This window comes from Leptodactylus fuscus, chromosome 1, assembly GCF_031893055.1.
Source record: "Leptodactylus fuscus isolate aLepFus1 chromosome 1, aLepFus1.hap2, whole genome shotgun sequence".
In the NCBI taxonomy this organism is placed as follows: domain Eukaryota; kingdom Metazoa; phylum Chordata; class Amphibia; order Anura; family Leptodactylidae; genus Leptodactylus; species Leptodactylus fuscus.
Window position 1 is genome coordinate 45,927,589 of NC_134265.1, and position 576,716 is coordinate 46,504,304.

At 42.9% G+C, this 576,716-nt stretch overlaps 4 protein-coding genes across 7 annotated transcripts; 3 read left to right on the forward strand and 1 right to left on the reverse strand.

The window, feature by feature from the left end:
- The first annotated feature begins 21,597 nt into the window (after nucleotides 1-21,597).
- Nucleotides 21,598-71,926, forward strand: KIF2A (kinesin family member 2A). Of its 4 annotated transcripts, none has more exons than XM_075269788.1 (21): nucleotides 21,598-21,946; nucleotides 40,962-41,056; nucleotides 43,344-43,463; nucleotides 44,411-44,465; nucleotides 44,912-45,034; nucleotides 51,774-51,874; nucleotides 53,944-54,039; nucleotides 55,686-55,740; nucleotides 56,903-57,065; nucleotides 58,071-58,161; nucleotides 59,143-59,206; nucleotides 60,669-60,760; nucleotides 61,245-61,387; nucleotides 61,557-61,761; nucleotides 62,811-62,921; nucleotides 63,551-63,618; nucleotides 65,141-65,254; nucleotides 67,295-67,445; nucleotides 68,188-68,289; nucleotides 68,822-68,957; nucleotides 70,378-71,926. In XM_075269788.1, exons 1-21 carry the CDS (start codon nucleotides 21,886-21,888, stop codon nucleotides 70,461-70,463), a joined length of 2,232 nt encoding a protein of 743 aa, XP_075125889.1. In that variant the 5' UTR covers nucleotides 21,598-21,885; the 3' UTR covers nucleotides 70,464-71,926. The 4 variants fall into 4 exon arrangements, with proteins under 4 accessions (XP_075125889.1, XP_075125890.1, XP_075125891.1 ...); XM_075269789.1 differs by having other exon boundaries at nucleotides 44,912-44,977; XM_075269790.1 differs by lacking the exon at nucleotides 65,141-65,254.
- Nucleotides 71,927-82,243: 10,317 nt separating this feature from the next.
- Nucleotides 82,244-95,121, reverse strand: DIMT1 (DIM1 rRNA methyltransferase and ribosome maturation factor). The gene is made up of 12 exons (XM_075269925.1): nucleotides 95,001-95,121; nucleotides 92,771-92,844; nucleotides 92,576-92,662; nucleotides 91,553-91,614; nucleotides 88,933-89,026; nucleotides 88,237-88,286; nucleotides 87,461-87,584; nucleotides 86,807-86,899; nucleotides 86,627-86,691; nucleotides 85,959-86,022; nucleotides 84,753-84,859; nucleotides 82,244-84,661 (listed from the first exon to the last, which is right to left on the reverse strand). Exons 1-12 carry the CDS (start codon nucleotides 95,056-95,058, stop codon nucleotides 84,619-84,621), a joined length of 921 nt encoding a protein of 306 aa, XP_075126026.1. The 5' UTR covers nucleotides 95,059-95,121; the 3' UTR covers nucleotides 82,244-84,618.
- Nucleotides 95,122-95,369: 248 nt separating this feature from the next.
- On the forward strand, nucleotides 95,370-431,135 carry IPO11 (importin 11). Its single transcript, XM_075269811.1, has 30 exons — nucleotides 95,370-95,404; nucleotides 101,397-101,541; nucleotides 110,921-111,021; nucleotides 129,963-130,035; nucleotides 131,650-131,853; nucleotides 153,426-153,558; nucleotides 156,306-156,364; nucleotides 161,734-161,782; nucleotides 165,723-165,793; nucleotides 174,052-174,244; nucleotides 175,565-175,717; nucleotides 179,501-179,544; nucleotides 184,199-184,289; nucleotides 196,978-197,025; nucleotides 200,264-200,369; nucleotides 202,024-202,150; nucleotides 217,572-217,605; nucleotides 218,986-219,026; nucleotides 222,682-222,798; nucleotides 224,664-224,777; nucleotides 228,515-228,630; nucleotides 239,714-239,790; nucleotides 261,834-261,913; nucleotides 264,351-264,431; nucleotides 290,983-291,078; nucleotides 291,814-291,927; nucleotides 294,350-294,471; nucleotides 334,835-334,930; nucleotides 352,924-353,014; nucleotides 430,971-431,135. The coding sequence occupies exons 2-30, from the start codon at nucleotides 101,404-101,406 to the stop codon at nucleotides 431,133-431,135; spliced, it is 2,934 nt and encodes a 977-aa protein (XP_075125912.1). The 5' UTR covers nucleotides 95,370-95,404; nucleotides 101,397-101,403.
- On the forward strand, nucleotides 314,181-319,695 carry LRRC70 (leucine rich repeat containing 70). Its single transcript, XM_075269826.1, is given in 3 exon segments — nucleotides 314,181-314,280; nucleotides 317,321-318,903; nucleotides 318,906-319,695. Coding segments are annotated over 2 exon segments (1,872 nt in total). The 5' UTR covers nucleotides 314,181-314,280; nucleotides 317,321-317,327; the 3' UTR covers nucleotides 319,202-319,695.
- Nucleotides 431,136-576,716: the final 145,581 nt, after the last annotated feature.

Genomic DNA, 576,716 nt, shown 5'->3' on the forward strand with positions numbered 1-576,716 from the left:
GTACAGTGCTGCTGTAGCTCCTGTATGCATTTGCTTTTCCGCGGCAGCCGCAGCAGCACGAGCCTGAATTTCTCCTACATGTTGTTTAGATCTGCTGGTTACTTTATTTTTTGCTTTGTAAAGGGGGATATGTACTGTATATCAAATGTCAAGCTTGTCCTCCAAAGTGGGGAGATCACCTTGTTGTGACATTTCCTTTTCCTAATGATAAATTGGTTGGACACAGTGGCTCAGTGGTTAGCCTTGCAGCACAGGAGTCCTGGGTCCGAATCCCGCCAGGAACATCTGCAAGGATTTTGTATGTTCTCCCTGTGTTTGTGTGGATTTCCTCCCTTTCTACAAAGACATACTGAAAAAAATGTACATTATGTTCCCTGTATGGGGCTCACAATCTACATTAAAAGAAATAAATTGGTTGGTCATCTTTTCGAGTTTCTATGTTTTCCATTAAATCTGCCTTCATAGACTAGTGCTGCAATAAGTTTCTGTGTCCCAAGTGATACCAAATTTGTCTTCGGGAGCTTCAAGAAATCGTTACACATTAGCTCATTCTACAGGATCATACCATTCACTGAATAGTTCCTGCCTTTGCTGTTCTTTCATCAGAAGTCCAATTCTTATCCAGTTGTCTGGGCATAGAATACTCACTTCATGTATGGTTGGTTGGCTGACCATATCATCTCCTGCAGGGTCTTCTGTTTCCAACATTGTTTCAAAGACCAATTATTCTCAAGATCCTGAGTTTGGGGCTGTGTACCTGGGGCAAAACTTTGGACAGGACCTATTCCTATTCCAGTCTCTGCGCCACCCTCCGCACGCACACTGCGGCGCAGGAGTCAGGCTCATTTTGATTCTTTGCTTAGAGTTTTTCATTGCATTGTGTGACTACTGCTCTATTACCTCCCCTCTCTTCTCTCTGATCATCAAATGGTTAATTCTAGTCTTGCCTGTGTGATTGACAGCCTGTCTACCAATCAAGCCTAGGAAGGGTCTTTGGCTTCCTATACACAAGCCATTAGCCCACACAGCCATGCTAGCTATTGAGACTCTGTCCTTAGACTTTGTCCCTGCTACGCTCTTCTGTCTACTACTATTGTATTACTGATCTCTGACTTCTTTTTTGACTATTCTCTTGTATTTTGATTCCGTATTGCGTTACTTGACTGCTACAGGACCCTTGACTAGCTGACCTTCCTTTGTTGTTGTTTGTCTTGCTTTCGTTATGTGTTCTCACCTATACAGGAAGGTCTTTATCAACCAGTTGTCCTCTGCCGCCTAGGGCAGTGAGGCAAGCAGGAAGGGGCAGCGGTGTGTTCAGCTTAGGGCTCACTGACTTGTTGTGCCCCTTCCTCCAGGGTATTCCAGCAGCTACTGGAAAATTGCTCCTCTACCAATTCCCTTACAATTGGGCTGTAGAGGCACTGGCAGCACACAGATGCCATCCATGTACCGTCCGTGCCCTTTAAAGGGTTTGCCCCACGAAGTAAAGAGAGAAGGACCATTCTCATGCTCCTTGCTTACTTACTTGACCACATCTAGGCTGCATATAGGTGGGACTGGTGACAGTCAGCGCTCCCACTCCCTTCAAAGGGAGTGCCAAAGATAGCCAAAGAACAGGCGCTCCCATTGAGGTGTATGGCAGCACCAACCATTGCCAGTTCTGTAAAAGGTCCTTCTTGCTTTACTTTTTAATCAAGTCCTGGCTACAGCCACATGGTCGTGGGCATGTAGAATTAGAAAAATGATGGCTCTTTGAAACTTTCCATAAACTCCCATAGGTGGATTAAAATAAGAATAAGATTCATATTGTAGCTGTTTGATGTATTTGATGCAATTCTCTAATTTAGAACTGTGAGGCACATACAATCTAATCTGGATCAAGAAGGGTGACAAGCGGTGACAACATTCATGATGGGCACCAGGAATATCCCTCCAACCTCCCCCACATATATGCTCATTTAAAGGGATTCTTTGGACGCTTACTTACTGTGTAAGTGGCCATTTTCCTTGTGGCCGTGGGCATGCGCAGTTGGCTCTGCCCGAGGCCTACAAGTTTCACCACCTGCACCGGAAGAAGACGCGTGAAGAGGACGTTCCTGAAGAAGATGGAGGCGGCACTGGAGAGTTCTCTCGCAGCATTGGGGACGCCACCAGTGCTGTTTGAGCTCTCTGGCCCGCTCCCAGTGCTGCAAGAGAACTCATTTGCATACCGGCGAAAACCGGGATTTCTACAGAACGGTGGAGCGGAGAAGACATCTTTTTTAAGGTATTCCTACGTGTTAGAGACAAAAAATTCGATCCGAATGATAGGATCCCTTTAACTTGGCTGAGCATTCATGTATTTTCAATGCGGAGAAGGAAATTAACTGCTGTTAGACACCTTATTTCCTCTAACAGCTATTATCTAAGAAGAGTAGGTAGTTCTGTGGTTCTACTGAAATTGACTTCATGTACATTAGGACATTGGCAATTCCATCCAGGATCATCCTGTTTACATGACTTTTACCTCATGTGTATGCCCTGCAATAGTCTGATGTATCAATAAGAATCTAAGCTCCCCGACATTATAATCTTCATACATTTGTAATATCACCATCCTAATCCCTTGCCTATGCGACAAAGATGCAAAGTCCAAATTAAACAGGCAATTCGCTAAATAATCCTGAAAGAGTAACACAGGGATCAGAGCAATGCCATTATCCCTATGTGGCCTATTTTCCTGCCATTGTTCTTCCCAATAAGTCAGTGTTACTAACCCAGTGAATCAGAGCTGTGACTTATTAATAGGGACTTACCGGTAATAAAGGACATTGGTTTAGGATAACGATTCAACTCATAGGCACCATTGCTATTGTTTGTTAAGACTCAAAATCTACGATATTCTCAAGGGCCATATTCTGGGCACTCCTGTTTGTAGACATTACTCTGGAATGACCCTCGCCCAAGGTAGGTTAACAGTACTTTTTCCAACCTCTATAGCACTGTTAGCGGTTTCGATGAGACAACACTGCCAACAACCTCCATTAAACTTGAAAACATCTTTAGTTAACCTTTTGGACAGTTTACCATATCCAAGACTCCATGTTCTTGTTTTCATGTGTAGTCATGAAATATATTAATGTATTATAGTAGTGTATAGAGATGAGCAAACACTATTCGAAACAGCCGTTTCGAATAGCACGCACCCATAGAATTGGATGGAAGTGGCCGCTTAACCCCCCGCGTGCCGGCCACTTCCAATTTAATTCTATGGGTACGTGCTATTCGAAACGGCTGTTTCGAATAGTGTTTGCTCATCTCTAGTAGTGTATAGTAGAAACGTTATACCACTTGATTTCCATCTGTTCCCAATGAATCAATAGAAAGATTTTTTATAACTTTGACCTAGGGAACCATGAGTTACTGTATGTCGCCTGCTGCTACATTCCTGCTCATCTCATTCATCCCACCAATATGCACTGGGTGGTTAGTCACCGACCTGCTGTCACTTCATCATCCCTATGATTATAAGAGTGGAGTTACAGTTTATATGATACAGTCCCAGATATGATTCCAGTGATGAAAAAAGATACTTGAGTTATTTCAGATGTTGCCAAATTCTGACCGTTCATCCTACATAATTTGATTGACTATGGCATAGTGGTCTCGCACAAGTATCTGATAGGGAATTGTACTTAGAGGGGCAATAGAAGAAAGAAATTATCATCTGAGACTGTGGTGGTCCAATATCTATATACAGTAGTTACATAGTAGATGAGGTTGGATGAAGACATCAGTCCATCAAGTCCCCTACAGTGTTGATCCAGGGGAAGAAAAAGAACCCCATGAGGCTTATGCCAATTGCCCTATTTCAGAGGAAAAAATTCCTCCCTGACTCCAATCTGGCAGTCAGTATAAAAACCCTGGATCAACGTGTCCTTATAATCTAGAATCCATAACCTGTAATATTGTTCTCTTCAAGAAAGGCATCCAGGCCCTCTTTGAACATCCACCATCACCACTTCCTGGGGCAGAGACTTCCAGAGCCTCGCTGTTCTTACTGTGAATCCCCTTCTATGTTTCTGGTGACACTTTCTCTCCTCCAGACGTAGAGGATGTCTCCTTGTCACTGGCCTAGGAGTAAAAAGATCCTTAGAAAGTTCTTTGTATTGTCCCTTCATGTATTTGTACATTGTTATTAGATCTCCCCGTAGACGTCTTTTCTCTAAACTGAATAACCCCAAGTTTGTTAATCTATCGTTGTACTCCAGTCCACCCATTCCCCTAATTATTTTGGTTGCCCGTTTTTGCACTTTTTCAAGTTCACTTATGTCTTTTTTGTATATCGGGGCCCAAAATTGCGCACAATATTCTAAGTGTGGCCGTACCAGTGATTTGTATAGAGGCATAACTATGTTCTTGTCATGAGAATCTAGACTTCTTTTGATGCATCCCATAATTTTATTTGCCTTGGCAGCAGCTGCCTGGCACTGGTCACTAAAGGTAAGCTTGCTGTCTACCAAAATCCCTAAGTCTTTTTCATTGGCAGTCTTACCCAGTAATTTACTATTAAGTACATAGTCATACATTTTATTTCGCCAACCGAAGTGTATAACCTTACATATCAGCAATTCCATGCACAGTGTATGGAGTATAAAGCAGACAAATCCTTACACTGTGCTGGGCTGAGCTATTACATTCACTTGAATGAGAGATGTGATGTATTAGTGCTGGTATACCACTCCACATTGTATGGAGCTGTGATGTAATAGAGCTAGTATACCACTTCACATTGTATGGGGCTATCTGCTTCTGGCAATGTACACAGTGCAGAGGACGGCTAATCAGTGTGGGGGCTGAGTGTCCTACTCTAACCAATCTCAAATTAATGCCCTATCGTAAGGTCCCATCCTGACAGGGATTGTGACATGACTCCTACAATCTGGCTAGGAAAGAAAATAATGTGAGATTTACTGTTGAGGTTGCAACTCCTATCTCTTGTAAAATGTGCCATGCATTTTGGCACAACTAACTGTGACAGGTAGAGACAGACTGCAGCCATGATGTAAAATCATCCAGCACCTGTGGAGTTAAAGCTCTAACAAGAGACACAGGAAGTGGTCAGTGACACAGCAGGGTGTGCTGGGAGGGAGACAGTGATCCAGGAGAGTAAATAGGAAAAGGGAAGAGACACCATGTTGGTCCTGAAGCAAAGCTAGGAACTCTGGACTGTAGAACAGAACAGTGATAACAGAAGGGAGTTTAGCTGAGCAGCTGAAGGCCAGAACTGATTGAGACATCCATCTTTCCCAGTGATAAGTACAACTGCCAGTATACAGTGATATCTGTTATGAAAGACTCATGTACTGTATGTGATAGCTGTGGAGACTGTGTGAAGAAAAGCAGGAGAAGTAAAACCTTAGCAACAACTGCTGTCTGGGACTGTCCCTTCGTCTAAGCTCTCTAATATCCAAGAACTCATATACACTATGTCCTACCTCGCCCCGCTGTGAGACGGACATACGACATTGGTGGCCCGTACGGGGATATTTAGAGACAAGATCAGACTGCCAGCGGTGGGATTCTGGGTAAAGACTGCCACAACAATTAAAGACACAGTATCAAACAGACAGCTATGGATGTTGAGACACGGCTTAACAGCATCAGTAAGTTGCTCCTTCAATTGACTTATGAGGAACTGGGTGCTGTAGCTGCACATGTGAAGGTGTCAGAAGAACAGGTCTCTAAGACATGCAACCACAGACAGCTCTTAACAGCCATCAACAAGCAGATGGATGAGCTAGGGGATAGTGAGGAGGAGGATGTCTTGTGCACATTCCTTAATGATTTAATGAAGTTCATCACCAGCTTGAGACCGGGGTATAAAGAGGCAGTGCAGGACACTGAGAGGGAGAAATCCCTCCCACAGACTGAGCTGCAGGAATTGAAAGAGCAATTGGTAGCATTAAAGAGAGCTGTGCAAGAATCGACCAAAACCCCTGAACAAGCAGCAGAACCCAGTAGAACTCTTAGCCCACCCAGGTTAGGGAAGTCAAGACAACAGACCTCTCTAGCATCACAAATCACCATCAGGAAAGATTTCAAGATCCTGGGACAGATTGGAGAACGTGAACAAAAAGAGAAACTGTCTTACACAAACCTGATGCACCAGATAGAGGCAGGATTGCAGAAAGGCTATCTGCCGGAAGAAATTATCGAGGCAGTGGTAAAAGCTATCAGCCCAGGACTGAATTTGCGGAACATGCTAGAAATGAAAAGTCACTTGACCTTACCACAACTGAAAATGAATATGTCTAGTGATCAGCCGGAAGGTAGGCGAGAAGATTCTCCTACACATGCGGTGCACACCAAATCATCTTTGACAGAGAGAACAGCCGACACTAATTGGGAGAAAGCATTTGGGGAACTCCGAGCTGAATTAGCGGAAGTGAAAAAGTTGATTCGCGCTAAACCAGAGCCAAGACCAGTTAGACCTGGAGGGGGTTTTCAGAACAGAAGACGACCTACTTGTGAAGCATGTCGAGTGTCAAATAGAAGTGCCGCCTGTGTCCATTGTTGGGGGTGTGGTGAAGAAGGGCATTATGCCAGTGGATGTCCAAAGTCACGATCCCAGAGTTTAAAAGACAAAAGGTTGCTGGTGCGGGGCGGCTGGTAACCTCTAAGCAGATGAAGTCCCAAACACAAACACCACCCCTCCCCAGAACAGCTTCAGATATACAGAAGTTGTATCAGTCTTATCCCCAGGTGTGTGATCGTCTTCAACAGTTACAGCAAGGCGGACAGGGGAATCAACCACTCTGCGATCAGTGTGATGGTCTGATCAGGCATCCCCAGGACCAAGGACAGTTCTCAGGTAGTGAAGACAGACTCATTAGCCTAATTGGTGAGAGGTGCTTGATTCAATGTAAGCTAAATGGACTCCTAGTGAAAGCTTTGTGGGACACAGGAGCTCAAGCCAGCATTATAAATGAAGATTGGAGAAGAAGTCATTTGCCGCAAACTTGTCTTCATCCAGTTGCAGAACTCATGGGTCCGGTAGAACTCTGTGGTCGAGCGGTGAACCAAACTGAAATTCCTTTTCTAGGTTGGGTGGAAGTGATGTTTCAGCTGAAAGCTAAGAGGAACAATGCTATTGAGTTACTCGTACCCTTTCTAGTCACAAGTGATCCAAAGGTGGCTGAAGAACCGATCCTTGGGTACAATGTGATCAATGAGGTCATTCAGCGAACTAATTCCTTGACACTGTTAATAGATGCTATAGCCACCTCATTTACCATATCTAGCAGGGAAGCGGAGAAGGTGGTCAGCAGGATAAAGGAAGCACAGAACACAGTGAGGTTGAAGGAAGTCAAGCTCGGCTCGCGTCCAACCATCATTCCTGCGAATAGAACGGTGAGAGTGAAGTGTGGTGTACGAATGGAACCAGGAAGAAAACCACAAGAGAGACTGTTCGTACCGAAAGACTCTTCAGATCTTCCTGAGGGCATTATCCAAGGTGAGACCGTATTGACTATACCTACTGGTGGTTTTGCTCGGGTGGCTGTGTTAGTGAGAAATACGACAAAGCATGAAGTGAGGCTGAACCCTAAGACTGTGTTAGGCCATCTAGAAACCATTAAGACTGTGTATCCTGCCAATGTGAGACCAGTGCAGTTCTCTTCCATGAATTCGGTGATACAACCCAGTAACAATGGTGGTCCAGTCGAAAGACCTGTACAAACTACACCAGAACTGTGGGATCCCCCAGTACCTCTGGAACAGCTGAGTGCTGAAGAACTGCCGGTAGTGAAACAGATGCTGAGGGAAGAATGCCATGCATTCTCTAAAGATGACTCTGACATAGGCTGTATACCCTCATTGAACCTGAAGATCAATTTGAGAGACACTACCCCAGTAACTAAAAGTTATATGTCTATACCTAAACCATTACACCAAGAAGTGAAAGAATATCTGCAGGATCTAATCAACAGGGGATGGATCCAAAAGTCTAAATCATCCTATTCCTCCCCGATCGTATGTGTCAGGAAGAAAGATGGTACATTGAGACTCTGTTGTGACTACAGGGAACTGAATAGGAAGTCAATCCCTGACCGGCACCCAATCCCTAAAATCCAAGACATGCTGGATAACTTGTCAGGAAGTACCTGGTTCTCTGTTCTTGACCAAGGGAAGGCCTATCACCAAGGTTTTGTGGAAGAATCCAGCCGACATTTAACAGCCTTCATCACACCATGGGGACTGTACGAGTGGATCCGTATACCGTTTGGACTTAGTTCTGCTCCTGCAGAATTCCAGAGAAGTATGGAAACATGTTTAGAAGGATTAAGAGATGACATTTGCCAGCCTTACTTAGACGATACGGTGGTACACAGCAAGACCTTTGCTGAACATGTCGAACATGTGAGATCAGTACTCCAACGTTACCAGCAACATGGAGTAAAGTTGACACCAAAGAAGTGTGAACTCTTCAAGAGACAGGTTCGATTTCTGGGAAAAATCGTGTCTGGAGATGGTTATACCATGGACCCAGCAGAGATCGCTCCAGTAATGTCATTGAAAGACAAGCCTCCATCTACAGTGGGGGAGTTGAGGAAGATCTTGGGATTCCTCTCCTACTACAGAACATATATCAAGAACTTTTCCCGGATTGCAGCTCCGCTATATACCCTCTTGGGCGCGCCAATCAGCTCACCCACATCAGTAAATAGGAAAAAGACCAGAGGCGGATCACAGTCAAAGGAAAGAAACACTGTTTCTGCGCAGCAACCAATCAATTGGACTGCAGGACACCAGGAAGTACTAGAAGAACTAGTGAATTATCTTGTGAAACCGCCCATCATGGGATATCCAGATTTTAACCTCCCTTTCGTCCTTCACTGTGATGCTTCTCAGGTGGGGCTGGGAGCTGCCCTGTATCAACGACAGAATGGCAAGCTAAGAGTCATCGGCTATGGTTCCAGAACACTGACAGCCGCTGAGAAGAACTATCATCTACATTCGGGGAAACTCGAGTTCCTTGCAATGAAGTGGGCTATCTGCGAACGATTTAGGGATTATTTGTATTACAGTCAAGAGTTTGAGGTCTACACTGATAATAATCCTTTGACCTATGTCCTCACGACAGCAAAACTGAACGCGACTGGTCAGAGGTGGGTAGCAGAACTGGCTGACTTCAAATTCAGTATTAAGTACAGGCCAGGAAGATGCAATGCTGACGCAGATGGATTGTCTAGGATGCCGTTAGAGCCTGAAGAATTTATGCAAGCTTGCTCAGAGGAAATCTGCCTGGGAACCATTAGGAGCACCACTCAGGCGATAGAAATTCAGAAGCAGGAATATACACCACTGTGGTGTCCATTGACAGTAGCAAGCGCTATGGAAGTGAGGGAACAAGATTATACCTCCATGTCCCTCCAACAACTGTCAAAAGAATCTATCAGGAAAGCGCAACAAGAAGATGAAACAATTGGAAGAGTCCTCCAGTATATGGACCAGAACAGGGTTCCAGGAAGACGAGAGAGGGAGTCAGAATCACCAGAAGTAACTACTTTACTGAGAGAATGGTCAAAGCTATACTTCAGCTCAGACGGTATCTTATACCGTCAGAGAGGACTGAACCAACAGTTAGTGTTACCCAGAGTATACCACAGATTGGCTTTCAAAGAACTCCATGAGGAGATGGGACACCTGGGAGTAGAAAGAACAGTGAACCTAATTCGTGAACGGTTCTTCTGGCCCTATATGCAAAGAGATATCGAAAGTTTTGTGACCAGAAAATGTGGGTGTTTGAAAGACAAACATCCTAACAAGGCGACCAGAGCGCCCATGGGCCACATCCAAACTACTTACCCGTTTGAAATGGTTTCAATAGACTTCCTACACCTGGAGCAGTGCAAGGGTGGATATGAATACATCCTAGTGGTAATGGACCATTTTACTCGATTTGCTCAAGCGTATGCCACTACTAATAAATCAGGCAGGACAGCAGCAGAAAAGATCTTCAATGATTTTGCTCTGAAGTTTGGATTTCCTACTAAACTACATCATGACCAAGGAAGAGAGTTTGAGAACCAACTCTTTGCCAAGTTAGGAAAATACTGTAGAATCCAAAGATCGCACACTACGCCCTATCACCCAGAAGGAAATGGACAAGTAGAACGCTTCAATAGGACATTACTGTCAATGTTGAGGACTCTGACAACTGTTGAGAAAAGAGATTGGAAGAATTCTGTAACAAAAATGGTACATGCCTATAACTGCACCAAGAGTGAAGCAACAGGTTACTCGCCATTCTTCCTTTTGTTTGGTCGATCCCCAAGGCTACCCATTGATATTATGTTTGATACCCCAGTTTCAGAAACATACAAGACGTATCCTGAGTATGTCCGGGTATGGAGGGAACGTATGACTGAAGCCTACAACATAGCATCAAAAGTGAATGCGGAAGAGCAGAAAAAGAGCAAAGAATACTATGACAGAAGATGTCATGGAGCGGAATTGACACCGGGAAGTCGTGTGTTAGTCAGAAACCTACGAGAGAAAGGGGGTCCAGGAAAACTTCGATCATATTGGGAAGAGAAGGTTTATGTGGTTGTGAGGAGAAAATCTGATGACAGCCCTGTTTATGAAGTAAGACCAGAAATAGGAGATAATAAAACAAGAATATTGCACCGAAATCTACTCCTACCATGTGATTACCTGCCACCACAGCAAGCTATTCAGGAAGTTGATAAATGTCGATCAAAACCTCTCAGACAACGACGTAGGAAGGAAGTTATTGATGGAAGTGATGACAGTGAGAGTTCAGATGAGGAAGATCAAACCCTTGTATTCCGTATACCGAACAGACGCGGAACCAACATTCCTGAACAAAGTGAGTTATGTCCTGAGGCTCCTGAGTTTGTACCTCAAAATGCACCCAATAATTGTATGGTCTCAGATGATCCGTCACCAGTTACTGAAGAAATGGTTGAAGAGGTAAGAGCAGAGGAACCCCTAGAAGATGCAGAAATAGGTTGTCCAATGGAAGAGCGAGGACCTACAGATGCAGTTCCAAACACATCAGAGAATGAACTAACAAGCGACATGGAAGCAGAGACTATTGGAGCTGCTAGGACTGAATCATCAAGAGAACTACCCAGCAGGAAAGTATCAAGTAGAGAAGTAAGAAAACCGGTGATCCTGACGTATGACACTCTAGGAGAACCAAGAGAAGTACCAAGAACTGTCCAGTTCAGACAGGTGTGGACACCTAAGGATCAGGTAAACCGACCAGAGTGGTATCTACCAACAATCTACTTTACTGAGGACTTTAACTGTGATGAATAGACTGGTTTGGTTATTGTGATTAGAGTCAACCTACTTTGAGGATAGTTGTTCAGAGCTGGTTGAAGACGGAGGAAGAGCTCCAGCTGAAGAATGAAAAAAAGGTTATTGTTAATGTTATGTTTAGTCAGGTTATGGTTATCATTGATGTGTTAATGTTGAGGGAAGTACTATGGACACTGTCTCACATCTCTTCACTAAGGACAGTAGAAGGGACAATGGAGACATCCACCAGTTAGATACTGGGATCCTGGATGTGGGAGACGTCCTACAATCAGGAAAAAGGGGTGTTGACCTTTGAGTAAGGACAGTTCCAATTGGGTCCAAATTAACCATATGTAGGCCATATTTTTGGGCCAATGTCAGGGACGACATGAAATTAGCGGGGGAGAGTGTGACAGGTAGAGACAGACTGCAGCCATGATGTAAAATCATCCAGCACCTGTGGAGTTAAAGCTCTAACAAGAGACACAGGAAGTGGTCAGTGACACAGCAGGGTGTGCTGGGAGGGAGACAGTGATCCAGGAGAGTAAATAGGAAAAGGGAAGAGACACCATGTTGGTCCTGAAGCAAAGCTAGAAACTCTGGACTGTAGAACAGAACAGTGAGAACAGAAGGGAGTTTAGCTGAGCAGCTGAAGGCCAGAACTGATTGAGACATCCATCTTTCCCAGTGATAAGTACAACTGCCAGTATACAGTGATATCTGTTATGAAAGACTCATGTACTGTATGTGATAGCTGTGGAGACTGTGTGAAGAAAAGCAGGAGAAGTAAAACCTTAGCAACAACTGCTGTCTGGGACTGTCCCTTCGTCTAAGCTCTCTAATATCCAAGAACTCATATACACTATGTCCTACCTCGCCCCGCTGTGAGACGGACATACGACATAACTTTAGACCATTTTTTTCCAACTCAATTGAAAAAGGGGAGTAACTGGATTTGTATGGACTTGGCGTATGGCTAAAATGTGCTAAATTGTACCAAATTATAGACGTTATAAACTGATTTTTCTGCTTAAGTTAAGGAGGCCCTTTGTTAGACTTTAAGGAATGTGATAATGAACGTTAATGCAGAGGTTGCTAATCCTTATCTCTCAAGGGCCTCATTTTGAGAAGATGCAGCTGACTTTGTATATCTCTTACCTCCTTTACATGATGTATGGACACATAACCGACAAAAGTATTAATTTTATGGTATCTGGGCACTTTGTCATATTTTATGGTTTATGAAGGTCAATTAGAGTTTGTATAGATAGAATCTATGTAGCTAATTGTTAATTAAGTTGGAACATGTCATCTTATCTCTTTTGCCATGATATATACATATAGATAGTCTGGGATGTTAGCTCACACATAAGTATTTCAAATCCTTCTTTGTTTCATGGGAAAGTCCATCCCAGTGTGGAAAATTATAATGAGCCTCAGTCAATAGCCATGTGCCAGGCTTGTCTTATATCTCTATAACCAATTATGTTGTACCTGATTAGAATAGCCAAGCCAGCTCTTTGTCTGTAATGTATTTAAACTACCTTTTTCTTATAATAAAGCAGAACTCTTTTGATACACTACCATCTTGTGTTTAATCAGTTCTCCAGGCTTAAAGAAAATGGCTGCAGGCCATCTAGGCCTGTTAATTAATTATCTAATTTGGAACTCTGCAACATACTCTTTTGAGGACACTTTAATGTCCCTAACACTTATCATTCAGCATCTGCCATTGTGACAAATCAGTCACTGTGGGCCAATGTGATCCGAAACATTGCTGACGCTTGTACTGGGTACGTGGCTCAAGATGCCATCGGACCGGGTAGTTTAATATAACTTTACCGGTGCCTGAATAGCCTTTTTAAAGGCTATTCACACATACAGTGGGGCAAAAAAGTATTTAGTCAGTCACCAATAGTGCAAGTTCCACCACTTAAAAAGATGACAGGCGTCTGTAATTTACATCATAGGTAGACCTCAACTATGAGAGACAAAATGAGAAAATAAATCCAGAAAATCACATTGTCTGATTTTGTAAGAATTTATTTGCAAATTATGGTGGAAAATAAGTATTTGGTCAGTAACAAAATTTCATCTCAATACTTTGTTCTATATCCTTTGTTGGCAATGACAGAGGTCAAACGTTTTCTGTAAGTCTTCACAAGGTTGGCACACACTGTTGTTGGTATGTTGGCCCATTCCTCCATGCAGATCTCCTCTAGAGCAGTGATGTTTTGGGGCTGTCGCTTGGCAACACGGACTTTCAACTCCCTCCAAAGGTTTTCTATAGGGTTGAGATCTGGAGACTGGCTAGGCCACTCCAGGACCTTGAAATACTTCTTACAAAGCCACTCCTTCGTTGCCCTGGCGGTGTGCTTTGGATCATTGTCATGTTGAAAGACCCAGCCACGTTTCATCTTCAATGCCCTTGCTGATGGAAGGAGGTTTACACTCAAAATCTCACGATACATGGCCCCATTCATTCTTTCATGTACCCGGATCAGTCGTCCTGGCCCCTTTGCAGAGAAACAGCCCCAAAGCATGATGTTTCCACCCCCATGCTTTACAGTAGGTATGGTGTTTGATGGATGCAACTCAGTATTCTTTTTCCTCCAAACACGAAAAGTTGTGTTTCTACCAAACAGTTCCAGTTTGGTTTCATCAGACCATAGGACATTCTCCCAATACTCTTCTGGATCATCCAAATGCTCTCTAGCAAACTTCAGACGGGCCCGGACATGTACTGGCTTAAGCAGTGGGACACGTCTGGCACTGCAGGATCTGAGTCCCTGGCGGCGTAGTGTGTTACTGATGGTAGGCTTTGTAACATTGGTCCCAGCTCTCTGCAACTCATTCACTAGGTCCCCCTGCTTGGTTCTGGGATTTTTGCTCACCGTTCTTGTGATCATTTTGACCACACGGGGAGAGATTTTGCGTGGAACCCCAGAGCGAGGGAGATTATCAGTGGTCTTGTATGTCTTCCATTTTCTAATTATTGCTCCCACAGTTGATTTCTTCAATCCAAGCTGGTTGCCTATTGCAGATTCAGTCTTCCCAGCCTGGTGCAGGGCTACAATTTTGTTTCTGGTGTCCTTTGATAGCTCTTTGGTCTTCACCATAGTGGAGTTTGGAGTCTGACTGTTTGAGGGTGTGCACAGGTGTCTTTTTATACTGATAACAAGTTTAAACAGGTGCCATTACTACAGGTAATGAGTGGAGGAAAGAGGAGACTCTTAAAGAAGAAGTTACAGGTCTGTGAGAGCCAGAAATCTTGATTGTTTGTAGGTGACCAAATACTTATTTTCCACCATAATTTGAAAAAAAATTCTTACAAAATCAGACAATGTAATTTTCTGGATTTGTTTTCTCATTTTGTCTCTCATAGTTGAGGTCTACCTATGATGTAAATTACAGACGCCTCTCATCTTTTTAAGTGGTGGAACTTGCACTATTGGTGACTGACTAAATACTTTTTTGCCCCACTGTATGTGGGGCTCTATCAGCATAATTTTGCTCATAGAGCCCCTTTAAACATAGCAAACCTGTATTCTTACCTCCCTGTGCCCTTGTTTCCATCGCTGGCAGCTTGGTTCACCTGTATACAGGTTCCCTGACTGACGTCACCAGTAGAGATGAGCGAACACTGTTCAGATCAGCCGATCCGAACAGCACGCTCCCATAGAAATGAATGGAAGCACCTGTGACGCTGACTTTGCCGGCGGCCGGTGTCACAGGTGCTTCCATTCATTTCTATGGGAGCGTGCTGTTCGGATCGGCTGATCCGAACAGTGTTCGCTCATCTCTAGTCACCAGTAATGTCCCATTTGTGCAAGAGGACTGCTGCAGCTGCATCTTAGGCCTCAACAGTGACCTTCTCACAAACAGAATGTGACTACTGTGACCTGTCATAGGTGACCACTGAGGCCTGTGACTGACAGACACCAGGAGCACAGTGACCAGTATACAGACAAACAGACCTGCCGATGCTGGAGACAGAGACCCGGGGAGAGCTGCATATTGGTTTACTTTATTTATGGCCCCACTAGCAGTCTGGCATTGGTCAGTGGTATATGCAATATCATATGTTTTGCTGTGGTTTTTATATATTATGTGTTTGGTTTCCTAGAACTTTTTTTTTAACCAAAAACATAGAAATCCATGTCATTTTGTAGTGGCCTTCTCTCAGTGGCTGTGGTACACCTTTGAGTATTATTTCCCTGCTGACACATCCTATCACATTACTCCATATCTATGTACAATAATGTTCCCTTATGTTTATGGACATGTACATTATATGGACATAAATAATGGAACACGTACACATTACACCTATATGAGTTTTTATGACACCCCATTCTAAATCCAGAGGTAATACTATGGAGTTGTACCCTCCCCCTTTTTGCAGTTCAAACGGCTTTCACTTTTCTTGGAGGGCTTTCTACATGATTTTGGAGTGTGTCTCTCTGAATTTTTGCCTATTTGTCCAGAACATCATTTGTGGGGTCAGACACTTACTGTATGTTAGAGGCGCTGCACAGAAAGGGTCACAGCAAGCTCTACCTGCTCAGGAGGCTGAGGGCCTTCGGAGTCCAGGGGCCACTTCTTAGGGCATTTTTCAACTCTGTGGTTGCTTCTGCCATCTTTTTTGGTGTGGCCTGCTGGGGGAGCAGTATATCAACCAGGGACAGAAATAGACTTGACAGGCTGATCAGAAGGGCCAGCTCTGTCCAGGGGAGCCCCCTGGACCCAGTACAGGTGGTGGGTGACAGACGGATACTGTCTATGGTGAGCTCCATGCGGGAGAATAAATCCCACCCCATGTATGGGACCTTGATGGGACTTAGCAGTACTGTAAGTGACCTATGCTCCACCCCAAGTGTGAGAAGGAGCGCTATCGCAAGTCCTTCCTTCCAACCGCGATCAGGCTGTATAATCTCCGTCAGACCAAGCGAAGATCACGCTGCACAGAGAACTAATGATTATGACTATGACCTCTTCCTTCTTCTGTTGCTTAGCTGCTATGGACTCCTAGCATATCTTCTCAGCATATGTGTGTCTACTTCTGTAACATATTACTGTGTATTATCCTGTATCTGTATTACTATGCTGCTGTAACATGCTGAAATGTCTCCACTGTGGGACTATTAAAGGATTATCTTATCTTAATAATGTAACAGAAAAGGTTCTTTCTCAAATTTTTTTCAATGGAAGCATATAGTTATCACAAAAAAATGGTGGGGTGCAAGATCCTGCCAAACTAGTATAAAGCGCCTTCTGCATGTGCTGCTCCCCTCGGTGCCCCCTTAGGCTGGTGCTGTTCATCCCCTTATGATGACACCCTTCATTTTTTCTGGAGCTGTCCCACTCTGGCTGGCTTCTGGCTTACTTCCTACTTCACAGACCAAACGCTTTCTTTTTCTGCGGGGTGCTTCCTCCTTCACCTGAGCGATGTTGATATGATAATATTATATTATAATGTCTAAGATATAACTGTTTGATGTTAACTGTTTAGTTAAGTCTTAAGCATGACAAAAGGATTTTAGCAAGCAGTTTAACGTCAATCTTTAGGAACGAGATATCTGGATGATATGGTGATATGATGATATGATGGTGATATCTGGAGTAAAAAAATGAACAAGTCATAAATACGGCAGGTAAAGAAATTCCACTTTGACCAGGCCCTCCTTACTAGCCAAAAAGCAAAAGTGAAGGGGGAAGAAAAACATCTGGCGAAAATTGGTTCATCAATAAAGCAAACTAGTCCCCCAAAGGAAGGGAGTTACAGGGGGGTCTTCTGTCATGTTTCTTTACTTTCATTTTATGCAGGACATTTTATTCTGTCAGGAAAGTAAAAAATCAAAATGGAAGAAAGATTCTATTATGTTTTTTACATGGAGGAGAATACAGATGGACACCTGGGGGACCGACTCCGTCTGTATTTGTGACAGATGAAAGTAACAAACAGTAATGGTGGTGTGAACTTCTCCTTATTCAATCCACTACTGCTTTTTAGCTTCAAAAACAAGAAAAGGCCTAAACAAAACCAGATTGGGGAGACGTAGCATAAGTACAAAAGTGCTGTGTGCATCCATCCTTACACCTCCAGTCGGCTTCATCATTCACTCATCTACATCACAAATACAATGCCCATATAGTGATTCTCCTACAGACATATGGTATGACATACGGTATGTAGAGTCAGGTACATCCTTGTCTGTTACATATCGGCTTGTAAAACAATGGGAGTCAGTGGGGCACATTTATGAAGCTTCTAGTGCCTTTTAGAGGCCTTTTTCTAAGTCTGCATATATATGGGAATTTATTCCAGGCACTGCACGGTATTTCTTTTAGCCTGTATGTATGGGCACTGTATACAGCCCCTTGTCTATATGGGCATTTCACACTACCATTACTCAAATTCTGGATATGGCCAGTGCACTGTACCACGGCCTCCCAGTATATATGGGAAATGCACAGTATCTCTTCCCTTGATCTATAGCTATGGACACAGCACAGCATTCCTTCTCTTGCCGTGATGTATGGGCACTACGCAGTAACAGGTTTTTTTTATCCTTTTTCTATGGGATTGAGCAGGTGGCAGGTCTTTGATTTTGTTATTTTATAACATTTTCTGAAAAGATTTTATTTCTTCAGCTCTGAGACAGGTGTACAGATGTGACTGCACTGTATAGAAGGGAACTGCACAGCACTACTACTCTGTTCCTGTATATATATATATATATATATATATAGGCACTGCAAAGTATCATCCGCTAATCTTCTCTATATGGGCACTGCACAGTACAACTTCTCATGTCCTACATCTATAGGTACTGCACAGTACCACTTCTCTTGTCCTGTATATACAGGCACTGTACAGTACCACTTCTTTTGTCAAGTATATACTGGCATAGTACAGTAATACTTCTCTTGCCCTGTATATACTGCCACAGTACACTACTACTTCTCTTGTCCTTTATGTACAGACACTATAGAGTACCACTTCTCTTGTCCTGTATATACACTGTGCAGTACCATGTGTCTTGTCCTGTAATACTGCCACAGTACTACTTCTCTTGTCCTGTATATACTGGCACTGTACAGTACCATGTCTCTTCTCCAGTATATAGTCCTATGAAAAAGTTTGGGCACCCCTATTAATCTTAATCATTTTTAGTTCTAAATATTTTGGTATTTGCAGCAGCCATTTCAGTTTGATATATCTAATAACTGATGGACACAGTAATATTTCAGGATTGAAATGAGGTTTATTGTACTAACAGAAAATGTGCAATATGCATTAAACCAAAATTTGACCGGTGCAAAAGTATGGGCACCTCAACAGAAAAGTGACATTAATATTTAGTAGATCCTCCTTTTGCAAAGATAACAGCCTCTAGTCGCTTCCTGTAGCTTTTAATCAGTTCCTGGATCCTGAATGAAGGTATTTTGGACAAACAATTCAAGTTCAGTTAAGTTAGATGGTCGCCGAGCATGGACAGCCTGCTTCAAATCATCCCACAGATGTTCAATGATATTCAGGTCTGGGGACTGGGATGGCCATTCCAGAACATTGTAATTGTTCCTCTGCATGAATGCCTGAGGATTTGGAGCGGTGTTTTGGATCATTGTCTTGCTGAAATATCCATCCCCGGCGTAACTTCAACTTCGTCACTGATTCTTGAACATTATTCTCAAGAATCTGCTGATACTGAGTGGAATCCATGCGACCCTCAACTTTAACAAGATTCCCGATGCCGGCATTGGCCACACAGCCCCAAAGCATGATGGAACCTCCACCAAATTTTACAGTGGGTAGCATGTGTTTTTCTTGGAATGCTGTTTCTTTTTGGACGCCATGCATAACGCCTTTTTTTAATAACCAAACAACTCAATTTTTGTTTCCAAAATGAAGCTGCCTTGTCCAAATGTGCTTTTTCATACCTCAGGTGACTCTGTTTGTGGCGTACGTGCAGAAACGGCTTCTTTCTCATCACTCTCCCATACAGCTTCTATTTGTGCAAAGTGCGCTGTATAGTTGACCGATGCACAGTGACACCATCTGCAGCAAGATGATGCTGCAGCTCTTTGGAGGTGGTCTGTGGATTGTCCTTGACTGTTCTCACCATTCTTCTTCTCTGCCTTTCTGATATTTTTCTTGGCCTGCCACTTCTGGGCTTAACAAGAACTGTCCCTGTGGTCTTCCATTTCCTTACTATATTCCTCACAGTGGAAACTGACAGGTTAAATCTCTGAGACAACGTTTTGTATCCTTCCCCTGAACAACTATGTTGAACAATCTTTGTTTTCAGATCATTTGAGAGCGGGCTGTCCATGTTCGGCGACCATCTAACTTAACTGAACTTGAATTGTTTGTCCAAAATACCTTCATCCAGGATCCAGGAACTGATTAAAAGCTACAGGAAGCGACTAGAGGCTGTTATCTTTGCAAAAGGAGGATCTACTAAATATTAATGTCACTTTTCTGTTGAGGTGCCCATATTTTTGCACCGGTCAAATTTTGGTTTAATGCATATTGCGCATTTTCTGTTAGTACAATAAACCTCATTTCAATCCTGAAATATTACTGTGTCCATCAGTTATTAGATATATCAAACTGAAATGGCTGTTGCAAACACCAAAATATTTAGAACTAAAAATGATTAAGATTAATAGGGGTGCCCAAACTTTTTCATAGGACTGTATACACTGTGCAGTATCAGGTCTCTTGTCCTGTACATACACTGTGCAGTATCAGGTCTCTTGTCCTGTATATACACTGTGCAGTACAAGGTCTCTTGTCTTGTATATACACTGTGCAGTACCAGGTCTCTTCTCCTGTATATAGGTACTGGCAGGAGGACCCAACTTCGCACAGGTATATTTCATTTTTTGTTTTGTGTAGTGGCCCTATAAGAATTGCCCAGTTTTGCACTCGTGTATTTTGTATGTCGTTTGTGTGTGTGTCTCTGCCTGCGACTTTTGTCTGCGTGTTGTTGGCGTCGATGATCCACCTATATTCAGCAAATTGCTGCCGTCGATGGTTTGCCTGCTCCAGTGTTTCAGCAGCTCTTAAGCTGTCCTGCTGCTGAACTTGTTCCTCATGCCATGCCTGTGATTGTTCCTCACGCCATGCCAGTAGCTCGCTGGTACGCCATAATGAGTGTGTTGTAGGCGTTGATGATCTGCCTGCTCCGACGATTCGTCAAGCTGGCCTGCTGCTGAATTCATTCCTCGCGCTGTGCCTGTGATTGTTCCGGCATCTCAGCACCTCTCTGGTACGCCATATAATGAGCGTGTTTTTGGTGCCGATGATCCCCATCAGCTCCCCTTGAGGAGAACTCTGTTGACTTCTGGCTACATTCATAGTTGTCGTTGTTTTAGAATTTTGCAACAAATTAGATTTTCTTTTTCCAGGCATGTTTAAAGGTAGCAAACTATCAATTTGGATTAAAGGTGTTTTCCCATCCAGTGTATCAGCACTGCCTGGAGCTGATCAGATAATATGCAAGTGCCTGTACAGAATCCACTGAGGATTAGCTGAGTGTTTACATAGCTTCTGATAAAGCCAGGTCTGTTAACAGTCTCCCCCTCGCCTTCTGTCTCTACCCCCTTCCCTCATAGATTGTAAGCCCTCGCGGGCAGGGCCCTCTACCCCACTGTGCCAGTCGGTCACTGTTAGTATTATATCTACCTGTATATTTAGTGTACTGTATGTAACCCCCAAATGTAAAGCACCATGGAATTAATATAATAATGTAAAGCACCACGGAATTAATGGTGCTATATAAATAAACAATAATAATAATAAGCTGCAGCCAAGAGCAGTGTAATATAGTATGTGAACATAAATTCATAACAGTCGTGAAACCTATGAGTTATTCGAGGTTACAAACTTGATTGCATGATTGAGGAACAAATATCCAAACATAAAAAATGTTGCCATTTCTAATATTAGTATAGGATAGTAGGATGGATATAGCAGCACTCTGCTGTTTATATTGGAGGTAACAGGGGGTAACCATTACTTTGGCGCCTCTATGACAGTTGTATTTCTTCAGCTCTCGGACAGCTCCTGTCTGTTCTTCTCTCTAAAGACATTTAGCATTTTCTTCTTCTTGCGGTAACTTGAGGGGAGCGCGTCTCCCTCCACCGCCTGTGTGAACAGCACCCTCACTGAACGCGCGCCCCCGCCTGCCTCGTGCACGCGCTCCCGCAGACTTCAGCCGCCCGGTCCGGTGAGGACCAGACCTTCTTCTGCGCATGCACGGCTGTCCAGGAGCTGTGGTTACGTCAGCGCGCATGCGTGTCCCGGTTCCTCCTAGTTTCAGTTACGTCTCCTCCTTCCCTAGCTGTGAATGTGACCGGCAGAGGCGCTTCATTGCCCGCACCCCACCTCCTCCAGAGCCCCGGCCCGGCCTCCCCTCCTCCTCCTGTTTCCCCGGCATCGCCTGGCGTCAGCTGTCCTCATTTTTCAAACAATAACTGGCAGTGTGAGCCCACTGAGCGCGGGAGAGCGGCGGCGGCCACTGGCAGCAGTACAGGGGACCGGGGCACGGAGGAGGAGGTGGCGGCATGGCAGCCAGTTTCGGCAAGATCCAGATTGGGATCTATGTGGAGATCAAGAGGAGCGATGGTGAGTGTGTGATCTGCTCCATTCATTCGTTTGCTCGGGAGCCGCCATTGTGTCGGAGTCTCCCGGGGAGGGCTGGGCAGCTGCAGAGAGGTGATGTGAGGCTCTGCTGACCGGATTGGGCTCTCTCGGGAAGTGGTCTAGTGAAGGATGGGGGAGGGTCTGCCTGAATACTGCCCGATTGTCTGTCATGTGTCAGGAGATGACCTGGAAAACTGCTGTCATAGACTCTTGTCAGAGGATGGCGGTACTGCTGCAGGCAGGGGATGACATGTCTACCTGGGATGGCGGTGTGTCAGGTGGCTGTCTGGGACATGACAGAGAGTGCGGTCATGGCCGTGGATGGGCCGGAGCGCGAGGCTACTGGTTGGCATGGACGGGCCGGAGCGCGAGGCTACTGGTTGGCATGGATGGATTGGAGCATGAGGCTACTGGTTGGCATGGACGGGCCGGAGCGCGAGGCTACTGGTTGGCATGGATGGATTGGAGCGTGAGGCTACTGGTTGGCATGGATGGGCCGGAGCGTGAGGCTACTGGTTGGCATGGATGGGCCGGAGCGCGAGGCTACTGGTTGGCATGGATGGGCCGGAGCGTGAGGCTACTGGTTGGCATGGATGGGCCGGAGCGCGAGGCTACTGGTTGGCATGGATGGGCCGGAGCGCGAGGCTACTGGTTGGCATGGATGGGCCGGAACGCGAGGCTACTGGTTGGCATGGACGGGCCGGAGCGCGAGGCTACTGGTTGGCATGGATGGATCGGAGCATGAGGCTACTGGTTGGCATGGATGGGCCGGAGCGTGAGGCTACTGGTTGGCATGGATGGATTGGAGCATGAGGCTACTGGTTGGCATGGATGGGCCGGAATGCGAGGCTACTGGTTGGCATGGATGGGCCGGAGCACGAGGCTACTGGTAGGCATGGATGGGCCGGAGCGTGAGGCTACTGGTTGGCATGGACGGGCCGGAGCGCGAGGCTACTGGTTGGCATGGATGGGCCGGAGCGCGAGGCTACTGGTTGGCATGGACGGGCCGGAGCGCGAGGCTACTGGTTGGCATGGACGGGCAGGAGCGTGAGGCTACCGCTTGGCCTGGATGGATCGGAGTGTGAGGCTACTGCTTGGCATGGACGGGCCGGAGCATGAGGCTACTGCTTGGCATGGATGGATCAGAGCATGAGGCTACTGGTAGGCATGGATGGGTCAGAGCATGAGGCTACTGGTTGGCATGGACGGGCCGGAGCGCGAGGCTACTGGTTGGCATGGATGGATCGGAGCATGAGGCTACTGGTTGGCATGGATTGGCTGCAGCATGAGGCTACTGGTTGGCATGGATGGATTGGAGCATGAGGCTACTGGTTGGCATGGATGGGCCGGAGCACGAGGCTACTGGTTGGCATGGACGGGCCGGAGCGCGAGGCTACTGGTTGGCATGGACGGGCAGGAGCGTGAGGCTACCGCTTGGCCTGGATCGATCAGAGTGTGAGGCTACTGCTTGGCATGGATGGATCAGAGCATGAAGCTACTGGTAGGCATGGATGGGTCAGAGCACGAGGCTACTGGTTGGCATGTATGGCCCGGAGCGTGGGGCTACTGGTTGGCACTGATGGACTGGAGTTCGAGGCTACTGTTTGGCATGGATGGGCCGGAGCGCGAGGCTAGTGATTGAGATGGATGGGCCGGAGCGTAAGGCTTCAGATTTGTATGGGTTGGAGCATGGGGCTACTGATTGGCATGGGAGAGCTGGAGTGTAGGGGGTCTGCTTGGCATGGATGGGTTGCAGTATGGGGTGTCTGCCTGGCACTGATGGGCCGGACCAAGGTGCGTTGAGTGACTGCTTGGACGGAGTGTAGGCTTGCTGTCTGGGATGGGGATGGGTATGGGTATTCCAGGCTGCTAGAAAATGCTGTCTAGAAAGAGACATTGCACAAATTTGCTTTTTTGGTGAAAAGTGCTTGAGACAATGCTGTGTCCTGTGCGGGTTACATAATATATAAGCAGTGGCCAAAGTTTAGATATGGCATGGCTGGGTACCTGAAAACCTACATTTTTTTTGTCACCTATTAAAGCAGTCCTATGTCTTGTCCATCCCTGGTGTGATGTGACCTTGTCATGGGGCCTGGAGATGACCTGTCACATGATGAGTAGCTGTGCTAGTAACACCCCGGGGCCGTGTGGTTGGGGGTTACAGCCGGGTAAGCTGCTAGGTGTATGTTGTGGTGTCACTTTTCTTAGCAACCGGCACAGGCTGAATAATGACCCAGCTGACAGGACAGGCTCCACCTGGGAGTGCTGTGGTGCAGCGTCTCGGCTTTCATTAACCCATTTCTCCCTGTATTCGGCTGCCTTTGTCTTGTGAACATTATTCATCATTTTTTCCTCCAGCACACTTGGTATTTTAGTGGCGCTGCCTCTTTTTCGCAGTCAGAGCACATGCTAACTAACCAGTCTCAGCGCCCTATATAGGAGCATGAGGCTCCTTAATGATAGCCATTAACTCTGTGTGGCCCCCAGACTGTGTCTTGCAGCATTTCTACAATTCTTCCTGCTCCCTTTTCCGTGCCCCCCCCCCCCCCTTTTTAGTTTAATCCGTCATGCCGGTAAAGAAATCCTTGCAGTGGATTTGCAGTTGCAGCACGTTGTGACACATTACACCCCCCTCCCCTCTGCATGTTTTAGGTTATCATTGCCACAGTAACCGGGATCACTACAATGAATGACTTAATTGTGTCAGTGGCGGGCTGTGTACGTTACAATGCCGCCTGGTGGGTTTGAATGGGCTTGGCAGGCGTAACGTTTATCTTGTTGGGCCTGGGATTTGTGGGTGCACGTTTAACCCCTTTGTGATGGAAATACCGTAGCCTCTTGGTTGCCTTAATTTATTTATTTTTGTTGGGGGTGGGGGATTGCGGTTGCCAAGATCCATGTCTTGGAAGTAGTAACGCCAAGAGCTATAACGAAATCCCGGTCCACCTGCCCAGAGTATCCCCCTCCTCTTCCTCGGCAGTAGCGAGGGACCGGAGCAGAGATTCTCCGCCACGGGGTGTGCAGTGCACTGCATCAGGATGCCCGGCCCTGCCTGCTGATTGGTCCACATTTCCTATCATCCTATCGGTGGCACTGCATCCGAGTGCCAGGACTTGTTGCTATGGCCAGATTGAGGGGGTAACGTTTTTCTCGGGTGGGCACTCTGGAAGTTACGTGCTGAATCATCCAGAATTATTGTCTTTTACAGCTGGGAGACACATGTCCTATATTAGTATACGATGTCACAACCACAGGCCTGACAAGATGATGTCCGCTTCCTGGATGACGTCATGTTATTTATGTGGCATGGGCTATTTAATAAGGAAGCAGTAAACTCCGGTGAACTCATTTTGCGTAACTTAAGTTGACAAAGTTCCTGTGATCTTTTTATGACGTGCTGATTCATTTTGGCTCTTGTCTGTAAACTAAGTCCTGGTTCACATCTGCGTTCAGGCCATTCCGTTTGCTTATTCACATGAAATATGAGGAGAGAAAAGTCCTGAAAGCAGCATTTTTCTCTCCCTGTTTTTCATGCAGATACCACATGGACCCCATTATAGACTATGGGGTCCACGGGCTTCCTTAGGTAACTACTTTTTTTATGCGGATAGGTTTCAGTTCAAGCGGACTCCCCGAATGCCCCGAATTGGGCCTAACGATGATGTCCGTAGCTATGGGATCACTGGTTTTGGTGCAGGTTGTAGAATGAGAGCCCTGATCTTATCGCTTGCAGTGGGTGCTACCTCTTATTTGTGTCCGCTATGGTCTCTGAAAAGTTGACAAAATGCTTCTCTAAGGCTTATTCACATAGTTTTTTGGCTGGGTACAATGTACCCATTGTAGTTCATGCAGCAATTCACACGATCATGTGGAAAAAATAATGAAACCTACTTAAGTCCGTATTGTGGGTGCCACAGACTGGCAGATCATTAGCGTACAGTGGCATAGATTTATTAAGGCTGGTGTATTGTATGCCAGCCTTAATAAAGGCCCGACTGGTGCAGGGGACTAGTGATTTGTGAGGAAGCTCCGGCCTTATCATAAATCAGCTGGATTGGAAATCTATGTCTATCGGGCTATATATCGGGCTGAGGTGTGCCCACCCCACTCTACCCACATTTACATGTGCCTCGTGAGCACATAGTGGGGGTTGTGAAGCTTGTTTGGCACAAGAAAGGGCCGTGCGCGAAATGTGCCCCTCAATATTATACCTCTATGCCAGATTTCTCCCTGAAGACCTTCCAGACAGACTCATCCACAAACTCATACAATCAACACGTATCCATTGGCAGATGTCAGAGCAGAGGACCGTCATGAGACAGGTTGGATTTTAGTTGTCTGTACCTTTTGTCCCTGGGCAGCTAGGCCCGAGTTGTCTGATGGCACCTTCATCCAATGTCCCTGTTGAGAACAGAAGTGTAGGTGGCCAAGTCAAGCATGAATGTGTATGGTAGGATTGAAGAGAGAGGCGTCAGATTGTGCATCACTGCCCAGGGTGCACTTTCAAGTATGATTTACATATATGTTTTTATAGTTTCATTTTAAAACAGGACAGGGGTTTAAAATAAGATTAGGGGTGCTTGAATAGGCTTTTTAAAGGCTATTCACGCTTATGTGGGGCTCATACAGCATAATTTTGCTGATAGAGCCACTTGAATGTCAAGTACTGAAGTCTAGTCATGAACTGCTGAAGCCCTGACTGTGAAGAGCCCACTGGTGTGAGCAGGGATTGGCTTCTTATAAGTCCACGTGGAAATCTGCTGTAGAATTGTGTGGATTTTGATTCTTAAGGCAAAGGCCCCAGGTGACGTCCTGCAGCAAAAAAGCTCTTTGGGAAAAACCACAGTGGCAACGCATCACAGTTCTTCCCGCAGAAAGTTTGCAGAGGTTTCCTGTGTGCACTTTCTGTTGCAATTATACCAATGGGGAAACCGCTGGAGTTTCCATAGGTATAATGGATATGCTGCGATTTTCAAAAGCTTGCCAGGTTCTGAAAATCTGGAGTTCTTATGGCAAAGTGGGCATGGGATTCACTAGAATCCCATCCTCTTTGCCCTGACTGTAGAACACCACAATTTTTCCGCCGTGGGCAAATTGCGCCGTCTATGTCCTGTGGAGCCCCAGAGTAAAGGGGTTTTCCAGGACCATCGGAAGCAGCAAGGCCATATCATGTCACATTCATGATCATAGCTTTGGTACCAAGCACAGCCGCCATACTTGTAAGTACTGACAAGGTTGTAGCACAGATGTGAACGCTGCAGCCTCTTCAAAGAACAGAGGCCCTGGTGTCTGACACCTGCCGAGTTTTACCTGATGATCTTTCCTAAGGATAGGAACCAAGTGATCCATCTTTCAGGCTCCATGTACACAGGGAATCCAGACTGAAAAATCTAGTCCGTATATCATCTGGATACCCTGTCCAGAACCCATTCAGGAAACCAGTACTGCCAGTATCACAGTGGCCTATGGTCCTATAGGTCCCTGCATCCCACGACTTCACTATCCAAATTATATACAGTACGGGCCAGCGACTCTTGGGATCATAGATCACTGTGATATGCAGAGTTCATAACCGGGTTTCATGATCTAGATTGGCCCATGTGCATGGGGCCCAAGTAATATCAGAGGTTAAATCTGAGGTGAAACCCGCCTACTTGCTGCAGCAAAGCATGTGTAAGTAAATAATGAAATTGAAGCGGATTTGTTACATAACGTGTAAGCTGATATAGCACTGATATAATGCTCGGACTGTGTCCTCCCCACATTCAGGTGCACGGTCTAGGCCAAGGCCTGAGGGTTAGAGGTCTTGCTGATAACTAGTACGTCGGTACCTGACTAATGTGAGGCTTCGGTCATGAACAGATTGCTTAGTGAATAGTGAAGTCAATGCCCTGCAGAGGAGTATGACATGGGCTTTATTGTTCTAGGTACATGGCCTGGGAAAGGCATGCTTCACATGGGCAGGGAGGGCTGTTTTAACACTTTAGTGGATCCAGTGCAAAGGTTTCGTAAATGGGCCCCCTCATCACCACCCCTGACCCGCACAGATTATAATGCCCGTCAGTGGCTCCTCCATGGCATCATTTCCCTTAGTAGCACTCATACTGTATAATGCCTCCATAGTGGTCCCATAATATACAATGCCCCTCAGTGGCCCATCACACTATCAAATCACTATCAGAGGCGTCTGACATTAACAGGTTTCCCCCAATAGCCCTATATTAACCTGTCCCGACCCTGTGGCCTCTCAGACATTACATAATGTCTCCCTCTACTTTGCACCCACAGTGTTACGTCCTTTTTCCGGCTTGTCCTCTGAGGACGCAGATTCAGGTTCACTGCAGAAGAGGTTAGCCATATTTCCCAGACCGAACAATGAGTTGAAAATGAACATGTTGAACAAATGTTTGTCGGCCGAGCGCATCTTTTATACAGTGTAAAGATACTCGATTGCTGGCGGGATGTTGCCCAGTGAAAGTATATAGGGGATGGTTTGTATGGTGTGTAAGGCTGATAGACATCTTATATTGTGGATTGGTGCTCAGCAGTCTGATCAATGACTTATCAGTAATAAATGCAGATACCGCACTGCTGTGCTCATGTGGGGTAGGAAAAAAAATTTGTCTGAGCTCTATATTCGGTTATTTTGGGCAGTCCCAATAAAGATGGAGGCAGTGCACCTGTGCAACCTGCAGCTTCATTCATGTGGGGGTAATGGGACCCTATTCTTGGGTCAGACCTCCATCTTTTGTTAGATAATAACTTGGTCCAATCCCTTTAACAACACAGGCATGTCTGTGCCCCCTCTCTTTTCCACGGACTTCTATGAGCACGCATGTGAGTGTTCATGTGAGTGAAGAGTTTGAGTGACAAAAAGAGCCTCATAAGTGAAGAAAGTGGAATTTTTTGGTTCTTACTACAGGAGGTTTTCTTGCCAGTGTGTTAGTCTCCAGCCTATACTCAGAGTGCGGGATGTTATATCTCATTCACCCTTCCTATGGGGTTAATTCTGTGACCGTCACTGGTTGTGCTCATGAGACAAAGAACAAAGCGGTTCTGTTACCGATCTCGACCTTGTAACATGTGGACACATGGACTACATCTAGTGTATCATCTCCTCATAATGTGGGGACCTTTTCTAACACCGATGGATAATAATTCACTAATGGAGGAGCCAGATGAAATTTCTGGTAGTAAATATCTAACGCTAAAAAACATGCTAGGCCTCGTTCGCAAATGGTCAATCAATATTGCACGAATCTTTCTTTTCCCAATATAATCACTTCCTATTATAACCCTCTTAGGGCCCTTGCACATCACCTAGTCAGTCTGTGTGTGGGCAGCAGGACCCGGACTGAACTAGGCGGTGTGTATAGGAGTCACCATCATACCGTCCGGAATCCAAAGCAATGAAGTGATATAACACTATAGGTTCACTACTGTTGTGCATTGATCTGCTCCATAGCCTGTCCCCTCTTTGTAACTGCTTAAGGATCCATTCACACAGAGGAAAATGGTGAGGAATTTGGTGTGGAATTTCAGCGCTCAAAAAAAGCCTCCCATTGACTTCCATGGCTTCCTTTCTCTGCCATTGACTTCAATGGGTTCCTTTTTCTGTTAGAAAAAGAAACCCATTGAAGTCAGTGGGAGGCTTTTTTTTTCAGCGCTGAATCTGAGGCAGATTCCACACCAAATTCAGCACCATGTTTCGCCGTGTGAATGCACCCTTACTGTTCAACCAGGAGTCTGCTATAACAGTTTCCAAAACACTTCAGCAAAAAAGGGTCCTGGAGAGGCATCTGCTGGGATCAGAGACACTTGTACAGCTGTCCTTGTATTAAACACTTGTGGGTTTGCATAGTCAACTCTTTAAGTCTGGTATCACAGAACGAATGTTGGCCATATTTCCAAGACTGAACCCTGATCTGGGAGTTCCAGCATCATATCCTCTATGATATTGGGAGCCCCTGCCCATCCTGTGCTGAACACATGATTATAGTATGGAATGGTACAGCTGCGGGGAAACGGGGACTCCTAGTATCATAGATGACTATGGTGTTGGGACTCCAGGTCCAGGAAATACATCCAGCATTCAATCCGAATCTCATCCTATTCCATGTTAATTTCAAGGCTGCCCCTGGATTTGCCATTGTTTGTAGGGGGTCTCTCTAAAACCACCCCCTTTAGTGCTTTGACACAAGTTCTAATAATGGCTGTCACAACTGATATATGGCATTGGTGATGCCAACATGGAGTCCCCTCTTATAAGTATGTGCTGACAGCATCAGGACACCTACTGAAGTAACCCCTTAGGTTACCCCCAATAACACGGGGTAATGCTGCCCCTGATTGTTGTAAGTACAGGTGCATTGTGGTAAGGGGTGGTTACCGCAGCTCGGCCTCAGGCATGTGCTAGCACCCCAACAGCTGCCATTTCTTTTTGCAAATTTTCCATTTAGCACATTTGGCTTTTGAGGGTTCGTAGCTTATGTAGACCCTCTGATATAGGATTCTCAAACTGTAGAGTCTGACAGGTTCCTCCAGTATGATAAACCATTCCAGTAGTCACCCGATAAACCAAATGAACCGGATAGTATTGTTCTCCTCCACACCCGGTACCTGTCACTGGCTTGTTTCCTCAGGCAATAGGTGAAGACGTTGATTTCAGGAAGAAAACTGCAGCAGATGACACCAGAGCCATGCGGTACAGGAGTGATGTCATACTAATCTACACATGACATAATAACGGATACTGCGCTATCCACCGTCATATTAGCCTGGCCATAGAAATTCACTTGGCCTCCATCTCCTGCAAACCAATGCACAGTGTCGTGGGGGCGATGTCAGTAGGTGACTATAGCCATAACTTCTATTAAAATTGAAATGATTTAATAAAAAACACCCCTGTCTAGTTATTGCAGTTACATAATTGTTGTGGCGCCCCCTGGTGATTCCCTCGCCACCAAATGAGTTGAGTGCTGTGTCTAGACTTTACTGCCTATATACTGTAGGATTCAGTGGGTAGATCTGCTACTGAGCATGTGCGACCCCCAGAATTGGACATAGTAGGTGGACGCTCTGAGAGGAAGTCAGTAGAACACCAGGGGGCAGCACATATGCAGTAGTACAAATTAGACATGGGATCATATCAATTTCTTTTTTTTTTTTAATTGATTCTTATTGAAAACCTGGAAGACTCCTTTAGGGAGGGATCAGTGAGTTAAAGGATTGATGTGCAGATAGAAATGTTTTACAGTATACTCACTGCTTTGTATAACCTTGCTTTCTGTATAGAAGGTGATGTGTGGTTAGCTTTGCAGAGCACAGCAGGTGGAACGGGAGCGCGCTGACTCTCGGTCACATGACTGACTTTGCTGTACTCTCCCTGCAGCCGGAGTAGAGAAGAGCGGGTGATGTCTCAGAGATCTGGGGAGGCTAAGGGATGAGACTTGTCATGTGACGTGATATCATGTGACAATACCATATGGAAAACCATTTTACTCCTCACTAAATATTTATTGTACCACTAGCATTGTGCTGTCCATTGTTCAGGTCCGATGGAAGATCAGAACAACAGACAGACAGACGCCAAAACAGCAGACACATATGTACCCACTGACTGTAATGGGGTCCATTGGGTGTCTGTAGTTTCTAAACTGAAAGTATCGTCCGGAATAGCCATTCATGCGGACATTTTCTTCTGCCAATTTAAAGGGATTCTACCATTAAAACCTCTTTTTTGTGGATAAGACGTCGGAATAGCCTTTAGAAAGGCTATTCGTCTCTTACCTTTAGATGTGATCTCTGCCGCGCCGTTCCTTAGAAATACCGGTTTTTACCAGGTGCTCTTGCTCTTGCTCAATGCAGAAGCGGCCTCACAAAAATGGCCACGGACTGGCATGCGCACTCTTCTCTGCTGGTGTCTCACTAGCAGAGCCAACTGCTGTACCTAAATGCTAAATGCTTAGTTTTGCGGTTCCAGTAAAGTGGCTAATACCACCCACACTTTGCGAGGGAAAAAAAAAACGCTGTGGAAAAGCTTGTCAGCTTTACCTGTGGAAACGGTTGCATTTTCTAGAAAGATTTAGGCCGGGGCTCTAGGCCTGAAATGCCGCGATTTGCCCACGGCAGAAACATTCCGTGGCGTTTTACAGTACTTGCAAAGTGGATGGGATTCGTGTGAATCCCATGCCCACTTTGCAGTAAAAATCGCAGTGTGGACACTGTGATTTCCAAAACCGGCATGGTTTTGGAAATCGCAGCATGTCAATTATATCTACGGAAATGCTGGCGGCTTTCCCGTAGATATAATTGTAACAGTAAGCGGAAGCAAAATCTGAACTTTTGGTTCAAAGCGCTGTGGGGAGAGCCACGATGTGTTCCCGCCGCGGTTGTTCCCTCAGAGCTTTAGTGTGGTGTTTCCGGCCGGTGGAGCCTTAGCCTTACTAAGGAAAAATCTAGAGCTGTGATGGCGAACCTATGGCATGGGTGCCAGATGTGGCACTTAGAGCCCTCTCTTTGGGCACCTATCTGTGAATCAGATTATACTATGTGGGGGCCACAATGGAGCAAATTGTACTGTGTGGGGGACCACTGCAGCATATTATACTGTGTGGGGGCCACTGTGGAGCAGATTATACTGTGTGGGGGCCACTGTGGAGCAGATTATACTGTGTGGGGGCCACTGTGGAGCAGATTATACTGTGTGGGGGCCACTGTGGAGCAGATTATACTGTGTGGGGGCCACTGTGGAGCAGATTATACTGTGTGGGGACCACTGTGCAGCAGATTATACTGTGTGGGGGCCACTGTGGAGCTGATTGTACTGTGTGGGGGCCACTGTGGAGTAGATTGTATTGTGTGGGGGTCACAGTGAAGCAGAAGGCTCTATAAAGCCCCATTTGTATGACCATATTTTGCAGGTCTGTAATTGCGTGCATTTGTGGATCCGCACATTATTATGGTTAATTTGCCGTGTTGGAACCTTGTGATACATTAGTGGACTTTGGGCACTTGGCCTCTAAAAGGTTCACCATCACTGGCCTAGAGGGTTTTTTTTCGGGCCTGGAATGTTTTTCTATTTTTCATTTTTACATTTTTTTTACATTTATTTATTCCTCTGTCCAAAAATACACCACTGGGGGGAAAAAAAAATGCATTGGTCACATGGTATTTCTCACTGCTGTGTGAATGAGGTCTTAGACTGAAGTCCACCTTGGTTAATGCAATTGTTTTGTAGCTAGGCAGATTTTTCATTCAGGATCTGGTAAAGCTGGGTGTGATAATCGTGTAGACTCCCCCCCAAAGCCTGGATACAGGTCACTGGTTGACCTCACAGTCACTTTTTTAATGCATTTATGTGCAACAGTTTCTTAGCAGCGAGATTGTTTGCCAGCAGGAGTGACTAGCAACAGCTCGGTGTACGGACACTGGCACAAAGGTGGCTTTGATGTTTCACCAGTTGGGGCTTGACATTAGATTGCTTTAACTGTGCCCATTGTTGTCGAAATGATGGGATTGTGTTCTGCTTCCCACTAATCTCTGTGTTAGGACATGTTTATAGGGGTTTACATATATACGGTGTGCGTGTGTTATCATGGTCTATACTACACTGGTATAAAGCCTTATATAGATTCAGTATAATACCCTACAGGAGCAGGAGATGGCGGGGTGTGAAACTTGGGTGACATTGGTGATCGACATGTGTGTATTTCCAATACATACAAACTCCTTGCAGCTGCTGTTCCTGGCAGGATTCGAACCCAGGACTCCAGCACTGAAAGGCTGCAGTGCTAACCACTGAGCCACCGTGTTGCCCCAAACCTTTCATTCTCGATAATGTGACTATAGCACTCGCCGCAGCGATGTTGTATCAGTCATAGCAAGGGCCGGAATACAGTAGTAATGAATGCCTGTGGACCATGATGCAGTTTTTTTCGGGTATATGGTGCTGCAATGTGGTTTTGTGTTGTGGGGCTTAAAAAGGATCTGCTTTCATACTATGCAATTTAAAGGGGATGTCCGGACCTAAATCATACTGATGAAGTATTACACATGATAGGTAACAAGTATGTGATCTGCAGGGTCCGACACCAGGACCCTGCACAGCTATGTTCGTGTAGCTCAGTTCACTGTATAGCGGTAGTTTCAGCAGACCTGATTTTGGTATGGACATCTCCTTTAATGGCAATACACAAATTTGACTAGTCTGTTTATTTAGACCAGGAGTTGTTGCTGGGGCATGCATACTTGCTCTGCTGGTTTTTGGAACTCCAATGGAAGTGAATGGAGCATGCTGGGAGTTGTAGTTTCACAGCAGCTGGAGTGCTAAAGGTCGCTGACCGCTGGTTTAGACAATTTTTTCTGCCCCCAGTGTTCAGTTTCAGCGTCACAGTTCTCCATATAATTTCACCTGCTAAACACCCCCAAATATTCCCATATCTAGACTCCATCCATAACATACATCATTGAGTAGGCCATGATCACATGGTATTGTGAGGTAAAAGAGGGCTCTTACACCCATGTATGTGAAAATAGGCAAATCTTTTATAAAACCATGAAATCTGACAGTGATGACATTGCTATTGTCGCCATGCAGCTTAGGGCTTACAGCTATAGGATTCTTGTTTCCTGTCCCTTACACGGAGTGTCTCATGCAGAGGTCTACTAGGCCCGCAGTGGCGGTAATAAGTTGTTCAGAATTGTTTTCCAAGGTTTTCTACTTCAGCTTGCTGATATCTTGATATTTTATAGCTACATACACTTCCTTGACCTTTGGCCTTGGTTCCCAATATGGTGACCCCAGTGCGGACTGGTAGTAATGGACCTCACTGAATGGTGTGACATGGGGGATTAGAAAGCCCAAATGATGGCGAGGGTCGTGTCATGTATTCACGTGTGTATGGCGGAATTTATGCAAGCTGAATTGTGCAGGAATTTGAAGATGAATTTTTCTGCTTGACTAAATTCTGAGTCTGAGATTTTTTTTTCTTAAATTGGATTGAAGGGAAGATTTATATGAAAAAAAGATAAATATTAATAATGTAGCTTTTATTTTACGCTTACCGTATATACTCGAGTATAAGCCGAATTTTTCAGCCCAGTTTTTGTACTGAAAAAGCCCCCCTCGGCTTATACTCGAGTCAGCAAAAAAAAAATAAAAATATTTATTTATTTTTTAGGAGGGAGGGGTCTATGACCAGCCGCAATATCAATGTATAGAATCTCCCATAAAATAGTGGGGGAAAAAAGGAAGCTTTAAAAAAATAAAACTTGTAAATCCATCCTTTCCCTAGAATACATATACAAGTAGAAAATGACTGTGAAACACAAACACATTGGGTATCCTGTGTCTGAAAGTGCCCGGTCTACTGAATATAGGGTATCTGCAGTGCTCCTGTTCCATCTGGAAGGGGTTAATAGGAGCACTGCAGATCCCCTATAGTCAGCCAGGCTGAATTCCAAGTGGGGGAAAAAAAACAGTCCTCAAGCTTGGGGAAGGGGCAGACAGACAACCAAAACACCCCCTCCCCTTTCCCAGCAACTACTGCACCCAAAAACTCCGAACATTTTAATTTTTTAAATTTTCCAGTAGCTGCTGCATTTCTCCCCCTTGGCTTATACTCGAGTCAATACGTTTTCCCAGTTTTTTGTGGTAAAATTAGGGGCCTCGGCTTATATTCGGGTCGTCTTATACTCGAGTATATACGGTACTTTAAAATGTTGTGTATAGTGTCAAGTTCACACAGGGCATTATTTGGTGCAGTTCCTATATATGGGGCTTGTTGTCATACAGGCAGAATGTTATACAGCTGAGTAGGAAAGCCGATACTTGTGGGCCGGGCCTTAGTGCTCATCCACATTCACCCATTGAATTGAATGGGTCCCTAAAAAACACGCATTGCTGAGTGCATGGTTGAGCCTTGGCCTGGTCTTGTGAATGAAGGCTTAGTCTGGGTTCACACGTTGTTTTTTTTTGGTCAGGAATTGAGGTTTTATGTAATCCTCTAGCTTTTTCATGTCAAAAAAAGCTTCAAAAAACTATTTCCTAATTCCTGAAGCGTTTTCTTTCCTATACAAATTCCTCGACGCCTAACAACGTTTGAATTTATCCTTAGGCTTAGTTCACACGGGATTTTTTGGACCGGATTTTGACGAGGAGGCCTCCTCAGAATCCGGTCCAAAAAAACGCTTCCCATTGCGGGCCGCGACTGGATCCCGGTACAGTGCAGGGATTGCGCAACGACTTCTAAAACATGGCTGCCTTCTTTTCAGTAAGTGTCATGCTGTCCGTTGGTCACATGACCATGCTTCAGCTCAGTCCCATACATTTTAATGGGATGGCGATGTGGCATTGCCATGCGACCAGTGGACGTGATGTCACTTCCTGTGAAGAGGAAAGAAGCCATGTTTGTGAAATCCTACATAACCTGTTAAAACAGTAACGCCAGATTGCAAGGGGCGCCATTGACAGTTTTAAGACAGACACTGGCACACATGTGAACGTGGCCTTACTGCTGTTCTGTCTGGTACTAAAAAGATGGCCAATGGTGGAAAGCAAGCGTAATGGAGTCCAAAATGGAATCCCTCGGCCTCAGTTTATCTCATTAAGTGAATGAATCCGTCACGGTTTTGGTGTACATTTAATGTATGTCCCTGGTGGAAAGCTGCGCGCCGTGATAAGATGAGTTGTGAGCTCAGAATAGATATTTCTAGACCTCCTGTTACTGGATTATCGAAGCAGTTGTAGAATAGTGGAAGGTAATCTGTCATTTATTTCATTACATCAGCTCATGTCATGGATGTACGTGTGGGACCCCAGACGTGCCTCTTTACCGTATCTGCACACGTCTGATGTCTCCGAGCTGGTGACAAGTAGCCGTTATAATCTAATTATAGCTTGGCAATTAATGCAGGATAATTAACATGTTGGTGCCCATGATGAAGTCATGATGGCGCTATAATCCCTGTATTATCCGCTCTATAGTCTATACCTCTGTGCTTAAAGCGTTCCTCTAATTCTAAACCAAGTGTGATAAATGAATTGTACTGGTGAAAATGGGAAACTACTTATTACTATCTTATTGAACAAATAGGTTTTCTTCGTTACTTTCTACATATTGGGGTGAATTCACACTGAGTAAACGCTAGCTTATTCTGAACGTAAAACACGTTCAGAATAAGCGGCGTCTAAAGCAGCTCCATTCATTTCTATGGGAGCGGGGATACGAGCGCTCCCCATAGAAATGAATGGGCTGCTTCTTTCACTCCGTGCAGTCCCATTGAAGTGAATGGGAAGTGCCGGCATATACGGCAAGCTCTGCTCATGCCGGAGCGTACACGCCGGCACTCCCCATTCACTTCAATGGGACTGCACGGAGTGAAAGAAGCAGCCCATTCATTTCTATGGGGAGCGCTCGTATCCCCGCTCCCATAGAAATGAATGGAGCTGCTTTAGACGCCGCTTATTCTGAACGTGTTTTACGTTCAGAATAAGCTAGCGTTTACTCAGTGTGAATGCACCCTTAGTCTACGATGAGGTGTGGGGGAATAAGAAACTCAAACAATTGCTACTGCTATGACCTTGCTATTTTAATACTGCTGAGCTGTAGATAAGAGGCAACTAGTGCACAGAATGAGGCAATAAATCAATTCGCCAGCAAAAGAATGCTGCTCAGGCCCTCTCTTTTCCATAGAGCTCTGTGTTTGAGCTGGATAAGGAGTTGGAGTTTTACATTCAAGGGGCATTCACACGGAGGAAGTTGGCACAGATTCTGGCATGATAACTTGCGTCAGAATCCGTGCAGAAATAAAGCCTCCCATTGACTTCAATGGGTTCTGGTTTCCACGCAGAACACATTGAAATCAATGGGAGGCTTTTTTACGGGAGCCGTTTATAACTGGAGGTACACTTTAAGAGGAGGCTGTTGGATGTATTTTGGCTACTAAGCAGTGGCGTTACTACGCCATAGCAGCAGAGGCAGCTGCCACAGGGCCCTGGACATTAGGGGCCCAGTGACAGCCGCTACCGCTGCGGTTTTTAATTTTTTCTTAATAGGCCGTTACCGGCTGGAGTTACTCAGACCCTTGAGTATAATGATCGGAGGCCCAGGAGAGGTAAGAAGCATAAAAACACTGTTACTTACCTCTCCACGATCCGGGCAGCCTTCAGGCCTAGTCGTCTGACGTCTCATGACCCCGGCCTGCGTCCCGGGTCATGTGACGTCTGACGTCATTGATGATGGACTACAGCGGAGGCCGAGAGCGTAGGAGACGGGAGATAGGTGAGTAACAGAGTTTTTTTTATGTTTTTCTCCCCCTGGGTCTCCGATTATTATACCCCAGAGTATAGTAATTGTTTATGGGTGTCCACAGTGGGGCATAATACTGTGTGTGGGGGCCACTATGGGGTACAATACTGTGTGCAGGGGCCACTATGGGGTACAATACTGTGTGCAGGGGCCACTATGGGGTACAATACTGTGTGCAGGGGCCATTATGGGGCATAATAGAATGCGTAGGAGGGGGTCAGTTGAGGTCTTCGGTGTCGGTCGGGGGGCAGGCCATGTCAAAAGTTCACCACGGGTCCCCGCCATTCCTAGTTACGGCACTGCTACTAAGCTAATAGTAACCCCGAGTAGGGGACTTAGTGTGGTATATAGGTAATTTTAGGTGTCCCCTATCCACTCTGGGGTAGCGTTCCTTGCACCCATGTTTAAACAGAGCGATTATGAATAAAATCTATGGTTGTGTGCATGAGGCCTTATACAGTACAATGGATGGAATGGATTACCTATTTAGTGAAATATGTTGTCAGAAATTGACTTGTATAATACCAGGTTTTCATGTTTAAAATATCAAAACTTCTTTAAAATATGTTTAAGAATGTTCCTATCTGTTTTAAAAATTGTGCTAAATCTTTACTCTGGCCACTAAGCTAAATCTTAACATTTGTAAATTCTGTAGGGATTTTCTTTTTATTTGCAGTAGTCACTTTACTTATATTACAGGCAAGGTTACAGTAGAAAATAACACCCAACATTGCATTCACTACTGACAGTAGAGGATGTCACAAGTTCTCTCTTCCGCCTTCCTTAGCATGTCTTCAAAAGTGTCCCGTAGACCTTGTCGGCTCCAGTCTATTGCTGCCTATTACCATGACTATGCTGTACAGTGACTATTACTAAATGCGGAGCAGAGGAAAGGCTCAGGCATCATGGCCGCCTCCATAATCATGGACAGAAAAAATAATAATAAAATCTATGATCCGAAAAATGCATTTTTCAAGCGCATTACGGGATGGATTTCCTGAATGGCGTGGAGTGCAGGTGTGAACGGAGTCTTTCCTCTGGTCACACTTAGTGCAGATAAAATATATTATCTCGTATGTAAATGAGGTTACAGGTGCCCTGAGGGCAGTCCCAGATTTCACATGAGTAAACCCTTCCCAGTGCCTCCCCCTTGGTTTACATTGCCGCCCTGTCTGTCCTATGACATCACTGCGGGTTTATTTTCTTAGTAAAATCTTATCTATCAAGTATTTGCTAAATCAGGTCACCTCTAACAAAAGAGCCTTGTGGTTACATATAAAAATACAGGCACGTCAGCTGTATACACAGTATATCATCTGTATACACTCACCACCTACATCATCTGTATACACTCACCACCCATAGGAGTAATACAAGTATATCATCTGTATACACTCACCTCCTATAGTAGTAATACATCTGTATACACTCACCACCCATAGTAGTAATGCATCATCTCTATACACTCACCACCTACGTCATCTGTATACACTCACCACCCATAGTAGTAATACAAGTATATCATTGTATACACTCACCACCCATAGTAGCAATACGTCTGTATACACTCACCACCAATAGTAGCAATGCATCTGTATAGACTCACCACCCATAGTAGTAATGCATCATCTCTATACACTCACCACCTACGTCATCTGCATACACTCACCACCCATAGTAGTAATACATCATCTGCATACACTCACCACCCATAGTAGTAATACATCATCTGTATACACTCACCACCCATAGTAGTAATACAAGTCTATCATCTGTATACACTCACCACCTACGTCATCTGCATACACTCACCACCCATAGTAGTAATACAAGTCTATCATCTGTATACACTCACCACCTACATCATCTGTATACACTCACCACCCATAGTATGGGTAAGAGAGAACAAGGACGGGATTGTATGTGGCGCAGAGGGATGGGGTGTGATATTATGGTATATATTTAGGACAGAACTGGTTCGCTCAGTGTGCTGCACAGACATCTGATTCGTTTTGTGCCTTCTATGAAATTGATAGTAGGGATAAGTCCTGTGGTTTGATAAGATACCAGTGCACGTGTATGTCCTCACCAGCCAGCTCTATAGCCCACGTCATTATGCCAATGTCTCAAGGCAGATGGCATTTAAGGGTAAATCCACATAGGGTGACTGAGCGGTGGGTATATGAGAAAGTTGCCACCGCCAAAAAGTACACCCAAGACCTAAAAAGTGTGTTTTGCAGCCACAATTGTGCTGGAATAGCAGTGGATCTTTCGGGCTCCCCTCACTTCTGTGGTGTTGGAGACTCTGTCGCAGTGTCCGCCTGAAAATCCGCAGAGGGAAAAAGTCCTAAATGGAGAACTTTTCCCCTGCTGGTTTTGTTTTTAAAAGGATGGACACCTGACGAACCCCATTACAGTCAATAGGCTCTATCAGACTCCGGTGGTCACTTTGAGTTTTTTTTTTTTTTTTTTTTTAAATATCAGAACATGTGGGCAAGATATCAAAAATCGTATGCGCTGTGGTGTTACCGTACAACCCAGCTGGTTACCCACCAGTGACTAACTCGCTTTACGCCTTGACCTCTGTCCTGCCGCTGGTGTCTGTACAAGCACCGCGCTCACCATTCGCTGCTATGGGATCAGCCTCAAAGACCTACTTCATTGTAATAAATGTCGTCTTCTCTTAGGTCGGATTCATCAAGCCATGGTAACTTCTCTGAATGAAGACAGCGAGAGCATCACCGTGGAGTGGATTGAAAATGGGGACACTAAAGGGAAAGAGGTAAGGATGACATTTTTCAGCTAGTATGTTTCCCCAGAGCCGAGGCGACATCTTTTTTTGGCTGCACAGTGGAGCACCGTAACAACAAAGCTCATAAGAAAGTCGCACAAATGCAATTTTTACGAAGTAGAATTTGTCCCGTAAGCATTGAGCCTGCATACCGTCATGTGATTGAACTGAAAAATAAAAATTATTATTATTATTATTTATATAGCACCATTAATTCCATGGTGCTTTACATTAAAGTTCTTACCTTTGTAAATAAAAATTGAAAAATGCCTTCAGCGGGAAGGGTTAAATCAGCTTAGGTGATGGATTAAGAGAGAAAAAATAATGGCTGGAGACCATGCAATTTGCAAGTGAACTGCATTCTACAGCTTGCTGTGTAGTGCATGATATAGATATATATATATATATATATATATATATATATATATATATATATACTCCAGCTGGTGTGAAACCACAACTCCCAACATGTTCTATTCCCCTCCATGGGGGTTACAAGAGCAGTACAGTAGGTATGCATGCTGGGAGTTGTAGTTTCACAGCAGCTGGAGTGCCAAAGGTTGCTGACCCCTGATATATATATGTCACAGAAGCTTTGAAGATTATCAGGTTCAACACCCAGAACACTTATCTGGATAAGTGCTATGCTATAAGCGCATTGTGAAGCCGCTGTGCTTGACTTTGCAGCTCTGCCCAATTCCTTTGACCATGTGACAAAGGAACATGTCACATGGTCTATAAAGTGGAAACGGCGCTCCTTTGTCGCTTCAAACAGCTGATCGGTGGGGGTTCAGGGTGTTGAACCTGCTAATTTTCTAGTGATGATCTTTCCAAAGTATAGGTCATCAGTCTTAGAAGGCTGGAAAACCCTTCAAGCTTGGAGGATAACAAATTGTGATCTCTGTCCTGAACTTGTGCAAGAAAAGAACATTGGCAGTGACAGTGGCAGCTTGCAGTACACCCCATGGCCATGCTTTTGTTCCGTCATGCTCTGTCTCTGCGTGACCAGGTGGTCACAGACGGCTCCTGCTGAGCAGAGAGGGCACCATATGGTGACAGGAACACTTGTGGGGCTTGCAATGATTTCTATTAGCTTACTGCAGCTTTTTGGAGGTAATGCCTTGCTGTAAGCGTTGCGTTTTGGGGTGTGGCGGTGGAGTACTGCTGTGATGTGTAGTGTAAGGACTACTGCACATTGTTATAGTACATCTATAGTTGTGTGCTTTGCCAGTTTTTTTACCAGATCTGGTTATTTTGAGAAGAGAATGTCCCATAAATGATACCTTTATAGCATTATAGATTGTGACGTGCTCTGGATGTGTGCCCTACTACCGTATTACTAGTAATCCCTGCTTCCTCCTCTGTCATTGTGGCCTGTATACTCTTCTATGAGCTGCTCCCCGCAATCTTCTCGCTAGTTTGCATTTTTTTCCCCAATGAATTTACTTCCTGCAACTCAGGGATTACTCATATCCTTCCCATCATCTGTGTGTGAACAGATACAGACCCCGCTGACAGAGGAAATGGAGATGGAATGGACTAGTGAGCTGGTAATATACAGAGATGAGTACAGGTTTCATGTTTAGGCCACGTGAGCTCCCCATTAGCGCCCCCCCCCCCCCCCCATTGTGCTTTGTTACCAGTTCCTTCACTTATAATCTCTTATGTAGAGGAATATTAAGTGTACAGACATTCTATAGGATCATTTTTCCCAACATGTTCGATAAAAAAAAAACAACTTAATACTGTGGGACATTTGGAGGGAAAAGTTATAATGTGGGGGTGTATAATGTTAGGGTGACCGTAGGAGGATTTTACTTTATGGGGCACGTGGAAAAATGATTGAGAATGGGCGGAGTCAGCGGAGAAGTGGGAGGAGCTAAATTTGCCACAACGCACATGGCCCTCTAGAACCGTTACAATTTCTCATGTGGCCCCATGGGAAAATTAATTGCCCTCCCCTGCCTACAGGAAGGTCTATAGGGTCAGTGAGGGAGATGTAGCAGGAGGACTCCATACAATTGTCTCATATGGTCTCCAGGTCCATGTCCTCTGATGCAGGGGGATGCTGTAGTTTTTTGATAGTCATCTGAATTGCAAAATGAATCCCAAAATACAGCCCTAAAGCCCTGAGGTAAGAAATTGCAATTCTGACCAGTAATGAGAGGGAATGAGAGAAATGTCCCCTATTTAGTAGCTTCAGTGAGGTTTACGTGGATACAAGAGATGTGTGGTTTGTGTGATACCTCAGTTAGTAATGTTTTCCTTTCTTTCTTAGATCGATTTGGAAAGTATATTCTCACTTAATCCTGACCTGGCTCCGGATGAAGAAATCGACCCCGGCCCTGAAATGCCCCCTCCCCCCACGCCGACAACAAAAGTTAACAAAATTGTGAAGGTTAGTTGCAGAAATAAATGTAAAATATCTTCTCCAGTCTCCTATCGCCAGCCTCAGTCAGTCCTAACATTACAAAGGTAAGGCCACATGCAGTGACTTGTCTCTGCCATGGATATCACGCATTTTACTTGTGGATATGCTGCAGATTCACCTTGTTATTTACTGTGAAAATCAGCAGCATTTCTGCAACATAATGGTGCAGATGTAACCCCTGACCCGGCCGAGGTTGCATCTCATTTATGATGAGGAGCAAATCTCCTTACAGACGAGGCACACCCTACATTGTTTTAGAATCTATTTAGAAGCTGACATAGATTTCCAGCATCATTTACACCAGATGGCTGGCATCACTGATGATAAATCTGCAGGGGACGATGACCTTGACTCTTGTATGTCTTCGCCATACCCACTTTTTCAAGGATTGTGGGGCAAAAATCAAAATGGAACAAGCCCCACTTTGCAGAAACAAATGCAAGTTTTTATGCCGTATATGCCAAAAACCTGATGGGGTTTGCACAAAACTGAAACTTATCTGTTCCTCATAGATATAGGAGGTGCTAACAAGACAGAAAATTCTGATCTTTAGAGATGAAGACTTGAGTTTCTAATTGATTTTGGCAGTGACCAAAGATTGCTTTCTGCCACTTGATACCTATATGAATGCAAGTAAAACTATTGAGTGGTGATTTGATCCTTTAGCAAATCAGAGTCACATTCGTGGCGTCCTCTGGGTTACAGAATGACCACATTTTACTTTACATTAGTGCACTTCACAGGAAGACATGGCGATCTTTGCTTGTGATTCATGGCCAAAATCACGGTGTAGCCCCATTGTAATGGCAAAGAAAACTGTAGATATTCATTGAACAAAAATTTATGAAAAAGTTCTGCATCCTATTTCCTTTTACACATTGCACTAAATGTTTTTTGGGTTTTTTTATTGATAGAATCGGCGCACGGTGGCTCCAGCTAAGAATGAAACACCTGCAAGGGACAATAGAGGTACGGATTGAGGCCCTTATCATATGTAATATAATACATATTCTATATAGTAAGGTCTGGTCTGCAGTGGTTTATTGTTCACCTGCCAGTCTTATATTAAGGATAGGGTTGAGCCAATCTTGAAATTTCAGGATCGTTTTTAAAATCCGATTTCCGATCATTTTCCATTTGAACCCGATCCCAATGCAAATCAATGGGATTTTTTAAATAACCGGAGATCGGATTTTAAAAACAATCCTATTCACTACACAGCATGTAGTCCAAATATTGATTCAATTTTTGGTCCCCACGCTGTGTAGTGATTACAGAATATTGGAATTCCGATCGCGATCATGAAATTTTCTCGATTGCCGATCGGAATCCGATCTTTTCCGATCCCGATTGCTCAACCCTAATTTAGGATTAATACCCCTCAATCTAATACTCAGTTTTGTTTCTCTTTGCAGCAGTCGGTACCGCCCGGGCACGGCCAAGCCAACCTCCAGAACCGCCGGCCTCTGCACAGCAGAATGGTAGTGTTTCAGATATATCTCCAGATCAACCTGGAAAAAAGGACTTTGGCCCTCCTTGTATGTAACATATGTCTAGGATTGCTTCATACTATATGTGCACATTCCCAATCCCACACGCTACATAGAAGTCATAAGCACTCAGTGTTAAAAATCTCACACGTGGACTCATGGGCCGTACATAGTGAAGCATCTCTAACGCTTAATTTTTTTTTATGTGAACTGCAAAATTTACTGCAACACTGCACCTTCATTTGCATGTAAATATTGTACTTTATTTTTATTTTTGCATGTGCAGTTTTTTATAGATTTTATAGTGTTTGTGGTTGGGCCATGCACATGTCTGGATGCTTTATATGCTGGTTGTCCTCTCAATCATTTAGGCACTGATTTGGTGGTGGATAATTCTATATTCTGTAAAATAATCCAGCAAGAATGTCCTGATTTGTCCTATATAGTAATGCTATACTGTACGTATACTGTATTGTAATCCACTCTACTATAATCATTGTATCAACAATATCTGCACAAAATATTCAGCAGTGTATATTGGTACTTAAAGGGTTTTTCCAGTCTCACTTGGACTTTTCCCTGTGATCTATGGGGTGCCAGTGGATGTAGAGCACATGTTGTCTGCTCTTATTCATGTAATAGAAGCATGCACGGCATAGTGGGGAAAATGAAGCAGCGTGCACATGCTCCCCACCCGCTGCAGCAAGTTCTGGCACTTGCAAGTGATCACATGTTATAGTCGGGTATGGGGCAGGGGATCGGACAGGTGAGTAGGACATTTATCTTGCAGCAGACACTGCAGGGAAGCCATACAGGTGATGGGACATCCTTGAAATACAAAGGTGGTTTGAGTCTGTGAAAAACAGGAGCCTCTGTTTTGGTGTTTTGCCTATAAAGGTGGGGGTTTCCTTGCTATGATGTCATATTGCCTAGGGTTGTATTAATACAAAACCTGTTTTAGGTTTAGACTATACATGTATGCTGCAGCTAAAGAGAACATCCAGCTATAGAAGGTGGGAAAGGGTTACATAAAGCTACACTGGAGAGTCCTGGAAGAAGTTGTTGCTCACTTTTGTTTCTATAGACTGACGATTTTGAGTGGATTGCTTATAATTCAGGGTACTGTATGTACCAGAAGTGACTGATCTTGGCACTTCCGGACTCGCTTACTCATGGTGTATCCGTATGATGTCATGTAACCACTAACTATAGCCGGGAGGTTTATACAGAGCTGAATATCAGCAAAACTTGTGTGTCAGAGAATTCACTGCCAGCAAATAATACTCTGCCTGCAGTGGTTTATGGAGAAAGCAGCCTAATCCCTGATGTGATGGACACATGGGCCGCTGAGGAGCACATGGTATTCCCTTGTGGCTTCATCTGCTGCTTCTTGTGTTCTCTTTAAGTGCAGGTAATTCATTTTCAGGATGTTTGAGTCGCACCTCGTACAGCCCCACAGGCCTTTACATAACATGGTGTCCAACCACAGTGATGGCAGGGACTGCTGTTTTATTTTATTATTATATAATTATATAATAACTAAAGACTGCATTTGACGTATGCACTGGCAAAGATCCCAATGAATACCTAAACTTATTCTTTAAGGGAATCTGTCTGGGCAATTTGGAACACTAAAACGACCACAGGTACTTATGGACCTGGGATTTAGTGTGGGATTGTTAGGCTCCAGTCACACAGAGTAACGTTGGCGTTTTTTGTGCTTATTTTGGCACATAGCGCCGCATTAACGCCACGTTTGCGCCGTTTAACGCGACCGCAAAATAGCACGGCGTTAACGCGGCGCTATGTGCCAAAATAAGCACACAAAACGCCAACGTTACTCTGTGTGAATGGAGCCTTATAATGCAATCCATGGCCGTATAAAACAAGCTTTACACTCACCGTGCTGCTGTACTCCTCGTGTCGGCGCAGTTCTTCACTGAAGCTAGAGGAGTCCACCTCCGTGTCAGTGCGCACACCCTGTACTTCCGGCACTTGTGCAGTGAACAGCACAGGCACTGGGATATATGGGACTTTGTCCTCTTGAAAAGGATAAAAGTGCACTATGGTATAGGATTAAGACCAAGCACTAGGGGAAAGGAAAGGTATTGAATGTGCTCAGCTTCAGTACTGTAGTTTCTGTATACAACAGATGGGGGGCATCACTTTTAGGATCATGTGACCCCTACAGCCAATCCCTGACCTCATCCGTCACATGTGCATGAATAGCATGTGACTGCTGGGATCAGTGATTGGCTGTTCCAAATGTTTAGCAGCTCTATAGGGAAACCTCGTTCACCCCATAGGCAAATTATAGTAGGGATTCTAGCTTGGAAGGTTACACTAGCCCCATCTCATAACAGGCATCATGTATGCTAATAACCTAGCGCATATGTTCATAAATGTTACAGAGCTGAGGGGCAACACGGTGGCTCAGTGGTTAGCACTGCAGGCTTGCAGAGCAGGGGCCCTGGGCTCTATTCCCACCAAGGACAACATCTGCAAGGAGTTTGTATGTTCTCTCCGTGTTTGCGTGGATTTCCTCCCATACGCCAAAGACATACTGATTTGAAAAAAAAAAGTAAATTGTGATCCCTAAAATGGGGCTCACAATCTACAAAAAAAAAAAATGTGACGGAGCTGGTGGCCCAGCCAAGGCTACGCATCCTTTCCTGAAAGTGATGAGGGTGGTGTAAAAGGCACAATGCTTTGTGCAAAACGGAGACTTGTGCAAAAAAATTGGGACTTTTTCATCCTCTGATCACTAGAATTGGCACACAAGATAGTGTGTTGCTAGCAAAGCAATGTGATAAATTTCATGGGGTCTGGCCCCTCTGCCACCCACCACCATCCGTGGATGTGGCATCTCGTTCTATGTAAGTGAATGTGAGTGAGCGGCCTGGACTATTCTCCATATCTCTCGTTCACGTTGCTGAAGGATTACTCCATGTATATGGCTACGTAGGATGGGAGTACCTGGATTTCTGGGAGGAGCATTGGCCAGACCCCTGTAATCTGACTTTGACATATTTAGTTGGTGCTGTAGAGGTTTTTGGAAATACTGTAAAAGGGTCATTCCATGTCAAGTGAAGCAATGATTTTTACTTCTATATTTTTAATTCCTTTTCAGAGTTTGGTATTTGGTAGTAGTCTGTCAGAGAATGCAAAATGTGAAGAAGAAAAATACTAGAAATCTTTTTTGATTTTTCATTGATTTTCAAAGTTCTGAAAAAAAGTGCGAATTTCTGTGTTGACTGCCTTTACATTTCTCCTCATAACTCAGCCTAGAAAAAAGATGGCGAAACAAAATAAACACTGTTCTACTCAGAACTGTCCAGGCTTTCACCAGATATGTCACAAGAATATCTTTGTTAATATTTTACCCATGCGAACGCAAACGAAAAAACTTTTAAACCGCATTTCCGAAAAAAACGTATTAAAAAATTTCCAAAAATACACATGTGCCTGCTATGCTCTGAGCCACATATGTACCAAAATTCAAGTTGAGATTGCGATGGGATCATATTTTAAAATATAACTATTACAGTGTCAGTTCAAAAATCTTTAATTCAGATCTGTTCAGCCTGTGGTCTAAAAGTGCGGGGTCTATATATTTACGAAATAATCCAGGATTTTACCATATTATTTTATTATGTTACAGCTTAGGGGGCATTCATACTACCGTTGTTGTCAGCGGATAGTGTCCGTACAAGATTTTATCAACAGACACTAGCTGGTCCGTTTGCAATTTCCATTAATTTAAATGGGATTTTATCTTGTGTCCGTTTGTGTCCTTTAGTGTCTGTTTACAACCATGTCTATTTTTTTTTCAAGTGGACAAAAAAATCCTACATGCAGGACTTTTTTTTTTTTATTTTTTTTTAACCACTTCAGTACCGGGCCAATTTGTGGTCCAGGACCACACATTTTAGGTTTATTTTGTATATGTGTGGTTTTGAGGTCTGTAACACTTTTCCCGTATGTCTGTCAACTAATTTTTGCAACTTTTTTCGGGGACACATAGGGCTTTATTTTTATGTTATCTTTATTTTCGAATGTGTTTTAATTTTTTTTATATCCAGGAAAATATAAACATAATAGGAGGGAAATTGTGTCTGGTTTTCAATTTATTTATTTTTTTAAATTTAATAACACAAAGTGTCACTGAAAAACTTTATAATATAGTTTTTCCTCTCCGTTACGGTAATTTTTATTTTATATGGTGTCGTCGGGGGTGGGGCTATAACCTTTAATAACGGCGTTTTATTAGCGTATTATTTATTTATTTTTATATATATTTTATTTACATTTTTTTAAACTTTTTTTTTTAAAAAAAAAAAAATATATATCCTTTAATAACGGCATTTTATTAGCGTATTAGTATTATTTTTTTATATATATATATATTTTATTTACATTTTTTTAAACTTTTTTTTTTTAAAAAAAAATATATATATATATAATATATATATATATAATTATTTTTTTTTTTTCCAGATTGTGTCCCCATAAGGTGATAACAAACCTTTGGGGACATCTGAGCACTTATTTTTTTGTACTGGAGGCTGATTTCTCCTATAACTGGGGCTGGTACATTTAGCCTCAGTTGCAGGAGAAATCCAGCCTCCTGCACACTGTATATACAGCTTACTGAGCTGATCTGGGTACTGTAGGACCCTGCAGCTTTTGCAAGACTCTGCTCCCGGCGGATCACGTGTCCGCCGGGTCAGAGGGCAGCTGAATTATGGCAGCGTCCATAGCTGTGTATACAGCGCTCATTGAGCGCTGTATACACATCGATCGAGAAGGCAGGGGAGGTAATAAATCTGCCCTGTCTTCTCTCTGGGAACTCCGGCTGAAGTTACAGCCAGCTCCTATTGAAAGCAGCTGCACGATCTCCGTGCAGCTGCTGTGTTCTGACTGGACGTACAGGTACGTCCTGTCAGAACTAGGCAACCACTTCCCGGACGTATATAGTCTATGGGCGGTCGGAAGTGGTTAAACATTGAGGTCTGTGGGTAACTGACATAACGGACACTAACTGATAGCCATCAGTTACTGTCAGTTTATGTCCGTTATGATAGGTGTCTGTTTTGTTTTTTTTAAACAACGATAGTGTGAACCCTACCTTAGAAGCAGGAGAGGACCGAGGTTAAAGATTTGTTAGGGCTCAACCTGAGAATGAACAGGGATAGACAGTAAATGCAGAGCAGATGACAGGCCAGCAACTCTGTCAGTCATGTGAAGTATCTGTCCACTGCACAGTCAGGAAGTCAGACAGATCTTCAGAACTTTCATGTCCTGACTACGAAGAGGAGGAGAGTTTGTTAAAGAGGACCTTTCATCAGATCAGGCACATGCACCCTCTGCTCACACAGCTCGTAGATGAGTATTTTCAGGAGCGGGAGGGGGGAGTTCCTCCCCGCTCACACAGCACAGCACGATAGGTGCTGCTGGGCAGAAGGACGTCCCTGGCTAAGTGTCAGAAACGCCTTTCTGACTGTAAAGCACTACGCTAACGGGACCGATAGCGCTTTACACCGGGCACAGAGCGGGAAAGCCGATAATGCGCTGAATTCAGCTATATAGAACTGCATGTGCCCGATCTGATGAAAGGTCCTCTTTAAAACATCGGTAACAGGAAGCAGAACCCATCAAAAGGACTCAGCAACACCACACTATCATTCCATGTAGTGAAACAGAAATATAAACAGGGATTTTCAGCGATGACAGTGAAGTCCATGAAGTAGTAGAAGGCGACACAAGATTGGCAATGGTGATCTTCGCTGATGGCTGGCTACTGGACTCTCCAAAGATTGTGAAAATGAAGACTTAGAATTGACTTTTTTGCATCCTTCTGGTCCAGCACCATCCTTTGTGTATCCAAGAAAACCAGACATTGAAAAATTAGCAAAAATCTGATATTCAAGGGATTCAATCATTAAATTGACATTTTTTTCTCCTTTCTTATGGCGCTGGCTTCAAAGATCTGGGCATGCGCAGTCGGCTCTGCCCGAGGCTCGACAGCAGAGCGCATGCCTGCGGCAATTTCCCTGTGACCGCTTTCATAGTAAACTAGTGTAAGCGGCCATTTCAATGTGGCTCATTACACAGTAAGCTGGGGATAGCGGCCAGAATAAAATGGCTGCTGGTATGCGCAGTTTTTTAACTTACCGTAATTAACTAATTACCGTAAGTTGTACTTCATATAATTAAAAAAAATTTAAAAAAATCTAAAGACGTCAGGTAAAAAAAATATTCATATTTGGATCACTTGATATGGAATGACCCAAAACCCTTTTAATTTCATAAAAAATTGTTAGGGTATGTAAACTAAGGCGCAGACCATGTTGGTAAAATCTTAAAGGGGCTGTCCAGACCTCTCTCCTGCTGACGTCTGGCTTGGAGAGAGGTTGCTGTAACAAGCATGAGTCCTTTTTTTTTCTTTTTTCTCTTAAATAATATTTATTGGGCAGCCCACGGTTTTTGAGGCACCTGCCCATCCCAAAATGTAGCAGCATCTCCATGTCCAGTGGGGGCGAGGGGCTGGAAGCTCCTATGAGATATCAATAAGGTGGGCTATATGTGAGTGGGTGCGTCAGTACTTCATTGGTTTATGGCCTTCATTGTAAGATGTCCTCCCAGATGAGTCACGAGAATGATGTTGTTAGTAAAGCGATTTTATTGTATTTTTTTTCATATAAAAGTCATTTCTGGGCATTCTTAGTAACAATGACTTTGTATTGCATCTGTCTAATGTGATCCTTATTATTCCTCTTTATTCCAGCCAGGAGAAAATCTAATTGTGTGAAAGAAGTAGAAAAGCTTCAAGAAAAGAGAGAGAGGAGACGGTTACAACAGCAAGAGCTGCGAGAGAAGAGAGCTCTGGTGAGGACATCACACTGTAGCTGCCATTTTTATGTATATTTGATATATTTATCCTGTCTCAGCTGTCCCCTCCATCGCCACATATACTGAACTAGCTTGTGCCTGCAACTTCGTCTGCAGGTTGGTGTTGGTGCTGAGCTGCTTATATTTAGCCAGTTGCTATTGTGGATGATCCACCTGCTCCTGCGTCTCGGCTTTGCTACGTGGCAGCATACTCAGTTGTATGTACATCTCTGCATCTGGAGAGTGTACTGAGCTCTGCTACAGAGCTGCCTAACCTCTGCTACATCTGGATTATAGGGGTTTGGTTATGTGACTGTCTGAACAGCTTTTGTGCTACAAAGGGCTGAATGGATGTTGCTGAAATGTGCCAGTTCGATCAGCCTGATCTCGCGTCTCGGCTCTGCTACATCGCTGCATATGCGTAGGATACCCAGCTGTATGTACATGTTTGCATATGGAGAGCCTATAGAGGTGTGCTACAGTGCTGTGTAAGCTCTGCTACATTGAGCAATTGTGATTACAGGGGTTTTGTTATGTGACTGTCTGAGCAGCTTCTGTGTTACAAAGGGCTAAACGGATGTTGCTGAAATGTGCCAGAGTTCAGCCCCTTCCCCCATCAGAGGCAGAACAACACATTCCCCATCTTACTCACTGAAACGCTACACCCGATATACTCCTCTTGCCCAGACACAGCCTGCATGTTCTGTAGTCTCCTGATCTTCCATGAGACTCCATTTTCTTCAGCTTTCACACTGTCCAGCTTCATCCTATATAGCCCCGCCCACAAAATAGAGTGTAGCTCCGCCCACTGCCTAGCATGATCCTATCCTAGAATGGCTCAAGGACCTGTGATGATGTCATCACAGGTCCTTTAGTGTTGTGTGAACCTTCACTGCCGTCGCGTAGTGACGTAATTTACCGGAATAAAAAGTAGCCTATGTTTTAATCTGGGTTCCTATCTATGTATGTGGCAAATTTAATGCAAATCCATTCTGCCGTTTTTGCGTGATTGAGGAACAAACATCCAAACTCACAAACATCCAAACTCACAAACATCCAAACTCACAAACATCCAAACTCACAAACATCCAAACACACAAACTAGGATTAGTAGGATAGGATAGGATATACTTCTATTATGCGGAACACATCTAAGATGAAACATACAGGGCTGATGCAGGCCTATTGCATTGTACAAACCAAATACATACAGTTCTGGCTGATCCGACACTCCTATCCTCTTCCTTATGTCCCTAATTGTTAAAGAATTTTTGATGGTTTTTTAAATGAATATTTATATTTTTTAAAAAATCTTGCTATTTTAACTTTTGCTCAAAACCTAGAACATTCTGTGACTTACTATTTCCTATAGAAGGATCACGGGCTAAAGACACAATGGAAGAGTTTTCTATCTATGACCTGTGACCTGGGCAGACGTCATTGAGTAGAGAGGGGAATAGATAAGATGTAATATCCTCTATTGTGACTGGCGGATTCTGTGTCTTGTCTACATATATGTAATAGATGTGATTATCAGTGTGCTGTAAGTGAGGTGACTGCTGCAAAGAAATCTACAGAAAACAGGAAGTCTCAGCATATTATTTGGCCTAGTGGACAGTGTCGGAACATCAGGATGTGTAGGATTTTTATTTTAATATAAAGAACATGGAAGAAAAATTCACCTAAAATGATGTTTACCATGATTTAACATTTAATGCCATGGAGACACACGGGTCTTCAGAGATGCTGCAGACACCAATCAATGGGAGAGCCATAGCTCGGGTCATTTGTATAGTTGCTTTATTTTTCTTGCAATGCAAAATGGATCTAAACTAGATGACCAGAACCATGATGGAGAAAGCCTTATCTAAAGTTTTTTTCCAATGACCGAACTCTTATTATGAGTGTTGCCTGCTCGTCATTTGGCTCTATGCATAATATATGACATGAATACCTGACAGATACAGGACAGACTGTATGTAAGCCTTACCTACCTGAAGCCATTGACGTGAGAGTGCTGCGATGTGCTGTGATCCACACTAATACGTTGTTTTCTCACATTGCAGGATGTGGATGCGACCAACCCAAACTATGAAATTATGTGTATGATAAGAGATTTCAGAGGAAGTTTGGATTATCGGCCCTTAACTACAGCAGATCCTGTAAGTGAGAACAGCGTGGAATATCATTGACTTTGTTGTGTTATTCATGTGGGCAGCATGGTGGCTCAGTGGTTAGTAGTGTAACTCACCAACGCTGGAGTCCTGGGTTTGATTCCTGACAAGGACAACATCTGCAAGAAGTTTGTATGTTCTCCCTGTGTTTGTGTGGGTTTCCTTTGGGTACTCCGGTTTCCTCCCACACTCCAAGACATACTGATGAGAAATGTAGATTGTGAGCCCTATATCAGACAGTGATTGCCAATGTCTGTGAAGCGCTGCAGAATATGATGGCGCTATATAAGTAAAAGAAATAAGAGTAATTTATTACATTTGTGACATTCTTAGGCTTGACGCATATGGTGTGAACTGTTCGAGTTATTTTCATGGCTAGCACACTGACCCATTCATTTCTATGGCCACATACATTAGCATGGTCTCAGAACAAGACCTATACCTGTCCATTTTGCGTCCAGGTCTCAGTGACAGCCGTGAATGGGGCCGTGCAGGCATGGGTGACATACGGATGTCATCCATGTGCTGTAGGTGTCATTTAAGGGAACATATGTGTCTTATTTTTTTTTATTATTATTATTATTAATAAATGTAACTTCGGCAGTTTCTAGCTGACCGCTATCTCTGTATACACACTTATATAAGTAGCCTGTCGGTCCGAAATATGAGAACCCACTGGTCTTCATAGATTGAAAAGGAATTAATATTAAAAAAATCGACAAATTATACTGAGTAGTTTTGCAGAACATTATCTATTAGTCTGCTCAGGTCTTCCTGATCTGCAGTGTGCTGAAACTAAAGGCCACAAGTGGTCAGAGCTCTGTTACGTGTGACTGTATTTGGTTCTGTTCTTCTGGCGGTCTAGGGTTAATAGTCAGTATACCAGTTCATTCATGTGTTGCTTATGTCTCCAAGGAGAGCTGAACACACTGCAGTCATCTGAGCACTTCTGTCCTTAGTTTTCTGAAACTGAAGGTATGCTTTAATGTCCCGAACTGTAAAGGGGTTGTCTACCGTTATTTTAATCTTTAACAGTGCTGCTGAAGGGGCAGTGAGCATTTAAGCTTTACTCACCTCTCCCTGGTCCTCTGTTTCCAGCTGTGGCAGAGTCGCCCTTCACAGATCTCCTGGTCCATCTGAGCTCCGTGACCTCTGCAGCCAATCGCAGGCCTCCGCTATGACTTCTTCACAAATAGCACGTGACTACTATGTCATGCCATTTTTAAAGAGGTGACCACCGAGTCCTGTGACTGGTTGCAGTGGTCACCTGGGACAGACAGACGGGCGCCTGAAGAAGAACGCCGGGTGAGCGAAGTTTATGATCATGAGCCCTCCGGCAGCATTGTTAAGCATTATATGGACTTAAGGTTTGCTTTTTATTAAAGGGAGTTTGTCGCCCCCAAAAATGGCTTCTAAAGCACTTATAAGCTGTTGTAGGGCGTTAAGCGACACAGGGAATTATTTATTTTCTCAGCAGTGACTGAATAAGTCTTGTGCACTGTGTCACTTGCTGCCCCTACAATAACGTATAAGGTGTGCAGAAGGAATTTGGTGCTGGTAGACTCCCTTTAAGTGTAGTTTTAGTCATTTGCACCAGTAATAACTAGAGACGTGTTGTCATTTCTTTCCTGTAGATTGATGAGCATCGGATATGTGTGTGTGTTAGAAAGCGACCTCTGAATAAGAAGGGTAAGTCCTCGTGTATGGTTTGAGATTTTCTCTTCTACCTCTATGTTTAGTCCTCTTCTGACACGTCATACAAGTCACATGCACATGATAGGTTATAAAGTAGCCAAAGGTTGAGGCACAAGTCCTGGCTCATTAATGGCTACCATGTCTATATATGGTGTGCTGCCACATGGTCCGTAAGGTCTACATAGTGCCCGCATTCCCTATACATGATACATATTGTTCTTGTATTGGCCATTTCAGCATCCTCTGATCTCTTCCCAATTTACAGACCTATAAAACTGGATAGCACCCTTTTGGTGGACAGCGAGCAAAAGGTGCCCTCACTGAGCGGGCATATGGAATTAATACCCCAATTATAATATTTAGGACAATTGGCTGTTTTCTATAGCCTCTGTTACTATTGGGCTCTGTAGTTGTCACTGGGCATTTGGGTAGCCTAGTTTTTGGTATGCTGGGGCTAGCTGTCTGCATGTACATATTTGGGGGTTATGGGGTGAATGACCCCAGAGCTAAATGCTGTTCGCTTGGAACGACGTCCTTGAAAGAATTAGTATGTAGAATATACAAGCATCAGACAAATGACTAACGCAGCGGCACAGTGTTACTCAAGGGCTCGGATTTGCTATCTCAGCACATTTGTGAACTTGCAATGACACAGTCTGTCACATTGTGCTGCCGTCACAGTGCACACAGGGACATGTTAAGCAGCAGCGACGAGACACGTGAGGGTTATTCCGCGTGCAGAAATAGCAGCCACTGGAAAAACAGAGGGGTGACACCTCTCAGAACCAGGTCAAGCTAAGATTTTAGGGAATTGTGTTCTAAAAGAGGTGCTGTGACAGCAGTCTTGCGCCTGTTCTTTACGTTCATGTGAATAGATCCTTACCTATTCATGGACAAACGATAACACACAAAATGGTTACCTTGGAATAAAAAAACAGCACCACTCCTGTCCACAGGTTGTGTGTGGTATTGCAGCTCAGCCTCATTCACTTCACTAAAGGAAAGCTGCAATACTAAATGCAACACATTCAGCAGTAGGTGTGGGGCTGTTTTTGGAAGTAAGCAGCCATGTTTTTTTTAATCCTGGACAATCCCTTTAAATGCAGTTGTCCATATACTATGAAGTCGTGCCTTATTGTCACGCTCCTTTTTCCAGAGAACACCATGAAGGACCTGGATGTGATTACAATTCCTAGTAAAGATGTGGTAATGGTGCACGAACCTAAGCAGAAAGTGGACCTCACCCGATTCTTAGAAAACCAAACGTTCCGCTTTGACTATGCCTTTGATGAAACCGCACCAAATGAAATGGTGTACAGGTATGTTACCGAGCAGTCTCCTCGCTTACAACAGGGCCTGTGTTCCTGCAAATAGTCAGACCAGCTGTATGGACTACAGCGCCCAGTTTTTATTTGGACCTTTGTTTTAGCTTATTAAGTACGGTCATGGTTACATACAACGGAGCTTATAAATCTCCACTGACACAGCGCGGAGCATTTGCTGCTATGGGGACGCGGCTCCTCTGACAATTGTATTAGTCACTGCACGGGTGCATGTAAAGGCAGCAGGAGGAGGGCTCTTTGGTGCAGGCTTCCCCACTGACCTCATACCAGATGTGTTTACAGGACGAATTTTTGGGAGGTTTTTATAGAATTGTCCACAGGATAGAATGCTACTTGTGTTGGATCGTATGGCAATTCATAGACCTGGCTTAGTGCTTGGTCTTTAATCATCCTTTACTTGCATAAGATCATATTCTCATGACAGTGTAGCATTAGAGCCCCAGTCAAAATCCAAAAAATAAAACTGCTCACTCATTCATAGAACAAGATCTCTGAGATCTACATATTTTTTGTTAAATGTGCAAAAGTTTGGGTTGTATCCGATGGCCGAAGCATTTGTTTGTTTTTTTTTGTTACAGTTGTATGTTGTTGACACATACTGCATAACCTGTCTGGCTCTGAGGATGTATTACTCCTCTGTACACATTTGCAGGAATTGTAGTAAAACCAGTCATTGCCACAAATAATACCTGAGCACTGGATAAGGGGATAAAGGTCTGATTGATGGGGGTCTAACCTAGTTATAGGAACAGAGATCAGGTCCTTCAGTGTGAATGGAGGGTGGTCACATATTCCTGCTGCGCTCTTCTTACAATCTCAGTACAGTGTTCTTCTTTAAAAACTCCATGTTATATTCCTTCGTTCTGTGCCTTGTTTTTAGGCTATTGCATATTAAAGGTGACTTCAATGGGTGATTTATTAGTTTAGGTAGTACGTACAGATATACTAGAGTTCTCATACACCTTTTTTTTTTCTCCTTAGGTTCACCGCACGGCCTCTTGTAGAAACCATCTTCGAGAGAGGAATGGCCACTTGCTTTGCATATGGACAAACCGGAAGTGGGAAAACCCATGTATGTATTCAGTATTAGTAAATGTAGATAAGGTCAGGTACATGGATGTGCGTCTGCTTGTGCTTTGTCATTTTAAAAAGGACCTTTCACCACCTCCTTTAAACCGAGTCCTTGGCATCGGTTAATAGGCATCGCTCCATTAATTCCAGCACAGTTGGAATTCTCTGTCTAGCCCCCATCATTCCTGAGTAACAAGTGCAGGTAGTTTAGGTGCCTGATATGCTATTTAGGCTCTGTAATGTCAGAAGGGCGGAGTCAGGCAGGGTGTGTGACTCAGAGCTCCAATCAGAGGCAGCCAGTGTCAGAGCTCAGTCACACCCCTTGTCTGCTCCTGCCTGACTCCGCCCTCCTGACACTACAGAGACTAAATAGTATATCAGGCACCAAAACTAACAGCAGTGATTGTTCCGCTATTTTCCCTTTCCTTCTTGGGGATATAATCCAGGTTAGTGGGAACATTAGAAGTGTGTTTTGTGCAGAAAACCTACAGCATATTAGTAACAAATTGTGTTGAAACTTTACATATATCACCTGTGCGATGCAGAAAAATATCTGTGGCAGGTGAGCACTGAGATTGACCTATGGGACGTATTCTAAATCCCTGGCAATTTCTATTGTAGACTTCACCTTTTCGAATTCACATGCAGGCTTTGCTATGGATTTCACCAGAAATTTTGCAGCAAATCTGTGATGGTTTGTGCCTGTATGGTGGGTCGTATCTTATCACAAAAGACAAGAACCAATGAAAAGTCTTTAGGAAAACCGTTTTCAGTTACTATTTGTTTGTTTTTTTGTCTTTTGTAAGAAGATATTCTGTATACACCACTAGAGGGATGCCCGGTATATAGCTGAGGCATCTATTGGCCAATTTGGGGGCATTTCTCAATGTCTGTAGATTCTCTATAGTGAAGCTTCACTTTCTGTCATACATCTAAGAAAGTAATGAAAGTTATTCCTCTTTTTGCTCTGTTTCCATTAAAGACCATGGGTGGTGATTTTTCCGGAAAGAACCAAGACTGTTCAAAAGGAATTTATGCTCTTGCAGGTACGTGTACTAGTCGGATACTACATGATTCAATGTTGTATCTGTCCCTGGATACTAAAGTATAAGTATCACTAACTCAGCCTTGGAGATGAGCTCCTGGAGGTTCTGCCACTCCTATAAGGTGTATTGTGCACCATCATAAACTCTCCCAGGAACCGATGGATGTGTAAGCAGTGCAGACTGCAGGGGCGTGGAGGATGTTCTGCAGAATTGCTTCACCACAGCTGTCACATCGATCTGTTTCTCAAGATCTTCTCGTGTCTTGTTCTTTACCGCCATTCGTTGTGTAATGCCTTATATAAGACTTATATGCCTTAAAGGGCCTTTTAAAGGGGCCACCCTGCCACTCCTGGGAACAGACGTTCCTTGGAGTGTTTGTTTACAATCTTTGCCCACTCCTTTATAGTAATTTAAAGGGGTTTTCCAGGCTGCATTATTGATGACCTAGCATATTCAGCAGTGACTACCATGATACAGAGCACATTATAGTGATAAACATCCTACCTCTATTATATGTGTCATTTTTATAGGTTTGGAGAAAAACAACTCTTTTATAAAAAACCAAAACAAAACAAGTCTTATGCAGTTGGTGCACTAGAGTCTTCAGCTCCCTGGAGCGCGGCTCTGGTCACTCCTGCCTGTGCTACCCTATGCAGTGAGCGTTGATCTACCCACTGCTATGATATCATTCCTCCTACTTCATGCTCTCAGAGCTGAAGGCCCGCCCCCAGTGCACCAAATGCCTCATATATACGCAAAACCTCAAAGTTGTTTTTTTTTTTCATATGACATAGATAACAAAGGTATGCTGTGTATAATGTGCTCCACAATGCTGTGGTAGCAGTTGAATATGCTTAGGGGAGATTATAGACTCCCCAAGTCTAGGGCAATATGGTAACTTGTGGTCATATGACATTAAAGGGTTATTTCTGCCTCGGTGTGCCCTAGCTAAGATGAGAATAACCCTTTCTCCACCTCTCATGGTGTCGCGGGCCATAGTAAAGTATAGAAGAATATGCACTATACATTCCTGTGGCTTACCTTGTCCTGTATACTAGTGTTTGTAGCTGTCATCATGTTAGGGCGGGTTCACACCTGTGCCCAGCCTCTGCTTTCAGGTTTACGTCTTCTGCCGGAGAAACTGAACACTTTGCAAAGTGTCCGCCTGTTAGCGCCCATTAACCGGATGCAAAGTTGGACATGCAGGACTTTGTGTCCGGTTAAAAAAAAATAAATAAAATTTCGCCACACAGACCAAAAAACGCTCACAGGCGCTCATGGGCGGTCACTGACTGCCGGGTTTCCGTCTCCTGTTGGCAGAAGACGGAAATCCACAAAGTGGAGACTGGGCGCAAGTGTGAACCTGTCCTTAGTTATATTTTGCATACATCTTCCAGACCCTTAGACATCTTCATTCACCATAGATATTTGGATTGTAATCTGGTTTATCCTCTTCCCACAGCAAGAGATGTATTTCAGATGCTAAAGAAACCAAATTATAAGAAACTAGAACTTCAAGTTTACGCCACATTTTTTGAAATCTACAGCGGTAAAGTAAGTGTTCAGCGACTTGTAGTGGATTGCAAGAAATGGACGATATTTCATACGTGTGCAATGTCCGTATGTATAAGGAAGAGACAGCCCTGGAGGCCATGTGAGCATGTAGTGGTCTCTAGGTCTATGCTGTCCATAGTATGGGCTAAAATAAAGGGCAGCGGTGGCACATAGTATGGCGGTGTGAATAGCAGCCTTTACTAATATGGCTCTGTGCACTGTCCATGTACAACCCTTTGTGCACATACACCATGTCTGAATGAAGACTAAATACATGGCCGGTGACTGCTGGCTACAGTATTTCACAAAGGAGACCCGAGAAAAGTTAATAAAATAAATGAATACTACTTGCCTATCCTGGTGCTCCAGTGTCTCCCACCGCTGTCCGGTCCTGAATGTTCGGACAGTTGCCTATACATAGTATAGTCTGACTTTTTTTCTTTTTCTGAACCTTTTTTTGATGATTTTGTTTTTGTCTTTCAAGGTATTTGACTTATTGAATCGGAAAACCAAATTAAGAGTCCTTGAAGATGGCAAGCAGCAGGTGCAGGTGGTCGGCCTACAGGAAAGGGAAGTTAAATGTGTAGAAGACGTTCTCAAACTCATTGAGATTGGTAATAGCTGCAGGTAAGGTTCACGTTATGTATGTATTAGCCATAAGTTCTGTTCAGGCCCTTATTACAATGTACCGCTAGTCCTTTAGATCCGGCATATCTGCTGCTATGATACAGAAGCTGTCCATCCTTCCTTTTCCCTTCATCCATTATATGGCGGTATTTTTCTCCCTGTGCTTTAGGACATCAGGACAGACCTCGGCCAATGCGCACTCTTCTAGAAGTCATGCCGTGTTTCAGATAATCTTGCGACGGAAAGGGAAGCTCCATGGTAAATTTTCTCTCATTGACTTGGCTGGAAATGAAAGAGGTGCCGACACTTCGAGCGCAGACAGACAAACACGACTCGAAGGGGCTGAGATAAACAAGAGTTTATTAGCACTAAAGGTGGGTTTTCATGGCAGCAGTGATGTAGAGGGTGTGTTCCTAAGACATCTACATCCTTATCATCCTCCTCTTGTAATTTTATAACAAGTGGCAGAACTTTGGGTGGTTGTTGCAGGTATAGATTGGTTTCTGCTACATATTATAAAAAATTTCCAGCACTATTACAGGGGTTATCCCTAAAAAGATACTTATAGCATAACCATAGGCTATACCATAAACGTATTATAGATGGTGGTCCCACCTCTAGGACCTGCATCTATCTCTAAAAGCTTCTGTGCTCTGCTGCTTACCTGGCCGCAGCCTCTGAGGTGACTGTCCATTATGGTTGGGCTTTATGGAAACAGCATGACTCTGAGCTCCGCTCTTTCTACAACTCCTATAGAACTGAATGGGAGTTAATGGAATGAACATAGAACATGTCATATGTATCAATTTTGGGGAAAAAAACCTTTTACTGAAGGAAATTGTATTTTGAACATATAAAGCTAAGGGCTCGTTCACATCTGCGCCCAGGGTCTCCGTTATACAGGTTTCCGTTTCCTGGCCGGACACGGCAGAAGACAGAAATCTGAGTACGGAGACCGAATGCTGGTGTGAACCCAGCGTCATTCACCAGCAATAGTCTAGCATTGTAATTAATTTTACTTCTGTTCTGTTCCTGAATCATCCCATGGAGATCTAGCCTCCTTGTTCTACTGTTTGTGCTGCTGACAATACCATATCTTCTTTATCTACCTAAGAGACCAGAAGTGCAGTAGTCTAGTAGACGAGTCCCTACAATGATTCATGGCACTTGTAAAACTCCCCTGAATCCCACTGCTTATCTATACTTACCTGTGAGTGCTGTGTGCGGAATCTCCAATGTATTTCTATTAAATGCACATTTCTACACTGAGCTGTCACTTGTTTATATAAGACGCAGATCAAGAATAATAAAATCTAATAAAATTATTTGTTACTGTTTTTAATTTTGGAACGTATCCTTCTTAAGGTATCAGTTGTTTTATTTGATAAATTTGTGAAGACTGACTTCTGTTTTATGTTTTTAGGAATGCATTCGTGCGCTTGGTCGAAATAAACCTCATACGCCATTCAGGGCTAGTAAACTGACACAGGTTCTGCGGGATTCTTTTATTGGCGAAAACTCTCGGACCTGCATGGTAAGACGTTTCTCTTTTTATGCAGCAGATCTATTTTGTGACATAAAATGAAGCCAAACGTTGTGTCCTTTATAGGGCGTGCTGCCATTCCTTAATTCCCTTGCAAATGTTTGCCTGCATTTCACGCCTATGTCTGTGTGAAAGCTATAGGGTAAATTTACTTATGAAAATGATAAATTCTGCAACAATTGCACCATATTAGTAATATTAGCAAGAGTCAGGAGCAATTTTGGGTGGAGTTGGAAAATAAAGTTACCAACTCTGGCTTCAAAATAAAACCGCCGTGTTTACACCAAGTGGCTGAACAGCCCATAGAAACCTGATAGTGCTGTATATAGTCTGAGTCTCCGAGGATCGCTAGTCTGCATTCCAGAGGGGATACCTACACGTGTACTGCTGCGGATGTATTTATCTCATGTCTAGGCGGATACATTTCCATGTGTACACATTTTCAGCCTCTGAATGTAAAGAATGTTCTTCGCCGACTGCAAACTGACATCTTGACAGTCACAAGGAATTAGAAATATGTCTACTAGGGAGTTGCCAAAAAATAATGAAGTTATATTTACATAGAACTGGAAACCAATTTCGTTGCCTGCAGATGAATAACCCTGTGCATTACCTTGTAGATCGCCACCATTTCCCCTGGAATGGCGTCTTGTGAAAATACCTTAAACACCTTAAGATATGCAAACAGGTAATACTTTTCTTTCATGACTTGTTCCTTCAGGACATCTAGCTTGACTATCAAGATACAGTACATTCAGTAAAAGTAAACATACAATTCATGCTGTTTTACCTATATATTGTGGTGTTGGTTTGTTTTTTTTTGTGGTTTTTTTTTTTTTTTTTTTAAAGAGGACCTTTCATGTCCTCATCAATGTGCAGTTTTATATACTGTTACAAAGCAGACTGTCGTCTTTCCCGATATGCACACCGTGCTGGAGATATCAGTACCATTAATTTCGGCACTGATATCTCCCCACTGTCAGAAGGGCAGGCTGTAAGAAACGCCCCCTCTGACTAGTCTCTCTCATAGCCTTGTACTGTGAGGAGACGTTCATCACAGCTCATTGGAATGCCCCCTCTGACAATAAAAGGCTGGTACAGTACAGTCATGGGAAGGGCGGTGTGTTCCTTATTGCCCAGTGATGATACCAGGCTGTAGGGCTCACCTTTTTGACAGTGGGGAGATATCGGTGCTGAAATCAACAGCCGACAGTACACTGAATTCAGCACCAGAGCTCACATCAGGCAAGCCGACAGCGTGCTGAATTCAGTGTACTGTCAGCTTTCTTGCTGCATATAATACCGCACATTGATGAGGACATGAGACGTCTTTAAAACGTACCTCCAATTATAAAACCACTTTCCATAAATGAATAGTACATGTGAATAGAAGAAACTTTGTAATATATCTTATTAAATAAATTTGATTTCTCCCCTACTTATTAGGCTGCGCTCCTCCGCCGTATCTTCAGACTGTTTACATAGAATGTCTCAGTATCCAGCTCACACAAGAAGTCTATGGAGGGGGGAGGATGTTAATTTCTTGCCTCATTCTGTGCACTGATTGAGTCTTATCTTGAAGTGTCAGAAGAGAGCTCCTGGACTCTTAGGCTACATTCACATGACAGTGAAAACTAGTCATGACGTCCGTTTTTTTTGTTTGTATTTTTGACGGACGTCACAGATCAGTATTAATTTCACCGTCAGTGAATGGGGTCTATTCATGTGACTGTTACTTTTGACAGTCATGTCCTATTTTTGGGCATTTTCACGGATCCTTCCACTGAATGTATGCGGGGATCCGTGAAAGTGGGTGCAAGATGACTGTGAAAAATGAGTGTGTCTCCTCCAGCAGCCACCCTCCCCCTCCCCTATATGTCTTCTTGCAATCTTTATGGACATGGAGCATTGGTCAGTGCTGTCCCACCATCAGTCTGTCCACAAGCTGCAATATCTTCAGCCCTGCAGGGGCCATAGGGGCTAGACCCCCACCCATAATGCGGCCGCCATCAGCTCGCACAGCACTGACTCCATGCCCCATCCCAGCTCCAGTGCAGCGTATTGTAGATGTTTTATTTCCATGTTGTTCTTCTTGTAATGCTCTATTGAATCTCTGCTCAGTCTGTCTGCTGTTCTAGATGGCCAGTGCTATAATCTATTCTGTGTTTATCAAACTATGCTTCGTCTTCCTGCCATGTCTCGGGCTCCAGGGTAAAGGAATTTGGGATTAGTCCATCGGATATTCCCTTCTCTCAGGGTAGCGGGAGTCGCTCTGATCTCTCTCCTTCCTATGAGTATGACGACTTCTCTCCTACGCTCACCAGGTCTCACCTGCATTCTCTATACTCCATGTATTCTTGTGGCCTGAGCCATTGACACCGTCCCTTTTATTTAATGCTCACGTTTTCAGTTGACTTTTTGTGTTGCATGGTTTTCTAGATTTTCATCATAAGTTGGTGGCATGGCTTTACTTCTAGTCTTTTATTTTTGTTGATTTTTGTGCGGTCAGCTGGTAGAGATTTCCTTGTTCATGTGCGGTATACTTACTTTTTAAAGGGGTAAACTGGTGACATCGCCGTTCTAGTCAATATGTAAATGAGCCGTTTCGAACAATGAGGGAGTTGCTGTTACTCCAAAGAGTTAAACTACAACACCCACATGGCTTTAATGAGCTCATCTGCATATTGACAAACCCAGCGATATCTCAGCAATGGAGACAGCGATTCACAAAGGGGGGACCCTAATCTACCTATCTATGGGGCCCGGTGAGTACGTTGGGTTTTGGTGACAGACTTAAGCCGGTTGCAGGCGACCATGTGTAACCGGCTGCTGTTAATCAACAGCATGGGCAGCGTATGGGCGATGGATGTCACCCATATGCCAGCCATACCGTTCATTATCGGCAGCCAGTTGGCACATAGTTATGTGCAACCGGCTTAAGTCTGTCACCAGAACCCAACATATTCACTGGGGCCCATGGATAAGTAGATTAGGATCCCCCTTTGTGACTGGGGACCATAGCAATGAATGGGTCAGTGTGCTATCTGAGAAAAACCCAAAATGTCTTTCAGATGTGACCCGTCAAAGCTGTCAAACTATTATAGTCTCAAGGAAAGTTATTAAAGGGGTTATTCATGTAAGCCTTAAGACAGGCCATCAGTTTTAGATCAGAGTGGGTTCAGTTCTTGGGTGCTGCTTGACGAAGAGCTTTATATGAAAACTACAACACTCGGAGTACGGACAGCGATGGCATGAGAGGTGAACTGTAAAAATCGTAAAATCAGACATATCAGGTTTTTTGTTTTAAAGTTTTTGCAAAACCCGAGATTTGACTGCACTATGTGAATAAGTCCTAACATACAGTTGTATAAGAATAAGGGCGGGTTCACACCTGCGCCCGGTCTCCGTTGTGGGTTTCGTCTTCTGACCGAGAAACTGGACAGGAGACGGAAACCCGGCAGTCAGTGTACACCCGTAAGCGTCTTGGGCCAATCCGCAGCGACACCGTTTTTTATTAACCGGACACAAAGTCCTGCTTGTCCGCGGAGACCAGAAGACGCATACGGGCAGTCACCTCTGTAAACACAGTCAAGTGAATGGGTTTGAAAACTGACTGCCGGTTTCCATCCCCTGTACAGTTTCTCTGGCAGAAGACGGAAACCTGCAAAGCGGAGACCGGGTGCAGGTGTGAACCCGCCCTAACTCACTTTGCTTCTGACACGCGTCTGAAAACTACAAATTCTGGTGTCCTGAGCAAAATGTGGCAGATTTACTAATCCTGTCTTTATGTTCAGACGACATAAGTTTTCACCAGGCACTCAAGACTCTCCCACATTTGTCATAGAAGCTCATGCTGAATGGTAAATTTAGTGAGTCTTCAGATACTTAAAGGGGTTTATACCACAAAGTATATTTATCTTTTGTGCGTAGGGTAGAGGATAAACAGCTGATCAGTGGGGTCCACTGACCACTAAGACCCCCTCTGATCCTGAGAACAAGGGTCAAAGCATCTAAAATACATATAAAGGTTCAGCAAAGCATGGAAACCAAATTTTTTAGCAGACATCAAGCCACAATTGTGGCACAGTTAGTAAAGCCTTAGTAAATCTCTCCCCATGCTTGTAGTAGTATGTATACTGCTCCATACATGGCCAATAGAGAGGTGTTACAATGGGGAGGATGGGTGTGCTGGTATGTCACTGTACACACTCATCCCGGCTCTATGACAAGGAGATCTCACAGCTGACATTATACATTCAGATTACGTTCTTCTAGTGGCCATGTATTTTATTTTACTATTGACTTTTTTGGCCAGAAAAAAGTCTGATGTGTTCTTCATTGTAATGATCTGCTCCTTGTTTCAGAGTGAAAGAGCTGACTGTGGATCCAAACGCCGCGGGAGACCTCCGCCCCGTATTACATCATACCCAGAATCAGCTGGATGACCTGGAGTCGCTGTGGGGAGTGGGCAGCTCCCCTCAGAGGGATGACCTCAAGCTCTTATGTGAACAAAATGTGGGTGGATACGCGGCGGCTCACTAAGATGTCTCCGCTGTGATGTACATTGTCTATGCTGTGTCTTATATCTCAATTCACACATTGTGACATCATCCTGGCATCAGTCCATTTGGTATAAGGTTTACAAAAATTGCCCCCTGGTTGTAAATGCCACTTTCTGCTTCTTTGTGTATATAGACTTGGCACTGCTCTAAAGGGTGTTGTCTGTTATTAACCAAGCCTTGGCTACAGCTCGGATGCACTAATACAGCCTTCAGCCGAATGCTAGCAGATATATATATATATATATATATATATATATATATATATATATATATATATATATATACACATTATGCCCTGTGTGCTAAATTTCCAGCATATAAAATATGAAAAGTTGCATTATTTTTGCACAAGTTGCCATCATGCGCAAAAAAAATACAACTTTTTTCTGTTTTACATCACCCTTTATACCACTTTCCTAAAAAAGGTGGCAAGGTTAGGGCCACTGACTTCGCCAGATTTACCATCATGTTCACTAGAGTCTGCACCAATTACTTCAGTTCAGGCGTATGGCCCTGCTGGAGGAGGCGCCACATTTCTGAGGTGACCTGCTACTTGGTATAAATGGGGCCCATTCTCTCCCAGCACAATGATATGCCGGCCGTCCTAAAACACCAGGCTTAATAAATTCCCCCAAGTGTCTTTTGTCCTCAACCTTTCATTGATGTGACATGGACTCTCTTTCTTCACTGCTCAGGAAGAAGAGGTTTCCCCACAACTGTTCACCTTCCACGAAGCAGTGTCTCAGATGGTGGAGATGGAGGAACAGGTAGTAGAAGATCACAGAGCTGTGTTCCAGGTACGGCCTATATGTTACGTATAGTATGCTATAGATCTTATGTAGAGTGTGAATGACGTCTATAGGTGAACCATCTCTTGTTACGAATGTAAGGGCAAGAGAACATGGCGTCATGTGGAGAGGAATTTCAGGCTGTCTTTCGCCTCTAAATCCTGTCCTGTGGAACCCCAAACCCGAGTCTTGGTTTCCTGTCTCTGGTTTGCTACTCAACGTGAGTGCTGCAGTTTGTGATGCAATGATGAAGTGTCTGGCATTGCCCCTCATTGATGAACAATGGGAGACACATTCAGGACAATCTTTGGAGAAGGCTGCCTTAAATTCCTCTCTAAACTGCACAGGGTGAACATACAGCAGCAGAGGAGTTCCTCCATGGATATATTACTGGATATAGAGGTCTCTGTACCGCGGCTCCCGTCCTGTAGGTTGTCACATACCCCTCCTTTCCTGTTCCTGTCACTCTTCTGGTGTCTCAGCCCCCATATCCCTCGCTCATGGTGTAATCTCAGGAGTTGCTGTTTTTATCAATACACAGGAATCTATACGATGGCTTGAAGATGAGAAAGCTCTATTAGAAATGACTGAAGAGGTGGACTATGATGTGGATTCCTACGCTACACAACTTGAAGCAATCCTAGAGCAGAAAATTGACATCCTTACCGAATTACGGGGTATGTATTTAGCCACTCATGGGCTACTAATAAGTGGGAATGTAAGTCTTGGCATCCCTGGTGGTTAGTTGTTTGATGGGGCTGTGATGTCCTTTCATTGGTCATCGTAGTTCTTAGGAGTATCTGTACCTGGTATTGAAGCTCAGGGCTCGTTCACATCTGCGCCCAGGCCTCCGTTCTGCAGGTTTCCGTTTCCTGCACGAGACGGAAACCTTCCGGCATCTTTCAAACCCATTCATGGATTTGAAAAGTGTCCAGCCGTGAGCGCCGGTGAGCATTTTATGCTCTTCGCAGCTAAACCGTTTTTTGTTTTTTTTTAACCGGACACAGAGTCGGACATGAAGGACTTTGCGCCTGGTTTAAAAAGAAACGGTTTCGCCGCGGAGAGCATAAAACGCTCACCAGTGCTCACGGCCAGTCTCGGCATGACAGGTTTCAGTCTTCTGCTTGCAGAATGTAAGTGAGCACTTCAACCCCTCAATCATTTTCATTGGCCTATGACTGTGATGGTAAACCTTTTAGAGACCACGTGTCCAATCTGCAACCCAAAACCCACTAAATTACCACAAAGTGCCAACACAACAATTTAACCTTAATACTCATGCGGATCCACAACTGCGGACAATTACGGACCTGCAAAATACAGTCGTGTGAATGGAGCTTTACAGAGCTTTCATTTATACAAACAACTTTGTACTGCATTTGGTATAATTTTGAACAATTAATGTTCACTATTTACATCGTACAGATCTGTTTTATAGTGACCGTGTAATGTTATTATGACCTGTAATAATATCACGTCTGCTATAAAACCGATACTGAGTGACATAAATTGTAGAAGGTTTCCACTCAGTCCAATCTGCTTCACAGTAGCCCCCACACAGTACAATCTGCTCCGTAGTGGCCAGCACACAGTATAATCCTTTCCACCGATAGGTGCCCACAGAGAAGGCTCTGAGTGCCACCTCTGGTACCCATGCCATAGGTTCGCCATCATGGGCCTCTGCTAAGGAAAGACAATGATTTTAGTCTGAGAACCCCTTTAATATGGGCATTCTCATGCAATGCCTATCTGTATGCAATGACCATAAGTCGTGGGATTATTGAAACAGCCACGGTGGTGTTGAACTACACTGTTCCCTGCCACTGACCTGGCCACTCTTCCCAGGTCCAGACCAGCTACCTACTATTCCCAGGTGACTGGTCCGGCTATCACGTTGCAAAGGTTAACAACTACATCTGAGCTTTCAGGCCTGGTTCACATCTGCGTTTGGTATTCCATTCAAACCTATTCGCATTAAAAAGCAGTTAGCTAAGAAACCACACGGACCCCATAGACTATAATGGGGTCCGTATGGTTTCTGCACGAATGTCCTGCAAGCACCACATAGAAATCTCTAATATCTCTTCTCTCTTACAGACAAAGTGAAATCTTTCCGAGCTGCTTTACAGGAGGAGGAACAAGCCAGCAAGCAAATAAACCCCAAGAGACCACGAGCCCTTTAAGGGAAGGCTTTAATGAAGGATGACCTTATAAAGAACTTTCTCCTGTAACATAGCATTATTATTAAACTGTGGCCGTAAAAAGAAACCCCATTACTTGAACCGTTAAGTCAACTTTTTATAATGTCAGTGGAATTTTCCTCTTTCACTTGAATGGATATCTGTTTTTGGGCTAACCACTACACTGACGCCTAGACAAGCTTCAGATCCCAACGGCACAAACCTATCGGTAGGGACTACGAGGCACTTTGTCCAAAATACACCATTCAATGTCTTATTTTGCAAATGTTTGTCTTTTTTTTTTTTTTTTTTGTTCTTTTTGTTTTTTTTAATAAATAACTTTAAAACTGTGTACCGGAGGAAGTCCTCCATTTTGTTGTCATCCAAGACTCCATATTGCTGCAGAATAAGAGACGATGGTTTGAAGCTACTTGCATGCTTGCCTCTTCATCCGTGATTGTACAGGTACAGATATTATGGACTAGCTGTGCGCACCTCCTATGTGCCTTTCTCAAGGCTCTCGACCCAACATGTTTCATGATGCACAGCCTTAATAAAATCCAAGCGTTCTTTGTCGGTGTAAATTTCTCACATATCTATTTTTGTTGTAGGATGTGCCATATGGAAGTACAGAGGTTATACTGTATAAAACAGAGTAGGTCGGCGGTGGCGGAATATATTCACTGTTGGGATGAGACTGATCAGTTTCCTATACATACGGTTATACGTTTGTCTTGTTTAGTTATTGTCTTATTTTTTTTCCATTACATTTATATTTATTTAGTTTTTCTTTATATTTTTTTCTCTTTGATATCTGTTTTTCTATGTTCCCAAAAATTTATAAAATCATTTTTCCTAACCCATGGTCTCTCTTCTGCGTTGAATTGTCAGTGTTGACACACAGTCATGTACAGCCGCCAACTAGTAGTGAGCCTGTAAACCAAAATCCTAGTATGACCAGCACGTCCGTAACCTGTAGTTCTCAGGTGGTGTAGAGTTGGCTGCGCACCATGTAGGGAGCAGTTTTGTATCTAGGGGTATGGCCACCTAAGACATGTAGAACGAGTGGGAAATTTCATGTGGATTTTGGTACTGAAGCCCATGCCAAAATCCTTGTGAAATCTGCATCCTGTTGTCTGCGGTGCCATTTATATGGGCAGAGAATGTCCAGCACAGACTTGAAATCCACATCAATAAGGTACATGTCACTTAAGGTACAGTCACACTACTATCGTTACAATCTGTTGCTCTGATCCGTCATAGGGTCAGAGCATTAGACTGAAAAGCAAATGGAGCGCCCTTTATCTTGTGTTAGAAGAGTAAACACATAATATGGCCTCTGACTTGTTTTTTACATTACACTAAATGGGGACAGACACACACACAGAGGGTTCTCCATCTGCATCAGTCATTCTGTTGGTCTCAAGCTATGATGGATCAGAGTAACGGACTATTAATGGGTAACGTGAATGTACTTTTAGCATTAAAATCACACCTCAGATTTCTGCGACAGATCTTTCCACATCCCAAAGTTGTGTGAACATGTCCTTAAGCCATGAATATCTGATGGATATCTTGGATTGTCCATCTGTGGGGAGAACAGGGGACCCCGGAACCAACCTTGCACAGAAATAGATGGACCTGCACAGCAATCTCTCCATTCATTGGCAACTTGGATGCAGTGATGGGTCAGGGAACCCTTTTTTCCCCCCCCATATTCAGTTTGGGTTCCAGAGATGGGATCTACATCTATCGGATATTTATGGCATATAGTGTGGATTTGGCCTTGGTGTGAATACTTTCAGGCCACTCTGTATAGTCCTGGCGAAGACCCTCCTATACTACGGCATTCCATTGGGACCAATTTTTTGGACCTCAGATACACATAGGTACAGTAGGGACATAAAAACCTCTGCAAGAAGCAGGAATTGGGGAAGTCATGCTATATACATGGTTGTGTGCACTGGACCTAATGAAAGAATATGGCCACATGTGACTATTTTATTTTGGTCACTATTTTATTTTGGTTGCCTTTGTTCTTTCCCTGTGTATTTCAGCCCTAGTCCAGGTGAAATACAGATGAAGGTAGTTTTGAGATATAAATTGCATTAGTTTACGTGAGCTCCATATTTAGGAGCTTTCAATTCTAGATCTATTACGTGACATATGTCCACGTGAATGAGGCTTAAGGTGACACCAGTTTTGCTGCCTATCTAATGTGTATGTTGGTGTCCCAACTAGTCCCAAGGTCTGAGAAAAGACAGTGACTCAATCTCCGACTCTATTGCGGACACGTGAACTTTTGGCCAAGTGTTCATGTGTATAGTCGGTGATGGGTGCCCTTTTTGTCTTAGAAGGGAAGCATATAACGTTTGATCTCATGCACATGACTATATAACAACTCCGTATACACTTTGCATTTCTTTGATCTGCATTATGTCACCAATGGCTGTCTATGGGGCTGTACACCTTTCTACAGGGAGATCACCTTGAGCCGTGTTCCTCTGAATGCCGTATTATAGAGATGTCGTCCTCTAGGAGTGTGACTTCTCTTTTATAGGGTGCCCACCCTATAATGGCACATCCTGTCCTCTATGAGTGTTACTTCTCCTTTATGGGTGCCCACCCTATAATGGCACATCCTGTGGTATACCGCCATACAGCTCTGCCCTTGTAGTGGGACTATAGATTGCACATGGTGGTTTCTTGCCTCCTAGGATACAGCTGCTCCCTCCATGTTTAGGGACACTTTAAGATCTGACTGTAAGGTCTGCTGGTCGCTGCCGTACACGGTGCCTGCTTCTCCTGTATCAGTGACTCCCATCCTCCACCTGTACAATGCCATTGAATTATTACTGTATAATGAATATTTTCCGTTTTTTACTTTTATATTAGAAAGGAGTATGGCCATTAATGAAGTTTAGGTGTTGCTGCTTTTGCTTCACTGACAGAGTGATGGCGCTATTCTCTCTTTTTTGCACCACGTTTTCTTGTCTAGATTCCAAAAGACATCATGTATGCTGTTAGACCATGCTGTTCATCTGTACATTTCATCATCCAGAAGTTCCTTACCGATGACTATTGAACGATATAAAGTATACAGTCACTGCCTTATGTTCATTCTGTTAACTGATGCCTTTAGCACACGAGTTAACAATAAACAGAACAATGTTGGCAAGTACGGAGTGTCCTCTGGTTCTTACCGCCGCTCGCTATGTGACGGAGGAGATAATGGTTACGTATAGTAATACTAATAACATAGCATCTGCCATGTGGACAAAAAAACAGACCGCCATATGCTTTTATGCATATGGTGGATCAATTGATTATTAGAGACTGGGCAGGTACACAGGTGGAAAACTGCAGCGTTCACAGAGTAAGCAAACGGATCTGCGGTCAGATTAGAACCGCAGTCTGAGGGGAAACTATAGATGGGTGATAATGTGGCACATCTTTAGCACAAGGCCCTTTCCTGCACCAAAGATGTACCACATTCCCTGTCTTGGGCCTTACTGGCCGCTATCTGGGTACCTTGTGCCAGTTAAGGGCTTTATTAAGACTGGAATATGACGTATCAGTCTTAATAAATTCACCTATTTCAGTGAACAAGGTGCCATCCACGGCAAACCCACGTGTAACACTGGTGATTTACATTTCATGTGGATATACACTTACACGAAGTTCACACTAGCATTCAGGTTTTTGTTCTACGGTACCCAAAAAACAGAAACCCAAAGACCCCATAGAATATAATGGGACCTGCTGGGTTCCACCCAAAATCTGCAGGACTTTTCATTACACATATTTTAAGTGGAATGGGGGGTGAAATCTCCAAATGTTAGTGTGAACCTATCATTGATGGATTCTGCATCAAAATGCTGACCAAAAAACACCTCCCATTGAAATCAATAGGAGCCGACCATTTCCGTTTTCCGCGAGTGGTTTGTTCCTGCTCACAGAAAAAAGAAGCGACCTGCCCTTTCATCAGGCGGATTCCCGCGGACAAACGCCTCACGACACCTCCCTCTCGACTAGGCACATTTATTTGGGCCTAATCCGGAGCGGAATGCCACAACTGGATGCCGGTGCACTGCACTGGCATCCATTCGCAGCTACCTGTATTTGAGACCGGAACCTGAGGCGGCCTCTGCGTCAATTTCCGGACCAAAAAACCCTGTCTGAATCTGGCCTTAGCCTTAAAGAGGCCTGTGCAAAGTTGTTACCGCTTTTCTAGTGATCAGTGGGGATTCCAGTGGTCGCTCCTACCGATCAGACACTGCAGATAGGTGATAAGCTGAAAACTGGGTGCAACTCCATAATGTTCAACCAGTTTATAAAGAAGAAAAATCTGATTTGCTATATATTCCCATTACCACAAGGACCACTCCATTTGTCTCTACCTGGACGGTATTTTCAACACTTTACAATGGTTTGCAGTATGTAATAATAATAATACATTTTATTTCTATAGCGCCAATATATTCCGAAGCGCTGTACAATTTGTAGGGTTCAAGTACAGACAAAAAGATACATTACAAAGAAATAGTCACTTCACACAATGGGACTGATGGCCCTGCTCGCAAGAGCTTACAATCTATGAGGTAGAGGGGGTGACACAAGAGGTAGCAGGGGCGGCATTGCTTATACAGTGTTCAGACAGTTTTATATAGAGGTGACTGTCATTACACAGACATAAAACTGTATGAGCACTCACCAGTCCTTTAATGTGTGGATGGAGCTTGGACATATAAGATTAGCCTGAAATGGCATCATATCATGTGAGGAAATGTGGGAGCGGGGACAGAGGAGGGTTTGTTTTAGGGATTCTAAATACAATACGGAAGGGTTTACATTAAGAATTGTGATAGGCTTGTCTGAAAAGATGCGTCTTTAGGTTGCACTTGAAGCTGTAGAAATTGGGAGTTAATCTGATTGTCCAGGAAAAAGCATTCCAGAGAAGTGGTGCAACTCAGGAGAAGTCTTGTATACGAGCGTGGGAGGTTCTGATAATAGAGGATGTAAGTGTTAGGTCATTGAGTGAGCGGAGAGCACGGGTTGGGCGGTAGACAGAGATGAGGGAGGAAATGTAGGGAGGTGCGGCATTATGGAGAGCCTTGTGGATGAGGGTGATAACTTTATATTTTATTCTATAATGAATAGGCAGCCAATGTAACGACTGGCACAGACCAGCGGCATCGCTGCAGCGTCTAGCCTGGTAGATGAGCCTGGCCGCTGCATTCAGAATAGATTGTAGAGGGGACGGTTTAGTGAGGGGAAGACCGATTAGTAAGGAGTTACAGTAGTCAAAGCGAGAATGAATCAGAGAGACAATAAGTGTCTTTAGTGTATCTCTGGTAAGGAAAGGGTGTATTCTGGAGATGTTTTTGAGGTGGAGGTGACATGAGCGTGCGAGTGATTCAATATGAGGGGTGAAGGAGAGGTCTGCATCAAACATGACCCCGAGGCAGCGGGCATGCTGCCTAGGAGTTATAGTAAGGCCTGAGACTGCAATGGATATATCAGGGACAGATCTGTTAGATGGTGGAAACAGTAGTAGTTCAGTCTTAGAGAGATTTAGTTTCAGATAGAGTGAGGACATGATATTAGAGACAGCAGAGAGACAGTCACTGGTGTTCTGTATGAGTGCAGGGGTGATGTCACGGGAAGATGTGTATAATTGGGTGTCATCAGCATAAAGATGGTATCTGAAGCCAAATCTGGCGATGGTTTGTCCAATGGGGGCTGTGTAGAGAGAAAAGAGCAGGGGGCCTAGGACCGAGCCCTGAGGAACCCCAACAGCAAGGGAAAGAGGGGAAGAAAAAAAGCCCGCAAATGATACACTGAAAGTGCGGTCTGAGAGATAAGAGGAGAACCAGGAGAGCGCAGTGTCATTGAGGCCGACTGAGCGGAGCATAGTGAGGAGGAGTTGATGGTCAACAGTGTCAAAAGCTGCAGAGAGGTCCAGAAGAATAAGAAGAGAGAAGTCACCATTGGATTTAGCCATTAGGAGATCATTGGAGACTTTTGTAAAGGCCGATTCAGTAGAGTGCAGAGCGCGGAAACCAGATTGTAAGGGGTCAAGCAGAGAGTTAGCAGAGAGATAGTGGATTAAACGGGTTCACTAACAAATAAAGAGGGGAAAAACATAGCTTTCATCATTTCTGCCTATCCTAGCCATGCCGATATTAAAAGGCAGATTACAGATTGTCTTCAGTGACAAGATCACCTTTCCTAGAAGATAAATTTTTTCAATGCTATTTTTTGTGGTTGTCTCAATGAAAGAGGTGTGTTAGCTCTCTCCATCATGGCCAGGTGCTATCTCCCATATCACAATGATCTCGTCCTTCTGCACAGTGTATTTAATGGTAACACAACCACTGACATTGGAGCAGTCTTGGATTCTGGTAGTTTAACCCCGTACATCAGGTTTTGGCCACCTTTGACACTTTGGCTGTTGTGAGACTACAACTTTCAGCATCCATGCTTGCTTGATAGTTCTCTAAACTCCCAAAAAATAAACCAAGTCTGCTGGGAGTTGTAGTTTCCCACCAGCTTTACTACCAAAAGATGCTGAGCTGTGCCTTACACACAACCCATAATGTCCAGAAGACTCCCAATTCAGGGGCGACCTCCCAGATGAGCCAGCAAATCTCCTAGGTGTGGCAGATCTCTGTTACACCCTATTTAATGTGGGCACAGTGAGTGAGGGTAATGTCACAAAAAGGGGCGAGACAATTATTGATGTACTTGTGTCATATAAAGGGTGTGCTCTTGGTGGGAAGAGAATATGGCTATCACTGACTGTGTGTTCTCCTAAGTACCTGCCAGCAAACATGGGCAAGTCTGTCTTCGATGTGGTAGTCAATAGCAAGCATGGCATCTATAGAGTTCTCTGACAGACTCTCTGTGCATACTCACCAGCATCGCATAGTGTAATTGAGCTACTGATGTGTTAATATGGCAGACAGAGGCCTGACCATTGCCTGTGGGTTCCATTAGTACCTGCCTATTAGGCCATGTCAAGGACTTTATATTAGATTGGGGCAGGTGAAAAAAAACAAACAAAAGTTACCTATCCCTGGTGCTCTGGTGCTTCCCAGCATGGTCCAGGCTTTCTCTGGTGTTTTCTTTTGGTGGAAGTCCGTCCCAGTACGTGATGTCCCATGCAGGGTCGGAGTGGCCCATCAGAGGACCGGTAAACACCTTTAGTGGGCCCTACGGGACTTCCACTGCTTTTTTGTTTTTTTTATAGGCAGTGGAGGTGCAGTAAGGCCCCTATCCACTTACCTCTCCCCCGTTCCCGGCCAGAGTAGTGGGTTTAGGTAATGCAGTGTTGTACATTGTATGACAGGCTCCTGATATGTTATTACCTTTAGACGTCCTGTCTCGATACAGCTGATCTGAAGGGGTCTTGGCGGTGGGCTCCTAGAAACAATTCCACAGGTGGGCCCTTAAGACACCTCAGTCCGACCCTGGTCCCATGCCCCTTTCCTTAGGCTGCTGATTGGTCACGTGAGAAGGAAACCACTAGAGTAGCAGGACCAGGCCGCGCTGGGGGGCACCGGAGCGTCAGGGACTGGTTTTTTGTTGTTGTTTTTTTACTAACTAGCATCATTGTATGAAGCTATGGGAGAGAATTTTTTTCATTGCAAAAGTTATAATGAATTAGTAAAATACCCGCGGCTTCGCTCACAAAAAAATATGTTAAATTGTTGGTTACGCTAAAGTAATATTTCCAGTGTCACACTGAGATTGACATTATCAGAGCTACAGTAAATTTTTTTCCACTTAAAATTTTTATTATTTTGGCATTTTTCTAATTTGTCCTAACATTGATGTGAACAACAACTTTTTTTTAAATTTCTACATTTTTATTGATTTTACATATTCAATACATATTATGTAGCATAAACTATTACAACTATATTAAGGAACTGACATCTCATTAACCCTTTCCCGACATCCGCCGTAATAGTACTAGGGTGTGTAACTATGGCGACCGCCATAGCCGCCAGGTATCTACTGCTTTACACAGTAGACAACCGGCGCTAATGTCTCCGACCGGTTTGGGGACCGATCGGAGGCATTGACTCTTCCGGCACCTCGGTCAAAGCTGACCGAGGCACCATTTTCCTGGCGGCGTGTGGGTGCCGCCATTTTCTTGTTGATCGCCGGCACTTCGGTCTAGTGTTTGTGTGGTGTTGTGGGTTTGGTGCATGTGTGCTGTTGTGTGATGTTTATGTGGTGTTTGTGAAATGTTTGTGTGTTCTGTGTAGTGGTGAAAACCACCATGCCGTTCCTTAGAAATACCGTTTTTTACCGGTATGCAAATTAGTTATCTGGCAGCGATGGGGGCGTCCCCACTGCAGCTCGAGAATACGATCCTGCGACACCTCTATCTTCAGCTGGATCCTCGCCTTCTCTGTCGTCTTCCTCCTGCGTCACCTCCGACGCCTGCGCAGTTGGCTCTGCCAGTGAGACACTAATAGAGCCGACTGCGCATGCCGGCCGACGGCCATTTTTGGGAGGCCGATCTTGTTCTTGTAGTTCAATGTAGGAGCAGCCTCCCAAAAATGTCCGCCGACCGGCATTCACAATCGTCAGAGGTAATGTAGGAGGAAGACGACAAACATCCCAAAGGTGTTCTATAGGATTCAAGTCAGGACTCTGTGCAGGCCAGTCCATTACAGAGATGTTATTGTCGTGTAACCACTCCGCCACAGGCCCTGCAGTATGAACAGGTGCTCGATCGTGGTGAAAGATGCAATCGCCATCTCCGAATTGCTCTTCAACAGTGGGAAGCAAGAAGGTGTTTAAAACATCAATGTAGGCCTGTGCTGTGATAGTGCCATGCAAAACAACAAGGGGTGCAAGCCCCCTCCATGAAAAACACGACCACACCATAACACCACCACCTCCGAATTTTACTGTTGGCACTACACACGCTGGCAGATGACGTTCACCGGGCATTCGCCATACCCACACCCTGCCATCGGATTGCCACATTGTGTACCGTGATTCGTCACTCCACACACCGTTTTTCCACTGTTCAATCGTCCAATGTTTACGCTCCTTACACCAAGCGAGGTGTCGTTTGGCATTGACCTGCGTGATGTGTGGCACCCAATCACCTGACCACGTTCGAAGTCCGTGAGTTCCGCGGAGCGCCCCATTCTGCTCTCTCACGATGTCTAATGTCTACTGAGGTCGCTGATATGGAGTACCTGGCAGTAGGTGGCAGCACAATGCACCTAATATGAAAAACGTATGTTTTGGGGGGTGTCTGGATACTTTTGATCACAATGTATATATTGAAGGATAAAGGGAATTATTATGACATGCATAATATGCCATCTAGTGGCTTTTTGGGTAACTGAAAAAAAATTATTACATGGTCACTGTCTTTTCAGACAACTTAGTCTCATTTCATGTAGCATGTGAATTTGGACCAACATGTAAAACACTAGAATTAAAAATGTTGCCAAAAAGCGCTGTGGAAAAGACCACAGAAGAGAAACACTTTTTTTTCTGCAGCGCTGTTCACAAAAAGAGGAAACCTTTTCCTTATTATACCTATACAATCAACGGTTTGGTTTGTTCATTCTTTATACAGTGTATACCGAAGGGAGGGGCTGATTTTCCTCACAGCCTTACAAATGACTGCAAACTATAAGGACTGAATATTCTGCACAGTTCACTGCTAAAAAGGGGTTTTCCAGACAAAAAAAAAAAAAAAAAAGGTTTAAAAAAAGGTCTGTTAGTGCTATTAATGGGTTAATAAATGCCACCCAATACCTCTAGAATTGTTTTGAGTGATTTCTGGGGTTCTCCGTGAGCTCATAGCATCTTCTGCATTTGTTTACATCCGTAACTTCCTCTGCTCCGTTTCCTACTAATTACTTCTCTCACCATTTCCCTAGCACAAGGTCTTAGATAACAGCAGCACCCCAAAGGATCCCTACCCTCCTTTAGATGATTGAAGAACCCAAAAGACCCAGTATCTCCCCATGCCAACAGCACCCCAAGCCGGCGAGCCCGATCTATTGCGCATGTGCGGATCAGCAGACATCTTTGTGACCGTTGGCATGTAGCTTGCGCATGCGGAATACCTCAATGGCTGGGGAACTCTATTGCGCACGTCCAAGTGGCACAATCACTGCGCAGCAGACGCCAATGCCTGTAGTTTCCAGCAGGAAGGAAAGCAAGTATCGACAGGGGATGTAATTAGGGGAGGGGATGGGAGGGTTGGAGAAGGGAGTGGGATGAGGATATAGTCTGTGACGCTCAGTTTCCAGAAGCAGCGAAACCAATTGTCACAGGATACTCTGAATATATGCCTGGGGCGATCACCTGACTGCCCCAATGATAATGGTAAATATTAGAGATAAGCGAGTAGTATTCGATCGAGTAGGTATTCAAAATACTTGTACTCGTTTGAATACTACTCCTATTCACAGTAAAGATTCGATTCAGAACCAGCATTGATTGGCCGAATGCTATACAGTGTACAGCATTCGGCCAATCAACACTGGTTCTGCCGGAGGATCGTCTGTAGAGAGGCGGAGTCTAAGATTGGACCACAAAGGTGACTGCTGTGGTCCGATCTTAGACTCTGTCTCCTCACAGACGAGCCTCCGGCAGAACCAACGTTGATTTGCCGAATACTGTACACTGTATAGCATTCGGCCAATCAATGCTGGTTCTGCAGGACAAGTAAGTTCACATTAGCGCTTGCCTCCCGTCCGGAAGGAATCCGCAGGAGGGCCCCCCTTCAGTTAAAGCGCACGGACCCGTTATAGTCTATGGGGTCCATGCGCTTTAACTGCACAGCGCTCCTCCTAAACACTCTCCTCCTGCTACTCATGGACTTGGTGACTCTCCTTTAGTCGAATAGTGCTTTCCCCTGAAACGAGCATTTTTTTTCCCCATAGACTATAATGGGATTCGATATTCGATCGAGTAGTTGAATATTGAGGCTCTACTTGAAACGAATATTGAATATTTCACTACTTGCTCATCTCTAGTAAATATACATTTTTGGTAATAAAAGTAATTTATGAAATAGGTGGGGGGAGGGGGTGTTTACTTTAGTTTTAAATTATTATTTTATCCCGGCCAACCCCTTGAATGTAAGGAAAAAATAAGTCTTCTATGTACCTGTATCTACTTCTGGCTGCTTGTGTGGTTACAGATGGGATATTATTCACAGACAGCAAGCAGCTTTACTGACTGGGCTCATAAATCCCTTTTTTCCTGTGTATATATCTGTAAATATCTGCTCCGTAGTTGTAGTCCAGTGTTCCTGGTTCTCCTATATGATGGTCACTTGGGCCTTTCTCAGCCTTTTGTTTGCTCTTGTACAGTTACTCCTGGCAGATTACATGTAAACAAACTTAACTATTTATAATGGTGAGGTGAAAGGATAGACGGCTTTTTATTGTATATGCCACAGCCTTAAATGCAAGTTGCCACCAATAGCACTGGTACTTGTAGCCTCAGTTTTGTGCACCGTCTTCCACCATTTTGATCAATAGTTATTCAAGCCAGCTTGTTTTTTTTTTTTTAACGATTACAATATATAATAAAACACTTTTTCTCCAAGTTTTTTATATATTTTATTAATTTTCTTTACATATCATATAAGCATCTTGCAAGGTTTGCTGCAGCAGAAACCTAATCCACTATAATGAACTATAATGAAATAATTATAGACTATAATGAAATAATGAATATAATAATTTTAAAAAAAGACAAATAAAAATCTCTTTTCTCTCTGCATTTTTCAAGGGGAGAAGAGAAGAGAATCCCCATACAGAAAACCAACACTAGTGTGAAGCCAGCCTTACCGTGTTTCCCCGAAAATAAGACATCCCCCGAAAGTAAGGCATGGGGGGAGTTTTGTTAAATTTCCTAATATAAGGCACCCCCCTGAAAATGAGGCATCCCCCAAAAAAACACTGCAGCCAGCTGAACACTGTGTACGATGTTCCGTGTGCACAGGTATGCCGGCTGCTGCCTCTGCTGTGATACCACTGTTCCTGCTGCTGTAAGATGAGCTGGGAAAGCATCGTATGCTGCGGGGAGTCCACTCTCCCAGCTCATCCCACAGCAGCTGGAACAGTGGTATCACAGCAGAGGAGGCAGCCGGCATACCTGTGCACACGGAGCACAGCGTTCAGCCGGCTGCAATGCCCACTAAGTGAGGCTCTCCGGCACAACCGCCGGAAGCCTCGCTAATCTCTGCTAAGCCCCGCCAACCACTTCCAATGCGAGCAGCACCAGATGGGGAAAGTAAGCAGCATACCTCCCCCTCTTCACCTCCTGGACCACCTACAACCGGCAGTCATGCCAGCGCTCCGCTAAGGAAGCGCTGGCATGACTGTTGACTGTCCTCCGCTGCATAAGACATCCCCCGAAAATAAGACAGGTCATATATTTCGGAAGAGAATTTAATATAAGACGCAGTCTTATTTTCGGGGAAACACAGTGTTGTGAGCATGCTGTACGACCAATGCACAGATCACTGTGTGGGGGTAAAAGGAGGTGCTATCCTGTGTTTACTACCTATTGTCAGAGGTACATCCTATGTTATCAGCATCCACCTGTATAATATGTGTTACTTATATGTGTAATCCTGTCCACTGTATATACAGCACAAGCTGAAAAGTGATCTCTACAGAACAGATTTTATAAATCACTTCACACCAGTTTTTGGTGTATTCGTGGCACAGACAATTCTCAGTTTCCAACAAATATTTTTCAAAAATTAAAAAAAAAAAAAAATTAGGTTAAAAAAGTTGACAAGTAGGAGCTGCCGACATCTTTAAATTTCTTACAATGGCACGTATTTTGTCACAAAAATACACCTGGTCATAGGAGGTATAGAGGTTATTTTCTGGCCTTAGATATTCCAACAAGAAACCAAGTAATGCCCCTTTAAATACGTTTTCTTATATCTGAAACTGGCAGTCTTATCTATCCCATAGTCAACCGATTGTGAGGCTGAGTAGTCAGTGTGAAAACTGCAAGAGATCACAATTTCTTCTTAAATAAGGACACAAATCACAAAAAATTGCCATAAAAAGATGGCAGCAAACACCATTAGAATGAGGAAGTTGCGTACAGCGATTCACCGCGAGTACATACAACACTAATATTCCTTTTTAACTAGAAAATTGCATTGAACATATATTTGATGGTCTATAGAAAATACATGATTTGCTGACCGAAAACCAAATGTCTGCCCCATGGGCAAGTCTAAAGAGTAGAGATTGTCCAAGGACATAACGGATTGATTTTTTTTTTGTCTTCCATGATCAGATATCAGGCTACAGCAGTCTAATCCATTGCAGAAGTTCTGGTTACCCATGCTACACTTGTATATTTTGTCTTTCTGTATGTCTTAGGCACCACATTGCAACCTTGGATCAGACAGATAAGTTTACCATGCCCATTGGCATAACAAAAAAAAATGCAAATAATACCTTTTTGACCTCTGTCTGCTGGATGGCAGCCTTTAAAAATGTTAAGGCTGGGTTCACAAGGCTCCACCATGTTCCGTTTCAAAACTATGGACATTCGTTGGACTCCATTATAATCAATGGCGTCTGGGGGCCAACATACAACATCGCTGTAGCGAGTGCCATAGTCACATTATCAAGAATGAAAGGTTTGGGGCCACACGGTGGCTCAGTGGTTAGCACTGCAGCCTTGCAGCACTTGAGTCCTGAGTTCGATTCCCGTCAGGAACATCTGCAAGGAGTTTGTATGTTCTCCCCGTGTTTGTGTGGATTTCTTCCCATTCTACAAAGACATACTGATAGGGAAAAAAATGTACAATGTGATCCCTATATGGGGCTCACAATCTACATTAAAAATAAAAATATCAATGGAGTCCAACAGGCTCCACATGTAGCCACCGTTTTAGCAGTCTGGCTCCCTGACAGACCCAATTGATGGTGAGTCCGGCACTAGTCTGAACCTAGTGTACTTTTGGCTAAGAGTACTGACACAGTGGGCACTTAGCCTTAATTTATCTGTAGAGTGTAAGCTCTATGTACAAAGCTCCTGAGGTCAGACCAGGTGACAATTCCAGCAGATTCTATAGAAAATATATTATTAACATTTATGACCAGAGTACGAAGATCCTTCTCATCCTTTAAGAGAAGTGAATTCCTTCTGCGTTAAAGCCGTGAAGTAACCTGCAAATACATAAGAATAAGTCATTTAGATAATAGTTTAACAAAATGTCAAATCAGGTCGAATTCTTCAAACTAGTCATAGACAAGTCACCTGATAAAGTCATCGATGTCCATAGAACGGGCTCGTTTTTCACTGAATTCAGTGTCTTTGAGGACCTTCTCGATTTTCTCAGCTATGCTGAAGTTTTCTGGAATTGGCTGGATCAGAAAGTGAGAGTTTGTGTTAGGCTGAGTAGGAAGTCAGGTCTACATTACCATACACACACACACATATATATATATATATATATATATATATATATATATATATATTATATATATATATATATACACAGATGTAGCCAAGATAACCCGAACGAAAACTCATTGGAAAGACATTTTTCAAGGTCTTGGTTTTCGTTGTCTTGTAGTATAAGATATCACGCTGCAGCAGATTAACCAATTGCAGACGTTCAGGTTAACTCTGCCACATCTGTATGTACCTAGAGGTGAGATTATCCCAGAGCTAAAAGCAAAATGTCACAGCAAAGCATTGTGTAGAGTTTTCTGCACCCTAGATGCCCCCCGGATCATATGGTAGTCAGCTCCCATCCCCTTTACCTGGTTAAAGGTGTAAAAACATATTAGATATTTGTTGGCAGATCCTGTCAATTTTAAGAGGGTCAATCCAAACAACATAATGTCATGGGGTTCGGCCCTGATGGATTAATACAAGAGTCAGGCAGAGAATTGTAATCCACCCTATTCTCTGCTTTATGGGAGATAAGTGACCTCATATATGAGATAAGCAGCATAAAAAGGTCACGTTTAACATTGTAATGTTGTAACTCAACATTCCCATTGAAAGGAATTGCATGGGATTAGAGATGAGCGAACACTATTAGAAACAGCTGTTTTGAATAGCACGCTCCCATAAAAATGAATGGAAGCAGCCGGCACGCAAGACTTTGCCAGTGGCCAGCCGCTTAACCCCCGACATCCATTTATTTCTATGGGAGCGTGCTATTCGAAACGGCTGTTTTGAATAGTGTTCATCTCTACATGGGATTAGAAAAACATGACTGTTTCTAAAGACAGGGCTACACCTGTCCAGAGTTTGTGTGTGTGGTATGGTACCAAAAACAACCCATGGGCAGGCGCTGTACGCTCTCTGAGAGGAGCCAGACATGTTTTTGTAATTCTGGATAAAACCTTTAATTATAAGAACTAAATAACACAGAATACTGAACTTACAAGGCAACAGTGTGAAAAGATGTGACGGCCACCAGCCAGGGCGGACCAGCATGTTACCACTTACCGTGTTATGGAGGGAGCAGTGTATCCTGTAATTCTTCTCCAACAGCTCCTGGACTGCGCTGGACCTGGAGAAGAAAGGATATATGAACTAAATACATACGACTACGTAGCTATAACATGCTAGCACACATGCTCATCGCAGAGTTGATGTCCATGTTCTTCCACCACAACTGGCTGCAGACCATAGAGATCAGTACCCTGAATTCAGCGCATTGTCGGCTTTCTAGTGATATATAAAACCGCATGTATATGATATATAAAACCACAGGTCCTCTTTACAATCATATAGGAATGTACAATGTGTAAAGTAAAAAATGTAAATGGGGGGTAAAAGCATCACCAGTAGCCCACACTGCAATATCTAATGGGAAAAAGTGAAATACAGACACTTTCCCACTTTTTTTTTTACATTTTCATTAAAAATATCCTAATGCTGTATACACTGCACATAAAGGCGTAAAAACCTATTTCAATAACTTAACCAAAAAAAAAAATAATAATAATAAAAAAAAATCACATTATCTCTATCATAATCAACATACTAAAAATACCCAAAAGTGTGATTGGGAAACATGCCGCGGTTTTGTGCTGGATATGATTTTTTAGAATATCTTGTATGATTTCTTCACATCAGACATATGAGTGTCTTACGTTACAAGGTTCACTTACTTAAATCCTGCAGATAAGGTTTTGTTTTTCCTTACAAACGCGATTCGCACCAGACCGTCCCATTCCTAGAAAGACAAGAAAGAACGTAAACGTTATGTAACCCAAGAGATAGACGTCATGCTAAGGGCCAGACATTTAACAATGCGTCAGGTTATGCAGTAAGAAGTTTATTCATCTTACCTGGAAGTTTATGGGTGGAGGAGGATTTTTAGGTTCTATCCTCACTACGCTGGATTCCACTTTTGGAGGGGGTCTGAAGTTGTTTTTCCCAACCTACAATGTGAAATTGATGGCGATCAGAAAACAGAACATTACTCAAGCACGGCTGCACAGAAATTGTGGGGTTCAATAAGGTCCCACGCACACAACTGTAATTTCATCTGCAATTGCAGGTCAGCGGACACATACATTTCTATGGGCCCATACACACATCCATAATTTTTGTGGTTGAATGTCTGAGCAAATATTTGTCCGCATTTGCAGCACAGACCCGTGTAGGAAATCACTCAAGATCCCTGACTGCGAAGGACTTTACTGATGCAATGCGGACATGTGTATGTGCAGATTGGTATTTGTGGACCATAAACTTACTACGGTCGTGTGGATGAGGCCTAAGACCCCTGGGATACCTACAGCAATGGGGAAGACACATTCAGATAAAGACTGTTCTCTTATTTGGTTGCTCTTCACATAAACCACGGCCGACTTGTCACTCTCTTCAGCTAACCAAGACTCTCAAAGGAGAGGTGGAAACTGATGGCAGTAACCAAAAGGGCACAGTGCTACATAAGGAAAGGGCAACAGAAGAGAGTCAAGAGGACACGGCAGCCTTACCTTCATGAGGTGGTCCACACGGGCCAATAGTTGGGTATTAATGGACAGGCGACAGTACAGCTTGTCTCCTGGCTTGGCCACCAGCCGCATGGCAAATTCTCTCTGAAACATCAGCACGGCACACCTACAACAAGCACAGAGGAAAGCATTCACAACTAAGATAGTGCAGCAAAACATATCACTAGGAGCAGACGCTTCTCTGTACTGGAGACTTTATGGAAGAGGTACATCCGCAAAGCACGGGACAGTCTCTGCTGCTCTGTTTTGAGTGCATTTCTATACAGCTATAAAGTCCCTTGTATGGGGTTGTCTAGTGCTCGTAGGCAGAGGCTGCAAATGTCATTCATGGCTAAAGGGATGCCCTTGGGAAGCAATTTTTAGAAGTCAATCAGAGCACTTGTGACTATCTGTAGACAAGTCAGGCCCGGTCCCCAGTAAATCTGTATCCACAGGGGTACGTATATGCTTTTATTAATGGGATCCTACATGGCACTATTATTGGTCACACGCCATGTAATGCCTATAGATTTAGTATGGGATGCCATAAAGACCTACATACATGTATTGTGTAGGTGTCCCAGTACATTTCCCAATATAAAGCATTTGTCTGAAGTTTTCCCAGAAGATACACTTTTGAAGAAACATTCACAACAAATGCAGTGAGATATACTCTCATACTAGAGGACAACACTAGCCCACATCTGTAAGTCATGGGTGCCCTGATGTTCAGACAGATGCTATGTAATATCTATACATGGGATTACTAGAGAACTTACCTGAAGAATGGTCTGTGAAGAAGCAACTTGAAAACAAAGGGGGATGAGATCTATAAAAGAAGACAATGATCAGTTATATAGAACAGAACAGGGGTCTCAAACTTGGCTGCACAAATGACCTGCACATAGGAAAAATTTTAAGTTTAAGGGCCACATTCCCTACAATACAAATTTTTTGTTCTATAACCCGAGTAGTGGCCCCAAATGGTTTAATGTCACCCAGCAATGGCCCCATACAGTTTAATGCCCCCCACAATCCCTCCAGGAGGGGCTCCATGCAATTTAAATGCCCCCTCAGACCTGGGCCAACACATTTTAACGTCGCCCTAGCAGTGGCACCAGCACTTACCTCCTGTTTGCGGTCCTGCTCTCTTCCCCTGAGCCATGCATCACAGTAGTGCACCCAAAGCAGAGGAAGAGAGCGGAAGGTACCGGACAGTGAGTATATAGGTAAGTATATACACTGAAGCTGCCCCAAGCCCATAGGCCACAAGTGTGCAGCAACCTACAAGCTCGGAAAGCTACAGAACTGGGTTTGGGGTTTCTTTCTCCCCAGTTCAGCTGCCACAGATTACAGCCTTGGGGGCTGCATGCGACCAGTGGGCCACGTGTTGGAGACCCCTGATATAGAAGATGGCGAAAACTAAAGTCATGGAACGTCTCATATTGTACATGAAAATGTGGCTGTTACTATACCTGGTAAGGTAAATTGGCCACACACAGGTCAAAAAACGGCAGATCGGTCTTCAACACATCCCCAACCAGGACTTGAAGTTTACTGGCTAAAGGTCTGGAAGACAAGAATACATACAATGCATCACTTCTATGTGTTCTGCACCAACCACAGACACAACCGGCTTCCTAATAAGTAGGAAAAAGATCCCACTGAAATCAATGAGGAAATGTCTTATCAGCCGGACTTACGCTACAATCATACTGAACTACATGGAACTATCACTGCTGGAAGAATTTCTAGTAATTTGTCATTGCATACATTACAGCGAATTTATGCAGAAAGGAGTCATTAGGACATGCAGAAAGCGCCATCTAGTGACTTCATGGGGAAGTGAAAAAAATATTACAATATAAAAACAGAAACATTTTTCCATTTTAATTTTTGTGTACATCTCTGTATTTTACCTCCTAACTGAACAGCTCTACATGACTGAGCCTACAATCTTCATGACAACCATGGCTACTGTACACACGGCAATAACGCCAAACCCCCTTTTTGAAGCATGACTATGTATTGGGTGAGCCTGGAAAGATTTGTTTTGCAAGGTTCAGACCCCATAATTAGCAGAGGCCCAGGGTAGATGAGCTAGCATTAAAAACTATATTACTCGTATCACTCCTTGTTCTCTTCGGGGCTTTTGAGGTCAGGGGCCACTGAGATCTGTGATAAGGCCTCAGCGATCATGTGCTGTTGTGAGGCATGTGACCACTGAGAACGCTTCACAGGCCTCAGCGGTACCAGACATCGGTCAGAAGACTCGAAGTGAGGGGGCAACACAGTGGCTCAGTGGTTAGCACTGCAGCCTTGCAACACTGGAGTCCTGGGTTCAAATCCTTCCAGGAACAACATCTGCAAGGACTTTGTATGTTCTCCCCCTGTTTGCATGGATTTCCTCCCATACTATAAAGACATACTGATAGGGGAAAAAAAAATATGTACATTGTGATCCCTGTATGGGGCTCACAATCTACATAGAAAAAAAAAAAAAAAAAGAAGATCCGAAGAGAAGAAGTTGTGCCGGAAGCTTGGAGAGTAACACTTTGACATTAGGTTTCAGTTATTTTATGATTGATTGTGTAGATTTAAGTGTATGGCATCTCCATTCAAGTGACTAGGAGCAGCCACAATCTCCTGTACGGCCAGGCAGCTGGAAGGGAAATACTCAAGTACTAGACCACTGCATCCCCTTTATTCTCAGGATTGGTGGAGATTCCCGAGAACAGGCACTCTGTAATCATAAAGTGATGGCATAAGATGGGAAAATTCCTTTAAAGGGATCCTATCATTGGATACCCTTTTTTCTGGCTAACACGTAGGAAGGAATAGCCTTAAGAAAGGCTATTCTTTTCCTACTTTTAGATGTCTTCTCCGCGCCGTCGTTCGGTAGAAATCCCGGTTTTCTTTGGTATTCAAATAAGTTCTCTCGCAGTACTGGCGGCGGGCCCCAGTGCTCAAACAGCACTGGGGGTGTCCCCAATGCTGCAAGAGAACTCTCCAGCGCCGCCTCCATCTTCTTCTGGAACGCTCTCTCACTTTGTCTTCTTCCGTCCTCGGTTTCAATCTTCTAGGCCTCGTGCACAGCCGACTGCGCATGCCTGGGCCACAAGAAAATGGCCAATTACACTAGCTTACTGTGTAAACAGCCATTTTCTTGTGGCTCAGGCATGCGTAGTCGGCTCTGCCCAAGGCCTAGAAGATTGAAACCCAGGACGGAAGAAGACAAAGCGAGAGAGCGTTCCAGAAGAAGATGGAGGCGGCGCTGGAGAGTTCTCTCACAGCATTGGGGACCACCCCCAGTACTGCGAGAGAACTCATTTGCATACCAAAGAAAACCGGGACTTCTACCGAACGGCGGCGCGGAGAAGACATCTAAAGGTAGGAGAAGAATAGCCTTTCTTAAGGTTATTCCTACGTGTTAGACAAAAAAAAAAGGGTATCCAATAATAGGATCCCTTCAAACAGCATAAAAGTGGACCCCATTTTGAATCTGGCCAGTGAATGTCCAATCCCCGCTGATCATAACCATCTAGATATAGAGGCTCCTCCATACTTGCGGCTGTGCCTTCTACTGCTGCTAAGCCTTGTCGTTCATCCATGCTATCAGGTCTCTCTGAGCAACGGTTTGTTGGGGCTGTGATCGTAGCATCATAAGGGTTAAACTGCTGGGAGGGGAATATTTCATCTGTAGGTTTGCTTTTATTTTACGTGTTTATTTTTCTTATGGAAATGTAAATTAGAAATTATTGTAATGTTTTCATGTGCTGACATCTAGTGGTCTAACAGCTTCACTGCAGATTGCTTCTTTTGGGACTACAAAACACAGGAGAGGAGTATGACAGAATAATACACACATACTAATACTAAAAATTATTACTGTTTATGTGTTCTAGTAATGGTCAAGAATACAACTGCTGTCAGTCAAATGCAAGCTACGAGCTGGCATAGATTTCAGTGTAGGTGCATAGTCGGCATCCTTTATCGAATCACCAAGTTTGGCATACAAAATATTGGTCTTCATCAATCCCCCTTTGTGTTCATATTTTCTTTTATCTTCAATCTCACATCAAAATATATACTTACGTGCACTGAACTCTCTTCTGAAGCTCAGCAACAAGTCGGGTATCAAGTTCACAAGCAACAACCTGGAAGACATCAGAATATTATATATACTGCCCACATCCCAGACTTCATATCTGCAGACGAGAAGAGGAAACTACATCCTACTGGGAGAAGAAGAGGCCACAGTGGAGATCGCTGCCCAATATGTGTCCAGCTGTCACCAAACAAGAGGAAGATGAGACTCCACGGACTGTTATACCCCAAACCACCCGCCCCACCTCCCCATATAGCGGTCACCAACTAAGAGGAAGATGAGACTCCATGGACTGTTATACCCCAAACCACCCGCCCCACCTCCCCATATAGCGGTCACCAACTAAGAGGAAGATGAGACTCCATGGACTGTTATACCCCAAACCACCCACCCCAGCTCCCCATATAGCGGTCACCAACTAAGAGGAAGACAAGACTCCACGGACTGTTATACCCTAAATCAGCCCCCCCCCCCCCATACTCTCCCCCTCGACTCCACCCCCCCCCCCCCACTTTACTAGCTTTGGCAATACCAAATATCTATTTGGACATGCCAATAAAGCCTATTTGATTTGATTATAACAGGCTCTGGGTGAGTGTAAAGCATAACTAGAATTTTTGATATTGTCCCACCGGTGGGTGTCCATGGTAACGTGCCCCCGATCTGATATTAATGACCTATCCTAATGAAAGGACATCAGTGTGGACTATTTAACACAAATACTATGCCCGCTATATACAATAAGTTTATAAATTTATCTACATAAAAGCCAAGTAACTTTGAGCCTGAATAGTTCAAAAAGAGTATTAAACTGGATTTATCGCTCTGTATTATGGACCATTCTATAAAATAGAAAACTTATATGGCTATACTATCTTCTGTACCTACTGTCTTCTCAAAGAAACAAGCCATGATCTCTGTATGTGATACCAACATAACTTGAAAGACAGACTCTGGAGGCGGCTATATCAAATGTATAAACCAGAAGTCAGCCATAATGAAGACCTTACCCTTTTTGCTTTCTCCAATAACTTGACAGTCATGTTTCCTGTACCAGGACCAACCTCCAGCACAACATCTGTGGGTCGTATAGCAGCCTGGAATACAGATAAAGAAAACCAGTCATCATCATAAACCATCCCTACTACTGTATCACCATATTAGTCACAATCCAGTAACTTATATAAGACCTGTATATTACTAACCTTCTCAATGATGCCGTTTACAATGAGCGGGTTTTTCAGGATATGCTGGCCAATGCCAGTATTAAACATAACCCCTGAGAGTGAAAACAGAAAATTGTCTTAGTTTTATGGTTACAATTTTAATGAATTTTGTGTATGTAGAGCAGGGGTAGGGAACCTTCAGCACGTCAGCTGCTGTGAAACTACAACTCCCAGCATGCATACTTGCTCTGTAGTTCTTATAAAAGCCCATAGAAGTGAATGGAGCATGCTGGGAGTTGTAGTTTCACAGCAGCTGGAGAGCCAAAAGTTGCTGATTCCTGATGTAGAGAGTCAATCATAAACATGTATTACAGTCTAAAATTCTTGATATCAGTCTACTTCTACCCAAACATTTCTGCAAGAATGTCTGCGCCAAACTCTTCTGTGACTTGTTGTACCCCTAATGCACCCAATTATGTAATACTATCAGAAGCAGACCAGCCCCCTCGAAAGGTAGGCAGAAAACAGGGCTCGCCCAAGTGGATATATAAAGAGAAGCTGAGCTCTGTGATATATAGGGTTATATGATAGAGGAGAGAAGCTGAGCTCTGTGATATATAGGGTTATATGATATGATAGAGGAGAGAAGCTGAGCTCTGTGATATATAGGGTTATATGATAGTGGAGAGAAGCTGAGCTCTGTGATATATAGGGTTATATGATAGAGGAGAGAAGCTGAGCTCTGTGATATATAGGGTTATATGATAGAGGAGAGAAGCTGAGCTCTGTGATATATAGGGTTATATGATAGAGGAGAGAAGCTGAGCTCTGTGATATATAGGGTTATATAATAGAGGAGAGAAGCTGAGCTCTGTGATATATAGGGTTATATAATAGAGGAGAGAAGCTGAGCTCTGTGATATATAGGGTTATATGATAGAGGAGAGAAGCTGAGCTCGGTGATATATAGGGTTATATGATAGAGGAGAGAAGCTGAGCTCTGTGATATATAGGGTTATATAATAGAGGAGAGAAGCTGAGCTCTGTAATATATAGGGTTATATGATAGTGGAGAGAAGCTGAGCTCTGTGATATATAGGATTATATGATAGTGGAGAGAAGCTGAGCTCTGTGATATATAGGGTTATAGGATGGAGGAGAGAAGCTGAGCTCTGTGATATATAGGGTTATATAATAGAGGAGAGAAGCTGAGCTCTGTGATATATAGGGTTATATGATAGTGGAGAGAAGCTGAGCTCTGTGATATATAGGATTATATGATAGTGGAGAGAAGCTGAGCTCTGTGATATATAGGGTTATATGATAGAGGAGAGAAGCTGAGCTCTGTGATATATAGGGTTATATAATAGAGGAGAGAAGCTGAGCTCTGTGATATATAGGATTATATGATAGTGGAGAGAAGCTGAGCTCTGTGATATATAGGATTATATGATAGAGGAAAGAAGCTGAGCTCTGTGATATATAGGGTTATATGATAGTGGAGAGAAGCTGAGCTCTGTGATATATAGGGTTATATGATAGAGGAGAGAAGCTGAGCTCTGTGATATATAGGGTTATATGATAGAGGAGAGAAGCTGAGCTCTGTGATATATAGGGTTATATGATAGAGGAGAGAAGCTGAGCTCTGTGATATATAGGGTTATATGATAGAGGAGAGAAGCTGAGCTCTGTGATATATAGGGTTATACGATAGTGAGAAGCTGAGCTCTGTGATATATAGGGTTAATATAGGATAGAGGAGAGAAGCTGAGCTCTGTGATATATAGGGTTAATATAGGATAGAGGAGAGAAGCTGAGCTCTGTGATATATAGGGTTATATGATAGAGGAGAGAAGCTGAGCTCTGTGATATATAGGGTTATATGATAGAGGAGAGAAGCTGAGCTCTGTGATATATAGGGTTATATGATAGAGGAGAGAAGCTGAGCTCTGTGATATATATAGATATACAGACTTGTGGAGCATTATTTTTGATTGTAAAGCAGAGTAAATCCTGACAGGACTCCTAGTAGAGCCAGTGAGAGTCCTGATGACTCCGCCCACACTGTGTGTACATAGATATGTATATGAGTCACATAGGAGAAAGCAGTTGTCCCTGGACATTTGTATAACATGCAGGTTACATGGCGCTGACACGTCGTGTTCTATACTTAGCAGTGCAGCTGCCGTCACATTACCAGCACAGTAGCAGACAGCAGTACTTGTATTCCCGGGCAGCACATGCAGCACTTGCCGCCCCTGGCACTTACCCTGGCTCCTGATCTCCTGGTGCTGACGACTCTTCTTCTCAGCCCTGACTTTCGGCATCTTGATTCCTCTTTCCTGAAACACACTAACAACGTGCTGAAGTTCTGCCCGGCGCGGAGTAGTGACGTCACCACACATACACTCTCGCCTGGCGCATGCCGGGTAATGTAGTTCTTACCTGCTATAGTAACTTTTCCATAACGGTAATATTGCAGTAAATCCACCATACAATGGCCCGTTATGATAGATAACAGTGAGCTGTATGGTCCTGCTCGGGATAATGGCGGTGCACTGTAGTATATCGTACAATAACATCCGTCAGCTGTGGAGGACGGACTCGCTCTCGCGATACTCGGAGTTCTCGCGGGGCTCGCAGCCTATACTAGCGCACGCCGGGAGCAGTGAGGTGAGTGCTACCTGTGTGCAGTGTGTGAGTGCGGTCCTGTCCTCATCCTGGCATAGTGTGCCCGCCATAGTCTGTGAGGTGGAGATGGCAGCTGTCCTGCCTGCAGCCCACGTGTGTGCCAGCCTGGAGACCAGTGTGACCAGTGCAGCTCTGCCAGGGTAGTCATGGAGTTCCTAAACTTGCCAGGGTAGTCATGTGTGCAGCCCAGTGCAGTCACATGATAACACATAGCTCAATACTAGGGCTGGTAATGAGGGGCAGAGAACCCCTATGGCATTAACAAGCTAATTACCTCAGAGCCAGGACCACCAGCACCTCCATGGCAGACCCATTGCCCCCCATTAATGTGCCACACTCACTAATCCCAATAACAGGAGTCTCCAAGTTTTACCCCCTCTCCCCCCACAGGCGGCCCCAGCTCTGGGCAGAGGGGACTTCTCCTATTGTCTCTACTGATTGCACTTCATGCATTGTCTCTAGCCCTCTTCCCTCTGAGATTGTGAGCCCTTAATCCCGCTGTGCCAGTCAGTCACTGTTAGTATTATATTTATTTTGTATTGTATGTACCATAGGATTAATATAATACTGTACAGCACCATGGAATTAATATAATAATATACAGCCCCATGTAATTAATATAATAATGTACAGCACCATGGGATTAATATAATACTGTACAGCACCATGGAATTAATATAATAATGTACTTCCCCATGAATTAAGATAATGTACAGCACCATGGGATTAATATAATACTGTACAGCACTATGGGATTAATATAATAATGTACAGCACTATGGAATTAATATAATAATGTACAGCACCATAGAATTAATATAATACTGTACAGTACCATGGAAATAATATAATACTGTACAGCACCATGGAAGTAATATAATGTACAGCACCATTGAATTAATATAATAATGTACAGCACCATGGAATTAATATAAGGGTGAGTTCACACTACGTATACGGCAGCTTATTCTGAACGTAAAACACGTTCAGAATCAGCGGCGTATAAAGCAGCTCCATTCATCTCTATGGGAGCTGGCATACGAGCGCTCCCCATAGAAATGAATGGGCTGCTTCTTTCACTACGAGCAGTCCCATTGAAGTGAATGGGAAGTGCCGGCGTATACGGCAAGCTCTGCTCATGCCGAGCCGTACACACGGGCACTTCCCATTCACTTCAATGGGACTGCTCGTAGTGAAAAAAGCAGCCCATTCATTTCTATGGGGAGCGCTCGTATGCCGGCTCCCATAGAAATGAATGGAACTGCTTTATACGCCGCTGATTCTGAATGTGTTTTACGTTCAGAATAAGCTGCCATATACGTAGTGTGAATGAGCCCTAATACTGTAAAGCACCATGAAATTAATATAATACTGTACAGCACCATGGAGATAATATACACTCAGTACACCTCTCTCTTTGCTCTGAACAGTATTTGACTGGCCTGTGGTATAACTTTCAAAGTTTAGGCTTCCTTAAGGGGATGTTCGGTGTTATGCAGCTTGTTATTGCGATACTTGGTTATCTTCTATTCATGAACATAACTGAGTATAAATATGCTGTAGATCTCAGTTTGTAGATGTTTTTTTTAGTAGATATACAAAACAATAGAAGACAACGTCATCTCCCCCTCTTATCTTAGTTGTGTTACCTGCAGAGCACCATGCTGTTCCAAAAAAAGAATACCAGGGATGTGCCCAGTGACCTGTGGGTGCTCATAGCTCCAGCTACACCTAGTATTAAGTGTTACTTCAAGAGGACCTATCATGGTTTGGGGCACAGGCAGTTCTATATATCGTCTTTCCCGATCTGTGCCCCCAGTGAAGAGCTATCGGTCCCGGTACCGTAGCTCTTCACCGTCAGAAGGGCGTTCCTGACAGTCTGTCAGGAACGTCCTTCTCCACAGCAGCGCCTATAGTGCTGTACAGTGTGAGCGGGGAGGAACACCCCCCTCCCTCTGCTCACAGTACTGGTCCATAGACGAGTAGTATCAGGAGGGGCGTTCCTCCCCGCTCTACACTGTACTGCGCTATAGCGCTACCAGGACCGATAGTTCTTCACCCGGGGCACAGATCGGGAAAGCTGACAGTGCGCTGAATTCAGCGCACTGTCAGCTTTCCAGCAGTATATGGAACTGCCTGTGCCCAATCTGATGAAAGGTCCTCTTTCACATCACGGGTGTCAAACGGTTGTCTTCAAATGGCTATCGGTAATTCTGTGACCTTATAAATGTAGCTATGCCAGTTAGGCTAAGTTTACATCTGTGTCGGAGACTCCACTGCAGAAACTGCCATAAAAGTCCCCAATAATATTCCCCTATGTATCACCTCAGCATCTCTCCTCTGTCATATTAAAGGGATTCTACCATTAAAATCCCGTTTTGTTCGCATTCACACGTGGGAATAGCCTTAAGAAAGGCTATTCTTCTCCTACCTTTAGATGTCTTCTCCACGCCGCCATTTGCAGAAATTTCCAGCGCCGCATTGGGCAGAGCAGACTGTGCATGCCCGTGGCCATTTTCTTGTGGCCTGTGGGCATGTGCAGTTGGTTCTGACCGAGGCCAAAAAGTTTGAACCCAGTTCCGGAAGAAGACAATGAAGAGGACGTTCATGAAGAAGATGGAGGTGTCGCTGGAGATTTCTCTCGCAGCATTGGGGACGCCCCCAGTGCTGTGAGAGAACTCATTTGCATATAGACGAAAACCGGGATTTCTACCAAACGGCGGCGCGGAGAAGACATCTAAAGATAGGATAAAGATGGCCCCCGCACAGTATATCGCCCGCTCTTTTTTTTTTGCCTCCACATAGTATATGAACAAGTCATTGAAAAATTCTGAGAAGAAAAAATAAATAAAACTTAACCTTTAATATTATTAAAATATTAAAAAAAAACCTGCGATAACTATGTTATAAAAATATATCTCAATATGAAGGGAGACAAAGGAGAGTGTAGGAGTGACCCTTATACGTTACCATAGATCACTGAGTCCTCCCTTACCAAGTAAATCACAAGGGACAGAGCCCAGCTGGAAAGAACAGCATTGCCCTTGGTCATTTCTGCAACAAATCTGCAGCATGTGAATACATTCTTATAATGCAGATGGTATAATCTATTACATACAGTTTGCTATACAGTTTTATCTTTCTCGCCACCTCATGGCTGGGGCATATATACATCAGTGTTCTGTGCCCCTAAAAAATAGTGTATGTTTTTAATAAGTTCACGCAATACGCTAGGGTCCATTGGGATACTCATACATGAAGCCCTGCGGACTGCAGTAACTTATTCCTACGCCAATTTTCGGCAGACTCTGCTTCGCTGGCCCAGATGTAGACCTAGACTTATGTAGCTGTTCCTGTGGTTAGTTTGACCACAGGCCCCTAATACTATGAGGCACAGCTCTCAGTCAGGGTGCAAACCACCAACCTTTTTGCCGTTCTTTATAACTTTATTTTTCCCTTTGTTACATACTGATCTATGAGCGTACTCAGGAAAAAGTTTAATATAACAGGGAAAGATGGGAAAATCAAGTCTGTCGGTTCTGTCCCTTTCACACAGCCATTATCAAAATGGAGTCCTCAAATGGGACATCAGGGTCAGTAATGGTAAAATAAGTCTATGTTATATAGAGACATAAAGGCAATGATACAGTCACACAGACATAGATGTACACATTCCATCTATATACGACATATAATATACACAGATATATGCACAGGACAGATCTATGTGGCTCATGTTTATTTAGCCAATAGCAATTCCTCCTGACGCCTCTTACACGTGCACACTCGGCTTGGCTGAATGTGTACCGTATATACTCGAGTATAAGCTGAACTTTTCAGCTCAGTTTTTGTGCTGAAAAAGCCCTCCTCGGCTTATACTCGAGTCAGCAAAAAATTTTTTTTTTATTTTCTCTTTAAGGATGGGGGGGGGGGGGTCTATGTCCAGCAGCAATATCAATGTATAGAATCTCCCATAAAATAGTGGAAAAAAAAAAAAAAAAAAAAAGCTTTAAATAAAGGTTCTAAATCCCTCCTTTCCCTATAATACATATAAAAGTAGAAAATGACTGTGACACACATACACATTAGGTATCCCTGTGTCTGACAGTGCCCGGTCTACTGAATATAGGGGATCTGCAGTGCTCCTGTTCCGTCGGGAAGGGGTTAATAGGAGCACTGCAGATCCCCTATATTCAGCCAGGCTGAATTCCAAGTGGGGGAAAAAAAAACCCCAGTCCTCAAGCTCAGGGAAGGGGCAGACAGACAACCAAAACACCCCCCTCCCCCAGCACCTATTGCACCCAAAAACTCCGACCATTATCATTTTTTAAATTTTCCAGTAGCTGCTGCATTTCCCCCCCCTCGGCTTATACTCGAGTCAATAAGTTTTCCCAGTTTTTTGTGGTAAAATTAGGGGCCTCGGCTTATATTCGGGTCGGCTTATACTCGAGTATATAAGGTATGTATTCTCCATAGGGAGACATGAATAAGCTGTGACCAGACACTTCTTGTAGTGATCCCAGTGAACGCAAATTATCCAACATGTCTGAGTATGGGCTGTGTGCTGGCTCTTAATACAAAAGCTAGCCGTGTGAATGAGCCCTTAGCCATACACTTGGTGTATACGATCCGGGTATGTCACTGTCTGTAGTTATAGGTCCCCATTTACCTAGTGTTTGCCAAACGTGTGTTGAAACCTGGAAACTCAGTGCATATATCGGCTGGGTTTACCAGCCCTTTGTGCACAGGGCCTTTCATGTTTGTTACACTCACATAAACGTTGATATTTTTATATATTTATACCAAATTGTTGATATCCATGAACCTATATTGGTTATTTTGTTTATTTCTTAAAGGTTTTTTTCTTGGATTATTGCTAGCCCCTCTTTAGGATAGGTCTCCAGTATGTGATAGGTGGGAGTCCGTCACACAGTATCCTATCAGGTTAGTTGTTTTTGGAAAAGCCCCTTCTGGATTTGCTGAATGCAGGTCATTCCTCTGCCTGGGGACCCTGTGATCAGCAAATATTTTCAGGGAACTGCTCGGTAAGCATTAGATATTTGTGCAGGACTGTTCTCAGTGGATCCAGAGCTGGGATTAGCTTCTGTCTTTAGTTCGGGGTATGCTGTTTTTGAAGCCAAAACCACTTTTATTTTTTTAAACACAATCTTTAAAGGGAATCTTTGAGGACTATTTGGGAGACTAAACCACCTGCAGGTCTTTACGGATCGAGGGTTTAATGTCCCAAATCGCCCTGTTACAAAGCCATCGGTTCCCGCAATACAAATCCTTTACTCTTCGTGCCAGCGCAGTTCTTCACTGAAGGCAGAGGAATACAACTCAGGTTTGGTGCACATGCCCCGTACCTCTGGCACATGCACAGTGAAGCCGGGGGGTACATCCTCAACTTCACTGAAGAACTGCGCAGGTGCCGGGAGCCCCAGAGATAAGTCCGAAGAGACTCATCGCTAAGTAAGTATTAAGGTTTATTTCTATTTTAATTGTAGGCATGGATGGGTTTATAACAGGGAGATTTGGGGCACTGAACCCCTAATCCGTAAGGACCTGCGGGTGGTTTAATGTCCAAAATCGACCTGAAAATGGGAATTTCCCCACAAATATGACAGTATTCACATTAACCATACACATGGTTGTATGCACGAAACCTAAGTCTTTAGGACGGGTGATCAGTGGGGGTCCGAAACCTGGGAGGCTAGTAAATTCCCCTTTACCTGCTATCATGTCTCTTCATATAATATACTGTATCTGTATCATGTTATATTACTGGTATGTGAGGGTGTAAACAAATCCCTTAATGTCCGCACAGGCAACAATTCACTCTCTTCCTCTGAAGTAGCCGCTGTCAGTGGCCAATAATGTTAGGCGAGGCCGAGTTATCTGAGATGGCTAGTCCTTGCTCAGTAATGTTATGTTCTCACCTGCTAACATTGGGTAATGTGCATTTTGTATGCAGGTTCCTTATGGATCTCAACAGTGCCAGCAGCGTTGTGCTTCAGGTCCTGACCCAAGCGAGTAGCCAAGATTCAAGGGTCCTAAAGCCGGCTGAGGAGCAGCTCAAGCAGTGGGAGACCCAGCCCGGCTTCTACAGCGTCCTTTTGGTAGGTGCTCCACATTTTTCTGCAGAATCATATACTTGAGTCATAGTTATGCTGCACTGCCTGGACTCCTCCTCCAAAGGGCAAAGGTCACACCAAATATTGATGGGATTTAGGGCCCCTTCACATGGCGTAAGTGCGCCGCTCATTTAGTCACGTATACACGTGTCCGAGCGCGGCGCTTCAAAACAGAGCCCATTGATTTCAATGGGAAGTGTGCGTATATGCTGATATACGCATGCTTCCCATTGAAATCAATGGGCATTGTTTTGAAGCGCCGCGCTCGGACACGTGTATACGTGTCTAAATGAGCGGCGCGCTTACACCGTGTGAAGGTGCTCTTACATTTCTCTTTTGTTCATTCACTTTGTATTTATTGAGTGACAAAAATAAACTGTTGGCCCTTCTGTTTTTGAAAGCATTCTTACTTTGCAGCACTTTATGAACCCTGCCTGAAACTTTTGCACAGTAATGTATGTTATGGAAAAAAGCTAGGCAATACATTTAACATCCAAATAGCAAGTTACAGTCCAGCAAAGCTTAAGAAGACTGGGATGAAAAGATCCACACACACGACAGTGCTTGTGTCACCAAGAGGGATGGGAGTCAGAAGTGCTGCGGGATATGTTGGTGCTATAGAAATAAAACTTGTGGTTGTTCTCTCCGTTCTCATTATAAGTTGTGTTCTCAGCAGCAGGACACCTACAAATCAGAGATCATGCGTGTTCTGTAGGTGTGATATAACGCACCTAGAACTTTTCTGCTGACTTTTTTTTCTGTTCGTGTTAGGTAAGCCCTTATTACCTAAGGCCTTATTCACACATAAGTGTTTTGGTCAGTGTTTCGGATCAGCATTTGTAAGCTAAAATGACAAGTAGAGACTTTAAAAAGATAAAGCACAATGGACAGATTTGCAACTGTTCTGTGTTTTCGACCTGTTCCTGGTTTTGACCCATAAACCCTGATGCGTATTGCTAACGAAACACTGACATGTCAATAAGGCCAAAGGGCATGTTCAGACAGTGACTTTTGGAGAGGATTTTTAGGCCTCCAAATCCTCTCCAAAAACCACTGCTATTCTGCCTCCAATGGGAGTCACTGGTAGAACCTTCTCTTTTCAGCATGCTGTAAAATTAAGTATCCAGCTCAATCTTGTTGTTGTTTCTACAGAGGAATGATGACTGAAATCACAAGACCTCACGCCAATCTGCCCTATTATAAGAGGCTAGGCTGTCGTGCAAACCTGTTCCAGAAACCATAGGTCTCATTCACACAGGGCACGCGACCGCATATTTTGGTTCTGATTCTGATGCGGGAAGCCACATCAGAATTGGACCAAAATGTGCCTGCCAAGACTGTCGCGGCTTCCCGCTCCGGAGTAGGCCAAATGAATGGGCCTAGTCCGGAGGGTGCTGCTGCGAGGTGGACGCCGGGGCTGAATCAGCCGCGTAATCCGCCTGAAAAAAAGACAGCTCGCTTCTTTTTACCGTGAGTGGTGAGTGGGAACATACTGCTCACGGTAAAAAAGAAGCTAGTGGTCTATATAGATCTCTATTGTGAGGGGGCGGATTCTTAGGTGGATACGGCATCAGAATCCACCCCCTCTTGCCCCGTGTGAACGAGCCCTTAGGGTCCATTCTCACAGAGTGTTTTGGTGCTTGTGGAAAAAGGAACCCATTGAAGTCAATGGGAGGCTTTTTTCCCACATGGATTCTGATGCGGATTCAGCGTCAAAATCAGCACCAAAAAACTCAGTGTGAATGGACCCCAAAGCTCAGCCTTGGCTTCCTCTGTAGGTTCCACAAGGCTGTTTTTTGGAGAGCATTCTGACGCAGAAGGTCACCGACAAATCTTCTCCTAAAGCCAAATTTAAAGAAATTAAAAAATGGCAGCTAGGTTGGTCTGACTAGTTTCTAATGGCTGCAGTATAATGGCCAGCCCAACATTATATCTATGGGCACCAGAGACTGAATCTTAGAAAATTCCTTGTTACTTGGCTTAGTCAACCACTGAGGTTTTTATGACGGCAGCAACAACATTACCGCTCACAGTCAGTATATATACTGGTTACAGAGATCACAGGTATGTTATTACAATAGTTTGGATAGTATACGGTAACTAAACATAATGTGCAATCCCAATCTATAATGTTGATAAAATTGAAAAGTCTCTGGTTGGAAGATCTCCCCTTCCATAATCTGATTGGTGTAATAATGTGTTGTCACAGAGAGCTGTACACTTAATGGGAATCTAAAAGGGGGCTTTGGGACATTGATCCACCCACAGGTCCTTACAGACCAGGAGTTTAGTGTCTCAAATCTCCTTGTTATAAAGACATCCGTGTCTGCAATAAATTTTTAAAAAGGCCTTATAGAGATTGAAGCAAAACGCTGAGAAAATAAGTGTTCTGCTCAATCTTACGGCGACCTCCATGGCTGACTCAGGAGCAGAACCCGCGGCATGACCTGCACTACTGATCCATTGAGTGAAAGCTGCAGTGCAAAGTGGAGAGGAATTTGAAGTCCGTCTCAGGTTCTTCTTCCATTTCTGCTGTGTGACACAGGAGGGTTGGACGTTACTACTAGACAAGGCATGCGTAGGGCTCGATCACACAGAGTTTTTTGGCAGCGGATTTTGACGTGGGATCCGTCTCAAAATTCGCTGCTGAAAACGGCTGCATCGCCATTCTGATTGCCAGATCTAATTACCAAATAGTACAAAATCCAAGTCAATGTTGAGAAAAAAACCCCCAAAACATAATTTATTATGCAAAAGTTAAAAGCCGATAAATTGGTATACACAAAAACATAAACTACATATTCATGGGTCACCAAGAAATGAAGGCGATCCAAGAAATAAAGTGCAACAAAAAAGGTGCGTAATATAAAATTATATATCAAACAAACTAAAATATAACAACAATGACCTATAAGTGGATGGATATTGAATAAACACCCTAAACTGACAAACCTGCAGCAACAATGTGCACCCTGGGGTCTTCCTCGGCCTGTAGGCTGATGCCCGTATTCACCCACATAGATGTTACATTGTGTATACCTTACTGCACCTTCTTTATTGCTTTGTGATCATTTCTGAATTCAGGATTATATAGTTATATTATTTATTTATCTTGCTTGTATAGCGCCAACATTTTCCACAGTGCTTTACGGGTATTGCTTTTCTGTTGTGTCGCTAGTTTTGGGATTATAGAAAGTTTTCTATGTCCACATTCTAAAAATGACTTCCTTCCTCCCTCCCTTCCTTCCTTCCTTCTCTCCTTCCTTCCTTCTTTCCTTCCTTCCTTTCTTCCTCTCTTCCTTCCTTCCTCTCTTCCTTCCTTCCTCTCTTCCTTCCTTCCTCTCTTCCTTCCTTCCTCTCTTCCTTCCTTCCTCTCTTCCTTCCTTCCTCTCTTCCTTCATTCCTTCCTTCCCTTCCTCCCTCCCTTCCTTCCTTCCTTCCTTCCTTCCTTCCTTCCTTCCTTCCTTCCTCCCTTCCCTCCTTCCTTCCCACCTTCCTTCCTCCCTTCCTTATTTCCCTCCTTCCTTCCCACCTTCCTTCCTTATTTCCTCCTTCCTTCCTTCCTTCCTTCCTTCCTTCCTTCCTTCCTTCCTTCCTTCCTTCCTTCCTTCCTTCCTTCCTTCCTTCCTTCCTTCCTCCTCCCTTCCTCCCTCCCTCCCTTCCTCCCTCCCTCCCTTCCTTCCTTCCTCCCTCCCTTCTTTCCTTCCTTCCTTCCTACTTTCCTTCCTTCCTTCCTTCCTTCCTTCCTCCCTCCCTCCCTCCCTTCCTTCCTCCCTCCCTTCCTTCCTTCCTTCCTCCCTCCCTCCCTTCTTTCCTTCCTTCCTTCCTACCTTCTTTCCTTCCTTCCTTCCTCCCTTCCTCCCTCACTGTCTGATGGCGGTTTTGCAGACACAAGCTGGTTCCGAGGCGTGACAGGTCATTTCCTGTTACACTAGATGGGTTAATAAAGATGCGTGTTTATAGATTTCTGTATCTCCTGTGCATTTCTTTATGTCAGCCTGATCCGCTGAGATTGCCGCCTTTCACTTGACTTTCACTGAGCTACATTTACTTCATTTATCTTATTTTGCATTGACAGGCCTTTCATCTGCTGTCAGCTGCATTGTCACACTTTATCTATGTCCAAGTGGCATTTTTTAATGTTTTCTTGCTGTTTTTATGCATTCTGTACTCCTGGCTCCCCGATTGTTCTTTTCTTTTATGCATAACAAATATTTTATTTGACTCTGTTCCAAAAGAGTTTTGCATTCAGTCTGCAAACGTTCAGCATCAATCACTATAGACGACGTGACGTTATATTCTGTATTTTAATACATATTAAATATTCAGTGTATTTAAATACTCCTTTAAAAACTTTGTTAAAGGGGTATTACCACCATTCATTGCATAGGCACAGGATATGTCTGATGGATTCAAGTCCCATGTGGCATGCACAGTCAATCATGGACCCATTGTGTTACCCAACTGGTTAGGCTTGGGGCCACTTCTAAAGGCGTTGTCCTGCAGACTTCCCGGTCTTCACTCTTTAACTCCATTACAGGGATATGGTCTTTATTTCGGGAGGACAGCCTGGCCAACACTTCATGAGGTAGCCCTGGTTTGGTAACAGATGAACAGACCAAAATCAGAATCCAGGTAGCACAAGAATCTAGGGCGAGACATAGGACAGGTAGCAGAGCGCAAAGGCCACAGGAAACAGAGATACCTGGGGGCCACACGGTGGCTCAGTGGTTAGCACTGCAGCCTTGCAGCGCTGGAGTCCTGGTGTTCAAATCCCGCCAAGGGCAAAAAAACATCTGCAAGGAGTTTGTATGTTCTCCCCATGTTTGCATGGATTTCCATCCCATATTCCAAAGACATACTGATAGGGAGAAAATGTACATTGTGATCTCTATGTGGGGCTCACAATCTACATTGTGAAAAGGAAACAGAGATACCTATATATTGCAGAGCACACAAGGCCACAGGCAGCATATTTATAGGTGTGTGGCAGAAGGCACAAGGTCAGAGGTAGCGCCAGGAAGTGCCAGACTACAGGCAGCAGAGATATATCACAGAAAGGAATATTGCATAAAAACCAGGGCAGCAGGTATCAGCAGTATATTGCAGAAAGCCCAGGGCCAAACAGATAAAAACAGACAAAACAGGACTAGCATAAGAAGAGGGGACTCCAGAAAAAAGAAACCATTGAGCAATATGCATGCATACAGAACTCAGACACCACATGACAGACAGACATCAAGATAAACCATCAGAGTGCAAGCATGGATGAGCGCTCAACACATTGTTCAACCAAAGAGGAACCAAAGACAAGCTAGTTCACACGTAAAAACCTCCTGGCTTATTTTGGTCCTGAAAAAAACCGCTTCCTAATTAGGAAGCTTTTTTTTTTACCTTGCCAAGCTTTTTTTGGAGCTTTTTTTTTTTTGTAAAAACCGCTTCCAAAAAAAGCCAGGCTGTTTTCCCCTCCCATAAACAGAATGGGCTAAAAAAACCGCTAGCGGGTTTTTTCCGCGCGTTTTTTTGCAAAAAAACGCGCGGTTTTCTCCTCCCATTCACTTCTATTGCTTTCTTCAGGCGGAAAACGCCTGAAGAAAGGTCATGTCGCTTCTTTTTTCTGCTAGCTGAAAAAAAGCTAGCAGAAAAAAAAGCTAGCTGTTCACATAGGGCTCCATTGTAAAGGGGCTGATTTTGAAGCGAAATCTGCTGTCAAAAACCTCCCCTTTGCCCACGAGTGAACTAGCCAAAGACACACAGGGTTAGGCAGGAGGAAGTTAAGCAGGTGCAAACACTAATATTTAAAGTTATAGAAGCAGGAACAGTGGTCACCCGTAAAAAGAGCATAGAGCGCAGGCATTACATCCCACCTCTGGGACCTTTACCTATTTCCAGATCTGGGGTCTCCATTTAGTCTTCACCTGGATGCACCACTTTAACAGAAGAGACAACTTCTGTTAAGCTGCTGCATCCAAGTGGAGACTGAATGGTGAGATGGGCAAAATGGAGAACGTCACAAAAACAGCCTAGCACACTAGCTTTCCATTAATTCTGGGTTAAGATGCAGCAGTTAGCTGTCTACTCAACAAGCGTCACTTTGAATGGGGGATGTGGACGTTCGATTTTTTTTTACTGCTGTGCTTCTCTAAATTTTCTTAATTTTTGGCCTAGTTGTCACATGATGCTGAAATATAAGGCCAGTTGTATACAGAAGAGGTGGTTAGTACATGGGCTGCCATTAATATTCCCTACTGCCGTATGTCTCTGCGTCTTTGTAACTTAGCGTATTCTCTATTCTCTCCATAGACTTCTGTGGGCACATGTAATCTGACGCTTCAGTGAACTGGCAGTCCGTCTTGATAAACCAAGACAGATTCAGTTGACATATCAGAGTTGAGGAGTAAATAGACTGCTAACTGTAAAATAAAGCATTTCTCTCCGTTAAAGTGTATTATATTCTCTCATAGTATTTACGGAAAGTTAGCGGAATAGATTGTGACCATGTGATAATGACCCAGGTGCTGCAGTCTTAACCACTGAGCCACACTTCTCATTTTACAATTGGGAACTTCAAAATTGGCATAATGCACCTCTCGTGCGGACCTAGTAGATAAATGTATACGTGAAAGCATTAAACATTGATCCTACATAGCCCGCACTTTGTTAATGACCTCCATAAAGTGTCTTGTGACTAATGTAATGGCGTTAGTATCGTGTCCAGACAAGTTTATTGTGTCTGTGCACCGCTAATGTGGGGAATAAAAATTCAGACTAGGATTTAATATTCGGCTTTAAACACAAAAGATGAATACAAATTCAGTTACCAGACAAGTGTAGATTGGAGCCTACGTATCTGACGTGCTCAGTGCTCGGCCTCAACAGTCACTTAAAATACAAATAGCGGGCCGGTTATTTTTGATGATGACGGCTTCTATTTCGTGATACTAGAAGTCTGGGGACGGCAATCAGCGCCGAGGCCATATCTAAGGCGCGTGTAATTGTACCTTGCAAATCAGAACTTATTTTGCGGCTGTTTTTTTTTGCAGGGAGCGTGAATGATACGACACCTCCTCTAGGTTGTGTCTGAGCGCTCTCATTTGCAGGCATGCTCTCTATATGTTTTGCTGAACTGTGAAATGAAGTTACAGGTTCACAAAGGTTTCTAATTATCTTTTAAATGAATTAAGTAAAGGCGGCCTGTGGTTAAGATAAGGCTGCATTCAGATGGTCAGGTTTGGTAAAAAAAACTGCATGCAGTTTTAGATATTAGATGTGTGTTACCTGTATAATTAAGCTGCATGCAGTTTTTAACTGCACCGTCTGAGTCCTATTAACTGTTTCCCACCCATCGCTATACCATTATATCGCACTGAGCATGTAGTATGGCGCAGTTCTGTTTTATGCATCAACACTAAAAGGGCTTATATTTGTGGAATAGCTGAACAGATTTGGTTTTAAAAAAACAAAACAAGAAAACTTGCTTGAACAGAGTAGAGCAGGGTTGGTCACATGACTCAGAGTATCAGCAAGAGAGGCAGAGGAATTAGTGCTTGTTCACATGGAGTTTTTTTGGCAGCAGATTTTGACGCGGAATCAAAATCCGCTGACAAAAAGGGCTCCTATTGACTTCAATGGGAGCTGCTCGTTTCTTTTTTCCGCTAGCTAGTAGCGGAAAAAAGAAGTGACATGCCCCATCTTCCCGCGGATTCTGTGACTGACTCAGCCGCGTCGTCCATACCTCGAGATTCCCTCCCAATTGGGCCCATTCATTCGGGCCTAATCAGGAATGGAGTGCCACGTCGGGATGTATCGGCATATCGCGTGGCTAGCCGTGACGGAATGTTCAGACATGGAATCCATCTTCCATTGTATGAACATATCCTTAGGGCTAGTTCACAAGGGGCAGAAGGGGGCGGATTCTGAAGCCGGATCCACCTCAGAATCCGCCCCCTCACAATACAGGTTACTGTATTACTGTACTAATTACTAATTACTGTATAAGCAATGCCGCCCCTGCTACCTCTTGTGTCACCCCCTCTACCTCATAGATTGTAAGCTCTTGCGAGCAGGGCCCTCAGTCCCATTGTGTGAAATGACGTTCTTTGTTATGTATCGGTCTGTATTTCAACCCCACAAATTGTACAGTGCTACGGAATATGTTGGCGCTATATAAATAAAATTTATTATTATTATTATATTATTAGAGGTCTATGTAGACCGCTAGCTTCCTTTTTTCCGTGAGTGGTATGTTCAGGCTCATGGAAAAAACTCATCCCTGGTGTCCGCCTCGTGACAGCAACCTCCGGACTAGGCCCATTCATTTGGGCTTACTTGGGACGTTACTAGGCGCATTTTGGTCCTATTCTGACGCACTCCATAAACCTAAGAGTGGGGGCAACAGGGAACCCATATATATATATATATATATATATATATATATATATACAGTATATATATGGGTTCCCTGTCGTTCCCTTTTCTTAGGTTTATGGAGTACGTCAGAATAGGACCAAAATATATATAATCAAATCAAACAAGCTTTATTGGCACGTCCGAATAGATATTTGGCATTGCCAAAGCTAGTAAAGTGTGTGTGTGTGGGGTAGTTGGATTCGGGTGGGTGAGTGGTGGGTATGGGGGGTTGGGGGGGTGGTTTGGGGTTTAAAGTCTGTGGAGTCTCATCTTCCTCTTAGATGGTGACCGCTATATGGGGAGGTGGGGTGGGGTGGGTGGTTTGGGGTATAACAGTCCGCGGAGTCTCATCTTCCTCTGGTTTGGTGACAGCTGGACACGTATAGGGCAGCGATCTCCACAGTGGCCTCTTCTTCTTCCAGTAGGATGTAGAGTTTCCTCTTCTATATCTGTCTCTCTCTCTCTCTGTCTCAGAAGCTGACCCACTACAGGAAATACCTTGGTAAACTTTTTATTTCTCTGTGTAACCCCTTTAATAAGCAATGCCCCCGGGTGTAAGTATGTTTGCTCACTTCTAAACTAACAATACGCCAATACGCCTCCATACTGGAGCTTTTGGATTCACTGCCTACAGTGTTTGTTGGCATCATGTCTGTAGTGTATATGTGTGTAGAAACCTATAAATATATCCAGACAGAGGGTACAGATCTTGGACTTCATTGACTTACAATGGGGTCATTGGACAACTAGAATACTTCTATGCACAGATCGAGTTTGCCATTGAACTAACATAACACCAGTGTGAACAGAACCATCTGCGATGAAACCGTATCATTACATGGTGGCTTTGGGCCCTGGCTCATATATGGGGTTGCTAACCCGATAACTCTAGTTACATATGGATATACATATTACATTTCTCATTGTATAACATGCTCCATGTTCTTGTCTGCAGAATATCGTCACGAATCATTCCCTGGATGTGAACGTTCGGTGGCTGGCCGTGCTCTACTTTAAGAATGGCATTGATCGATATTGGAGAAGGGTGGCCCCAAAGTAAGTTGCTTTTTCCCATTCTCTCTGACAAGTGTAGTGTCCACATCTTTTTATCTTCATTAGTCTCATGCGTCCCCCATTGGTAACTTTCATGCTGAACCCCTCTGATCATAGTCAGGTTTTATCTTCTTCTTACTGGATACAAAACCTATGGTAAATAATTCATTTTGATGTGTTTTAGTATGTGTTAGTGCAAAGACCAAAGCCTGTCCTCATTCTCCTTGCCTCATACATAATGCAGCCCCTGATTTATTTATCACTGACAGTTTTGTAGTGGGAAGACACATCCTCGTACATTCCTAAATGACTGATTTGGAGACTTGCCATAAGATGATGTTTTATAAATGTACGAGAAGATCTCCAGGAGTGCAACACACATGAATATAATGTGGTGTCATGGCATGCAATGATAAAAGAAGATCAACTGTGTATTTGATGGATAAACAAGTTTATTCTGCACCGAGTAGTGTTGCCCCAAGGTTTATAATGCTCAGCAACTCAATGAGGGTGGGCTCTGCTCTGAATATATATATACTGGTGGGGCTGGGTCTGTGTTTCAGAATCTCTTACAACAGGGGTAAGAAACCTTCAGCACTCCAGCTGTTGTAAAACTACATTTCCCAGCATGCATACTTGGTCTGCTGTTCTTGGAACTCCCATGGAAGTGAATGGAGCATGTTGGGAGTTGTAGTTTCACAGTAGCTGGAGAGCCGAATGTTGCTTACTCCAGTCCTACAACATAGGCTTATTCACATCAGGTTTTTTTGGGTTTTTTTTACATCCGTTTAAGCAAAAAACGGTCACAAATGGAAGGTCATTGTATTTTTTTTCGAGCACTATGTAGATTACTTTGCAGGGGTTGTAAAACTTAGATTTATTCTTCTGCATTTCGGCAGTGGCAACGTGTGGCCTTCGCCTGTAACATGAAAATAAGGGTGCATTGATCTGCTCTGGCACCCACAAGTGGCCACCAATAATTGGCCGATTGTATAGGTGTGTACCTGTATTATTATGTGCATGTTGGCAGCTGGTGCCAGGGTAGAAGACAGACTTGGTCGGGACATGTTACCAGCTGTTTATATACCTGTGTACACAGAGCCTTAGTTTTCCTTCACTCATCAATCCTAGCTAGCGCTCTAAAACTGGGTTCACACAGTGCGTTCTGTTGCTCTTTTTCAGAGTTGTTTTTTTTGTTTGTTTTTTTAAAGGGCTTTTCAGTCAAACTATAAAACCCAGGGAGGGCTAAAGGTGGGGGACAATAATAATAAAAAGTAATACCCTCCCTTGTTTGCGTTCTTTCGTTGCAGCACCGTTTCCCCCATACAGATGGGCCTGGAAGTGAAGGGGCTCAGGTGACCTCTGAAGCTGATCGCTGGCCTCAGCAGTCATATGTTGGGTACTGGTGCTTCATAGCAGTTACATCACCCAACATGAGACCGCAGAGACCAGCGATTGGCTACAGCCCCCTCCCCAGCTGCTTCACTTCCGGCCTGTCCATTGTAGGCTTGGGGTGAAATGGAGAAACATGGAGACATAAGTATCCCTTCTCTTTTTTTACGTTACCCCACCCTGGGTTTGACAGTGGAAACTCATTTAATGGCTGTTAGCTCACATCTAAGATGCAAAGTAAACATAGGCTAGGCAAAAGCCGGGTAGAAAAGCTCTGTGTGAACACAGCCTAATATCCAAAACCACACACAATAAGATTGTATACTAAATAAACATCTTATATTGTCAAGCACATTTTAGAATTGCATTATGGGGAAGCTTCACATGTCTAAAATGAAAGGGTACAAATTTATGAGGAGGAGATAAGGAGACGTCCTGTTCACGAGGGGATGAGGAGTGTGCGGTAATACTCCAGTCATCATCTTATCTGACATAAATGGCAGAGTTATTATTCTTATTTAGGAGGACAGGTTTGCTAGAAATCAGGTATGTACCAGTAGATGTCACTGTAGATTTGTGGATTCTGTATCCTGGATGGACGGCAGCGCTTGTTCCTTGCACACCTTCCGTGTGACATTGAAACTAGTTGCATTACCATCTGCGGTAATTCACTCCAGTGATTTATGTTTCTCCAAATCCCCGAACGCAACGATCATGTCCTCTGTACAATGGCAGTACCCAACTCTGTGATCAATACTGCAGGTCAGCGACTAAGAGGAAAGAGGGATCTTTACTTTTATCCAGGTTAGAAGGGAATGGATTTACTTACATGGTCTTTAATAGAAGCCTTGTCAGTCTATTTGGAACGGTGATTGAGGACAGTTTGGAAAAAATGTGCAATAAATGACGCGTCCTTATGGACTGGCACCGAAGCCGCGTCAACATCTGAACATCATGCTGCCTGTAGGCAGGTCTATTATCCCCATCCCCATCCTTCATGATCATTGCTTGCTGTCAGTGAATAGGAACTTTAAAATCTGTATCCACAACTTGTAGGTACTGATACGTCTCACAGCTGAGGGTTTGCTACAGATACTGTATAGAATAGGTATTATACACATCAGGTTGTTAGATGACTTGTCAATGGAGGGTATCAGTGCATGAACTTTCTTAAGGTTGCATGTTCCCCTCTGCTTTCCTGGGTGAACCCAAAAGTTTTTCTTTATGGCCTTGTCCATTCAGAATAGTTCTCTGGGATTGGGGGTATCGGGAAAGAGTATTCATAACAGCGTTCATTCCCAAAAGTTACCTGTAAATTCACTGGTTCTAATCGGGCCCTTAGGTTTCGTTCACACCCTTATTTAATGGCTCTGTATTATGTCCATCTGTAGTAGGTGCTGAATACAGAGACAGTGGGATTCTGCCGAGCTCTTTGCTCCATCCATTTTCATTTGCACATGCATTCTATATTTTTCAGTACATGGCATGCTCCATCAGATGTGGCTGACCTATGATATAGGTTGCAAATCAATGTAAAGTCATTATGTCCTCCGTATTATAAGTGATGGAAAATATTAATGACAATATAGATAAATTGTGCAAGCCAATACTGAAAAAAATCTGAAATAGCGACAGAAATGCTCAATGGCAAGTTCTTTTTTAGTATTTGAAGTGACCTCCTGTTCATGGTACAAAATGTCATGATATATTATTTGTAATTTATTTTAGAACGTTAGTAATTCCATGTAGCTATGAAATGGGTTTATTATAGACATAATGCAAAACTCGTAGGTGAAGGCAGAGGTTGTTCAGATGGTAGTATAGGAGGTTGTAGGGGTTCCTGTATAATTGGGGTTTTCTACCGTAGTTTTGTTTTTTTTGAAGGTTACAGTAATGGGAACGGCCGGATTTGATGGTGTTGAAAGGTTGCATGGGAGAAAAAAATGGTTATATGAAGGGCAGATAAGAGGAAAACAAAGAAGGAGGTCCAAAGATTACATATGGGGTGGTATCAAGAGACTACAACCCCATGCACATGACTGAGCATGCTTCCAATGTGGGGCCTAGTTTGCAGCAGAATGCACTCACCTCTGTGGGGGCTTCCAATCCGTTCCATTTCAATTACATGGGTGATTATAGAGCAGGTCCTACCCTGGTCCTTGTCACAATGGATCAGAAGTCCCCATGCATTCCATCCATTCCTCTGCAAACTCTGCCCCACATTGGCAGCATGCTCAGTCATGTACACGAGGTCTTTATCAAACAGGTATGGTGACGACAGGTTGTGAATGACCTTGTGTGTGATTGTTTAAAGAGTTTCCCAGAGTTACATATCGATGACCTTTCAATAGGCCATCAATTTAAGATTGTCAGGGGTCTGACATCCAGGCCCATTGCGATCAGTGGCTTTGCTTGGTATCTCAGCTCTATCCATTCACGCATTCACTTGCATGAGACTGAGCTGCCAACAGGCCTTGTGACTGTCTGCTTCAGATAGCTGATCTACACTGGTCCCAAGTGTTGGACTCCCACTGATCTTCAATTGATGACCTCTCATAACGATCGCTCCTTAATTCACAAATCCTGGAAAGCCCATTAGTATTTTAAATTGGATTCACCAGTCAGTAGTGATGGGATTGGCAGGAGGGAGAGGCAGAGAAGAAACAATGGTTGGGCTTGCTTAGTCAGGCACCAAGTTAGGTGGGAAGCCACAGAGAAGTATTAGTCTAGGCAAGAGATAAATATGGGCATGGACTAGCATAAGTAATGCCCATAAGCATAAGTAATGATGGTGAAGCAAGTTATGAAGGAAGAGCATTGAGTTTGGTAGACAATAAATGCATAATGTATAGTTAATACCTGGTGTAGTTTCTCTAATTCCTAGTCCACTCTAAAATTCTGCAAAAAGGGCACTAGCTACTCAGACTTAGGCTTTATTCACGTTTCCATTTATTACAGACATGTGCTACCCATTTTCCACTTGGACCACACATACATTGTTTGCTTTATGTATTGCTTTATGTGTTCCGTGGTTGATCTGTTTTTCATGTCGCCCTATTTCCTCATTCATGAGCTGTGTACAAGGCTATAGCACTTGTGTGAAAGGTAACTTGGTAGCAGCAGTGGTGAGGACCCAAACAGTCAAAGACAGGGACACAAAATATGCAGCAAACAGATATAAAAAAAAGCAAGAAAATAAACAACCCTTCACTGCAGGAACTAAATGTGCAAAATAAAATACAGCCTTAAATCAAGCAAAAACAAAACAAAATCTTGCTCTTATGAGCGACTAACTAAACAGAAACGATAACATAACTATACATGTGGCTTACTACCAGCCACACGAACAAAACAAGTGTGATATTGTCTCACCAGACTCAGGGTTACAGGGCAGACCCAGTCGCCTCCTCTCACTTCCTGGATCTGCATTGGAGTGCAGCATCTGCAGCCTTTTCTGGTCCAGTAATGAGCCAAAGACTCACACCTGGGCTGAGGCCTACTCAAGATCCGCACTGGACCACACATAAGTTAAAAACCTGAGTGAGATATAGTGAGATTCCAGCACCCTGCCTGTCACCTTCTCACACACGGCACAAGGAGTGGTGTTATAGAGCTGTAGGCGCTTCTTGAGTTGCCCTGTATTACGCTGTGTTTTGGTGATATTCTCCCCTACAAGTAATTTTAGCAAGGTCTGTAATGTAGCGTCGGATGTTGTTTAACAACTAGCACAATACCTAGTTTTTCTGGCTAGATCAATGTCCATCTTTTTTCCTGTTTCTTCACTCATCATCTTCATATCATTGACCCTTGGCTATTGTATTTTCATCTACTTGCCCTTCCTAAGGACTCTTACCTTGGTAACTACGGCCCTAAAGCTGTAATTAGTGGAAATGTGCAAAAGGGACAAGAAAACTATCACTGATTCACTGAAAATTTGAATGGCATTTTGGCCTTTTAAGGGCTCATTCACACGGGCACAGAGGGGGCGGATTATGGCGCGCAATCCACGTCATAATCCTTCCCCTCACAATGGTGGTCTATGCAGACCTCCAGGCTACTTTTTTCCATGAGCGGCATGGCTCCCTGTGTAACTCTTGGTGCCAAAATCCTCTCTTCCGCATGTAGTCTGATCCTGTAGACAGATTTCCTTCCATCTGTTTCAGTCTGTTAGCATGGAGAAGCACAATCTACATAGGACTTTGTATGGATAAAAGAGTTCACGGAAGGGAACATGACTACAGGATCAGACTACACAGAATCTGTTTGTGGTCTGTTACCTCTGAGACAGCAGAGGAGCTGTAGAAACAAAATGATAGGAACATTTCCATTAGGACATCCGATAAATGACTGTATAAGAGTGTCATCCCAATGTCAGTAAATAACCCCGTCTGCTTTTCATCTTTTCCGATTAAATAAGTATTCTTACCTTGCATTAGAAATAATAATAATTTAAAAAATGCGAAAAACCCCTGTAAAAATCCATGCAGATCCAAGAGAGGAAGATGCTGTTAAAGTGATTGAAGTGATGATTTTACATTAGCATTTGATCTTTATTGCAATACCAATATACTGCCAAGAGCGACTGAACCATTAATATCTCAAGTGTTTGATCAATAGTTTTATTGCCCGTAGTTCTTTTGTCCTTTCTTCATTTACTGGATTATTAATATTTCTTTTCTTTTTGGGATAGAACGTTCTCCTAACGTTATCATCCCAGCCCGGTATATACAGTAAACGCTCCTTATTGTTTGCTTTCTCACTTCTGGCTTTCATACATATGAATATTGAATTCATGAATTTGTTGATGTGACCTTTATTTTTCTGCAAATCCTATGCATTTGTCTTTTCTTAAAGTGAACATGTCAGGGGGTTCCTTATATAGGTCTTTATACTTGGAAAAGTAGCAAAAATGAGCCAAAACAAATATTTAGATATCAAAATAGATATCCATAAAGAATAATCTCTCCGAGTGAATAATGCTCTCCAGTGACCCACCCGAGTATAATGCTCTCTACTAAGTTTCCCCACCACAGTATAAATGCTTCTACTGAGTCCCCCTCACTAGTATAAATGCTTTCCCTGAGCCCCCTCCAACATAGTAAATCTCCCCTCCTGGGGCCCCCTATATAGTATAATACTCCCCAGTGGGACTCACAGACACAGCATAATGCTCTCCAGTGGCCCCCAAAAAATCCAAAACCTTATGTATTCTGCGCCCATGAAAAATATCAGAACTGTACAGCTACCTTCACACACTGAATGCTGCAAGCTCTTCAGCCTCTCTCCCAGCAGGAAGTCACAGCATGATCTAGTCATTACCTCTTACACTTACCCAGATGAAACCAGCGACAGTAAACAGCAAACATTTTTTATCCGTTGAAGGAAAGCTGTGGATTTAATAGATAGGGAATAGGGGATTTCAGTCTTCTGTCAAAAAAGATTTTCGAGCACACAAGGAAATCTTAATTCATCTTCTCATTCCATTATATCCAAATGCTACAATTTATTGGGATTTTTTTGTATAACTATTTTAACTGTTTCATTGCCATTGGTTTTCATGTACTTATGTTGAGTTACAGTGTATCAGCTTCTCAAGCAACATTAGAAGCTACCAACACCCAGAAGTTCTAGTGCCCCTAAGGGCACTTGGCCTTCTTACTTCTGAGATTAGTGAGAGTCATGCATTGGGCAGTTAGGGAGGCAGAAATGATAATAAATCATATCTGACATCAATGTAAGGGCGGGTTCACACCTGCGCCCAGTCTCTGCCTTGTGGGCTTCCATCTTCTGCCAACAGGAGACGGAAACCCGGCAGTCAGTGTCCGCCCTTGAGGGTCTTTTGGTTTCTGTGGCAAAACCTGTTCTGCATGTCCAACTTTGTGTCCGGTTAAAAAACTGGTTTCACTGCAGAGAGGCAGAAGACGCTCACGGGCGGACACTTTGCAAACAAGTGAAAACTGACTGCCGGATACCATCTCCTGTCCAGTTTTTGGGCAAAAAATGGAAACATGAAAGTGGAGACTGGGCACAGGTGTGAACCCGCCATAAGGGTATACTTATGCTGTTTTGGTACATTTCTATATTTTTAGTATCATAAGGTATCCACTGTTTTTTAATCGGATCGTCAGATGGAAAAGTCATGCAAATTTAGGTAGACTTTACGTTGGGGCCTCTAGCAAATAGGTAAAGGTACCCTTAAAAAGAAGTCTGCCTGAAACAGGGTATTAACCCGAAACACTGTATGTATTGATGACACAATGAATTTATTAAGAAGCATAGCCTCATTGGAGTGCGATTCTATTCTTTTTCTCTACTGAAACCGGCGTTCAGATGGTCAGCCCCTGACGGAACGTGCGCCCTTCTTGGACTTACCAGCTGAGTGCTGCCTACACTTGAGCTTGTCTCACATTTTCACCACACCATTATTCTATGTGAGATTATGGTATGCGCATGGTCTGATGACCGATCCTCTTTACGGTATAACTTCTTCATCTAACTTCCGGTATTTCCCTTGTTTCATTCTTGTGCCTGAGTGCAGTGTTTTGTGTCTTTCTTTTGCTTTTTCAGCACTTGGGATGTGAAGTGACACGGTGGTATTATTTTATATTTTAGCTGTTGAACTTTCTACCATCTGAAGCCGGCGTGGCAGTGTAGGCCTGTCATCAAAGACTTTCAATAATCCTCGCTGATACAGGGCATTAATCATGAGCCGCGTATCCCGCTGACTCAGTCAGAAATGATCCTAACTTCCCTAAATTCCTCACATAGTAATTTCTGTATTAAGGATGTGTCAAGCTGAGCTTTAAAGAGATAGCGTTTTGCAGGAGCCACTAAATAGATCATTTATTTCACAAGACAGTCGCCGTGTTCAGAAGGCACAAAAGTTCTGTCACGTCGCGCCGCTTGCCTGTTTACCGAGGAGTTTATTTGCTAATTTTGACTTGTCTAAGCATTTTGTTTCTTTGCCGCTGAGTTTTCTTTTTTTGATCGCGTTGATTGAATTTACTGCAACAAATTAGATGCCGGAAAACACATTAAAATATGCAAAACAGCAAATCTGCTCAGAATTGAATGATCAGCACCATGAGAACGAAGATATTGGAGGGGAATTTACCAACACAGACATGCCAGTTTTCTGGTATGGAATGGTGTTATTGGGGTTGTCCAGGATGTACTGTTTTTGGCAAGGTGGACAGTGATGGTGAAAAAAAACCCTAACTCATATGTCCTACTGCTACTCGTTGGGGCTTGATCCAGTGGAAGTTCTCACCACACGTGACCACTGAGGCCTATCAGCAGCCTAAGGAAAGGAACTGGGACATCAATCGCATTTGTTACCTGTGACGTCCCAGGCCATTAATTAATTAATTAATTAATTGGCCTCAATAGTCAAGTGCGGCAAGGACTTCCACCAGAACAAGACCCCAGGAACAGCAGGAATGGACCACCAAGGACATTTTTTTTTACCTACCTCGTCTTCCTTGCTAAAAACAGTTTATCATGAACAATCCTTTTTATGTGGTGCTCCTGGGGAACATGAGCCGTTTTTCACCAAAAATATGTGACATCCTCCCTTATGCACCTCATTTGCCACTATCTGAGCAAGGTGGGCCCGGGCAGGGGCACATCAGCCCAACATAGCGGTTATTATAGATTATAATGGGGTCTGTCGGGTGCAGGACTTTTCTCTCTGCTGATTTTATACAGTATCTGCGGAGGAGTCTCCTACTTGAACCTAGGATGAAAATCTTCTGTGAACTGATATATATGTCAGAGTCTGGGGTTGCTAGGTGGGGTGGCATAGACACACAAGTCCAGTTTCTTTAGTCCAAAAACAAAGGTAGAGTTTATTTTCACTCAAAAAAGGTAGTGCAGCAACAAAAGGAAACAATACAAAAATAAATCCCTGCCCGGCTAGGCTCTAACTAAACATAGAATATGTTACCTCACCTAGAATAACAGAAATCCAAAAAAAGCCAGTAGAATCATTCAGGACACAGCTCCAAAAATTTGACTTTTGTGTTTGCTCTCCAGCCAAGCTCTGCCAAAGTGTTGCTGCTGGAGCTGACTTCTTAATCCTCCTTGACGAGGAGTCTCTTTACAGCTAAGTCGCTGCCGGAACATCCCCAAAGTGTGGACTGGAGGTGGGTGGAATGACAGGTCCCACTACCAACCTACCTGTCATTCCTAAAAATCCAGCCCAGTACTGAGCATTTACCAAAATGCTCAGCAGACGAAAGTTGTCTGCTAAGAACAAACATTCCTGGAGTTTTCTCATCTCACCCACCTGAGTAGTCTGGGCGAGATGTACACCCCTCCATTACCTGACTAGCCATCGGCTTACTAAAATATATATATATATATATATAGTTATAGTTATAGTTATGTGTTTTGATTAGATTTTTATCTGTTCCTCTGGTTTAAACCTTTTATCCCCAACAGACTGTGCTTAATTTAGATTTTGTTCTTTCAGCAACTTCTTATTTTTACTTTATAAAACAAAGTATTATTGTGATCTGATGGATAGATTTAAAAAAACATAAAAAAAACCTCAAGTTGTTCAAGGACTCAGTGGCAATGAAATGATGTGTGTCATTTTAGGTATTTTGTACATGTGAGAGGTCCTCAATATATTGTCTGAAAAACCATCCCCTCAAATAATAATTGAGGGGATGGTGGTTAAAGTTAGGTTCTCATTGACCTGTCATGGATCCAGAAGATGGTGCTTCCTCCTCCAGGATGTAATTAGGAGAACAGTGCACTCTGTATGCCACCCTCTAGAGGGCAGCATCCTTAACATCATGCATGACTCAGTTAAAAAGTCTACGCTCATGATGCGGATTTAATTGCCAAATTAGTATTTCTAGTCCAAAAGGAACAGATTCCCAGCTATGGACAGCGCTGTTTCGGCCTGTTGGGCCTCCTCAGCATAGCGCAGGGATACCATTTAGGCAGTAATAAGCACCACCCCGTGTCCACATCAAACCAGCCAGACATACTTGCTGCAACAACAAATACAGAGGAGGATGGTGTGTTTGCAATGTCAGGCTGGGCCGACTGGATTCACAACAAACCAGGTAGAACCTACTTTCTAGTCTCAATCCGGTGTCGTCAGCAGTACTTTGTACAGCTTCCAGGATCTTTGGTGACATCATCCTCACCATCTAAAGTCCTGGAAGGTGCATTTTAGAGTTAACTTTGCAGTGTTTTGCAGAAATGGGAACTAGGATTTGGCACATATACCAGACCTGAGTGACGGAATTTACTTCCATGACTACCTTATATTTCTAAAGAAAAAAAAAAGCTAGAGTGACTTTCTTCCCAGACAATAACATTTTAACGGGTAAAACGATCAGTCGTTCCAGTTGCAATTGTCCGTTTTGATCAACTTTAGTGTAATGTGTATCGCCACTTCTAGGATAGCCCATTAATGTGGCATCAGTGGAAGTCGGACCCCCGTCGATCAGCTGAGTGAAAGGTTTGTAGTAGCCCCCTGGGGGTTTCAGTTCCTTATTGTTCATCCAGACTCAGCAGCTCAGCTCCGTATATAATTTATTTATATATAGTGTGCCTGTATCGCCCAGTAGAGCAGGATTCTGTAGAGTTGTGTTTTGATAGATTTTCTTTCACAGGTATCCAAGCGTTAATTCCAGATAAACCAACTGTAATTGCTCATGTAGCGCTTTAATGAAAAACTGGTTGGCATTTGACAGTTCCCGGCATAGAGAGTGATGGGCTTAGCTGTTAGACTAAAACCTTGCTGAAGTCGGAAGAATCTGAAGTATTTTGAGTTTAGCGTGGCCGTATTAGTGCGTTAAGTGGTAATATAGATCATTTAGCAGTAGGTGCTTGTGTTAAGGTAATTAGATCCCTTGTACAAATTTCTACTAGACCCCACTTTGCTCTTAACATAGTATTAGAACCAATTTGTGGTCTGTTTTGAGAGCCTTTATTATCTGTATATTAATTTTACAGCTAAGGGTAGGTTCACACCAGCGCCCGGTCTCCGGTTTGCGGGTTTTCACTTGAATGGGTTTGCAAAGTGATCACCCGTGAGCGTCTTCTGCCTCTCCACTGCAAAACCGTTTTTTTTTTTACCCGACACTAAGTTGGTCATGCAGGACTTTGTGTCTGATTAAAAAAAAAAACAGTTTCAGGGGCAACACGGTGACTCAGCCTTGCAGCACTGGAGTCCTGGGTTCGAATCCCGCCAGGAACAAAATCTGCAAGGAGTTTGTATGTTCTCCCCGTGTTTGCGTAGATTTCCTCCCATTCTACAAAGACATACTGATAGGAAAAAAAAAGTAGATTGTGATCCCTATATGGAGCTCACAATCTACATAAAAAAAAACAAAACAAAACAAAAAACGGTTTCGCTGCGGAGAGGCACAAGGCACTCACGGGCGGTCACTTTGCAAACCCATTCAAGTGAATGGGTTTGAATACTGACTGCCAGGTTTCCGTCTCCTGTCCAGTTTCTTGGGCAGAAGACGCAAAGCGGAGACCGAGCGCAGGTGTGAACCTGCCCTAAGAAGTTATTGCATAAGTGTGTGGTACGGTGAGCTAACTTCTAACTTTCAATCTTATTGACTTTATGTGCAAGATAATGGGGATTATGATCCTCTTTTATGTGCTTAAAAACTATTTCGGAGATTTAATATAGTGACTGCGGCATCTAAGGGGTGTAAGTGTTACGGCCCCGATCAACAATGCTGTGCATTATCATTGTGATAAATTATCCCATATCACCATTAGAAGTTAAAGGGAATCTATCAGCAGGAAAAGTGGTATCCTACTAATGACAGAGAATTGTAGGATGACCTCTACGTTCTACATAGATGCTTTTTTATTCTTCATTGAAGCGCCATTTTCATGAAAATCATTTTTTTTTTAATTCTTATGTAACTTAGGTGAAAAGGACTTTAGGGGCGTTTCTATTGCAGGGTTTTGCTCTCCGTCCAAGATAACCATCCCTAACTGCAGATAAAGTGGGAGAAGTCAATCAAGTAATGGGGGGCAGAGCTGGGCCACAGTTAGAGGTGGTTATCTAGAGCAGATAAGAGAAGAAGAAATGCCCATAAAGCCCTTTTCAGTTAATTTGCATAAGAATGAAACACTGATTTTTATGAAAATGGAGCTGCAATGCAGAATAAGAAAAGTATCTTTGGAAAGTGTGGAAGTCGCACTACAAGTTTAGTTTGATACCAATTTCTCTGCTGACTCCCTTTAAGGGGCTCTATCATTTGGAAAATTCATTTTTAACTAAACACATACTTGCATAGCCTTTAGAAAGGCTATTCCACTTATACCTTTTGTATGCTAATCACCTCAGTAGTTTTTGAACGAACATGTTTTTATCCATATGCTAATTAGCCCCCACTGTGCACTCTGGAAGTCTCAGCGAGCACTCCTCTCTGCTGTGTGTGTGTGTGTGTGTGTGAGAACAGGGAGATGAATCATCATCATCAGCAGCCTATGCTGTACACAGAGAGGAGAGTGCTTGATGAAACTTCCGGGTGTTCGCTGGAGGCTAATTAGCATATGAGTAAAAACGGGCTCATTCAAAAACTACGAGGCGATTTACATACAAAAGGTAGGTGTGGAATAACCTTTCTAAAGGCTATGCAAGTATATGTTTAGTTAAAAATGACTTTTCCCAATGATAGAGCCCCTTTAAATCTGTTATACTGCCAGGGGACCTTTTCCTATTAAAATTTGTTTTACCACCAAAAAAAGTTTAAGCTTATTTGGTATTGATGTATTCGTAATGACCCATACTATAATAATAAAGTATTATTTTGCAGGTTGAATGATATTAAAAAACAAAGACAGATTTGCTGCATATAACCCAAAATGGGACAGCCCATCCTACAAAAAAAATAAGCCCTCGGACAGCTCTGTTAATGTAAAAATAAAAAAGTGTCTCCTTCCAAAATATAAATTTTAATACATTTTTCTCTTGATACTTCTATCCCTATATACCACATTGTGATGGTTACCTAGGACCATTGGGAATCGGGCTCTAGTAGCACACTTTTTTAGTGTCTGTGGACAGCTATGTGTCACTTACATGCATCAGAACCTTCTCTATGAGGAATTTGTATGGACTGTACCACACAGACTAGCGTTGGGGAGGATATAAACAGCTACTGCTGACAAATATACAGCTTATTTCACAGTTATAATTAAAGAGATGACCGTGCAGCCTCCCTGACTGTGAGTTATGGTCTCTTCCGTTATTTTGGAGTGGAGGATAATCACAGTGTATACCCAGCAGGCAGGGCTGGTACTTGCTCTAGCTGCTCATGTGCAGAGAACAGGCGGCGCTGCAAAAAGTAAGTTCAATACACAGAGTGTTACATACAGACAAGGTGGTGGATACAGAGATGGAAAGTTGTGTTTCCAGTGGAGGTCTTCTTTAAATATCAATGTAGTCCTTGTCCTTAAGGGGTTAATGGAAACAAAAATAACTAGAAGGGCTTTGTCTTAACTTTCTCGGCAGAATGTACTATGCGAGCTCCCTTGTTAGGTACATGGTGGTATTATTTATTACGCCAGTAGCTTCTCGCAGATTGACAGTGACCCACATTTAACGTCAAGCAGCCTATTGAAGAAAGTTGGCAAGTCATTAGACGTTAAGATAAGAAGGGAAGAAAGGAACATTTGCAAAAGCTGAGATGTTTGATATGTCTGGACAGAAGCTCTAAAAGCCATTTGATGTAGTTGTCAATCCTTGTTCTTCTGATACTTTACAAACTAAAGGAAAGTGAACAAGATGCATCTGAACACAAGCGAGACGCTCTCGCCTCCCTGGATTTTTAGCGTCTCCTTGCTTCACTTCTGATGTCACGTCAGTAGCGGCTTGTTGGTATGCCTACCTAGTCTAGAATTTGCAGTTCAAACAATAGACTTGGTTGTGTTGTTCTGCTCTCCCCAGTTGTCTGTCGGTAAAATAATATCTCTTGGTGTGATGTGACTTATCACAATTTTTTTTGGCGATCTTGACTAATTACAGGGGATCTGTCACTTCTCCTGACAAGTGTGTTTTGTTTTTAAAGTTTTTAAATAAAATAAATAATTGTATTTTACCTAATATAACAATTATACCAAAAGACTCATAAAATATGTCTCCTTCTGAAACATTGAAAATGGCCCAGTTAGGAAGTTGCTAAAGGGGTTTTCTCATTTCAGGGTTTCACCTTCCCTCCTGTCTCCTCTCTCCTCCACTTTCTGGTTTTCAGCTCATTCTTTCACAGAGCTCCTACTTGCTCTAAACTTTACAGTTATCTATAACTTAATCTTAACCTATCTAGCCTCATTAGAGCTCAAAAACTGGGAGCCGCATGCAGTCAGAGTAAGAGCAGAGAATATAGATGGCCAGGAGTCCTCATCTTGACTTGTGAGCAGGACAGTACCCTAGACAACTAGCTGTAAAGAATGAGGAGAGAAGATAGTTAAAGCAATATATTGGGTAATACGTCAGTTAGTTTCAGCTACAAGTCTGATATATGACAATGTCATATAACACCACTTTTGCAACCATTTTGGTAACACCCGGTTGTCATTTATTAAAACATTTCTAGGAGGAATAACCTGAGGAATGGAATAAAACAGAGTTATGATAAACGATGTTGCAGAATTCTTATGACATGAGGAATATACAGTAATAATTTACTAGGACAGACACGTCTGGAGGGCCACCAGGTCCTCTCTAAGGTGCCCTTGTGTCAGTAACTGGGGCTGCCTACTTTCTGTAATATAAGGTCATTTTGCTTTCACTCCATTGTCTGGGACTTGTTTCCAAGTATACATGACCCGTCGCTCTTAAATAAAGTCTTCCTCCCGCTTTAAACCTTTAACATTGAAATTCACTTTCAGGCCAAATCTATAATTACAGCCATAAATTCTGAGTGTTGCTCTTAGTGCTAAATTGGACCTGTACGCATAATATCCATTTTACTGTCACGGTCAAATTGTTCTTCATTTTTCATGCTAAAATATTTTATTTAGTGCGAACCTTATTTCTCCGTTCAGTAGACTTAGTAAGCGGTGGATTGTCGTCTTCGTAAACATTTTTCTTCGGCTTTTTGCTTGAAGACTTTTCCTATGTGAATGAATTTATCACCTCTAACTAGGTGCGGCATAGGCGCTCCATATTAATGCCACGGACCTGGTACTATCCCTCATCTATACTACTTTCTGGTTTATACGTGGCGTTCTCATTAGTTTAATTCCAGCTTACAGGGCGCTTTTTAGGGTCCTTTATCCAAAACACCATACATGTCTGTAGAGCAGTTTGATTTATGACTCGAGCAAACGACTCTCCTTGAGACAATTGTTTAATGAAATTTTACTTTTTAATAGGTTTTGTTTTTTATTTTGCTTCTACCTTAAAGGGTTTTTTTCAGGAGTAATTAATTACTGTAATGACTTATCCTAAACATAGGAATGAGGAATGAGAGGTCTATGGTAGATCTGACCTCTACCGATTAAACATTAATGGTCAATTTTTTAAGCTTGGCTTACACAGGGTGACCATTTGGCTTTGGACAGACGGTGATCTGTCGTGTAGGAATTTTTTGGCCATTGTAGATTGGAAATAGATGTGTTGGACATGACCTGCCACAAACCATGTGACTTTGTCTAATCCTAATGGTGGCCACATAAGATATTGGTTTGCAAACCTTTGACAGATACAGTGAAATTTGGTAAAATTTGCCAAGAATCTCATGTCTGTGGTGGTCATACACATAAGATTAGCAGTAGATACTAATAAGGGAAGCTGAATATGCCAACGATCTGTGGATAAATATCCCATGGGTATGGCCAACATAAAAGGAGTCTGTTACCAGAACCCAGCTCCATAGATAGATGGGACAGGATCACATGAGTCAAGCAGTATTTTGCCCCTTGCTGCCGAGATATCGCCATTGCTCTTTGGAACAACAAGGGTGTTGCTATTACAAAGGGGAAAATACTATTTGGTTTAGGTGACCCTAATCCAATAGTTCTCGTCCTGTGGTGTGCATACCTCATGGGGTACGCCATGCAGTCAGTAGGAGTACATGACTGTCTATAACATCTCAGACTCCGGAGCTCCGGACAGCTAGTGCCATGCAAACCACCACCATCGGCAAATACAAAGGCATAGTGACTACTAAACAGAGGCAGGCATCGTAAGAAAGGGTTAAAGGGTCAAGATTAAGGGGGCTGGTCTCCTCTACAGCAAAGGGTATTCTATACTGAATAGACAGGTGGCTTCTGGTCTTTGATCTGACTGATGAAAAGCTGATCACATGTCATGCCGATGTCCATTAGGGGGTACTTGGTTGGAATTTTTTTCCTGATGGGTACTTCATTTGAAAACACTGCCCTAATCTTAGGGGATCAGTGATATACTGGGTTCTGGTGCCTTTTAGGGTCCATGTTTTGGAGCCAATAAATATGTCTATTTTTTTGCATCTGTTTAGCATCCATTTTGCATGTGTTCCCAATCTGGATCCAATAGATACAGCGATCAGTGAAACACTGCCGTGTACATGAGCCCATAGGTGGGCATTCATTCTAATGCTATTCGAGTGTCATCAGATAAAAAAACCAAAGACACTCGCCTAACAAGAACGATCATGTACACAGAGCCTTAGGCTGATCTTATCCTGTGTCTTCATACTTTTTACTAGACTTATGCTTGTGCTGCTCATAACTATGCTCCATATTTCAAGTTTTCTGGTCCTAGAAACACAAAAGTAATGCTACTGACAGATCCAGCATCACAAGACTGACCCCTTTGCACACAATGGGATCCCTTGGGTTTCCTTCTTGCTGTCATTTTCCTGGAAACAGCGGTAACTTGTCCTCTGCTATTCACTGGCTTTTTTGGTGAAATCTGTGATAAAATTGTAAAACTATTCTGATTCTTATTTCTTGTCTTGTATGTCATTTTTTGGTTCACTTCGTTCACTTTGCTTCCATTTTCAGCACCTTATGGTGTACTATTCTGCCCTTCACAATGGGGGGAATTCATCATTTTCTGCTCCGGTTTTCTGGCGTTTGGTGAAAAGCTCTTCCTTGTTCCTAATGCATGCCACTAGCCCCAATACGTGCCACTAGCCCCAATACGTGCCACTAGCCCCAATACATGCCACTAGCCCCAATACTTGCCACTAGCCCCAATACGTGCCACTAGCCCCAATACATGCCACTAGCCCCGATCCGTGCCTTGCCATCCATATTCTACTTTGGTCGGACTGATTTATTAAAATTAGTGTGACGTAGAATGGAAATTTACACCAGCTCCTACCTGTTGTAGATTTCCATTCTGGCGCCAGAGGAACATCCTACAGATTTGTGAAGAGGTCGCTACCTCGTCATAATTCCCCCCATTCCCTGCACCAGTTAAGCTACTTTTGAAGACTGGTGTACAATATGCCAGTCTTAATAAATTTGCCCCTACGTATTTTTCATTTCTTTTCATTTGTTCTTCCTTATTGTATGTTCATTCTACCTATGAAGGTAGAATCACAGTCATTTTGTTCCAGAACCGACATATGTCATGAGGTTGACCGAAAACAATGTAGATCAACCTAAAGCCGCCATTCACTTTCTATAGCTGTCAGGAGAAGATTGGTTTGGCCAACATCTATTCTTCTGGAGCTCCCCATTCAGTAGCCCAGTTTGCACTTGTGCTATCAGAGGCTGCTTCCTTTGGCAGTGTCTTAATATACATAACAATGAATCACACGCTTAGGGCGGGTTCACATCTGCGCCTGGTCTCCGATTTAGCCGCCATTCCAGACGGTTTCCATCTTCTGCCCCACGAAACTGGACAGGAGACGGAAACCCGGCGGTGAGTTTTCAAACCCATACACTTTTTTTTTTTTTTAACCGGACACAAAGTCCTGCTAAAAAAAACGGTTTCCCCGTGGACAGGCAGAAGATGCAAACGGGCAGTCACCTCTGCAAACTCATTCAAGTGAATGGGTTTGAAAACTGACTGCTGAGTTTCCGTCTCCTGTCCAGTTTCTCGGGGCAGAAGACGGAAACCCACTGGATTGGCTAAACCAGAGACCGGGCGCAGATGTGAACCCACCCTTAGAAATCCAAGTTCCCAATCCCTACTGCTGTCAGAACCCCACATACATAAGAAGGTTGACTAGTCCTGTTGAAATCAGTGAATTTTGCTGCCTTGGCTATTATGTTTATGGCCATCTGAAGACTTCCGTTTTAGAGTTCTTGCCTTGTCCGAGAAATCAAGTGCCTCAGTCTATGTAAAGTATGGGTGATGTAGCAGAAAGAGGATGTTATCTATCCTATGGTGATAGACTTGTCACCAGTGACACTTTAGTTTTCCTTGCGCTGGTGGAGGCGACAGAATTATATCCTAGCAATATGTCGCAATCATTTATAATGTAGCTGGGACGGTCTGTGACATTCGCACATTACTGTATATGGCGTTTCTATGGCATTTCTGAAATGAATCTGTATTTCGACATGATACCATTGCTCTCATGTTCTACAACTTAATTTTAGCTTTATTATTCTTTTTTCACCAGTGCTCTTTCAGAAGCGGAGAAGTCAACATTGCGAGCAGGACTCATCACCAACTTCAATGAGCCAATAAATCAGGTTAGTGTATATTTTAATAGTGATGAGTTACTCGCGCATTGTACCAGAATCCCCGTGGAGCAGCACTTAGGATCACTCCCATGTGGATTATTTACGTCTCCATTATTAGGGATTCTTTTGGTCACTGATGGCTCCAGGGAGGACACTTCTTTAAGTGTCGGACCCCCACTATTTTTTAATTGATGAACTTTCTAAAGGATACTTATATAGCAAAACCATATTCCACAGCACTTTGCAGACATTTACAGTCAATGTCCCATATAAGGCTCACAATCTACATTACCTATCAGTGTGTACCTGTCCTGAGATAGAAGGGCCTTTAGCATTTGGTTTATTTTTGTTTTTTTCTGCATAGCAATACTTGCAGCCCTCCACCATCACTTTATAAGTTAGAGGCATCCCTTTAATAGTGCTTAGACACAGGCTACATAAAATTGTTCAGCCATAGCAATCTATGATTTGAGTGAACTAATGTTATCAAAGTTGTATCTGAATTTAGAATTTACATATTAGATCTGACCCTTTAGATTTGGAACAATCCATTTGGGGAATAGGACTGTCCTCAATCTGTGTGCACACTGCTAGACTCAATATATAGTAGTGATCTGACCTAGATACTAAAATACCGTATATACCCGAGTATAAGCTGAATTTTTCAGCACAGTTTTTGTGCTGAAAAAAGCCCCCCTCGGCTTATACTCGAGTCAGCAAAAAAACCATAAAAAAATAATTTTTTTTAGGGGGGGGGGCGCTATGACCAGCCACAATGTTAATGTATAGAATCCCCCATAAAATAGTGGGGCAAAAAAAAGAAGCTTTAAAAATAAATACAAGTTGTAAATCCCTCCTTTCCTTAGAATACATACAAAAGTAGAAAATGACTGTGAAACACAAACACATTAGGTATCCCTGTGTCTGACAGTGCCCGGTCTACTAAATATAGGGGATCTGCAGTGCTCCTGTTCTGTCAGGAAGGGGTTAATAGGAGCACTGCAGATCCCCTATATTCAGCCAGGCTGAATTCCAAGTGGGGGAAAAAAAACCAGCCCTCAGGCTCAGGGAAGGGGCAGACAGACAACCAACACCCCCTCCCCTTCCCATCAACTACTGCACCCAAAAACTCCAACCATTTTAATTTTTGAAGTTTTCCAGTAGCTGCTGCATTTCCACCCTCGGCTTATACTCAAGTGAATAAGTTTTCCCAGTTTTTGTGGTAAAATTAGGGGCCTCGGCTTATATTCGGGTCGGCTTATACTCGAGTATATACGGTCGACCCCCTCCCTGTAGTATACGTAATGGTATGCTTTAGCTACCTCGCTGGCTTAGGCTGTAGTAGGAAAGATACCTGTCATGTGCATTGATTTTCTTTTTGTGGGGGTAGCTGTAAAGTATGGGGGAGAGCATTGTCCTATAGACTCCCTGGTAACTGGGTTTTTAAAGGGAGCCTTTCATGAGAACCAATCATATCATCCCAGCAGGTACATCATATGTGTCACAGAGTATAACATATAGAGAGTACACAGGTCTTGTGTTTTTTTTATCTTTACCTTTGTACTATAGGTTTTGAACTCTTAAATCTGCCGTCATCGGATTATATGTCTGTCTGTCTTCTAGATTGCCACCCAAATTGCTGTTCTTATTGCTAAAGTTGCCCGCCTTGACTGTCCTAAGCAATGGCCTGAACTGATCCCCACCCTGATTGAGTCAGTGAAGGTCCAAGATGATCTGAGACAGCACCGAGCACTACTCACCTTTTATCACGTGACCAAGACCTTATCTTCTAAAAGACTTGCCGCCGACAGAAAGCTGTTTCAAGATGTAAGTATACGCGGAGTGATCAATGCCTGCTATTCCGATAGTCTTACTTTTTAAGTTAAAGTATTACATCACTATGTCTGCACAGGTATAATGAGTGTTAAAATCTATACGAGCCTGAACACTCAGCCTTCTCATCTGTCCTCACTCTGTTCCTTTTTGTGACCGAGGGACTGAGATAAGACAGATACAAAGTAAGACTTCTGTGTTTAAAGTGTGATCCAAGAGGTGGTTGGAAAAGAAGTAAAAAATGTCTTGTTCTATCCGTAAAGGAACATTCCATTAAAAAAAACAAAGTAACCACTATATATGTCTACTGCAAGGGGGCAGTGCACAAGAGACTTACTGTAGTGCATACTGTATGTAGCATTTCTCCTAAAGCCATTAAGATTAGTGACTGTCCATGTAGGGATGGGCCAGGTTTGCCAGAACTTTAAGTAGTCATCTGACAGTACTCCTTAATATGACAAATCACTAATATACATCATGTTAAAATTATGCACTGTTTAGGTTGAGTTACCTTCGGATTACGTGATCACATCTGTGATCTGTGTGTTTCGTTTGCAGGCTCCCTGCAAGCACTGAGGAATGCAAACAAAACGTCACTGTAGCATGTCGCCTATTCTAAGCCATTCACTCATCACCCCCCTATCTTTGGGACCGAGCTGAAACATGCCTACTGCCTGTGGTCCTGCCCCCTTGCCTATCGCTGTAACCGCAAACACTGTCTATTACTCTACCCTAGTGCGGGGGCTGCCATGATAGTCTTCTGGGACTTTTTGCTCCCTGGAGCACTGCCCTTTCTACTCTCACCCCTACCAATTCTTGTTTGATCTCCACACTGCTATGACATTACTCACCCTACCTGAGCAACAAGTGCATTGCTCACAAGGCTGAAGGCCCGCCTCCAGTGCACTGAGTGCCTCATTGCCATAAGACTTCAAAGTTGTTTTTCTCCAAACCTACAAAAGTGACGTATATAATAGACATATGATGTTTATCACGGTAAGGTGCTTTGAAACGTATAGGCAAGAGTCACTTATACTTGGGGGAGGTGATAGACTCCCTTTAAATATTTTGTAAAAAAGTCACCTGTATAGTTACAGTGCCGGAGGCCGCCAAGAACTGCTTATTGATGATGTTCCCCACTGACCTGATACCGACAGTATCAAAAACCCACGTGTGAGGGTTATAATTATGTAATGTATGAAAAACATTGTTATCCTTAAAAGCTGAATGCTAGATATAGTTGCTTATGCTTGAAACTAGTATAATGTTATATGATAAGATGGCGCCTGTATCCAAGATGGGGGCAAGAAAAACAAATGCTTGGCTTGCTGCCAGAAGACATCTCCCCAAGGTTACCACGCAGGTCCGGGAGTAGCTGGCTATCTATGGCACTGCTTAAACGTTTTCTGTTTGATTGAGATGTACCATACCAATCAGGAATGAATATGAAAACTTATGTTGTTATATCACTTCCTTTCTCTGCTACTATTTAACCCCATGTAGTTTTAATAAAAGTGTGTCAGTATTTCCTTCTTGGTTGAGAGAGGAACTAATACCAACATTGTGTGTCTGGTGTCATTTCCTTACCGCTGGCACTCAGCCTAATTAATTAGGATGATGACAGTTACCCGGGATTATTAGTCCTTTAGTCATAAACACGGCTTTGACCTTATCACACTCAGTGCCCGAAAAGCTATGTAAATTTACATGTGCCCTGGGCAATGATTCTTTTTTTCTTTTTGTGACAATGACTGTGTTTTGGTGTGACCGAGGAGAATATACGGTAAGTTATGCAAATGTCTGGTACTTACCTTTGTTATATCATTCAAGTAGATTTATGTGAAGTTACACCGAATAAAAAGGATTCACTGTATAATAATGAGGTATAAAATATGATACAATGAAGCAATCAAAGATGAAAAACAAGTCCTTTGCTACAAATTACAGAACTCCAAGGTGACTTTAATTATACAATGGAGGGCACAATAATTATTCCTTCTATTACACAATTTAATTGTAACAAATTAAGTTTCCTTGTACGTGACGGCGGCTGACGGTTATACATCCAATGATATGGGGCTTTTATCCAAAGTCATGGCACTGGTGATATCACTGCACTTAGGAAATGATGTCACACTCACATAGGACTCTATTGTCATTAGTGTTCACTTTTTTTTTTTGCATAATTTTTTAAGTATCTAAGCTTATTAAGAGTCTGTGACCAGGAATCTTAACGCTGAGCACCATTATGGCTGCTTTTTAATCCAATAACAAGCTATCCAGTGAATTCCACCCAAAATCAATGGCGGATCAGAAAGTGCCAACAGAGTACCAGAGGATACTTAAGTAGACTCATGTGACCCAATAATGGGTACTAGTGGTCCCGCTGATTTGGGGCCAATGTTTATTATTTATTTTATTGAGCCTATTAGAATTTGTGGATGTTATGACTTATGTGCGACATCTGCAATGCTCCATAAGCAGGGTTGGTTTTAGGCTGGGTGCCAATATTGTCTGCTATTTATGGTGCACAACCAAAGGGTGCTTTGTCATCCGAAATATTGAGTTTGAATGGTATCATTGCCATTGCTCAATCTTATTTGCGTTGTAGAGTAGTTACATTTTGAGCAAATACAGTTTGTAGCGCGAAGGATGTGGAGTCTGGACCAATTATAATGCAGAGTCGGGCAAGTTGGAGCAGGAGTCGGAGTTGGTGCTTTGACCTACTAAGTACATAGACCTGGTAGCTCCAGACTTAAGCCATCAGAATAATTTCTTCCGAGAAACCCAAGGCTTGCCATCCCATGACTGAAGTGGTGCCTATTGCTAGGTTTACACTAGCGTTCAGGTCCACTTGGGGACCCAAAAACAGAAACCCTATCCACTATAATGGGGTCTGCCCGGTCGATGGAGAGAAATGTCCTGCTTGCAGGAATTTGCTCTAAAGCAGAATATGGGACGGAGTCCCTGAATGGTCTGACAACACTAGTGTGCCGCAACCTTAGTTGTCAGATTCCATAGAGAAAGCAGTACTGCATCCATGTCTATTCTTTGAGTCCAAGCTGGAGCCTGACATACGCTTTGAAGTCTCTGATGTCTGTCGGGGGGCGCCCTGGCCTCCATTGTGCCTCAGATCCAGAAGCCACAACGGGTCTCTGTCAGACATTGGGCCCAGCAGTTCTGTAATAGGGAGCGGTAATATTATGATATGGGCTTACATTCGATTGTCTGCTGACATGACTAATATACTGCGTTTCCAATACAGACTTCTATTCAGTGCATTTCTCGAGGGGGGCATGTAAATTGGGGCAGGCTGTCGTTTCATTCAGCCTATTCCTTGTAGTACGCTCACCGCCGTCACCCTTAGCAGAATAGCATTTTACACATTTTTCTTTCATTTACTTAAAACTATTTACAGTTTATCACATAAAAATGACTGTGAACGGGTTGTCATTTCCGATCATTGCTCTATTTGAAGAGGTCCTCAAGGATGTGGAACGGCTTCAGATTCATTTGTGGAGGAAGCCGAGTTGAGCGGGGATTTCACAGGTCAGCATTCTCAACATATGTGGAAGCGTGATAAAGTAATAAACTTCTTCTTAAGAGTCTCTGGGAAGAAATATCTTCACAGAAGACCGATATGTTCCCACTTTCTTGTCTACATTATCGTTTTACCATTGGCGTAGTGTTATGGAATAATTAGTGTTAATGTCCCTGTCTATAAGGATGTCATCAATGCGTCTACAAGATAATGTAGAGCAGGTATAGTTACCCCATGGGTTGCCGAAATATGATGTTCTGAGCTTAGAGGCTGGATGGATTGCATGTTTTACTGGGCAATTTTGTGTGCTGGGAATGATAGCATAATAAAATATTACAGAAATTTTGCTGAGCAGTAATACCAAGCTCAGGCACCATACAGTGTATGACACGGTGCTTTGTATGCAGTGAAGAGGCCGCAGCACTCTTGCAAACACCAACCGGTGAGGTGCTGGGTGTTAGAACTCACTGATCTTGTGTTAAAGAGGACGTTTGACGTCCTCATCGATTTACGGTATTATATACCGCTATAAAGCTGACCGTGCACTGTATTCAGGATTCTGTCAGCTTTCCCGGTTTGTGCCTTGGTGCTGGAGATGTTTGTGCTCAGTGGCGTAACTAGGAACGGTGGGGCCCTATGGCAAATTTTTGATTCCCCCGAAGACCCTGACCAACCCCCCCTTCCACATTCCTACTCACTCTATTATGCCCCTGCACACAGTATTATGCCCTATTGTGGCCCCTGCACACAGTATTATGCCCTATTGTGGCCCCTGCACACAGTATTATGCCCCATAGTGGCCCCTGCACACAGTATTATGCCCTATAGTGGCCCTGCACACAGTATTATGCCCCATAGTGCCCCCTGCACACAGTATTATGCCCCATAGTGCCCCCTGCACACAGTATTATGCCCTATAGTGGCCCATGCACACAGTATTATCCCCCATAGTAGCCCCTGCACACAGTATTATGCCCTATAGTGGCCCCTGCATACATTAATATGCCCCATAGTGGCCCCTACACATACTACACATACTATTTCAGACCCCAGATTATAATAATCGGAGACAGAGAGGGGATACCAACATATAAAACACTGTTACTTACCCCTCCCTGGCTCCGCTGCAGTCCTCGGCGGTGTCGGCCATTTTGAATGACGTCTGGGACGTCACATGACCCAGGACGCAGGCCCCGGTCATGTGACATCTGGAACGTCACACAAGTAGGCCCAAAGCCTGTCTGGATCCCGGAAAGGTAAGTAACAGTGTTTTTTTTTTTTATGTTCCCTTACCTCTTTTGGGCCTCTGATCATTATACTCAGGGGTCTGAAAAGACCCCCGAGTATAATAATAGTGTTTGTGGGGCCGCAGCGTCACTTACCGATCCCGGCCCCTGCAAGAAAAAAAAAACAAAGCTACCCTTTTAACATTGTATTCTCCAGTGTGTCTTCCAGTCCAAAAATATGATAAGATTTCTTTCTATTCTTTCCTTTTGCCGAGCTGCAGACTTGAGATCAATGATAACGCAAGAAGAAGTCGTCCTTAGTTATGTTTTCTTAATCTCGCACTCCATCTTTACAGGGATGTTACATAACAATTCTGTTCTTTCCCTTTTTAATTGGCTTCATTTGCATGCAATTCTGGAAGCCGAGTAAACACATAATCTCCCTAGCATCTCGCCGCCCATGACGTCTTTCCTCTCTGTATACTCCAGCCTACATGAGGTGTATATACTGCAGCTTGTGGCAGTGAGGTCTTGCTATTACAAGCTGCGGGCGTATTCCTGTTTACTTCTGCTGAAGACATCGCTCCTAAGATTTCCACAGCAGCATTGTTTGCTTGTTTTGCCACCCACTTGTTTGGCATCCGCTGTCTTTTTCTGCAGTATTTGCTTTGTATTTACCGTCAATTTTGATGTCCAATTCAGGAAGCAAAATAAATTGACAAATTAGGTTTGTTCACATCTGCATAAAATATACCACTACTCGAAATGGCACAAGGTAGGTGCAGATTTTGCATTGGGGTCCAGAGAGCCTCAAGTTGCGCCTCTCACAGGGTCTTTTAGGAATCTTTTTTTCTCCCTAAGGGTTCACATCTGTGCTCGGTGAGCGCTCAGGGATTACGTTCCCCATTCTGCTTTAAAGATGCAAGCAGGGCGTTTCTCTCTTTGGACGGACCCCGTTATAGTGTCTACGAGTAGCTGCTTTTTAAGTGGATTAAGTTTCCATTTCTCGGATCCCCAAGCGGACACAAGGAACGCAAAGCCGAATGCAGGTGTGAACCTTTCATAACATAACCCGACAAAGAAGTTGCACTTGCATGACCGTTTCGTTCAATTTCAGACTAACTCTATATTAGCATCAGAGTCCGTCCAATGTAAGCATAGCTTTAGGGTCATGAACATTTAACCAAGAATTGATCATTTTCTAAGTAAAAAGACTAAAAGTTGGCAACACGGTGGCTCAGTGGTTAGCACTGCAGCCTTGCAGCACTGGAGTCCTGGCTATGAATCCTGGAACAACATCTGTAAGGAGTTTGTATGTTCTCCCTGTGTTTGTGTGGGTTTCCTCCCACACCCCAAAGACATACTGATCTGGAAAAAAAGACAAAGTTTAATGATCGCCCAGAACTGAGTAGATCTCCCAACCAAGGAAGGATGACCTAAAATTGTAGGGCATCGTCACATATTTTCCGGAAATTTGCTTACCCTGTGTGAAGTCATTCCCTTTTAGTTTTGGGACAGAACCTGGTATGACAGAAAAGGTCATTAAAAGGGATAAGTTTCCCATCACTGAGGGCCTGATCGGAAGTGATAGGAGTGATGTTCATTCCAGCAGAATGGGGCCTTACAGGGACTTCAGATCACTTGGGGTCCCAGTGATCAAACACTTATCCCCTGACCTGTGGATAGGGAATATACGTCCATAACCCCTTTAATTGTAGCATAACAAAGCCCCCTCTTGACTCTAATATAACAGCATGACTGACACTTTCTTCTTTCATGTTCGTTTAGGGGGTGTTCACACTACTGTCGGTGTCCGACAGCTAGTGTCCGCTGCTAATGTCCGTTCAAAATCTTGTGCGGACATTAGCATCGGACACTAGCTGTGTCCGTGACATTCTGCATGATTTTATATGGGACAGCATGCAGCGTCCTTTGCTGTCCGTGCCTGTCCTTAAGTGTCCGTTCCCAAAGATGTCTGACTTCAAGCGGACAGCAAAAAACTACATGTCGGGTTTTGCTGTCCGCTTGAAAAGTAGGGCATCTTTGGGAATGGACAGTTAAGGACAGGCACGGAGTGTAAAGAACGCACCCGATCTCCATTTAAATGAATGCAAAATGTCACGGACACAGCTAGTGTCCGCACAAGATTTTGAATGGACATTAGCAGAGGACATTAGTTATCGGACACCGACAGTAGTGTGAACACTCCCTTACTTTTGCAATGGAAGAAAAAGTCCTTCATGCAGAACTTCTTCTTCTATCATAAAATTATATTTTACATGCAGATGGACACACAACCAGGAAAGGGCAGATATTTACCGTCTGCTGCTCTCATCTTATGACGCAGGACATTAAGTAACAGTACTGTGAAGCTACCCTCTTTGTAAAGTTTTCCCACTTTAATGGGAAGTTATGAGGAGGACGGCGCTGATCCTCGCGTCCGCTTATGATCCCTAGCGAATATTGAGCCGGCCCACAAGATGGCTTCCTTCCCCTGTACTATGCAAGTGATGGACTTGTTTTCTTTAGTTGAAGGGCATGGTATCATTTCTTGCGACTGCTTATTTGCCTAGTGTATAATAGATTGCTTGTCAGGTAAAAAGCATTCATTATATAGGAAAAATCTGTAATAGGAATCCTGACAAGTGAAAAACAGTATCATTCATTAATTTGTCACTCGCGTAAATTATTGAAGCCGAGCGCGGCGCCGTATAAACTTTTACCGCATATTAAATATTCTATTCAGCCGCTTTAAATGAGTTTTGAAATTGTTTTCCGTGACTTGACGGCGAAGTGAAGTGCCGCGTAAATCCCAATCATTATCTAAGGGTGTCGAAAGGAACAAAGCGAGACTCCGCGCCAGCCGTGCCCTCCCGTTTCCATAATATCCTTACTATTAAGTAATTGGCTTTTACTTTTTTTTTTTTTTTTCCGCCAAGAAGTTATTTTCGCGTCCTGCGGTGACGGTCCCAAGCTAGTTTAGAGTACAGAATCAATTTCTCATGTAATGAATATATTTCTTCCCCTTGGAACCGGTTGCTATGGCGAATCAAATGCGGTATGTTCTTAAAGTGTTACCTGCCGCACACCATGTCCCCGCCATTTGTAATATAGCTATCCGTAAGACTTAGGTAATTGAAGTTTAGGCCGGAGAGTGACATGAATCAGAAGCAGTAGTTATAACAAGGTGCTTGTGACGGATCTGACGCAAGAAACTTATTCGACTTAAGTGGCAAAAGGACTTTTGATGTGGCTTATGAGAATCAACTTGGAGCGCGGTTATCCACCTAATGACGGCTTATCACGTTGGACACGGAACGGCGGCCATATCTGATTTATGATTTCTGCTATTGAAAATTGTTATTTGTACTTCGTGTAAACCTAATAGAACGGTTTTCTTTTTCTGTTAGGGATGTAGTTACACGGTTTGCCCAGGTGGAGGAGCTGTGTAACAAGGTTCTATTGCATAGAATGGCTACAGCTTTTGGAAGCCACAATATTACAACGAATCTAAAACGTGCGCTTAAGTTATTGGGTAGAAGGACATAGGAATAGGATTAATGCAAGTTACTAACTACTACTGACATTTACATAACCTGTTACTGTACCAAAAACTGAGGGGAAGAACGGCGCAGGTCGATATCCCTTGTAATCTATTTTACATTAAGTATCGTAGCTGTTCTAATCTTGTATATAAGGCACGTAATGAGAATATGTTCTTACGTACAGATGATTTCAGTGTTTATGGGTATGGCGCTTCTCATGTCATGTGACATCTGCATGGTAAATAATACAGCACTTGTATATAGTATACGGTACATATAGGGGTTGCACTGAAACATGTCAGTATGAACCAATCTTCAGAATACATGTAATAAACCATGTGTACAGGTATAAGGCATCGAGAAGAGCAGATCATTTTTAAAAGGAAAAAATTGTGTAAAGTTTATAGTACTTACATCTTCTTGTGCTATTGAAACTAGAAGTCCGACTCAATAGCACAACCTTAAACTCTGACAGTATCAGTGTGGCAAGTGCAAAAGCTGTCATCCATGGCTAGTGGGGAACGGAGGCTCCTGACTCATGGATGGCTCGTCCTAGACGTGCTATTAAATTGTACCTCAAGTGACAACTTTGTATAAATGAATAGCATATGAAATGAGTTTACTTCTAGAGTTACTTTCTGCATTAGTACACGAGAGAGGAGGGGGGAGAGAGAGGCTGCTACTAGAGATGAGCGAGTAGTATTCGATCGAGTAGGTATTCGATCGAATACTACGGTATTCGAAATACTCGTACTCGATCAAGTACCACTCGCTATTCGAATGTAAAAGTTTGATGCAGAACCAGCATTGATTGGCCGAATGCTATACAGTCGGCCAATCAACGCTGGTTCTTCTCCTACCTTTAGAAGTCTTCTCCGTGCAGCATCCCCGCGGCTCTGAATTCACTCTGCCAGGCATCGGGCCTGGGCAGAGCCGACTGCGCATGTCCGCTTGTAGTGCGGCCCGACCCTCATTCGTGGACTTGGTAAGTATAATTTGATTGAACGTTGCCTACCCCTGAAACGAGCATTTTCCCCCCATAGACTATAATAGGGTTCGATATTCGATTCGAGTAGTCGAATATTGAGGGGCTACTCGAAACGAATATTGAACCTCGAACATTTTACTGTTCGCTCATCTCTAGCTGCTACTAAAGACTCTCAAATAATTGCTGCTTCTGCTGTTACATTCTGCTATTCTGTGACTTTTACCATTGCTAGGTTTGTAGATAAGAGGTTACTAGTGCACAGAATGAAGCAATAAATCAATTAAGCAGCCTGCGCCAACCTCTTAGGGTGGATTCCCATCTGCGCCGGGTCTCCGCTTTAGCCAGTTAAGAATATTACTGGACTTACCATATGAACTTACATACTTCCAAGTCTTTATCATGCAGTGTTATCCATTTACTTGTGACCGCTCTTTTTTTCTTTTTGAATAGTTTCACTTGCTTTATATTCACACGACTTGGAGGATTGTAGTAACTTAATTTTCTTTGTATTAAAGTCTGCTTTATGTCGGAAGGAAAAGAGTTAACAATAAGATGCTACTTGTCCTGGTGCTTATGCAAGTTCTTATTAGTCCCTGTTCCCATTTGAGATCAGAATGGTTTTCCATGTGACACATATAAGGCCAATTCACTTAATGTTTTGGGAATGGATTAAGTTGAGTGATTGTACAAAACCCACATACACAAGACAATACACAATCCATATTGCTATCTTACCTATGCTCAAATGTGACACTATGCAAGTCTAGTCGCTCGACCTCCAACATTAGCTCTTAAGTTTTCTTTTGATTATATATACTTTACACCTTTCACTACCTTCAACAAGTCCAGCTCTTTATATCAAGTAATAGTAGCTGCTCCACTGATTCTGAATTTTTTTTCTGTAGCCCCCCACCATTCCTGAGCAATCAATGCTGTTAGTTTTGGTGCCTGATATGTTATTTAGGCTCTGCAAAGTCAGTAGGGCGTTGTCAGGCAGGGGCCGACCAGGGGTGTGATTCTGAGCTAATAAAAAGTAAAAAAAATAGAGGCAACACTATATTAGTTTAAGGTCGAAGACGATGATTTTATTCACCCAACAACCACAACTTTTCAGTCCAAATCCATGTGACCACTATTGAACTGCTGCCTTTACTTTTGCTTTTTTTTTTTTCCAGAGTTAGCCTATAGCCTCAGAGGGTGTTCACCCTTTTCTTGCTTTTGGGGTCCTGCTATTTCTTGTTATTTGTATGTATTATAATAGGCAGCCATAAATCCCTGTTTTGTAAAAGATAGTTGAAAATTCTTTTGGTGTGCGCTGCAAACAGCCAAGTAATACACAGTGGTGCCGAGTCTTTTAGCAGCTCTTTCAATAGCTGTCCACTAATAGACTAGAATCCAGATCAAAGAACCTCCTGCTATGACTTCCATTTACCTTAAATGAGAATGGTTATAGGTATTGGCCCAATTGGACAATATCTTTACACAGCAACCAGTGATTTCCATTATGTAAGTCTGCAGTCAACCTGTAAAATAAGATTTGTGTCCATTGTTGTTGAGGCTGAAAATAGAGGTCATTGCAGGAGAGGAACCTGCCAGGTATTAACATTTGGTACAAGAGACTGTCCTGAAAAACTTACCGTGGTACAAGTGAGAAGAATGTTTTCTCCAAGACCTTGATTTGCTGTACTATGTGCAAACTGGGAAGTCTCTATACCAGTGATGGCGAGCCTTTTAGAGACCGAGTGCCCAAACTGCAACCCAGAACCCACTAATTTATCACAAAGTGCCAACACGGCAATTTAACCTTAATACTGTGCGGATCCATAATTGAGGACAATTAAGGATCCGCAGAACACAGTCGTGTGAATGGAGCTTTACAAAGCTTTCAGTATTGCAAACAACTTTGTACCGCATTTGCTACTTTTGAACAATTAATGTTCACTATTTACATCACACAGATCTGTTTTATAGTGACCACGTAATATTGTAATGACCTATAACAATATCAAATGTCTGCTATAAAAACAGATACTGTGTGATATAAATAGTGAATGACTCCACACTGTCCAATCTGCTCCACAGTGACTCTTACACAGTACAATCTGCTCCACAATGGCCCCCACACAGTATAATCTGCTGCAAAATGGCCAATGTCCAAACGAGTCCTGAGATACAGGACTTTAAAGTCCCCCCCCCTGTCTCGGGAAGCATTAGTGAAACAGGAAGGGGAGAGGAGGAGCAGCTGCAGCGTGCACAGAGATACAGGGACAGAGAAGCATTTTTCAGGGGGGAGAAGAAATTCAGTCCCTATTTCCCCCCTCCTGTCAATCAGAGAGCATACTATACATTTGCTCTTTGATTGTCACATACAGGTATAATATAATTCCCACCTGAGCTTTACTAGTGGGGTATTCTTTTGTGATACCCCCTGAACATAACCAGGAAGTTTATTGGCGCTGTCACCCAGACATTTACCATTGTCCAGGTCGCAGCGCCAAAAAAAGGTTGCACCAAACACTTACACAGCATATACACAAAATCATGAATAAAGTTTACATTTCACCCAATCCCTGTCCTGTCTATACCTGAGCTTTCTAGAGTAAAATGCGTCTCTAGCGATATCCGTTACACGCTAAAATAACAGTAATAACGATTATTACTAGATATGAATGTCTAGATTGCTAAAATTTTTATAGGGGGATGGAAAATAATATTTTTATGTAAAGTCCTATTTAATTTGCATGCGCAAAATGGGATGGCGCATTTCTGCGATTTTGGCGATTCTTTAACACCCGCCCCTGTAAATATATACATGTGTGGTATGTATGAACTCCTCAAATATTGCAGTTTAGAAAGTACATTGTGTTTGCAGAAAGGGATTGCTTGAGTCGCACTTTAGTGGCAAATTTGAATTTTTGCTAGCAATCTCTGCTGCAAAGTTGCATGAAGGTGCTTGTATATATGAAAAATTAAGTTGTGTTTTTATATACGGTATGCTGTGCAATCTTAAAAAAGTTAGATTTTGGTGTCACAGTCACAGTTTGGTAGGTGCAGTATAGATTTTTAACATATTAGTGAATAACAGTAAAATCCGGCTGTCTTCTGTATCAGTGTTTTTGGGAGTCCGAGCTCTTGTTGTAGTTGATGTCTGCGGTATATATATAGATTGAGCATGAGTTTTAGGAGCAAATACAGTATGTGTTTTAGTGCATTTTTTTAAAAAATGTTTTGTGTTTGTCACAAAGTTGCATGAAGGTGGATGTGGCTATTGATGACCCATTGACACATTTGTAATCTTCAGGTTGTCTACTTTCAAAAATATATAGGGTTTAGGGGCTCACTTACTTTTCATGATGTGTAATCCCTACATATTATAGGATGATACTTTAACATTTCCAACTTCAAAGCAGATTTTTGTTCCTTCAAGTTCTAGCGATTTTCTGAAGACTTGTGCATGCGCGTGTAGGGAATAGCAATATGAATTAACTCTGTACATGTTGAACTCTTATTTTTAGGAGGTTTTCTGCATAATAATTTATTGTTTAGTTTCCGCTTTTAACAACTAATATACATTTATTAGCATTTTTTCATAAAACATTCACTTTAAATCAAAATTGCATGAAGGTGCCTGTTCGTATACAGTACCAAGTGGCATTCTGACAATGCTGCAGGTGTCTACTGTAAGAAATTATATAGGTATGGGGGGGTTGGATGCTTTTTTTTAATGTTGCAATTTAGCTTTGATTTATCCATCTCAAAACTGAAAATTGCTCTGGCTACTGGAGGTGCAAAATTTCCAGAGACCCTTGGCAGTGAAAGGGTTAATCCAAATTGGCAATTTGCTACTTTTAAACATGTTGGGAAAAAGAAAATCTAATTTGTTGCAAAATCCTAAAACAATGAGAGCTATGAAGGTAGCCAGAAGTCACAGAGTTCTCCTCAAGTGGAGCTGAGGGAGATCATTGGCGCCAAGAACACGCTCATTATATGGCTTCTGAGCGAACTGTTGAGATGCTGGAACAATCATGGGCACAGTGCGAGGAACGAGTTCAGCGGCAGGCCAGCTTGAGAACTGCCGAAACGTCGGAGCAGGCGGATCATCATTGCCAACAACAAGCTCATTATATGGCATCCCAGCGAGCTGCTGAGATGCCGGAACAATCACAGGCACGGCGTGAGGAACAAGTTCAGCAGCAGGACAGCTTAAGAGCTGCCGAAGCGCCAGAGCAGGCAAACCATTAACGGCAGCAATTTGCTGTATATATGGGATCATTGACGCCAACAACACGCAAAGTCGCGGGCAGAGGCTAGTTAGGCATAAATGAATATATTGTGGCCATTGGCCAAACTCTACCCAGTACCCTGACCACTATGAGAGAAGTGTCAAGGGACCATCACTGTTTCATGCCAAAAAGTTCCATAAATTAACAATGAATTCCGCTCGTGACTGGTGCTGTGAAGTCAGAGACAGGACGAGTTGCGAAGGGTCACAGACTTTGGGTCAAAATAAAATGATTCATTGTTTTAAATGATAGTAAAGTTATTGTATCATTATTTTATTTTGTGTATATATATTTTTACTTTTTATAGGAGGTCATACACTATTTTTGTTGTGAATTATTGGATCTTTATTGCGTCTAATTCTGAGCCGGCGGATTGACCTACTCACGCCACAACCCTGCTCATGACTATATACAGTGTGCAGATATTACAGAAGAATTAGATGTAAATTAGTTGTCCACTTGCTGTGTAAATCTCATGTTTTCTCCCTTCCTTAGAGGAAGTAATCATGGATGAAGCGGGATCCCCAGCACACGTGTATGGCCACTTAACTTGCTTCGTTTTTTTGTGCAGCGGCTGAATAATAAATTCAGAGCAGATGCTGTGATACCTGCTTACATTACATTTAAGTGGCCCATTAGCCCAATCAGATTTTCATGCAGTTTGCTACCACGCAGTGATAATTGATGTCTATTGATGAACACTTTTACAGTTGACGTGAAAAAAAAAGAAAAAAAAAAAAGACGACTTTTGAAAAATGGCTGCGCTCCATCCTTATTGATATTTTACGTTCCTACTTTTGTAGATAAAGTAGAAAGCGTATAATCATACATCTCTTCTTGAGAGTACAGAGATAATTATTTTGCTTCAGTAATTGAAAACCTCATCAATGAAACATTTCACTTTGAGCCGTACACCTGCTGTGATTTTAGAGAGTGGTAATAGGAGTGCGCTAAATGCATTTGTGAATGCCATCTGAATTTTAGGAGAAAGTCACAAATGAGACCGGGTTTAAAGGGAACCACCTGCATAAGCCACATAGGAATTCAGTTCCTCGAATATGTTGTAATTCAAGAAATTGGCACGGTCGGTATGTCTTGTTGCCAAGTATGCCACTTGAAATTTTCGCAACTTGTGTATAGAGCACTAGGATGGACTCCTTCATGAATGATGACGGACAAAAAAAAATCTTAATTCATTGACGAGCTAATGATTTAATTCCTATGGTAAATAATATGTAACAAACTGTTTTTTTCTAATTAATTATTCAATAACAAAAAGAAATTCTAATAGAATTCAAAATACTTCATCGTTCTATTGTAAAGTTAGAGTCGGTCACTTTTTCCAACTCGGTCTCAACTCTACAGAAGATCAATCCCCCGTTTATAACTATTGCATTGGGGGCAATAAAAGCCTTTAAAGAGTATGTAAACTTTTATTTTAAGACAAGTTCTGCCTGTACTCCAGTTAAAGTATCTTCAGTGTTTTATTTCAACCATTAAAAGCTGCAGTACAGACATATACCGTAGTACAAGTCACACTACTTATTTATTGAGAACAACTGGTGCCATGTCTATATAAAAGCTTTCAATGGTTAAAGTAAATTATTGCCAAGATTCTAACTGGAGAACAGGCAAAACCTTTCTTTTTTGTAATATTCATGGGCACTGGTGTAGTGACGTTCCCATGTACTTGGGGATGAGTAAGGTGAGCAAACCCTGTTATTAAAGGGGTTTTCCCAACTTGTTGTTTCAGTACCTTTGTCTGCTGTCTCTTCTTCTCAAACAGTCAAAGCTGCCTCCCCCCAGCTTGCTGAACAGGACACTATGAAGTATCCTAGCATAGATTTTACCTTTACCATGAGAGAATATGTATTATCATTACTAGAAATCTCATAGGAGGAATATGCAAATCTGTCTCCCAAGATGTAAACAGGGAGACAGTGCCTCTATGGGAAGCACCCTGAACATCATGCCCAACTTTCCCAGAAGTCTTTACTGCATTATGCGGGGTTATAACCAAATCAATTTCTGCATTATGCAGTAAAGACTTCTGGGAAAGTCGGGCATGATGTTCAGGGTGCTTCCCATAGAGGCACTGTCTCCCTGTTTACATCTTGGGAGACAGATTTGCATATTCCTCCCATGTTACCTGTATAAGTCTCCACACACCTGAAAAGGTGGTCTCTCCCTAAGGATGGACGTTATCCCCACAATCTAGAAATCTCATATAAATGCAGATCAAATAATATGCACAAGTTAATGCATATTACATTACACAGGTTTGTATAGAACAATAACCATGCTTCTAGAGAAGGACTCAATGTTTAGATAGATAATAGACAGCAAACTGCAAATTAGCTAAACTGATTGTCCTTCCAACTTGGCTGTAGGTAACAGTGAGAGCACTTAGTCCCCCCAGAGAGCAGTGACATCATTTGTCCTATCTTATCAGACAGGTCTGGCTCCATGGAAAAAATGTGTAAGCAATGGGAACAGTAATTTAGCGGAGCAGGCAAACAAAGCAGCATTGTTAATGTAATGTATTTAGGAAAACTCTGCAATTTACATAAGCTACCAATATAGTTATGGCAAGCCCTACAGATAGATAGCTTAGGGTCAGATGACCATAACTATGGATCGCTTCCTCTGTTGGTGAGAGATCACTGTTTATCTCACTACGCACGTGAGCTATATGGAGAAATGGCAATGGGAGCTTCATCAATTTCTCGGCAACAGATTCACAAGGGGAAATCATTTTGATTCAGGTGACCCTAACCTATCTATAGGTCTGGATTTAAAAGAAGACCTTTCACCTCCAACAAGTCCAGCTCTTTACATCATTTAATAGTCACTACTCCACTGATTCTGACACAGTTGCAATTTTTCTCTAGCCCCCACCATTCCTGAACAATCAATGCTGTTAGTTTTGGTGCCTGATATACTATTTAGGCTCTGTACTGTCAGGAGGGCGGTGTCAGGCAGGAGTAGACAAGGGGTGTGATTCTGAGCTCTGACACTTGCTGACTCGGATTGAAGCTCCGAATCACACCCCCTGCCTGACACTGCCCTTCTAAGATTACATTGCTGAAATAGCACATCCAGCACCAAAACTACCTGTACTTGCTCAGGAATGGTGAGGGCTAGAGAAAAAAAATTCTAGCTGTGCTAATATCAGTGGGACGGCACCTGTTAAAATATGGTAAGAACTAGAAATGGTGGAAGGGGTGAAAAGTCCTCATTTAAGAAAAGTTCTTATTCCTTTAATTTTCTTCTTCCTCTTGTCTCTGTCTGTGAATTAATTTGTCTTGTCTATGCACACAAGTGCATACACTGACAGATAATTCTGCAATGAAGTCTATGGAGAAGGAAAACTTGAAAGAAATAGGGAAGAGAGGGACATAAGATCTGTCTACAGCATCCAGAGTAATTTCTCTCACAAACTAGCTCTGTTTTGGCGTAAAACTCTCACCTTATAATGTAATGTGATCTCCTTATCTCTCTGCCATTCCTCTGGGTCCAAGAACTTTATCTTCCCCTTCAATCTCCATAGACTTCTATTGCCCACTGCTTATCGCTTAACCAGACCTCTGTGTATAAATTTGTTTATGGGTAGAAGGAGGGAAATAAGTGAGTAATCCTCCATTTTTTGTAATAATTTTATTTTACAATGCTTATTTTCACCTGTAATATTGATTTATGAAATATTAACATATATATTTCGCCAGTATTTAAGTTTACTTTGGCAGGGTCCATTCCCCTTTATTACTGCAATGGGGGTAGAACAGACAACATCTGTAGGCTCAAAAAGGAGACTGTAGTTTTGGTTTATCTTTCATAAGAACAAAGGTTCAGGCTAGGGCTGGGCAATTATTCAAATTAGTATGATTAATTACCGTAACTATTTCCGAGAATCGTGATTGTGATTTTCATCAGCATCATGAAATTGCTGTTGGCCCTGACATGACAATCGAGATTAAAACTTGAGAGGTTGTCTGGGCAAAAAAAAAAATCTCACCCTGTACCGCAAGAAATAGCATACTTCCGACCGCTGTTGGAGGTGTTTGTCAGAAATAGGTGCCTACCTCCACATCTGGTGGTCCTGTCCGGTAATACAGGAGTTCTGGCGAAAAGTTCAAGAAGTGATTCGCGCGGTTAGCTATCCATATTTCAAACTTGCACCTGAAACTGTGTTCCTGTTCTTGCCGTCTGGTGAATACACCCCCCGGAAAGATAGACTGGTTACGCATCTGTTGTCGGACGCAAAGTCGCTCATTCCATTGTACTGGATGAACCCGTTTGCCCCTCCAATCTCACAATGAATCGATTAAAGTTAATCAACTCTCTCGTTTTGATGAACTTATGTGCTGGTCTTCTCGGTCTCATGACCGCTATGTAAAAACATGGACCCCCTGCCTTCTCCATAAACATTAGGACTGGCTATGAGTTGGATGTCTTGATACCCCCCCCCTCCCCTACTAACCCGACTTGAACCCCCCACCTTATTTCTTCTTCTTTTTCTCCTACTCACTTTGTTTCCTTCTTCTTGTCTATTGTTTCGCTCTTCTCTTTTCACTTCTTTCACCGATCAATTAAGTTATATGCTATGTATCAAGTCGACCATGTCCGGTGACTACTGACGCATTTGAGTTGTGATGTGAACATATACTACTGTCGGCTTGACCCGCTGTTTGATTTGTACCCTGTGTAATGTTCTTTTAAAAATGTTAAAAAAACAAAACAAAACAAAAGACTCACCCGTCCTGATGCTCCGGTGTCCACCCCCAGCACGGTCCGGTCCTGCTGCTCTGTTGTCTTCTAGAAGTGAAAATCCTCTCCGGCTGTGATGTCCCAGATCACTTCCGGGATGGTCACAGCCGTACAATCAATAGCCACAGTGGCATCAGAAAGTGACCCCAGGACTCCACAGGTAGTGACGTCACATGTCCTTCGTAGAGGCTGTATAGCAGTCCCCGTTACTGCTTTCTAAGGCCTGGTTCGCATCTACACATGGGTTTCCATTTTGGGAGTCCACTTACCCCCCAACGTAAACCTAATCTGTGTAAAAAAAAGCGGGTACATTAGGAAGTCAGCAAACCCCATAGACCAGGGGTGCTCACACTTTTTGAGCATGTGAGCTACTTTAGAAACTTACCAATGGATAAGATCTACTATCCATTTCTTGTGGGCGGGGCTGGGGCGGGCCATGGGCGGCTCAGGGGCGGGGCCTGTGGGCAGAGCGGAGCATGAGAGCAAGTGGGGCCGCGGCAGCCCTGACTGCGAACGAGTGCAAGGCCCTGGTCTGCCAGTGTCCGGAGATGATTCTCAGCCTGCGCTGTCAACAAGCAGACACCGATCTCACGATCGACCCATACGTCCTTCGCGATCGACGTATTGAGCACCCCTGCCATGGACTATAGTGGGTGGTTTCTGCTCTGTTTCTGTACAAATAATGCGGAGAGAAAAGTTCTGCTTGTCTCTGCATTTTTCATGCGGAGAGGGGAATGGAATGGCCCGAACGCAGATGTGAACTGGGCCTAAGAGTCATCTTTTTTATTTTTATAGTGTTGTTTTTTTTTATTTTTGTAGAAAAAATGTTTGTTACTGTACAGGTAAAAAGATGCTGGAGCATTCTTATTTTATGAGGAGTATACGTTTTAGAACACTAGTATATACGACTTACATTGAACATTTCCTTTAATCAGACAAGGACTGTATCTTGAAATATCTGTTAAAACCAGAACTTCGATGACCGGCTGAACTGAGCAGCAGATAGAATCCGTACCGTACAATGCGCACAATAAAACTTCATCATATCTTCTAACAATGCTCCTTTCTGTTAGTACCGGGTCCCTTGTGGCGACGCTGCCTGAGAACAACCGGACCTTTCCTCTACATTCTAAAAAGTGGAGAGATTCAGAATCAGGTGTGAAAGTTTTTTTTTGTGGAATCGAGCGAGTTAGTGTTCGATAAAACTATAAGTCCATGGCTGAGCTCTTATCCTTGGATTGCGCTCACATTCTTGTTTTTGCAGCTTACATGCTAAGAGTTCATTATTGCAGAATCCCGGCCTGTCTTGTAAGCGCTCGAGGAGTGTTTATCCTTTATGCCGCTCAGATTAAAGTGGAGTCTAGAGCTGGGAATAAAAAAAACAAACAAAAAAAATACCCACGCATTTTGGGATACGATGAGAAATGTCCTTCCTGATAGCAAGCTGTATCTCAGGTTCATGAGAAATGTTTGTGTTCCTCTAGTACACAATTTGTTTTTGCATTCAAGATAAGTGGCTTGTAATATTGGTGTAATAGTCCTAGATGAGAGCGGCTGCAGGAAATGTAAACAGGTGAAACGTGATGAAAATACGTCTTCCAGGATGTGATGGAGGAGACGGAACGCAGGGTACAACTGTCCCCACGAGTCCTCAGTGTTTATTTCGGTGATAAAAGTTTTTATATTATGTGATAGAAGATTACTATTCACTTGTTCGCTGGCGCTTTGTTTTTTGTCTTTTTTATCGCCTGCAATAATTTATTGCCTGACATCAATGAAAACTGTGAGTACATCGGATTCTGATTCCATAGATAGTGTCATTGCTCAAACATTTGTAACCCTAGGGGTCTCAGGGAGGACTGATCTTCTGGAGCTTGCGAAAGGAGTCTTAAACAAAAAATCATGGTGTAAAAGCAGTTTTAGGCAGGGAAATGTTAACATATAAATTTCTGTAACCCCCCAACACCCCCCCATCCTCCAAAAAAAGCAATAAAACAAAACTGCCTTTGTTTGCTTGATATAATACTGCAGATACTCTATGCATTTCATGTAGCGACAAAAAAGAAGCTTTGCTTTTTTTTTTTTATATATAAACAAAAAGACGTGCATGCTCGCAACAAAAAAGGCTCAGGTTATTATCTGTCTATCTATCTATCTATCTATCTATCTATCTATCTATCTATCTATCTATCTATACATCCATCCATTTATTATCTATCTATCTATCTATCTATCTATCTATCAATCTATCTATCCCTAAGTGTCCGCCCTTATTGCCAGTATGTAGAGCTGTAGTATTTGCCGAAGGGGGGTTGGTCACTTAAAATGGCCGTATCTCTGGTTTTATACCACCTAGAGATTCTTAGGTTTCAGATGCTGTATAGACTGCAGTATTAGTTATAAAATACCCAAATATATCACTAGTTAAAACACAGTGAAATAGTTGAGCTCTCGAGAGTTCATGCTGTATATATAAAAAAAATCTGGTAATATCTCCATTTTTATTATATCTAGAGTTGTAGTTTGGCTGTGTGTGATGCCATGTGATACCAATTTTTTTTGTAATGTAAATTGAACTATTTTTGTAGGTGGAATAAATCAGAGATAAATTGGAAGTGAACCCCCCTCCCTTTTGGTACATGCTGTACATACCACATTGAGTATCGGTGGACAGACTTTCCCTAGTAACGCTTAGATCATTGCTAAAGCCTGTTTTCTATTAAAAGGACGTTAGATAGGTTAATAAAGAATATTATTACTTCACCAAACACTGCCCGACAAAACAACAAAAGAAACAAAACAGTGAGTCACACTTCTGGAGATGTACGGTATAAATCTTGGTCATGAAGATGTTTTTTTGAAACCCTTTTTGTTGCTTGTGTAAATGCATTAACACCCCCATTGTGTTTATTTGACTCTAAAGTGAGATTCTCCTGACTCTGCTGGACAGAGTAATTTTTCAAGTTAATTCTTTGACCCGCATGGAATGTATCATTGTCAGTCACTTATAGAAGCCTGTGACTGGAGTTTCCTGTAGATTAATCTTTCACTAAATGTAAGGTGACTGGATACTGAATACCAATTTAACTTTGATTTAGTGAAGTCCTGAGAAGCACTTGGCTTCGCTGGCGTCGTCTTCACTCCTACCTTGTGTCTTCTGATGTACATGAAGATTGGTCAGCTCCGTTCTGATCTTATTTTGTTTTTCCATTCCAGCTGGCCGCGGAGATCTACAGCTTTGCATGCTGCCTGTGGAATCATCACGCTGACACATTCCTGCAGCAGATCTGCTCTGAAGGGGACACGGCGGCTATCAGTTCCTTAGAGAGAGCCTTACTATCGTTAAAAGGTGTGTAAAAAGGTTATTTTTGCAAATCAGAAAGGGTTAATTGGTTTTGACTACCCTTGTTAACGTTTGCTTCTGTGGCAGGGTGAGCTGAAACCAAGACCCTTCTTCGGCATGGCTTTAATTCTGGAGCAGTGGTCTCCAACTCTGTACAATCTACAACTCCTGTCGTGCTTTCAGGGCTGCAGGTATTCAGGGCATGATGGAAGTTGTAGTGTTACCACTGCTTAAGATTGGAGATGAATTTGGAGGATCACCTCTGAAATTACTGGACAGCCAACAAAACAAAAAACATGTGACATTCTCACATGTCTTGGTGCTCCAGTGTTCCCCACTGCTGTCTAGTCCAGTGGTGCTGGGGGCTTGTTTTGGCAGAAGTCCTCGCCACACATGACCACTAAGGCCAATCAAAGGCCTTTGCAGTTACAGGAAAGGACACAGGACATTACTGATGACATCCTGTGTCCTTTCCTGAGGTCACTGATTGGCTTTACCAGTCATGTGCAGTGAGGAATTGTGCCGGAACAATCCCCCGGCCACTGCTGGACCAGACACCGGAGTGCCAGGGACAGGTGGGTATGGGTTTTTTATTTTTCACCTACCCGATTTCTGGAAAACCCCTTTTAACATTGCAACTTTCCAATGAAACATTATAATTTAGGGACTCCCAGCGTAATGTGGTTTTCTGGGCAAATTATATTAAAGGGGTTTTCCAGGTTTTATGTTTGATTGACCTATCTGACACTAGGTTACATGATCAGAACCAGCTCCCAGCTACTTCTTCCTCTCCTCTTACTATTACAATGATGGAGTCTTCCTGCCATATAATACCAGTGAACACAGAGAGGAGGGAGGAGGAGGAGGAAGCAGGTTGCTGGTTCCGATCATGTGACCTGGTTTTGGAACAGCCCATAAACCCAACATTCAGCAGATAAAGAACCCATGTGCCAGTAAGTTTAAATAGTTCCTGGAAAACCTCATTTAAGGTACTTTTCTATGAAACTCCATTAATTCAGAATAACAGGAAGTGCCATTGATGGCGGAATAAAGGAATTCCAGTTTAGTATTGTAATTTATCTTTAGCAAAAATACTTCATTGTCCAAATCTACAATAACCAGCAGCAGTGGCCATGACTAGACAATGAACCAAATGCTATTACTTTGTACACAGTGACCAAAGCTAATAAAGACAGATGTGGACGACTTATTCTGGCTTGGCTATTATTCCCATACTATGCCCTTATGTTTCTTTGAAAACCAGATATTAATCTATAGGGAGATACCCAACACCCTGATTTGTGCAAACCTGAGTGCTGGATTTCTCTCTTTATTATATTATGTTATTATATTATTATTATTATATTATATGTGGCATGAGATCCTATCTGAACACTTTGCTCTAGTATTTTGGTGTGTCATGCTAGATACTATACTGTCAGGGTCTGGGTTTGCTAGGTGGGGTGGCATAGACACACAAGTCCAGTTTCTTTAGTCCAAGAACAAAGGTAGAGTTTGTTTTCACTCAAAAAGGTAGTTCAGCAACAAAAGGAAACAATACAACAATAAATCCCTGCCCGGCTAGACTCTAACTAAACATAGAATAGGTTACCTCACCTAGAATAACAGAAATCCAAAAAAAGCCAGTAGAATCATTCAGGACACAGCTCCAAAAATAAGACCTCTCTGTCAGCTCTCCAGCCAAGCTCTGCCAAAGTGTTGCTGCTGGAGCTGGCTTCTTAAGCCTCCTTTGATGAGCAGACTCTCTACAGTTGAGTCGCTGCCGGAACATCCCCAAAGTGTGGACTGGAGGGGGGTGGAATGACATATCCCTCTACCAACCTACCTGCCATTCCTAAAAATCCAGCCCAATACTGAGCATTTACCAAAATGCTCAGCAGACGAAAGTTGTCTGCTAAGAACAAACATTCCTGGAGTTTTCTCATCTCACCCACCTGAGTAGTCTGGGTGAGATGTACACCCCCTCCATTACCTGACCAGCCATCGGCTTACAATACACTGTGACAAAAGCTGGCCAGAGACCTAAATGTGACCATCTATGGCCACCTTAAGCCACTTCATGATAAAAACTTGCCAGATTTTGTTTTATTTGTGTATTTTTATTGTATTATTATTATTATTATTCTTCACGTGATAATCGGTAAAATTGTGTGCATTATAGTATATAAGACCCTTGCTAAAGAAAGGCCAAAAAGACAGTAATGGATACCAGGATGACAGAGGAAAGAAAATGATCAATCCATGGAAGCTGTCATCGTACGATGACTTCAAGCATTGAGTTATTAACTCCGACGGGAAGGGCTCTGCCCATGTCTTGTGATCATTTCGCATGTCGCCTTTTGAAGGATTTATGAAGGTGGGGGGAATTCTAGGAAATTGAAGCAGGTCATAATAAATGTTAACCTATGGCGGAAAATAATGAGATACAGAAAAACAATAAATAACATACTAAGAAAATCGGATGAATGGGCAAAATGCAAATAACGCCAGCGGAGTGAATAAAATAAGTCTTTTATATTCCATTAATATTTTGTTACTGTGTGAGGTCAGTGACTCCGGGAACCTTTCCGGTCATCGCGCCTTCACATCTGTCTTCTGCTTTCCTCCCCCTATTGAATGCGGCTCGGGGTGTGATTTTTCTTTATGATTAATTTACAGAAATTGCCTATCCAGATTTGTCTTCTTCTTTGTATTATTAAATTTTAACTTTTTTTTTGTATTTTTTATTTTAGTTCTGCGTAAACTGACAGTCCATGGCTTTGCTGATCCTCTCCAGAATGCAGAAGTCATGGTAAGGGCAGACACTGCAATGATCATGCCTCTAAGTACTAAAAATGCTCAGTATAGATCTATGGTCTGTATCCTCCGTATTTTATAAGCAGCGTGACAGGCTAGGTCAGGCCGAGCTGTAAGGCTAGTCAACCTGCACCATGGGTTGAGGATTTATTAAACTTATTGCAATGGTCTGGCTGACGGAGCTCAGAAGCTGGAGACGTATAATTACAGATTCACTTTATAAATAGGGGACATGGGTAGTTTTACAATAGGATGACCCCATATGTGTATAGAAAAAAGGTAAAGAGCACAGCAGTCGATTTATTTGTCAAGTGACCATTACCCTGAATAGATTACCCACACTGAGGGGTGGTAGTCACTTGTAGGATATGTGCCTGTGAATTTCACTGTAATCTATGTGAAGCATGCAACTTGCAGTGGATTTCAGGGGTGAAATGCACAGATTGACATTGTTCTTCAGATTATCAGTACAACCCTAGAGTAAATTCAGGTCAAATGAGACACATTAACCCTTTTGATCTACGTTGAGACGTCTTACACAGCCAGCCAGTACCCTACTCCGTATTGATGAGAGGCAACAACCTCAAAACAGCTGTCTGCGGATGGGACCATCTTCCTTTTGGAGGAGTTATTCTGGCTTGGATATAATTCCCAGATTATGCCCTTAGGTTTCTTATGAATCTGTGGGGAGCTACCGTCCAAACCTATTGAGCCCAACGGACTTTATCGTCTGCCATTTTCAGGTGGACGTTGATGTGAATGTAGCCTCATCTGCGTATTTCTTACTCAGAAATTACATATATCATTTATTTTCGAGCACCATTAATTCCATTGTCCTGTACATATGAGGAGGATTTACATACATAATACAAAAGAAGTACAATAGGCTAACATAGTTACCAACTACCACAATATCTGTCACTGCCTACAAGGGATGGAGGAGAGGAGCAGTAGGAGGGGGTAGAAGCTGTTCCGATGATGGTTTGGTGATAGTAGGGTTATTGGAGTTGGGTCTTCACTTTAGTCTTGAGGATTGTAGGTCACAGTCTTATGTGTCTTATGTGTTGTGGCAGCCAGATCCAGAGTATAGGGGATGCATGGGAGAAATCTTAGAGGTGGTGGTTTGAACAGTGTGAAAAAGGAAGTCACAGGGGATGGGAGATTATGTATAGGGAGACAGTGGGAGGATAGATCAGAAATGTATATTGTAAATATATGTATATATTTGCTTGACATTGGGCTGCCAGTGAGAAGATTGGTAGAGGAGAGAGGCCGATGCAAAGCAAGGAGAGAAGGGGATTAACTGTGTAGCGGAGGTAAACTAAATTGGGGGAAGGGGGGTGATGAGAGTATTTACTGTCTGTCTATCTAATTATCTTTCTCTGTCTATGAACATATATATTTCTTTATCTTTCTTTCTTTCTTTCTTTCTTTCTTTCTTTCTTTCTTTCTTTCTCTTTCTTTCTTTCTCTTTCTCTTTCTTTCTTCATCTATCTATGTATATCTCTCTCTGTCTTATCTATTTGTATATGTATCCTCTATCTATTAATTTATGTATCTATGTATGTACATATTCTATCTATCTATCTATCTATCTATCTATCTATCTATCTATCTATCTATCTATCTATCTATCTATCTATCTATCTCCATCTCTCTCTGTCTTATGTATTTGTATATGTATCATCTATCTATCAATCTATGTACATTATCTATCTATCTATCTATCTATCTATCTATCTATCTATCTCTATCTTCTATCTATCTTCTATCTATCTATCTATCTATCTATCTATCTATCTATCTATCTATCTATCTATCTATCTCCATCTCTCTCTGTCTTATGTATTTGTATATATATCATCTATCTATCAATCTATGTACATTATCTATCTATCTATCTATCTATCTATCTATCTATCTATCTATCTATCTATCTATCTATCTATCTATCTATCTATCTTTCTATCTATCTCCATCTGCGCTGTGACACTTTCTTTCCCTCTCTTGCTTTCCTTCTGTTTCCTTCCTTCTTGTGAATCTCTCCATTGAAGTCCCAGCAGATTTTGCCTTTGAAGACGATGCATTCTTAGATTAACTATCTGACCCCAGTAAAGCAGATGTCGGTGTTTGACTCTCTGTAGCTATAAAGGCAGTGTCCCATAGAAACCATTCACCAGTACGATTCCTATCTTCTATATTATTGCTGTGTCTATAACATTCGTCCACAGTCTCCTCAGCGATCCTTCTTCTTCTTCTTCTGAGATGCGATGCTGCGCTGTAGATAGAAAATGGAATGTGATTATTTTAGTCAATCCATTTCCTTGTGAGTGACAGCGCGCTAATAGACTATTAGACGATACCTACATGATCTAAATGTTATTATGGGTAATTAGTTTCTGTTAACACACAGTGCTCGCTGAATGCAGAATCTCTACAGAGCGGGAAGTCTCATCCTAATAGTGGCAGAAAACAATCCGGCCTTTATGGAGGGCTGAATACCCGTAGAAAGGCTATTAGGTATAACCCGCACCTGTTATCGTGCACATTCATGGTATTCTGCTCTTTGCCATTACTTAGTAACTCAAGCTTCTGCTATCTGTTATCACTATGACAACAGTAAAACTTAAAGGGATCATCTAGCTTTTCAGGAGGGGTTCCCACTTTCCATCTGCTACTCAATGTTTATATTAGTCTGAGACTGTAATGGACGAGTGGACGGGGCCACCCTGTTGCCAAACTGGTTTGACTATGTGCCACTTCTAAGGGCGTTGTCTGAGTATCCTTCAATTTTTTTGACCCTTAACCCCTGTACGAGAGTGTGGACTTCTCTGCATAGAGACTACCACGTCATTAACTCTTGGAGTGTTCCTGATGGTGGGACAAAGCACCAGGGGTCATACTATTGGGTGGTTAAGGCAAAGTCCCTGCATACTACTAGATGGCCCGGGCACAATGCGTGCATGGTCAGTAGACAATCCAGAGGTCAGGACAGATAGCAGAGGTCCTGAAATAAGGGACAGGTCTGAGTCAGAAAGAGGTAGTCAGTAGGAACTCAGAACAGGAAGAAGACGTATAGTGGTCATGCAATAGGCCAGGTCAGCAGTGAATAGTCAGAGTGGTGTTATAGCTCAGGAAAGTGAGGTCAGAAATAGGGCCAGGGTCTGGTATTTGGAAACATTAATCAGGATTAGACACACCGTAGAGCAGGATCTAGACCAGCTATAAACCTTTGTTCAGACAAGGTGTGGCTGTGAAACCGACTTTTAAACAGTCAGACTGACAGAAATGGGCTAGGCAAGATTTGTAGGTGTTGTACCCTAATCCTTTACGCAACAGGGACTGTACCCCCACCTTATGAGCTGATCGGGCATCAGCAGACAATGCACATGCATAGGGGCATGGAGGAGCAAGGACTGCACAGAGTGTAGCAAAAATATCCTGGTGTCTGTACCTGATGGGAGTAGTGGTACGCTGCAGACTGAAAGCTGCCGTTGTTATAGTATCCATCTTGCGCTCGCTGTTGTTTGATCCAGAACGAAAAAGGAACTTTTTGAGGAGGGAAAGAATAATGTGATCTGCAGACTCCCAAAACCCTTCTTCTGGACTTAAGCCCTTCTAGTCCATTAAATAAATAATTCTCTCGACTTTTATGCAAGTCCATCGGGTGATCACCTGATTTGGCATATTTGCCTTCAGGCGACCATGACACAGGCAGAGGGTGAAACTGTCAGTAATGGCTAAAGAGACAAAAGGGGAAGAAATTTCAAAAGACAGCCATGGCACTGTATGTAAACAGATTAGGCCCGCCCCTGGTGCATTTGCAGGTTGATTTTCATATTCATACACAAATTATTACCTCGCCCCCCTCCAGTCCACCTTAAACTGCGCTGCTCGCTTAATCCACCTCACCCCTCGATCTTCATCGGCTGCTCCCCTCTGCCAGTCCCTCCACTGGTTACCCATAGCCCAGCGAATTGAGTTCAAGCTACTAACGCTGACATACAAAGCCATCCACAACCTGTCCCCTCCATATATCTCAGACCTAATCTCCCGCTACCTGCCCACACGTAACCTCAGATCCTCCAATGACCTCCTACTCCGCTCTGCTCTCATCCGCTCCTCACACAACCGTCTCCAAGATTTCTCCCGTGCATCCCCCATACTCTGGAACTCCTTACCACGACACATAAGACTGACCCCCCCAATCACAGGCTTCAAGAAAGCCCTGAAGACTCACCTATTCAGAAAGGCCTACAACATCCAATAACACTATCACCGCACCGCCATCTGTACAGTCTCCCCCTCTCCTTCTGTCTCTACCCCCCTTCCCTCATAGATTGTAAGCCCTCGCAGGCAGGGCCCTCTACCCCACTGTGCCAGCCGATCACTGTTAGTATTATATCTACCTGTATATTCTGTGTACTGTATGTAAACCCCCAAATGTAAAGCACCATGGAATTAATGGTGCTATATAAATAAACAATAATAATAATAATAATGATTATCTCTGCATTGTTTCATTGATTTCTGACTACAAAGGTAGGTTTCTGTTCCTACTAAAGGCCCCTATATGGACTCAATTTAAAGGGACTCTACCACCAAGTAAAATCAGGTGCTCAGGTAGGTGTGGGACCTGAGTGCACCAAAAAGCTTATTTACATGCAAATTAAAAGTTGTTTTTAACACATTCTGTAGCCCTAACCATCCCTACAACATCATATAAGGAGTTTAGAAGCAAAGTGGGTGGTGGTAGACTCCCTTTAAAGAAAGAAGCCCTGGTTTGTCTAGAAACAGCAGTATAGATTGGACTATGTCTTTGTTCACACTGAAGTCGTGGCTACAATTCATAATAGAGCCAGGTTAACAATGACAAATAAATCCTGACTAATCCCATTGATTTATAATGGGGGTCAAGCCAGGTTTCTGACAAAGTTTCCACATCAGAGTATACTGTCATAGCCGTGACAAATCCTGGAAATAACACAAAATGTGTCTGACCGGAGTCTTATGATTACAGTCCACGTCTGTCCATAATGTAAAACATCGAATTCTTCATATTTTGTTTTCTTTTGAGAATCTTTCGGATGACTTTCCTGTGTCTCAGCCTCATTTAGCCTCTGAAGTGTCTCAAGCAGTCCGTGCACTGACATAGATCTATTATAGATGTCTTCAGCCGCTCATTCACCCTCCTATTGTTTGATATAGAAGTTTCACAGATCTTCTAGAACCAGGAAATGATGCTTTTAGGAAAGATGATAGAGATAACAAGTCACGTTGTGTCGCTTGTAACCTGGATACGTTATTCCTAGATCTACATTACATATATATTGGCACCGTCATTGACTTTTTTTTTTCTTCCAGGGATTTCTTCATGCTGTGTTCGACCGCATGAGACAATTTTTAGAATGCAGTAAGTATCTAGTATAATAAGTGTATGTCAAAAAATAATTTTCAGGTTGGAGCTACTCTGTGGGAAAATTCACGTAGCGGACATGCTGCAATTACCAAAACCGCTCCTGTTTCGAAATCGCAGCATGTCAATTATACCTATGGAAATTCTGGCAGTTTTTATACGTATAATTGAAGCAGAAAGTCCGCAGAGGAAATCTCTGCAGACTTTCTTCGAAAAGCGCTGCGGGAAAAACCACAATGTGTTGACACTGCAGTTTTTCCTGTTGCGCTTTTTTGCCACATTGGGGCCTTAGCCTAATGGAGTTTTCTCAGGCTGGATTGACGTCTGCGCCGGAGTCTCAGTCACAGAAACTGCCAAAAATTGGCGGAGAGACAAGACTTCTTTCTCCACCCCTTTCAGGTTGAAAGTGGCTGACCCCATTAGAGTCCACGGCCCGTGTGTAACTGCTGTTTTAGCGGTCTGGCTTTCCATCGTTCAGGTTCTCTCACGGACCCAAACGATGGAGATCACAATTCTAGTCTGGTCTTAGCATCAACTAACAGAAAAAAAAAAAAATTCCTGCCCTATGTTCAGGTGGATTCTGTCTAAAACTCCCACTAAAACTAATGGGGATATTTTTTTGGGTGCACTTTTATGGCGTTTTTTTTTTTTTTTTTTTTTTTTTAATATGATAAAAATCTGTTTACAACAACTTCTCGGAAAACCTGAGGCAATTTTTTTCTGCCACAAATAATTTCTGTGTTTTGATCCTAAAAAATTTATAACTTTAATACAAGTATTTTTAATAAATTTACCGTATGTCAAATTTTGTGAGGTTTTGTATAGTTTCAATAGCTCGTTCGAATGATGAAATTCTTCCCAGCTAATAGACATCTGGAAATAAACTCGTAGTGATTCAATCTGCGTGTCGTGACCAGTTTGTGCGAAGTGCTTTTATATTTTTCATTATACAGTCATTAAGGGAAATGTGTCTTGTAGTAGATTAATCTGCAGAGGAGAAATAATGTGTTTCTTCCAATTTTTTTGTATTTTTTTTTATATTTAAGAACTTTCCTGTGGGCAGCCATATTAGAGACACGCACATTTACTGCAGAGGCAGTGCAGCATGTGTGTGCTTTATGGCATTTGCAATAATTTGGAGTTAATTGGTCAAGAATTGTCTTGGACTAGTGCAGTCTCCTTGAGGTAATAGAGTTTCAGCCCACTCCCTCATTGTCCAGTGAGTGGGATGGAAATTGTACACAGAGCCTTGTCTGACCTTCTACAGTTTAGTAAATATATCTTTAAAAGGGATTCTACCATTAAAATCACATTTTTTGTAGATCACACGTAGGAATAGCCTTAAGAAAGGGTCTTCTTCTCCTACCTTTAGATGTCTTCTCTGCGCCGCCGTTCAGTATAAATCCCGGTTTATGTCGGTATGCAAATGAGTTCTCTCGCAGCACTGGGGGCAGGCCCCAACGCTCAAACAGCACTGGGGGTGTTCCCAATGATGCAAGAGAAATCCCAAGAGCTTCCCATCAATTGGCCGATGATTGGCCAAATGCCAAGCAATTGTATTGTCAGCCATCGGAAAATGTCCAGCATGGTCAATCTGTTTCCGGCATCTACAGTACATGTCAGATATCTGTCTATGCTTCGTGGATGGATGGATGGAAATATAATGTGTATGGCCGGCTATACTCTCTGGTCCAGGAGAATCTCTCTTAGTTCTTAAAATTTTCTGTTTTTCATATGATTAGAGATTTTTTTTTGTTTTGGTTCACTTTTCTGAACGCTTGGATCATATTCAGCTCTGCATGTCCAGGGATATGATGTTCATCTGGTCTTTCCTGCGTCACTGAGGCTTCTCTTCAGGAACAAATTCATAATTTCAGAAAACCTATAAATTACGGTGAAGTGTCCTATGTATTGTAGGTAGCTTTGAGACCATGTAACTCCTATGATTGATATAAGCCCTCAGTGACAGGCAGTGTAGACAGTGGCACTTCTATTGGATTACTAGTAGCAATAATGTAATGAGAGGCGGCCGCACTTGTATGTGACATTTGCCGAGTATTTGGCGACTCTCCTGACGCTTTGGTAAACACTAGAATTCCCGTGAAATAACAACGCTGGAGCATCTTTTCTTAGAACGCTGTGTTGCGCCGTTCCTCTGTTATTTTTCCTAGAAGTGGATAATTGACATCTGTTTCTTACCATCCCCCTTGTCAATGTCCTTACACCATCTGATATTGCCTGATCAGTGCTGGCAGAGTCACGCTGTTAAGGGGCACACTCCTTGGACAAAGGAAGTAGTAGTCAATTTTCAATTTATTCCTTCGTTTCCAAGAGCAATACCAGAGGAATGGTATACTGCGGATTCATCTTGTATGACTAATATTAGTGGATTGCATCAGTCTCAGGGAGGTTTGTGAGTTTTAGTGATCATTACTCAAATTGATTTGTCATATGGCTTCATAGCACATCACAAACTTTTATTGAGACCATACGTTCTGTATAATGTATGCAGCCGAAATCCTGGTCCTCACAGGGTGGTAAATGGGAACAGAATGTAATGGGTGAAACCTTCCAGGTAAGACCTTTGAAATCTTGCAGCTATTTGCCACTGTGGTTGATGAGGTTTCATTGCCAAGTAGTCTAAGGTCTAATTTACACATAGTTTTTTTGGTCTAGATTTTGATGCGGGAAGCCGCGTCAGAATCCGGATCAAAATGTGCCTGCAGGGCTAGCCGTGACTGTCGTGGCTTCCGACAGTTGCGGCTTTCTGTTCCGGATTTGGCCCAAATGGGCTCAGTCCAGAAGTTTTGTATCGATGCAGATGCCGCGGTGGTTTCCACCACAGAATCCGCATCAAGATAGGGCAGATTGCTTCTTTCTTACTGTATTTTAACGCTCGCGGAAAAAGGAAATGATCGGCTCCCATTGAATTCAATGGGAGGTGGTTTTTTTACCTGGATTTTGACGCGGATTCTGCGTCAAAATCTGGACCAAATAACTACGTGTGAACTAGCCCATATGGTACGGACACTACTAACAATACATGGCCAAAACCCCACCCACATGTTGTTATCATATACTAGATAGATACTCCCCAGTATATTTTTATATACTACAGACACACTTAGTGGCTGAGATGTAAACATCTAGTTGCAGAGTCAGGCCAACCAATATCCTTCCAATCTGGGCCCCATCTTCTCACTCGCACTGCAGGGCCCCCAATAACCAGCCATCTTATAGAGTTTAGCTGCTGTATGAGCACATATCCCTGGCTCACAGACCTAGGAAGGCTCTAGTTCAAGGCAAGAGCCAGGCAGCAGGACCCCCAGGCCCGAAACAGTCAGAGGCAAGGACTAGGTAGTAAGCTACTACTGGAAATATGGTGAAGAGATGATCCGCAATCACTCCAGGAGCCGCGATTCTTTTACCCACTATGTGTGTTTTCCTACTTATTTTTGTATGCTGTCGATTTTAACTTTAATAGAATAAAGCATTGGAATTTTATCAGCGGCTCCTGGAGTGATTGCGGATCATCTCTTCACCATAACCTCCTTACGATTTGCCTCACAGTCCGGAGGAAAGGTCTTGCACCTCCAGAGGAAGCCCAAGCATGTGGTAGGACTCAATCCTTATTACCTTTTTTCACAACTACTGGAAATACATTTATTTCAGGAATTTGTGAATGAATGTCAGGTAATATTTGCATATAGATGTATAGTGGACCCCTTGAATAAAATTTACTGGTAGGCCCTCGGCACCCCGGTCTGACACTAGATTTCTTGTCTATGCGCCTAGCTGCAATGTTTGTCTGTGGCCACAACAATGGAACCCTTATGGCCATGCATGCTTTCATTCATTGTCAATGACCATGTAGGCCGCTGTGTCTGTCCTGACCCTAATCCACAAATAATACAATAATTCCTTTTTATTTTTTTAGGCCGAGGTGTCGGCGTGGAACATCCCTGCAGGGAGAGGCTGGAAAAGGTTATCCTATTATTCACAAAAGTGGTAAGGCGTCAGGGAAACTTTGCTTTTCACGTGCTTGGTATTTTTTTGATCTGTGTCCAAGTCATGATTGATCTGTATCTGTTTATACCGCCATGTCTTGTCGCCGTGTTAATTCCTTTTTCCAATCGTCACTTAGTCCACTTTAGCTGAAGTGCCGAGCAAAGCCTTTCCAGCCGGCACCTGCGCTTGCCTTTAGAAATATATTTTTAACATTCAATTTGTAATAAAATGGCCCAGGGCTTGAAGAGGTTGGGGGAGGTGCACTCGCTGCAAGAAATACCTTTCTCTTTGATGTTCCCCTGTTCATGGTCTGTGCTTCATCTCAATTACATTGCAAATATAATAGGCTGCAATATGGAGTGGGAGAGCTACAATTACCACTAGCTATTCCCTTTTTTCTGTTGTCACATAATTCATACTTCAATTCTCTCCCGTCCTCGCCGCTCGTGTAAAGCTCCCCTCTCCTGTCTTGTCTGCGCTTCTATAGTCTTCACGTAAATACACGGTTAACTATACACGGCTTTGTACTCCATTTTTACTTTTCTCCATGAAAGTCTTTTATAATGGATACAAAGTACATCATAAGCAAATAGTATCAGGGTATAATATCTCCCGGAACAACCTTTTCTGATCCGCGGGCAACATGATCATTGAACCAATCCCAAGGGCCGCATTAACATTTAAATGGATTGTTAACAAAAGTATATGCTATAAATGTCCAGGAAGAAAGAGACCCGTACTACAGAAAGGAATAGGGAGCATTCATGTGAGTGACATTGCCCATTGTAGTCTATGTGACTTGGTGTTTCATTAAATGAAGAAGCCGCATCTATGTATGGCCACCTCTCCATCTCATCTGTTTGGAGTGAGGAACGCAGGTCATCAGACCCCCAACTTGATGATATTTAAGGATCTCAGAGATGGCCACACTGGGCAACTTTAGTATCTAGACATTACTACTTCTTCCCGATGTGACACTTCTCCTCTGTCTTGACACTTTGGACCCACTATGAGGTTCCAGGCCACCCATGCCTTAGAATGCTCCATAGGGTTATATGATAACTGTGCATAATAATTTCTTAAGCTAGGTTCACACTAGTGCTCGGCTATCTGTCAAGCATTTTCACTCTGCCGATTTTAGGCAGAGACTCCAACATAGATGTGACCCTAGCCTTAGTTTTGTCTGGTACTGCTGGACCATATAGTACAATAAAAGTTTCCTGAAACGACATGTGCAGTGAGCCCAATGGAAATATCAGGGTAAAGGTTATTTTATCAACTGACAGTAGATTCACACTAGCATTCAGCTCTCTGTCATTCATATCCACATGGGGACTATAGATTATAATGGGATCTGATTGGTGTCCGTCGGAAACCAGTGGAGAGAAAAGTCCTCCACTGGTTTCCTCGGACTTCATTCTCTGACAATTTTAGGCAAAGTCTCGTTTGGAGACTCCAACGCAGATGTGAACCTAGCCTTACTTAGCTCTTTTACATACTTTATTGCTAAAGTTAATGAGTCCACCAAAAGCTGTAGACTTTTATGTGGTTGCCTTGACTTAATGGCAACTACAGACAGGCCTCGTTCACATCTGCGTTGATATTCCATTCGGGGGAGTCTGCATGGGGATCCTCTGAACGGAATGCCAAATGCATTGACAAGTCGGTGTGCAGTAAAAGCACACGGACCCCATAGATTATAATGGCGTCCGTGTGCTTGCCGCGTGGTGCCCGCACGAACAATGCGGATAGGAAAGTAGATTGTGAACTACCCCATTATAGACCCCATTATAGTCTATGGGGTCTGTGTGCTTTCACTGGCACACCGCTTGCAGTTTTGTTCAGTATTTCGTGGGGTGGGGGTCCTCGTGTGGACTCCCCTGGATATAATACCAACGCAGATGTGAACGAGGCCTTAGAATTGTCAATTTTCTGGTGTTGCCAGCTAGATATTTTTTAAAGGGGCTCTATCACTGGGAAAAGTCATTTTTAACTAATCACATCCTTGCATAGGCTTTAGAAAGTGTATTCCACACCTACCTTTAGTATGTAAATTGCCTCAGTGGTTTCTGAATAAGTCCGTTTGTATTCATATGCTAATGAGCTTCCAGCCAGCACAGGAAGTTCCAGCAGCACTCGTCCCTGCTATTATCTTCTATGTGTGTGTGCAAACAGGAAGCTGAGTCATCATCATCATCAGCAGCAGCCTGTGCTGTATACACCCATAGGAAACAATAGCAAAAGGGGTGCACGATGTATCGTGCACCAGTCTAATTAGCATATGAATAAAAACGGACTTATTCAGAAACCACTGAGGCAATCTACATACTATACGTAAGTGTGGAATAGACTTTCTAAGGGCTATGCAAGGATGTGATTAGTTAAAAATGACTTTTCCCAATGATAGAGCCCCTTTAAGAGGTTTTCTGGGCGTATGAATAGATGACGTATACTTAGGAAACCCTACACCCCACAATCGGTCATTTGAGGAGACCATAGCAGCATTATATAGCAGCTGTGCTTAGTATTGCAGCTCAACCCCTTTGACTGGAATGAGACTGAGCTGCGAACAGGCCATGTGACCATAGAACGACATCACATAGCCTGTGTGGAGGAAAAAGTACTTGGGGAGCACTGCTGCCACTTTATAGATCTGATCCACAATAGATGACTTACTCTAAGAATAGTTTATTCATTGATAAAGCTTGGAAAACTCTTTCAGGGTAAGTTCACACTGAGTTTTTTTTGCAGTCAGTTTTTTGAGGCAGAATCCAAGAGTCATTTGCAGATTTTTTCCACTAGCTGATTTTTCAGCTATTGGGAAAAAAAAGAAGTGTCATGACTTATCTTCAAGGGGATTCTGCCTTGCACAGCCCATTGAAATGAATGGGAGGCAGAAAAAAAAAATCACTAGTGGTTTCTGCAACTCCTATTGAAATGAATGGGAGATTTGGGAGGCAGATTTCATCTGTGTGTGAACATACCCTTAATGTTCTCTGCTTCTTGGTCCCTCTTACGCTAGGTTCACACCTGCGTTCAGCACTCCGTTCTGTGGTTTCCGTCTTCTGCATGCAAGAAGATGGAAACCACAGACCGGGTGCGCCGGTGAGCGTTTTATGCTCTCCACCGCGAAACCGTTTTTTTTTTAAAAAATCCGGACACAGAGTACTGCATGTCCGACTCTGTGTCCGGATTAAAAAAAACGGTTTCGCGGCCACTCACGGCCGGACAGCTTTCTCACCCATTCAAATGAATGGGTGAGAGAGAATCCTGCAGGTTTCCGTCTCCTGCCTCTGTTTTATGCAGGAAACGGAAACCTGCATAATGGAGTGCCGGGCGCAGATGTGAATGAGCCCTTACCCACTGCGCTAGTCACTGGTTGAAACGTTGACCTACTCCAGCCAATGACTGATACGACATTTCCTGTGTATAGAGGGGATCCGGAGGAAGGGAACGTATTAGCACTTTACCAGTCCGAGTCGCTTTGCTACGATTTCAGCAGACGACCCCTTTAACATTTTAGGTGTGGGAAGGAAGAAGCAGAGGATATGGAGCTTTGTAGTGTAATACTGTGACATTTATCAACCAAGCTGTATCTGGATCAATAATGATGAATTAGTTACATTAGATAATGCTCCAACATTAAACATAACCAGATACAGGTGCATGGGAAGAATATGCAAATCTGACTTCCATGATGTAATTAGGAAACCAGTGCCTCAAGAATGCACACCAATAGAGGGCGCTCACTGAGAATGTGCAAACAAAGGCCTCTGAGAAGGTCGGTATACACAAGAAAGAGGAGGCCTCGTAACAAAGATCAAACTGCCCCACCTGGATAGAAGACCCTGGAGCTTGCTTCCTCCTCCACCCCATAACTTGTGTACTGATTTCCCACCACCTTGTACCTATATGTACTAGGAAAGCAAATCAGTACTGGACCCCTCTCTCCAGTGCACCCATGCAGCTGTACAATACGGAAACCTATATGTGTATAGGATTACCAGTACCATATCAACCCAGCCCCACAGACACATAAGTTAGGGTCACCCAAATCAAGCAATGTTTTTCCCTTTTGAACCATTGTCTCCTTTGCAAATTTTTTGTCACATCTTTGAATGAAGGTGTTGTTGCTCCAAAAAGTTGAAAGGGTTGTCCATGAAATCCCCAGGGCTTGCTCTGGCAGAAGTCCTCGGCGCATGTGACAGCTGAGGCCAATACCGTGCAATGAGGACGCTCACCGGAACAAACCCCTGGGCCGTGGTAAAAGGTGAGGTTTTTTTTTTTTTTTACCTGGTGTATTTCTTGGACAACCCCTTCAAGTGCCAATATCCTCATTGCTCCATAGAGCTCATTTACATATTGTCAAAACACCCGATTCACAAGAGGAAAACACTGTTTGATTCAGAGGACACCCTTAAGAAAAAAAATCCTCTGAAGTGATTAAAAATACCAGGAAGACATTAAAAAAAGAAGTGCTGACATAATATTCTATAATATCTGCTGGGCTCCATGGCTTACCATAGGCAGTGCAGCAATATAACACCACATGTCACTAGGTCCAGGAGAGCCCCCTTTGTACACCATCCATCTTTCCTTCTGAATTACTGTGAGATCTTCATAACACACTTGTGGAGCGTTTCTGCAGTGTAGTAAGTGGAGGCGGCGAGCGTCTGCACCGAATATAAGGGAACGGGGGGAGATCATCAGAGATTGCAGCCTCGTAGCCCTGTGTGATATCGGTCCTAATTAGAACGGCTTATCTCACAACAGCCATTAATCTCCCGCAGATCAGAACTGGCAAAGATGGGCCAAGCAATACAGACTTAAGAAATCGTCATTATCATTTCCGCGGAAAGTGTCTGCCAGCGTAATGAGTCCAAGCCACCGGCTTATGTCTGCAGTCCTGGGTGCACTAGTCTGACATCTTGTCTTTATACGGTTCCCAGCTAAAAAGAATAGTAGAGTATAGTATTTTTTTTGACTCTCTAGTCTTACCTCCAGTTTGGTAATCTTGTCCACATAAAGTTAGATGAGATGGAAGTTTACCTTAAGGAGAACTCAACGTCTTTCCTGACCAATAATAATTCAGGGGCCGCCTTTTTAAGAACTTTGTTTAATTACTTTTTCAAGAAATGTATCAAAAAAATTTCACATAGACATTGGCGGTGTCAGTTGTAAAGTACTGAGTCGATGTCACCTTGTGCAGGGACACGCCCCATCAACAGGATCCCACCCGATCCTAGTGATTAGCCATGAAATGGGACTAGCCCTTGAAATAAGTTGATAATATATCATTAGAATATGCCAATGTCTGATCAGTGGTACCAAACTACTTTATTTGCCAGCAATGTTGTTTGTTCTGACACCATCAACTCTAGCTCTTTGCATCACCCAGTAGTTGACACTTCACTTATTTCAGTGCAATTGGAATTGTTTTCACTAGACCCCATGATCTTTTGTCGGGTTGTGCTACCCCCTGACAGTAGGGCCTAAATAGTATATTGGGTGCTCAAACTAACAGCACTGATTGCTCAGGAATGGTGAGGACTAGCACATATTGAATGGTGGTGGAGCAGCACTTACTGAAGGATGGTGTTTTTAAAAGGTCTTCATTAAGCAACTGTACAAGTAATTTTGCAATAATTTTGAGCTCATGCCTTTAGATAATCCCATAAATGCACCATACATTTGCACATGAGGCTCAAGCGCAACGGAGCATGCCAGGGCCTTTGTATTTGGGCTTCGGCATGCCCCTACTGCACTTGAGTCTCATTTGCATGACGGAAGTGATCAATGTTTTGGACTATCTAAGGGTATGATGATGCTGAGTATAATATCCCCTGTCTATATTGATTTGGTGTTGTCTGCTGACAGACTCCCTTTAGGTAACCCATAGTTGGTGGGCACAGCTAGTGACATCACTTGCTGTCATCTGCTCGCCCATTCCATTCTGAAATATTAAAGTATTCCCTTCTTCATTCTATTTTCCATTATCTTATGGGTTTATTTCATGTTTAACCCCCGCTCCCCCAATGTTTGCCCTAATGGTGGACAAGGCAGTCCTATTAAATCTCTCGTTCACATACTCCATTTTTACCACTAAAGGTCATCATTTTGATATTTTCTTGTAGCTCGAAAATGATTTTTGGGACAGTCTACTCGCCGAGCTCTCCTGTTCATTCAGCGAGCCATAAATCATGCAGTAATATATTGTTCGTCCCTCATTTACCGGAGAAGTAGAAAAGAGCGGACAGAAATAAAATTGCGCCTGCATTGTGCCATGTTGGAGCATTCAGCCAGCCGGCGTCGTCTAACAATATCTAATATTACTTAATGCATTTTATTAATGACATATTCGGTTCTATTGAACGCTGTGTATAGAATTTCAGGATACAAAGTTGACACAGGAGGAATTGCACTGGTAAAACATAAATGATGCCAGTGTGTGGGCATCCTCGCTGTTCCTGTATAGCATGCTGTGCTGTGGAATATGGGAGTATAAATAATGGATGATGTATTATACATTATTACTATACCAGGAGTTGGGCTAGGACTTTTCATTTCAAAGCCTTTGTAGGGATGCCACCCTCCCGCGCTCATGTACTATGGCTTCTGACTATACTGGGGTGCCTCTGTGCTATGGGATTCTTCCTCAGGTCATTCAAGCACTATTAAGTTTGTCCATGAAATATGGCGCAGTCTAAAATTAAATTGTACCCATAGGCAGGTCGGTGAACCTTTTCACATGACCAGGTCAATTTATAAGCCAAAAATTCACCGCTGTATAAATGGATATCCTTCCATTGGTATCCGCTAATATCCACTTTTAATGGATGCGTTCAATGAATCTGCAAAATGAATGACCAAAACATGATGTGAACGTGCTCTTCTTTTATTTTTCATACATGGTTACAATCATGCAGGCGGCCGTGACTTGGATGGCACATGGATGGCATCTGTGTGCTGTCTGGCCCTCCACAGTCCCATCCACTGATGTTAGTGAGCCTGGATCACAAAATGTAGAGCAATAGTACTTCTCCTGAATTTTGACAGCCCCATACAGGGACCCATGAAAATACATGGTTGTGTGTATGGGACTATAGAAATGAATGGGTCAGTGATAATGCACACGGTCATGTGCTGGAGGTCTTAGGCTACTTGGACTTGACCATGTGCTTTGTCATTATGTTATCTGTTTTATTGTCAATGGATAATAATAATGAATTTTATTTATATAGCGCCAACATATTCCGCAGCGCTGTACAATTTGTAGGGTTCATGTACAGACAGAAAGATACATTACAAAGAAATAGTCACTTCACACAATGGGACTGAGGGCCCTGCTCACAAGAGCTTACAATCTATGAGGTAGAGGGGGTGACACAAGAGGTAGCAGGGGAGGCATTGCTTATACAGTGTTCAGACAATGTTATAATAGAGGTGACTGTCATTACACAGACATAAAACTGTATGAGCAATCACCAGTCATGTCCTTTACTGTGCAGATGGTGCCTGGGCATATAAAGTTAGTCTGAAATGGCATCATATTATGTGGGGTAATGTGGGAGCGGGAACAAAGGAGGGTCTGTTTTAGGGTTTCTAATTACGATACGGAAGGGCTCACATTAGGAATTGTGATAGGCCTGTCTGAAAAGATGCGTCTTTAGTTTGTGTTTGAAACTGTAGAAATTGGGAGTTAATCTGATTGTCCGGGGTAGAGCATTCCAGAGAAGTGGTGCAGCGCGGGAGAAGTCTTGTATACGAGCGTGGGAGGTTCTGATAATAGAAGATGTAAGTGTTAGGTCATTGAGTGAATTGAGAACACGTGTTGGGCGGTAGACAGAGATGAGGGAGGAAATGTAGGGAGGTGCGGCATTATGGAGAGCCTTGTGGATGAGGTGATAAGTTTATACTGCACTCTGTAATGAATAGGTAGCCAATGTAGTGACTGTCACAGACCGGAGGCATCACTGTGGTGTCTAGATTGATAGATAAGCCTGATATGGATCGCACACTAACTTAATCTCTGCTTATAGCCTCATTCACATGACCAGTTGCTATCACGGGTCCATACGGGGGTCTGTGAACTCGGCTCATTATGGAGATGTATGGATCCACAGAGGGCACGGACAGCACATGGATATCCTTATTCATGTGCATGTAATCTTAGATAAAATTAGAATTTAATTTTTGTAGCCTTAGATAAAATTAGAATTTCATTTTATAGATTTTTTTTTTTCTCTTTTTCTCTTAAGCTTTTAGACTTTCTGGACCAGCATCCATTTGCATTCATTCCTGTAATCCAGAGAGCGCTGGAGTTTGCAGTCAGCTATGTTTTCACCGAGGCCGGGGATGGACTTGTGTTTGAGCGTTTCATAGTTCAGTGCATGAGGCTCATCAAGATGATTGTAAAGAACGATTCCTTCAAGCCATCTAAAAACTTTGAAGGTACGCATTTAAAATTTTCAGCAGTTCAAGAAATAAAGTCAGCGGGTATTGATTTTCTTTTTCCACATTGTCCGTACTTGCTGTTATTTTTTACACCATCCTACAAATTTCTTCTGGTTCACTTGATAATTTCATGAAGGCGATTTACACTTTTGCCAGCGGTTTATTTATTGCTTTAGTTAATCACATATATATAAAAAAGCAACGTTACAAATGGTCCTGAATAAAAATATGATTTTTGCGTCTGCAGCTCTTATGCAGACTTATGTGTCTCCATGGTTACATGGTTTGTGAAGTGCCTTTTTTGACTATGGTACCCCTTTTTACTGTGACCTTTATGACCCGTTTACATGGGCACAGAGGGGGCGGATTATGGTGTATAATCCATATCATAATCCGCCCCCTCACAATGGTGGTCTATGTAGACCGCCAAGCAACATGCTGCTCACGGGCTGCCGTTTCTTCAGGCAGCAACCTCTGGAGTTAGCCCATCCATTTGAGCCGACTCGGGAGGGGGGAAGCCGCGACTGTTGGAAGCCGCGACAGTCGTGGCAGGCGGGTTTTGCCCCGAGAGTGACGCGGCTCCCTGCGTAACTTTCGGTGCCAAAATCCGTGCTTCCGCCCCTTGTGTGAACTAAGGGCTAGTTCACACGGGGACATGTAGGCTGATTTTGGCAGCTGATTTCGCTTCAAAATCAGCCTCCATAAAATGTAGCCCTATGTGAATCACTCGCTTTTTTTTTCTGCTAGCTTGCTAGCAGAAAAAGAAGCGAGATGAACTTTCTTCAGGCGTTTAACGCCTGAAAAATGAATTGGAGTCTATGGGATGCTGAAAAAAACGCTAGCGGTTTTTGGTCGCTTATTTTTGCAGCTGTTTTGGGAAAAACAGTGACCGAAACCGCTAGCGTTTTTTTATCATGTACTTTTTGTAGTGCAGAAAAAAAAGCTTCAAAAAAACAGCGACCGAAAAAGCGTCAAAACAGTGTCAAAAACAGCGTCCAATGCAAAAAACAGTGTCCAAAAAAAGCGACGCTGAAAAATCAGTGCCAAAATCAGCTAGGCTTTTTTCACGTGTGAACTAAGCCTTAGGTTACTAAGAACAGAGGGCAGAAGGATCGGAGTAAAACATGGCTGCTTTATCAGACTACACACAGGATTTGCTTGTGGTCTTTAACCATGGAGACACACAGATCTAATACAAGCTTTATTAACAGGATGGTAGGCAATAATAATTTCTCAATGTAGATGTCGTGGACAATAAAGAGAAATGGAATAAAACCTTTTGTTTGCGTCACATGCGGTTCCATTTATGTTTTTCAGACAGCAAACCAGAAACCATTAATGCTCACCAAATAAAAATGTCATTCTTCACGTACCCAACACTGATGGAGATATGTCGCAGGCTGGTTACACATTACTTTCTTCTCAGCGAAGAGGAACGGGCTATGTGGGAGGAGGATCCTGAGGGCTTTGGTAAGAGTGGGCGACAAATATCTATATTTGTGATTTATAAGCCGGTTATTTTATGCTTATTGTTGCAAGGCAACCACAAGAAATGAACTAGGAGTCAGGGAAGTGTTAAATGTAAAGGAGGCTTCATAGCTTTGCCATTTTATATACAATATATTTAAACATTTTTATTGTGAGCGGATCCCAATTTGCAGCCTGTATTCTATTTCAGAGCTGCATTCTTAGTGCTGCATTCCCAGGACTCCTTGTTGTTTCTATGTACTCTGAGAATTGCGTTTGAGGAAGTCTAGCAATAATACGAGATGATTGGCATGTTTTGTGTACATTTTTGCACTAAAAAGTACAGTATTGTATGTGAATGTCATTCAACAGTTGTCTTGTGATTACTAAGGCCTGGTTTACATCTGCGTTCAGTATTCCTTTCGGGAAGGCTTGGGAACCCCCCGAACGGTGACCTATACACATTCAAAATTGGTTAGCTAAGAAACCACAAGGACCCCTTAGACAATAAGGCCTAGTTCACACAGGGCTAGTGTCCACGTATTTTGGTCCTGATTTTGATGCAGGAAACGCGTCAGAATCAGGACCAAAATGCGCGTGCTGTGGCTAGCCGCAACAGTCGCGGCTTCTGACAGTTGCGGCTTCCCGCTCTGGAGTAGGCCCAAATGAATGGGCCTAGTCTGGAGGGATTGTCTTGATGCGGCTGTGCCGCAGCGATTTCCTCTGCAGCATCCGCCTCAAGAAAGGGGAACTCACTTCTTTTGATCGCTAGCGGTCTACATAGACCTCTATTGTGAGGGGGTGGATTTTGAAGTGGATTCCGCATCAAAATCCGCCCCCTCTTGCCCCATGTGAACTAGCCCTAATGGGGTCCGTGTAGTTTCCGCTCGGTGTCTGCACAAATCATGCGGAGAGAAAAGCTCCAGAAACCACACGGACCCCATTATAGTCTATGGGGTCCGTGTGGTTTCTTAGCTAACCACTTTTTAATGCATATAGGTTTCCATTCGGGGGGTCCCCAAGCGGACTTCCTGAATGGAGTACTGAACGCAGAAGTGAATCGGGCCTAAGACCAAGGCCCCTTGCACACAACCATGGCTAGGTCAGTGTGCTATCTGTTTGTTTGTTTTTTTTAAGCCAATAATTTGATTTTTCAGCAATTGAGTTCTTAGTGAGGGGAACCTAGAAGGTTATTACTTGATGCTACACATGCTGGGGTCAGTTTAGTTTGGAAATTCCAGAAGTGCATTGTGTCATTTTCTTCCCTTTTCTCATGGCTTTCACTATTTTGGGTAAAGTATCTCAGAATGTTAAAAGTTATCCGATGTTTCTCCTTTCATGGATATCTCATAATTCTCATAATTTTCTTCTGCCTTGGGACACAATCTTTTCTAAGTGCCATCACTTTCTGTGAGGTTATATGAGCGCTTTCTACTTAACCGTTCCATTACTAATACAATATACTAGTAGACCCATCTATGCCCATACACCATATACAGACATAGTACAGGGCGTAGAGGGCCAGCAGCTAATCTCAGCTTAGTGAATCCCGAATTCATTAATCACAGCCTCGCCATCTAGTTACAAGGTAGGATCACTGCACACGCAGCGGCTCGGCTCTGCCCACAGACTCGTATTGGATTTCCAAGCTCCAGACTCCGCTCTCTGGAGGAATGAGTTTATACATTTTCACTATCATGTTTCCTGCCCAGCAGTTAATTGCTTTCAGAGTGTGATAAATTGTTTACGGCCATTTCTCTGGGGCCTGCCTTCATGTGGGCAGTGCCGCTCGCAGATTCTTTGTCATCTGCCGGAATGTATACTTCTGCTCAGTACTTTGCTTTATATTCCATGTGGTAACCCTTTCTTGGGAAATATAGCGCGGGCCACTAAATAGATTTTTTTTTCTTTTTACTTGATATTGCATGTGAGGTCCATTAAAGTTGCATGTCGCATGTAACTCCTCTTATTCTCTGTAATAGAAAAATAGCATAGGGCCCGAAAAGCCTCCCATCGGAACCTTGTCTTAATAATTGACTCGCACGGATAGTAACAGAAGCCATATTCAACATGCATTTCACATATCAGTGGTATCGAACAACGTAGACCTAATAGGCGGACATTTCACTTTTCACACCTTGCCACGTGGGATATTCAGAGATTTGAGTTTTGTTTTTGTTTTTTTGTTTTTTTTAAATTTTTTAGATTTTTTGCCAATCTTTTAGCCATTCCTACCCACGTCAAGTGTGATTAAGAGATCAGAGTTTTTTTCTGTTTTTATATAGTGAAATTCCTTTGGGGCGAACGCCCAAAATTGCTGGGTTACATTACTCTTGTTTTGGATTTTGTATTAGGACACTTAGCTTTTTGTGTTTGAAAAAAAGAAATAAAAATGGTCTCCCTGCTGAAAACACTCATTTACCTCAGACTAACCCTTAGGGCTAGTTCACATTGGGTTCCCCATGAACACATTCCATCGCGGTTGCCACGACGGGATGGCGGTGTAGTGCACTGGCATCACGTCCCAGCTGTCCGCTCCAGATTAGGCCCAAATGAATGGGCCTAGTCCGAAGGGTGGTGTCATGAGGCAGACGCTGTGATTGAATCAGCTGTGGAATCCGCCTGAAGAAAGGGCAGCTCGCTTCGTTTTTCCATGAGAGGGAACAAACCGCTCACGGAAAAAGGAAATGACCGGCTCCCATTGATTTCAATGGGAGGTGGCACGATTTTGACATGGACTCCGTGTCAAAATCCTGACCATTTTGCGCCGTGTGAACTAGCCCTTAAATTGGTGGTGGGGGAATGTTATTGCCAGTGTCTAATAGGACCCGTCCACTTTACTCACATTGTGCTCTATCCATGGTCAAACTTTGTCTGAACAATCCTTTTGATCTGCTCCTTTTCCTTAATAGTTAAATTGGAGCAATGTTCCGGCCAGCTTAGACCCTGTTCAGAAATTGGAAAATGAAGAGGAATTGGAGATGGAAATCTACTTTGGATTCCTCTTCATTTTCTGCCCCCATGATCTAATCAGAAGAGGTTCTCGAGCCGCAGAATTCATGGCAGGATCAGTCAGGATGCTTATTTTTTCAGCATCTTGCTCCTATCTCTGCGTCTTGTTGATTCCACCATTCCAACATGGCCGTCAAGTGAGTCCACCACCAGAATCACTTGTAAACTACTTACCGTATATACTGATGTAAAGGTGGCTGGTGACATAGTGAACACACGTTTCTTGTGTCAAAGTGCAATCTTACTGACAACAAAAACCCCACAACAACTTTTAGGGAATGTTCACACATATGAATTTGATGCTGATTTGAGGGTGGATTCCACCTCCAAATAAGAAGCAGATTCCGCCTAGATTCTGTCTCCCATTGTCTTCAATGGGAGGTAGAGATTGCAGCAGGACAACGAATTACGAGATAAGCATCCTGCTCGATCTTACTGTGGATGCCACGACTCAAGACTGTAGAGGCCCATTCACCTGTAGGTAGAGGAATTCCCAAATCTATATGACCTGCCTGCCTTGGCACTTGTTTTTATCTTTGATAATCCCCTAACGTAAAGATTGATCTCAATGAACTGTGACCACAAAGCAAAAACCGATACTCTTGGCAGACGCCACCATTTTATAGGCAGGATTATGGAGTTGCAGCCGGAATCAGGACCAATTATAATTGGGTGCAGTCAGAGTTGGAGAAAAAAACTCCCCAACTGCACACAGTGTATTGTGAATAACAGAGTGTGTCTTCCGAATGGTAATTCTTCTCATTTTCTTTGTAGCCGTGGAGGAAAGTGGTGGAGACTCGTGGAAGTACAGTCTGAGGGTATGTTTTCTAAATTATTCAGCCTTGCCCTTTCTTGCAATGTGTGAAATAGGTATCACTGCTGCTCATGCGCTTAAACAGGAAAATCTTCTAGAATTACATCCTGTAGGTCCTAAGGGTCTTTCTTCAGAATGTCATCTTTCCTAATCCCCGTCTGTTCTCCAATAAAATGACCTTTTCACAATTCTTTCTTTAATTTGCCGTATAGAGTTTCATCTTTAATTTTTGCTATGTATTATTACAGTGTGCCCTTTGCATATAATGTAGTAGCGGTGCGACATGTCTTTATGGACATTAAATAGGGATGTATTAAAGATTCTGATGGTACCTGGTGGTACGCTGAAAGTCCTTTAATCCGCCATCCTATTATTCATACAGCCTGATAATCCAGCACAGAACTGCAGTATTATGTGGGGTTCTACAGTCAGGCAATCCTTCTGCTATAAAACTATTACCGAAGCAAGTGTTCTCATAACATTTTATTTCGGGCTAATTTTCACCTCCCAACTGAATTTTTATATCGTCCCATGGGCCATTGATGTCATAATAAAATAATTTTTATAGTGCAATAATTTTCTTTTAATGAATTTTCAGTGCTGTTAAAGGAAACCTATGACATGGAAAATGCAGAACAAACTGCCGGCGGCCTCGGCTATTTTTGGAACTCCTTTACAAGTGAATGGAGAGAGCAGATACCTCTCCGTTCTGTATGAGCACAAGAAGGGGCTCAATGGACCCCCATTCTCTAGATGGCAGCAGGGGCTCCTTGCAGGGGCTGTGTGAGTGCCTACAAATATAGCGGTTACACAATAAAGTGAAGGTTTTAATCCAGAGATGCAAAGTTTCATTCACATGCAGCCCTCAACGGTCAAGTGTGTTGGAAACTTCAGCCAAAACAAGATCCTGGAGCAGCGGAGCACCAGTGACAGGATAGTATGTTTTTGTTTTGTTTTTTTCCACCTTCTCCGACCTTTTTGCAAAAATACTGTTATCCTCAACAGCCCTTTTAAACGATACCAGTCAGATCATGGTAGAACATCTGCTTATATTGCGATATAGATCTGCAAAGAAACGGCAACTCATGTAAGAACAATGGGGATCGCGTTAAGCCTTTTAGTTTTATGATGTGGAAGAGCAATAAAAGTCAAACAATTTGTCTTTGTTTTATTTGTCTGTCTGTGTAAAACAAACCAATTCTGCTGTGTATTAAACATCATTAGCTGAGAACAGCAGGACCTGTCACATAGTGACTGCATATTGTGTCAAGCAGCAAGCTCTTATTTTTATGTGTTTCCAGCGCTCCGTTCTCTACTTTAAAGAGACATATCTCCTATAGACAGTGGATCCTTGTTTGAGTTCTAATGGCCATGGCAGTCAGTGGTATTAATAGGCCCCCATATATTGTATGTGAGATACCTTAGTCTGCTGAATTCCCCAGACACCTGGCTGAAAATGACTTACAAGTTGGTGGCGCCCTCCATTGGTAATGCTGGATACAATATGGTGTTGGCCCACCCTTAGCCTTGATGACAGCTTCCGCTCTCGCAGGCAGACGTTCAATCAGGTGCTGGAAGGTTTCTTGGGGAATGGCAGCCCATTCTTCATGGAGTGCTGCACTGAGGAGAGGTATCGATGTAGGTCGGTGAGGCCTGGCACGAAGTCGGCGTTCCAAAATATCCCAAAGGTGTTCTATAAGATTCAAGTCAGGACTCTGTGCAGGCCAGTCCATTACAGAGATGTTATTGTCGTGTAACCACTCCGCCACAGGCCCTGCAGTATGAACAGGTGCTCGATCGTGTTGAAAGATGCAATCGCCATTCCCGAATTGCTCTTCAACAGGGGGAAGCAAGAAGGTGTTTAATACATCAATGTAGGCCTGTGCTGTGATAGTGCCACGCAAAACAACAAGGGGTGCAAGCCCCCTCCATGAAAAACACGACCACACCATAACACCACCGCCGAATTTTATTGTTGGCACTACACACGCTGGCAGATGACGTTCACCGGGCATTCGCCATACCCACACCCTGCCATCGGATCGCCACATTGTGTACTGTGATTCGTCACTCCACACAATGTTTTTCCATTGTCCAATCGTCCAATGTTTACGCTCCTTACACCAAGCGAGGCGCCGTTTGGCATTGACCTGCGTGATGTGTGGCACCCAATCACCTGACCATGTTCGGAGTCCGTGAGTTCTGCGGAGCGCCCCATTCTGCTCTCTCACGATGTCTAATGTCTACTGAGGTCGCTGATATGGAGAACCTGGCAGTAGGTGGCAGCACAATGCACCTAATATGAAAAACGTATGTTGTTGGGGTTATCTGGATACTTTTGATCACATAGTGTATATCAGTCTATCCTTTCGTCAGCTCTACATGCAGCTGTCTTATGCAGATAATATGTATATTGAAGGCTACGCGGCTGTTACTTTGTCTTCTTGGAAGCAGTCTTGTCTATCAAAGCTTAATTTGCTTACCTAATGGAGACGCAGACGTAACAATGCAAAAAAAAAAAAATTGTTACAAAGGCAATAAATACTATACTAGACGTGACAGATGCTGCTATGTAATATAGAGCTGTAAAGAATTCCATAGTCAGGGTCTTCTTCCTATAAATTTACATTAGCAATAAAATATTATACACTGGTAAATTCCAGGATGTATAGATGGTACACACACATATGATTTACTGTTGGGGGTAGGGGAACCAAAGAAGGATTGTTTTTGGCTTGCTCAATTCCCATAGTCGTATAAAGACAAAATTACTGAACACTTCTATATTCCATTGTTAACCCCTTCCCGCCGATGGCATTTTTTGATTTTCGTTTTTCGTTTTTGACTCCCCTCCTTCTAAACCCCATAACTTTTTTATTTCTCTGCTCCCAGAGCCATATGAGGTCTTAATTTTTGCGGGACAAATTTTTCTTCATGTTGCCACCATTAATTATTCTATATAATGTACTGGGAAGCAGGAAAAAAATTCAGAATGGGGTGGATTTGAAGAAAAAATGCATTTCTGCGACTTTCTTACGGGCTTTGGTTTTACGGCGTTCACTGTGCAGCCAAAATGACATGTCCCCTGTATTCTGTGTTTCGGTACGGTTCCAGGGATACCAAATTTATATGGTTTTATTGACATTTTGACCCCTAAAAAAAATTCAAAATGGTGTTAAAATTTTTTTTTTCTAAAAGTCGCCATATTCCGACGGCCGTAACTTTTTTATACATAGGTGTACGGGGATGCATAGGGCGTCTTTTTTTGCGGGGCCGGGTGTACTTTTTAGTTCTACCATTTTCGGGAAATGTTATTGCTTTGATCACTTTTTATTCAAATTTTTATCAGAATCAAAACAGTGAAAAAACGGCGGTTTGGCACTTTTGACTATTTTTCCTGCTACGGCGTTTACCGAACAGGAAAAATATTTTTATAGATTTGTAGAGCGGGCGATTTCAGACGCGGGGATACCTAACGTATATGTTTTCACAGTTTTTAACTACTTTTATATTTGTTCTAGGGAAAGGGGGGTGATTTGAACTTTTAATACTTTTTTTTTTTTTTTTGCATTTATTAGACCCCCTAGGGGTGTTGAACCCCAGGGGGTCTGATCACTAATGCAATGCATTACAATGCTAATGCATTGCAATGCATTGCAAAAAATCATCATCTCTTTTGCAGGCTGCATACACCAGCCTGCAAAAGAGAGAATTTGCAGACTGGCTGGGAGCCCTTAACAAGGCTCCCGGCTGTCATGGCTACATGACGTCGGCCCTGGAGCATGCTCCAGGAGCCGGCGATCCCTGCCAAAATGGCGGCGCCCATGAGCCGCCGGGAAAATGGCGCCTCCGGCGCCTTTGACAGCAGCGCCGGAGGGGTTAATGCCTCCGATCGGTCCGGGGACCGATCGGAGGCATTAGAGCCGGTTGTCTACTGCTTAAAGCAGTAGACACCCGGCGGCTATGACGGCCGCCCGGCTCCCGGGCGGTCGCCATAGTTACAGACCCGACACGCGCCGTACTATTACAGCGCATGTTGGGAAGGGGTTAAAGGGGCTCTATCATTGGGAAAAGTCATTTTTAGATAAGCACATCCTTGCATAGCCTTTAGAAAGGCTATTCCACATGTACTTTTTGTATGTAAATTGCCTCAGTAGATTGTGTATAAGTTAATTTTTATTCATATGCTAATGAGCTTAGACCGTGCATCAGAAGTGTCTGTGTGCACTGTCTGCTCTATGTGTATGCACAGCAGAGACGCGTCATCAGCACAGCAGCCTCTGCTATACATACACATAGAGCAGACACTTCCGGTGCATGGTCTAAGCTCATTAGCATATGAATAAAAACAGACTTATTCATAATCTACTGAGGCAATTTACATACTATAGGTAGGTGTGGAATAGCCTTTCTAAAGACTATGCAAGGATGTGCTTATCTAAAAATGACATTTCCCAATGATAGAGCCCCTTTAAGAGGTGCAGTTCTTTCCTACTAGTCACTCAGGAGAGAGTGTCCAATATCCCTCCAGAATGAAGAATTACATAGGTTGTCTGTATACTGCACAGACATACCGGATCCTCCAGAGAGGCATGTTGTGTTTTTTGTGATTTTCCTTTATATCTGCATTTAATATTTTTTCCGTATTTCATCTTCAGCCTTGTTCGGAGGTCCTGTTCATTGACATTTTCCATGAATACAGCCAGACTCTCACACCCGTGCTTCTAGACATGGTTCAAACGCTTCAAGGTAAGCAGCTTTTATCGATATGTCATAAAAAGGTTAGGTTTTGTTGCCGTATCTATCGTGTCGGTGAGAACAATGGTGACTGTCACGGGATGGTTAGAGTCTATACTATAGGCAATGTGTAATATATATTTCATGTGGAATGTATTCTCTAACCTGTTATATACATCAATGTGTAGTTGGCTGATTAGGGTCTAGTGTGTTAGCACATTGTATGCAAATACCTCTAACTAGTGAGGACCAGTGAGGACAATGGGTGGAGATAATCTGATCAGTGTCTCCAAGAAGATGTTGGACGGTGCATTGTCCATAGTAGACAGGGAGTCTGCTCTCCTTGGTATAGGTGAGGGGGGAAGGATCTGTGACTCAGCCCTTCCCACCCACAGATAGAGGAAGTAACAGTTTAGTATATAGTTGTAGCTTGCAGTTAGTATGTGTTAGCCGGCCTGTGCACAGCTCTGCAGAGAGCCAGGACTTAGTTACAGGACCAAGGAACCAAAGTTATCATTGGATTGTGACTTCTGTGGACTTATTGTTATTACGGTTGATGTGACCGCCGCCGGCTACTAACTTTGTGGATTACAATAAATTGCTGTTGTCTCCCGACCTCTTGCGTCCGTGTTGATTCAAAAGACCATCCGGAGGAAGACGTATACCTTTGCTCCGTGACAACTGGTTGGCAGCGGTGGGATCAACAGCGGACAGCGAGATGGACTACAGCAGCCCAGCGATTAATGGAGCCACAACCTCAGAATACAGGAACTGGACTATGGCAAGTCTACAAGTAAGGGCCCGGGAACTAAACCTGAGTTACCAGGGAAGAACGAAAGATCAACTGATCGAGGCACTGGAGGAGATGACCCTGCAAAGCGACCATGAGGAGGGCTGCCCCCAGGAGACTGGAGAGATACGGGAGTGGCAGGTACAGACCCAAAAGAGCAGATGGGTTGTTTTGTATGAGGAGGAGTTGGCAGTGCTGGGGCTAGGAGCAACTGCAGAGCAAAGGAGTAGAGCATTACAGAGGGCTCAGGAAACGGAGAAGGAGGAACAGAGAATGGCGCATGAAAAGGAAAGAATGGCGCATGAAATGCGAATGGCTGAGATAACTACGCGGAATTATAATCAAACGTCGGCCCCCAGCCCAACAGTGAGAGAACCACCATATGTCTCCCATAAACACTTCAAGACCTTTGATGAAGCGGCTGGGGATGTTGATGGATATTTTCAGGACTTCGAACACCAGTGCCACCTGATGGAAGTCCCAGAGAAGGATTGGGTCCGGTATCTGGTGGGGCACCTACGAGATGGGGCTGCGGAAGCTCTCAGAGCCATGGACCCTAGTGATCAGCGGGACTATGAGGCCATTAAAAGAGCGGTGCAGAAGTATTATGCCGTCACTCCAGAGACCTACCGAGTTCAATTCCGCTCTTTGTCTTACAATGGGGGAAGCTCCTTCCACATGTTCGCCCACAAGTTGAAGCAAGCATGCAAGCGCTGGCTAGAAGGAGAGGAGGCTGTCACAGTCGATAAGATCCTCCAAGTCATACTTAAGGAACAGTTCTTTTCCCAGTGCCCCGCTGAGATCCGTGAGTGGGTGCTGGAACGGAACCCAGCCACAGTGGAGCAAGCTGCTTCCCTTGCAGATGAGGGCCTGACCATCAAGCCGCAGTGGAAGAGGTTGTTTGCAGAGGAGCGGAAAACTACCACAGTCCGCCAGACACCCTTCATCCAGCCACCCACCTTTCGTGCCCGGCCTCAGGATTACAATTCCCCCTCTACCCCTGCCCCAGCCCATCGGCCTCCAGCTATGAACAACCCTGTCCCTAGACAACGACCTACTGGAAGAATGCTAGAGCGCAGATGTTTTGGGTGCGGGCGGCCTGGACATTTGCAAGCTAGTTGCCCTGTTAACATGGGGGCACGGGCCACCGTGGCATCCCGGCCTATTCACTACCTGGGAACCACCCCTAGGACTGAAAGTTTGGCCCCATTTCCAGATGACTCCATGAATGACCCATCTGTTCCACCTCCAGGGGTCTATGGGATTCAGCCTTCCGCCACACATCCCGCAAACCTTCAGCGGAAGCACTTGCAGGAGGTCCTACTGGATGGCCGAACAGTTGTTGGATTCCGGGACTCGGGAGCTTTCCTAACGGTAGCGGACCCCCGAGTGGTTCGACCCGAGGCCCTAGAGGAGGGCCCTGGCCTTTCTATCGAGTTGGCAGGAGGTACTCGGAAACGTATTCCTAAAGCTACCGTGGAACTCGACTATGGTTATGGACCAAAACGATGCACAATTGGTGTGATGAGCGGGCTGCCGGCCGATGTTCTGTTAGGCAACGATGTTGGAAATCTACAGTGCCACTTTGTGGGAGCAGTGACCCGAAGCCAAGCTCAGAGAGACGCCAACATGGATCGACCGGATTTTTTGCCAGATGCCAGCCCTTCAACTCTACAACTTTACCATTCAGTACCGCCGAGGGAACCAACACCAGAACGCAGATGGGTTATCCCGGCAGGAGGAAATATGAGCTATAGAGACTGATGTGCATTCCCCAATTTACCTGTGTAGGCCAATTGTGTCATGCACATGTTTTGAGAGGGGGAGGGGTTGTCACGGGATGGTTAGAGTCTATACTATAGGCAATGTGTAATATATATTTCATGTGGAATGTATTCTCTAACCTGTTATATACATCAATGTGTAGTTGGCTGATTAGGGTCTAGTGTGTTAGCACATTGTATGCAAATACCTCTAACTAGTGAGGACCAGTGAGGACAATGGGTGGAGATAATCTGATCAGTGTCTCCAAGAAGATGTTGGACGGTGCATTGTCCATAGTAGACAGGGAGTCTGCTCTCCTTGGTATAGGTGAGGGGGGAAGGATCTGTGACTCAGCCCTTCCCACCCACAGATAGAGGAAGTAACAGTTTAGTATATAGTTGTAGCTTGCAGTTAGTATGTGTTAGCCGGCCTGTGCACAGCTCTGCAGAGAGCCAGGACTTAGTTACAGGACCAAGGAACCAAAGTTATCATTGGATTGTGACTTCTGTGGACTTATTGTTATTACGGTTGATGTGACCGCCGCCGGCTACTAACTTTGTGGATTACAATAAATTGCTGTTGTCTCCCGACCTCTTGCGTCCGTGTTGATTCAAAAGACCATCCGGAGGAAGACGTATACCTTTGCTCCGTGACAGTGACCAACTGAGAAGAAATTACTCCGAGTGCACAAGGTGTCATGAGGATTTTTACCTTTCATTGCATAAAACAATGTTCAATTTCAGATTTTTTCGAAATTGTTTTTGTAACTATCACAAGTTCATTAACCTTACGCACCCGCTTCCCCTCAGAAAAGAAGTAAATGTACCAGTGATAACCATTAGAGATGAGCGAACAATGTTCTATCGAACTCATGTTCGATCGGATATTAGGCTGTTCGGCATGTTCGAATCGAATCGAACACCGCATGGTAAAGTGCGCCATTACTCGATTCCCCTCCCACCTTCCCTGGCGCCTTTTTTGCTCCAATAACAGCGCAGGGTAGGTGGGACAGGAACTACGACACCGGTGACGTTGAAAAAAGTAGGCAAAACCCATTGGCTGCCGAAAACATGTGACCTCTAATTTAAAAGAACAGCGACGCCCAGCTTCGCATCATTCTGAGCTTGCAATTCACCGGGGACGGAGGTTTCCGTCCAGTTAGCTAGGGCTTAGATTCTGGGTAGGCAGGGACAGGCTAGGATAGGAAGGAGAAGACAACCAACAGCTCTTATAAGAGCTAAATTCCAGGGAGAAGCTTGTCAGTGTAACGTGGCACTGACGGGCTCAATCGCCGCAACCCAGCTTTCCCAGGATCCTTAATGGAATACACTGACAGTGTATTCCCGTATACCCCATATATACACCCCAAATCCCCGTACCAACGGTGTGCCCCCCCACCTTCACCTCAGAAATACCCTGCAAGTCCCCTAGCAATAGAATTGGGGCTATATACACCCACAATTTTTGCTACTGGTATATAGTGCCATTGTCTGACTGGGAATTCAAAGAATATATTGGGGTTATGTGCACCCACAATTTTTGCTACTGCTATATAGTGCCATTGTCTGACTGGGAATTCAAAGAATATATTGGGGTTACGTGCACCCACAATTTTTGCTACTGGTATATAGTGCCATTGTCTGACTGGGAATTCAAAGAATATATTGGGGTTACGTGCACCCACAATTTTTGCTACTGGTATATAGTGCCATTGTCTGACTGGGAATTCAAAGAATATATTGGGGTTACGTGCACCCACAATTTTTGCTACTGGTATATAGTGCCAGTTTCTGACTGGGAATTCCCCAAATAATTTGGGGATTCATTCACCCTACATCTCAGGCTCTTGCCATATTCACCCAGGTTGTCAGTGCTGCACCAGCTCGTTCCCAGACAGCTCGGCCCGAAAAACACATTACCTATATAGAGGATTTGGACAATGAAGACAACATGTTCTAAATCTAATGTCTGCACCTTCTCCAGAATTAAAATAAAGGCAGCGTTTAACTTTGAAATAGCACTGCACAAAGGAAGATCTTATCAGCTTGTCTCATGACATGCTACTAAAAAGTGTCATTTGTGTATCTTAATGTAAATATAGTTGTATAAGCTTTTTGGGTTTTAGGCACTGCCAAGTTATTTATTACCACCCGCTCCCTTATAATGATGATGACGCCAAAGTCACTGTGGGTGTTCAGAGCTCACAGCTTTGGTTGACATTTGTCTTGCTCTCTGTCGGTACCAGCTGTCTTTTTGGATACCGTAAAGTTATGCTGACTTTATTAACAGCTATAGAAGCTTTAGCCAGGTTGTGACGGTGTGTAACCCTAACAACACTAAGTGGGATACACATTAATAGTCAGTCTATGTACGCTAAACGTATCACTGAAGTAATTTTTTTTCCCTCTCCCCTAATATAAGAAAGGAACAGACATTAGACCTAGACCGGGGTTCGAGGCTTGTAAAAATCCAGTATTATTTGTTCTTCATGATGTGAAATATGTGTTGAAAAGCAACCCAAGATGAAGTCAGCCATGTGTGCCAGTGTGTTGCTTGGCATGCCTTTGCTGGCCCCAACTGTAAGGGTCACTCTCCATTTCCTCCATTTTCCACTCCCCTTCACACCATTTGTGGTGAAGCAATGGGATGCACTGAAGTGCACCCTCTAGCCTCGTGTGGGACAGGGACATCAGATGCCACTCCAACCCCCTCGTCTTCCTCCGCCAGCCAACGGTGCGAAGATGAGAGGAGTGTGCTCTGAATGTTTTCTGCCTAGCAGAGGCTAGTTCTCACTTACGAAAATGGCCCCACTTTGACCTGTATATCATGCACAATGGTGTAGGTTTCAAAGAAACATGGCACCAACAAGTTGAAAAACGTGGGCCATGCGTGGACCGTGTTTGAGTCTGGCAAGCTCCAGATCTGCTACCAGGTTCCAGCCATTATCACAGGCGCAAAAATGCCAGGCCCCAGGTGTAGCAGGAAAAAAAAAAAGCCATCTCAGCCAGGATGGCATCCCTGACCTCGGAGGCACTGTGCTGTCTGTCCCCCAAGCTGATCAGTTTCAGCACGGCCTGCTGACATCTCCCCACACCAGTGTTACAGCGTTTGCCGCTAGTAGCTGGGGTGGAGGTTGCAGCATCGTAGGGTTTCAGTCTACTCCTGCCATGAATTTTGGCCTGGGAGAGGAGATAGGCCACCCCAGTTTGCACCCGGGGACCAGACTCCACCACATTCACCCTGCCTGTCAATAAAGATAAGCACTGCAGCATCCCTGACCACAGGCGCTTGTCCATGTGTCGGTGGTCAAGTGGACCTTGCAGCAAAGCGCAGAGCTCTGGGCCCGACTGATGTTATGGGACACATGCAGGCGCAAGGCAGGGACAGCACACCAAGAGAAGTAGTAACGGCTAGGCCCAGCATAGGGAGGTACCCCAGCTGCCATATGCTGACGGAAGGCCTGGGTATCCAGAAGCATAAACAAACACCAACATCTCCAGGGCCAGCAGTTTATCGATGAGGCTGTTAAAGGCTTGGGCATGGGGGTGGGTTGTGTTGTACTTCTGCCTGCAATGAAAAGCTTGGGAGATGTGGAGTGGCTGGGAAGAGGCGCATGATGGTGCAGGCCAAAAGGGCGCATGAGGGTGAACTCCCCAATGTGTCAGAGATAGGTGTGTAGGTGTCCTTGCATCATATACTTGCACCATATTTGGCTTTGGAAGTTAATTTTGTGCCAAAAAGTGGTTAAGACAGCGATCCCTCAGCTACTCCCGTTACACTGTCTATTGACAACTCCAGCACTGAAGTTACCATCTGTGGAAGTGGACCACCACTTCTAAGATCCCAAAGGAAGTAGGCAAGAGATGTGCAGTGCAGAAAAAAAGATGAGAAAATAAGTGTAGGCTGTAGAGCACAGAGGGATCGGAGAGGACAGAGCTGGTGTCGGCCAAGTATTCCCACAACATGCGCCTATACTTGTCCCTCCTGGTGACACTAGGCCCCTGAGTGGCAGTAATTTGTCCAGGGGGGCCATTAACGTGTTCCAGACCTAGGAATAAGTCTTCCAACAGGGTAGAGTTTTGCATGCCTTTGCTTCTACCCACTGTTTTTGCTGCTTAGCTTCCCTCCACATCTACACTGCTTTCGCCCCTAAACATCACCCCAGTTTATGCATCTGCTTCTACCCTGTTTTTTTGTTGAATTAGCTTCCCTCCACATCTACACTGCTTTAGCCCCTAAACATCACCCCAGTTTATGCCTTTGCTTCTACCCTGTTTTTTTGTTGAATTAGCTTCCCTCCACATCTACACTGCTTTAGCCCCTAAACATCACCCCAGTTTATGCCTCTGCTTTTAGCCCCAGTTTTTTATGCTTAGCTTGCCTCCACATCCACACTGCTTTTGCCCCTACACATTACCCCTATCCATGCCTGTGCCTCTAGCCATAACTCTGCCACCCATGGAAACTCATGGTGCAGAAAGTGAGGGAGCTGACTCTGAGGAACCCTTGGGTTTTGTAGCTGGTACTCCATCAAAGGTCTCTGCTGCTCACACACCCTGCTCAACATACGGTATCTAGGGTTTGAGCGTGTGGTGACCTCGCACAACAGTAGGTGCTTCAGGCAGATGTAGGCCTTGCTTGAGTGTATTGCAGCTAGCTCCAGGCACTGTAGACTTGGGAAAGTGGGTGTCCAAGTGCCCCACTTTCACCCTTATCTCTTCTAATTTGGGGTATGTTTTTAAAAATCGTTGCACCACTAGATTGAACACATGGGCCAGGCATGGAACGTGTTGGAGGCTGGCAAGCTCCAGAGCCCTCCAACAAGACAAAAAAGCCTGGCCCCAGGGGCAGCAGGGATAAACAAATTGCCATCTCATCCAGGATGGCATCCCTGACCTCAGAGGCAGTGTGCTGTCCATCCCCCAAGCTAATGAGCTTCAGCCCGGCCTGCTGACGTCTCCCCACACCAGTGTTGCAGCGTTTCCAGCTCGTAGCTGGGGTCAATCTAACAGCGGAGGAGGAGGGTGGTGTTTCAGCCCTCCTCCCAGGAATGTTGTGTGGGGAGACAAGTCAGTCTACCACATTTTGCGACCCGGTCCATGCCTCAAGTACATTCAACCACTGTGCCAAGATTAAAAGTTAGCATCCCTGTCCGCATGCACTTGTCCATTCATAGCTGGTCACGTGGAACTTTTGGGCAAAGCGCTGAACTTAGGGACCGCCTCATGTTTGGGGAAAAGTGCTGGTGTGGACGGCACAGTGAGGTGGCGCAGTAGCCATAAGGCCCAAAAAGGGCAGAGTGTCCACAAGCCGGGACCCCAACATCTCCTGGGCCAGAATTTTTGAGATGAGGCCGTTGAAGCCTTGGGCATGTGGGTGGGTTGTGCTGTACTTTAGCCTGGAATGAAAGGCCTGGGAGATGGGGAGTCGCATTGCAAAGTGTGTAAACCACACTCAGTTTGTCCTCGACCTATACATTTAGAAATTATCTCCCCCAGCGAGGAACGTGGCCTCGATGGGGGAATTTTTCTAAGGAAGCTAGAAAAGAGGGCATCTTGGGCCTTGCTGGCTCAGGTCTAGCTTCTGTCATGCAGCTGTCTTCTGCCTCTGGACATCCCTTTGCCTCTAGCCACCTTTTTCCCTGCTTAGCTTGCCTCCACATCCACATTGCTTTTGCCCCTAGACATCACCCCAGTCCATGCCTTAGCTTGTACCCCCAGTTTTTGCTGCTTAGCTTGCCTCCACATCCACACTGCTTTTGCCCCTAGACATCATCCCTATCCATGCCTCTTCCCCTAGCCATAACTCTGCCACCCCTGGAAACTCATGGTGCAGAAACTTTGGGAGCTGACTTTGAGGAACCCTTGGGTTTTGTAGATGGAACTCCATCAAAGGTCTGTGCAGCTCACACACCCTGCTCAAGATATGGTATTGTAGGGTTTCAGCGTGTGTGAATGACGGACAACAGCCTGTGTTTGGACAGATGTAGGCCTTGCTAGAGTGTTTTTAGGCTAGCAGCAACTCCTGTACACTTGCAAAAGTGGGCGCACAAGCGCCGCATTTTCAACAGTAGCTTCGGTACATTTGGGTATGTTTTCAAAAAACATTGCACCACTAGGTTAGACGTGGGACAAATATGGAACGTGTTGGAGGCTGGCAAGCTCCAGAGCCGCTACCAGGTTCCAGCCATTATCACAGGCGTAAAAATGCCAGGCCCCAGGTGTAGCAGGGAAAAAAAAATGCCATCTCAGCCAGGATGGCAACCCTGACCTCGGAGGCACTGTGCTGTCTGTCCCCCAAGCTGATGAGCTTCAGCACTGCCTGCTGACGTCTCCCCACACCAGTGTTTTAGCGTTTGCCACTAGTAGCTGGGGTGGAGGTTGCAGCGTCGTATGGTTTCAGTCTACTCCTGCCATGAATTTTGGCCTGGGAGAGGAGATAGGGTACCTCAGTTTGCACCCCGGGACCAGACTCCACCACATTCACCCTGCCTGTCCTTAAAGATAAGCAGCATCCCTGACCACAGGCGCTTGTCCAAGTGTCGGTGGTGAAGTGGACCTTGCAGCAAAGCGCGGAACTAAGGGCCCAACTGATGTTGAGTGACACGTGCTGGTGCAAGGCGGGGACGCCACACCGGGAGAAGTTGTGACAGCTAGGGACGGCATAGTGAGGTGCCACAGTTGCCATCAGGTCCAGGAAGGCGGGAGTTTCAACAAGCCGGAACGCCAACATCTCCTGGGCCAGCAGTTTAGCGATGTTGGCGTTCTAGGCTTGCGTGGGTGGGTGGTTAGCGGTGTATTTCTGCCGGCGGTCCAGTGTCTGAGAGATGGTGGGTTGTTGTAAAGAAGCACCTGATGGTGCCTTTGATGGTGCAGGAGAAGGAGATAAGACAGAAACAGGAGAGGATGAAGGAGAAGTCAACAAAGTGGCGGAGGCAAATGAAGTGATGTCCTGGCTTGTCCTCTGGAGTGCATCGCCAGCACTGTGAGCAGAGGCAGTGGCATGAACGGCGGGCGACGTTTGTCCTGCCGTTGCTGCCTGCCACTGATTCCAGTGCTTGGATTCCAAATGACGGTGCATTGAAGTGATGGACAGGTTGCTCTTCTCAGGGCCCCTACTCGATTTCGAGAGGCAAATTGTGTAGACGACACTATATCTGTCCTCGGCGCATTCCTTGAAAAAACTCTACACCTTCGAGAAACGTGCCCTCGATGGGGGAGTTTTTCTGGGCTGGGTACAAAAGGGAACATCTTCGGACATTCCGGGTCTGGCCTGGCTTCGGCGAAGCTGTTGACCTCTGCCTCTAGCTACCCTTTTTGGTGCTGCACCTGCCTCAACATCCACACTACTTTCCCAGCTTGACATCCGCCTTGTCCAGGTGGGGTCGGTGTCCTCGTCGTCCACCACCTCCTCTTCCAACTCCTGTCTCGCCTCCTCCTCCTGCACAATGCGCATGTCAACTGGCTGCCCTGACAGCAACTGCATCTCTTCGTCGTCGATGAGGGTGGGTTGCTGGTCATCCGCCACCAAATCGACCGGAGATGGAGGAGACTCTAGTGTTTGAGCATCTGGACACAGATACTCGTCTGTTAGGTCCGTGGAATCGCGAAATGGAGGGGCAGGTTGCGGTACAGTCAAAGGAAGGGAGAACAGCTCTGGGGAGCAGGGACAGTTGGGGTTATTGTTCTGGGAAGATTGGGAATTTTGGGTGGAAGGAGGACAAGACTGTTGGGTAAGAGGAGGTAGAGGCTGACTGGCTGGTGGACAATGTGCTTTAAGCGTTATCCGACAGCCATTGCAAGACCTGTTCCTGGTTCTCGGGCCTACTAAGGCTACTAAGGTTAATGTTGAACTTTTGTGCAAAGTGCAGAACTTAGGGCTCGCCTGATGTTAAGGGACACACGCTGGTACAAGGCTCAACTCACCCTAAGTGCCAAAAACACTGCTGGTGCAAGGCTCTACTCATGCCAAGGGCCTCAATCTCTGCTGGTAGCTCAGCTTAAGGTCCTGTAACTTTGTTTGGAAGGGCTCATGTTAAGGGCTAGAAAAGTGAATTTTGGAAGGTCTTACCACATCACACACACACACACACACACACACACACACACACACACACACACACACACTCAAAATGACAGTTAGGGGTGAGGGCTTTTGGATTTCCCATTGTCTATTCCATCTGTGGTTGTCATGGGGAACGTGATTTAAAGGGGTGGTTGTTACTGTTTGTTGAGCTTAAATTGGGGTTTGTGTCCATCCATTTGGGGAGTAAAGAAGGTTTCCAGGTATTTTCCCACTTTGATAGAGGTTTTTTTGAATGTGTAAAGTGTGTAGTTGTTAGGCTGTGATGTTGGGGTAATAGAGGGTCTTTGGTGTGTTAGATGCCCCCAGACATGCTTCCCCTGCTGTCCCAGTGTCATTCCAGAGGTGTTGGCATCATTTCCTGGGGTATCATAGTGGACTTGGTGACCCTCCAGACACGGATTTGGGTTTCCCCCTTAACGAGTATATGTTCCCCATAGACTATAATGGGGTTCGAAACCCGTTCGCACACACGAACAGTGAGCGGCTGTTCGATTCGAATTTCGAACCTCGAACATTTTAGTGTTCGCTCATCTCTAATAACCATCTTTTTGGTACATTACATTTTACATTCTCAAACCAAGCTTGCCTCTTTCACAGGGCAGATTTGGCAAGTCTAGATCTCCAAGCTGTATCTGGGGTTCCATTAATACTACCCCCTTAGTACCCCTGCTCACACTATAATGCTCTCTTAGTGCACCGGCACACAGTATAATACCCTCTTACTGCACTTGCACACAGTATAATGCCCTCTTAGTGCACCTGCACACAGTATAATGCCGTCTTAGTGCACCTGCACACAGTATAATGTCCTCTTACTGCACCTGCACACAGTATAATACCCTCTTAGTGCACCGGCACACAGTATAATACCCTCTTACTGCACCTGCACACAGTATAATACCCTCTTAGTGCATCTGCACACAGTATAATGCCCTCTTATTGCATCTGCACACAGTATAATGCCCTCTTAGTGCACCTGCACACAGTATAATGCCCTCTTACTGCACCTGCACACAGTATAATGCCCTCTTAGTGCACCTGCACACAGTATAATGCCCTCTTCGTGCACCTGCACACAGTATAATACCCTCTTAGTGCACCTGCACACAGTATAATGCCCTCTTCGTGCACCTGCACACAGTATAATGCCCTCTTACTGCACCTGCACACAGTATAATGCCCTCTTAGTGCACCTGCAAACAGTATAATGCCCTCTTCGTGCACCTACACACAGTATAATACCCTCTTAGTGCACCTGCGCACAGTATAATGCCCTCTTAGTGCACCTGCACACAGTATAATGCCCTCTTAGTGCACCTGCGCACAGTATAATGCCCTCTTAGTGCACCTGCACACAGTATAATGCCCTATTAGTGCACCTGCACACAGTATAATGCCCTCTTAGTGCACCTGCACACAATATATTGTCCAGTTTGTGCCTACGACACACAGTATAATGCCCTGCTTAGTCCCATCTACCTGTGAAAATAGTGCATGCTTTATCTCTGAGCAGAACCTTTCTGTTGCAGAAACCTTACCCTTGACAAATCCCAGATAAGAATGGGGAATACGGCCTGAAGAGTTCCTTGTTTTACTACATTTATACACCACTATTTGCAAACTTTAGAGTGAACAACAATATTCCTTCTTTGGTTTTTGTCTGGGGTTTTCCCATGAACAACGATTTCCTTTCCACATGACAAGCGATAAGTGTTTGATCACTAGTGGCATAACCATCAGTGATCATGATAATGGTGGTCTCCGAGTCTTTTGCGAGAATGGATTTGTAGTGTGCATGTGTGACCACCGCTCTGTTCACTACTGTATTACTACTGGGGAGAGTGAAGGGCAGCGCAACAGTCCTATATAAGTGAATGAAGTGGTGGACAGACAAGTGCGCTAACACACCATTCTTATAAGGGGTTCTGAGACTACTGTTCTGATGAATATTGGGGTCTATACCAGTCTTCTACTATCATTGGGATAAGTGTTGTTCATGGAAAACCCCTTTTTATATCCTATGTTGGTCAGTATGTTGATCATGATTCTCATTTTTTCCAGGCCCTACTCCTTTAGAAGACATCAATGCGATACTTATTAAAGAAACTGGTAGGTAACAAGTATCAACAGATTAGTGCTGTATAGGAATCACCATTTGCCATAAATCCTTTCAGATCCATTGGTTGATCCAGAGTAGGACATGTACGGTATTAGGAATGATAACTCACTGCAAAGATTTTCAGATGTGCTCAAAAAGTTTCTAATATTACAGTTAAAGGCGTTTTCTTGGTCCTTCTGGGTCTGGAATGCCTTCTCTTAATCTTTTTGCTGCCAAGGGTCTCTAGAAATTTTGCACCTCCAGTAGCCAGAGCAATTTTCACAGTTTTGAGATGGACAAATCAAAGCTAAATTGCGACATCAAAAAAGCATCCAACCCCCCCATACCTATATATTTTCTTAAAATAGACACCTGCAGCATTGTCAGAATGCCACTTGGTACTGTATACGAACAGGCACCTTCATGCAATTTTGATTTAAAGTGAATGTTTTATGAAAAAATGCAAATAAATGTATATTAGTTGTTAAAAGTAGAAACCAAACAATAAATTATATGCACAAAACCTCCTAAAAATAAGAGTTCAACATGTGCAGAGTTCATACATATCACTATGGCCTACACCCGCATGCACATGTCTTCAGAAAATCGCTAGAACCGGAAGGAACAAAAATCTGCTTTGAAGCTGGAAATGTTAAAAAAGTATCATCCTATAAAATGTAGGGATTACACACCATGAAAAGTAAGTGAACCCCTAAACCCTATATATTTTTTGAAAGTAGACAACCTGAAGATTACAAATGTCTCAATGGGTCATCGATAGCCACATCCACCTTCATGCAACTTTGTGACAAGCACAAGCACTTTTTTTGGCGCTGCGACCTGGACATTGGTAAATGTCTGGGTGACAGCGCCAATAAACTTCCATGGTTATTTTCAGCGGGTGTTATATAAGAATACCCCACTAGTAAGGCTTAGAGGGAATTACATTATTCCTGTATGTGACAATCAGAGAGCAAAAGTACAGTATGCTATCTGATTGACAGGAGGGGGGAAATAGGAACTGAATCCCCTTCTCCCCCCCCCCCCTCCTGGGGTCACATACGGGTTATGTACAGAGACAGAAAATGCTTCTCTGTCTGTGTGCACGCTGCTCCTCCTCCACTTTAAAGTCCTGTATCTCAGGACTCGTTTTGTCTATGAAGATAATTTTAGATTCATTTTAAAGATGAGAATCTCATCTTTAAAATTATATCACATTCTTCATAATAGCCATTACAGATTTTGAGCAAATAGCTGTTAAAAACGCTGTCGGGAATTGAGATCTTCAGTGGGATCTCAATCCCCAATAGCGTTTTCAACAGTGAATCTCTTTGGCACAGTAAGGGTTAACATGAACTTGGTATCATTTTAAAGATTAGATTCTCATCTTTAAAATGAATCTAAAGTTATCTTCATAGCTCAAATGAGACCAGAGATATGAGCAATAGATAGAAGTAAGCACGTAGCAGCTACGTCCTTGGCTAGACAAGTAACACCCTGGGAGGACGTAGAGCTACGTGCTTGGCAAGAAAAGGGTTAAAGGAGTTATAGTGCCATATTAACCCTCCCAAATCCCTTTAATGGCTGTGTAGGGGAAAAGATGATGATTCTAAAACCAATGCGTCATTTTAATCTCTATCGGAATATTCCCCTGTAGTCAGTCTCCTTAGGGTCCATGATACATAACTAGGAATCCTAAGCTCAGCTATATAATGGCGAGATCTCCTGAGTGCTCCAGTGTGTGGGCCATTGTGTGCTGACTGTGGGGGTAATTCCATGGCATCTAAGACCCTAATGAAGGCCCCCATAGTCATCTCCCTATTAGAACGCAGCTTCAAGTTCTGTAGTTGGAGAAAAAAAATAAAAGTTTGATAAATACACTTGCCCCCCCCCCCATCCCCACCAAAAGAAAAGATTTTAGTTTTACCACCAAGAACTGGGAAAACTTATTGACTCGAGTATAAGCCGAGGGGGGAAATGCAGCAGCTACTGGAAAATTTCCAAAATTAAAATGGTCAAGTTTTTGGGTGCAGTAGGTGCTGGGAAAGGGGAGGGGGTGTTTTTGTTGTCTGTCTGCCCCTTCCCTGAGCTTGAGGACTGAGTTATTTTTCCCCCACTTGGAATTGAGCTTGACTGAATATAGGGTATCTGCAGTGCTCCTATTAACCCCTTCCTGACGGAACAGGAGCACTGCAGATACCCAATATTCAGTAGACCGGGCACTGTCAGACACAGGGATACCTAATGTGTGTGTGTTTCACAGTCATTTTCTACTTTTGTATGTATTCTAGGAAAAGGAGGGATATAGAACTTTTATTTACTTTATTTTCTATTATATATTTTTTATAGCTTTTTTTCCCCCACTATTTTATGGGAGATTCTATACAATACTATTGTGGCTGGTCATAGACCTCCCCTCCCCCCCCCCAAAAAAAAAAAAAATTTTTATTTTTTTTTGCTTGACTCAAGTATAAGCCGAGGGGGGCTTTTTCAGCGCAAAAACTGTGCTAAAAAATTCGGCTTATACTCGAGTATATACAGTATCTTAATGATGGACCAATATCCCTCAGCAAATAAAAAGGAATAAAAGTTAAACAATAAATGTAGTGTACCACAACATAGTACCGATAAAAACTACAACTCATCTTGCAAAAATAAACCCTAAGAATACAAAAAAATAGATTGCTCCTATAGGCCTAGAAGAGACAAATCTTAAGAGATTTACTTCCTTCCTGGCCGGGTTCTTTATGTGTTGAATGTTCCGAGCAATGGTATTATGTGCATATGGGGTCTGGCAGATAAAATTTTTGTAATAGTCCCCATATGTATGTACATATACCATTAAACATGAGGAGGAGGGTGCTGGGTGCTGGTTCCAAGGATGTGACCTGATTTTAAACCGATCTAAAGGCACAACATATAACATAAAGAACCCAGGCGAGAAGTAAGAGACAAATAGTCTTCGGATAACCCCATTAAACTGTGCTTAGTACCTGAACCAAATGATCATATTTTGCTAGATTTTACCCGTTAAATAATGTAATAGACAAGATGATGTAAGATTTATATTCAATGCAAAGAGACGTACTAGAAGAGATCCCTTATAATGTATAGTGTGCTACCCTGGTAAGGGGGTTCAGGTGATAGTTATTGTGCAGGTTCATCTTTTCAGAGCGTTCCTTGCAGAATTTGTATTCTTTTCTTTTCCTATAAGTACCAACTATATTCCTTTCATTCTTCCTCTCTCAGTTTACAATGCTGTAGGACTGGCTGCATATGAGTTATTCGATAGCGTGGACTTCGATGAATGGTTTAAGAGTCAGCTGCTCGGAGAACTGCAAATTACCCACGATAGGTAAGAACATTTCATCCATCTCCAATGTGAAATCACTTTTTTTTATTTTGTGTGCCTGCTCTATTTCTCTTGCGATCTATGATTTATATCATAAGCAACTTGCTTTATGGCACCGCTGCAGCAGTAAGGAAATGTTGCATGTCTCTCATGAACTCTCTCTATATTTTACTTACTGTGATCACAAAGTTCTGCAGTTGCATGTTTACCTCCTTCATATCAGGGTCATTTTCTTATCTTGACCAGGAGCATTTGCAGTTTTATAGATCCTGAGAAGGACTAATATTTTTTACAATTATTTTTGTAGTGGAAAAGTAAAGCTTATTTTTGTAGCTACAGAGATATAATGTCTAGTATGTTGGCTATCTTATTGGCTTTGAGAGTGTTGAGGCTGAACTGTGCTTTGTGACCATTTAATGGGGTTGTCAAATAACGACAAACCCTGTCTATAGGCACAACTAAAATTTCCTGAGTATTCATCAAAAGTTGAAATATCTGCAGGGTCTTGAGGAAGATAAGATAAGATAAGATATTCCTTTAATAGTCCCACAATGGGGAAATTTCAGTGATACAGTTTCATAGATGGTACAGTAGTATATAACAAGAGAGAAACACATAGAAGCTCATGGCAGATAGAGAAATCCTAGGAATCATAGCAACTAAAAAAGAAAGAAACACAGACATACTGCAGGATCATTTAGTTCTCTGTGCAGATTGATGTTAATAATAATAATAATAATAATAATAATAATAATAATACAGGAAGGGAGTGTATGTAATGCAGACCAGTCTGCCCCCCTTCCCATCCTTTAGTAGTGCAACTGGTTTCTTTACCTGTAATTTTGCCAGAAGTAACTGTAAAATAGCGAACAAAAATCCCAAATGAGAAGGAAATCCGCAGACACTGGACTCCAAATCCAGGTTATGATGCTGCTAAAAAGATCCCTGACACAGATAAAGAGACATCACAGCTAAATTAGAAAAGCTGGCTCCTCTCTATGACTAACATCCCATCAGCAATAAAACAAGCAGCTAGTCAGAAGTAGATAGATAATCCTTACACTATGAGTTGTGAGAAGCTAAAGGTTCCTTTCTCAGTAGGGAGCATAGAGCAGAAGATTTGTTTAAAAAAAAAAAAAAAAAGCAGAGACCCATTGGTTTCTAAAGACAGACATTCTCTAGTAACAGGGAGTGAACTGCAAATTTGGAAGGAGGATGACACCTAGTGACAGGATCTTTAGAGCGGTTTTTCAGGCAAAAAACAACATTTTTACTTACAGTGCACTACATTTGGTCCAGAATCGTATACCTTAAAATGGTTAACTTTTCAGAGGACCATTGCTCAGGTTGTCCTTCTGTATAAGGCTGTCTCACGGCATTTCTACTGGCATGTACAATATAATATTTTTCTCATTGATGGTTTAGTAATCTATACATTAGATTACAGTCATTCTACTCTTACTGCAATGGAAATAAGTTTTCCATATAATGACTTTCTGGTGACTGTGATGGGCTTGTGTGTATACACAGCAGCCTAGCAGAAGAGGCAGAGCATCTGGGGAAACGACCAAGGCAGCAACCAGAATGTAGGCACAGTGGCTGACACTTCTTTCTATTATACATGTACATTTACTGTTGCATACTACTTTTCCTAAAGGTACAAGTTGTTACGACGGAGAGTAATCTGGCTGATCGGACAGTGGGTATCTGTGAAATTCAAAGCCGATTTGAGACCTTCACTGTATCAAGCAATTGTCAGCTTGCTACAAGACCAGGACTTGGTGGTAAGTAAATTTAATACTCCATTTTAGGCAGCCACACACCTTACATAGTGGTCAAATCAACGCTGTACCTCATGACACCCCACATACATCTATTCACTAGGCTGGGCTAAACGGGCATGTGTTCTGAATGGAGAGAAGGGAGTCAGTTTATCTGCCCCCTGAGAACAAGAAGATTGGGCATGGCTGGTTCTTCTTTACTAGAGGAGACCCATACAGGTTAAAAAGTTATCTACAGTACGTGGCTATGAAATTGATGGGTTTGGACAACTCTAATCTTTTATGTATGGGCACCTTACGTCTCTGCTCCAGTCCATTAAAGGTTATACACTGTCTACCAATAAGTATTTGGACACCCATGTAAATGAAGATATCTGCGGTCGTGATGTACGTCACACCTTCCACCGTTAAATAGGAAACAGCATTGGCATTAGTCGTATGCAAGATGCCATGAAGTGCAGAGTTGTCCGATTTCGAGAAAGGGGTAATTGTGAGGTACATAGCAAGCAAACTGAATTAACCAGAATCGACAGTGACCTATGTGATTACAAAGTGGAAGGTGAACGGTGATTGTCGGAATGTGCCCCGAGTCGGCAGACGCCGAAACTGGGAGATAGAGAACGACGAGTGCTGGCCAGAGAAACCGCACCCAACCGATGGCTCACATACACCAGGAGTATCACCAGGCATCCGGGAGTATTGTGTCGCTCAATACCATCTGTAAGGAAGCATCTGCTGGGGTCTACCAACTATTGGATAGGAAGAAATGTTGTTTTTCTATTCTACCGCAGGTGTCCACATACTTACTGGTAGACAGTGTATATTGTGAAAACAGTTCACTGCATTATGTCATACGTTTAGGCCTAACCACATATCTGGCACTGAAGAGTCCAGGCTGGCACACCGTCTAGCACTGAGTGACCCATCTGTATCCTGCCACTTCCTTTCTACAGCTTTGTATTTGCTAGCATGTTGTTATGAAGTATATAACATATGTGAGATTAGTGTGGGCTGATCTAATGTGATACGGCTCATTACAGTGAGTGGTAGTCAGGCCTGCGCTACTGCCGAAAATAGATATCAGATGTCAAAGGCTTTGTCAGTGGAGTAATTGGCAGTAAACTGGGAGGATCCAGAGGCTGGAATAATAGCAGATATGTGTGTAATGAGCAGTAGGGCTCTTCATTATCCACCAATATGTACATGAAACACCGCCTGACACCACTAGCTATGAGCACCCTTTCATGCTTCTTGTAAGGGCTCTTCTACTCTCTAATCAGTGACTACCTATGTCTTTCCAATGTCATAGAATCTCCTATCTATCTATCTATCTATCTATCTATCTATCTATCTATCTATCTATCTATCTATCTATCTATCTACCTCTCTCTTACATAAATCATCTATCTATCTATCTATCTATCTATCTATCTATCTATCTATCTACTGATCAAAAAAGAAATTAGGCGGCACTCCAAGGTTGTAGTGAAGAACAGTGAGGGTAGTTTATTGCCCCATGCAGCAATGTTTCAGCTCATTTTTCATGAGCCCGTCTCAAGCAGTGAACAGTTGATAGTATGCAAAGTTTATAGTGTTACATTCATCAAGAACATCAATTATATAATTATACAATTATATCATATAGAATGCAAAATTCTCAAAGCAAAAGTCTAAAAATATCAAAATGTCAAGTATGGATTGAATAATTGTTGGCCAAATAGTGTCACAGCAGTGTAAGCATAATCTCATGGGGTGGCCATCTTAAATAAGGGAAGTCAGTCATTAAGTTGTATTGCTCTATTAATTGGCAAACATACCATATCTGAAAAAAAATTAATGGTCCTTGTACTTTCCGCACGGTGTCCGCACGAGTCATGCAGAGAGAAAAGTACTTCAAGAACTACCTTCCTCTAGTTCTATGGGGTCCGTGTGCTTTCACTGCACACCGCTTTTTAATGCATTCGGTATTCTGTTTGGGGGAGTCCCCATGCGGACTCCCCCGAACGGATTACTAACGCAGATGTGAACAGCTGATTATTGCAGGGTCCAGGTGTCAGTCCCCTACAGATATCTTACTAATGTCCGATCATTATGATCAGTATGAAGATTCAATTTCGGACTTTTAACTTTTGGTTCTTATGAATAGAATTAAGTTCTTGTCCGTGGTGTGAGCTGTCACGCTTCGGACCACTTTTTATCTGACCTTTTGTAAAGACGTAAGAAGTAGAATTAGTCATTTAGATCCATCATTATATAGGACAATCTCCGTAATGAGCCATTTGTGTATCCCATAAATGATCTTGAAGTCCAGTCTGACGTGCTCGCAATTTAGAAGTTTAACAAGTGACAAATATCTCATTATTCATATGCATCACGCAATATTCCTTTCTCCCTCATTCACCAAGACGCGGAGAAGTGGGTGACAAAAATCACATTAGTAATTTGTTTAATTGGCTAAATGTTGTATCGTTTTGTCAGCATTGTTCCTGACAGGCAGCATAATGAATACATTTCACGGCAGTGAGCCGCTCCTCATTAAAGAACTGTCAAGCGTTTCCTTAAGGTTTGCAGCCGATTTTTTTTTTTTAGCCTATTATGCAATAATAATTTTACTATTTATAATGAGGGTAATTGAAGTAATAGGTACTAAATGTTAATTGCTGTTTACGAGTGTGAATATTCATGTGGAAGTAGATTGCCTTTTAATATGAGCAGTAATGTTGCCAACTAGTCACCATTTTGTGTATTTAGATCCCTCTCGGTATTTGCAGGTGTTAATCTATATACAGTCCCGTGCAAAAGTTTTAGACCGGCGTGGAAAAAAGATGTTTCAAAATAAGAATGTTTCCAAAAATAGAAGCGTTATTAGTTTATTTTTGTTAATTAACAAAATGAAGTGAATGAAGAAAAGAGAAATCTTAATCTTATTAATATTTGGTGTGACCGCTCCTTGGAGGAGGAGTCCTAGAAGTGATGATCCGGCCCCCACAGAGCCCTGATCTTAACATCATCCAGTCTGTCTAGGATTATAAGAAGGATTGGAGCAGGCCTACACCCACAGAAGATCTGGGCTTAGATCTCCAAGATGGCGGGAACAACCTCCCTGCCGAGTTTCTTCAAAAATTGTCTGAAAGTACTGAGAAGAACTAATGGCAGGCAAAGGTCACACCAAATATTGATGGGATTAGATTTCTATTTTGTTCATTCACTTTATTGTGTTAATTGATAAAAAAATAAACTCTTAACATTTCTATTTTAGAAAGTATTATTTTACAGCATTTTTTCCTCTGCTGCCTAAAGCTTTTGCACAGTACTGTGTCTTGTGTATATTTTTACTAAGCTACCCTAGTAATGGGATTGTATAGGGGCATACAGATGACTTAATGAGGACCTTTCATGTCCTTGGGCACATGCGGTTTTATATACCTCTAGAAAGCTGAATTCAGTGCACTGTCGGCTTTCCCATCATGTGCCCCAGGGCTGGAGATATCAGTGCAGTTACCAATAGCTCTTCATTGTCAGAAGGACATTCCTGACAGTATAGCCAGGCTGTGAGATGTCCATGGACTAGTACTGGGGAGGGGGGTGGGGGGTCTATGCACGTTACTCTTCGGACAGTGAAGAGATATCAGTAATTGCAGTAGCCTTTTTAGCATCTTGACTGCATTGCTCAGGAATGGCGGGGGCTAGAGAAAAAAATTCCAACTGCATCAGAATCGGTGTTGTGGCAACAATGTATGGATGCAGAGAAGAGGAGGTGGTGAAAGGTCCTCTTTAAAATACTAAAAATAATTAAATTAATAATAAAAATACAATGTAAAAGAAAAGGTTAATAAACGCAGCAGATAAACCTATGGATATTGCTCAGGTGCACACTGTGACCATCTTTTAGTAATTTATGCCTCACAATAGCCTTTTGTTGGATCAGCAATCATATACAGATATGTGTCATGGTAACAAAGTCATTATTCTTATGATTCTTGTAATCTCCCGTATGTAACACTTTGCCCTTGTATTCATTAGAAGAACACATAGTCATATATCATACCAGGGTAGATCGGACATTAAATGTATAATCCGGTGTTCTTGCAGAAGAAGCAGATTTTTAGTAGATATTTTGTGACACACAAGTTTTTATTGCTCTGATGGTACAATGACTGGAAATATTTCAGTAGACCCCTTAAGATATGTTTTAGCATCTTGGCTGCATTGCTCAGGAATGGTGGGGGCTAGAGAAAAAATTCCAACTGCATCAGAATTAAGACTGTCTCCATTGCAGTAAACACAGACAAACAAGCAAGCATATTACTGGGACATGCTATAATGTGAACGGTGGGAAACAACCCTCTAGGACCCCTGCCGATCATGAAATAAAGGGACTGATGTTCCATTAGCTTTTTCTCTGCACAGTAATACTCCTAAAGGGAACTCCAAGACAGCGCTATTTATGTGAACAGGCCTGTGTTCAGCCTACATGGAAGTTGTAGGTAAAAACTGTGAAGAAGAAGCAATGTATAACTAGTCCTGTGCTTCTGTATATGGTACTAGGGCTGCTCAGCGACTTAGGCTGGGACTCCTGTCGTATGACCAAAGATCACCCTGTGTCTCCTCCACTGATGTGAATGAATGGAGTCGCGGAAAAATCGAGCACTGCTGGATGTCTTTGCAACTCTCTCATGGTCACAGTGCAACTCCATTCACTCCATTCACATTGATGAAGGAGTCACCTAGTGGAGTTATGCCAAAGCCGCCCTACCCTTATTCTTCAGTGGGGGTCCTGGCAGTTGAAAAAGCAAGTGATGGAATATCCGATTGGTAATCCATCACTGGGAATGCCCCCTTAGTTTGTAATACTTACTGCCCAATACAAATGGACAAGCCCTGGATATTCTACATTTCTATATGCTATATAGGAGGCTTCCTCTCCTTGCGACACATGCTTGTTTTAGACCCCTCCCACTATGTACAATACAATAGGCTTTCTCTCCAATCAACAGGGATATGGCTTAGACTCCTCCCACTGCGTGCAACAAAATAGTCCTCCTCTCTAATGTACACATACCTGTTTTAGACCCCTCCTACTATCGAGAACAATAGACATCCTCTCCAATAAACACATACTTGTTCCAGACCCCTCCTACTATGTGTAGAAAAATAGACTTCCTCTCCAATATGTGTATGCTTGTTTTAGACCCCTTGAACTATTCGCAACGCAGTCATCTTCCTCTCCAATCTTGTTTTAGCCCCTTCCTACCATGTGCATCACAATAGACTTCCTCTCCACTCCGCACAGTCTTGTTTTAGGATTTTCCCACTACGTGTAACACTATAATCTTCCTCTCTGATTCAGTATAAAAATGTGAAAGAGAAGCTGAATAAAAAAAGAAGATGGCTTTAAATTGTGGCTTATTGTTCAGGAGCGGCACAGAGACAAATCTTCTGCGTCTCGGAGATCAATGCGACTATACAAAAACATTTCTTCAAAAGCAGCTCATACACTACATGGATTAAGAAACCTGTCTGCTGAAAAAGTTGCTTTCTCCTCTTAATTTTTCCTAGTCTTTCATCTACACATGGCTAACACTTGCTGGCATTAGTGGAAAGACCTATGTGTAGGAGAAGGAGAATGGAAACTTGCTGAGGTTTAGGACAGGTATTCGACAAGCGCATGTTAATTTGTTTTTGCTTTATATAAAATTCAGCGTAACTGCAGCGACTCTGATAGACGCCATACACTTTGAATCCTCCAACAAGAGAACCTTCCCAATGGTTTACCAGATGTACAGCAACAATATAGATGTATATGCTGCCGTCCTATTATTGCCCCACCGTTTGGCGTCTTTCGGCTTTGTCTTTCGCTTCCTTTTATTCTCTCCCCACAGTTTGTGTAGTCGTACGTCTTTGTTCTCTTCTGAAGCCTTCTGTCTTTATTGCTGCTAACAATGTAGTCTGCTTATCACTACATACTATAGAAGGCGCCACAAATACCATCCCCAAGGGTGCTATAATGTTTTTGTTGACTTGGTAATTGGAAAATAAATTGCCATATTCGCAAGGAAATCGGAATTAAATAGTTATCTGCTTTAGAGCCGCAACGCTCTTCATGTCCTGGTTGGCATCTTTGTGTTCATACTGCCTTTTAAAAAAAATATGATGATAATGTCTAACATATGTGCCTTTGAAGAGACGTCTTTCCTCTGCTTGGAGCTCGTATTTGCTAATTTGTCAGATGCAATTAACCGAAAAAACTGTATTGTTCAGTAGGGGTTTATTTATTCACTTTGTGCAAGCATAATGCCAGAAAGGGTCCTTTAAGGCTCTGTTTATATGAGCAGCATCATTTGTTTGTGACTGCTATCCTTGTCTTCTCACCTTCAGAGGTGCTTTCTGTATTCATGGATTCCTCTGCTCTCCTGCCTTGCACCGCTCCCGTTGCGGGCACCGAAGGCCTCTTACCTGTGTGCTCCAGAGCTTATAGGGATCCTTTCCACAGTGATTTCTGCCTAAGCAATAGGGTCCTTTACATTAAAAAATTGTTTTTTTGCTACATTTGATATTGACGGAACATCCCTAGTAACAGGGAAAGAACAGCAAATTAGCTAGAAGGGAGACACCTAGTGGCAGGAATCTGAGAGATTTGTCAGGCAGAAAACAGCAACATTTCTAAATACATTTTGGTGAAAAATCCCAGGTTCTATGAAATGAGACTAAGTTGTCTTAAAGAGGACCTTTCACTGATTTGGGCACAGGCAGTTCTATATACTGCTGGAAAGCCGACAGTGCGCTGAATTCAGTGAATTCAAGATCTGTGCCCCGGGTAAAGCGCTATCGGTCCCAGTACCGTAGCTCTTTACAGTCAGAAGGGCGTTCCTGACAGTCTGTCAGGAACGTCCTTCTCCACAGCAGCTGTACTGTATTGTGCTGTACTGTGAGAGCGGGGAGGAACGCCCCCTTCCCTCCTGATAATACTCGTCTATGGACGAGCACTGTGAGTAAAGGGAGGGGGCGTTCCTCCCCGCTCACACTGTACAGCGCAATAGGCACTGCTTTGAAGAAGGATGTTCCTGACAGACTGTCAGGAACGCCCTTCTGACTGTAAAGAACTACGGTACCGGGACCGATATCGCTTTACCCGGGGCACAGATCGGGAAAGCCGACAGTGCGCTGAATTCAGCGCACTGTCGGCTTTCCAGTAGTATATAGAACTGCATGTGTCCAAATCGGTGAAAGGTCCTCTTTAAGTTAGTAGCCATTTGAGAGTATGTTCATGCTGGGTTTTTTTTTGGTCATTTTCAAAGTCCGATCCTTTATTTTTTAAGTTTTCATCATTATGTTTCTGTTTTGTTTACTTAACAGTGTGGGGTTAAATCACCCCCAAAACTAACCCCAGTTCTCCATCTATCAGGACCCCCACCAATCAGCCAGGTATCCCCTATCCTTCTGTAGTTTCTAGAACAGACCTGGGCAAAGCCCGGCCCCCGGGCCATATCCGGCCCTCTGACTGATTCAGTCCAGCCCGCACAGCTTTGACTAGGGAGGCGTGTCTAGGGAGGCGTGTCTAGGGGGGCGTGTCTAGGGGGCGTGTCTTAGTGCCGGCCGAAGATGGAGATGTGGAGCGTGTCATAAAGTACTGAGAGATGTAAGGTGGTGAGCTGCAGGGTGGAGAGAGAGAGAGAGTGTGTGTGTATATGTGTGTGTCTATATGTGTGTCTGTCTATATGTGTGTCTGTCTATATGTGTCTGTATGTGTGCCTGTCTATATGTGCGTGTCTATATGTGTGCGTGTCTATATGTGTGTGTGTCTGTCTGTCTATCTGTATGTGTGTGTGTCTATATGTGTCTGTCTGTGTGTGTCTTAGCAACCTAGGGGCAGAGATGGAAGGGGAATGTTATACTAGGGCAGAGATGGCAGATGGAGGGGGGGACATGAAACTGGGGGAGAGATGGAGGGGGGAGGGACATGAAATGAGGAAAATAAAGGGGGATATGAAACTGAGGGAGAAATGGAGGGGGGGGGCATGAAACTTGGGGTAGATGAAGAGGGCACTTAGACTGGGGGGCCATTAAACCATGGAGGTAGCTGGAGGCGGACCTGTCTGCCTCTAGTTGCCCCCAGTTTAATGTCACCCTCCAGCTGCCCCTACGGTTTAATGTCTGCTTCCAGCTTCCTGATTTTAATGTCCCCCTCTAGTTGCCCCCAGTTTCATGTCCTGCTCCAGCTGTCAATTTATTGCCCCCCTCCAACTACCCCCACTGTTTAATGACCCCCTCCAGCTGCTCCAGTTCCATGTCCCCTCTAGTTTCCACCAGTTTATACTGGGGCACCAGGAGAGGGACTTAATACTGTGGGGCAGTTGGAAGGGAACATTATAATGTGGGGACATATAATGTACGGGTGACTGTAGGAGGATTATACTTTGTGGGAACACATGGAAAGATGATTGGGAATGGGCGGAGTCAACATAAAAGTGGGTGGAGCTAAATTTGCCGTGGCACGGCCCTCTAGCATAGTTTCAATTTCTTATACGGCCCCATGGGAAAATTAATTGCCCACCCCTGTTCTAGAATACCTCCTTAAGTATTACATAGTGCCCATTCCTAACTGAGTATGTAAGGCAAGAAGGTCTCTCTTTGCAGTCAGTCTCCACTGCCTTAAGAGTTGATGATGCTAAACTGGTGACCCCATCTATTACCTCATAATTCTCTTATCAAGCATATGAGCAGGATCTTTATAAACTACAAATAAAATACAAAAAAACAACCATCTTGGCTCCACAACTGAGAGGCGGGATAAATTATGGAGTGGTCCTCAAAGAAGTCTGTATTTTGCGGTGGGTATAGAGAACATCAGCTCAGCACCATGACCACCATATAATGCAAAGTAAAATGATAAAAACAGTATTGCTTGAGCGCTGCTAAGAAAGTCAATGGTGGACTTTCCAGTAATATAGGTCTGAAAGTTTATTCCACAATACTGAACAAAAAATGGCAACGTGTTTCTGTGTGTTTCTGTGTGGAGTCAAATAGAAACCAAAAAGTTCTGTTTGATTTCCATTTGACTCCACGTGGGGGGCCTGACGAAGACACCTATACAGTGTTGAAATGCGTTGCCGTTTTTTGTACAGTCTTTTTCAATAAACTGGACAGTCCACCATTGTCTCCCTTACGCTGGGTTCACACCTGCGTTCATGTCTCCGTTCTATGGTTTCCGTCTTCTGCATGGCAGAAGACGGAAACCATAGACCGGGTCCGGCCGTGAGCGGCGGTGAGCGTTTTAGGCTCTCCGCCGCGAAACCGGATTTTTTTATCCGGACACAGAGTAGTGCATGTCCGACTCTGTGTCCGGATTAAAAAACCCGGTTTCGCGGCGGAGAGCGCAAAACGCTCACTGCCGCTCACGGCCGGACAGCTTTCTCACCCATTCAAATGAATGGGTGAGAGAGTCTCCTGCAGGTTTCGGTCTCCTGCATCTGTTTTATGCAGGAAACGGAAACCTGCAATAAGGACAGTGAACACAGATGTGAACGAGCCCTTAGCAGCGCTCAAGCAATACTGTTTTTATCTGTTTACTTTGCATCTGCCTAAACTAGACTGCCCCTTTAATGGAATTTGAAGAAGTTCTGGTATTTTTTACAACAATTCTTGCCATGAAAATATCAGAATTGGCAATGGAAACCCCAAATGTAAGAGTGAAAACCCTCTGTATATACATACACAAATGAGAGGGAAACGTTCAGCTGGGACTAAAAACCAGATGAGCTAAGTCACGCCTCCAAAGCACTTTCCCATCATTTGCATATGAATAAAATGGTGATTTACGTGAGAATGGGGCAACAAAACTGAATAACGGAGGAATATTTGGAAACTGTACAATCACCTATACAAAGTACTAGGATTTGATTTATAGGTAATTTACTGTTGACAGACTCCCTGGTATATATTCAAGGTTTACTGTCTGTAGCCTCCAAAACAATTATTGAAGAACTTGTAAAAACCTGTATTAGTTATTACCTATCGACTTCTGGCCCCACAGTCACATGACCACCAGGGACTGGGAACTACGTTAACTGCTGGGTCCTAGAGGACCCAGATCAGCCCCAGTAATGGGGGAAATCAAATCAAAATAAAAAAAAGTTAAAAAAAAAAAGCCACCACCACGCACTTGTCACAGGTTCTGGCCCCCGCCCCCATTGGCGCAACAATAAGTGTCATCTGTGTAAAAATTACCTTCATGGAGGGAGAAATATTTAAAATTGTAGTACCACTTTGTGCTATAAAAAAAAACAAACATGAAAAATGTGAAAAAAGAGCCTCCTTTTTTGTTTACGTTTTCTCAGATATTAAGATATAGAAAAACTATGAAAAAATAAAGCCCTATTTATCACCGAAAGAATGATTTGATTAACCCAAAGGTAAAAATGTTGTAGCCTTCAAAACCGCATGTATGAAAAAAACCCGAACATGTGTCCCATCTTGGACCGGGGAAAATGTCTCTGGCCTGAAATGGTTAAAGAGACGTGTCCTGTATGTAGGATATTTCCCATCGGTACATCCTCCGCTCCATCTTAGTACATGGATGATTTGTGTGGTTTTACTTAAGTGAGATTACATGTGTATATCTGGATGCATGAGATTACATGATACACTTGTCTTGGTTTGATTTTTGGACCTCAGCTGTTTGTCTACTTTGCTCTAATCCAGGCTTATGACACGTCTATAGGGAATATGCTGTATATTGAGTTATCACCATAACCTTCCCCCACCCATCCATCCATCATTATGTGTATGAGACAGGCCATCCAATATTACTACAGACGTGCCAGCACTGCCTCTTCCATCTACATGCCATAATGCCATAGACATACAGGGTTGTAAGATATTTTATTGACCTGCCAAGGATCCAAGGACTAAGACTATATCCACATGAGAGTGATAAACCACGGCTTTTCTGTACAGGTTTATAGACGAAATATTTTCACAGACTTATACTCAATTTATGCTGCAGATTTACACTACAGCGTTCAAAGTGAAACTAAAATTGACACCATCAGAGACAGTCTCACCCTACTCCCCCGACAACCCCTCTACCCAGCTACTCCCTGCTCCTCATGCTTGACCTGTTTCCCCACTATCACTGATGAAAAACTGTCCTCCCTAATCTCCAAATCCCACCTCACCTCCTGCGCGCTTGACTCGATCCAGTCACATCTCATCCCCAAGCTCACTGAAGTCATTACTCCGGCCCTAACCCATCTCTTCAACCTATTCCTAGCCAATGGTCCTTCCCCTCCGCCTTCAAACATGCCACTGTCACACCTATACTTAAGAAACCGTCCCTCAACCCGTCCTCTCCAGCCAACTTTCGTCCCATCTCACTGCTCCCGTACGCCTCAAAACTGCTTGAGCAACATGCCCACTCCGAACTCTCCTCCTATCTCTCATCCAACCTGCTCTTTGACAGACTTCAGTCAGGCTTCAGACCCCGGCACTCCACTGAAACTGCCCTAACAAATGTCACCAATGACCTTCTAACTGCCAAAGCCAAGCGCCATTACTCTGTCCTCCTCCTCCTCGACCTCACCTCTGCCTTTGACACAGTTGACCACTCCCTCCTGTTAGAAATTCTCTCATCCCTTGGTATCTCAGACCTGGCTCATTCCTGGATCTCTTCGTACCTCATCGACCGCACATTCAGTGTCTCCCACTCACACACCACCTCCTCACCTCGCCCTCTCTCTGTAGGTGTCCCCCAGGGCTCCGTCCTAGGACCCCTCCTGTTCTACACCCTTGGCCTGGGCCAACTCATAGAATCTCATGGATTCCAGTACCATTGCTATTCCGACAACACCCAAATATACATCTCTGGACCAGACATTACCTCCCTGCTGGCCAGAGTTCCAGATTGCTTAGCGGCCGTAGCCTCCTTCCTCTCCTCCCGCTTTCTCAAACTCAACATGGAGAAAACGAAGTTCATCATTTTCACCCCACCCCGTATGGCCCCTCCACCTGACCCATCTATCAAAGTTAACGAAACCCCACTTACCCCTGTCCCACAGGCGGATGCCTTGGGGTAACCCTGGGCTCCGACCTGTCCTTCAAGTCACACGTTCAAACCCTCAACACTTCCTGCTGCCTCCAGTTCAAGAACATCCATCAAATACGCTCCTTCCTCACCCCTGAAACCACTAAGATGCTAGTTCATGCCCTCATAATCTCCCGCTTAGACTACTGCAACACCCTACTCCATGGACTCCCAGCAAACACCCTCGCCCCCCTCCAGTCCACCTTAAACTGCGCTGCTCTAATTCACCTCACCCCCCAATCTTCATCAGCTGCTCCCCTCTGCCAGTCCCACTTCCTACACCACCAATGGGCAGATTAGTGGAGTTTTCCGGTTTTTAGTGTTTTGAGAGCATTTCTTATAGATGATATATGGCATAGTTCCTTCTGATATTATGTATGGTTTGTCGAGTAAATGATACAGCGATACACTTAATAGCCATAGAGGTTGATGCTTCATGTTGGCATGAGCCAGCAGTGAATGGTGAAGTATTGGCATTACATGTCATTACTGATCATTTGCATAATTTGCAATGTCCCATCTGTTTCTCCCCTTAATCACAATACTTAGTAATCTGCTAATTTACTACTGACAGACTGGGATATGTAAATGTTCTGTTTGTCCAAAATGCTCGGTTCCTTCTATGCTGATATTAAACCATAATCTGATTAAAATAAAACACAACCCTTGTACCTCGAAAATGTCATTGCATCTGTGTGGCTAATTTAGAATGGGAAAGGCAGGGGGATTTAGCAGGGTAGAGACACGCAGATAGCAAGGGACAAACTGTGTGCTGCACAAGAGAATTAATTGTGCCATTAATTTCAGCATTTACAGATAAGCGTCACATGGAAACTGATAAGTGTGGACTTATATTGCATTATTACCTCCATGAGCAGCCCAGGCTCCAGCTTAGATATAGTCGTAGTCCGCGGCAGCTCTCGTCTGTACATCCCAATGTGTCTATTCACAGCAGTCTTGTTATCAAATGTCTACTGTCATACATGGGACAATGGAGCTACCAAGAAGCATGGACTGCTAGTACCGTAGATCACAATTATGCATGGGGTCCGGGTCTCTGGACCATATTCAGTATGGGAAATGTAGGCAATATACGGTCTAGATTTTCTCAAATTTATTTTCCCATGTGCAGGAGACCCTAGGAGCACCTATGTCCTCTCTGATCACATCCAGAATCTAACAATTTATCCTGGTAATGTGATGATCACATCAGTGCCCGACTTGCTATGGTCTGGTTAGCAGACCTTGCTTTTGTCACAAGTCCTGCACCTGTGTGCTCAGTGCAAGATCTGGAAAAGGGTTTTTCTTTAGCTCCCACCATTCCTGAGCAAACACTGCTGTTAGTTTTGGTGTCTGATATATTATTAATGCTCTGTATAGTCAGGCAGGAGTAGACAGGGGTGGGATTCTGAGCTCGGACATTGGCTGCCTTTGATTGGAGCTCTGGAATAAATGCCCCCTGCCTGACACCACCCACCTGACATTGCAGAGCTTATATAGCACTTAACGCACCAAAACTAATAGCAATGTTTGCTCAGGAATGGTGTGAGCTAGAGAAAAAAAATTCCAACTCCACTGGAATCAGTAGAGCAGTGACTATTAACGGATGCTAAGAACTAGAGTTGGTAAAAGTGTTTGGAGTTTTATTTTTTTTTTGTAATGTTTAAAGGTAGTTTGTCTTCAGGACCAAAACATATCAACCCATCCTCATAGGTAGATAGGCTCACCTGAATCAGTGTTTTTCCCTTGTGAATTGGCACCTCTTTTCCCAAGTTGTCACTATTTCTGTCAATATGGAGATGACCTCTTTGTAGTAATGAGGGTGTTGCAAATGCTCCGACGAGATAAGTGGCAACACCCCATTGCTACTAAGAGCTCATTTGCATATTGACAAAAATGGTAATATCTTGGTAACAGAGGAACCGATCCACAAGGCCATAACACATTTATTTAGGTTTCATTAACCTATTAGTAGGACTGGATTGATACACTGGGTTCTGGTGACAGTGTCACTTTAAGGTGGTCCGACAGTATGTGTCTTAAGACAGTGGCCTCTTAACTTGGAAGAAAAAGTTAAGTGTGTGTGTGTATATGTGTGTGAGTGTATCTGTATATATATATATATATATATATATATATATATATATATTGTGGGGAATCACTCAGGTAGATGCTTGTAGCAGTGCAGGAAACAGGGACACAGACACTGGATTGCACAAAAGTTCAGGCTTTATTCACATGTAACGCATACACTGTTTTTGCACAGCCACAGGATAAACAAAACCCTTCTCGGCTGAGAAACTAACTTAAACGTAAGGAAACTTTTCCCTGACTATACAGGGGACTGGCTACCAGTCTCCCACCTTGGCAACAGCAACGGGTGGCACAGAACCTGCTTTGGAGGTCAGGTCTGGACAGCTCAACTCTGTCTGTGTGGTGCCACCCTGCTAGTCTTCACACTCAGACTGTTATTAGGGCCTGATTAGTCAGCTGACCTCCCTGGTGTGAATCTTTACCAAACACCCTTTAGCTCCCTGGCTGGGACATACCTGTCTTCCCAGACCACACCCTTCACTCTCTCACAATATAAAAATAAAATTATATATATATATATATATATATATATATATATATATATATATATATATGTATGAACAAAAGAAAAGAAAAAACCTGGTGGCGCACACCAAAAAACGTTGTATATGCTTTTTTTGAATTTATTAGGATAACGCGTTATCCTAATAAATTCAAAAAAAGCATATACAACGTTTTTTGGTGTGCGCCACCAGGTTTTTTCTTTTCTTTTGTTCTTATAGTCTCCTACCGATTGTACGTTTCCAGCCAGTCGGTCAACTAGGGTGTGCAGCCATCTCCTATACTCACCATTATAAAGCCATTCGGCTTATGACGATTTTACTATTGTTAGACTTTTTTTTTGTTTTTTTTGTTTTTTGATCATGGGGAGCGCATTAATCTGAATTTTGTTTTTTTTTTGTTGCTAAATACTATATATATATATATATATATATATATATATATATATATATATATATATATATATAATTTTTAAAATCTCTTTTTTTTGTAATCTAGTTGGCTCAGTAAAGTGAAAAACAATGATTGGACAACCCCTTTTAGTGATAGCAATTGGACATCTTAAAAACTGTTAATTGATTTTCATATAGTATTAGGAAACTTCATATCTTGCTTAATTTGCAACGTGTCTGTGTAAACACATTTATATTGTATTTAGCTAATGCTGTAGTACTAGCACGTAATCTGTTTTTGTTTGTTTTGTTTTTACTTTTATTTTTTTAAGTCTTTCGTCTTCTTGTCTTCCAGGTTCGCATTGAGACGGCTACAACCTTGAAATTGGATATCCTTTGGCTACGTGTTTGCAAATGGAAATATGTTGCTCTATTCATAAATGCCATTCTAATTAAATTCATTTTGCTCCCGCTGAGCACCGCGGTACCACTTTGCCCTTAAAACTGCGTTAAGCTTCTGAAAATAGAAATAATTGATTACCATATAAGAACAGCGACAATGACAACACAGCCTTTGTTTACCGAATACGACCACATTTTCCATACTATGCATGGGTCCCAATATAATGAATGGCAAGGGTCAGACCTATCGGAAAATTTTTATTATTAGCATTTCAGTATATAAAGTGAAGGTCGGTTCCTAATATTAAAACTTTGTACAATGTTGAAAGAAAATATGTGACTGTTGGAGCAGAAAACATTAGAAATATCCCCTCTTTATAGCCCATTGATTATTATCATGTGAGACGTAAAGATCTTTATATTTACTTTATTATATAAACTTACATACTGTGTTCCCATTCACAACCATTTCTTTTATTGCTCCAATGTATCTAAAAAAAAATAGTAAACAACAAAAGTGAAGCCAACTTGCAAAATAATCTCTGTGCTGCCGTTCGGCATGTAATCCGGTTTTCTTTGGTATGCAAATGAGTTCTCTCACAGCATTGGGGGTGGGCCCCAGTGCTCAAACAGCACTGGGGGCGTCCCCAATGCTGCGAGAGAAATCTCCAGCGAAGTCTCCATCTTCTTCAAGAACGGCCTCTCCCTGTGTCTTCTTCCAGTAGTGGCTTCAAACTTCTAGGCCTCAGGCCTAGGGCAAAGCCAACTGTGCATGGCCACTTGCACATTATTGTAAGCGGCCATTTTCTTGTGGCCGGCAGGCATGTGCAGTCGGCTTTTCCCGAGGCCTAGAAGTTTGAAGCCACCCCCGTAAGAAAATGCGTGAAGAGCCCGTTCCTGAAGAAGATGGAAGCGGCATTTACAGATCCCTTGCAGACATATGTGTCTGCATGGTAACAGACTACAAACGAACTGTGTAGTCTGATTTTGCAGTTATTCTTCTTTATATCTGACCACCATGTTTTGTTAATATCCTTTTGATAGCAAGAAGTCGTAGACAGATATAAAGGAGTATGGCTGACTATACAGTAGTATCTGACTACACAGAATTCGTTCGTAGTCTGTGATCATGAAAAGACACGTCCTGAGAATGCAAAATGAGATTTCTAATCAAGACGGTTTGCAAAGGTGCTCTGTTTTTTTTCTTTTAGATGCATTAAATAATCAAAATAATGATTGCAAAAGTGGATATAGCATTAATATGGAACATTTTCTAAAAACTACATGCTGTATAGACATCAATAAGGCTGGCCCTTTTTATATTAAGGTATCATTGTTGAGTTTTTTTCCTTAATTTTTTGGTTTACCGGTTGACGATTTTGAGTTCAGAACAGAGCAGTTTTTGCCGGTAGGTTCGTCTCAATTATTAATTATATTGGAAATACTAATCGTAATATTAGGTGTGCTCCATTACAGATACACACAGTCCAGTCACATTAATGTGACCACCTGTCAAAATCCAGAGTAACCACCTTTGGCAGAGCGGACCGCTGCGAGATGTGCAGGAACAGAGGGGATGTTGTGATGATGTCACTGGGATGTTGAGCCATGCCAACTCCAGTGCCATGGCCAGCTGCGCTAGGTTACGCGGTTGAGCATCCATGGCGCGAACAACCCGATCGAGGTGAACCCACAGATTCTCAATTGGGTTCAAGTCCGGGGAATTTGCTGGCCAAGGGAGTGCGGTAAACTCATCCTGATGCTCCTCGAACCACGCACGTACACTGCGAGCTTTATGACACGTCACATTGTCCCGCTGGTAGATGCCATCATCCTGAGGAGAAACATTTCATATGTAGGGGTGAACATGGTCCACAAGGATAGATGCATACTTGTGTTGATCCATCGTGCCTTCCATAATAATGAGTGCACCCAGATGGCTGATGACACGTGCCTTCTGCCATTGGTTATTTAACGTTGACGTCAAAAGTAGGCGGTGGTCTCATTAACACGACTATGTATATATATAGGAACTGCTGCGGCTTTTTTATGCATTTTTTGGTCCCCCATATTACATTGTACATGGTTACTGTTCTTTGGCTCAAGTAATAGTTTGCCATTGTTCTTCAACTTTGTATCACAGTATCATTCCTATGCAAGCACAGGTGTCAATGTGGCATTATAGTCAAATCTCAGTTGTCATTGTGCCATCGCACTATGATCCGAGTGTCATTGTGCCATTATACTCTAAACCCCCGAGGATTTCCTTTTATTTCCTCCCGTACCCAGCTGTCACTATGTGAGGTAGATAAGCGGCTAGACGTCCTTGGTGTATACCCACTTTTACACTTTTAAGAAGTGACCGGATAAAGGACCCTTTGTTCTATTTTCCATTATTCATATGAGCAGTCTCTGTGACATTCATCCTGGTGTGTAAAGTAGATGGGATTTCTGTGAACACGGGACACATTTTTATTAACTTTGTAACCTCAAATTTATGGGATTGATAATTCATTTATATCACTTTCTGATGTTAAAGGTAGCAATTACGCCTGTCTAAAGTACTGGAAGAGTTTACGGAGCATTTAATAGCTAGCATGTGTTTTTGCATAATGGAAATGTTGACCATTGCTTTTATCAGAATTGACTTGTAGACAAATCACCCAAATCTACAGATGATATCGGAAAACATAAAAGCTTTCTACAGACCTAAAACTTCCATTAGCATAGTCAGTAGACTTATCAAGATCTTTTTATTCGCAAAATTTAGCAATTTTATTTTATTTTATTTTTTTACTGACATGGCCAATGCATAAAGTGTCAAAGCTATGCTTAAAGAGACTGGTAGCCCAGGGGATTTGAGAGCATTCCCTTAGGCCCTGGAGATTTGCCACCTCATCTGGGACGTGGAGAGGTCACCCTTGCCTTTAGGCAACCTCCTGGACTTTGCAGGGTTGGCTACACCTTGCAGCCAGGAGTCAAGGCCCAGTTCACATCTGCGTTCGGTATTCCGTACTGCGTACAGTGCTTTTCTCTCCGCATGATTTGTGTGGACACCGCGCAGAAAGCTCACGGACCTCATTATAGTCTATGGGGTCCATGTGGTTTCCTAGCTAACTGCTTTTTAATGTGTTCAGTATTCTGTTCAGGGGTTCCCCAAGCGGACTTGGAATACCGAACACAGATGTGAACCAGGCCTAAGGAACCCGATCGGTACATAACTAGACGTCTTGTAACAGGGGCTTTAACTGAGGCAATTTTAGCTATATTACCTACACTTTCCTTAAGGATTACTTGATGACCTCTCTGTGTTTTTCGGGATTACTTGATGACCCCTCCTTTGTTTTTCTGGATTACTTGATGATCTATCCGTAGACACTGAACTGAGCAGCCGAGCCGGGTGTCAGACCCCACCGATTAGATATTGATATCCTATCCTAAGAAAAACCCTTTAAAGACTATGGGGAAGATTTATTAAAACTAACTGTACTAAAGCTCTTATCTGTTTTAAGAACCCAATTCTTTCATTGCATATAAAACGGGAAATGAGACGTCTTTGCACAAGGTGTTGATGAAAATTTCACACCACTTTGCTTCTCCAGCTCCTGTGCATCTCCCTGGTAACAGACAACAAACAAACTCGGTGAAGTCTGATCCGATAATCCGATTCTGTTTATTCTGTCTAACCCACTGAATGTACATTGCCCATAACGTCATGGGAGAAAAGACAACTACACAAAATTTGCTTTCTGTCACCATGGAGTCACATAGGTCTACATAAAACGGTAGAAACTAAAGGATTGGACATTTTTCATTAAGGCCTACTATAAATTTGCTTATGGATATTTTGGGACAACAGTTTCTGTTTCTAGATTTCGCTGTTTTTGTCATAATGCAGAAACCGATCTAGTTAAAAGTAAAGCATTAATGGTGGCCGCATGGTGGGGCCCACAGAGATGGTGGGCCGGGGGCAGCCACTCCCTCTGCCCCTCCGCTAGCTACGTCTCTGCTATATACCTATGCAGCTGGGCTGAAGTACACATTAGGTATTGTAAGTGTTGGCCAAATCTGCCTACAAGGTTATGTTCACATGGTGGAATTTTGGGGCTATGACCAGCCACAATATCAATGTATAGAATCTCCCATAAAATAGTGGGAAAAAAAAACATATTAAAAAAATAAAAGTTCTAAATCCCTCCTTTCCCTAGAATACATACAAAAGTAGAAAATGACTGTGAAACACAAACACATTAGGTATCCCGGTGTCTGACAGTGCCCGGTCTACTGAATATAGGGGATCTGCAGTGCTCCTGTTCCATCAGGCTGAATTCCAAGTGGGGGAAGAAAAAAAACAGTCCTCAAGCTCAGGGAAGGGGCAGACAGACAACCAAAACACCCCCTCCCCTTCCCCAGCACCTACTGCACCCAAAAACTCCGATCATTTTAATTTTTGAAATTTTCCAGTAGCTGCTGCATTTCCCCCCTCGGCTTATACTTGAGTCAATAAGTTTTCCCAGTTTTTTGTGGTAAAATTAGGGGTCCCGGCTTATATTTGGGTCGGCTTATACTTGAGTATATACGGTACATCCTATTGAAGTGAATGTGGGGCGTTAAAATACCACCTGGCAGGTGAGGAATTTCACATGAAATTTGGTCAAGTGGAAAAATTCAGCTTCCAATTCCTGAGCCATGGGAACATACCCTTCCATAAGGAGTGACTGTCCATCTGGTGTGAATGGGGTTCACCAGATATCCTCAATACAGTGTAACAAGCCCTAGCCATTGTCTCACGGGGAGATAAGTTGCCACCAGTATGATATAGGATCAGTTTGTTTCCTTCTTCCCACTGAATGCTCGTTCCCAGGTAATTCGGGAGCAGGTAGGAATAGCTGTCAGATGTAGCCAGTGTCCCTCTACCTCCTGAAATAGACATATGTGCTCAGGTTGACTCAATGGTGCGTGATAATGATATATTTATCATCAGGAAATATTTTTCTAGTTCTTGCTCTGTGGATGTGTATTTTTTGCTGACAGCAATCTTTGCATGATTTTCTCATTTTCAGTACTTGGAGTCCATCTTTAGCCTGCTTTTCCAGCTGCTTCAGCAAGTTACAGAATGTGATTCGAAGATGCAAATCCTCCATGTACTATCATGTGTTATTGAAAGGGTGAATATGCAGGTAACTGTCCATAATGACCGTAGTAGGATTTATGTCTGTTTGGTCCCTTAGACTACATATGCACACGTAAAAGTGTTTGCTGCAGGTGTTTTTCCCCCAAATCTATGACCAAATCTGTGTTACATTCAGACTATGTTGCAGATTTTGGTGCTAATTCCATTCTTCTAAGGGGTCGTTCACACTTGCGCCCTGTGTCAATCCGCTGGGTTTCCGTCCTCAGCACCGATAAAAAAAACCCATAGGTCAATCTGAACGTGGAAAAAATACATTAATCTGCTCAACTCCTCCTGCTCTATAACATGCTGCCTGCAGATTGGGTTGTATTTTCCATGTCACAGGTTCCCTTTAAATGCTATCCTTATTACATTGTGTATTTTCCATATAATAATATTTGCACACACCACAACCCATTGTATAAATTAAGGGGATTTTGGGCATATTATTATTATGATTATGGCTTATTTTAGTATTTTGAAAAATTCTGAGGCATTTTAAAAACATTTTTAGTTAGCCAAACAACCCCTTCAATTTATTGGTAAATGAATGTTGACAAGGGTGTGTAGGGTAGGTTTCCATGAAGATTTCCCTTAGATGCCTACCCACAAATATGATGTATCTCCTTCCCACCGCACAGGTGCACTGCTGCTTCTTTTACATGTACAGTGTGGTGCAAAAATTTTAGGCAGGCATAGAGGGGGAAATGCTCCAAAGTCGGAATGCTTAAAGGGTTAATATTTTATATTTGGCGATTAATAAAATTAAGTGAATGAATAAAAGAGAAATCTAAATCCCATCAATATTTGGTGTGACCTTTGCCCTTTCTCTCCATCAATCCTTCTCAGTACAGTACAGACAGTTTTTGAAGGAACTCAGCAGGGAGGTTGTTCCCGCCATCTTGAAGAACTAAGCCGAGATCTTCTGTGGATGTAGGCTTGTTCCAATCCTTCTGTCTCTTCATGTAATGCCAGACAGACTGGAGGATAGTGAGATCAGGGCTCTGCGGGGGCCGGATCATCACTTCCAGGACTCCTCCTCCAAAGGGCAAAGGTCACACCAAATATTGATGGGATTTAGATTTCTCTTTTGTTTATTCACTTGTGTTTTTGAAAGCATTCTTTCTTTACTTTATTTTTTCCACACCTGCCTAAAACATTTGCACCGTACTGTAAATACACAGAGTGCCTGTTTTCATGATCTGTGGGGTGTCAGCAGTTGATCCTACTTCTTGTATATATCAGCTGAGGTCAGGGGACAATTACCTATGCCTACTAAGTCATTGAGACACTAGTGTCCATTTTACAGAAAGGAAGACTGGACTTGGACAGATTAGAAAAAATGGCACTGGGTATTCTAACTCTGCATTGTGCAATATTACTGTGGTGGCAGGGTCAGAAGTCTGCCACCTAAGATTGGGATTTTGCTCTTTACATTCATAGTCATTTTTAATGTAAAAAACAAAACTTTTGGTTGGAGAGCTCTGACATTTGCAGATCTCCTTTCTAAATAATCCCTTTATAATGTGTACCTGGATTGACCTCCTGAAACCAGCCATTAGCTTTGATAAATACAGGACTGTCGTACGGTAGTACTACTACAGGAGTAAGTAGCAATGGCATGGAAGTTGGTGCTGCCTTTCATAGACCATGGTGATGGGGTCATTATACCTGAAATGTACAATATATATATATATATATATATATATATATATATATATATACATATATATATATATTGGTTACTGCATCATTCTATCTCCCTACATGTGTGGAGCGTATTACATTTATGTGTAAGTGCGGTCTGTCTTATTAGGTTTTTCCCTTTATTTTGACATTTTGAGTGACTTGTGATGTGTTTGCTATTCACAGATTCGCCCTTTTGTTGGCTGTCTTGTTCAGTATTTACCTCTACTCTGGAAGCAAAGTGAGGAGCACAATATGTTACGATGCGCTATCCTGACCACATTAACACACCTGGTTAAGGTAAATATCACTTTAAGTCGCTCTTTTAGGCTCTTTTCACACTGACTCCTGGCCTCTGTTTCCGAGAAGCGATTGAATTTTAGTGATTATATCAGCTTTTCGTTTTTGGTTCCAGTTTTGCACTGGATATGCTATTATGGCTATCAATAAGCTACGGCTTATGCCATGCTATTGCGTTGGTCTTGCACTAGGTTCACACTAGCACCATGGCCTCTGTCGTTCAGGTCTGTCTGGGGACCTAAATGACAGAGAGCAGGACCACTAAAACAGACACCAGCGGACCTCATAGACTATAATGTCCACCATTTTAAAACTAAAAGTGATGGAGAAAAAAGTCCTCTGTGCTGGACTTTTGTATCCAACGATTTTCGGCTGTTTCTGAGACAGTCTATCCAATGGAGACTCTGGCACGGATGTGAACCCAGCCTAACCTCCACCTCAACACGAATTACGAGGAGCCTGTACACCTTGGCTACAGTAGCTCTTAGGCCTGGTTCACATCTGCGTTTGGGTTTCCGTTTGGGAAATCTGCTTGGGGCCCCCCGAACAGAATTCTATGCGCATAAAAAAGTGGTTACCTGGGAAACCTGTGGACACCATAGACTATAATGGGGTCCTGCAAGCAGCACTTTTCTCTCTGCATGTTTTGTGCAGAAACCACACAGACCCCATTATAGTCTATGAGGTCTGCGGCTTTCCATTGGTAACTGCTTTTGTATGGGTATAGGTTACTGTTTGGGGGAGTACCCAAGCAGACTCCCCAAATGGAAACCTGAACACAGATGCGAACCGGGCCTTAGCTGGTGTAGATTACTGCAGTCACTTGTACCACAATGGTGGCAAAATTATGTCACTCAGACATGGCATATGACCCCACCCAATCCCACCATGTAAAAATGCCACTTGTGATTAATATAGGTTGCATCTTAGTGAATCATAGTGCCTCTGTGCGATATACAAAGCCAAAAACTTTCTATTGCAAAAGAGGGGAAGTTACTTCTTTAGATTGATCATAGCTACAATAAGAAACTTGGTGAAAATTGGCTTGATTTCTTAAAGGGGCTATGGCATGAAAATAATGTATCCTCTACCCATAGACTATATGATAAATTGCTGATCAGTTGGGGTCCAGCCTCTAAGATCCCTACCAGTCCTGAGAATGGATTGGGGAGGGGTTTACACCCATAGAATTTTTTGTTCTTGTATTTGTTTTTTCTATCCTTTAAAGCAAGGGATCCTTAGGCCACGTTCACACGGGACATGGAAAGGCGTATTTTGGTCCTGATTCTGATACGGGAAGCCACGTCAGAATAGGACCAAAATGCACCTGCCGCGACTGTCACGGCTTCCCGCTCGGGAGTTGGCCCAAATGAATGAGCCTAGTCCGGTGGGTGCTGCCATGAGGTGGACACCGGGGCTGAATCAGCCTGAAGAAAGGGCAGCTCGCTTCTACATAGACCTCTATTGTGAGGGGGCAGATTCTGACGTGGATTCAGCCCAAAATCTGCCCCCTCTTGCCCAGTGTGAACGAGCCCTTAAGGATACATACATGAGACTCTAAGAAACTGCTGAAAAACCCTGAAATAATAAATCAACCACAGAAACGATAGAAGTTGTGACTCGGGGTAACCTTTGTGCTTGGCTCTTTTTAACCCTTTTTACCTTATTTTCCCATTACCATCCTTTTATATGCTCCAACTACACATTACACATGTAGTTTATGGTGTCAACCCCTATAAATAGATTTGGTGCTACATCCCGCTGCAAATAATAAACCCCTAAAAAAAAGTTAGTCTCCTCTAAGAAGCTCCACATTTTTCACATCTGTGCAGTGAGGCGATACAGGATTTTGTATTGGATCAGAACAAGATGATTTTTCTTCTTGCTGAAGCTGAAGGACGCCCAGAATTGATAAATAGAAGAAAGTCTGTTCATGTATTTAGTCTATCGTGTATGGTACAATCTGTATATTCCACAGGAGGAATTTAGAAGTAGTAACATAGTTCATAAAAAGTTATAAATCTATCAAGACCTGACCTATTATCCTAAAGGATTGATCCAGAGGAAGCTCTGTGATGGAATACGCTCGCGTCAAGAGAAATAAAGATTCCTTCCTGACTTCAGATATGGAAGAGAATAAATCTCTGGATAAGTAACACCTGCCCTGTAGTATAGAAGACGTAACGTATTATATCTAACCCATCCAGACCATCGCAGTATCCTGTGGCTGAGAGGGTTATTTACTGTAAGAACAGGCAGACGGGGCCCACAACTAGCGGACTACATCCAGAACCCTGTCCCCTTCCTACTGCGATAGCGGTCGGGAGAAAGACTGACCTTCCTATTGCAGTGCCTATTACACTCATGTATTACAACCATCATCCATGTTGCTATTCTGCTGTATAGGCGGTAGAGACGAATGCCAGTCCACACTGCCACTACTTTAATATATAAGTGTGAAAGGGACAGTGGTCAGATCAGTCTTTCTCTTCTGACCACTGTCAGTATCATTATGTATGAGGATGGGGGAAGTTTCTTAAGGGCCCCCTGTACTGTGTGGGGGCATTATAGGAGATTGTATACTGTGTAGGGCGCTAAAATAGCATTATACTGTGTGGAGGGCACCGACATGGCATTATACTATACGGGGGCACAAAGGGAGTATTATACTATAGATGGCATCATACTATGTGAGGGCATTATACAGTGAGAGGACACCAATAGGATATTATGCCATGTAAAGGCTACTAAAGGGGCATTATACTGTGAAGGGCACTATGGGCGCGTCATACCTTGTTGAGGGCATTATCTTGTGTTGCGGTCTAACAGGGCATTATATTGTATGGCAATCTATGAAGGCTTCGTCACCACACAGAGGTGGTTATTATGACTGTATGGGTCGCAAAGAGCGCATGGACAGGACCGGTTTATGTAAATACTGGACACATTCAGCTTGGACCTTCACCTGATGGAGTTGAGTGCTCATGATCTGTGATCTTGGTGAAACCTTTCCTGTAGACAACATGGTTCATCCATTATTAGCAGGGCTACAGGCCTAGGTGTAAAAAAAAATCACTAGAAAATTCTCTATACTCTCCATATAGTTATACATAGGGATTAGAGTGCCCCAACACATCTTTCTTTACAAATTATTATATCCTCAGGTTTGTTGATAACATGGACTTTTGGTCTTCCTCATCTCCACCTTCTCCGGTTCAGCTACTCTATGTCCTTCCTATATAATCACATGGCCAAAACGTCACAAAGTATTCAATATGCAGCTTTATATAGAGGCAAAACTATGTCCTTGTCATGTTCCAATAGCATTCGCCTTCCTCTTGTGATGCACCATACGATTTTATTTGCCTTGGCAGCAGCTTCCTGGCACTGGTAGCTGAAGTTACATCCGCCAGTACCTTCTTGTTATTTCCAGTGACGATTTTACCCAATATTTTCCTCCATCCTATATAATTGAAAAAGTTTTCTCATCCCCAATTCATAACCTTTACATTTTCTACATTCAACCTCAGCAGCGACTTGAAGGAATAGGCAGGAAGAGCAAATGTAAAGTTCATGTAATATAAATGTTCAGTAATAGAGGAAAACAATCCGAGGAGGAATGTGCGATTCTGAGTATATAAAGTATCGTCAAACCAAATATAAAGGTCGTCTAATGTTATGTTACATCCATTGGAAACCGGTCATACTAATATTTTTTTATTTGATTTTGGAAATAGGGTTTAGGTGGAGACAGCCAGAATATATATCCATTCCTACTTCCTGTAATTCAGCTGAGTACGGACGTTTCGCAGCCGCCGCACGTATACCTCCTGGAAGATGGCCTGGAATTATGGTAAAGAGTTTTATATATAGAACTTAGTTTGTTATGAAAGGCTGGTATTGCATTTTGTCTTAGCCACTACTGATTTCTTTTCTTAATGCGGTCTTATGTATCAGTTCTGCTATACACAGTCATGGTAGAGCTTGTTCTCTTTGTGCAAGTGCCTTTTATTACAGTGATCACTCTACAGGACGGTTTGCCTGGTAGAAGTCAGATATAGTAAAGCTATACAGAATAGGTTGTTGTTGACTGAATAGGGGAACCAACCGGTCATCTATGTGTATGGCGGCCTCCTGACCATCTGACAGCAGATATTGGAGGAGTGAAGGATCAGGTATGTTGCATTATAGCATGCCCTATACTTTAGTTCTCAGTAAATAAGTTGCCAACAAAGCAATCTCACAGAGACTTAGGCTGGTTGCACTGGTGCTTTCAGTTGGGCGTGAATTAAAGGCACGGGCAGCGCATGGAGGACACATAGATGTCACCCGTGTGACGCCCAAGCACCAGCTGTGCCTCCCTTTTCATTAAATGAATAGGAGCTACGGAAGCAGGACTTAGGACAGGAATAGGACTTGTTGTATATTCTGCGGCCCAGACTGTCGACCTGCACACGTGACCATGTAATTCATAAAAATTATCGAACACTGATCTTGGCCATGGTTGTCTGCACGAGGCCTTACTCCCATTTCCACCATTCAAAATACCTGCTTTCACAGCAGAGCCAAGCTTGCATGTGTGTGAGGGTTCAGGAGAAATAGCTGTTCAGAGAACAACTACATGAAATGTATGACTAGCTTAAAGGGGTATTCCCATGACGCTTGTTCACTAACCTGCAGGCTGTTGTGCTTTCTTCACTTCACACTTCTCAGCCCTTATCAGCCAAATTCAATTAAACCGACTGATAAGAACTCAGAAATCCCAGAGCTCTCACCTCCCCTATATGAAAAGCTCCGCTATTTAAAAGACACAAATAGCTCAGAGCTGCTCCCAGCCCCTTCCCCCTCTCCCCCTGAGAGCAGGCAGCTACATCACTTGACAAATGAGCAGATAATCCCAAGGGCCATAGAAACGGAGTGTAAACAATGAAGTGAATAAATTAAGATAGCGGCCAAACAAAGCAGTTTTGATAAAGCAATGCATTTAGGAAAAGTCTTAAATCCACATAAACTAGCAGTATAGATAGGATCCTTGTGATGGGACAACCCCTTTAAAGGGGTTATTCGGTTTCTAACATTAATGGGCCTATCCTTGGTATAAGTCATCAATATTAGATTTGCAGGGGTTCAACACTCATTCCCGGTACCGAGAGAGAGCGCGGTTCATATTGTTAACATCCTCAAGTCGCGCTGTCCCATTGACATCTACACGGCAGCACTGCAGTACCTACACTTGCCGCTACAATTTGTATGCCGAGTGAACAGCAAAGTCTACGGTATTTAAACAATACAGTGAACCCTGCTGTCTCGGTACTGGTGACCTGCGGGGTCCCGGATGTGGGACTCCCGCAGATCTAATATTGATGACCTATCTTTAGGATAACATCAATTTTCAGCATCATGTGAATGAAGCCTTAATAGTATGTTCTGAAATTAAGAGATAATGATTCTTCTCCTCTGGTTAACCCCTGTTATGACTATAGGATAATGCAGAATATCTAATAATCTGGCCCTAGAATTGTTCTGTAGAAATATATCTAGATGGAGCCAAGTTTAACCTGACTTTTAACCCGATAAGTAACCAGTTGCTAATCACTTTATCTCAGCCTTCTTCCATTGCTTTCGTTGTGAGTTATCAGAGTTCAGCAGGTCATCAGATTTAAGCTGAAGATGGCTACATCTGTATATATATGTGTATTGTCTCTAAGATCTGTATTTCACTTTAATTTAGGAGCGCTATCATAGCTATTGACTTGTCATTTTCCATTTGTGAGTTATGTACCCATTTTCTGTGATTGGTTTTGCTCTCTATGGCTGATGGTTCAGTTCTCCTGTGATAGATGCCGCTACAGGAAAGCGCTTTGAATCTTAATGTTTTTCTCTATAGACTAGCTTTCATTGTGTATGGGAATGACCAATGAGCTTTATTCGGTTAGTTCTGCCATTTCTACCTATAATGGTATTTTCCATCCACTCTGCAGCGGTGCCGGTATATGCTGTTTATTGTAGTGAAGCCATAATACTATATCCACCTGTCTAACCCTCATTAGATCTCCATCCTGACACCAGAATTTTGTCTCATTGACCTTTGACACTGTCCTGAGCTATTTGCACCAAGACTTGAGGGGCATCCATGGCTTGGACTTGTTTTTCCATCACATCGCACATGTATTGGATCGGATGGAGATCTGAAGGCCACAACAACATGTTGAACTCTTAATCTTTCCTCAAATTATCCCTGAACAATATTTGCAGTACAGCAGGGTGCATTATCCGGTTAAAAGAGGCCATTACCATTACAGAATAGCATTGCCTTGAAGAGAGTCCTTGTTCTGTGCAGTATTTAGGTAGGTGGTACATGTCACAGTGACATCCACATCAAAGGGATTCTCAGGGCTTATCAGTTAATGACCAATCCTTAGCGGGTCCGACACATGCTTGAGGCCTTAGGTCAAGCCTTGTGGTCTCTGTCCTTGGCATCGTAGCTCAGTCCTATACACTTGAATGCAACTGAGCTACGACCTCAAATGACCTGTGAAGCAAACGCAGTGCTCACGGGGTGCTACTGCTGCCTCAAACAGTTGATCCGCTGGGAACCTTGGTTTTGGACCCCTACTGATCCTCAAATGATGACTTATTTTAGAAAACCCTTTAATACCAGGTGTCAAGGTATATCAGCGGACTATTGCCCAGAGCATTACAATGCCTCCAATGGCTTGCCTTCACCTCTCTTCCTCATGGTGTGAAAGAAAACATGATTTATCAGACCAGGCCACCTTCTTCATAGTCCAATTCTGATGCCCCTGTGCCCATTCTAGACACGCTTGGTGGTGGACGCTCTGACCAACCTGCAGTTAGTATTCATCCCCCATACACTGCAATGTGCTCTTTATTTTGACATTTTTCTATCATAGCCAAACATTAAATTTTTCAGCAATTTATTCTCCAGTAAAGTACTTGTGAATTATTGTACCAGACTTGGACTTGCCAGATTTGGCATTCTACATGTACCTATGACTAGAGATGAGCAAATAGTATTTGAAACTAGAGTTTTGAATACCTCGCTCCCATAGGAATGCATGTATGGCCGTACAGCAAGGGGTTAAGCATCGGCTAACATGCATTCCTATGGAGCGAGGTATTCAAATCTAGTGTTCAAATCAACTCTACCCATGACCATTGGGCACCAATGACCCTTTTACGAAGTTAGGAGTTGTCTTTCCTTGGACCACTTTTGATGGCTACCAACCACTGCTTACTTGTAACACACCACAAGACTTACCATCTTGGAGATGCTCTGACCCAATCATCTAGCCATTACAATTTGATATTTGTCAAACTCGCTCATATCCTTCCACTTTTCCATTTTCTCTACTTCGAACGCATCAGCTTGAAGAAGTGACTGCTGACTTACTGCCTAAGCTCTCCCATCCCTTGACGGATGCCATTGTCACAAGATAATCAATATTATTCACCTGTTTTAATGTTCTGGCTGATCGGACTTTGTTAATATACCTCACTTTCCTAAGCACCATTGATTTGCGGCACTGGCTTGCTTTCCTGGCATTCTGCGGTTTTGTGATGTTGACAGCAGTCAATAGATATATTGATCGTTCATCCATATCTAGTGCCCTCACCATATAAACATGCATTTGTCTGCAATATACTCCTCTGTCAGAGGGAATGTGTGCTCTGCCCTTGGCCTGTTCCTCACAACCCATGCAGCGCTATATAACTGACAATGTGTCATCTCAAGATGGTGCGGGTCTTCATAAAGGGTAGTGATGTGACATATAAGTAATATAAATGCAATAGATATGCTTGAAATAACCCTTCAACTCCCATGAGCCTTTCTCGGCTTTACGAGAGAGAAATGGATGCAGTCGGCCATTTTAAGCTATGGACTCTATGCAGTCCTATGTCAAAGAAGCACAGATGACTTAAATTTATATCTCTATAAAGCTGGTCATACATAAAATCGCTGACGTTCGAATGTCAGACCTTTCCATAATCGTCCGGGCTTGGAAGGAAAAAGGTTCGGTTCCATGGAAAATGAAATGTTTCTACAATTCTCAGCCACATTTCTTGTCCCTCCACCTAACGTTCCTCTTATTCAGATCTCAGGACGCAAACAACACTTAGGATAGTTACTCCTTACTTCTTTCCCTGGACTAGAAATGATAGCTTTCAAAATGGACACCCTTATATCACTTGGGGTTTACTTGTATCAGTCAGATTATTGACATACCCATACGTCGTGCTTACAGATTTAAAGGGATCCTATAATTGGATACCCTTTTTATACTAACACGTAGGAATAGCCTTAAAGAGGACCTTTCACCACTTTTGGGCACATGCAGTGTTATATACTGCTGGAAAGCTGACAGTGCGCTGAATTCAGCGCACTGTCGGCTTTCCCGATCTGTGCCCGGTGTACAGAGCTTACGGTGCCGGTAATGTAGTGCTCTATGGTCAGAAGGGCGTTTCTGACCATTAGCCAGAGACGTCCTTCTGCCTCGCGGCGCCAATCACGCTATGCTGTGGAGTGGGGAGGAACTCCCCCCTCCCGCTCCTGATAATGCTCGTCTATGGACGAGCTGTGTGAGCAGAGGGAGGGGGCGTTCCTCCCCGCTCCACAGTACAGCGCGATAGGCGCCGCGAGGCAGAAGGACGTCTCTGGCTAATGGTCAGAAACGCCCTTCTGACCATAGAGCACTACATTACCGGCACCGTAAGCTCTGTACACCGGGCACAGATCGGGAAAGCCGACAGTGCGCTGAATTCAGCGCACTGTCAGCTTTCCAGCAGTATATAACACTGCATGTGCCCAAAAGTGATGAAAGGTCCTCTTTAAGAAAGGCTATTCTTCTCCTACCTTTAGATGTCTTCTCCGCGCCATCGGATCCCTTTAAAGAGATCAGATATCGGCATAAAATTGTGGGCACATATCCTTTTTATTATCTTCAGGCATATAGTTATGCTGATAAAGTTATCAGAGAATTGGTGGACAAAGACTAGGATGACTCCTTTTTGTCCTTAAAGAGGCTTTTCATCACCACCACCAACTCTTCCATCCTCCACTAGGTGCTGCGCCACTAATTCTGGTGCAGTTGCGATTTTTTTCTGTAGCCCCCACCGTTCCTGAGCAAACATTTCCATTCATTCTAGAACCTGGTATGCTAATTAGACACTCTACTGGTAAGTGGGTGATCCCTGTCTATCACCCCCAAACCAGGACCGCCCACTTTACAGTAGAGAACTCGATTAGCATATTGAGTGCTGAGACTAATGGAAACGGGAGTGGCTAGAGAAAAATCCAACTGCATTAGAATCAGGGATGTGAAGTGGTAGAGCTGGCAAAAATCTCAGAAATAGAAAACTAGATATTATGATGTATTATCCAAGGCCTTGTCTTTATATTCCACTCTTGTCTTTATAACATACTGGATAGAACGTCTTGGTAATGTGTGAGCAGATGACATTTTGACTTCCCTGATTGAGACAGCTTTACATCTCCTGTCGGCTATATATTGACCTTTAGGATCACCTACAGAGCCCACATCTCCCCCACACCGGGACTCCCTGATGGGAAACTCCTCACACCACACTTGCCTGAATTTCAATGCACCACATACCGACTTATGATGTTGTTTATGGACATGCACATTCTTCAGTCCTTTTGGACTTTTTTCTTTTTGGTATTTTACCGTCTCCATCCACAAACACCATAAAAGCTACTCTTACATCTCAGCCATTTTATAGCGGTGAATAGGAACAACTTCCCCCTACGTATCTTATCTTACATTCTACTTGTGGTGAGTGAAAGTGTTCCTCCATTTTTAAAAACCCTGGAGAAATGTTTTGTCCGATGTTAAACAAATCCTTAGACATTGCTTCAGCCTTGCCTTACGGTACCTGCAACTATTAGTAGGATATACACTGATTCCATAATGGGTTCTCTTTTCTTTTAGGTGCCACCAATCGCCATCCAACGCCCCCCTTCGTATTGGCCACGTGTTCAAACCAAGCCCCTTGCCCCTCTCTCCCCCTCCCTTCTCTTATTACCTAAATGGACATATTGATAAGAAAGCACTAGTTAACTGATAACCTTGCCAGATGGTCCCTCACCTGAGATGTGGACTTTAGAATGGCGTATCTGTTGTTTCATTTAACATTTCAGGATAATCTGCCTTGTGTGTGTACATGAGGAATAACACCATTTCTGGCCATTATATGACTTAGATCTTACTATTTTAGCAGTTTTTCCCTCTTCCTACTATATCTGTAATTTGCATTTCTCTCTGAGCTGATGAAGACTAGTTGCCATAAACAGCACATAGTAAGTGGAGGAGAATCCGCTCTTTAATTGTCTTTCTCTAACTCTGCTTATGCAGAGGTCAGACACTTTTGTATGAAGGGAGTGTTCACACTACCGACAGTGTCCGACAGCTTGTGTCCACTGCTAATGTCCGTTCAAAATCTCGCACGGACATTAGCAGCGGACACTAACTGTGTCTGTGACATTTTTCATTCATTTAAATGGAGATCGGGTGCGTTGTTTTACACTCCGTGCCTGTCCTTAAATGTCCGTTCCTAAAGATGTCCGACTTTTCAAGCGGACAGAAAAAACCTACATGTCGAGTTTTGCTGTCCGCTTGAAAAGTCGGACATCTTTAGGAACGGACATTTAAGGACAGGCACGGAGTGTAAAACAACGCACCCGATCTCCATTTAAATGAATGAAAAATGTCACGGACACAGCTAGTGTCCGCTGCTAATGTCCGTGCAAGATTTTGAACGGACATTAGCAGCAGACACTAGCTGTCGGACACTGACGGTAGTGTGAACACTCCCTTAGAGGTTACTGTCATTACACAAACATAAAACTTTATGAGCCGTTAACAGTCATGTACTTTAACATGTTGATGGAGCTTGGACATATAAAGTTAGCTGAAATGGCATCATATCATGTGGGGTAAATGTGGGAGCGGGGACAGAGGAGGGTTAAATTTTTGGGGATTCTAATTATAGTACGGAAGGATTTACGTTAGAAATTGTGATAGGCCTGTCTGAAAAGATGTGTCTTTAGTTTGCGTTTGAACCTGTAGAAATTGGGAGTTAATCTGATTGTCTGGGGTAGAGCATTCCAGAGAAGTGGTGCAACTCGGGAGAAGTCTTGTATACAAGCGTGGGAGGTTTAGTGTATCTCTGGTAAGGAAAGGGCATATTTTGGTATTTTGGAGATGTTTTTGAGGTGGAGGTGACATGAACGTGCGAGTGATTCAATATGAGGGGTGAAGGAAAGGTCTGCGTCAAACATGACCCCGAGGCAGCGGGCATACTGCCTAGGAGTTATAGTAAGGCCTGAGACTGCAATGGATATATCAGGGACAGATCTATTAGATGGTGGAAACAGTAGTAGTTCAGTCTTGGAGAGATTTAGTTTCAGAGCGAAGACATGATATTAGAGACAGCAGAAAGATAGTCGCTGGTGTTCTGTATGAGTGCAGGGGTGAAGTCACGGGAAGATGTGTATAATTGGGTGTCATCAGCATACAGATGGTACCGGAAGCCAAATCTGGTGATGGTTTGTCCAATGGGGGCTGTGTAGAGAGAAAAGAGCAGAGGGCCTAGGACCGAGCCCTGAGGAACCCCAACAGCAAGGGAAAGAGGGGAAGAAACAGAGCCCGCAAATGATACACTGAAAGTGCGGTCTGAGAGCTAGGAGAACCAGGAGAGCGCAGTGTCATTGAGGCCGACTGAGCGGAGAATAGTGAGGAGGAGTTGATGGTCAACAGTGTCAAAAGCTGCAGAGAAGTCCAGAAGAATAAGGAGAGAGAAGTCACCATGGCATGTTAGGAACTGACAACATTGGAGCAATGTTTGCATACTGTGTGCCTTTTTGGAATAGATTTCACATACTCATGTGTGTATGTTTTGTTGAACAATTTTTTTTTAATAAAGGCATTATATATATTTAAAAAAAAAAATGAAGAAAAATGTAATATTTAGTCAATCCTTCTCACCCTACATCTCCTGCCAGGGGACCATCTTAAGACTGTTATACATATCAGAGTGTTGGCTGGTGTGATATGGAATGGACAGCTTCATTTGTTACATTGAAATGGAATTTTATGTTTTTGTGTCATTTACGTTTCTAGTGATTTACTATGTTTGCCTTGTGTTTCTGTATGAACATGTGTTGGTTTTATGTAAAGCAGTACTGGCACAGAGCTGAGGAGGGCAGCACAAGCATACTTATTATGCCAGTCGCTGGCATTGACGTTTGGTTTGCTGGATCTCAGTCTGGATAACATTTTTGTGTTCTGTAATATAAAGGCTATAGGCATATATGCTTATCCCAAGCAGTTCACTAAAAAAAAACTTTTCCTTTTTAATGTTGGGTTTCTTGTTCTTGATTATTTTACATAAAGGCGGATATATTCATGGTCACATATAATGGTGCACGTGCCGTCCGAGGCGACAATGATTCGGAATAAAGCTCCTGCCACACATTTTTAGCCGTCTCCTGTTTGTTTAGAAAAGGAATAAATAAAAAAAAATTCTTTGCTCGATACCTCAGCAGGGATTTGACATTGGCAGCTTCGGAGGTGACATCTTGCAGAGTCCATCTCTTCATTCACTTTATGAACAAGGTTTACTGACATCCAGTAGAGAGAACAGAGGTTATGTTTGACGGATGCCTTCTCCGTTACAGATGGTTAGAATGAAACCTGTGCAGTGAGCGGATATTGACCATTTAAAGGGTCTCTTGATATAAATTGTACTAAGCCTCGAGATACAGAAAACATGAAGTCCCCTATGTTTGCGATGTACTATAATGATATAATGTGACTGGCAGCCCATCTGCGGTACGAAGGTTGACTTGCACTGCAAGCATGCTTGTAGATACTAGAGCATACCGGAGAAACAGTCGATCACAATGATTGATCGATCAGGTCTTCTAAATTTTATTCGAATCTATTCCAAGATTGTATCTCATTGGTCTCCTCATATCTATATGATTATGTAACGGGACACTTACCGTATTTTTTATTATTTTTTTTTGCTTTGTTCAAGAGGCATTTTAGACTTGGCTCATATGTGGGGCTTTATGTTTGCAAAAAGGAAAAATATATTCTCCAAAGGTTTTTATTTCTACAGCATGTCGATGAAATTCACTGAAGTCTGATCCACTTTCCTGCCACTGTAAACACTGCAGATTTTTTACCATAAAGGGATTCTATCATTACAATCCCTTTTTCAGGTAATATAATTTCGAAATAGCCTTAAGAAAGACTTTTCGTCCCCTACCTTTACATTTCTGCTCCACGCCGCGGTTCCGTTGCTATACTGGTTTTTCCCGGTATGAAAATGAGTTTCCAGTCAGCACAGGGAACGTTTCCCCTGCCTGAAGACTCTCCAGTGATGCCTCCATCTTCTATAGCCGCACCTCACCGCTGCGTCCTTCATGTAGTCTTCTTCTGGCGAGCCTGTGTTTGGAATCTAAATTCTGCGCATGCGCAGTCGACTCTGCCGTCGGGCTTCTGCGCATGTCTGTTCGGCCTATTTATTGTGGCCACTTACAGGCACAGTACACTCATGTAAGCAACCACAGTAAAAGTCCAATGGTAGAACCGACTGCACATGCGTGGAATTTAGATTCTAAATGCAGGCTCGCCAAAAGATGACTACACGAAGGATACGGCGGAGAGGCACAGCTATAGAAGATGGAGGTGTTTCTGGCGAGTCTTCAGGCAGCAAAAGAGGATGCCCTGGCCCCCCTTGTGCTGTCTGGAGACTCATTTGCAAACCAGAAAAAAACTGTATATCAACAGAATGGTGGCGAAGAGCAAAACTATAAAGGTAGGGGGCAAATAGCCTTTCTTAAGGCTATGTTGACGTGATATTACCTGAAAAATGGATTCTAATGATGGAATCCCTTTAAATTTCATGGCAGAAAATCTGTGGGGTATCTTTTCCATGTGGATGTTCGGTTAGGGCTCATGCACACCAAAACTAAAAAAATTGGCCATGAAAAACAGATTTTTCACAGCCGTTTTGAATCCTTGGAGCATCTGCTTTATGGACTTGAGTTTAATGTCAGTGAGAAGTACTGATGCCTTGCAGCACTGGAGCCCTGGGTTCGAATCCAGCCAAGGACAATATCTGCAAGGAGTTTGTATGTTCTCCCCATGTTTGTGTGGCTTTCCTCCGGGTACTCCGGTTTCCTCCCATACTTCAAAGACCTAAGAATAGGGGATGTAAATTGTGAGCCCTATATGGGACAGTTTTGACAATATCTGTAAAGCGCTGCGGAATATGAGGGCGCTCTATAAGTAAGCAAAATAAAAATATATTGAGGGATCCTTGAAAGCTAACTAAAATAGGTTATGGGGAAAACTAAACGGTTTACAACGGCAGCATGGATGACATTTCTTCGAATACCATTCTGTATAGTTTAACATCTGGCCGCTACAGTAGCAGCGTGGCCTGCTTAGTCGCACAGCCGTGCAGGATCCGGGGATATACAACTCTAACAAGGTAGATTTGCCAATCCAGATTGTTTTCTAAACTGACGACAGCCCCTGTGGGAGATTTGTTGGCATCTATATTGGTTGTCCTCTAACTTTCCCAGGATAAAGCTATAGACTGAGTTTTTAACAACTTGGCAGAAAACGACAACCCAAGGGAATATATTTATTTCTATATATATTTTATTTTTCTTTATATATTTATTCTGCCGGTATATTTTGTATGTTAAGGCAAATGTTCTTAAAGAAGTTTAATTGAATTTTTATTCCATCTGGTGTGTCTGCTGTGTCTACAGAAAATGTAGGTTAGGTTGATGTATGCACGAGATTAAAATCCGCTCTGTCACAGATTTTGCATATGTGAAAAAGTTGGAATGATCTTATATTTCTTATCATTTCTAGGTTAGTGACTTTGGAAAATTGTCCGTCCGTTACCCCCGAGCTGCTGAGGATTTTTCAGAATATGTCTCCGCTCCTAGGTAAGTTAGTCATCTCTTCGATATATGTGTTGCTCTCCCGGGGTGGCCACAAAACAGTAAAAAAAAAATAGAAAAAAAATAAAAGAATTAAAAGGATTTGTGCTGCTTAGTGACTTTGTGATACCCATGCTTCTTACTGTGAAGTCTTTTAGCTTCTGCTAACTAAGAGCTTCTCAATTTAATGAGGGAAATACCAGGTGTCGTACGGATATTGCTCCAATTTAGAGAAATCCCTTTTATCTGAAAAACCTCAGTTCCTACCATCCTGAATAATGGAATCCACGAAAAAAGAAAAAAAAAAATGCATTGTTATACTTTTATTTAAATCATTTGTGTTATCGTCAGCTTTGTAAGTCTAGAAAGTACTATGTGAAAGAAATGTGATAATATACGTATACGTTGGGGTGCTAAAAAGGTTCAGATAATCGCTTCTGATTTTATATAAAGTTTATTTTTTTTTAACAAATATTTAACATCGAAGGTACAATAGTTTGCGTAGAGTGCAAAAATACTAAAGTAAACCAAAAAGTTTAGTCTGTGTTGCTCTTTTTCTATATTTCAGCTTTGACTCCAATGTTAGTGTAAGGAAGGAGAAAAGTTGCCCATACAAGTTAGGGTATGTTCACACAGAGTTTTTTGCAGGCAGATTTTGAAGCGGAATCCGCCTCAAAATCCCCCTGCAAAACCACCCCTGTTTATTTCAATGGGACTCTCTAGCAGTTTTCTCCCACAGGTGATTTTTTTTCAGCTAGCAGAAAAAAAAGCAACATGCCCGTTCTTCACACGGATGAGTCAACCACAGCGTCTGTGGCTCAAGACACACTCCTGTTTAGGCCCATTCATTCGAGCCTAATCAGGCGCGGTATGCCGTGACTGGATGCTGATGCACTGCATAAAGGCAAAGCAACTCCTCGTTAAAGGAGTTTTCCCATCTAAGTCTTTCAGCAGTCTGCCTGTAGTGTCTTCTTCTCACTTCCTCTATTTCTCTCCTCCCTTGTGCTGAATGGGATACACAACACTTCTGTACTATAGGTCCGTGGTTATAGCAACGATGTGTAAACAATAGGAGGATAAGTTCACATAGCAGGCAAACAAAGCAGAATTTCTAAAGAAATATATTTAGGTAAAGTCCTCCATTTACATAAGCTACCAGTACAGATAGGATTCTTGAGATTGGACAACCCCTTTAAGATAAGATAATCCTTTAATAGTCCCACAGTATGTTACAGCAGCATAGTAATACAGATACAGGATAATACACTGTAATATATTACGGAAGCAGACACACATAAGCTGAGAAGAGAAATATACTAGGAGTCCATAGCAGCTAAGGAAGAGAAGAAAGAGAGAAGGAAGACATCAGGATCATTTAGTTCTCTGTGCGGAGTGATCTTCGCTTGGTCTGATGTAGATTATGTAGCCTGACCACGTTTGGGAGGAAGGACCTACTATAGCGCTCCTTCTCACACTTGGGGTGGAGCAGATGGTCACTTACAGTGTCTCATACATGGGGTGGGATTTATTCTCCCGCATGGAGCTCACCACAGACAGTATCCTTCTGTCACCCACCACCTGTACTGGGTCCAGGGGGCTCCCCAGGACAGAGCTGGCCCTCCTGATCAGTCTGTCAAGTCTGTTTCTGCCCCTGGTTGGTATACTGCTCCCCCAGCAGGCCACACCGAAAAAAAAATGGCTGAAGCAACCACAGAGTTGAAAAAGACCCTAAGAAGTGGCCCCTGGACTCCAAAGGCCCTCAGCCTCCTGAGCAGGCTTTAAGACGACAAACTACTCCTTCTGACTGATACATTAGTGTATGATTGTATGATATGTGACTGAGCTGAAGACCCGGGTAAAGCTGCACATAATAGTAAACGGAAAAATAATAAATGGGCAATGGAGCAATTTCATTAACACTGCTGATCTTGAGGGTCCCTGGGGTCAGACTCCCACTGATCACATATTAATGGCTTATCCAATTTCATCTTACAATCTAGAAGTTTGCTCATATTGTGTGTTGTGTAAGATGTAGGTTGAAGGGGTCAAATGTGTTGATGTGTTTTAGCGATCAGTCAGACTTTTTCTTACATCACCTATTTCCTGACTTAAAATGCAATCTCTATTAATTGATATCGCTCGGAATCCTATTAGTTACTGGCACATCTCCGATGAATTATTAGTTCATTATGTTTCTGTCAGCCTCAATCATTCACAGCTAATTTTCCCTTCAGCTGTCCTAAGAATTCATGGCTCCAGAAACACCTTTATGAATCGTCTTACTCTTCTGCCATTAATCTTTCCCCTGTTAGTTCCCATTAAAATATCTTCTAGAATTTGTTTTTGCTGGAATTGAGAACTCAACATGTTAGAAACTGAACATTTGTTCTCACGTCTGTAAAAACAAACAACGTTTAGTCTGGAAAAATGGCTGTCACTTTTTGGAAAGATTTGGTAGTCCGTGACCCCCACAGTTCACAATAAACTCCTCTGCTAGCCGCACTTCACACGCCTTCCGTATATTTAATAAAGCCTCGGCACAGCGCACGCCGACAGATGTCCACTTGACTTTTCTAAACCATGTTTCATACAGTTGCCAGAATGCAAATTCAGTATTGGAGTGAGCCATACAATTCAGTTTCTGAAGAAATAGATGAATAAAATAAAATAAATCTGCATCTGTTTTATCCCACGTCTCACTATTTTTTTTAGTTCGGTGGTAGAGTAAAATGTATGGGGAATTTGTCCTGTACACTGGTTTTCAAGGCTTGGAAAAGAAATCAAATTTTTTTATGGAACTTTACAAAATTTGCTACTTTTTTCACTCTCTTCCATTTTGCCACTTTCGTGAAGGTGGACATGCGTGGGATAGGCCACTGGCCCCATCATTTATGCTAGAATATTAACATGCATGATGCCTGAAATTTACACCATCTATGAGCTGGCATAGGAGACATGCAACTTCTTATAAATCAGGCGCCCCCTCTGCCAGCTGGTTTACCTAAATATCCCCCAATGTGATAGTAGGGTCTAGCCAGAAACGCACCAGGGGTTCTGTCTGAGTTTATGCGGATGCCTGGGAGTCTGTATTAATTTAGTAAGTACGTTATGATATTGCCACTAGTATAAATGATACTGCCATATCGAGGATTCCCTGCTATAGTTACAGTGGCAGTTTGTGGATGTCTACGAATTAAGGAAGATCATGATTCTATGCGCAGTGGCGTGTGTGCTACTGGTATGTTATTGACTACTACTACTTTAGTTTTTTGTGTCCCGTGGTGTGCCAATATAGTGGGTTTACCTAAATCACTATGCTATGGGTTTTTTAGTCCCTCAGTTATATATATGTTCCTTTGGTACTGGCACACAGAGAGACTATATGATTTGGTAGTGGAAGAGCTCCTGTGTATGTGGCTCAGAGAGAAACCATACCTGCTCCGACATTATTTTATTAGCAACAATACAAGTTAAAGAAGAACGTTCACCTCCTCCTTCAATTCAAGTTCTTAGCATCTGTTAATAGTCTCTGCTCCACTGATTCCGGCACAGTTGGTATTTTTTTCTCTAGCCCCCTCCATTCCTGAGCAACAAGCATATTTAGTTTTGGTGTCTGATTTGCTAATTAAGCTTCGTAAAGTCAGATGGGCGGTGTCAGGCAGGAGATCGTGATTCAGAGCTCCAGTCAGAGGTAGGCAGTGTCAGATGTTATAATCACCCCCCCCCCCTTGTTTTGCTCCTGCCTGACACCGCCCTCCTGACAGTACAGAGTCTAGTTTATCAGGCATCAAAACTAACAGCATTGATTGCTCAGGAATGGTGGGAGCTAGAGAAAAAATTCCAACTGTCCCAGATTCAGTGGAATAGTGTCTATTAACTGTTATGTAAAGAGCTAGACCTGTTAGAGGTGGTGAAAGGTCCTCTTTAAGTTTTAGATAGTCTTCTATGTGGAATGGTTGGCTCCAGGAGGTAGACAGCAATGCTTACCTCTGGGACTGGTGAGCTGATCAGTCAGCACATGCCCCAGTGAGTAGCTCCAGTCTTCCCCAATATGAAGAGCGGAACCACTAATATATCACCAGCATAATACTTATCTATCAAATCACAGACTGTAGATCAGGTTATTCTGACTTCAAGCTACCATGCTTCCGAAAACTTGTAATTTGGATGATTGTATCACACAAAAGAGAGTAACCATTACACAGTAGTAGTAGTCAATGCGGAAACATTTTTGCAAGAAATACAAAGAAAGGTTTCATTTCTATCCTAGAGAATCCTGTTACTGCAAGCAAGATGTAAGACTGTAGCAAAATAGACAATGTGTTGGCACACGGTATATCCTTTTTCTGCTCATTGAGGGTATTATTTATATTGTGTTTTCTTCTGGGTATTGATCTGACTCCTGTTCTGCTATCACAGAACCATTATATCGTTCGGCCCGTGTAATGGGCCGCTCATTTCATAATCGATATTTACGAGGTTCTACCTTGTGTGATGTGATCGTGCTTTACGTCTAATATTTACATGAAGATTTTCTTTTATCGTAAAGAGTTTGTGTGTGTGAATACAGGTCTAAAATAATCGTTTTACATTATTGTGTGGACACAGCGGCCCCTTTATTCCTGTCTGTATCTCTACCTGCGAAGAGACCGATCGCTGCAGGAGCGGATTTATAGAATGCATTGAATTCAATTAGATGTGAGAAATATGGCCGTTCTATACGCAATGCTAAATGAAGGCTGTACATGTAATTTATATACTGCTGACTGACTGAAGTGGTATTGTATGAAAGGTGAGACCCTTCATTCATTTTTATGAGCCACCTGACATCACGTTTCTCCTAGCCTTGTCATACGGATGAGGAATGTCAATGCAATATGCAAGAGAGAAATAAGCTGGTTCAGGATGGGAAGAGATACGGGAGCGCACGTCAAATGGTTTTATTTAATAAATAATCATATAGAATTAATAAAAAATTGATGAAAAAAATTATTTTATACCAGGGATATAAAGTCGGGAATACTTTTAGGTGGAGAAATTTGTTATTTTAAATGATGTTATTGTTATATAATTAATTGGATGTATATTTTTGTCTGAATTAGGGAGCGTTCACACTACCGTCGGTGTCCGACAGGTAGTGTCCGCTCCTAGTGTCCGCTCAAAATCTGTCACGGACATTAGGAGCGGACACTAGCTGTGTCCGTGACACCTGTCATTCATTTCAGTGGGAATCGGGTGCGTTCTTTTGCACTCTGTGCCCATCCTTCCCTGTCCGCAAGTGAACATGTCCGACTTCTCTGTCACGGACACAGCTAGTGTCCACTCCTAATGTCCGTGACAGATTTTGAGCGGACACTAGGAGCGGACACTACCTGTCGGACGCCGACGGTAGTGTGAACGCTCCCTTGGTGGAGCTTTAATGCTTATGTCTGACAGTCACTGTCAGTAGTTTATCAAGGCATCGGAGTCGGCCTGTGGGAAAATAGAGGAGTTGGAGTCTATGGTTTGGCCTACCGGCTCCACAGTGCTGGTTTATCCATACGCGTTGCTTTGTTTTTCATCCACAGGATAAGGGACAAGTATGTGGTCTCTGGTTATCCAACCACTGGGACCTCCAGCAGGATAAGATTCATGTGGGAGGTGAAATACAGGAAATGAGCAGAAGACACTGCAGGCAGACGGGTGAAAGACTGAGATGGAAAAACCCTTTTAAAGAGGACCTTTCACAATTTTGGGGACATGTGGCTTAACACACTGCTAGAAAGCTGAGAGAGTGCTGTATTCAGTGCACTAATGGCTTTCCCTTCCTGTGCCCCTGGTGAAGATTTATCAGTGCCGGTACCGTAGCTCTTCACTGTCAGAAGGGCGTTTTTGACAGTCAGTCAGGAACATCCTTCCTCACCGCAGCGCCTATAGCACTGTACTGTGAGTGGGGGCGTTCCTTACCGTCCAGCCATGATGCTGAGCGGTGAGAACGCCTCCCTCAGTACTTTTCTATGAACAAGTACTATCAGGAGGGGAGGGGGCGTTCCTCACCGCTCTCACAGTACAGCGCTATAGGCGCTACTGTGAAGAAGGGCATTCCTGACTGACTGTCGGAAACGCCCTTCTGACAGTGAAGAGCTACGGTACCGGCACCAATAACTCTTCACCGGGGGCACAGAAAAGAAAAGCCGATAGTGCGCTGAATTTAGCGGTGTTTTAAACCGCATGTGCCCCAAATGGTGAAAGGTCCTCTTTTAAACAATTACTGCTTGGATTCATCACAGATGCTGTTGTTTGCTGGGAGAGGGATACAATGTGAAGGGCTTATTGTCAAGGTCCCTTTTTTTACTAGTAGGTGTTAAAGAAGGTAGAGAATCATTTTAAGGCTAATGCGCCACGTTGCGGAAAACACAGGGTTTTTTGTTGCAGTTTTTGCTGCATTTTTTGAGCCCAAGCCAAGAATGGCTACAAAAGGAATGGGAAATATATAGGAAGTTCTTATACTCCTTCCTTCTGCTCAATCCACTCCTGGATTTGGCTCAAAAACCGCAGCAAAATTTGCAACAAAAAAAAAAGCTGTGTTTCTGCAACGTGGGGCCTCAGCCTTAGGCTTAGATATCCTTTATTTGTCCACCTGCCTCCTCCTCCGTAGCATCTCACGGCATTACTTATAAAATGCTGGAAAAGTTTTCAGCCTAGATGATATTCTTGCTTTGAACATTATTACTTTCTTTGTGATGTTTCTAGCTTCTTCAGACACTTTTCTTCCCCTTATTAATTTTTTTTTTGTCCTAATTTTTCAACAAGTTCACCTAACTTAATTGTATGCCAAGCTTAAACTGGCACAACACATCTGCAATAAGGATGTGCCAAGAAGGCATTTCAAGTTAAAATAAATTGCCAGCCTTGCTGAGAAGAGCTAATGCCTTATTTTTCTTTTCTTGTTAATAATGGATGTTTTCTTGTAATACAACTATAAGAAAACAACAGCGCTTGCCAAAGCAGCTGCAAAAAACATCACATAGGATTCGCCAAATCAGTCAAGCCATTAATTTTCTAATATATTAGATGTCAGTAATCAAAACATTTCTTCAATGGGATCCAAATCATAAGGAGTGTTTTTGTAAGATTGCGTGTACTGAACAATGATGGGATTGTAGTCTGGGTAAAGTAGGCCAATATTTGCATTTCTTAATTTGTTTTTGTCCGTTTTGTCATCTTTTTACTTTGTTGTAATTGATGGGAAACAGGTTTTAGTGTCACATAAAAACTAAATGGATAACTGTGTAATATATGGACAGGACGTGTCCATCCGAGCTAGCTCTTACTTAGAGAATCTGGTTTATTAAAGCTGGTCCCTAGAGATGAACCACTATCTGGGACATCCTTATTCTCTACTAGGACATGATAGGACAAATGGACAGGAGATATAACATATATACACTACGCAAAAAAATAAAGGGAACACTCGAATTACTCATCCTAAATCTGAAGGAATGAAATATTCTCATTGAATACTTTGTTCTGTACAAAGTTGAATGTGATGACAACAAAATCACACAAACATCATCAATGGAAATCAAATTTATTAACCAATGGAGGCCTGGATTTGGAGTCACCCCCCAAATTAAAGTGGAAAAAACACTACAGGCTGATCCAACTTTGATGTAATGTCCTTAAAACATGAATGAGGCTCAGTAGTGACTGTGGCCTCCACGTGCCTGGGCATGATCCGTGTGGATAATCTCCTGAGGGATCTCCTCCAAGACCTGGACTAAAGTGAGATAAAAATCCGCCAGTGTCCATATGCAGCCTCTCTGCGGTGAAACTTTTTTTTTTTTTGAATGGACACAAAATCCAGCATGGCAAGGAGTCCCTCAGGGTTTGGACCAATCGGATTAGGAGGAGTGGGGTGGAGGTTGCCTATTGGATAAGCTACTTAAAGAGGACCTTTCATCATATTGGGCACAGGCATTTCCATATACTGCTGGAAAGCCGACAGTGCGCTGAATTCAGCGTACTATCGGCTTTCCCAATTTGTGCCCCGGGTAAAGCGCTATCGGTCCCGGTACCGTAGCGTTTTACAGTCAGAAGGGCGTTTCTGACAGTCAGTCAGGAACGTCCTTCTCTACAGCAGTGCCTATAGTGCTGTACTGTGTGAGTGGGGAGGAACGCCCCCTCCCTCTGCTCACAGTGCTCGTCCATAGACGAGTATTATCAGGAGGGGAGGGGGTGTTCCTCTCCGCTCACACTGTACAGCGCGATAGGCGCTGCTGTGAAGAAGGACGTTCCTGACTGACTGTCAGAAACGACCTTCTGACTGTAAAGCGCTACGGTACTGGGACCGATAGCGCTTTACCTGGGCACAGATCGGGAAAGCCGATATTGCGCTGAATTCAGTGCAGTATATAGAGCTGCCTGTGCCCGATCTGATGAAAGGTCCTCTTTAACCGGTTTCAATTGCAGTTGAGAAAAGGCTCAGCCCGAAACATGTTGTGATTGGTACTCAATAAAGTTGTTGAAGAATTTTTTTGAATAATTAGGTTGTTCGCTCTCCACGCCACTCCTCCTAACCCGATTGGTGCAGATCCTGAGGGACTCCTTGCCTTGACGTTGACCCAACCTGGGTTAGCGTAAGGGGAAAGCTGTTACCACTATTCTTTGGGCCCACTATATGCTGACTTATCACAACATCGGGAGGAAGAGGCCATTTGTCAGTGAATCTCATTCCACCACATTGTTTGTAGTACTACACTATATCGGTACTCAGTGTCTCTCCTTTTTGTATTTCATACAAAGTCCTGCCTGTCCGACTTTGTGTCCATGCAAAAGAAACCCATTTGCTTTAAAAACTCATTGAAATGATTGGGTTTTTAAATGGACCGCTGGCAAGTCGTCCGTATGCAGTTTTTCCATGGATTTAGGCACAAAGGGTGGACAGAAGTTGCATTACAGAAGTTTTGCACCATGTTGATAAATTTGCCTTCTTTTCCTGTTCTGGTTTTTACTGCCATTGTGTTATTACGTTTTCTAGAAAGTAAAGTTATTTAGTTTTTCATTCCCCGGATTGATCAGGTGTAAAATGAGCTGGCATTTGGCTGCAGACACCAGAGTTTTGCTGTATGGGACACATGAGCAAGTAATGTAATATTTATTCAGCACTGTGCTTTACACGGTTCAGTGTTTTACTCACCATATCTTTATGGTATCTGGTCTGCAACCTGCCTCTAGCACTCCACTGCTTAGTCATTGAAGTAGCATTGATGAGCCCTTAAGGGAGTAGCAAGCATCTACAGAAGATTCCTTCACTATGCTATTTCCATTTTTAGGTTCACGCTGCACATACTGTATAATGCATGCGGAGGTCCCTTAGAAAAATCCTAAAAAAAAAAAAAAAAAAAATCCATAATGTAAAAGTAATGTTAAACTGAATCCAAGAATATAAAGTATATTGTTCAGAGTACTGACTTCTTCATGACTACATCTTACAACTAAGAAAGATAAAGAGACAGACAGATATTAGATAGGAACATAAAGATCTGAGTCACACATATAGATATCAGATAGTGGTTCTATAAAATACAAATAACCCCAGTAGTGGCCCTGCACACCTCGTACAGTTTAATGTCCCCCCGGCTGCGGTCCATGCACCAGGATGTACAGTTATGTCCTGATGCACGTGACTAAATATGGCGGCTGCTCTGAAACAGGGTGGCTGAACTAGCGGCCGGTTCTCTGCTATTTCATACAGCAGGGACCCGGTAGCATTGCCCTTGATCAGAGATGACTCTGAACACGTGCATTAACCACTCAAATGCGACCATGGCATGTGAGTGGTTACTTCCACTTTCCGTTTAATGTTTGGTAACGGAGCGGCCCCCTGTGGCGCTATCATAGGAGCTGTCCTGCTACCATCGCAGCCAAGAGCCTTCTGAAGGCTGCCAACCATGCCCTAGTATTGTAACTACTGAAGTCTGCCTGAGCCAAGAGAAGAGTCGAAATTTTTTTGTGGTCTTGAAGGATTAGAACACATTTCTTTTAGCTCTAAGTTTAAGATGGTTAATAAAAAATTTGGGAGAATAAGATATATATATATATATATATATATATATATATATATATATATATATATATATATATATATTAAACTCCTGTCTCGATCTTTTTTTTCACATTAATACCAGGTTTTCATTTCTTATTTGTTTGCTATAAAATGTGACAAAATGTGAGGTATTATAGCGATAATATATGTCAAACTGTACCTTGTCCTGACACCTCTTTCTTTTCAATGCCACGCTAGACAACCTTCTCCTCCTAGCAGTAATATGCCATCACTTACCTTCCTATCTCTCTCCATAATTATTATAGGACAAGATGGAAATGAGAACTATGTTGTATGACCTGTCACTACACACTGGTCACCTAATAATATTGTCTTACAAGGCAGATCAGTGGCAGGGAACAATTCTCATCATGTCCATCTGATTTCCACTAGAATTTCTATACGTCTGTGCCTACAGATATAGCTGTCAGCCGCCCTAGTAACTAGACAGCTGCTGCTAAGATAAATGAATAAAATATCCAGCTATTTTGAAGCTTTTCCAACAAAACCATACCATTGGGTACACACAATGTTTTGTTTAGCTATTACAATTTTTTTTTTTTTTTTTTTTTAACGACCACTTGAAAAAATTGCAGTTCCACCATTATTTTTCGTCGTTATTTTGTTCACATGACTATGCATAGTAAATTTTTTTAATAGATTGTTGAAATAAGGGTTTTTTGTGCGTCCTCCTTCCTTACCAATTAGATGTTGTGATCACCATTGATCATGACATTTAATGGGTTAAAATGCCAGAACTGGAGTTATCTTGAATCCAGACATTGAGAGTCAGGTCCTAGCTATATAACACAGCGAGAGCCCAACAGTAAGCACGTAGCAAACACGTTATCCATGGCAGTGCTGTAGTATTATGGACCTGAGTGATACCTGTAGTCTTTATGTGACGCACTAGTGCAGTGATGGCGAACCTTCTAGAGACCAAGTGCCCAAACTGCAATCCAAAACCCACTAATTTACCACAAAGTGCCAATACGGCAATTTAACCTTAATACTCTGCAGATCCACAATTGCACACAATTGCAGACCTGCAAAATATGGTTATACGGATAGAGCTTTATAGAGCTTTCTGCTCCACTCTGACCCCCACACAGTCCAATCTGCTTCACAATGACCCCCATACAGTACAATCAGCTCCATAGTAGCCCCCACTTAGTATAATAGTATAATCTTCTGCACAGTGGTCCCCACACAGTACAATTTACTCCACAATGGTCCCCACATAGTATAATCTTCTCCACAGTGGCCTCCACGCAATACAATCAGCTCCACAGTGGCCCCCACACAGTATAATCTGCCCCACAGTGGTCCACAGTGGTCCCCACACAGTACAATTTGCTACGGGGACCCCCACACAGTATAATCTGGATGTCTAAAGAGAGGGTTCTGAATGCCACCTCTGGCACCCATGCCATAGGTTCTCCATCACGGATGCACAGTGCATCGCTGAATGGGAAGGGGTTAAGATAATGTGAAAAAAAAACTAGAGTTCTCAATCTAACCATTAGTTTACATGAAGGCATCAAAACAAATACTACAGACACTTATTAAAAGTTATAGTTACAGTAATAAAACTGGATTATATACTACCCACTGGGTATTGTTTATTAAATGTCTGAATGGCCCACTAGAGGATGTTAAAGTGAAATTCTCACTCAGTAATCGTCCGCATAGCTTCAACAGAAAAGACAACCCCGTATGTAACCTATAAATTGTGTGTATGGCCTATGATAGGTTCATTCACAAGTTGACAGTATCACCTCTCTTTTTTTAAATTTTTATTTTATTTTGGTGAGTCCTGAGCACCTTAATGGAGTTTTCCCATATCCCTGTCTCACCCATTTCCGTTCTGTCTCTTCTTCTCACTTCCTGTATTCTTTAACAAGTTGATGGACGGCTTTTACTGGTTGAAGGACAGGACACTATGAAGTACTAGAAATCTAATATATCTGCAGATCAAATAATATGCACAGTAAATGTGTATTGTATTGCACAGGTTTAAAGAGAAAAAAAACTTATAAGCTGTAGAGGAGAGAATGATCTTGTATTAAACTCAGTGTTATCTATGTGTTTCCATAGGTCACACTGTCCAAGACTTTATCAGCAAATTGCTATTAGCTGAACTGATTGTTCTGACCACATAGCAGTGAGAGCACTCAACCCTCCCAGAGAGCATTGACTCATCACTCCAACCTGTGTTATCAGATATAGGCCAGCAACCAAGGAAACAATGTGTAAAAAAAATGGGAGAAATAATGTAACATAGCAGGCAAACCTAGCAGCAGTTCCAAAGCAATGTATGTAGGAAAACCCTTAAATTTACATAAGATAGCGGTATAGATAGGATCCTTGAGATGGGAATACCCATTTAAGCTGGACACATATTGAGCTAATTTTGGACAAACCCACAGATTTTAATTTGGACTGACCATTTCATGTCAATAGGAACCTCTTGACTTTCTCTTGACATCTTCTTTTGGTTTTGTAGGAAAATAAGCTCCAATAGTGATTTTTGGCAGTGGTTTTCTCCCCATAGAGAACACATGCACGGTTAGCTTGGCTGACAGCTATATAATAAGTATAGCCAAAGTTGGCCATACACATCAGTTGTATGTCGACCAAGCCTGCTGAATTTGTAGACCCTGGACAACTATTTAATATTCATGATGGCCTCTCAACTCTCCCTCGAAGGCAGATGAGACTAGGATTGAGCATGTTGGACTTCAGCATGCCTGATAGGTGTGTTCTTAAGGATATAAGCTGCCATCAGAGGTATCTAGCAGTGGGTTTCTCCATTCAGAACCAGTTTTTGGCCTTCATGGATCCCATATGTGAGACCTACCATCATGATTCAGTACTGTACATGTTCCTTCTACCTGACATTGTAAGTTGTGAATGTTTACTTCTGTAAATCGTTGTTGAGCAGTCTTGACAGAAGGACTGGCCAATGTCATCGAAGTGTGATTACTCGTAATCTTCAATGGGAGCGGCGGCGGTATTGTCTTAGCGGGCTGTTATCACCTACGTTAATTACATGGTTTTTGCCGATATCTTGTTTAGATTATGTCAGTAATGATGGAGGGCATTCATGAAGGACCAGCCCGGAAAGAAATAATTATAGACATAGCTTGATGTAAAATTGCCTTCATATTACCTGCTGGATATGATTGACAGCTTCTAAGGTAAAACCCATTTTAGAAGTAAAGAATCCTATTTCCAGATACCATCAGTTTCCTTTGTATAACATAAAGCAGCAGTAATAGCCGTGGAAGCTTGCGGTAATGTGGAGATTATCTGGGAAGCTGACACCATTTCTAATTAGTAATTATCTCTCAATTAAAATTGTGGGTTGTGGAAATCATTCATTTTCTTTCCTCCTTTTTCTTTACTTGAAATGTGACTTTGCTATTATTGCATTACTGATGACGGGTGGGGGAGTACAAGCTGGTACAAGTGGTTGTAAAACAGTCTTTTTGCAGACTTTGGCTTTATAATCGTCGCGTAACCTACCAAAATAAGGACTTGGAATGTCAAACAATCCTCGATCAACAATAGATGGAGACAGGGCCACACGGTGGCTCAGTGGCTAGCACTGCAGCCTTGTAGCGCTGGAGTCCTGGTGTTCAAATCCCGCCAAGGGCAAAAAACCATCTGCAAGGAGTTTGTATGTTCTCCCCATGTTTGCATGGATTTCCATCCCTTTTTCAAAGACATACTGATAGGGGGAAAATAAAAAGTACATTGTGAGCTCTATGTGGGGCTCACAATCTACAATTTAAAAAAAAAGTTGGAGACCCGAATTAGCTTTTACGTAACATTTTTCCTTCTAATGGAAAAAAATATACACCAGTCCTTAATTTGACATCCACAGAAGATCTGCGCTTAGTTCTCCAAGATGTGCCAAAATTTTAGGTAGGTGTGGGAAAAAATGCAGAAAAGTAAGAATGCTTTGAAAAAGAGAAGGGTTGATAGTTTTCAATATTTGGTGTGACCTTTTCCCTTTGGAGGAGGAGTCCTGGGAGTGATGATACGGCCCCCACAGGGCCCTGATCTCAACATATTCCAGTCTGTCTGGGATGAAAGGGATTCAATCATTAAAGGGATCCTATCACATAGGAATAGCCTTAAGAAAGGCTATTCTTCTCCTACCTTTAGATTCTTCTCCGCGCTTCCGTTCGGTAGCAATCCCGATTTTTGGTGTTATGCAAATGAGTTCTCTTGCAGCACTGGGGGCATCCAGTGCTTACACGAGCGTACTACACAAAAAAATGGCCATGGGCATCTGCAGTTGGCTGTGCCCAAGGCCCGATCGCAGAGCCGACTGCGAATGCCTAGAAGTTTGAAGCCAGCTCCGGAAGAAGAAGCGAAGAGAGGCGTCGCTGGAGAGTTCTCTCGCAGCATTGGGTGCTGTTTGAGTGCTGGGGCCCACCCATAGTTCTGAGAGAGAACTCATTTGCAAAGAGAAGAAAACCGGGATTTCTACTGAATGACGGCGCAGAGAAGACATATAAAGGTGGGAAACGAATAGCCTTCCTTAAGACTATTCCTATGTGTTAGGGATAAAAAATGTCATTTTAATGATTGAATCCCTTTAAATGAAGAGACAGAAGGATTGGAGCAAGCCTGCATCCACAGAAGATCTGCGCTTAGTTCTCCAAGATGAACAACCTCCCTGTCGAGTTCCTTCAAAAACTGTCCCCAAGTGTACTGAGAAGTGATGAAAGGCAAAGGTCACACCAAAATACTGATGGGATTTAGATTTCTCTTCATTCATTTGATTTTATAACTGGTAACACTTTTATTTTTGAAAGCTTTTCTTACTCTGATGCATTTTTCCCATGTATGTCTGAAACTTTTGCACAGTACTGTATCTATTTTAGGGAAAACTGGTGACAATCAGTATGCACCCTTTGTGACTGTCTTTTGTTCTTTTACAAAGATTGTCACTCAAGTCTCCTTTGTCATAACATAGTAACAGCTCAGAGATTTTGGTGGTGGGGTCCAGCTGCCGAGACCCCCACCAGTGCCATGAAGTATAGTGACAGAACAGCTGAGTGCTGTTCCCCTTTGGCTTTAATCAACTTTGCTCGTTCTCATAGAGAATAGAACGTACTGTGTACAGACTCTTATACGTTCTATGGATCTGCACATAGCACACGCGTCTCTCCGAGGGAAGCTGATGAAAGATGAAGAGGCAGAAGTGCTCAGTAGGGTCTTAGCAATTGGACCCCATTGATAAGTACTTTAACATGGCACATGGCTGATGAAATGCTACTTTAAGGAACAGCTGACGTGAAGTTTTAACACCTTGATACAAGTGGCCAACTGGTGCGTTTCTGTTATTATTGTTCTGATTTATATTATCACATTTCATGGAGCTGTACAATTCAGTATTAATAATGCCAAACCTTGCTTTAGGCTGGTTACACAGTTAGTCCACATGTGTTCGTCGAATTTACCGGCCTGTACGCTATGTCAGGAGATGGACTCATTATAGTGATCTATGATGAAAGGAGTCCCTGCATCCCACCAACATACTGCTCTGTGGTAGTTTATTTTTGTATAGCATCATCATATTCCTCAGTGGTTTACAGAGATACTATCAACACTGTCTCATAAAGGGGCTCACAATCTACATTCCCTATCCTTAGGTCTTTGGAGTGTAGGAGAAAACCAGAGTACCCTGAGAAAGTCCACACAAACACTGGGAGAACATACAAACTCCTTGCAGGTGTTGTTCTTGGCTGGATTAGAATGTAAGACTCTTACATTATGGGACAGTATATAGTGAAGGTGCAGGGACTCCTAGCATCATGGGAGTCTTTCTCTTGGCATAGTGCACCGGCCAATAAATCTGGTGCACACACAGACCAAGACTTGGTAGCGTATAGCCAGACTTAAAGGGAATTTATCACCACTAGAATCGATTCTAAACCACATATGCAAATGAGCATATTGGTGCATCTGGGGTGTAGCCGCACCTCCTTTAGCACCTGTTTTGCCTGTGGTTACATCTCAGTGCTACCTCCTAAAATAGATCCTGATGTGTGGCAGGCACTGACGAAAACACATTCTCTGGCAGTGTGGCTACTCTCCGGGTGCACTGAGCAACTCATTTACATGTGAATTTAAATTTGTTTTTCTTAATATTAAGATTGCACATTGAGCCCAAATAGTATGTCCTCTGTGTCACTAACTGCCCATAACACAGCATATAAGGAGTTTGGAAGCAATTTTCATGGTGTGAGTCCTCCACTCCACTCACAATCCACTGCCTTTAATTTTCCCACAACTAATTTAGAGCTGTACTGTAGTAGATATTGGGCGTAGATTAAAAAAAATCATTGGCACATTTTATGTTGGACTCTGCTGATTTTGTAATTTGCTTTTCAGCCATCCTTTGTGCCGGCTTATTGCTTCTAAAAATGTTTACTATATTTGTACCATTGTTAATTATCAATAAAAAGTTGATGATCAACAAAAAAGAAAAAATCATTGGCCCAGGTTTACGAGTTGGACTGCCACTGAAAAATGTCTGAAACTGCGTCCAAAACTTGAGCATGTCAGACACAATGGTGCAGTTTATCTCCTATGTCCCACTCTCCCCTCAGGGCGGAGTGGGATGGGTAGCAGTGCAGGCCAGGGCAGGGATACCTGTTATACACACAGTCCAGTTACATTAATGTGACCACCTGTCAAAATCCAGAATAACCACCTTTGGCAGAGCGGACCGCTGCGAGATGCGCAGGAAGAGAAGGGATGTTGAGATGATGTCACTGGGATGTTGAGCCATGCTGACTCCAGTACCATGTCCAGCTGCGCTAAGTTACGCGGTTGAGCATCCATGGCGCGAACAACCCGATCGAGGTGGTCCCACAGATTCTCGATTGGGTTCAAGTCTGTGGAATTTGCTGGCCAAGGGAGTACGGTAAACTCATCCTGGTGCTCCTTGAACCACGCACGTACACTGCGAGCTTTATAACACATCGCATTGTCCTGCTGGTAGATGCCATCATCCTGAGGAAAAACATTTCATATGTAGGGGTGAACATGGTCCACAAGGATAGATGCATACTTGTGTACTTGTGCTGATCCATCGTGCCTTCCACAATGATGAGTGCACCCAGATGGCTGATGACACGCGCCTTCTGCCATTGGTTATGTAACGTTGACATCAAAAGTAGGCGGTGGTCACATTAATATGACCGGACTGTGTATACAGTGGGGCAAAAAAGTATTTAGTCAGTCACCAATAGTGCAAGTTCCACCACTTAAAAAGATGAGAGGCGTCTGTAATTTACATCATAGGTAGACCTCAACTATGAGAGACAAAATGAGAAAACAAATCCAGAAAATCACATTGTCTGATTTTGTAAGAATTTATTTTCAAATTATGGTGGAAAATAAGTATTTGGTCACCTACAAACAATCCAGATTTCTGGCTCTCACAGACCTGTAACTTCCTCTTTAAGAGTCTCCTCTTTCCTCCACTCATTACCTGTAGTAATGGCACCTGTTTAAACTTGTTATCAGTATAAAAAGACACCTGTGCACACCCTCAAACAGTCAGACTCCAAACTCCACTATGGTGAAGACCAAAAAAGCTGTCAAAGGACACCAGAAACAAAATTGTAGCCCTGTACCAGGCTGGGAAGACTGAATCTGCAATAGGCAACCAGCTTGGATTGAAGAAATCAACTGTGGGAGCAATAATTAGAAAATGGAAGACATACAAGACCACTGATAATCTCCCTCGATCTGGGGCTCCACGCAAAATCTCACCCCGTGGGGTCAAAATGATCACAAGAACGGTGAGCAAAAATCCCAGAACCACGCGGGGGGACCTAGTGAATGAACTGCAGAGAGCTGGGACCAATGTAACAAAGCCTACCATCAGTAACACACTATGCCGCCAGGGACTCAGATCCTGCAGTGCCAGACGTGTCCCACTGCTTAAGCCAGTACATGTCCGAGCCCGTCTGAAGTTTGCTAGAGAGCATTTGGATGATCCAGAAGAGTATTGGGAGAATGTCCTATGGTCTGATGAAACCAAACTGGAACTGTTTGGTAGAAACACAACTTTTCGTGTTTGGAGGAAAAAGAATACTGAGTTGCATCCATCAAACACCATACCTACTGTAAAGCATGGGGGTGGAAACATCATGCTTTGGGGCTGTTTCTCTGCAAAGGGGCCAGGACGACTGATCCGGGTACATGAAAGAATGAATGGGGCCATGCATCGTGAGATTTTGAGTGCAAACCTCTTTACATCAGCAAGGGCATTGAAGATGAAACGTGGCTGGGTCTTTCAACATGACAATGATCCAAAGCACACCGCCAGAGCAACGAAGGAGTGGCTTTGTAAGAAGCATTTCAAGGTCCTGGAGTGGCCTAGCCAGTCTCCAGATCTCAACCCTATAGAAAACCTTTGGAGGGAGTTGAAAGTCCGTGTTGCCAAGCGACAGCCCCAAAACATCACTGCTCTAGAGGAGATCTGCATGGAGGAATGGGCCAACATACCAACAACAGTGTGTGCCAACCTTGTGAAGACTTACAGAAAACGTTTGACCTCTGTCATTGCCAACAAAGGATATAGAACAAAGTATTGAGATGAAATTTTGTTACTGACCAAATACTTATTTTCCACCATAATTTGCAAATAAATTCTTACAAAATCAGACAATGTGATTTTCTGGATTTGTTTTCTCATTTTGTCTCTCATAGTTGAGGTCTACCTATGATGTAAATTACAGACGCCTCTCATCTTTTTAAGTGGTGGAACTTGCACTATCGGTGACTGACTAAATACTTTTTTGCCCCACTGTATGCATGTCCTCTCGAGAAACGTCGGAAATATTAATACGACAGAGTCTCTAAATAATTCTGGCAAGTCTTACGCCAGTGAAGAAATTACTTAAGACTGATGTAAGAAAATGCCAGTCTTAATAAACTCCATCCATTCTATTCAGTATACTACTACACGCTAGTGGTGGCTCATTCTGTATTCTTTAAAGGGAATCCATCAGCAGAGAAATCTGTATTACACTAATAACAGTACTTTGTAGAGCGGCTTCTACACTCTCCAAAGATGTCTTTCATATTGTTCATTGCAGCTCCATTTTTATGAAAATCTGTGTTTTATTCTTATTCAAAATAGCCAAAAAGGTCTTTAGGAGATTTTGTTCTCCTACCGGGGCTTCACTTTCTGCTGTAGAAGTAGAAGATGTCGCTAAACAATGGGGGGCAGACCTAGTAGGTAGGTAGGGGCAGTTATTTATAGCACAGAGTGAAGCAGAGGAAGAAATGCCCCTAAAACCCCTTTCAACTAAATGCATGAGAATAAAATCCTGATTTTCATGAAAGTGAAGCTGCAATGCAGAGTAAGAGAGGCATATTTGGAAAGTGTATACGTGTATCATTAGTTTGATAGTGATGTTCCTGCTGACAGACTCCCTTTAACCATTAGTGTATCCATGTGTAACTCTTCCCTACGTTGTATAATTAAAGCATGGCAAATATTTCATTTATGGCAGTCGGCAATGCAGCCTAGTGTAACACTATTGAACACTTCTCAGCCCAACAGCAGCGAGGCATGATGAAAAGGCAATATAGATTGAGCCTTGGGATTTGCAGTTGATTCTGTTAGCTAACCCCGGGATGCCCAAACGTACCTTTTCTATTTTTAGCAAAGAGTGTGAGTGATGTGGATAGCGATATGGGGCATAAAAATCTGTAATATAGATCTTAGGCATTAGAGAATGAAAGCGTAGTGTAACTAGCGCTCCTGGCTGTAGAAGTAGCAGCTGGACTCCCATTAGTGGCGAGGTTGAGTCATTCCGTCTTTATTGGTTTCTCTTTAGTTTTCTTCATCTTTCGAGTTTTGCCTTTTCTCTAATAACTGATTATTTTATAGCCAGGTATTTCTCAGTGAATGAAGGCAGGAGATGAAGGAGATGAATTGCTCTCATTTCCAGACCTACAAACTGAATTTCTATATCACCCTACAGCAGCTGCCAGTAAGGCTGAAGCCACACCTTGGGATAAAGCTGCATTTTTGGTTGCAGATTTTGATGGGGTGTTTTGAGCCCAAGACAGGAGTGGATTTAGCAGAAAGGAGAAGTTTAAGTTATTCAAAATTATTTCCCACTCTTGTTGGAGCCCTTCTTGGCTTTGCCTAAAAACAAACAAAAAAACCCCAAACAAATAAAAAGCTTCTACATGTACAATTAATGCCTCGTTTCCAAAAAATGATCAGTGGTGGTAAGACCACTAAGACCCCCACAAATCTAAGAATGGAGGTGTTTTACTCCCCCACACCCTTGTGCCAATGAGAGTACTGGAGCTAACCAAAGCATAGCATTTAGTAATCCCCAGTGCACCCGTTAATGTGAACAGGGACAGGGGCACATCTGCATCCACCAGGGGTTTGGCAGCCTTCATAGCATCTACATTTACAACAGAAGTAAAACCCTTTTTTCAGGATCGGTGGGAGTCTCTCGGGTCAGGCCCCCATTGATCAGCAATTTCTCCTCTATCCCGTATATAGAGAATAAATATTTTTTTAAGCATAACCCTTTGTATGGGATTTTCTCATAAAACTATATTTATCACCTAGCACTAGGATGGGTGATACACTTAGGCTGAGGCCCCACGTTGCAGAAACGCGGCTTATTTTGTTGCAGATTTTGCTGTGCTTTTTTTGAGCCAAAGCCAAGAATGGCTACAAAAGTAATGGGAATTATATAGGAAGTTCTTATATTTCTACCTTCTGCTCAATCCACTCCTGGCTTTGGCTTAAAACAGACGCACCAAAATCTCCAACCAAAGAAGCTGTGTTTCCGCAATGTGGGGTCTTAGTCTTAAGATCATTGGGGTCTCCTGGCATTCCCGAGTCCCCTGTATGATGCACATTAACTCTATGGAACATCACGGGGTACTAACTCCTTCAGGCCAATGGAAATAACTGGAACAGTTTTATTCCTCTGTATGAATTTGACGCATTATTTTACAGTAGAGCCCCATAAACCTCGAAGAGTACGAAGAGTAGACAAGGGTCCTGGCAGGAACACGGACCCTTAACTCAGAATTCCCTATGGTACTCATAAGGTATTTACAATGCTTAATAGATTTAGTCTAAGGGGGCAGATTACGCCTCAAATTCCGATCAGAATCTGCTTCCTGTTCTTTTCAATGGAAGGCAGGGACAAACACTTCTGAAAAAAGAGGCATTTTGCTTCATCCACAAGTATATTCTGTGACAGAGCGCTGGAACGCTGGCTTTCTTTGACTTTCTGCCACAAAATCCACAAAGCCAATTTGCAGAGGAATCTGAGGCAGAAGACCTAAAATTCTGTTCCCTTTCCACTTTTATTTTTCTGAAGGCGCTTAAACTGTGCCAACATCCACCCAAGTGCATGAAAAAAGTGAAAAGTGCCACTAAAAACATATACAGAGAAGCATATATTGCAGGCCAATGCTGAAAGGAAATGGGCCCTTGACCAAACCCAAACCCTCCTGGCCAAAAGGCACAAAGAAGGTCAGGGCGCAACAATCTCTTTCCTGGAACAGGAAGACCACTAGCTCCGGTTTTCACCCCGATGGGAGCCAAAAACTGTGTCCACCTCCACATAGGCAAAGATTGTCCGTGTAGCAGAGAAGGAGGGGGCCTAAGGGCATGTGGGGGAGGGTCCGATAAGAGCGTCCGCACCCCTTCACTTTCCACTGTGTCAACCAAACCTAGTATTTCTACTTTCAGACTTATTTTTCATTTCACGGGAAGAAAGTATACAAATTTACTCATGGCAGCCAAATCAGAGGCCCATTCATAGACAGTAGTTTTATCATTTTTTAACATATGTAATTAGTGTTTTTGGTTCATTGAGGGAACTATATTATAATATTTTTATTACATTTCACGTCTAATAATGTCATGTTTTTCTTACAGAATTAAGTTCAGAGAACCTCCGCATCTGCTTCAAGATCATCAACGCCTACATTTTCTTTGTCTCCTCCGAATTTCTGCAGGTATGTTGTGTATCCGATGGCCTGTAACCCGGTGTGTTTGCCTATTCTGCGCACAATCTAGCTTATATGGCCGATCTGCACGGTAATAGTTTAATAAACCTTTATACTGTTATTGAAAGGCAAGTTGGAAACGTATAAAAGTGACATAGGAATCTTGCAGAATAAAATAGAGGCCGCAGGTGAGCGATGTAAACATGGTTTTCTTATAATTTCCAAATTATTTGCCAACCACATAACACCTCTTGCTGCTTTACAATGATTGATGAGCGCTTACGTTTTGTCGTCTGACATTTATACAGTGTTGCCGGTGCCAGAAGGGGCACAACGCGCCGGAGAATTATGATGTCTGATATTGCTTATGAATTCAAAAGGCTTCTTAAGTATCTATTTCTCCTCATGCAGCATGAGCCCCACCATGTGAGAGCGGATTTAATGCTGCCATTAGTTTTTACGCTACTTTACACTTTTCTTTGTAGTTTTAAGAAATAGAAGCCATTACGGAGAAAACATACTGAAGTCTAAAATCTATGACAAGCAATAAATGAGATTTCTAGGACGTCAGAGCAGTGAATGCATTCAATTGAATGTGAGCTACAGACTGATGTCTGGAAGTATTATATAGCCGCCCCCATCCTGCTCAGGAGCTGTATTCCTGTGTTAGCTTTATACATGTGTTCAGAATATGAGAATGTTCCCGAAATGTTCCTGAAAAAATGAAAATGCTGACGATAAAAATAATGATAATAGTAACAATAATAGCAATAGCTATAACAATAATTGTAATAGTAGTAACAATAATAATAGCAATAATTATGAAAAAATAATAGTAACAATAATAGCAATATTTATAACAATAATAGTAGCAATAATAACAGTAATTATAAAAATAATAGTAACAATAATGGCAATATTTAAAACAATAATAATTGCAACAATAATAGCAATAATATACACAATTATAACAAAATATGTAATTGGGGTACTCACAGTAACAAGAATTAAATTACCCATGTTGATAGAGTAAGATGCCTGTAGCCGTTGCCTGCTGACACCGCCCTAACGTGTGTTTCGGCGTGCAGACCTTTCTCTGGGGGTGGCGTCAGTGGGAAGGGAAATGGTCCATAAATATCCAGTCCAATTACTACAGCGGAGCGATACATGTGCACATACATAATAAAACCATATTACCTATGGTTACCTCTTTGCTTTAGCCAAGTATCCACAGCCGGTCACATGACCAGACCCAGCAGCGCCATTGCCACAGTTTTTCCACTTCCGGCTACCATAATAAAATGGGGCTCCTTAGACCCCTTTGTTTGAATGGAGTCAGTCTATGGGACTGCCAGAGGTAGCCAAGCGCTTTACTTGGCTTCTCTTCTGCAGTCCCATATGGATGTATGGAGTATAGATATAGAGGCACACATTCCCGAGCACCGCTATAGATGGGGATCATTCCCATTGTCAATAGGGAACATCCTAATTTAAAATCGGACCCTGTCCAGTCATTAAATTAGATTATCCCTGACATCCATTACTCACCGGATGGTGAGTATGGTGCCAAGCCAAGTCTCTGTCGCGCTGTAGTACAAAGTGTGCACATGAGGCTTTATTCTAAAGTTATGGCGATATGGAGAATATTGCTGGGGATCGCAGCTGTACCTCCAGCCTCAGCCTAAGCTTGTTAGTAATTACTCAAATCTACATTTTATTGGCTGCGTTTTGTCTAGGGATCATACTTTACTATCAACATTTCACTGAATTTAATTGTACTTAATTGTTTTATTACTTCTGAATAGATAACACTCTGCAAAGTCATTGAACTGTTCACTAATGTGTTTGCATCATCTTTCTTAACTCTATTACAGTCCCGCTTGCCATTATGTAGTTTCTATGGAGAGTTGTCACTTCCCATCCGCCTCGGAGGACTTGCATACATTTTGACACTTTTATAAATGTAGCCAGCCATGTATATAGGAATACATTGTAAGGAATGTGTTTGTATACTGGAAATCCAATAATTAAGAAAAAGTAAACCATTTTACCCCGCTCCATTGCCGGTCGCTTAATAGCTCTATTTACTCAGAAGTTGTATTAAAATATAATTAAAATTTAATTAAAACAGTTTATTTTTTAAAATTTTCTTTGTTTACAGCTTGTCTTGCGCTCTTGAAATGGAAATAAATGAGACACTTGATAAGGAAATAAATGCAGATATATACAGGAACAAAGCAAAATAAAACTAATGTATGGTAAAATGTCACTGCATACCCAATGGTTTAACATACGCTTTATTAATGTGATCTCATCTGTCATCGGGGCTGCTTTTCATTTCGCAGGCATTCAGAATATTCTGATCGGTATTGAGCGGGCTTCATGAACAAGAGAAATTAAAGTAACTCTATAAAAGTAATAAGACGGGATCTTTTTTTATTGGCAGATATACGGAGCCAGTCTTTGCCAGTCGTTTCTGGAAGTCCTCAAAGATATAACCATGGAAGGTCAAGTTCATGTACTGAAGGTATTCTTCTCTCCATGTGGCTCTTATCTGAATGCATTGTGCACTGTTACACCATGTTCATACAATTGACTCCCATCCGGGAAATATGGCTGAGTTTCCTGGACGGAGCTTGGCTATGTAAAAGGAACTGGCTGGGTCATAGTGAGTTATAATATCGTGAAACAGTTGGATTGCTATAGTACTGACCTCATAACTTTATGCTTGTTCACTACTGTAATGATCCAGGCATTCTGGAACTTACTCTTGTGAGATTTTTTTATTTTTTTTTAATGTAGATTGTGAGCTCCATATAGGGATCACAATGTACGCAGGGAGAACATACAAACTCCTTGCAGATGTTGTTCCTGGCGGGATTCGAACCCAGGACTCCAGCGCTGCAAGACTGCAGTGCTAACCACTGAGCCACCGTGTTGCCCCTGTAGTAAACTTTTATTGAGTTCCATTAACGCAGCAGAGTTCGAGCCGCTTTCCTGGATGTGTGAATATAGCTTCAGGTTGACCTTAAAGTTTGGTCAAATTTTTGGTCTGCAATTCCTCTTGACTCACCCCACACATGTATGCTCAGCTCAGCCAAGAGTGCGTGTGCTCTCAATAGGAAGAGGGAATAAACTTGTGCCAATAACTACTGGAAGCAGCTCATCTCCTTAAGTAGAACATGATCAGTCATGTTTAATGCAACAGTAGATCATTTTGTCATCCAGACTTGGCGCAGGAGAAACGAACCCCTCAAGGTATAAAACCAATCAGGCAGGAGGAATGGGGTACAGCGCGCACAACCCAACAACCGAGCTGATGATCTTCAAACAATTTATTAGGTTAAGAAGCACTACGCGTTTCGGGCCAATAGCCCTTCCTCAGGTGCATACAACTGGCTAAACAGCCTTCCAGTATTACGTCTGCTATGGTTCAGCGCACACTCAGCACTGCTACATCAGATGCAGCTGAGCTGAGTGTGTAGCATGGTTCAAAGCACACTCAGCACTGCTGCATCAGATGCAGTTGAGCTGAGTGTGCATCATGGTTCAGTGCACACTCAGCACTGCTGCATCTGATGTAGCAGTGCTGAGTGTGTGTTGAACCATACTGCACACTCAGCTGAGCTGCATCTAATGTAGTAGTGCTGAGTGTGCGCTGAACCATGCTGCACTCAGCTCTGCTGCATCTGATGTAGCAGTGCTGAGTGTGCGTTGAACCATGCTGCACACTCAGCTCAGCTGCATCTGATGTAGCAGTGCTGAGTGTGCGCTGAACCATGCTGCACTCAGCTCTGCTGCATCTGATGTAGCAGTGCTGAGTGTGCGTTGAACCATACTGCACTCAGTTGAGCTGCATCTGATGTAGCAGTGCTGAGTGTGCACTGAACCATGCTGCACACTCAGCTCTGCTGCATCTCTGTGTGTGCTGAACTCTGCCGCTTCTCCGTGTAGCAGTGCTGAGATCGGACCACAATGGAAACTGCTGTGGATCTTAGACTCCGCCTCCTCCGGCAGAACCGTTGATTGGCCAAATGCTATACACTGGCCAATCAACACTGGTCAATGCATTCCTATGGGAAAAAGTCAGCTCCCGCATATCACAAGCTGACAGGGATCCCGACCAGATAGAGCCCCAAAGAGCTGGGTGAGTAATATTCCCCCCTAAATAAAGCTAATCCCTAGCTAACCCTGCCTGTACATCTGTCCCTGTCTCACAGTCATAGTTCACAGTCTTAAATTAATCGAATTTAACATTCGATTAATTTCACCATTCGTCTAAAGTGGAGGTCACCTGATTCCGGCCGCCAATTCCTTTTTCCGATTTTTTTTTCGATGCCTCCATTGTCGTAGTTCCTGTCCCACCTCCCCTGCGCAGTTATTGGTGCAAAAAATGTGCCTGGGAATGTGGGAGGGGATACGAATTTTTACTGCGTTTGCCTCGTGGTATTCGATTGTTATAGACTACCTCGAACGGCCTGATATTCGATCGAATATGTATTTGATCGAACAGCGTTCGCTCATCTCTAATCATTATATGTCACGGTCATGCATATCCCCCTCAGGACCAGTCATAGGCATTACACAGTGTACCAGGCTTTACTAGAATAGATACACATGGCAGTAGCCGCAGAGACTGATGAGAGATGTAAAGCATAGGCATGGATATCTCTCTAGGACACCGACTCCTGAAGAAGCTGCAAGGCTCCGATACACAATGTATCTTAGGCACTTCTTTCATGATTGCTGTCTTTCACACTTTATTTGCTAGAACCCCGGATAACCCTTTGAAGTTGCAGCTTTCAGCCACATTGATGAATGAGGAGTTAGCGCATGGATTACAATAAAGAAACACTGGGAGTCTGAGATGTGCCGTCTGCTTCTTACAGTGTAATTTTGAAGGAAGGAGCATTTGTTGAGAACAGCGTGACTCTTCATCCTGGTACATTACACAACTCTGGCTTGTAGTTTTAATCGGATAGATTTTCTCTTCCGTAAAGCTTTGATCTCTACCTGGAGGAAAGGCTCTACATGTACTTTCTACTGATTTGCAAAGAAAAATAAATGCAAAAGCAAACAAATGTGTTTTAGCTTAGAGAAAAATCTTCAAGTCCCCGAGTAAGATCTTCTCATTTTTAGGTTTTATCTTGGTATTAGTCTCCGGATTTTTATCAGTTTTGTGTCTGATAAGCCGGAGGAAGATAGAAATTATTCTTAAGAACTTTAACTCATAATAATATAATATGATGGTATTAAAACGTAATATTGTATCCTTGGCAGATATATCCATTTACATGGGAAAGGCTACTTCGGGCCGTTATCTATGGTCTGTTACCTAGTCTTCAATGATTTTAATAATTAAAGGAGTCATCCAGACACCTCGTGTTAGCATAAGTATACATAGATAACACCCCACAACAGAATCCACTGGTCTGTGTATGTAGTATCACTTACTAACGCATTTTGCCTCTTTTCTGTAAAATTCTTTTGCTTCTTTACTCTTTTCCTTGCTTTCCTCTTGAGATCTGGAATCTATACACTGAAGGGATATTCAAGTGTATGGGTGTACAGGCTCTTATATAATGAAGGGAAGGTGAGGCTGGAAGGGGTTACGTCAAAAAGATATAGCTCAGACATTGTAAAACCTAGAGCGGTGCTTCTGGTGTCATGTGGAAGATCAGATTTCAGGGATGACATTCAAGATCAGAGTTTCATGTGTAAAATTTGCAGAGATCTTGACAGCAGAATTGACATATTTCTATGCAACTTCAGCTGCTCCCAATCCCAACTGTTGATAACTGGATATAATAAAATCAGAATAGTGATCTTGGTGTCATATAAAATTTGAGAATCTCATTTTTCATTTAATACCAGAACTGTTTTAGGTTTTAGAATGCTTGAGATGTAACTTTGTTTGAAGTGACCTCCCCAAAACCTCAGCTTCCCTGCCTTATACAAGAGTCCGCCCCTCTGTATACTTAGTGAAAGCAATGTACAGATTCATCTCGCTATAGACAAACGGGGAAAAGAATAAAGAACTGTTGGATCTCACAGAAAGGAGACAATGTTTGTTAATAAAGTATATTCTAAAAATTACTAATGTAACAAATTCTGCCAGAAAATCAAAAGTTGTTCAAAGGTTTAGTTATCCTAATGGTTAGTTCACACGGAGTTACATGAATTCCGTGTGTGAACATTTGCCACGACGGGATTTGGTGCAGTACACTGGCAACCCATTATGGCATTCCGCTTCGGATTAGACCCAAATGAATGGGCCTAATCGGGAGGGAGCCTTGCGCCGCGGCTGATTCAGCTGCAGAATCTGCAGGAAGAAGGGGCATGTCACTTTTTTCCCCCACTACTAGCTAGCGGAAAAAAGAAGCGAGCGGCTCCTATTGAAGTCAATGGGAGCCATTTTTGGCAGCGGAGTTTGAGGCGGATCCCACGTCAAAATCCGCCACCAACTTCTTCCGTGTGAACTAGCCCATTGTACCCCCTCCACCAGTTTCCCTTCTAAAGATAATCTGCGTTCATGAAATAGGGCAGGTCAGGGCATAAAAATACAAATCAAGAGGTCAGTGTCCATGTATCGTAGGTGAGCCATCACATGTTCTTACTCTTACACTTCTTCTAGAATTCTATGGATTGCCTCCAGTTTCCAAAGAAAGTTCAGCCACTATAGTTTTGGAGACATTCATCAATGTATTTCACCTTTGAACCCTCTCCCGCTCTGTTATACCTTGCCTATTGTGTGATGCCCAAAATGGGATCCAATGTTTAAGATTTTTCTAATCCCTTTTCATGAGTGTTGTGTAACCACTCTTAACAAGTCCAATAATTCTCCCTTTAACTTATATAGATTGAGAAGTGCTAATCCAACTTACTTTGAAACTTTGCAAACTTTATAAGAAACTCAGATCCTTCCTTTATGAACTGCCAAATCCTACAAAGTGCATTGTCATATTTCACTATCTTGTAGTTTTCCTTTAATTTTATTCTTTAAGATCGTATTTGCCGTTCTTTTGATGTACTTAAGTAGCTCTGAGATCAAAGACACTGCCAATACTTCAAAGGTTGCGTCCGATTTTGCACAACCAATGTGCCTGACTGTGACTCCGCTAGGAAATGTGCACGCAATTTCCTGAACACGACCTCTTATCATATATAAATGGTTTTTTCCACTCGCTATAACCTAGTTTGTCCTTGCAACATCTCATAAATGACACCTGGGCACGCTCCCATCAGATCCATCCCGTTCTCACTGTCACACAGGATGAGAGCGCTCGGCAATGTCAGCAGTACAGATGGCCTATTACGTAGATTTTCGGCACCAAGTCAATGTCCATAGGATCATTGCAGAATTATATATTCCTGTGGTTACAAACGATGATGCTGTGTTGGAAACACTATCCTATTTTTCCATATCTTGGTTAGATATTGTCATTTTATCCTTGTAACATCTAGAATATGCCCTATATAAGGCCATTTAGTAAAAGGAGCCCGTTAAGGGCACCCATTATCATGTTCTGAATTTTCTCAGAATTTGCCAGTCTTCAATACGACTTCTGTACCTACGTAATGTCCTTCTTTTAGTGTGAAGGCAATTTATCAATAAACTGGTAGCGAATAAAGTCTTTTCCAAGATTGTCCAATGGATGCCACCACTTTTTCTAACAAAATTTGAGCACCCTAAAGCACCATTCTTGTGTCTACTTATTGAGGATATAAAATTGTGTATAGTGAAGCCTCTCCGAAAGTCATTCTCCTTGAGAAGATCCCCCTGACTAGACTATATTGTTATGTGATTTTCTCAACTTCCCTATCTTCTGTTTGTCTTGGTCACTTCTTTGAGACGTCTCCCAGGTTTGGGCAATCTTCTCAAAGATGTCTCCACAAATGTGGTTCAGTTGGTCAGGAATAATCATCTATCCACCGTGCCTGGAGCACAAATATTATTAAAGGGATTGATCCTTCTGGGGAAGTGGGAGTCCATCAGCTCAGACCCCCACTATTGGGATAGATGATTTTTGTCCCCCATTCTGAATGGTGCAGTATTGGAGTAGCTCATGTATGGCTATGCTTATTTCAAAGGCAGTGCCAGAGATAGCCAAGCACTGTCCTTCAGCTACCTCAGGTGCCTACATTTATATAGAAGGGAGGACAAAAATCCCCTGATGTCCTGAATGGTGAGGGTCTAAGCGGTTGGATCCCCATTTATGTGTAAGTCATCCCCTATACTGTGGTTAGGGGATAACGTCCCCAGATGGGAAATGTCTTCAAAAACAAGAGAATATGACTTACGTGCCATGTATAATATGTTTATTATTAGAGATGAGCGAACAGTAAAATGTCCAAGGTTCGATATTCGTTTCGAGTAGCCCCTCAATATTCGACTACTCGAATCGAATATCAAACCCTATTATAGTCTATGGGGGTAAAATGCTCGTTTCAGGGGTAGGCAATGTTCAATCAAATGATACTTACCAAGTCCACGAGTGAGGGCCGGGCTGGATCCTCCGAGAAGTCTTCTCCGTGCAGCGTTCCCGCGGCATCTTCCGGCTCTTCATTCACTCTGCCAGGCATCGGGCCTGGGCAGAGCCGACTGCACATGTCCACACTACAAGCAGACATGAGCAATCGGCTCTGCCCAGGCCCGATGCTTGGCAGAGTGAATGAAGAGCCGGAAGACGCCGCGGGGAAGCTGCACGGAGAAGACTTCTAAAGGTAGGAGAAGAACCAGCGATGATTGGCCGACTGTATAGCATTCTGCCAATCAATGCTGGTTCTGCATCAAACTTTTACATTCGAACAGCGAGTGGTACTCGATCGAGTACGAGTATTTGAGTACCGTAGTATTCGATCGAATACCTACTCATCGAGTACTACTCGCTCATCTCTATTTATTATACATTGCATAATATTGTAACATGGTAACACATTGAATTGTATTAACGTTCTATACGACATCTCAAACCGGCCCAAATTAAAAGGATTATTTTAGCATTCAATGTCCTAAGGTCTTGACTACACAGTGTGTCAGCACAGCTCCAACATTACAAAGTTTTTCAGTGCTATTATAGTGTGAATCCATCCAAACATTTACACTATAGGGTGCAGTCTATTAGGACATTTACACTATAGAGCCTGTGACCCTAAGCCTTTCCTCATGTCAGTAATAGGCATGGCACTGAGCATTGTGTCATCTACTGTCACCACAACAAACCTCACCAGCAGGTGCCACGTCCTCCTCATCAGGCGCCACCACCTTGTGCATTCGACAGTGATGTGCTTTTTTCACTTACTTGTCACCAAGAATCTTCTCCAAGGCTCCAATTAGGATCATATTGTGATTCTTCTGTGGAATACGCCTCTTAAGGATCGAGGGCTGGCGTTATATCACAGCCAATATCAGACATGGGTTATTTAGCCTTACTGTGCTCTGTCCCCTTGAACAATTTTAGGAGGAGAGCTCTGTGCTGAGCTGTAATGGTTTGTAGACTACTCATAAGTTGGTAGACCGAGCCATGTAATGGCAACATATATTCATTCTATGCCTAAGCTAGGGTTACATTCTTACAGGAACCATGAGCCATTCCATTATGATCCAGTCCTGATCGATCCCATTGAGTTATGGGTGAGCATGTTTTTCTTTTACCATTCAGAGTACTGCAGCAGAGTATACTACTGAACCAGTGTGAATGTTGCCCAGATAGCGGTAAAATTATTGTACATTAGACATCCTGAACTGATCTCTTTACTGACGTTACATTCCTCTGGTTAACAGATGGCCATATAGCCAATACCCGTGTAACAGAGGAGCTTCCTAAGAACATCTTTGTCACCTCTAGGAGTATACCTGTTCATATTAGCAATTCCTCTCTATACATTCACAAGAGAAATGAAGCATTACACAGTAATATTGAGATAAATGAACTGCCCATGTGATACATGGATGGACCAGGTCCTCCATAATGAGGGCTCCTTTTGAGATGGCCATACAAATTAGGTCAAACATTGATCATCTACTGGAAGTTCTTTTTGTAGAGACAGCCATCCATATTTTGGTCCATATTGGCTATTGAAGTCCACCATACTGATCATACATGTTCAGTGATAACAGGTGAAGGGTGATCAATCCTTCTTGGATCATTCTTTCAAGATTAGATTCTTGGTTAAATATCTTTTATCCAACTTTCAGCCTAAAGTTTCAAACATGGCCAACTTCTTTCCAGAATATAATGTCACGGGTCATTTAACATGATTATTAATGTCCATTTGTTATATTTGTACTTATATTTGTATTTTGTACTTTATCCCATCATATAAGGCCACCTTTAGCAGCTGCTCTATACTGTGGCTAGGGGTGTAGTTATAGGGGGTGCAGAGGTACCAGTAACTACTGCGTCCTGGACCATGGGGTCTCCCAAAGATCCCTCTGCCATATAAAATATACCACTATTCTAAATGTCACAATGTTGGTAGGGGCCCCATTACAGACTTTGCATTGGGACTCCTGGAGCTTCGAGCTGCAAGTCTGGCTAACAGATTAGGTTCTTCTCCTAAAAAAGCTTTAAAGAGTACATGAAAGAAGGCAGACTGTGTAGAGCTCAATGTATATACTTGTCCTGCTCTGTGTGTGGTACGATTAGCACATGTATTATCTATGGACTACGTTTTTAGTATTCATGTCACTGGGCTGCCCAGCTCCGGTGTCTCTTACCTGGATATGAATAAAATACCTTCAGGTTATTTGTTTCTGACCAAAGTCAGATACAGCAGCGGATCCCTAATGTATTATTCTTATTCTTTTTTGTTTTTTTCCTATTTCAGAAGACTGACTTTTAATAGGTATAATTTACATACCGCTTTGAGGGTAATGTTTTATTTGGTGCTCAATTTTTTTTCCGTATTCTTTGGCCATGTGCAGCAGAACTTAATATGTGACTTAACTCTTTACGGCCGCATCATCTGTACATGGTATATTAAAATACTGATATCATAGGCCAAGAGTGGCAATTATTTTTATCAGTTTCCAAATTTGTGTAAATTTTTCTACAACATTTTTTTGAGTGCGACTATACCCAGGACTACAAAATAACTGTGGATTCCAATAATTTACCATTAATTATAATCCCATGTAGTATATAAACAGAAATATGATGTGAATAGGCTCCCATATGAGTGACACCGCCTTGATCATATCAGTGTGATTAACCCCAAAACAGTGACAGTCTTGGGACTCTTCAAGGGTGAATTCATATGGTCAGAGAGGTCAAAGAGGACTTTTAACCTCTTCCACCAATTCAAGCTTTTTTCATCCTTAACTAAGCGCCAATCCACTTATCCTGATGCACTTGGAATTTTTTCTGTAGCCGCCACCATTCCTGATCAGTCGTTGCAGTTAGTTTCGAAGCCTGGATATGCCATCTAAGGCTGGGTTCACACTACCGCCACTGTCCGCCCAGGGGTTTCCGTCGTAAACTTGGACAACTAGACAGGGGGCGACTTGCTGGCGGTCAGCTTTAAAAACCATTCAAATAAATGGCTTTTAAAGTTGAACGCCAGCAAACCATCCCCTGTCCAGTTTCCCCGGAGTTTACGACGTAAACACGGCGGACAGACAGCAGCAGTCGTGTGAACCCAGCCTTAACTCTCTAAGTGCACGTGGGTGATGTCAGGTAGGAGAAGAGCACAGAATCCTGACATAGCATCATCCAGTCTGTCTGGGATGACGTGAAGAGACAGACGGATTGGAGCAAGCCTACATCCACAGAAGAGCTGCGCTAAGTTCTCCAAGATGGCGGGAACAACCTCCCTGCCGAGTTCGTTCAAAAACTGTCTGCAAGTACCGAGAAGAATTGATGGAGGGCAAAGGTCACACCAAATATTAGTGGAATTTACAGTAGATTAACCCTTTGATTGACCTGCACTTCTATGTAAATCTGCAGGTCACTGAGATCTGAGTAATGCCAGCCTCTTCTCCATGTATAAATGTATTTTTCTCAGGATCTGTCTATTAGAATATGATATAAATACGGAACACTTACATGCCTGCTTCTAAGGTAAACTGGAATATGAAAAATTGGTTTTCAATAAATGCATTTGGAATGATCTTGCTGCTGAGTGTAAGGAATAAGGAGCTCAAGACAATAAGACATGTCTGCCAGGAGCGGGCTCATTGTGCTCCTTCTATTGTATGTGTCATATACCGGTACGTTGTTTTTCCTACTGAATAAAGCTTTAGCCCTTCAAAGATGCCTTGATGAAAGCCCGCATTGTGGTAAAGTCGAGAAATCGCGAGGCCACTGTCATTGCACAGGGGTACGAGACGGTAAGGGGCTAGGTTTATTACACAAAAATCTATAAATCTCTCATGTTTATCAAGACTGGATTTTTTGTTACAGCACAAAGCAGGACGCTTATAGCCGACAGGTTCATGCCTGGAATAAAAGTCTAGTGCTAAAAATAAATTTATATGAAAAAGACTAATGCGGAGAATTGAAGTCTCGTCTGCTGTGGTATTTCCTGTTATTTGTTCAGATTTCTTGATCGGTGTCTCGGGTGCGCTATGATAATGGTACATGTTACGTATATTGGTTTTCTTGTCATAGTTTATAGCTGAATATTACTACTTACTGTGCATGTGGCTGGCCCTACAGTACTGTTTAAAAGTTTTAGGCAGGTGGGGGACAATGCACAAATTAAGAATGTTTTCACAGTAGAAGGGTTAATAATTTTACAAAATGAAGGGAATGAAGAAAAGAGACATCTAAATTCCTTCAATATTTGGTGTGACTGCCCTTTGCCTTTCATCATTTGTAATGCAGAAGCACCGCAGAGAAGTTGTTCCCGCCATCTTGGAGAACCAAGCGCAGATCTTCTGTGGATGGAGGCTTGCTATAATCCTTCATGTTATCCCAGACAGAATGGATGATGTTGACCTCAGGGACATATTATCACTTCCAGAACAGAAGCTTATGGGTTCTAATGGGAGATCTGCCTATTTCATGCCATTGACAATGGAGGTATATTTTATGTTGCAGAGGGACCCTCAGGGTCCAGGGCCCTGTACCGACTGCTACCTCTGCTACAGCTACAACCCCGTGACAACAATAGGAGAATATATAGGTTACAGGAAGATCTGAGAAGTAATTGCCTTGTCTGAGCTTTCCCCCATCCATGTTCAACTGCAACCACCAGGTTACATGGCGTATTACAGTGATAAATAATATATATGTATGTCACTTTTGTAGATTTGGAGAAAAACAACTTTGAAGAGTTATCTAAATGAGGCTACTTGGTGCACTGAAGGCGGGCCTTCCCCTCCCTGTGTACTGCTCTTATTGCTCCATTTGCCACTCACACCCCTGCCATCCTCTACCTTCCCAATACCCATCCTACATGAGCAGCCAAAGCAGTGCTCATAGTGCTTAAAGCCCACCCACAGTGCACCAACTACTTATTTTGCACAAGACCTTAAGGCCAGGGGCTCCACGTGGTATAAACAAGTAAATTCCAAAAAACACAGCTTTTTACAGTCCAAAAAAAAATTCAGACTACAAAATAGATTTAGACACCTGAGCAAAGCATCATAGATTGAAATACCAGAACCTAAATTGTCTTGAGCCCCCCCCCCCATACCTAAATGGAGTTTTCCAGACTGACATATTGATGACTAGAGATGAGCGAACACTGTTCGAAACAGCCGTTTCGAATAGCACGCTCCCATAGAAATGAATGGACGTAGCCGGCACGCGGGGGGTTTAAGCGGCCAGCTGCCGGCAAAGTCTGCATGCCGGCCGCTTCAATTCACTTTTAAGATAAGATAAGATAATCCTTTAATAGTCCCACATTGGGGAAATTTCAGCGGGGAAATTTCAGCGTGTTACAGCAGCCTAGTAATACAGATACAGGATAATACAGAGTAATATATTACAGACGTAGACACACATAAGCTGAGAAGAGAAGATATACTAGGAGTCCATGGCAGCTAAGGAAAAACAGAAGAGAAAGAGGAAGACCTCATGGTCATCGTCATAATCATTTAGTTCTCTGTGCGGAGTGATCTTCGTTTGGTCTGATGTAGATTATACAGCCTGGTCGCGGTTGGAAGGAAGGACCTGCGATAGCGCTCCTTCTCACACTTGGGGTGAAGCAGACGGTCGCTTACAATGCTGCCAAGTCCCATCAGGGTCCCATACATGGGGTGGGATTTGTTCTCCCGCATGGAGGTCACCACAGACAGTATCCTTCTGTCACCCACCACCTGTACTGGGTCCAAGGGGCTCCCCAGGACAGAGCTGGCCCTCCTGATCAGCCTGTCAAGTCTATTTCTGTCCCTGGTTGATATACTGCTTCCCCAGCAGGCCACACCGAAAAAGATGGCTGAGGCAACCACAGAGTTGAAGAAGGCCCTAAGAAGTGTCCCCTGGACTCCGAAGGCCCTCAGCCTCCTGAGCAGGTAGAGTCTGCTGTGGCCCTTTCTGTGCAGCGCCTCCAGGTGATCAGCCCAGTCTAGTTTATTGTTGAGGAGCACGCCCAGGTACTTATAGGTCCTGACTATCTCAATACATGTTCCTTGGATCTCCACCGGGGTTGGAGCACCTCTCCATTTACTAAAGTCCACCACCATCTCCTTGGTCTTCCCAGCATTAATCCTGAGCTGGTTCTGCTGGCACCATTCAACAAAATCCCGGTTTAAGTCTCTGTATTCCCTATCGTCGCCATCAGTGATAAGGCCGACTATAGCAGAGTTATCGGAGTACTTCTGTAAGTAACAGCTGGATGAGTTGTGCCTAAAGTCAGCAGTGTACAGTGTGAAGAGGAATGGGGCAAGAACTGTACCTTGTGGTGCCCCCGTACTACAGATCACAGTGTCGGACACACAGTCCTGGGCTCTCACATACTGAGGGCGGTTTGTCAGGTAGTCTAGGATCCAGTTGGACAGGTGATGGTCCACACCACCAAGGTTCAGCTTCTCCCTCAGTAGCCCTGGCTGAATGGTGTTGAAAGCACTAGAGAAATCAAAGAACATTATTCTCACAGTGTTCCCGGGTTTCTCCAGGTGAGAGAGAGCTCTATGAAGAAGGTGGATGATGGCATTATCTACTCCAATGCCTGGCCGGTAGGCAAACTGGAGGGGGTCCAGAGCGGAGCTCACTAGGGGGCGTAGGTGTGTCAGGACCAGTCTCTCTAGGACCTTCATCAGGTGTGATGTCAGTGCTACTGGTCGGTAGTCATTGTAGCCCATCGGGTTGGGTTTCTTTGGGACTGGTACCACACAAGATGTTTTCCACAGTTGAGGTACTACACCCAGCTTCAGGCTCATATTGTACATGTGCGTAATAATACCACCTAGTTGGTCACTGCACATTTTAAGAACTCTTGCGCTTATACCATCAGGTCCCCCCGCTTTGTTTGCTCTAATCTTCTTCAATTCCTTACACACTAAAGACTCCTGCAGGATCAGATAGTCAGATTGCAGTTGACCGCAGTTCGGTGGGGGTTGGGTCTTGGTGTGTGAGGAGAGGGGGGTTGGCTGACATGCTGGTGCAGGGAGCATTTGCTTGGAGTCGAATCTATTGAAGAATAGATTAAGGTCGTTAAGCCACTTCCTGTCCCCTACTGTTCGGTGCCCTGTCTTTTCCTTGTGACCTGAAATTGCCTTAAGGCTATCCCACACCTCAGAGATTCTACCCTCCCCCATCTGTAGCTCCATCTTCCGCCTGTAGTTGGCTTTCCCTTCTCTGATCAATTGTCTTAGCTGTTTCTGAACCGCCCCCAGGCCATTTTTGTCCCCAGACCTAAAAATTCTCTTTTTTTCCTTGAGGAGAGTTTTAATCTCAGAGTTGATCCATGGTTTGTTATTGGAGAAACACCTCACCTTTCTAGTTGGTACCGTGCTGTCCACGCAGAAATTAATGTAGTCCGTTATGCAATGTGTGAGTCCCTCAATGTCCTCTAGAAATGAGTCTTGAAACACTTCCCATGAAGTTATATCAAAGCAGTCCCTTAGAGACTCGACACTTCCCTCTGACCAAATCTTCACTGTACGGGTAACCGCCGGTTCTCTGCGCACCAGTGGAATGTATGTGGGTCGCAGATGTACCAGGTTGTGATCTGATCTGCCTAGGGGTGGTAGGGCAGATGAGTTATATGCATCCCTCACATTAGCAAAGAGCAAGTCCAGTGTTTTGTTGTCTCTTGTATGGCAGGTTACATACTGTGTGAAGCCTGGTAGAGTGGATGCTGAGACATGGTTGAAGTCTCCAGACACTAGGAGCAGGGCATGGGGGTGAGATGATTGCAGCTCACTCACAACAGCATGGAGGACTTCACAGGCAGCGTCAGCTTTAGCAGAGGGGGGGACATATGCAGCTAGTACGATAACATGTGATAGTTCCCTTGGCAGGTAAAAAGGTCTCATTCTCACGGCTAGCAGTTCAATATCTTTTCCACACAATTGTTTCTTAACTACAATATGTCCTGGATTACACCATCTCTCATTGACAAATATTGCAATTCTTCCGCCTATTCGCTTACCGCTCTCCAGTGTTCTGTCCGCCCGAAGAAGTTTGAAGCCCTCCACGGAGGCAAGTATGTCCGGAGTGATTTCAGTAAGCCAAGTCTCTGTAAACAGCATCATGCTGCACTCACGAAACTTTATGGGAGCGTGCTATTCGAAACGGCTGTTTCGAATAATGTTTGCTCATCTCTATTGATGACCTATCCATAAGATATGAAAAATAAAAAAAAAGAAGAGACACCAAGCGCTGATATGGTGTAGTATTAAAAACTAAGCCATGGGGTAAGAAAAGCTGATTAGCCTCTTACCTCCTTACTGTTGTGATGAGTCACAACACCATAAACGCAATGTAATTGATAAGTAGATGGTGGTAGCAGCTTTTCCCCATGCCCTAACCGGAGTTGCACAATCGTCACATATGATGGAATCCCTCAAGGTTTCAGACCAATCAGGCAGGAGGAATGGGGTAGAGCACGCACAAGCTAAAGAAACCTCAAGAATTAATCAACAGCTTTATTGAGTACTAAGCACGACGCATTTCGGGCAAGTGCCCTTTCTCAAGTGCAATTATAGCCGGCTGATAGCCTCACTGGTACGGTGCTGCAGAGTTGTTTTCTCTACAGCACCATACCAGTGAGGGTATCAGCCGGCTATAATTGCACTTGAGAAAGGGCGCCTGCCCGAAACGCATTGTGCTTAGTACACAATAAAGCTGTTGATTAATTCTTGACTATCCATAAGACAAATCATCAATCGGTGGGGGTTAAGTACATAGGAACCCAAGATATCAGCGGCTTGAAGATAGCATTTGGGTGAGTGCTGCAGCCTATTAATCAAATATAAGTACTGCGCCATACTTTGCTTAGTGGCTGCACTTGGTATTGCAGCTCAGCCCCATTCAAGTTTTAAACATTTTGAATTTTTTTTTCTAAATTCTCAGAATATTCCTGTTCTGGAAAAGATGAGCATTATGTCATTCACACATCGCCAAAGAACACATTGGACAATTTCCTAACTGCCTGTAATAGGCCGCTCTCCATTACAATGCCCAAACTGCCTTGTCCACATGGTACCGCCACGCACAGTTGCCAGTATGTGTGGGATAGATAAAAAGTACCTTACACACAGTACAATTACGCTCTGCGTGCTTCAGATTTTAGGGCATTTTTGGTTTCCACTAAGCATAGTGTTATTTCATAGCCGCCCTAGGCCGCAGCTGTATCTATTAGATCATGGGGAGAGGACTTCATATACATAATTTCTTGTCTGTGTATTTTCACAGTGCTGCTCTCAGATCTGTATTTTTCCTCTGGCTTCCTCTTTATGTGCTCGGTTCTAGCGCTTTGTGTGAAGTGCTGCAAAAGCAGCCGCCCCGAGACCCAGGAAGATTCTGAAAAAATGTTTTCTCTCTGTAAAAGCTACCTTTGATCCATTAAAGTGATAATCTCTCTGAAGCAAAGCAAACTATTGGCAATAAACCTAAATAGGTCGAAAGACTTCAATTATGTATTTATTCGAAAGGGAATTTTTTCTCTCTGGGGATTGACTTGTCCTATTTTGCTTCCTTTTTTTGCATATAGGAGAGCTTTCACATTTATCAGATAGATATAGATAGATACAGTAGATAATATAAACTGTACAGAAAGGTGCTATGCACATGAAGTTTCCAATATGGCACCCGTAAAAGTCAGTGCGGTCTATCAAAATAAATAGCTCTACTCCGAACCAATCTCGTATTGATAGCTTATTCCATGGCTAGCCCATTATAGTGGTGATTCTGTTTATGATTTATGTCCTCTCCTCAGGATAGACCATCAATATTAAATCTGTAGGGGTACGACATCTGAGAACGCCGTTGATCATCACTACGGAGGCACCTCTCACTTTATGGCATCTACTTTATTACATAGGTTGTTTAGCATTTGTTTATCTTTTCAGGTATACTAAATGTTAATGACAGCCATTATGTTTAGAGATGAGCGAACACTAAAGTGTCCGAGGTTTGAAATCTGATTCGAACAGCCGCACACTGTTCGACTGTTCAAACGGATTACGAACCCTATTGGGAAATGCTCGTTTCAGGGGTAGGCAACATTCGATAAAATCATACTTACCAAGCCCACGAGTAATGGTCGGGCTGGATTCTGCTTGAAGTCTTCTCCCGGCGCAGGGTCCCCGCGTCCTCTTCCGGGTGGAATTCACTCTGCCTAGGCATCCTAGGCAGAGCCGACTGCGCATGCGCGTGCGGCTCTGCCCAGGCCAGACGCCTGAGCAGAGTCGACTGCGCATGCGCGTGCATGCCCGCGTATGCGCAGTCGGCTCTGCCTAGGCCGGATGCCTAGGCAGAGTAAATTCCACCCGGAAGAAGACGCGGGGATGCAGCGCGGAGAAGACTTCGGAAAGGTAAGAGAAGAACCAGCGTTGATTGGCAGAATGTATAGCATTCTGCCAATCAACGCTGGTTCTGCATCAAACCTTAAACTTCGAACAACTAGTAGTGTTCGATCGAGTACGAGTATTTCGAATACCGTAGTATTCGATTGAACACCTACTCGATCGAACACTACTCGCTCATCTCTAATTGTGTTCTATCTGAAAATTTTGACTGTCACCTTCTTTAATATAGTAAGGAATCAAAGAGCGTTGTCAAGGTCTGATTCTTTTTCCAGAAACGGCTTCCTATCTGTCCACATTCTGTGTCTGATATTGCAGTCCAACAACGTTGAATGGGAGCCAGCTGGAATACCAAATGTGGCCAATGTCGGACCAAGGTTCCTTGGGCCCTCTGAAAATAATGCTTCATATAACCATAGTACACTTGAAATTTGGGTGTCTTCTACGTGACTATTATGGTGTTAGAGCCTGGGGACTTTGATGGGCCAGTCCAACACTGGATGTGCCACACTTTTTGGGAAAGCAGATCTATTGTCTATTCCTGAACATGCCCTACAAGGTTCATGTCCCATAATCACCATGTTGTCATCTCATAGTGGTGACTTTTTTCATATAAGGGTGGCAGCTAGTGAGATCATTGGTTGAAGGGTCATGCTTCTGCAATGAGGGCAATATTTGCTGATGTATTCCTGTACCTGGCATATTTCACAGTTAAAGGGGATGTCCAGGATCAACCAAAAACCGGTCAATGGTTGGAATTGCCATAAAACCATAAAAGAAGTAGGACTTACTTCCTTGACTAGTCCGCCACTTTTGTTTACTGTCCTACACAACGCAACATCAAGACAATTGACCACTTCAACCAATCACTGTCCTCCATGGTCTCCAACTCAAATGTAGCAAAATAATTCCAAAAACTCAATTCCAAACTTCAAAATATCTGTTTTTCTAAAGTTTTCTTTCCGCTGTACAATATTTAGTTTATAATCATTTTTTGCTCATCATACTCTATAATACGGGATTTTCCTGCCGAGCGGTATTGCAGAATGCTTATTGGAAAGGGACATCTGTTCCTAGTCGCACAGTTTGCTAATCATATAGTTTTCTTCTGAAGCTGCCATCATTGAAGATCCAGCCTTGGGAACAAAGCACAGATGTTTTGTGGGCTTTGAGTTAGGAGATTATATGAATTGGAACAATCGCACACTAAATATAAACTCTGATGGATTACTAATGCTCATTGTATTTTTGCATCACTTGTTACCAGTCTTTTGTTCTAATGGTAATTGCTCTGTTCTGAATATTATGTTGGTTGCATGTTCTCGGAGTATTCTCGAAAAGAAAAACGCAGTGTCCATGCTCGAAAATAGACTTTGCTTGTGCGAAATATCATTAAATATATTTCCGTCATACATAGTGTATTGTGCCAACATGTATATTTCTAAACATTCCTTAAAGGAGTTATCCCAGAATTTGATATTGATGACCTGTCCATAGAATAGATCATCTAAATCAGATCGGTGGGTGGACTGACACCAAACACCACCGCCTATCAGCTCTCTGGTACCAGAACAATATTATATATAGAGCCGGTAACACAAGACTATGTAAGATGGGATGAATTTATTATTTGTGTAAGGAAAATGTTTGTTTTTGTACCGTGTTAGCCAGTGGGTAGGAAATATCAAAAAAACAAAAAACTTGAGAGTCTTCAGTAGTTGATACCTTTTTTTAATGGCTAACTGATAATGATGGTAGATTACAACGTTTCGAAGCTCTCGGCTTCTTCTTCAGGTATATCTAAAAACAATTTCTGAAGGAAATTACAGTTACAGTCCTATGAAAAAGTTTGGGCACCCCTATTAATCTTAATCATTTTTAGTTCTAAATATTTTGGTGTTTATAACAGCCATTTCAGTTTGATATATCTAATAACTGATGGACACAGTAATATTTCAGGATTGAAATGAGGTTTATTGTACTAACAGAAAATGTGCAATATGCATTAAACCAAAATTTGACCGGTGCAAAAGTATGGGCACCTCAACAGAAAAGTGACATTAATATTTAGTAGATCCTCCTTTTGCAAAGATAACAGCCTCTAGTCGCTTCCTGTAGCTTTTAATCAGTTCCTGGATCCTAGATAAAGGTATTTTGGACAAACAATTCAAGTTCAGTTAAGTTAGATGGTCGCCGAGCATGGACAGCCCGCTTCAAATCATCCCACAGATGTTCAATGATATTCAGGTCTGGGGACTGGGATGGCCATTCCAGAACATTGTAATTGTTCCTCTGCATGAATGCCTGAGGATTTGGAGCGGTGTTTTGGATCATTGTCTTGCTGAAATCTCCATCCCCGGCGTAACTTCAACTTCGTCACTGATTCTTGAACATTATTCTCAAGAATCTGCTGATACTGAGTGGAATCCATGCGACTCTCAACTTTAACAAGATTCCCGATGCCGGCATTGGCCACACAGCCCCAAAGCATGATGGAACCTCCACCAAATTTTACAGTGGGTAGCATGTGTTTTTCTTGGAATGCTGTTTCTTTTTGGACGCCATGCATAACGCCTTTTTTTATAACCAAACAACTCAATTTTTGTTTCCAAAATGAAGCTGCCTTGTCCAAATGTGCTTTTTCATACCTCAGGCAACTCTATTTGTGGCGTACGTGCAGAAACGGCTTCTTTCTCATCACTCTCCCATACAGCTTCTATTTGTGCAAAGTGCGCTGTATAGTTGACCGATGCACAGTGACACCATCTGCAGCAAGATGATGCTGCAGCTCTTTGGAGGTGGTCTGTGGATTGTCCTTGACTGTTCTCACCATTCTTCTTCTCTGCCTTTCTGATATTTTTCTTGGCCTGCCACTTCTGGGCTTAACAAGAACTGTCCCGGTGGTCTTCCATTTCCTTACTATGTTCCTCACAGTGGAAACTGATAGGTTAAATCTCTGAGACAATGTTTTGTATCCTTCCCCTGAACAACTATGTTGAACAATCTTTGTTTTCAGATCATTTGAGAGTGGGCTGTCCATGTTCGGCGACCATCAAACTTAACTGAACTTGAATTGTTTTGTAGAAAGAAATGGTCCAAAATACCTTCATCCAGGAACCAGGAACTGATTTAAAGCTACAGGAAGCGACTAGAGGCTGTTATCTTTGCAAAAGGAGGATGTACTAAATATTGTCACTTTTCTGTTGAGGTGCCCATATTTTTGCACCGGTCAAATTTTGGTTTAATGCATATTGCGCATTTTCTGTTAGTACAATAAACCTCATTTCAATCCTGAAATATTACTGTGTCCATCAGTTATTAGATATATCAAACTGAAATGGCTGTTGCAAACACCAAAATATTTAGAACTAAAAATGATTAAGATTAATAGGGGTGCCCAAACTTTTTCATAGGACTGTATATAGTTGTTTAGTTGTATAACCAATAACCTTCTTCTACCCTCCCTCCTAGAATTCTATTCCTATGTGTCCCTCTTGTACATAAAAATGCATCCTTCAGAAATTGTTTTTAGATATTCCTGAGAAGAAGCCGAGAGCTTCGAAACGTTGTAATCTACCATCATTATTAGTTAGTCATTAAAAAAGGTATCAACTACTGAAGACTGTCAAGTTTTTTGTTTTTTAATTATTTGTGTATTTTTGACCTCTTTTCAGTTGTGCGCCCATTTTTTTTTCTAAGTTGTATCTACTTATCTAGTTATAGATGCACCTAATTTGCTAAAAAGCATAAGATACATAATACATATATATACTCGAGTATAAGCCGAATTTTTTAGTACAGTTTTTGTGCTGAAAAAGACCCCCCTCACCTTATACTTGAGTCAAGCAAAAAAGAAAAGATCTCCCATAAAATAGTTGGAAAAAAAAAGAAGCTTTAAAAAAAATATGATAAAAAAAATAAATAAAAGTTGTAAATCCCTCATTTCCCTAGAATACATATAAAAGTAGAAAATGACTGTGAAACACATACACATTAGGTATCCCTGTGTCTGAAAATTCCCGGTCTACTGAATATAGGGGATCTGCAGTGCTCCTATTCCATCGGGAAGGGGTTAATAGGAGCACTGCAGATACCCTATATTCAGCCAGGCTGAATTCCAAGTGGGGGGAAAAAAAAAACATTGCTCAGAGAAGGGGCAGACAAACAACCAAAACACCCCCTCCCCTTCCTCAGCACCTTCTGCACCCAAAAACTCTGACCATTTTAATTTTTGAAATTTTCCAGTAGCTGCTGCTTTTCCCCTCTCGGTTTATACTCGAATCAATAAGTTTTCCCAGTTTTTTTTGGTAAAATTAGGGGCCTCGGCTTATGTTCGGATCGGCTTATACCCGAGTATATACGCTAAATGTGTTTTCTCATCCAGTGTGTTAGCACTGCCTAGAGCAGATCAGATAATATGCAAACGCATGTACAGAATGGACTGAGGGTTATCTGTTTGTTTACACTGAAAGATAACAGCACTGGCTTTATCAGAAGCTGAGATAAGAGCAGTGTAATATAGTATGTGAGCATAAATTCATAGCAGTTGTGAAGCCACGTCATTCACCGGGATAAAAAGTAGACTATGTGTTAATTGGGGTTACAAACTATCTATGTGCTAAATTTCATTCAAATACAAACACACAAACGTTCACATTTATAATATTGGTAGGATATATGGAGGCAAATTTTAAAACATTACACAGCATCCCTCTTTGACGGTCCAAAACATTGGTAGGTGTTCATACAAGTATACACCAACCTGCTCATCTCCTCCTGCTCTCTTTTTATGTATATAGTGCTTACAGGCTCTTTACAGAATTACTTTCTTCACTTTTTTGCTTAAGGAGTAAAGCACTTCTGACCTGCATTTACAGCTTTTGGGATAAAACCACCATTCTGCGGAGACTCCGTTATTTCATTGTTATTGTTTTCAAACCTGAACGCACTCAATCTGTTAAATGTATAAGCCGCTGGATGCGCCCAAATTGAATTTTTTCGACCACAGGAATTTCTATTAATCTACGGTATAAATGCCTTCCCGAGTCCCATAAGTTAAAGCTACTTATGTGTGAATCTAAACAATTTCTTCCAGAAGTAAACCCTATCCCAAGGTGAAAGGTTTATTGTTATTTATTTAGTATGTGCTGAAGGTGCTTTATTGGAGATATTCCTTCCCGCTGCTGTATTTTAGGCTATTCACTGACCAGAAAAATAAAACTTTCTTTTACTTCTTCTCATTTTTCATTTTCCATTTGTTCAAGGTCCAGTGGGGGCAAACTTATTTAATATTGCATGTCCCCTGACTGATGATCAGCATCCCTATGGCAGGGAGCAGGATATTGGGGCTGGTTTGCTATGCTGATAAACCAGTTTTGTGGCTTACAATGTATAAAAAAAAGTTGCAACTTTCTTTTTATCTCCAGTTCTTGAGAATAATTGCTGAGACCCCCCACCAGAATGAAGTCAGCATTGCCTTTTTATTTTTAATACCCACACTGCAACCCTGAGCAGGCATTATGCACAAAAATGCAGTACATGGATTGAAAAATGGTGTCTCAGAAATGGAAAATTGAGTTATTTGTTTAAGGGGTTCACCTATTATTTTTTTTTCTATTAGGATATGCCATTGCTTTATGGTTGGTAGAGGTACAATGACTAGGACCCCCAATAATCCTAAGAATGCAGGGTCTGTAGTGCTGATTCAGTAGTGCCGCCACTGTACAGTCTTTATCTACATAGGGGCAGTAGTCTCCGGCTGTGAGGGGGAGCTACAGAAAGCTGTGAACACTATAGATCCCTTCTTCTCAAGATCATTTATAACCCCTTTGGTCGTAAGCGATTATAAAGGGATAGCATATCCTAGCATCTTAATTTACAGTACAGTGTACTTTATGGTGATATGGGTGCTGAGGCATTACTGAGTGCGTTTTCCTGTAGTTTGACATCAATGTTTTATTAGTCTTGTGCTGTGACATCACTGTGGTTATTATAACTGTACTGTGACATCACTGTGGTTATTATAACTGTACTGTGACATCACTGTGTGCATTTGAATATGATTTAGACCAAAATTCACTGTTGGAGAACAAATAAATAGCCGCGCTTTCCAGAGGTACTTGTGAATAAATCCTTTCATCAAACTCTCAAAGCAAAACAACTAAGTGTTTCGGGCAGAATGAGCCCTTCTTCAGGTGAAAAATCTCTTTGCCTGTTCAGCCGAATGTGACATAGAGATTTTGCACCTGAAGAAGGGCTCATTCTGCCTGAAACGCGTAGTGGTTTTGCTTTGAGAGTTTGATGAAAGGATTTATTCACAAGTACCTCTGGTAAGCGCGCATATTTTATTTGTTATCCAACGGTGAATTTTGGTCCACATCATATTCAATTGTATGACATCCTGGTGATGGTTATGGTATCCTGCAAATACTTGAAAATGGAGGTCCACACTTATTTGGTGTATGCGGTTCAGGGAGTTGTGAGCGTCACACCCTCCTACGGTGAGCACATTACTTTGATATACTGGAGTGCATATCGGGGATAAGGCACTAGGTGCTTGCACGGTGCTGTCTTTTTATTATGCAGTATCACTGTATGCATTATCTGTGCTATAAGATCAGTATGTTCATTATCCGTTATGTAAAGGAGATGAAAATAATCATATACTTTCCAAATTATGAACTTTCTGTCTAAAGGTCCTGTGCTGCTAACTATCGACCCGTCTCTAACCTCCCCTTCATCTCTAAACTTTTGGAACGCCTGGTTTATTCTTGGTTAATCCGTTATCTCTCTGCTAACTCTCTGCTTGACCCCTTACAATCTGGTTTCCGCGCTCTGCACTCTACTGAAACAGCTCTCACAAAAGTCTCTAATGATCTACTAAAGGCTAAATCCAATGGTGACTTCTCTCTTCTTATTCTTCTGGACCTCTCTGCAGCTTTTGACACTGTTGACCATCAACTTCTCCTCACTATGCTCCGCTCAGTCGGCCTCAATGACACTGCGCTCTCCTGGTTCTCCTCTTATCTCTCAGACCGCACCTTCAGTGTATCATTTGCGGGCTCTGTTTCCTCTCCTCTTTCCCTTGCTGTTGGGGTTCCTCAGGGCTCGGTCCTCGGCCCCCTGCTCTTTTCTCTCTACACAGCCCCCATTGGACAAACCATCGCCAGATTTGGCTTCAGGTACCATCTTTATGCTGATGACACCCAATTATACACATCTTCCTGTGACAACACCCCTGCACTCATACAGAACACCAGTGACTGTCTCTCTGCTGTCTCTAATATCATGTCCTCGCTCTATCTGAAACTAAATCTCTCTAAGACTGAACTACTACTGTTTCCACCATCTAACAGATCTGTCCCTGATATATCCATTGCAGTCTCAGGCCTTACTATAACTCCTAGGCAGTATGCCCGCTGCCTTGGGGTCATATTTGACGCAGACCTTTCCTTCACCCCTCATATTGAATCACTCGCACGTTCATGTCACCTCCACCTCAAAAACATCTCCAGAATACGCCCTTTCCTTACCAGAGATACACTAAAGACACTTATTGTCTCTCTGATTCATTCTCGCCTTGACTACTGTAATTCCTTACTAATCGGTCTTCCCCTCACTAAACTCTCTCCTCTACAATCTATTCTGAATGCAGCGGCCAGGCTCATCTATCAGTCTAGACGCTACAGCGATGCCTCCGGTCTGTGCCAGTCGCTACATTGGCTGCCTATTCATTATAGAATAAAATATAAAGTTATTACTCTCATCCACAAGGCTCTCCATAATGCCGCACCTCCCTACATTTCTTCCCTCATCTCTGTCTACCGCCCAACCCGTGCTCTCCGCTCACTCAATGACCTAACACTTACATCCTCTATTATCAGAACCTCCCACGCTCGTATACAAGACTTCTCCCGAGCTGCACCACTTCTCTGGAATGCTCTACCCCGGACAATCAGATTAACTCCCAACTTCTACAGTTTCAAACGCAAACTAAAGACGCATCTTTTCAGACAAGCCTATCACAATTCCTAATGCACAAAATTGTCTGAACACTGTATAAGCAATGCCGCCCCTGCTACCTCTTGTGTCACCCCCTCTACCTCATAGATTGTAAGCTCTTTTGAGCAGGGCCCTCAGTCCCATTGTGTGAAATGACGTTCTTTGTTATGTATGTCTGTATCTGAACCCTATAAATTGTACAGCGCTGCGGAATATGTTGGCGCTATATAAATAAAATGTATTATTATTATTATTAAAGGTAATCATGGTAACGTAGGGTGCCACTCAGTGGCGTAACTAGGAATGGCGGGGCCCTGTGGTGAACTTTTGACATGCCCCCCCCCCCCAACCGACACCGAAGACCTCGACCGACCCCTCCTCCCCTCTCTATTATGTCCCTGACGCTGGGTTCACACCTGCGTCTGGGGTCTCCGTTCTGTGGTTTCCGTCTTCTGCATGCCAGAAGACGGAAACCACAGACCGGGTCCGGCCGTGCGCGGCGGTGAGCGTTTTGCGCTCTCCGCCGCGAAACCGGATTTTTTTATCCGGACACAGAGTACTGCATGTCCGACTCTGTGTCCGGATTATAAAACCCGGTTTCGCGGCGGAGAGCGCAAAACGCTCACTGCCGCGCACGGCCAGACAGCTTTCTCTCCCATTCAAATGAATGGGTGAGAAAGTCTCCTGCAGGCTTCCGTCTCCTGCATCTGTTTTATGCAGGAAACGGAAACCTGCAATAAGGACCGACGACGCAGATGTGAACGAGCCCTTAGTAAGCCCTGCACACAGTATTATGTCCATTAGTGGCCCCTGCACACAGTATTATGCCCCATAGTGGCCCCTGCACACAGTATTATCCCCCATATTATCCCCCATAGTGGCCCCTGCACACAGTATTATGTCCATTAGTGGCCCCTGCACACAGTATTATCCCCCATATTATCCCCCATAGAGCCCCCTGCACACAGTGTTATGTCCATTAGTGGCCCCTGCACACAGTATTATCCCCCATATTATCCCCCATAGTGGCCCCTGCACACAGTATTATGTCCCTTAGTGGCCCCTGCACACATTATTATGTCCCATAGTGGCCCCTGCACACAGTATTATACCCAATAGTGCCCCCTGCACACAGTATTATGTCCCCATAGTGGCCCCTGCACACAGTATTATGTCCCCATAGTGGCCCCTGCACACAGTATTATGTCCCATAGTGGCCCCTGCACACAGTATTATGTCCCATAGTGCCCCCTGCACACAGTATTATGTCCCCATAGTGGCCCCTGCACACAGTATTATGTCCCATAGTGCCCCCTGCACACAGTATTATGTCCCCATAGTGGCCCCTGCACACAGTATTATGTCCCATAGTGGCCCCTGCACACAGTATTATACCCAATAGTGCCCCCTGCACACAGTATTATGTCCCCATAGTGGCCCCTGCACACAGTATTATGTCCCTTAGTGGCCCCTGCACACATTATTATGTCCCATAGTGGCCCTGCACACAGTATTATACCCAATAGTGCCCCCTGCACACAGTATTATGTCCCCATAGTGGCCCCTGCACACAGTATTATGTCCCATAGTGGCCCCTGCACACAGTATTATACCCAATAGTGCCCCCTGCACACAGTATTATGTCCCCATAGTGGCCCCTGCACACAGTATTATGTCCCTTAGTGGCCCCTGCACACATTATTATGTCCCATAGTGGCCCTGCACACAGTATTATACCCAATAGTGCCCCCTGCACACAGTATTATGTCCCCATAGTGGCCCCTGCACACAGTATTATGTCCCCATAGTGGCCCCTGCACACAGTATTATGTCCAGGATCAGCAAGTAAATAGGGCCGTAACAGCCAATTAAAAAAAAAAAAAAACGCATCGGTTGCGGCTGTCACCGGGCCCCCTAATGGACCGGGCCCTGTGGCAGCCACCTCCGCTGCCTCTATGGTAGTTACGCCCCTGGCACCACTACGAGTTTTGCTATGGGACCCATTCCATCCCTACTTGTTATGTCTCTGTATTCTGACAATGTGCTTTTTACATATTGTTGACTCTTTTGTCTGTTTTGTTCTTCCTTTAGTTAAACCTTATTTGTTTGTGCTGTGTATTATTATAATAAATATAATTATTATTATTTCTTTTCTTAGGTTGTGGAGAATATCCTCATGGTAAATCCAGATGTAGGACCACAAATATTTCATGCCTTGCTGCCACCAGTCTTCAGAGGCATTCTTGATGGAGAGGTAATTTGGTCATTTAAGATATTTATATAACAATGACCAAATGTTTTACCGTACTGTGACTACATAATAGCACCATAGAGTGACTATATAATACCTTAATAATACCACAGCATACCTGGACCTATAAAAGGCACAACATACAGCAATTAAATCCAGCATCATCTAGTTCTAAATCTGCTCTGTAGGTTGCTGCGTATACTTATGGCCGCTTATTCATTTACTGCACATCCCCACTGTCCTGCAGCACATGCACCCACTAATGTTTTACGGTAGTTCATCATCATTGCCCAGTAACGCACACAGCAATACTTCCATGAACAGACTGCTAGCATACATTGTCTATTTTTCCAGTGCCCTTCCATTGAAAACAAGGAGGCAGATTCTGGGCAGAATTTGAAGCTGATTTTAAAGTGGAATGTGAACTTTCTTATAGGACAGACAGATATTCCTGGGGAAGAGGATATAATATTAGCTCTTATGCAGGAGGCGGATAGCTACCTCTCATGGCCCCCAGGTCCTGTTGAGATGGGTTTCTTTTTGACTCCTTAGTTTAGAAGGAATTATAGATGATGGATGGATGGATGGATGGATGGATGGATGGATGGATGATCAGGGATGGATTACACACAACCTCTAGTCTTTTTAGAAACTTGGTTAGGTTTTCTTGTATTTTAATGAATTACCAAGATCTATCCATTACAAAAGACAAATGTCTACCTTTTTATGAATCTTTAGAGGTATCCAGTTGTTATGTCTACATACCTCGGTGTCCTTGGACGTGTCCTTCTGCAAAACCAAGTCTGCTTTTCTTCATTATTAAATCAGATGGCCCAGGAATGCAGTCTAGAGGTACGTACTGGATGTACAAGTAATAAAAACTCATCATGGTGCGCTCGCTTCATCGAATTTTCATGAATATGTAAATAAGTCTTGGAACCAGTGATGTCACTGAGGCATGATAAAAAAAAAAGCTTCTATTTCATAAAAAAATTGAAAGCAGAAAATAGATCATTAAGACACTATTCATTGGAACATGTCACAGTCTTTGTTCCTTGCATGTTCCAAATGAATTTGGGAGAAAAGCCTTAGAAAGCCTCCTTGTCACCTTGTGAGGTGATTGAAAACCTTTAATGTGTTAAAGATATAAATAAGGTTAAGGAGGGAAGTGCCTGTAATAAAGAACAAGGGGCACAATCTGAAATGAGTTGGAAAGAAGATCAGAAGCAATGTTAAGATATATTATTTTAATAAAAGAGTAGTTGAGTCTCGGAACAAACTTCTAGCAGATGTGGTTGGGAAATCTACAGCAAGAGCGAGTACTATTCGAAACGGCCGTTTGCAATAGCAGACACCCATAGGAAGGAATAGAAGTGGCCGGCACGCAGACTTTGCCGGCGACCGGCTGCTTAACCCCTTGCTTGCTGGCTGTGTCCTTTCATTCCTATGGTTGCGTGCTATTCGAATAATAAACACATCTAACCTAAGATAAAAATTTACAATACTAGGGCAGTATGTTTATCTGAATGATGAAGAAAATTGCACTAGGAAGTATTATTTATTTATTTATTTATTTATTTATTATGTTTACTTGTATAGCGCCATCATATTCCACGGCACTTTACAGACATTGACAGTCACTGTCCCATATAGGGCTCACAATCTACGGTCCCTATTAGTATGTCTTTGGCGTGTGGGAGGAAACCGGAGTACCCGGAGGAAACCCACGCAAACACAGGGAGAACATACAAACTCCTTGCAGATGTTGTCCTTGGCAGGATTCCAAGTAGAGGCGTCACTTGAAGCTCCTGGGCCCCAAAGCAAAATCTCTAATGGGGCCACTACCTTTCTTGTGCTATTTTGAAGTGTTATTTGACAAAGGAAGCTTTGGGGTCCCATCAGACTCCTGCGACTGAAATTGACTGCTACCTCTGTACCTCTAACATTACGTCTCTGCGTGGAAGTTATCATATTAAAAGATTTGGTTAAAGGGAGTCTATCACCACCCCCAGCTACTTTAAACTGCTCCCATAGTGCTGTAGATGCTGTGAGCAGAATAAAAACAATACCTTTCTTATATTTCAGAGCCCCAGAGAACTGAGCACTGTTGAATCTTAACTGAACATGCCCACCCAACATTTAGCTCATCCTCCTGGGCAGATGATCCTCCCATTGCTCTGACATCAAAATTCTTTTGAATGCCAAAAATTGCCCATGTAGTCCCAGGTGTACTTAAACATACTGTGCATGCGCCGCCTGCTAGTTCTGCTAAAGCCTCTCCTTCTCTTGTGGGTATAAGGCAGCGCATGCGCAGTATGTTCAAGCACACCTGGGACTACATGGTTAAATTTTGCATTTAAAAGAATTTTGATGTTGGAGCGATGGGAGGGTCAGCTTACACTGCCCAGGGGGATGAGCGTAAATGTTGGATGGGCGTGTTTAGTTATAATGCAGCAGTGCTCAGTTCTCTGGGGCCCTGAAACATAAGAAAGGTATTTTTATTCTGCTAACAGTATCTACAACACTATGGGAGCAGTTTAAAGTAGCTGGGGTGGTGATAGACTCCCTTTATCCAAATCCTTTATATATGATAACTTCCAAGCAGAGACGTAGTGATAAGAGGTACAGAGGTAGCAGTCAATTCCAGGCGCAGGAACCCGATGGGACCCCAAAGCTTCCTTTGTCAAATAATACTTCCGAATAGCACAAGGTAGGTAGTGGCCCCATTACAGATTTTGCTTTGGGGCCCAGGAGCTTTAAGTGAGGCCTCTTCTTCCTAGTGCAATTTGCTTTATCATTGAGATCAACATACTGCCCTTTTATTGTAAAACTACATTTGCAGGTTTACAAAGCAGGTCTTTATCTGCCTACCTTTCACTTATGTCTATTTAGAAAGAGCGTATGATATGATACTTGCTGCACAATTCCGCAGAGACATGCGAGAAATAAGGTTACATTTTCTGGTTTACATGACAAATTACCAGGTAGTGCCTTAAGGAGAGACCTATAAGAGCAGTGTAGCATTCAGGGAAATGAGTTCTGTTTGCATTCAGCTAAAGTGAAGTAATTACAAAGAGAAAGCCCCCAAGGCTGTGATAGAGACGCTTGTACCTATTTTACCAGGAATTACTGCTGGTATAATTACACTGTCACAGCCGCCATGATCTGGTTACACTATCTGTTCTTGCTCTTTATTGCACAGTCAGTACTTAGGTTATTTTGTGGGCTTTTTATCATTTAGAAGTTGTCTGAGTTCAGTTTGTTCTCTTTTCAGGCGGACAAAATTCTCGGAAATGTGATTGAAATGTGGGTGGATAGGATGGACAACATTACACAGCCGGAGAGGCGGAAGCTTTCAGCTCTTGCTTTAGTTTCTTTGCTGCCCACGAACAACAGGTAAGAGATGGTTATTGGGTGTTTTTCTTTCCTATATGAGATGGCTGCTACATTACATGGATATTACATATCACTAGGAAGGTATTAGTGTGATGGATATTAAAATATGTCAGATATATAGTAGTTGGAGCTGCTACACGATTGCTCACTTGACCCATCAACACCCAGCAAAATCACCCAGCAACACTAGGCATCACCAAAAATAAACATCTTGTAGGTTGTACACAACACTCCCGGTCTATATTCAATCTGCAGACTATTGTGCTCATGCCGTTTCCCCTCTTAGGGCGGGTTCACATCTCCACCCGGTCTCCGGTTTAGCCAATCTGGCCGATTTCCGTTTTCTGCCCCGCGGAACTGGACAGGAGACGGAAACCCGGCGGTCAGCTTTTCACTTGAAAGGTGACCGCCCATGTGCATCTTCTGCATGTCTTCAGGGAAACAGTTTTTTTAGCTGGACACAACGTCGGACATGCAGGACTTTGTGTCCGGTTAAAGAAACCAAAGTACCAGGAGGAAAGCCACAAATATGGGGAGAGCATACAAACTTGTAGATGTTGTCCTTGGCTAGATTCATACCCAGGACTCCAGCGCTGCAAGGCAGGTCGGGTCTCTAGAAAATCTTTGAAATCCTTATTGAACAGGAAACCTGAGGGTGCGCAAAGACTGAATTTGCTTGAGGTAAGTAGTGACCTGCCTTGTAGCACTGTGATGTTCAAGTCATCTAAGCCGTTGTGTGATATGTTATACAACTTTCTAAGGCTAAGGTCAAGGTAACGGGCCACAGCATCAAAGCGCTGTATGAAAAACCACAATGACAAAAATCTCAGGCTAACTTTACTTCTAAGGCTCTATTCAGACGCTCCATTTTGCGTAGCTGTTTTGCATCTGTGGGACACTCATTTTCACATATCCCTCAACGATTTGAGTCTATTGAGGGATCTGTAAAAAAAAAAAAAGGCAAAAATGAGAGCGGGTTCACACCTGCTCCCCGGTCTCCGCTTTGAGGGTTTCCGTCTTCGGCCCAAGAAACTGGACAAGAGACGGAAAACTGGCAGTCAGTGTCCGCCCGTGAGCGTCTTCTGCATATCCGACTTTGTGTCCGGTTATAAAAAACGGCCATGACACGCCCCTATATCACTTTTGCGTGAATAGAGGCTTACGGGAAACATTAACATTCAGTGACGGTAATCTTTACTATATGTACTTTTTGGTTTTCTGAATGCTTGTTCATGTAAAATAAATAAATAAAATTCCCGTAATATTTTCCTACAGTCATTTTCAGCCAATTTCTATGGCCACTTGATGACATATAGGACCAAGGACTTGATTTATGTATTTAGCGTATAATTACTAATGCATGCCCCGGCCCTGATCTGTGAATGTGTCCCCCATGTCAATTACCTCTGACACTCCCTTTAATAAGGCCGAGAGAAACAAGAGTACTGGTGTTAGTGGTACACCAGAGAGCCAATTACATAACTAGGATGAGATAGCGCCTTAGTTTATAGCTGGCCTTGGACCTTCATTTGGTGGCGGCTTGTAATGAGGTCGATCTGTCAGCCGCTGCTCTCTCCTAAATGTTCTTTCTATGAGTCTTATGTAAGCATTGGAAATGTAAATCAATGTTTTATCTTGTATGTCTTTAAATCCGATGTCATTTTAGTGGTTACATTACGTGTATGTTGCACTAAGTTACAGGCTGCAATGTCAATTCTTTAAATTATTTATACAGCTGCTAATATGCTCTTTGCGACCTACTATTAGTTTTGTACTTTTCTTTTGTGTATCTCCCAGGACTATGTACTGTGTGCTCAAGATGGTTGTCATGTACTAGCACAGCTTCCTTCCTAGACTCATTTCACCTTCACAGCCCACAGAGGAATTTGTTTTCTCTTGTGCTGATAGACACTGATGCTGGGGAGATTGTGATCCCTCTCTCTGAAGACTCTGCAGCGGGTGATCTGCATTCTCTAAACACTTGTGTGCAGCCTGTGTTATTCACTCTCCTCTCCCTGCCACACCGCCTATCTGATCTGCCTTCCCTGATAACTTGGACACTTCTCTCCTTTCCTGATAAGATAATATCATTCTTTAATAGTCCCACCATGGGGAAATTCAGTGTGTTACAGCAGCATGGATAATACAGTAATATATTACAAGAAGGAACACATACAAGCTCATAGCAGATAGAAAAGATACTAGGAGTCATAGCAACTAAAAAGAAAACTTCAGGATCATTTAGTTCTCTGTGCGGAGTGATCTTCCCTTGGTCTGATATAGATTATGTAGCCTGACAGCGGTTGAGAGGAAGGATCTCCGATAGCGCTCCTTCTCACACTTGGGGTGTAGCAGTCGGTCGCTGACAGTATTGCCTAGTGCTATCACGGTCTCATACATGGGATGGGAGTTGTTCTCCAGCGTGGAGCTCACCACGGACATTGTCCTTCTCTCACCCGCCACCTGTACTGGGTCCAGGGGGCGCCCCAGGACAGAGTTGGCGCTTCTGATTAGCCTGTCAAGTCTATTTCTGTCCCTGGTTGATATACTGCTCCCCCTGCAAGCTACACCAAAAAAAAAAATGACTGAAGCAACCACAGAGTTGAAAAAGGCCTTAAAGGGGTATTCCCATCACGCTTGTTCACCAACCTGCAGGCTGTCTGCTCTGTTCACTTCCTGGTTTTCTTGGCACATTGGTGGGCAGGGTTTCACTTGCTCTGCTATCTGCTAAGTTTGCAGTAAGTAATGAGGTTGGTTGTAAATGAATTATCACTGTATGAAGCTGATGTAGCAGAGCTGGATTTGATAAAGCAATGTATTTAGAAAAAGTCTTATATCCACATAAATTAGAAGTATAGATAGGATCCTTGCTATGGGATAACCACTTTGTGAAGTGGCCCCTGGACTCCGTAGGCCCTCAGCCTCCTGAGCAGGTAGAGTCTGCTGTGACCCTTTCTGTGCAGTGCACCCAGGTGATCAGCCCAGTCCAGCTTATTATTGACGAGCACACCCAGGTACTTATAGGTCTTGATCTGTTATGCACAATATGCCTCCTATCTTCCGTGCTGCTTTCCTTCTTATTGAGGGCCCAGTCACATGAACAATTTTTTATTGTGTGTTCTGTCCTAGACCGCACATACAGAACACAGATCTATTGACAGTGAACTGGGGCCATATACACTTCAGGTTTTTTTTTGTTGGTTTTTTTTACACAGACCCCACGATCTGTATGAAAACAAATTGCCGAATATCCTATTCAGGCCCTTTTGTCCGGACAACAATAGCATGTCAATGTACAGTCCGAGTTTTCTCTGTCTTGTACGCTTGGTTTGTAGAGACACCACGGGCACTTAAAAAAAACTGCACGTTGGTGTCAGTAGACTTTCCTTGTGTGTGTAAAATCAAAGCAAAATAAACAAATGTAAAAAAATTTTATTTCTTAATTACAGTTGGGGCAGAGATGGGGGGACAAGAAACTGGGGGCAGAGATGGGGGGACAAGACACTGGGGGCAGATGAAGGGGGGGACATGAAACAGGGTGCAGATGAAGGGGGGACATGAAACTGGGGGCAGAGATGGGGGGACAAGAAACTGGAGGCAGAGCTGGGGCAAAAGAAACTGGGGGCAGAGATGGGGGGACAAGAAACTGGAGGCAGAGATGGGGGGACAAGAAACTGGGGGCGGAGATGGGGGGGACAAGAAACTGGAAGCAGAGATGGGGGGGGGACAAGAAACTGGGGGCAGAGATGGGGGACAAGAAACTGGGGGAAGAGATGGGGGGACAAGAAACTGGAGGCAGACATGGGGAGATAAGAAACTGGGGGCAGACATGGGGGGACAAGAAATATAAGCGGTTCAGTGCCACCGCCAACCCGCAGATGAAGTCGTGGGTAACTGCTAGTTAGAAAATAATTGAACACTGCTGGAACTTTTTATCTAATAAGCACAGTTATGTTCTTTGCTATGTTCAGATAGAATTTGAGGCAGCCTTAGATTCCTCTTCATTTTCTGCTCCCCTGATCTCAGTGGCAGAATGCAGAAGCAAAGGTTTGGCTATCCGCTGATGATGAAGTCCAGATAAATGGGTCTATTCAGTGGGATGTCTCGAGATGCAAGATTATTTTCTCAGCGTCCTTCCCCTGGTCTCTGCTTCAGATTGAATCAGGGCAGAATCTATCTTTGATTTTGAGGTGGAATCCGTCTCAAAATCAGAGGCCAATTAGGGCAAAAAAGTAATTTTACTCATAAAAGAGGTTACTCCACTGTCCTATACGAGCTGTAGGCCTCCTGTATAGAGCTGTTATACGTCTTATAGTATCTCTGTGCTCTTCAACTTCATAGGTTTTTTCCCATTGTTCATAAATCTGACAAGCACAAAATTGTGACATGTTCCTTAAGATGATGAATGAACAGGTCTATTATGTCGTAGATGTATTGCTTCTAAAGTAGAACAACCCTATTTTATGGGGCCACATGAAGGACCATATGGATGTTTGAGGCTGCAGGGACTCCACATGCCGCCATCTAGCCTCCTGTACATGAAGCCTTTTTCTGCTTTCTCAAAACATTTTGCATTCCTTTTCTGTCATGTTCCTGAAATCCTGCTGTCTTGGAAGGATTCACAGCATGTATCCTATTATTTATCTGGTTGCGGGGTCTCTTTGTTTTAGCAGTGATTGCCCTCATTATTTCAAGCTATAGTTCATTTCCCTCCTAGGTGTTTACCATCATGTGTAAAGTTTACTAATTCCATCCGGCACCTTCTCAGAATACATTAACAGAATTTTTTTTTGGCTTCTGTCTGACTCCCTTCATTCTGTACGATGAGTCTTAGTCACTGTGGGAAAACAGATGAGACGCTTCAATGTAGTGTGTGGAAAAAGAAATGAATGTCTGTCGTGGAGATCTCACGGTAGCTACATCCAGGACTTGTTGGCGGGACAGGCAGAAACTGCATGGCTGATGCTACAGGAGGAGCCTTGTGCAGGACACATGTAGAAATAGCTTAAAGGAGTCATATCCAGTGAGGGCACATCTTGGTCCATCAGGGAATTCAGCCACTTTTTTCCCTGTTCTTGGAATCCTTAGCGGTCAGAACCCAACTGATCAGCAATGTATTCTCTATCCTATGAACAAAGTTATGAAAACCTCTCACACTCGTATACAAGACTTCTCCCGAGTTGCACCACTTCTCTGGAATTCTCTATCCCGGACAATCAGATTAACTCCCAATTTCTACAGCTTCAAGCGCAAACTAAAGACACATCTTTTCAGACAGGCCTATCAGAATTCCTAATGTAAACCCTTCCGTACCGAAATTAGAATCCCTAAAACAAACCCTCCTCTGTTCCAGCTCCCACATGACCCCACACAATATGATGCCGTTTCAGGCTAATTTTATATGTCCAAGCGCCATCCACATGTTAAAGGACAGGACTGATGACGGCTCATAAGGTTTTGTGCCTGTGTAATGACAGTAACCTCTATATAAAACTGTCTGACCCCTGTACAAGCAATGCTACCTCTGATGCCGCCCCGTCACCTCTTGTGTCACCCCCTCTACCTATAGATTGTAAGCTCTTGCGAGCAGGGCCCTCAATGCCATTTTGTGAAGTGACTATTTCTTTGTGATGTATCTTTCTGTCTGTACTTGAACCCTACAAATTTTACAGTGCTGCGGAATATGTTGGCGCTATATAAATAAAATGTATTATTATTGTATTATTAACAAAGGATAAATATATTACTTGGCATAACTACTTTCACTCTTGCAATTGTATTAACAGTAGTAAGTCTGGGTTCACATCTGTGTTGAAGTCTGTTGGAGACGCCGTTGCCGAAAAACGTTGTAGAGAAAATGTCCTGCACAGACTAGTGTGAAACTAATGTCAGATTAGTCTCTTACTTATGGGTTGTCTATAGCTGGAATGCCAGAATATGCCGACTTCACGCAGACACATGACCATGCTCTTGGTGTTTATCTCATCTTTATGTGACATTCTATATACTGAACAAGTGGCAGGATATTATACATTACATGTCTCTTATCTCCACTTCTCACTTCCATTACCTACCTCTTCATTGTCTATCTCTAAAGAAAACAAAATTTGTTCACATGCTGGATAGTAGATAATGCAGTGTATAGAAGAGCAGACGTGAACAATCACAGCGCTACGTAAATAGCAGCCATGTCTGTGACAGGGTGGAGGAATCTTGGAAACTTGTCCTTTGCATTGGCTACCTCACCAACATCAAGCCCTAGCAGCATCAAAACAAAGGTGCTGTACATATCTTGGCAAGTTAATGAAACTGAAAAATGATTACTTCTGATCCATAGTTTCCAGATAAAAGTATCTTAGTGTACTTTTAGAAGGCGTTCACACTACCGTTGGATCCCGTCAGCAGTGTCCGCAGCTATTGTCCATACAAGATTTTAGCAATGGATACTAGGTGGTCCGTCTGAAATTTTCATTCATTTCAATGGGATTTTATCTTGCGTCCGTTTACACTCATGTCCGTTTTTCCAAGCGGACAAAAAAATCCTACATGCGGGACTTATTTGTCTGTTTGAAAAATGGACAAGTGTCCGTTATTTTTTTTTAACATTGAGGTCTATGGGCATCGGACATATAATGGATAGTAACTGACCAACAGTTACTGTCCTTTTGTGTTCATTATGATAGGTGTCCATTTTGTTTGTTTTTTTAAACGGACACCTTCTGAATGCAATCCAACAGTAGTGTGAACCCTACCCTAAGTCTTTCATAACCCCCTTACAAAAAACTTTAAAGGCTTTTCAATTGATTAAAATAGTTTTGTTACCATCCCTGCTATCCCAGTTGCTGTGTATAAGCGCTGTGTGCACAGTTATGGAAGCCGCTGTGATACAGTTTTGCTGTGACCCAGTGGTTACATTACTACTAGGGACCAGGAACTGTTTGATCAGCCCTACAGTATACTCTAGGAAGCTGCATTCCCCCTGTAACTGGGGCTAAAGTATCAGCCCCAGTCACATTTTATTAAAATAAAGAAAAAAGGTGGAAAAATAAAGACAACATAAAAATAAAGTTCTATAACCCAAAGGAAAAAAAAAATGTTGTAGACCTCAAAAACACATGCCCGAAATTAAAAAATAATAATAATAAAAAAATGCCTGGTTCTGAAATGGTTAAAATTATTCGCCAAGATCTAAGGATATTAATTATGTTGCTGAGCCAGAGATTGGTGCAACCAAAAACTGTTCTTTGCTGATAGCTCATAGTACTGTTTGACAGAGTGAAGGGATGTTGGAAATACAAAATATATATATCATATCACACAGAGTAATTTTCTTACCTTTCAGGGGGCATGCATAATAAAAACATTAAAAAAATCCAGCATCTAGATAAGAAGATAAAGCTCTTCCATTGTACAGAGTGAGGGAATACATCAATTAACAGTCTCCTCCTCCCCTCTCCATAGACTTCTGTGTGTGTTCCCTGAGTATGGAGTATGCAGTGCTCCTGTTCCGCCGGGAAGGGGTTAATAGCAGCACAGCAGATACCCTATATTCAGCCAGACTGAATTCCACGTGGTTGGAAAAACCCCAGTCCTCAAGCTCAGGGCTTTTCCAGTAGCCGCTGCATTCCCCCCCCCCCCCCCCAGGCTTATAATCGAGTCAATAAGTTTTCCCAGTTTTTTGTGTTAAAATTAGGGGCCTCGGCTTATATTCGGGTCGGCTTATACTCGAGTATATATGGTAAGTTGTAGGTACATTTTAAAAAAAGACAAACTATAAAACATTCCCATACAATAGTTCCCTAATTCTGTGTCCTAAGTGCTAGCCCCAGTTGATAACATATTCCCAGGATATGCCTATTGTAAAATAACTCCTTTATGTGTTTAGAGACGTCACATTGTTTAATTTATTTGTGTTGTTTCTTAATATTTTCTCTGTTATTAGTATTGTGGTTATTCTCGGTTACTTTACAGAAGAATGTTCTGTTCTGTGGCATAAGTACTGCCCCCCTACCCCGCACCCAATTTTCTTTCTACTTGTTCAAAGTACAACGGTCTTACAGGTATTTGGACTAAGCACTGGTTTGCAAATCCTGTTTTTGTTGTTAATGGCTTTGCAAGCAGTTGGAAGCCGGCAAGTTCTTTGGCAATTTGAGTGACTCGAGTGTCAATTATTGAAAAGCATAACCGTGTTAAATTACATTTTGCTGCTTGTCGTGGAAAGCTTAAATATAGAGTGTAACGTAAAATCAGCTTTTCTGTTGCCACTTTTCTTCACGTGTTAACCTGAACAAGCAAGGTTAGTTTCTCACCTTTTTAAAATCCTACTAATATTATAAATGTGAAAGTTTGTGTTTGGATGTTTGTGTGTTTGTTACTCAATCACGCAAAAATGGCTGAACGGATTTGAATGAAATTTGGCACATAGATAGTTTGTAACCTCGATTAACACATAGGCTTTTTATTCCCGGTAAATGACATGGCTTCACGACTGTTATGAATTTCTGTTCACATATTATATTATACTGCTCTTGGCAGAAGGCTGATAAAGCAAGGTCTGTTATCTCTCTATGTAAATACTCAGTTAACTCTCAGTCCATTGTGTATGGCATTTGTATATTATCTGATCTGCTCCAGGCAATGCTGACACACTGGATGGGAAAACACCTTTAATCCAAATTGGCAGTTTGCCAATTTTAAACATGTCGGGAAAACAAAAGTCACAGATTTCACCTCAAGCAGAGCTGAGGGGGGATCATCGACACAAACAACATGCTCATTATGGCTTCCCAGCGAGCTGCTGAGATACCGGAACAATCACGGACACAGCACGAGGAACGAGTTCAACGGCAGGCCAGCTTGAGAACTGCCGAAACACTGGAGAAGTCAAACTACCGACGGCAGCAATATACTGAATATAGGCGGATCATCAACGCCAACAACACTCAGACAAAGTTGCGGGCAGAAGCTTAGTAGACTACATACTGATTTGTAGGGGTGAAAGCACTGGTTCAGTATTCCTGGTTGTAATATATTAGTTGACACCAACTTTAAGGACCCTGTTGGGAATTGCCTTGTGATATCGTCGTAACATTTGTCTTTAGGTCTACATATTTTGCTCTGTGCATCTGCATTTTATCGACGTAGTATTTTTGGTTATGATACATGTATATCAACTCCCACCAACTGAGAGTACAAGTAATTCATGATGAAGCAGTACCTTGCTGGCGTAGATTTTGCTTTCATTTACTCCACTTTTATGGTACAAATTATGATGAATGTGGTGCCGGTGATGCCCCAGCCCAAATCCCACCCATTTTTTTTTATCAAAATGCAGCTCTAAATTAATTTGCAGACAAGGAGAATAATTTTTATTGTTGTTTGGTCACATAAAAGACCGAAATTTCAGTGTTTCCTGTTTCATAGTTAACAACCCAAAGCATGTATGAACTTTGGCGCAGTCCCCAAAATAGGCACCAATTGCAAGTTGAGCCCAGCAATGATGACGGGATGTAACAGATTGCGACAGACTAAGAACTGTGCAGGAGTATCAAACTGGAACATGTGCAAAGTACTGGAACTTTTTCAGACTGAGTCACATCAAAACCAGGAGATCAGGACTGGATCATGGTAGCCAAGGAGCAAGGGAGGAACATAATCAGGAATACCCTGTAGTCAGGATAAGGATAGGACTAAAGGGACAGCAAGGAAACATGAACCAGGAACAAACAATCGAGGCAGAAACCACAGGAACAAGAAAAGTAAGGACCAGAATCAGGGTTGTACTGGGCTGAGATACAAGGCAAGAACTTGCTTGGTTTAAATATCAACCCACTGTGTTGTAAGGAAACACACCTCAGACTCGTGTAGAGCTAAATGGTTTGCTATAGTGGCAGGGTATGGTTGTGTAATAGAGATAGAATAACACAGGAATAGATCAGGAACAAATGCTTTCCTGAATAAGCCACCTGGAACAAATTGCATCCTGCCAGCACCGTAAGTGGTTGGTATACATCGGCAGCCTAGTTGGAAGATGGCACTGTGCAATCTGTCATACCAGGTTAACTTTTTAAACAAGTTAGGTTAGTATTGAATGACTGCAAACAAATAGCATGAAAATTGTGTCATGTGATACCGATAATATTTTTGAAAAATTCTACAAAAACACGAAATCCATGGAAGTGTACAGCGAGTCCTGCAGCCACCATGCCTTTCCCTTCCCATTCACCATTGGGGGGGGGGGGGGGGGGTTGGAGAAACCTCTCCAGGTTAAAGGGCAACAGCCATGTTTTGTATGAAATCTTCCTCCATCCATTACTGTTTGCAAGTATTTTTGAGAATGAGAAATGTTATAGATCGGAATGGCATCGAGGGACCGGATATTAGTGGTGAAAATGTTTTTACATGTATATTATCCTGACGTGCTGTAAATCATGTTACCTTTAAAGTTCACAGATAGAAATCAATGTATCTCTTTCAAGTACAGGTATTTTTAAGAGTGGTTGCGGAAGGTCATATATTTTATACAATCTGAAAAGTCATATTTTAATTGGACAAGATAGATGCAAGGTAGAAACCATTGAAAATCTCATCTTTCACTTTCATAAAACGTGGAAGATTAGCATTTTCCCTGGACTCACTGTTCCGTTCCATAAATCGTAGCTCTGACCCTGAGATAAGTGCTCAATACCTCTTAACTATTTGGTGTAACATGTATTGCAAAACATAAAAATGTGCTGTAAAAACATACTGCAAATCTTTTAAATTAACGTATTTGTTCATTTTTTATATCAATTTTTCAATTTGCAACTTGCGTGTTTTATCATTATTATTATAGCTGTTTTGTGTCTTAATGGTTACTTCTTGTAAGCTAAATGCAAGTGCAAGCTAAAGAAGGGAGGGAGATGTGTATTCGTTGGTCTCGTAGTGGATTGGACTGTCCTAAGTAGCTGTAATTAAATCTTTATTTTAGAACTAGAAGAAGAATTATCCTTGGGAGAATGGCTTTTTATCTTTGTCAATGGTTACAGGGGGTCCGTTGCCCCTAAGAGCCTGACCGCTGCAGCAAATCCCAAGCCTCCATTGTGATAACTGCATGTATGGTACAAGACCATTGAGACCAGCAGTCTCATGGGTATATGGCATGTCACTGCCGCAAGAAAATCAACAAAGACCAGCTGGGGTGTTGGAACTGTTAGGGATTTCCTGCTATTGGTCAAAATTTGATTCCTGCAAAAAAAAAAAAAAGGTTCGCAGAAGAGAATTTTATATTATATATTGATAGTCAAATATATCTGTAAGTCTTTTGACCCCGAGAGTTTATTTGGATGTGATTGGAAAAGTCAAAAAGATAATAAAAGAAATCCAAATAGATCCAGAAATTGCGGCGTCATGACTTGGTGTATACAAAAGACAGACATCAAAAGAGAAGAGAGTAGAAGTAGCATATGTAAAGTAAATTTATATACTGGGTAGCCAGTACCAGTTTTGCATATCACATAAATGGATGACATGGGCTGCAACTTCCTGTCCTCACTTAAAGATGGAAGAACAGTTCTGCCAAGAGCAGGAGTCCTGGCCCAATCATCTTTTACACGGATGCGTCATACAGTGTCCATCTGTGACCCTGGGTTTTATACTAAGGGATTTAGAAGTATCAGATCCTGGTATGTTCCGTTCAGTGGTTTATTATAAAGGTTTTTCACCCTAGAGAGATTGAGGGGAATCTACCAACATATTTTAAAAGTTCAGAACGGCATAATAAACTACCGTCCATATAAAGGGGATATTGAAACAACAGTAGAGTAGGGTAATATTCTAATGGCTGTATTAGATACTGTGTCAATCTACAGATGCAGCTCAGTCTTTTAGTCAATTCCCTTCAATACAATTCCCACCCTCCATGCATGAGACAGCAGGACTAGTACCAGAACCTAGGGGGCACTAAAATCTCCTCTATTGTCAATAAGAGATTAGAAACAATAAGCCCACCCTAATTCCAATGTTTGCTAGTACTTATGTTTGCTAGTATTTAACTAGCTAGGGAAGACCACAAGCATACATCTGGTATTTACCAGTTACACACAGCCAAAGTATCTATAGGGTTAAATTTCCCCCAATGCTTTAACCTACTCCACACACACACACACACACACACACACGACTCAAATGGTATACATCTAACTAGTAATGCAGCCTAACGGTCCGTTTCCCCGACCAAAGTCAGTTCATCAGAGGCTTTTTTATGCACATTGATAGTTCTAATGATATTTGTATAGCATTGAATTATAGCGTGTAGCCGCTTGTCGGCTGTGATGTATAGCCGCATTGGCGGCTGGTAATGCTCGTTACTTATACCAAACAAGCCCCACCCCTCTTGGTGACGTCAGAGTGGGCGTGCCCAATCAGATGACTCGCACCATACTATGTCACCTCTCCTATTGGTGCCCTGAGCTCCGGCTCAATGCCGCCACTCAAAATCACAACCAACAGGGTATAACAAAAACCCACCCCATATGGGGGCGTAAACTAACAACGCACAAGCGTCATAGTAACCCCAGATATAATATCGCGGACCACCTCAAACAAGGTACAAATCCACACAGATGACCAAAAGCACCCAGTCCGTTACCAGAGTAGAACCAATGGTGGTCGAAAACAAATAAAATACACCAAAATAAGGTATATAGGTAGAATGAAACTAATATAGAAAGGGGACCATTATGTTTGCATACTACATCTATCTGAACCAGATGAATACATACATAGGTAGGTATATAAAAGATAGAAATAAATACCAATTCCAAGCATGCCTAATTCATATAGGTATGATGAAAAACAAATGGATGACTATTAATGTTAAAGGAGAGTACAAACACACTTGCACCAATCACTGACCAGGGAATCAGAATGCATACTATTCAAAGGAAGCTACTGTATGAAATCACTTCATTAAGCCCCCTAGGCTGCACCGTATCCAAGAGGAAGGTCCAACGGGCTTCTCTCTGTAGGACCTTTCGATCAAAGTCCCCCCCTCTCACAGATCTTGTGACCACTTCAATTCCTTGAAATTTGAGGTTAGAGACATCCCCCTCATGATGTTCCCAGAGGTGTCTTGAAATTGGTGTAGGCTCTTTACGTAAGGTATCATTGATATGTTCCCTTATCCTCCTGCGGAACTCCCTTGTGGTTTTCCCCACATATTGGAGTCCGCAGGAGCAAGTAGCCAAATATACAACCCTAGTGGTCTTAGTTTTAGTGCACTTTAATATATTTTGTTTGCTCCTTGAACTATTGGGGGTGCACCAACCAAAAAAAATTTTTTCTTTAGTTTGTGAATCTACCAACATATCTTCGTAAATTATCCGGCATAAGTAGATGTAAATATGAAGCATTTTTTGGTGCATGGTCCTTCTTGCATCAAGGATCCACCACATTGTTCCTTTTATGTCAGGTGCACCAAGTTGGGAAAGGCCAGGATGGCTTGGCTGGAACCACTTAATCACCAAGGGTCATCTTACACCCCATGGGGACTTACAGAATGGCCGTTGTAATAAATTCCTCCCACTGCTTCTTAAAAATATCAGTGGTCAAAGTGCCAGAATGGAAATCAGATAGGAACCGGTGTAGATTTCCATTCTAATCCAGGTAAACTGGTATTGCAGAATGCGGTGGGCGAGGTGCGGATTGGGACTTAAGGCATTTATTTGCCACAAGGAAGGACCTTGCACCAAACGTGCGCCTGAATTTTCCCCCGGACTATGTATAGTCCTCTAATGTAACTCATTGTGCTGCCATCCAGGTTCTGTACATACAGCTCGTTTAAGACCTATATTTTGTTATTTGGGTGCAAGAACAAACTATTCCTTCTTCTTATCGGCTTTTTTCCAAAGCAATAAAAAAAGAATATTGATCAAAAAAAGTTCAAAAGAAGGAGTGTCAATAGGAGTCATTTATGTTCTATTGTGTCTAATTTCAGGCAATTTACCATAATTACAGGCTTTGTGCGTGGCATTGCCTCTTAAAAACACTGCTGAATATATTTAATCTTTGTGTTTCCCGAACAATCCGGAGTCTGATCAATTTATTTATTGTAGTGATCTTGGGGCATATTTTCTGCACCGCATAATGATGCTGGACGGCTACTCCGCTCTTGTTAATATTCATGGTGGGGATTATATTAGCTTTAATCTAATAGAAGCTGGCGGGTACACACAAGATACAGGTGGCTTGGAAAAATGAATATTGATGCAGCAATTGCAGGCTACTAAGTGCAGCTGTACCAGACCGATATGTTTTCAGGAGTTTCTGATAAAAGGTTTTTGAACATTATAGAAGATATTGGCAATTTGCTTATTTAAATGGTTATCCACTTTGTTGCCAGACCCATAGAGATTTGTAGGCACAGTTCACGTTCGGGTTTCTTTCGGGTGTAGAAGGGAGACACGATTCTTCTCTTGAAGAGGAATAAAACAGAAATACACAGTCCAGTCATATTAATGTGACCACCGCCTACTTTTGACGTCAGCGTTAAATAGCCAAACGCAGAAGGCACGTGTCATCAGCCATCTGGGGGCACTCATCATTGTGGGAGGCACGATGGATCAACACAAGTATGCATCTATCCTTGTGGACCATGTTCACCCCTACATGCGAATTGTTTTTCCTCAGGATGATGGCATCTGCCAGCAGGATAATGCGACTCATCATAAAGCTTGCAGTGTACATGCGTGGTTCGAGGAGCATGAGGATTAATTTACCATACTCACTTGGCCAGAAAATTCCCGGGACTTGAACCCAATCGAGAATCTGTGGGACCACCTCGATCGGGTTGTTTGCGTCATGGATGCTCAACCGCGTAACCTAGCGCAGCTGGCCACGGCATTGGAGTTGGCATGGCTCAACATCCCAGTGACCACCACCACAACATCCCCTCTCTTCCTGAACGTCTTGTAGCAGTCCGTTCTGTCAAAGGTGGTTATTTTGGATTTTGACAGGTGGTCACATTAATGTGACTGGGACTGTGTATGATCGACCACCTACAAGTCAATATGAAGAAAAAGAAGAAAACACGGAGCAACCAAAATAGTGTAAATCTGTTGTATTTTCAGGATTACAATATTGTGCAATATACAGAACGAAATAGACCAGTTGGCTTCTCACCTGGGAAAGTTGTGAAAATGCCACAACCTCATATGATAAAATGTACCAAGGCAGCAACACCGCTGATGACACCAACCACCAAACACATGGACGGGAAAAATAGTAGGCAGATAACCAAAGGGAATCAGGGAGGCGAACTCAGGTCAAGGAGGTCAGACCTATGTAGGATATTGCGTACATTTTGCCTTCCAATAAAGTGTACGCAATATCCTACACACATCTGACCTCTTTGACCAGAATTCGCCTCCCTGATTCCCTTTGGTTATCTGCTCACCTACAAGTCAATGAGATCTATCAATCAATCATGAGAATCCATTTGCCAAAACAGTCATGGCTTCTTTAAGAAGTCACAACATTGGACAGAGTCTTATTTTGTAGTTCTAGGCAATAAAGCTTTTCACGCATGGCTGGAAGATATTCTGTATTAGAAAAAATGAGCAAGCAGGGGGCATCAATTATATTATTATTTATTTTGCTGACCTTCATATTCCGCAGCACTTTACAGAAATATTCATCACTGTGTCAAGAAGGGCTCATAATCTAAATCCTATATCAGTATTTGTTTGGAGTGTGTGAAGAAACTGGAGTACTCGGAGGAAACCCATGCAAACATGGGGAGAAGAGACAAACTCCTTGAAGATGATCTTTGGCTGGATTCAAACCCGGGACTCCAGCGCTGCAAGTCATGACTGCTAACCACTGAGCCACCATGCTGCCGATACAAATAAACATTGTGGAGGAGATTGCTGGATTGGGACAGAACAAGATCACTGTAAAATTTTAACTGATGGGGGGATGGGGTTTTCGATGAGTTTTGCCCAAGTTATTCCTCATGGATCAGGGCAAGAAGCATATAACAGTTAAGGAAAATGGCTGCAAGGTCGGAAACTAGGTAACAGGGCAGAGTACAGAGAAACACCTGTTCAGTGCACAAGAAATTGAGGATTTTTTTTGCTCAGATACTTTCCAATGGGGGAGGTGCCTTAAATAGCCCACACATGCAGTAAATTGCCTGGGAACTGACTGCAAGGTTTGCAACTTCTGGAAGGACCAGTGCACCTTAAAGATAAGGGCCTTGGCCTGAGAGAGATGTGTGATATGCGGAGAGAGCAGATAGTGCTACATAGCGATTTGTATTTTTATGTTAAGTCATATTGCCAGACACGAGCATAAATTTAGCCGCTGTTCTTGAAATGTAATTTGCATTATTTTTTGCCCTTCCTCCGCAGTCTTTACTGTAGCAGACGTGTCTTTGATGAGCTCTTGTTACGGAGGGCTCTCGGCTCATTGTTGAGTTTGGCAAGAATGTATTCTTAAGTCTTAGCATAATGTTCACATCAAGAAATTCATTTACTTTGCTTGCATCTCGCACTGTAATTTACTGATTGATTCTCTGTGGGGCACAGTCAATAAATACTTACAACGTTCTTCAGAATGTGTTTCACAAAACAATATCTCGAAGCAAATCATCTTCATCAAACAATCGCAAAAAAAGCAAAGCAAAGCAAATTAATATTTATCAGAGCCTTAAAGGAGAAAAGCTCTATAAAAGTTAACGTGCGAGAGCTTGGAGTCAATAAGACTGATGGCAGTAATAACTCTATATTACTAATTTTACATTCCAACAATTCACTAATGTTATGTAGAAGGAGGTTCTACGCCTTGGCTAAATGCAAAGCCGTCTGTAATGCAAGAGAGCCCTCAAATGTCAACTGAGACTTTGCATGTTCTTACTTGGTTGCCATAAGAGTGTGTCATTGGACAATGTCAAAAGATAATCGAGCTGCTCAGGATCCACTTCTTTAAAGGGAATGTCCACTTTTAAGCGCTTGGGGATTTTTTACTGTAAAAGCAATTGCGTTTCAAACTTATGATGGTGGATTCACTTGACAAACTCAATCGAAACCTGGATGCCTGGAAAGCAATACTGTCACAAGATATGGGTACTGGATATCTGGAGGTGGGATGCTGCTTGACAGATTTGGAGTCAATGGGATGTTTCCCATAATGGGATAAGTTATTTGTGTTAAGATTTTCTTTTATTGTTTTAATGTAGGTTTGACTTGGTAGACCTGTCTCTTTTCTCATCTTTATCAACTGCGTTACTGTGGAGGAGTATGTTCACACTAGCATTATTGCATTCTGTTACTCTTCTTCCGTCATAGGATGACAGCAATGGACATTAACGGTAGTAGAGTAATGGACATAGATGGAGCTCCCTCCACCTGCGTCTGTTGTCATTGACTGTAATGTAAACAACATGATGGATGTTTTCTTATGTAAGGCTGGGTTCACATCTGCATTGGGGTCTTCGCACCTAATCTTTTTTTGTAATCCATTGAAATACATTGTAGGTTCAGTTATACATTATAGGCATATATACATTATAGACAAAAAAAAAAGGGTGAGATTAGTATAACTAGCATAACATGATTGGCTGTAAAGTTGTAATATAGTTCTGGCACATGGCTATTGGATAAGACACAGTAGGGGCTGCACCCCATTATGTCTTCCAAGAGAGGGTGAGCTGTGTGGACAGAACAAAGAAGAATCTAAGATGGTTACAGCACAAGCTGGCATCCTCCACAATTTCCTGATTGGTGGCTCCAAATTTTGCCATAGACTAGCAAAAATGGTGGGTTTTAACCAAAGGGGTGGAACTTAATGAGTCTTTTGCCATACCATAGATCGGGCTCCGCAGGGAGGCTCCTATAACAGCCACATGGATTCCTGACAGTCATATGACTGAAGAGGAGGGGGGACATGGCTGGTAATGTATATCTTTAGATCTTTGGCAGTGTTATCTGTAACATAAGAAAGGTTGAACCAAGGGAAAGGAGAAGGTTAGTGGAGGAAGGACTGGGGATTATATTATAAGTCTGTACATGTTCTGTATTTTGTGTTTCTTTAAGTTAAACTTTTAATTATCGATATGTGACGATATTGTAATGGGCTTTACACCACTTCAGCTATTATCTGGCATTGTGCATATTGATCTGGAGCTTGCTTGCAGCTACTCGGCATTGAAAACCAATGTGCAGCTTATTGCAAGTCTGTATGTTTGATTGTATAGAGCTGTTTGATATGGATGTAGATGGAATTACTGAACCCACAAAAAGTGTTAGCCTACAGTACTTTAGTCAGGAAGGTCATCAGTAGCATGTGCACCTATAGTGCACCTAGTCATATAATAATAGAACTGATGTGGCTCAGGTTCCAGGAGATGTCTACTAGGTGGCAAGTGACAGGTAACCGATTCGGGTCCGGTGTTTTTTTGGACTCTTTATGTTTAGGTGTGTGACACTTATACTGCTTAGATGGCAGCCTTGCAAACAGCTTGTGTGTCTTGTGAGAAGGTGACATGCAGAGTACTGGAGTCCAGATATATCGACCCCAGGTTTCTGAACTATGTGTGGTCCAGGACGGATCTGGAGTAGGCCTCAGCTCAGGTGTAGATCCAGTGCCGCACCTCCCATGAGGCGACCTGAAGCGACCGCTTCAGGCGGCGCTATGTCAGGGCCCCGGGGAGGGCGGCATTTTTGATTACCTAAGCCAGTCCAGGACAAGCTGTCCTGGACTGGCTTAGCACCGAGCGGTGGTTTGGAGAGGCCACTGGAGCAGCGCTGCTCCAGCAGCCTCCCCTCACGCTCAGGCAGAGAGCAGGTCCTCTCCCTGCGAATGCCGCTAAGCCCCGCCCCTTTGTTTCACCCCACCCACTTCACGCTCCGCCCCCTCCTCCCGGGGGGGGGGGCGGCTTTCTGTAGTTCGCCTCGGGCGGTGAAAGGGGCAGGTTCACCCCTGTGTAGATCCTTGTCTCATTACTGACCCATAAGAGGCTGCAGCTCTTGCATTACGGTGCAGTTCCATGAGGTGGAAGGAGGTGTATGGGTCTGTCCTGTTATCCCGAGTCTGGTGAGATAATATTGTGCCTGTTTTGTTTGTGTGGCTGGAAGTAAGCCACATGTATAGTTAGGTGAACCTACTGTTTAGTTAGCGCTCAGACAAGCAGGTATTTATTTTGTTTTTGCCTGAAGTTAAGGCTGTATTTTGTTTTGTTTTTATGTCTGAAGTGAAGGTTCATTTATTTTCCTGTTTTTTCTAAATAAACCAGTTTGCTGCACGTTTTGTGCCCCTGTCTTGACTGTTTGGGTCCGCACCACTGCTTTCTTCCAAGCTAACTTCCCCACAGTCTGTACAATACAAATTTTGTGCATTTTAGTTAATTTTAGCCATTTGGTTATACATTCTGCTCATATATTCCATAGACTTGTTTGTAGTTATACTTCTCCTATAATTGACAACCACAAACTTCCATTCCAATGCCTGACAACCATAATGGACAATGTATAGAATTTCTTAGCATTATACAGAGATATTACTTCTAGGTTAAACTTAAGTTGTACGTTGTTGTTTTTTTTGGGACAATAGTTCACTTGCAAGGATGGAATAACTTCCTGAGTACAGTTTCCTGTATCCATAGCAACCTGTTATATCCTGTCCGACCAATAGGGAGGAAGGCATTTCCTGTTCAGTTTTTAAAAAACAAATCCCGTGTAAGGCGCTCATTCTGCGAGTGTCAGCTGCCTGGTATTCTACAGCCATAAAACATGAAACTGCGGGATTATTTCTAAAATGAACGCCATTCTCGGGGTAAGGAAATTACTTTTATTGCAACTTTATACAGTATTTAGTACTGTATGGGGGGAGCTGTAGATTCTGCTTCTGCATATAGCCTCAGTTTTCCTGTATTAAGCACATTGGGAGAGTCACATATCTCTGAACTTGTTCATTAAACACGTCTTATTTTTTGTGGACCCCTTTCAAAATAAATAAATAATGTCCATGTAAGATAGAACTTATTGTCTTCTGCAAGATATCTTATAATAATGAGCAAGAGCCAGAGATTTAGATAGTCAGAGTTAATAACTAATCAGTATATATATATATATATATATATATATATATATATATATATATATATATATACACTCACCGGCCACTTTATTAGGTACACCTGTCCAACTGCTCGTTAACACTTAATTTCTAATCAGCCAATCACATGGCGGCAACTCAGTGCATTTAGGCATGTAGACATGGTCAAGACAATCTCCTGCAGTTCAAACCGAGCATCAGTATGGGGAAGAAAGGTGATTTGAGTGCCTTTGAACGTGGCATGGTTGTTGGTGCCAGAAGGGCTGGTCTGAGTATTTCAGAAACTGCTGATCTACTGGGATTTTCACGCACAACCATCTCTAGGGTTTACAGAGAATGGTCCGAAAAAGAAAAAACATCCAGTGAGCGGCAGTTCTGTGGGCGGAAATGCGTTGTTGATGCCAGAGGTCAGAGGAGAATGGCCAGACTGGTTCGAGCTGATAGAAAGGCAACAGTGACTCAAATAGCCACCCGTTACAACCAAGGTAGCCAGAAGAGCATCTCTGAACGCACAGTACGTCGAGCTTTGAGGCAGATGGGCTACAGCAGCAGAAGACCACACCGGGTGCCGCTCCTTTCAGCTAAGAACAGGAAACTGAGGCTACAATTTGCACAAGCTCATCGAAATTGGACAATTGAAGATTGGAAAAACGTTGCCTGGACTGATGAGTCTCGATTTCTGCTGCGACATTCGGATGGTAGGGTCAGAATTTGGCGTCAACAACATGAAAGCATGGATCCATCCTGCCTTGTATCAACGGTTCAGGCTGGTGGTGGTGGTGTCATGGTGTGGGGAATATTTTCTTGGCACTCTTTGGGCCCCTTGGTACCAATTGAGCATCGTTGCAACGCCAAAGCCTACCTGAGTATTGTTGCTGACCATGTCCATCCCTTTATGACCACAATGTACCCAACATCTGATGGCTACTTTCAGCAGGATAATGCAATGCCATGTCATAAAGCTGGAATCATCTCAGACTGGTTTCTTGAACATGACAATGAGTTCACTGTACTCCAATGGCCTCCACAGTCACCAGATCTCAATCCAATAGAGCATCTTTGGGATGTGGTGGAACGGGAGATTCGCATCATGGATGTGCAGCCGACAAATCTGCGGCAACTGTGTGATGCCATCATGTCAATATGGACCAAAAATCTCTGAGGAATGCTTCCAGCACCTTGTTGTATCTATGCCACGAAGAATTGAGGCAGTTCTGAAGGCAAAAGGGGGTCCAACCCGTTACTAGCATGGTGTACCTAATAAAGTGGCCGGTAAGTGTATATATATAGATAGATAGATAGATAGATAGATAGATAGATAGATAGATAGATAGATAGATAGATAGATAGATAGTAAACAGAAGTTAATATGCAGTGATGGTGCGGTAGTTGCAGCAAAGTAAAACTCTTTAAGAAATGGAAGTGTCAATAGTAAATTGTAATAATTAACAAAATGAAGTGAATGAACAAAAAAGAAGTCTAATCTTTGGAGGAGATGTCCTGGAAGTGATGATACGGCCGTCACAAAGCCCTGATCTCAACATCATCCAGTCTGTCTTGGATGACATGAAGAGACAGAAGGATTGGAGCACGCCTACATCCACATAAGATCTGAGCTTAGTTCTCCAAGTTGGCAGGAACAACCTCCCTGCCAAGTTCCTTCCTGTCTGCAACTGTTCTGAGAAGAACTGATGGAAGGCAAAGGGTAAAGGTCACACCAAATATTGATGGGATTAGATTTCTCTTTTATTCATTCACTGTCTACAAGTACTGAGAAGAATTTGATGGAAAGCAAACGGCAGAGGTCACATCAAATATTGATGAGATTTTGATTTTTTTTGTTTTGTTTTGTTCATTCACTTCATTTTGTTGACAAAAAAATTAACTATTCTTCTATTTTTTAAAACAATCTTACTTTTCAACATTGCCGCACCTGCCTAAAAATTTAGCACCATACTGTAGCTATAAGTGTAGCAGAGTTTCATTGTAGCATAGCCTACACTTGTATATATGTCTATATATTACATACTTAATGTTAGTTATTTTAGCTGGTGGCAGCTACTGGTTCTCATTAAAGCAACCCAGTTGCAATGCTCCATGAGAAACGTCATGCAAATTAGTTGAAGTTGGGTTGGCTACCTTGTAAGATACCAAGATTTGACTGGGTTTTCTTATTGATAACTGATACACCCCAAAAGTCTCCAACTATACCATCATAGGTTGGACTTGATGGACTAATGTCTTTATCCAACCTCATCTACTATGTATATGTATACCGACGAGGGGCAAGTACCCAGAATAGATATCTATAGATGGCTAATATCTCTAATATTTCATGGCTGGTTAACGGGTTGTACATTGACATAGTAGGTAGATATCTCCAATAGGTTGCACTAGTGAGACAATCCTTTTCTATTGGAATAAGCTGATTTGCATTAGGAATATGTAACATGTGTTTTAATGAACAGTCAATTTCAGAATGTGGGACTCTCCATATTTTATGTATGGCATGCTGGAGAAGATCGCTCATTCTCCTATTTCTGTGAATACACCTGCTTATCTAATACTTGTCTTCTGCCAGTATTTCATTAAACACTCGAGTCGATTAGCAAGGAGTGTAACTTATGAAGCGGTGTCAGAATATTCATTTTCTGAGGCAGCAGAGCATGAAAGTTTGTTTTGTTTCAGTAAATTATGGACCTTGTTCAGCAAAATGTATTCTTAATTCCTGACTGTTTGTTTTCATTTTGCTTGCCAGAACAATTATGAGCAGCAAACAAAGGGACGTGCACGGATGTGAGAGCTTTCTCACCCCACTCCGCATGTGTCTGTGTGGCTATGTCTTTATGTTACTCCTGCAGGAACGGGTTCTTTGTTGCCCGGCCACTTGCCACATCTGTTTGGAAAAAAAGGTTAATTGCCAAAGCTTGGGTCTAACCACTATACCAAAGAACTTTCCCAAGACAACCACTCTCATCTATCTGAGCGGCAATAATATCACTAACATAAGGCCCAATGAGCTGTCAGACCTTAAGGATCTGGCTGTGCTTTTTTTGGACAATTCAAAAATTTCATTCATACATCCCAACGCCTTTTCCTCTTTGAAGAAATTGTACTCCTTGTACCTAAACGAAAATCACATCCAGCATTTAGATACATCGATATTTGATGGACTTCTCAACCTTCATTATTTATACCTTCAACAAAATCAGATCGATCAACTCTCTCGGGGGTTGTTCGGCCACCTGAAATCTGTCCGAAGTTTGTACCTTCAGAAGAACAGAATTTGTGTCCTCGCCAGCGATTTATTTTTTGGAATGTCTAACCTCCATACTCTAAATTTAGCCGACAACAATATCTCACGGATATCTGACTCTGCATGGCGTCATCTAGAAAACCTAGAAAATTTATACCTCGATGGTAACCATTTAATGCAAGTTCCATCCAACGCTCTGGGATTACTCAAAGGTCTCAAAAGACTTTCCTTGTCAAATAACCAGATTGGAGCGATACACAATTTTGCTTTCCTAGGACTTACCTCTTTGCAGTATCTGTTTTTGGAGAATGCAAATATTCAGGCAATCGGTGACAAGTCTTTCAATGGACTGGGTAATCTCAAACAGTTGATCTTGAGTCGGAATGAACTACATACCCTTGATTCAAAGACTTTCACCAGCCTGAAACAATTATTGTACCTACAGTTGGACAGGAATGGCATAGCGGTCATATCAGATGACACCTTTGAGGAAATGGGGCCATCACTAAAATTTCTCAACCTTGCGTTTAACAACCTGACATCTCTGCAGCCTCGAGTACTTCAGCCTCTTGTCTCGTTGAGTTATTTCCAGGCGAGTTATAATCCGTGGCATTGTGGATGCAGTTTGTTGGCTCTTAGACGTTTCCTCCTTTCTTCATCTTCTAAATTCAGTTTGCCTTGTCACAGTCCACGACAGCTCCAGAACAGACCACTGGGCAATGTGAAATTGTCAGAATTTAGCCAATGTGAGGATAATACAACAAATGTGCCACCCAGGTTGTTTCATGCGTTGTCAACAAGTACTGAAAGAATGCGTGGCCACATGAAAAGTGTCACATACAATGCTCCGCTTCTAAGCTCTCTGCGAACCCAAGGAACTTTTTCTACTCCTTCAACTTCTACAGAGTCCATGAACATTGGTCGTAGCAGACCTAGGCAGAATGCTGGTGAGGAATTTTATGAGGATATAGAAATTCATTTTCCACCTGTCAATCTAACCAATAATGGTGTGAGCCAGACACCGCCAGACCTTGTTACTGTATCCCTTGCTCCAGTAGTCATATGCCAGCCAACAGCAGAAGACCTTCCCCATCTTTCTACATTTTGCTCTCCTTTTTTATACTGTCTTGTGTTGTCATATGTGTTTTAGTATACACAGTTATTCAACTGAAAAAGAGACTTAGGACTCCAGAGCACCAAGGTGACAGCGTGCTGGAGTACTATAGCTGCTATCAGACGGGCAGGTACCAGACAACAGATCCGGTACACATCCCACCACAGAATCCCTTGCCAAGTCCTGAGATGGACTTAATAAGACCACTGAAGCGCTCCCCATCAGATTCCCAGACACAAGTCATCTTATTTGAGCATTCTGCTCTCTAACTAAATTTATACCGGGTAATAGTTAAAGGAATTCTCTAATCCCGTGAATTTTTTTAAACAATGGAATAGAACAAAAGGAGTCCACTCACCTTACCGTTTCCTTATCATTGTGATATGACTGTTACGTAGATACTGGTACTTGGGATTCTAGTTGCACTTCTCTACTCTCCTAGTTCTCTATTGTACATTATGTAATAGTATCTCTGAATTGAACAGATCCATAACATTGCCACCCATTGAGCATGGAGCCCTTTGTCAGATCCATATTATTAGATAAAAACAACTCCAATGACTGGGTTTATAATGAGAAGTTAATCATCCCAATCCGACAAAAAATTGTGACATCATTTTTAATGACTTAACAGATTGAAGATATCTCTGAAATACGGCACTGCCACCAGTCGTCAGCACACAAGGTACCTATAACTCTATAGTAGGAAGCCACAGGGACTTCATGTGCCTCCACATGGGCTCCATGCACACACATCTGTGGTGTGCATGATCCCAGATACTCATTCTATCCTAACAGTATGTCAGTGTGGTTTTGATTTATTGTTTGTTGCCATTTGTGATCTTAGTAAAATGGTTTGTAAAATAAATAGTTCATCTATTGTTTTATAGTGCTTGACAACTCAGATTTAAACATATTCCACCTTGGTTAAGAGGAATAGGGGGATCCCTGGGGCACCGCTTCCAAACAATCAAAAAAAAAAAAAAATCCAACAAAATAAAATGACAGTTTTGATGGTTTTTTTTGTTTAGTTTTTGAATTTATAACTGGAACCGTATATACTCGAGTATAAGCCGAATTTTTCAGCACAGTTTTTGTGCTGAAAAGCCCCCCTCGGCTTATACTCGAGTCAGCAAAAAAAAAAAAAAATAGAATCTCCCATAACATAGTGGGGGAAAAAAGCTCTAAATAAAAGTGTAACTTTAAAAAAAAATAAAAAAATAAAAGTTGTAAATCCCTCCATTCCCTAGAATACATACAAAAGTAGAAAATGACTGTGACACACATACACATTAGCTATCCCTGTGTCTGACAGTGCCCGGTCTACTGAATATAGGGGATCTGCAGTGCTCCTGTTCTTTCGGGAAGGGATTAATAGCAGCACTGCAGATACCCTATATTCAGCCAGGCTGAATTCCACATGGGGGGAAAAATCCCAGTCCTCAAGCTCAGGGAAGGAGCAGACAGACAACCAAAACACCCCCTCCCCTTCCTCAGCACCTACTGCACCCAAAAACTTTGACCATTTTAATTTTTGAAATTTTACAGTAGCTGCTGAATTTCACCCCTAGGCTTATACTCGAGTCAATAAGTTTTCCCATTTTTTTGTGGTAAAATTAGGGGCCTCGGCTTATATTCGGGTCGGCTTATACTCGAGTATATACGGTAATATATCTTTGTACCGTATTAGCCAGTGGATATGAAATATAAATATTGAGAGTCTTCAGTAGTTGATACCTTTTTAATGGCCTACAAAAATAATGACAGATTGCAAGCTTTCGAGACTACTAGGTCTCTTCCTCAGGCTGGTATAACACAATATCTGAAGGCATGCATATTTATACACTAAAAGAGACACAGGAATCAAGTGACAAGTGATGGAATAACACAAATAAGCAAGTTAAGAAACAAATTATCAGTTCAAAGTATGGCCCACTTAATGTCATCAATGACATGAAGATTTTGGTTTTAAGGGGAAATTTCTAATTTTCTAAATTTCTAAAATCTAAGAAAGACAGAAGAGTATGGGAGTATAAACTCATGATCACCTATGACACATTCCAGAGGGGGTTAAATCTATCGCATGGATTTATGTCCTTCTATAAGAATGAAGCATCACATCACCAATAAAAGAGATCATAAAACTCAGAGGACCATCCTTTGAACTGATAATTTGTTTTTTAACTTGTTTATTTGTGTGTATACTGCTTTCCATCATCTGTCACACTGAACACTTGATTCCTGTGCCACTTTTAGTGTATAAATATGCTTTCCTTCAGAAATTGTGTCATACCGTGCCTGATGACTAGACCTAGTAGTCTCAAAAGCTTGCAATCTGTCATCATTTTTGTTAGCTGCTGAAAAGGTATCAACTACTGAAGACTCTCAATCTTTATATTTCAAAGTATTTTAATTGTCAATGTAAGTTTCCTAATATCTATCAGATTTATTTCCCAAATCTTTGATTTAATTAATGAAAATCTATACAGAGGAGCCTCTGCTACCGAGCCATAGGCATTCAATATACTGTCATATCATCACCTTATTAAACTATTATTAAGCAGAAATCTAATGTTTGAGACCTGCGGGTCCACCAAACCCTGTGTGGATCCATACAAGAATCGGCAGAAAACTGCTCTATTTTTGGATTGCCACTTAAAAGGAACCTGCCACCAAAAGTGAGCCCTGTGGATAGATAGGCAAGGCCGGGTTCACACGGGAGTCGCTTAGACTGGATTTTGAGGCGGTGGCCACCTCAGGATCTGGGCCAAAAAACTGCTAGCCGCGGCTAGATGCCATTGCAGTGCATACAGTGCACCAGCATCCAGCTGGGGCATTCCGCTCAGGATTAGGCCCAAATGAATGGGCCTAGTCGGGAGGGAGTGTCGTGATGCGGACTGATTGAACCGTGGAAGTCGCCTGAAGAAAGGGCATGTCCCTTCTCTTTTCTGCGAGCAGGAACAAACCGCTCTTGGAAAAAAGAAATGACCGGCTTCCATTGATGTGTATTATCCCCTGACCCTGGTCTATAGTCTCTCACTCTGCCAAATCAGTATCCCTGCGCTATGCTGAGGAGGCCCAATAGGCCGAAACAGTGCTGTCCATAGCTGGGAATCTGTTCCTTTTGGAATAGAAATACTAATTTGGCAATTAAATCCGCATCATGACAGTAGACTTTTTAACTGAGTCATGCATGATGTTAAGGAGGCTGCCCTCTAGAGGGCGGCATACAGAGTGCACTGTTCTCCTAATTACATCCTGGAGAATAGATTTGCATATTTTTTACCCAGCTTCCTTTGGTTTCAGTGGGATGCAGTTTTTTGAGGCGGATTCCTTCCAAAAAAAAAAAAAAAAAGACTTAGGATCACCTGAATCAGACAGTGTTTTCCTCTTGTGAATTGCCACCTTTGCAAATGAGCTCTTTGGAGCAACAAGAACATTGCTGTTGCTCCAAAGGGATAAGCAGTGATACCCAACAGAGAAATACTGGCAACAATGTAACCGATTCACAAGTGGAAAACACTGATTCAGATGAGCCTAACCTATCTATCTGCGGGGCTGGATTCTGGTGACCAACTCTCTTTATTAGGAAAATCTCTACTGATAGCAGATAATGGGAATACTATATACAGTTTCCTAATATTTTATCTACAGCACCTTCCAACTAGACCTATGTCTTACTGTGTGTGTAAGATTTCTGTGTGCTCTTTAAATACATATATACATTGAGAATGATCCATATGCGTTCTCCTTGCTTGGCTTCAGCCTGAATGGCGTGCCTTTCCAGGAAAATCTCTTTCACATGAAATTCTAATAGAAATTGAGATGCGTAAAAGTGGCAGCTGTCACAAGATTGACATTTATCTTAAAAGTGAAACTGGAAAAGCCGGAGACCTGCTCAGAACTGCTTGAAAGGTTTACGAGACTCTTCAGACGCAAGTAGAAAAATGCTTCCTCCGCAGGTTGATGCCGTGCTCAGTCAGACAGCGACAAATGTGTAACCTTTGTTATTGTAAGTCATGATGTTGAGAAATCTACGCTATGTGCTCCTGAAGTTTCTAGAGGAATGGAATACATTCTTCAATTTACTTATGCTGCAAAGTGGTGGCCATGATAAAATAGTAGAAAATATCCCTAAAGTCAATAGGAGTTGAAAATACAATTTTGATGTTTGAATGCAAAGGATATACAGTGTGTGGCTATATATAAGCACACACATATAATGTATGTATGCAGATACATAGATACCATATTTTTAAGACTATAAGATGTACTTTTTTCCCAAAAAATTTGGGAGGAAAATGGGGGTGCGTCTTATAGTCCGAATGTGGACTGTTTTGGCAGGGAGGGGAGGGTGGAGGAGCGGGAACGCAGCGGCAGGCGAGAGATGGTGTGCGAGCCGTAGGCTGAGAGGACAGGCTGTCCCAGCGAATCCATTCCAGCATCCGCCGTGCTATTACAACAGACACTGGGTCTGTAAAACTGATGGCGTGTGTGTGTATAAGTCTACAGTTCTGCGCAGATGTTTTAGTAGTTAGTAAAAAAAAAAAAAAAAAAAAAAAAAATTGTATTAATAGTTTATTTTTGTAAATTAACAGAATGAAGTGAATGAACAAAAGAGAAATCTAATCCCATCAATATTTGGTGTGACCTTTACCCTTTGCCTTCCATTAATTCTTCTTGGTACTTGCAGACAGTTTTTGAAGGACCTCGGCAGGGAGGTTGTAGCCGCCATCTTGGACAACTAAGCTCAGATCTTCTGTGGATGTAGGCTTGCTCCAATCCTACTGCCTCTTCATGTCATCCCAGACAGACTGGATGATGTTTAGATCAGGGCTCTGCAGGGGCCGGATCATCACCTCCTAGACTTCTACTCCAAAGTAACATTTATATCAGCGGTTCTCAACCTGTGGGTCGCGACCCCGGCGGGGGTCGAACAACCAAAACACAAGGGTCGCCTAAAGCCATCGGAAAAGACATATTTCCGATGGCTTTAGCAGCTGAGAGGTCGCGCTACTGTCCGCACCAGGGTAGATCCTAGTGGGCTGAAGGACCTGTGATGATGTCATGACCATGTGATCGGACTTTGTGGGCAGAGCTATTCAGTACAGTGCCGAGTTACACAGGAAGAGAAGGCTGCAGTGAATGGAGACTGGAAGGTAAGATGGAGAGAAGAGAGAGCATGTGTAAGCTAGAGGGGGGAGAGGGGATTCAGGCTGTGTGTGATCAAGATGGGGGGGTGTTTCAGGCTGTGTGTGAGCATGATAGGGGGGTTCAGGCTGTGTGTGAGTATGATAGAGGGGTTCAGGCTGTGTGAGCATGATAGGGGGGTTCAAGCTGTGTGTGAGCATGATAGGGGGTGAGCATGCATATCGGGTATTTACATTCCGAATCATAACTGTAGCAAAATTAAGGCCCGTTCACACGGGCACAGAGGGGGCAGATTATGGCGCAAAATCCACGTCATAATCTGCCCCCTCACAATGGAGGTCTATTTAGACCGCCAGGCTTGTTTTTTGCGTGAGTGGCATGATGCCGCTCACGGAAAAAAAAAAAGCGGGCTGCCCTTCAGGCGGATTCCGCGGCTCAGTGAACCGTGGCGTCCACCTGGCGGCAGCAACCTCCGGAGTAGGCCCATTAATTTGAGCAGACTCCAGGGGGGAAGCCGTGACAGTTGTGGCAAGCGTGTTTTGACCCGAGAGTAATGCGGCTCCTCACGTCACTCTCAGTGCCTAAATCCGCTATAACGCCCCCTTTGTGAACTAGCGCTTACAGTTATGAAGTAGCCACCAAAATTATTTTTTGGTTTGGGGTCACCGCAACATGAGGAACTGTATTGCGGGGTCACGGCATTAGAAAGGTTGAGAACCACTGATTTATAAATATTTATATATATATACTGTATATATCATTGCATCTGGTGCCAAAAAAGGGAGACCTGGCTTTTCTCTCCAGTTCTAGCAAGCTGTTTTAGGTTCAGTGATAGAAGGGTCATGGTGGCTGACCCTTTAATAGGGCACAGTAGTTGGTAATACAGAGGAGGCCCTGTGCCTGCTACTATTAGTTGTTTTATTGTTTCACATGCTCTTTTCTCCCTCGAAAAAATACCTAAAAGGTAGGAAGTGTGTATTAGAGTTATTGATTTAGTTACGGTTTTCTCATTGCTGATCCTATCAGTCATTTCTCAGAATTACCCAATATGATGGCGATGATTACAAAACTGGAAGATATCTCCGACACCACTTTATTACTTACAGGGAAAGGCATCATCGGCTCTGTTATTAAAGCTATATAGTATAGAGTCCTATAGCTGGCCTGTTGCTGCACCTGACTTGTAGCAGGTTATTACACATACAGAAGATTACTTGAATTTCCATTCTTGAACCTTTAAAATTTTGGACCATAGGAGAGGGGGGAGGTAGAGGGGTGTTAGGTATCAGATCCCCATGGATCAGATATTTTATCAGATGGTCTAAAATATGTAGCCCCTGTAAACTCCTATAGGTTGAGGCTTTGACACAAAAACCCACAGCAAAACCTACAACAAAAACCACAGTTTTTCTGCGTTATTTGGCCTCAGCCTTTAACTCGCTTTATTTCTATCTTGTGCACTTTTATTGTATTACAGTTCACATAAGATGCTATAAAAAGGTTGTTTGACGTCCTCTGTTTCCACCCCACCATTGTGGGGGTCCTCCGCAGTGCACGGCAGCAGAGCCCACATACGTCTCCATCTGTCGCTTGTATTATTTACATGAATCTGTACAGTTAAATAAAACCTTTTTTATTCTGTGTGTTTAAGACGTACTTTCTCATTACGTTCAATAGTGTGTTATGTTTCTGCCTTTGTCTTTCTTTGTATGTTTATACCACAGCTTTATATCCACATAATTTTATGATTTGCTTCCTGCTGAACGCCGCCTTCATATTTCTGATTAAATAAATATATTTGTGACAGACAGGAAACAAAACCACTCTGAGTGGGCTGCAAAATGGAAACTTGCTATGTCGATGGCATTCAGGAGTTTTCTCTTTAGAGGAGGACTTATTAAGTGTAACTTTTTCCATTCCTTTTTTTTTTTTATAAAGTAAACTTTTTATTATTACAATGCATGTTCCTCCACTTACTAGATATCTGCCCTTCTCCTGCACCCACTATTAATTCACAGGTAAAATCCGTCTTCTGTTGTGAAGAGATAAAGACAGATTATTATCTTCACTGAGGGATCAGTTTTCTTCTGCTCTCCTTGAAAGTCTATGGAGATGGAGGGAGCTTTTTGTACAGAGAAGCACAGACATATTCTAATGCTGCTTCTAGTAAGTGATCTATTTCACCCTTGTGCTGTATTCACACCTACACTGCCCAGTAGTGCACTGTAATGTCTTCCCTGCTGCTACTGCACTTGAAGGTCTGCTACAAAGATATAGGGGAGCAGGATATTCTCTTCTCTTTGTGCTGTTTATGGCGTCGAAGCAGCTATTTTGTAACAGGGAAAATCTATCATTAAAAACGGATCCAGCAGAGGGAAAAAAATGATAAATGCAAGATACAATTCACGTGATGGCCACAAATAGTGTTCCTCTTCATTTACACAACATATCCTGAAAAGTCACCACATATGACAGCAGAGGGAGTTGGCCTGGGATCACGGGCCAGCTCCGATTACTTGGTCCCGGGGTCCAGCATGAAGAAAGTGCAGGAGGAAAGAAGGTAAATTTAACTCCCTGGACAACTGCTTTAGGCTGAGGCCCCACATTGCTGAAACACAGCTTTTTTTGTTGCAGATTTTGTTACGATTTTTTGAGCCAAAGCCAGGAGTGGACTGAGCAAAAGGGAGAAGTATAAGAACTTCCTATACATTTCCCATTCCTTTTGTAACCATTCTTGGCTTTGGCTGAAAAAAAACGCAACAAAAAAAAGAAAAGCTGCGTTTCCGCAAAGTGGAGCTTCAGCCTTAAATAGGACCTTTCATGTCCTCATGAAAGCACGTTTTTATATTCTGCTAGAAAGACCACTGTCATACGGGCGTTCCTCACAGCCTAGCGTCATCCCTGGGCTGTAAGGAACCCTCCCCCCTCGACAGTACTCGTCTATAGACTTGTATTGGGGGGTGTTCCTCACAGCTCCTCGTCATCACTGGGCAGTAAGGATCGATGATGCTAGGATGTGACGATTGCCCTTCTGACAGTGGGGAGATATTGGTGCCGAAACTAATGGTATCGATATCTCCACCACAGGGGCACTTATCGGGAAAGCTGGAAATGCGCTGAATTCAGCACACTGTTGACTTTCTAGCTTTATATAAAACTGCACATTCATGAGGACATGAAAGGTCCTGTTTAAACATTTTTGCAGATATAAATAATTAAATTTTTTCCAAAGTTCTAAAGATTTTCTGTAATCATCTTATCTTTGTGGCGACTGTCTTTTGTTTTGTTTTGATCAGTTGTCAATGGATATGTTAGGTTATCAGGCAGGGACACTACATGCATGAAACAATAACCTGGCACAATAAGGAAATCATGGCTGGGTTCTGACGACCACTAGTGTTTCTGTAGCTTCCACATACACCTCTTTTGTTAACCCCTTGCCGACCTTTGACAATACTATGTCAAGAGTCGCATGGGGATGTATGGAGAGAGCTCAGGAGCTGAGCTCTCTCCATACAGGGGGGGATGCCAGCTGTATAATACAGCAAGGACCCGCCACTAATAGCAGCGGTCAGTGCCCGCACCGATCACTGCTGTTAACCCTTTAGATACTGCTGTCAAACGCGACCGCAGTGTCTAAACTGTGCAGGCGGCACGGGCGCCTCCATTTTTAGCCGATCGCCGCCCTCCTGAACATCACCGGAGGGAGGCGATCGGTTGCTATCACAACCGGAAGTCTATTGAAGGCTTCCATGCTTGTCATAGCATTTTTTCTATTGCACGACGCCAGAGGCATCATCTAATAGAACTGCTGTCATTTTCCTATTCACTGCAATAGTGTAGTATTGCAGTGAATAGTATGAGCAATCAGACCCCTTAGGTTTCAAGGTACCTAAGGGGTCTGATCATAAATGTAAAAGAAGAAAAAAAAAAGTTTTTAAAAGTATTTAAAAAATTTAAAAATATATAAAAGTTCAAATCACCCCCCCTTTCCCCAGATCAGATATAAAAGTAAATAAAGAACATTAGACATAAACATATTAGGTATCCCCGCACTCCAAAATGCCAACAATTAAAATATTAAAACATTTATCCCATACTGTGAACGGCGTAGCGGCAAAAAAATCAAAATAGCCAAATAGCATTTTTTTTGTAACACTTTGCACCTATTCTGAATTTTTTTCCAGCTTCCCAGTACATTGCACAGCATATTGAATGGTGTCATTACAAAGTACAATTTGTCCCGCAAACAGTATGCCATCATGTGACTCTGTGAACTGAAAAATGAAAAAGTTATGGCTCTTGAAATGTGAGGACGGAAAAACGAAAATGTGAAACCAAAAAATGGCCCTTAAGGGGTTAAGCATTTCACATTAAAGAGATATTTTAGCCAGAAGCATTTATCAACTATTCACTAGAATTGGGGTCTTACTGCACACCGGTTGCCAGAAGAGTACCACCGTCCGTCATCATCCAGTCACAAGATCACAACAAAAAAAGAGTTTTCATGGAGCAGAAGCGGCGCATGCGCGCATGTAACTACTGATCAGCCCCTACCTACCTAGTTTTTATCACCTAACCAGTGCCTACATGGAAAATATGTCTTACTGGAATATCCCTTTAAGCTGGATGGATATATTATTTACTTATTTGTTTATATTACTGATCGTTACTATGGATTACTTTTTTTATTTTAATTTTTTTATCATTATTATGGATATTTATTTTTACTAAGCTACATGTTATTGCAATTTTTATTTTACAATATTACAATTTTATTCACATTGCTAATTTCTGTTACGTGTCTAAAGAAAATATCTATAAAATATGACATGTTGGATGTAATGTGGCCTAGAGGTGATGCACTGTGCCCTTTGTACTCGGTTATTGATATGTTTTCTGCTCTATCCTGCTGAGTGCTTAGCTATGTACCATCGAGCCTGAAGAAGGGAGCAGTAGGGGAGAAATCACACTGTAATTGGAAAGTTCTGTCATGTGTTTCGGACAAGCCATGTTTGGCAACTAACTGGATGCATTGGGGTATTTTGGTTTGGACTGGACGACTGATTTTTCTTTAGGGAGTACAGTATAAAATTCATAGTCCTGTTTACATATTATATGCTTTAGAAAACCCATTATCAGGTACCCTATTGTGAGATAAAAGGTGCGGTTCTCCTTATCAGGATCCTCATGTAAAGTTAACAGGTACGAGAATCTCTTACTCTGTTAGACCAAACATTCTCATACACTACACACAAAGGCCATGGATTTCAATGGATATTGTATAAGCAAAAATATATCTTTGTACCGTATTGTCCAGTGCACATGAAATATAAAGATTCAGTCTTCACTAGTTGATACCTTTTTAATGGCTAACAAAAATGATAGATTGCAAGCCTTCGCGACTACTAGGTCTCTTCATCAGGCTTGGTATTGTGTCGTACAATGCCTCATGAAGAGACCTAGTAGTCTTGCAATCTGTCATCATTTTTGTTAGCAATTAAAAAAGTATCAACTACTGAAGACTCAATCTTTATATTTCACTGGATATTGTGTAATACTTCACTTCTATGTCAGGGGTGCTACAGGGAAATTAAACATGTGCTGAGAGTCCCAGAAGTGCAACATCCTAAGTAGAGATGAGCGAGTACTGTTTGGATCAGCCGATCCGAACAGCATGCTTGCATAGAAATGAATAGACGTAGCCGGCACGCGGGGAATTAAGCGGCCGGCCACCGTCAAAGCGGAAGTACCAAGTGCATCCATTCATTTCTATGGAGTGTGCTGTTCGGATCGGCTGATTACGAACAGTACTCGCTCTTCTCTAATCCTAAGACCACGTTCACATCTGCGCTGGAGTTTCTGCCGAAGTGTCCACCAAAAATTGGTGGATGAAAAAGTCTACACCGAGACATGTTTTCTCCGCCGGTTTCAGTCTATAATGATGGACTCCTGACAGACCCCGTAATAGTCAATAGGATTCGTCGGACTCCTTGTGTTACTGCTGTTTTATGCAGGAGATTTATCATGAAGGGAATCGGCATTGGCGTAATTTGCACCAAATTCATCCAGTGTCGCACAATGTGTGATAAATTTGCCATATCTGTAAGTCTAACGCTTCTACCTTGCACTCACTGAAATAGGATTGTCGGGATTTGGGGGGAATGTAACAAATGTTTAGCTCTAATAACCTCCCAAAAGTCAGAAATCTCCATCCAGTGCACACTACTCTTTGTGTCCAACTTTTTTTTTTAAATTTTGTTTTGTCTAAAACTCCATTCGCTCTACTGCATTTCAGAGTAAAACACTAAGGTTAGAGTGGTATATATTAAGGTCTTTATGCCATTAATCTGCCTAATAAAATTGCAAGTTTTGGCACAAAAATCTGTGACTTTTGCCATTTTTGTAATAGCTGCTGTAAATTTGATTTTCTGGCTCATGGACCGGTAGAAGATGGAACAAATTTATTAAGAGGCCTTAGTACAGACAGACAGCCAGGACCATTTGAACAGGTTAAAATATCCAACCTACCAACCCTTGCTTCCATGACGAGAGATGTTCAATGATACTTATAGTAGATGAAGACATCAATCCATCAAGTCCAACCTATAACCCTACAATCCCCTATAGTGCTGATCCAGGGGAAGGCAAAAAAAAACCAAGAGGCTCATGCCAATTGCCCCATTTCAGGGGAAAAAATTCCTTCCCGACTCCAATCTGGCAATCAGTATAAAAACCTTGAGTGATCCTCGTATGCCAGTGGCCTCTAACATATGACTAACACGTCAGAAAATACAACTCCAGCCATAGAGTGGCTGACTGCGAAGGGAGTTGTAGCCTGCAACAGCTAGAGCGCCACAGGCTGGAGACCAATGTTATATATAGGAATACAGAACCACATATCTATTGTCTATGGTAATTTTAGGACTAGAGATGAGCGAGTACTATTCGAAACTCCCATTGCGAATAGCACGCACCCATGACCACTTTGCCCATTGAATTGTGTCCATTGAACTAGAGAGGGGCTACAGACCGAACCGTCAGAGGACTCATCTGACACGCGTCACAATGAATAGGACTGAGCAGCCTGCAGTGTATGAGAATGCATGCCGATTGCAGAAGACAAATTGTTGTAAATTGTTTATGTCACGGAGCAAAGGTATACGTCTTCCTCCGGATGGTCTTTTGAATCAACACGGACGCAAGAGGTCGGGAGACAACAGCAATTTATTGTAATCCACAAAGTTAGTAGCCGGCAGCGGTCACATCAACCGTAATAACAATAAGTCCACAGAAGTCACAATCCAATGATAACTTTGGTTCCTTGGTCCTGTAACTATATCCTGGCTCTCTGCAGAGCTGTGCACAGGCCGGCTAACACATACTAACTCCAGCTACAACTATATACTAAAACTGTTACACCTATATCTGTGGGTGGGAAGGGCTGAGTCACAGATCCTTCCCCCCTCACCTATACCAAGGAGAGCAGACTCCCTGTCTACTATGGACAATGCACCATCCAACATCTTCTTGGAGACACTGATCAGATTATCTCCACCCATTGTCCTCACTGGTCCTCACTAGTTAGAGGTATTTGCATACAATGTGCTAACACACTAGACCCTAATCAGCCAACTACACACTGATGTTTACAACAGGTTAGAGAATACATTCCACATGAAATATATATTACACATTGCCTATTGCCGGACTCTAACCATCCCGTGACAACCCCTCCCCCTCTCAAAACATGTGCATGACACAATTGGCCTACACAGGTAAATTGGGGAATGCACATCAGTCTCTATAGCTCATATGTCCTCCTGCCGGGATAACCCATCTGCGTTCTGGTGTTGGTTCCCTCGGCGGTACTGAATGGTAAAGTTGTAGGTTTGAAGGGCTGGCATCTGGCAGAAAATCCGGTCGATCCATGTTGGCGTCTCTCTGAGCTTGGCTTCGGGTCACTGCTCCCACAAAGTGGCACTGTAGATTTCCAACATCGTTGCCTAACAGAACATCGGCCGGCAGCCCGCTCATCACACCAATTGTGCATCGTTTTGGTCCATAACCATAGTCAAGTTCCACGGTAGCTTTAGGAATACGTCTCCGAGTACCCTCTGCCAACTCGATAGAAATGCCAGGGCCCTCCTCTAGGGCCTCGGGTCGCACAACTCGGGGGTCCGCTACCGTTAGGAAAGCTCCCGAGTCCCGGAATCCAACAACTGTTCGGCCATCCAGTAGGACCTCCTGCAAGTGCTTCCGCTGAAGGTTTGCAGGATGTGTGGCAGAAGGCTGAATCCCATAGACCCCTGGAGGTGGAACAGATGGGTCATTCATGGAGTCATCTGGACATGGGGCCAAACTTTCTGTCCTAGGGGTGGTTCCCAGGTAGTGAATAGGCCGAGATGCCACGGTGGCCCGTGCCCCCATGTTAACAGGGCAACTAGCTTGCAAATGTCCAGGCCGCCCGCAACCAAAACATCTGCGCTCTAGCATTCTTCCAGTAGGTCGTTGTCTAGGGACAGGGTTGTTCATAGCTGGAGGCCGATGGGCTGGGGCAAGGGTAGAGGGGAAATTGTAATCCTGAGGCCGGGCACGAAAGGTGGGTGGCTGGCTGAAGGGTGTCTGGCGGACTGTGGTAGTTTTCCGCTCCTCTGCAAACAACCTCTTCCACTGCGGCTTGATGGTCAGGCCCTCATCTGCAAGAGAAGCAGCTTGCTCAACTGTGGCTGGGTTCCGTTCCAGCACCCACTCACGGATCTCAGCGGGGCACTGGGAAAAGAACTGTTCCTTAAGTATGACTTGGAGGATCTTATCGACTGTGACAGCCTCCTCTCCTTCTAGCCAGCGCTTGCATGCTTGCTTCAACTTGTGGGCGAACATGTGGAAGGAGCTTCCCCCATTGTAAGACAAAGAGCGGAACTGAACTCGGTAGGACTCTGGAGTGACTGCATAATACTTCTGCACCGCTCTTTTAATGGCCTCATAGTCCCGCTGATCACTAGGGTCCATGGCTCTGAGAGCTTCCGCAGCCCCATCTCGTAGGTGCCCCACCAGATACCGGACCCAATCCTTCTCTGGGACTTCCATCAGGTGGCACTGGTGTTCGAAGTCCTGAAAATATCCATCAACATCCCCAGCCGCTTCATCAAAGGTCTTGAAGTGTTTATGGGAGACATATGGTGGTTCTCTCACTGTTGGGCTGGGGGTCGACGTTTGATTATAATTCCGCGCAGTTATCTCAGCCATTCGCATTTCATGCGCCATTCTTTCCTTTTCATGCGCCATTCTCTGTTCCTCCTTCTCCGTTTCCTGAGCCCTCTGTAACGCTCTACTCCTTTGCTCTGCAGTTGCTCCTAGCCCCAGCACTGCCAATTCCTCCTCATACAAAACAACCCATCTGCTCTTTTGGGTCTGTACCTGCCACTCCCGTATCTCTACTGTCTCCTGGGGGCAGCCCTCCTCATGGTCGCTTTGCAGGGTCATCTCCTCCAGTGCCTCGATCAGTTGCTCTTTCGTTCTTCCCTGGTAACTCAGGTTTAGTTCCCGGGCCCTTACTTGTAGACTTGCCATAGTCCAGTTCCTGTATTCTGAGGTTGTGGCTCCATTAATCGCTGAGCTGCTGTAGTCCATCTCGCTGTCCGCTGTTGATCCCACCGCTGCCAACCAGTTGTCACGGAGCAAAGGTATACGTCTTCCTCCGGATGGTCTTTTGAATCAACACGGACGCAAGAGGTCGGGAGACAACAGCAATTTATTGTAATCCACAAAGTTAGTAGCCGGCAGCGGTCACATCAACCGTAATAACAATAAGTCCACAGAAGTCACAATCCAATGATAACTTTGGTTCCTTGGTCCTGTAACTATATCCTGGCTCTCTGCAGAGCTGTGCACAGGCCGGCTAACACATACTAACTCCAGCTACAACTATATACTAAAACTGTTACACCTATATCTGTGGGTGGGAAGGGCTGAGTCACAGATCCTTCCCCCCTCACCTATACCAAGGAGAGCAGACTCCCTGTCTACTATGGACAATGCACCATCCAACATCTTCTTGGAGACACTGATCAGATTATCTCCACCCATTGTCCTCACTGGTCCTCACTAGTTAGAGGTATTTGCATACAATGTGCTAACACACTAGACCCTAATCAGCCAACTACACACTGATGTTTACAACAGGTTAGAGAATACATTCCACATGAAATATATATTACACATTGCCTATTGCCGGACTCTAACCATCCCGTGACAGTTTATCTAACCCAACTGCCAAAATATATCATTTTTCATTAAAAAAAGCCCCTAATTATCTATTATTTACCAATTACTATTTAGTAGCCCCTTTACAAGTGCTACATTCACTTTGTCCTTCAACATGCGTTGGCGTCTATCTTTAGAGACCTCCATCTATCCATCTCCTCTGAAGCCCAGGAGTCATCTCCTAAGATATATACATGCGGCACCATATATAGCTTAAGGCAATCTGTTGTCCTTCTCTTATTTTCCATTCTGATTCTAGCAGAAACCTTTAGATCTGATTGACATATTATATTAAGAGAACTCTCTCTAGTTTATAATGGTGTCTCTTATTTCCTCGGCTGTTTGGTTCTTTGCAGTCAGGACACATTGACCTTGTTTGTTCCAGGTTGACTGTACTTTTACTTTATCAAATATGTATCATCCACAACCGAGACATTTATATCATAAAATATGCTTCATCCTATTCTTTGTCTCTTTCCTTACAGTGTTATACAAGATAAGTTCTGCGGAATCATTAATATCTGCGTGGAAAGTCTTCATGATGTAATGACAGAAGATCCGGAGACGAATTCTTACAAGGAGTAAGTGTTATATTGAATAGCAGCTTGTAGAGAAATAGTGAGATGCTGCAGGGCAGATAACACTGCCGTTGTGTTTCCGTTGTTCTGATCTGTTAGACACTTTGTGGGTAGCCGTCACAATTCACTTCATTGTTAAAAATGGATGTTCCCTTCCATCTGGTTTCCATCTTTTGATCAAAATAACTCTGCAGCCTGCGTTATTTCGCACGTTACATGCATTATATCTCAAACTTTTATGGCATATCCACAGAATATACCGTAAATATGGGTCTCGCCTATGGGACCTTTCTCAAAAATAGGGGTCACGAATCTCGTCATGTGGACACTGTGAGTAGAGATTTGGTCACATTTGAGACCCTCTTCATCCACTTCCATGGGAGTTCTGAACTCAGCCAAGCATGCTTAGGGGCCCCTGCATGGACATTACCGCTCCATTTTACCAAAGCCGTGGAGACCTCCCAAACTTCTTATACCTAAACAAAACATGCAACAACTTCTTCTGGTTTATGTGGGGGTTGGCCACTGCTTGGACTTTAACCATTTTTGTAACGCACAACGAAATCCAGCAAAAAACCTTCGATTCCCATCATCACAGTTTAGGGCTTCACTCGACTGCCAAGGCACTGAGGCAGCAGGCACGTGAGGCCATTTTGTAACCCACCATGGAATTCCCCGCCATGCTGTGTCATCTGAAAGAGAAAGAAGAGACCAGTGGCCAGCAAGTCAGGTAACAAACTAGAGCTACCATCCAGAGACCATGCCATGGAGTAGGGTGGGATGTTCCTCATACTGTTCAAACACAGAAGGTATCCCCCGTCCCATTGTCCCAAAGTTCTGTCCATTTTAAGCTCCACCAATCCTTGAAATGGGCCATCTATATTAAATTACAAAGGTCCTACAACCAGGACACCTGCAGATCCAGACTGTCCTATGTTGAAATCTATGAGGCAGCACTGTAGTAGCCTAATATAAGCATTACCAGTACCCCTGAAAATTCAATATTTATGGCTCATTCTTAGATAGTGGATGATCCCTTTAAATTCCACTGCAGGTTTTTCCATGTGCATGTTGCCTTATATATTATGCATCTATAGGCCCCCTCTTCGCGTATCCTTGGAACTCATTTACTTTAGCAGCAGCTGCTTGGCACTAGTTGCTACAGTTCACTGTGACATTGCTACTGTTTACTATCCATGGGTATCATTTTTATTCTCACTTGGATTAAAATTTAAGTTTTAATGTATATTTTTTTTCCTGTCTCCTCAGTTGGTAGACTTTCTATCATGATTCAGTCATTGTGCCGTTTTCTGTCCACCAATATCCCCAAGGCCATTTTTTTGGCTTTCCTTCCAGCTTACATTTATCAGTATTACTTTTAATTGAGCACATGTCGCAGGTAGTAATTCTGCTAGAATATAGACGGTTCTCTATAGGGTTAACTAGAGCAAAGCAGACCAAAGATAATTTGAGGATTGTTTTGGATGAAAAATATAGAAGAACATCACAAAGAGGAATAGACGTAGAAAGAGTGACCAGGTATCTGATATATTTTCTAGGACTCAGTCATCCATGTAGGTTTAGTACGGGGCTCGGTGAACCATATAATCAGAGGCTCATATGTGCTCTATTGTATCTGACAATGTTACCTAGCTAACCTAACAAGTAATGAACATGCCTCACAAGATAAGCCTGGCTTTCCTGTTTTGGGAAATATACTTGACTTTGTGCTTTTGTGTTGGTATGACTTCACTTAAAGGGCCACCATATATTGATAACACTGTAATCCAAGATTTGTGGACATATATTAAGAGGATCTGTCGCCTCTCCTGACATGGCTGTTTTAGTAAAAATTGCATTAGCCATGATTTAAGTGTTATACACCATGCCGCCTATTAATAGCACATCCTGCGCACACTGTGAATACCATCTTGAGATATATTAGGCTCTGTGCACAGCTGTATTTTTCACAGCTCCTCGTAGGGGCCACAACACTCAGCGCAGATGCTATTCCTGACGGTTTTGCTGTCCGGGCTCATTCATTCAGGTGTATGGATTTCTGGAAAACATGGACAGCACACAGTTGTCATACATATGTAGCCTTAGGGTCTTTCTCCCCTCTTATGTAGGCCTACCCAGAGGTATAACTTGCAGATCCTAGGCTCCAAAGCAGTATGTGTAAGGCTAGGTTCACACCTGCGCCCGATCTCTGCCTGAGGATCCCGTCCCCCAGTCCTACGAGTAGCACTTTTCTCTCTGCACTTCTGCTCTTTTTAGGCAGAAACCGGGATAAAACCTGGCAGACCCCGTTGTAGTCTATGGGATCTGCAGGTTTTCAAAGGTAACCGGTTTTTTAAGTGAATTAGGTTTCCGTTCGGCATATCCCCAAGCGGACAACCCAAACACAAATGTGACCCTAGCGTAAGGGGGCCTTTACACTACCATTGTCCATTATGATAGGGTCTGTTTCTGTTGTTAACATTCTCTTACGCCATACTCATATCTGCATTCAGGTTTCCGTTTGCGGAGTCCTCTTGGGGACCTCCCGAACGGAAACCTATCCTCATAAAAAAGTGGTTACCTAAGCAATCATGCGACCCCATAGAATATAATGGGGTCCATGTGGTTTCCGCTCGCTTTCCGCTCAAAATATGTGGAGAGAAAAGCGCTGCTTGCAGGATTTTCTCTCCGCATATTTCATGAGGATAGGTGAACAGAATGGCCTAAACGCAGATGTGAACCAGGCCTGACAGATGCTAAGAATGGACACTATCAACAGGAGGGTGAATACCCCCTAACAGGGTCCCCACTTATCATATGCAATCTATAGATTGTACAGAGACCTTTGGGCCCCCTGAAGCTATAGGGCCCGGTAGTGATTGCTACCTCTGCAGCCCTTGTGTATATCACAGGTAGAGAGCCTTGACATAGATCATTTTGATTGTGAGCAGGATTATGGAGAGACATTGCAGAAAAGCACAGCAGAGGCGACAGACTGTCACCTGTCCTGCAGCATGCGAGTCACAGTCACTAACTAAAGTCTAGGGCACAATCTTTGGGTAATTTATTATTCAGAAACCATGAAGAAGTGGGATCAGACGATATGATTACAGGTGACAATTCACATGGGAAAATCTGTTCCCGATTCCTTTCAGCCATTCACAATGAATGAAATATTAAGAGGCCTTGTCTTCTACGCAGAGGACTATACCGTGGGGTTTTCATTACAGCATAGGCAGTATTTTTATTCTGCACATGTATTCCTAGCCATATAGTCTATTCACATTATGGATTTATTGGCAAACATTTGCTTGGAAATTCATTGTTTTCATACTAGAGACTTTGCTATTCCCAGTATATGTTACACTCTGACAGTGGAATTTGTAATGCACAGAATGTATCTATATAGTATACAATACATTCCGGTCCCCCAGGATCCGATGTCAGAGACCTAGCAAATCCCAATTCTTTTAATTAGCGCAAGAAAGCCATTGACAGTAACTGCGCAGTCTCTGGCTGCTGCCGGCCATTGGTCATTTTGGCCAATGTAGCCCAAGTAGCTGTTGAAGTCTGGCTTGAAGTATTGAAGTATTTCGAGGGCTACCTACTGTACAAGCTTTCATTGTAAGCACCAATAAGCAGTATATGACCTGCGGTATCTCCATGTAACACTTTTCCTATGTAATCTGCAGAGTACTATGTAGTCTGCCTAAAAGACTTACTGTAGCTATACACATTAGACACGTATCTGCCAAACCCACCAATTTTGATTGAATTGGCCAACCATCTAGTGTGTGTGATGTCTCCTGACTAGGATCAAAGCGTATGCTATCGCCTGCCCCATTCATTTGTTCTTGTGAAGATAAGACTATTCTGTAGGAGTCTGTCAGTGTCTTTCTCCACTCTCCATGTTCTATACACATGCACTCCTCAGACAAGCCCTGCATGCATGTGTATGGAGGAGACGGGTGATGTAACTATTTATTTATGATGACTGAAGTACCACCCTCTCAATAGCTGTCTATTCACTGTGCTTTTCCTTATCTTGCTTTCTTCTTCTTCAGTAAGTTACATGATCAAAGTTGACCTCTTTTTTTCTAGCATGGGCTGCTGTGCAAACAGGAAGTCTAGTCTCTATTTACTGCCTGCAGATACTATTGAGTGTTATCATGTGACCTCAGATTTACACCTCTGCCCTACCTTTCGGCCCCATTACCTTTCCCAGAGCTATGCCCAGTTGGCCCATCTTTGCAAGGACCTATCGCAACGTCATCCTTACAGTGTAAAGTTCTTGCAGGTTATGCGAGCTCTGCGCTGTGTTGCAGAAACAAGAAATAGACATAGGTACAGGTACCAGACATGGGTGTCAGCATCAGCACTAGCAGGCTTTGAGTCTACGTTGATGACTACCAAACATAGCTAAAAACAAAGTTTTAGAAGTGTATGGCCACCTTAAAGGGGTTGATTGTTTATGGACAGGGGATAAGTGTTTGCTCTCCTAGATCAGGCCCCAAATGATCAGGAGGTGGGGGGATGGTAAGTGCCCATCAACTTGTGAATGGTGCACCGGCGTGATTGCGTGACCGCCACTCCACTCACTTCTTTGGGTCTGGTGGCCATAATGGTTCCAACTTCTTTAAGGCTTGTACTATATACAGACTTTTATCAGAAAATAGCTTGAATAGCACTTGTGATGTGTCTCAAGTGTAACAGCTTCAAACACAACTTGTGTGATACTTGCATGCAGTTATTTCCTACACCATGTCTTTTATATAGATGATCACATGATATGAGTATATATATATCTATGTATGTATATATATATCTATATGTATATATAGATATATATATATATAGATATGCATTTTAATGACAGCATGAATAAATCTTGAAGTCCACGAGGATTTGGTGCAGAAATTGTATAGTTATTTACCGTGTAAAGAATAACCTTTAGTTGCTGAGACCAGAATCCCTCTTTGTAACACATACAGAATGCCAGGCTGACGCCAATGTGTGCAGGAATGTGAAATAAACATTGTGTTGACTATTTTTTGTGGTCGGTGATGTGTGAGATGATAGAATAGATTCCTATATAAGAATGTAGTTCATGTATAAAACATGTGCACTAGGCTGTAAAGCTGAACTCTTGATCTTTTGAGGTTTAACTGAGAATGAGTTGACTACACTAATAGAGACTGATGGTGGGGATAGTACTAGATCTAGTTCACTTTGTAGTAAGTACAACATCAACCGGACATTCAAAGGAATTGATAATGCTCTGTATTTTGAGAAAATATGATCAGGGACAGATACCACTGAGTCAACACAGGGCTCTATGCTGCTGCTAATTCGAGCTATTAGACTTGTAATTGGGACAGGATTCGTGGCAATACTATGGTCCATATCATATGGCTGCATTACAACCATCTGAATGAAACCTTAAGTTTCAGTCCCCACATTGCGGAAAAGATTCTTTTATTGTTGCAGATTTTAATGCAGTTTTTTGAGCCAAAGTCAGGAATGGGTTGAGGAGAAGGGACAAGTATAAGAACTTCCTTTATATTTCCCATTAGTGGATTTGACTCGAAAAAACCCAGCAAAAATCAGGAAGAAAAAAAATGCTACTTTTCTGCAATGTGGGGCCTTAGTCTAAGATCGGGGCCCTACGTAGCGTAAACAGCACGATTTTCGTTGCGTTTTACAGTACCTGCAAAGTGGATGGAATTCTGGCCAATCCCTCCACACATGGCAGAAAAATACCCGGACATGCTGCGATTTCCAAAACCATTGTGTTTCTATAAATCGTTGCATGTCAATTTTACCTATAGAAACGCCTGCATTTACCATATAGGTATAATAGAAGCAGAAAATCCACAGAGGAAAACTCTGCAGACTTCCTATGGAGAAAAATATAATGAATTTCTGCAACGGTCTTTTCTGCAGCGTTTCTAGCCTCAAGGAGTTTTCCGACCCCAAATGGATTTTTGTACGCACTCAATGACTATAATGGGGTCCTCCAGTGGAGGAAAAAGTTTGCCAGGTTTCGGACGGGCATTGTGGCGGAGTCTCCAATGGAGATTTCACCACAGATGTGTACTAAGCCATACCATGACGTTTATTTATTGTCACTTTTTTGTTCAGTTCCTAGAAATTGTAATTTGTCCAAATGTATTTAGTTTTGTGGTCATGACTATCCCATGCATCCTCCCTTAGTCTAGGCTAGAGTATATATCATAGGATTTGGTTATCCACATTATTAACCTATGGCTCTGAGAAAAAGATGAGCATTATCTGAATTTCATAAAGCCCACATTGTGCTCATAACCGCGGCGCGTCTTAATACACAATGAACTTATTTCGCCACAGCGAGAAGATGGAGGTGCTCCTGACTTTCCGAATAAAAAGAATAGTTTATTGCCGCGTTTTCTGCACAATAGGCCATTGTTCTTGTTACGGGTGCAGAAAATGACTCCTTAGTATGAAAAATGTCCAGAAACGTCACCATCCATAACTATAAAACACAACAGCCGGCAGTTTGATGCCAGGCTACACGGCCACGTCAGGGATATTGCTGTGGTTTTAGCAGTGCAGTCCCTCACACACTGAATGGACAGGAATATCAATCTGTGTTTTCAAGGGTATAAAAATAGCCATCACTTCATCACGGAGAATTTCCTGTGAGGAGCTGTAATGGCTTTAAGGAATGCTTCATTCATAATGCTTCGGAGCTTCCAGCGGCAGAAGTGAGGGACTGGGCGACCACGGGATCATCTGTGTAATAAAAACCAGCCTGAAAACGCACAATTACGGTATCATAAATATGCCTTTTACGTCAGCGCCCTGTTCAATCATTAATGTCACAACATGCCTTACATCGCACAGTTTCAGAATGATTATTTCCAGGGCTGCTGTTGTTCCGCTTCATACCTCCCTTAATGTTCAGTCCGCACAAAAGAATAGAATATTTTATTATGACTAGTGTTATTATTTCTAGTATTTTTATCTCCATCAGCTTTACAAGACTATAAGTGTGCGCCACATGGAGCGCAAGCACAACGCTATGTTAGAACTTATGCAATGTGTATGAAAGGGTTGCCATCACAAAAATAAAGGGTTAACTGGAAGGCCACATAGAGGATCCAGCATTGCTTACCGATTATAATCATGAGTCACAAAAAAAATCATCTTAGAAATTCTTTCCATTTTTATCTCCTGCTTCTTTCTACAATTCCGCGCAGTGTAATAGTCAGAGCCTTAGCATTATACATCCTATTGCCAGAAGTGGCAGAACTAATGTGACATGTTCATGGGCAGAGCAGCGAGAGAGGGAATAAAGAGGGACGAATATAATTGAATAACATTGCAGAATTATATACCATTTAGAGACCGTGGAGAGCCTCAATGGATAGTATAGGAAAAAGGGAAGAGTTAAGGTACAACGTGCAGGTAAGGAAAGAGAAATGGGCTATAGGGCACAGGGAAGACAAGAGAGCGAGGATATAGAGCATAAAAAGAAAGAGACTTTAGAATGCAGAGAAGAGAGCTAAGAGTGCAGGAAAGAGAACAGAGCCAAGAGTGCAGGGAAGATAAGAGAGCCAATCTATAGAATACAGAGAAGAGAGCCAAGCTATAGCGTGCAGGAAAGAGAATCAAGCTATAGAGTGCAGGGAAGATAAGAGAGCCAAGCTATAGAATACAGAGAAGAGAGCCAAGCTATAGCGTGCAGGAAAGAGAGCCAAACTATATAGTGCAGGGAAGATAAGAGAGCCAGTCTATAGAATACAGAGAAGAGAGCCAATCTATAGAATACAGAGAAGAGAGCCAAGCTATAGAATACAGAGAAGAGAGCTAAGCTATAGAGTGCGGGAAAGAGAGCCAAGCTATAGAGTGCAGGAAAGATAAGAGAGCCAAGCTATAGAGTGCAGGAAAGATAAGAGAGCCAATCTATAGAATACAGAGAAGAGAGACAAGCTATAGAGTGCAGGAAAGAGAGCCAACCTATAGAGTGCAGGAAAGAGAGCCAAGCTATAGAGTGCAGAGAAGATAAGAGAGCCAATCTATAGAATACAGAGAAGAGAGCCAAGCTATAGACTGCAGGAAAAAGAGGCAAACTATAGAATACAGAGAAGAGAGCCAAGCTATAGAGTGCAGGGAAGAGAAGAGAGCCAACCTATAGAATACATAGAAGAGAGCCAAGCTATAGAGTGCAGGGAAGAGAAGAGAGCCAAGCTATAGAGTGCAGGAAAGAGAGCCAAGCTATAGAGTGCAGGAAAGAGAGCCAACCTATAGAATACAGAGAAGAGAGCCAAGCTATAGACTGCAGGAAAAAGAGGCAAACTATAGAATACAGAGAAGAGAGCCAAGCTATAGAGTGCAGGAAAGAGAGCCAAGCTATAGACTGCAGGAAAAAGAGGCAAACTATAGAATACAGAGAAGAGAGCCAAGCTATAGAGTAAAGGGAAGAGAAGAGAGCCAAACTGTAGTGCACAAGAAATAGAAGACAGTGCAAGTGAGCCAGACTATAGTTTACAGGGAAAAGACATGGGCCAAGCTATAGAATACAGGAAAAAGAAGAGACCACTTATAGAGCACAAAGAATAGAGGAGAGCCAGGCTATAAAGTGCAAGGCAGAAAACAAAGACCAGATAACAAGAAATACATAAAAAGGGCAAGAGAGCCAGGCTATACAGGAACAGAAGTGAGCAAAGCTGTAGTGTGCAGGAAAGAGAGACACGTTATAGAGCACAAAGAAGATAAGAGCACCAAGGTATAAAGTGCAGGGAAAAGAAGACACAAGCTGCAGCGAACAGGATAGGGAGTCATAGTATAGTGTACATGAAAGTGAACTACACCATTATGCACATCGTGATCTAGTAAAAGCATGAACTAATGTAGCAGAGTGGAACTGACGCTGATAACTTTCTGTACAGTGATATCTTATCACATAACAACATAAGCCATTGAAAGAGTTGAGTTAATGTATTAAAGGGATTTTTAATTGATGACCCATGGAAAGCCTACAACCAGGACCCCCTTGGATCAGCTCAGGGTCCGGGGCCTAGTAGCGACTGCTATCTCTGCCCCCATAGCTAGGTCACGAGTTCATTGGTTACATAACCTAATTGCAGCTCAGTCTCACTCAAGTGAATGGGCTGAGCTACTATACTAAGGATTGCAGCAGTACAAAATGTTCGGGCTGTGCTTGGTAAGGTCATCAACTTTTAGCCTGGAAAACCCCTTTAAGATCACTGTGGTACAGAAAATTGAGAGTCCATTAAACTTTACTGCACTGCAAAGTATTGTTTAGCTGTTATAGTGGGACCGTTGGCCTTAGCTCAATGTGAACAGGACCATAGAAAAGCAAGGCTGAATTCTGCACATTGGTTGGAGAGATACAGTTTGGAGACTTAGTGCACGTGAGAGGTGTAATAACTGAAGAGAGTCAGCAGGAGGCAGAGAACATGTAAGAAAAAACTAATATGTTATGGAGAACATGTGAAACCTGAGGAATACAATACAGGTCAGAGCAGAAAGCCAAGTCTCATGTAACACAGAAGCGAAGTAGATTAGAAAAACGTAATAGAAATGAATCAGGTTAAGTGTGCCGAAGAGAAGAGCATTGGGAGTCAGAATGGGGGCAATAGAGCTCGGAGCACAGTGCAGTATAATACAGGTGAAAGTGAATACAGAGACTGTACGGGTAGAAGGCTGGAGGCCGCATGTACTCACTTATAGAGTCCTTTACCAGTCCATGCATTTATAGTTTAAAGGGGTTTATGAGATTGAAAAACACTTCTGCTTTAATACAACGTGGGGCGCTAAAGGTGCAGCTTCATATTTCATTGAAGGAGAGCTCAAATGCAAACCTTTTCCCAGAGGAGCATTGTATGGCGTAACTATATTGGGACACAAAGGAAAACAGTGCCACTCTTGTGCATAGATTGTGTGTGGTACTGCAATTCATTCACTCATTCATTTATATTGCAAAATATGCTTCTATGCTACCTGATAATGGGATGTGAAAAGCCAATTTAAGGTCTTATTGCATAACACATACCTGAAATCAGAGGGGATATAACAGGCCAAATTAGAAATTGGGTGCAATGGTTTATATGTAATAAACTAGTCGCTTAATAATGTACTATGTGTAGCAGAGATGCCTCTAGATGCAGTCACATAACTATGTTCCTGGTGTTTTTCTCCTGCTTTTCTGACTTGCGTTATTTTGAACAGATGGCTATACACTGTCTACCAATAAGTATTTGGACCCCTGTGGTAGAAGAGGTCTTCAGCGTTGGTTGGGGGGAGGGCCCCTTGTCAAAAGTTCACCACGGGGCCCCGCCATTCCTAGTTACGCCACAATTCCAGTTAACCCTCACAATAGCCTTAAGAAAGGCTATTCGTCTCCTACCTTTAGATGTCTTCTCCGCGCCACCGTTCCGTAGAAATCCCAGTTTTCTCCGGTATGCAAATTAGTTCTCTTGCAGAACTGGGGGCGTCCCCAATGCTGCCAGAGAACTCTCCAGTACACCGTAAGTAAGCAGCCATTTTCTTGTGGCCTGTGGGCATGCACAGTTGGCTCTGCCCGAGACCTACAAGTTTCACAGCTTGCGCCGGAAGAAGACGTATGAAGAGGACGTTCCTGAATAAGGTGGAGGCGGCGCTGGAGAGTTCTCTGGCAGCATTGGGGACACCTCCAGTGCTGTTTGAGCACTGGGGCCCACCCCCAGTGCTGCAAGAGAACTTATTTGCATAACGGCGAAAGCTGGGATTTCTATGGAACGGCAGTGCGGAGAAGACTTCTAAAGAAAGGAGACGAATAGCCTTTCATAAGGCTATTCCGACGTGTTAGGGACAAATAATTCCATCTGAATGATAGGATCCCTTTACAATTGGTAAACCTCTGCACAGAAATCCCTGGCAGCATAAAAACAACTGATCTGCGGGAAGATGGGCAAGTCAATAAAACTGAGAAATACTTTTGCATTTTGTTGGCCGTTTCAGGTCATTACACAAATGTATACAGTTACCTCTTTAGGGTTAAATGCCTGAAGCTGCTAAGTAATGCATAATAAATGCCTTAATATTGCCAAAGTTTCTTTTATTACATTTTGCTGAGTATTTAAGTTCCTTACCCCCAAGTGCTCATACTAGGGTGGCATTTTCAGAATGTAAATGACAGTATTATATAATTCGCTTGCTTTCCATATCCTCTTCTATAGATATGCCATACATTGCTGCTGAGAGTTGCATATTTTCTCTACAACTTCCATCCCATTTAAATCTCTTACTGAATCACAGTGGAATATTACAGCTTCTCTGCATCTCAATAGAAATGAATCCTTAAGAAACTGAAAATGCAAAAATCCAAATCCACTAAAGGCAAGGAATTAGGATTATAGGATTTCGAGTGATACAAAAGAAATCGTGCACAAATAGAAAAATTGCTAAAATTTCTAAAAAATATTGTATCGTTTTCCTGGCTAGTATTTGTTTCTTCTATGGAGAAAGAATAAAATTTGAATGAAGAGTCATCTTTAAATATCTTATGACATGTCTTTAGGACATGTCAGAGGATGTCTTGGCTCATGGACATCTGTCTTGACTCATAGCCAGCCACCAAGGAATAGGTCACGGCACTCTGCTGAGCTCCTTGCCCCTTTGTCATAACTCGGACAGTTCTATGACTCTTGTCGACATGTCTTGCCATTGAAGTCAATGGGATTGGATGTCACACTCCTTGGCAGCACGGAACAGTAAATGATATAGTAATGGCTAAGTCTTAGCTTAATCTAAAGCAAATATTTTATTTAAAAAAAAATCTATTTTGATATTGAAAAATGCACGTTGAAAATGCCTCCTATAAACCATGAGTTTTACACTAGGTGTGTGGATGAGGTTTTTTTTTTTTTGTAAAAGGCACAACCTTCCCAATTAAACAATGGCGTGGATTCTGCGACCATAATTGACACATCAGATCTCTTTTTCTCCTATGCAGGTGCCATATTTAATAATATGGCCGTTAATAATAATTAATACATTTTATTCATATAGCCGCAGCACTGTACAATTTGTAGGGTTCAAATACAGACAAAAAGATACATTACAAAGAAATAGTCACTTCACACAATGGCACTGAGGGCTCTGCTCACAAGAGCTTACAATCTATGAGGTAGAGTGGGTGACACAAGAGGTAGCAGGGGCAGCATCGGAGGTAGCAGGGGCGGCATCGGAGGTAGCTTTGCTTAAACAGTGGTCAGACAATTTTGTAATAGAGGTTACTGAAATTACACAAACATAAAACTGTATCAGCGTCACTAGTCGTGTCCTTTAATATGTGGATGGAGCTTGGACATATAAAGTTAGTCTGAAATGGCATCATATCATGTGGGGTCATGTGGGAGCTGGAACAGAGATGGGTTAGTTTTATGGATTCTAATTACGGTACGGACGGGTTTACATTAGGAATTGTGATCGGCCTGACTGAAAAAATGTGTCTTTAGTTTGCGCTTGAAGCTGTAGAAATTGGGAGTTAATCTGATTGTCCAGGATAGAGCATTCCAGAGAAGTGGTGCAGCTCGGGAGAAGTCTTGTATACGAGCGTGGGAGGTTCTGATAATAGAGGAGGTAAGTGTTAGGTCATTGAGTGAACGGAGAACACTGGTTGGGCGGTAGACAGAGATGAGGGAGGAAATGTAGGGAGGTGCGGCATTATGGAGAGCCTTGTGGATGAGAGTGATAACTTTACTCATTGACAACAACAACAAATAACACACACGTATAGAAATTCCGGATTGCTGGTTCTGCATTCTTCCTCTAGCAAAACTATGTAAGAGGCCTCCTGGACCAGCGCTGTTTCCTTCCGCCAGTTAAAGTGAGTGACTTTGTGGTTACATAATAGTGACTCGGAGGGCCATATTTGGCCCGCAGGCCCTGTGTTTGACACATATAACTCACATACGGCATCATTACATTTGCACAAAGAAAGGTCCATTCAATCTCAATAACTCCTTGGCAAGTGTTTTTTTTAATGAATGAATATCTAGATCTATTTTCCAGCTGTTACTTCACCCACCTACTACACAAAAATTTAAAACAGTTTAAAAACTTGCATTTTTGAAGGGATTTTCCACCCCAAAACTGAATTTTCATACTGAAGACCTGTCCACAGGATAGGTCAACAATATGTGATCTCTCGGGGTTCAACACCCACACCCCGTGCAGATCATCTGCCCTAGCAGCCTCTGGATACAGGAACCTGCCAGTGGACGGCGCCCAACGCTGCATCATTCCTATTCAAGTACAATGCATAGCGGTGGATCAGAATAACCGCATTGGCGCTCCTTTTACTTGAATAGGAGCGGCAATGCATGTGCCGCATGTCCACTAGCATCTTGCAGCACCCTTTAGCTGCTAGGACAGATAATCTGTGCGGGGTCCTGGTTTCGGTCCCTGACAGATCACATTCATAACCTATCCTGTGGATAGATTATTAATATGGAAAATCCTTTTGGTTTAGATCCACAGTGCCTTACATCTGAAAAGCGTCACCCTACAACAGTACATAAATGACTTACAAGGAAATTTGAGTTGCGGTAGACTCCCTTCAACTTCATTTATACAGTAGAGGAACCTCTAAGACGAGTTGCAGAGACTTTGTCTTGCTTGAGAACAGTCAGTGAATCCAGTTAAATTCATAGGTTGGCTGCGTTCTCTAGAATACTGGTTTATCCAGCAGAATGGATGGATGCCTCTGTTTTATCTAGGTGATGGCTACAACTTTTAATGAGCTTTCCTGCCGCGTGTTGCTCTCCAAGCTCCTTGATCTTTGCTGTCATTCTAACGTTACCCCTCTTCTTTGTTTTACTGGTAATTGGCGAACAATGTGCGACACAGAATATGCACGTATGCAGATTACCATATGTAATCTAATGATAACGTCTAGAAAGGTGCAGTTCAGGGAGGTAGCAGTGTTATTTGTATGCTTGATGTAAGTCTTTCTCTATCATATGTCACCCAGCTGTTTTGCTGCAGGCGGTTTTCTGCTTAATGCATACAAATTCAGATGCATTGTGGGTATAAACTTGAAGCTTTCCATGAAAATGAAATGGATTTTTCAAACTTTTGCCTCCGTAGATTGCGCTGAAATTAAGCCAAGGACTACGATACATGGAGAGATGGTTTGTTCACCCGTGATAGCAGAATATCAACTAAAGCTAATTAGGTTTATGGGAACCAAATACAGAGAAGCTGGCGTCTAATAAAGCAGGAGTATTAGCTGGGGGCATAGGAACTAATGCAAAATTCTTTGCACAGGTATGCAATGTCATTCAAAAAGTAGGGTGTAAAGTTATAGTCTCTGTATACAGAACCAAGAGAATGTAACACAATGTATTAACATGAAAAGACGCTCCGAGTTTTATCTGTACACTACAGTTGTTCAATGTGATTTCCATTAGTGACACGACACATGCTGATATATCTTGGATATGGGCTCCACTGTTTCAGTGATGCGTCATCCAGATCCTGCAGTTAGGTGGCCAGTTACACTGGGTGCTTGATGTAGCCCCACAGTAATAAGTCACAGGGTGGTAGGTCTGGAGATCGTGGAGATCAATGCTGATTCAATGTTTTAATGTAAGTTCTTTCAGGTATTGGAGAACATCCAAATGGCAAGGTGAATGTCCACCATCTTCCTGATAGACTATGTTAGCAGACTGTCCTCTATCCATGGCACAAGCCATTCCTTTAACATGTACAAGTAGGAGTGGCTAGTCACAGTATCCTCATCAAACAAAGAAGGCACCGTGGATTTTTCATTGCATAGAACATGTTTACTTGAGTGAGTCCTTCATGTGGTCAACAAGGGCACTTGGTTTTCTGAACCCAAATTTCCATCATTGTGATGATTGCCCTTCCCAATGAAGTCAAATGTAGCCTCATTGCTGAACCCCAGCTTGTCAGCGAATTTGACCTCTTCCAATTGGTGCTTTCAAGCTAATGCAAAGGTTGTAGCGTTTTGGTTTGTCGTCGGGCTTCAGCTGCTGAAGAAGACGGAATCGGCATGGCTTACAACACAGATGTTGTTGTAATATATGCGCATATCATGGTTTGTGCACCTGTAGTTTTATACTAGTCAGGCTGGTTGAATTACTAGGACTATGGTTGTACACAGCTCGAATTATGTTTACTGTCTCATCCAAAGTCTTTATGTGGCCTGGATTTTTCCTATGACATAACACCCAGTGGTTTTAAATTTTTCACCCAACACGAAATGTAGTTTCTATGTGGATTCCGTCATGATGAACATTATTGTCCACCAGAGACTTATTATTACTAGCACGCCTTGCATAGGTTGCCTTTCCGTGATGAACCATTTTAGAACTCCACAATCTGTTAGAGACAGAAAACATCAGATTGGAAGACTTTCCAGATAGTTGGATATTTAGATAGTCCGTATAAAGGATGGGGGATATATACAAATAGAAGTTCTGAGACCCCGCACGTTTTTAGTGAAGCACCCATTAATATTCCGGGCATAGTATTGTCTGTCCTTGTGTGACGCCGGCGGAAAGTGAGTAGATATAAATCTTTGTAAAACAAGAAATTTTAATAAGCCTGCGAGGAGAAGGGAACATATGGAGCATTGCATTGCTACTGTTTTTGGATAAATGCAGGGCACATCCACCAGCTTCAGAGCCTAAGAACATCTGTATCTGTATTACACAGTGCATTTCTGAATTTATATTACAGCTCAGCCAACCATAGCTCCTACAGACCTACATTTTATTTAGAATGTGTATAAACTTGTGTATGCTTAAAGGGAACCTGTCACCAGGTTTGGGGGCCCTTAAACCAGCAGCTTGTCCTCAAAGCTGGCAACCCCAGCCCCTATCGCAGCAATTGGCAGAAATTTTAAGTTTTAATCTACTGTAGATGAGTCATAAGAGTTCTCTAGTGGCTCCTGTTGCACTTCCAGTATGCAATTTAAGCCGATGACCGTACACCCCGCTGCACTATGTATGCACAATGAAGCAATGCGTACACTCTTTGGTTTCAGTTGTGCACTGCACATGCACGCTTGGCTGATCCAAGTTTACATATATGAAGGGGTTGTAAGGAATATTTGTCTGAATATTGTTTTTCCAGGGGTCTACAGCAGGAGGTGTGTATCATGGGGGTAGGTACACTCTAGTGCCCCCATATAGTATAGTGCCCCCCAAGTTCAACATGCTACAGTGCACCCATGTCCCCAGACTATAGAATTAAGTACAATTCTCAGTACTTAAAGGGAGTCTATGAGTTCATCACCTCAACCAAACATATTCAATTGTACCCACCGTGTCACTTGTATAGAATTAGAGAAAAACAAGTCTGAAGTCTTATACAAATGAGGCAGTTGGTGCACTGGGGGTGGGGCCTTCAGCCCTTGGAGCACTGCTCTTGCTGCTCAAGTAGGAGGGGTGATGTCACAGCAATGGGATGATTAACTCTCACTGAATGGGGTGGTGCAGGAAGAAGATAGTAGGGAATCTGTGTAGCAAGTGCACAGCTCCAGGGATGGTGCTAGGTTTGTTATCTCTATGGTTGGTGTTGTTGCTCTGTTAGTAATGGAAACTAAGTGAAATTTAAAAAAACAAAAACAAAAAAAATACATATATTACACACACACATATATATATACAGAAACTTGACAACTTTGTTTTATACATATAAATATTACTAGCCTCTGCCTGCGACTTTATCTGCGTGTTGTTGGCGTCAATGATCCGCCTATATTCAGCAAATTGCTGGCGTCGATGGTTGGCCTGCTCCAGCGTTTCAGCAGCTCTCAAGTTGTCCTGCTGCTAAACTTGTTCCTCGAACCATGCCTGTGATTGTTCCAGCATCTCAGCAGCTCGCTGGGACGCCAGGTAATGAGTGTGATGTTGGTGTCGATGATCCCCCTCAGCTCCACTTCAGGAGAAGTCTGTGACTTCTGATTACCTTCATAGCTCTCGTTGTTTTAGAATTTTGTGACAACTTAGATTTGTCAGCACTGCCTGCAGCAGATCAGATAATATGTAAATGCATGTACACAATGGACTGAGGGTTAGCTGTGTGTTTACACAGAGAGATAACAGACCTGGCTTTATCAGTCTGCTGCCAAGAGCAGTTTCATATAGTATATGAATATAAATTCATTATAGTTGTGAAGCTGTGTCATTTATCGGGATAAAAAGTAGCCTATGTGTTAATCGAGTCAAGTTTACAAACTATCTGTTTCATGCAAATCCGTTCAGCCGTTTTTGTGTGATCGAGTAACAAACATCCAAAAAAAAAAAAAATGTCTACAAAACTAGTTAAAAATACCGCTACACCACCTCTTATAAAACTGTAAACTAAATATGACAAAACAGCCCTACATGTCACATAAAAGGTAGCTGAACAGATAAGAAGGTTTGTGCACAAAAGATCTAAAGTGTCTGGTCATTTACAGGTTAAATTGAAAGCCGCAAGTGGCGCCACGAACCATCGTTCCACAAATAAGATGATAGGTGAAGTGTGAAAATAAAGTGCAATGTAAAAGCTTCTTGCGCCGCGGCCCTGTCACTACATTAGATGTTTTCATTGCCGTTGAATTTTGCTCTCATTTATGTATTATCCATGAAGACTTTATCGCAGCGTCCTCAGTGGATGTCGTGTTTTGCTGTGTATTTATAGAGGTTTTCTTTTCTTTTAAAATCCTCTATTACCCCCATTTTATTGGTCCTTCCTTCCTTATACCACGATAAAATGACGTACATCAACCAATTTTATTCCGCACCTCATCTACCAACACTTCGCGCCTTATAGCCACTGTATTCTTCTGGGTTCCTTTTACTTTGTTGATCTGTTAATCGCGCCGTGAGTTGGTTACAGGGATGTAATATCTGTTACATATTGTCATTGTTAGTAGCCTATCATCACGTCTTACGTCTGAAAAAGCATCTATTTTTTTTTTTTTTTTCTTTTAGTTGTCTGTTAATGTCACAAAATGAACCACAAGAGGTTCAGGTGAGCGAAGATGAGGAGCCTCCGACGGAACAGGATAAGAGGAAAAGAATGGTAAGTAATATTTTTGACAATTAAAAGTTAACATAGACACAATGCAGTTCTGCCTTCGTCAAGGATGGACTGGCCCACCAGACGATCCTTCATGTGGCCCCCAACCCTAACACAATAAAGGAACTAAAAGGTCCGGCAGATGAGAACCAACCACATGTCACTAGGTTCTATTTTATATAGGGTAATGCAAGAATAACTAGATATATTGATGATTCGATCTGTATCACAGATTAGAAGAGGACATGTACATGATGTGTGTAGATGGGGGGTGAATCTCAGGATCCTATCTTGCGGTGGGCCACACAAACCCTAGTGTTACATGGGTCACCACCATGCGAGGAAGGAATGAATGTTAGTAGATTAATCGACGTCCTGTATGGAGTAGATGAAACCTCAAACATATTGGGTCAATCCTATCATGACTTAGATACGAGTCACGAATAGAGATGAGCGAACACTATTCGGAACACCCGTTCCGAATAGCACACTCCCATAGAAATGAATGGAAGTGGCCGCACACTTTGGCGGCGGCCGGTCGCTTAAGCCCCCGTGTGCCGGCTACGTCCATTCATTTCTATGGGAGCGTGCTATTCGGAACGGCTGTTCCGAATAGTGTTCGCTCATCTCTAGTCACGAAATATGCCACCGGAGGACTCCAGAGGATCACCTCATCATAAATTAGGTACAAATCCCGCAGGGCATCAAGAATGTGGTGGAAAATGCTGGTTTTGGACATTTGGGTACAAAGTATCCACTGTAGATGATCTCCTGTATTTCTTTGTTCCTCGGTGTGCTTCTTTGGGTGCGTTCACGCCCTTCCATCGTACTGGCAGCCTGTTGGTGTTATCTTAGTAACGACAAATTTGTTACAAATGTGAAGACATTGTTCTATTTAAGGCCAAAAAAAACCCATCCAAGCGTGTTCCTGACAATATGACTATACAGGCAGATGCATCCGACAGCTTTGGTAATACTCAACACATTTAGGGATATTTTTCAACTTTGTTCTTTTCTCAATCCTTACATTTATTTCAATATATTTCCGGGTACGTGTGCAGGCTTAGCTTGTGTGCAGTCTTCACCTGACACTTGCTGACTGTATAAATGTTATTTTTCCATACTGTCATGACCTAAGATGCAGTGTTTGTCTCCATGTCTACGTTTTTCTGAGTCTGGTAACACCCAGTTGCCAATAAAGCTATGCACTGCCAGCACTGCCAGGAGAAATGACAGAGGAGCAGCAATAATAAAACATATACTGTACATCGGCTGCAGTGCAATGAGTGCAGATCTTTAGTCATCGTTTTAGTCTTGATCATTACAAAGTATTTCTTTCCCCAAACAATAAGGTGGAATATCTCAGGCATGTTCACCGCAAACTTAGCTCAATATTTGCTTTTTTCAACCATTCCAACCACTGCAATACAAAATTGCAACATGCTGATAAAACCCTTGAAAGGCTGCAACTCACAACCCAGCCACTGAGTGGCCAAACATAGACACATATAGGACAGGTATCTCATAACAGAATAGTGCAAAATCATGTTGTTTTAAAAAGCTAGTCACCATTCACCATGTGCCACATATACAGTCCTATGAAAAAGTTTGGGCACCCCTATTAATCTTAATCATTTTTAGTTCTAAATATTTTGGTATTTGCAACAGCCATTTCAGTTTGATATATCTAATAACTGATGGACACAGTAATATTTCAGGATTGAAATGAGGTTTATTGTACTAACAGAAAATGTGCAATATGCATTAAACCAAAATTTGACCGGTGCAAAAGTATGGGCACCTCAACAGAAAAGTGACATTAATATTTAGTAGATCCTCCTTTTGCAAAGATAACAGCCTCTAGTCGCTTCCTGTAGCTTTTAATCAGTTCCTGGATCCTGGATAAAGGTATTTTGGACAAACAATTCAAGTTCAGTTAAGTTAGATGGTCGCCGAGCATGGACAGCCCACTTCAAATCATCCCACAGATGTTCAATGATATTCAGGTCTGGGGACTGGGATGGCCATTCCAGAACATTGTAATTGTTCCTCTGCATGAATGCCTGAGGATTTGGAGCGGTGTTTTGGATCATTGTCTTGCTGAAATATCCATCCCCGGCGTAACTTCAACTTCGTCACTGATTCTTGAACATTATTCTCAAGAATCAGCTGATACTGAGTGGAATCCATGCGACTCTCAACTTTAACAAGATTCCCGATGCCGGCATTGGCCACACAGCCCCAAAGCATGATGGAACCTCCACCAAATTTTACACTGGGTAGCATGTGTTTTTCTTGGAATGCTGTTTCTTTTTGGACGCCATGCATAACGCCTTTTTTTTTTATAACCAAACAACTCAATTTTTGTTTCCAAAATGAAGCTGCCTTGTCCAAATGTGCTTTTTCATACCTCAGGCAACTCTATTTGTGGCGTACGTGCAGAAACGGCTTCTTTCTCATCACTCTCCCATACAGCTTCTATTTGTGCAAAGTGCGCTGTATAGTTGACCGATGCACAGTGACACCATCTGCAGCAAGATGATGCTGCAGCTCTTTGGAGGTGGTCTGTGGATTGTCCTTGACTGTTCTCACCATTCTTCTTCTCTGCCTTTCTGATATTTTTCTTGGCCTGCCACTTCTGGGCTTAACAAGAACTGTCCCTGTGGTCTTCCATTTCCTTACTATGTTCCTCACAGTGGAAACTGACAGGTTAAATCTCTGAGACAACGTTTTGTATCCTTCCCCTGAACAACTATGTTGAACAATCTTTGTTTTCAGATCATTTGAGAGCGGGCTGTCCATGTTCGGCGACCATCAAACTTAACTGAACTTGAATTGTTTTGTAGAAAGAAATGGTCCAAAATACCTTCATCCAGGATCCAGGAACTGATTAAAAGCTACAGGAAGCGACTAGAGGCTGTTATCTTTGCAAAAGGAGGATGTACTAAATATTAATGTCACTTTTCTGTTGAGGTGCCCATATTTTTGCACCGGTCAAATTTTGGTTTAATGCATATTGCGCATTTTCTGTTAGTACAATAAACCTCATTTCAATCCTGAAATATTACTGTGTCCATCAGTTATTAGATATATCAAACTGAAATGGCTGTTGCAAACACCAAAATATTTAGAACTAAAAATGATTAAGATTAATAGGGGTGCCCAAACTTTTTCATAGGACTGTATCTGGACATGTTTTTGCTGTCATTTCACAATGTTGTGCTGAATTGGTTTCATGGGTCCATAAAGAGGTTGTCCATTTTTATTAAGATGGCCAGGGTGCCTTCTTAACACTTCCTGGTTCTACAGGGTCTCCCACCGCAGTCTGATCCTGCAACTTCCGGGTGTTGTTTTTGCAGAAGTCCCAAAGGGTCAGGAATATCTGGACTGTATATTGCCAGTAATTCCTAGGCTGAATCTGGTCCATAGACTGGGACTCCTTACATGATGCTAGGAGTCTATGCCTCCTCCCCCTGCTCTACGTCCTTCACTATATACTGTATAGAGCAATAGAGCCTTGGGGAAGGGCATGGACTTCTAGTATTATAGATTACTATGGGACAAGCAGTCCCAGTTTTCAGAAATTATCATGAAGTATATTACGCTACTGTAGGTTACTTTTGGAGAAGGGGAGCTGATAAAAATCCTTACATCTTAAGCACTTCTGATAACAATCCTTACATCTTAAGCACTTCATTTAATGCAGACGTCTACTATTTAGTTCAGCGCTTTCCCCTTTTATAGACCATGCCGCCTTCTACCTGTAGCTATGATCTGTGGTCTTCCTTCTAATGTTCTCTACCTTCTATATTTCCTGCTGTAGAGAAGAAACTCTAGCCGTCTACCATAGGTTGCCTGTCATTGATCCAGAATTGATCTAGTAGCGTCTTCAGTGTTCAGATGTAGAACATTTACCCTACAAAACATTTCTTCAATCCCCCGGAGTAGCTGCAGGAACCCCCCAGAGCAAGTCATTTTCTATTCACGTCCGTGCCTTAATAGCGTCTTTACCCTGCGCACTAATTTTCTATCGTCAATCATCATCTTCAGTCAAATAGAGCGCGCGCGGAGCTGACAATTCCTGCTCTTAAGAATCCAGCTGTATATCGAACACCACTGCAATTACATACACAAGCTGAAGTTTACTAATCATTACTTTCCCACTTCATCTCCTCCATGTTAATTAGAACCATTTCCAAGAAAACCATTTTGGGGGCCTTAAGTAACGCACTGCTGAGTGGCTTGTACCGTATGCAGCGGCCGCGCCATTCTTGTACTCTGTTTGGAGGAGGCACTCCTCGTTCTGTAGGGTGTTTGTGTAGGCAGACGTCAAGGCTGTTAGCGAACCGTTTAATTAGGGCAAATGCGAAAATGAATAGTTTTTAATGAGTTTAATATTGGAAAAGCTTTGAGCTGTTTTCCTAGGCTACCAAGGCTATAGATGTATCGGGCGTAAGCATCGCTGCGAGCCATATATTAATACCAGATCCCGCTAAATAAGATGTGACAGTCACATGTACTTGTACATCATCCCATGACCAAGCTTGGGCAGGGACCTCGGGCAGTATCTCCCTGCGGTAACTTAGATTGATAACTTGCAGATTGTTGGATTTGTCAATCTACATTATCAATGTCACATGGCGTAATTAACTGTTAATATCATCCTATCTGTTGCATTTATTGCTTCCGTCTCTACTGGTATGAGACTATTTAGATCGGACTTGATGTATATCCATCAGTAAATTATCTTATATCAAGTGGATGGGACATGAGCTTTTGAGACCTTATATCGCACGTGACCCACTCCCACCAGCTCCAGCTCTTTGCATCCTTTAATAGCTGCTGCTTTACTGATTCCGGTACAGAATTTGTGCTCTAGCCTCTACCATTCCTCGAGCAGTCAGTGCAGTTAGTTTCAATACCTTACATGATAAGTAGGCACTCCTCTACAAAATAAATGTTAATGGAAATCTACTGACCATTAAAGAGGACCTTTCATCACCTCCAACAATTCCAGCTCTTTATATCACTTATTAGGTGCAGCTTTACCGATTCTGGCACTGTTGGACTTTTCTCTCTAGCACCTACCATTCCTGAACAATCACTGCTGTTAGTTTTGGTGCCTGATATACTATTTAGTCTCCCTCTGTCAGGAGGGCGGTGTCAGGCAGGAGCAGACAAGGGGTGTGACTCTGAGCTCTGACACTGGCTGCCTCTGATTGGAGCTCCGAGTCACACCCACCCCCTGCCTGACCCCGCCCTTCTGACAGTACAAATTCTAAATAGCACATCAGGCACCAAAAGTACCTGCTCTTGTTGCTTGGGAATGGTAGGGGTTAGAGAAAAAATTCCAACTGTGCTGGAATCAGTGGTGCGGCGCCTATTAACAGATACTAAGAACTAGAATTAGTGTTGAAAAGTCCTAAACTATTCTTTTCTCAGGATTGAATTTCTAATTTTTTTTGTTTTGTTTTACAGAACAGCCATGAGAACCAGAATCACTGCAAATGATTGACGCAAACAAAGCACCTAGCATGCAAATAAATGGTCAAACATATAACAGTGAAGGTTTTTAGGTTTCTATTAAAGCGAGGATGTAATGCTTATACATTACAAACAACTAAACAAGCAAAATAGCCAAGCACTCACATATCAGGCTATGGCATCTGACAGTCTCCAAATGAATCCACTCTTTTAGTAGTCTGCCTGTCCATTGTTCTGGTCCTCCGACAAAGCAGAACAATAGACAGCCAATGCAGATGTGAACGTGGCTTATGTACTGGAGCTCTCCAAAACTGTGACAGCGTTATGCTTTCGAAATAATGGCATCTTTGGTCATGGCAGGTGGTTGCATCTCCTGGTATATGTAAATAGGGGTCAGGAGGGGGGTAAAGGGAGTGAGGAGGGATATTGTAGATGTCGAGCAGATGAGTATTCAGATGACAGATATCTGGGGACTGTCACTCATATACAGGCAAATGAACCTTAGTAAAGTATAGATCCGAGAAATTCGATGTAATTCCTTGCCTCATTTTTCCTGCAATGAATGTTTCCAGTACTAATAAGCTGTTTTCTTCTTGAGGTGGCCAGCTGGCTTATTATAGGGATTTTAGGCTGCTTTTTTCTTGTCGTGTATACTTGGCAAACACACAAGTCTGCCAGTTCTGGTTTTAAAGGATTTAAAGGAAAGTTCTTTTATCCACACATCTAATGGTCCAGAAACTTTGATATTCCAGTATTTGTATCCAGGAGACTTTCTACTAGCATTGTCTATTGTTACACCATTACATGTCAATTTTATGTGGCTGTTCCATAATCCACCATATCTGATATCAGCAGCGGAGAGGAATATGTCATTGTCATCGGAAGATGGTAACTCTCACAAACTAAGTTTATTGTAAAGAAAAGGAACAAACGCTGTCCGGAAGGACTAGATAGTAAATCAATACGGTCATACAGAGGCTACGGGGAAATCAATAGTCACATAAGGCACAAGAATAACTTTTTTTTATGCCTGCAACCCCCCCTCCCCCCAAAAAAAATATTTTGGTCTTTGGCTGTTCTGCATTCCATTACGTGCTATATAATTATACACCAACCATTATATGACAAATTTTGCAGGCAGTCAAGCAGATGCACTAAACACGGTCTAGATGCAAAGATGAGGTCATATGCCATTATTAATTCCTACTTTCCTTTAGGGCCTTTTTTTCCCCCTGAAAAATGCATGCACCTGTTATCACAGCTGTGCAACTTATAGGAACACGTAGTACAGAGGAAGGGTCCATACTACGCATACATTCTGCAGCATGAACCTAAAGGATGACATACAATGTCAGCGTGGTCCAGAGAAACCGGTTTGATCATTTGTGATGAAAGCTGGAATATTATTTGCCAATAGGGCCAGTTTTTTGTATATATATGATATATGTCATGATATTGAGACTTTTGTAAAAATGTGTATATATATATATATATATATATATATATATATATACCTATATATATGTATATATGTATATATTTTATTTATTTTTTTTTTCTTTGCAAAAGTCTCAATATCATGACAGAATATTTAGCATTTTGCTGGTTTTGTGCTATCCACTTAATGGGGTTTGCCCAGAATTTCCAGGGAATGTGATAAATAACTCACGCAAGGTTTACACTAGCATTGATCTATCCATTGTTCTGATCATCAGAGGACCAGAATAATGGACACGCGGACTGCTGTAATAGTGGTTACACTATAATGGGGTCTGTTGTTGTAAAACTGAAACTGACAGAGGCATTGCAATTGACTCTCCAACTGAGACTCCGGCGAACATGTGAACTAAGACTTACCTGGTAAATCTACCGCTACTCTATGCTTTTTTTGTTAGCTATTTTTCTGTGGTTTTCTGAGCCAAAGCCATGAGTGCATAAGTGACTCTGACACTTCCTAATTGTATTAGTATTAGGTATCTGAATACAGGCTGTACACCCAGGAGGTCTCCTTGCTGGAGATCTTCAGTTCCTTGGAACTTCTCCTTTGCTAGCCGAAGCTCTCTATAGCTTAACTTCAGCTCCTGAGATACAACGGACTATTACCTGGTCTTTACATACCTGCTTCCAGATTGCAACTGCAGCCCCACACATGCGATTTGTGTGCTGTCCTCAGCCTCCTCTGCCTTACCTGACTACTCAACTTCTGCTCCCGTACCACTAGTAACGTTACGAAATCGCAGAAAAATCAGCAAGAAAAAAAAGCAGATTTCCTGCAATGTGGTGCCTCAGCCTAAAAATCCTGAAAGTGGTATTTCAAAAATCACTAATTTCAAAAGAAAATAAATAAATAATTTTGAGAAGGTGAGAAGGTGACAGCAGAGTGCTGGAGTCCAGATATATCAGCCCCAAGTTTCTGACATATGTGTGGTCCAGGATGGATATGGAGTAGGCCACAGCCCAGGTGTAGATCTTTGGCTCATTACTGGGCCAGAAAAGGCTGCAGCTCCTACATTACAGGGCAGATCCATGGGGTGAAAGGAGTTGTGTGGGTCTGTCCTGTAACCCTGAGTCTGGTGAGACAATATTGCTCTTGTTTTGCTTGTGTGGTTGGACGTAAGCCACATGTATAGTTAGGTTATCAGTTCTGTTTAGTTGGCGCTCAGACGAGCAGGTATTTATTTTGTTTTTGCCTGGAGTTAAGGATAATTTCAAACGGCGGAAACCGTGTTGCTTTTTGGCATGGTATCCCACTCCTGAGTAGGCGCGAATGAATGGCCCTAAGCAGGAGGGTGTCGAGTTGCGGACACTGAAAAAAATCGCTAGTGGGGAAAAAAGCAAGTGACTCCCATTGAAATAAATGGGAGACGTTTTTGCAGGCGGATTATGAGGCGGATTCCGCGTCAAAATCCGCCTGCAAAATACTCCGTGTGAACATACCCTAAGGCTGTATTTTGTTTTGTTTATTTTATGTCTGAAGCCAAGGTTTATTTATTCTCCTGTTTTTTTCTGCACCTTTTGTGTCCCTGTCTTTCACTGTTTGGCTCCGGACCACTGCTTCTACCGAGCTAACATCCCCACAACATATATACATATATTGCAGTATATTTTCATGTGTACCTTGTACAACAACACAGGGCAATTTAAGAAATCTACTAAAATGTGTCCGCCAGCACTGTGCAGCAAAAATGTGATCTGTTTTATTTCCCTGTTTACTTGCCGTTACATAAATCTAAGTTGATGGGTGGCTAATGGGTTAATCCTTATTTGCAGCGTGCCAGTAACAGCGACTGGCATCAGTATTAGCAGTCATTTTACTCCCGTCTGGGCTTGGTAATGCAGCCCTCGCTGTTTAGGGTTTCTTACATATAGGCAGTTAATTAAATGAATTTGTCATAAAACGTTTACCTTGTAATTAAATTCCATTACGGGAGCTCACGTGGAGCGGGAGAAAGACTTGGAAGGGTTCTATGTCTCCCCTGCTGAGGTGCTTCTTTAATTAAAGTAAATTGCAATTAAATCATAAGTTAGACCTGATCATTGTAAAATATGTCAGCCAGCGTTTCTCCCTAATAATGGTTCCCGTCAATCCCTGAGTGACGTTCTGACTTGTGAAGTTTAATGAGAGCCTTGCCGTCGCTTTCTCAGTGACTGTTTGATATGGGATCTGCATTTATTTTCCCCTGTATTTTGATTTCCGCTACTGCCGAGCCTCGGTGAAGCGGTACAAAGAAAAGATCAAAATGGATGCTATGCCGATGCAGACCTCTGGTGTTATTCGGGGGCAGGTGGGAGCCGGACCACATTTATTAGGTTTATATTAACCCATTTATGCCGGAGGTTTCAAATTTTGAGTTGAAATAATGGAACTCTGGGCAGAAATGGGTTAAAGCAACAAAGATGTAATAGAAAATATTTAAGGATATTGTATGGGGAAGGAAAGGTGTTCTGATGGGTTGGTGCTTCTTTAAACACCTGGTCACTCTACTGTAGATGCATTCCACTAAGGAAATAATTTCTGGAACATCTTTTCTTAGAGTTGTATGTTGTGCTGTCCCTCTGTTATTCATTCTGCAAATGCATGAATACTATGACATTCTCCTATGACAAGGTTGGAAGGATGTGACACATCTGACCTCACCTGGCAAGTAATTGTGCACCTGAAGAAGAGCTTGTGGAGCTTGAAACGCGTTGTGCAGTACGTTTTTGACCAATAAAGATCATATATTGTATTCACCTTGTCGAAACTCCAATCTGTGGACCAGAGAGCCCAGACGTCCATTTCTAGCCGCTGGCCTTTTTCCTTCCATTACCGTCTGGTCCTTGGTGACCAGTCTGTGGATTCTGCAGCCACCTCAACCTGTATGCTTCCACTGCAAACTCATCTACCCTATAAGCTTTATAACCCTTTTTGTTCCCTATGATAAGTTTGGACAGTTTTATACAAGGACAGGTCTCATCTACTAACACCCAGTGGTGAGTTTATTGATACATTTCCACACAGAGATGGATATACAATAAGCGTAAGTTCACACGGCAGATTTTGTGTGGCTTTAAAGGAAGTTACACCAACCATGATACAGAGGACATTATAGTGAGAAACAACATACCTCATGAGAGCCTCAACATACTGCCGTGGAGGATCAGGGGGCGGAAAATGAAGAGGAACCCAAGGCAGATGTTCCGCCTCAAATTCCTCTCCATTTGCAAACATCGGTATCAACAACGGAACCTGCTATTTATTTTTCAGATCTTGCTTCTCAGCTAACTTTCATCTACTGTGTCTGAAACACATCTCCTGTCTCTATTAGTTCTGTCTGTTAGTTCGTCCCTTCCCCTGCAGCTGTGTATAAGCACAAGTCTAACACAGTCTCACCGGGAAGTTAGTATACGAAGCATAGCTGTGGAGTCTGTAGGCCAAGCCATTCACTCCGGCTCCTCTGTCTTTCCACTGCCTGACTCCAAGTCTGGTTCCAATACCAACTTCCCTTCCAATTCCTTCAAAAATGCCTGACAGCCATTGGACACTGACACTGGCCATTGGCAAAATGGACACTGGCTACTTTTCCACGGGTCACCAGTATCAGATCTGTAAGGGTCCCTTCACCAATTGGCTGCCAGACTCCATATATAAGTTATAAAACTGGTAACACCTTGCTCCTATTTAGGCAAATTGGAGTAGAGATGCAGTTCCTCAGCACTACTGCTATAGTGTACAAAGCTCCATATACTGTATAAAGCTTCCGGCTCTGTACACTGTATCAGGGGCATTTGGGAACTGCGGCTCTGCCCCCATTCACTTGAATAGAAGCATAGCTGCTTTGGTTTGTATATCTTGTATACAGCATCTGATAGCCAAAACAGCTTATCAGTTCAGGATCAGTATCTATGGTCTTGGACAACCCCTTTAAAGCACCTCAAGTTCAGTAAAAAGTAAAAAATGAGTGCTTGAATTCCTAAGAAAGTAAATATACTCCAAGCTATGTATCTTAATAATTATGTAATATTAATCATTGTAAAATATACATGTAAATAATCATTTTATTTTGAAGCCAGAATATCAGTCTGTAACTTTCGGATACAAACCTGTTCCTGACTCCAACTCTGACGTCTCTGCCCTGGTATGGAGAGCCGCTTTCCAATAGAATGACTATAAAGCACAGATCAGTAAACCATCAGTAAGAAAGGAAGAACATCAGGTTTATGCGTACTGAGGGATATAGAGTAAAACCTTTGTAAGGGGAGCGCCTGGGGGGTCGCTTTAAGCACTTTGTAGCTTGCCATAAGATACTCTCCAAGTGCATTTCTCTTGGGATGAACGTGAATGTCGACGAACTGTGTTTTCCTTCTGTCAAGGGTTTTCTGCAGTTGACAGTCTTAAGCAATCCTGCAATATGTTTGCTCTTCCCGCTTAGGTGATTTACATGTTAATTAGCTTTAGACTGATAGTATCATCTCTAATCTCTGGAGGACAGATATGCTAACTATGGCGGTTGACATTTTGACAGTATTACAAATACACAGCAGCTATAGGGGATAAAAGGGGGCTTAGTGCCAGAGGTCAGGCTATGGGCTGGGTTCGCCATATACCAACTAACGTTGGAGTGCGGGAACTTCAAGAGTCTCCCCTTCATCTTAGCCGTGTTTAACCGGATACTAAGCATGGATGCCACCAATCCATTCTAATGTCCTACAATGACATTCTTCCAGCAATCTGTTTTCTGAAATTAATGTGACATTGACTTAATTCAGTATATTTCAATCTGTTTACATGACGATTATCCTTTTATTCCCTTATCTGCCATTTACAAATTATTTAATCTGGGAACATCTCAGACTTTATTATTGCTAACAAAGCATGAAATACACAATTCTGTCTGAAGTGGAGCTCACGTATAATGCACAAATAATGGCGATGTTCAGGCTGTGATTCTAAGTAGATGATGTGAAGCAGATTTTGTCACACTTACTTAGTGTCACTGTCTTCAGCATTTTGGTCAGTATTACAACAGCAGAACATGTTGGTGGTTTATATACGCTACTCCCTGGAGCTTACTGTACACTATTATACATGCAAGATAGAATGCAGTAAGCTCATTGGCTGTAGCCTCCACTAGAGGGAGCTAATCAGCATGGTATCATGTAAAGTGTAATAACTGCTCCCAAACTGTGACCCCCCCCAGGGCAGGATATACTGGAATAGCTGAACAGTGCTGCTCTATGCTGTTCCCATATTTCTTATACAGGAGGATGGGAGATAAGGAGTATATTTAGCTACAATGTTTCCGTAACTGTGAAGCCAGCATGTGCTACTCTCTTTCCATTGCTCCCATTTTTCTGTAGGTAAGGGAACATCATAGAGCATCACTGCTCAGCTATTCCCATAAGTCCCACCCTGTATTATTTGCCTTGCTTCTCGCAGGGGCATTGATGAGCACACACTAATAAAGTAGGAGGTTTGGAGAGAGGAGGTTCACTTTAAACCTTTATATCTCAGCCATTTTGAAATGTAGAACACTGTTTTAGCGCCATAAGAAAGGTAAGATTCTCATAGAACATCAGGCTGCTGCTATCTGCATTACCTCCAGAGGTATTGTCACTTATAATACATTCAGGATTGGGAGTAACTACATATAAAGATACCAATCCTGTTTTTATTGTTTTTCATGATGATATCTCTGGAAATAAGTCCGTTAACTGCAGCCTTGTTTGGATGGGAATCTCATCTTTCACATGACACCACAAGTACTCTTCTACGTTTTACACTGTCTACCAATAAGTATTTGGACGTCCATGCAAATGAAGATATCTGCGGTCGTTATGTACGTCACACCTTCCGCCGTTAAATAGGAAACAGCATTGGTATTAGTTGCATGCAAGATGCCACAAAGTGCAGAGTTGTCCGATTTCGAGAAAGGGGTAATTGTGAGGCACCACAGAAATGGTCGATCTTTAAGGGACATAGCAAGCGAACTGAATTACCCAGAATCGTCAGTGGTCTATGTGATTACGAAGTGTAAGGTGAACATTGATTGTCGGAATGTGCCCCGAGTCGCCAGACCCCCGAAACTGGGAGATAGAGACCGACGAATGCTGGTCAGAGAAACCGCACCCAACCGATGGCTTACATACACCAGGAGTGTCACCAGGCATCCGGGAGTATTGTATCGCTCAATACCATCCGTAAGGAAGCATCTGCTGGGGTCTACCAACTATTGGATAGGAAGAAATGTTGTTTTTCTATTCTACCACAGGTGGCCAAATACCTATTGGTAGACAGTGGCTCGTCTCCGTTTCCTCTTTATTAGAGGAGCCTGTATACCTCTACTCCATTGAGAAGCAGTGAGGGAAACAAAGCCAAGATGGAGAAGGGACAGAAGTGGATTTCTGCTGAGAATTTCATGTTAATAAGAATATTATAGTATTTACTCATGACACAAATTCTGCCAGAAAATCAGTATTTGTTCCAAAGTTTTGTTACGCATTAACATACACTATAAGAGAGAAGCTGGTGCAGGTCAGATAATATTTCCAGGACTAGACACACTTAGGCTAAAGGTTGTGGCTGCTGCAATGTACATGTAGCTTTAGTATTAGTTTATTACATAGTGGCCATTGAAACACATAATACATTGTACTGTTACTGTGCATTCTATGAAATGACAAACTGAACCTGCTACATCTGTGCATAAAATATGCAGAAATGCAGTGATGGAATTACCCTTCCGATGACTCTGTGCCCATGTGCCACTTACTGTGCATTTTATAGGGAGTCTCTTGCTCTCGCACCTCTCGTACTGAGTTATAGTAGGAGCTACGACCCAGTTTTCGAGTTAATTAAGCGCAAGCAGCGTCCACGCTTTTAATTCCCTCCTAAATGTAGCAGAAGCTGGAAGGTGTAAAGTCTGCCTCTCCGCTTCCACACGACCTCATAAAATAAACTGTGCAGTCTATGACCCATGGAAAAATCGCGCTCCATTCTTTGCCCAGACTGACATCTTCTCCGACGCCATCTAACAGGGGCACAATAGCGTAAATATTTTTGACTGCTGTATAAGACATAAGTCATCCAAAACACAAGCTTGTAACTTTCCTTTTTCACAGCTCCATTTCCTCCCAGGCTTTGCCAACTCACTAAGAATTGTTCATCAGATTTTTTTTTCATCCTTGAATTAAATTTAGTAAGCGGCTTCGCTGGCAGCACGGGACTGTACACACTGTGATTTGCTAAGCTGTCACATCGGATTGTATATCTTCTGGAATTTGATCAGAATATGGCGATTTATAGATTGTGATAGTCGTACGCACAAGTGAGATTGAGAAACTTTAAAAATCTTCAATGTTACACCAACCCTCCAGCCAGGCTACCGGGATACCGGATGGAGGAATTCATTCACTTTAGGTCAGGGCTGGGCAAGTCTAGTCAACAAGTCAACTAGGAAATTGGCCTATTGGTTTTCTCCTTGTAATTCACACATTGCATCTGGTGCTGAATGGATAGAACTGGATGCTGTCACTGATGCTGTGACTAATGGGAAAGCTGCTGTGACTACTGGGGGGAATGATAGACGGTGGAGTGCAAGGGGAACTTGTGTGCCATGCTGTGGTCATTATGGTGACACTGCAATTGCAATTTTTACTCTCTTTTTGAATCTTTAGATTTTTCAAAATTTCTATGAATTGTTCTTTTATCCAGTTGTGTGAAACCCTATATGACATGTCTTTGCTGACTCCTATATTTTAAAGGGAGACTATCTCCAGAGCCAGAATATAAACCCAACCCCTCAGATACATAGGTTATAGTCCTCTGAATCAAATGGTGTTACCTCTTTGTTGGGTACTGGTGACAGACTCCCTTTAAAACTTGGGGTTGGGGTTTCCATTCTTGAGGTCATGCTTGAGAGCCCGAAAAACTGAAACCCAATCTGCTTAAAAAAGTAGTTACCGAAAATAGCAGAAAATTAAATAAACCTTCCATCAGGTACAAAATGAGCAAAATAAAATACATCTTTAACTTCAAGCAAATGTATGTGAAGCAAAACCCTGCTCGTCTGAGGACTAATTAAACAATAAGTACTAACTGTACTTGTGGCTTACTAGCAGCCACACAAATAGCCAAAAAGAGTGCAATACAATCACTCCAGACTCTTAGTGTGTCAGGACAGATGCAAGCGGCTTCTCTCGCTCCCAGGATCTGCCCTGAAGTGCAGGCTCTGCAGCCTTTTATGGCCCAGTAATGAGAACAGGACCCACATCTGGGGCTGAGACCTATTCAAGGCCCGCACTGGGCCATACACAGGTCAGGAACCCGGTGCTGATATATTGGGACTAGAGATGAGCGAACAGTAAAATGTTCGAGAGTCGATATTCGTTTCGAGTAGCCCCTCAATATTCGACTACTCGAATCGAATATCGAACCCCATTATAGTCTATGGGGGAAAATGCTTATTTCAGGGGTAGGCAACGTTCAATCAAATTATACTTACCAAGTCCACGAGTGAGGGTCGGGCTGGATCCTCCGAGAAGTCTTCTCCGTGCAGCGTCCCCGCGGCGTCTTCCGGCTCTGAATTCACTCTGCCAGGCATCGGGCCTGGGCAGAGCCAACTGCGCATGCCCGCACTACAAGCGGGCATGCGCAGTCGGCTCTGCCCAGGCTCGATGCCTGGCAGAGTGAATTCAGAGCCGGAAGACGCCGCGGGGACGCTGCACGGAGAAGACTTCTAAAGGTAGGAGAAGAACCAGCGTTGATTGGCCGACTGTATAGCATTCGGCCAATCAATGCTGGTTCTGCATCGAACTTTTCCATTCGAATAGCGAGTGGTTCTCGATCGAGTACGAGTATTTCGAATACCGTAGAATTCAATCGAATACCTACTCGATCGAATACTACTCGCTCATCTCGGGACTCCAGCACTCTGCCTGTCACCTTCTCACAATACATAGATATTAGATAAATACTATAGATAGATGATAGATCATTAGACTTTAGGTAGGTTTTGGTGCCTGCTTATCTTTCTAGTTGTCTTTCCAGTAAATCTTGTGCTCTCCTGACAGACTAATGGAGAGTTATTTACCTAGAGTTCCTTCAGGGCTCAGATAATCTATCTCTCCACTCTGAGCAGTTTAGATTTCATGCGCTTTGATTCTTTAACAAAATGCACTATTTTATGTCCTATCCAAGGTCAACCTTGTATGTAGCCCCTGACCACACAGCAAATCCGATCGAAACTAGAAATGTATTCTGTAAAAGTTGTGTCAGCCAATTAACCGGAGAAATCCAGCCTGGCAGAACATTTTCCAGTAGTCATAAATACAGGGGTTTTTTTCCCATTTGGAGACCCTTTAGTAAAATTCAGATTTGGCCAATTATGCCTTTTCTTTTCAGTTTTAGAGGTCACGGCTGAACGGGGGAAATAAATAAATAATCTGAAGAGTCCGCATCAGGTTCATGTTGAATTAAAGTACTTAGCAGGTAGCCATGAAATTGCTTTATTCCCAGAGGACTTTGGTTCGAGTCTTTAGAAAACAGACAGGTTTCTTTACTTGCTCTCAAAGGTCAAGTCTTTGTGATATTTTGTGGACACTGAGAGATGCAGGCATGATGACAGTTCCTGATGGTAATTACTGTGACCTTAACTTACTGCACAGAACCGAATGAAAGAAGCACTAAAGGCAAAGAAATACCAAAAAATCCAAATAGCAACAGTAATAGGATGATCTTTTCTTTTCTTTACAAGTAGAGTTAGCTGGGGCCAAATAAGAGTAATGATTGAAGGTGAATTTCTAGTAATCTAGATGTGGGGAAAAAAGTACTGTACATGGTGTTACAAAAAAATAAATTCTTGTTTTCCAATATATTAAATATAGAGATGAGCGAACACTAAAATGTTCGAGGTTCGAAATTCGATTCGAACAGCCGCTCACTGTTCGAGTGTTCGAATGGGTTTCGAACCCCATTATAGTCTATGGGGAACATAAACTCGTTAAGGGGGAAACCCAAATTCGTGTCTGGAGGGTCACCAAGTCCACTATGACACCCCAGGAAATGATACCAACACCCTGGAATGACACTGGGACAGCAGGGGAAGCATGTCTGGGGGCATAAAAGTCACTTTATTTCATGGAAATCCCTGTCAGTTTGCGATTTTTGCAAGCTAACTTTTCCCCATAGAAATGCATTGGCCAGTGCTGATTGGCCAGAGTACGGAACTCGACCAATCAGCGCTGGCTCTGCTGGAGGAGGCGGAGTCTAAGATCGCTCCACACCAGTCTCCATTCAGGTCCGACCTTAGACTCCGCCTCCTCCGGCAGAGCCAGCGCTGATTGGCCGAAGGCTGGCCAATGCATTCCTATGCGAATGCAGAGACTTAGCAGTGCTGAGTCAGTTTTGCTCAACTACACATCTGATGCACACTCGGCACTGCTACATCAGATGTAGCAATCTGATGTAGCAGAGCCGAGGGTGCACTAGAACCCCTGTGCAAACTCAGTTCACGCTAATAGAATGCATTGGCCAGCGCTGATTGGCCAATGCATTCTATTAGCCCGATGAAGTAGAGCTGAATGTGTGTGCTAAGCACACACATTCAGCACTGCTTCATCACGCCAATACAATGCATTAGCCAGTGCTGATTGGCCAGAGTACGGAATTCGGCCAATCAGCGCTGGCTCTGCTGGAGGAGGCGGAGTCTAAGATCGCTCCACACCAGTCTCCATTCAGGTCCGACCTTAGACTCCGCCTCCTCCAGCAGAGCCAGCGCTGATTGGCCGAATTCCGTACTCTGGCCAATCAGCACTGGCTAATGCATTGTATTGGCGTGATGAAGCAGTGCTGAATGTGTGTGCTTAGCACACACATTCAGCTCTACTTCATTGGGCTAATAGAATGCATTGGCCAGCGCTGATTGGCCGAATTCCGTACTCTGGCCAATCAGCACTGGCTAATGCATTGTATTGGCGTGATGAAGCAGTGCTGAATGTGTGTGCTTAGCACACACATTCAGCTCTACTTCATCGGGCTAATAGAATGCATTGGCCAGCGCTGATTGGCCAGAGTACGGAATTCGGCCAATCAACGCTGGCTCTGCTGGAGGAGGCGGAGTCTAAGATCGCTCCACACCAGTCTCCATTCAGGTCCGACCTTAGACTCCGCCTCCTCCAGCAGAGCCAGCGCTGATTGGCCGAATTCCGTACTCTGGCCAATCAGCACTGGCTAATGCATTGTATTGGCGTGATGAAGCAGTGCTGAATGTGTGTGCTTAGCACACACATTCAGCTCTACTTCATTGGGCTAATAGAATGCATTGGCCAGCGCTGATTGGCCGAATTCCGTACTCTGGCCAATCAGCACTGGCTAATGCATTGTATTGGCGTGATGAAGCAGTGCTGAATGTGTGTGCTTAGCACACACATTCAGCTCTACTTCATCGGGCTAATAGAATGCATTGGCCAGCGCTGATTGGCCGAATTCCGTACTCTGGCCAATCAGCACTGGCTAATGCATTGTATTGGCGTGATGAAGCAGTGCTGAATGTGTGTGCTTAGCACACACATTCAGCTCTACTTCATCGGGCTAATAGAATGCATTGGCCAATCAGCGCTGGCCAATGCATTCTATTAGCGTGAACTGAGTTTGCACAGGGGTTCTAGTGCACCCTCGGCTCTGCTACATCAGATTGCTACATCTGATGTAGCAGTGCCGAGTGTGCATCAGATGTGTAGTTGAGCAAAACTGACTCAGCACTGCTAAGTCTGCATTCGCATAGGAATGCATTGGCCAGCCTTCGGCCAATCAGCGCTGGCTCTGCCGGAGGAGGCGGAGTCTAAGGTCGGACCTGAATGGAGACTGGTGTGGAGCGATCTTAGACTCCGCCTCCTCCAGCAGAGCCAGCGCTGATTGGTCGAGTTCCGTACTCTGGCCAATCAGCGCTGGCCAATGCATTCTATTAGCCCGATGAAGTAGAGCTGAATGTGTGTGCTTAGCACACACATTCAGCTCTACTTCATCAGGCTAATAGAATACATTGGCCAATCAGCGCTGGCCAATGCATTCTATTAGCTTGATGAAGCAGAGTGTGCACAAGAGTTCAAGCGCACCCTCGGCTCTGATGTAGCAGAGCTGAGGGTGCACAAGGGTTCAAGTGCACCCTCGGCTCTCCTACATCAGAGCCGAGGGTGCGCTTGAACCCTTGTGCAGCCTCGGCTCTGCTACATCAGAGCCGAGGGTGCGCTTGAACCCTTGTGCACACTCTGCTTCATCAAGCTAATAGAATGCATTGGCCAGCACTGATTGGCCAGAGTACGGAATTCGGCCAATCAGCGCTGGCCAATGCATCCCTATGGGAAAAAGTTTATCTCACAAAAATCACAATTACACACCCGATAGAGCCCCAAAAAGTTATTTTTAATAACATTCCCCCCTAAATAAAGGTTATCCCTAGCTATCCCTGCCTGTACAGCTATCCCTGTCTCATAGTCACAAAGTTCACATTCTCATATGACCCGGATTTGAAATCCACTATTCGTCTAAAATGGAGGTCACCTGATTTCGGCAGCCAATGACTTTTTCCAATTTTTTTCAATGCCCCCGGTGTCGTAGTTCCTGTCCCACCTCCCCTGCGCAGTTATTGGTGCAAAAAAGGCGCCAGGGAAGGTGGGAGGGGAATCGAATTTTGGCGCACTTTACCACGCGGTGTTCGATTCGATTCGAACATGGCGAACACCCTGATATCCGATCGAACATGTGTTCGATAGAACACTGTTCGCTCATCTCTAATTAAATAGTTTACAAGGCTAATTGGGCATTGCTTCGTGCTGAATCCACTTGTGATGCTTCTAAGACATCCTAAGGGTAGCAGCACACAACTCTGTTTCACCCGTGAAGCTGGGTCTGTGCATTAGCCAAATTTACCGACTTCATACTGGGAGCGCGACTCCTAGCAGTATAGTTATCGATGATTGTATGGGTTTCCGAGCATCCTAGTTATCTTTTATAGTATGGGTCAGTATGTTGCTATGAGGCAGGAGTCCCATTCCATCATAGATAACTATACTGCTAGGAGTCCCACACCATCATAGATAACTATACTGCTAGGAGACCCACACCATCATAGATAACTATACTGCTAGGAGTCCCACACCATCATAGATAACTATACTGCTAGGAGACCCACACCATCATAGATAACTATACTGCTAGGAGTCCCACACCATCATAGATAACTATACTGCTAGGAGACCCACACCATCATAGATAACTATACTGCTAGGAGTCCCACACCATCATAGATAACTATACTGCTAGGAGACCCACACCATCATAGATAACTATACTGCTAGGAGTCCCACACCATCATAGATAACTATACTGCTAGGAGTCCCACACCATCATAGATAACTATACTGCTAGGAGTCCCATACCATCATAGATAACTATACTGCTAGGAGTCCCACACCATCATAGATAACTATACTGCTAGGAGTCCCATACCATCATAGATAACTATACTGCTAGGAGACCCACACCATCATAGATAACTATACTGCTAGGAGTCCCACACCATCATAGATAACTATACTGCTAGGAGACCCACACCATCATAGATAACTATACTGCTAGGAGTCCCACACCATCATAGATAACTATACTGCTAGGAGTCCCATACCATCATAGATAACTAGGAGTCCCACACCATCATAGATAACTATACTGCTAGGAGTCCCATACCATCATAGATAACTATACTGCTAGGAGTCCCATACCATCATAGATAACTATACTGCTAGGAGACCCACACCATCATAGATAACTAGGAGTCCCACACCATCATAGATAACTATACTGCTAGGAGTCCCATACCATCATAGATAACTATACTGCTAGGAGTCCCATACCATCATAGATAACTATACTGCTAGGAGACCCACACCATCATAGATAACTAGGAGTCCCACACCATCATAGATAACTATACTGCTAGGAGTCCCACACCATCATAGATAACTATACTGCTGGGAGTCCCACACCATCATAGATAACTATACTGCTGTGAGTCCCATACCATCATAGATAACTATACTGCTGGGAGTCCCATACCATCATAGATAACTATACTGCTAGGAGACCCACACCATCATAGATAACTATACTGCTAAGAGTCCCACACCATCATAGATAACTATACTGCTAGGAGTCCCATACCATCATAGATAACTATACTGCTAGGAGACCCACACCATCATAGATAACTATACTGCTAGGAGACCCACACCATCATAGATAACTATACTGCTAGGAGTCCCATACCATCATAGATAACTATACTGCTAGGAGGCCCACACCATCATAGATAACTATACTGCTAGGAGTCCCACACCATCATAGATAACTATACTGCTAGGAGTCCCACACTTCATAGATAACTATACTGCTAGGAGTCGCACACCATCATAGATAACTATACTGCTAGGAGACCCACACCATCATAGATAACTATACTGCTAGGAGTCCCACACCATCATAGATAACTATGCTGCTAGGAGTCCCACACCATCATAGATAACTATACTGCTGGGAGTCCCACACCATCATAGATAACTATACTGCTAGGAGTCCCACACTTCATAGATAACTATACTGCTAGGAGTCCCACACCATCATAGATAACTATACTGCTAGGAGTCCCACACTTCATAGATAACTATACTGCTAGGAGTCGCACACCATCATAGATAACTATACTGCTAGGAGACCCACACCATCATAGATAACTATACTGCTAGGAGTCCCACACCATCATAGATAACTATACTGCTAGGAGTCCCACACCATCATAGATAACTATACTGCTGGGAGTCCCACACCATCATAGATAACTATACTGCTAGGAGTCCCACACCATCATAGATAGCTATACTGCTAGGAGTCCCATACCATTATAGATAACTATACTGCTAGGAGTTCCACACTTCATAGATAACTATACTGCTAGGAGTCCCACACCATCATAGATAACTATACTGCTAGGAGTTCCACACTTCATAGATAACTATACTGCTAGGAGTCCCACACCATCATAGATAACTATACTGCTGGGAGTCCCACACCATCATAGATAACTATACTGCTAGGAGTCCCACACCATCATAGATAACTATACTGCTAGGAGTCCCACACCATCATAGATAACTATACTGCTAGGAGTCCCACACCATCATTGATAACTATACTGCTAGGAGTCCCACACCATCATAGATAACTATACTGCTAGGAGTCCCACACCATCATAGATAACTATACTCCTAGGAGACCCACACCATCATAGATAACTATACTGCTAGGAGTTCCACACTTCATAGATAACTATACTGCTAGGAGTCCCATACCATCATTGATAACTATACTGCTAGGAGTCCCACACCATCATAGATAACTATACTGCTAGGAGACCCACACCATCATAGATAACTGTACTGCTAGGAGTCCCACACCATCATAGATAACTATACTGCTGGGAGTCCCATACCATCATAGATAACTATACAGCTAGGAGTCCCATATCCTCATAGATAACTATACTGCTAGGAGACCCACACCATCATAGATAACTATACTGCTAGGAGTCCCACACCATCATAGATAACTATACTGCTAGGAGTCCTACACCATGATAGATAACTATACTGCTGGGAGTCCCATACCATCATAGATAACTATACTGCTAGGAGTCCCACACCATCATAGATAACTATACTGCTAGGAGTCCCACACCATCATTGATAACTATACTGCTAGGAGTCCCACACCATCATAGATAACTATACTGCTAGGAGTCCCACACCATCATAGATAACTATACTCCTAGGAGACCCACACCATCATAGATAACTATACTGCTAGGAGTTCCACACTTCATAGATAACTATACTGCTAGGAGTCCCATACCATCATTGATAACTATACTGCTGGGAGTCCCACACCATCATAGATAACTATACTGCTAGGAGTCCCACACCATCATAGATAACTATACTGCTGGGAGTCCCATACCATCATAGATAACTATACAGCTAGGAGTCCCATATCCTCATAGATAACTATACTGCTAGGAGACCCACACCATCATAGATAACTGTACTGCTAGGAGTCCCACACCATCATAGATAACTATACTGCTGGGAGTCCCATACCATCATAGATAACTATACAGCTAGGAGTCCCATATCCTCATAGATAACTATACTGCTAGGAGACCCACACCATCATAGATAACTATACTGCTAGGAGTCCCACACCATCATAGATAACTATACTGCTAGGAGTCCTACACCATGATAGATAACTATACTGCTGGGAGTCCCATACCATCATAGATAACTATACTGCTAGGAGACCCACACCATCATAGATAACTATACTGCTAGGAGTCCCACACCATCATAGATATCTATACTGCAAGGAGTCCCATACCATCATAGATAACTATACTGCTAGGAGTCCCACACCATCATAGATAACTATACTGCTAGGAGTCCCACACCATCATAGATAACTATACTGCTAGGAGTCCCATACCATCATAGATAACTATACTGCTAGGAGACCCACACCATCATAGATAACTATACTGCTAGGAGTTCCACACTTCATAGATAACTATACTGCTAGGAGTCCCACACCATCATAGATAACTATACTGCTAGGAGTCCCACACTTCATAGATAACTATACTGCTAGGAGTCCCATACCATCATTGATAACTATACTGCTAGGAGTCCCACACCATCATAGATAACTATACTGCTAGGAGTCCCACACCATCATAGATAACTATACTGCTAGGAGTCCCACACCATCATAGATAACTATACTGCTGGGAGTCCCATACCATCATAGATAACTATACAGCTAGGAGTCCCATATCCTCATAGATAACTATACTGCTAGGAGACCCACACCATCATAGATAACTATACTGCTAGGAGTCCCACACCATCATAGATAACTATACTGCTAGGAGTCCTACACCATGATAGATAACTATACTGCTGGGAGTCCCATACCATCATAGATAACTATACTGCTAGGAGACCCACACCATCATAGATAACTATACTGCTAGGAGTCCCACACCATCATAGATATCTATACTGCAAGGAGTCCCATACCATCATAGATAACTATACTGCTAGGAGTCCCACACCATCATAGATAACTATACTGCTAGGAGTCCCACACCATCATAGATAACTATACTGCTAGGAGTCCCATACCATCATAGATAACTATACTGCTAGGAGACCCACACCATCATAGATAACTATACTGCTAGGAGTCCCACACCATCATAGATAACTATACTGCTGGGAGTCCCACACCATCATAGATAACTATACTGCTAGGAGTCCCACACCATCATAGATAACTATACTGCTGGGAGTCCCACACCATCATAGATAACTATACTGCTAGGAGTCCCACACCATCATAGATAACTATACTGCTAGGAGTCCCATACCATCATAGATAACTATACTGCTAGGAGTCCCACACCATCATAGATAACTATACTGCTAGGAGTCCCACACCATCATAGATAACTATACTGCTAGGAGTCCCACACCATCATAGATAACTATACTGCTAGGAGTCCCACACCATCATAGATAACTATACTGCTGGGAGTCCCACACCATCATAGATAACTATACTGCTGGGAGTCCCACACCATCATAGATAACTATACTGCTGGGAGTCCCACACCATCATAGATAACTATACTGCTAGGAGTCCCACACCATCATAGATAACTATACTGCTGGGAGTCCCATACCATCATAGATAACTATACAGCTAGGAGTCCCATATCCTCATAGATAACTATACTGCTAGGAGACCCACACCATCATAGATAACTATACTGCTAGGAGTCCCACACCATCATAGATAACTATACTGCTAGGAGTCCTACACCATCATAGATAACTATACTGCTGGGAGTCCCATACCATCATAGATAACTATACTGCTGGGAGTCCCACACCATCATAGATAACTATACTGCTAGGAGTCCCATACCATCATAGATAACTATACTGCTAGGAGTCCCACACCATCATAGATAACTATACTGCTAGGAGTCCCACACCATCATAGATAACTATACTGCTAGGAGTCCCACACCATTATAAATAACTATACTGCTAGGAGACCCACACCATCATAGATAACTATACTGCTGGGAGTCCCACACCATCATAGATAACTATACTGCTGGGAGTCCCACACCATCATAGATAACTATACTGCTAGGAGTCCTACACCATCATAGATAACTATACTGCTGGGAGTCCCACACCATCATAGATAACTATACTGCTGGGAGTCCCACACCATCATAGATAACTATACTGCTAGGAGTCCCACACCATCATAGATAACTATACTGCTAGGAGTCCCACACCATCATAGATAACTATACTGCTAGGAGTCCCACACCATCATAGATAACTATACTGCTAGGAGTCCCACACCATCATAGATAACTATACTGCTAGGAGTCCCACACCATCATAGATAACTATACTGCTTGGAGTCCCACACCATCATAGATAACTATACTGCTAGGAGTCCCACACCATCATAGATAACTATACTGCTAGGAGTCCCACACCATCATAAATAACTATACTCCTAGGAGACCCACACCATCATAGATAACTATACTGCTAGGAGTCCCATATCCTCATAGATAACTATACTGCTAGGAGTCCCATATCCTCATAGATAACTATACTGCTAGGAGTCCCACACCATCATAGATAACTATACTGCTAGGAGTCCCACACCATCATAGATAACTATACTGCTAGGAGACCCACACCATCATAGATAACTATACTGCTAGGAGACCCACACCATCATAGATAACTATACTGCTAGGAGTCCCACACCATCATAGATAACTATACTGCTAGGAGTCCCACACCATCATAGATAACTATACTGCTAGGAGTCCCACACCATCATAGATAACTATACTGCTAGGAGTCCCACACCATCATAGATAACTATACTGCTTGGAGTCCCACACCATCATAGATAACTATACTGCTAGGAGTCCCACACCATCATAGATAACTATACTGCTAGGAGTCCCACACCATCATAAATAACTATACTCCTAGGAGACCCACACCATCATAGATAACTATACTGCTAGGAGTCCCATATCCTCATAGATAACTATACTGCTAGGAGTCCCATATCCTCATAGATAACTATACTGCTAGGAGTCCCACACCATCATAGATAACTATACTGCTAGGAGTCCCACACCATCATAGATAACTATACTGCTAGGAGACCCACACCATCATAGATAACTATACTGCTAGGAGACCCACACCATCATAGATAACTATACTGCTAGGAGTCCCACACCATCATAGATAACTATACTGCTAGGAGTCCCACACCATCATAGATAACTATACTGCTAGGAGTCCCACACCATCATAGATAACTATACTGCTAGGAGTCCCACACCATCATAGATAACTATACTGCTGGGAGTCCCACACCATCATAGATAACTATACTGCTAGGAGTCCCACACCATCATAGATAACTATACTGCTAGGAGTCCCACACCATCATAGATAACTATACTGCTAGGAGTCCCACACCATCATAGATAACTATACTGCTAGGAGTCCCACACCATCATAGATAACTATACTGCTAGGAGTCCCACACCATCATAGATAACTATACTGCTAGGAGTCCCACACCATCATAGATAACTATACTGCTAGGAGACCCACACCATCATAGATAACTATACTGCTAGGAGTCCCACACCATCATAGATAACTATACTCCTAGGAGACCCACACCATCATAGATAACTATACTGCTAGGAGTCCCATATCCTCATAGATAACTATACTGCTAGGAGTCCCATATCCTCATAGATAACTATACTGCTAGGAGTCCCACACCATCATAGATAACTATACTGCTAGGAGTCCCACACCATCATAGATAACTATACTGCTAGGAGTCCCACACCATCATAGATAACTATACTGCTAGGAGTCCCATACCATCATAGATAACTATACTGCTAGGAGTCCCACACCATCATAGATAACTATACTGCTAGGAGTCCCATACCATCATAGATAACTATACTGCTAGGAGTCCCACACCATCATAGATAACTATACTGCTAGGAGTCCCACACCATCATAGATAACTATACTGCTAGGAGTCCCATACCATCATAGATAACTATACTGCTAGGAGTCCCACACCATCATAGATAACTATACTGCTAGGAGTCCCACACCATCATAGATAACTATACTGCTAGGAGTCCCACACCATCATAGATAACTATACAGCTAGGAGTCCCACACCATCATAGATAACTATACTGCTAGGAGTCCCACACCATCATAGATAACTATACTGCTAGGAGTCCCACACCATCATAGATAACTATACTGCTAGGAGTCCCACACCATCATAGATAACTATACTGCTAGGAGTCCCACACCATCATAGATAACTATACTGCTAGGAGTCCCACACCATCATAGATAACTATACTGCTAGGAGTCCCACACCATCATAGATAACTATACTGCTAGGAGTCCCACACCATCATAGATAACTATACTGCTAGGAGTCCCACACCATCATAGATAACTATACTGCTAGGAGTCCCACACCATCATAGATAACTATACTGCTAGGAGTCCCACACCATCATAAATAACTATACTCCTAGGAGACCCACACCATCATAGATAACTATACTGCTAGGAGTCCCATATCCTCATAGATAACTATACTGCTAGGAGTCCCATATCCTCATAGATAACTATACTGCTAGGAGTCCCACACCATCATAGATAACTATACTGCTAGGAGTCCCACACCATCATAGATAACTATACTGCTAGGAGACCCACACCATCATAGATAACTATACTGCTAGGAGACCCACACCATCATAGATAACTATACTGCTAGGAGTCCCACACCATCATAGATAACTATACTGCTAGGAGTCCCACACCATCATAGATAACTATACTGCTAGGAGTCCCACACCATCATAGATAACTATACTGCTAGGAGTCCCACACCATCATAGATAACTATACTGCTTGGAGTCCCACACCATCATAGATAACTATACTGCTAGGAGTCCCACACCATCATAGATAACTATACTGCTAGGAGTCCCACACCATCATAAATAACTATACTCCTAGGAGACCCACACCATCATAGATAACTATACTGCTAGGAGTCCCATATCCTCATAGATAACTATACTGCTAGGAGTCCCATATCCTCATAGATAACTATACTGCTAGGAGTCCCACACCATCATAGATAACTATACTGCTAGGAGTCCCACACCATCATAGATAACTATACTGCTAGGAGTCCCACACCATCATAGATAACTATACTGCTAGGAGTCCCATACCATCATAGATAACTATACTGCTAGGAGTCCCACACCATCATAGATAACTATACTGCTAGGAGTCCCACACCATCATAGATAACTATACTGCTAGGAGTCCCACACCATCATAGATAACTATACTGCTAGGAGTCCCACACCATCATAGATAACTATACTGCTAGGAGTCCCATACCATCATAGATAACTATACTGCTAGGAGTCCCACACCATCATAGATAACTATACTGCTAGGAGTCCCACACCATCATAGATAACTATACTGCTAGGAGTCCCACACCATCATAGATAACTATACAGCTAGGAGTCCCACACCATCATAGATAACTATACTGCTAGGAGTCCCACACCATCATAGATAACTATACTGCTAGGAGTCCCACACCATCATAGATAACTATACTGCTAGGAGTCCCACACCATCATAGATAACTATACTGCTAGGAGTCCCACACCATCATAGATAACTATACTGCTAGGAGTCCCACACCATCATAGATAACTATACTGCTAGGAGTCCCACACCATCATAGATAACTATACTGCTAGGAGTCCCACACCATCATAGATAACTATACTGCTAGGAGTCCCACACCATCATAGATAACTATACTGCTAGGAGTCCCACACCATCATAGATAACTATACTGCTAGGAGTCCCACACCATCATAGATAACTATACTGCTAGGAGTCCTGCTCCCAGCATAAAGTTCATGGACACATACCCTAAGGAAAAGTCTTTAATAAATCTTGTAGAGTGAAGGACTTGGTGCTCATTTTCTGTTTTTTTTTGCAAACAGCCATCCACACAAATCCCTATTGCATCATGATTTGCCAAAAAATCTTCTCAGACCTTGGTTTTGATGACCACATCTTATCCCTGGCCAGATCCCTAAGATGATATAAAGATGAAAAAAATGATATAAAGTTACTCAATTCCTATTCTCAGGATAGGTCATCAAAGATCAGTAAGGGTCTAAAACCTTGGAGCCCCCTGATTATTTGTTTGAAGGGGCTGTAGCAGCCATAAAAGTGCTGTTTGCATTGTTCACGGCCTGATCCATTGTGGCCCTGTGATGTAAAATCTCTTCTGTTTGCTTCTTTTTTTTTTTTTTTTTTTTTTTATTTAGATTGTGAGCCCCATATAGGGATCACAATGAACATTTTTCTCCCTATCAATATGTCTTTGTAGAATGGGAGGAAATCCACACAAACACAGGGAGAACATACAAACTCCTTGCAGATGTTGTTCATATCAGGATTCAAACCCAGGACTCCAGTACTGCAAGGCTGTAGTGTTAACCTCTCAGTCACCATGTTTCCTCTGTCTTCTATTTGCTTCTATGGAACAAAGCTGTAATGACCTGGATGACATGGGCTGTAAAGAGTGAGGGGGGTCACACCACTCACATGAGTGCTTCAAACAACTGAGCAGCAGGGGTTTTGGATGACTCTTTAAGTCATCATAGGGATCTATCATGCGAAAAGTTCCTAGTAATTAAATCAGAGGTTTGACCTGATTATGGTGGGATGGGTGAGGTGCGTTTAACCAGATAGAGAGGTATGATTCATCATGCCGTAGAATGTTTCCACCATTCCAGAGTCCATAGTGACATTGTCCTTTACACCACTACATGGACTTTAGTAAGCAGAGATGTGCTCCGAATCTGGTGGACATCCAGGGGACAGGCATTGAGATATTCAACACCTATAAGTATCTGGGTGTGCTCCTCCATAATAAGCTGGACTGGGCTGATCACCTGCAGGCGCTGCACAGAAAGAGTCACAGCAGGCTCTACCTGCTCAGGGGGCTGAGGGTCTTTGGCGTCCAGGGGGCACCTCTAAGGCCTTTTTCAACTCTGTAGTGGCATCAGCCATCTTATTCTGAGTGACCTGCTGGGGGAGTAGCATACCAACCAGGGACAGAAATAGACTTGACAGGCTGATTAGAAGGGCCAGCTCTGTCCTGGGGAGCTCCCTGGACCCAATACAGGTCGTGGATAACAGAAAGATACTGCCCGTGGTGAGCTTCATGCTGGAGAACATCCCATGTAAGAGACCGTGACATCACTGGGCAGTACTGTCAGTGACCGACTGCTTCACCCCAAGTGTGCGAAGGAGCGCTGTTGGAGATCCTTCCTCCCAACCACGGTCAGGCTGTATAATCAACATCAGGCTAAGCGAAGATCACTCCGCACAGAGAACCTGAAGTCTTTTTTTGTTATGACTCCTATCTTTTTTATCTTTCTTTTCTGATCTCTGTATGTTGCATTTTCTTGTATTATTACTGTATTATCCATGCTGCTGTAACACACTGAGTTTCCCCATGGTGGGACTATTAAAGGATTATCTTATCTTACATCCAATGCTTGTCATTGTGCTTGGTGATGTAAGGTTTGCATATGGCTGTTCAGCCATTGAAGTCCATGTCATAAGAGCTTTTGACCTCGGCATAGTGTTGGCAATTTTTGTGCACTATGTGCTACAACGCTCGGTGGCCCCTCTCTGTAACTTTACGTGGTCTGCCTGCACTTTGTGGCTGAATTCTGGTACCACTTTTTAGTAATGCCTCTCACTGCTGATGGGGAAGAAATTTCACAATCTGACATCTTAAAGCCGTTGCATCTTATTACAGTATCACACTGGAGTTCAGTGAGATCTTTAGAATGAGCCGTCCTTTCACAAATTTTGGAAACGATTAAAGACAATGTGAAAGATGAATATGTGGCTACATTCTGGATTGTTGAAATCTGGGACACCGGAATTCAATGATTTAGATGTATGTGTCTATTCTTTTCTCCGTATAGTGTGTTTCCTTTGGAGCCCTCTCCTCGCTCTGCATTCACGCTCTTGTATTTTTGTCGGACTGTTACGACTGTGCATAATTTCCAATTCTAATGGGATTCCCAGCGCACAGACTCGTCACGCTGATCCCGGCTTCATCCTCTGTAAACAAACTCTGAAAGTGAAGCAGGACGAGTAGATTTATGTTGATAGAAAATAGCAAGAAAACGCTTTACGTGGAGGTCACACAAACAGCGTGCGAAGACTAATGGTTCACGGACTCCTGCCGTCGTGGCCGATGGCTCTTACGTTTTTCTCACCCGTTTGAAAGGGCCACATGTTTTGGCTTACTGGAAGCTTTCCCAGCCATCTATCTGCCATGTATTCTGCTGAAGATAGATACAAATGTTCCATTAGCAGAAATATGCAGACAAACAATGGAAGAAGAAACCTCAGCAGTGCATAAAATAAGATTTAGTGTCGAATCCTGTTGAGATTCATTTTTGTATTTGTGCCATGAGCGTGAGTAATATCAGTGGTGGCACGCAGAACATTATCCTTCTTATCCATTAATGTCAATATATTAATCCCGCCCCAGGCCACCTCCAGGATGGATTGCAACAATTTAGTTCGCTTTCCCCCATGCAGCAGAACATCGTCACTTCACATGTGGTGAAGATTTCCATCGGCATCACTGGAAGGGCAATATTCATCTCCTCATACTCTCTCATGGTGGCATTCGATTCCAAGCTGCATTGACCATAGAAGAGTAATGTCACTAGGTGCAGTTTACATAATGTTATAAATTCATTTGCCTAGCAGATTTAACCCTTTTTGGCGTTTGTATGAAGGTTGACTTTATTTGCCAGCTGTGAGAAGGTGACAGGCAGGGTGCTGGAGTCCCGCTATATCAACCCCAGGTTTCTGACCTATGTGTGGTCCAGTGTGGGTCTTGAGTAGGCCTCAGCCCCAGGTGTAGGGCCTAGGCTCATTACTGGGCCTTAAAAGGCTGCACAGCCTGCACTTTAGGGCAGATCCTGGGAGGAGAGGAGGCACCTGGGTCTGTCCTGAAACACTGAGAATCTGGTGAGACTGTACTCTGCCACTTTGTTTTGTTCATGTGGTTGGTAGGAAGCCACACGTATAGATAGTTTTTTTTACTGTTTAGTTAGAACTCGGACGAGCAGGGTTTTGTTTGTCGTTTTGCATGAAGTTAAGGCTGTTTTTTATTTTTGCTTATTCTGTGCCTGACGTGAAAGTTTATTTATTTTTTGCTTTCTGTTTGCACCAGACATTGTGTCCTTCCCTCTGAATGGTTAGGTCCGCACCATTGCTGCTATCAAGTTAACTTCCCCCCCCCCCCCCCCCGCACAGTTATATTACTACTAAGCCTATTATGATAGTATCTCATTGCTCACTTTGAGACACATGGTGACCTGCTATATACTGAACATTGAGCTTAAAGAGATTAGCCAAGATTTGTTTTCATTTCTTTCCTTTCCATGGCCATAAATCTGATCGGTAGGAGGCCAACAGCCTCCCCTTGCACTGATCAGCTATTCTGAGATGTGTCCGGACTGTATACTGTACAGTGCATGGAGCCGGATGCAGATAGCTCTGTGCCCTGTATAGCAACTTCAATGGGAGCTGAGCTGCAGTGATGGCACCCAACCATTATATAGGGAGTCATCAGCTTCCGGCTACATCCACTGTATAGCACACAGACTGGAGGTACCGCCAAACTGCTATGTGAGAGGTCTGCTGACAGCTCCCACTAATCAGATGTGTTTGGCCTATCCAATAGTTAGGCCATAAATGAAAAAAAAATCATGTACAATGCCTTTAGCCCCATTTTCCACTGCATGGTACCAGATAATCTCTGCTCTCATTTTTGTTTTTCAACTGTGAAAATCCCCACAAAGTAAATTTTCTTGGGGACTATTTTTTAATACTTACTTTAGGTTAGGTACCAAACGAGCCAAGGTGGTACTAGAAGGTCACGTGTCCATGCACTGCTTAGTTGATTGGACATCACTTAGGTGACCACAAGTTTCATGAAGAGGGAACTTTCTACAATGGAAAACAAACTGCTTGGTACCCAAATTGAGCCAATATGAAACAAATTGAGTCAATCTGGTATGCCATGAAACATTTGATCCATGTAGTACAGGCCACCAGGCAAAGACCGAATCATAGTGAGTATCTTCACTAATCTTGAAGGATTTGCCCAGGATTAAAAAAATATGGGTACTTTCTTAAAGGGATTCTACCATTTAAATCACATTTTTTTGTCCCTTGCACGTAGGAATAGCCTCCTACCTTTAGATGTCTTCTCCGTGCCACCTTTCCGTAGAAATCCCGGTTTTCTTTGGAATGCAAATGAGTTATCTCACAGCACTGGGGGCGGTCCTCAGTACTGGGGGCATCCCCAATGCTGTGAGAGAACTCTCCAGTGCCGCCTCCATCTTCTTCAGGAATGGCCTCTCTGCGCATCTTCTTCCGGAGGTTAGCTTCAAACTTCTAGGCCTCGGACCTAGGGCAAAGCCGACTGGTCAAGTCCGCCGGCCACAAGAAAATGGCCGCTTACACAGTATTGTAAGCGGCCATTTTCTTGTGGCTGGCAGGCATGTGCAGTTGGCTTCCCGAGGCCTAGAAGTCTGAAGCCACCACCAGAAGAAGACCCGTTCCTGAAGAAGATGGAGGTGGCGCTGGAGATTTCTATCGCAGCATTGGGGACACCCCCAGTGCTGTTTGAGCACTGGGGCCCGCCCCCAGTGCTGCGGGAGAATGCATTTGTATACTGACGAAAACCAGGATTTCTACGGAACGGCGGCGCGGAGAAGACATCTAAAGGTATGAGATGAATAGCCTTTCTTAAGGCTATTCCTACGTGTTAGGGACAAAAAATTCTATTTCAATGGTAAAATGCCTTTAAAGAAACAGCTCCACCCTTGTCCATGGATTGTTTAGTATTTCAGATCAATTCTTTTAAAGTGAAAGAGACTAAGTTGCAATACCACCTAGAGTCCTTGGACATCTGTGGCGCAGTTAATGGAAGTAAGCAGCCAGATTTTTCTAAACTTATGCAACCCTTTTAACTTTGCCAAAATCACCTTGATGTCTATATTTCAATCCAATTGCCCTAAAAACCTACGTTTAGAGACACGGGGCTCAGAAACTGGACTGTCACAATGACTGGATTACCAATATTGAACCAAATATATTTTCTTTATCGTTCAGGGACATAGTGTATATAGAACTAGAACAAAGTTAAAATGTGCCTAACCCTGAGCCTGGAAACCCTGTGGGGTAAAATCTGTTTTCGGGTGAATTGGCCATTAAGGCAGTGTCCAAGGGACCATGGGCAGAGAAGAGCTCTCCTAAAAGTGTTATTGAATTCTATAAACACAAATTAAAAACATCATGGTGGCTCTTTGCTCATGATGTTTTATGTCCAAGGGCACCTTTGGTCAAGATCTTGTTCACCTAGAGATATAGAGCATCATAACAGTCACTACTGGCTCTGTGCACTGTTCAGATCTCAATGGGTCAGTGGGGGCGCGAAGTATGAGACAGACCATCAATATCTACTCTTGGACAAACCCTTTAAGCAATGTGCTTTGAAAGTCAAAAGAAAATTCTTTGTCCCTGGGTATCTTTCTTCCCACACCTATATATCATCCCATACCTGACCTCCATTTGTATCTCCGGTTATTCCTTTGTGATATATTGTATTACAAGAGGAGACAGGGCCTTGTTTGTAAGATATGTTAAGGCTTTATAGAGCATAGGACAAAAAGGATGTTTTTACGGTTTAGATCCCTTAGAGATACAAGACACAGTGAAATCCGGTAATCCCTGAGCACACGGTTATCTATCACAACTGTTGTTTAGCCTGTAGTTCTGGAACGTATTTGCATCTGGCATGTGTGCATTGTCACCTTGCCGGTCACATATGTGACTTTGCTGAGAACCATACGGCACTAGCTTGGAATCGGTAGCAGTGACAGTAGGGCTTATGGCAGAGGACTGGTATGACTGTGTGCAAGACCATTCCCTGTACACAACATAGTCCAAGAACAATGACCCTAATTGGTTAATATAATTTACAGATATCTTTTTCTGAGCTTCATGAGCATTTGTTTGATATATTCGGTCATTCTCTTAACCATCAGTCTTGCAATAGAGATTAATAGTAGTAGCTGTAGTCGTAGTCAGTGTACTAGTAACAGTAGAGAAAAGATTGCACCCCAGCTGATCAGCAAAATGTGAAATGTATCACTGCGGGTGAATGTTTAGAGGTGCTATGGCATTCTCTTACACTAGGAGCACTTCACTCTCTCCCCAAACCCTAAATTCTGTCTGGTTCTAAAAAAAGAAACCCACAGGGGTTCCAGATCAGTGTCATAGGTGAGTCATAGGTGAACTTTCCCATTAACAGCAGCCTCAGTACTGTGAGCAGTCACCTTCTCCTTAAAGAGGACCTTTCATCAGATCGGGCACAGGCAGTGTTATATACTGCTGGAAAGCTGACAGTGTACTGAATTCAGCGCACTGTCGGCTTTCCCGATCTGTGCCCGGTGTAAAGCGCTATCGGTCTCTGTACCATAGCGCTTTACAGTCAGAAGGGCATTTCTGACAGTTAGCCAGGGACGTCCTTCTGCCCAGAAGCGCCAATAGCACTGTACAGTGTGAGCGGGGAGGAACGCCCCCTCCCTCTGCTCACAGTGCTCGTCCATAGACGAGTATTATCAGGAGCGGGAGGGGGCGTTCCTCCCCGCTCACTCTGTACAGCGCGATTGGCGCTTCTGGGCAGAAGGGCGTCCCTGGCTAACTGTCAGAAATGCCCTTCTGACTGTAAAGCGCTACGGTACCGGGACCGATAGCGCTTTACACCGGGCACAGATCGGGAAAGCCGATAGTGTACTGAATTCAGCGCACTGTCAGCTTTCCAGCAGTATATAGAACTGCCTGTGCCTCGGACCATGAAAGGGCCTCTTTAATAAGACTGCTAATACTGGGTATAAGAAGACAAAATGAGTGTGTGATGCTCATACAAGTGCATCTTTGTTATATAAGATTATTATATTCTTCATGTTATTATATAGTAAGGAGATTTACCAGGCTAAAGCTATTGACAACCTATTCTCAAGATTGGTCACCAACATCAGATTGGTGGGAGTCCATCGCCCTACACCACTATTGGTCATCTCTTCTCAGCAGTTGGTACAGGAAAGAAACATACCTGCAAGTATTTGAAGTTCACTGTTCCTGGATTTCCTATATTATGGTCACTTGGGCTTTTATTGGCTATTTGTTTGCTATTTTTTAAGTTACTCCTGGCAGAATTACATGTAAAACCACCAGTATTAGTAGTAATGGATAGGAATGCGGCAGACTATTCCTTATTGTGCATGCCCACAGACTCAGAGAGAAATGTAAAATATGCTGCAGCCATAATGCGATTATTAGCAGCAGAATACTGATAAGGACTGACTTATAAGGAGTAATTGAGTTCAGTGGGCGGTCCTATCAGTGATTGACATCTCTGTAGGCACAATCAGATGGGAGGCTGTCAATCACTGATAGGACCGCCCATTGGACTCAGTTACTCCATCTGAGGATAGAAGGATAAATGACAGCTTATAATGAATCTTTTCCCATAAACCTATATATCCATCTGCTCAGCTCCTTCTGCTCTATGACATGCCGCCTGCAATTTCATGGTGACAGTTTCCCTTTAAATGAGGCTATCTGGAGAATCTCAATGGTAGACTAATCTATATGATAAATGAGTGCCACAAATTCTGTGTCTTTCCTTCTAACCCCCATCTGGGGGTCTGTCCTGTTTAGTGGATGTCTATTATAGGTCTGCTCCTTGTCTCGGTGTCCTTTTACACTTCACAATATGTTGCCTCTGTATGATTTATTAAAATGCTCTCCTTTTTTTGCTGTTTTCACCCATGGGCGAGTGTTCCTCAGGTCTCATAGGAACAGGAGATGAAGCATTTCATCATATTCACACCCAATTTTTCACTAACAAGTCCTCTCTTTCCTTTAGGAGTTTCTAATTTCGGCTCACGGCTCCGGGGCTCCTGTGCCGGCATCACCGCCGTGCTTTATAATGATGTCATGAATAATTGTCATGCCGCCTGTGCAAGTGATCACTTCACACATAAATTCGGTGTCAGTTCTTGTGAGACCAGTAAGCCCACAGCATCGCTTCCCAGAGGGGGCCTAGCGTGTAAAACTTTCATCACAAGAATCGGAGGCGGCGCTGACATTTTCTGTTAGTCTTGCTGTATTATCATAGAATCACATAGAATTACTTTGTTCATTTTAGACATCTTCTTAGGGTTTCTTTGAAGATAAGAATGATGTCAATTCTGTGATGTGAGTTTTGGACACAGGAATAAATGTTCTTTGGTTTGGTAATAAGTTTCTTCCGTTACGTTTTTTTCGTTTTAACACAGATATAGTCTTCTTTAACTTGCACTTGATAACTTGCGGCATTGCGATGTCAAAATGGAAACCATTGAAAATGTCAAGTTGGAGATGGCTGCAGTGTTTAATTCAACACGGCACACCTGTCCAGTTTGTCTGTATTATTGCTGCCGAACTTCACTTGGAGCTGAGTTGCAATATTAAAGGGATCCTATCATTAAAATGTTTTTTTTCTGACTAACACATAGGAATAACCTTAAGAAAGGCTATTCTTCTCCTGCTTTTAGATGTCTTCTCCGCGCCACCTTTTGGTAGAAATCCTGGTTTTCTTCAGTATGCAAATGAGTTCTCTCACAGCACTGGGGGCGGTCCCCAGCGCTCAAACAGCACTGAGGGTGTCCTCAATGCAGTGAGGGAACTTTCCAGTGACGCCTCTAACTTCTTCTGGAACCGCCTCTCTCCGCGTCTTCTTCCAGCTCTGGGGTCAAACTTTTACGCATGCATAGTCGTCTCTTTGTTCGGGACTTGGGCAGAGCCGACTGCACATGCGCATGGCCATCTTCTTGTGGCTACTTAACCCAGCTTAGGGCTCATTCACATCTGCGCCCGTACTCCGTTCTGCAGGTTTCTGTTTCCTGCACAAAACAGGGGCAGGAGACGGAAACCAGCCAGCATGTTTCAATCCCATTCATTTGAATGAGCTTGAAAAGTCTCCGGCTATGTGCGCTGGTGAGCGTTTTATGCGCTCCGCGGCGAAACCGTTTTTTTAAAACCGGACACAGAGTAGGACATGTCCGGTTTAAAAAAAAAACAAAAAAAAAACGGTTTCGCCGCGGAGCGCATAAAATGCTCACCGGCTCTCAAGGCCGGATTTGGCATGACAGGTTTCCGTCTTCTGCATGCAGAAAATGGAAACCTGAAAACGGAGTTCAGGCGCTGGTGTGAACCCAGCGTTACTATGTAAGCGGCCACAAGAAATTGGCTGCTTACACCAGGCGGGCATGCGCCATTGGCTCTGCCTGAGGCCCGACAGCAGAGCCAACCGCGCATGCCTAGAAGTTTGAAGCCAGCGCTGGAAGAAGGCGCAGAGAGAGGCCGTTCCAGAAGAAGATGGAGGTGGCGCTGTAGCATTCTCTTGGGGATGCCTCCAGTGCTGTTTGAACGCTGGGGAGGACTGCCCCCAGTGCTGCAAGAGAACTCATTTGCATAACGAAGAAAAGCCAGATTTCTACCGAACGGCGGCGCGGAGAACACATCTAAAATTGGGAGAAGAATAGCTTTTCTTAAGGCTATTCCTATGTGTTATCGAGAAAAAATGTCGTTTTAATGATAGGATCCCTTTAAAGGAAGTGTCCAGCAAATAAAGATTTTTTTTCCCTGGAGGTTGGGGAAGGTGAAAAATAAAAAAAAATAAATAAAACTTACTCAACTGTCCCTGATGTTCCAGTGTCCCTCACCGTTGTCTGGTTCCGTCATGCCCCAAGTCTTGTTCTGGCGGAAGCTCTCTGACTCCAATCAGTGGCCTAAGGAGACCCAGGATATCACATGGCACAACCCCTTTAACTGCATGAACAAGTGCTGATACCGATCCCGGACCACTATTATTCCAACATTTCCCAGTTGCCCACTGGACTCACAGGAAATGACTTCTTAGCCACCCAGTGATTGGCTGAGACCAGGAAGCAGAGGCCGGTTCAAACCTGCCTGATGTCAGAATGGGGGAAGGAGGGGATTGGTGATGGTAGTAGTCTGATTTATCATGGCTTCTGCAAATGAAAACTGTTGTACAAGCCATGTAAAATTCCGTTCAATTTTTTTGAACAGAATTTTCACTCAATAGTTGCAACTTTATAAGTTCTGCACACCACATGCCTCTTTCTTCAAAGGTGTTGTGGTGGGAGCAGGACCATTGACTCCATCCGATTGATCACATCTTATGCCAGGAAGGAGTTGGCATAGATTCTCCTTTTGGTGCAGAAACCCTGGAGGAAGTGACACATCATAAATTAGGCCAAACTCTACTTGGCCTGGAAAATTCCGGTATTGATAAACTAGTGTCATAGAGCTTACCGTATTCTGCAGGGATGTAGCACTGGAGTTAGAAAAAAGTTACTAAAATTATTATTTTTAATTATATTGTGTAATTCTTGGTATTGCATTAATTAGATGCATAGTCTGTGACATGTTTAGTTTCATAGATCACTAGATTGTTAATGAACTCAGTGGCGGACCAGGAGTCAGAGGTGGGGTGTGGAAAAATAGAGGAGTTGGAGTTGTGGTTTATCCTCCCATCTCCATAGCCCTGGTATCAGTGGCGTAACTACCGCCATAGCAGCAGAGGCAGCTGCCACAGGGCCCGGGACATTAGGGGCCTGGTGACAGCCGCTACCGCTGCTATCATTATACTCGGGGGGTCTTTTCGGATCCCTGGTATCCAACATTGTCCTCCAATACATTCTGTAGGATTAGTAAATCTGATAACCTATTAGGTTATGCTTGTAACCAGAATTAAAGTGTCCAGCAGGGATCACTCCGTACTCAGGAAGGGCCACGGCTGCTCTTTTTGAGAAGACAGAATGACTTTTTAGAACTGTGATTGGTAGTTTGGCAGATTTTAGTAGTGTCTGTTTTGATAAGAAAATATCCAGGAAAATAATGAGGTTATTAAACTCTAGCTTTATTTTATTAAACACAATTTTTATACTTGACTTGTTTATGTAGAACTTTGCTTTTTGGCTCGCTCTCGCTTTAATAGCATGCTTTGGTCCTCCTACATGTACCAATCCAGTGACAGCCATCTTCTCATGTGCCAGTGAACTGAGTAATAACATTAATTACCTAAAGTAATGTCTAAACGTTTTTTTCCCCCCGTGGTCCTACCTTCATGTAACGCTATGAAAATTTTATGTTAATGAATCTGCGTAATGATACAGGACCTGATGTCTCTTAGGTAATGCGTCTACTTTCTTTGATTGCAATTATAAGAAAATCACCAGTACTGGGCCGGATGTTTCTTGAGCTTGCGCTAAAGCACAGACAGGTGATTTTGTTACGCTTTGGAACTTCATGAAATAATTGCATTTAGGAAATTAAAAAAAAAAAAATATTGCGGTTTTTGGAAATTGTGTTATTGTAGAAGAATATGATCATTCCTTTCAAGGAGAGAGTCCGAAGCTTGTTGCTGGGTTGAATGATTTACTTCTCCATATAACGTCCATATAAAGCTTTTCACAGTGTTATGGTCCTATATATTTAGTTGTATGGAGGTATAATACAGCGCTTCTGAGGGGGTCTCATGTTCATAAGCCGTAACTTGTTCACGAGGTCTTGAAAAATACCTGCCGGCAGAAGACGGAAACCTCCATGCTGAGTCCGACCATGAGCGTTTTGAGCTCTCTGCGGCGAAACCGTTTTTTTAAAACCGGATGCAGAGTACTGCATGTCCGACTCTGTGTACGGTTAAAAAAAAAAAAAAAACGGTTTCGCCGCGGAGAGCATAAAACGCTCACCGGCGCTCACAGCCAGACACTTTTCAAACCTATTCAAATGAATGGATTTGAAAGATGCCGGCAGGTTTCCGTCTCCTGCCCTGTTTTGTGCAGGAAACGGAAACCTGCAGAATGGAATCCCAGGCGCAGATGTGAACGAGCCATAAGACAGAAATTTTGCAGAGTTCTCCTCCGCGGACTTTCTTTTACAATTATACCGCGTTTCCATAGGTCTAATTGACATGCTGCAATTTCCAAAACTGCCCCGGTTTTGGAAATCACTGTGTGTTTGCACTGTGGTTTTTACCATAAATTGGGCCTAGGATTAGCTAGAATCCCAGCCACTATGCCATTACTGTAAAACGCTGTGATTTTTTCCAACGCCGTTTCCGTCCCATGGGGCCCCGGCCTAAAGGAGGGTTTTGGCCTGTGGTGCTGGTATATGTTGGTTTACCTTTATTTCGTGTAGAAACCTCCTACAAAAAACATTGTTTTTTACAGCATGATTTAATAGGTATGGATAACTATATGTATGCTTATGTGTCCTTGCTTATTTTTCATCTTTGCAACACATGTGTAGATATGTGTCACGCGATAACTACTTTTTCAAGACAACATATTTTTGTAATATTTTGTTATGAGATATCGATCCTACAAGTGTATTTTGCCACCCAGTGGTTGTATTGTGGATTGTGCCCTTGCAACTGATGTGATCTCCTGGCCAACACGTGGGATATTATGTCCTGAGAAGAAGACATCCATGTTTTCTAATCCTGACAACCCCTATAAGTCTACTTGATTCTGCAGTTGTACTCTTAGATATGCGATGAGAATAAAGTATTATTTTATACTGGTGAAGATCTCGGCTTCCCGGTATAGCAGCGAGGATTGCGTTGTCAGAAGCCCCGCCAGGCTCTAATGATGTTTTCTCATGTAAATGCATTTGAGGATTGTGTAGATGTGCAAACATTATTTACTCTTCAGTTGCGTTACAAGTTCAGGACTGGAACTCCTTAATTTCCTTGGGCCATACACATGTCCTTCATTCTGTTCCTTGAGAAGCTTTCCGTGTAATTCTGCTGATTCAATTAACAAATAGGAAGGAACAAGTGGTTATGACCTCAGCGCCAAATGTGAGCGGGACGCTAGACAGGAACCTCCTGTAGTGTCACTAGATATGAGTTTCCTGCACTGGAAACATTGTTTTATTCTTCCACCACACCAGTTGTAACTGGGCTAATTATTAGCAAGGGCGTAGGACTTTAACCCCTTAATGACCAATATAGACCACACCATGTTTTATGAGTAGTTTATCATTCTGTTGTATATACATATAGTCATAGGTGAACTGGCCAGCTCAGTCATTGCTTTTTTTGGTTTTCTTATTTTCTCCTTTATTTGCAATTTATTTTAGATTAATTTAATTGAAGTCGAGGATGCATGGGGTGAGAGGAATAATGTGTTGCCAAACTTCTTTAGCAATCTATCTCCACTGAGAGGCAATGAAATTCAGCATGCCCAATCCTTCTTTTCCCCGTCATCATGTCAAGAAGACACATCCAATACATAAGATGGTTGTGCCATAATTGATGGATTTAGCTTAGTTTTAACTTATTTGTGCAGAGAAAAGAGAACAGAGGCAGCCAGGAGAAGTGTTCATTCAGATCAGTATCAGAGTCAGCCGGACAACCAGCTATGTGGAGGACTTACACAAATGCCACAACCACAAAATGCAGGTTGATCATTTCAACGAATTGTCCAACAACATGGACATATAGTGATCAGGATGACCCTGAGAAACCACCATTAGGGTTGATTGTTTGATCTGCTGATAAGCATGGTCAGTTTCCAAGTTCTGCTTGGGATCTGACAACTGTTTGAGTATGGAGGCCTTGTGGTAAGTGCTTCAATCCTACCTATGTTGTGTAATGAACCTGGGAGCCATCACATATGACAGTCTCCCTAGTAGGTATAATAGGGACTCGAACAGCTCCACAATAAGTGCAAGACATCCTGCAGCTACATGTGTTGTCTCTCATGGTAAGGCTTCCAGCTAGCATTTTCAGCAGGATAATGCTCACCCATATAAGGATTTCCCAGGAATATTTCCTCTAGTTTGCAAAACTTCCCTTGGTGTGACCATTCACCAGATTTATTGTCGAGCATTTATGGGACCAAGTGGGAGGCCAGATTTGGCAACCTAAGAGTGTGCAGAATATACAGTACAAGACTTGCTGCAACATCTGTGGGCAAATCTTCTGCAGGATTCCATATGGATCCAGTATGCGCAACCATATGCCGTCTTGCTCCAGGCTAGAGGCAGCCCAACAGGGGTATTAAAGCCTCTTTTCAGGTGTGCAGTTTTCCCCCCAAAACTTTCTCATTCTCGCCAATGTTGGTCAGTGTATTTCACACCTCCCTTCTCATTGTCTGCACATGGTTGGCTATGGCGATTTGCATTCTTTACACATGATGCTATAATCTCTTGTATTCGATCACATCACTCCTGCTGCATTATGGGAGCTCAGGTAAGCAGTTAGTGATGTGTCTGCTGACAGATTTTATGACTCTCTCTAATAACCCACAGAATTGACAAAGTCACTAAACTCTCTATAAAATGTAAACTGGTTCTGAAATGCGATCATAGACTTTAATGGACTTTAGCCGCTTATTATTTTAATGTCCTATGATGTTTAGTTATTCCAGGGCGACACCTTAGCTTATTCAGTCTCGGAAAATATAATGAGCAGATCAGCTGCAGGATTTATTGCCCTGTCTGGTATCTTATTATGGAATTGCTAAGCTTGGCTCCACATTATCGCTCATGTCCCCAAGGTACAGCATATTATAAGTCTTGCAGTTTAACATAAATGATCATTATGTTTTTTGCAATGGGTTATTTTCCTCCATGCATCTTGTTTTAAATTGATATGGCTAGAACGGTGCGTACATCTGTACTGAAAGAGACGCCCTGCAGAATGGATAATGGCTGGATGTACGGTGTAGAGATCCCCTGGTATATACCGGGCAGCGCTCGGGTAACTCATATTGGATTTCCACACAAGTCCACTCAATGTTTCCCTAATGAAGGTCACTAATGAGGCGAAGTGAGAGCGATGGGCACTCGCCTAAAAGAAGTGGCACCGCCGTAAATCAGTAAATAATTTCACTATTTTATTTGCAGTATCCGGTATTGTTTTCTGTGTATGTCTAATGCACCATTAACCCCTTAAGAGCGCAGCAATTTTCCATTTTTGCGTTTCATTTATTTCCTCCCCGTCTTGCCGTATTTTTTATTTTTTATTTTTCCATTCACAAAGCCTTATGAGGGCTTATTTTTTGTGGGATAAATTATACTTTCTAATGGTACTATTTAATACTCTGTACAATGTACTGGGAAGTGGGAAAAATTGAGAATGGATGGGAATTGTGGGGGAAAAAACACATTTGGGCCATTTTTGTACAGATTTTGCTTTAACAGAGCAATAAAAATAACGGTACCTTTATTGTGCAGGTTGGTGAAATCACGATACCAAATTCATGTAGCTTTTGTTTTGTATTGCTTTTGTCTGACGTGGCAGAATGTAGTAGAACCATAGTGACTGGGAGCCTTCAGTAGGCCTCCAGCTATCATGGCAACCAATTGCCCCCACCAAATGAGGTTCCTGCGAGTAGTGATTGGGTCGAATATGGCGGCACCCACCCATCGCCACTGTTGCCTTTTTTTTTTGATGCCTTGATCACAATTGATCGATCCCTGCCTGCAGCAGCTGTTAGCAGAGGATGTCTGCTGTATAGTATAAATGGCACCTGGGGGGTATGCGGGGAGCTCAGCTTAGCGACACCATAACGTTTAGGGTTAAAGGGGGAACTCTGTCCAGTTTGGACTAGCTTGAAAGCTGCTTCCTATGGGATCATAGCACTGCACAAAGGGACTTGAGGGAATTTCTGAATCCGCTGGGTTTGTTCCTGGGGAGGTGTTCAAGCTTACAAATTTACACAATATAGTTTATATATAATCAGTAGTAGGTCCAGTATAGGGCGAGCATGGATGGCCATCATGTTTAGGACTGCAGTAACATTGTATTTCAGTAAGGCTCACCATACACTTTAGATCAAGGGATCACAATGTACATATTTTATTTTCCTATCAATATGTCTTTGTAGAATGGGAGGAAATCTACACAAACACGGGAAGAACATACAAACTCCTTGCAGATGTTGTTCCTGGCGGGATTCAAACCCGGGACTCCAGCGCTGCAAGGCTGCAGTGCTAACCACTGAGCCACTGAGTTGTCCTAAACTGATAGCTTTTTGTACTGTCGTCTTCCTTCCCGTACACCTGCACACTCAGCTTGGCTAAGAGTTAATGTGTTTTTAGGATCCATTCATGGTGAGGAATTTGGTGTGGAATTTCAGCGCTGATAAAAAAAAGCCACCCATTGACTTCAGTGGTTTCCTTTTTCTGCTAGGAACCCATTGACGTCAATGGGAGGCTTTTTCTTCAGTGCTGATCTGACACGGATTTTCCTCCATGTGAATGCACCCTTAATGGGATAGGGTAGTAGGCTGCTGTCAGACATCTCTGGTGGTGGTGGCAGCTTATCTTTCCTGACACCGAAGTGAGCTTGTTGAAATCCCACTGTAATACCTGACGCCAATTGATCTAAGATTGATGACGTTTCCTAAGCTTGAGTGATTGCCCGTACAGGATTGACCCCCGAACCTTCCCCTTTACCGTACAATTCCCTAATTTCTCTACATGTTTCTTTGTTAATGTTTGGACTCTATATAGGGCTTCAGGTATCTCACACAGCCTTTAGGCCATATACAGCAGATTACAGTCAGGACTCTGAATATAATTTTTTTTTTTTTTTTTTTTTATTGTAGATTGTGAGCCCCACATAGAGCTCACAATGTACATTTTTTCCCTATCAGTATGTCTTTGGAATATGGGATGGAAATCCATGGGGAGAACATACAAACTCCTTGCAGATGGTTTTTTGCCCTTGACAGGATTTGAACACCAGGACTCCAGCGCTGCAAGGCTGCAGTGCTAACCACTGAGCCACCGTGTGGCCCCCAGGACTCTGATATTGACAGCCTGCAATATCTGCAGGTTAAGCAGGAGAAGCAGATCTAATTCCAGCCACCGTGCAGGATGCTATTCAAGCAACCCTAAAGTGGATTTACAATTAGAAATTTACTTTTGTGGTCACTTTTTTTTTACATCTGAGAATACAATGTAGGACACTTGACTATTTCTTTTCCCCCTGCTGATCATGGATTCAGTATCACAATTGCAGGAGCTCATCTTCTCTTCCCTTCTCAAGCCCTTTCATGGTTATTTAACATATTCTGTGCTATGAGTCTGTCTCTGGCTTTAGCAGAAATATTCTCAGATATAACTAATGCTCAGCCCTCGGAGAAGTCGGATTCGCCGTCTACCACAAAACATATTGTTACTGCCGAGATGCTGCGTGCTTATATTTCTAGGTTATTAAAGTCTTCTGTCTCTCTCACCAGCAATACACGCACAGAAACCTTTATTCCAAGGCTCGTGTCAGTTAATACATGGCTGCTGCCGAAAAGTTTTACAGCACCAGTAAAGTGAACGAGATTTTGTTTAATCTTATCCACACTGTGTGCAGAAAAACACGCAATGTATTTTCCGCTGTTTTTTTCTGCGTTTTTTTTTTAGATGTGTTTCACCTTAGCCTTACTCTTCGAAGGTTTCCTCCAAATTTCAGGATACTCACAGATTTCTTCTTTTCTGCAGTTCCTCTGTACAGCCAGTTGGCAGCATTCAATGCACAAGATACAGCCTAAAAAGCGCTCGTTTCTCCAGCCATTTATTATCATTTACCTAAAAAGCCTCTCCACATTTTCTCTGCACTCCCAATTAACTTTGGCCTTTTATTGTATTAGTCAGCTCATGAGCTCCGCGTCTGTTCCCACAATGTGATTCACAATGCAGATGTAATATACATTAATTGTCCATTTACTGCATTCTCTCCGATCCAGGGACCTCCAAATATTAATAGGGCATATCTCTGTATGCTGCACTTGTTTCATTGTAAGGGATTCAATAGCATACTAGATAAATATGTACATGGCATAATGCTCGCTTACCCGGCCCCCACATGATATAACACCCCCTTACTGATCCCACGCACAGTATATTACCTCCGTACAGTATACTGCCCCACACACAGGAATTGCGTCCTTTACTAGCCACCCCCACACAGTTTACTGCCCTTCACTGGCTCCTTGTAGTAATTGTCTCCTTTACTGGACATGCATACATAAAACTGCCCCTTTACAGGTCCCCATACGATACGGTCCCCCACTACAAGCCCCCATACAATACGGACCCCCCTCTACAGGCCCCCATACAATATGTGCTCCCTCTACAGGCTCCCATACAATACGGGCCCCCTCTACAGGCCCCCATACAATATGGGCCCCCTCTACAGGTCCACATACAATACGGGCCCCCTCTACAGGCCCCCATACAAAGGGGCCCCCTTTACAGGCCCCCATACAATACGGGCCCCCTCTACAGGCCCCCTTACAAAGGGGCCCCCTCTACAGGCCCCCATACAATATAGGCCCCCATACAATATGGGCCCCTCTACAGGCCCTTATAAAGTAAGGGCCCCTTTTACACAAATTGACTTTAGACTGTTACCTACTGGATTATGCCAGCAACATCCAATATTCACTTACCCATCCCAGCTCCTGCTCACTTCTTCCTCTGCTCTGCATCCCAGCAAACATTCCTTCTGGAGTTCTCTCGTCTCATCCACCTTAGTAGTCTGGGCGAGATGTACACCCCCTCCATTACCTGACCAGCCATCGGCTTACAATTTAAAAAAAAAAATGAAAAACTGGGAGTTCGACCCATATCGGCCATATAGTAGTTATGGAGAGATACATATGAGAATGAGAGATGAAACAGACAGATATAAGATAGTAATATCACATAGATACACTCACCGGCCACTTTATTAGGTACACCATGCTAGTAACGGGTTGGACCCCCTTTTGCCTTCAGAACTGCCTCAATTCTTCGTGGCATAGATTCAACAAGGTGCTGGAAGCATTCCTCAGAGATTTTGGTCCATATTGACATGATGGCATCACACAGTTGCCGCAGATTTGTCGGCTGCACATCCATGATGCGAATCTCCCGTTCCACCACATCCCAAAGATGCTCTATTGGATTGAGATCTGGTGACTGTGGAGGCCATTGGAGTACAGTGAACTCATTGTCATGTTCAAGAAACCAGTCTGAGATGATTCCAGCTTTATGACATGGCGCATTATCCTGCTGAAAGTAGCCATCAGATGTTGGGTACATTGTGGTCATAAAGGGATGGACATGGTCAGCAACAATACTCAGGTAGGCTTTGGCGTTGCAACGATGCTCAATTGGTACCAAGGGGCCCAAAGAGTGCCAAGAAAATATTCCCCACACCATGACACCACCACCACCAGCCTGAACCGTTGATACAAGGCAGGATGGATCCATGCTTTCATGTTGTTGACGCCAAATTCTGACCCTACCATCCGAATGTCGCAGCAGAAATCGAGACTCATCAGACCAGGCAACGTTTTTCCAATCTTCAATTGTCCAGTTTCGATGAGCTTGTGCAAATTGTAGCCTCAGTTTCCTGTTCTTAGCTGAAAGGAGTGGCACCCGGTGTGGTCTTCTGCTGCTGTAGCCCATCTGCCTCAAAGTTCGACGTACTGTGCGTTCAGAGATGCTCTTCTGGCTACCTTGGTTGTAACGGGTGGCTATTTGAGTCACTGTTGCCTTTCTATCAGCTTGAACCAGTCTGGCCATTCTCCTCTGACCTCTGGCATCAACAACGCATTTCCGCCCACAGAACTGTCGCTCACTGGATGTTTTTTCTTTTTCGGACCATTCTCTGTAAACCCTAGAGATGGTTGTGCGTGAAAATCCCAGTAGATCAGCAGTTTCTGAAATACTCAGACCAGCCCTTCTGGCACCAACAACCATGCCACGTTCAAAGGCACTCAAATCACCTTTCTTCCCCATACTGATGCTCGGTTTGAACTGCAGTAGATTGTCTTGACCATGTCTACATGCCTAAATGCACTGAGTTGCCGCCATGTGATTGGCTGATTAGAAATTAAGTGTTAACGAGCAGTTGGACAGGTGTACCTAATAAAGTGGCCGGTGAGTGTATAAGAGACAGATACAGATAGAAATTTGAAATGGGAGACACGTGAACTAGATATAAGAGATACTGCCATGAAAATCAGCTGTTAATCTGTATTGCAGGATATTATCTGCGCCTTCCGGAGTAGCCATATTTGCCAGCGATTCTCACATTTTGGGTTCTGTCAATCTCCACATAGCTCTAACATGTCCTCCTTCGGCACTCCCTTCTTTAAAGAGTTGTCCTATTATGGACATTTAACCTCTATCCATAACAGGGGATAAATATCCGATTGCTGGGTGCCAAATTGCCGGGTTCCCCCAGTGATCAGGAGGACAGGGAACCGAAAGTCCCCAATGGAAATGGGAGAATTCCAGGTTACCATTAGGTCACACCTTTTGGGGCATTTTGGGAGAGTTGACAAGTATGATCTGGTGTATTTTATTTTGTCTCCATCGCAATAATGCCAATTCAGTTAAAAAGAAAAAAAAAAGTTGTAATTGGTTGAGGTGAAAACAAGTCAAGTTATTTATAAGAGATACGAAATGAAGTGCTAAAATCTTAATATTTTTCTTACATTTGTGAGTGTAGAATTATTTGTCTTTCTTCCTCTGTTTTGCATCTTAATTAGACCTATTTCATGGTTTGTGTGTTTCGCAGATGTTCTCCATGGAACACCTGTCCTCCAAAATGATGAGTGTAATTACTTTGTGATGTGATATCTTGTGTCTTTCTTAGAGGATTTTGATTCTTTTTTTTTTTTTTTTTCCACTTCAACAGAGCAGCTGGGTAAACCATGAAATTGTGTGGTTTGTCTTGTTATATACCAAAACACAAGATGTGAGATAATGTGTGGCAGGCTTTTTGGGATTGTTGAATGCACGCAGCGGGAGCCGAGAGTTTGTGCTCAAAATCAATATGTGGTCTAGTTGTTCATAAGGAACTAATGAAATCACTAAGGATGACTCAAGGGGCGCGAAGTGCTGTTCCTAGAGAACTTATACAATGAATATCTAATAGGATAATACACAACGTCAAACTATTTGGACTTTATATTCTTTCTATTAGTCATGTGACAGTGTTTCTAAGACTTTTTCAATGCAAGAAAAAAAATTTACTTGGGGCACCCTTGCTAAATAATTTTTACCAAAAGACAAAAAACTTTCTAAGGACGTGGATAATATTGTGCGTATATATGAGGTCATCTTCCCAACCAGAATGTCACAGCCCTATGGCAGGTTTCCAAGGCGCCTCCTATTGGGAATCATTGGACTATACCAATTAAGCATTGAATATTTAATTTACAACTTTTAAGGGCTAGTTCATAAGGGGTTCCGCGTGAACACATTCCATCGCGGCTTTCCATTCCGGATTAGGCCCAAATGAATGGGCCTAGTTGGGAGGGAGGTGTTGCAAGACGGACACCGTGGCTGAATCAGCCGCAGAATCCACCTGAAGAAAGGGCAGCTCACTTCTTTTTTCCATGAGCAGTTTGTTGTCGTAAATGACCGGCTCCCATTGATTTCAAATGGAGGCTGCAGGATTTTGACGTGGACTCCGCGTCAAAATCCTGACCATTTTGCCCCGTATGAACTAGCCCTAAAGAAAAATAAAATCCTCATGAAACTGATAGTTGGACTCCAGCGCTATGTAAATATCCCATAAGTCTGATAAAGGGCTACATATTTGTATTCATATTATACTCAATTTGGAGGTGGGAGAATCAGACGAGCCTGTGAAATATCTCCTTTGGTTTAGTTCCATACTGATAGACTTCTACAGATCGTATGGACATCTCCACCATGGTTTGCATCTTTATGTAGTAACCAAAGCACGGTAAAGTCCTCTGTCATGTAGTTGGGAAAAGTAGTCTGCGTACTTCATCAGGTACCTCATGAATAACCTGGTTGCCGTATGCCAGGTCAGCAACAGCTCTGAACAAGCAGACCCCATCCTTCATGTTTTATGGTCAATCTCAACCCAATTCTCCTGCTGCACCGCCATGTCAAGATCTATAGATGCCATCTGATATACATTCCCATTTCTGTGTCCAACTCCATCCCTACTCGTAATAATCTCCAATTTTCTGGCTTCCATGGATCTACTCACCCTCTGCTTTCCAGACCCAGGGCAGCAAACTCTGGATTCTATCCCTGCCCCGTTTCAACAACAGTAACATCCAAGGCCTCCATACCATTTGGACTTAAACTCATCTCTAGTAGATGGGGCAAGGTCTGGGCCTTCTGAAGTAGCGAGGTTGGGAATGAGAACCAAAATTCATGTCACCCCCAATGATGGCAGTCTTATTCTGATCTTCAGGACACTAGAATGAGGTAACTTCTTCTTGTCAGTCATCTTTGCTGGACACACAGCCTGCCATCACTGCCATCTTTAATACTTACATCCACCGTCACTATGACCTATCAGACGGTGTTTTTTCCTTTTTTTTTTTATATCTCCTTTAATTGAATTGGATTACAGTTGCGAGTTATTCCAATAGTAAAACCAAATCTTACAAGACTGGCCACCTGTCTCTCCCAGCAATGCAATGAGTAACATCATCGGCTTGGCTCTTGTGTCTGTGATCATACGGTATTATTTTCCATTGTTTGATGTGTTATGTTTCATTATTCTTTGCTCATAATTTTGTTCTGTTGCCAAGTAATTATAATCCTCTCACCCTCTCATGAACAATGACCGGCCTTCAGTTTATTGAGAGGCTAATACTCATTGTACGGGAAGAATGAAAGTTCTCCGGTAACGCGGCGTACAACTGTGTAGATGGCATAGCTCTCTGCTCACTTTTTGCTTATTACCTTTATTCTCTCCTGTTGACATTTCTGAAAGCATCACCGCGATTACTTTGTGCTCCCGACATAAAGCGAAATACCATGAAACCTTTTCCACATGCGTGCGGCACCATTATCATTTTGATTTTGTTATAGGTTTCCATAGGAATAAATTGCTTACTTTTCTATAACGCCTAATATACAATGTAAATAGAACAATAAAGATACTTGGGGCGGCTTGTATACAGAGCCACTCACATACTAATGAAGCACAGTTACAAGTGCATTACTGTACTCCGCTCTTATCCCGCAAGGAGTAATGATAGCAGCTTTATGTTACCTTAACACATTATTAATAGACTACTTTAATGCAGTCTAAGGTCAGTATGCATAACGTGAAGCAGGAGCCATGTTAACATATACAATTACTCTAATTCATGTTCTTTTATGACTCCAGTTTTTTATTAAACCAATAAAGTACAATATTGCAACACAATAGGGGCTGCACGGTGGCTCAGTGGTTAGCACTGCAGCCTTGCAGCGCTGGAGTCCTGGGATCCAATCCTGCCAACGACAAAATCTGCAAGCAGTTTGTATGTTCTCCCTGTGTTTGCGTGGATTTCCTCCGAAACTACAAAGACATACTGATAAAGAAAAATGTAGATTGTGAGTCCTATATGGGGCTCACAATCTACAAAAAAAAAAAAAAACACAACACAATAAAACCCAAGACAGGCTGCAACGCACAACACAACCACATATGGACATCTCATGACAGAATATCACAAAATGATGTTTATTTCAGATGCTATGAGTACACAGAATGAGGCAATAAATCAAATAACTAGCCGGGCAGGCGGATCCTACTCAACCCCGCTCTTCTCCATAGTGCTCTGTGTGTGAGGCCGAATAAAGATGAGTATAATCTAAAGAGGACCTTTCATGTCCTCGGGCACATGTGGTTTTATATACCGCTAGAAAGCCGACAGTGCACTGAATTCATAGCTCTGTACTGTCAGATGGGGCATTCCTTACTGCCCAGCCATGATGCTAAGCTGTGACGAACACCTGCAGTACTAGTCTATAGACAAGTACTGTCAGGAGAGGCGTTCCTCACATCTTAGCGTCATGGCTGGGCGGTAAAGAATGCCCCCCTCACAGTACACAGCTACGCACAGTACTGTCAGGGGGGGCGTTCCTCACATCTTAGCGTCATGGCTGGGTGGTAAGGAATGCCACCCTCACAGTACAGAGCTATGGACAGTACAGTCAGGGGGGCATCCCTCACAGGTCAGCTAGATTGTCAGGAACGCTCTTCAGACAGTGAAGAGATATCGATAACTGCACCGATATCTCTTGGGACTTTGACAAAGGATAAGATATCCGAAACGCGTCAGTCTGACGCCCACATTCCTGTTTTGTTCTTATGCTGCTGTGATTTCGTAAACTTTTTAACAATAAAGAAGAAGTATTTTTGCATCTTTCCACGCAACCTGGCTGGAATCAATTTCTTGTTGGATGTACTATCGTTTGGCTCCGGACCGAGGGAGCATATTTTTTCCGAGCCGGTCTATAGATCCACAGATCTCAGAGTGGGAAGCGATATATGGGAGAGTGATTTTCACTACAAGTTGGCTGAGTATATTTTCCTTTCCCTTCCTCCCCTTTTTTCTATACCGATATCTCTTGCCCTGGGGCACATAACGGGAAAGCGGACAGGGCACTGAATTCAGTCCTCTTTAAACAAGCAGTCAGATTAAGGATACGGAGCAGGAGAACAGCTTGGAGAAGGAAACAGATCTCCTTAATAAGATACATAACAAAGTTTCTTATATTCACCTGTACTGTTCATTTAAGAAAAGCTGTTTATAACTGGAAGGTCGCTGTAAGAGAGGACACATCTGTACATTCAGCATTTTGGAATTGCATTATAAGTAATTTCCAAATTTACTTCTATTGACTTAATACCCCATGGAAGTGATTCATGAAAAAGGGGAAAACAGTGCTGAGAATTTCCTCTTCTGTAATCAATATACAGATATGCGCTTTATGATTCCTGTGTTCTGTCAATAGACAGAGGAAATGAGCTGTGAAGATGACCATCCATTCTGTACCTCACTCTGACGCTTCTGCATGCAGGCAGCACAAATGCTGCTTGTATTCTGCTGACAGGAGAGCGTTCCCTGGAAATCTGATTTCTCGCTATTTGGGCCCCTTTTATTATTGCAGATGGGTTATAAATTTCCCTAATAGTGTACTGTAGATTTGACAATGGTGATTCTTTGCTCTCAAACGAATATTCACTTTGTCTTTGTAATGAAATTAGCTCCAGAATTCAGTGCTACATAATTTCTTATTGTGTCTTTATAGAGATCCGATCCATTTTATCATGCAGAACGCCAAATCCTCTGCATAGATGTAGAACCTACTGTAATAATAGAATCGTGACTGCTTGCAGCTACTATCGCAACTATTCATATATGGAAATCAGTAATAACATAGTGGACCCCTGCCAGGGATGCTGAATGTTACAGCTGACATATCTGCACACTGTCTAGTCTATGTTTATACCAACCTTTACTTGGCTTGCTTTGAACCACATTTTTATGACAATGATTGGCACATTTAAGCTATACCCCTGTTCCCGAGAAGCCACACCCACATGTCTATCTAGTTGGAAACATTTTAACCCAAGCTAGATGCACCGAAAGATGCTGCCTTGTGTGAAGTTATACCAAAAATGCTCCACATTTACATTAGTGTCTTGTCGAAATTCCAATCATAAAACTGAGTTGTGTAAGCTCCCCCTAATGATGACTGCAGGCAGCAAGCATTTGATCATTTAAAGAGGACCTTTCTCCGCTTGGGGCACATGCGGATCTGTTGTCCCTGGTGAAGAGCTATCGGTGCCGGTGCTGTAGCTCTTCACTGCCAGAAGGGCGTTTGTGACAGTCAGTCATGAACCGTCTTCCTCACAGCAGCACCTATAGCGCTGTACTGTGAGTGCTCATCCATAGATGAGTACTGGGGGAGGCGTTCCTCCCCGCTCTCACAGTACAGCGCTATAGACACTACTGTGAGGACAGGCGTTCCTGACTGACTGTCAGAAACGCCCTTCTGACAGTGCAGAGTTACGGTACAGGCACTGATAGCTCTTCACTGGGGGCACAGAACATGAAAGCCAATGTCGGATTTCTAGCCGTATATAAAACCACATGTACCCCAAGTGATGAAAGATCCTCTTTAAAGGAAACGTAAAACTAGGAATAAATGATAAAAGTCAATTAGAAATAGAAGTCCCCTCATTGTTTATCAGCCTGCAGCATTTTTGCATGATGCTGAAACAGACTAGTAGAAATCTTGAAGAAAATGAAGGAATTAATCATCTGAAGGTCGGTTCCATCTTCATGCTTGGCTATTGGGGGAAAGACTTAAGAAACCTGTTATCCTGCAGCAGACATGGCACAGCAGGGAGGCTCCTGCTCTGGCCAGTCGTCTTATAGCCAGACACAAGACAGTCAGGGGGAGGAGGAAAGCATGGCTAAGATTCTGAGACACACAGAGAAAATTTCCTAATTTTTTTTCTCAGTTTTAAGTGTAATGTAAGACAAAATGGGACCAAGGGAAATTAATAGGAAATTAAAAGAAAAAGGACAAAAATGAATATACAAAATTATATTAGAAAGTAATAAGCTATACCTATTCATTTAAAACTTCATGCACATAACCAAGTACGCAGTCCGGGGTGGTCCAGAAGCTCTGTTCCATTATATGAATATATGGACAATATGCAGCATGTCTTATGCAGATCCATGACAATGGACCAGAGCGGAACCCCCCATTTGAAATCAATGCTGGACAGAAGGAACTTGGATGTCATCCATAAAAACATGGAAACCCACTAGGAATGCGCACACGGCCATGTGCATGAGGCCGTATGCTGCCGCTCTAGAGGTCACTACTGGGCTGTAACACTTGCATCTACATCACACAATTGCAAACTGAAATGACATTTGTGATACTGTTGCTGCGAGATCGATAGGAACCACCAGAGCTTCAGCAATGCAGCCAGCAGGGCAAATAGCAGGTGACACTGATCTATATCATACAGCCCCATAATATGACCTTAACTTAAAGCTCCTGGGCCCCAATGCAAAATCTTTAATGGGGCCCCTACTTAGCATGTACCATACAGAATAGTGGCAGAGGGACCTTGTTGGACCTTCTCAGGGTCCATGGCCCAGTATCCACCACTACCTCTGCATCCTTTATAGCTACACTCCTGGTATGCCTTTGACCTCAGAGTTATCATTGGTCCTTCAATGAAGTTATCTTTAAAGGGATCGTTGCTAACATTGCCATTTTTGTCCACATGCAAAAGAGCTGTTCGGAGCAATGAGCAACTTTGCTCCAAAGTTGTAAGCTCCAACATCCTTATTGCTCCAAATAGGTTAGGTTATAAAAACGATATCTTGACCATGGAGGCACCAATCCAGAAACCTACCTTAGGCTAAGGCCCCACGTTACAGAAACATAACTTATTTTGTTGTAATTTTTTTGAGCCAAAGCCAGGAGTGGATTGAGCAGAAAGTATAAGGATTTCCTTTATATTTCCCATTCCTTTTGTAGCCATTTTTGACTTTGGCTCAAAAAACCGCAGCAAAATCTGCAACAGAAAAAAGCTGCGTTTCTGCAACGTGGGGCCTTAGCCTAACTGTGAGACTGGGTTGGTAATCTGGGTTCTCCCTTTATGAGTTGACAATTTCATTCCGCATATATTACATAGATATAACATTACATAGATATAACATCACTCTCTAGTATGAGTAGACAGGCCGATCCTTTATTTTCCGCAATGAGGAAACGGTTCGGCTATTATATGTTTTCTCTCTGTAACCTATAACACATAAAGCGATGGCACCTCTGAGACTGTTTAGTTGCTCCTTTGATCTCTCTGGCCTTAATATATAGTATTAAACCTCGGCTGTTGTTCCTGCCAATAAAGTGTCACCAGTGACGTCTGAGCACGTTTCCTTTAATTCTCAGCACTATAGTACGGCTGCAAATACGTAAACCGCAGGTGACAAAATGCGTGTAGTATGTGCAGGTTCAGGCAAAGTGTACCCTTCACTGTTTATCAGTAATTGTATACAGCACGACTAGCAGTATCTGCTGCGATCCATTGTATGACCCCCTTGACCCAGATTCCTAATATCATATAAATGACAGACACAGTGCACAGAGTGTCTTAGGCCCCCTTGTCTGCACATGAAGTGTCTGAGGTTTCACGTAATTTTTCATTATATTGCTGAGCAAATCCTGCTAGCAGAGTAAATACATATGGGATAAAACCTACTTTGCAGTCCGGTAGCCATTTCCCACAGCCAGTACGGCTTGTAGCCATGAGACTATGAAGATTGCATTGGTTTTGTAGTGTGGAAAGGGTTATGCTCCCCTTCTGTATGGCTGTGGCGTAGATCTCCCCATAGGAAGTGTCATTCTGCAAAGCAATTGTTTCAGAATATAACATGAATATAACATATATAAATATAACAGAATATAACATATATAAATATAGATCCATTACATATGACTGTGAGGGATTCCGAAACCTTTGCATACCTTAAAGGGGTTGTCATTAGGGCTTCCATGTCCATAGGGCTTATAGATGTCGTAGTCTGACCCCATCTATGAGCCTGAAAAAGTATAAGTGTGAGGTTTTTTATTGCATTATTTGTTTTAATAACCCTTGGACCAGTTTTTTGTCAATTTTTTTCATGTAAAATTGGTTGGTATTTGTATTTGTGTGCACGGAAGTATGTAAGGCTTCATTGAGACCACATTTAACGGAATACAAAAAAACTGACCCAAACAGTTGGCCTCCATTTATAGAAATATCAACATCAAAAACACAGTTTTTGTCCATTTTTTTTTTTTTGATGGACACAAAATTTGGAAAGTAAAGTATGGTTGTAAAGATAATGATCTGAATGAGACATATGGCAATTTTTATTTTTTTTTACCATTTTGGGGAATGTTTGACGTTTTGATTACTTTTCATAAAAATTTTTGGAGAGGTAAAATTGCAAAAAAATTGGAATTCGCCCATTTTCCTTCTTCTTTGCCACTATGGTGTTCACCATATGATATTATTATTTTTATAGCTTGGCATTTTTGGAACCAGGGATACCAGGGTGACTTGAACTCCTATATTTTTATACATATTTTAACCATAGGGGGTTTGAAACCTATAGGGTCTAATCATCCATAAAATATAATGGCATACTAATGAATTGCAGTATATTGTAAAATTCCTTCACTTCTAGCCGGTGGCAGCTTGTAATAGATCTGTACTAATGACAGGTCTGAGAGCCTTGAATAGGCTTCCAGCTGTCATAGTAATAGATCACCACCCCTGTTGACTCTCTGGGGGGCAATGAGCCTAGTCAATAGTCTATGATTGCAAGCAATAGCAGAGACGTGGTGGCTATGACGCATGCTCAGCTTCAGAGTGGACCTCATGTCCGACATCTGCTATTGCATTGCAACAAATGTCTGGAAGGGTTGAAGAGACCTTTAGATCCTTCAAAGGAGCCATAAAAACTTGTAAAAATGACTACTGCAAGTAAATATAAGAAGCTTTGTAAATATCTTAGTATCTATTTTATTAGATAATTAATTGTCCAAAAGGTCCATATAGAGACATATAAATACTTAGACACAGGGACAAAGTTATAATAAGAACTGCATATAGTCAGTACAATAATAGGGACATCACACAGGACCTTGGAGAATTCTAGTTATACCTCTCCCTGTGGTCCATTAGAGGACCAGAACAATGGTCAACTGGTACAATTGCAGTTAGGGAGCCTTCACACAGAGTAAACACTCGTGTATTTTTGCAAAATACACTTGTAAAAATAAGACTCCCATTGACTTCAATGACATTTTACAGGCGTATTTTTGCAGTCGTATTTTTACACATGTAAAAAATATCATTAAAGTCAATGGGAGTCTTATTTTTACACATGTATTTTACAAAAATACATGCACATTTACTCCATGTGAAGGCTCCCTTACACATGGATATCAACGCACCCCATTGACTATAATAGGTTACATCGGAGGTCATTGTTTTAAAACTGAAGCCAGCAGACAAAAAAAAAATCATCTTTACAGAATTTTTAACCTAATGATTTCAGCCAGACATTTTGACAGTCTCCAACTAACATTAGGTTCACACTATCGTTCAGGCACTTCGTCCCAGATTCTGCTTAATGGTGGCAGAGAGAAAACTCCTGCAAGATGGACGTTTCTCTATGCCAGAATCGCTTAAAATCGACAGAAATCCGGCAAACCTTAGTCTATGGAGTCCACAGGTTTACGCGTGTAACAGCTTTGTGAGAGGATAGGGCTTCCGTCTATCGGATCTCCATACACTGGTGTGAACCTAGTCTAAGACTCCGGCATTCATGCGAATGTAGCCTTAGGCTGGGTTCATACGTGGTTTTTTGGGCCGGATCTTGACGCGGAATCCACGTCAGAATGCAGCTCAGAAAACTGCCTCCCATTGAAATCAATGGGAGCCGGTCATTTCCTTTTTTCAGGCGGATTCCGCAGCTCATTCAGTTGCGGACGTCCGCCTTGCGACACCTCCCTCCCGACTAGGCCTATTCATTTGGGCCTAATCCGGAGCGGAGTGCCGCGACTGGATGCCAGTGCAATGTACTGGCATCCAGTCACGGCTAGCCATTTTTTGGATCAGAATCTGAGGCGGCCTACACATCAAATTCCGGTTCAAAAAACCCCGTGTGAACCCAGCCTTAGAATGCTATTAGCGATGAGGAAAGGGAAGAAGGAAGAAAACAGCCTGATAAATGGAGAAGCAAACATTATTTTTTAACAAGATATATATTACAAAGTGTCTGATATTCTCCTCTACTATTCATTTATGGAAAGTTATTTCATAATTGGAAGTACACGTTAAAAATTAATAAAAACTATTTAATCAAAACTTTCCTTTATTACCCACAGCTGAGAACTACAGTACAGTACCGAATGTCCCAGAACTTATTGAGGTTACACATTTGATGAATCTCCTCTTCTAAATTCTTTGTACTGTATATACTCGAGTATAATCCGACCCGAATATAAGCCGAGGCCCCTAATTTTACCACAAAAAACTTATTGACTCGCGTATAAGCCGAGGGGGGAAATGCAGCAGCTACTGGAAAATTTCAAAAATTAAAATGGTCAGAGTTTTTGAGTGCAGTAGTTGCTGGGTGCTGGGTGTAGACCGGGCACTGTCAGACACAGGGATACCTAATGTGTTTGTGTTTCACAGTCATTTTCTACTTTTGTGTCTATTCTAGGGAAAGGAGGGATTTACAGCTTTTAATTTTCTTATTTTTTTTTAAAGCTTTTTTTTTTTCCCCCACTATTTTATGGGAGATTCTATACATTGATATTGCTGCTGGTCATAGACCTCCCCCCCCAAAAAAAAAAAAAAAATAATAATAATAATAAAAAAAATAATAATCTTTTTGCTGACTCCAGTATAAACTGAGGGGGGGGGGGGGTTCAGCACAAAAACTGTGCTGAAAAATTCGGCTTATACTCAAGTATATATGGGTAATTTTCTTCCTCTTCTAAATTCTTTGCAAAGAAAAAAGGCTCAAAGAGAACAAAAAGGAGTAAATGTTAAAAATTTGCAGTAAAAAATTTGATACTTGGTCCAGGTCATGCAGAACATTTGACTAATGTACAGAGAGCTATTAAGAATTGCACACAACGTGTTCTTCAATGGAAGAGGTTTTCTGTGTCGTATTATACACCAGAGCAGCCACATAGGGCTAAAAAGTCATGTAAAAGATAATTTCCCCATCTCGGTATCTATGTTACATACGAATGCGGGCTAATGAAACCTCATAATAGGCCGTCACTTCCTGTCCTGTAGAGATCACTTATTTCATCATCATCACAGATCTAGTAAAGAAAACAAGAATGCAATGAACTCTGCTATAACCATATTCACTACAGAACACAGATCAGAAGGTGACCATTAGGGAGCCTTCACACAATGTAACGCTCGCTCATTCTGATCGTAAAAACACGTTCAGAATGAGCGCGTAAAAAGCAGCTCCCATTGACTTGAATGGGAGCCGGCATACGTGCACTCCCCATTGAAATCAATGGGAGGCTTTTTTCCCTATGCTCTCAATGTATTACGCGCGTAATAGGGAAAAAAAGCCTCCCATTGATTTCAATGGGGAGTGCACGTATGCCGGCTCCCATTCAAGTCAATGGGAGCTGCTTTTTACGCGCTCATTCTGAACGTGTTTTTACGATCAGAATGAGCGCAGCGTTACATCGTGTGAAGGCTCCCTTAGACAGTTTTCCGTTTCATTCGATAAAATTAACTCTTCTAGACACTGATGGCAGAAATGTATCTCAAAAAAGTGGGGACTGGGGTCATGTCTATCATTTTGCAGCATCTGCTTTTCTTTTTACAACAGCCTTTACATTTCTGGGAAGCCCAACTGCTGTTGAATATTGTCCCATTCTTGTCTGATGTTGGGTTCTAGATTTCGCACCATCCTTGATACCGTATATACTCGAGTATAAGCCGAATTTTTATGCTCAGTTTTTGGGCTGAAAAAGCCCCCCTCGGCTTATACTCGAGTCAGCAAAAAAAAAAAAATTTTTTTTTTTTTTTTAAGGAGGGTGAGAGGGGTTTATGACCAGCCACAATATCAATGTATAGAATCTCCCATACAATAGTGCAAAACATTTATTTATTTATTTATTTTAAATAAAAGTTCTTAATCCCTCCTTTCCCTAGAATACATACAAAAGTAGAAAATGACTGTGAAACACATACACATTAGGTATCCCTGTGTGTGAAAGTGCCCGGTCTACTGAATATAGGGTATCTGCAGTGCTCCTGTTCCGTCAGGAAGGGGTTAATAGGAGCACTGCAGATACCCTATATTCAGCCAGGCTGAATTCCAAGTGGGGGAAAAAAAACAGTCCTCAGGCTCCGGGAAGGGGCAGACAGACAACCAAAACACCCCCTCCCCTTCCCCAGCAACTACTGCACCCAAAAACTCTGACCATTTTAATTTTTGAAATTTTCCAGTAGCTGCTGCATTTCTCCCCTAGGCTTATACTCGAGTCAATAAGTTTTCCCAGTTTTTTGTGGTAAAATTAGGGGGGGGTCGGCTTATATTCGGGTCGGCTTATACTCGAGTATATACGGTAGTCTATGATAGGTTTGTCACTTTATAATAGGCCAAATTTTTTTAATGTAGATTGTGAGCCCCCATATAGAGATCACAATGTACATTTTTCCCCTATCAGTATGTCTTTGTAGAATGGGAGGAAATCCACGCAAACACGGGGAGAACATACAAACTCCTTGCAGATGTTGTTCCTGGCAGGATTCAATCCCAGGACTCCAGCACTGCAAGGCTGCAGTGCTAACCACTGAGCCACCGTCTTGCCCCGATAAGCCAAATGTTTTCTGTTGATGAAGGGTCAGGACTGCAGGTGGCCATTTCCGCCCCCGGATTCCATACTACTGTGATGGATGGAGTATGTGGTTTAACATTGCCTTGCCGAAATATGCAAATCTTCCCTGGAAGAGACGTTGTCCGGACAGAAGCATATGTTGTTCTAAAACTATATACTGCTCAGCATTGGTAGCACCTTTCGATATGTGTTAGCCGCCCATGTCATTGTCATTAAAGTGGACCTTTCATGTCCTCGGGTACATGCGGTATTTTATACCACTAGAAAGCCCACTATATAATACCGCATGTGCCCGAGGACATGAAAGGTCCTCTTTAATACAGACCCATACCATCAGAGAGGTAGTTTTTGTACTGTGCGCTGATAACAACCTGGATGGCCCTTCTCCTCCAGACTCCACAGTTTTCCATTTTGCCTCCATTTCCAGTTGTCAGTAGTCGGAACCATAAGCAGATAGCTCCATCCATTGACTGGTGGCCATGCTGGGTTACTGCAGCTCAGCTTTTATTCAGCAGCTTTTATTCAGGCTTGTTATATTTTCTCTAAGTACATTTTTACATTTAAAGAAAATTGATGTTAATTTCAAGTACTGAAGACAGACCTGACCTGAGTGGTGTATCATTGCGCATGGTAAACTAAGAACATCTACAAGAGATATTCAGGGCTCCTTCACTTAATCAGCATGTCTGAGAGGGTCCTACGTGATGACAGCTTCTCCTCTCCAGTTTATTTGTTTCGTCTTCAGTTTTACTTGCCGTATGTTGTTTTGGTGCTTGAGATGCAGGTGTCAGCTCAAGAGTTTATTACTTTGATACGGAAGCCAGGAAATAAACGCTGCTTAATAGCGTCACAATATTTCAGCTCCCGTTCTCTCCTTTACGTTTCCTTCTAGATGAACAAAGAAATGATGATTGCCTGAAGTTTTACTTTTTAGTAACTTGGGGGTTTACATTATAAACATCTCCGCCAGGCAAAAGATATTGGGATATGTGGTCAGGGGTGAGTGCGGGGAGCTCCAACTCACCTCTTTCCCTTTAAGAGCTCGAAGTATTCTTTGCATATTAACCCCTTCCCGCCGACGGCATTTTTTTATTTTTGTTTTTGACTCCCCTCCTTCCAAACCCCATAACTTTTTTTTTTTTATTTCTCCGCTCCCAGAGCCATATGAGGTCTTAATGTTTGCAGGACAAATTTTTCTTCATGATGCCTCCATTAATTATTTTGTACAATGTACTGGGAAGCTGGAAAAAAATTCAGAATAGGGATTGAAGAAAACGTGCATTTGTGCGACTTTCTTACGGGCTTTGTTCTTACAGCGTTCTCTGTGCAGCCAAAATGACATGTCCCCTGTATTCTATGTTTCGGTACGATTCTGGGTATACCAAATTTATATGGTTTTATTTACATTAACCCCTTAGTAAAAATCCAAAACTGTGTTAAAAATTTCTTTTTTTTCTAAAAGTCACCATGTTCTGACACCCGTAACTTTTTTATATTTCCATGTACAGGGACGTATAGGGCGTCCTTTTTGCGGGGCCGGGTGTACTGTTTAGTTATACTATTTTGGGGAATGTCTATTGCTTTGATCACTTTTTATTAAAATTTTTATCAGAGGCAAAATAGTGGAAAAATGTCATAGAGGAGGGGCTGATGCTTGCGATGGGTGCGGGCACCAATCGTAGGCAGTAGCGCTGGGTGTCTAATATATAAAATAGTAGAGACCCAGCAGTTATAGCAGCCGCCCGGCTCCCAAGCAGCCACCATGGTTAAACACCCGGCATCCGCCGTAAAAGTACGACGGATGTCGGGAAGGGGTTAAAGAATTCTGACTGATTAAAGGAGTATTCCCATCTCAGAAATGCTATCTATACTGCTAGCTTATGTAAATTCAAGAGTTTTCTTAAATACATTGCTTTAGCAATGCTGCTTGGTTTGCCTGATATGTAAAATTATTCCTTTCATTATTTACACACGACAGGTATGAGGATGAGACGGTGCTCTTTGGGGGGGCTGAGTTCTCTCACTGCAGTTTGGACAATCAGTTTATTATTATTTATTTATTATGCTTACTTATATAGCGCCATCATATTCCGCAGCGCTTTACAGATATTGTCAGTCACTGTCCCATATAGAGCTCACAATCTAAATTCCCTATCAGTATGTCTTTGATGTGTGGGAGGTAACCGGAGGAAACCCATACAAACTCCTTGCAGATGATGTCCTGAGCGGGATTTGAACCCAGGACTCCAGCGCTGCAAGGCTGCAGTGCTAACCACTGAGCCACCATGCTGCCCTTAATCAGTTTGCTGATAAAGGCTCGGACAATATTGCATATCTCTATATGTAATGATATACTAATTTATGATAGTTTCCGCCTGTTTATGCTATGAGTTGGCATAGATATCAGTGCAGAAACACGAGGTTACCTGACTTATTAGGAGGCATGTGTCTCTGTGAAAATAAGGTGTATCCTCCCCTAGCGCAGGAGATATGAGAATGCCAGTCTTCATAAATCTTTCCTATTGGACATTGTTGTGGGCATGCTTTGTGAATTTTGCATAAGTGGGTTTTGTTTATCACAAATTCACAATAATCGTTCCTTTGTGTATGCACATCACTGTCATGTGATCAGAGGAGGTTCCTCCCCATGGTTTCCCCTTGTATGCAGCCATCAGCTTGTTTGTGCCATTCAACAGAGATCAGGGATTCTCCACCCTCTGTGACATTCTGGGGGGTATTACACCTGCAGTCCTGCTCCTTTTCTTGGGGGGTGGGGAGTGGTATCGCTTATGCAATCTTAAGTATGACTTTTGAGGACTCCTTCCTGTGTTGTCCTGTTATAGGGGGATCTTTCTAGGGAGATAATACATAGGGTTTTTTTCCACGTGGTGTGCAATAATAAGTTTTTATTTCACCACTACCTTAATATATAGTATATCAGTAAATATAAAGGTATCCAAGGTGGAAGGAATCTTATCTTTATAATTTTATTGTGAATTAAAGCGAAATGACAAAATTTCAGCCTCGAGAAGCCTGTTTCTAGTCAACTTGAGTTGTTGTTGCTTTTCTGCCTGGTGAAAAATAAAAGCTAGGCTTTAGAAGATTCCTGGTGTCTTGGACACCTTTACATTTTCAGAAGCTAGAGCAATGGATAATTGCTGATATTAAAGGCAATAAAGCTGAGGATTGGCGGCTTAGATTGGAATCGTAAATGAAAAGCTGATGGTAACGGCGTTCAATCTCAAGAATATTGGGAGCAATTTTGTGGACTGACAAAATGGGTCCCTCTGTGTACATGATGAATTGAAGAAGAAGCAACCTGTGAAGGGGAAAACCAATTACCTTGGGAGTGGGTATCAGCTGCCGGACAATCTGAACGGCTCGGAGTAGTGGGCTCATATTGGTGATTATGTCAGGCGAACGGTTCAATTATTTGAGGCAGTCTACTGGCTTTGTCTTTGCAGGGGACTCTGAGAATTTATAAAGACCTGTGTTATTCCATTCCAGTGGACAAAGCAAAAATGGCCTTTTTAACCATTTACTGGCTTCTTGTATGTTGGATATCGTATTGGTTCCATTGGGGGGTTTTGTGCCTCATTTATTTTTTTTTCCTCATTGTTCCTCACCAGTTACATTCTGATACAAGCCTCACCCAAATAGGTCACTTGCATAATAACATTATTAGAAGTAGAAAAAATGTATGTCCATCAAGTTAAACATTACAGAGAACGTTTCGGAGTTCCTAGAGTACGTTTATACGATATTACTCTACTATTCAAAATTGGACATTGGGAACTTTTCTACCTTTGATATTGTGTTTGCTGCTACTAAGAAAGTCTCACCGATCATGAGAATGATCATCCCATTCCCCCATCTGAATGGAGCCGCAGGTTTTACTTGTGCACCCCCTCTCCATTTATATTCTATGGGGCTGCCAAAGGTAGCTGAGCATAGCCCATAAAAAAGAAGGCGTGTTGGTACAGGTGTTGGCCAATTCCCCATTCATTTGGTGGCAAGCGGTTGGGTAGAAATAGGTGCCCTTTATAAAATCTGGTGAAACAGTAAGGGTAAGTTCACACGAAGTTTTTTGGTCAGGGTTTTGAGGCCGTATCCGCCTCAAAACCCTGACTAAAAAGAGGGCTCCCATTGAAATCAATGGGAGCTGCTCAGGTCTTTTTTCCGGGATCCGGAAGAAACGGACGCGAGATGCTCATTCTTCAGGCCGAGTCACCTTGCGATTTGGCCTGAAGAAACTCCCTCCTCCAGACTAGGCCCTAATATTGGGCCTAATCCAGAGCAGAGTGCACAGCTGGATGCCAGTGCAGTGCACTGGCTTTCAGTCACGGCTACCTGGTTTTTGGATCAGAACCTGAGGCGGCCTCCACCTCAAGTTCCGATCCAAAAAACCCATGTGAACTTACCCTAAGGCCTTTTTTGGCTGCCTACCTCCCAGATTTATATCCTTCCCCTTATACTTATTTTGTGGGCACCTTGGAATCACTAACGCTTAAATATAAAGCAATACATCAGTCGTAGGAGCATTTACATTTTATTTTTCATATTTTTCCTCTAACTTATCTTTTCCCTTTTTTTTTCCGGGAACCTGCCATGGTTCTATCCCCGCGTAATTTGTCATTTTCCACATGTACTTTATGAAATTAAAAAGTTGGACAATTTACAGCTCTGCACATACATTCTATGCATATTAAAAGAGCCGTCTGTTTCAATGTCTGCTTTAATGCATTACAATGTTCGTTTTGCTGCACCAGGCCTTTTCTACCAGAGGAAGTAGGGCAGATGGGACACAGATTTCATGAGACCTTTTCACCGTTTCTTTATTGAAGCATAGAAAGGATCAGAAAGTGCTGAATAATGAAAGTGCATACAGTATGTACTGTGTACATGCCACATGCAAACCGGCTAGTAACAATATAACAGGAAAGCTTGCGGCGAAAGGAGTCCTGCGTGAAGAAAACTCCTCATTTACTCATGTATTCATTAATATTTGAAGCCATTATGTCACATCCATGCAATAATTGCTTGTGGTTACAGGCCTGAAGCCTGAGGCTGCTCAGCTGAGAGATAACATGTCCATTTGGATTTTTTCTGGTTGTTGTTAACACCTTCTCTAGATTCCAAGTAGCAGATGTAGCAAAGGTTAACCTGCTTAACAACAGAGAGTTAACTCGACTCTTTCAATGGGTATCAATGGTTTTTTTTGTCTTCTGTAATAAGATATAATGGAACAGAAAGATGTGACACTGCAAAAGTCAAGATAAACAGTGCTACATCTATAGCTCCCTCCCTTTATGCCGGGTAGAAATCTCCATGGATCCCCTATTGGTCAGAATGTGGTGTTATGGCATTAAAATCAACCCCATTGCTGCACCCTGGCCTCTCAACTGTTTTGTACTGGAACTTCACCAACCAGAACATGATAATGCCTGGATAAAACTCTCCATTGGTCATCATTGATTCCAAACTTTACAGATTATTGTGTCTCATCTGGTGAACCATGCAGAGCATCAATGGAGCACAAAATGAGCCAATTGTGGTAAACAGTAGAGTAGTGAAGTAGTTTTCACCATGTGGCCAACTTCTGTCAAAATGGCCTCCTAGTTGCTTGTCACCACTGAGGTCCATTTCATAACATGAGATTGTTCTATATTGTGCTGTTAGGGGTAGAGGAGGAGAAAGAAAGGGACATCCCTTATACTATAAAGAGAAGTGAGGAGGCCAGAAATGTTCATACAGTGGAATAGAGGAGAAAGTAGGTTGGAAATACTCGTTCAGGTTACCATTGGATAAATTGGTAGAACATTGGTGTACATAAACCAACTTCTATCAAAATGGCCCTAGTTGCTTCTCGCCAGCAAAGTCCATTTCATAATTTGAGACTATTCTAATTAAGGTAGAGGAGGAGTAGAAGTGAGAGAGAGAATAATATAAAGAGAAGTAAGGAGGCCATAATTGCTCATGCACTGGAGTAAAGGAGAAAGCAGGTTAGAAATACTCATTCAGTTTACCATCAGATAAATTAGTATCATATTGGAGCACATAAACCATTAGCATCATATTGAAAACACTATACTGGGCGGTGGGGAGATGCAGCTGCAGCAGAATCTTTCTTTCAATGTGTAAAAGTTATGCTGTGGGGACCAGGACATCTGATTGGTTCAGAACACTCAGTACAACTCTAGGAAGACCCCGCCCACTGGCCAAACAAAGGAGGGAAAATGAGAAAGTAAAAGATCCAAATTGTGCATGTTACATACAACATTTCTGACTCTACCACGTCTAAAACTCCTACAGTAGGGATTGTGGTTTTCCTTCTTGTAGTGACGCCCTATAAATGCTTTATTTAAGTGCAGGCTTAGTACGACATCTTTGATATTTTCTCCATGACATCACTCACCCTCTTCTATTACCAGTTTCATGATAACACTTTACTTTTATGGCTTTTATTTTTCTCGAAACCTTCTCAATTATCACCTCCCATCTCTTGCTGTACTTGTCTCTTTGTTGTATTGTTCCCTTTTTTTCTAAGTCGATGACAGTTTCTTTAACTTTGTTCCAGCGTCTCCTTCCTTCACCTCCTGTCTCCTAATTCTCAGGTTTGTTTTCTTTCTTCCTTCCATCCCATCTTCCTCCTCTACAGCAGCGTCCAGCTATGTCTTTGTAATCCAATTTTCACATTGTACTTATTTTAATTACTTCATTTCTTTTTGTTCTGCTGTTACGTGACATTTTTTTACATTAATTACACAACCAAACCTCGTCGCTCTCAAGAACCTTAAACCATTGTCTAGTTATGAAGTGATTTAATAAATGCAAGAATGCTTGTGCCTCTGAGTCATAGGAACTGAAATATGAGTATTAGCTCTTCTAGTTTTTCATTTTGAATGTATACTTAAAAATGGAACGCTAGGCATAGACAGGAGGTAATAGGTGCCGAATAACCGTTTGGCCAACATGAGTCCAATGTAAACCTGCCTGTTCCAGTTCTGTCTTCACTGGCTACACTTATCTTGCAAACAGTAAGGCTCAGTGCACCTAACCAAGTGTGCTGTCCAAGGGGGCTTTTGATTCTCTTGATCTGATGATTATAGGGCAGGTCCTATCAGGCTCTATGGAAAGGAACTCAATGGAGGGTGGAAGGCACTTGGCTGAGACTTGGAATCGTCCAAGTGCATTCCACCATAAAATACCCTCCTCACTCCCCCCCATGCCTTTACACATGGATATGAGTCCTTAGATTGGATGAGTTAAAATGCAACCTGTCCTGGCGATAGTTCCCTCAATGGCAAACATCACAAAGTGTTGTACCAAGAGGACATGTTGCCCAGTAAACTTTACCAGATAGAGACAGAAATGAATTTGTAGTTGGAATTGGAATGAGCCGTAATACCAGAAAGAACCTGAACCTGTTTCTGCAAAAACAGACCCTTTTTGTAATCCTCATCAAGTCTTTTAACTTTCTTCTCACCGTGTGCTGTATATATACAACTCAGCAGGAAAATTATCCACTCGCAGTGCTGTACATAGCACTCCCTTGGCAAGTGTTCAGGTGCTGAGTCCACACCATCTTCAGTGGAAGCCAGATGCAGTGTAGAATATAGCCATTCTTCCAATGCAGAAGATTCAGTCCATATAGTTTAACCCTTTAGGTGCCGCAGTTAATAGGGACAACAGTCAGTTGTGGGTCTAATTGTGACTTCCAGGTCCCTGCCATGTACAGAAGCCTATTAGACCTGTGTGTAATATGCCTATTACCTAAATAGTGCACTGTATTATGTGTGCAAAGGATCACATGTTGAGGTCCTCTTTTAGGACTAATAAATTGTGTAAAAAAAAAAAAAAGTTGGAAAATAAAATATCAAAAAATAAGTGCCAATTTTTTTAAAATTAAAAGTATGGAAAAGGAAGCAGTAAAAAAAATACCATCTTTGTCATATTTGTCTGACAAAGACATCACCCTTGTCAATTGATTGACCCCCATAGATCCCACGTCCCTAACCCCTAGGAGGAAGCCTTGTCCTACCAGACATTGCAGGGGAATTGTAGTATTACACGACAACCATAAGAGGTGGTGAATAATTCTTTCCAATGTGTTTTCTCTTACATTTTGGGAAGTAAAGCATTTTATCCTTACAAGAGAACTTTTTTCCCCCCAAAATACCTCTGAGACGTGGTCTGTATTAAACAGCCGTGATCTCCGACCAAAGGCTTACCGCGTACTTTCGTTGCTCACAGGAGATTGACTTTCATGCCTACTTTGAACTTGGGGATTTCATCTACATTCAAAGTATAAGCACAAAGAAGACGCCGAACAAAACCAAGCTTTTTACTGTTCAGTCCATACATTGAAAACTATCCGTCAATTCTTCAGTGTTTTGCTTTGCGCAGAACATGATTAATTCAGCGCAGAAAGTAATTGAGGCTTTGAGCCGATAACTTCTACAACATGGTTAACATGGACAAAAAGACTTGAAAGAAAGAGTCAAGATATCGGAATACTCAAGTGGCTTCCGGATCTCCGGAGTTGTTTTAAGTACTACCTCCCACCTGTAGCTTCTTCCGTACCAAGAGCCAATATTACCGTCTTGTTATTGTATCAGGACACGGGTAAACAATGACGCATTAGTAAAACCTGTGTGAATTTTTAAATTTCATTTCGAGCAAGAAGTTGAAGGTCATTCGTGGCCTGAGGATATTGTATCTCATGAGTCAGGCCTATGTGCGTCTACGTGCGCTGCACAGAATACAGATGCCTCTCTGCACTTTCTAGGGGATAATCTGCGTGTCACATGCGATGTCGCCTCGCTTCTGACATTCTTTTGAGGAATTATTAAGTTGACAAAAAAACAATTGATTAAACAATGCTTAATTATTTTAATTAAATCCAATCCTCTCATGATAATGTGAGTGGAGTGTTTTATTCATTCCAATTACGCCGGCTTATAAATGGCTTTCGCTTTGTCGAGCGAGGGAAGGAAATGATCCATATAAATTAGAATGTGAGAACAAGTTTATCATTTATTAATTTATTTTTACCACATCTATTTAGCGGTTGTTAATAGCAATGAAATGAAGTTACCAAGGCAGCGTTGTTGCTTTCTGGCTAGAAGTAGAATTTGTTTGGCTACGAGAAGCCATAATCCTGGTGCTGGCTCGTGCCTCATCCAAGGACGGGAAGGGCAAGGATTTTCCTTGCCTTGTCTCATCTCGCCTTTAGAAGCAAGTGGAATTAACCCCCTGACTCTGACTATTCTACTTGTCTTGTCGACTAATATTTCATATATATCAGTTTCTCTATAGCAGACACATGGGCCAAGATTTATTATTGGTGTAAAAGTGGTGCAATGTGACACATCTAATATCGCATTTTGGCTAAAGTTTTTGGACTTGCTAGACATGTATGGGGTGTATGGTGAACATACTGTGGGTTAATTAAGTATTTTGCAAAAATGTTCACCAAACACATCAAAAATAGGAGTTATACTTTAAAGGGGTTGTCCCATCTCAAGGATCCTATCTATACTGCTAGCTTATGTGGATTTAAGACTTTTCCTAAATACATTGCTTCATCAAAACTGCTTTGTTTGGCCGCTATCTGAGATTATTCACTTCATTGTTTACACTGCGTTTCCATAACCACGCACCTCCACGCACCAATAGATCCCCATGTGTGCTGATGTCCTTTCTCTAGTCTTTAAACACTACTGTTTGCAGGAGGATCAGGATCAATCCCGCAACAGTAGAATTAAAGAATTCCAGAGTGTCCAAAGTAGAAATCTACACTAAAATTCTACATTTACAACCCGTATAACCATGCTCTTTCGATGATTCCGTCACCTCCTCAGCCCCTATAAACTTTCCCTCATAGTAATATAGATGCTGTAACATTGATTAAAAAGAAAATCATACCTTTGTACATTTAAGACCACTGTGGAGACCAAGAAAATTAACTTTTTTCCATTATGCAAATTAGGAACTTGTAGCATAGGGGGCATTCCTTGACAAATTTTGGGGCGTACCTATCCAGTGGGACATGATCGTCTAATGCCTCTGCATCACCATCCCCTTGGCAATATCTTGCACTTGTGCGTCAAGTGTTTGAGTTTGATCACTGTGGTTTGACCATCTTTTTTTTTTTTTTTTTTTAAATGTAGATTGTGAGCTTCATATAGGACTCACAATGTATATTTTTTTCCTATCAGTATGTCTTTGGAGCATGGGAGGAAATCCACGCGAACACGGGGATAACATACAGACTCCTTGCAGATTTTGTCCTTGGCAGGATTAGAACCCAGGACTCTAGCACTGCAAGGCTGCAGTGCTAACCACTGAAACACCGTGTTGCCCCTTGGCCATCATTCTTAGCACTTTTTGGCAGCTTCATGTGGGTGGCCATGTAAAATATATGGATGGAAATATAGTCTGTTCTGTGGTTTTGAGATATCAGTATGTGCTTATAGTAAGCTTCACAGATGTTGCACTACTATGAGAACAACTATCATACTCTTGTTTATATCCATACAAAACATATATTTCCATAGCACATGTAGCATAGAGACACACATGTGGTCATGTTTCCTTAATGGTAGATTAGGTAGGATATTCGTAACATGTATTACCCCAGGGCATATAGTCATATGTTCTCGCTAATACTAAAGATGTTTGACGTGACCCTGCATTAAGTAGTAGACAGAGGTGCTGATCTGTCATGTGTAGATGGAAGTGGTGAGCCTTCAATAGACTGCCAACGATCAATAACATCGATTGGGCTAATTGTCCTGAGACCGTGACGTAAACTAATGAGGAAACTACAGGACTGATATAGAATGGTAAATCCACTAACCTTAGCTAGGGTCACTAATGAAATCCGGTCATTATATGATTAAACACATATGGTTTATTACCATTGTAAGCAACATTCTGGGCTAAGCTAATGCAAGGCTGTCTATATATATATATACAGTCCTATGAAAAAGTTTGGGCACCCCTATTAATCTTAATCATTTTTAGTTCTAAATATTTTGGTGTTTGCAACAGCCATTTCAGTTTGATATATCTAATAACTGATGGACACAGTAATATTTCAGGATTGTAATGAGGTTTATTGTACTAACAGAAAATGTGCAATATGCATTAAACCAAAATTTGACCGGTGCAAAAGTATGGGCACCTCAACAGAAAAGTGACATTAATATTTAGTACATCCTCCTTTTGCAAAGATAACGGCCTCTAGTCGCTTCCTGTAGCTTTTAATCAGTTCCTGGATCCTGGATGAAGGTATTTTGGACCATTTCTTTCTACAAAACAATTCAAGTTCAGTTAAGTTTGATGGTCGCCGAGCATGGACAGCCCGCCCTCAAATGATCTGAAAACAAAGATTGTTCAACATAGTTGTTCAGGGGAAGGATACAAAAAGTTGTCTCAGAGATTTAACCTGTCAGTTTCCACTGTGAGGAACATAGTAAGGAAATGGAAGACCACAGGGACAGTTCTTGTTAAGCCCAGAAGTGGCAGGCCAAGAAAAATATCAGAAAGGAAGAGAAGAAGAATGGTGAGAAGAGTCAAGGACAATCCACAGACCACCTCCAAAGAGCTGCAGCATCATCTTGCTGCAGATGGTGTCACTGTGCATCGGTCAACTATACAGCGCACTTTGCACAAGGAGAAGCTGTATGGGAGAGTGATGAGAAAGAAGCCGTTTCTGCACGTACGCCACAAATAGAGTTGCCTGAGGTATGAAAAAGCACATTTGGAGAAGCCAACTTCATTTTGGAAACAAAGATTGAGTTGTTTGGTTATAAAAAAAGGCGTTATGCATGGCGTCCAAAAAGAAACAGCATTCCAAGAAAAACACATGCTACCCACTGTAAAATTTGGTGGAGGTTCCATCATGCTTTGGGGCTGTGTGGCCAATGCCGGCACCGGGAATCTTGTTAAAGTTGAGGGTCGCATGGATTCCACTCAGTATCAGCAGATTCTTGAGAATAATGTTCAAGAATCAGTGACGAAGTTGAAGTTACGCCGGGGATGGAGATTTCAGCAATACAATGTCCAAACACCGCTCCAAATCGCCTCAGGCATTCATGCAGAGGAACAATTACAATGTTCTGGAATGGCCATCCCAGTCCCCAGACCTGAATATCATTGAACATCTGTGGGATGATTTGAAGCGGGCTGTCCATGCTCGGCGACCATCTAACTTAACTGAACTTGAATTGTTTGTCCAAAATACCTTTATCCAGGATCCAGGAACTGATTAAAAGCTACAGGAAGCGACTAGAGGCTGTTATCTTTGCAAAAGGAGGATCTACTAAATATTAATGTCACTTTTCTGTTGAGGTGCCCATACTTTTGCACTGGTCAAATTTTGGTTTAATGCATATTGCGCATTTTCTGTTAGTACAATAAACCTCATTTCAATCCTGAAATATTACTGTGTCCATCAGTTATTAGATATATCAAAATGAAATGGCTGCTGCAAGCACCAAAATATTTGGAACTAAAAATGATTAAGATTAAGAGGGGTGCCCAAACTTTTTCGTAGGACTGTATATACTCCTTGTCCTCAGAGGGTAGGCTGTGTCTTAAATGGAAAAAAAAAAACCACAGCCGTCATATGGACATTTTAAAAACACTGAGAGTGCATGAATCTATTGACAGGTCCGGTTTTTGATGGACCAAAACCGTAAGTTTAAAAAACACATTTTCTATAGTTTTCCATTTTGACCTGATACAAATCAAAGGGTCTGTTTTTAACAGACAGAGAAATGGATTGACATCTGCTAAAAATGGATCAGTGGGTTGGGGCTAATAAAAAGACCAAAGACATCGATACTTTTCTGTGTATGGTCCATTAAAAACGGTGACACTCGACCATGACAAATGGACAAAGAACAAATGCAAAATGGACGTTGACCGTGGACTGATTGTTCCGTTTTTCACTGCTGAGAAACAGACATGACTGTGTGAATTAAGTCTTAAGGAGATTTGTCAAAACTGGCACAAAAGGATAGGGAGTCAACGTTTGGCTCCTGATCTTTTGCTGACAATCATCAAAAACAGGGCAAATTTGGACAACTTTTATATGACATTGGAGAGATTGCAATACGCACCGGAAACCTTGGCCATAAGTGGTAGGTGGGATGCTCGGATAGTATCTCTATGTATCTCTTTTTGCATAACTCTGCCTGAGGAAGGGATCGGAGATATCCCGAAAGCTTGTAATCTGTCATCACTATTAGTTAGCCATTAAAAAAGGGATCAACTACTGAAGACTCTCAATTTTTATAGTTAGTTGCAGAATTTTGCCAATAATACTGCAGCTTTTTGCAGTAATCCATGTGGCCATTAACATGAATGCTTTATAACGTGTGGTGTTGATTTCTCCCATATGTTACTTTAGATATAAATAAGTAAAGCATTTTGTGTCTAATTGGAAATTATTCGCTGGTTTAATAACATTGTAAACACTTCTGGTAACTGATAGACAATACAGGAGTCAGTAACATAGAATGCTGATTACAAAGTAAAATATGTGTGTATATATCGCACACAAATAATAGACAGCGACTTTGTTACTTTACAGATTTTTTTTATCTTGTATCTATCAAATTTATAGGCATTGAAATGGCATATATATGATTCTTTACATGGGCCGTACCATGAGACTTCAAAGCAGTAAAGCATCATTGTCACATCCAAGTGCTCTTCAAGGACCGAGGGGCCTTATTCATCCTTCTCTCTGTAGTGACAGATAAAAGCAGAGCGGGAAGGAAACAGATTTTTATGTCGCACAAATTGCCCTTTGTCAATGTTGGGCTGCAGAGTGAAGGGCCCACCATAGTATCTGGTTATAGGGAATTCAGGATCCTATACATCTTACAATTAGTACTCAGTAATGGTGACAATATAGACAATATTACCATCTTTCCCGCGCTAAGTCATGTTCTGTGAAGTGTCGGTTGCATCATGAGAACCTGCGTGTGGATATATTTCATATGTACCTTTAATTTATTCTTAGTTGTCTATAGAAGTAGTGCATTCGAGGAAATAATTGCAGCACTTCAGTGTCAGTGACAAACAGGAATATGAGTAAGAGCAGTTGTGTTTCAACCCAAGCCAATATATAGGTGAAACGTTGCTGTGTGTACACATTTGTTTTTGTAACGTGCTGCGGTTTATTCCACTGCTTGTGAATCCAGAGATCCAGGAGAGATTTGTCATAAGACACATTTTTGTAATTTTTCTCTGGAGTCACGGTTCTATAATTTGTGCTACATTTTTTAAATGTTGTACGATGTTTGCTAAATTTGGCACATCTGCTTCTATCTGAGATGTTGCTCCACCTTCTATGCCATCCCCTACTAAAGTAAGATGACAAAAAATTTGAAAAGGTCCCATTTGATAAACCCGGGGTACATCAGCTCAACAAGCTAAGCAAAAGCAGCGTGGGAGGTGTAAAAAATACAAAAAGTGATTCATAAAGTTTACATTGCTCAAAATTTTTTGAAATACATTGCTCAAAAAAATCCAGTAGGACAAGAACTAACCAGTAGAGAATCCATGATGGTAACGTAGGCCAAAAATCACCATGTGGCCCCGTCAGTGGTACTTTAGTCGGAGTGGGGAGTGTAAGAGGGGTCTGCTCTAAGTTAAAGGGGCTTTCTTGGATCTGAAAAAATCTTCCAAAAAAAATCAATCCTGGCAGTAAATATAACCCAAACATTTGCAAATGGTTAATCTTATCACAGAAGACAGCAACAATGTTTTCCCAATGACACTTCATTGGTTTTGATGAGATCTCTCCCTTCAGCAGATTAACCGATTGCAGAAATTCGAGTTAACTCTACTACATCCGTATTTTACTGATTTTAGGCTGACCTCCTTTCAGAAGTCCATTGTGTACTCACCACTCAGTTGTTGCCCTCGCCCTTTGTATTTTGGCATGGCGCCCATAGTAATTGGGACCATGGCAGCCAGTCGCTAGCTGTAGCAGTTCCATTTTCACTTCGCCTTGATGATGTCACTGCTGATATGACATCATGCAAATAGGTCAACACTAGAAGGGGTCACATGAGACTGGCAATGGGACAGTCTTTTCCGTGCTTTCTTATGGCTCAGTCTTGGCTGCAGTGAGACACAACTTTCCACCATTTATGTATGAGATGAATATATTTTTCCATCGCTGTATAATAATGCAGATTTTTTTTCCCATCTTGTCCATTTCTAGATTGCTTTGAGAGACCCCGTCCATGCGGTATCACTCCAACAGTTTGTCTATGAGAAACTGAAGGCACAGCAGGAATTACTGGGAGATGAAGGATTCCGGTCACTGATGGAAACCGTAGATACAGAAATCGTGAAGCAGCTGCAGGAGTTTTTACAGGGATTCTAAAAATATAACATCAGAATTTGTATCAAACAACCAGCTCGACTTTAATAAAAGACAACATTTTGCAAAGTTGTTTTTGTTTCATTCATTGGGGGGGGGGGGTGAAAAATTGCTAAAATGAATTATAAAAAAAATCCTGTCGAAGGACATCAGCATAGAGTTTCCAGACTGTTACATCACTGTGTGTATTTCTATATGTACACTATATAACACAATTTGGGGGAATTTAGTTTTCTGACACACTTTCTCCATTTTTTCACCTGCTTGACACATTTTTAGAAAAGAACAGACATCAAAGCCAGCCCAGGCAGGGACGCCTCGGCCTAATAGATTTACTATAACATCAGAAATTCTTGAGCATGGTACCTGAAGTATTAACCCATTAACTGCCAAAACATTTTTAAATAATACAGGAACTGCGCCATGAAAGTGACCTCGTGTGCAACAGTGACCGTGTGTCCCAGTCTTAGTAAATTGCCCCCATATTGTTTATTTGGGGGGGGGGGTATTTACACTAGGTTCATACTAGAGCATGCACGTGATCAATTTAGGTTTCCGATCACGGGTGACATCCTGCTGGAGCATATGAATGTCCTGTTTTTATTCCTCAATGACAGATGGCGGGTTAAAGTACCTGATCCCTAATTGGGGATCATGGCAGTTAATAGATTAAAGGGTTCCTATCATAGAAACCCTTTTTTATGAGTAACACATCAGAATAGCTTTAAGAAAGGCTATTCTTCTCCTACCTTTCGTTGTCCTCCCCGCGCCGCCGTTCCGTAGGAATCCCAGTTCTTGTCGGTATGCAAATGAGTTCTCTTGCAGCACTTGGGGTGGGCCCCAGCACTCAAACAGCACTGGGAGCATCCCCAGTGCTGCCAGAGAACTCTCTCCAGCGCCGCCTCTATCATCATCAGCAGCGTCTTCTTCATCCTCTTCTTCCGACGCAGGTTTCCGACTTCTAGACCTCAGGCATTGGGCAGAGCAGACTGCACATGCCCACAGGCCACGAGAAAATGGCTGCTTGCACAGTATTGTAAGCGGCCATTTTCTCCTGCCCTGTGGGCATGCACAGTCTGCTCTGCCCAAGGCCTAGAAGTCGGAAACCTGCGCCGGAAGAAGAGGATGAAGAAGACGCTGCTGACAAAGATGGGAGCTGTGCTGAAGAGAGTACTCTGGCAGCATTGGGGACGCCCCCAGTGCTATTTGAGCGCTAGGACCCGCCCCCAGTGCTGTGAGATAACTCATTTGCATACCGACAAGTACTGGGATTCCTACGGAACGGCGGCATGGAGAAGACAACGAAAGGTAGAAGAATAGCCTTTCTTAAAGGGATTCTACCATTAAAACATTTTTTTTTGTGGATAAGACATCCGCCATTTTTAAATTGAAGGAGGAGGAGGAAAAAGTCCTCAGTACAGGGCCATCATTGTTCTATCATAGAGGAGGATTGGTGCAGGTTTAGGCATGGCTAATGACATCTGGAGTTGGTGACTTCTTTTCATTAACACTGAAAAGTGAACTTGACCAATGACAGGCTGGTCACATGTAACCTACTGACTGACTATAATGGAGGAAGCAACATGGAGAAGGTACGCGTGAGGCTAGCCCTATCGGCCAATCTGTGACTGTTGTCTTAAAGGGATACTTAGGACTGGTTTAGAAAATGTGGTCAAAGTATTAAAGGGCAGGTGCCATGCAATACATGTACACTACCAGAAGCAATTTACCCCTGTATATAAGAAATGACACCCATCAAAACCTCAAATACCATTGGTTGAATCTCTATTAGGAAATGTATGGCAAAGTGGCCGACCAATTTATACTGTGACCATTCATAGGAGCTGTATATACAAAACGGAAGGAGGTTATAATAAGGTATATCATATATTTTCTTATGTTCATTGTATGAGAGTAATAAAGAAAAAATGTGCACATCCTTGCTGCGTACAATGTAATCCTGTCAAACATGTCAAGCCCCAGTTATTACATATGTTGCCTGTCATATGTATTAATGAGAATTTGCCGTAAGGAATTGTAACAATCTCTGATGACTCAGTATTACAGGCCAACGCTCTTCACCTATTAATAGTGCTATATACAGATCACACCGGGACATCCAACACTTCACACAATGAAGCTACACACTATTGATTGGTTTAATGTCAGTCGGCAAAAGCCCTTTAGCAACAGTTTATTTATTGATGGCGGATTTATGTTTATGTCATATACAATCTGCAGAGACACATTACTAGTTACCAATGGAAAATATAGTGCTATAATTGTGATCATTTGTTTATTTTATTTTTTATGTAGATTGCGAGCCCCACATAGAGATCACAATGCACATTTTCTCCCTATCAGTATGTCTTTGGAATATGGGATGGAAATCCAGGCAAACGCGGGGAGAACATACAAACTCCTTGCAGATTGTTTTATGCCCTTGGCGGGATTTAAACACCAGGACTCCAGCGCTGCAGTGCTAACCACTGAGCCACCGTGTGGCCCGATAATTGTGATAATTTATGAAGAACCTTGTAAAGGGGTATATGGCATGTAAATCTGACATATCATAAGAGTCTCGCCTATGGAGAGCCCAGAATATAATATAAAATAATCCTTTAATAGCCCCACCATGAGGAAATTCAGTATGATACAGCAGCATGGATAATACCGTATACAAATACTGGGACAGCACAACTTAAAGATCTTTCAGTTCTCTGTGTGGAGTGATCTCCTCTTAGCTCAGTGTTGGTTGTATAGGAGGAAGGACTTGCAATAGCGCTCCTTCTCACACTTGGGGTGAAGCAGTCGGTCGCTGACAGTGCTGCCAAGTGCCATCAAGGTCTCATACATTGGATGGGATTTATTCTCCACGGACAGTATCCTTCTGTCACCACCACCTGTACTGGGTCCAGGGGGCTCCCCAGGACAGGCCTGGCCCATCTATTCAGCTTGTTGAGCCTATTCCTGGATGGATCTCCACCACCATCAGAGGGGCTTACAGAATACTTTACATACAAATATATCAGGTTTTTGTAAAGACTCAAGATTTTCACCATGGACCTTTCTTTTGCAAGACTTGAGATTCTACCCATTCTTACCTAGTCACTGTTTTTATTTGTTCTCCTGATTTTTCAGGTCATATAAGCCCCCTCCTAGTTTGGTTGGAATAAAGACCCATATGTTTCTGTTGTGCTAGTTTGCCTCAACTGGGACAGATTGTTGTGTCCACAGACTTCTGATTCTACTTCTGGGCCACAAGAAGGCATGGACAGGGGTCCCCAGACTGTGAACTGAACTATCTCTGAGAGTCTTTCATTATACTTTATTTCCCTTGCATACATGGGTACAGGTTCTCTGACTCCTGCCTGCTGCAAATTCTGAACTGTTGTTGAACTGATCCCTTAGTGTAATCCTCTTTAGAAGATGGCGTTGCCTGGTTGTTGTTGGATTTTCTTGGGTGCCCAGATGTCTTCTTCATAGCAATTGAACTTCTCTCCTTAAAGATGTTGGTGATCTAATAAATGGTTGATCTAGGGGTAATCTTACAAGTAGCAATATCCTTGCTTGTTAAACCCCTTTGATACAAAACAATGATGACCGCATATGTTTTGTTGCAACTAACCATGGTTAACAGAAGAAGACTTTGTACCATTTCCTTTTCTAAGCAGCTATGCTGACTGTGACAACTACATAGTTAAAGAAAAACATCTATTCCCTTCCCAATCCTACCTCCTATTGTCTGTGGGTTGTCATCGTAATTGGGGCCAAATATTGTCCCACAGGTCCACCAGTAAGATCTTTAATCCATTTGTAAAATATAAATATGAAAAACCCTTTTTCTTTATAAAAATGCTTTTTTGTGTTTTGGTTTTTTTTTCTTACACAGTATACGTACCGTATTTGGAGTCGCCTTATTTACAACCATTTGTATTATAAACTTAATACATTATCCACCCGAATATTGAACATGGAATTGCCGGTTCTTATTCCTTCTGTCTTCCAAAAACCTGAATAAAAATGTCAAGAAGATGAATGTTGATCAAAATGGTACCAGTGACAAGCCCTTAGCTCCGTTGTAAGACAAATATAAACCATAGAAAGTAAAATATAAACAATATAAATTTGGCACCTAAATATACGGACCCTCAGAATAAAGGTACAACATATGTAACATAAAAAATTGCAGAATTGCATTTTTTTTTTCAACCGTAGCACTTTTTGAAAAAAAAAAGTAAAAGTTTTATTATATGCACCTTACAATTTTAAACCAAATTTTTAGTTTTTTATGACACTATTTAAAAAAAAAAAAAAAAAAACGAAAAAATGACCATATCCTGCAATATTCACTGTGACCACTAAGCCTAAGGATAGACTGACACGTGGCAATTCTGTAGAATCTTTCTTTACAGCAGTCACCTCATTTACAACTCAAACAGTCTTACGATGGAAGATAACAATCTATAGATAACATCACTGATCCATTATTGCTTCCACTACTGATGAAAAATAACGTCACCGCTGATCTACTCTCCCTGTACAGAGCATGTCTAGAGTTCCATAGGACTCAATGAGTCAGATTCATTCTATGACTGGCTATAGACATGACTATGCTGTAAAGCAATAAATGCTGTTAGATCAGATGAGAAGCTCAGGCAAGATGGCCGCCTCCAAAATAGAATTAAAAAATCTACAAGCAGCCAATAAACAGAATTAAAAAGTGATATATTATATCTGGTTGTTCATATTAAATTTCATATCTGGTTTTAAAAAATTGGAAAAAAAAAATCTGGTGACACATTCCCTTTAAGATGTTGACCTTTAAGATTTTTATGTAGGCGAATAAACAACGGTACGGGATCAAGTGTAGCTGAAATAACGCGAGCCGTAAAGTCTTGAGTACAATTTAAGCCGCTATTACATTGTAGCTGGACATTTATATTCATGGAGTGTAACTTACATTGTAATCTTATGCATAATTTCAGAAAAAAAACATCACAATCCTGAATTTTTCTTATGTTAATTTCCCCGTATTACTCCTATTCACTGCCATTTAGAGGGAAAAAAAAAACTTTATAGAAAAGTTTTGCAGCAAATCTCCCCTGCACACGTGAGATCCGCACCTCCTGAGCACAGATCGACGTCATGTCAAAGGTGCTCTCTATAAAGCAATGGGAATCTTTTGTACTCCTTCACATGAATTTCTTGGAAATGCGAGATGAGATGGTAAATCAGATTATAAAAGAGATTTTGACATGGACATAAAAGAAATGGAAATGAATTGTTTTCAGAAGCCAGACTTTCATCCGGGGGGGGGTGTTGGGTTGAATTGTCTACATTACCTTAGAAGAAATCCATAGCCCAGCACTTCCTCCTTATCCCCGCTGATCCTGCTCGGTTTTGATACTGATCAAACCCCTTTTATTCTCCACTGTAGGACTAGATGTGGATTCTTCTTTTTATTTCTCTCCAAACTAACCATTTGGTTAAAGGGATTCTACCACTAAAACACATTTTTTTCTAGTTACCACGTCAGAATAGCCTTTAAAAAGGCTATTCGTCTCTTACCTGTGGAAGTGCTCTCCGCTGCGCCGTTCGTTCAAAATACCGGTTTGTACCGGTATGCTAATTAGTTCTCTCGCAGCGATGGGGGCGTCCCCATCGCAGGAGCAGCGATGGGGGCGTCCCCATTGCAGCTCGAAAACCGACCGCAGCGCCGCCTCTCTGGTCTTCGGTGTCCTCCCCTTGCTTCTTCAGCGTACTGTCGGACGCCTGCGCAGTACGCTCTATTCGGCGAAGATTGCCGAACGTACTGCGCATGCGCGAAATTGCGGTCCCAGCCATAGTCCCAGGAGCAGCGATGGGGGCGTCCCCATTGCAGCTCGAAAACCGACCGCACCGCCGCCTCTCCGGTCTTCGGTGTCCTCCCCTTGCTTCTTCAGTGTACTGTCGGACGCCTGCGCAGTACGCTCTGTTCGGCGAAGATTGCTGAACGTACTGCGCATGCGTGAAATTGCGGTCCCAGCCATAGTGGGGGCACCGCAATTTCGCGCATGCGCAGTACGTTCGGCAATCTTCGCCGAACAGAGCATACTGCGCAGGCGTCCGACAGACGCTGAAGAAGCAAGGGGAGGATACAGAAGACCAGAGAGGCGGCGCTGCGGTCGGTTTTTGACCTGCAATGGGGACGCCCCCATCGCTGCTCCTGCGATGGGGACGCCCCCATTGCTGCGAGAGAACTAATTAGCATACCGGTACAAACCGGTATTTTGAACGAACGGCGCGGCGGAGAGCACTTTTTAAAGGCTATTCCGACGTGGTAACTAGAAAAAAATGTGTTTTAGTGGTAGAATCCCTTTAATGTGCTTATTTTTTTTTTGGCTATTCTAATGGTCTATGCACACTTGGCAGTTTTCAGTTGGCTTCCCTTGAAGTTGTGACTTTTGGAAGGTGGGGAGTAAAAGACAAAAATGCATACAGGTAGAAGGGGCTAATATAAGTCTTCTGTAAATTAAAGCCATGTTGAATAAATTGTTGATTTTTGGAAACTTTTTGTTAATTTTTTTGTGGATTATTTTGATGTGGTTTTGTTTACCCGTTGATTATATCTCTTTTACCCCTCATTCACATCTGCGTTTGGTAATCCATTTGGGTAGTCCGCATGGGGTTTTAGCTATATCTGATCTTATATTGCTATATCCAAAGTAACCCCTTGTTCACATCTGATTTTGGTAATGCATTTGGGAAGTCCACATGGGGACCCCACCAGTGGACTACTGAACACACTGGCAAGTGATGTGCAGTGAAAGCACACGGACCACATCGATTTTAATGGGGTCCATGTGCTTTCGGTGCAGTGTCCGCACGGAACATGTGGACAGGAAAGTACTTCTTGATCTACTTTCATGTCCGCATGATTCATGCGGGCAGCACATGGAGAGCACACGAACCTCATTATAGTCTATGGGGTCCGTGTGCTTTCACTGCACACCGCTTGCCAGTGCGTTCGGGGGGGTCCCCATGCGGACTCCCCAAATGGATTACCAAATGCAGATGTCAACGAGGGGCTACTTTGGCTATAGCAATATAAGATCAGATATACAGTCCTATGAAAAAGTTTGTGCCCCCCTATTAATCTTAATCATTTTTAGTTCTAAATATTTTGGTGTTTGCAGCAGCCATTTCAGTTTGATATATCTAATAACTGATGGACACAGTAATATTTCAGGATTGAAATGAGGTTTATTGTACTAACAGAAAATGTGCAATATGCATTAAACCAAAATTTGACCGGTGCAAAAGTATGGGCACCTCAACAGAAAAGTGACATTAATATTTAGTAGATCCTCCTTTTGCCTCTAGTCGCTTCCTGTAGCTTTTAATCAGTTCCTGGATGAAGGTATTTTGGACCATTCCTCTTTACAAAACAATTCAAGTTCAGTTAAGTTTGATGGTCGCCAAGCATGGACAGCCCGCTCTCAAATGATCTGAAAACAAAGATTGTTCAACATAGTTGTTCAGGGGAAGGATACAAAAAGTTGTCTCAGAGATTTAACCTGTCAGTTTCCACTGTGAGGAACATAGTAAGGAAATGGAAGACCACCGGGACAGTTCTTGTTAAGCCCAGAAGTGGCAGGCCAAGAAAAATATCAGAAAGGCAGAGAAGAAGAATGGTGAGAAGAGTCAAGGACAATCCACAGACCACCTCCAAAGAGCTGCAGCATCATCTTGCTGCAGATGGTGTCACTGTGCATCGGTCAACAATACAGCGCAGTTTGCACAAGGAGAAGCTGTATGGGAGAGTGATGAGAAAGAAGCCGTTTCTGCAAGCACGCCACAAACAGAGTCGCCTGAGGTATGCAAAAGCTCATTTGGACAAGGCAGCTTCATTTTGGAAGAAGGTCCTGTGGACTGATGACACAAAGATTGAGTTGTTTGGTCATACAAAAAGGCGTTATGCATGGCATCCAAAAAAAACAGCATTCCAAGAAAAACACTTGCTACCCACTGTAAAATTTGGTGGAGGTTCCATCATTCTTTGGGGCTGTGTGGCCAATGCCGGCACCGGGAATCTTGTTACAGTTGAGGGTCGCATGGATTCCACTCAGTATCAGCAGATTCTTGAGAATAATGTTCAAGAATCAGTGACGAAGTTGAAGTTACGCCGGGGATGGAGATTTCAGCAAGACAATGATCCAAAACACGGCTCCAAATCGACTCAGGCATTCTTTCAGAGGAACAATTACAATGTTCTGGAATGGCCATCCCAGTCCCCAGACCTGAATATCATTGAACATCTGTGGGATGATTGGAAGCGGGCTGTCCATGCTCGGCGACCATCAACTGAACTTGAATTGTTTTGTAAAGAGGAATGGTCCAAAATACCTTCATCCAGGATCCAGGAACTGATTAAAAGCTACAGGAAGCGACTAGAGGCAAAAGGAGGATCTACTAAATATCAATGTCACTTTTCTGTTGAGGTGCCCATACTTTTGCACCGGTCAAATTTTGGTTTAATGCATATTGCACATTTTCTGTTAGTATAATAAACCTCATTTCAATCCTGAAATATTACTGTGTCCATCAGTTATTAGATAGATCAAACTGAAATGGCTGTTGCAAATACCAAAATATTTAGAACTAAAAATGATTAAGATTAATAGGGGTGCCCAAACTTTTTCATAGGACTGTAACTAAAACCAATATCCATGCAAGTGAATTGGGCCGATACGTCAGATACAACCAATGGACACGAGAGTATTCTGGGAGGACAAACAGCGGGTCTACTATATTTTCCAATTTCTTACAAGCACCTTACGGAGACTTATTGATTCTAGCTCCTGAAGACCAGGACTTAGAGGAAGCGGAGACACAATGTAATATTTATATTGTCAGTGACGGTGGAATATTCAGCATATCAGACATGGGCTCTTTTTTATAACTTTAATTTCCTGCTTTGGCTTTACTAGATGTTCATTCATCCCGACATAATAAAATAAGATTTTTCTCACAGTCACTCATCATAATAACATTGTCTGTTGGAGAGATTGGAGGCACAAAAATATTACATTATTTCTGAATTATAACATTGAGATGGAGCAGGCGCCGAACCCCAACTGAGGTCTCAGAACTCAATTATAATAATAATAATAATGGCCGATACAATGGTGTACCATAGGACATTTATAGGTTTGTAGAGATGGAAGGGTTAAAGCGTCAACACCAAAGATAATATAAGGTAGCAAATAAAGGACAATATGCCAAAGTAGGAATATTTGTTATGGGACATACATACATACTGTCTTCTGACAATGCACCAGGCATCTCGCCATAGCTACAATATCAAGGCCATAGTAAACTATATGTAGGTCAGATTGTCATCGCTTACTATCCCAAGTATCACAGGCTAAATTCCCTTTCCAAATGTCTTCATGACGGAAATCAGAGTACCCAGAGGAAACCCGCACAAACATGAGGAGAACATACAGACTCCTTGCAGTTGTTGTCCTTGGTTGGATTCTGACCTCCAGAAGACTCCAGTGCTGGAAAAGACACTGCTAACCACTAAGCCACCACGCTGCCTCAGATTTTAGTCATCTTCTGCTCCCGACACCATTGCCCTCCTCACCCACACTCCGTCATTCTTTAATCCTATAAAAAAAAAAAAAAAAAAGAGTTCCTTCATTCCTGACCTGATCTGTAACAGAAACCTCCTTGTGAGGAGCAAAAACCACAAAAGACGTAATTGCAGAAGTTGTAGCAATTAGCAAGGTGTCTTCTAGCCATGCGAACAAAACACTTGTACAAGAAGAATTCCCTCTAAATGGAAAAATCAATCTGGGTGAAACAAGAAAACAAAGCTGAGAAGAAAGGAGAATTACTGGTATGGTGAGCGAGATGAGAAGGATTGACATGACTGCGGGAATCACAGATCGAACTATTTGCAACTAACCTCTCATTGAAAATATTAATTCCCACCATCTGAGACACACATGAAATTTGATTTAATACCGAACATGGCAGTAGCCCGGGTGACCCGAGTGTTAGAGGACAAATCCCAATAATGACTTTCTGGTCAAATGTGAACCCGATCAATATTTCATATAATGTAGAAATTCCTGCTGTGTATTTAGATAGAAATAATCTCAGGGCATCAATTCAAGAAAAATAAATAGCAGACAGCAGGATACCTGGCAAAGGTGAAGGTGGACCATACCATATTTGTAGGGCTTACAGTTGTAGCTATTGCCAACATGTCTACAGGAATAATAGACTTGCAGTGACAATCGCTTTCCTCCCTGTTAATTCTTTTTATTTTTTCGTGAATCATGTATTGATGTACTTCTGTAACTAAACCACAGCTTATCCTTGTAAATTTGCTTAGTGTCGAGTACGTATGGACCAATTCAATACTTTTAGACTCTTTTTTAGTGTAACTTTACACCATCTCCTAGTTGGCTTAGTTTCCAACAAATTAGGGTCCAATGAAATGGCTAAAAGTTTGGCGCAACGTCCAAAATGTTGTTACAATTTCTGGCTCACAGTTTATCATATTAAGCCACTCCCATTTTTCAAAAAGCACCTCCCACATGTCGTTTAAGGCACACAAACTGGTGTAAAGCATGTGCACTAGAGATGAGCGAACAGTAAAATGTTCGAGGTTCGATATTCGTTTCGAGTAGCCCCCTCAATATTCGACTACTCGAATCGAATATCGAACCCTATTATAGTCTATGGGGGGAAAATGCTCGTTTCAGGGGTAGGCAACGTTCGATCAAATTATACTTACCAAGTCCACGAGTGAGGGTCGGGCTGGATCCTCCGAGAAGTCTTCTCCGTGAAGCGTCCCCGCGGCATCTTCCGGCTCTGAATTCACTCTGCCAGGCATCAGGCCTGGGCAGAGCCGACTGCGCATGCCCGCACAACAAGCGGGCATGCGCAGTCGGCTCTGCCCAGGCCCGATGCCTGGCAGAGTGAATTCAGAGCCAGAAGACGCCGCGGGGAAGCTGCACGGAGAAGACTTCTAAAGGTAGGAGAAGAACCAGCGTTGATTGGCCGACTGTATAGCATTCAGCCAATCAATGCTGGTTCTGCATCAAACTTTTTCATTCAAATAGCGAGTGGTACTCGATCGAGTACGAGTAGTTCGAATACCGTAGTATTCGATTGAATACCTACTCGATCGAGTACTACTCACTCATCTCTAATGTGCACCAGTTTCTACCTCTACCATAGCAATAGGTAAAATTGAGGAAAAATACAGAAAGGACGCGCTTTTTTACAATTTATGAGTCCCAGCAGATCCTTGATCTTTCCTCCAAATCAAAAATGTATTTGTGAAGATTGCAGCATGATATATTGGCAATTATCCATAAAGGGTCGCCACTACCTGGACGACGGCCGTCAAGGATGACCAGACCGAAGAGTTCAAACGAAAATAGTAGTATCCAATGAATTCCACAAAAAAACCGGGGGGCGTACTGCTTTGTAGATATAAACTGGAGCCTGAGGATGTAAACCAATGAAATTTTATTGAACGTTTTATGAATGCGACCCCTTCATTAGATCTTCTTTATGCGTTATGTGACACAGCTATCACTTTCTGGACGGGATCTTCTAGGAACATAAGGGATTGCGTTCATAGACTGTTTTATATACCCCGAAACGTGTAATCCCCGGGGTTTCTTGTGGAATTCTTTGGATTCTATTATTTTCATGTACCATAGCAATAGGGTGTAAGCTGTGTATTACAAGTAATGCGCACTGGTGATGGCATGGGTACACTATATATTCCCATATGGCACTAATTTTGGGTCGGTAGAGCTATATACACTCTCTGACCCAATGTCACAGGGTTAAACTGTCTAAATAGGAGAAGTTGAAGACTCCCAAAGAGATATGGCGTATTTGAGTTCCATTTGCATTATTATTATTATTCGCCACGTCTTATACATTACTTTGTCCCACTAAGGAGCTGGACGAGGCATCGGCAACGCTGGATTTGTATTCCTGTCACTGGCAGTAATGCTTTTATTACGGAGACATTTTAAACCTAACAGGAAATAAGTAAGTCGGAGCCGTCTCCCACTCCTTCACCTATTCCCTGACAACGAGAATGTCAGCTGTCACCTAAGGAGTACAAAACACACTTTCTGCTTTAATCAGCTAGTGACGGAGCCGAAAAACTCAGCCTGAACTTTTATTATGTCGTAATGAGCACAATGCAAGGGCTTTGTTTTCTCTTCCTTAAAGGACCATTTCCAAAAATACCATCCCGGCTCATTAGACAGGCATCAAAAAGGAAATATATTCACTATTTACTATCGGATTATGGTAAAAGTATCGCTTGCACTAAAAGTTATTTGAACGTTTTATGACTGTAACCCCTTCATTAGATCTTCTTTATGCGTTATGTGACACAGCTATCACTTTCTGGACGGGATCTTCTAGGAACATAACATAAGGGGTTGCGTTCATAGACCGTTTTATATACCCCGAAAAGGTTTTTTACAATGGAACTGCAATTTGTGAGTCCCAGCAGATCCTTGATCTTTCCTCCAGATCAAAAATGTATTTGTGGAGATTGCAGGATGATATATTGCACTAAAAGTTATTTGGTTACCAAAAGCCCCTTGCAGAAAACTGTTTCTGATTTGGGTTTCCCATGGCAATGTCCAATGGTAGCTGGAGAAATTGGTGGCCACGTGTGTACATTGAGCCCCTGCTCTTCTGTTTCTTCCAGGTTAAGTAGTATTTGGTGCGATTTTTAGGCTGGGGTCAGCATTCCAAAAAAGCAGCGTTTTGGCCAATAAAAATGACAAAAAAATGCTGCATTTTACCTGCAAAGCGGATTGGATTCTGGATAATCCCATCCACACATTGCAGAAAAATTTGGAAGTGGAAAAGCAGTGTTTTTGAAAATTGCACCATGACAAATATACCTGCGGAAACATTAGTGTTTTCTGTATAGATATAATAAGGGCTTAAAGTCCACAGACTATACATCTACACAGTGTACTGCTCACAATTGCCCCAGTGTATAGTATAATGCTCCATATTGCCTACTGTACGTAATATAAAGGTCCATATTGTCCCCTATACAAGATAAAATGCTCCATATTGGACCCTATATATAGTAATAGCCTCTGCCTGCAACTTCGTCTGCGGGTTGTTGGCATCGATGATTCGCCTATATTCAGCAAATTCCTGCCATCGATGGTTTGCCTGCTCCGGCATTTCAGCAGCTCTCAAGCTGTCCTGCTGCTGACCTTGTTCCTCACACCGTGTCTGTGATTGTTCCGGCATCTCAGCAGCTCGCTGGGATGCCATATAATGAGCGTGTTGTTGGTGTTGATGATCCACCTGCTCCGGTGTTTCGACAGCTTTCAAGCTGTCCTACTGCTGAACTCGTTCCTCGCGCTGTGCCCTTGATTGTTCCGATATCTCAGCAGCTTGCTGGGATGCCATATAATGAGCGTTTTGTTGGCGTTGATGATCCACATTCTCCGGCGTTTTGGCAGCTCTCAAGCTGGCCTGCTGCTGAACTTGTTTCTTGCACTGTGCCTGTGATTGTTCAGGCATCTCAGCAGCTTGCTGGAACATCATATAATGGGCGTGTTGTTGGCATTGATGATCCACTTCTTCGTTGTTTCCGCAGCTGTGAAGCTGGCCTGTCCCTGAACTCGTTTCTCGCGCTATGCCCGTGATTGTTCTGGGATCTCAGCAGCTCTCTAAGACACCATATAATTGTTGGTGTTGATGATCCCCCTCAGCTCCACTTGTGGACTTCTGGCTCCTTCATAGCTCTCCTTGTTTGGGAAAAATTCTAATTTTCTTTTTCCAGGCATGTTGAAAATTGGCAAACTGCCAATTTGAATTGAAGGTGTTTGCCCATGTTTTTCAGCACTGGAGCAGATCAGATAATATGCAAATGCATGAACATTGAGGGTTAGTGTGTGTTTACACAGAGAGATAACAACCCTGACTTTCTCAGAAGGTGAGATAAGAGCAGTGTAATATAGTATGTGAACAAAAATTCATAACAGTCATGAAGTCATGTCATTTACTGGGATAAAAAGTAGCCTATGTTTTAATCGAGGTTACAATCTATCTACGAGCCAAATTTCATTCAAATCCGTTCAGCCGTTTTTGCGTGATTGAGGAACAAACATCCAAACACACAAACTTTCGCATTTATAATATTTGTAGGATAATAACACATTTTATGCCCTTTATGCATAGTATAATGGTCCATATTGGCCACCTATATATGGTAGAATGCTCCATATTGGAACCTATACATAGTATAATGGTCCATATTTGGTCCCCTGTACACAGTATTATGGTTCATTGTGGCCCCTATGCATGGTATGATGCAAATTATTGGTCCCTATACACAGCATAATGGTCCATATTGGCCCCTATACATGGTTTAATGATCCATATTGGAACCTATACATAGTATAGTGTTCCATATTTGGTCCCCTGTACACAGTATAATGGTCCATTGTGGCCCCTATGCATGGTATAATGCGAATTATTGGCCCCTATACACAGCATATTGGTCCATATTGGCCCATATACATGGTATAATGTTCCACATCGGCCCCTATACAAAGTATAATACTCCATATTGACCCCTATACACAGTGTAATGTAATATAATATATGTTCCCTCCCACCCTGAGTATTAAGCTCATTATTGACCCCAACATAGTTTAGTGCCCCACACTGTATTTGCTACCTACCTTGTCCTTCATTCCTAATGACCGCTCCACCCCCATTTTCTCAGCCTCCGGCATCTTCATGTGGCTATGAAGTCCATAGCTTGGCAGTGAGCGGAGGACCTTGTGATTGTACCCATCACTGGCCCTCCTCTATACTACCCCATTGTGTTCTGCAATGCAGGAATGCTGGAGGAGGTTGAGTGACGTGTACAGTCACAGGCCAAACTGTGGACAGGATCGCTGTGTTCGGAGTATGGAAGTGAAGCAGGGACACAGCACAGGTGGAAAGCTGCTGTGTCACAAAGTTATGGCACACTTTCCACTGCCCTAGTTCATGAGTCGGAGTAACATATATTTCCAGCTCAAAGAATGGCGATTGTAGCCAATACAATATATACAGTATATGAATATGGCCATTTATATTACGCAGCCTACGTTTTCTTCAAAATGTAACTGTTACACAGCTTTCCTTTCCCACAATATGTGAATGAAATAAAATTAAATCTGCAGCAGTAACGGGTGGGTAAATAAAGTAAAAAATGCTTCATAAAAATTAAAAAAGAAATTCTAAACCATTGTAATATAAAATTATTTCTTTTGTACGATAACCCCAAAATACAGTCCTATGAAAAAGTTTGGGCACCCCTATTAATCTTAATCATTTTTAGTTCTAAATATTTTGGTGTTTGCAGCAGCCATTTCATTTTGATATATCTAATAACTGATGGACACAGTAATATTTCAGGATTGAAATGAGGTTTATTGTACTAACAGAAAATGTGCAATATGCATTAAACCAAAATTTGACCAGTGCAAAAGTATGGGCACCTCAACAGAAAAGTGACATTAATATTTAGTAGATCCTCCTTTTGCAAAGATAACAGCCTCTAGTCGCTTCCTGTAGCTTTTAATCAGTTCCTGGATCCTGGATGAAGGGATTTTGGACCATTCCTCTTTACAAAACAATTCAAGTTCAGTTAAGTTAGATGGTCGCCGAGCATGGACAGCCCGCTTCAAATCATCCCACAGATGTTCAATGATATTCAGGTCTGGGGACTGGGATGGCCATTCCAGAACATTGTAATTGTTCCTCTGCATGAATGCCTGAGGATTTGGAGCGGTGTTTTGGATCATTGTCTTGCTGAAATATCCATCCCCAGCGTAACTTCAACTTCGTCACTGATTCTTGAACATTATTTTCAACAATCTGCTGATACTGAGTGGAATCCATGCGACTCTCAACTTTAACAAGATTCCCGGTGCCGGCATTGGCCACACAGCCCCAAAGCATGATGGAACTTCCACCAAATTTTACAGTGGGTAGCCAGTGTTTTTCTTGGAATGCTGTTTTTTTTTGGACGCCATGCATAACGCCTTTTTGTATGACCAAACAACTCAATCTTTGTTTCAACAGTCCACAGGCTTGTCCAAATGTGCTTTTACATACCTAAGGGGGCTCTGTTTGTGGCGTGGTTGCAGAAACAGCTTCTTTCTCATCACTCTCCCATACAGCTTCTATTTGTGCAAAGTGCGCTGTATAGTTGACCGATGCACAGTGACACCATCTGCAGCAAGATGATGCTGCAGCTCTTTGGAGGTGGTCTGTGGATTGTCCTTGACTGTTCTCACCATTCTTCTTCTCTGCCTTTCTGATATTTTTCTTGGCCTGCCACTTCTGGGCTTAACAAGAACTGTCCCTGTGGTCTTCCATTTCCTTACTATGTTCCTCACAGTGGAAACTGACAGGTTAAATCTCTGAGACAACGTTTTGTATCCTTCCCCTGAACAACTATGTTGAACAATCTTTGTTTTCAGATCATTTGAGAGCGGGCTGTCCATGTTCGGCGACCATCAAACTTAACTGAACTTGAATTGTTTTGTAGAAAGAAATGGTCCAAAATACCTTCATCCAGGGTCCAGGAACTGATTAAAAGCTACAGGAAGCGACTAGAGGCTGTTATCTTTGCAAAAGGAGGATCCACTAAATATTAATGTCACTTTTCTGTTGAGGTGCCCATACTTTTGCACCGGTCAAATTTTGGTTTAATGCATATTGCGCATTTTCTGTTAGTACAATAAACCTCATTTCAATCCTGAAATATTACTGTGTCCATCAGTTATTAGATATATCAAACTGAAATGGCTGTTGCAAACACCAAAATATTTAGAACTAAAAATGATTAAAATTAATAGGGGTGCCCAAACTTTTTCATAGGACTGTAGGTTGCCCAAATCAGCATATCTTGGTTTCTCTGCCCCCCAATCAAAAGTGATAATAAAAACTAAATTTACAGAATTCTTGTCTCGCCCTTTTCTTCATTATATTGCGGTATTATAGATTTAGGACTGACATTGACTAATACATTATTTTTATTCATTATCACCATTACAGAAGCAACAGCTAAAAGTGACATCTCTGAGACCCCAGAGGTCCATGAATCTGCCAGTGTAAGTATCATGGAGAGAGGTGTCTTCTTATCAGATAACAGGTGTATGAATTATATATCTAATATTATACCCCATAGGATAATGAAATGTCTCTTTACTAAATGGGTTGACTGGAGAATAACTGATACTGCCGGTCTATCTACAAAAGGATTATATAACGTGTATGACCGGAAACAGCGCTGCTCCTATACAAATGAATGGGAGGGGGTTGTAGTCCTATGTGGTATCGATACATTATACAGACCGGAAGCTGTGTACAATGTATGGAGCTCTGTATACTGTAGTGGTGATGCTGGAGAAATGAAGCCTGCTTGTATTCACTTGAATAGGAGAAGGGCTGATCAGTGTGGGATCTGGGTGTCAACAACCATCCTAATAGTGACAGCCTATCAATCATCTTCAGATTATGGATAACCCCTTTAATGTAGATCAGATCTATTGTGTTACATAATAACATTTATACTGAGACCTCCAATGTGTGATATCCCTTACCATCCAATACTGTACAATAATACATGTGCATGGTGGATACACCTTATATTCTATAGGGTCTGTGCAGAGTCTGGCTTGTATCACGTACTCTTTATCTGCTGTGATGTAAATCAGTTGTGACTAGGGTAGAGCGATCGGGATCAGAAATGTTCGGATCTTTTCCGGTGGGATAGAGGTTGGAGGTTATTTCCCACAATGCTTGGCTACTGGTCAATCATTGTGCGAAAAGCTATAGTATCAGATGAGCAAGTACTATTCAAAACTCCCGTCTCGAATAGCATGCACCCATAGGAATGAATGGAAGCTTAACCCCCTGCGTTCCGGTTGCGTCCATTCATTCCTATGAATATACCGCAGCCTGCCACTCTTCTGCTTCGTCCCTGTTTTACCATATACTCAGTTCTGCTACATCTGAGATGTAGCAGAGCCGAGTATACGGCACAGCAGGGAGGAATTGACTATTCAGGGAGGAAACAGAAGAGTAGATAGTATCTATCTACTCACGAACTTCGCTCAACTTTCCTTCACAAATCCGCTGCCACTGCCGCTCCCCATTCTTCTCGCACTTCTTCTCTCATTGACATGCCTTCAGAGTGCCATGCACACCCCCGCCTCCCTAGAGTAGCGTTAGAGATGCTGGGAGAAGGCAGGGCTTTTGGCTTAGGAGAGTGTGGGTGGGCACTCACATCTCCTCGCCCACACTCTCCTAAGCCACAACAAGCCTACTGACATCATCTCTAGCCTAGGGAGGTGGGGGCAGGCACGGCGCTCTGAAGGCCTGTAAATGAGAGAGGACCAGACCGAGAAGAACGGGGAGCGGCAGCGGATCTTTTTTAATCAATACACATTTTTGGACTCCACGCTGTGTAGTGAATAGGATCATTTTTAAAATCCGACCTTCGATTATTAAAAAAATCCCATTAACTTGCATTGGGATCAGAATTGGGATCAGGATTTGGTTCGAATGGAAAATGATCGGAAATCGGATTTTAAAAACGATCCTGAAATTTCAAGATCGGCTCAACCCTAGTTGTGACATTATACAGAGGGGAGAAGTTTCCATATCTGGAGCTTTTATTCCCTGCAGCTTCTATGTCTTATTGTTATTTCTTTTATTCTTCTTTAGAACTCGATTAGATCATTGAATGCGGCGAGAAAGCCATGTAAGAGGGACTTTGAGACCTCCAAACTGGTCAGCAGTGGGGCTTTTGGGTGAGTATTATGTTGGTATTATATACATGTCCCGGGTTTCTTATGACAATGCTTCTGCCTCTGTCCTCTGCCAGTTTAATGTTATCATAGAGAAATGATATAGATCCACATGACTGTCCACATCTAATAGTCACCATTCAGGTCAGTGAGGATGTGACATGGATGAGGACTCTGGCAGTCCTGACATTGTGTAGACCTCCCATAGGAGATAGTTTATGTAGTGCCATTTCATATATTACTAGACATGTATTTGTAGTGATGGCTGTAGATCTACACAGTACAACATCACATCAGCTTAGTGGTTAGAACCTCTGACAGTCACGCAGCATAATGTCTGTAGTGGGAACAGCAGGAGCGTAACTTGAGGGGGTGCAGTTGCACTGGGGCCCAGGAGCCTTAGGGAGCCCATAAGCACTGGTATCAGTACTGAGATTGCAGCTTCCATCTGGCCCATAAGCCAAGGAGACCCACAGATTACCCTATCAAGAATTCACTATAGGGATGAGGTAGGGAGCCCCAGACAAAAGATTGCACCAGGGCCCACAAGACTATAGTTACGCCACTGGGGAACAGATTTGGGTTGGTACACTCTTGGTTTCATGTCACATAAACCAATATTATCCAATACTTCTCCCAACCTAAGATACAGGCTCTCTCTAAAGTGACATGAAGGTATCGCCAGTGACTGATGAAGCCCAATATTAAGCATTTCTGGGTCCACTTAGACGTGTGTCATCAGCCAGTAGGCCAGTAAAGGACACTGAGGGACTGCAGGACGCTGTGAGGGACCCCAGGGAGGTTAGGGAAGGTAAGTATAACTGTGAATTATGTTGCAGAACCTCCCCTAGGCCTCCACTTATTATACTCTATGATCTGAAGAGACACTGTGAATTGTGGGTGGTGAACACCAAAAGTTTTGGTTTCAGGTGAGTCCAAGTACTTTAGAAAATTCAGAACAAATCTGAATTTGATCCAAACCTGTTTGCTCTGCTGTAGTAAGGGGTTCATGGCTGCAAACAGTTTAACTCGACCTCCCCTCCCTCACACATAGAGACATAGATATGACTGGCTGAGATTGGCTGTCAGGTGATGATAGAAAAAGCCTGTGTCAGTCACAGACCATGAGATCCTCCTTCTCTATTCTCCTTTTCCTCATGTTACATAGGGCGGCGGCCATTTTGCTGGATTGTCTGAACAAAATTCAGGTCAAATCTGGACGGATCATTCCGAACTAGTTCACACACCTCTAGTCCCTTGACAAAGTTCACCTGCTTGGATGAAATGCGCGTCGGGCGTTTTTTTTTTTTACCACAGACGGTATGGTATACTACTGAAGGGGGTACCGGCTCGGGTCATTAGAACACCACTGAGGTTTGCTTATTTGACACTGAAGGTTGTTACATTTGTCTGTTTGTTTAGTAGAACTACTTTTGATATCTCCTTCTATGTCTATACACCTTAATATATCTTGGGTATGACCCGTTCTTACAATGTATTTATTTACTAACACCATTTCATACTTATATTATCCTCTCAGCTTAGTTTCCCTACACATCTGTGGTCAGGTATTCTTCGGGATTTGACTAGAGATGAGCGAACAGTAAAATGTTCGAGATTCGATATTCGTTTCGAGTAGCCCCTCAATATTCAACTACTCGAATTGAATATCGAATCCTATTATAGGGGGAAAATGCTCGTTTCAGGGGTAGGCAACGTTCAATCAAATTATACTTACCAAGTCCATGAATGAGGGTCGGGCTGGATCCTCCTAGAAGTCTTCTCCGTGCAGCTTCCCCACGGCGTCTTCCTGCTCTGAATTCACTCTGCATGGCATCGGGCCTGGGCAGAGCCGACTGCGCATGCCCGCACTACAAGCGGACATGCGCAGTTGGCTCTGCCCAGGCCCGATGCCTGGCAGAGTGAATGAAGAGCCGGAAGATGCCGCGGGGAAGCTGCACGGAGAAGACTTCTAAAGGTAGGAGAAGAACCAGTGTTGATTGGCCGACTGTATAGCATTCGGCCAATCAATGTTGGTTCTGCATCAAACTTTTCCATTCGAATAGCGAGTGGTACTCGATCGAGTACGAGCATTTCGAATACCGTAGTATTCAATCGAATACCTACTCGATCGAATACTACTCGCTCATCTCTAGATTTGACTATTATGTTCCCCCCTATTATATGTATACTCTGTCATGTAATTTGTGTTATAATTTTTATTCGTTACTAATAAAGCTTGTTAGTTTTATCCTATTTTTTTTTGTGTGTGTTCTCTCAGTCTTCCATTATGAAAAAAGTGAATCCATCTTCTAGATTTATATCATCTATGGATCGCATTGTCCAGCCTTCTTCTGCTCGGTATACATTTGGATAATTCTACCTTGGAGTTTCCATTCCTATAAGTCGATGTTAATTATTCAGAAGACAACAAGTCCTCCAAGTCTCCGGCAGCTTCTGACACATAATTATACTGTGAGAATATAATGATACAATAATGTTTGTATCATAGGCCCCCTATGGATTTACGCATTGTCTCCCGTGTATGGCATAATACTTACGTATTGATGGACGTGTCACTGTTTTAATTTTAGAGATCAGGGTGGAATTGATCCTTTCTATCTCTGGCTCGAACCTTACAATATTCAGTCATTACTGCCATTGATTTTCACTAGATTTATCTTTGGTCTTAAATATTTAAAATGTCATTTTTTAAGAATCCTGTACATTGTGATGTTTTCATCCAGATAGCTGTTATTGGTCTTGGTTATACGATTGGGATCGAAAAGAAATTCTGAATTTTAGAGAGATTCTTTAAGGTTCATTTTAACATATAGAAGTAAATACAGAGGCGTAACTTAAACGGGGCTCCCTAATACAAACTATGTAATGGAACCCCCACTTATCATATGGTCTCCATAGTACTGGGGTCTTCTTATGTTGTAGAGAGGCCTTTGGACACCCTGATGCTATGCTATAGGCTCGGTAGTGATTCCCTTGAATGAATGTTAAAATGGGGCCTCTCTTTTGTGCAGGTTACCAGTATCACGCGCCTATGACATGGAAAAAGAGACTTAGGGCTGGTTTATCATGGCTTGTGTGCCAAAAAAGCTACAAAAAAGTAACAATTTTTTTGTAGATGTCAGAATTCTTTGTGACTTTTTAGTTTTGTAACCTGCACATCACTTTCCTCAAAAGGGACAGGTATGGCGGTGGGCCATTGGCCCATTGGATTTGACATCCTTTACATTTTCTGACCTACAGTTAGGGCCAGAAATATTTGGACAGTGACACAAGTTTTGTTATTTTAGCTGTTTACTAAAACATGTTCAGAAATACAATTATATATATAATATGGGCTGAAAGTGCACACTCCCAGCTGCAATATGAGAGTTTCCACATCCAAATCGGAGAAAGGGTTTAGGAATCATAGCTCTGTAATGCATAGTCTCCTCTTTTTCAAGGGACCAAAAGTAATTGGACAATGGACTCTAAGGGCTGCAATTAACTCTGAAGGCGTCTCCCTCGTAAACCTGTAATCAATGAAGTAGTTAAAAGGTCTGGGGTTGATTCTAGGTGTGTGGTTTTGCATTTGGAAGCTGTTGCTGTGACCAGACAACATGCGCTCAAAGGAACTCTCAATTGAGGTGAAGCAGAACATCCTGAGGCTGAAAAAAAAGAAAAAATCCATCAGAGAGATAGCAGACATGCTTGGAGTAGCAAAATCAACAGTCGGGTACATTCTAAGAAAAAAGGAATTGACTGGTGAGCTTGGGAACTCAAAAAGGCCTGGGCGTCCACGGATGACAACAGTGGTGGATGATCGCCTCATACTTTCTTTGGTCAAGAAGAACCCGTTCACAACATCAACTGAAGTCCAGAACACTCTCAGTGAAGTAGGTGTATCTGTCTCTAAGTCAACAGTAAAGAGAAGACTCCATGAAAGTAAATACAAAGGGTTCACATCTTGATGCAAACCATTCATCAATTCCAAAAATAGACAGGCCAGAGTTAAATTTGCTGAAAAACACCTCAAGAAGCCAGCTCAGTTCTGGAAAAGTATTCTATGGACAGATGAGACAAAGATCAACCTGTACCAGAATGATGGGAAGAAAAAAGTTTGGAGAAGAAAGGGAACGGCACATGATCCAAGGCACACCACATCCTCTGTAAAACATGGTGGAGGCAACGTGATGGCATGGGCATGCATGGCTTTCAATGGCACTGGGTCACTTGTGTTTATTGATGACATAACAGCAGACAAGAGTAGCCGGATGAATTCTGAAGTGTACCGGGATATACTTTCAGCCCAGAATCAGCCAAATGCTGCCAAGTTGATCGGACGGCGCTTCATAGTACAGATGGACAATGACCCCAAGCATACAGCCAAAGCTACCCAGGAGTTCATGAGTGCAAAAAAGTGGAACATTCTGCAATGGCCAAGTCAATCACCAGATCTTAACCCAATTGAGCATGCATTTCACTTGCTCAAATCCAGACTTAAGGCGGAAAGACCCACAAACAAGCAAGACCTGAAGGCTGCGGCTGTAAAGGCCTGGCAAAGCATTAAGAAGGAGGAAACCCAGCGTTTGGTGATGTCCATGGGTTCCAGACTTAAGGCAGTGATTGCCTCCAAAGGATTCGCAACAAAATATTGAAAATAAAAATATTTTGTTTGGGTTATGTTTATTTGTCCAATTACTTTTGAGCTCCTAAAATGTGGAGTGTTTGTAAAGAAATGTGTACAATTCCTACATTTTCTATCAGATATTTTTGTTCAACCCTTCAAATTAAACGTTACAATCTGCACTTGAATTCTGTTGTAGAGGTTTCATTTCAAAACCAATGTGGTGGCATGCAGAGCCCAACTCGCGAAAATTGTGTCACTGTCCAAATATTTCTGGCCCTAACTGTAGATGATGCCAAAAATCTATTCGGGCAAGCAGTTTGCATACATTTCTGTTTAGGTGCATGGACCTCTGAGGGTAAACTTAATGCACCCCTTAGTGTTCATGCACCCTCACGACTTTTAATAAGACTTGGTTTAACCCCTAAAGGATGCGATGAAGCTGGTCCCAGTTGGGACTTGGAAGTTATGTCATAGGCACAGCTTCTGTATACAATGTATACTACTAGCATCCTGTAACTATGTGTCTATATATAAGACCAGAGCTACAGGCATCAGGGCCATTGATGACCACAATATTGGTGGTAAGCAGTGTGTCCATTGTGAATGTTGTGGACACTAAAGGATATCCCTATGTTAATTTCTCTCAGGGAAACCGATTGTCTCCATGTTAAGAATCTCAGAGAAAGAATGAAATTACAGCCTAAAATGTATCAGGTACATGCGGAGAAGTCAATGTAGATAATGTTTAGTTTGCCAAATGAGACCTGCATGTTCAAAGCCTCTGCTGTTATCTTTAGTATTAGAGTAGTGGTCTCCGGCAGGGCATACTAGGAGCTCTAGTTCTGCACCTGCAGGACAGCCACAGGCTTCATAGCTGAAGACAGTATGGCAGATCTGGGACATTGGACCTATTGATCCAATTGTCAATATATTAATTGGTTGCTCAATTTTTGTTTTCAATGTTTTGCAGAATTTCTGAAGTTTTTATGATCTTAATAGCTGTGGAAAATGCTTTTTTTGGTCCGTTTATTGGGTGAGATGAGAACACAGAACCTTCCTACTGTATATGAAAGGACTATTTTGGGATCATATTGATTTCTTGATGGATGGGTTGCAATATTTTAGATTAAGTGCTAGCATTTCTTTTATAATGGTGTTATATATCACAGATATGTGCTCGCTACTTGGATTTCAGATTACAACAGGAACACATTAAGTTAGTCGCTGTTTTATATGTTTCAGATCTCATAAATAATATTTAAGGAGGGGTCTGAGACTGGTTTATTATTGTTATTATTGCTACAAATTTTGTCTTCTTCATTATTTTAATGCGACTGTGGATTTTTCATCTCGTACATGGTGATGTATGGACATGTTCTCCATAAAATATATTGGTAGCCATGTATACACGGCTTTTCTGTTGAGTGAGGCAATTCCTCCCACCCCAGTTCTCTCCATCTAATCCACCATATAAGTTGGGATCATAGGCGTAACACAAATCTCCTGGGCCCAATGAGAAATCTGTACCAGGTACCCAATCTACAATTATCCTCTATAGCACTGGTCTACTTGTATTGGGAAAGCATACCTTATGGGCCCCTAAGGCTCCCGGGCCCACGTACAACTACATGTTCTGTATCCCCTCAAGTTACACCCCTGCTTGGGATGCTCTCCTGAATGGTGGTGGATGGGAGGGAAATGAATCTCATTCTATTTCAGTGACTCCGCAAGTTGCCGCCTGAGGTGATATGTTCATCTCACCTCATGGCAGATTCAACACTGTATGTGTGGTATACCAGAGGATGCAGATGTTATAGTAGGACCTAATGGGGGTAGTAGTCCCTCTGATAGCTGAGCTGTGTAATGGTCACGGTAGCTGTAGTGGTGGTCCAAACTGCAGGGCACCTCTCATAGGACACATAGCAAGTCAATTTTCAAAAGAAGGATAGCAAAAGCTTCTTTACTGAGGACTCTGATAAAGTGCAGCAATACCTCCCAGTGATACAGTCTCATGTACAATACAGCAGGTGCATGTGAGGAGGAATACCATATAGTGCCACCATACCTCACAGTGATACAGTCTCATGTACAATACAGCGGGTGCATGTGATGCAGGATTCCCTTGTAAGCTGACAGGTAATGGCTGATGCTGACACAACTTTCCTCAGATTTGGTATTTAGAGTATTGAGGAGACACAGTCCAGATTATAGCTACAGAAGAGAGATCTTCACCGGTTGGCTCCCGGTAGGTGACTAATTTGGGGTATATGTAGTTACTGACGGTTACTGGGCATCCGATAGCCGGACGCAGACCTAATACACGTGGCCTGCACACCTTGGAGCACTGGACTTGACCGGAGGCCTTCTTTAGGTCCAGGAATGCAGAAAGGCTCCTTTATAGCTGCTCCTTTCTGTCAGGTTCTCTCCTTCTTGGAGGCAGTAGCAGTATGGCTGTATTATCCCCTCTGTATGGACTGGTGAATGGTCCTAGAAGACTCTGTATCTTACATGGCCTGTGAGATTCACTATTTAGCTCCTAGGGTTTGGCAGGAGAAATCTGCTTGAGTTGGACTAACAGCAGGTGCTGTTACCTCACACACTACACTCTCTACAACATGGCTGCTCTGCTTTACTCTCCCCTGCTAAGAGGAAGGCAGGGCTAAAGTCTCCACCCACAGCTTACTAGAAGCTTCTCTACAGAAGCTCGTGCTGTGTATGGAGTGATTGGGATCCTACATCACATGCACCTACATAGAGTGAACCATAGGTGGCAGCAGAATAGTACATGGCAATAAACACAATGTATGCACACAGGAAATACAGATTATACAATAGCCATACCCAGTATTGGTACATTGTGAGAAACATTACATTACATAGCATACAACTATTGTAATGGCAGGAAGGAGTGTACTGGGACACTAAAAAATGTATACACTGAGCTGCAACCAGTCAGAGGGAGCACCAGGTAGTAAACTATAAGATTGAATTCTGACCATTGATATACCTTTTTAGCCACCGATGGAGTAAAGCTGGCCATAGATTTTAGACTTTCATCTGCCAAAATGGATGATTTTGGACATTTCAATCAATGATCAATCCACCCTTACTAATCAATCCAATTGATTTATTAGGGCCCCTTCACACGGCGTAAGCGCGCCGCTCATTTAGACCCGTACACAGGAGCGCTTCAAAACACATCCCATTCACTTCAATGGGAGCGCGTGTGAAGCCGGCTTTACGTGCGCTCCCATTGAAGTGAATGGGATGTGTTTTGAAGCGCTCGCGTGTATGGGTCTAAATGAGCGGCGCGCTTATGCCGTGTGAAGGGGCCCTTAGGCACCATTGGTAGATTCCTTGTAATCTCAAAGAATCCTTGATATATTCTCACAAAAATTCACATAGTTATGTTATGCATTCATTTTTTTTTATATATATACATCATTGCATAAAATGATAATGCGATATTGCATAATGCATAAAGCGATATGTTAATATCATTACACCATTTATATTGCTGAATATATTATATATATTTTCTCATTTAAAGCAAATGATCTGAGATTTTCTATATATCCTTTAACCCTTTAACCCTGAGCTACTTGCTCAGTATAAGACTTATTACATATGTGCAGATGACAAGGTCACAACTTATTGCCTGTGATACAGAGCAGAGAGGTGTCAGAATATCCCCCCATTCCACAATGACGTCACCTGTAAGAGTCGGTATTAAAGATGCAAGTTCCTATCTTTAGACTCAATGAGCAGTGGAAAATGTTCAGGATCTGAGTGATATATTGTCAATCACCAGTAATTGCCTTGAAGAAAAATGTAATTCCTACAGTTACTTAAAGATTGTAAAAAATCTCTATTTTGTAAATGGAGTCAATATATGTGACCTAAAGTCATATTTGCAATAAACTCAATATTCCAATAAGAATTTCAGGGGCCTTAATAAAGATACATTATAATTATATTGCCCCAAAATATAATATGGAACAACATTCTAGTATCTGTGTCTGCAGCTTACTTATGCATTTCCAAGGTAACAGACTACAAACTTAGCCTGTGCAGTCTGATCCTATAGACATATTTGCTTCATTCTGTCCCCTACGTCTTGCTAAGGAACTTCAACTATCCTGTTTTTCACTGTTCTGCAAAGGTAATAGTTCACATCTTTATACGATATCTTCAGTTTCTTGGTAAGAGCCTTAAAGATATTAAACCACGACTGATCTGTAAGATAGAGAATAAATGTCTGACCACTATGACCCCCATGGATCACAAAAGGTTTTCAAGTGCCCCTTGTCAAAAGATTGGGGGCGTGCATGCTCACCCATCCTTCCATTCACTCCTATGAGACTTCCCAAATGGATACCAACACAGTGAATGTGCACCAATGCACCATACACCAGGGACTTGAAGATTCCAGTTCTTGTGATCGCTAAAGGTCTCAGTAATTGTTCCTACAGCAATCTCATATGCTATGGAAAAGGGATGCATGTAATGGTGGATTCACACCAGCACTTGCTCTACGCTCAGGGATTCTGTCCCCGAATCTGCTTGAAAAATGCAGAGAGAAAAGTCCTACAAGCAGGAGTTTTCTTTCCGTATTTTTTGGGCGGAAAACTGGCGGACTCCATTAAAGTCTATGGGGTCCATGAGTTTCCTCGGGTAACTGCTTTTTAATTGGATTGGGTTTCTGTTTTTGGGTCTCCAAGCGGACCTGAAGATCGGAAACCCAAGCACAGCGTAACTGCCATTATTAGTAAAATGGGTTCACATCTGCGCCAGGTCTCCGCTTTAGCTAATCCGGCGGGTTTCCGTCTTCTGCCCCAAGAAACTGGACAGGGGACGGAAACCCAGCGGTCAGTTTTTAAACCCATTCACATGAGTTTGCAAAGTGAGTGCCTTGTGCGTCTTCTGCCTGTCCACGGCGAAACTGTTTTTTTTAGCCGGATACAAAGTCGGACATGCAGGACTTTCTGTCCGGAAAAAAAACGGATTTGCCGTGGACAGGCAGAAGATGCACACAGGTGATCACTTTGCAAACCCATTCAAGTGATTTGGTTTGAAAACTGACCGCTGGGTTTCCGTCTCCGGTCCAGTTTCTCGGGGCAGAAGATGGAAACCCAGATGGATTGGCTAAAGCGGGACCGGGCGCTGGTGTGAACCCGCCCTAATCCGCCTTTACTTTCCCAGGTGTTCAGTTTTAGAACAACCTTCTCTCCGGCCATTTGAGACCATAATTGACCCCACAAATGTCTCTGCTTCAGAATCTGAAGTGGCCCATAGAAAGCCATTTTTTGCTTTCTTACACAGCACAATGATCTTCATGCTAATATAACTTCACAAGGATTTTCTACAGATGAATTAGCCTGTTAACATCATAATTTCGGATTTGTTTATACAATGAGACATCGCATGATGATTGCTGAAATTGGGTTTTGTATGCCTAATATAATAGTAATTGACAACAATAACAATGTCTAGGCAGTTTTCTGATCTATTCAAAGACATTTATAATTGAAGACAATAGACTCCATTAAAAGACATTTCTCAGCGATTCCAAAACTCGTCTTTTTAGTATTTTAAGCAGAAACAAAGTCTGCAATATTATAAACTTGCAATGTTACATAATTCTTGACATTCAGATAGTGCAAAGTCTCATTTAGTATAAAATACAAAACAAATTAATGCAAAAATCTAGCAACGTAATAAACAAACATGACATACGAGGAAACTGTGATGTGAAAATCCTTCTGCCTTTAAGAATTGTATTATGTTCTCCATTTTATATGTAATGGAGTGAAGCGTCCGCCTCAGGTGGCACTATCGGAGGGACAGCAATTTTACCATTTTTTCCCCCTAAACTAGCCCAAGACAGGTCATTCTGAAAAAAAAACTGAGCGGACCTGTCCTGGGCTGGCCTAGGCATCTCAGTGCAGGCGCGATACTAAGACGCAGACGTCTTAAGACGCAATTAAAGGGGGCATTATAATATAACATGTCTTGGTTGCCACTTGGGGGACAGGTTAATGTGTTAGGAGCCATGGGGGTGTACTGATTAATGTCTAAGGGGCTACTGGGGGAACAGGTTAATGTGTGATGGGCCATTTTATTACATGGGGCAGGCCACTGAGGGGCATTATATTGTACGGGACCACTAAGGAGGCATTATACTATATGGGGGCCATTGAGGAGGAATTATAATTATAATTTGGGAAGGTCAGGTATGTCTAAGTGGTAGTGGTTGGGGGGGGACACCAACGTGCAGTGGCGGATCCAGGGTTTGCGGGGCCCTGGGCAATTGACTTTGGCGGGGCCTTACTTACTGAGGGTCTTGCACTTCTAACCTGTACTTCCCAACTGTTGAAGACTAGAAAGAGGGAACAAAATGTGCGGCGTGCGCAGCGCACCGCAGCAAATTAGGCCCCGCCCACTTTTATGTTGACTCCACCCATTCTCATTCAATTTTCATGTGATTCCACACAGTATAATCCTCCTACAGTCACCCGTAAATTATATCTCCCCCCATTTTCATATACACCCTTCATCTACCCCTAGTTTCATGTCCCCCCTCTATCTCTGTCCCCAGTTTCATGCCATTCTCCCCCTTTATCTGCCCACAGTTTCATTTCCCCCCATCTCTGCCCCAGTGTCATGCCGTTCTCCCCCCTTCATCTGCCCCAGTATCATGCCGTTCTCCCCCTCTTCATTTGCCCCAGTGTCATGCCATTCTCCCCCCTTCATCTGCCCCAATGTCATGCCATTCCCCCCTTCATCTGCCCCAGTGTCATGCCATCCCCCCTTCATCTGCTTCAGTGTCATGCAGTTCTCCCCCCCTTCATTTGCCCCAGTGTCATGCCGTTCCCCCCCCTTCATCTGCCCCAGTGTCATGCCATTCTCCCCCCTTCATCTGCCCCAGTGTCATGCTGTTCTCTGCCCCTTCATTTGCCCCAGTGTCATTCTGTTCTCCCCCTCTTCATCTGCCCCAGTGTCATGCCGTTCTCTCCCCCTCTATCTGTCCCAGTGCCAAGCCGTTCTTCCCCCCTCCATCTGCCCCAGTGTCATGCCGTTCTCCCCCTCCATCTGCCCCAGTGTCATGCTGTTCTCCCCCCCTCATCTGCCCCAGTGTCATGCCATTCTCCCCCCTCCATCTGCCCCAGTGTCATGCCGTTCTCCCCCCTCCATCTGCCCCAGTGTCATGCCGTTCTCACGTTCTCACACACACACACACACACATCACATCTCATCACATCACGGCTACAAATGCCGGAGCTCAGCGTTAAAGCAGGAGCTGAGCTGTGACTGCTCCTGCTTTAAACGCCTATATTTTCAGCTCATCGGCGTCCTACCGCCGATGAGCTGAATACATAGGCGTTTAAAGCAGGAGCTGTCAGCTCCTGCTTTAACGCTGAGCTCAGTTGGAATCAGGACATGCCGACCGGGACCATCTTGTTAGGTCCCGGCCGCGCCGCGGGGCCCCGCTAAGCGCGGGGCCCCGGGCGGTTGCTCGTCTCGCCCAGCCCTGGATCCGCCCCTGCCAACGTGTTAAAACAGCCCTGATATTAGGCACTGAAGCTGGACACCAACTGATGAGGAACAGTGTAGGCTAGAGATAACATCCAGATACATGTCTTGTTGCTTTTTTTTTTTTTTTTTCTTACACCCTTCCTCCCTCTCCTTCCGTATTGTTTGCTCCAGACCTGGAATATGCTCACGATGATGCCAAAAACAGTGGAAAGACACCTATTGAAGGATACCAAAGAACTTAAGGTGCTGGAAGTGGTGTAAGCAGGGGTGAACCTACCCCTTTCGCCGCCCGAGGCGAACTACAGAAAGCCCCCCCCCGGGAGGAGGGGGCGGAGCGAAGGGGCGTGGCGGAACAAAGAGGGCGTGGCGACACGAAGGGGGCGGGGCTTAGCGCCATTCGCAGTCAGAGAGCAGGCACGGAGAAGACCTGCTCTCTGCCTGAGCATGAGGGGAGGCTGCTGGAGCAGCGCTGCTCCAGTGGCGTCCTCAAACCACCGCTCGGTGCTAAGCCAGTCCAGGACAGCTTGTCCTGGACTGGCTTAGATAATCAAAAATGCCGCCCTCCATGGGGTCCTGACATAGCGCCGCCTGAAGTGCTCGCTTCAGGTCGCCTCATGGGAGGTGCGGCACTGGGTGCAAGTTCCTTTGTCCTTGACACTGAGTAGCCCACCTATGCAGAGATACATACAATACAGAACACTCTATGTAGCTCTATTCTAAGGGGGCGTTCACACTACTGTCGGTGTCCGACATGTAGTGTCCGCTCCTAGTGTCCGCTCAAAATCTGTCACGGACACTAGGAGCAGACACTAGATGTGTCCGTGACACCTGTCATTCACTTGAATGGGCATCGGGTGCGTTCTTTTGCACTCCGTGCCCGTCCTTCCCTGTCCGCAAGAGAAGATGTCCGACTTCTCAAGCGGACAGAGGAACCCTGCATGCAGGGTTTTTCTGTCCGCTTGAGAAGTCGGACATCTTCTCTTGCGGACAGAGAAGGACGGGCACGGAGTGCAAAAGAACGCACCCGATGCCCATTCAAGTGAATGACAGGTGTCACGGACACTACATGTCGGACACCGACGGTAGTGTGAACGCCCCCTAAGATGTCAATAGGAAATCCACTTTCATAGCAAAAACATTTTTTTATTCATTTGAATATGCATTCCTCGAAAAAGAAAACTTCTTGTATAAAAAGGAAAAATAATTCAATCGCTTAGGATCTGGGCGAGATATCAAAATGCTTTATGCCAATGAAGTTACTCAGATGAAAAATTTGCAATACAAAGCACAATGCTAAATGCAATAACCTAACATGAAGGTTATTATACAGGAGAGAAGCGAGTGTATCATTATTTGTTACCTTCATGCATAGACTCAGCTGGGAGTCAGTCAAGCACTTATGAGCGCCTCCTGCAGTGCTTCTAACGAAAGTGGTTGCGGTGCACAGCGGACCATACCTTGTTGATTTGTCCCTACTATCTACTGACATTTTACCAGCACAAAATTCCTTAAACATATTCCTCTAATCGTAGATACAGAAGCGAGATTTCTAATAAGTAAGCGGTCTGTTTTGCTTGGATGCTGTCAATGTATTCTTACATAAATTTCCGAGAACAGTTGAGTCTCTTCTGATCCAAAAAGCCATTCTTGGTTTATCTAAACTTGGTATAAAATGCAGAAAGTTTTGCTCAGGTTTAAATGACCATCACTTATAACAATATTAGCACGTAGATGGAATGAACATTAGCACATGGATTTATTAGAGTGGTAAAAGAATGTAGGGCTATTTTAATACAATGCTAAAGTTTCATAATGGCCCCCCACCACGTAAGACATACTCTCCAAACTTCAAAGGACACAAAGACGACCAAGTGTAGTAGCGTACACAGATGTGGAGTGGCAATGTGGCTATGTCCCGTTTGATCTTGTTCATTTTGGCAGAGTCTCTTTGTGTTACAGCACAGTAATCGTTCCCTTCCATGTATAACACACAGAGATGATGCCATAGTTCCCACCACACATAATAATGTCACCATAGTATGATGCCTCCCCACTAGGGTTGAGCCAATCTTGAGATTTCAGGATCGATTTTAAAATCCGAATTGTGATAATTTTGCAGCTGATCGTGATCGTGAAATTTGCTCGATGTGGATCCGATCTTTCCCGATCTCGATTGCTCAACCCTAGTCAATGCTTCTCTATGAGAAAAGTCACTTTTAGGGTTGAGCCGATCTTGAGATTTCAAAATCCAATTTCCGATTATTTTCCAGCCAATCCTGATTGTAAAATTTGTTCGATCGCTGATCGGGAACCGATCTTTTCTGATCTCGATCGCTCAACCCTACTCCCCACAGTATAATGTCACCTTAGTGGCCCATATATTACAATGCCTCTATATAACAGTATAATTTCCCCTCAGTGAACCCCACGTGAAATAATGTCACCTAAGTGACCCCATATATTATAATGCCTCCGCAAACAATATAATGACATTTCAGTGGCCCCACATGATATGATGTTCCATAAGTGGCCTCACTCGGTGTAATATCTCATAAGTGGTCTTCATATTATATAAGCTCCCACTAGTGACCTCTACATTTTATAAGATTCCCTCAGTCACTCCCACATTAAACAGTGTAATACAAACAAGCACCTAACCTATATTCACCTAGACCCATGCCCACAGAGCTACCTGTGGCTCCAGTTTTGTCACCTCATCATGTCTCCTGCCACAGTCAGCATCAGCCACAGCCTGAATGGTGGAGCAGGAAGCTGATAACTCTATGCTCCACCATTGTTTTCAATTCTCTTCCTCATAAGGACATGGGTAGAATTGACATTGGGACCAACTAGAACAGCAGGACTGTCCCTCTAGATCTGGGGCACTTGAGGGAGCCTCTGCTACCATACGGCCGGGGGTTGGTGGACTGTTTACCCTATTATTTAATATTTCCTCTATGTAACCATGTAGCGTAGTCTGTTGTTATCAAACTTGACTTCATTGCCCTTTTTATGTTGAGAAGTCAAGGAGGCTGTCAATGTATGACTGTGACTGAGGTTGTCAATCACTGATAGCTCCACCTCCCTGACTTTTCAATATACAAAAATCTTTACCCACAAACCTATATGTCAATCTTCCAAGCTCTTCCTGCTCTATAACATACTGCTTGCAGATTGAATAGTATTCTCCATGTGGCAAACGCAAGGAGAATATATCTGTCTAGCGGTGTTCAGATTGGCAATGTAGCAGCTCAATAAGGCAGTCATTAGCGCCCCCCACTGTTACCATCAAACTCGCTGCAATGTTGTAACATACAAAGCTAAGTCTTATTTATCCCATGAGTTTTGCCTAAGCAGTCATTGAAACTAAATAATGGAGATGTCCAAGTTCCCATCAAGCATTGCATGCTTCAGCAAAATCCACTTACATTCTTAACAATCCTCTCTGTGTGCAACCCCGCTAAAACAGCTCACATTGCCTGTACTTGGGCTGATTCAGCTCTCTTGAGATGTGTTGCTCTAGTGGGCACACTAGAAGCATGCAGGGGATAGGAATTGTTAGCATCTGTGTCTTCCAATCGTGGTCCCAAGGGAAGTCACTAGATCTTTAACCCATGCATAAGACGTGTTGTGAATTAGTTATGTCTGCCTGCTTCCAAATAAGAATTTCCTATTTATAGTGTTTGACTATGGGAGCAAAATGTTCAGAAAATGCAAACGCACATTAACAAACAGGAAAGAATACTATCGGAATAATATCTCACCAATCTGGAGCTTACTTGGTATGTCAATACTTCTCATTATGGTCATTTTTGTTGTACAGTATCCAATATATCTCATACTGTAAATCAAGGGTATTTTGGTGTAAATTGATAGGACCTGAATGCAATAACCATTATTATTCACAAGGACGACATAGTCAAGGACGAGATAGGTTTCTTGCTGATTGGAAATTGTGTAAGACGGAATATTAATCTGCTTTGTTGTCCAAAGTATTGAAAAGAATGGGGAAGATTTACAACGCTGGTTGCAACTCAACCATGGATTAAAATACACCAAGATTTGGTGCAAATGGCTGCATTTTTTCATATTTTGATGGACCTAGTTTTAGATTTTTTTTTTTTTTTAATCATGTGTTTTTATACTGACTGCCAGATTGGAGTCAGGAAGGAATTTTTTCCCCTGAAATGGGGCAATTGGCATGAGCCTCATGGGTTTTTTTGCCTTCCCCTGGATCAACACTATAGGGTTTGTAGGGTTATAGGTTGGACTTGATGGACTAATGTCTTTATCCAACCTCATCCATTATGTAACTATGAAAAGCGGCATGGCTCCACAGAAAGGGTGTGGTTTATAGGAAAGAGGTCCATACCCTAAAGGGTCCATGACTAGAGATGAGCAAACACTAAAATTTTCGGGGTTCGAAATCCGATTCGAACAGCCGCACACTGTTCGACTGTTCGAACGGGTTTTGAACCCCATTATAGTCTATGGGGGGGGGAAATGCTTGTTTCAGGGGTACGCAACATTCAATCAAATTCTACTTACCAAGTCCATGAGTGAGGGTTGGGCTGGATTCTTCTCCTTGCGCAGCATCCCCGCGTCCTCTTCCGGCCTTGAATTCACTCTGCTAGGCATCGGGCCTGGGCAGAGCCAACTGCGCATGCCCGCACTACAATCGGACATGCGCAGTTGGCTCTGCCCAGGCCTGATGCCTGGCAGAGTGAATTCAGAGCCGGAAGAGGACGCGGGGACGTTGCGCAGGGAGAAGACTTCTAAAGATAGCAGAAGAACCAGCGTTGATTGGCAATGTATACTATTCTGCCAATCAACGCTGGTTCTGCATCAAATCTTAACTTCGAATAGCGAGTGGTACTCGATCGAGTACGAGTTTTTCGAATACCGTAGTATTCGATCGAATACCTACTCGATCGAGTACTACTCGCTCATCTCTATCCATGACCTAAATGTGCCAAAATTTTGAAAGAAAGTACTAACCAAAGAAAAGTAAGCCAACTAAAGTCTATAGATGCAACAGATTTATTATCTGGCGCCAGTCACCGTGATAAATCTGATGTATATTTTAACTATTTTGTATACCGTTACTTATTCATCATTGTGGGCTAATGGGCTTATTCAAGGACAAATGCTTTAATAGTAATTGTCTTTTTCAGTTTAAGCCTAGTACAAGTACCAGGAACATGTAGTGGTTTGGAAGATGCTGGTTGGACCTGTAGACATCCTATTTTGAAAGGGGTTCTACAAGTTTCTCATCACAGTACTGTACAAGAGGTTGGAGCAAATACAATAAAGGATACTTAGAAAGTGTGTTGGATAATGCTACCCCCATCTTCCTTTTCAAGAATATAACTCTTAAATAAAGTATTGTGGATCCCGGTGCAATCTTTTGTCTGGGGCCCCCTACCTCACCCCTACAGAGAATTCTTGATAGTGATTGTTACGAGAGCTAAGGAGTCCTTTCAACCTTAGTGTGGTTAGGGTAATCTGGGGGTCTCTTTGGCTTATAGGCCAGATGGAAGCTGCAATCTCAGTACTGATCCTAGTGCTTATGGGCCCCTAAGGCTGCGACTGCACCCTCTGAACCCCATCAAGTTACACCCGTGACTATCCCAATATATAAGACGATCTTTAAACTGACAAGAAAGACTAAAGTCAACAAAACATCAATCCTTAATACATCAAGAATTCTCTTCCGTCCACTATCACTGGTAGCTGCCTTATCTTTGCATATAGGACTAAGTATTGGTAGTTCGAAAAGGATTTGTAAGAATGTGATTGATATTGATATAGCAGAATAATCCTTACAACCCTGCGGATAAGTGATACATGTCCGTCATAGGTATGTGGGTAAAATCTGACCTTCATAAAGAACAAAATAAATGTCTTCAACTGTAAAAACGAAACTTAAAAGTAACTTTTTTAAGATTGTTGTTGCAGGGAAATTACGAAGTACTTTGACATTTCATTGAGCTTTTACAGACCCAGATAAAGACAGAATTGTATAGATGTGTGGCTCGTCTAAAGCTATAACTATATATTACTTAAGAGTCAAAAATGGCAACCCTTTAGAGAAAATTTATCTTTCTGTTACATCACTTTCCTGGTGCCAAAGAAAAATGCAGTTTTTGCAGAACAAATGGCTTCTTTTTACTTTTTATGACACTCTCTACATTTCCCAAAAAGTGTGCAAGGCAAGGCTTACCCTTGGTTCACATCTGTGTTTGGTAATACGCTTGGGAACCCTCTTGAACGGACTACTGAACACATTTGCAAGTGGTGTGCAGTGAAAGCACACGGACCCCATAGACTATAATGGGGTCCGTGTGCTTGCCACGAGATCTCCGGTCATACGGACAGGAAAGTAGATTGTGAAGAACTTTCCGGTCCGCATGTTCCCAATAGAGATCTTGCGAAAAGCACATGGACCCCATTATACTATATTGGGATCCATATGCTTTCACTAAACACTGCTTGCAAATGCGTTTGTTAGTCCGTTCGGGGGGTTGTTCCCCATGTGGACTCCCCCGAACGGATTACCGATGCTGATGTGAATGAGGCCTTAGCAGGAGAGACATGGCTTCCCATGCTCCGACAAATTCCAGCATAAAAGAAGATCAGAGATATGCCTAAATTCGGCCTCTTAATAAATAAGGTGCAAGCCCGTACACCAGAATGGAGATGTATGCTTGTAGGAACTGGTGTAGATTTCACGTGTAACTAGTCTGAGTTACAATAAATAGGTTAACGAAATATGTTGTCTCTGCCCTGTCCCACCCTGCGACTCCCACTGTGCTGGAATATGGCAAGCAAGGCGCAGAAATGGGAATGTGTTGCATCCTTTGTGCAAGATGGGGACTTGCGCCAAAGATGTAATGCATTTTCCAACATCTATGCCAGAAAATGTAGAAGTGTTAATGAATTCTTCCCCATTGTCTCCATAAGTTCTTTGAAGGCTCATAATTTTTGCAGCAATTACATTACAATGTACGGTGTAGTTAGACCACAATACCCATAAATCAATGGGTCCATGGGGACATCCAGGAATGCCTCTGATTTTATAATTTACATATTATATTTTTCTTAACAGAATCACAGGGCGATTGCCATTAGAGTAGAATAAGGCGCCCCACAGAGGTGTAATATGGCAGCACATCCAGTCAGGTCCCTACAGCTGTGTAATATGGAGCCATAGGGAATACGTCTGTTTTACCTTACCTAGTACTCGCTTCTTCCTACATCAATCATAGAAATAATTGAAATGTCATCTCTGACTTGTCACTTCTGTGTAAATATTTCATCTCTCCCATAACATATAGTTTCTTTCCCTTTAATTAAAGCCCACATTCGTTTTAACAATAAACTCTCCTCAATTAACTTTTCTTACGAGTAATGAACCGTATTGAAAATTGTCAGCTCTTACACGACCCATTTTCTTGGCGCTTCTTATGAACCCGCAGACCTAATTAAAATGAATCTGACATGTATTATCATAAGCCATGGGCTAACGTGAATATGCAAATATTTACCGGACCTATTATTTATAGTTTACGACGAGCGCTTCCATAATCCTCCTCGTGCCCCGTGGTATTAGCACTCGTCTATGGATTACAGGTAATCTTAAAGTTTTCAATTACTATTAACATGATTACAGTAAGCAAGAAAATAACATCAGCGGGAGCTCCGAATATCTGCACATTTCTGGCATTTTTATTCCCTGTCAGTGGGGAGTCATCTCCATAATCTAAGATGACAAAATCCGAGATAAAATTGGACTTAATGTCAAATTGTAAATGTGATACATTATCCTGCAGGCTAGAAAGCAACTTTTATATCTGGATTTTGTGCTGCTCCCTGTTTACAGTATTTCTTCCGAATTCGCAGACAGAGGATGGAGTAAAATGCCCAGTTTCCACTTTGCGATGTCTATTAATGATACTGTCATATCGAAGAAACTGCTTGTTTCTTCCGCAGCACCCAGCTGCCCTATATTTGCATCCTTCCATTTCTGCACGGCCCTGCATAATGTGATATGGCATTAAAGTGCAATTTCACAACCTTCTATGGATCTTAGATAAATCACAAACACTTCGTGACATATTGAAGTTAATTTTGCATTGTTATTCTGTATAAAGAGCTTATTGAGGAGAAATTACACATGGGAGAATAAACTGAATACAACAGAATAAACTGGACTCTTGTGGGATATATCCACCATTCCATTGCAGATTTGCCAGGAATCTGATTTGAATTGTATTACATCAGATCTGGTGGTGGATTTACCCCAGATTTCACCCCACCCCATTTCACCCCACTCCTCTGTTTGTCATCGAAGAGACACAGCAGTGTATGGAGGCTTATTATTCAGGAAATATGCAATGGAAAAACATTGAAATTAGCAAACACCCCACTACAATTGCATAGTAAGGCCGGGCTCACACCTGCGCCCTGTCTCTGCTAGGGAATTCCGTTTCCCATTCTGATTTAATCGGTGAGCAGGAAATAAGTCTAATACAAGCAGTAAGAGGCATTTTAGAGATATTTTATAAAGCTTCTTTCTTAGGATTCTCAGTATGCATTCTCCTCGCTGCAGCACCACTCAATGCTATTGCTTTAAGGTTGCATGTTGACTTGAGAAGGGATATGTAAAGTATGTTCAGAACTTCCCAGGTGCCTGCTATTAGTTAATTGTTACCACTTAGGTTCCTGTGTTCAGAACATTGTCATATTCATGACCTTGACTTGTTTATAGGATATCTGCTTGCTTACTGATTTGGCTTTGACTGGTAACTCTTGGACTTGACCTTGGCTTGGACACATTTACTGTTTCATTTTGATTTGGATATTACATTGCTAGTTTGATTTTCCTTGTGAGTTTGTAAGTGTAGTTTACTGGTTTCATTCTAGACTGCAGTTGCACTTAGTTTTTTACACTAGCTACTATCTGATAACACAGGTCCAGATCTGGCCCAAAACATCTGGTCTCACGGCAGGCTCTGATGAAGACATCTCGGTAGCTTTAGACTCTATCTACCAGAGCAGTGTGAGACTTAGGTAGCTTGTTCAACTGCCTTCTGTTATCTCCTAGTTTCTGCACTTTGGAGAATTGCTTTAGAGGCCATTCCATTACAAAATAGCAAATAATTTTTTTTCATCATGGAACAGATGCAGAACATAGTGGATCAAATTCATTTTCTGATAGAGCTAGTCCAGGAACATGCTGTAAACAGCAACATATTGAGTTATTGAGTCTGCACAATCTCAAGCCTGTCAGCGTTTCTCCTCCAGCTGAACCTAAGATGAATCTGCCTGATCAATTTTCTTGAGATTGCAAGTCCTTTGTTAATTTTAATGAAAGCTGCAAGTTATTTTTTCATTTGAGACCTCATTCTTCAACGACTGAGCAAAAGTGTGTAGGTCTCATCATTTCTCTCTTGCAGAGAGATCCTCTAGCATGGACGTTTGCTTTGGATGAACCAAACCATGTGGCAGTGACTGAAGTGAATCTCTGATAACTTTACCAAGGTTTTTGGACTATTAATCTGAATTCAGAAGATGGTCGGTAATTTGTCAGTGGAAGGATTCAGCTCCGTGTTATAAAGTTTGTCTGAAAATCTAAAAGGCCTTTTGATTAGTTATCCATGACCTACGTGACTTCAGCTATCTGACTTGATCAACTCTTAAGGGAATCCAAGAAGGAGCGTTGTACTTTAGTGTCTACCCTGCCTGTCATATAGACTGTCCTTGAATATTTTGATGAATCCATGTTACTGGAGTCTACTATGTCTCCACAGACGCAGAGAGTTTATCGGAGACATAAGGGATTACATTTCTATTTTGGAGACACCAACCATTAGCTACATGACTGTCTTAAGTGGCCGAGTCCAGAAAGACTTCAGCACCTAGGTAATTCATGGGAGAGCTACCAAGGTGACCAGGTATTTCCTTGCTTTTCTTAGAAAATTATTCTGTCCGCTGACAAACTTTCTGTCTATCTGCTACTGGTGAAATGGTTTCTGGTAAAACCTTTACTGGCTGTGGATCTGCAGCTAATTTTATGGATTTTCCGGGTGGATAAACAGTTGGGAATTCCTATATTTTCACTTGTGAATACAGTCAATGTAACCGGTGTAGACAATACTCCACTTACTCAAGGTCTGGCTACAGGGTTTGGCCACTTTTAGACCAATATCAAGAGACAAATGTTATTGCTTCTATAATGAAAAGTTATATAATTTTCCAATATACTTTTTGTATCTATTGCTCATGGTTTTCTAGATCTCTGCTTATTGTCATTCATTCTGCTTACTCCTAGTAGATAAGATTCTGACCATGGTCATGTGATTTACCAGCTTGTTACCAGGCAGATGTCTCTGTTTTGTCTATAATGCACCTGTGTATTTATCACATGACCAGGGACTGTATAGCATATGGCCAAGGACTGTATATCACATGACCATGGAGTTATATCACATAACCATGGACTGTATTTCACATGACCATGGATTGTATAGCATATGGCCAAGGACTGTATTTCACATGACCATATTCAGAATTTCCCACTGCTAGAAATGTTCTGAGATATGTTTTGAGAACAAAGGGTCCAGGAACCCCTCATAGAAGTCGGGGGTACTGTTAGGATTCTCTGCACTGTTGCACTGCTTTCTGTCGTTGCTTTAAGGTTGCCATGCTGACATGTAAAGCTTTTACTGACTCTGCAGTTAGTCACAGCTCTGAGTCGCCTGGTGGAGATGTCTGAGTAGTCTTAGATTCTATGCGCAAGGGAAGTGTGAGATTTAGCTTGCTTGCTCTGCTGCTTTCTGTTATCGGACAGTATCCTTTAGAGTCGATTCCAATGAGTTTCTACTGTCCTTAACACTAATGGCTTAGGCATAAGGGGTATCGGATACTAAACCTCTACCTCTAAGTGTGAGCAGATGGGTTATCCAATCTGGACAACCCCTTTAAGAATTATGGCTGCATCCCAACCCATTGTACATTTATATTAGGTGTGATTTGTTGTATGCACACTGGCGCACCGATAACTGCAGTAAGTTTTCCTGCTTGAATATTCATTGCTTTTCTTCCTCAGTTCCAAGTGCCACATTGTCTACTGAAAGGTAAAATAATGAAGAAGTGTAAAAAAACAACTATGGTATAGTTACTATGAGGTCCTGCTTTTTATCTTTTGTAAAAAAGAAAAAACCTAATGTTAAAGGCACCAATATCATAAAGCAGTCACTTCTAAGGAAGCCCTAAGGCTCCTGCCCTATTTGATGTAATACGAAAGAGAAAGTTCTGGCAACAACAGAGAACATTGCGCACAGAACATATTCTCACATCCACACTCCTCCAGTATGACAGTCTCAGCCGCATTCTCAGAAGTCTTATGACTGTATACACACTTAGCATAAATTTTAAAACAAAGCACTGATAACTTTTTGGGGCACAATAATACTACATTATTATAGTTATGTCGTTTTGTTACAATGCGTTATCCTAAGAGTACATTGTAGGGGATTGTAGGGTTATAGGTTGGAATTGATGGATTGATGTCTTCATCCAACCTCATCTACTATGTATATGTGGTTACAGTAACATTCAACATTACTTCATACGGTGACCACCATGTCTAAATTCCTGACGCATGACCCATAATACAGTCACAGTGATCACATAACACCGACAGCCGCAACGCCATTACAACCACACATATAGCAACAGATGCAGCAAAATGATAGGTGAAGTAAATGGCTTTCTAGAACACTATTGAGGCAGGGGCACAATTTAAAGGGGTTGTCTGAGGCTTCGATGTATCTAGGATAGGTTGTCAATGTCAGATTGATGTAGGGACGCCATTCTTTCAGCTGACAGTTTAAGTGAATTACATTGATAATATGGTGTGACAATGACACCTGTCAAGGAGTAGAATATATTAGGCAGGAAAGGAACAGCCAGTTCCTGAAGTTGATTGTTTGGAAGAAGGAGAAGGGGCAAGTGTAAGTCCCTAAGCAACCCTAACAAAGCCCAAATTATGATTTCTAGTCAATTAGGTCAGAGCATATCTAATATAGAAAATCTTTTGGGATGTTACTAGAGAGGAGCGAGTAGTATTTGATTGAGTAGGTATTCGATCGAATACTACGGTATTCGAAATACTCGTACTCGATCGAGTACCACTTGCTATTCGAATGGAAAAGTTTGATGCAGAACCAGCATTGATTGGCCGAATGCTATACAGTCGGCCAATTAACGTTGGTCCTTCTCCTACCTTTAGAAGTCTTCTCCGTGCAGCTTCCCTGTGGCGTCTTCCGGCTCTGAATTCACTCTGCCAGGCATCGGGCCTGGACAGAGCCGACTCCGCATGTCTGCTTGTAGTGAGGGCATGCGCAGTCGGCTCTGCCCAGGCCCGATGCCATGCAGAGTGAATGAAGAGCCGGAAGACGCCGCGGGGACGCTGCACGGAGAAGACTTCTTGGAGGATCCAGCCCGACCCTCACTCGTGGACTTGGTAAGTATAATTTGATTGAATGTTGCCTACCCCTGAAACGAGCATTTTCCCCCCATAGACTATAATAGGGTTCGATATTCGATTCGAGTAGTCGAATATTGAGCGGCTACTCGAAATGAATATCGAAAATCGAACATTTTACTGTTCGCTCATCTCTAGTATCTAGGATAGGTCGTCAATGTCAGATTGATGTAGGGACGCCATTCTTTCAGCTGACAGTTTAAGTGAATTACATTGATAATATTGTGTGACAATGATACCTGTCACGGGGTAGAATATATTAGGCAGGAAAGGAACAGTCAGTTCCTGAAGTTGATTGTTTGGAAGAAGGAGAAGGAGCAAGTGTAAGTCCCTAGCAACGCTTACAAAGCCCAAATTATGATTTCTAGTCAATTAGATCAGAGCATATCTAATATAGAACATCTTTTGAGATATTACCAGTATGTGTCTTTTAGTACCTATCAATAATGGTCCAAGGAAGGACAACTATAATGGGAGATTGGGTCATAGGCATCCAAAGCTCATTTATGCTCATGAAGAGGCCTGCTTGCCTTATTTAAAGGGGTTGTCCAGGATAAACTAAGAATTAACCCCTAAACTAAACTCCATCCCCACCTAGCTTGTAATTTACTTCAATTAAAAAAAAAAATCTATAATTGCCCATATCACTGGGGCAGTCATATGACTGCTGCAGGGACACTTTCTGATAATCTGGTGTTCCATTTCACCACTTCCGAAACAGAATGTCACCATTACTCCCCCCCATCCCCATCAATACTTACCAGCCTTCCTGTGTTCGGGAACAGCTTCTCCCCTCTTCCTCTTTCCTGGTAGTGGGTGGAATAACTTAGCTAGAGGGACGGGGGAGGCACTAGTAGTGGGTGGAATGGAGTGAAAGAGGGAACTAGAGTAGCAGGTACACAAAAAACTACACAGCAGAGGCGGATCCAGGGCCGGGCGAGCCGGGCAACCGCCCGGGGCCCCGCGCTTAGCGGGGCCCCGCGGCCCGGCCCTAACAAAATGGTCCTGGTCAGCCTCGGCAAAGTCGGGCAAGTGCCGGGGCCCGCAGAGCCTCTGGGGGCCCCCGGCACTTGCCTGTCACGATTTCAGCTCATCGGCGTCCGTCCGCCGATGAGCTGGAATACATACGCGATTAAAGCAGGAGCTGTGAGATCAGCTCCTGCTTTAAAGCTCCGGCCCGGCTTGCGTGTGTAGGCGCGATGACGTCATCACGCTTACACACGCAAGTTGGCGCCGCAGCTAAGCAGGAGCTGAGGTCACAGCTCCTGCATCGCGTATGTGACTGCACTGGAGTGAGAGAGAGGAGCATCGGGGGAACGATGGAAGGTGAGTGATAGAAGGTGAGTGTAAGTGTTTGTTTTGTATTAAATATTAAGGTGGAACATAAGGGGGCCCATGAAACTGGGGGGCAAATGAAGTGGAGGGGGGGAAACGGCATGACACTGGAGAAGATGAAGGGGGTGGGGAGAGAACGGCATGAAACTGGGGACAGAGATGAAGGGGGCCCAAAGAAACTGGGGGGCAAATGAAGGGGAGGGGGGAACAGCATGACACTGGGGCAGATGGGGGGGAGAGAACAGCATGACACTGGAGCAGATGAAGGGGAAGAGAACAGCATGACACTGGGGCAGATGGAGGGGGGGAGAACGGCTTGACACTGGGGCAGATGGGGGGGGGGAGAACGGCATGACACTGGGGCAGATAGGGAGGGGGAGAACGACATGACACTGGGGCAGATGGAGGGGGGGAGAACGGCATGACACTGGGGCAAATGAAGGGGAGAGAATGGCATGACACTGAGGCAGATGAAGGGGGGAGAATGGCATGATACTGGGGCAGATGAAGGGGGGATGGCATGACACTGGGGCAGATGAAGGGGGGGAGAATGGCATGACACTGGGGCAGATGAAGGGGGGGAGAATGGCATGACATTGGGGCAGATGAAGGGGGAGAACGGCATGACACTGGGGCAGAGACGGGGGGGGGACATGAAACTGTGGGCAGATAAAGGGGGAGAATGGCATGAAACTGGGGACAGAGATAGAGGGGGGGACATGAAACTAGGGGTAGATGAAGGGTGTATATGAAAATGGGGAGAGATGGAGGGGGGACATATAATTTACGGGTGACTGTAGGAGGATTATACTATGTGGAATCACATGAAAAATGAATGAGAATGGGCGGAGTCAATGTAAAAGTGGGAGGGGGCCTAATTTGCTGCGGCGCGCTGTGCGTAGGGCCCCGCCAAAGTCAATTGCCCAGGGCCCCGCAAACCCTGGATCCGCCACTGCTACACAGCAGGAAGTTACACCATGCAATCAAATGCAGTGAATGCCAGCATCCACCAGAGACACCCAGAAATCACGCCAAACAGTGCTAAAAGGTATATGGGTGTACTTATTAACCCATTACTAGCACTAACAGACGTTTTTTTTAAAAAAAAAAAAAAAGATTTTCTGTCCAGATACCCCTTTAATAGAGATGAGCAAACAGTAAAATGTTCGAGGTTCGATATTCGTTTCGAGTAGCCCCTCAATATTCGACTACTCGAATCGAATAACGAACCCTATTATAGTCTATGGGGGGAAAATGCTCGTTTCAGGGGTAGGCAACGTTCGATCAAATTATACTTACTAAGTCCACGAGTGAGGGTCGGGCTGGATCCTCCGAGAAGTCTTCTCCTTGCAGTGTTCCCGTGGCATCTTCCGGCTCTAAATTCACTCTGTCAGGCATCGGGCCTGGGCAGAGCCGACTGCGCATGCCTGCAATACAAGCGGGCATGCGCAGTCAGCTCTGCCCAGGCCCGATGCCTGGCAGAGTGAATTCAGAGCCGGAAGATGCCGCGGGGAAGCTGTACGGAGAAGACTTCTAAAGGTAGGAGAAGAACCAGCATTGATTGATGCTGGTTCTGCATCGAGCTTTTACATTCGAACAGCGAGTGATACTTGATAGAGTACGAGTATTTCGAATACCGTAGTATTCGATCGAATACCTACTCGATCGAGTACTACTCGCTCATCTCTACCCTTTAACTCTTCAGTAGCACAAATAACTGATAAAAGTCCTGCATAACCATCACAGAGTTCTGTGTTTGCAGCTTCATAGCTTCCTGAAAGTGGCGAATGTGCCAAGAATAGGCATGTGAGCATCGGAACTGTACCATGGTGCAATGGAAGAAGGTGGCCTGTATAATGACTCATATTTCCTTTTACATTATTTGGATAGCCAGGTGCATCACTTAAAGGTGTTTTCAGGCTAAAAATATAGATGACCCATCCTAAGGATAACTATTCAATATCAGACCAGCGGGGATCCTACATCTGAAACTTCAAGTAATCTCAGCAGTGGATTTACAGAGAATGGAACCCTGTAAAATGAAATATGGCCAGCAGCCAATGGCACTGTAATGCTATGGGCAACGTTCTGCTGGGAAACCTTGGCTCATGGTGTTCATATGGATGTTACAGGTATAAGGGCCCCTTCACATGGCGTAAGCGCACTGCTCATTTAGACACGTATACACGTGTCTGAGCGCGGCACTTCAATACAGAGCCCATCGATTTCAATGTGAAGCGCGCGTATATCGGCATATACGTGTGCTTCCCATTTAAATCAATGGGCTCTGTTTTGAAGCGCCGCGCTCGTACACGTGTATATGTGTCTAAATGAGCGGTGCGCTTACGCCGTTTGAAGGGTCCCTAACTGTATATTGTATGTAACAAATACACCCTTTCTTGGCAAAGGTATATCCTTATGGCAATGGCCTCCTTCAGGAGGATAATGGTTCCTGCCACAATACAAAAATTGCTCAGGAATGGATTAATGGATACGACACAGTTGAAGTTAAAGGTGATGAATTGTCCTCCAGATTCTCCAAATTGCAATTCGATCCATGGAGGTCCCAAACTCACAATTCTTAGGACCTGAAGATCTGTTGCTGACATCTTTTGCCAAATACCACAGGGCACATTCAGAGATCTTGTATAGTCCATGCCTCAATGGGTCAGAAAAAATAGACAAGAACCAAGTTTCCATCCATCAGTTATGCATCAATTACCTTGACATATCTTTTTTTTGCTGCTTGAATAATTTACTAGTCAGATAATTGTATTTCTGTGTTATTTTATGTCTGGCCATTAGATCTGACAGGTTATTAGCTGGAAATATTCACCCAGCAGACAGGGCGCAGACAAGCTCACACTCTCTCAGCTTCTTCATGAACAATGGACGACTACATTTACCTTCCCCACTGAATAATCAGAAGATGTGAGTGGTGACGGGTGTTCAGGAGACCATCAACCTACAAATCCCAAATTCTGAATTCTTTCATAGGTTTCCCTTTGGGCAAAGTTTACTTTTTATTGTGTTCCCTAGTAGTGAATATTTTTAGTCTGGCACCAACTTTTTCCGTATTACTATTGAACAGATTTGACGTCCCTTAATAGTGTGAAACTACAAGACTTTATACTTGCAATGTCACCTCCTTATACATTGTGGAGGTCAGTGTGAATTTCTAGCATTTAGTAGGCTGTTCCATCAGTAATCTTCCATTTGGTGATGTTTTATTGAAAGCCTTTTATAATTGCAATGAATCATGTATTTCCGTATTTCCAGACAGACCACTGAGTGAATTGCAATGAGCATTTTCCAGCACTTACAAGATGATGTTAAAGGGATTCTATCATTAGAATCCCTTTTTGAGGTAATAACATGTCGGAATAGCCTTAAGAAAGGCTATTTGTTCCCTACCTTTATAATGCTGCTGTGCACTGCTGCTCCGTTAATATTCCAGTTTATCTCGGTATGCAAATGAGTCTTCAGACAGCATAGTGGGTGTCCCCTGTGCTGCCTGAAGACTCTCCAGCCACGCCTCCATCTTCTTCTGCTCCGCCTCTCCACCGAGTCATCCTCGGAGTCACCTTGTGGCCAACCTCCGTTTGGGATCGAAATCCCGCGCATGCACAGTTGGCTCCGCCATTAGGCTTTGGGCAGAGCCGACTGCGCATGTCTGTTTGGAAATTTTACTTATATGTGTATACTGTGCCTGTAAGTGGCCATAGTAAAACGGCCGAACAGACGTGCGCAGTCGGCTCTGTCATTGGGCTTTGGGCAGAGCTGACTGAGCAAGCGTGGGACTTCAATCCCAAATGCAGGCTGGGCCAAGAGATGACATTTTGGATGACACAGCAGATTAATGCAGCTGAAGAAGATGGAGACATTGCTGGAGAGTCTTCAAGCAGCACAGGTGACGCCCACTGTGCTGTTTGCAGACTCATTTGCATAAAGGGGAAAAACGGAATATCAACAGAACGGTGGTGTAGAGCAGAATTATAAAGGCAGGGTGACGAATAACTTTTCTTTCTTTCGTTCTAAACTTAGCCACAAGCTATGATTGTTCCAAGTGCAATCCTGTCTCATAAGTCTACATTCATGCCTAACACTAAAATGCCACAACACGGGGAACAAGTAGTAAGGGAGTGTCCAGGGGACCCTACACCTTAGAAGGACCCTCTCATCACTTTGTTAGCCTGGGGCCTGTAAGAGAATTTGATGCCAAAAGCTATAGTAACCATCAAGGCTGCTATCTTGGGCCTGATCCTAACTGTGTAAACTCCCCACTGCTTCTCCCCACGGAATCCATCTTTGATGTCCACCTTGAATGCTCTCTACAACAAGCACAAAAAAACCTACCAGTGTAGTATTGAAAATCAGCCGTTCAAATTAATAGCCATCCATGTAATACACAGATAGGCTAAGACTGCCACAATGACAGCTTTTATTTATCAGTATCCTTTCATTTTGGCTGTGGGTCGGGGTCCTAAGCAAGCATGGCTATGAGGTCCTCTGTAGGTTATGACATCCTATAGAGGCTATGATATCCATATGCTTTATTAGGGTGTATGGAAAGAATCTGTTGAAAATAACAGAACCCCTTTCTGAGTACACAAGCTCATTGTACGCAGTAAGCTTTGTGATTTTTGTATAAATTAGTTAGAAGTAAACAAAATAAAATGGTAATTTATTAATTTAAAGGGAACTTAAACATTAAGTCAATATCAAATCTATGGGGTCCTATGACAATGGGAATCAAAATCTCGGACAACCCCTTTAAATCCTTCTCATGGCCTTATTAATCTATTAGGTGGCCCTTTTTAGATGGACATGCTTCCCTGTGTGAGCTGCCAGTCATAGACGTAGACCACCCACTGGACGCCTAAGCCTGGAGTCTACAGGTATGGAAATGAATACTATGTTATATTATATTACACTATTCTATATTATATTATTTTGCATTTTATTATATTTTCTCATATTATATTATTTCAATTTATATTATAGTATGTTACATTATATTATTTTGTATTATATTATACTTTTCTATAATATATTATTTTGTATTTTATTATATTTTATCATATATTATATTATACTATATTATACTATATTAGGAATTGCTGATATTTTTCAATTTTTTTTTAATTACAGATGTCCATTATAATTGTCTCGGGATTTTGTAATAGTAAAAGTAATGAAACTTTATGTTTGGAGCGCATGTACACATATATCTAGTTAACACCTAAATATCTTATTACATTTGCCCTTTCTTTCAATCAAGGGATTTTTGTGTTTCTGAGCAGTAGCAGTTATACTATTGTTTCATCAAAAGACAAGGATTTTACAGGATTTTATATTCCCTGGGAAAATGTCTCAGTAATAATTTTATTGCTTCAGTTTACAAGTTTTGTCTCAAGCTTACTTAGTTACTCCATGTGGAAAGACAAAGTATAGAGATGCCTTACTGCAAAGGGATTTCAAGTAATTGAATTTCAGCGATAAGCAGTTTTAATTTCTTACTTGTCAATATGTATTTTGCGTAATTACAAAATGTGTATTATAGGGTTATTGACATATGAAATGAAGAAACGTCTTCTAAACAATGCTTATTTTTATGATTATGGGTAGAATTTCCGTGTATCAAATATAAACATAATAAATGTTAGGAAGATCCTATAGGAACTGAGGACCTAAACATGGCCGTCTACTGTATTGGCTTGTTGACCTTCTTTGTGTAGAGGACAATAGGAACGCTGTAACCTTATAAAAGACTTTGGGTGGTATTCGGTGTGTCAGGTCATTTATTATACTAGTTTTCTTTAGGCTACTTTATTATGACTTGTGTAAAAAAAATAAAAACTAAAAAAAATAAAAGCTCCCATTTAGCAAAAGTACAGCCAAATACAGAACAGCTTAAAGAGTAGTACTTAAGAAATGAAAGGTAAAGTCAATATAATATCACGGCCGCAAAATAACGCAGCGTTTACGATCCACGCTCCCATTGAAATCAATGGGAGCGTATATGGCCCGCAAAATCTCACACGGCGTATACGTGCCAGGTCACGCAGCACGTTACTCCCTGTGAATGGGCCCTTACACTAGGTGTCTCCATTCCCTCTAACTTTCTGTCCATTGTCTGTTATCGTGTGAAACATCTCTAGCAGTATAGACACTGGGATGGATTACAATATGGTTTGTCTTTGGTTTTTTAGGCACAAGCACTGTTCTATCCTTCTGTAAGTCCTTCTTCTTTAAAAATTCACAGTATTAAACTTCCTGCTCCCCATACAATGCCAGCTACTATATTCTACCTTTATCTTCAGCCACAACTATCCTGTGTGTCACTGGCATTATTATAATTACCGTCTATAGCATCACATATGTGAGATTTGAGGAGAAATGCAGCAAAGCTAAGCAAACAATTTACATAGATATGATACTATAGACAGTTGTTATAGCAATGCCTGTAAAATATACAGAGATGGACTGACATTGACAAATCTACTTCCAGACAGCAGGTATAGGACACACAGAATAGTTAAGATAATCCTTTAATAGTCCCACTGTGGGGAAATTGCAGTGTCACGGCAGCATGGTAATACAGATACAGGATAATAATAGTAATATATTACAGAAGGAGAGACATATAAGCTGAGAAAAATACTAGGAATCCATAGCAACTAGGAAGAAAAGATAGAAGGAAGACTTCAGGATCATTTAGTTCTCTGTGCAGAGTGATATTCACTTGGTCTGATGTAGATTATGTAGCCTGACCATGGTTGGGAGGAAGAACCTCCAATAGCGCTCCTTCTCACACTTGGGGTGAAGCAGTCGGTCAATGACAGTACTGCCAACTGCTGTATATGGGATGGAAGTTATTCTCCAGCATGGAGGTCACCACAGACAGTATCCTTCTGTCACCCACCACCTGTACTGGGTCCAGGGGGCTCCCCAGGACAGAGCTGACCCTTCTAACCAGCCTGCCGAGTCTATTTCTGTCTCTGGCTGATATACTACTCCCCCAGCAGGCCATATAAAAAAAGATGCCTGAAGCAACCACAGAGTTGAAAAAGGCCCTAAGAAGTGTCCCCTGGACTCCGAAGGCCCTCAGCCTCCTGAGCAGGTAGAGTCTGCTGTGACCCTTTCTGTGCAGCGCCTCCAGGTGATCAGCCCAGTCCAGCTTTGAGGAGCACACCCAGGTACTTATAGGTCTTGACTATCTCAATAATTGACCCTTGGATCTCCACAGGAATTAGAGTACTTTTCCGCTTACTACTTACTGTAGGGGGCTCAGGGGAGCATTTTATGCTGTGAGGGGCTGTTGTGGAGCATTATGTACCATGTGGACCCTTGGGTGCTATGGAAGTCAATGTGAAGCATTAGATATTATATGGAGCATTATACTGTGTGTGGAGTGCGCACAATTCTTGATGGCAGCACTGTGTCCTATGTCTGCATCACAACTCCCCCACTAAAATCTTGCGCATGCGCGGGGTACTCCATGGTATACCCATACAGTACTGTGTGTGCATGAATCAACCATGGGGCTATTGGGACCTGCATAGGGGATGGCAATACAGGGAAAGTACTCAGTATCACCGGATAGTCAGCGCATATACAAGGTTTCAGTGAAGGAGCTGTGGTTTAGTCTATTAGCAGGAAGATGTTGTGTAGGCCACAGAACAAATTCCACTGGTGGGCCCTAGGTACTTCAGTCTAAAACTGTTCCCAGCTTACAGTATCCAGAGTGACACAGTCTCAGCCATCTTACCTTCTTCCTCTAAGACAAAATTGCTGTCATAGAGACAAGACGAAAACGACATCACCAATACAGTAACTTAACTTACGAAATAAGGAAAACAGATGACAAATTTTTATTTTTTTTGTTTCGGTGCAAGGACCTAACAAATGACAGTATATATATCTCAGGGTTTGTTTTTACCTAAGTGCAAGCATAACCAGGGAAGATTGCGTTGGTCCTTAGGCGTCCCCGAATTCTATGAGACATACTTTCTAACACAATTTCTAAAATTGTTTATTGACTGATCCTTTTGCACAAACCACCAAATGCCATTACTTCTTGCCTCCCTTACAGTCTTTAGAAATACCTTCTTAAAAATGACACCTGGAGTTATTACTTGACCTAAAGAGCCTTCAAGACAGGACTGCATTAAAAGTAAGTAATATATCACTTCAGTGAGATCACCGCATTGATAAATTATAAAACAACACTAGCAAAAAAAAAAAGAAATATTATAGCTGAAAGTCATATCTAAGGATTTTATTAAAAACAAACCTAATATTAAAAACCGAGACTTGCTACATTGAAAGACAAGATGTTCGCGGATATTCAGTGTCTGGAATGCAGCAAGAAGAAAAACTTTTAGAAGTAGCGATGGTTTCATGGCTGAAAATAGAGATGGATGATGCTGTCGCCCGGCATTGACAGTGACACAGATTCCAATCAGATATGTAATATACATGGTTTGGTTTATACTCGTCCTTAATATTTGGTTGTATTAAAAAATATATCACAAGATGTCCTCTGTCCTATGTCCTAAGTTGAACTGTAGACTTACTTGCCTACAAGGACTCATCTGTCTGCTGTAAGTCCATGATGGTTATGTTAAAGCATAGGATCATCATGGCTTCTGTTCTTAATGGAGTCTTGACTGGCACCGATATAGCAAAATTTAACTTGACACTGAAGTGTGATAGTGTGAAGTGACACTATGATGGGGTCCACTGGGTTTCTGCCCTAAAAATGTGCAGAGAAAACTCTTGCTTTGTAGGACTTTTCTCTCTGCATTTTTCTAGCGGATTCAGGTACAGAATCCCCGAATGGAATGGAGGCACAGGTGTGAACCTAGCCTTAACGTGATAAGTGTCAGTTAACCCTCTGCTGTCATACTGAACAACTGCCCAGGTGGCAAAACTGCCAGGGCTCTGTTGCTCTATATAGCCGAGACAACGAGACAGTGCCTATGATCAGAACCAGCTATGATCACAGGTGTATAACCTCTCAGATGCCATACTTAAAGGGGCTCTATCACTAGGAAAAGTCATTTTTAACTGATCACACCTTTGCATAGCTTTTAGAAAGGCTATTCCACACCTACCTTTAGTATGTAAATTGCCTCAGTGGTTTCTGAATAAGTCCATTTTTATTCATATGCTAATTAAAATGGTGCACGTTACATCATGCACACCTCTCCCTGTTGTTTCCTATCTGAGGCTGCTGATGATGACTCAGCTTCCTCACACACATAGGAGATAATAGGAGAGAGGAGGCTGCTGGGAACTTCCTGTGCTGGCTGGAAGCTCATTAGCATATGAATAAAAACAGACTTATTCAGAAACCACTGAGGCAATTTACATACTAAAAGTAAGTGTGGAATAGCCTTTCTAAAGCCTATGCAAGGATGTGATTAGTTAAAAAATAACTTTTCCCAGTGATAGAGCCCCTTTAATCATGACCATGGCATCTGAAAAGTTTGCAGGACAGCACAGCTTGTGTAGGGTGAGATCACAGGAGCTGTTTGGTAGCCATGCCATCCAGGGCTCTCCTGAAGACTCCACGGCATTAAAGTGGAATAGTACTGTAGAGCCCTACAATATTGCCGTCTATGGTATAAAAATATATACAGTGAACTTTGTAGCTGGAAAAATAATTAAAATGGCCAAATTGCTGCGTTTTTACTGATTTTTGTCCATAAAAAAATTAATAAAAAGCTATCAGAATGCAAAGACTCTCCCCTAAATGGTATGCATAAAAACTAAAACCACAAGTTGTCCATTAAAAAATATGCCATGGCGCCTACACAGCTCTATATACAAAAGTATCAAAAGTTATGGAGGTCAGAATATGGCAATGCAAATACATATTAAATAATGCAAATAATTTTTTTTTCCAATTTGTAAAGAATTTAAAACACAATAAACTGTATGACCAAACCGAAGCAAAGAATGCAGGAAACCTATCATTTTTAAGATACAGTGAAACTAGTATGCACAAAGCCTAAGGCCTCGTTCACATTTGCGTCGGTAATCCGTTCGGGGGAGTTTGCATGGGGACCCCCCCGTATGGACTACCGAACGCATTTACAAGCAGTGTGCATTGAAAGCACACGGATCTCCATAGACTATAATGGGGTCTGTGTGGTCTCCGCATGGAACATGCAGACAGAAAAGTAGTTCACAATCTATATTCCTGTCCGCATGACTTGTGCGGAGACAATACAGAAAGCACAAGGACCCCATTATAGTCTATGGGGTCTGTGTGCTTTCACTGCACACCGCTTGTCAATGCGTTTGGTAGTGGGTCCAGGGGGTCCCCATGCAGACTCCCCCAAACGGATTACTAACACAGATGTGAACGAGATCTAAGAAAACTGCTGTTTTTCCCAATTTCACCCCATTCTGATTTTTTTTCCCAGATTCCGAATAAGCCATGCAGAATAAACCGCCTTTGGGAAATACAATATGCCCCAATAAAAATCAATCATGACTGTATGAAAAAATAACAAAGTTCTCATTAAAAAAAAAAAAAATTATAATTTTGTTCTGAAAGGTTTACTCTTTGCTATATCTGACAGATCCATTTTCGTCCAGATCTAGGGTTGAGCCGATCTTGAAATTTCAGGATCGTTTTTAAAATCTGATTTCCGATCATTTTCCATTTGTACCCGATCCCAAATCCGATCCCAATGCAAGTCAATGGGATTTTTTTAATAATCGAAGATTGGATTTTAAAAACAATCCTATTCACTACACAGCATGTATTGTTTCAATTTTTGGACTCCACACGGTGTAGTGATTAAAAAAAAAATCCCCCTGGTGTCTGCTTACCTGCACAGATCTGCTGCTGCTCCCAGTTCTTCTTGGTCCGGTTTGGTCCGGTCTTGGTCTCTCCTTCATAGGCCTTTTGAGCGCTGCCACCTCCCTAGGCTAGTGTTAGAGAGGATGGGAGTAGGCAGGGCTTGTTGTGGCTTAGGAGAGTGTGGGCGGGGAGACGTGAGTGCATCACTCAAGTCTCCCCTCCCAGTACCCGCCCACACTCTCATAAGCCATAAGCCCGGCCTTCTCCCAGCATCTCTATAATACTAGTCTAGGGAGGCGGGGGGGCGCAGGGCGCTCTGAAGGCATGGGAAGGAGAAAGGACCAGACCATTAGAGGGCAGCGGCAGCACTTCTGAGCAGGTAAGTTGAGCAAAATTTGCGATTACATAGATACTACTGTACATTTACTTGTCTAGTAGATAGACAAGTCAATGTACAGTAGTATCTAGCTATTCGCGAACTTGCCTCGTCGTCCTCACAGCAGCCCAGCACACAGTGATTTACCGCAGCCTGCCACTCTTCTGCTTCGTCCCTGTTTTACCGTATATTCAGCTTAGTATATGATAAAACAGGGACGAAGCAGAAGAGTGGAAAGCTTCGGTAAATCCATAGGAATGAATGGACGCAGCCGGCACGCAGGGGGTTAAGTGACCGGCCGCTTCCATTCATTCCTATGGGTGCTAAGCTTTTCCCACAATGATTGGCCAGTAGCCAAGCATTGTGGGAAATAAGCCCCGATCTCGATCCCGCCTGAAAAGATTGGGATCGGAATTCCAATTGCGATCGTGAAATTTACTCGATTGCCGATTGGAATCCGAACATTTCCAATCCCGATCGCTCAACCCTATCCAGATCCCAATGAATCCTATTTACCTATAATGTCATTTCTCAGGTTTTTGATATTTTCACATAACCTAGAACGTGGATTTCCTCCCATTCTACAAAGACACACTGATAGGAAAAAAAAAGTACATTATGGTCCCTATATAGGGCTCACAATCTCCAAAAAAAAGAAATGAAACTGAAGACAATTTAAAGAGCAGCTATTTTTTATTTTTTTTATACATAGTGAAAGTGAAGTTAAACTTTGTAACATACTATATTAAAGAAAAGTGCCTTCACTTATTTTCCTCCTTCTACCAATGATCACATTTATGTCTACAGTATTTCCCAACATACGAAAATCTAATAACGTAAAATTGAAATGGAAAATAACCCAAGAAAAACCTGACCCCTGGCAATGACATCCTGTATATCAGCGGTCTGAGATAGATGTAAGTATGTATACCAGTCTACTTTAACCAATTAATGACAGAGCCATATCGACTGGTTTATTACTAGAGACATTTTTAGTTTTTTTCGTACTTGCAGTTTTTAAGACTCTAATATTTTTTCATTAGGGTTATTTTTTTTTGATGATACATGGGCATTTATTATTATTAATTAGAGATGAGCGAACACTAAAATGTTCGAGGTTCGAAATTCGATTCGAACAGCCGCTCACTGTTCGAGTGTTCGAATGGGTTTCAAACCCCATTATAGTCTATGGGGAACATATACTCGTTAAGGGGGAAACCCAAATTCGTGTCTGGAGGGTCACCAAGTCCACTATGACACCCCAGGAAATGATACCAACACCCTGGAATGACACTGGGACAGCAGGGGAAGCATGTCTGGGGGCATAAAAGTCACTTTATTTCATGGAAATCCCTGTCAGTTTGCGATTTTCGCAAGCTAACTTTTCCCCATAGAAATGCATTGGCCAGTGCTGATTGGCCAGAGTACGGAACTCGACCAATCAGCGCTGGCTCTGCTGGAGGAGGCGGAGTCTAAGATCGCTCCACACCAGTCTCCATTCAGGTCCGACCTTAGACTCCGCCTCCTCCGGCAGAGCCAGCGCTGATTGGCCGAAGGCTGGCCAATGCATTCCTATGCGAATGCAGAGACTTAGCAGTGCTGAGCCAGTTCTGCTCAACTACACATCTGATGCACACTCGGCACTGCTACATCAGATGTAGCAATCTGATGTAGCAGAGCCGAGGGTGCACTAGAACCCCTGTGCAAACTCAGTTCACGCTAATAGAATGCATTGGCCAGCGCTGATTGGCCAATGCATTCTATTAGCCCGATGAAGTAGAGCTGAATGTGTGTGCTAAGCACAAACATTCAGCTCTACTTCATCGGGCTAATAGAATGCATTGGCCAGCGCTGATTGGCCAGAGTACGGAACTCGACCAATCAGTGCTGGCTCTGCTGGAGGAGGCGGAGTCTAAGATCGCTCCACACCAGTCTCCATTCAGGTCCGACCTTAGACTCCGCCTCCTCCAGCAGAGCCAGCGCTGATTGGCCGAATTCCGTACTCTGGCCAATCAGTGCTGGCCAATGCATTCTATTGGCGTGATGAAGCAGTGCTGAATGTGTGTGTTTAGCTCAACTACACCGGTGGAGTAGTTGAGCTAAGCACACAGATTCAGCTCTGCTTCAATCAACGCTGACCAATGCATTCTATTAGCTTGATGAAGCAGAGTGTGCACAAGGGTTCAAGCGCACCCTTGGCTCTGATGTAGCAGAGCCGAGGCTGCACAAGGGTTCAAGCGCACCCTCGGCTCTGATGTAGCAGAGCCGAGGCTGCGCAAGGGTTCAAGCGCACCCTCGGCTCTGATGTAGCAGAACCGAGGCTGCACAAGGGTTCAAGCGCACCCTCGGCTCTGATGTAGCAGAGCCGAGGGTGCACAAGGGTTCAAGCGCACCCTCGGCTCTGATGTAGCAGAGCCGAGGCTGCACAAGGGTTAAAGCGCACCCTCGGCTCTGATGTAGAAGAGCCGAGGGTGCACAAGGGTTCAAGCGCACCCTCGGCTCTGATGTAGCAGAGCCGAGGCTGCACAAGGGTTCAAGCGCACCCTCGGCTCTGATGTAGCAGAGCCGAAGGTGCACAAGGGTTCAAGCGCACCCTCGGCTCTGATGTAGAAGAGCCGAGGGTGCACAAGGGTTCAAACGCACCCTCGGCTCTGATGTAGCAGAGCCGAGGCTGCACAAGGGTTCAAGCGCACCCTCGGCTCTGATGTAGCAGAGCCGAGGGTGCACAAGGGTTCAAGCGCACCCTCGGCTCTGATGTAGCAGAGCCGAGGCTGCACAAGGGTTCAAGCGCACCCTCGGCTCTGATGTAGCAGAGCCGAGGGTGCACAAGGGTTCAAGCGCACCCTCGGCTCTGATGTAGAAGAGCCGAGGGTGCACAAGGGTTCAAGCGCACCCTCGGCTCTGATGTAGCAGAGCCGAGGCTGCACAAGGGTTCAAGCGCACCCTCGGCTCTGATGTAGCAGAGCCGAGGCTGCACAAGGGTTCAAGCGCACCCTCGGCTCTGATGTAGCAGAGCCGAGGGTGCACAAGGGTTCAAGCGCACCCTCGGCTCTGATGTAGCAGAGCCGAGGCTGCACAAGGGTTCAAGCGCACCCTCGGCTCTGACGTAGCAGAGCCGAGGGTGCACAAGGGTTCAAGCGCACCCTCGGCTCTGATGTAGCAGAGCCGAGGCTGCACAAGGGTTCAAGCGCACCCTCGGCTCTGATGTACTCTGGCCAATCAGCGCTGGCCAATGCATTCTATTAGCCCGATGAAGTAGAGCTGAATGTTTGTGCTTAGCACACACATTCAGCTCTACTTCATCGGGCTAATAGAATGCATTGGCCAATCAGCGCTGGCCAATGCATTCTATTAGCGTGAACTGAGTTTGCACAGGGGTTCTAGTGCACCCTCGGCTCTGCTACATCAGATTGCTACATCTGATGTAGCAGTGCCGAGTGTGCATCAGATGTGTAGTTGAGCAGAAATGACTCAGCACTGCTAAGTCTCTGCATTCGCATAGGAATGCATTGGCCAGCCTTCGGCCAATCAGCGCTGGCTCTGCCGGAGGAGGCGGAGTCTAAGGTCGGACCTGAATGGAGACTGGTGTGGAGCGATCTTAGACTCCGCCTCCTCCAGCAGAGCCAGAATTCCGTACTCTGGCCAATCAGCACTGGCTAATGCATTGTATTGGCATGATGAAACAGTGCTGAATGTGTGTTTTTAGCTCAACTACACCGGTGGAGTAGTTGAGCTAAGCACACAGATTCAGCTCTGCTTCAATCAGCGCTGGCCAATGCATTCTATTAGCTTGATGAAGCAGAGTGTGCACAAGGGTTCAAGCGCACCCTTGGCTCTGATGTAGCAGAGCCGAGGCTGCACAAGGGTTCAAGCGCACCCTCGGCTCTGATGTAGTAGAGCCGAGGGTGCGCTTTAACCCTTGTGCACCCTCGGCTCTGCTACATCAGAGCCGAGGGTGCGCTTGAACCCTTGTGCAGCCTCGGCTCTGCTACATCAGAGCCGAGGGTGCGCTTGAACCCTTGTGCACACTCTGCTTCATCAAGCTAATAGAATGCATTGGCCAGCGCTGATTGAAGCAGAGCTGAATCTGTGTGCTTAGCTCAACTACTCCACCGGTGTAGTTGAGCTAAACACACACATTCAGCACTGCTTCATCACGCTAATAGAATGCATTGGCCAGCACTGATTGGCCAGAGTACGGAATTCGGCCAATCAGCGCTGGCCAATGCATCCCTATGGGAAAAAGTTTATCTCACAAAAATCACAATTACACACCCGATAGAGCCCCAAAAAGTTATTTTTAATAACATTCCCCCCTAAATAAAGGTTATCCCTAGCTATCCCTGCCTGTACAGCTATCCCTGTCTCATAGTCACAAAGTTCACATTCTCATATGACCCGGATTTGAAATCCACTATTCGTCTAAAATGGAGGTCACCTGATTTCGGCAGCCAATGACTTTTTCCAATTTTTTTCAATGCCCCCGGTGTCGTAGTTCCTGTCCCACCTCCCCTGCGCTGTTATTGGTGCAAAAAAGGCGCCAGGGAAGGTGGGAGGGGAATCAAATTTTGGCGCACTTTACCACGCGGTGTTCGATTCGATTCGAACATGGCGAACACCCTGATATCCGATCGAACATGTGTTCGATAGAACACTGTTCGCTCATCTCTATTATTAATATTATTCTTATTTTGACTTTTTTTTTAATATTCAGATTTTTTATTAGCCCAAAGTACTAATGAAAGAATTTTACGAAATAGTTTTGTGTTGCCATGGGTGGGACTCGACATTTTTTTTTATTTTTTTTTAAACATCTTTACTCTTTAAGACCATGGATCTTTTAGGGGCATTCTAACATTACTATAAAAAATATAAAATAAAAATGTCTTTGTATCTGGATCTGATACATTAGTTTTAGATACAGGAGTATTACAGCTTCCTAACATGAACCGATCTGAATCCTCCTGCAGCAGGGCTGGGAGGAAAACCGCATCATGGCAACTCCCATATCTGTATATATAGATCTCATTGAGAACTGTGCATACATTGATCAGGAACGCAAGTGCGATAATATATCATCCCTAACTTTTCTCTGGGATGGCCACTGTTAATATTAGCTGGTTCCCTGCTTCACTCTGCAAGGATGTCCAGGTATGTCTTTGCAGAGTTAGAATCTGACTGCTGGCATGTATATAGTAAGTGGGCGGACAGTATCTGGTTAGTATCTGATATCTAGGCAAACCTCAGAAGATCTGTTTTGTTCTGAGTTCCAAAAAAAAGCAAACTCCTAGTTTGGTTCAAACTTGTTTGGATAGAACTGGAAGGGAAATGATTCTACTCTGCTGACTCTTTAGACTCCATAGTATAGTAGCTGTGGGCCAAGGGAAGTAACGAAAACAATAAACCATTTATACTCACCTTCATTTACCTCTTTTGGGCTTCCTTGTGGTGTCTGGAATTCCATGTCTTCCTCCTCGTGACATTTGGCACTCTTCTTTTTTCTTTTCCTTTAAAATGTAGATTGTTAGCGCCATATAGGGATCACAATGTACATTTTTTTTCCCTATCAGTATGTCTTTGTGAGGAAATCCACGCAAACACGGGGAGAACATACAGACTCCTTGCAGATGTTGTTCCTGGTGGGATTTGATCCCAGGATTCCAGAGCTGCAGTGCTAACCACTGAGCCACCGTGTTGCCCCGCTTGGCACTCTTCTGTCATGTCAAGCCCAGGCATAGGACATGGGCAGTCTGATCATCGTGATAATTTTTGTTACCTCCCCTGGACCTCCAGCTATTATACTCAGCCATTTTAATTGTCCTAGATGAATCCCAAATTTAACAAAACCAAACAATTTTGAATATTTCGGTCAAATACGGTTCATTATTAACCGATTTGCCCATCTCCAGTATCTAACTTTCAGTTCTCAGCTTCCGACAACAAACATAACAAAAAGAGAGCATGAGTCCGCCTGCCCGCCGTTGCTTTTTGGATAAGCTGTTACTTGGACCAGTCTTGAAACTCTCTTTTACACGACGTGATTCATTTAATGGACTAGACATTTGGACTTCAACTCCGAAATTTGTAATTCGTTTCATGTGCCTGATGAAGGGATCTTTCCTGAAATATTGCACGCATTGTATACATAAAGAATTTTTTTGGAGCATAACCAGAACTGGAGTGCCGTTCCATTCCTTTTTCTTTGGTATACTTCTATTGTGGGGAAGTGGTCAGCCCCACTTGGAACAGGCACCCTTAAGATTTTCCTTATACCTGTGTTCTGCCCTCACGCACATTTTGAAAGGATTCCATGTGTCCTAAAAATTATAATGGTATTTTTTAATGATATTTCTATTTTTATATCATTTATAGATGTATAAGGTATATAATGTGCCCATAAGGTACAAATAACTATGTAGTGCAATGCCTTCATTTCCCATAACAAGTCATTGCCAACCTTTTAGCTAATAACTCGAACCCACTCTTTATCAACAGACACCAAGTCGACAGCTACTTTAGATTCAGTGACTTGATTAACACATATTAACTTTCTAGAGCAGAAGCTTATCAGCATCATTACTGCACAGAGCACAATCATTATGTGGCAAACATTTGTTAGACAAACACTCGTGTTAACATCAATATTCTAGGGGTCAGATCCTGCTACTTACTGCTCACTTCTGCCACTAACATAACAAATGCTTAGGAGATCACAGCACTTTTCATGTCACCTTTTAAGTCATTAAAATTCTCATCGCTGACTATTTTTCTGACATTTTACATATTTATATCAACTTCTAGCTTCAAGATTTTAGTTACCCATTACCACATTCCCACTGTACAGCTGGAGAGGTCCTGGCAGTGGACTCAGTCAATGGGGTACCGCTTCCTGGACCTATCTAGTGGTCTACTGTGCACATTGCGAGATTCGTTTTGCGAATATTTTCAAAGTTGGCCTGCCGGTTTAGATTTGGACCAAATTTGTTGAATCCGAAATGAGCTCTCCTCTCTTTTATTCCCACTGTACAGCTGGAGAGGACTTGGCAGTGGACTCAATCAATGGGCTACCGCTTCCTGAACCTATCCATTGGTCTACTGTGCCCATTGCGAGGTTCGTTTTATAAATATTTTCAAAGTTGGCCTGCTAGTTTAGATTTGGACCAAATTTGTTGAATCTGAAATGAGTTCTCCTTTCTTTTATTCCCACTGTACAGCTGGAGAGGACTTGGCAGTGGACTCAGTCAATGGGGTACCGCTTCCTGAACCTATCCAGTGGTCTACTGTGCACATTGCAAGATTCGTTTTGCGAATATTTTCAAAGTTGGCCTGCCGGTTTAGATTTGGACCAAATTTGTTGAAATGAGCTCTCTTCTCTTGCTTGCTTTGACTTAGCCTTCCACTTTCAGCCTACAGATAAAAACATCAAGGCAAATGTCTTTTCCTTTTTTTTTTTTTTTTTAATCCTACTGACCAAGTCACTGTGCCAAAGCATGTCATTGATCAAGCTATCAAGCTTAAATTTTGTCTGTTGCTTTCATATTGGTAAAGGGAATTCCCTCAGATAAACTTTTCTCCTAACATCAGAAGGAAACAAATTCTTACCTGGGGACATAAATCCAAAATTGTTGGTCATTCTGGAGCCTTCAAGGCCTTGGGCTTAATTTTCTGACACTTTTGATGGCCTGTCTTGTGTTTGTTGCTTCATGTACACAAAACTTCCCATCAACATCTTGCCATTAAAAAAAATAAAAATGCTGGTCTTCTGCTTCCTTTGTCTGTGCCAAAAATTTCATGGCAATATATAGCAATAGGTCTCATCACTAATATGACTCCATCCTGCGGTTGTACATTGCAGTCATCCAAGGTGGTCATGGACCTGTTCTCCAACATGGTTTGTTTCATTCCTCTGATGCAACTACCTACTGCTGTCCGGTCCCCTTCCCAACGTATTCATCAAGTATATATTTTTTTTGTATACACGATTTGGCTGAGTACATCATCCCTGGTCAAGGAGTTCAATTTGCATCCAGATTGTCAAGGTCCTTCTCTAGGTTACTGAATGATGGCATACCATCTTCAATCCAATGGACAAGTGGACAAGATGCTACTTTTTCATTTTCTGGGACTTCCTTTAGGTTCGGCAAGAAACTCCATCTGTTTCCATGTCCATCTCAAGATACGTTGTTAAATTAGTTTAATGAGCCGTTGACCAAACTGGAGATGGGTTAAGTGTGGACACTTCTACAAAAAGGTCAGATATTCCCTTTAGCCATAACAGTTTTTCCATAAATCTCTCAGACCTTCATTTATCTTCATATAGATTATCAAATGGAGTTTTTTATTAGCGAGAATACAGTATATAGCTTTTAGAAAAACTATTTTACCAAAGCCTCCTGTGACCGAGGCTACATTATACGATTGCCGATTGCCTTTGCTTATAAATATGGGTTAGACGACTTCTAGAAACATATCATTAGAATGTAATTTTATTCCCCCTTTCTGTTATGTGAATTTGTTCCATTGTTCCAACCATATTGTCTTTTTTGCAACGCTCATACAGGTTAAATAATTTCCTTTTACTTTGTAAGGTGAGGCTGTTATAGAATTACTTTTCAACTAATTGCATAGAGAAAAACACTATTGTACCGCCGCGGCTGCTCTCTTGCTGTACTGAATGCCATAGTACATTCTGTGAACTATCTTATTCCTGCACTGTAGAATGTCAACTTAAGAGGCTTTGACAGTTAGGAGCAGTGAAAATGTCATTGTTGCCATGCTGACTCATTAGTAAGACACTTCCAATTACAATGTGATTAATATAATGATATCCCTATTTATTTCACTCCAAAAATACATTTTATTTGGCATCGTGTTTGTAAGAGAATACTCTGTCTGATTGATCCCTCCATTATTCATTATGTGATTTCGCTACAGGAAAAAAAAAACTCCAATACCAAGCCGATACTCGCGAATAAACAAATGTACAAAACTTTTTTGAAGAAAGAGAAACTGATCATTAGGTATTGTGACAGCCCATGGAAAGAAGTTGTGGATGGAGTCTAGATTTTTCCCAGGTTTATAACTTCCTCTATCTATGGCAACAAAGAAGTTAGAGAGACAGAGTTCCTTAGCCACTTTGTTTTTTGTTAAAAACTTGGTAATACGGACTCGCTGCTGGAGTAGGGCGTAGGAATCTATAGTTGACCATAGATAGAGGAGCTTTGATGGTGCATTTACCCCTTTCTGACAACTGCTCTACTAGTTAAGTGAATTTTGGGTATGTAAAGATGGAGTCTCCCTCAGGAGCTGTCCAGGTGCTGTCACCAAGGAATATCTGCTCTCCACAGGGACATCTATGACTTAACTCCTAAAATGCAATGGTCATTTTCTCTTTTCCTGGAGATCATTTTCACTTTCCTGATGCATTTCAGACTCTGGCAGGGCAAAATTCCTGTTTGGTTGCCAAGATGGTGGGAGCCTTCTGAAGGTTCACAGTCCTATTATAGTAATGGTGCTATTGAGGTCTGCATGTGACACACTATAAAACAGGTAGACAGTAGGGTTGAGCCGATCTTGACTTTTCAGGATCGATTTTAAAATCCAATTTCCAATCATTTTTCATTCGAACCCGATCTTAACCCGGATTTTAAAAGCAATCCTACCCCCTGGTGTCCACTTACCTCCAGAGATGGCTGGTCCTGTGCCCCGTGCCTTCATTCTTCGCCTCGCTGCTGCTCCACGCTGCTTTTCTTCCTTCGCTGCCCCCTCCCTGCCAGGTTAGGAGAGTGTGGGAGGGTTAGGAGAGTGTGGGCGGGTACTGGGAGGGGAGACGTCACTTCTCCCCGCCCTGTACCCGCCCACACTCTAAGCCACAAGCCCCGCCTACCTAGCGCTTTAAACACTAACCTGGGAGGCGGGGCAGCGAGGCAAGAAGGAGGGCACCCAAGCAGCCGTCTCTAGAGGTAAGTGGCTGCTAGAGATTTAGTTTAGCCTTCCTTTCGAATGAATGGAGGCAGCCAGCGCGCAGGGTGTTAAGGCTTTGTGTCGGCTGCTTCCATTCATTCCTATGGAACTGCAGCGGAGCCTTCACACTGAATATACAGCGTATACTCAGTGTGAAGGCTAATCAATGCATTGTGGGAAAAATCACCGATCTCGATCCCACATAAAAAGATCATGTTCGGAATTCCAATGGCGATCGTGAAATTTTCTCGATTGCCGATCGGAATCCGATCTTTTCCGAACACGATCGCTCAACCCTAGTAGACAGATTTTGGTAAGTCATTTAAGTGTTGCCACTACTGTATATAGCCAATCAGAATCCTATAAGACCGTGAACATTAACTACTGGGGGGTGTCTCTGGTTACAGGTGTATTCCCATCTTAACACTTATGACTCAAACGTATCTCAAGAATGGGGTGGTGAGACAAGGTTGGGCTGATAACAAGCTGATAACACTAGTTATGTTTTATGGCTCAATAAAGGGTTGGAAAATGAGTTACATATACAATCTATAAGTGGTACAAGATAAGCAGCTGTCCTCCTTCTGTATTGTAATACACCACTCAAAGCATTGCTGTAAAGACATTTTGTTAGACCTCTTCAGAAATTATGTTTACTTTAAAGGGAGTCTACCATCTCCCCCAAACATACTCAACTCTCACCACTGTGTTACAGAGTGCATTACACTGATAAAAACCCCCCTCATACCTCAGTTGGTGCACTGTGGACGGGACTTCAACTTCCTGAAGTAACTACTAATGCTGCTCCACTCCCTATCATTAACTTCCTGTGCCACCATAGTAAGATCTGATTCTTGTTTTGCTAAGACATCCCCCACCCTACTTGAGCAGCCAGGGCAGTGCTCCAGGTAGCTGAAGGTGGTGCACCAAATGCCTCATTTACATAACATTTCAAATTAGTTTTTCTCCAAATCTACCAAAGTGACCTACACAACAGGGGTCTGTTATATCACTGATCTGTAATGCCTAGATGACAAATGAATATACTTGTGGGAGGTGGTAGAATCCCTTTAGTATAAGAATTTGGAATGTAGTTGTGCGATTTAATGTTCTTGAGTATTTTGTCCCTATGCAGCCTCCATCATGTACATATATTTGGGCCTTGTTGCATCCTGTAGTAAGCTAGCATTCTACCTTGTATCCAGGGGCGTAACTACCGCCATAGCAGTGGAGGCAGCTGCCACAGGGCCCGGGACATTAGGGGCCTGGTGACAGCCACTACCACTGGTATCATTATACTCGGGGGTCTTTGCAGACCCCCGAGTATAATGATCGGCGGACCAGGAGAGGTAAGGGAACGTAACAAACACAGTTACTTACCTCTCCACGATCCTGCCAGGCCTCCTTCCTTCTTGTCTGATGTCTCTGACGTCACATGAACCCGGCCTGCTTCCCGGGTCATGAGACGTCCGACGTCATAGAACAAGGACGGCAACAGAGAAGACAGCGTAGGAGCCGGGGACAGGTAAGAAACAGTAATTTTTTATGTTTTTATTCCCCCCGGGTCTCCGATTATTATACTCTGGGGTCTGGACACCCATTGTTTATGGGTGTCCACTATGGGCTATAATACTGTGTGCAGGGGCCACTATGGGGGATAATACTGTGTGCAGGGGCCACTATGGGGGATAATACTGTGTGCAGGGGCCACTATGGGGGATAATACTGTGTGCAGGGACCACTATTGGGGATAATACTGTGTGCAGGGGCCACTATGGGGGATAATACTGTGTGCAGGGGCCACTATGGGGGATAATACTGTGTGGAGGGGCCACTATGGGGGATAATACTGTGTGCAGGGACCACTATTGGGGATAATACTGTGTGCAGGGGCCACTATGGGGGATAATACTGTGTGAAGGGGCCACTATGGGGCATAATACTATATGCAGGGGCCACTATGGGGGATAATACTGTGTGCAGGGACCACTATTGGGGATAATACTGTGTGCAGGGGCCACTATGGGGGATAATACTGTGTGCAGGGGCCACTATGGGGGATAATACTGTGTGCAGGGACCACTATGGGCTATAATACTATGTGCAAGGGCCACTATGGGGGATAATACTGTGTGCAGGGGCCACTAATGGACATAATACCGTGTTCAGGGCTTACTAAGGGATATAATAGAGTACAGAGGAGGGTGTTGGTCGAGGTCTTCGGCGTCGGTGTCGGTGGGGGGGGCATGTCAAAAGTTCGCCACGGGGCCCCGCCATTCCTAGTTACGCCACTGCTTGTATCCAGTTCTTAAATTAGGAAAAAAATTTAGGGGGAACTCTGGAATAACGGCTCCACCTCTCTAAAGACCCTAACAGATTACTCCCACCCCCCACATTCCTGCGCACACTATTTTGCCCCATAGTGGCCCCTGCACAAATCATTATGCCACATAATATGGGGCATAAATTATCTGCCCCATAGTGAACCCTGGGCAAAGTATTATGCCCCATAGTAGCTACTGCACAAAGTATTATGCTCCATCATCGTTACTGCACAAAGTATTATGCCCCATAGTAGTTACTGCACAAAGTGCCCATATTATGGCCCCACGTTATCTACCATAGTGGCCCTTGCACTCAGTATTATTATGCCCCAGCCTTTGTGGACAACCCCATGAACAATTATTATACTCTGTGATTTTTTCAAACCCCAGAGTATATCTGGAGCTGGGAGAGGTAAGTATTAAGTAACTATGTTTCTTATGTTTCGCATTGTGGGTCAGATAATTTCTTTGTTTATACTGTATAAATTATATGGTATAAACTAAGAAAATATACTGGAACACTGACTGGCATTTTTTAATTATGTTGGAACTTAGTTTTGGTGCGTTCCAGCCCAATTTAACCTCTGCTTGTATCAGGTAAAAGTGACCTTATTTAAGCAGTACATACCGAAATTTGTGACAGCATTTTCAGAATGCGCTGCGATGTGTTTATACAAGTGGAATAACACTATTGCTCTATTAAATAATGTGTGTTTTGTAATTTTTGTCTGCAAAACTCTACATCTAATTCTCAGTTCTCTGACCTATTGAGTTAAGACTGAATCTGTCTCCAATAGACAATGCAAGAAGAAAGCGGGAGATTCTGTTCTATTACTCTCCCTCTCTCCCTCTCTGAGCAACAGTAACATACAGTATTAAAGGGCTGTTACACTTAATGTTTTTACACCCTAGCAGGACTTAAAATAAAACGATAGACTTACCTGTCTGTTCTTCTGGGAATCCAACAAAGAGTGTTCGAGTCCTTAGTCTTTTTCTCCCTCTTGCCTATGCACAAGCATGTCAGCCAATAATAGCTCAGCACTGACACTGCATTTGAACAGAACATCAATGCTTAGCTACTGATTGTGTAATGGACTCCTTTGTTGGTCAAGGGTCAGAGAAACCAGGGACCCAAATAAAGACTCTCCTTTGGATATATAGTGTATTGTGGCGGAGTATATAGTGTTTGTTTTCTTGAGTCACGTTCAGGAGTAAAATAATGAAGTTGAACACCCCTTTAACATTATAAAGCACTAAACCAAAATGAAATGAATAAAGCACTTGGGTTGAGATAGAAATTTTACTATTAGCTGCAGCACCTTGTTGGCATACATATTTTTGTTCTCTTTCAGAGAGCTGCCAGAGATCAAAGAGATTTCAGACTGAGTGTAGAATTTAGGGTGGAGGTGGAGAACAAGATCAGTGGAGAAATAACCATTTTCTGATCAACGTACTGATCAATATAAACGTGAATAATCACTTGGGGTGAGATAGAAAACTTACTATTAGCTGCAGCACCATGTCTATGTATATGTATTTGCTTCTCTTTCACTGGACTCCTCCTACTTCCAACTTCTTTTGGCAAATGTAATTTGATATTTCAATGAGCTGTCTGAGATCAGAGAGATTTCAGGATGAATGAAGAATTTAGGGAGGAGGAGAAGAGTCTGTTCAGTGGAGAAATGACCATTTTCTCTTATAAGATGTTTGATTGCTTTCTTATATTTGTGTGTACTACACTGTCTACCAATAAGTATTTGGACCCCTGTGGTAGAATATAAAAACAGCATTTATTCCTATCCAATAGTTGATGGACCCCAGCAGATGCTTCCTTACAGATGGTATTGAGCGACACAATACTCCCGGATGCCTGGTGACACTCCTGGTGTATGTGAGCCATCGGTTGGGTGTGGTTTCTCTGGCCAGCACTCGTCGGTCTCTATCTCCCAGTTTCGGGGGTCTACCGAATCGGGGCACATTCCGACAATCACCGTCAGGGCCGCCATCAGGAATTTTGGGACCCCATACAGCCTAAGTGTCTGCCCCCCCCCCCCCCGCCGCCATTTTAAAACTACTTTAATTTGCGACATACCCATTCTGTATTACATTTCCCTTTATTTAGCAGCATTACAAGGCTTAATCAGATTCTATTTGCAGGTATAATCTGCTACATGTGACCGCGCCTATAGAGAGCCAACACCATTTATAAGAGCCCTCTTAATAATTCCTCAGGGCTTTTTCACATTGCATTTTTGGCCTCCCTTGCCGGGATACTTTGGTAACCAGTCAGAATCAGCTGTCAACTTATCCCTGCACGAAGAACTGGCCATTAAAAAAAAGGGGGGCCTGCAGTTCTCCGTGCAGGGATAAGTGGGGAGCTGATTGTGACTGGTTACCAACGTATCCCGGCAAGGGAGGCCAAAAACGCAATGTGCACACTCCTTTATATTGAAAGTCCCACCCCCAAACAGGCTGCTATGCTAGTAACATAGCAGCCTACATCATTATTAATACAAAGCACACAGACCTTTGGAGCTATTGTGTGCTTTGTAGTTCTCCAGCTAAAAACTTATATATTATATATTATTGCCCCAGACATTCCCTCTCCACAGTGCCGCACCAACTTTTGAAGAACCAAAAGAGGGACAAAATGTGTGGCGCGCTTTGCGCGCCGCGGCAAATTTAGCCCCACCCACTGTTATGTTGACTCCACCCATTCTCATTAATTTTTCATGTGCCCGCACACAGTATAATCCTCCTACAGTCACCCGTACATTATATGTCCCCCCTCTATCTCTCCCCCAGCTTCATATACACCTTTCATCTGCCCCCAGTTTCATGTCTCCCACCCAATCTCTGCCCCCAGATTCATGTCCGCCCATCCATTTCTGCCACCAGTTTCATGTCCCCCCCCCTCCATCTCTGCCCCCAGTTTCATGTCCCCTCCATCTCTGTCCCGTTTCATGTCCCCCATCTCTACCCCCAGATTCATGCCCTCCATCTCTGCCCCCAGATTCATGTCCCCTCCATCTCTGCTCCCATATTCATGTCCCTCCATCTCTGCCCCCATTGTCATGCCGTCCTCTCCATCTCTGCCCCCATATTCATGTCCCCTCCATCTCTGCCCCCATATTCATGTCCCTCCATCTCTGCCCCCATTGTCATGCCGTCCTCTCTCTGCCCCCAGTTTCACGTTCCACATTACACTGACTGACTTACCTTCTCCTTCGTTCCCTCGCAGCTCTCTGCGCGCCTGTCTCTCACTGGCGCACAGTTATAGACGCGATGTGACGTCATCACATCGCGTCTACAAGCCAGTAGCAGCGGTGGCAGCGAAGCGAGGAGCTGACACAGGTCAGCTCCTCGCTTCAGCCGCATATGTGTCAGCGAGAGAGGCACGCAGCGGTGAAGCGAGGAGCTCACACAGCTCCTTGCTTCAGCCGCGTATGTCTTCAACTTAGATCTGCGTCCTCTGGATGCAGATCTGAGTTGAAATAGGACATACACAATGACTGCTACGAGCGCCAGGGGGCTGGCACACGGTGGCGGGCCAAAACCGGGCCCCCCCCCCATTTTTCAATTTGGCCGGGCCCCTGACGCCAGTACCAGTAGTACTGCCCTATCGGCGGCCCTGATCACCGTTCACCTTCCACTTTGTAATCACATAGGCCACTGTCGATTCTGGGTAATTCAGTTCGCTTGCTATGTACCTCACAATTACCCCTTTCTTGAAATCAGACAACTCTGCACTTCGTGGCATCTTGCATATGACTAATGCCAATGCTGTTTCCTAATTAACGGCGGAAGGCGTGACGTACATCACGACCGCAGATATCTTCATTTACATGAGTGTCCAAATACTTATTGGTAGACAGTGTACTGATTTATGAAGCATGACTAAGGACCTATAGATAGAAACCTGTTGGCGGTATTGCTACATGGACTGTGTTTTATATGTAAGTTATATAATAGGAGTACCACGGAGCTGCTGGATCCATCCTTTGAGCATCTTTTCAAGCTGTTATCTGTTAGTGCCCTTTTAATGGCAATGAACAAGTCTATAATTTTTAACCAGTGAAATAGCATTAATATTATACAACTATCATTATTGCATAGTATTGTATTATTCATATGCAGAAAACCAATTAATAGCTTTATGAAAGGTTGCAGTCAAATCTGGAATACCCGACAAACACAACAGATAATGCCAGACTGACATTCAATGATATTCTGACAAACTTCTAGAAGAAATTTATTCTCTCGGCAGAACAATTAGCTGGAGCTATCAATATAATATCCCACAGAAGTGAAGACGTCCAGGATGTTTGCTGCCTTTCTATGAAGTTGTCAAGCTCAGTATGGAAAAAGCATTATATGTTAGACTAGAAATAGGGAGAACAATAACATGATCTAATGAGACCTGGAGTGGAAGCATCATTAACTGGGATTTCTATAGGCTATTCTTAGGATGTTACCCCCGTAAGAATCAGCTGTCCAAGGCTGCACCCAATGTGTTACTAAGTAGTGCACAGAGCCAGAAGCAGATAGATCCATATACTATATAGTGGTAGAGTAACATTACTGCAGCTCAGCTCCAATTGAAGCAAGGGTGTAATAACACCAGCCTGCCACTACACACTGTATGGAGCTATCTGCCTGGCTCTGTGCACTGCATAGTACGAACATCAAAGGCAACCTTTAACAGCTGATCTGTGTGGGTTCAGATATTTATGGCTGAAAAACCCTTTAAGTTATAAGTGCCACCAGAATAAAGTCGACCTCAGAGGTCTTTAGAAGGAAGAGGATACTGTCACTTTTGTGGTCGTAGGAAGTGTGACTGCGTCTAAGACCAGAGGAGTATGGGGCCCGTGAAAAGCCTTGTTCCCTTACCGCTATACATATTGTTAATGGAAAGGGACTTGACTGGGGCCCCTTTCCATTAAATTCTAGCCCAGGGAAGATGTATAAAAATAATAAAATACTTATAATTACCTGTCCTGGAATGAGCATCCGCTCTGGGGTTCTTCCTACAGCGGATGCTAAATCCTAGTGAGCTATAGGACCTTTGATGACGTCATGACAGAAAGGAGCCAAAATGTGTTAAAAAGTATATTACAAATGTAAACGACACAGATGCTGCCAGAAAATCAAAAGTTGCTTGGAAATTTCGGTATGCTATAAAAGTGGGGACTGAGGTTTTCTTGGTCATGTAATATGAAACAAATATATTGATAACGTCAAAGCCGTGTTTATGACTAATTGACCAATAATCCCGGGTAACTGTCGTCATCCTAATTAATTAGGCTGAGCGCCAGCAGTAAGGTAATGACACCAGACACACAATGTTGGTATTAGTTCCTCTCTCAACTAAGAAGGAAATACTGACGCACTTTTATTAAAACTACATGGGGTTAAATAGTAGCAGAGAAAGGAAGCGAGATAACAACAACGTAAGTCTTCATATTCATTCCTGATTGGTATGGTATATCTCAATCAAACAGAAAAAGTTTAAGCAGTTCCATATATAGCCAGCTACTCCCGGTCCTGCGTAGTAACCTTAGGGAGCTGTCTTCTGGCAGCAAGCCAAGCATTTGTTTTTCTTGCACCCACCCAGGATACAGGCGCCATCTTATCATATAACATTATACCAATTTCAAGCATAAGCAACTATATCTAGCATTCAGCTTTTAAGGATAACAATGTTTTTCATACATGATTATAACTTTCACAATATCACAGTGATAAATGAGTCCTTATTAGAGATGAGCGAACAGTGTTCTATCGAACACATGTTCGATCGGATATCAGGGTGTTCGCCATGTTCGAATCGAATCGAACACCACGTGGTAAAGTGCGCCAAAATTCGATTCCCCTCCCACCTTCCCTGGCGCCTTTTTTGCACCAATAACAGCGCAGGGGAGGTGGGACAGGAACTACGACACTGGGGGCATTGAAAAAAATTGGAAAAAGTCATTGGCTGCCGAAATCAGGTGACCTCCATTTTAGACGAATAGTGGATTTCAAATCCGGGTCATATGAGAATGTGAACTTTGTGACTATGAGACAGGGATAGCTGTACAGGCAGGGATAGCTAGGGATAACCTTTATTTAGGGGGGAATGTTATTAAAAATAACTTTTTGGGGCTCTATCGGGTGTGTAATTGTGATTTTTGTGAGATAAACTTTTTCCCATAGGGATGCATTGGCCAGCGCTGATTGGCCGAATTCCGTACTCTGGCCAATCAGTGCTGGCCAATGCATTCTATTAGCTTGATGAAGCAGAGTGTGCACAAGGGTTCAAGCGCACCCTCGGCTCTGATGTAGGAGAGCCGAGGGTGCACTTGAACCCTTGTGCACCCTCAGCTCTGCTACATCAGAGCCGAGGGTGCGCTTGAACCCTTGTGCACACTCTGCTTCATCAAGCTAATAGAATGCATTGGCCAGCGCTGATTGGCCAATGTATTCTATTAGCCTGATGAAGTAGAGCTGAATGTGTGTGCTAAGCACACACATTCAGCTCTACTTCATCGGGCTAATAGAATGCATTGGCCAGCGCTGATTGGCCAGAGTACGGAACTCGACCAATCAGCGCTGGCTCTGCTGGAGGAGGCGGAGTCTAAGATCGCTCCACACCAGTCTCCATTCAGGTCCGACCTTAGACTCCGCCTCCTCCGGCAGAGCCAGCGCTGATTGGCCGAAGGCTGGCCAATGCATTCCTATGCGAATGCAGAGACTTAGCAGTGCTGAGTCAGTTTTGCTCAACTACACATCTGATGCACACTCGGCACTGCTACATCAGATGTAGCAATCTGATGTAGCAGAGCCGAGGGTGCACTAGAACCCCTGTGCAAACTCAGTTCACGCTAATAGAATGCATTGGCCAGCGCTGATTGGCCAATGCATTCTATTAGCCCGATGAAGTAGAGCTGAATGTGTGTGCTAAGCACACACATTCAGCACTGCTTCATCACGCCAATACAATGCATTAGCCAGTGCTGATTGGCCAGAGTACGGAATTCGGCCAATCAGCGCTGGCTCTGCTGGAGGAGGCGGAGTCTAAGATCGCTCCACACCAGTCTCCATTCAGGTCCGACCTTAGACTCCGCCTCCTCCAGCAGAGCCAGCGCTGATTGGCCGAATTCCGTACTCTGGCCAATCAGCACTGGCTAATGCATTGTATTGGCTTGATGAAGCAGTGCTGAATGTGTGTGCTTAGCACACACATTCAGCTCTACTTCATCGGGCTAATAGAATGCATTGGCCAGCGCTGATTGGCCGAATTCCGTACTCTGGCCAATCAGCACTGGCTAATGCATTGTATTGGCTTGATGAAGCAGTGTTGAATGTGTGTGCTTAGCACACACATTCAGCTCTACTTCATCGGGCTAATAGAATGCATTGGCCAGCGCTGATTGGCCGAATTCCGTACTCTGGCCAATCAGCACTGGCTAATGCATTGTATTGGCTTGATGAAGCAGTGCTGAATGTGTGTGCTTAGCACACACATTCAGCTCTACTTCATCGGGCTAATAGAATGCATTGGCCAATCAGCGCTGGCCAATGCATTCTATTAGCGTGAACTGAGTTTGCACAGGGGTTCTAGTGCACCCTCGGCTCTGCTACATCAGATTGCTACATCTGATGTAGCAGTGCCGAGTGTGCATCAGATGTGTAGTTGAGCAAAACTGACTCAGCACTGCTAAGTCTGCATTCGCATAGGAATGCATTGGCCAGCCTTCGGCCAATCAGCGCTGGCTCTGCCGGAGGAGGCGGAGTCTAAGGTCGGACCTGAATGGAGACTGGTGTGGAGCGATCTTAGACTCCGCCTCCTCCAGCAGAGCCAGCGCTGATTGGCCGAATTCCGTACTCTGGCCAATCAGCACTGGCTAATGCATTGTATTGGCTTGATGAAGCAGTGCTGAATGTGTGTGCTTAGCACACACATTCAGCTCTACTTCATCGGGCTAATAGAATGCATTGGCCAGCGCTGATTGGCCGAATTCCGTACTCTGGCCAATCAGCACTGGCTAATGCATTGTATTGGCGTGATGAAGCAGTGCTGAATGAGTGTGCTTAGCACACACATTCAGCTTTACTTCATCGGGCTAATAGAATGCATTGGCCAATCAGCGCTGGCCAATGCATTCTATTAGCGTGAACTGAGTTTGCACAGGGGTTCTAGTGCACCCTCGGCTCTGCTACATCAGATTGCTACATCTGATGTAGCAGTGCCGAGTGTGCATCAGATGTATAGTTGAGCAAAACTGACTCAGCACTGCTAAGTCTGCATTCGCATAGGAATGCATTGGCCAGCCTTCGGCCAATCAGCGCTGGCTCTGCCGGAGGAGGCGGAGTCTAAGGTCGGACCTGAATGGAGACTGGTGTGGAGCGATCTTAGACTCCGCCTCCTCCAGCAGAGCCAGCGCTGATTGGCCGAATTCCGTACTCTGGCCAATCAGCACTGGCTAATGCATTGTATTGGCTTGATGAAGCAGTGTTGAATGTGTGTGCTTAGCACACACATTCAGCTCTACTTCATCGGGCTAATAGAATGCATTGGCCAGCGCTGATTGGCCGAATTCCGTACTCTGGCCAATCAGCACTGGCTAATGCATTGTATTGGCTTGATGAAGCAGTGCTGAATGTGTGTGCTTAGCACACACATTCAGCTCTACTTCATCGGGCTAATAGAATGCATTGGCCAATCAGCGCTGGCCAATGCATTCTATTAGCGTGAACTGAGTTTGCACAGGGGTTCTAGTGCACCCTCGGCTCTGCTACATCAGATTGCTACATCTGATGTAGCAGTGCCGAGTGTGCATCAGATGTGTAGTTGAGCAAAACTGACTCAGCACTGCTAAGTCTGCATTCGCATAGGAATGCATTGGCCAGCCTTCGGCCAATCAGCGCTGGCTCTGCCGGAGGAGGCGGAGTCTAAGGTCGGACCTGAATGGAGACTGGTGTGGAGCGATCTTAGACTCCGCCTCCTCCAGCAGAGCCAGCGCTGATTGGCCGAATTCCGTACTCTGGCCAATCAGCACTGGCTAATGCATTGTATTGGCTTGATGAAGCAGTGCTGAATGTGTGTGCTTAGCACACACATTCAGCTCTACTTCATCGGGCTAATAGAATGCATTGGCCAATCAGCGCTGGCCAATGCATTCTATTAGCGTGAACTGAGTTTGCACAGGGGTTCTAGTGCACCCTCGGCTCTGCTACATCAGATTGCTACATCTGATGTAGCAGTGCCGAGTGTGCATCAGATGTGTAGTTGAGCAAAACTGACTCAGCACTGCTAAGTCTGCATTCGCATAGGAATGCATTGGCCAGCCTTCGGCCAATCAGCGCTGGCTCTGCCGGAGGAGGCGGAGTCTAAGGTCGGACCTGAATGGAGACTGGTGTGGAGCGATCTTAGACTCCGCCTCCTCCAGCAGAGCCAGCGCTGATTGGCCGAATTCCGTACTCTGGCCAATCAGCACTGGCTAATGCATTGTATTGGCTTGATGAAGCAGTGCTGAATGTGTGTGCTTAGCACACACATTCAGCTCTACTTCATCGGGCTAATAGAATGCATTGGCCAATCAGCGCTGGCCAATGCATTCTATTAGCGTGAACTGAGTTTGCACAGGGGTTCTAGTGCACCCTCGGCTCTGCTACATCAGATTGCTACATCTGATGTAGCAGTGCCGAGTGTGCATCAGATGTGTAGTTGAGCAAAACTGACTCAGCACTGCTAAGTCTGCATTCGCATAGGAATGCATTGGCCAGCCTTCGGCCAATCAGCGCTGGCTCTGCCGGAGGAGGCGGAGTCTAAGGTCGGACCTGAATGGAGACTGGTGTGGAGCTATCTTAGACTCCGCCTCCTCCAGCAGAGCCAGCGCTGATTGGTCGAGTTCCGTACTCTGGCCAATCAGCACTGGCCAATGCATTTCTATGGGGAAAAGTTAGCTTGCGAAAATCGCAAACTGACAGGGATTTCCATGAAATAAAGTGACTTTTATGCCCCCAGACATGCTTCCCCTGCTGTCCCAGTGTCATTCCAGGGTGTTGGTATCATTTCCTGGGGTGTCATAGTGGACTTGGTGACCCTCCAGACACGAATTTGGGTTTCCCCCTTAACGAGTTTATGTTCCCCATAGACTATAATGGGGTTCGAAACCCATTCGAACACTCGAACAGTGAGCGGCTGTTCGAATCGAATTTCGAACCTCGAACATTTTAGTGTTCGCTCATCTCTAGTCCTTATAACCTGTGACAAATACTGGCAACCCAATAAATAGCAGAGGATTTAATATCATATCCAATGAGATTCTACTGAAGCCTGACTATTCGGGACTATATGGCGATATACTCTAAGCATAGGCTCCTATGGTGACGTCTTCCTTTAATTTAGATTCTGTAGGTTTATAAACAGATTAACATTTACAATAATGTCCTCCGAATGGTAAATGGATAAATATGAAAGAGGGAAAATTCACTTCTGCTTAACACATATTTCCAGTTATGTTTGATAATCGGCGGCTCTCATTATGTGCTTGCTTTGTCAGGATCTTCAAACTATTTCCATTTATTTTTAGATCACTATGCACATTAAATAACTGTAATTCATCAAGCTCGGGTGTATTGCAGCCTTCTCATTGACAGCAATGTCCATTTATTTCATTATATAGTAAAACTGTGCACTTTACCAGTGTGATTAAATACCAATATAACCAGGAGCCATCCGAAGTTCAAACAAGCTCAAAGCATTAACAAAGCAGAAGTAGGACATCAGGGGACAAACACATTGCATATGTTCCAGGGTGGAGGGCGGCACTGTTTTATATTTTTTAGGGAGCTGAATCACCTCTATATGTATTAAACTCACAAACTTAAAACATGTCAGAAAAGCAACTTAAATCTTTAAATTAGTCTGTGTGTTTTCCACACGGAACATGGGGAGAGAAAAGTACTTCTAGAACTACTTTCCTCTCCGCATGACTCGCGCAGAAAACACACGGACCCCATTATAGTCTATGGGGTCCGTGTGCTTTCATAAGCTCACCGCTTGTCAATGCATTCGGTATTCCATTCGGGGGGTCCCCAAGCGGAACTGGGCCTAACTGTCCAATAATGTGCCCTCTCTTAAAGCATGTCAACTGGGCAACATGTCTATGAGAGTGTTGTAGAGTCATATCTACTGTAACAGTCAAAGAGGTGCACTACCCAAAAGTAACCTCTGACAGTCTTTTCATAGGTCAGTGAGGGAAGCACTTTTACGCCCTCTTTTGGCCAGACCCTGTATCATTTGTGTATTTACAACGTTACTTACTTGAGTGTATTGGCAAAGTGACTTTATTTGTTGCATGGAATAATTCTGTATCCAAACTATGGCCAACATTAACTCTAAGCCTCTGGCTCTTACTGTTATATACTTATATCTATACAATTCCGAGGGATGTTAAAGGGAAGTGCCTTAAAACAAAAACAAAACACATAAATCCACTTGAGTGGGTTGAAAAAGTTGGTTGAAAATAGCAAAACATAAAAAACACAAATTAAAGTAAGAAAAGTAATTTCCAAGGAATCATTTTTCATGAAAGTGTCCCATCCTGCTATATGTTCGGGGGAAATGATGATTTACTAGGGGCCCTACAGACTGGACAATACCTTTAAAGAGAATACTCCATAATAAATTGCGTTCACACTAGGATGAGCACAGGACAATGAAGGTCACAGAGAAATGACAAGCCATATTTCTATTTGCACAAATGTGTGTGTTTACCTATCATGCACATACTATACCTTATTATGCGGATACCTTCTGGTTTGTGAAATAGACCCATAAAATTACAATTTTATGGGATTGCATGGCCTAGCTGGAAACCAAAAATAAATGATTCACAGCTATATTAAACCTAAATGTGATCCATTTTCTGTGCGGTTGAATGAAATCTATTAAAGACAAGAAAAAATACCAAAATGTATTCATAACTAGAGATGACTGAACCTGTTCAGAACTCACCGGATTCATCCTGAATTTTCCAAAAGTTTTGTGTTCGTCCAAACACAAAATTTTTCGGGTTTCGTCACCCCCGATCCAGAAGTGAAATTATTATGCTGTAATTTGGGATCTCTTCATATTTGATTCCTCTGGGCCTGAGATGAAACAAATCTTCAGAGGTCGCAGAAGTCCTGCTGGTTTCAGTAAGCAAGTGCAGTGCCAGTGGCAGAGGCTCCTCCTCGGGGGATCGGAGGAAGGTGAGAATCATCAATTTATTTATTTTTTACTCACTTTGGGCATTTTAATTGGAGGTGGGTGGGCGTAAATACATATAAGAGGTCAACTGGGGTAGGGGCAGCCTGGATTCCAATCCTGCCAGTAACAACATCTGCAAGGAGTTTGTATACTATGTGATCAAAAGTATCCGCACACCTGGCTGATAATGACTTACAAGTTGGTGGTGCCCTCCATTGGTAATGCTGGATACAATATGGTGTTGGCCCACCCTTAGCCTTGATGACAGCTTCCACTCTCGCAGGCAGACGTTCAATCAGGTGCTGGAAGGTTTCTTGGGGAATGGCAGCCCATTCTTCATGGAGTGCTGCACTGAGGAGAGGTATCGATGTAGGTCAGTGAGGCCTGGCACAAAGTCGGCGTTCCAAAACATCCCAAAAGTGTTTTATAGGATTCAAGTCAGAACTCTGTGCAGGCCAGTCCATTACAGAGATGTTATTGTCGTGTAACCACTCCGCCACAGGCCCTGCAGTATGAACAGGTGCTCGATCGTGGTGAAAGATGCAATCGCCATTCCCGAATTGCTCTTCAACAGTGCAAACATCAATGTAGGCCTGTGCTGTGATAGTGCCACGCAAAACAACAAGAGGTGCAAGCCCCCTCCATGAAAAACACGACCACACCATAACACCACCACCTCCGAATTTTACTGTTGGCACTACACACACTGGCAGATGACGTTCACCAGGCATTCGCCACACTCACACCCTGCCATCGGATTGCCACATTGTATACCGTGATTCATCACTCCACACAATGTTTTTCCACTGTTCAATCGTCCAATGTTTACGCTCCTTACACCAAGCGAGGCGTTGTTTGGCATTGACCTGCGTGATGTGTGGCACCCAATCACCTAACCACGTTCGAAGTCCATGAGTTCTGTGGAGCGCCCAATTCTGCACTCTCACGATGTCTAATGTCTACTGAGGTCGCTGATATGGAGTACCTGGCAGTAGGTGGCAGCACAATGCACCTAATATGAAAAACGTATGTTTTTGGGGGTGTCTGGATACTTTTGATCACATAGTGTATGTTCTCCACGTGTTTGCGTCGATTTCCTCCCATTCTACAAAGACATACTGATAGGGAAAAAAATGTACGCTGTGAGACTTACAGTCCTATGAAAAAGTTTGGGCACCCCTATTAATCTTAATCATTTTTAGTTCTAAATATTTTGGTGTTTGCAGCAGCTATTTCAGTTTGATATATCTAATAACTGATGGACACAGTAATATTTCAGGATTGAAATGAGGTTTATTGTACTAACAGAAAATGTGCACTATGCAATAAACCAAAATTTGACCAGTGCAAAAGTATGGGCACCTCAACAGAAAAGTGACATAAATATTTAGTAGATCCTCCTTTTGCAAAGATAACAGCCTCTAGTCGCTTCCTGTAGCTTTTACTCAGTTCCTGGATCCTGGATGAAGGGATTTTGGACCATTCCTCTTTACAAAACAATTCAAGTTCAGTTAAGTTTGATGGTCGCCGAGCATGGACAGCCCGCTTCAAATCATCCCACAGATGTTCAATGATATTCAGGTCTGGGGACTGGGATGGCCATTCCAGAACATTGTAATTGTTCCTCTTCATGAATGCCTGAGTCGATTTGGAGCGGTGTTTTGGATCATTGTCTTGCTGAAATATCCATCCCCGGCGTAACTTCAACTTCGTCACTGATTCTTGAACATTATTCTCAAGAATCTGCTGATAGTGAGAGGAATCCATGCGACCCTCAACGTTAACAAGACTCCCGGTGCCGGCATTGGCCACACAGCCCCAAAGCATGATGGAACCTCCACCAAATTTTACAGTGGGTAGCAAGTGTTTTTCTTGGAATGCTGTTATTTTTTGGACACCATGCATAACGCCTTTTTGTATGACCAAACAACTCAATCTTTGTTTCATCAGTCCACAGGACCTTCTTCCAAAATGAAGTTGGCTTGTCCAAATGTGCTTTTGCATACCTCAGGCAACTCTATTTGTGGCGTGCTTGCAGAAACGGCTTCTTTCTCATCACTCTCCCATACAGCTTCTATTTGTGCAAAGTGCGCTGTATAGTTGACCGATGCACAGTGACACCATCTGCAGCAAGATGATGCTGCAGCTCTTTGGAGGTGGTCTGTGGATTGTCCTTGACTGTTCTCACCATTCTTCTTCTCTGCCTTTCTGATATTTTTCTTGGCCTGCCACTTCTGGGCTTAACAAGAACTGTCCCTGTGGTCTTCCATTTCCTTACTGTGTTCCTCACAGTGGAAACTGACAGGTTAAATCTCTGAGACAACTTTTTGTATCCTTCCCCTGAACAACTATGTTGAACAATCTTTGTTTTCAGATCATTTGAGAGCGGTCTGTCCATGCGCGGCGACCATCAAACTTAACTGAACTTGAATTGTTTTGTAAAGAGGAATGGTCCAAAATCCCTTCATCCAGGATCCAGGAACTGATTAAAAGCTACAGGAAGCGACTAGAGGCTGTTATCTTTGCAAAAGGAGGATCTACTAAATATTAATGTCACTTTTCTGTTGAGGTGCCCATACTTTTGCACCGGTCAAATTTTGGTTTAATGCATATTGCACATTTTCTGTTAGTACAATAAACCTCATTTCAATCCTGAAATATTACTGTGTCCATCAGTTATTAGATATATCAAACTGAAATGGCTGCTGCAAACACCAAAATATTTAGAACTAAAAATGATTAAGATTAATAGGGGTGCCCAAACTTTTTCATAGGACTATATATGGGGCTCACAATCATTTATAAAAAAAAAAAAAAAAAGGTCAACTGGGGTCAAGATACAAGGTCATAACTAATATATGGGGTATTAGGGGGCTTTAATAAAAGAGGATATAAATAATTGAGAACGGTCAGTGGGCAGGGTCGGACTGGGGTGCCTAGGGCCCACCAGTGGGATTATTTCCAGGGGCCCACCCTACTGCCATATGTAATATCGCCCGTCCAGTTTTTGCCATTATACACGTTTAAAGTGCATTTTCACGCACAATACAGTGTGCAAAACAGCTATGGCTACACTACTACTTCCTTCATGCAACCAAAGATCGCAGTATCCCTTTGGGACTCTTTCACATTAGTGAATGGAGTCGCATTGGGTCCCTCAGGTTGTAATGTGACTCCATTCACTAACATGAGTGAAAGAATCACAGGGCGACACATCTTTGGTTGTATGACAGAAGTTATAGTGTAGCCATAGCCTTATGCTAGGTTCACAAAAGCAGCAAGCTCTCCGTCATACAGGTTCACCATGGGACCAGAATGACGGAGAGGTGGACTATCAAAATGGCGGTTACACACAGACAGTGGCAGACCTCATTAACATAATGAAGTCCGCCAGGTGTCAGCCATTTTCAGGCAGATAAGGGTATGTTCACACATCAGTATGCCATCCGTCCGTTTGAATTCAGTTTGACACTTCAAAACGGACTGATACACATACTGATTGTATACTGACTAGAGATGAGCGAACAGTGTTCTATCGAACACATGTTCGATCGGATATCAGGGTGTTCGCCATGTTCGAATCGAATCGAACACCACGTGGTAAAGTGCGCCAAAATTCGATTCCCCTCCCACCTTCCCTGGCGCCTTTTTTGCACCAATAACAGCGCAGGGGAGGTGGGACAGGAACTACGACACTGGGGGCATTGAAAAAAATTGGAAAAAGTCATTGGCTGCCGAAATCAGGTGACCTCCATTTTAGACGAATAGTGGATTTCAAATCCGGGTCATATGAGAATGTGAACTTTGTGACTATGAGACAGGGATAGCTGTACAGGCAGGGATAGCTAGGGATAACCTTTATTTAGGGGGGAATGTTATTAAAAATAACTTTTTGGGGCTCTATCGGGTGTGTAATTGTGATTTTTGTGAGATAAACTTTTTCCCATAGGGATGCATTGGCCAGCGCTGATTGGCCGAATTCCGTACTCTGGCCAATCAGTGCTGGCCAATGCATTCTATTAGCTTGATGAAGCAGAGTGTGCACAAGGGTTCAAGCGCACCCTCGGCTCTGATGTAGCAGAGCCGAGGCTGCACAAGGGTTCAAGCGCACCCTCGGCTCTGATGTAGGAGAGCCGAGGGTGCACTTGAACCCTTGTGCACCCTCAGCTCTGCTACATCAGAGCCGAGGGTGCGCTTGAACCCTTGTGCACACTCTGCTTCATCAAGCTAATAGAATGCATTGGCCAGCGCTGATTGGCCAATGTATTCTATTAGCCTGATGAAGTAGAGCTGAATGTGTGTGCTAAGCACACACATTCAGCTCTACTTCATCGGGCTAATAGAATGCATTGGCCAGCGCTGATTGGCCAGAGTACGGAACTCGACCAATCAGCGCTGGCTCTGCTGGAGGAGGCGGAGTCTAAGATCGCTCCACACCAGTCTCCATTCAGGTCCGACCTTAGACTCCGCCTCCTCCGGCAGAGCCAGCGCTGATTGGCCGAATTCCGTACTCTGGCCAATCAGCACTGGCTAATGCATTGTATTGGCTTGATGAAGCAGTGCTGAATGTGTGTGCTTAGCACACACATTCAGCTCTACTTCATCGGGCTAATAGAATGCATTGGCCAGCGCTGATTGGCCGAATTCCGTACTCTGGCCAATCAGCACTGGCTAATGCATTGTATTGGCTTGATGAAGCAGTGCTGAATGTGTGTGCTTAGCACACACATTCAGCTCTACTTCATCGGGCTAATAGAATGCATTGGCCAATCAGCGCTGGCCAATGCATTCTATTAGCGTGAACTGAGTTTGCACAGGGGTTCTAGTGCACCCTCGGCTCTGCTACATCAGATTGCTACATCTGATGTAGCAGTGCCGAGTGTGCATCAGATGTGTAGTTGAGCAAAACTGACTCAGCACTGCTAAGTCTGCATTCGCATAGGAATGCATTGGCCAGCCTTCGGCCAATCAGCGCTGGCTCTGCCGGAGGAGGCGGAGTCTAAGGTCGGACCTGAATGGAGACTGGTGTGGAGCTATCTTAGACTCCGCCTCCTCCAGCAGAGCCAGCGCTGATTGGTCGAGTTCCGTACTCTGGCCAATCAGCACTGGCCAATGCATTTCTATGGGGAAAAGTTAGCTTGCGAAAATCGCAAACTGACAGGGATTTCCATGAAATAAAGTGACTTTTATGCCCCCAGACATGCTTCCCCTGCTGTCCCAGTGTCATTCCAGGGTGTTGGTATCATTTCCTGGGGTGTCATAGTGGACTTGGTGACCCTCCAGACACGAATTTGGGTTTCCCCCTTAACGAGTTTATGTTCCCCATAGACTATAATGGGGTTCGAAACCCATTCGAACACTCGAACAGTGAGCGGCTGTTCGAATCGAATTTCGAACCTCGAACATTTTAGTGTTCGCTCATCTCTAATACTGACACCTTTTTATGCTGATAGCAAACGCTCTCCGACCCCTAGAGGACAGATAAGGGGATTAAAAGTAGTAATTGTGAACAGAGTAGAGATCAGTATGTGTATCAGTCCGAAGTGTCAAACTGAATTCAAACGGACGGATGGCATACTGATGTGTGAACATACCCTAAGTCCTCAGCATTTCTGAAACTTGGATATTGTTATGCTGGAGCTCTAGAAAAGGGCACCAGCATAACAATAGAGTGGGACATTATCTATGGGGTGGGTGGAACTACAACTCTCAACAGTTCCAGGGCATCTGGAGCTGCTGGGAGTTGTAGTAATTGAAAGATTTGGGGGCATCTTTCGATTGTTCGCCTCAGACAGCGGGGGGATTGGTGGTGCTAGCAGTACCATTACAATAAATTACAACATTACAATAAATACAATGCAATGTGATATTTTGTGCAGTAATACTCACAGGAGACGTCTTCCCACATTTCCCGTCTCTTCCCTTTGGACCGCCATGACCACTTCTTCCAGCTGTGACTTGACTCTATAAAGTTTGAAACACAGACATCTTTGACTCCTCACTTCTCCACTCACCCAACCCCTATATATATATATATATAAACACACACACACTATATATATATATATATATATATATATATATATATATATATATATATACAGTCCTATGAAAAAGTTTGGGCACCCCTATTAATCTTAATCATTTTTAGTTCTAAATATTTTGGTATTTGCAGCAGCCATTTCAGTTTGATATATCTAATAACTGATGGACACAGTAATATTTCAGGATTGAAATGAGGTTTATTGTACTAACAGAAAATGTGCAATATGCATTAAACCAAAATTTGACCGGTGCAAAAGTATGGGCACCTCAACAGAAAAGTGACATTAATATTTAGTAGATCCTCCTTTTGCAAAGATAACAGCCTCTAGTCGCGTCCTGTAGCTTTTAATCAGTTCCTGGATCCTGGATAAAGGTATTTTGGACAAACAATTCGCGTTCAGTTCAGTTTGATGGTCGCCGAGCATGGACAGCCCGCTTCAAATCATCCCACAGATGTTCAATGATATTCAGGTCTGGGGACTGGGATGGCCATTCCAGAACATTGTCATTGTTCCTCTGCATGAATGCCTGAGTTGATTTGGAGCAGTGTTTTGGATCATTGTCTTGCTGAAATATCCATCCCCGGCGTAACTTCAACTTCGTCACTGATTCTTGAACATTATTCTCAAGAATCCGCTGATACTGAGTGGAATCCATGCGACCCTCAACTTTACCAAGATTCCCGGTGCCGGCATTGGCTACACAGCCCCAAAGCATGATGGAACCTCCACCAAATTTTACAGTGGGTAGCATGTGTTTTTCTTGGAATGCTGTTTATTTTTGGACGCCATGCATAACGCCTTTTTGTATGACCAAACAACTCAATCTTTGTTTCCAAAATGAAGCTGCCTTGTCCAAATGTGCTTTTTCATACCTCAGGCAACTCTATTTGTGGCGTGCTTGCAGAAACGGCTTCTTTCTCATCACTCTCCCATACAGCTTCTACTTGTGCAAAGTGTGCTGTATTGTTACCGATGCACAGTGACACCATCTGCAGCAAGATGATGCTGCAGCTCTTTGGAGGTGGTCTGTGGATTGTCCTTGACTGTTCTCACCATTCTTCTTCTCTGCCTTTCTGATATTTTTCTTGGCCTGCCACTTCTGGGCTTAACAAGAACTGTCCCTGTGGTCTTCCATTTCCTTACTATGTTCCTCACAGTGGAAACTGACAGGTTAAATCTCTGAGACAACGTTTTGTATCCTTCCCCTGAACAACTATGTTGAACAATCTTTGTTTTCAGATCATTTGAGAGCGGGCTGTCCATGTTCGGCGACCATCAAACTTAACTGAACTTGAATTGTTTTGTAGAAAGAAATGGTCCAAAATACCTTTATCCAGGATCCAGGAACTGATTAAAAGCTACAGGAAGCAACTAGAGGCTGTTATCTTTGCAAAAGGAGGATGTACTAAATATTAATGTCACTTTTCTGTTGAGGTGCCCATATTTTTGCACCGGTCAAATTTTGGTTTAATGCATATTGCGCATTTTCTGTTAGTACAATAAACCTCATTTCAATCCTGAAATATTACTGTGTCCATCAGTTATTAGATATATCAAACTGAAATGGCTGCTGCAAACACCAAAATATTTAGAACTAAAAATGATTAAGATTAATAGGGGTGCCCAAACTTTTTCATAGGACTGTATATATATATATCTCACAGCAGCCCCTGCAGCCTATATTATGCCCCACAGTGGCACAATAGACCGTGGGGCTTAATAGAGGTTGCAGGGGGGCCGCTGTGGAACATAATAGAGGTTACAGGGGCCACAGTGGACCCTCCAAGCTCTATTATGCCCCACAGTTGCACACCCATGAACTATTATTATACTCAGGGGTCTTTTCAGACCCTGAGTATAATAATCGGAGCCCCAGGGGAGGCGAGGGAACATAATAAACACTGTTACTCACCTCTCCGGGATCCGATTTTACTCCTAGCAGGCTTTGGGCCTATATGGTAATGTGTCAGACGTCACGTGGTCTGGGATATTACCATATAGGCCCAAAGCCTGTGCTAGCAGTAACATATAGGCCCAAAGCCTGTGGTAGCAGTAACAGCCTGTTACCATACAGGCCCAAAGCCTGTGCTTGCAGTAACAGGTTATTACTACTACCACAGGCTTCGGGCCTATATGGTACTGCTAGAACAGGCTTTGGGCCTATAATATTAATAATAATAATAATAATAATAATAATAATAATAATATTCCAGACCACGTGATGTCTGACACATTACCATATAGCCCCGAAGCCAGCTAGGAGTAACATCGGATCCCAGAGAGGTGAGTAACATTGTTTATTATGTTCTCTCACCTCCCCTGGGGCTCCGATTATTATACTCGAGGGTCTGAAAAGACCCCCGAGTATAATATTAGCGGCAGTGGGATCGCGGCCTGGCCCGGGCCTATTCACTACCGCCCGCCGCAGCCTAAAGTACAAGGGGAAGCGGGGGCGGCAGTGAGCAGGTCCGGGTTGGTAAATAGGCCGCTGCCTGCTGGTAGATACTCCAGCAGGCAGCGGCCTATTATAAAACAAAAAAGGTTATTATACTTACCGACCGACCGCGCGCTGCTGCTGCTGCCTCTTCTTTTACAGGACATCTGTGTATCAGCGTAGGTGGCGTGATGACGCCGCCTACACTGATACGTAGATGGCTGAACAAGCGCAAGGAGAGCGGTAGCCCTCCCCTAATCCTCCTCTGACATGGGCAGGGGCCCAATTGAAATGTCAGAGGCCCGATCCATCCCGATCCAGCCCATTGATGATCGGGCCCCTGCCTATGCTAAAATAAGCATCAGTATAGTCGGGGCCCGGGGGCCCCTCGGGGGATTCCCCGGTGCTCCAGCGGGCCAGTCCGACCCTGTCAGTGGGGCTGTATGAATGTAAGGGGAGATAATATTAGGGGGGATTGGGGCAGTATTAAAGGGGTTTTCTAGGGAATAATAACGTTTACTGCTAAGGATTGTATTGGACAAATTGGAGAGGAGGCAAAGAAGGTAAAACATAAAAAATACTCACTTGTTCCCGGGCTTTTTGCAGCGCTCTGTTGCTGTCTATTCAGGCACATGCACACCACTTCCCTGTGGCAAGTCCTGCGCTGCACGTGACTGGTTTCAGTGGTGGCTGGAAAGGACTCTTATATGTCACTAGGTCCTTTCCTGCCAACGTTAAGGCCACTGATGGCCTCAGCAGACACATATGGCACGTATCTGGACACCAGCACGCTGGGGACAGATAAGACAGATTTCACACTAGTGCTCAGTTTGCATTCAGTTTCTGATTTTCTGGTCCACTTGGGGACCTGAAAAACAGAAACCCAATCCACTTAAAAAGTGGTTACCCGCAGATCCCATAGACTATAATAGGGTGCACCAGATTTCTTCCTGGTATCCACCTGTAAAATGCAGAGAGAAAAGTCTTGCAGGAATAGGGGACAGACTCCCTGAACTGAATTCAAGCTCTGGGGTGAACCCAGCCTACGTATGATTTTTCTGTTTCATCTACCCCATCCCTTTTAATACAAAGGGGTTATTAATAGGCATTGTTAATACAGGAGGGGCATTTATGTAAGAGGGTGTAATTTATACAAGGAGACTTAAGAGGGCATCAGTAATAAAAGGGGAATTAGGCAATATTAATTTTAGGTGGCACCCGGACATTATTGATTTAAGGAGGTACACAGGGCATTATTAACTGGGGGGAATTATTCATTGTGGGCACTATTAAATAAAGGAGGCACATAGGAGCATTATTAAATTAAAAAGGCGTTTTATAATTGGAGTTATGAGCAGGAAGGAGATTTTATGTAGTTGAGGACAATGTGGTTGGGTGCCTTGAAAAGTAAGGAGCCAAAGGTGTCTGGGTTACAAACTTTACAGTCACAATTGGAGGAAGTGGTCACGTTGGTCCAGATGGAAGATACGATAAATGTAAACAGTCAGAGAAGTCACCTGTAAGTCACAACATTGTTCCTGTACTGTATTTATCTAACTAGTCTTCACAGCCCTGTGTAGAACCACTATCTACCACTATACGGTCACTGTATAATGATAGCTTTGGTATACCTGAGTTGGGGGCCCATTTGGATGTGTTCACCCTACCTATGCTGAACTCTCAACTACGCCTCTGGCTGCCGCGAGAGGATTTGCGGTAAATTATTATACTCTGGGGTCTAGGAGTAGGGTCAAGGGATGGTTATACTCACCTTCATCTAAAATATTTAGACTCACCTTCCCTCCCCTTCGGGCCTCCTCGCAGTATCCAGCAATGTGTTTCTATCTCCTCCGTGCACAAGATGTCCCAGAATAGTACCAGAGCTGGCATCTAGGTCTCTTCTGTGACGTCATGCACCCAGAGTCATTGATGAGGCCTGTGACTGGGCTACCAGTGATCTCATGGGCACGCCATAGCAATGACCTTGTCTCTGTACAGCTTATTCTCACAAGAAAAGAGCAAGTAAAAAAAAGAAAGAAAATGCAAGATCTATGTTTTAGTGATTGTCCGCCAGACACCAGTCCACCTATTGCAGCAATGGTTGAGATCAAGTATTATCTCAACCATTACTGCAAGTACACAAGTAAGTAACATAACTGTGCTTATATTGTACATTAACGTACAGATGTGTCCACCCTTAATACCATCTTGATTGGACATGTCCAGATATATGAATCATATTAAGCAATTTCCAAACACACAATTGGTTTGTGACAAGTTAATGCACAGAGATATGGCAACTGTCCTATATGTGTCCATGTCACTGCAACCAACTGGGGAAGGAGGGTGGGAGGGGAATTATGGCCGTTCAAGGAAAGAATATTTTACATGCAAAAAAAAAAGGCATAAGGGAGTTCTTTTCAATAGCAGTGAGACTATGAAACAGGATATTGTGATGGTTGATTCATTGTACAAACTCCAGAGTGGCCTGGATGCTTTTCTTGGAAGGAAAAATATTGCAGATTATGGGCATTAGATTGGAGATGACAAATTGATCACCAGATTTGTAGTCAGGAAGGAATTCACCCCTCTCAACATTTTTTTTTTTTTTTTTTGCCTTAGTCTAAATCAACACTGTAGGGCCATAGGTTGGACTTAATGGACTTGTGTCTACTTCCAACCTCATCTACTCTGTTTTGTCATCATATTGTGATATTGCGTGGAATTGGTCCAGACAAATTAAAAACATTAACCAAAATGGGAGTCAGTTAAGTGCTGGCACATTTGCATATCAAAGAAGCAAAATATGGTGGAAAACTGCTAAGCCATCTATAGTTTCCAGCTTGAATAAAATTTGCAGAATTGCCTGTTATCTCACCAAAAATATTTGATCAGGTTGGAATTAACTGGAGTATATAATAATTCTCACCAGAACAGAAGATGATAGAACCCTAAATGGTTTAGTACATGCGAAGGTAAATTCTGTGCCAAAGGGATATCCATAAAGACTAAATCACTGTAGGAGTAAATAAAATATAACTTTTAATAATCTTTCTTAAAAATGGCCTCAATTTATTTAATGTTTTTTAAATATTTTCTTTAAAAAAAACTGTACTATGACCTCATTGATAAAGGGTAACCAATAATTATTAAGTCAATCCCTGTCTGGTACAGCCATTAACAGTTTCATTCCCTGATAGTGTGCCAGGAGCTATTCTGGTATGCCCCAGTACACCTATATATCCCTGGAACTCTAGATGAAATCAGGTGCGAGGAAATCTAGATACAAATCCCTAGTGGTTCCACATAGGCTGTGAGTAAGGCCAGAGGGAGGTCCTGGAGGCGAAAGCTCTGTGAGCAGTCTCTGTTACTGACAAATTAACCCCCGTATATGATAATGACAGCAGGAGCTATATTGAAACGGAGGATATTCAATACAGTACAGTCTCACGTTCTCACAAGCCGTATTCCACTCAACTACACCTCACACAATGCCCTACTGATCTCAAGTATGCTCCAATTGCCTATGTTAACATTGTTGCCACTTAGGGTATAGTTACATTAGCCCTATTAGTCTCTATTCATGGGCTACGTATCCTAACTAGATAAATACAATATATGGTCCCTGATGTATCCACCACCTATTGTATAAGTTTTCCCTCACACTTCCCTCAACGCGTTTCGCTAGGGGTCTAGCCTAGCTCATCAGGAGGATGATAATGCAGGAGATGATAATATTTGCAGTTAAAACTGCATTTCCCGCGCCCTTGATGGTAGGACACAGTATCAATATGTGGCCGGCGAGCCAGACTGCCGTCTCTTTATAGCCAAAACTCCGCCTCAAGACCCGCCTCCCGATGACTCAGCGTCCTCCCATTGGTCACGCCTATTCCTCTGTCATCCAGCTGTCTCGTACGGCGTGTTGGATCCATGAATGCTCACTACGATCCCTGTTTAGCTGGCTGGCGAACCACAGGTCCCAGCCAGTATACAAATGGCTTGATTTCTTTGCAGCTACGATTCTACTACTGGCCGGTGAACCACAGGTCCCAGCCAGTGTATAAATGACTTGATTTCTTTGCAGCTACGATTCTACTGCTATTAATAAATCTCAATCTAAAACTCAATCCAAGACTCCCCTGGATCTTATTGATTACATCAAATTAACCCATTCTTCAAAAGGGAAGTTATCCGCATCAGAGTGTGAACAGGGGTTTATTTTCATTCCTAACATGTAGGTTTAACCACTTCAAAGTGTTTACCGGGATTTACTTAATTCCTAACATGTAGGTTAACCGCATCAGAGTGTGAACAGGTGTTTAATTTGTTCTTAACTTGCAGATCAACTGCCTCAGTGTGTGAACAGGGGTTTATTTTTTTCGGGTCATAAATGGCTTGATTTCTTTGCAGCTACGATTCTACTACTGGCCGGTGAACCACAGGTACCAGCCAGTGTATAAATGACTTGATTTCTTTGCAGCTACCATTCTACTGCTATTAATAAATCTCAATCTAAAACTCAATCCAAGACTCCCCTGGATCTTATTGATTACATCAAATTAACCCATTCTTCAAAAGGGAAGTTATCCGCATCAGAGTGTGAACAGGGGTTTATTTTCATTCCTAACATGTAGGTTTAACCACATCAGAGTGTTTACCGGGATTTACTTAATTCCTAACATGTAGGTTAACCGCATCAGAGTGTGAACAGGTGTTTAATTTGTTCTTAACTTGCAGATCAACTGCATCAGTGTGTGAACAGGGGTTTATTTTATTCGGGTCATAATCAAGATTCATATGATGTTTACACCAGAATTACCCCCAAATATCAATAAACCAGGTTTATTATAATATCATAGCCTCCATTAGTTATCTTTACGGTTCAAAAGGTCCATAAATTTAGATGGATAGATCATTTGCATATAAATACATATAATTTTATAGATAAATCAGATGGACAGGTACATATTATAGAGATTTATCGATTCATTTATCGATTGGTGTCAATGTATGTCTATACCTAATAAACCAATCAAACCATAACCCATTCCCTACTGTGTCCAGAATATTATTTTTCATGGAAAATGTCACACTTACTACCCCTAACTTAAATCCATAATCCATCCCTATTTCTCTCCTTGATTTTGTTGGTTTCTTCCCCTCAGAAAATAACTTGTAATCTGAGGTCCTTCTGATAAAAAAACAGATTTTTTCGTTGTTGTCTGTTCCCTGCGTGTATCCCGATCAGAAGATCTATCGCTACCTGCACCACGACCAGATCTATTATTTGTTCTATAATTTCCTCTCCCCCTTCTATTCTTATTTCTATTCCTAGAGAAATAGGTACTTGATTTCTCTGTATCGGAAGTATCGATATCCGATGTTGAAACAACTGTCTCAGTAGGTTTCCTCAACAGTTGATAGGCCCTGTTCTCTTTGAATTCAGTTAGATCTCGCTGAAACTGATAATGTTTCCTATTCTTCAGCATTGAAGTAAAACGTTCAATATTTGTCCGCAAATTCTTTTCTTTTTTATCAAAGTCTATTTCACTTTGAAAGGTTTTAGTTTTTTGTATCAATCAAGGAGAGAAATAGGGACAGTATTAACCCAGACGAGAAAGGGAATAGACGACCTACAGACTGAATCCACTGTGAGACTGACAAACAACGATACCCAAGGGAATAAGAACGATGGGGGTTCTGGAAAGTTACAAATTATTAATTTATCTAAACGTGTTATATCTACCTCTGAGGAGGAGGTCTTAAGCATGGGACTATCTTTTGTACCCACACCTAAGTTCCAAGAATTTAACTGGGTAAAAGATGTTATGTTATTTACCCGCAAAATGAGATGGGCTAAATTTATGAGCATGTCGGATAGACAGCGCTGCATGGAATTAGGAATACAAGAACAAGACCTCCCAGATATTGCACTTTTACACTCCCTTTGGGAAGAAAGTGAGGGCGCCCCGCTAGCCTATACAACATTGAAACCAAAAAGCACGAGGCATCCACCAATATTCGACACACGTTACATTGATATTTTTGAACAATTAGTAACGCAAGAGCTTGCGGAATTGGGATCCCGTCCATACCATATAAGAAATAATTTGACAAGGGAACAACTTTTAGCCCTGAAAGAACTCGAGAAGGATGACACAATTGTTTTAAAGGCAGCGGACAAAGGGGGGAATGTAGTGATCATGGATCGCCCCCAATATATAAAAATGTGCCATGATCTACTGTATTACCCTGGTGCGTATCGTAGGTTAGAAAGAGATCCAACAGAGGAATTTGCAAATGAATTACGAACTATTCTAGATAGAGCATTGAATAGTGGGCTGATCACGGATAAAGAGTGGGCCTTTATGATCCCTGACAAACCAGTAATTCCTACCTTTTACTGTCTCCCTAAAGTTCATAAAGGGGTGAGACCCCTGAAGGGGAGACCTATCGTCTCTGGTATCGGTAGTATTACAACAGGAGTCAGTATATACGTGGATCAGATACTTAGGCCGTTTGTAACCTCATTGCCATCGTATATATGTGATACTCAAGACGTTCTGCGGCAATTGGAGGATATAACGCTTCCAGCTGGCACATACATCGCCAGCCTGGATGTGGAGGCGCTCTACAGCTCCATACCCCATGATTTGGGGTGTGGGGCTGTGGGGCGCTTCCTGGCCGCAAGAAGCAACTCTCATGTTGAACATAACCAGTTGGTTATGGATCTGTTGGAATTCATCCTGAAACATAACTATTTCATGTTTGATGGCCGCTTCTTCCACCAGTCGATCGGAACCGCGATGGGCAGCCCTGCTGCGCCATGTTTCGCAAATTTATATCTCGGCTGGTGGGAGGAGCGGCTCGTCTTTACGGAAGAGAATGACATATTTACATCTAAGATCCATAATTGGATGAGATATATTGACGATATACTGCTTTTTTGGACAGGTACAGAACAGGAATTTCATACTTTTATTGGGGTTCTAAATAATAACAATATTAACCTCAAATTTACAGCTAGTATTAGTAATAAGGAGATCACATTCCTGGATCTGAAAATTTTGATTGATGGGCAGGGTCATATCTCTACTGACCTGTTTAGGAAGGATACAGCTACCAACAGCTTGCTCTCATGGAGAAGTTACCATCCAGCACCCCTTAGGAGAGGCATTCCTAGGGGTCAATATTTACGGATGAGACGAAACTGTTCCTCCTATACAGGGTTTAGATCGGCATGTGAGGAGCTTACCACTAGATTTATGGAACGGGGTTACCCTAATGACGTTTTACAGGAGGCATTCAACTATGCGTCTAATCAAGACCGTACATCGCTCCTAAACCCCCGTCCTAAAGTTGACTCGGGGAATGAAATTCGCATAATAGGCACCTATGATAACTTGAATAAGGAAGTGAGATCTATCCTGACGAAACACTGGAATGTGCTCAGATTGGATTCTGACATTCAAAAAATGTTGACACCATACCCCGCAATAACCTACTGAAGGGGCAGGAACCTTAGGGACAGATTGATGCATAGTCATCTGTCACCCGTAACGGACTCAACCTGGCTATCAAAACACATCCCGGAAGGAAACTTCCGGTGTGGACACTGCAAAGCTTGTAGTTTCATCAAAATGGGCTCGAAATTCTCGAGTGTTGTTACCAATGAATCGTATGACATTCGCGGTTTTATAAACTGCCAGACCTCAGGACTTGTGTACATGGCCACTTGTGGCTGCCCAAAAAATTATGTGGGCAAAACGAAACGCAAGTTCTGTAGGCGTATTTTAGATCACGTTGGTAACATCAGACGAAAAGATGATCGTACTCTCAGTCGACATATATGGGAGCAACATGGGGGCAGCCTGGACAATTTAACCTTCCAAGGTCTTGAGGTAGTCAGAATGCACCCGAGGGGAGGGGACCTGGATAAAAGAATTTTGCAAAGGGAGGCCGAATGGACATTTAGGCTTAAGAGTCTCGCCCCGGGGGACCTGAATGAAAACATAAATTACAGTTGTTTTATTTAAATAAGGAGCTTATTATGGATTTAAGTTAGGGGTAGTAAGTGTGACATTTTCCATGAAAAATAATATTCTGGACACAGTAGGGAATGGGTTATGGTTTGATTGGTTTATTAGGTATAGACATACATTGACACCAATCGATAAATGAATCGATAAATCTCTATAATATGTACCTGTCCATCTGATTTATCTATAAAATTATATGTATGTATATGCAAATGATCTATCCATCTAAATTTATGGACCTTTTGAACCGTAAAGATAACTAATGGAGGCTATGATATTATAATAAACCTGGTTTATTGATATTTGGGGGTAATTCTGGTGTAAACATCATATGAATCTTGATTATGACCCGAATAAAATAAACCCCTGTTCACACACTGATGCAGTTGATCTGCAAGTTAAGAACAAATTAAACACCTGTTCACACTCTGATGCGGTTAACCTACATGTTAGGAATTAAGTAAATCCCGGTAAACACTCTGATGTGGTTAAACCTACATGTTAGGAATGAAAATAAACCCCTGTTCACACTCTGATGCGGATAACTTCCCTTTTGAAGAATGGGTTAATTTGATGTAATCAATAAGATCCAGGGGAGTCTTGGATTGAGTTTTGGATTGAGATTTATTAATAGCAGTAGAATGGTAGCTGCAAAGAAATCAAGTCATTTATGACCCGAAAAAAATAAACCCCTGTTCACACACTGAGGCAGTTGATCTGCAAGTTAAGAACAAATTAAACCCCTGTTCACACTCTGATGCGGATAACTTCCCTTTTGAAGAATGGGTTAATTTGATGTAATCAATAAGATCCAGGGGAGTCTTGGATTGAGTTTTAGATTGAGATTTATTAATAGCAGTAGAATCGTAGCTGCAAAGAAATCAAGCCATTTGTATACTGGCTGGGACCTGTGGTTCGCCAGCCAGCTAAACAGGGATCGTAGTGAGCATTCATGGATCCAACACGCCGTACGAGACAGCTGGATGACAGAGGAATAGGCGTGACCAATGGGAGGACGCTGAGTCATCGGGAGGCGGGTCTTGAGGCGGAGTTTTGGCTATAAAGAGACGGCAGTCTGGCTCGCCGGCCACATATTGATACTGTGTCCTACCATCAAGGGCGCGGGAAATGCAGTTTTAACTGCAAATATTATCATCTCCTGCATTATCATCCTCCTGATGAGCTAGGCTAGACCCCTAGCGAAACGCGTTGAGGGAAGTGTGAGGGAAAACTTATACAATAGGTGGTGGATACATCAGGGACCATATATTGTATTTATCTAGTTAGGATACGTAGCCCATGAATAGAGACTAATAGGGCTAATGTAACTATACCCTAAGTGGCAACAATGTTAACATAGGCAATTGGAGCATACTTGAGATCAGTAGGGCATTGTGTGAGGTGTAGTTGAGTGGAATACGGCTTGTGAGAACGTGAGACTGTACTGTATTGAATATCCTCCATTTCAATATAGCTCCTGCTGTCATTATCATATACGGGGGTTAATTTGTCAGTAACAGAGACTGCTCACAGAGCTTTCGCCTCCAGGACCTCCCTCTGGCCTTACTCACAGCCTATGTGGAACCACTAGGGATTTGTATCTAGATTTCCTCGCACCTGATTTCATCTAGAGTTCCAGGGATATATAGGTGTACTGGGGCATACCAGATTAGCTCCTGGCACACTATCAGGGAATGAAACTGTTAATGGCTGTACCAGACAGGGATTGACTTAATAATTATTGGTTACCCTTTATCAATGAGGTCATAGTACAGTTTTTTAAAGAAAATATTTAAAAAACATTAAATAAATTGAGGCCATTTTTAAGAAAGATTATTAAAAGTTATATTTTATTTACTCCTACAGTGATTTAGTCTTTATGTGAGTAACTACCCGTCAGTGATAAAAGGGATATCCATGTTCTATATCTCTGAAGGACTTTAATACTAATGGCCTATCATCTAATTCCTAATACCTTCGCTGATCAGCTACAGTGCACCAGATCCAGCAGAGCACCATGCACTGTGCAGCTGCCAGGAAAGATGTTAAAATCATTTAACTAATGTGGCTGAGCTTGTTGTGCCTTTCCAAGCCCCGTAAAGGGTGAGGGCTTGTTGTCTGAAGCAGAAACAGTGGAAGATTTAAAAACAAAGCAATTGTTTGTTAAGGGCGGGTTCACACCAGCGCCCGGTCTCCGTTTTGCAGGTTTCCGTTTCCTGCCTGAGAAACTGGACAGGAGACGGAAACCTGCAGTCAGTCTCCAAACCGATTCATTTGAATGGGTCTGGAAAGTGTCCGGCCGGGAGCGTCTGTGAGCGTTATGTGGTTTCCGTTGCGAAACCATTTTTTTTAACCGAACACAAAGTGGACATGCAGGACTGTTGACAGAAGACGGAAACCTGAAAGCAGAGGCCAGGGCGCAGGTGTGAACCCAGCCTTAACAGAGGAGTAGTCAGAATGTGAGAAACCAGAGGATGAGACAAAGGTTTAATAAGGAAATGGGCCAAGGTCAGATGGATCAAGAACAGAAGGCTGGACAACAAGTACCAGGTAATAAATCCAAAGTAGGCAAATGTATGAAATCCAGAGGCAAAGTAAAGTCAGGGTCAGAGTCATGATATGGCCGTGTCTGTGTGTAGGCTAGAGCTATATTAGTGAACCTGGACTGCACCATTAGACTGTAAAATATATAGTTCTTCCTGCTGTTGTCTTACTAAGGCTACTTTCACACTACTGACCCCTAAGATGAGAAAATCTTTACAATTCTTTAAAATGTTTAATTGTTTATAATTACAAAAAATGTTTATCTTTAATTGTCTTGACATTTAAATATGGTTAATCCAATGTTCTAATGTCTTCATCATAATGGATGACGGCAACAAACTGCAATAATAATAATAGCGTGCAATTAGCCTAAAGAACTCAAGTATCAATTTCAAGGAATTCCAGGGCTTGCTAGATAAGTTTTGGCAAACTTATTCTAGAGCTTAATATTTACATTACTAGAAATTGAACAAGGGGCTAGTGCCTCCGGACTAAGAATCTGTGTTATTGTCATGAAGGAGTTAATGTCAATTACTATTCATATAGCTTTACTGTCAAGCAATATTTTAAAAGGTCTGTTTGCTCTACAAACTTGCAATATTGAGTTTAGATCGTGCGCTCTAATAATATCTGCTCTACTTGTTCCCAGTAAAGCAAGGAAGGGGAACCCTGGAGCAACTGCTTATTTAAATTTATCGAATCAGTGAATTAAAAAGTCCCAAGTTAATAATATGAAAAGTCGCTGGGCCTTTTATCAGTCTTCTATACACGACTGGAAGTGTTCATGGTTAAACTACTTGTATCAAACATATCCGCTCTTGATTAAATAAAATGAAATGACATGGACTAATTCTAGCAAATTTAACACATTCTACTGAAGACTTGCAAAGTTTTTTTTGTTTTTTATATTTTATAACCACTGGCTAACACGGTACCAAAACAAACATTTTCCTTTTACTGTAGAAGGGACGTTTTCCACTGTGATCTCTATGAACATCAAAGCAATTATCGAACAGCTGGAATCTAACAATTGAGTTATTGCTCTTAAGATGAGTAGGCATCTCTCGAAGGTGTTGTCCAGGATTAAAACAAACAAACAAACAAACACAAAAAACATGGATTCGTCTCAAAAAATACCATACCAGTCCAAAGGTTGCAATAGAGGTCAGCTGTTACACCAAACACTGGCCAAGAACAGATAGTTGCTCTTTCTGGGAGAAAGTTGACACCAAGAATTTATTGCCGTAAAAAATAACCAAATTCTAATGGGTTATCCAGGATTTGGAGGCATGGTTGCTTTCTTTTCTCTACTTCATCTTCTTAGGCATTCATGAGATTCATTTTGCTGAATGTTTGTGGATTCGTCTACCTGTTTCGATTCAAACTAAACTTGTTTGGCATGGGTTATTATTATCTATTCAGATCCCAGAGTACAGGTGCCCAAGATTGGTGCAAAAAAATAATAAACACCTATACTCGCCTTCTTTTACCTTTCTTTGGCTCCCTCACAAAATCTGGTATCCCTTGTGGTCTACGTCCAGCCTCCTGCATGGTGGACCACTGAGTACTCTGATTGGGCCTTAGTAGTCATATGGGGTGCATCAACATCATGACACTTTAATGCAAACATCATGATGTTGTTCTATCCAACATGCCCACAGCCCTCAGACATCACTCAGCAGACCAGATGAGGTCACAAGAGGACCCCACAGAAGCTCAGGAATGATGAGACATGATGTGTATAAGTGTTTCCACACCTCCCCTGGCCCTTCATTTATTATTATCTGGTGTATGAAGAGACCCCAAAGTATAAAAGTATTTTGTGTGTGATGAACCCATGGTTAAGGTCAAACGCAAAACTTTTGGAAACTTCAGGTCAACTCTGGCTTGGTTCAACCTGGTTTGCTCATCTCTGTATTCTATGGCTCACTCCCATTGATATGAAAGGGTGACTCCTTTAGTAGGGTCCATCAGAGACCAAAATTGGCCATTTAAAGTTGAATAGTTGTCAGGGTTCTGAAATAAAGTAGTCACAACAGAGACAGACAATAACCTATAACGTACCACTGAAACAACACCTCTTGCTGGTCAGTGTGGCTATCTACTTTAACATTGGTGACAGGTAAGAAATATAGAACGCAGATAATATTGCTACAGATATTGTATCGTAACCATAAATGGATACTGGAGCCGGTAAATAAGTACCTTCAGGTATTGCGATAACTCCATGGCTCACTTCCTACTTTGTTCAATTAGTAGCCATATCAAGTTGAGGGCTAGTCCGTCTTGCTTGTGCGTCGAGAATAGGATCCACATCCTCTGATTGATATCCCACCAGTGGGATAATGTGGAAGAGCTCCAGTCTGCAGTGACCTCCATGTGCTGTAGATACCTATGTGATATGAATATGGTGGCCTGAACTGGCCAAAAAACACAACAGACACAAACAACATAGGAATCTTATGATAGAGTAAAACTACGTTTTTTTGAAAAGCTGGTCATCTCAGGCTACACCTTTTGGGATATTTTGAGTCCAAAGGGAAGAGAATAAAGGGCCCATCTCTACTTCTATAAGTGGTTTATTACACATTGGCCTGTCACTAATACAGATTGTCTAATTGAGAAATGAATAATTAGTCTCTGGGAAAGTCATCAGAACATTAATAGATCTTGCCTCTATCTCCATGATAACTTTCCATGCCAAATTATACTCCATGCGGCTGTAAACTGTATACTTAATCAGACAGAATGATTACTTAAGGTCAGTAGTAAATGATAAATAGTTGTTTTGTTGTCTTACTGACAGCAAGTCGTTTCCAAATTGAAGTCTTCTTTCTGGTATTCTATTGCTAAAGGTTGTCTGCTAAAATCAATAATAATCAGCTGAACAGCGACAAAGTTAATGAGGCTCGTACCCCGATCTAAGCCGAATATACTCACCGCGCTCTTCATTAACCTATTCTGTTTTGCATTTTAATTGTAATTGATTAAAAGTGTGATGTTAATTTCACTTACCATATTTGATAATAGTAATTACACGCTCTGTCGTAAGCAATTCTGCGGGTGTTTTTACTAAACCTGATTAATAATATTGTTTGTGCCACTGGGGGAAATTAATTACATTCAGCGGCATTACATTTGGCATTTACTCAGGTTCAACCACAAGGTTTTTTCAGTTCACATCACAAGAAGATTTTAAAGGCTATTTACACTCGGAATACTGATGTTTGGGGCGCCGCGGTTCCATCTTGAGACTGTTCGATGTACTTGTTGGTTCAACAAAGTGAAGCTAGTTGGCTGTCATGACCTGGTTGTTTGTGTATGGGGATTTGATCTGGGCTCCTATGTTCTGCTGGTGGTTGCTTTACCACTAGACCATCTGGTTTGGTATTGGTGCCAGTCCTCTTAGCAGACTTGAGGTTCCAGGAATCGAACCTCAGGTGTTTAATTTGCCATCATCCTATGGGAGGATTCTGGGGCCTTTTTAAGGAAGAGGGCTGGCTCCACATGTTGCTGGTTTTCGTGGTTTACAATTTAGGATTCCTGGCTTAGGAGGAGGATTGTTTTGGTGAAGGTTCCAGCAGATTAGGAAGTGGTGTGCAAGTTGCCTGTTGTGTGAATCTAGTTTGTTCCCTCACACTTCATCTCCACCCTGTCTTTCTGCTTTGTTTGCCTGGCACTTTCTTGTGGTTTGAGAGGTTTTGGGTTCCAGTGTTTTCCCCAGTCCTGTGTTTATCCTTTCCTCACCTCTCCACTGTCCCTCTCCTCATTTTCTTGTTTTGTTTTGTGTTGTGCTGCGTGTCCGTTGTCCAGCACCTCCAAGCCCGTTTGTCTGTCTGCAGCTGCACCTGGATTTCTATAGGGATGACCACCTTAGCATCCCCAGTCCCTAGCTCTCCTATAGCTCTTGCCCTATCTGTCTGCTAGGTCATCGTGCTAGAGAGCCAGGAGTTGTCGGGGCCAAGACTAGCTTGGGGACAGCTGACCACCACCCGTAGGCAGGGCCTAGCTAGCCACCGTAGTGCCAGGGATAGTCTCACTTCCCTGTTTCCTTAGTGGTGCAACCTGCAATCCGGAATCTGGGTCTGGACTCAGACACGAACGTAACATTGGCTTGTACCAGTATTCCCATAATACTATTTCTGAATAAGAGGAGCCAAGAACCCTTTTAGACTTTGTTAACTTGGACATATATACACTGTCTACCAATAAGTATTTGGACACCCAGTAAAGTTCTACGGAGGTGGAGTTATGGTCTGGGGGTGTTTCTCCTGGTATGGACCCTTGGTCCCAGTTCATGGTAAACTCAACGCTGACGCCTATTGCATTATTTTAGATAACAGTGTGCTTCCTAAATTACAGCGGATCTATTAGTCGGACCAATGTTACTTCCAGGATGACAGCTGTCATGTAGCAAGGTCTACCATGGCTTGGTACAGTGACAATCAGGTTAACCGACTGGACAGGCCTGCCCAGAGCCCAGACTTGAACCCTATTAAGCTCCTCTGGGATGAGTTGGTTCGCTGAACTAAGGGGTGCAGCAGGCAGCCAAAATTGGTGAAAGAACTTGTCTTCTCCAAACCAAATGCAGTAAAATACCACGAGCTGTCATACAAGGACTTGTGGAAAGCATGCTCCGCAGGGTTGAGGCTGTAATTGCCACTCGTGCCGCTCAGACCACAGATGTCTAAATACTTATTGGTAGACAGTGTATACTAATTGAATGAAATATAATAATCTGTTTCTTATTATAAAGGCTGGTTGATCTAGCCCTAGCATCGAATACCATTCTACAGACATAGGAATAGAGATGAGCAAATGGCTTGCAATGAACTGGGTTCAATACAAATTTTCCAAGATTTTTCCAAAATTTATGGAAATTGGCATCCACTCTGAAGTCTTTACTGGGATTTATTTTTTATATCCTTATTTATACCATCTTATACTTCAACTATATTTTAGTTTCCAATATTTATTTGAATGAGAATAAATGATATTGGCATTCTATTAAATAAAGTATCAAGCAGAACGCCTCCGAACTCAGGTCCTACCGAAGAAGTTAATGGAAGTATTTTACATTTGCGGCTAATTTTATAGCCGAGGTTGGAGTCTATAACAATGCAGTCACTTTTGGTTATTTTTGCATTTCTGTTTAAGGAAAAACACCATGCCGCAATTCATGAGTGTGATTGTCTAGAGCTTTACTCATTTTGAGTTGATAAAATGTTATTTGCCTTGTCACTTGATGAAATATTTTGATATATGACGGTTAGGTGATTTTTCCAGTTCCTTCGTTTCCCAAATGACCTCCCTATAATGTTATGACTATCCCCCACATTTCTCATTGTCAACAATGCCATCCATTACAATTATTACGGTTACCAAAAACGCAAACACATTGATATTGATTCAACCTGGCTATATAAGCAACATCTAATTGTCATTCCTCTTTACAAAGGACTTTTATGTCGAAGGAGAACATGCCAAAGGTATTTTGGCGCAACTGAAAATTGATTTTTTTTATTTTTTTTTATAATGTAATGAAAAATATAGAGCATTTGTTTCTATTCTGCTGCTTACATTAAAAAGGATAGTATGTGGAAGATTGGTTTTTCATACTGTATAGAAACATTTAAGGATGCGCTATTTAGATAGAGGTAACAGGCAGCGGATTATGGGCCCACGGTGCCACCACATTAGTTTGTTTTAGGGCCACTCCCAAGGGCATTGTCTAAACACCCTTCCTAGTTTTCAGTGTTCAACTCCTATATGGGGATGTGTGTACTGCGGGGAGACTTATAGGTTGGTACCTTTCATAGTGGTCCCAGGATAGGTGACATATGACCAGGGACCAGAGAGACACCAGTGTGAAGTACAAAAGGGACAGACAAGGCATCGATAACAGGTATCAGGCAGATCTGTAAGAACAGACTGATACAGAGTTGGGTCAAGTCAAGTTTGGCAACAGATATCAGGCAGATTGGGATGAGCAGACAGATTCAGAGTCAGGAACAAAGCCAAATGTCAAAACCATAAAACTGTAAGGTTAGATTCACATCTGCATTGGAGTCTCCTGCAATAAGTACCTCGACAGTTTCAATATGAAGCCAGAACATTAGTTGGATCCTGGTTAATATATGCAATAACCCTTGCAGCAGGGGTGAACCTGCCTTTTTCGCCGCCCGAGGCGGACGACAGAAAGCCTCCCCCCCGGGAGGAGGGGGCGGAGCGGAGGGTACAGGGCGGAGCGAAGTTGGATGGGGCGGAGCAAAGGGGGCGTTAGCAGGCAACGTTAGCAGGCAGAGAGCAGGCACGGAGAGGACCTGCTCTCTGCCTGAGCGTGAGGGGAGGCCGCTGGAGCAGCGCTGCATCCACAGGGCCTCCCGAATCCACCGCCCGGTGATGGTGACGCTAAGCCAGTCCAGGACAGCTTTTCCTGGACTGGTTTAGGTAAGCAAAAATGCCGCCCTCCCCGGGGCCCTGGCATAGCACCGCCTGAAGTGGTTGCTTCAGGTCGCCTCATGGGAGGTGCGGCGCTGCCTTGCAGTAACCAGCAAAGCTAGAGTCCTATAATTGATTAGGTGTCATGAGAGGGCAGAGCAGATATAAATCGGTGCGGGATGTGAAGGGATTAGCTAAGAAAGGCTCACCAGTGTACCTGTTACTCCAAGTTGCACGCAGGAAGGGCACCTCTACCCATAGGGTGCAGCAGCAGAAGGAGGTACACAACAGCATGGATAGGAAAGAACAGCACAGTATGAAGCAGAGGGAACCTGGTGGCTTAGTTTTCTGGGAGAGATATTATGCCAGTGGCTACAGACCACTAGCCTTACAACAGAGATATTGGACACCTTCACATTACATGATACAAAACCAGCCTCTGGACGTCTTCACCAGAGCTAATAGTGGTGGAGTTGGAATTTGTAGGTTCCTTCAGCTGGAGTTAGCAACAATCGAGCAGTGTATCATAAGTTGGTGCATTACAAGTATCAGCAGACCCAGAATCTCAGACTACTCTATTCTAGGAGCTTAGCATTTGGAAGAGCATCAGAGGGTACATCTGTTCAGATGTCCAGAACTTTCATAGCAGACGAGGATAAGGTGAGTTCTGTTGCAGCAGAGCAAGCGTGAGAGCAGTAATAAAGTAGGATGGTCGTCTATCCGGTCGACAGCACAGATGATGGAGAAGTACAAACTGGTAGGTGAGTAGTCGTCTATCCAGTCGGTAGCAAGATGGCAGCGAGGTACAAAGCTTGAGGCAGAAGCAGGTCCAGGAGGAAAACAATGGTCAAGATGAAACCAGTACATGGAAGCCAAGCCAGTAGACTTGAGCGAGGTCAAACAGCGAAGCCAGGAGTCAGAAACACAAGAGCAAGGTGCAGGGACAAAAGCCAAACTAACAGGACAAAAACTAAATAGCCAGCAACCAGGTTCAAAGAGGAGCGGCCTTTTAAAGACGCGGGAAACAAGCAGGTGATCGAGCCTGAAGGGGACACACACCACGTAGAAAAGACATTAGAGGGAAGTTGGTGCACTCACACAGCACTGCTCTATATACCATTATGGCGCTGTGTACTAAAACAAAGTGAACATCTCTGTATATAATTCATGCAGAGTTTCCCTGTATTGTATTGTTTCTCTTGCAGTAGGTGATTTATTTCTTGATAGATCATTTCTGAGGGTAATGTAAACCTAGAACATTCTGTTCTTATATGACCTTATAATACAGCAATTACACTTTAGATTTGTATAAGAGGGCTCCTAGTGTTCCTAACCAACCTTCCTCATTTCCTCTTTCATTGTATTTGTAATGAATGTGCGGCATTAGAGGCTGCGAGATCTATATCAGATGTATAACTCGAGGCCCCAATGTAAATTCTGGAAGAGCCGCCACCACTTATCACATACTATTTATAGTTATACTAATCTCTTGCACTGTGGTAGGGGATCCTATAGAGCACCCTAGGCACCACAGACCTGATGCAACTGCTATCTCCGCGTCCCTACAGCCGCACATCTGATCATGTATTGTTTGTCAAGCAATTTCAGTTGACAAACACAGCCACAGCAATTGTCATATCTGTCATTTGGCACTTTGCATTATTATAATAATAATGTCAGGTATTTCAGGGGTAAACAAAAAATAATCTTTCTCATGTGAATACATGAAGCTTTAATATATATCTTAACCCCGTCATGACCAGACCATTTCCATGTGTTCATATAACACATTTTTTTTTGATACATGTGACTCTGAAGCCGTATCTTTTTTTTTAAGTTTGTGTTATTCAAATATGGGCTTTATTTTTATTTCACTTTTATTTTAGCCTGTTTTTTTTTTTTTTTTTAAATATTCAAATAAATGTTGAAAAAATGGGGGATTTGTTGGTTTTTATATAAAAAAAAATCTGTATATTTCAAATAGAGCAAATGATTACAATTAAAAAAAAAAAAAAATTTCCCTCTGAATTACGAAGTGCGAGTCTAGAACCTATGATATGATCTTGGCAATGTCTTTTTTTTTTTTTCTTACAAATTGTGTCCCCATAAATAATAATAATAATAATAATAATAATAATAATAATAATAATAATAATATACTTTTTGAGGACATTATTTATTTATTTATTTATTTAGCTGATTTCCCCTCTAAGGCCCAGTTGACATCTGCATTAGGTATTTCGTTTGGGGAGTTCGTTTTGGGACCTCCCCCCCGAATGGAATATCGAACGCATTAAAAAGCGGTGTGCAGTGAATGCACACGGAGCCCATAGACTATAATGGGGTCCATGTGTTTTCCGTGTGGTGTCCGCATGAGTCATGCGGAGAGAAAAGTCGTGCAAACACTATTTTTCTCTCTGTATGATTTGTGCGGAAACCGCACGGAAAACACATGGACCCCATTATAGTCTATGAGGTCCATGTGCTTTCATTGCTCACCGCTTTTGAATGCCTTCGGTATTCCATTTGGAGGGTCCCCGAACGGAATACCGAACACAGATGAGAAAGAGGTCTAACTGGAAATGATACATTAGCCCTAGTTACATGATGAACACAATCTCCTGGTATACAGCCCAGCAGTTCCTGTAGTTACTGGCTCCCATTGAATCACATGACCACCTTGCTTGGAGGAAGTGACATCATGGCAGCTTCCATAACTATATATACAATGCTCATTGAGTGCTGTGTATACAGTGATCGGGGAGGCAGTGAGAGTAATAACCCACCCCTGTCTTCTCTCTGGGTTGTCGGCTAGTAACGTCCAGCTCTCCATTGTTGCAGCTGCTTGATCTCATGCAGCTCTAATGCTGGAAGGAATACAGGTATTAAGTTAAAGGGGTTGTCCCATGAAAAGCATACTATCTATACTGCTAGTTTATGTGGATTTAAGACTTTTCCTAAATGCATTGCTTTATCAAAACTGCTTTGTTTGGCCGCTATCTTAATGTATTCACTTCATTGTTGACACTGCGTTTCTATGGCCACTGGGCTTATCTGCTCATTTCCCAAGTGATGTAGCTGCCTGCTCTCAGGGGGAGGGGTTGACAAGCAACAGAGCTCCTCAGATAGGGGAGGGAGAAGGTGAGAGCTCCAGGATTACTGCGCTGTCTATCTTCAGCTTTTCCATGTATCAGCCAGTTTAATTGAATTTGGCTGATAAGGGCTGAGATAAGGAGTCCATTACCTCTGTATGGAATGCAAGCTGACTCAAATCCAGCTCTGCTACATCAGTTTCCACATCAGCTTCATACTGTGGTAATGCATAGCAGATAGCAGAGCAAGTGAAACGCCGCCCAGCAATGTGCCGAGAAATCCAGGAAGTGAAGAGCGCGCGGCACACAGCCTTCAGGCTGCAGAACAAGAGTTATGGGAATACCCCTTTAACTTCTTGTGGTTGGCAAGCAGTTACTAAGGAAAAGAGGCATCTTCCTCAGCAGCATATCTTTTCCCTTTGCCTGCTTGTCTTATGTTAGTTTCACACTAGCATTTAGGTTTCCATCCTTCAGGTCCTCATAGGAACTCGAAAGACAGAAACTCTGCCCGCTTAATGAGCAGTTACTCGTGGAAACCCGTGGACCTCATAGACTGTAATGGGGTCTGCTGGGTTTCTGCTGGTTTCCACTGAAAATGTCCGGCCGATTTTAAATGAAATGTGGATGGAGTCTTGGACAGAGACACAAACAATAGTGTGAACCTAGTTGCCTGTTCAGTCTACAATAACATCAGTCTAGTGTGAAACAGTAAATAATATACATGGAAACTATGGTGGAGTAGAAAACAGAGAGAAAAAATAGAGAGATAGGTAAAATATTGACATGGAAAATCTAATAATATCATCAAGAATCCTTAAAATATGTTTAACATCAAGCACATTTTCTGTTTATCTATACCCTTCGGGAATGCCGTATTTTCTTCTTCATCAGATACCTATGGAATACCATTGGTAAAATCTTCATATGCCATCCAGGTACAGTGAAGGGTTCATTCACCTCTATAACAGCTCCATTAAGACTCCATAGAAAACAAACCACAACTCGGATGCGTGGACGAGTCCTTGTCCTCTGCACAACCCCATGTACAAACAAAGTCCCAGATTAAAGTCTCTGGCCTAGCGGAATGAGAATGACCTGCTATAGGATGGACTTACATTTTCCACATTGAACACTCTCTGCGGATATTTTTTCATCTTGATAATCATCAATATCAACATGAGGGTGACCTTCATCTAGTAGTCAAACACATTCAAGAACAATCCTACCTTCGGGTCATTGCAGTTTTCTTGGTGGAGTGATTGGATCGACCTTTTAATGCTTTATATGTCTTCTAGCAATTATAGGGTTGCAACCACCTCATAAAAGTTTCAGGAGTAACGCTGTTGATTTAGAGAATATCTCACTGGTTGGAATCCCCAAATGCACATAGCTATACATGTCATACAGGAGGGTCACGTCCTATTGATTACTTTATATATGTTTTCAATTATCCTTGTGTGTAGCTGAAGAACGCTCACCATGATGTACTGTACAAAACTGTATCCAGTAGAACCCCTTATTATGACATTGCTCCATCACAGGGATGCCACATTTATGTGTACCTATCTATCTATCTATCTATCTATCTATCTATCTATCTATCTATCTATCTATCTATCTACTTCTCTATCTATCTATCTATCTATCTATCTATCTATCTATCTATCTATCTATCTATCTCCTATCTATCTATCTATCTATCTATCTATCTATCTATCTATCTATCTATCTATCTAGCATCTCCCTCTCCTATCTATCTATCTATCTATCTATCTATCTATCTATCTATCTATCTATCTATCTACTTCTCTATCTATCTACTTATCTATCTATCTATCTATCTATCTATCTATCTATCTATCTATCTCCTATCTATCTATCTATCTATCTATCTATCTATCTATCTATCTAGCATCTCCCTCTCCTATCTATCTATCTATCTATCTATCTATCTATCTATCTATCTATCTATCTATCTATCTATCTATCTAGGAAATCTATCTATCTATCTATCTATCTATCTATCTATCTATCTATCTATCTATCTATCTATCTATCCCATATCTATCTCATATCTATCTATCTATCTATCTATCTATCTATCTATCTATCTATCCCATATCTATCTATCTATCTATCTATCTATCTATCTATCTATCTATCTATCTATCTATCTAGGAAATCTATCTATCTATCTATCTATCTATCTATCTATCTATCTATCTCCTATCTACTTATCTATCTATCTATCTATCTATCTATCTATCTATCTATCTATTATCTCCTATCTATCTATCTATCTATCTATCTATCTATCTATCTATCTATCTATCTGTCTATCTTGGAAATATTAAGGTATATTATGTGAATCATACAGAAAGATTTATTAGGTTTACTTTGATCTGACCATCAGATTCTTGATCTGTTTGGAGTGCTGTCCATCTGTTTCTAATGATATTGTAGTTATTTGGTGGTTTCGGTAAGCTCCCCTTTGGAAATAGTTCACCTACTCGCAACAACTGGAGAGTGCTGCTCACATTCTACTAGATTTCGTAAATGGCCAGTGCTCTAACAAAGAAGTTCTATCAAAAATGTTATACTTATTTGTATTTGTCATGTATTTTTTATTATATCCTTTTAAAGAGGGTCTGTCACCAGAACCCAGCATATCAACCCACCCTACAGATAGATAGGATAGGATCACCTGAATCAATTGGTATTGAATTGATGTCTCTGTTGCTCCACAACTGTCTGTGGAGTTGGGTTGATATGGTGCCAGACTCAATTTAATTTCATCTGTTGCTTCTTTCTATCAAACACAGCGCCCCTCCTGCCAAGAGATTGTATGTGATATTGCCATTCTGCAGTAGTTAACTCAACAGAACCAAGCTAAAATAACCCCAAATTCCAAGCAAAGTACCATTAAATACAATTATTAGGAATTCAGTAACCCAATCTATACAGTGGGGTAACTAAAGTCTTGTGGGCCCCGGTGCAATCTTTTGTCCAGGATGCCCTACCTCATCACTTCAGCAAATTCTTGATAGTGATGGTTACGGGTGCTAAGGAGTTTAATCCACCTTAGTGTGGTTAGGGTGATCTGGGGGTCTCCTTGGCTTATGGGTCAGATGGAAGCTGCAATCTCAATACTGATGCCAGTGCTTATGGGCCTGCTAAGGCTCCTGGGCCCGGATGCGACTGCATCCTCTGCACCCCCTCAAGTTACACCCCTAAATTATATAAAATAAATACTAATACTAATAATACTAATATATAATATAGTACTAATGCAAAAAATAAGCTTTACCAATGTAAATATAATTTATATTACAGATAGTTAATGCACTAAATTAGATCAACTAAGTGCTTATTCCACCTCTCGCGTTTAGACCACAACTTATACTTCTATGTGTGTTTCGCACTCAGGATGCTTCTTCAGGAAACATGGTAACAATGTGACTAGGTCTTAACAGATACCTAAGCCAATTGGCTCTTAACTGATTTAGAAACTCCCAGGAGAAATGAGACTATTAGCGCATGTGTCCTACTTTTGTAAAGCTGACATGTGCCAACCAGTTGGCCCATGTATGTCCACACACACAAAAGTGCACATGTGGTGTCTGGGGTCAATAAAAGTCTGAGAATACATATGCGAAAAGAGAAAGACATGGCCTGCACATCCCAATCTTATACATTGATCTTGTGCTTCTCAGCAAATTCTACAATACTGAACATGGGGTTCTTAGTATACATATTGATCAAGGTGTATAAGCCCACTAGCCACTTCACAGCGACCTCTTTATAGAGGGTCTCTACTCTACTGGGTGTGGCGCCGCACAGCGACCTCCACCACTGCAACACGGCGCCCACAGGGCAAGCGACCCAGTGGTCCGGCAACACCCCTGTCACCAGACCAAGTCCCCAGGCTCTGGGCCACGCTGACCCATGGGCACAGCACCACAGAAGCAGCAGACACCATGCAGCACTGCACCATGTGAACAGATCTCAAAATTCACCTTACCATATTGCCCCAGGGTCAAGGGGCAATCGTACACATCAGGGAGAGTGTTTGCCTACATAGGCAGTACGGAGACTTACAAGTGTAAGTCTCCGTACTGCCTATGTAAGAATGACTTGTAAGTCTCCATACTGCCTATGTAGGCAAACACTCTCCCTGATGTGGACAAGTGTCCCCTGACCCTGGTCTATAGTCTCTCACTCTGCCAAATCAGTATCCCTACGGTATGCTGAGGAGGCCCAATAGGCCGAAACAGCGCTGTCCATAGCCGGGAATCTGTTCCTTTTGGGACAGAAATACTGATTTGGCAATTAAATCCACATTATGATTAAAAGACTTTATAACTGAGTCGTTCATGATGTTAAGGATGCTGCCATCTATAGGGTGGTGTACAGAGTGCACTGTTCTCCTAATTCCATCCTGGAGAATAGATTTGCATATTTTTTACCCATATTGCCCCAGTCAGAGAACTGAGAGCTAGTAGGTGGGTCCCTTTTAGCAGTCTCCTGCTATTTAAAAACACCTGAGCAAAATGGGGGGAGGGGGGGGGGGTGTCTGGTGGCAGGGGTGTTTCCGGACCATCGGATCACTCGCCCTGTGGGCGCCATGTTGCAGTTGTGACGGTCACTGTGCGGCGCCACACCCAGTAGAGTAGCGAACCACTATAAAGAGGTCACTGTGAAGTGGCTAATGGGCTTATACACCTTGATTAAAATGCATACCAAGAAACTCATGTTCAGTATTGTAGAATTTGCTGAGAAGCTCAAGATCAATGTATAAGACTGGGATGTGCACTCCATGACTTACTCTTTTTGTATATGTATGAAAAGTCTGGGAAACTCATAGGCCTGCATGCACACATGGAACTGGAAGTGGAGGATGTTTTGTAATATTCTAATAAATATAAAAACTTACTTGTATCAAATGTAACCCAATGAATTACTCAAAACTCTAAAAACTACGCATAATAATGTTTGTGAAAATAAGCATTCATATATTTTATAAACCCGTATCAATTACTCGTACATATTAATAGAGGGTGAAGAAATGGAAGATAATCAAATTCTCCAAGTACACGGTGAAAACAATCAAAACAGCCATAAACTAACACAGCACATCATTATGTAGAAGAACTCCACGTGACAGGTCATAAAAGTAAAATATATGTCCAGTCCCCGGACAATCCCCTATAACACAAATAATATTAATATATGGACCTTCATTAATCAGATGTGATAATTGAGGAACTCCTAGAGACAGTGTCCAGACCACCTTCCAACGTGCAAGAAATGTATGGAAAAACTACAATTCCCATGGGTCATCTTTCTGCTTTCACCCTCTTTGTATCTCACCCTTCCCTGGAAATAAATCACCGAACACACACACACACACACACACACACACACACACACACACACACACACACACACACACACACACACACACACACATACACACACACAAATACACACACACACATACACACACACATACACACACATACATACACACACACACACATACACATTTTGATAGTTTGATAGTCCATGTGGGTGCGTGGTTTCATAGTCCCATTATTTCTTCAGTCTAGCAACACCATATAGCTGACCAAGTAATAAACCACTCCAACATTTTAGATCCCTATGAGTGACTTCAAGCAGTAAGGAGGTCACATGCTGCTGTGATGTTTTGTTTGCTGGCTGAACTGATCACAGGGAGGGGTAAATGTAACATCATAGCTGGGGTAAATTACCTAATTAAAATTGTTTTTGTGTCACCATAACTTTTTTATTCATTCATTCATTCATTCATTCATTCATCAATAGACATTTCTTCCATGTTTTATGGTGTCATATTTGGATACATATCACTTATGTTTTGCACTCTTTTATTCATGGCTTTATTGATGGCAGGATAAAAACGGCAATTTTGATATTGTTTTATATTATTATTTTACCAGCATTCACTATAAAATCCTATTAATATTATAAAGGTGAAAGTTTGTGAGTTTGGATGTTTGTGGGTTTGTGTGTTTGGATGTTTAGATGTTTGTTACTCAATCACGCAAAACCCGCTCGGCCGATTTGGCTGAAATTTTCCACAAACATAGTCACTACACTCGATTGCGCAATAGGCTACTTTTCGTCACAACAGCGCACATACGTTTTTCCCAGGACCCCCACAAAACCCAAACTCACATCACTATCTCTGCAATCTCACACACCTTGGACCATAGCAAGCCACAAAATTCATATTACCCTCTACAGCAGAGGTCAGCAACCCCTGGCACACGTACAAGAGTGGCACTCCTGCCATATTTCACTGGCACACCAGCAGCACAGGACCTGCAAGAGTTAAATGAAGTCCGAGTCTCTTCAGTGCTCTGCTAGAGCTGAGGCATAAGGACACTCCCCTTTGAGAGGGGTTCAGGAAACCCAGGGGGTGGAGCTTAATCGCTCAGGTATGTGCCTGCTATAGTGGTCTGCATCCTGCAAACATTCCCCGAGGAGAAGAGGAAGCTGCTAGCAAAGTGAAACTGAAAAACACGCAGGTACATAGGATTACTATTCTCATTAATGTCAGGCATTTGGGGTTATTAGTTTAGTGTTAGTAACTCCATATGCCTCACATTAATAGGAATAAACCCCATCATGTCCCTCATATTAACCCCTGTGTGCCTCATATAAAGGTTACTAATATGTGAGACATATGGAGGTAATAATAAAAGACCTCAATAATGAAGATACTTAATTATTACCTCCAAGTCTCTCACATATCAGTAACTCTTACACAAGGGTTAATGTGAGGGACATGATGGGGTTAATTGCTATTAATAAGAGGCGCATGGAGTTACTAAACTGTCATGCACAGGGACAGACTTTATGTTGCTTGCTCAAGAGTATCCTGTGCCCAAAATGTACATGTACTGGCGGAAAATGACAAATCATACAATGTCGTATATCGAAGTATATTCACTTGAAATACCTCTGTCCCAAAGTCACTATGTACAGTTTATACCAACACCGTTTAGCAGCTGAAATACAAATTACATTCAACACAAAAGTCTCACGTATTCTCAGAATTAACAAGAAAAAACAAGATACAAAGTTACATTTCATATCCCATACCTTATACACAGTACGAAAACCTTACCCGCGCCTGTATATACCCACTTTCACAATCACCGCAGACGAAGTTGCGGGTACCAGCTAGTAATGTAATAATTATAAACAATATAAATCAGTGTTACGTGTGTGTTGTTACCAAATATGTGTATTTATTTATTATTGTTTTTATTTTTTAACTACTTCCGGACCGCCCATAGACTATATACATCCGGGAAGTGGTTGCCTAGTTCTGACAGGACGTACCTGTACGTCCAGTCAGAACACAGCAGCTGCACGGAGATCATGCAGCTGCTTTCAATGTGAGCCGGCTGTAACTTCAGCCGGAGCTCCCAGAGAGAAGACAGGGAAGATTTATTCCCTCCCCTGCCTTCTTGATTGCTGTGTATACAGCGCTCAATGAGCGCTGTATACACGGCTATGGACGCTGCCATAATTCAACTGCCCTCTGACCCGGCGGACACGTGATCTTGCAAAAGCTGCTGGGTCCTACAGGACTCAGATCAGCTCAGTAAGCTGTGTATACAGTGTGCAGGAGGCTGTATTTCTCCTGCAACTGGGGTTAAATGTAGCAGCCCCAGTTATAGGAGAAATCAGCCTCAAGTACAAAAAAATAAGTGATCAGATGTCCCCAAAGGTCTCTTATCACCTTATGGGGACTCAATCTGGAAAAAAATAAAATAAAAAAAATATAATAAAAAAGTTAAAAAAAATGTAAATAAAATAAAAATGAATAAATAATACGCTAATAAAATGCCGTTATTAAAGGATATAGCCCCACCCCCGATGACACCATGCAAAATAAAAATTACCATAATGGAGAGGAAAAACTATATTATAAAGTTTTTCAGTTGTACTTTGTGTTATTAAATAAAAAAATAATAATAAATTGAAAACCAGACACAATTTCCCTCCTATTTTGTTTAGATTTTCATGGATATAAAAAAAATTAAAACACATTTGAAAATAAAAATAACAAAAATAAGGCCCTTTATGTCCCCGAAAAAAGACGCAAAAATTAGTTGACTGAGACATACGAGAAAAATGTTATAGACCTCAAAACCGCACATACAAAATAAACCTAAAATGTGTCTGGTCCTGGACCACAAATTGGCCCGGTACTGAAGTGGTTAAAGTATAAATCAGGTTTTTTTTTCAATTATTTCTTAAACAGACTTTATCACCAAATTTCATCAAAACTAGAGATGAGTGAACAGTGTTCTATCGAACACATGTTCGATCGGATATCAGGGTGTTCGCCATGTTCGAATCGAATCGAACACCGCGTGGTAAAGTGCGCCAAAATTCGATTCCCCTCCCACCTTCCCTGGCGCCTTTTTTGCACCAATAACAGCGCAGGGGAGGTGGGACAGGAACTACGACACCGGGGGCATTGAAAAAAATTGGAAAAAGTCATTGGCTGCCGAAATCAGGTGACCTCCATTTTAGACGAATAGTGGATTTCAAATCCGGGTCATATGAGAATGTGAACTTTGTGACTATGAGACAGGGATAGCTGTACAGGCAGGGATAGCTAGGGATAACCTTTATTTAGGGGGGAATGTTATTAAAAATAACTTTTTGGGGCTCTATCAGGTGTGTAATTGTGATTTTTGTGAGATAAACTTTTTCCCATAGGGATGCATTGGCCAGCGCTGATTGGCCGAATTCCGTACTTTGGCCAATCAGCGCTGGCTCTGCTGGAGGAGGCGGAGTCTAAGATCGCTCCACACCAGTCTCCATTCTGGTCCGACCTTAGACTCCGCCTCCTCCAGCAGAGCCAGCGCTGATTGGCCGAATTCCGTACTCTGGCCAATCAGTGCTGGCCAATGCATTCTATTGGCGTGATGAAGCAGTGCTGAATGTGTGTGTTTAGCTCAACTACACACACATTCAGCACTGCTTCATCACGCCAATAGAATGCATTGGCCAGTGCTGATTGAAGCAGAGCTGAATCTGTGTGCTTAGTTAAACTACTCCACCGGCGTAGTTGAGCTAAACACACACATTCAGCACTGCTTCATCACGCCAATAGAATGCATTGGCCAGTGCTGATTGAAGCAGAGCTGAATCTGTGTGCTTAGTTCAACTACTCCACCGGCGTAGTTGAGCTAAACACACACATTCAGCACTGCTTCATCACGCCAATAGAATGCATTGGCCAGTGCTGATTGAAGCAGAGCTGAATCTGTGTGCTTAGTTCAACTACTCCACCGGCGTAGTTGAGCTAAACACACACATTCAGCACTGCTTCATCACGCCAATAGAATGCACTGACCAGCGCTGATTGGCCAGAGTACGGAATTCGGCCAATCAGCGCTGGCTCTGCTGGAGGAGCACAAGGGTTCAAGCGCACCCTCGGCTCTGATGTAGCAGAGCCGAGGCTGCACAAGGGTTCAAGCGCACCCTCGGCTCTGATGTAGCAGAGCCGAGGCTGCACAAGGGTTCAAGCGCACCCTCGGCTGTGATGTAACAGAGCCGAGGGTGCACAGATGTAGCAGAGCCGAGGCTGCACAAGGGTTCAAGCGCACCCTCGGCTCTGATGTAGCAGAGCCAAGGCTGCACAAGGGTTCAAGCGCACCCTCAGCTCTGCTACATCAAAGCCGAGGGTGCGCTTGAACCCTTGTGCAGCCTCGGCTCTGCTACATCAGAGCCGAGGGTGCGCTTGAACCCTTGTGCACACTCTGCTTCATCAAGCTAATAGAATGCATTGGCCAGCGCTGATTGAAGCAGAGCTGAATCTGTGTGCTTAGCTCAACTACTCCACCAGTGTAGTTGAGCTAAACACACACATTCAGCACTGCTTCATCACGCCAATACAATGCATTAGCCAGTGCTGATTGGCCAGAGTACGGAATTCGGCCAATCAGCGCTGGCTCTGCTGGAGGAGGCGGAGTCTAAGGTCGGACCAGAATGGAGACTGATGTGGAGCGATCTTAGACTCCGCCTCCTCCAGCAGAGCCAGCGCTGATTGGTCGAGTTCCGTACTCTGGCCAATCAGCGCTGGCCAATGCATTCTATTAGCCCGATGAAGTAGAGCTGAATGTGTGTGCTTAGCACACACATTCAGCTCTACTTCATCGGGCTAATAGAATGCATTGGCCAATCAGCGCTGGCCAATGCATTCTATTAGCGTGAACTGAGTTTGCACAGGGGTTCTAGTGCACCCTCGGCTCTGCTACATCAGATTGCTACATCTGATGTAGCAGCGCCGAGTGTGCATCAGATGTGTAGTTGAGCAGAACTGGCTCAGCACTGCTAAGTCTCTGCATTCGCATAGGAATGCATTGGCCAGCCTTCGGCCAATCAGCGCTGGCTCTGCCGGAGGAGGCGGAGTCTAAGGTCGGACCTGAATGGAGACTGGTGTGGAGTGATCTTAGACTCCGCCTCCTCCAGCAGAGCTAGCGCTGATTGGTCGAGTTCCGTACTCTGGCCAATCAGCACTGGCCAATGCATTTCTATGGGGAAAAGTTAGCTTGCGAAAATCGCAAGCTGACAGGGATTTCCATGAAATAAAGTGACTTTTATGCCCCCAGACATGCTTCCCCTGCTGTCCCAGTGTCATTCCAGAGGTGTTGGCATCATTTCCTGGGGTGTCATAGTGGACTTGGTGACCCTCCAGACACGGATTTGGGTTTCCCCCTTAACGAGTATATGTTTCCCATAGACTATAATGGGGTTCGAAACCCATTCGAACACTCGAACAGTGAGCGGCTGTTCGAATCGAATTTCGAACCTCGAACATTTTAGTGTTCGCTCATCTCTAATCAAAACGTTTTTTTAGTAGCACTTTGTGCAATAAAAAAAGATAGAAAAGTGAAAAACAGACTCGTTTTGTCTCCGCTTTTGTTTATAATTTCCTGGATATAAAAAAAATAAATAAATTAAAAAATATTCAAAAATAAAAACTACATAACAATAAAGCCCTATGTGTCCCCCAAAAAGACGCAGAAATTAGTTGAATAACGCAAATGATAAAAATGTTATAGCCCTCAAAACTGCACATACGAAAAAACTGAAAATGCATCTGGTCCTGGATCAGAAATTGGCCCAGTACAGAAGTGGTTAATTGTTTGTGGTCCTAATTTTTGACCATTTTCTAGTGACCACCAATCTAACTATAAATAATACTTTATATACAACCCCTCCAAGTATCTCATGCTCTTGCAACCCCTACAAATCTCCATAGCATTGCACTACAAGATCTGTCCTCGGCGCCCTGGCCATATACAGAATCAATGTTATGTCCCAGATAACCGCATGAATATTCATAGGACAAAACTTCCTTCTGACTAAACAGTCTTTAAAACGCAGCGCACATTGTGACACGGGGATGATGACTGATGGCTTAGAGTATACATATGTATTGAAAGAACTTTTCAGGGACATGTTAAAAGGTAACTTCATTGTTACGGATTGAATTGCCTGAAGAGAAATGTTTGTGTTAAGATTTCACCTAATGTTTTATCCATGAGAAACTGAAGCAATGATCAAAGAACAAGCGCGCTCACATTGATGTGTGGGACGGAGAATACGTCGCTTTTAGGGACAGAAGTCAATTATATTATAAAGGAGTAAAGTTGTCAAATGTCATAGAAATTGTTGATTAGAAATCGTCGCGTTCTCTTAGGAATTTCAAAGTTAGAAGAATTAATCGGAGTTAACAGAGACTCTTACTGTAGAGATATACTAAATAGAGATGAGCGAACAGTGTTCTATCGAACTCATGTTCGATCGGATATTAGACTGTTCGGCATGTTCGAATCGAATCGAACACCGCGTGGTAAAGTGCGCCATTACTCGATTCCCCTCCCACCTTCCCTGGCGCCTTTTTTGCTCCAATAACAGCGCAGGGTAGGTGGGACAGGAACTACGACACCGGTGACGTTGAAAAAAGTAGGCAAAACCCATTGGCTGCCGAAAACATGTGACCTCTAATTTAAAAGAACAGCGACGCCCAGCTTCGCGTCATTCTGAGCTTGCAATTCACCGGGGACGGAGGTTTCCGTCCAGTTAGCTAGGGCTTAGATTCTGGGTAGGCAGGGACAGGCTAGGATAGGAAGGAGAAGACAACCACAACAGCTCTTGTAAGAGCTAAATTCCAGGGAGAAGCTTGTCAGTGTAACGTGGCACTGACGGGCTCAATCGCCACAACCCAGCTTTCCCAGGATCCTGAATGGAATACACTGACAGTGTATTCCCGTATACCGCATATATACACCCCAAATCCCCGTTCCAACGGTGTGCCCCCCCACCTTCACCCCAGAAATACCCTGCAAGTCCCCTAGCAATAGAATTGGGGCTATATACACCCACAATTTTTGCTACTGGTATATAGTGCCATTGTCTGACTGGGAATTCAAAGAATATATTGGGGTTATAAATACCCTCATTTCTTGCTACTGGTATATAGTGCCATTGTCTGACTGGGAATTCAAAGAATATATTGGGGTTACAAATACCCTCATTTCTTGCTACTGGTATATAGTGCCATTGTCTGACTGGGAATTCAAAGAATATATTGGGGTTACAAATACCCTCATTTCTTGCTACTGCCATATAGTGCCAGTTTCTGACTGGTAATTCAAAGAATATATTGGGGTTACGTGCACCCACAATTTTTGCTACTGGTATATAGTGCCATTGTCTGACTGGGAATTCAAAGAATATATTGGGGTTACAAATACCCTCATTTCTTGCTACTGCCATATAGTGCCAGTTTCTGACTGGTAATTCAAAGAATATATTGGGGTTACGTGCACCCACAATTTTTGCTACTGGTATATAGTGCCATTGTCTGACTGGGAATTCAAAGAATATATTGGGGTTACAAATACCCTCATTTCTTGCTACTGCCATATAGTGCCAGTTTCTGACTGGGAATTCAAAGAATATATTGGGGTTATAAATACCCTCATTTCTTGCTACTGCCATATAGTGCCAGTTTCTGACTGGGAATTCAAAGAATATATTGGGGTTATAAATACCCTCATTTCTTGCTACTGGTATATAGTGCCATTGTCTGACTGGGAATTCAAAGAATATATTGGGGTTACAAATACCCTCATTTCTTGCTACTGCCATATAGTGCCAGTTTCTGACTGGGAATTCAAAGAATATATTGGGGTTATAAATACCCTCATTTCTTGCTACTGCCATATAGTGCCATTGTCTGACTGGGAATTCAAAGAATATATTGGGGTTACAAATACCCTCATTTCTTGCTACTGCCATATAGTGCCAGTTTCTGACTGGTAATTCAAAGAATATATTGGGGTTACGTGCACCCACAATTTTTGCTACTGGTATACAGTGCCATTGTCTGACTGGGAATTCAAAGAATATATTGGGGTTACAAATACCCTCATTTCTTGCTACTGCCATATAGTGCCAGTTTCTGACTGGTAATTCAAAGAATATATTGGGGTTATAAATACCCTCATTTCTTGCTACTGCCATATAGTGCCATTGTCTGACTGGGAATTCAAAGAATATATTGGGGTTACAAATACCCTCATTTCTTGCTACTGGTATATAGTGCCATTGTCTTACTGGGAATTCAAAGAATATATTGGGGTTACAAATACCCTCATTTCTTGCTACTGCCATATAGTGCCAGTTTCTGACTGGTAATTCAAAGAATATATTGGGGTTACGTGCACCCACAATTTTTGCTACTGGTATATAGTGCCAGTTTCTAACTGGGAATTCAAAATGCGCAAGGCTCCCGGAAAGGGACGTGGACGAGGCCGTGGGCGAGGTCGGGGGAATGGTTCTGGGGAGCAAGGTAGCAGTGAAGCCACAGGGCATCCCGTGCCTACTCCTGTGGGGCAGCAAGCATTGCGCCACTCCACAGTGCCAGGGTTGCTTGCCACATTAACTAAACTGCAGGGTACAAACCTTAGTAGGCCCGAGAACCAGGAACAGGTCTTGCAATGGCTGTCAGAGAACGCTTACAGCACATTGTCCAGCAGCCAGTCAGACTCTGCCTCCTCTCCTCCTATTACCCAACAGTCTTGTCCTCCTTCCTCCCAAAATTCCCAAGCTTCACAGAACAATAACCCCAACTGTCCCTGTTCCCCAGAGCTGTTCTCCGCTCCTTTCATTGTCCCTCAACCTGCCTCTCCACGTCACGATTCCACGAACCTAACAGAGGAGCATCTGTGTCCAGATGCTCAAACACTAGAGTCTCCTCCATCTCCGTTCGATTTGGTGGTGGATGACCAGCAACCCACCCTCATCGACGATGATGTGACGCAGTTGCCGTCAGGGCATCCAGTTGACCGGCGCATTGTGCGGGAGGAGGAGATGAGACAGGAGTTGGAAGAGGAAGTGGTGGATGATGAGGACACTGACCCGACCTGGACAGGGGGGATTTCAAGCGGGGAAAGTAGTGTGGATGTTGAGGCAGGTGCAGCACCAAAAAGGGTAGCTAGAGGCAGAGGCAGAGGTCAGCAGCTTAGGCGAAGCCAGGCCACACCCGGAATCTCCCAAGATGTTCCAGTTCGTACCCAGCCCCGAAAAACTCCCACCTCGAGGGCACGTTTCTCGAAGGTGTGGAGTTTTTTCAAGGAATGCGCCGAGGACAGATATAGTGTTGTCTGCACAATTTGCCTCTCGAAATTGATTAGGGGCTCTGAGAAGAGCAACCTGTCCACCACTTCAATGCGCCGTCATTTGGAATCCAAGCACTGGAATCAGTGGCAGGCAGCAACGGCAGGACAAAGGCCGCCTGCCGTTCACGCCACTGCCACTGCCTCTGCCTCTGCCACTGCCACTGCTGACTGTGCTGGCGATGCACTCCAGAGGATGAGCCAGGACACCACTTCATCTGCCTCCGCCACTTTGTTGACTTCTCCCTCATCCTCCCCTGTTCCTGTCTTATCTCCTTCTCCTGCACCATCAAAGGCACCATCAGGCGCTTCTTTACAACAACCCACCATCTCTCAGACATTGGAGCGGCGGCAGAAATACACTGCTAACCACCCACACGCGCAAGCCTTGAACGCCAACATCGCTAAACTGCTGGCCCAGGAGATGTTGGCGTTCCGGCTTGTTGAAACTCCCGCCTTCCTGGACCTGATGGCAACTGCGGCACCTCGCTATGCCGTCCCTAGCCGTCACTACTTCTCCCGGTGTGCCATCCCCGCCTTGCACCAGCACGTGTCACTCAACATCAGGCGGGCCCTTAGTTCCGCGCTTTGCACAAAGGTCCACTTGACCACCGACGCGTGGACAAGTGCATGCGGACAGGGACGCTACATTTCACTGACGGCACACTGGGTGAATGTAGTTGAGGCTGGGACTGCTTCCCAAACTGGCCCGGTGTACCTCGTCTCCCCGCCTAACATTCCTGGCAGGGACATGAGAAGAACACCCCCCTCCTCCTCCTCCTCCACCGCCTCCTCCTCCACCACCGCCTCCTCCTCCGCCACCGCCTCCTCCTCCGCTGTTAGATTGACCCCAGCTACGAGTTGGAAACGTTGCAGCACTGGCGTTGGTAGACGTCAGCAGGCTGTGCTGAAGCTGATCAGCTTGGGGGACAGACAGCACACTGCCTCCGAGGTGAGGGATGCCCTCCTCGATGAGACGGCAATATGGTTTGAGCCGCTGCACCTGGGCCCAGGCATGGTCGTTTGTGATAACGGCCGGAACCTGGTAGCAGCTCTGGAGCTTGCCGGACTCCAACATGTTCCATGTCTGGCCCACGTCTTCAACCTAGTGGTGCAACGTTTCCTAAAGAGCTACCCCAATGTTCCAGAGCTACTGGTGAAAGTGCGGCGCATGTGCGCCCACTTTCGCAAGTCGACAGTAGCCGCTGCTAGCTTAAAATCTCTCCAGCAATGCCTGCATGTGCCACAACACCGGCTTTTGTGCGACGTCCCCACACGCTGGAACTCAACGTTTCAGATGTTGAATAGAGTGGTTGAACAGCAGAGACCTTTGATGGAATACCAGCTACAAAACCCTAGGGTGCCACAAAGTCAGCTGCCTCAGTTTCACATCCATGAGTGGCCATGGATGAGAGACCTTTGTGACATCCTACGGGTCTTTGAGGAGTCCACAAGGAGGGTGAGCTCTGAGGATGCGATGGTGAGCCTTACAATCCTGCTCTTGTGTGTTCTGAGAGAATCCCTGATTGACATCAGGGATAACTCAGATCACACAGAGGAGTTAGGGATAGCATCCGATCCGTCACAGCTGGAGAGTAGGTCCACACATCTGTCCGCTTCATCGCGTTTAATGGAGGAGGAGGAGGAGGAGGAGGAGGAGGAAGAAGAGTTGTCCGATGATGTGATGGTGATACAGGAGGCTTCCGGGCAACTTCGAATCGTCCCATTGTTGCAGCGCGGATGGGTAGACATGGAGGATAAGGAGGAAATGGAGATTGAACTTTCCGGTGGGGCCAGAGGAGTCATGCCAACTAACACTGTGGCAGACATGGCTGAGTTCATGTTGGGGTGCTTTACAACCGACAAGCGTATTGTCAAAATCATGGAGGACAACCAGTACTGGATCTTTGCTATCCTTGACCCCCGGTATAAAAACAACATCTCGTCTTTTATTCCGGTAGAGGGGAGGGCCAATCGCATCAATGCTTGCCACAGGCAATTGGTGCAGAATATGATGGAGATGTTTCCAGCATGTGACGTTGGCGGCAGGGAGGGCAGTTCCTCCAGTAGGCAACCAAGTTCTCACCGGTCCACACAAACGAGGGGCACACTGTCTAAGGTCTGGGACACCTTGATGGCACCCCCTCGCCAAAGTGCCGCCACGGAGGGTCCTAGTGTCACCAGGCGTGAGAAGTATAGGCGCATGTTGCGGGAATACCTTTCCGACCACAGCCCTGTCCTCTCTGAGCCCTCTGCGCCCTACACGTATTGGGTGTCGAAGTTGGACCTGTGGCTTGAACTTGCCCTATATGCCTTGGAGGTGCTGTCCTGTCCTGCCGCCAGCGTCCTATCTGAGAGGGTGTTCAGTGCAGCCGGTGGCATCATCACTGACAAGCGCACCCGTCTGTCAGCTGAGAGTGCCGACCGGCTCACTTTGATAAAAATGAACCACCACTGGATAGAGCCTTCATTTTTGTGCCCACCTGTGTAAAGCACCCCAACATGAAACTCCATGTCTGTACTCAACCTCTCCAATTCCTCCGCATCCTCATACTCATCCACCATAAGCGTTGCACAATTCTGCTAATACTAGGCTCCCTCCACCCTGATTTCCCCCAACTCTGCTGGTTAGAGGCTCCCTCCACCCTGATTTCCACCAACTCTGCTGGTTAGAGGCTCCCTCCACCCTGCTTTCCCACAACTCTGCTGGTTAGAGGCTCCCTCCACCCTGCTTTCCCACAACTCTGCTGGTTAGAGGCTCCCTCCACCCTGATTTCCACCAAATCTGCTGGTTAGAGGCTCCCTCCACCCTGATTTCCACCAACTCTGCTGGTTAGAGGCTCCCTCCACCCTGCTTTCCCACAACTCTGCTGGTTAGAGGCTCCCTCCACCCTGATTTCCACCAACTCTGCTGGTTAGAGGCTCCCTCCACCCTGTTTTCCCACAACTCTGCTGGTTAGAGGCTCCCTCCACCATGAATTGGTCCAAACTGGGCTGTTTAGAGGCTCCCTCCACCATGAATTGGTCCAAACTGGGGTTTTTAGAGGCTCCCTCCACCATGAATTGGTCCAAACTGGGCTGTTTAGAGGGTCCCTCCACCATGAATTGGTCCAAACTGGGGTTTTTAGAGGCTCCCTCCACCATGAATTTGCCCAAACTGGGCTGTTTAGAGGCTCCCTCCATCATGAATTGGTCCAAACTGGGGTTTTAGAGGCTCCCTCCACCATGAATTGGTCCAAACTGGGGTTTTTAGAGGCTCCCTCCACCATGAATTTGCCCACACTGGGGTGTTTAGAGGCTCCCTCCACCATGAATTTGCCCAAACTCTGCTGGTTAGAGGCTCAATCCACCCTGATTTTCAAAACAAATGTTGGTGCCAACCTCAACTTACTACAAGGGCCAAATTCACTGCTGGTGACAAGCTCTCCTCACTGCAAGTGCCAAATACACATGTTTCAAGGTGTTTTCCTACTGTCAGAGAGGTGGTATTGAGTGTGTAAAGTGTGTAGTTGTTAGGCTGTGATGTTGGGGTAATAGAGGGTCTTTGGTGTGTTAGATGCCCCCAGACATGCTTCCCCTGCTGTCCCAGTGTCATTCCAGAGGTGTTGGCATCATTTCCTGGGGTGTCATAGTGGACTTGGTGACCCTCCAGACACGGATTTGGGTTTCCCCCTTAACGAGTATCTGTTCCCCATAGACTATAATGGGGTTCGAAACCCGTTCGAACACACGAACATTGAGCGGCTGTTCGAATCGAATTTCGAACCTCGAACATTTTAGTGTTCGCTCATCTCTAATACTAAACAATCAGAGGAGACAACAAAGCCCCAAAATGTCAATCTTACTAATAACTACAGCATGACCGTTGCATTCTTGTTTCAGAAAGAAGACTTTTCTAGACATGTTTTCGTAAGATTGTAATGCCTTATGCTTCATATATCTATAATACTTAAAGAGGTTTTCCGAAATTGGCAAATATTTGGCAAAAGGTAGAAAATTTCGTAAAATCACAACCCCTCCCCAATACCTGATAAATAAACTGCTGCCATAATGGCCTCTGGCTTTGCCCACATGGCTGCTGAAGTACTCTACAATGGCACCTCTCTGGACCTTGGGTGCTGACATTTATACCAGGACCACGCCAAGTGATATCCTTGAAGGGAAGTCCTGTTCCCTGTTTGTGGGTTAAAGGGTGAAAACTGAGGAGGCTACATAGATAATATCTTTGGTAGTGGCCCAAAAGGCTAAGACCCCACGGGGTGTCCAAAAGCAAAAAAAGGGCTGTGGGAAAAACCTCAACGGCAACGTATCGCAGTTCTTCCTGCAACACTTTAGACTGAAAGTTTGCAGAGGTTTCCTCCATGGAATTTCTGTTTCAGTTATACCTATGGGGAAATCGCCGGTATTTCCATAGGTATAAATGACATGCTGCGATTTCCAAAACTATGCCGTTTTTGGAATTCATGGCATGTCCGCACCATGGTTTTTACTGCAAAGTGGACACTTTGCCCTGACTGTAAAATGCTGCGAGTTTACTCTACTTGGGGCCCCGGCCTTAGGTGGGATGATGGGTTCACTTTCCTCCACCGTAATAATATCTTACCAGTCCCAAATTTCTTTGCTAAATGAACTCACAATAATGAAGAAAAAAAGAAGTAAAAAATTACAACAAAGGCAATAGTGCACCACAAAAAAAAAACGAAAAACAATTACAAAAATGGTGACAAAAAATCCATATTTATTCTAAAAAGTCTTCAATGGTGTTTAATACAAGTGAAATGGATCCATGAGTAATGGATCCTGATCTGATGGAAGTGGCAAAGAGTAGTGGAATTCTGCTAGAAGTGACAAAGAGTAATGGATCCTGATGGAAGTGACAAAGAGTAATGGATCCTGATGGAAGTGACAAAGAGTAATGGATCCTGATGGAAGTGACATAGTGTAATGGATCCTGATGGAAGTGACAAAGAGTAATGTATCCTGATGGAAGTGACAAAGAGTAATGGATCCTGACGGAAGTGACAAAGAGTAATGGATCCTGCTGGAAGTGATAAAGAGTAATGGATCCTGACAGAAGTGACAAAGAGTAATGGATCCTGATGGAAGTGACAAAGAGTAATGGATCCTGACAGAAGTGACAAAGAGTAATGGATCCTGATGGAAGTGACAAAGAGTAATGGATCCTGATGGAAGTGACAAAGAGTAATGGATCCTGACAGAAGTGACAAAGAGTAATGGATCCTGATGGAAGTGACAAAAAGTAATGGATCCTGCTGGAAGTGATAAAGAGTAATGGATCCTGACAGAAGTGACAAAGAGTAATGGATACTGATGGAAGTGACAAAGAGTGGTGACAACAAATCCATATTTATTCTGATCTCAAAAGTCTTGATGTTTAATACAAATGAAATGGATCCAAGAGTAATGGATCCTGATCTGATGGAAGTGGCAAAGAGTAGTGGAATCCTGCTGGAAGTGGCAAAGATTAATGGATCCTGACAGAAGTGACAAAGAGTAATGGATACTGATGGAAGTGACAAAGAGTAATGGATCCTGACGGAAGTGACAAAGAGTAATGTATCCTGCTAGAAGTGACAAAGAGTAATGTATTCTGCTAGAAGTGACAAAGAGTAATGGATCCTGCTAGAAGTGACAAAAAGTAATGGATCCTGATGGAAGTGACAAAGAGTAATGGATCCTTATGGAAGTAACAAAGAGTAATGGATCCTGATGGAAGTGACAAAGAGTAATGTATCCTGCTAGAAGTGACAAAGAGTAATGGATCCTGCTAGAAGTGACAAAGAGTAATGGATCCTGATGGAAGTGACAAAGAGTAATGGATCCTGCTAGAAGTGACAAAGAGTAATGGATCCTGCTAGAATTGACAAAAAGTAATGGATCCTTATGGAAGTGACAAAGAGTAATGGATCCAGACGGAAGTGACAAAGAGTAATGGATCCTGTTAGAAGTGACAAAGAGTAATGTATCCTGCTAGAAGTGACAAAGAGTAATGGATCCTGATGGAAGTGACAAAGAGTAACGGATCCTGATGGAAGTGACAAAGAGTAATGTATCCTGCTAGAAGTGACAAAGAGTAATGGATCCTGATGGAAGTGACAAAGAGTAATGTATCCTGCTAGAAGTGACAAAGAGTAATGGATCCTGCTAGAAGTGACAAAGAGTAATGGATCCTGCTAGAAGTGACAAAGAGTAATGGGTCCTGATGGAAGTGACAAAGAGTAATGGATCCTGCTAGAAGTGACAAAGAGTAATGGATCCTGCTAGAAGTGACAAAGAGTAATGGATCCTGACGGAAGTGACAAAGAGTAATGGATCCTGACGGAAGTGACAAAGAGTAATGGATCCTGATGAAAGTGACAAAGAGTAATGGATCCTGCTAGAAGTGACAAAAAGTAATGGATCCTGATGGAAGTGACAAAGAGTAATGGATCCAGACGGAAGTGACAAAGAGTAATGGATCCTGCTAAAAGTGACAAAGAGTAATGTATCCTGCTAGAAGTGACAAAGAGTAATGGATCCTGATGGAAGTGACAAAGAGTAACGGATCCTGATGGAAGTGACAAAGAGTAATGTATCCTGCTAGAAGTGACAAAGAGTAATGGATCCTGATGGAAGTGACAAAGAGTAATGGATCCTGATGGAAGTGACAAAGAGTAATGGATCCTGATGGAAGTGACAAAGAGTAATGGATCCTGATGGAAGTGACAAAGAGTAATGGATCCTGATGGAAGTGACAAAGAGTAATGGATCCTGATGGAAGTGACAAAGAGTAATGGATCCTGATGGAAGTGACAAAGAGTAATGGATCCTGCTAGAAGTGACAAAGAGTAATGGATCCTGACGGAAGTGACAAAGAGTAATGGATCCTGACGGAAGTGACAAAGAGTAACAGATCCTGATGGAAGTGACAAAGAGTAATGGATCCTGACGGAAGTGACAAAGAGTAATGGATCCTGCTAGAAGTGACAAAGAGTAATGGATCTTGATGGAAACAGAGGGATTAAACTTTGTCAGAGACCTAACTAGATTTTTGGCAGCGTATTTATTCATCTTCCTTTACTTATACAGATGTGTCCTTCCTTACCTTTCCTCTTACATGAACAAGTCCAGAGACGTGTGTCACAAGATTAACAGCTTTTCAAGACGCCATAGTTTTGCCATATTTTATAACAAAGTGAATGATCCTATTTGCGTCTAATGTGTGTGGTTTTATTGTGAGCTGCAGCCTGTCACAGCCTACATGCTGCTCATTTATTATGTGTATTGAGCAACTTTCTGCTTTCTGCTCAGTGTTATAGAGGTTTATTGTTAGCAAGATAGACAGAAATAGGCCATGTCATATCTATGAAGCTTACTGACGAGAAAGGTTAGAGCCAAACTACTTCAACCCATAAAGAGCATTATTTACCCACCAGAGACAATGGGGACTATGTTATAATAGTGCTGCTAAGCATCTATATCTTCCCTGTTCTGGTTAGTGTATAGCTAACTGACACTATTATGTCATATCCAAGGCTATTCCACACTACAATGCATTATTTTCCTGTAATTTCCCTGGTACTGAAAACTAGAAAGTAAATACTAACTGTCTACATTATATGTCACTTCTCCTTCCAGAATTCTCTTAAAGGGGTTGTCCAGTTTTAGCAAATAAATGTTATTGTTTGTGTAATGAAAAGTTATACAGTCCATGGTTATGTGATATACAGTCCTTCGTCATGTGATATACAGTCCATGGCTATGTGATATACAGTCCATGGTTATGTGATATATAGTCCATGGTTATGTGATATACAGTCCTTCGTCATGTGATATACAGTCCATGGCTATGTGATATACAGTCCATAGTTATGTGATATACAGTCCATGGTTATGTGATATACAGTCCTTCGTCATGTGATATACAGTCCTTCGTCATGTGATCTACAGTCCATGGTCATGTGATATACAGTTATTCGTCATGTGATCTACAGCCCATGGTTATGTGATATACAGTCCAGGGTTATGTGCTATACAGTTCTTTGTCATGTGATATACAGTCCATGGTCATGTGATGGACACACACACCATGCACCTACAGCTTGTTACCAGGCAGATGTCTAATTACTGTAATTACTGGGCTGTGACTACAACGAGCCGAACACCTGTGTGTCCATCATATGACCATGGACTGTATATCACATGACTTACAGCCTGTAAGTCAAAATCACGGCCGCAAAATAACCCGGTGTATACGATCCAGGCTCCCATTGAAATCAATAGGAGCTTTTACGGCGTGCAAAGTCTCACACGCCGTATACGTGCCACATCACACGGCACGTTACTTCGGGTGAATGGACCCTAAGACTCCCATTGACTTCAATGACATTTTTTACACGTGTAAAAAAAACTCGCCAGAAAACGCAACACGTTTTTTGATGCATTTTTTTTTACACGTGTATACTTTACATGTGTATTGTGCCAAAATGAGCGCACGTTTACTCCGTGTGAATGGACCCAAAAGGAAAAAAACTGAACCTGTCACTACCATGCTAATTCTAGTCCAACCCCCAGTGACATAACAATGATTGTCACCAAAGTAAATTAAAAACTATGATCAAGAAATCTTTTTAGGAGCACTTTGTGATGTGTAACCCCCCCCCCCCCCAAAAAAAAAAAAAAAAAAAAAATGTGAAAATGGGAAAAACAAGAAATTTCCCCTACTGTTTTGATTACATTTACTCGGATATTAAAATAGAAAAAGAAAAAACAACATAAAACTCTTTTATCACTGTTTTACTAGTCCATGTGTCCATTGTTCTGGTCCTTCAATGGACCAGAACAATGGACACCTGGGAGCAGATGTGAACATTATAGTGAAATAAATAAAAGCAATAGTGGGGAAGTGGCTGATAACTCAGAGCAGTAGAGATAGTTATTGAAAACTAGCACACACTAACAGCAAGACATATCCCTGGGTGCCTTCACCAGAGGCTACCGCAGAGCAGGTTGGACTTGTACTAAATCTGAGAGTTTGAATTGTCACCAAACAGATAGATGTACCAATAATAAATGCACCACTGCAGAAACCAAAACCAAATCCACTATAACTTAGTGGAGGAGACAAGAGACAAGTCGTAAAGGCACAAACAGGTATCAGGAGAATAAGTCAAAGACCAAATCAGGAGACAAAAGCAAATCTGGGAAACAAGCCAAGGGTCACAAATTGAAATGGGTATGTCAAAACAGAATCAGGAAACCAAGGGAAATCCGAGCATAAGCCAAGGGGTCAGTAATTAGCAAATAGACACAACAGGTAATAAATAGAGATGAGCAAACAGTAAAATGTTCGAGGTTCGATATACGTTTCGAGTAGCCCCTCAATATTCGACTATTCGAATTGAATATCGAACCCTATTATAGTCTATGGGGGGAAAATGCTCGTTTCAGGGGTAGGCAACGTTCGACCAAATTATACTTACCAAGTCCACGAGTGAGGGTCGGGCTGGATCCTCCGAGAAGTCTTCTCCGTGCAGCGTCCCCGCGGCATCTTCCGGCTCTGAATTCACTCTGCCAGGCATCGGGCCTGGGCAGAGCCGACTGCGCATGCCTGCACTACAAGCGGACATGCGCAGTCGGCTCTGCCCAGGCCCGATGCCTGGCAGAGTGAATTCAGAGCTGGAAGACGCCGCGGGGAAGTTGCACGGAGAAGACTTCTAAAGGTAGGAGAAGAGCCAGCGTTGATTGGCCGATTGTATAGCATTCGGCCAATCAATGCTGGTTCTGCATCAAACTTTTACATTCGAACAGCGAGTGGTACTCGATCGAGTACGAGTATTTCGAATACCGTAGTATTCGATCGAATACCTACTCGATCGAGTTCTACTCGCTCATCTCTAGTAATAAAGCTCAATCAGGAGTAGTAAACTAATTAGACGGCGCCTGTGTCAGGAGGGAGGGTACTTATATAAGCCTCCTTAGCTGCTAACCGAACAAGCCAGGGAACATCTTAAACAGCTAAAGCTTCAAGTTGACATGGTAATGTTAAAGGTGCGGAAACTGGATAGAGAATCCTGACAATGAACATATCATAAGGCGGTTCTGGATGAATCCTATTAGATTTTAGCAACCCTTTACTAGTTTTCAGAGCCTAAAGCTATACTCACCAGTAACAGAGGCGTCCACTATGTAGAGGCATGCCTTTTCTCTAAGACATTTACAGCATCATACACCATCATACACTTTCTTTTATATATTGGAACTACATTTACAACGTTAACATATAGAAAAGCTTCTGAAGGGAATAAAATGGTTAATCTAGAAGATAATAAATACCAGTGACTAAGGATGTGTGGAAAATTCAAAGGAGCTATTGTTCTGAGATCGAAAAAGGGAACATTTTTCCAACTGTGTGTCACATTTATTTGTCCTTTCTATCCTTCTGCTTCATGTAGCACACTTATTGCGCTACAGGTACTGTAGTTTCTTGGAAGTTCTTTCTTCCTATTCACCCAAAATTGTTTCCAAAAATAATACCCTGCAAACCTAATACTCAGTATCTCAGATATCTTGTATCTATATATTCTGGGTTTTATAAGTTCACTGAATTTATATTGCAGCATTAAGGAGCAACTTCAGTGTTTCTTCTAGTTCTTTCATAGGTTGACTTCTTCTTCTTCTATGACTTCCATCATATTTTAATTATGTATTAAGTATTAAAGGAGTTTTCCAGGCTAAAAACTTTTTTTTTTTTTAAAAAAAGGTCAGTTAGTGCTCTTAATAGATTAATAAGCGCACCCAAATACCTTTTGCAGTGTTTTAGGTGATTTTTGAGTGTCTCCTGGAGCTCCTGGCATCTTCTGCATTTGTTTACGTGGGCATTTTCCTGTTCAGTGTTTTCTTAGAACTACCATGATGCCGTGGGCTTCACTCAGAGCTGACTCACCCTACCTCCCTCTCTCACTCCCTCTTCCTTCCTTTTTCATTCACACCCCCTCCCTGTTTCCCTAGCTAGCTCTCCCACTACTAGCCCTTTCTAACCATCTCAACCCCCGTCATACTTACCCCACTGTGTGCTCTGTGTCATTCCACCGGGTTTCCGTCCTAAGCCCTAGCAAAACTACATAGGGGATGTTTTCATATGAATGGGTTTTAAAGGCAAACCGCCGGTGTCCACCTGTGGCCTCTCCACGAGGAAACCGGTCTTATTGGATGGACACAGTTGGACATGCAGGACACTGTATTACTATGCTCCAGTATCTGCTTACAGTATCTCTCTTCTTAAATTGAGATGGATTTACATGTTTGTGAAGAAGTCAAACACCTTGTCTGGTGTTTAATCATTTTGAATTAAAAAAAAGTTGTCATGTTTTTCCAATGTAGATAAAGTTTTAAGAAATCTCATTTCTACAGTATTCTGCAACCATAGCATGCTCTACTTGTGGTATTTCTAGAATTCTATCAGGGTTATCTCCATTCAACTTGGTTTTAAATAAATTCAGTAGCGAGAACACTTCCTAGAAGTATTTCTTCTAGGCAAAAAGTAACCCCGGTTGTGCCAAAACTACAGCAAAAATCTAACATAAGAAAGTGCAGAAGGAGAACTGGTGAACAATGGGCAGTCTTCATGTATTATATTATTTCTTCTCTTATTTCATCATCCTTGTAAATTCAAAGGTGTAAGGAAAGGAATTTGGAGGCAAAGTATAAAATGATAAGAAGCTCAACATGATACCGGGAATGACAATACAATCCTCAGTGGTAAGAGTATCAAGAACACACCTATGGTCACACTTCTACCAATGGTGCCAGACTCGATCAGTACCCAAGACCTTCTGAGATATTACCTCCTTTCATACCTCACCACCAGTACACTACACAAGGACCTTCCATTAACGCAAGGTAACACAAAATGTCCTACTTACACTGGATGGTAACTTTAGACATCCTTTAAAACCTCACTGAACTATAAGAATCCCTCTGGTGCTCTGGTGCAACTGCTGTGAAAGATACCAGTTGGGCTTCATCCTTAAACCCTAACACCCTCTGCTTTCTTTTCTCTGTTCTACTTTTTTGCTCTCCTACTGCCTTATTTGTCCTCTCTATTGCCTTCTTCCAGTGGCGTAACCCATGTCATGTCTTGTGTGCAATCTTTTGTCCAGGGACCCCCTACCTCATCCCTTCAGTGAATTCTTGATAGTGATGGTTATGGGTGCTAAGGAGTTAAATTAACCTTAGTGTTGTTCGGGTAATCTGTGGGTCTCCTTGGTTTATGGGACAGATGGAAGCTGCAATCTCAATACTGATGCCAGTGCTTATGGGCCCTCTAAGGCTCCTGGGCACCGATGCGACTGCACCCTCTCAAGTTATGCCCTTGTTTTCTTCTCATACTCATGTTCTTCTTTTCCTCCTAATTTCTTCTACTATTTTGTTCACTTTCCTTATGCTTTAAAAGAAGTCACTACAACCCAGCGTATCAACTCAACCTGAATCAAACAATGTGAATTGATGCTCACAGGGCATTGCTCCCGGTCCTGCACCCTGAGGATGCCCCAATGTTCCCACTGCTCAATAAAATATACCACTTTAAAAAAAAATAACACAAGGTAGGTATGATCCCCATTACAGAGTTTTTATTGGGACCCTGGATCCAAGTTCTGGTTGCTTATATATTGTCGTTGCTGTTGCAATTAAGCTCTTTGGAGCATTTAGTAAGTTGTTGCCTACCTTTATAGAGCAATAGCAAGGCCCTCGTTGCTCCAAAGAGTTCATCTCCATTTGACAAAATGAATAGCTTGGCAACGGAGAAAACACCATGTCTCTAACCTATCTATTTATGGGGCTGGGCTGGGTTCAGGTGACACAAAGACCACTTCTTAGGGCCAGATGTAACTATAGTCTTTATGGGTTTGATGGATGTCTCAGGATCTCTTCCTTCTCATCTCTTACAGCAGATATAAATATAGAGCATGTGGGTTTGATGGACGTCACTGAATTTCTTCCTTCTCATCTTTCTTTCATGTTTTTTTTTCTTGGCCCTCCTGCCATAACACTTCACTCACATCCATCATGCAATTGTATAATAATACAAAGGCCACTCCTCATGAACATATTCCACCATATAGGATTTATGGGCTCACATAGACGTCTATGGTTTACAGATGTTTGTATATCTCAATGTCTTGGTTTATCTTTTGTGTTTTTGTGTTCCTTGTTTGTATTTTGCAAAACTTCAATAAAAAAAAAAAATATTACCTGTTACATTAGTAATGAAATATGGATGTGTGTGTATGGAAAAGAATGAAAGGATAAGTAACGTAGAATAATAAAGAATGGGGCCATATGCTGGGAAATACAGGATTGTATAATAGTTATAGGCAGATATGCTTTCAGAAATCAAAGTTATAATAGTTTATTTACGGTTAATGTCCTATGAGATGAGATCAACGCTCATTAATAATGGTGGCGTGACTATTCTTTGCAATATTTTGCCACATCCGCCTATAACTATTGCACAGTACTGTATTTTGGGGTATCAGCCATAAAGAATTAACACGCCATTGTCTTGGTACAGTAGTAGGACAGTTGTTGCTGTACTATCAGTACTATCACCTAGTGACTGAATACAATTGTTGTTTTTGTACCATTTTTATCTACAGGCAATTATAAAGATAAGAAAATAATAAAAGATTTAGACTAAAGGTTATCAAAGAGAATGGTAAATAGAAGAAGTCTGAGCTCTAGTTACAATATATACAAGATATTGGAAAATATGAGCTGACCTTTACAATTAAATACCCCTATAAATGGTCTCTTATCTATTCTATTATGTGCATGATATAGAATGATGATTTTATTTATTTCATGTTTTCTGCTAACCAAAGGAACTTGGATCAAAGGAATCACGGAAACCAGAGGAGAGGAAGGTAAAATGCAAGGAGGAGGATGCGGGAATGTCTAAGGGTCTGCCTATATAGATGCATTTTAGGGTGTGCCTGAACTTGTGGCTGTTTGAGAATTTATATTATTGTTGAGAAGCTTAAATTCATAGATTGTAAGCTCTTGTGAGCAGGGCCCTCAGTCCTATTGTGTGAAGTGACAATTTTTTTTGAAATGTAACTTTTATGTCTGTACTTGAACCCTACAAATTGTACAGTGCTGCGGAATATGTTGGCGCTATATAAATAAAATGTATTATTATTATTATTATTATTATTATGTATCATTATAAATTGTATTCTAAAGTAATTGAGAGACAGAGGCATTTGCAGAGCACTTCAATAGAAAGATGAAAGTCTAATAGAGTAATTGACGGTAGATTAGATAGCTAGATAGACATGTGAGATAGATGATAGAGATAGATAGATAGATAGATAGATAGATAGATAGATAGGATAGATATGTGAGATAGATAGATAGATAGATAAATAAATAGATAGATAGATGATATACTGTATATCAGATAGATGATAGATATCAGATAGATGATAGATAGATAGATAGATAGATAGATAGATAGATAGATAGATAGATAGATAAGTGTTAGAGGCAGGAGCCTCCACAGCACTGTGCGGGGTTGCCGGCCTTCTCTCTCCTGAGGCCCCTGTTTCCAGGTCTTGGGAGGCAGGCCGGAACCTCCACAGCTTTGTGCGGAGGTTGCCAGTCTCCTCCTGAGCCAGACAGGGTATTTCCAATTTTTCAGCCTAGTGGCAGGCCGGAGCCTATTTATGGAGGGCTTTGGACCACCGCTGGCTATTCAGTTGTACCTTGAGTCCTGGTAGTAAGTGTTCCTCCTGTTATCTGACTGCCTGTGCTCTGACCTCTTGCCTTGACCCCGGACCCTGCCTTTACCTCCTGATTTGTGTACTGTGCCTGCTCCTGTTAATGACCCCGGCTTGCCTTTAGACCTCTCCCTCCTGAACACCGTTTTATGTTGCTCCACCATTCCTGTTACCGACTCTGCTTGCCTGACGACCTGGCCCATATGACTACACTTTCACTCCCTGCTGCTATCTGCTGATTACCCACGACAGCCTTCTGGATCCTTGGACCTGCAAACTTTCCCAAGACATCTGCTGGCTTGAGATCTCAGTGCCTGGTTCTTCTATGATTTGTGGTGCGCTGTGTGTTTGGCGTTTCCCGACCCGTACCACTCTGCCCAGTAGTGCCGCCAAGTCCATCCCAACCATCTGGGGCTCTGGTGAACACCACTGTGGGGTTGGAGTAGGCGCGGCCTGAGGGGTGTTGATCACAGAGTGACATATTAATCATATTGATCAGCGTATCTAGTACTTGTTCTCACTATTAGCTTGAATCTGCATCTACTATCCTAACAATAAGTACCTATTAAATATGATATAATAATATTATAATAATGAGTATAATACTAGCTGTTACTGTTCGGACCAAACAAGCTTGGTCCAAAACAAAGCTGCCAGGTGAACCAGGTGAATTTTCGCTAGAAGAACCTTGCGAGGCTCACCAAACACTAATTCTGGGCCATTTATTTTCCCCATTGAGGAATATTACTTTTGTATACGTCTATTATGATTTCAATGTAGTAATTTTGATTTTACTATCAAGCTCCAAAAATATTAGTTTGCACGTGTAAGAACAATAATTCTCCCTGTCTGTACAGGGATTAATCTGCTATGTCTTTGTAATTCTCAGCTTACTTATCATTTACAGTTTTTATTACCCAGCATGACTATTTAGAGTCGTGGAAATGAAAAGGCTGCAAGTTTTATCAATGTCTTCATAAATTATTAAGAAATCTCTCCAATCTTTAATTAGTGATAGTTTTATGAATTGGCCTATAAAATGACTTATAACATAATCTTCCCAGTTATCCGCGCGCTCCTTTATATACAATGTGTCTTTTGACTTCTAATTATATTATCAAATTAAAGACACTGAAACATGGATGAACCTTGGGGTCTGGACCATAGGCCTAAGAGCCTCATATACATTACTTCGAAAAACGTTCTTATTAATGATTTCTGTTCAGGCAATTGTATGCACTGAACCTGAATTTGAATAGATATGAGTTGCGGAGTTGCGTCTTTTGTATGCCTTGTACACCCCGAAACGCGTAACTGTTAATAAAAATCGAAGTACTTATACCTTCTCAGTTCTGATCCTCAATTCGCAAGGAGAGCACCCCCTGTTTTTTTTAGGGGAATTCTGTGTCTATTACCTATGGCTTGGTCTTTCAGATGGCCGGTGCCCAGGAGTCGGCGACCCTGATTTGGCCTATCTGCCATTTATTTATCCTGTCCCTCTGTATAAGAAAAAGAGTGGACACCCCAATATCTAGAGGAGAGATCAAGGGGTCCACTAAAAGAATCAGTTGATGTTCCATCTGGAAGCACATCCATTCTGACCATTCAAAAAAATTTCTTGCTTTCCCCCCTCTAGGGTACATCGAATATCTTTACATTAAAGGCAACCTGTTACATTGGTCACCTGACACATCGGACATGTGCATGATCTGCAGCATGTTATAGATCAGGAAGAGCTGAGAAGATTGATGTATTAGTCAGTCAATATAACTTGCATGCTCTTTATTCACTTCTCTACTTCTTAAGGGCTTTCCAGTCAAGTGGGAGGTCCTGCTTAGTGGTCGACAGCCATCACTATATGCACAATTATAGAGGGAATTCACTCGTAGGACCGCCCACCGGACTCCTAAACATATGAGCTGTAGAGCAGAAGAGCAGAGATTTAGATTAATCTTTTCCCACAACACTCCTGTATATACCAATCTGCTCAGCTTCTCCTGCTCTATAACATCCTGCTCTATAACATCCTGCTCACAGCTTGGGCGCCACGTTTAATATGACATGTTCTCTTTACATTGATTTAAGGTATATAACAACAAAAATGTATTTCCTGGCCCCTGTTTGAATGGTGCTTAATGAAAATTGTAATAAAGATATTCTTCTTGGTGTTGTATTCAATTGTTATTTTTCTAATCCTCAGCTTTGTCACAAGACCAGCAGTAAGATTCTCGGATTTACATGGCATCCCTATGTGAAGACAAGAAGTCAGTTTTGTCTTTTCACTCCTATTAGAACCTCAAAGTCAATCTTAAAGGAATAAGTAGAGAAACCGATTTCCTGTCCACTGTGTCAGTAAGATAGTCAGCATGTCAGTCACTTGACACCACTGAGGACCAGAAGAAAGCAAATAACTCACAAATACATATAATAGATTATCTTCTTCACTATGTTTTACATCATTTACATTTTGGATTTTTGTTGGAATGTTCCTTTAAGTGTTTTCATTCGTAGGAATCCGGCGCTCCTGTTGCTTTCATACTGAGAGCACTTGTAAGGGTTTCCATTAATCCTATTGATTTCGTTGGAGATTTGATCATGCATGAATAGTCATCTGTCCATTAAAATCACTGCCATAGCCCATTTATTAACCACAGCGGGGAGTATCTCAGCCCCCAGATCCTGCTGATGTGCGACCCCTCTATGACTCCTTAAAAATATAGATGATAGCATATGGATAGCAATCACACATGTCAGTAAGGAGGCCACACAGGAATAAGACCATTAAATTCCTTGTAAGCAATTTATTTGCAAACAATATTTCATGACTTGATGGATAAAAGTCACGGAGCGTAATCTCAAGGTCTATGATGTAGTCCGGAAAGATTCCCTGTTGTGTAACAAGTTTGCACGCATCCAGTCACATCGTGTCTACTGAAGCAGATAAATGTGGAGGATCTGAAAGTAATACTAGCAGATGGTTTCAGGCAAACTCTTTTTTTTTTTCAGCCCCATGCTGGCAAAATTAAATGTATCACATCTTCTTTCACATGACCACCCGTAAACATGCCGCATAAACATGAGTCCCTTAATAACACACATAATATATTTATTTGTCAAAGCTGCCATGCGCGTCTCACTGTCACTGCAGGTACAATTTCAGGAGGTAAGAAAGAATTATTATACTGTAACGCTGTGGATACGGAAAGAATCAATCACATTGTTTGCATGAATAAAGGATAAATATTAGGATATCTTTTATATCGTATATTGATGTAGCAGAGCTAGATTTATTAGGGTAGGAGTAATGGCACAAGAGTTAGATAATGGAAACATGGACTGTCGGGAAATACACCAGTTTTATCACGGTGACTGATACTGGATGATAATTCTGGTGCATCTTTAGACTGTCTAGTAGAGTCTATATCACCATTTATATACATTTGGCATGTATTGGTGCATTACACGTTGCGGTAAAGCTGCCTTTTATTGTTGCCGATTTTGCTGTGTTTTTTTGAACCAAAGTCAGTGGATGAGCGAATAGTGTTCGAAACTGCACTTTCGAATACCTCGCTCCATAGGAATGAAAGGGAGCGGCCGGTGCCGGTTGCCGGCGCTTAATCCCTTGCTGTTCGCCCGTTCCCATTCATTCCTATGGAAGCGAGGTATTCGAAACTCTGTTTTGAATACTATTTGAATCAACTCTAGTGACTACAAAAGGAATGGGAATATATAGGAAGCTCTTAGGCTGGGTTCAGACGGGTTTTTTTGGTCCGGAATTTGACGTGAAGGCCGCCTCAGGTTCCGGACCAAAAAGTGGCTAGCTGCGCCTTGATTCTGGTGCAGTGCACCGGCATCCAGTCGTGGCATTCCGCTCCGGATTAGGCCCAAATGAATAGGCCTAGTGGGGAGGGAGGTGCTGCGAGGCGGATGTCCGCGGCTGAATCAGCTGCGGAATCCGCCTGAAGAAAGGGCATGTCACTTCTTTTTTCTGCGAGTGGGAACAAACCATTCGCAGAAAAAGGAAATGATCAGCTCCTATTGATTTCAATGGGAGGCGTTTTTTTTTTAGCAGGATTTTGACACGGTTTCCGCATCAAAATCCTGACCAAAAAACCCCTTCTGAACCCGGTTTAATACTTCTCCTTTCTGCTTAATCCATTCCTGGCTTTGACAAAAAAAACCATAGCAAAATCTGCAACAAAAAAGCAACTTTTCTACAACATAGGGCCTTAGCCTTAGGGAGCATTCACACGGAGTAAAATGGAGTGTATTTTGGAGTGTAATTTTACACATGTAAAAAATTTGCGCGCGTATTTTGGAGCATTTTTTACACGTGGCGTTTACGGAGCGTTTTTTGGAGTGTTTACGGAAGCGTGTTTTTCTACACGCGTAAACGCTCCAAAAAACGCTCCATAAATGCCACGTGTAAAAAAAAACGCTCCAAAATACGCGCGTAAATTTTTTACACGTGTAAAATTACACTCCAAAATACACTCCATTTTACTCCGTGTGAATGCTCCCCCACGTTGCATCAGAATTTTACGTCATACGTTTTTTCACAGTTTGGTGCGTTTTAACACAGCCTTATCCAGAAGAAGTTTTCAGGAATTTTTTATTTGATTACATATCCTTAGGATAGGTCATCAATTGAAGATCTTTGGGGTGATCTGACACCTGGGCACCTTGCCGATGAGCTATTTGAAGCAGCAGTTGCACTACCTGAGTACGATTTCCACTTCACAGACCATGCCACATCATACTCACCAAACATAGAGAAATGCCGAGCAGATGAGCTCACAGCCTTTGCAATCAATGTCTCCTGGGATAGCATCCCCGAAACACGTTGTTCTTCTACTGTCAAATAAAGAGTGAATTGTGTTCCAACTCCATGAAGTGAGACCTCTATACTTATCCTAAGTGCGCATCCTGTCCATCACGGGTTTTGTGCCCCTTTTCTGCTTGCATGCCACATCATGTACATTGGTCACATGGCCTGATTGAATGGACCGACCTGCACAGCTATTATACAGATGTTCAGCGCTGTACTTGGTAAGTACTGAAGAGATTGCATTTTTCCCAGGAACGCCAAAACCCCTTTAGGGAGCCTTCACACGGAGTAAACACGTGTGTATTTTTGCAAAATACATGTGTAAAAATAAGACTCCCATTGACTTCAATGACATTTTACAGGTGTATTTTACAGGCATATTTTTACATGTGTAAAAAATATCATTGAAGTCAATGAAAGTCTTATTTTTACACGTGTATTTTTACACGTAAATTTCGCAAAAATACACACTCGTTTACTCCGTGTGAAGGCTCCCTTAAACAGACAAATGACTGGGGACCAAGATGTCGGACCCTGAGGATTGTTTACTCAGTTTTTCAATAAATTAAATTAAATGATTAAGGCTAAGGCCCCACATTGCGGAAATGCAGCTTCTTTGTTGCAGATTTTGCTGTGTGTTTTTGAGCCAAACCTAGGAGTAGCCTTAAAAGGAATAGGAAATAAATGGAAAACTCTTACACTTCTTCCTTCTGCTCAATACACTCCTGGCTTTGGCTCAAAAAAACGCAACAAAATCTGCAACAAAAAAAGCTGTGTTTCCGCAATGTGGGGTCTTAGCCTAACAGGTTTTTTCCCATTTCAGGCACAGTTGATAGATAAGAGCCCCTCACCTATATCAATAACTGGCCTACTTGGTGACTCCATTCAGTATATGGTGACTAAAACATCCAAAAGGGCTCCCATAGAAATAAAAGGGGGTTTATAGAAACCGTGAAGGACTTTGTGCTCTGCTGTTTCCTGGAGTTCTCCATTTACAGTAACAATATTGGTCACTTTGTACTGCTGTTTTTGTTTCTCACATTCACTTCTATTAGAGTTACGGAAACTGATGGCGCAGGCGGCTCTGCTGTTTTTATTGCTCCAATATATTAGAAAGAAAATTAAAGCAACTGTGAAAATAGACTTGATAGAAAAAAATCTCCGGTTTTAATATCTACAGCTTCTTATCAGAACTAGGTGATGCCAGGAATCTAGTCTAGAATAAAACATGATATTTCAGTCATTGTCTATTCCCCCTATACGGTATATTAGCAATTAAGTGGTAGATGGAAAATACTGTAATATGATATCAGAATCAGACTACACTAGCGTGTTTGTAGTCTGTAACCATGGGAACACATAGGTCTGCAGAAGAGTTGTAGGCTCAGAACTGTGGATTTTTTGTTGGAGGCAATCCCCATGTAATACTGTGGCTATTGAATTTAAAAAGGTCATAATAAAGTAGTAGACTCAAAATAACCACAAACAGCGCACCGAGCAGTGCATAGCGTAACACCATTTAGGAACGAATGAATATAGTAGAAGTAGAAGATGAGACTCTCACCATAGTGAGTTGTAAGCTCGACCAGAACCACCGTGAAACACATTGGAACCAATTACTAGTGGGTTCCTCTCTGGGTGAATGGATCCCTCCAGCACCTTAAGGGTTAGTTCACACGGAGTTCCGTGTGTACACACTCCATCGCGGCTGCTGCGACGGGATACTGATCCCGTTGCAGCATTCCGTGATGGATTAAGCCCAAATGAATGCACCGGAGTCTTGTGCCGTGGACCAGGGCCGGCTCCTGGTATTTATGGGCCCTTGGGCGACAGAGCCTCAGTGGGCCCCCTTGTAAAGGAGGCATGGGAGTCGAGACACTGTGCATCGCAGATGAAGCGAGTGACATCACGCAGGAGTGTGACGTCGCCAACGCCATACCTCCCAACTTTTGAAGAGTAGAAAGAGGGGCAAAA

Coding starts and splice junctions, on each gene's coding strand:
- KIF2A (XM_075269788.1), top strand. CDS start 21,886: ATGGCAGCCAGTTTCGGCAAGATCCAGATTGGGATCTATGTGGAGATC. Junction 62,922..63,550: donor AAAACTCTCGGACCTGCATG/GTAAGACGTTTC, acceptor ATTACCTTGTAG/ATCGCCACCATTTCCCCTGG. Junction 68,958..70,377: donor CATCCTTACCGAATTACGGG/GTATGTATTTAG, acceptor TCTCTCTTACAG/ACAAAGTGAAATCTTTCCGA.
- DIMT1 (XM_075269925.1), bottom strand. CDS start 95,058: ATGCCGAAAGTCAGGGCTGAGAAGAAGAGTCGTCAGCACCAGGAGATC. Junction 86,023..86,626: donor ACCTTATCTGCAGGATTTAA/GTAAGTGAACCT, acceptor TTTCTTCTCCAG/GTCCAGCGCAGTCCAGGAGC. Junction 84,860..85,958: donor ACTGCTCCCTCCATAACACG/GTAAGTGGTAAC, acceptor TTTCTGATCCAG/CCAATTCCAGAAAACTTCAG.
- IPO11 (XM_075269811.1), top strand. CDS start 101,404: ATGGATCTCAACAGTGCCAGCAGCGTTGTGCTTCAGGTCCTGACCCAA. Junction 184,290..196,977: donor CATGGTTCAAACGCTTCAAG/GTAAGCAGCTTT, acceptor CATTTTTTCCAG/GCCCTACTCCTTTAGAAGAC. Junction 291,079..291,813: donor GAGGCATTCTTGATGGAGAG/GTAATTTGGTCA, acceptor ATGAATCTTTAG/AGGTATCCAGTTGTTATGTC.